Below are 575256 nucleotides of genomic sequence, written 5' to 3'. Positions count from 1 at the left end.
GCCAGCAGCAGGGCAGAGGCAGCCCTCAAACCCCCCCCAGGGCTTCCCCTGGAAAGGGCAAACACCAGCACCCAGCTGGGGACAGACGTGGCACAGCCTGAACACGCTCAAGGAGCGCCTCCAGAGGGGACAGAGGGACAACCCCAAACAAGACTCACAAACAGGGGCTCACAGAAACTCTCCAACACCATTTGCTGCTGCTCTCGCTGCCAGGGCCCCGAGAACTTCTGGGTCCCCCTCTTTGTCATGTGCGTGTCGGTGACGTGGAGAACTTTCTGAGCAGGAGCTGAAACCAACAGAGAAGCACAAAATGAGACAAAAATCCTCTTCCCCCACCCTCTAGAGTCCCAAGTCAGGAGAACCAACAGAACTCAACACCTCTGTAGGAGGGCAAAAATCCAGGTAGACTCTTAGCTCAAGCAGAGGAATAAGCTTCTTCTTCCCACTCCTTGGGAAAAACTATGGAAACAGGAGAACCAACGCACCAAATCAGCTCAGTCCGCACAGCAGGTTTTCTTCCAATGCCCCTGGCAGACAGAAGAGATGGGCCCTGCCCATCCCCACAGCACACTGCGCTCATTACAGTACATCCCATGATCCATACCCATCCAGCCCTTCCAAATCCAAAACCCAGCACCATTCCCAACGGGCTGCCTCACACACAACAGGTTTTTCCAACCCCGTCACACCTGAACACCTTGGGGTCCTCAGGTACTGCAGGACTTGGAGCAGAATCAAGCTCAGCAGTATAAGAAGGGTAACGCTGCTTAATTCTCTTGCCAATTCCTGTAAGAAGCTAATTTTCAACTGTTTATTGCGTGAAAGCAAAGTTAAATAAACCAGCTCTGGGGAAAAAAAACCCAACAGCAGCTATCACAAACTCCACTGGGAATCTCCTTCCGGCTGAGCCTAAAGCACCTGTGTCCCCAGGGATGGAAAAGGAAAACCCAAATAAATGAGTCCCGCCTCCAACAGCACAGGAAGAACAAAGACAAGGTAGCACAGATGCAAACAGCTGTGGGAAAACTCCTCCGAGTCACCAAGTTCCAGTCCTGCTTTCCTACAAGATTCAAAAAGAAGCACTGTTTTCATCTAAAACTCACAGGATCAAATACCTGAAAATATTAGATGCAGCACAGCTCCCAGGATGTGTACTGGACAGTAGAAGTGTTTGGCCAGGGGGGCAGGGGCAGCAGCAAAGACACAGACACCAGCTTCAGGAATCCAGCCTCATTGACCAGAGCTCAAAGCAGCAAAGAACTCCAAACAACAAAGCCCTGCAATGCCCCTCACCACTGCTACCAAAGACAGCAGCACTACAGGGACTGAGACGCAGCACCAGGGACCCTGAGACTTCACCATCCTCCAGAGCCACAGCCCGCGAGCTGGGACTCCCCTGTCCCAGCCAAGCACTGGAGAGCCTCTCCCATAACCGGGACTTCCCACAGGCGCGTCCACCCGCCGGCAAAGAGGCTTTCTGACTGTGCTGGGACAGGGCCCAGCTCGGACAATCGGGTGCCAGCAACAGGCTGACACAACGTCCAGTACGGCAACAGCCGGGCTCGGCTTCCTCGTGGATTGGGCCCCAAGCCTGGCCAGGGCTTCAAGAGCAATCCAGGAGTTCCCTTGTCCCTGCACCTCCCCACAACGCCTTGGGCAGCTTCTCAATAGAGAAAGGCCAATCCCTGTTTTGTTAATGAGCAGATAACCCAGATCCCAGCACTAACCATCCTGTGGCTTTCATCAAGAAGTGGAGATAAATAGAACATTTTGTTGAAGGTTCCATCAACAGCTCAGCTTTGGCTCAGGGCCTCTTGTTCAGGCCTTTGTACATTGGTGACCAGTACACACTCACAGCCATCCACGTGCTTCTTTACATCTCCATGAGCACGGCCCAAGCCCCCCACACACAGGAACATCAAACTTTCCTAGTGTACCCATAGAAACATCAACAGGTTTAATTTGATTTTATTCTTCAGTCAACACCTAATCCAATTAACTACAGGGCACTTGGACTGCTTCGTGTGGAAGGGTCAAAGGAGCTCCCGTGCATCCTTAAGTACAAAGCACAAAAACAACAACCAGTTTTGACACACAAAAGGAAGCAGAAAAAAACCAGAAGACGTGATCCCACAGACTAGAAGGTATTGGCTTGCCTTTGGGTGTAAGGCCCCAGAAGTCCATCCTGCATTCAAAACAGGGAACTCAGCCCAGGGGGACAAAAGCACCAAGCATTAGACAAACCTTTCAGCAGAAGTGTCATTCTGAGAAAATGGTGGCTCCAAGTCTCTTCACCTCATGCCAAGCCTCTCTTCATCCTCAGGAATCACTGCACTCGCTCCAGGGTACTTGGCAGGGAAAAAAGAGCAAGCGGAGACTTTGGGGCTTCCCCAGGATTTTTTCCCCTTTGCCTGCCTCATCAGGCAGCGCCCAGTGGCAGGGAAATGCTCTCTGGGAACCCAGGGCAGGCCACAGCCTCTGAGTGTGGCACAGATCCCCCCACAAGGGGAAGGATTCTTACCTGTCCCCAGGATCCCCACGGCCACGCGCCAACCACAACCGCAGCATTTGCCAGCCGAGGCAGGCAGGACACAGCCACAGCCAAGATCTCTCCCTCAAGCACAGCACGGATCACCTGCCCAGGAAAGGAAGGGCTGCTTGAAAGGGCACGACAGCTCCGCCCTGGGACAGAGGCAGAGGAGGAACCCGGCAGGCCATTACACCCCTGAGCACCGCCAGACAAGCGCTCCAGGCTGCAATGCTGCCCATCACATCTCTGAAAACCACCCATCATACACACCAGAACAGCTGCAGCAGAGATCCAAGCGTGCCCTGCAACTGCCAGACACAAGAACAGCTTCAGGCCACTGCTTCCCTGAGAAGAAAGTGAAAACATCAACATCAGCTTGTTATCTTCGAGGGGACTTGAGCTACAAAGGGGCACACCTTGGAAGCTTTCATTCCCATCCAAGTTGAAAAACTGCCCAGAAAAATCACCTCAACCAAAGCTGTGATTGGAGGGAAATGAACTGATTGCTTCCAGCCTGTTGATACAATTCTGTGCAGTTTGTACTGCCTAGACTACCTCTAAAATTATACCAAATGCATCCCGTTCCTCTGTTTACATTATGTCATTGTTAGAAGAAAATATTTAACTACTTTTGAGGCTTGTCCCTAGTTCAGTTGACATTTCCCTTTGCAGAGCTTTTCAAAGAAGCCTCTGCTTCGCCTCTCACAGGCGCTTAAGCGTTGTGACCACGATCTCACATTCTGACCACGATCTCACATTCTTCCCTGTGGATTTCAGAACAGCATTGAATTTCAATAATAGGACAATCAGTTGAAAACTCTGAGAAACAGACAGAAGAGAGACAGGCTGTGCTTGGTGGGGAAATACTTGATTCCTCTAGATCAGCAACAGCAGAGCTGACGTTGCAGTGCAATAGCCATAAATACATTTACTTACATGAGGAAAGGCCACAGAGTTCCCACAGATTTCTGACTTACCCAAGGTGCTCCACAGCCAGAAGGGCACAATTACCAGGAATCAGTGTGTCCACTAGAGCTGCCAACCTTATTCAGGTCAGGAACTTCGGCTCAGAAATCCCTTCATCAGCTCACAAATTCCTGGAGGCTCATTCAAGTCTCAGTGGAATACGATTCATTACACTGCACAGACAAGGACCTTGCACCTGTTGGGAACAGCCCAGCAGCTACAGAGCCCTCTAAATGCTCTGAGGGAAACAAACAGAAGTCTGCCAGTTGCAGCAAGTGCTGTTTACTTCATGACAGGAGGCAGCTCTACATCAGAGCTAGCACAATACCCCCTCAAACTCCAGCATCTCCCACAATTTTGGCCCCTAGACCAAGAAATCCTGAGCTAGATGGAAACCTGGATTTTCCTACTGCACTGGTACCAAACATCAGGAGGGGGGAATATCCCAGATCATGTCTCCCCAGCCCATCTTCAGGCTTCTCTCCAAGCCCAAGGGTTCCCAGGGCAGAACAGAAGCAGCACCCAGCCTACAGCTCCTCAGTCCTGAGAGGAGAACACCTCCATGGCACTTCCAGGAGTACATCAGGGCTGGGAGGAAGCTCACCAAAGGGAATACCAGGCCTAAAACCTTAAATCCTTGCAGGTTTGTTTGGCCAGGGGGCAGGGGCAGCAGCAAAGACACAGACACCAGCTTCAGGAATCCAGCCTCATTGACCAGAGCTCAAAGCAGCAAAGAACTCCAAACAACAAAGCCCTGCAATGCCCCTCACCACTGCTACCAAAGACAGCAGCACCACAGGGACTGAGACGCAGCACCAGGGACCCTGAGACTTCACCATCCTCCAGAGCCACAGCCCGTGAGCTGGGAACCCCCTGTCCCAGCCAAGCACAGGAGAGCCTCTCCCATAACCGGGACTTCCCACGGGCGCATCCACCTGCAGGCAAAGAGACTTACAGCTCTGCTGGGACAGGGCCCAGCTCGGACAATCGGGTGCCAGCAACAGGCTGACACAACGTCCAGTACGGCAACAGCCGGGCTCGGCTTCCTCGTGGATTGGGCCCCAAGCCTGGCCAGGGCTTCAGGAGCAATCCAGGAGTTCCCTTGGACTGTGGACTCCCCAACAAGACCACGGGTCTGATTCCATGGTCTTGTCCAGCTTCTCAGGTACAGAAAGGACAATACTTTTCCAACTCCATTTGCTGCTTCTCCCTCGTCTGTCAGGGTCCCAACAAGCTCTGCCTCAGCTCTTGTCCTACCCTTACAAGTGACCTCAAGAGAAGAAAAAAACAAAAAAGGATAATTATTACTACTCACTCTGGCCTCAGACTTTACATTCACTACTGGGTTCAGCCTTCTGGAAAGAGAAGCAAAGCTCAACCTCCTGGGGCTGATCTGTCCATTCCCTGGTCTGCTCTCACAAGCCCTTCAACCACTCTGCCAAACCCACAGAGCTACAAGAGAGCAGTCCTTAGCCACAGACTTCTGCCACAGTCACTTCTCCTAACACACATTTCCCATTACATATCCAGAGCAATCCAAGTGCTGATTTTACATTTCCACATGTGTGACCCAAGATCCCACGCACACAAGCACACCAAATTCCCACAGTGTGCCAAGAACTTACAGAGCACTTTGGATGTATCCTTAAGTACAAAGTACAAGAAGAAAAACCAAATATTGCTCCGTGAAAACAAACAATGAAAACTGCAGGAAATTCTTCCACAGAACACAAGACACACACCTTTAACCCAGGCAGGCAATTAACTGCAGGAGGGGACCACCTGGCAGAAGAACGCTGACCAGCCAAACACAGAGCACAGAACCAGGGGCTGCCTGAGTGCCTTGAGGCAAGCATGCTGGACTGAAGGTAAAGCAGCAGGAGGAATTAACTCTGCACAAATACCTTGTGAGAAATTCCAAGTCAGAGCTACAATTTAACAGGAAAATTACAAGAAAGACAATAGCACAGAAACACTGGCTTAAACCAGACTATGACCTGACATGCTCTTGCTCAGGGTGGTGCTTTTCTCTATCATTCACCCCACTGTGGGACCACATCACAGTGCTGAGGCACCCTTCCCTGCAAGCTTTTCAGTCTGTACCTTCCATCCCTCAGGAGGAGCCTGAATTAACAAAAACACCCCAATGCTCCCTGCCCCAAGCACGGATACAGCAACACCACCTGGAAAGGGAACAAAACTTCACAGCTCCCACCCCAAACACGAACCCTGGCCAGAACCACAGATGCAGCAAAAATTCACAGCTTAGAGGAATTAGGGCAGGAAAGGCTCTGTCTCCCATTCCTTGCCCAACAGGCTTCAATTCCACACTGCAAGTATGAGTCAGACCTCTAACTGTAGAAGCTTGAAGAGCTGACACAATTCTGGTCTATAAAGGAGCTTCCCAAAGCAATTCTCTGGCCCAGCAGAGAGCAAAACCCTCTGCACTCTACCAGAACACCACAGGAAACCCAATCCAAGGGTAGAAGCTGATGCAGAAGATACAAAAAGCACCACTTCAGCCCTAAAATAACCAGGAAAAAGCCAAACTGCAGCAACTCTTGCCTCCTAACTTCTCATTAAGGAAGGGCTTGGAAGCCTGAGGCCTACCCCAGGAGCAACAGCCCCCCCAGCATTAACATAGCTTCAGCTGGGGCCACCCAACATCAGCCCTGCACCACACCACACCCCACACCCAAACATATTATCTTCAACACAGCTCAAACCACTGAGTTAAACCATGTACTTACCTCGTTAAACAGCCCAGGGAAGGAAACCACCACCACCACCCACCAAAGACACCACCACAAACACCGCCTCCCACCCAGCCCTTAGAAACACCCCCCCGGCTCGTGATTGGCCGATGCGCAGAGGCGCTCGCAGCGCTGATTGGGCCGTGCGCCCAGGGCCCCCCTCCGCCCCGCCCCCCACAGGTGCGAGGCGTCCCCGCCCCGGAGCTCCGGGAGCCTCCGGTGGAGCTGCAGCACCGCCCGACTGCCGCCAGGGGGCGCTGCCAGAGCCCCGGGACAGCCCCAGCACACGTACAGGCGAAAAACCCTTTCTGCCGCTCTTAACAAATCGACTGGAGCCACTGTTTCAACTCCATGATAACTATTTAAACATTGTTTCAAGAATCCCAGGGGACACCGGCCTTGGAACTCTCAGCAACTGCTCAGCTTGACTACTTCAAAGACTTCCCCGCCCAGGAAACCGAGCGCTCCCAGCCTGTAACAGCACAGCCGCTACAAAGCCGATCAAACCTTCCACACACAGACGACACGAGGCTGCTGCGAGTCCTCTATGGGCGGCAGCAGCAGCTCCCGGGGACGTGAACAGCACCTCCTGCTCCCAGCTGGCTCAGGGTGGGAGCCGGGGGATGAGTGGGGACAGTGGGGAGCGGCGGGGAGGGGACGGGACGGGACGGGCGCCCGGCACCGCACAGGAACCACTCCCGGGACGCCGGCCGCGGCGGGACCTCGGCCGATCGGGGCGTCCCCGCCGCTGCCTGTCGGCGCAGGCCCGGCTCCCGCCCACCCGCAGCGCCGCTGAGCCCCCAGCCCGTCCGCCCGCACCTCGAAACGCCGCAGAAAATCGCGCCCGGGCCGCGTTGTGCTCAGGATAGCACGCAGGCAGTCGGCTAGTTGTACCTTGGGGTCCTTGATTTTTCCCACCCTTTTTGTCGCCATCTTTAGAAGGTCAGGCACATAGTGCCGAACCACCATCTTGGGAGTGGTGTCACGTGACTTCTGCCCTTACCTGTTGCCATCTTTATTAAGGGCAAAGTCATTTCCAGTGAGGCCGCCATCTTTTTTTCTGGCACTCCTAAGGCCCCCATAGGCTGCTATCAGAGCCGCCTGACTAAAATCGACTTCCTGACCGTGCCCACGGCACGGATGACCCCACAGCCTGCCTCCGCACATCTAGAAATGGCACAGAAAACCACGCCTGGGTGGCGTCATAGTCAAGGTAGTCCACTGGCAGCCCGTTAGAAGGCCCTGCGGGAGTCCTTGATCTTTCCTGCCCTTTTTTGCCGCCATCTTTGGAAGGTCAGGTGCTTTCTGGCCAGCCGCCATCTTGGGAGTGGCACCAACCCCTAAGGTTTTCCCGAGCTCATTCTGTAGGAGCCCGACTAAATCGACTGCTGAAACTTACCCTCAACACTGCTGAGCCCCCAGCCCATGCCCGTGCACGTGGAAATGCCCCTAAAAATCGCGCCCAGGCGGCATTGTGGTCGGGGTCGTGCGCAGGCGGCCGACTAGAAGCACTCGGAGTCCTTGCCTTTTTCCCCACCCTTTTTGCCGCCATCTTTGGAAGGTCCGGCGGCAGCACTGCCCCGGGCTCACAGTCGGGGGCTCCCACGCACGGCAGAGTGGGGCACGGGGGGAGCTGCAGTACCGCTCTGTGTCCACACAGTGGCAGCACTGCACCGTACTTCCAGCCTGGGACGCCTACGAATAGAGGGGACGGGCACGGGGGAAGCTGCAGTGCTCCTCTGCATCCACAGGGCGGCAGCACTGCACCGCGCTCACAGCCCGGGCTCGGGGACAGGCAGAGAAGGGAGGCAAAAAAGAACGGGCCCAAAAATCCCCGCCCAAAAATCCTCTGAAAGAAATGCCCCGAAAGATCCCCAAGCGCAACTCCCAGAACCCTGCCACTCACCACATTCAAACCAAAAAGGCCTTGATTGTAGGCTAGATATCAAATTTTTAGTATTTATTATATTTATCATTACTGTTCTGGAAAAAAAAAGAGAGAGAGAGAGTCAGAGACTTGCTCTTTTTGTATGTTGCTTTATTATCAAGCTTGGCCTTGGGGGGGAGCTTGCTTGCTCTCTTGGCAACACGGAGGAGGAGGTACACACAGCTTCGCTTCACAGCAAAGCTGGGGACTCCCACCCCCCCTCACGGGCTTTTTCCCTTGCCGGGGAGTCCGTTTTGCTTGGCTGATCAGGGGTCATCCAGCGATGGGGGACTCCTTCTCAGGTCACGGCGACTAAATAGAGCTGCTTCGGCGGACCCCCATACCTTCTGCACTAGTCTAAAGTGCGACTTCAGTCCTGGATTTTACTTTGGTTTTCTGCTTTTTAGAGTCTCTTGTTCTTGAGTTGTTCCCAGAATTCCAGTGTTCTTTTTATTTGCATATTCAGACACTATCCGGCGAATGGGAGCAGAGATACAGGTAATAAGGTGAATTCTTAATTACCAAACAAGTAAATAAGGTGATAAATCAATATTAAAGCAGGAATAAGGCCAATTCTTTATACAGAACTAGCATTAACAATCTTAATGAAATTACTTAACAATTAAGTAACTAAAACATAGATTATTCAAATAGAACTTATTTATAACAATTACACTTTGCTCCCTCTCTGGTAACTTCCACACCTCTTAGCCTTTCCTGACCCGTGTGATAGTGAAAGTGCACTGAGCACGTGGAATGCCCTCATCTCGAGTTCACTCACCCCGATGCGGAGCACTGCCTTCAGGTTCAGTGACAGCAGAGATCCTGCTCAGGCTCTTCCATGGAATCGCTTCCCTGCTGTCAAAACGCACTCCTGAAGTGTGAGCAGCAGCCCAACACAGAGTGAAAACAAGCACAGAGGATAGGCAAGGTAGGGGGAGAGACAAGATGGCTTCAAACTCTGAAAGACAGCAGTTTTGGTTTGGATATTATAAGGAAATCCCGTATTGGAGGGTGCTGAGGCGCTGGCACAGGTTGCTCAGAGAAGTTGTGCATTCCCCCCGTCCCTGGAAATGTTCAAGGCCAGGTTGGGTGGAGCTCAGAACAGCCTGGTCTAGTGGAATGTGTCCCTGTCCATGGCAAGAGGATTGGACAAGATGGTCTTGAAGATCCGTTTCAACCCAAACTGTTTTATGGTTCTTTGAGAAGACAGCAGCTCTGCCTGCTCCCTCTGTGTCCCACTCGACCTCACCTAAAGCTTTTTCATGTCAACATCTAAAATAATCCTACATGTGCCTGTGTAAACCAGCAGCCTTGAAATTAACTCAGTCATGGGTGGTGAAAGCTCAGTCAACAAGATCAGGAGTCGTGTCAGTAAGACTAGAAGGAGTTGGGGTTGCCTCCCAAAAAGGTGCACGGGCTGAAGCTTTTAGTCTTTCAGTGACACTGGTCTAGTAAATCCATTTCCTTTACCTAAGGCTTGTTTTGTAAGGAAGAATACGGTGATATTTTGTGAAATGTCAAGTGATTATCTCAGCGAAGAGTGAATATCAGTGGCTTAGCTGAACAACAACAACAAAAAAATACAGGAGAATCTCATCTTTTCAATAAATGAGAGAAAAGCCTAAATAACTCTGTGGGCCCTGATCTCCATTTTGTTGTAGGAGCACATCACAAAGCTTCCCATAGTGGAACGTGGCTTCAAACAGGGACCTCGAAGTCACTGCTACATCACTCAAGCCTGACTGATGATGTCCAATTTAAAAAATTGCTCTGTGCATATGATAATAGGAAAATCGAGATCATATTAATGCATACTGCAGCGCAATTGGAAAATTGGGATTTGCTGGTTGATTCCACCTGAGGGCACAGACAAACTATTACAAACTATGAAGAAGTGATACTTAAAATGAGTCTAGTTTTGAATATAGCATGTTCAGGTCAGATTCTTTCCTATTTTTTTTAAGTTATTTCAGGATTTTTGCCTATGCCATGACTTCAGATGGGGTTAGGATTGCTTATTTTTTTCCCTTCTAGAAAAAAAAAAACCGCAACCCATTCCTCCTGAGGTAGGTAAGATGAAAATATTCTAAAATAAGAACCTAAAATAAGAAATGTTCATGTCTCAGCAGATATGCCTAAGCCATTCAAATTACTGCCTTGATAGAGAATTTGCCCTAAAGGAAAACATAATGCTGGAGCTGGTCCTTCAGCAAGACTTCCATATATCTCAGTTTTATGATTGTCAGGTCATGATTTCTTTCTCTGCCACCCAGCAAAGCAGTAGTTTGACACTTATCCCTGGCTCCTGCCCCACCCTCATAGAACTGAGATCATTGACCCAGCACCACAGTGTTCACCACTCAACCATGTCCCCAAATTCCACATCCACATGCCTTTTGATTGCTTGTAGGGATGGTGATTCCATCCTTACTCCAGCCCTGGGGAAATGGTGAATGGCAATGATGAAGAGGAAAAGGAGCCCTTCTGATCCCAAATCATTTTTACAATGAGATGGTGTCAGGGTGAAAGTGACTCAAGAGTGGGGAAGCAGCTGGGGTGGGTGTGAGAGGACAGGCTCTCTTATTTTAGCTGTGCAACTCTCATATCCATGAACCCATGTTATTAAGAGTTTGTCATCAGTCTCCCCTGTACTTAGGGGATGAATAATGTGAAATTAGCTATTGCAATTTAAGCATTAAATGTAATTAATGTAAAAATGTAATCTACCTGCCTGCCCCATCTCCACTTGTTTGTACGTGTTGGGTTTTTTTTTAATTTGAATGCACCAAAATACTAATTTTTGGATTATAAGTAATGAAATTACCTGTATTCAGTTAATTTTCAGTTTAATTTTAAAAGGACCCTCCCAAAATGCCTGTTACCTTATGCATCTGGACATGCATGTTACCGTAACAGTGAATATACAATTATAAATAAACACATGGGAGTATTTATTTGTATGTATATATTTTAAAATTGTATCCATATTGTAAATGTGTCTGTAAATGCTGTAAATACAGGATCAGATGCAGGGAGGTCAGTTACACTGAAGGCGCTTGCAAATGACACAAATTTGTTTGTGCTGCATGAGAAAAGCGCGGTCTTTTCCTTGCTTGCTGTGGTTCTGTTATTGACTCACATCTCATATCTTGAAACACACCGACGATAAACACCAATGAGCAAATAGAATACTCTGTAAAATATTCTGCAGGAGACTTGTTGCTTAGTGTAATGACTTTCTGAGCAGCATTGAAACTCTTTGAGGGCTAGTGCTTGACGTACCCATCTTTGTCTGTTGACTGTGTAAATTTTAATTTAGTGGATTTAATTTGTATTTTAAGTGGCAGGAACGTGTGTTATTGGAGTAATTACTGTAAAGCTCTTTAATTCTTGATTTCCCTGACATAGCAGGCTTGCCAGTTTACCAGATATAATGAAGGAAAAGATGCACATTAGCAGGATGGATATGGAACAAACAAGCCCTTTCAATAGAGACTTAATTCATTTTAATAGATGTACAGCAATTACCTAGGAAGTAGGACTGTTTTCTTCATTGTGGCATTAACGATTCAGATGAATCAACAGAGAGGTGATGTGTAGGTATATTGTAACTGTGTTTAAAAGATCACTGTTGGCTTATGGAGGACACCAGGGTTGGCTTTCAAGGTGCATAAAACCTTCAGATTTACTCATCTCTTTACTGCTAAATGGAGTTTGGTAATAACAGGTGTGTACTCCCCACATCCCTGTCATCTTTTCACAATTTTTCCATCTTTGTTTGAATTACCCAGGAGAAAAGGAATCAGCGTTGCTCCTAGGTAGAGCATGCAGGGCCAAAGGAATGAGATGAGCCTCCATGCCCTAAAACACACCCTCTGCAGTTTGCTTTTCCTAGAGAGCTGAAGGCATGAGGCAGCCCTGCTGGGTTCAAATGTGTGGTTTTGGGCATCCCCAGGCATTTTAAACTTGCTTTGTGGGCTGACAGATCCTGTATCTCTGTATGTGACCATCCTGGGACTGTTAACTGAGGCCACCATTGTGGAGAACTTCAGTTGGTGCAGATGCCACCTTTTCCTCATTTCTAAAGTATGCTTTTGTTATTTTCCATTTCTTGATGTGCAGTTGTAGCAGAGCTAACTTCCCTAGAAGCACAGCCTGGGTCAGCTCCAGCCCCTGGGAAGGAGCTTACCATCCCATCATCACTGGCCTGTTCCCAAATTGACAAAATCCACTTTTAAAAGCAGCATGAATGTGTTGTTTTGGTGAGGTGTTGTACCTTCTTTGAGGCATATTTCAGCCACATTATAGACCATAGGTAAGAGCACAGAAGGATGCTCCAAGGGCTCAGGTTTCTCCAGGATCTGAGAGTTTTTAAGCTATTAGTGTGTATTCATGTCCAGGGAGAGTAAAGATGCCTTGTAAGTGCTGTGATTTTCTCTACAGCTGATACTGTCGTACAGAAGGCAAACCCAGGTACCAGCAAAAAAAAAAAAAACCCATAGCAATAACAAGGCAACAACCACTTTTGATTATTCCCTGGTTTTAAAATACAGGTTCCTCCAAGCAAGATGGGTTGTAGGGCTTTCCCATGCATGAACAGCACCTACATCGTGGTGCATTTTACAGAAATTTTAAGACTATGCCTTGGAAGAGTTTGGGGGTTGTGTTGGGAAGCTGTGGGGAGTCTGTCTCATTTACCCAAAGCAGGAGCTGGAGGAATTACTGAATCAGTATCATGACAAGTCCTTAAACGGTTTGACAGAGTCACCTGAAGTTTCAATTCCTTGCTTGAATTTAAGAGCTGTGAAAAGGAAATGAGTGCACAGAGGCAAAGGAGACAGCAAACTGGGTCTGTTTCTGACCCACTGCCTGCTGTGTGTCTGGTCGGTATCAGAGCTCTGTGTGGGAACTGGCTGTGCTGTGGGCAGTGGGATGGGGAGGGAGCAGTGGGATGCAGCATCCTTTCAAACACACACATGCAGTTTCTGGTGGCGTTCGTAAGTTAATGTCAGGAAAAGTGTAAAAAGCTTCAGTAGCTTTGCTGGCTGCTGCGGCTCCCGTTGAAATGGAATGGAAGATTTGCTGGTGACTGCAAAGGTTTAAGCCCTGACTTAGGGCAGCTGATTGTGAAACCTGCTATTGTTGTGCATAAAGAAAGAAAAGGCCAGATTGTAGCTCGGCAAGTTTTCTTTATTCCTTCAAAGCCAGCTGCCCAGATTGTGTGTATTGCCAAGCTAAAGAGCTGCTTGAGCATGTAGATGCCTTGCTGTTTGCAGCTGGGGTTGGAGCCAGCGCTCTTCAGGGATGCCTTGGTTTGGGAAGACAGGTATCTGCCAGGGAAAGTTGGAGATTCCTTTGGAATGGAGAATATAAACCCCTTCTCTCCAAATCACTATAATTTTGCAATTAGGGGCTTTCAGGCAAAGCTATGGGAATAAGGAGTAACAGTTTACTAGGAATATTAAAAATACAAATGTAGTAATACAAAAACAAAACAACAACAAAAAACCCCCAAACCAACCCAACAAAAACCACAAGCAAACAAACAAAAGAAAATTCTAGAAACCCTGACAGAGTCAGAATGCAACCTGACACCTTGTTGGTCAGGGTGTTGGGAGCAGTCCAAATAAGTCCTCCTGGAGTGACAGATGTGGTTCTGTTGGAGTAGAGATGATCCTGTAGAAGTGTCCAGCGATGGCGAGTTGGGTCCCATCTTCCTCTGGGAATCCAGTGCAAACAGACTGTCCTGGTATTCGGACTCTCAGGTTTTATCCAGGTGGGAATGGTTGGCTCCTCCCGCTGTGTGGAGCATCTCCCAATGGGATGATGTAATTGTATCAGTCATGCAGTGAGCCTCGATGGCCCATTAACAGCAGATATCCCCTGGAGGGAGGATGGGTCCTGGAAGAGATAAAGAACACTGCCTCACCTGGTGTTAACAGCTGTTTTAATAGAAGACACTTGCCCCCTCCCTCCCGGAGTTATAAGGAATGGGTTATACAAGAGATAAAGAAAAAACCACCTCTCTAGCTGGTTTCAACAGATGGCAAATAGAATACACACTTTTGGTTACATGTTGTAACGCAGGACAAGTGAATACCTCACAGAAGGTCTCTGCTTTTGACGGACAGCTCACCTTCACAAGCAAAGAGAAAACCTATTGGGCCAGCAGAGCCTCTTGTGACAGACTCTTGGCAAACCTGAGAGTTCAGAAAGCGGAGTTTTCTGCCGTGTCTGTCGCGTGATGGATCGGTTCCTCACTGCCGTTCGCTGTGCTCAGTGCCTAGATTGTGGAGACTGGGGCAGGGCTGGGAGGCAAATGGGGAAAGTTGAGGGAACACTGCTACCAACAATGAATAGACCAGCAAAAATAAACAACTCCTGGAAGACGCAAAGTCAAAATGAAAAGCTGACACTCACGCCGTGGCTGTTTCACAGACATCAAAGCAGAAGCACAGACACAAGGAAGGGTGGGGATTCAGTGCTGTCAAAAGGGGGGTCAGGAGGAGTTTGGGGTGATTCAGTCCAAATTTGGGGGTTCTGGGTGTTGGGTGGTCTCAAATTTGGGGGTTCTAGGCTGATTTTGGAGGGGCTTTGAGTCCAAATTTGGGATTCTGGGGTTTTTCTTTGGATGTCTTAACCTCCCAAATTTGGGGGGTTCTGGGGTGCTTTTGGAATGTTTTCCCTCCAGATTTGGAGGGTTTGGGGTTTTCAGACAGAACTTGGGGCTTGTGGTATGATTGGGGGGTGTGGCTTAACCCCAAATTTAAGGAGTTTGGGGTGATTTCGGTGGGATTTGATCCCACTTTTGGGGGTTCTGGAGTGGTTTTGAGGGTATGGTTCAAACATGGGAGTCCCAGGGGTTTGAGAGGTCCCAAATTTGGGGCTCTTGGGGTTTGTGGGGGATGTTTTACCCCAAAATTTTGGGGTTCTGAGGAGGTTTTGGGGCTTTGATGGATTTGATGATTGAGTGGTGCAAACTGGGGGCCCGTCATGTCCGTGTCTCATCTTGCCACCAGCAAAGGGATGAACAGACCTGCATACCAAATGCACACAGAAAAGCTTTATTCACATTAATGGTTTCAAATAATTCCATTGAGGAGTTCACCTAATTCTTTTACTAATAATGTGACGGAGTCATTCTGGGTGTAGTAGTGACAGTGCTAGAATGGGTGACTGCAGTCTCTAAACTTAATTAGGATGGTGATTTGTTTTCCAGTGTAAAAGTGATAACATAGTAAAAAAACTGAAGAAACAATGTAAATATGAATTTGTAAGCAAGAAATCCTTAGCTACTACCAATCTGCCTACAGCTGTGTCCATACAGGCCTGTTGAGCCCTGAATAAGGGCTTAGGAAGATATTATACACCACTGAATTTATACTCAGCATGTGGCTGTGTGTCAGCTTACAGGACTGGAGATAGCACTTAATTTCCTCTAATTCCTGTGCAACTTAAAAGTCTCTAAGATCACAAAAAGAAAAAATGCATATTCATGAAGAAGATAAATGTGAAAAACCATTTTTTTGTTGTAATCTTGGTTTGTACAACAGAGGAAACACTGAACTTTTTCATTGCAAAGGACTTGACAGGTAGCATAACAATACTACTCTGTTTTATGCATCCTTGGAAAATATTACGAAAAGCTGAATGTCTTACTCTTTGTGGATCCAAGTGTGTCGTACTTAGCTGGAGAACTAAGAGTCTAAGAGCAAATGTCTTCTTTCTTGCCATCTGTGTGAATGCCATTTTTTGAGAAATTGTAACCTTTCCTTGACTAGGAAAACTATTTCAGCACCGTGGCTGAATTTCAGAGGAGTACTCAAGGTAGTACAATTCTGTGGAAAATTAATTCTGCATTTTTAGGAGGAAAACATAAACATATGGCAAAAGTTTCTTCTATTTTGAAGCTTTCCAGTAATTTGAGAGCTAATTTTTGCATGTAAAATGAAGGACCCATGCTGGCCTCATTGGTATTGGTAAATCACTAATGAGAAATCCATGAGAGAAAACAGATAGAGACCATCTTCTTTAAGTTCGTATCCTCAGATTGCTTTAATTTGTTCCTTACCTTTTCTTTGACTTGTCTGTGTGTAAGGCATGAAGAACTGGGTGTGTAATTCATTAGTGTCATAATTTTTATAGGCAAAATTCTTGATTATCTTTTAAAACTAGGGTAGAGACTTCTTACAGGTTTAATGCCCTTATGGCATAATCAGTATGTATGAAGAAGGAGGGAAGGACGTTTACATACTCATCAAAAAGTGGATTTCTGGGCCTATTTCTTGTGCATTAAATTTTTGGCCTCTTTAATGTATGAAAATTGTCACCAAGGAAACATTTGAGCTTTGAAGGTTGAGGCTCCTGGAATTGTGCAATCTATTCTTAACAGCATCGCATCCACTTGCTCAGACTTAAAGATATCAGATTTCCCTCTTCCCTTATCCTTTTTCACTTTTCCCTTTTCCTTTTCTGTTTGAAATGATAAACAGTATTCTTTGAGGAGATTCTTTTTTTCCTCAGATGAGACCTGTGATGTTCTTTAAGCCCTGCAATTTTCAAATTGCCTTCACCATTTATTCATTAGAAGTTCTGCTTGGTTTTCTGAACTTTTGGTCACCAGACTGCACCAATTCTCTGTTAAATAATTTAAATGTTATTTTTCAACAGGAAACAAAGAGCGTTGAATGGCTTGGGTAGAAAATCTCGCAAAGATGCAGTATAATGTGCTTAAGAAACTATGATAATAATTGCTCTAATGAGCAATCAAATGTGCATTCTTAAAGTCTCAAGCAGTTAAAAAAAAAAAAAGCCATTTTGAGAGTGACATATCTTCTTTCTGTTTTGACATTTAGCTGCATTAGCGTGCACTGGTTACACTCTCGTGGCTCTAAATCCCCCTTGTCAGATATTCTGAAATCTACTTACACTTTCACCCAGGGCTCAAGTTCCTTCACCCTCAAACCACTTCACACATTTCAAGTACCTAAGTGCCAACAAAGTCTACCCTCCATCACAGAATGTGCTGCTATTATCACTTCCCAAAAATACTTCTAAGGCATGCAGTGGGTAATTAATAAACTTGAATGCTAATAAGGAAGAAATAGTGCTGCTAAAAGCAAAGTAGGGTTGAAAAGGAGCCTTTCATTAGAATTCACTTAAAACACTTAAAATCCACTTTGCTTGCAGAAGTCGCCCTAGACAAAATACCCTGGCCGTAGAGAATAATGTTTTCAAGTGTACTTTGCCATCCTAAACGTCTTTTCCTCTTTTTATGGATTTATGGGGTTTTTTTTGTCCTTCTGTGTGTTTAAAGAAATAATATATATACACTAGAGATACAAAACCAAATGTGACCTTGAGGTCATTCATTTTTCTTTCTTCATGGGATTAAAAAACCCCAGGATGTACCACATTCCAAAGTGCTGAATTTGTTTTAAAGGAAGAAGAACAACTGATCTTCAGCCTTAGCACAGGTCTGCCTCTCTTCCTTATTGCTGGAGACATGGATTCTGTGCACATCCTCCAAACTTTTCAGTTATCTCAGCATCAAGCATTAGCAACTCTCAATATCATGGCAGCTGATGGTGTTTATCTAGTGCAAGATTAAGCTGTTTGGACTCAATTCTGAACATATTTAATTCTGTAATTAAGCATTTGCTTATGGTCCACTGGCTTTAAAGACCCTCAGTGCTTAGCTCAGGGGTTTGCCAAAGTGCTGTGCTGAACAGGAGCCAGAATCTGTACCCAAAGCCCCTTGTTCCTCTTGCCCCCAGGTCGTATATAGAAATGTTCTCGGATTGACAGCCCTTCACTAATATAATTGCATTGCTGAGCAGGTTGTTCTAATGTACATAGCTGTCAAAAGGTTATGTACACCTGCAGGAAGCCATCTCCTTTCCTCCAGGACTAACAGTGCTGCCTGCAAAATGTAAAGGAGCTGGTATTGATTGGAATGAATTGTAGAATGAGTGGCGTTAGACTTTCACAGTACTTCCAATAGTGATGGGCAGATGAGTTAAACCCTCTTAGGAGCCTGCCAGAGTCGGTGATGACTAGGAGGGATGCGTGCAACAGGATAATGAAAGATTGTTCAAACTATTTGCTTACCACGTGAATTCAGTAACGTTAAGATGTGCCTACTAAACAGGTGATTATTGCTCTTTCAATTTGTGCTTATAGATGGAGTTCTATGCTCTGTTTGCTTTTGTGTTTGGGATGTATCTTATTTTCATGACGGCTAGAAACCCCATCTGTGAAAAAAGCAGGTTGGACACAGTGTGGAGGGACAAGATGTACAACCCTTATCCATAAATGCAGCATACATGGGACCTAAACAGTCACTCCACTTAGGAAATGAGAGATTCATATGTATGATCCAATTCCTTAATCATTCAGAACGATGAATATATTTATCACACAGGAACCAACCCAAGATTTAATGTTTTGTCTTATTTTATTTTGATTTTTTTAATGTTTATTATGTGTTGTGTGTTTCCTCTGGAACATAAATTGCTGCCAATAAATTAGTAACCCTCACTGAGACACCCCAGAGTATGAACCCAGTCTTTTACCAATACAGCCAGATTAATGTCATTGATATTAAAAGCTGATACGAAACAGAAATGAAGACACAGTAAATCTGATGACTAGAAATTCCTTTATGGAAGTCTGTGCTTGTGCCGCTAAAGCATCCATATGACTGTAAAAATTGCCATGAAAAATGCTTGGAAAATATATTTTCTAAGGACTACTTCTGCATTTAACTTCAAATGTCACTGTTTCTCAGAAGTATTAATTCTTCCATACATTTTTCCCATAATAATATTTGCCATATAAGCAACATATTGTTCATTGCATGTATTCTTAAGGTTCCAGGGTAAGCTATAAATTAGTGGGGAAATTATGAGTTTAAACTAATTCTTAAGCATAGCTGAAGTAAGAGTACTCTTTTATTTACAGTTGTTAGAGACCAAGACATTCTAGGTATCTGCCACACCAAACGGGAAAAGGATTGAGCATCACTGGTGCTTTTAGCCTCTCTTTTAAGTAAACAGTGTTCCAGAGACATTATTTAGCCTTAGTGGTGCTGGCCCAGCTGTAAGATTATGATTTTTTATATTATTATTATTATTATTATTATTATATATATATATATATATATACACACTATATATACACACTATTGTTTTGTTCAGTTTTATTGACTTTCGGGGGGTCTTTTGGAATACTGAAGTTCTGTTCAGCAAAAACACCAGAATGGTGTGTGCAGTCATGATTTGCTAGTTCACTTCTAAAGGTTTAATCTAAACTCCATTCAGATGGTGACATTTTTTTCAAGTTACTCACCTGATTGATAGCTAGATGTTCTGTGCATATGAACTGCAGTGGTTGCTTTTGATTGCAGTGAGAGGTTGGCATCATCATTTAGTCTCTGACAGAAATATGTGTTGAAAGTCTGAGCTGGGAAAAATGTAGTTGATGTAGTATAACCTGCTGTTTTCATTCTTAGAAGCAATTCAGGTGTTATTTTAAAGTAGTTGTTTGATTTCTCAGCTATGCTTTCATGCAGCACTTGTCTCATAGTGGATCTATAGGCTGCTAAAAGTGGCCTGAGGAACTTGTGCAGGGATTCTTTGGGTTCTCTTTAAAGCAAAGGCTTCAACCTAATCTTGACCCAGCTTTCATTCTTGTCTGTTCAACCTCAGAACCATGGAGTTGGATTTGGAGCACAATTTGGTGTTCCCCTTAAAAAAACCACCCCCCCCACACACACACACAAAAAAACCCCAAACCAACCAACCAACCAAAAAACAAACAAAACCACCAAAAACATACAAACAAAACCCCCTGACTGTTACCCTGTTTTTTCTGAGTTTCTTTATTAGCCTTTTGATTTTCATAAATGGAGTCAGATCTTTTAGTTACTGTAGAATATTAGAGCAGTTTTCTACCTTTCCCACAGAAGTAATATAAACAAATCCTTTGTTTTTCATTCTCTGTCCTTTGTTTGCATATTTCTAACCTGAAAACAATTGTAACTGACAATTGGTCTGGCCACTGAGGCTGAGGGGTGGAAACCCCAAAAAGCCAATCTTCTGCTAGACCCACAAATGTATAAAAAGTAAAAAAATAAACAAAGGGGTCTCTTCTCTCGGCTTTCAGCTGTGAGCTGGGATCGGAAGGGCCTCTGCCTTGCTGTGTGACTGCTTTGTGTGTCTCAGTGACACCTGACTAGTTTGCGTTTGAGAACACCAGTGTTCTTTTTCAGTCTTTTTATTAAACAAGTGCTTTGGTGTTGTTAATATATCATATATGGTCTGATGATCCCTGGGTTGGCCCTTCTGAGAGAAAGCCATGAGAGGAAACTTAAGGATGAGATGGAACCAGCTGTGTGCAGCCAGCAGCCTTCCAGAGCCACTGCATCCCAAGGCTCATGCTGCTTCTGTTCACTGCATCACTTTTGGTAGGAATGAGGATGAAGTTCCCACCTTTCTTCTTGCTTCAAATTTTGGGATGTCGGTGTTCTTGCCTGGCAACACAGTGCTGAATAGGAGTTATATTTTCAGGAGGCAGTCACAGACACCTGCATTTACTGTCTAAAAATCTACTTGGCTCCTTTGCTGTTCAGTGCAGTGACACAGCAGTGGTGGGGAGAAGGCAGAACTGGATGGGACTGCTTTTGTTTGAAGGTTAAGTGCAGCCTCCCCTGTATTGTCTGTTCTTCTTAGAGCCTGTTGTACAGAATGAAAGCGGTCTGCTGTGAGCAAGTTGAACGAATGCTGCATGAATTTAATTCATTCTGAAAAGCATATATGGTAAAATGCATTTGTTTACTTCATCCTGCGGAATGGGGCCTTTAATTCTGTTTCTAATTTATTCCAAGTTAGAAATATGAGGTAAACGCAGAAATCATGCATTAATAAAGTCTCTTTATGTTCCCAGCTGGCAGGAGGAGTAACAGTTGTGGTTTGCTGAAAATTACTCTGGGCCAACAATTTTGATGTGATTTTAGATTTTATTTTCAGCCATGCAGGAATTCTCCTGCCATGCTTTCTTTTTTTGTGTTTTATGAGCAGTTAGTCTTTTTGTTCGTCCCTAAAGAAGGCGTAAAGAATTTTCTTTTATTTCTTTTCTTTTTTTTTTTCCCCTTTTTTTTCCCCCCTCCCCCCAGAAGAGAGCATCAGCAAAGTCAGTGTTTATCCAGTGTTTATCACCCATGGAAGAGCTAGTAAAAATAAATACATAAAATGAAAGGACGCATTTGCAAGTAGTTAGTTATAGAGCAGACGGTGTCAGTGAATTATTTGGATCTGCCTAACAGCAAAATTTAGCAGCCACAAAATAGCCTTTATTTCTGAAATGCTTTCTTCTGTGCTTGGCATCAGAATTGTTTCTGATCCCATTCCCCTTCATTTCATCTCTCCATAGAACATGCATCCTTCCACTCCTTGTTTCTCTCCATCTTTTTCTCCCTGTGCCAGTCCCTATTTTGCAATGTTGTCTAGCATCTTTATTTCTCCACTTCATGAATTTTTCCTCTTCTGGATCCTGTCTGCTCCATGAATTCCAGAAGTCCTGTGACCATCATATTTGCAACTTGACATTGCCAGAAAGAAACTTCTCCTTTAAGCTGCAACTTGACAGTGCTCATGTATTTGTATTTTCAACAGAAGCTGTTGTGCCTTGTCAGTTTATACAATATTTTGTCAATGAGCTTGTTCCTATTGTGGAATATGGAAGAAGAGTGTGATTAGTATGCAAATTGACCTCTGAAATATGAAAATGTCCAAGACCAGAATCTCATTTTCAATAAATCTTCGTATTTCCTTTGGAAATAGAGAACGTCAGCAAGGAAAAGAGATAGCTCTATATTAAAGAGAGAATATTATCTAGTAATTAAAATGTTCAATGATTTTTTACTTCAATCTGATCTCCAGAGAGGGGTTTTTTTTAATGTATAGCAGAGCAAGTTAGTTGTTAGAAAGTCTATTTTGCTTCATCTCATTGCTCCCTAAATAAAAGATGTGGTCATTTTCTTCTGTTCTCTTAGAACATGGACATAAGCACCTACTGCATCCCCACCAAAAGCTCCTTAAAAATGCAGGATGAAGTCCGTTGTTTTAAAGAGGTTTGAAATGGCTTTTTCCCCTCTCCTGAAGGAGAAAAATCTTCCTGATTTGCATCTTCATTGCCATGCTTGTAATGGCTGAGCCTAAACCTCTATGGTTAATGACAGGGTAGTCCTTTCTGAGGCAACTCTCAAACACTCTAATACTCCTCTCTGAAGTCAGGGCCATGCCAGAGTCAAGGGTTGTTTGGTCCCTCAGCATTTCATCCTGCTGCTGCAGCCATTAATGCCATGGGCAGTTATTTGTCTTACTGTCAACTTAATCATTGTTGTTTTGAAAGCATTGTCTGACTTGAGCTGTACGACCTGTAGTATTCTCTTAAAGATCTGTATGCAATTCTTTTGCACTGTTTAACTTGAAAATGCAATCTGAGCATCAAAATATTATTTCTCATGGGGCAATTGGTGAAGCATGCTTTTGTTGTTCTTCAACATGTCCAAACAGATAACAGAATTCTGAAAATAGCTCAGAACTTGTCTACCTTTGCTGTCAGGGAAGTCAGGATTGAAACACTCTTCTGTTTTTCCAGCACTTCCACATTAGAGCCAATACTGTTAATGAATGCCAGCAAGTTCCACCCAGAATCATTATTTCTTGTGCTATTTTTTTGCTGAATGCAGTAAGGGATACTTTTTCCCTCGTGAAGGAAATTCCAATATATATAAGCTGAAAACTTAGGAAGATGACTTCCTGGGGAGAAAAAAGCTCCAGAACTTCTCAAATAAATATGCACAGCATTTAGTTGTCATTCAACAAAATGACATGGGTGTGGGTTTGTTTGGTTTGGGGTTTGTGTTCTTTTTTGTGTGTGTGTGTTTTGTTGGTTTGGTTTGGTTTGTTTTTGTTTTTTTTTTCTATTTTATTGGATGATAGTTGTCTATCTAACAACATTTTTAAAATGTGGCTTGAATTCTGCAAACATTTATTCCTGTTCAATAAGACTGGCACTTTTCCTATGTATTGATTGCACTTCTCTCTAGCTTTACTCCAGGTTTCTCACACAAGATTGGCAAGTGGCTTCAGCTTTTTCATCATAAGTTCCCCATATGTAAAATGAATAGAATGATTCTTACCCCAGGGGGATCTTTGTGGCTTAGTTCATGAATAGGGGTAAGGGACTAAAGACAGAAAGGCACTGTAGAAGTTTGGAATGTCACTACTGATACAGCTGTGAGTCTACAGGCATTCAGTTGTCACAGACCGGAGGATGAGTGAATTCAAATCAAAGCCACAGTGCAAGTTTCTATAAATGCAGTCTACATCTGGAGTGAGAACCAATTCCTACATTATGTTCCCCAAAGAAATGTTTACTCAGCTGCAGAATATGTATTGTTTTAGCAAACATCAAAAATTACTGGAGTTTACAGCACTCTACTGCAGTAATCTAATTAACTCACTGTTGATGAAATATTTCAGATGCCAGAACCAAAGTAATTATATCTGCAGTCTCAGCTGAGGACAGTATGCTGGGAAATAACATAGGGTCAGTTCTTAGACTAGTGTTCAATACCACAGATTTGTTGATTTTGGTGGAGCCACACTGATTAACTGCAGCTGAGGGACTGGTCTGCCCCATTTCAGCTGGAAGCTAAAAGAGAGTTGGGCTTTCAAAAACAAGCTCAAGTCTTTTAAGCCGGAAAGGTTATACTTTTCACCAGCACTGAGTTTTGCAGAATATGCTGCACTGGAGGGGAAATTCTGGTTCTGAAGTGTGGGTGAAATACTGTGTCTGTTACTTTGTCCCCTGGGTTGATTAAAGTTGGAATATAACTAGCAGGGTATGCTGGTAATTACTCTCTCTGTTTATTCATCTTAAATGTGTATTGTGGGGTTTAATGCCTTAGTTGCTTGCTTTTCTTTTAACAAATTTATCATAACATGCTATCAATTATGGAGTGCATTATGATTATCTTACGAGATACACTTAATCTAATGCTAAACTATGCCAGAGCATGTTTTGATTGAGAGGGAAAACCTCAAAATCTAGCCAGGACATCTCAGATTCTGATGGGGATCCCTGATGTCTCAGGCTCCTTGGGAGTGAACTTGACAAAACAAAGCGGAAAAAGGACAAAATCTGGATATAAGGAATGAATTTCTAACAGTTAAACTTTTTTTTTTTTCTCTTTTAATTGCTCCAAATGACTTTATATTATGAAATGTTGGCTAGGGAGTAATCACCATGCATGATTTAGGAAGCAAGTTTGAGTGTTCAACATAGACAAAACGCTGTAAAAGCCGAGTCATGGCTTTGTCACTTCTTTGCTTGCTTAGAGTTCAGTGTGAAAGCCTCCAAAGTCAATTCCCAACTTTTAGACCTTCTGGGCCATTGTTTGTCAGAACATAAGAACTTCAGAAATAGCAATAGAACATTTTATTTCATTGTGTTGGACTGCTATCTCTTATCTCTTCAATACAGTCCTTGGCTGTTCGGCCTCACTCAGGTAATTGATTTGTTTGTGCAACTGTGATATTTTATAGGATTACTTCACACGATTAGGGAAGTTTCTATCTCTTGAATATTAAGTGATTTGCTTCAAGCTCAATCAAATTGCTATTGTGAGAGTTTGCAGAAAAAAGAGATGGACACTTAAATACTGTTTTCCCCAGGAATGATTTAGTGGTGGAATCCAGGACTCTCCCAGCTATCATGCTTCATTGCCTTTCATCAATTCAAATGCTCCTCATTCAGCAATCTTTTTTTCTGGGGGGGGAGTTGGGGGTTCTTGGTTTCTTGGGTTTTGTTTGTTGGGTTTTTTTTGTGGGTTTGTTTGTTTGGTTTGGGGAGGGGTTAATTTTGCATTTCATTATGTATTTGCTGACTAAAACATCTCAGCGTTGTCTTATTTTCTGTTACTTTATGATGTTAGAATATTTGCCACACTTCTTCCAGTGGCAGGCTTTTCAGATGACACCTCCTCATGGCTCTCTTTCTTTCTATAGAAGAAAGGACTAGAGAATTTCTAACAGCTATAGAATTAGCCCTTAGACAAAGGTGTTAATGGTGCCTTTTTTCCTTGTAAAGTTGTACCTCGGAATGTGGACCAGCTAGTAAAATAAACACCCCCTGTGTTCTTTGGCTTAGGATGTAATAAGATCAAAGGGTAATTTATGGTTCTGTTTGCCAGGTGTCACTTTGTTCAAGGGGCTAATTGAAGTTGTGTGGGGATATATTGGTTAAAAAGTGGAAAGATCAATGAATTGATTTCTTGTAAACTGCTGTCACAAATTTTACCTTTTGCTGCAGTTAGCAGGCAGACTTTGTGTGTATTGGGGCATGAATGGGCATGGAGATTTACACAGGCCAGTCATGCTGCTAATTCTTTCAGCATTTTAGAAGAGGTTGAGCTTTTGATGGGATCTTTTTTCATATTTTTTGGCTATCAAGTTTCAGATAGAGGACAGAAATTGGTACCATGTGGAATGTGGTGTCTTAGGGTCCCATGGTATCTATAGGCTTGGAGAAGAGACTTTATGTGGCTTTTTTGTGCTTTGGAGTGCTCCGGTTTTTACTGTTGTTGCGGCAATAATCATGGGGAAAAGGTATCTCCTTGCTTTTAAGCCTCCCACTCTTCCCCTGTGGCCACAGTGTTGTTCAGCCCTACTGCAAAGGCTGTGGCACAGTCTCCCTAGAACTCTGTGTTATGGGCATTCAGGAATGGAATTCCTGCCCCATCCACCCAGATCTGTTGTGTAGGAACGCACGGAGCTGGGTATGATGCTCCAGTAAGAAGAATGTAGGGCTGAGCTCCCTGTGCCCACCACAGGCCTTAGAGCTGTCTGGCAGCATCTCAGTGATAGCAGAGGAAATGTGGGGCTGATGCCAGGAGCGCTGCTGGTCACAGAAGTGGGTACATGTATTGTTTTGGTATGGCCTGGTTTTTGGTAGCTGGGAGGCCTTTGAGGTGGCTCCCTGTGAGGAGCTGCAAGAAGCTGCCATCATGTCTGGCAGAGCCAATCCCTGATGGCTCTGAAGATGGACATGCTGCTGGCCAAGGCTGGGCCAATAAGAGAGGCTGGTAATACCTCTGTGCTGACATATTTAAGAAGAAATTAGAAAAAAAAAATCACAGGGGGCTTTCCTTTGAGTCAGAGAAGAGGAGGAGGTGAGAACATGTGAGGAGAAACAACATAGAGACACCCAGGTCAGTGCAGAAGTCAGGGTAGGAGGTGCTTCAGGTAGCACAGCCGAGTCTCTACTGCAGGCCGTGGTGGTTACCATGGTGAAGCAGCTGTGCTCCTGAAGCCCCTGAGGATCCACAGGCATGCAGAGATGCATCCCAGAGCCTGTGGGAAACTATGGAGATTCAGAGATCCATGCACAGCACATAGGGGTGGTGCCCATGCTAGACCATGTGCGTACCTGGAGGAGGCTGTGATTAAGTGGGAGATGTAGAGCAAGAGGGCCCTGATTGCAGCTAGAACAGCCTGGCCTTGGGGGACTGCACACCATAGGAATATACTTTCCAGCCAAGGAGTGATGCTGTTTTCCCACCAACTGGGTGACTCCATTCCAGTTTTCCAGAGAAATCCAGTCCGGGTTTTGCATCCAACCGGGTGAATCCATTCCATTTTTTCCAGCGAAATCCAGTCCGGGTTTTCCCTCCAACCGGGAGAATCCATTCCAGTTTTCCGGAGAAATCCAGTCCGGGTTTTCCCTCCAACCGGGAGAATCCATTCCAGTTTTCCGGCGAAATCCAGTCCGGGTTTTCCCTCCAACCGGGAGAATCCATTCCAGTTTTCCAGAGAAATCCAGTCCGGGTTTTGCATCCAACTGGGTGACTCCATTCCATTTTTTCCAGCGAAATCCAGTCCGGGTTTTCCCTCCAACCGGGAGAATCCATTCCAGTTTTTGCCAGAAATCCAGTCCGGGTTTTCCCTCCAACCGGGAGAATCCATTCCAGTTTTCCGGAGAAATCCAGTCCGGGTTTTCCCTCCAACCGGGTGAATCCATTCCAGTTTTCTGGAGAAATCCAGTCCGGGTTTTCCCCCCAACTGGGAGAATCCATTCCAGTTTTTGCCAGAAATCCAGTCCGGGTTTTCCCCCCAACTTGGCAGCTGCTCTCCGTTTTTTCCCAGAAATTTGCTCGGGGTTTTCCCTCCAGATAGGCAACTCCATTCCAGTTTTTCAGGTGAAATTCGATCTGGGTTTTTCTCTCCAAATGGGCAGCTCCATTTCAGTTTTTAGGGGGAATCCCATCCAGGTTTTCCCTCCGACCAAGGCAACTCTATTCTGGACTTTCAGTGAGATCCAGTCTGGGTTTTCCTGCATGCTGGGCAGCTCCATTCCAGATTCTTGGGTAAATCGGGTCCAGGTTTTTTGGCATGCTGTGCAACTCTCATCCAACACCTTGATGTTTTTCTGGGTATTTCATTTCGGCATTCCCTAGGAACTTAATGAAAAGGGCCTGTAATTACAAGGAAATAAAGATTCAAAGTGATGTGGCTACACAATGAGAGGGAAGAGAAATCTGAAATGTTATATTTCACCAACAGTATTTAATTAATGGTTCTAGGGATTGATCATCCTGATACACTGTTCAGAGTGAAAAATAAATAATGAAATACCAGTATTTAAAAACTGTGTTCAAAACTAGTTGCCTTGCTTTCCTGATGTTTTTTTTTTTAACCCTCGCAGTAAGACAAACTATTCCTCTGAAATGTGCCTGGTGAAAGCTCTTTGTGCCAGGAGAGGAGCTGGGAAAACACAAAATCAGACTGCCCGTGGGGAAGTTCCCGTGAACATTAAGGAAAGGGGAGTGTGTTTGCTTTTGCTGGCCAGATAATTGCAAGCTGGGGATTTATCCATTTGTCCTCCAGCAGACTCCTATTTCCCATGTTTTTCCTGATGCATTGGGATGAAGCTATAGAGGTGTAGCAACTGCTGCTCTGCTGACTGTGAAAAATGGCTGTGGGACGTGGCTGAAAAAAACCCGCTGTTTCTGCTCCCCCAGAACAAGTCCCATGGAGCTCACAGGGCAAAGCCAGATTGCCTCTCCTGCTTTACATCTATAGGTTCGAGGGTATTGGCAGAGTTTTCAAACATCCCTGGGTGATTCAGTGTATTAACCTGCTGAAAGCCAGCAGAGCCGAAGGGCAAAGGTTGCTTGGGCACTCCTGAAAATGTTATGCTGTAACGTTATTCTCAAAGATCAGAACCCCAAATTGGTTACACCAGCTTAAATGAAATTACCACTGCACGCCAATCTTCTCTCAAATCACTTTTGCTCCGGGGCATCATCTGTTTTGGTCAGAAAAATATCTTTCTTATTTCTCGTGCTGGAAATTGTACAGTAAGGGTCAAAATCTGGTCGGGCTCACCGGTGTCATGGTTTCAGCTGAGTTGATTAGGGCGTGAATTAATCTTGCTAGCAGCAAAATTGATTCTAATTTATTTGGAAGCATCTGGCACTGACAAGGATGCTGGACCCTCAGTCTGTTTTGGCGTAGGAAAAAACATCTCCTGTGTTTCAGAGCTGAAATTCACATACTTGGGATGCGAGCCCACGGTCAGTGGCCATCTCTTTGTGAGATTGCTGCTCAAGGCAAAGCTGCCTTAGTTCAAAAACGGTTTTGAACTAAACTCAGGGAAAATAATTCAGAGTTCAAGGTTTCTTAGAATCACAGGATGTTTTGGGTTGGAGGGGACCTTAAAGGTCACTTCATTCCAACTCTTGCTGCCATTGGCAGGGACACCTTCCCCTAGACCAGGTTGCTCAAAGCCTAGAAAAGCAGAAGGGAAGGAAATCCTTCCCAGATGTCGTTGCACAGAAGGCATGGGTAGGACTGGAGCTTCACCCCATGTCCAGCCACCACCTCTGTGCATTAAGTCCCTGTACATCCTTCTCCTCCAGCCAAAGCTCCACTGGAGAGGAGGGAGCTGTGCATTATTCAGCACAGAACCCTCATCTTCATTTCTTCGAGCATATGCAGTTAGGGAGGGAGAAAAAGAGAGAGAGAAATTTTATATGTATAAAAAATATAAATACTTTTATATTACGTAAAATATAAATAGTATAAAATACAATGCATTTTATATAATTTATTAAATATAGATGCATAATATTTTATATTTAAAATAAACATGTTAATGTATAAATACTTATATATAGCATACAGTAGCTGTCTTTGCAACTGTTGCAGTAATTTTGGTTTAACCACCGGGGATTCCTATTACAAATTATATTCCTTCTAGGAAAGAGGGGCTTGACTCTTCTTTTCATTACATTGGCTGGTACCACTGCACAGCTATTCCTCCTGTGTAGATGTGTGCTCTTACCAAACTAATGTGTTTGCACCGGAATTAATTAAGGATTACTTTCTGTTTCCACAGGAAGCTAATAAAAAATACTTTCTCCTTTTTGCATGAGTTTTACACCTGAAAGTGCTGAATCAGAATCTGCTATGGTCAGAATAGTTTATAGCAGCAAGGTAGAAATGTCCTATATAAATATAGTTATAACAACTGCCTCGCGTATCTGCAGAGCTTTAGAAGGGTTCAGCTGATGTTTTATTTAGTAATGACACAATGAAAAAACTTATAGAACATTAATAATGCTGAACGCTCAGGCCCCATGAAATGTCTCAGGCTGCTTGCCTTGAAAAGTGGGATTTTTCAAACAGTTTTTGAGAACAAAAAGCTCCTTTTTTAAATGAAGTTAAAGGGAATACTAAAGGACAGTAAAACATAAGGTACCTGTTGGCCTCACGTGTGTGTGGTGCTGAGCATGGAGAGTTGGGTGCACATGGGTGCAGGGGCAGGTGGTGGCACAGGGACCTTTGCCATCATTCATCCTTGCTCCATAACCAGCAAAGAGGTTTGTTGGTTCACGCCCAACACCTGACCAAAGGTGTCTGCGCCTCTGCACTTCTGTGCATGCAGAATCACCTCTAGAATAAGCTGCACAGACCTCCCACGGTGTTCTACTCACAGTATTACAGAGCAGTTAAATGCTGCCTTTCATAAATACCTATTGGATGCGTTGGTGGTTTTCAATTTATTATGTTAGGTAGGGAGTATCAGTGCTGCATTTTAAAAGCAGCTATTTCCTTCTCCGTGCATTTGTCTATGTATCCTCAAAGAGAAGAAAGTTGTTTTAACTGCCTCGCTTCCCACACAGAGCCAGGGATGTGTTTTAGTGGCATTGTTTGGTATTTAATTAAAATAAACATAGAGAGGAGAGATTTCCCTAAGGAAAGAAACTGACTAATTGAGGCTTCTCCACACTAATTCAGATTATTGAGGCTTTAATGCTTTTATAAAACTTTTTGATCTGCCTAGGTTCAGGTATTATTAGAAGCTCCTGTCACTGGTTCTGATTTGTCCATATAGAAAAAAAATGCGTGTGTTTCCGTAATGCTCCATTTGAAGTGGCTTATGATGCTGTGTAATAAGTGGGCATGAATAAAAGTAACGGGATTCATGTGCTGCCAGTTACTCTTTCACTTACAAATCTCTGGTGCTGGGAGGGATGAGTTACTGTGCTCAGGTGAGGAGCTGAGGGTTGTTAACTTGCATTAACTTGATCACCTTTCTTAGCTTCTAACCTAAATTATAAAATGTGAAATGTTAATTCCTCCCTTGGCTCTCCCTTCCTGACCTTGGCAGGCTCCATGGTGCAAAAAGCAGGCTAGAGCTGGTCTGCATGTATGCCTAAAAGGATCTTTATCCAATCTTTATGGCTGTCTTTTTAACAGCCTCCAAGGTGTGGGCTATAGACAATATTCCTTGATCCATTTTAATCAGGATTTTTGTTGCACCAAGTCTTTAAGAACTTCCATTCGTTTTGATTCTCATATTTTTTAAATACCCATTTCGTTTATTTTCCCCCAGACTAACATGCATGTGTTCAAGTATTTTTTATGTAGTAAATATATCCCCAAATATGAGATTATTTCCCTTATGAAAAATCACTGTAAAATGTAAGTAATGGTAATATTTCTGCAGAGGTTTTTTGTTTTTCAAGTGTTATGTCCATGGCATAGAAACTATAAGGTGGTTCAAAACTGTATGAAGAACTTGTCATTCTCTGATAAATTCTTCATATTTTCAGACTATTTTCCTCTTCAACTCAATTAGTTTTAGCTAAAGGCATCTAGGGGCATCTTCCTTATAGGATCAAATCCTTATAGGATTTGATGAGATTATTTATCGGGTAATTTCTATGTTGTAATTATGCATAATTATTAATTTTTCATGCAGAATGCTTAACTTCTTTCCCCCCCCTAAAACGCATCTGATTATTTTTATTATAATTCAACATTTCTGGAAAAGACCAATACAAGTGAGTGATAATGAAATACAGTGATTTCTGTGGATATTTACTAGATCTGTGCAGTCATTGTCTTGGAAAACAACCACATTTAATAGTGAATATGGCGCTTTCTAAATGCTGCTCTTGCATATCGTATACTTAGATACTATGTGATATTTTGATAAATATGTGTACTATGTATCATATAGGATCTGTGGGTCAGGTGCTTCCTGCTCTTGGCACCTCAGTGCCCCTCATAAATGTGGTGTCTGAGAATCATCCTAATGGATTTTGAATGTGTTTCCACTTTTAAAAGTTAAGAAAATATAATTTGGGCTTTCTCTCCTATAGGAGCTAGGAAAGAGTGATTCCCATTTTCTTGCTAATAATGATCCACAAATACAGGTGCTGCTGGGGTTTCTCTTTCAGTTTTCTAATATATCCTATTTACATTAATTGCAATCCTTCTGGATATTTTAGATGGATTTTGTCTTCTGTCTGGTATTTCAAGAAATTGATGATAAATGACCTTTCGATTCTTTGTCACTGATTAATTCCAATTCTAATGAGCTGTTAAAAGAACAATATGTCCGGTAAACTGTTTGTCACCACTAATGAGGATAGAGAGGGCTGAATTTTGAGACAAGCTAAACTAATTGATTTAAAAATAGTAGAATGGCCCCTGTGGGTGGCACGGTATGGGCAATTTTTTCTTTTTTTTCCCCCCTTAGTGAAGTCAGAACTTTTAATATGTTTGTACTATTGTATGTGCATAATCTTCCTGTTTCTGCTCACTCAGGGACTCCAGTTGTCTCTGCCCACCCAGGGACGGCAGTTTTCGGGGGCTCCTTTGCAGGAGTTTAAATTCCCCGGCATTCAGGTGGTTTTAGAGTCTTTTTTGCCCTCTGCAAAGCTCTGAGCCAAACGGATGAAAGAGACGGAGTCTTCAAGGTTGCATGCTTCGTGTTTATTGTTTCTTATCTTACAATTTTCTCAGTGTCCAGCAAGATGTTTGCCGCGGCTCGGACCTCTGACGACTCCCCCCCGTCCCAGGGCTGTCCTTATCTTTTATACTAATTGCTACGTATTCTTTATTTACTATTTCTTACCAATGTCTATCACTATTACTTAAAAGGTCATCTTTACTCTGACCCAATCCTCACTAACTACTTTGTGCCAACGTCACTGCAGAAATAGAGTGAGGGAACAAGAAGGAAGCAGAAGGAGACAACGCCCCAAATTCTCCATCTTGCCCCATTCACTTCAATGCCAAAAATCCCAAACCCACTGTTTTTTCACCCTGTGATATACTAAACTACTATTTTTCACACTTTTGTGGCCTGTAAACCCTCTTGCAGTGCAAGAAGCCTTTCCCATGGACTAAAATCAAAGCCAGTGTCTCTCTGAGCTCTGGGCTGGGGTCCCAGACCCCCCTGCCCAGGTCCCTGACCCTCCAGGGCAACCAAATTATTGGTTCTGGAGTGACTTTAGAAGAGGGTGCTGAAAGTGATGGCAATCTTCCAGTTAGTACCTCTGAGACATGGCTTGATTTGAAGATTAAAGCAACTCCACGCCAGTGGAATTTTTAATAGCTATTAGCCTATCCAAATACTGCTATTTTTGTGTGGGAGATGACTGCCTTCCAACCTTCATCCCTATGACTTTAATGGAGCTGTGCCAGTTTAGATCCATTTAAAATCTGTAGCATCGGTTTAGTTTTGCTTTGTCATTTTGCATTTGTGGAAGCAATGCTAATTTGCATATTTTCTGCTCTAGTAAGTTGAAATACAGTACACATTCTTATGCCCCTGTGTTTGTAGCAGGGGACAAAAAGGAAGGCAATTTGATTTTTATTTGAGTTTTAATCTTACCTGGTTCTCTGCTTATGTTTCTGTAACTCAGTTGTCCTGACTGTGTGTTTGTTTATATATGAATAAGATACACTTCTGTTTAGATTGATGCAACAATTGAAAATGAACTTTGGCATCTTAAATCGCACTGGAAACTTCTGTTTTAAAGCTCAGGGACCTGTTCTCAACATGAGAAAACTGCACTGCACATTTTGGAATTGTGCCAAGCAATTGTACCACAAGGATTACACAAGGCCTATCAGTTAAGTGATAAAAGAGACATAATTTGTGTGCTTTGTTACAAGGAGTCAGAACTGGCCAGGATTTAGCTGCTTTCTCAGGCTGGAGTACCAGACTACAGGTAGCTCACTGCCTAGCTGTTGGGTAAAAATAGTGCATTTTACAGATGAACTAGAGTAAATATCCATAAATATCAGAAATTTTCCGGTTTTCTGCATTTAAATAGTGAATTTCCCAATGCTAATTTGCAGGATGGCGTAAAATTTTCTGGGTTGCATCTAGTAGCTCACAGCCTGGATGCTGATTTCTTCTTGGGAAAGTCAGAGGCAGATTGCCTGCCATGGCATAGGAGTCTGGACACCAAAGCAAGGCTAGGAAGACTGGGGGTGCTGTTCGTGTCTCCTTATCAGGAATTCATTTTGGAGTGGTCCTGAATCAAAAACTCATTTTAATTGCCAATTGTTTTTTCTGTTGGATGGGGCTCTGATCAACCCAGTCCAGTGGAAGGCGGCATCCCTGCCTACAGCAGGGGAGTTGGAACAAGATGTTCTTCAACATCCCTTCCAACCCAAACTATTTGTTTCTGTGCAGAAGCTAGGCAGGCTCTTCTGTTCTACGTGTTTGGAAGTGTAAAATCATAATACTTATTTCTGAGCCAGACTCACAAAGTTTCCTAAAACGCCACATTTGGCCCACGTGGTTCCAGTCATAGCAGTTCCAGCGGTTTCCTTTCCTTGGATGAGTCCAGGGGGCAGGGGATGTGTTTTAGAGGCAGTGTGCAGGAGGACCGTACCCAAGCCTGCTTGCCTTTTAAGCAAATTTAAGCCCATACCTCCCAAGTACCCCTTTGAAATATTACTCTCCATTTAGCTCTTTGCTGCAGGTGTCAAGCAACAAATTTCAGGTCCCACTTGTGCTGACATTTGCTCTTGGGGAGAAGGAAATTAGATTTCTACCAGTCTGAAACCAGAAACAAATGTTAGAACTGAGAGCAGTTTGTTTGAGCCGTAGTTCGGAAGGATGCAAAAATAACGAGGTTGGTAGCTGAAGCTGCTTTTTGCCCTTCTGTGCAGGAAAGCAGAAATGACTCCTTCTTTATTCTCGGGTTTTCTTTTTTTCTCTAATGTGTGAGGTAGAAGGAGGGAATTTTCTGATTGTAAATCCACCCTTCAGAATTGCCTTGTCTTTCTGCTTTCGCATCTGGCTGACACCCGTGCAGATTTCCCTCCCTTTCTGTGCAGCTTGGCATTAGAGGCTGAGGAAGAGGTTTTCCCCAGTGTACATGGTGAAAGTTCCTTACAAGCTGAAATTACCCTACTGGAAGGAAGCAGCTGTCCTTCTCAGCTCTCACAGGAAATCCCAGGCTGGCTCTGACCCCTTGCGATACTCCCAGAGCTGGGGGAGAAGGGGAGGGAGCCAGTGACAACAACGGACACAAAACAGAAATGAAAATGGGGATGGGATAAAATACCATCTCCAAGACAATCTCCTAGATAACATCCATTAATATCTGTATTCATTCTGTAAAATCAACAAGCAGGAATGACTGTTTTGGTGAGTTTATCACATAACATCACTGCTTATACTGTGTAGGAGAAGGGAATACAGGTGACTTCAGCCCTTCTAAGTAACAGCTGTGTTAATTACCCAATACAGCCAATGACCCTGACAAGTCATACCCAATAAGGATGAGTGAGATAAGAGAGGGGGTGAGCTAGTACAGGAGGAGGAGCATCATGCAGGAGGAACTTTGAGGAGCATGAAGGAGAGACTCATGAAGCAGGCTCCTGGGGAGAGAGAATTGCTGCTGTGAGGTCAGTCTGGGTCTGCAGTTAGAGCCTGTTACTGGAACCTGCAGTTATAGTCTAGCTAGGTAAAAACCTACATTCAGAGTCTGCAAACTGATCCCTGCAGTCAGAGTTCAGCAGGAAATAACCAGCAGTCAGAGGCTGCCAAGGAAACTTCCAGTAGGAGCTTGCTACAGCCAGCATCAGTGAATAGTTGCAGTTCAGATAACTAAGCCCTGAAGAGGAATAAACCAGGACCATTTTTATGCTGTGTTTAACAGCATAAAAAGGAGTCTGTGCCTTGGCTCATTTTTGACCTCTGATAAGAAGACTGCTGCAACAATAGTGGACATACTAAAATAAGAATAAGCATTTAAAAATAAAAATAATCCACTCTTGTTAAATCTACACATTCAAACCTGCTCATCTGATGGCATTTGACTTACAGGCTTTTAACCCAGCCTGTTATTCTGAGTGCTGAGTCTCGTAGCAGTTGCTGGCTTCACACCACCGCTTAATTTGAAGTGCTTTGAGGTTATCGTGTGTCACGCAGATGGTGTTAGAAGGTTTGAGTCAAAAGGGCAGACGCAGAAATAGCAGGTCCAGGCTTGTGCAGGTCTACATCTCAGCTTTACTTTGTGAATGATTTCCTACTTAACCCAAAACAAGGGCCAGATGACCCAGCAGTTAGTTTTTCCCTGAGTGTTTTCATTTCCTTTTTTCCCTAATGGTAAGAGAATTGACTTATGTCAGCACATAATAATGTTATTATGTGCTGACATAAGTCAATTCTCTAACCATTGCCATTAAAAAAAGAAAACCCACAAAAAACACACTACAGTCAGGAAAACCTTTTGGATCTGAATCTATTGTCCCTCAACCTGTTCAGCTTTGTTCTCTGCCAGATACCGAAGCCTTTTGACCTCATCTCTATGTCTGTTGCCACACGACTGTCATTTCCCATCAAGTAGTTGTTCCTAAGAAATGCCCTGCTGGTTATCCTGTTTCTAGCCTGATCATCCTAATTTATCACCTCTTCATCACTTAGAATCCACAGCCAGTTAAAACAAGATGAAGGATCTCATTCACGCTAACAGGGCTTAATAACTGATTGCACCCTATTACAATTGAGACATAAATACAGATTTTTTTGTGTGTGTTCCACTGTATTCTCCTGAGATGAAAATACCAATGACTTGCACTAAGGCAAATCTGGGAGTTGTGAAGGGTTTTGGAAATAGATTATGTGGACTGTGAGATTTAAATGGCTTATAGACCCTCTGAATTAGCCTATAAAGAACAACATCTCCCAGTAGTAGAGCTAAGAAACCTTTTTGCAGAAAGGATCACAATTAGAAAGCTTTTAATATGGTTAGTTCAGACACCTGTCCAGGTGTGCTGTTTTTAAAATGAAATTTGCACACAAAATTTCTGCAGTATTTGGCTGAATGTTTGGAAGGACGTACACACTGCTGGAGAGCAGAAGGGGTTAAGAGTTGTTTTTTGACCATAACAAAACCAGATCCTTTTTGGTCTCCGGAATAAGGGATATCTGCTAAAAAATAGTGAAATTGTGATTGACATCTTGTTCTCCTGGGACACTGCCTTTACATCCTTTTGTGAGCATTTTGAAAGCCCTTTATACAGTGCAAAAAGATGGTTTCTTCTGAGATAGCAACAGTTCTGACTTCTCTGAATGTACACCTCCTCTCTCTCCATCTTTGAGCTGTCAGTTAAGATGTTGGTTATATTATCTAATATATTCAAATAGTCCTGACAGACCTGGCTGGACATTTGCACTTTAGCTTGATTGACATTTGATGTGTGGGACTGGAGGAACCTTCACAGATTGGTTGGATGATAAAATTCCTCAGTAGAGTGGCAAGTGTTGATTAAAGTATTCCTCTTGATTCAGTCTCCTAATGTGAATTATTCTCAAATAAAAAAGAAAATGTAGCAGGTGGTTCAGAGTGGCATTTGAACCAAAGAAGCTCTGTGTTGATACAGTCCACCATAAATATTCAAGTTATTTTTTAAAAGAAAGTGAGAGCATTGGCATGAATAAGTCTTCAGAAGTCTGGTTATTTTCAGGATCTCTCTTTTGTTTTAGAGTTCTTGTTGAACTCTATCAGCATTGCTTCTGAGCCCCTTAAAGGGTTGACAAAGCATCTCTTTATTTGGCAGGTTTTGCCTTTTTTTTTTTTTTTTTTTTCGCCATGGATTTTCTTGTGGTTACTCCTGCTTTCTTTGCTCTAGAAAAAAATTCATCTTGGCACTTGAAAACTCCTGTTTTCCTCAAAATACTGTGTTTGAATCTCAAATTCAGATGAACAAACATGACACATGACATGTCCTGTATTAAGTGCCCTCAGGAACAGTCTACCACCAAGCCAAGCTTCAAGGCTGGTTCTGCTTTGCTGTAACTGACTTTATTTACTGATTGCTAAGGGCTCTTTGTGCTCTGAGCTGTATGTAGCTCTAGAAAGAGGTGTAAATCCCCTTCTAGTAGAAATTTATAAGGGGGACAATGTTCAGTTCGGCCTTTTATATATATATATAATGCTCTTTCATTAAAATTAAGAAATTGAGATAGAATTTAATTACTCACATACAGATCTCCATTTTGGAATTTTTTCTGACATTTTGAGCTGTCCTGCCACCTTCCCAATCCACAGCACTTCTGGGGTTTTTGTGCATAAATGTGGTAGAATAACCAAGAGGGAGGCAGAGGATATTTCTGTGTTCCCCGGGCTCCATGCAAAGCAAATGATACACTCCCTGTTTGTCTTTTGAATGAACATGATATTTTTAGAGTTAGAGAATATCCTGAATTGAGGGGACCCACAAGGATCATTGAGTTCCATCTACCCCTTGAATCTGCAAGTTCCTTTTTCCCATCCTAACTACTTTCATGCCTCCTGTTTCAAAATGTTCAGCATTTTGGTTCTAGATATATATAATTGTGAAAGGGTAGAAGATAAAAGGGGAGAATTTACAGCTCTCAGCAGAGCCCAGTCCTTCATGAGAGCTGGGCATCTGATTGTCAAGGGCTGTTTAAGACTCTAGCAACATAAAGAGTGGATGATTGTGTGGCATATATATGACAGCAGGAGAGACCCTGGGAGTTTTTGAAACACTTAAGCAATTTATAAAGCATGTGTACATAGGGTTTTTTTCCTAGATGTTCATTAGCTAATCAGTTTTAAGTAATGGCATGATTCTTATTTTCTAATGGCAACAGCAATAAGGGTGAATCATGTGAGGTCATATGTTTTCCTAAATTTCCTGGTTACAAGTGGTCAAGGTCTATTTCCAGCACACACAAAAGTGTATTTTATTTAGGCTTCTCCTGCACCCAAGGTCTCAGTTAGCCACAAGGAATCAGGAGGTTTGACAGAAAGTCAAATGACAGGAAGTCATTTTCCCATTATGGTTGAGCACATTCAGTAGGCGCAATGAATTGAGTTTTAATTGTCTGTCAGTTGCTGCTTTCGTGGTTAAGCAACAAAGTTTAAAGAATGTTTTAATTAGGGAACCTGCTGCATGAAATGTCTTCATTTAGGAATACCTTTTATGCTTAATTTCCAGCTTGGTCTCCCCTTTTATTAACAGTCTTTCTCTGCTACCAGTTTGTGCTTTGAGGTGTGTCAAACAAACAGTGATGTCATCATTTATGTTAAGAAGACAGGATATTTTGAAAATATTGTAGAAAAAGTTCCTAGTATTTAAAGTATAACCAACTGATACTAAACACTGTGTGCTTCAGTCCCTATAAGTAAGGGAGATCTCACATTTAAGTGGCCTCAATTACTTCTTTTACTCCCTTTCCTCCAGCTTGAGGAAAGTTAGCTCGATTAAATAATTACAGGACATACAATGCTTGGAGTACAGCAGTGGAGGAAGAACTCCCTTGGATCCAGGTAAGTTACAACATCACTGAGATATGATTTTCTTACAGTTTATTTTAGAAGGTCAAGCTGCTCTTGTCACTGAGAAGACTGCAGGGGAAAGCTGGAAAGATTTGGCAAGACTGGTGATGCCATGAACTGTTCTTCCCTGGGGTAACCCAGCCTCTGCTGCTGTTGAGGCTCATTGTCTGGACAGTTACCCCCACAATTTAGATGGTAACCATTTTGTAGGCAAATGGAATCATTCTTTCTCCTACTTTATCTTTCCTTTGTCTACATAACAGTACATATTAGTATGCATGTGCTTGGTGGGTGATCATTTAGAGTGTAATATCCTCAAGCCTTGCTTCAGATAGATTTTTGCTTGGTTTGTATGCTGCCATCCCACTTGACAGAGCTCAGTTGTCTTCACAGGGAAACTAAGCCTGTAATTATGACTTCAAGCACTGTATCATTCAATCACCTCACTTCTGTGTTTTTCTCCCATCCCACTGACTGTTGCACTACATACCCAAATTTGGAGAGAATAGCTGATTAATAGCTGAATAATGATATAAATCTCATTAAAATTGGTTGGAAGATAAAAGTTACTCAAGTTAAGCAGGTGGCTGTTGTGATTGGCTTGCTAACATTTGACATACTAGCAAGTTAGTGGAAGTGAAGTAGGGGGGAGAAGGTTGGTAGATCTGATGTGGAAGTGGAAATAATATTGGGAAGAGAAAGAATTTAACGTGTGGCTGTGGTTGTGAGAAGCTGAGGTTGCTGCAGTGAAGTGTGCAGAGGTATGGAGGGCATGTCCCAAAGAATGAGTTTCACTGCTGACAGGCACACCTTCCAGGTCTGTTTTTATGTGCTAAAGTGCTTAGATTTGTTATCAGCAGGAATGGTGGCTTTTCAGCACTTCAGAATGTCGTATGCCTTTTTGCAGCCTAAATATCTGAAATTAGAGGTGGCTTCTAAAAGTGTGAGCCTTTAATTTCTCTGTGCTCCTTTGACCTATCTGTAAAATGGGGTGGGGGGAGCTGTGCCTACCACAGACACACAGGTACCCTGTAAAATGGCCTCTGAAATCAAATGCACACACAAATACACAAATGAAACGAGAGAGCATTAATTTGGACCCCGGTATTTATTATTCCTTTAGAGAATGTTAGTGTTGTGCATGTTAAAATGCAGGGCTCAAAGCTACTGTGTAAATACTAAAGGATTATATGGGTTTTGCTGCGCATTATTGACTTTATAAACTCTCTTTGCTGTTCCTAGGTGGACTTTCGAAGACAGGTTTTGCTCACTGGGATACAAACACAGGGAGCCTAGCAGTTTTTTAAGTCCTTGTACATCCAGAAGTATTTTCTTGTTTACAGCAAAGACAAACGGACATGGAACACCTTCAAAGGAGACAGCTCACCAACAGGAAAGGTCTGTCTGTGCCATGGGGGTTGCAACAACCTAGGCAGCATCACTGAGTGATACAGCAAGTCTTGTTTAATGTTAAGAGAGAGTGGAAAAAATGATGGCCTTTGGAGCCTTAGTAGGTACAGCTCGAAGCCCCGAAGGGCATTAACCAAACTGATGAAATTCAGACTAGATGACAAATTGTAAGGTGGGGAGCTACCTGCACTGTGGTTTGGATTGGCCTTGTGACCTTGACTGTGTGGAGGCTGGCTTTCTCACAGGCGTCTCTCCCTACAATTATTTCCTAAGCCCAGGGCAGCTTTTCTGAAGGAAGCGGGAAGCTGAAGTAAAAATCAGGCCCTTAGCTCCTTTTGGGATTAGATTCTGCTTCTCACCCCTTCCTTTGATCTGCCCCAGCAGCTGAGTGTTGAGCTGTCTGATTTGCCTGCAGAAGGCCTGGGTGGTGAGTGTGGTTGTATGCTGAAAGAGGTTCATCTGGTGCCCAGCTGCTCCCTTCAATTTACCCTGAGGTTTCTGTGATACAGCTCCCAAATTGAAAGCCTGTTGTCTTTTACCTCTCCTTTTGCCCCTTTGCTCGTGTATTCTTACAGACTTACATTAAAAGGTTGCTTATTTAAGCGGAGGCCTTCAGACACTTCCAAATATGCTAAGATGGGACCATGAGGTGTTTCAAGTGGCCCTGCAGCATAGGGTGTGCTATCACTGTGGATGGGGCTAAGGGCATAAAAAAGACTACGGTTGTAACAGAGCAGGCTTTCAGCATCCAAGCTTGTGTTTGCATTAAACTAAGTATGAGTGAGTTTGGTTTTTTTTTCTTTTAAACAGATTTTTGAAGGTAATTCCAATGCCTATGAGATAAAAGAGAACATCATTGATCCCCCCATTATTGCTAGGTACATCAGACTCTACCCCACCGAGTTCTACAACAGGCCTACTCTTCGCATGGAGCTTCTGGGCTGTGAAGTAGATGGTAAGGATTGGCCAAGTGCTGACACTTTCATTCTGACCTATTTTTTTTTTTTTACCTCATATTTTAATATTAAGTATTTTACCTAATACTTTAAATGAAGCTAAAACTGTGGGTCTTCTCCATTCCAATGCTTGTGGCACCTTGGGTGTGCTGGAGATGACACGGTGCTCCTCTGAACAGGTTGCTCTTTGCCCCTTGGAATGGAAAGTGGAGAGATCAAGAACACCCAGGTAACAGCCTCATCTACTAAGACATCCTGGTTTAACACGTGGGACGCTTCACTTGCTCGTCTCAATCAGAGTGGAAAGATGAACGCCTGGCGAGCCAAGGTAACAAGGCAAAAACATGGAAGGCAGCAGGGACAGCTGGTTAATAAATTCGTGCTGCCTGTGTGGTCATGCTCTGTCCAGTGCTGAGCGTGATAGGGTCACTTCACACCCATCCTTTGGGAAGAGCACCGCTCAGCTCTTCAGCAGAAAGCTTGTTGAGCTTCTGGCAACCGCAGTGAAATACTTTGAGAGATGGATGATCTCCTCTGGGCCGCAGTCTGCAGAACTTCCCTGTGGGAATAGCCCATTTTAATTTCAAGAGATGAGTGTAATTTGAATATTTGTCTCAAAGGGGTTAAAGAAATCCATTCTAGGTTGGTTTATAGGCAGTGCAGCCTAGTGGATCTGGGGGTGGGTGACCTTCAGCAAGGCATGTGAACTTCTGTGTCTTTGAAATGGAGCTGCATTTCTTCACAAAGCACCTCGAGATTTGCTGGAAGCTGCTCTTTTGTATAAGCATTTGGTGTTAGTATTATGTTTTAATACGGGAGGTAAATCTCTGGTATATTTTATTATGTATTGAAAATTAAAGTGTAAATCTTAAGACTCCAAATACTCTACCTGCAGTGATGAAGTTAATTATTATATAGGTCACTAAGAATGCTTGTGACTTGCCTCAGCTTTACTCTTCTGGCCTCCTTTGATACGGTTCTGATGCATTTTTAACTACCTGTAAAAAAGATTTTTCACTTAAGTGAATGCAGACATAGACACATTTGCTAATACACGAACTTCTCTATCAATTGTAGTGGAACAACAACCAACAGTGGCTGCAAATCGATCTCCTCACAGCTAAGAAGATCACTGCTATTGCCACACAGGGGGTCACGTCCATGTCAGCCAAAAACTTTGTGAAAACCTATGTTCTTCTGTACAGCAACGACGGCTCCGAGTGGAAATCCTACACAGAGGGTTCAAGCTCAGTGCCAAAGGTATCACTGTCAGCCCAGGCAATTGAATTGTTGTTTGGTTTTAGCTGCTAGACACAGTCAAGGCTCAAAGGCAGAATGCGAGCCAAACTGATATTCTCACTGGACTGTAAAGTGTCAGGGAGCTGGGGTTACTACAGATAATGTCACAGTATCCATCTGATTTTAGCAATCATAATCATAATAAAAGGAACAAATGCTGTATCTGCAGAGAATGCAGCCAACAATGTGATAAAAGGAGCTGACACTGCTTGTAAAGGAGGACATTTACTTTGAAGGCACAAGGATATTTAATTTGGGTGACCAATGGATCCTCCAGGGCCTCTTTTAGGTTTTTTTTTTTATTTCTGCTCTGATTTTTAAAGTGAAATTAATGTTTGTGAGCAGTATTGCTATAGCAGAGCTGGGGAACTTCAGATACCCATGGAGCAGACACAGTACTTTGTACTTTTTCCCGTATTACCTTACACCAGCCTAACTCACAAGGGCTATTAGCAGCAGTAAAATAAGGGAAGTTTGGGGGTTTGAAATTAGAATGGCAAATTTTCTGGTGTGGATGGAAACAGAAGCTGTTTAATCCATTCAGACTCAGCTATTGCTAGCTGTAGCATGGCCTGAACTACTTTTAACCCAGCCTGTTAGGAAGAGACTTCTTGTAGTCTTGTTGAAAACCAGAAATGAGCCAGTCCATCTACCCTGGGTGTGACTAATGCAACAGCTTGGAACTGTTGGAAAGAGAAAACGCAGGATTTTTTCAAGTGCCACCTTTTAACTAATTGCATTTGTGTATTTGCAGGTTTTCTTGGGTAATGCAAACAGCAATGGGCACGTCAAGAATTTTTTAAACCCACCCATCCTGTCCAGGTTCATCCGCATTGTTCCAAAAACATGGTACCGTGGGATTGCCCTTCGGGTAGAACTCTATGGCTGTGATTTTGGTGGGGGTCTGGCTGTGAAAAGGACTGACAGGTCTGGGAGCTCTTAACCTGCCAGCAGTCATCATGCAGAACAAGATTGTTTGCTAAGAAACCCTAAAAACAGTCATGCTTAGTAGTTTGGATGTGTGCTTCGTCAAAGGAACATGATGTTTTACCAGCGGGATTGAGAGATTTCCCTGGCAGGTGTTTCATTCCCACAAATACACAGCTCAGAAAACAGCTTCTTTTCTCTGGGAAGGAATGGTAGTCCCTTCTAATTAGTATTATCCCTTCTTCGTTATAACCAGTACTCTGTGTTACTTTTTACTTAATTTTAAATCCCAGATCCCTAGGAATGGAGACTCTGGCCTTGATCCTGAACGCTGACTAGCTCCATTTTGTAACGCTTTTGCAGCACAGACGAGGAATAGAAAGCTATAGCAGGTGGGTGTTCTGAGAGGGAACGCCAGTGCTGATCTGGAGCTGTGGTGCTGCATTCCAGCAGTGCCTTGGTGAGAAGTGATTGCAGGGGTGGCCTCTCCTCCACGTCTTTCACCTGCACTGTGGCAAAGGCAGGACGTGTCTCAGCACTGAGGTATGCACAGCCCCTTCTCTGGGAATGTGTGCGGGCATTGTCGCTTTGGTTCTCGCATACCCAGCACGCCTGAACGCTGTGGATTTCACATAATTCACCTGCAGTGCCCCGGCGAGGACAAAGGGGGTCAGCAGTGCCTTTTCCATCCCAGAAATGAGAAGGGATCCGATTTAACCCGGCAGGTCATGGAACAGCAACGGGAGAACCAAAATGAGAATTCAGAACTCCGGATGCTCAGTCCCACAAACGCTTTCAGACTGTTGGGACAGGGAGCTCCCTTGGTGAAGAAAGCTTTGAGAACTGCAGCTGTTCAGTGGCAGCACAGCCTGGGGGTGGCAGAGGAGGATTAGGTGAAACTGGGTGACAGAAACATCTGCATCTTCTCTTACAATTTAACGGTGTTTACACTAATGGAAATACTCTTGTGCATAGATTTTACATGGATTTTTTTTCCCAGGATGACTACATCTGAAAACAGATACCCAGTCCATGAAGTCATTATTCCAACAGAATGTTAGCTAAGCTTTCAGTAGTGTTCTGGGCTTCTGTCCTGTAAATTGTTTATTTGCAGCACTTCACTTATCACACTAGTACCATTCAGCAGGCCGGATTTTTAAAGTAAGTTGGTCTTTGAACCTTGGATGGTGTTAGCCAGTTTTATTTCAGTAGTTTTAAATTTTTATGTGATAACTGTGAAATAATTTATTTTTTGAAAGGCAGTGATCTTTAATATTCTAAATAAGTTATTAGTTCTTTATATCTAGATATATATACACACACACAGAGATATAATTCTATGTAAAGTTACATAAATGCAAAACTGATTGACATGACTCAGTACATCTGCATCAATTTTACAAGTTGAAGGTTCTGCTTCTTCTTACTAATGAGCAGTAATTTGGTTAGCAGGGGTCAGCTGTCCTGCCTGCATTTCTTCCCCTGCCCCTTGTCCATGCCCAGCCTCCTCACTGGCAGGGCAGAGAGGTAAAAAGCAAAGGCCTCGACAGCATACAAACACTCTTGAGTGCCACCTAAAGCACCCCTGTGTTGTTAACACTGCCCTAGTCACAAATCTGAGCCACAGCACTCTGTGATGGGAAGTAACCCCATTCCACTGGCATTCCAGCCTGCCCAGCAGAGCAGGGACATCGGGGCCCTGTGCCAGCCCAGACGTGCGGCCATTGCTGATAACACAATGTTCCCTTGCACACAGAGGAAGATAAGTGCTACAACCAACAGCAAAAGTCCAAACCGGTCACTAATGTGCCAGATTCTAACGTACAGTAAGGCAAAAAGTATGAACCCCTGCCAATACCAGCTATAAACTCTACCTAGTACACTCTGATCAGGGGTGTTATCTCAAAATCCTCTGGCTCCACACTGGCCAAAGAGAACTGCAGTAGGTTGGTCCTGGCTGGCAGCTAAGTCCTCACTCGGTCACTCGATGGCTTTCCCCTGGCAGGCTGGTGGAGAGGATTGGAAGGGCAAAAGAAAGGAAACTTGTGGGTTGATATCAAGGCAGTTTAATAAGCAAATCAAAGCTCCACATGCAAGCAAGGCAAAACAAGAAACTAATTTGATACTTCTCGTCAACAGGCACGTGTTCAGCTGCTTCCAGGTAAGCGAGGCCTCGACAAACCTGACAGTTGCTTGGGAAAACAAACACCATAACTCTGGACATTCCCCTTTTGTCCTTCTCCTTTCCCCCTGCATTCCTTGCTGAGCACAGTCTCACATGATCTGGATATTACATCTCCTGGCTCAGCTGTCCTCTCCCAGCCTCTTGTGTAGCCCCGGCTTCCTCACTGGTGGGGAAAAGAAAAGGCCGTGGCACTGAGCAAACACTGCCAGTACCAGCTAAACCAACAAGTGTTATCAGCGCTAGTTTAGTCAAAAAAACAAAGCACAGCACTACACTGGCTGCTGTGAAGAAAATTAACTCTATTCTAGCTGGACCGCGTACACAAAGTATTTCAATTTTATTAAGCAGCCGTCTTAGATTGAATTCGCCAAGGCTTTTTGTAGTTAAAACAGCCAGTCCTGCACAGCCTTTTCACACTATGGAATGAAAGTCTGTGTATGTTGAGATTATTTGCAAAACACACAAGGAGAGCAAGAATTCCTGCAGTTTTCTCAGAGACTAAAGATGGCACGTGCTAGCATGAAGCTTAGCAAACATGAGCCCTTTTGGGCTGAGGGAGAAATGTGGTGCTGAAGTTCAAAGTAATACAGCAAATAATTTCTTCACAAATCTGGCTGGATGCCCTCACACCGGCCTTTTGATCCAAAGGTCCAAAGTTAACTGCTTTAAGCCTCAAACAGCATCAGAGTGGAGTTGCTGCCCTCTAATGCCCATTCCAGCTTCCAAGAGGCCGCAGGGTGTCCAAAGCTATCTGCAGGTGACAATAGCACATGGGTGGCTGTGCTTGAAGCCTTTGCTTTACTCACAACCTCCTTTACTTGGTGCAACCAAGTGTTTCCATTTTCTTTCCAGAGATGGTGGCTGTATTCCTTCACACAGACACGGGTTGTGTCTGCACTTGGATTGGAAAGGAGTTGAAGTATGTGTGAAGGCAGTTGAGCAGCTCTGGAACAGATACTGGCAGCAGCACCACAGTAGTTTCTTCAGAGCCTGATGCAGTAGTCCAGTACCCAGAAAGTTTGTAGAGAGTGCCCTGTACATTCTAAAGGTGCAGGCAGTGTCATGTGGATGGGTACAGACACCTCTGCATTTTAGAGGAGATGCAATGTCCATTTTTGCCAGTTTTTCTGCTGGTTGTTCTGAATGTAACACCTGCACTGCAGGGATCCCTGCACCTGGGCCAGCTCACCTTCACCAAGGCTCCCGGGAGCCTGCAAACTGGATGGTTCCCTCCACACCGCTGGCACTGCAAAGCAGGGTGGAGACATAAAGCTGCATATCACCCATGGATCAGAGCCCATGCAGATCCTCTTTCTGTGTCCACTCAGAAACCTGAACCGTGCATCAGCACAGATGCAAAGGTGAATCTGGGCTTTGGGGCTCTTCCTATAGTAGAGACATCCGTGGGGGTGCATGGCAAGAGTATGTCTGAGGGAAGTGCCAGGAGAACTCTGCAGGAACAGCATCAAGTGGGAATGTGGTCAGGATTCCAGACAAAAATAACCAATCTTCTGACTATCCTCCAGCACCCCCTGGAATGGCACATGATAGCATGCCATTGATCAGAATTTTAGGATGGTGCTAAAGGACAAAAGGAGGCCTTGAAACTTCACAAGCACTCACACTCATGAGGTGTCTTTCATGACAGGAGATTTTATTTTGGCACATAACTAAGTGAGGAAGATAAAGGCTCTGCCCATGCCCATGTATGTGCTAGGGAAGACTCTTTATCACTGTTTCTATGAAGCACCACAGAAATGAGATGCAGCACTGTCCTGTGCTGACCAACTGCTGTTTTGTGTGAGTCAGTTACTCCTCTTAATCAGTATAAAATATTCCTCTTCTTGCCGTGTTTATTTGTGCTAGCTCTGCATCATAACCAGTTTATCCACCTCCACTTTCCTATCATTACTGTGCCCCGTTCTCCATTTGTTTGTTACACCCAGTGCTTGAATCATGCTTTAATTACAATCTCCTCCAGGTAGGGACTCCATCTTCTTGAATGTTTGTACAGCACTCTCCAAAACAGGCCATGGGATCATTCCCAGGGTTCCTGGGCACATCTGTAACACCATTCCTAATGGGAGCAATACTGTGTTAAGCCCACTGTGACCTACATACACCAAGCACCAAGTAGCACAGGCCAACCTATTTGCTTCTTCATTTAATAAAAATACAGGTCATGTTTCTTCTAAGTGCTTGTTTTTCTTTGTTACATCACTATTGTGCTCTCCTTTAGCACTTCCCACAAAAATTTTTCCACTATTTGTAGCAGACTTAAGTGGCTTTTCCATTCTTTTCTTCGTGTAGCCGACTGCAAAATATTTTAAACTGTTACACCCATAATGGAAATGTCTAGTGCTGTACAACACGACCCATCTTAGCCCAGGAGTTATTCTGATATCCTGTGACAAGTAATTCCTCAAATTCAGCCATGAATACCCAATCTCTAACAGCTCTCTGCTTCAGTCTGTGTTGGACACAACGCAGAGCCTGCTGTGGTGTGTGGGGCAGAAGGGAAGTACTCTGCCAAGAGGCTTTTGATAGTAACCTGTGTTCTAATGACTCCTGTATCTGGGAGAGATGGCTGTTTGTCCTTACACTTCTGTAGGTCTTGGAAGCGTGGACTTTGGACTGGATTGTGTATCAGCTGTGTTCCAGTGAACTGCAGAGCTGCGTTTCCTCCCGCCATGCACAGGGGTTTTAAATTGACCCTTTATGGCTGCATAATATTTATGAGTTTCCTGTTGAAAGCTCACAGATTATCAAAGGATCAACAGGGGGTTGGAAGTAGAAGACACAGGCCTTCAAGGTTATATATCCAGTCTGCTGTTCTAACAGATAGCTATCATCTATAGGCTTTGATCTAAACTAATTATCCTGCATTTCAGAAATAAATTGTGGGGGTTTTTTTGTCGTTGCTAATTCTGTTTCATTCCAACATAGATACTAGTTAATGAAGTCTACTTCCCCAGGTTAGTTACAATGGCCAAAATAATAAAATAAAAGAAAGTGGTTGCTGCTGTTTGTCACATTTCTGCCTTTCTTCCTTCCATGCTTGGCAAAAGACAAATCTGTTTTATTCTCTCCTTTTGGATACTTTCTGAAATATTTGTATCATCTTAGTGCTCTCACATACTGAGGAAGCATTCTGCACAACATCTTCGCAAGAGTGCAGTTTTTAAAGTTTTTAATTTAAAGAAGCTTTTCTTCAAACAACTTGGCAAGACTTTAGGAGAAGTTTTCATGCACATATGTTTCATTAATTCCTCCACAATACATTGCAGGCTAAAAGCTGAGAGAAGAAAATACGCAAGATTAAGAAAAGTGTGAGAGACCCTGCTTTTCATGGCTTATGTCTTCCAGCTTAGAAAAAAAATATTGGAAGCATTGAGGTTTTTACTATCAAATATGTTTAACCTTTCTTTACTTTTTCTAGTAGAGTGGGGAGATGGAAAGAGAAAATGTGGAGGAAGGCTAAGAAAGAAAAAACAGAAGTAAAAAAAAAATCAGGGAATAAAATTTTATCTTGTTCCCAAAGGCTGAAACTATTCCATGAAAACAAAACAAGGTGAGTTCTTTCGAGAACAGAACTGAAACCCTGAGAAAACGTGGAGCACTTAAATCAAAATTTTGCAGTTTACTTTTCTGTTCCAGTTTTTGGAGGAGAAATCTAGGTTGCCTGGCTGCCTGTGTATTTTTGTTTGTTTGTTTGTTTTGTGAAAAACGCCAATCACTTGTTTTAAAATTTTGAAAGTTTAATAGTAAATAAAATGGTTATAAAAATAGAATTAGAGTAAAAAATTGAACAATTAGGGTTAGGACAATACGAGACAATGAAAACAGAGTAACAGATGTCTGGGTGCCTTCCCAAGCAAAAAGCTCTGAAGAAGGACCCCCGTTAACAAGGGATTATTTCTTAAAAGCAATAGCCTGTTGAATATTCATACATTTCATACATGATGCATAAATTCCATTCAAACAAAGAATTCTCTCTGGTTAGTGTCACTTTTTTCCTTAAATCTCTATGGCTTCTTCAGGGCTGAGTGAGGCAGGAGAAGTTGGTCTCTTCTGATAAGGAAGTAGTAAATTCTTTTTCTCTGAAAGATTGATGTTATCCTGTGGTGGGAACATAAAAACTACATTTTACCTACAAAACTACATTTACCATACTATCAAAATATTAATACAACATTACTAATCAATACAACGTAATACATATAATAAACATCCTGCGTAGAGCCATATAATATGCACTTTTCACAGTTTGTTTTAAGGGAAAGGGCTGAACGGATGTAACTCGCTCTAATCTGCTGGAAACAGCAGCTGAGCTCCAGCGGCACAAGTGTAAGGATTGTTGTTTTGTTAAAGACCAAGGCCGCCCATCAGGTCCTGTGAGCAGCCTGGAAGTTGTGGGAATGGTTGGTTACCTCTAGGCAGGGCACACCAAGAATTCCAAGGTTCTGTTTTTCCAGGAAGCGATGTTCCCGGCTGGTCACAGTGTGCACAGCTCCTCACCGACAGCCCACGTCCCTTTATTACCTGCTCCTGGGCCACATGCCAGCGGGACAGAGGCGCTGCCAGGTGAGGCAGAACCGCTGGCAACGCGTTTATCGGTCGCCGTTTCAGCTCGTTCCACTCCAACCGTGCTCTTTGGAAAGATCAGCCGCTCCTTGCCTCTGGCTGAAATGGACGCCAATTATTAGCAGGAACTGATTCCTCGTATGTAGAGTTTTGGTTCAAGCCAAAGGGTAGTGAAATGGCAATATCGTCATTTTTTTAATAAGTAAAACCTTACAGGTTTTCTACAGAAGAGAAGGTGGAGAACAACAGAAAGGAAGTTTTGCTAGGCCCAGAAGATAGCCAGAAAGCAGCAAACCACTGATGCCAGATGATCAAGACCAAAAGATTTAGCTGTGTTTTACAGACAGTTGAGCAATCTTATGGCTCAAATCCTCTTTGCAGCTACATTTACAAAGGTATGATAATGGTAATAACAGCAATAAAATAGTAATAAATATATAATAATAATAGTATAAAATCCTGCACTGCAAGGAATCTCTTCTGGGGCTGTTCTGTCCCCCCCAACTCTGTATATCCGGATGTCTAGGAGGCAGGATATGTAACAGCACAGGTGGGAGGCCTGACCCCTGGTGTGAATTCTCTCTGGCATCAGCCAGTTTGGAGAACAACAAACTGCAGGTATAAAGTAGGAAGACCTAGGAGCGGTGGCAATGTTGTGGGACTGCAACGCAAGGGAGTGGAGCAAAGGGAAATGAAAACAAAGTAGATAGAAAGAAATAGATTGAGAAGAAAAAACAGCAAATAGGTCAGAGGATTGGCAAAGCTCCAGGAGCAGTAGTGCCGGGCAGAACTTTAAATAATGACTTCGAATGTAATAGTTTTATTTTCTCCGCTTGTCTAATATTTTTTCCGGACTGACAACAAGGTGCTGCTTTATTAAACCACTGAAGTGATTCAACATCTTATCTCGCCGAAGGCAAGAAGGCGGCAGAGGTCAGTGGCCGAACGCGTCCGGGCCAGGGAAGGCCGCAGAAGCACAGCACAGCGGGCAGGGATCTCTGTGCCCGGGGGTTTCCGGGATTTCCGGGGTTTCCAGGCCGTTCCTGCCCTCGGGCCACGAGGAGCTCCGGGGCCGAGCGCCCCGCGGGGATCGCGGCCGCGCCCCGCCCCGCCCCTCCTGCCCGCGCGGCCGCCAGCCCCGCCCACAGGGACGGCCTCGCCCAATCCGAGCGCGGTTCTCGGCCCCGCCTCCCCCGCGCGCCGGCCAATCAGCGTGGGGCGCAGCGCCGCGGGCCGGGGCCGGAGCTGCCTCTCGGGAGGTGACCGGGACGCGCCCGCCACCGGCGCCTCCGGCCCGGCCCCGACCCCGGCCCGGCCCGGCCCGGCCCGGCATGGCGGACGCGCACGGGGGGCGGCCGGCGCGGCGCTCCGCCCGGGCTGCCGGCGGCGGCACGTGCTGCTGGGCGCTGCCCACGGCGCTGCTCTGCGCCTACGGCTTCTTCTGCAGCGTGCGGCCGTCGGAGCCCTTCCTCACCCGGTACCTGCTGGGGCCGTACAAGAACCTCACCGAGACCCAGGTACCGCGGCGCCGGGTGCCTCTCTCTCCCCCACTCCCCCCCGCGGGCTGTGTGCCCGTCTGTCTGTGTGTGTGTGTGTGTGTGTGTGTGTGTGTGTGTGTGCTTTGCGCGCAGTACGTGAGTGCTGGCCGACACCGCCGTCTTTCCCCTCCCGCAGGTGTTCAACGAGATTTACCCGGTGTGGACTTACTCCTACCTGGCGCTGCTCTTCCCCGTGTTCCTGGCCACGGACTACCTGCGGTACAAGCCTGTGGTCCTGCTGCAGGGCCTGAGCCTCATCGTCACCTGGTTCATGCTGCTCTACGCCCAGGGACTGTGGGCCATCCAGTTCCTCGAGTTCTTTTACGGGATGGGGACTGCCACCGACATCGCCTATTATTCCTACATCTACAGTGTCGTCGATATCAACCTGTACCAGAAGGTCACCAGCTACTGCCGAAGTGCCACCCTGGTGGGCTACACAGTGGGCTCGGTATCTGGGCAGGTCCTTGTGTCAGTGGCGGGATGGTCCCTCTTTAGCCTGAACGTTGTCTCCTTAACCAGCATATCCATTGCCTTTGCCACGGCGTGGTTCCTGCCCATGCCACAGAAAAGCCTTTTCTTTCACCACCTCACAAGTCAGCAGCTTAGTTGTGAAATGAAGGTCATGGACTGTAAAAATGGAGCGGCTGTCCAGGATCATCCCGACGTGCAGAGGGCACCTGGCTGGGAGGATGAGACAAAGGTTCCCTTAAATGGGGAGGGTCGTTCAGCAGAGAAACAGGTGAGGTGTGCCCTGAGTTTACCTGAGCAGAAGATGCCGTACTGACGTGGTTGTCACCTGCATATATGTACCTAGCAGTAGAGATGTACTATCTAACAGCAAAAAAGCATCCCTTTACTTATCCCACTTCCGTATTTATGGCACAGGGGGAATTATTACTGCCATCCTTTTGCTGTTTGAGCATGGTGGGCCGCTTCTTAGTTTTTCTGAAATTGCTCTTCATATCTCACAAGGCTGCAGTTTGAATGCTCTGGGCATCACATTGCCATCCAATGGTGCAAAGCAAGGGACATCTCTGGGACACTAAACACTGAGCATATGTCCAAACTCTGTGTGTGCTTCTGGATGCACCCAGTGACTTGCAGGAAAAAGGCAGTTCTTGCACTCGCACTTTGACGTTTTTATTCCAACTGTTGTGCAAGTTAGGCTGTAATATGCTGTGTAATAATTGGGCTTTATCGTATGATCCTGGCAGGAAACTGGTCTAGGAACGAAACTGCAGTAGTTTTTGAGGGCACTTGGAAGCAGACATTGATTAGTTCCAGAAGGGCAGAACGTGGGTAAATTGCAGGAAGCACGTCGGCATAAGAAGAGTTTAAAGTTCCCTGCCTTGTGGCTCCTATGGGCTGGGTGTCCTGGCAAAGCCGTGTGTGTTAACGAGTGCAGGGACCCTTGCTTGGTGACGGGATGTGCGGGGCCGCACCGTGGCTGAGCAGCCTCCAGCCTTGGGCCCCGGCGTGAGCGTGGAGTTACCTGCTGGCCAGGCCCCTGCTGGCCACGCTGCTCCGGGCAACGCAAACATGTGGAGCTCCCTGGCAGGGGGACTCGGGCCCCTGGGGAGAGGCCAGCCTTGCTCCTCAGACAGAAGGCCGCGCTGGTTCTGAGGAAAAGCCAGAAGGCGGGCGCCGCTGCTGGATTAGCCAGCAGGGGGTATTTCTTAGCAGGGAAGCCACAGGTAGCTGGTTTGGGGGAGGCAGCATCCAGGGCTCCTTTCTGCTTCTCCAGCTACAAGTGGGAATGAAGGGTATTAACATTCCAGGGACTTAATCCTGCCCCATCCAGCACGATCTTGCGTGAGCAAGGGTATTTTTACCCGAGTTACGCTTGCGTGCTGGAGGGTGTTTGTTAAAAGAAATTCTGTGCCCTAAACGTAAAACTTATCCGTCCCTTTTGTTTGCCTTACTCCTCTCCTGTGAGAGTACGTGTAGTACCCAAGTAGTGGAGAAGAGTTTATAAAAGGAGCAAGTACACCTGCCTAACTCCCCAGAGGTGACTTACAGCAGGTGCTGAAGGCTGAGGAGCCCTGGAGTGTGATGGTTGTCCTTCTTACTGAGGTAACAGCGACCATATTTCACAAACATGGGTGGCTGTAGGAATCTTTGTACTGAGGAGGGGCTGCCAGGGCAGGGCAGGGCAGGTGAGCCTTTCTGCCTTATCAGACACATGCTTGGGGCTGAACAGCCAAATCAGTTTTTGCCCTGTGTGTGACCATTTCCCTTCTCTTGTTTTCCTGCGCCTAAACTTGAGATTCACGTGCAGTTGTCTGTGTGGGAGTTACGTGCTAAAGTCACATTGCCACAAGCCACCTCTTCCCTTGTGTTTTAGAGGAGTGGTATCCACATGCAGGGCAAGAGTTATGCCGTTGGCAAAGCACCGGTGGGACTGTGTGGTGTTTCATAAAGATGCTTAGAAATCAGTGACACTTGAAAGGGTGGAAGAAAGGAAGTTCAGGACAGGTTTCAGGCTGTTGTCTTTTGGGGTTTTAGTAGAAACCTTTTGAAATGAGTTTTATTGCTCATGGAAAACAGTCTTTCCCAGGCACACACTGCATGATTGCCCCAGGGAAAGGGCATAATGCCAAGAGCTCAAAGTTGCTGCTGCTGTCTGGAAACCACTCTGAAACAGGACGTGTGACAGCACAACGTGCAATAGCTCAGTCCTGTGACAGTGCTGTGTGTTTCCCTGCAGGGAATCCAAGTTCACAGGGGCCTGAGGTGCTGGGTGGGCCTCGGGGCTCTGCCCAGTCTCGCATGAAATGACCGCTCCTCCTACTCAGCCTAGAAGGGTCCTGCCCTGCAGAGCCTACAACTATGTCTGTACGTGTGTGTGTGTGCAGCAAGTGGAACCAGGAGCTTTAGTCTACAAAGACGTGCTCATTTCCTCTGCTGCTGTTGACATAAAGTGGTAAAGAACAGGACTGTAACAGCCTGTATGTAAAAAGCAATTTTGATTGTTATCATCCCCTGTTGCTAGAATTGATCTATTTTCAATTATTTTTAAGGGTCTGTCCCCTTTCATGCTCTTTCTAGAAAGATTTGGAGTGGAAAGCTTCATTTTTTATCTCATGCCATTTGTCAGGGCACTTGTATGTGCAGGAGCTGCCATTTGCAGCAGCAGTGTCTGGTGGAATTAGCTTCTGTTTCCCTTTAGGTCCCCAGGTGACATCTCTCACCTTCTTGAAGCCTTGGTGAGCTTCAACAGGGGCAGAGCGTGTGGCAATGAGATTGCTTCTTTGAGTGTTTATAAATTCCCAGTGCCTGTTCTAAAGAAAATCAACTTATTTGGGGACAGATACAGTTCTCTCTGCTACAAAATTTGGTTGAATTTGAATCAGGACTTAAAAGTGTCAGTGATACTTTTTGCCTTCATGATGTAAATAGCTGGCTTCTGATCCTGTCTTGTCAAAGTGGATATTGTTCTCTGGTGTTTCTTCTCTGGTACCCTTCAGTTGCTCACATAGCATGGGGCAGTCCCTGCTCTCTGCTGGGGAGAGCCAGAGATGGAGGGATGCTTGGGACTGGATCCTTCCTCTGCGTGTAAGGATACGGCCCTGTTTGGCACAGAGACTGTGGCCCGGGAAAGCTTTTTATCCATTATTCCATGGGGGTTGTGTCCAAGGATGGGATTGTCATTCACCAGTGACCAGACCACCTGAAAGGGGCAGTTCTGTGGAGCAGTGTGAAGCATTCATAAACAACTTAACATTTCTCTCCCCTTCCTTCTCCAATCCATGCAGAAGCAGAAAGTAGACATCGTGAAGGCGCTCAGAGATCTCTGGCGGGACTTCCTGCAGTGCTACTCCTCCAGGACCATGCTCTGCTGGTCCGTGTGGTGGGCACTGTCCACCTGTGGCTACTTTCAGGTCATCAACTACGCTCAGGGCCTGTGGGAGATGGTGCTGCCCTCTCACAGCGCGGACATCTACAATGGTGCTGTGGAGGCGGCCTCGACGCTCCTGGGTAAGCTTCTGGCTTCTGGCTGAGCTCCTGCTCTGCTGTTAGAAGTGTCTCATTTCCCTCAAGGTCACTAGAGCACGGTTTGGAAGTGCCATGCATTCCCCCAAGCATGCAGGAGAGGCATTTGGGGTGAGTCTTCCCTGACATGCAGAGGTAGGGTGCTCAGTGTGAGTTAGTTGCTGAAGCAGCCGTGATTCTTGGAATCCAGGACGTAGGTGTTTAGAGGAACCTCCCAAGCCAATCTTCATGCTGAAATACTTGGCAGAAGGCTCCAGGCGTGTGGCTGACGGATGTTCTTGGCTGTCACCGTGACTGTGCTGTTTGTTTCAGCCACTCAGAGTGAGACATGGGGTCCTGTGCATTTGGTTTTTCCTCTGTGAAGGTTTCCTGTACGCACCCAGCATGCAGTGAGCCATGGTTAGTCATTTCAGCACTGTTAGGAGCAGAAGCTATTAAGATGAAAGAAGTTGGTTGACTTGAAAGGGACAGGTAGGTCAGTCAACTCAAGCATTTGTTTATGAAGTTGTTTAATACTGTTTCATTACTAAAACTAGGACAATAGCTTTTTAAAATAGCTAACATAGCCTTTCAGAGGTTTCCTAGATGTTGCTGCAGCGTGCCCCTTTTCTTTGATGGAGTAATTTTTCTGCTGTGGACATCACTCACTTGTGGGCAAAAGAAACCAAGTAACGCAAATTATTAGTGCTTCTTTGGGCACGCTCAGCTCCTTCTTGAAATTCAGTAGGAAGCTGTGGCTGGTTTATAGTTCCAAAAGCTGGTTCAAAACCCGTTGTTAGCTGGGTTTGAAACTTGTTGGCTTTGTCTATTCAGTCCTTGGTGTGCTAAACCTGCCCTTCAATGACTTGGTCTCGTACACTGTTTCTCCACTCTAGCATGAGCCTGTGGCTCTTACTTCTAGTTTGGATTGGCTTCCTCTACCATCCTACCTTTGTCCCAGAGGGAGAAGAATTGGTATCAAGGAAAAGAAGACCCATGGTGTGGCCTAATAGCAGCACAACTTAAAACATGAAAAAAAAGGAACATCTTTGATAACAAGGTCCTATTTTAAAAGGCCTGTGAACAGTGGACCTCAACTCTTGTAAGACTGAAGTTTTTAGTTTCCCATTTTGATTTTTTTCCCTGAAGTATCATATTTATAAATAGTTGAATCATTTTGGGTGTTGTTTTCAGGCAAATAACCTGAACGGCTCAAACGACACAGAATCCTTCCAGTTGATAGGGATTAATTGCTTGAAAGAAGCAAAGTTTAATGAATTAATAGTCACAACTAAAAGCTTGAAGTGTGAGACAGGCCTGGAAGTCCTAACACGTGTTAAAAATGTGCATGCAGTGACCTGACTTCCTAGGCACTAGTGCAAATGCTCTAACCTCTGATTTCCACTTTGAATTTATTAATGAGCTGTTTATTTATCTCTGATGTCATGCCAAGGTTGTATTTTAACACAACATCTTTGCTCTGGGCCAGACAAGCCAGGCTTTTCTGGTTGTTCTTTGGTAAAATTAAGCTCTTTGTTCTCTTCCTTAGTAGCCTGTCTTTGCACCAAACCTGGTTGGAGTTACATTTTTTTTTTGAAGGTGGATAATCAGAATTACACTCAACTTTATTCAGTGAGGCCTCAGACTTACCAAGGAACATGCTGTTCACTCTTTTCCCTGTGCTAGAAATACCCCTTCCTGCTGCATCCCAGATCTGATTTGCCATTTTCATTGCTCTTAGTCATTCTGTGCTCAGTTGGGAGGAGCGTTGGCAACCTTTGCATAAGGTGCTGTTGCCATCCCTGCCCTGCAGAAGGGTTTAAGTTGGCATGGTGACTCCTGCAGCTGTCAGCTCCCTGTCCTGGCAAAGAGAAAGAGTGTTCCTTCTAGGGAGAGCAGCTGACTGTTAGGTTGCATCCCTGCACCTTCTTCGGCGTGTGGCAATCCTTTATCAGGTCGGGTTGTGAAACCAGGGGATCAGCTGAATGTGTCTCATTGAAGGACAGAGACTGCATATCTTAATTAGGTGATACAGCCTTGGCACATAGGGACAGTACAGTTTCGTGAATTGCCATGAGATCCTCGTGTCTGTTCCCAAATTTCAGAATTGCTGAGACAGCAGGAAGAATGCTCTAGGACTTAGCTTCTTTTTGCATCTCAGTTTTGCTGCTGGGGGAGCCAGACTTTCAAAGAACAAGATGTTAATCAGGTCAGCATCACAGGAGGCACTGAGAAGACTTTAGTGGGGAGAACGAAATTCTTTCCCTTGGCATAGTGGCCCTCCTCAGCAGTGTGCAAGATTGATGTAAAGTCTGACGGGATTGCAGGCTTGTGCAAAGTGGTGGTACATAAAGAGTCTTGGTGTGCTTGAAGGTTTTCTAAGACAGCACGCCAGCTAAGGGCTACAAAGAGCTTAGATACTGCACTGTAGCACTTTTGTGCAGCGGTCTACTGCTGAACACAATCCTGTTTTTCAGAGATGTCCTGTAAACCTCCCTTTGTCAGTATGCTGTTTGTCTGCTTTGCTGTGTACAGCCATTATACTGTTGGTTGCTATTTGGCTTGTTTGCAGAGCAAGGCCCACTTGGAATGGGAATTTTCTATTAATGAAATAAGTATTTAGGCTTCTCAGTTGTTGCAACTGTGATAGTGCATGAAGCACACCTTGTCTGCTCATTGAATTGCACGAAATACCACATGCTTTCCCATCCTATGATTTGTCTTTTATCCCCACCCTCCCCTCATGAAATCCAGCAAACCTGTCTGGGTTGTAAAGGATTGTTCTTGCACAATCAGTAGTGCATGATTATAGCCTGTGATTAGGCTGCATCCCAGGAGATGTGGATTTGGACACCTCATCTTACTTACTCTTACAGCCCAGTGTGGAAATTACAATAAATAATAGGGGTTTTTTTTGTTTCCTGGGGGAGAGCTCTAACAGCTGTGCATTAAAGTGAGTAGTGTCTTTCTCCTTCCCACCCTCTGCTAAAGCACCACTAAATAATTAGGTGAGTGCTTTTGAGAACCAGGGTTTGCATTTCTCAAAAGGAATTGCCCGGTTATTGTCAGCAATGCCACAGTCAAGCATAGAGAACTGGGTGGCAGTGATCTGAGCCTGGGGCTGTCATGCTTCTGGAGCCAGAGAGGAGACTTTAGAGGCAGTCAGCATTGACCTATGTATTTTTTTTTCCTGTTTCTGTGAAAGTAAATGGGAGTTTACAGCAGGGTTCCAGGTGAGGGAGGGATCTGGTAAAGGAAGAACTGGTGATGTGTTCCCATTTGTGTCCTCCGCTGTTAAGGACTGTGGAGCTCCCAGAGCACCATCTCCAAATTGCTCCAGCTGTAATTACTAAGATTTATGCTTTCCTTCCCCTCGCAGGAGCTGTTGCAGTCGTTGTTGTGGGTCACATAAAAACATCCTGGGCAATGTGGGGTGAAGTGGCACTTGCGCTGTTCTCCTTTCTTATTGCTGCTGCTGTATATGTCATGGACACTGTTCGTAACATCTGGGCGTGCTATGCATCCTATGTCATCTTCAGAATTATCTACATGATGCTAATCACAATAGCAACGTGAGTATCTCTGCAGCATAAACTGCTCTCAAGGCTACAGCTGCTGTGAAAGCGGTGCGTTTCCTCTGTCACGAGTGATGCAAGGGTTTATGTCGTGATTCAGGCTGGAAACTGAGGCATGGAGATGTATTTAGCTGGCAGCGTGCCCAAGCTTAAAAGTCTTGTGACACTGAAGTGACTACTTCTAAATATTAGATAGTGCTGATTGCTAGGGAGATGTTTTTCTTGAACGTGGCTGGAGTGAAGTGGTAACAGATGAGGAAAGGACAGTGCTTTGCCTGGGTTGAAGCATCAACTTCCCCATACCTGTAGGAAAACCACTTCAATGTTATTTGCCACTTTGAGGAGGAAAGCATAGCTGGTTTTGAACCACAAAATCACTCCAAGACAGCTCAAGCACAGGAAGAAGGGTGATGCTGAAACTGGCAGCTGCAAAGGGAGTTCTGGTTAGAAGGATGCAAAAGTTTATGGACCACACAGCAACAGACTGAAGCTTTGAGATTGCCAATAGCTCTCTGGGGTCAGAGTGCATTGCGTCTTCCCTGTGGGGCAAGACCCTTTACATCAGAGAGCAGGGCTGCTTCAGGAACACTGAAACCCCAGAGCTCCCTAAGTGGTGTGTTGGGCTGTTGGTTTGTTTTTTAAAAAAAGGGGTTGCATATGTCTGTGGGTCTCTTCTAGCTTCTGAGTTAGTCCTATGGTGTAATGATCCTGTTTAGAAAAGGATACTATGTGCAAGGTAATTTAGCTGTGGAAAATACTAAAGCAGTCAATGTAACTCCTCAGTTTGCATAGTCGTTCTGTCTGGAAATGTTCCTGCAATTCATGCATTCCCCTGCTTTTTCCCTTATGTTTCTGGTCGTTCTTTTCTTTCCAGGTTCCAAATTGCCACAAATCTCAGTGTGGAGCGGTATGCCCTGGTGTTTGGGGTCAATACTTTCATTGCCTTAGCACTTCAGACTCTGCTCACTGTGATTGTTGTGGATGCCAGTGGGCTTGGCTTGGACATCTTCGCCCAGGTATGATAGATGCTCTTACCTTTATTGATGGGAGATGGGGAAGGGAGGAAGATAAACCAAGCTGTAAAGCTCTGCAGCTACTTGCTTCTGGGTCAAGGATTTGACAGAGAAATAACCACTCATCCTGATATTTTAGAAGTGGAAAGGAACTCATTTATTTTATTAACATTCCTATAAATCTGGTAACTGCTTGATTTAACCGCTTTTTATTTTTCTTTTCCTCTTCCCTGCAGTTCATGATTTACGCCTCTTACTTTGCGGCCATCTCCCTGGTGTTCTTGGTCAGTGGCATCTGCAGTATTGTGAGAAATTGCACAAGACCAGAGCAGGTGCAAAGCAGATCTCCTGAAAGCCAGTAGTGCCCCAAGAAAAGACTCTTGGTGACTGCATATGAAGACACAGGTCTGTTTTTAATCTCTGCCTTTTCTTCCCAAGGCAGTCACCTTAACGGTATATGATCCATATTTATACTATATTAGTAGCACATTTTAGAACGTGAATGTATTAGTTCTTACGTAAGTAAGAACAAATATCTTCTTTCTAAAATGCCTTTTGTTCTTCTGTTGCATGTATGGGATGTGCAGCGAAGAACTGTAAGTTTTCTCAGAGAATGAGAACCTTGGGAGGTTTTAGTCTAACGCTGTCCATCTGCAGGCGGTTTTGTGATTGTCTGGTCAGCTGCTGCTCTCTGTCATGGGGTGCTGCTACGGGGCAGAAACGAGGGCACACCGACAGACCTCTCTGTGGAGAGCCCCAGGCCTGGGACAGAGGTGGCCTGAGGACTGTGCTCTGCAGTGTGGCTCTCGCTGAAGCTGCCCTGTGCTGCTGGATGCTCTCTTTTGAGGACTGGTACACTTGAGTTTCTGCACACGCACATGCTTCCTCGAGGAGCTTCTACTCTTTCTCCTGATCCTGTCTGTCATCCCTGCTGCCAGAGGTTTACCTTAGCTGATCGTGGTGCTTCCTCAAAAATACGACTCTGTCAATTTGTGGCACTGGTGAATCGGCTATCAGCAGCACTACTTGTGCCATAAAGGCCTGTGCCCAAGGGGCTGTAACTGGAGGGGGAACTTAGAAGGAGTTGAAATAGGCAAAATGCTAATCCAAGGGACCCTTGGATAACTTTGCCTTTTTCCCTTGGGGCTGCAGGTTCCTGTGATTACAGGAGCCATTGCCTTACAACCCACGGGCTGCACTGTTTCAGGGGCTGGTGTATGTTAGCATAGCACTGAGAAGGAAGGTACCTCACAGGACTTTAAGCTACTCTTTGTGCCCTTAGAGAATTGTGACTGGTGATTAAATTGACATCTTCAATTACGGCAGTTAGCCGAATGACTGCCTGAGGCTCTGGAAAATGATGATTTATGGTCTGTCATTTTTCCACCGTTACTTTAAAATGCCTTTATGCTTCTGGTGGGTCTCTGTCCACTAGTTCTACCTCTTCTTTCCACATGAGCAGAACAATGAATGTTTAGAGTGGGCAATTCTTTTGTTAGTTTAAGCAATTTGAGACTTGCCTCATAGCTGTTTTTAAAAATAATTTATTTTTTCCAAATTGCTTCAACGCTAAGGAGAAGTTGCACAAAGTTGTTCTGGCCTTGGGCACCTGGCTATTCTGGCAGCATGACCAGCACAGGAACATGTACCTATGGAGTGTGCCTGTTGCTGTGCAGGTTGTGGTGAGTTGAAGTGCACAGGAGAGCTGGCAAGGGAGAAGGTGCAATGCAGCCTTTCCCTCCGTGCCTTCTCTCTGTGCGTTCATTAGAGCTCCTTTCTTCTTTCCTCTGAAGAAGCAGCTTTGGGTCATCATCTGTTTTTAGTGCCATGGCAACTTCACAGTATTGGGGCTAGGAAGGTGTTTTCCCCCTGGCTGGGACATCACTTTCTGTGAGCCTCAGCCTTTACTACACAAGGTGCATGATTGATGTGTTTGGCATGTGCTGCCTGGGATCCAGGGAGCCCTTCCAGGCTGACTGCTCAGGGGAGCCCACTCCCCAAAGCTTTTCTTTCTGCAGGCTGCCTCCTGAAAGAGCCTCCTAAAAAGGGCTCAGCTGCACTGGCATTTACACATGTAAACTTCACTGCCTTATCCTGAAATGCAAACTTGAAGCCACCCATGTATATATTCCTTTCTCTACAGTTTTTATTTTTTAAAAAAATAAAATCTGAAGCCATGAATTGCTAGCTGATGAGCTGTCCTGGGACACAGGGATAGTCTGTCCTTTGAGTTCTGTGGTCTGATGGCAGTCGGAGCAAGGCAGGGGCAGTGGATGTACAGCACTCCTGTCAAGTGACCAAAAGGAGCAGCTCAATTTTAATCATACTTTTCGTACAGACATCAAATCTTTGATGGGGAACAGGCCAGTTATTACAAGTAAGTCACAAATTAACTAATGAATAACAGCAATATCAGTGATTTTTGTACCAAAGTAATGACACTGTGGCAACTACAATAGAAAAGCTTGCTGTGCTGTGTATGTCTTCAGGCCCATAATGTGTGGAAGTCACACCTGGATGTTGTTCAGGTTCTGAGCTGTGGTGATGAGGTGATTATAGAGCCTGATTGGAGCTGTATGCAGAGTTAACAACGATGCCTATGAAAATCTGTAACCATGTGGACATTGTTGGTTTCTAATTAAACAGCTGTTTTTGTTAAATAAAAATACTCTGAGATATCCTGTGTGGATAGTGTTTTTGGGGTTCTTTTTCTATTTTGATACCCTGCTAATCCACAGTACTGCTGCTGCAGGTTGTTCTGAGCATCTTTGTAACAAAGAGATAAGCAACTTAGAACAAAACATGCAAAAAGAAGCAAGGCTTCAAGAAGCTGAGAGCTGCTAGCTGGCTTGTGTAAGGTTTGCATAACTCTGTGCAAGTGTCTTGTGTTGGGGATTCTTAACTGCTGAGCAGTGCAGAAGCACCTCTCTAATTCCAGTGCAGACTGGTCTGGTGAGGGAGATCATCACTCACTGATGCAGGGTAGCTCAGGTCTAACTGGGGGTGACAGTGAGGGAAAGCAGGTGTAGGTTTGCCATGCAGGAGGACCTTTCTACTTACATTGACCTAATTACAAAATCCAGGCCTTAAAGGAGAAATGCTGTAAGCTCCCCAGCCTGGCACACGCTGCCGTGGAAGACTCTCCTGTGCTGTTTCTAGAAGACATGGCTTCTACTTCATAGTACAGGCTAGGCTGGAGGGCACAGGGGTTTGTGTGGGTAGTAGCCCGACAAGCCTTCTGCACAACACCAAAAACAAGAGAAAAGAGGTGTTCTGGGGAGGAAAGGGGGATGGGAGGCTTTCTTACACATGCTTCCTTCAGAGCATTTTGCTGAGTTCCATTGCTGAAGGATAGATTGCTGTGATGTCAGGTGTGTTCTGAATTTCATTCATCTTCCCTCCCTGGGTGAATACAGGAGTCAGCTGTGGAGGGATGAGTTTCTTGACAGTGTGGGGGATTAAAGTCTCTGCTTACATATGTCAGGAATATAAGTAGTGGGTCATGCAGGTATAGCATTACCCCTAGGGTGGGTTCAGGTGTTTCTCATCTGGTGCTGCTGAAAGGCTGCTCTCTCCTGCAAGTGAAGCAAATCACATGAACTCTGGCAATCCTTGCTCCTCCCATCGCATCCTGCCACATTGTGTGCAGCTGGGAGAGCTGAAAGGGGCACGCAGCCGCTGTGGGGGAGCAGAATTTCCACATTGGAGACAGAGCACGCCCCGCGGCGTGGCAGCGATGAGATAAACGCTACACGCGGCAGTCTGCCTGGGATTCTGTGGCTCGCTCTTTGTTCCAGTTGATGCTGGGGGCTGCTCGAGGTGAGTATTATAGCTGAATGTCTGTCCTGTCCTTTGCTGGGCTTGCTCTGATGCTGCTAGGATGAGGTGTAGTTCCTGGGATCACTGCTACAGTGAGAGAGACTGGGTGCTGGGCTTGTTCTGTCCAAAAAGCAAGGAATAGTAAGAGCTTCCAGAGGCTGCTGTTTTGGGAGCAGCACCCACTGCTGTCCCCCTGTGCTAGCAGTGGCTGTGAGAGCCCACCAGGGCAAGGCAGGGTTACACTCATCCCCTGCATATGTGACACAGCCAGCTGCTCTGGCAGTGCTTCAGGGAAAGGGAAGGGCTCTGTGTGGATGTGGCTGTGTTTTCTTCTCTATCAGTGATTGTAGCCAGGTACTGGGAAGGAGAGAGGGACTTTGGCTATGGAAGGGGCAGGAAACTGGATGCTCTGAACCTGTTCCCAGTGGCTTTTGACAGTGTCAGCTGTTTCCTACACTACATAAAAAAGGTGTTTAACATTGCTCTGGAGGCGGTATGCAGCCTTTCTCTGTGAAACACTTACTCTGCATGATTCTGTTCCCTGAACACAGTGTCTGATGCATTAGCGACATGGAAAACAGTAGCCAACATGTTGAGGTTTGTACTTGGAGCCCTGCACTGCTTTACTGTTGTTTTTGTTGCATTTTTCATGACTCTGCAGCTTCCTCACCCATGGGAGCATCTGAAAACCTGCATTTAATGACTTGTGGGTTAATGAATGCATAGATTAATTTTGATTGACCTTAAATCATTATTATCAAACATCACAGCTTGACATCCCAACAATGGGATCTAATCCTTGTCTTAATCACACTGATTTGTAATTAGTCACATAAAGTATCTCTTGTGAATGAAAAGGACAGCGTGGCTTTTACGATGAAGGATAGTCTTACAATAAAAGCAGAGCAGAAAGCCTTGGTATTGTACCCAGTTCTCTGTATTTTAGTCTACTATGAACTTGTCAAAATGGAATGTGGAAAATCAGAAATTCTGCATATTGCCTTCAAGGGTGGGATAACTGCCTGCCCTGGGCGAGGTCACTCGTTGAAGTTTTCACCAGGTACAGCAGGAATCATTGCCAAGCAGGTAACTGAGCATTATCTCTGGTGTGAGGGATGTGAGCATTATCTCTGGTAAGCATAAGGGAATTCTTCCAGCCCACTAAAGCCAATGCCAAAACCTGGTTTTCTTTTTCACTGTATGGTGTAGAATGAACAGAAACCCTGAGGTCATGGATTCCAGCCTCCTCCTATGGCCTGTGATGACAGATGTCTTCAGAGAACTCATAAACCCCACCTTGAAGGGGTTCAGCTTTTCTGTCCCAGGGGATTTGAGTGAAAGGGTGACCCTGCTTGAGTTACTCTGTTATCAAAGCTCTGGCTTCGTGGCTGTTTTCTGCCTGTATTTTCTTTCATTAGCATGAAGCCTTTAGTACAGGCCTGCAGGTAAATCAGGGTGGGGTTTTTGGGCTTTTTTTTTTTCTTTTTTTTCCCTAAATGGGAATTAATTCAGGCATTTTCCTGGGTTGGTTTGTTTGTTTTTATTTTTTTAGTGTGTATGTTGGGGGGGGAGGGTGGTGGGTTTTTTTGTGGTTTTCATTTCCAAGTTCAAGGAGTAGTGTATGGTTAACACAGAGAGGTGTGTCTCTGGAGATTCAGTGCTGTCTTCATTAGTGGTAAGACACTGGAACAAACTGTCCAGAGAAATTGTGAATGCCCCATCCCTGGAGGTGCTCAAGGCCGGGCTGGATGAGGCTCTGAGCAGCCCGGTCTAGTGGAAGGTGTCCCGGTCCAAGTCAAGCGTGTCGGGGCTTCAGAATCCCGTTCCAACCCAAACAATTCTATGATTCCATGATTAACAAAAGCCCAGATCCTGGCACTGCTGGCTCCTGGGCTGATCCGATTGCTCACTGCCAGCCGGAGCACGATGAATAATACAACACGCAACCCGAGGCTGCTTCCCGAGGAGTGCATAATTTAACAGCATCGGAGGCGGCCTTGCAGCTGGACGGGGCGAGCGGCCTGCCGCACTCCTGCCCCTCTCCTGGCAAGGGGTGTGTGTGTGGGGGTGTGTGTGTGTGTGTGTGTGTGTGTGTGTGTGTGTGTGTGCGTGCGCCCCCGCTCCCCTCAGCGCTCTGCTTCCCGCCAGTTTCCAGGCGCTCCGTGCAAAAGTCCCACACGGAGAAGGGGGCAGCGAGGAGCGCCCCGGCGCTGAGGCCCGTCTCCATGGCAACGGGGCGGAGCGGCCCGGCCTGCCCTGCGGGCGGCGGCGTTTGTCCCTCGGGCGGCGGTGTTTGTCCCTCGGGAGCCGCCGTGGCGCTGCCCGGCGCGGCAGGACTCTGCGCCCCGCCGCTGTCACGGCAACCGCGGCGGCCGGTGGCGGCGCCTCCTCGTCTCCGGTAGGGAGCGGCGGAGGCCGGCGTGTCCCAGGGGAGCGGGGAATGCTGGTGAGGACGTTCCCTGCCGCCCCGCGTGGGGTTCGGGTTCGTGGGTCTGTGTATGTGTGCGTGTTTTGGTGCAGCAGGACAAAGCGGCAGGAATCCGTCGCTGTGTCCCGCTTTTTGTTGTGATTGTGCCTGTGTGTAAGCGCGTAGAGGTGTTGCTGAGGCTGTGCAGAACAAAGGGTCACAGCGCACACCCCCCACAGACACCCCCCAAATAGAACAGAAGCAGGTGAAAATGAAGATTTGAGATCTTCTGAATGCATTCGGTCCCTCTTAATGCTGAATCACTTTACTTCATAATATCCAAGATAGAATAGGAGCTGATTCAGGATTTTCTGGTGCCCCCAACATAAGAAGGTCGTGAAATTTGGAGCGAGTCCAGAGGAGGGCACGAGGTTGGCAAGAGGACAGGAACACCTTCCCTGTGGAGACAGGCTGAGAAGGTTGGGGCTCTTCAGCCTGGAGAAGAGGAGGTTGTGTGGAAACCCCATTACAACCTTCCACTACCTGAAGGGGCCCCAAGGGAAGCCAGACAGGCACTCCTTGTCAGGAACTGCAGTGACAGGACAAGGAGTAAAGGGTACAGACTGAAAGAGGGGAAGCTTAGGTTACAGACTGGGAAGAAATTCTTTACTGTGAGGATGGTGAGACACTGGAACAGGCTGCCCAGGGAGATGGTGAATGCCCCTTTCCTGTAAAGTGTTCGAGGCCAGGCTGGATGGGGCTTTGAGCAACCTGGTCTAGTGGAGGTGTTCCTGCCCATGGCAGGGGGAGTTGGGACTAGGTGATGTTAAGGTCCATTCCAACCCCTTAACAGTCTATGATTCTATGAAACAAGTCATTGAATTGGAAATGCTCTCTTCAGCTGTGGCTACTTTATCTTACAACAGGAGAAGCTGATTTTTATGCTGCTCCCCGTTATTACACTTAACCTAAATGAATTAAACAGCGTGTTTAACATGTTTATATTGAGCCCCACAGACTGATGTGACTGTTCTTTTAGAGGCACAGTTCATCTGTGCAGCTTTTGTAACTGCTTATCATAATAATGAAATCACAGAGAAATAGTTCTTGTGTGCTGAATATGCACTAGAGCAAAGTATCTCCAGTAAGATCCCAGGTACACCATCACCCAAACCAAGGATATTTGTGAAGGAAGGGGCATTTCCCAGCAAAAATCATTACATGTCTTATGAGGTGGTGCAGGAAAAACGTGATGGAAATAGATACGATGTGGAAAGCCAAGGCAACATTCTGAATGAGCTCTAAAAAATTAAATTCTGAGAAATCTAGTGCGAATGAGTGATTCCAGTGGCAAGTGGTAGCTAAAAATAAGTGAAAAACCTGCCAGATTTTCTTGAACAATATATAGATCAAAAAAAATGAAGAGCTTTTAAAAGTTTCTGTACCAACAACTTTGCAGCAAAAAATGCCCAGCTTTATTACCACTCTAAAATGAATATTGACTAAGTTTTGAGGTTTAGAAGAACATCACTCTTTTCCGGCATGAAAATTCTAAGGAGCAGAGCTGGTGTTCCTGAGAATAAATAACTGAGAGCTCAGAGATGCTCATCAGAACACGAAACAAAAGCTTGGAAGAATATAAGCAACATCTCCTGGGTGAGAGGGTTTTTACAAAATGCATAGATGGATTTGACAGTCCAGGTGCAACCCTTGTTGATTCTTTGATTCTGTGATTCTTTTCAGGAAGGTCAGGATGGTCACACAGCAAGAGCTGTCTCGCTGTTCTAGGGCCATCCAGAGTCAGAGCTCTCTCTTACACCGCATATTGTCTTGCCATATCACATCATAGAATGTTAAGGGGTTGGAATGGACCTTAAAGAGCATTAAATTGTGACCTCCCTGCCATGGGCAGGGACACCTTCCACTAGGCCAGCTTGCTCAAAGCACCATCCAACCTGGTCTTGAAGACTTTCAGGAATGGGGCAGCCACAATTTCCCTGGAAAGCCTGTTCCAGTACCTTACCAGCAAAAGAGCAAAGAATTTCATCCTAATATCTAACCTAAATTTCCCCTCTTTCAATTTGTACCCATTACTCCTTGCCCTGTCACAACAATCATGATCTTTAGTATACTGAAAATGACACATTCATCCTAATAAAGACACATAGAAGTGGCACCTTCCAGCCTACAGCAGATGGTACAAAAAGAACAGGAACTTTCGAATAATTGATGTTTTCTTCTTCTGTGCTGCTTTTGTAAAAAGTAATAAACAAATTATTGAAGGAATGATGAGGGGCTAAAGCTATAAACAGAGCAGAATCAGCTCTCTAGGCTTGTGAGTGTGTCCACATCTTTAAACTTTTGTCTTTGATGCCTTGTACTGAGCGAGCTGAGCCGAGGGCCAGCAGGCAGTCAGCCTGGAGCACCAAGCACTGGCATTTAAGCAGTTCTTCAGGAGCTGGTGCCACCTGTGTGCTATACAGGACAAAGTTTTTTTTAAGAGATTCAGTCCTTATCGTGGCTCATCTTCAGTTTTGTCATGGGCATGACTGTATCCAGCCTGATTAACAGGTTAATGAGTGTTTAAAGTTACACTACAGTTAAACAAGATTAGATACAAACAAGGTTAGCTACAAGCAAGACATTTGTAGCACTTCTAGCTAACATAAAATAGTGATCTCTTTGTCCAAGCACAAGGCTAACTGTTAAAAGATTATGAGTTCTAGTTTAAGCTCTGTCAGAGATATTAAATCACCTTGATTTGCTTTAACTCAAACCTTCTCCCAGCAGCCAGAGCTGGAAAGGCCAAAGCCATTTGTTTATGAGCCACAGGTGATCCTTAGTCCTGAGGTGCTGTGGCACTGTCTAACATGCTTGTATTAATACTGCTCACAGTTTGATGTGGGTATCACAAGAGATATCAGTATTTGTGTGTCACCAGAGTTTGAAAACCTTTTATTCCCTCTCCTTTTTGTAGTATTACACTAACGCATCACCGACATGAGTGAAAAGGAACATCAAGCAGATGTGGGTGATTTAACAGAAAATGAAGAATACGAGGATGATTTTGAAAAAGACCCAGAATGCCCAACTGATGAAGAAGAAAAACAAAACCTTGGTGAAAAAGAGGTATTTGTTACATTAAATGCTAATTATGTTATTTAGAAGACAGAGTAATATTTGGAATCATAGGCACAAATTTAGTATTGCTTGAAATGTGTAGGTGCACTGAATTTTGACAAGGAAGGTTATTTGGAATGATAGTGAAAAACATTTCCATGAACTGGTTAGTTTATAAGTGGTTAGTTACAATAGCCATAAAGCAGAAAATTCAGTGTTTGTTGAAAATGACACATTTTATTCAAAAAGTACTTCCGAGTTCCTTTAAGTGTTTGTGCAACACCCCTTGAGGTTTTATGCTGTCACTAATCACTTTACTGGTTAGTTAAACTTTGTGTGAATGTGACCATGAAAATGAGGAGACTTGTTAGTGCCAAAAAAGCTGTTAGTTATGACATGCACTATTTGACAGCCTGTTGTAGAATGCAGGTAGTTTGTACTGCTCTTCTCTCTCATGGTTTCTTTCCTCTTTCTTTGATAACTGTTCTTTTGTTGAGAGAAGAGACTAGTTTGTTTTATTTTTTTTTTTTTAGAATCCTGGAAAAAAGGAAGAGAATGTTGAAGCACAAATTCCTAAAGCTGCAGACTTCCAGGAAGTCAATGAGGAAGTGGAAGAAAATCTAGATCAGCTTTCAGAGGCAGATGTGAATGTGACAGTGATATACTCTAATGAAAAATACTTGGAATCCAGGGCAGATATTGAACAGAAGGACCATGAATCTGAGAGAGAAAGCTCTATCCAGAAATCCAAGCTGGAAAATGAGCAGGAAGTGGATGAGGGAGAGGATGAAGAACTAAAGCGTTATGTCTTGGGAAAGAATGAAGACCTGGAAAGTCAGGCCCCCGTGGATCAAAACAGAGAACAGAAATTAAAATTTAGTGATGAGATGATTCAAGCTCCTCCTCCAGAAGATGCTGAAGTTGGTAAAACTGACCTTGCAAGAAGAGACGATGTTTCAGCTGGGCTGTCTCAGCTGCATATTTCTGATGACAGGGGACAGAAACCCACATCACTTTCGGAATGTGCTGGCCCAGATGAGGAAAGGACGGATGGTAAAATTCTAGTAGAAAAAGATAGAAGGTTTGAACTCTTAAGTTTATGTGATATTGAAAGCCAGGGCATTTTGCCCCCAATAAGTGTTTCTTTTACAGATATTGAAACTCAACAGGCATCTACAAAATCTCCACCCCCCAGTTCTTTGCCTGCTGCCTCTCAAATCAAAGAAACGCCTCCATCTGCCTCTCAGCATCATCCAGATTCTGCTTTGAATGGTGCAAAAGATCTGGGAAAACAGAAGACTGAGTCTGCAAGCAAACCCACGAAAAGCTCCACTTACAGTCTTACTCCCAGACAAAAAGAATTAAGGAAGCAGATAGAAATAAGGAAGGAAAGACTGAGGAGAGAGGTAAATATATAGAGAAAGGTGAATCACAGTGACCATCCTGTTCCTCTGCTCCACAAAGACCATGTGCTCAGGGTATTTACTCCATTCTTCCTTGAAAAAAGAGGCACCAATAATAGTTGTAATAGTAGTAATAATAACAACAATAACAATAATTCTCTGGGGTTTGTATAGAATCTCTCAAAGCTTCTTTCATAGAGTGGCATAGGATCATGCCTTGCTCAGAGAAGAAATTAAGTATTTATTTAATATATCCTTCATAAATAAGCCTTCTTCTGTTATATTTTTCTTACTGCTTTTGCTTCTTGACTTTCTCTACCTCGGTTCTGTTATGGTCCCACAGTTTATGGAATGTAGCACGTGGTGTCACATCTGCATGTACAATACTGCAGTGCAGGAAGTTTACATTAACGACAATAAGGCTGGGGCACATTTGGGTACTCAAGAAGTATGGATTAGGCAGTTATCATATGGGAGAGTGTTCAGTCACAGTATAACATTTACACAGCAGAGTGGCTAAGAGAACCCTTTGAATTATTTCCCAGCTTCTTATGTGGAAAAAAAATACGTCTATATTTAAATATAAATATATTTATATTTAACAGAGGGACTCTGACAGCTGTAATGGGGACTTCAGAAATCTTTACCAGAGAGTTAGAAAATGTTGATGTTTTTCTTCTTCTTCTTGCATTATGATGATACAATTGCAAAAAGGTAACTCGCTATGCGTGTTGCTCTATATAAGGGGCATGAAGCATCTGCCATTCTTCTGTGCCATGATGTACTAATTAAGCTGGCTAAGTAGCTTCCAAGGTTACTTTCTATCTGTAGAAAGAGCTCTAGCCTGCTTTATTTGAAAAGGTTACTGAGGCTCAGCTTAGTAATGAGGGGTATGAAATCTGATGAACAATTGAAGTGGGTTTTTTTGTGCACACAAGACTAGATCTCTTGAAACCGTGGTCTGTGTATTTAAAGTAAAAGGCAGGGTAATGAGGGGTAGGAATGTTATTTTCCTAACAGTGTGTGCTAAATGTCTTCCTTTGTTGGCTGACTTACTGAAAGGCAAGGACATGTTACCTTATTTCTTCATTCTGGAATGGAATTCTTCCATTCTATGATGGAACATGGCATGAAACATATCTTGACGTTACTAGAATCCATCTGCTTCATTTTGGTGGAGTTTCTTTCATTTCAGTAAATTAGAAATGGTAAGTTTGGAGGCTATCTGAAAGTTGTGTGTAGGTGGGAGGAACATCATCTGTTTGCAAGAATATCATATTTCTCAAAGTATTGAAATGAGTAGGGTTTGTAGCTTTTGTGTCAAAGAGAGTAAATCCTGGTGAAAAAATGTCCTCGTCAGCTTTCTGAAGCATTAATTGAAACTTTTTTTCCACCTTGCAGATACTTACCACTAGCTAAAATGTAATTAATAAGTAAAAGAAACTTTTCTCAATTTTGTAAATATCAGTTCATTTTGTACACTTGAAAAAAGCCTGAAGCTATTAACACTCCTTAATAAGATCTCCTTAAGTAAATACATTGCAACTTCTTGTCCAAAAAAAGGTCCTTATTTATAAAGTAGTGCCTGCAATCCATATGTTGTTAAATATCAAGGTTTAGTGGTCCATCAAGTCTGAGAGCTGCATTTATTTTTAAAATTTATCCATTTAGAGTGATCCTAAGCTAACTAGAGATATTGGGCAGACTTAATTTTAAGTTTTCACCTGATGCTATTTAAATGTCTGTGTGTCCAGAGTCTCATGGAAATTGAGGGAATCACAAAAAGGATTAGACCGAAAGTGTCTGAATATATCACAAACCATGGAAGTGCTCCAAGCAATTTCTTCCTAAATGTAGTATCAGCTGTGATGCAGTCTTTGAGTATTCCTATTTCATCTGTATTTTAGTGTGTCTCTCATGCAGTTCAAATGGCTTATTTATTGCCTGCAACAGTCTTTGCAGATTAAGATCATTCTCTTAAAAACTAAGTTTATTCACTTTTCCTTCCACCTAAGGAAGAAGAAAGGAAAATGGAACTAGAAGAATTGAGGAGAAGAGAGAATGAATTAGTTTTTAAAGCTTGGTTACAGAAGAAGAAAGAACAGATGCAAGAAGAAAAGCGACATCGTCGTGCAAAGAAGTTGGAAGAGCTGAGAATGAAAGTAAGGTCTCCTTATTGTGGAACTGGGATCTGTGGTGCTCTTTTTAAATAGGAAAACCAAATTCTAAACCTGCATTCTTAGCTAAGTGTATGAAAATTTACAGCAACGGAAAATGTTCTTGTTACATTGTTTTCAGTGAAGAGCTAGACTTGCAGGTTTAGGATTGATCTGCTTGGCAGAGTGGCTTTCAGTGTAGAAGCAGCATACATGAACTTAACTATAAAATCACAGGGGATACAGTGAGGCTCCCATATACCAGGAGAAGGACTTGACTGAGCCCTGCAGTGAGCAAGCAGCCAGAAGACTCTTCGGAGTGTGTTCCTTGCCATCAGAACTTGTTAGCAGGCAGTTAATGCACATGAACTGATCAAAACCTGGAGATTCAGATGCTGTTCTAAAGTTCTTCTGCCTTAAAGTGATGAGCTTGAAAAGCTAAATTCAGTACTTTTTTAAACATGGTGCTTTGAATGCCTATTCATGCCAGGTTAGCATATGCTCTAGTGTGTTTATAAAGTATGTTTCATAGTTTATAAAGGGGGAGATGCCAGCAGAATACCAAAAAACCCTATTATAATGTGATTATTATAAAGGTCATTTACTGATAACCCTTGTAACATGTCTTTTTTATTAACTAGGAGGTGAACAGGGATCCAGAGGAAGCCTACAGGTTATGGCTTAAAAAAAAGCACCAAGAATACGTGAAAGAAAAACGGATAGAACTTTTGAGACGCCAGACTGAGGAAGTGTGCTTTTTTCCAACTGCAGAGGAATGCGACAGAGCTTTTAGAGAGTGAGTAGGGTCATTCCTACATTTGGAACTTTTGTAGTCTGTCATCTCGAAACTGTTGATATCTTGTGGTACATATTTGCTGCTGATGCTCTCATTGTTCTGGAGGTTTTGTTTTGGGGGTTTTTTTTCCGTGAATATGCCCTTTTAAACTTACAGCCTAGCAAAACTACATCAGTTCTTTGATGTTGTTTGTTCACTGCTGTGAAATTATTTGTCAGAACCTGAGGTGAAAAGAGTGAAATCCTTTTGCTAAAAAAGGCATCTTCTCCTCAAACCCTTGTTGCCTGTTCTGGAGCAAGCTTGGGTTGATTCAGTCCATGAAATGAGCATAAAATTAATCCAGTTTAACAAAATGGGGGAGGTAAAGGTGGTTGCAGAAGCAGGGGAATTGGGGTGGGAAAGTAGCGCTTCCACTGTTTGGGTGTGGCAGGCTTTTAGACTGTCTCGGCTGTAACACTCTACAAGACAGGGTGGGCTCCAGTTAAGTGAGGGACAAATCTCCTTTGAATGATGGTGTAGAACTTGAAATCACAACTGCCAGTACTTCTGGTCATCTTTCTTTCTCCACAGATGGCTGAGAAGGAAGAGAGAAGAGAAACGAGCAGCAGAACTCGCTGCTAAAGAGAGAGTCAGGCAGATTAGATTAGAAGCCAGAAGAACAAGAAAGATGCGGAGCATCCAATATATTTAATTCAGAACCAGAATCCTTCTGCTTCATAGATCATTGCAATTGAAAATTTGATGTAGCCACAGAGTTCTTGGTGACAGTCTTCTTAATTTTTATGGCTTGAGTTTTTGTCCTTTACAGCTACTGACTTTTTGTGATGTTTTTAAAAGCTTTCAAGCAAGTCTAACAATTACCTTCAGTGACAATGATTTTACTATCTATTTATTTGTAATTTAGTTGAAAAGCCTGCTTTAATGCATAACTCAGGGATCTTCTTGGTTTAACCAAATCTAAATGAGTGCAAGATGTATATATAAGGGTGGCAAATACACATTCCCTTCTTTAAAAGGCACTTTAGACTCAGCTCCATCATGGATTCCTGGATGCAGGCTATTGGCTACTGTGTAAAATGTTGAATTCGTGGTGGATTAATATTGCTGTTTGATGCTGCTAGTGATTAAGACTGTGCAAGGTGTGATGTCGTTGGAAAATGATATTTCTTGTACCACTTCCTATTGATCTGTTGACCAGCTCTAGACCAGAGGAGAGTGCTTTTTTAAGTGGTTATTGAGGACTAATGTGTAGGTGATAGTGCAACAGGTTTTGAAACTTATTTCTGTGAGTCATATTCAGTAGTTTTCTATTCCATGGAATTAAAAGCTAGTGCAAATTATGACCTTTTCCAGTAGTAAGGAAGCTAGGTTCCTTTTATAAATGTCAATGTTTATTATAATAAATCTACCAAACTATATTACCTTACCCAGCTAAATTGTGAACTCTTGATAGAGAACATGCCAAAGTCACTCATGAAATCATAGTCAGTGAAAGAAGAGGAGCATTCTGTCCAACTGAATGCCCCAGCAGATTTCATGATCCTGGCATTGCTCCTAAATTTTTCCACATTCACAGTGTTTTCTGGGAGTACTGCAACAGACAGAAGTGCAGTAGATGCAAAGCAGATTTGCTGGTAGTATTTTTCTCGGTTATTTTTGGAGCTAGTCACAGGCATATTGAGAGCACTGGTGTTGGACTGGAGCCTGCTCTGTTGCAGCTTTTGCCAGCATAGACACCGAGCATGGACACAGAATGAAAATTTCACACACTAATGGGACACATAAGTAACAGGTGCCTTCCTCCTCCCAGTACCTTCCCCTGACACCAAAGGCAAGAAGAGCTTCCTGTGCCTCGTGAGCAAATCCAGGGAGAATGTTAGCAAAGGTTCACACACACCTCTCCCCAGTTGCAGAAAACTACAAAGGAGTTTTCTGTTCTCTGTTCATTGCCTCACACCAGCAGAGTGAAGGGTTCTACAGTTCACTGTCATACAGTTCTGTTTATGCTGCAGAGCAAACAGGGTCAGAAATGTGACTTCATTAAATCCAAAACTGCAACTTCAAAGCAAGCAAAGGAAGTTTATTGTAGCTTTCTTCATGTAAACCAAAGCAGAGGCAGTAACAGCAAGAACTTAGAACTTATATATTCTGATAATGTGTATGAGATTCAAAGGAAAATTGGGTAAAAACAACCATTTCAGAAATGTTTTCCCTAAACTAGACAGCTTCATATGGTAAATTTGAGGGTCAAGCTAAGAAACTTAAATAGGCTTCTTTGGATTTAGCAGATTGTCTCCTAAAAGTTCTCTTCAAACCTATGTCAAGAACTTCAAATCTACCTCAAGATTATAAAACCATACAAGTAAAAAAATACTTTTAACAGTACCTGTGCAAACTTAGTGCTTATCTTCATCTTCCCATAATACCCAGGAAGACCTTGGGCAAGGACTGAGTCCTAATGCCAGGCCAGGATTCAATGTTGTGTACTAAAGGAAGTATGCCAGTCTGCCTTTGCTGAGGATCAGCTATGCAGCAGCTTCACTCTAGAAGCTGAAACAATGGAAAAGCTCAATGGAAACACGAGAATAATCTCACCCCACAAAGTTTTCTAGAATCCACTTGAAAGCAGTTACTACTTATATATTATAGCTAGAGTTCATTCAAGCTTCATCTCCTTCTCGAGAGGAGGGCTGACATTGCACATACTCCTGCTTTCAGAACTTACAGCTATGAAGAATCATTGCACATACTCCTTTTTGTAACTAAATTTAAAAGGTACAACATAGACTTGAGGGCAGTTCATCACCTTGGCTAAAATTTAACAAAAAGCCCCAACATGTAACTGACCATTTACCATTATTTTTAAATTCAGACATAACTGATCAGCACTTCATTTGCTTTGGTAGGGTTATACTTCTGTCTCCCTCTAAATGGAAATTCATTATGATTTGCTAATAGGACTATAAATGTTAAATAGTCAAGAGCATCTCTATGCTCTAGAAATAGGATCAGCATAATGTTTTTTACTTGCCTTTGTATAGGAAAATAAGTAGCTTTCCCCATTGAGAAGTAGTAGAAGTATCCCAGTGACTACTGAAATCCTGTCAATCCCTAACTTTAAGAGGTAGAGGAGCAGAAACTTCGTACTTTCCAATGCCAAACCCACCCAATATGGTAAAAAGACAAAGAGCAGCCTGCTGAACATCAACGAGTGTAGTTCTTCAGAAGGAGTGCATGTGCAGCTTGGCTGGGCTCTTAAAGAGCTATTAGCTCTCCTTGGCAGTGATTGCAACAATTGAAGGTAACATCTTCATATCTTGTATATGGGTGAAATCTTCCAATACTTTTCTTTGTGGAAAGGAAAGAAGATGGAGAAGTCTCAGAAAAAGAAACTTCTGTTGTTGTTTCTGGATGTGCAGCTGGATCCAGTACATGTAGCATCTAAGGATGGAAAAATTGACACTGAAAAAAATTTTTATACAGTTTTATGGGCTTTTTCCTTCTCTAAGAACTAGGAAGGATTTCTACTCAAAAGCCATTTTTCATCTTTTTTCCAAGTTGAAAATGAAATACCTGTTTACCCAGAACCTTAATATAAAGATTAACATGTATCAAGAGTTCTTACCATTTCAGCCATTTTCTCAGCAGGCGTATTGCAAAACTCCACAGCTGCTGAAGTTTTCTTTGGACTGTTAGTGCCAACATTTCCTAGAAGATGTGAGCTTACAGCTTTGGCTAGCTTACAGTTCACAGCTGCTAGCTCTGTTGTAGTGTAAGGCTGGGCACTAGGATAGTATGTCTGTTGTCTCCCCCACTGAAGAGAGACCATGAGCTCCTCCAGCAGCCTGTGCAGAAAGGAAAGAAGCACTATTAGTGGGGTTTGTATTCTATACTGTATAATCAGCACCCAGCACTCTTCAGAGGAATCGTCTCTTCCCAAGGTTTACTGCATAAGCTAAATCTTAAACCAAAGAAATGGACAAAAAAAAGTGTTTAAGAACAAGGAGACAAATGGGCTATTCTCCAAGGCAAGGCCTCACCAACACAGGACATGAATACTGGGAACACTTATTTGGCATCTGGCAGAATAAGCACTGTAAAGTCCATGTAGGTAGAAGAATCTCTTCTTTGATATTTTGGAAGGAAACAGAGAAGACTTGAAGTCAAGACAATAAGTGATTAAAGAGAGAAAGCCCAAGGATGTGAGGGATGTCAGTTCCACAGTTTATTACCCTTAAGACCTCAGACCTCTAGGGAATGAAGAAAGTATTCTATTTTGCTCTTTCAGCTCTAAGGCTGAAGAGTGACTGTACCTATACATCAGCACAACTGATTTTTGTTGAGTATCACTGGGAGAGGAGAAAGATATTCGATTCTCCTGTAGCCGAAAATAAACTGACAAAAATGAAGTTTGCATAGAGGATTAGCAAAATCATACTTGTGTGTATCAATCATCTCTTGACGGAACTGATCGCGTTCATTCAGCAAGTCCTGGATTGCACTTTGTGCATCCCTGGTTTGGCGCTGAAGAATTGCTCTGGTATTGGTCAGCTCATCAGCCATCACCCTGGAAAGGAAATCTTCAGTCAGTAGTGCAAGTAAACAGTTTTAAAGTCATTGTTTTCTACTACAGACCATCATTTATCTGCTCAACCTGAGTATGAAGTTGCTGTTCTCTGTCCCCTCCCCTATGCAAAGCCTGTATCAACCTAATAAAGAATAATTTCTGTTCAACTAGAGCCAACACAGTGCAAGATTATGTTTTGACTGAATTTAAACAATCTTAGGTCACTTAGTACAAATCTAGTAACAAACACTTCAAAATACCGTGGGAAAGTGTACGTGGTTGACAGAAAGAAAGAAAATGCTAAATACATTTTTCTTCTACTAACAATTCTCATGAGTACAAGTATGCTGTGTTCACTCATCTCTAAAAATGGAAGCTATGGCTATAGACTGCATTAATTTACCTCTTTGCCCTTCTCAGGCGCAATCACGCAATGCCAGATATGAGTGTTTAAGAGCTACAAAGGAGACGGCTGTTGTGACATTTTTCTATGCCATGAGGCTGGGTACTGACCCCTCCAGAAGGCACTTCAAATGCCTGTGATATTCCAAATGCAAAAACCAGAATGACATTTAAACAACCACCACTTAGAAATACCAGATAAAAGTGAACCAGAAGGTTACAATATTGAAGAGTGTTACTTTAAGCACACTGCTGAGACTCAGGGCCCTGATCTCAGAACTCCTCATAATGTAAGAAAACGCCCAAGTTTTCATAGTAACTCCTGCTCAGCTAGGACTTATAAGTACCATTGCACCTCATATGTTACACAAGCTACCATTCACCCCTTATGCTGAAACTTCTTAGGAACAGCAAATTAAAGGGAGGGGAGAGTGTTCTACTGCCATTTCCTTCAAGCAGTAAGGTCTTTTGTGAGATGCATTAGTTATATCCGAGTATAGTAGAAAATTAAAGATCCTAGAACACTGTTTACAGATCTGGTAAGACAACTAAACTTAGCATGTTTAAAGTCATTGTCAAATGAGATTTTGACTTTCAGACCTGCTTTTATGGTTAAAGAATTGACAGCAGGGTTCTGAGCAGTAACACAACCAGTGTTTGATAAAGAGGTCCCCCTACTCTTTCTTCTATAGTAGATCCCTGACTCACTATAAGCAGACCTCTTAAAACACATCAGCTTCTTCTCAGATTGATGACTGTATCATACTGGGGAGTTTGGGGATGAAAATCAACTAATTACCTTAAAGAAAAGTCAGCTGGCCTAGAAGACACTTTTAAACCCTAAAGTGCATGTGGGTTTATCAAAATTAACAGCTTCTCTTGCTTTCTTGACAAGAACTGTAGCTGAGATTTTAGGAGGTTTAGGACTCACTGTATTACCTCTGAAAAGCAGGACTATTCAGATTTACAAGAAGCTTTCTTTCTTTATACCTCTTCTGTATTCTCATATTTCATAGTAGGTGCCAGTATGGCTATTGTGGCTGTCCTCTGCATATGTTAGCACACTGCAGTGAGTGTATGTGATAAAAGACTGAAGGAGAATGCTGTTAGGACAGCTCCATGAGAGGGAATACCTGCTTGCTAGGAATTTGCTCCTCCACACGTCACATTGTATAGACATCCGCTCCAGCTGTTCAGACAACTGAGCCATATTCCGGCCCAGGACTTCGTTTTCTAGGATGAGCTGATTCTTCTCACGAGCCATCCGTTCAAAGTGATACTGCAGATCGTCCCCAACAGAGGCAACAAGTAATTTCTTCAACTCCCGATTGACCTGGAATTCGACCAGACTCTTGTAACTATCAATAGAGAATAAATGCTCCCGGGAACGCAGCGCAACTTTATGGCAAATTGCAAACAGTAAATTGTCTTTCTCTTTCCAGAATGGGACGTATCCAGGCAAGCATAAGCATTTGAGCCTAACGCATGTCCAACACACTCTTGTTTAAATTCTAACAGTCAAAGAGGAAGAATGAAAGCCTGCTGCAGGAAACAAAGTTTCAGTAGTATTCAACTCCTGAATCAGTAAGATAACAAAAAATTAGACAAGACATCCACAAGTGCATGAAATAGAAAGTTATAGTCAACTCTTCTATAGCGTAACATTTTTCACTTAGTGATTAATGAGCAAAGTCTTTCCTCATGAAAGATTCATTTCCCTGCAGCTACCTAGTGTGTTTCTCCCAGCTAAGTCTTTGACTCTTTCATCTGTTGTCAGAGAAGCAGCACTGGAATACTTTGATGTACTTCTACTCCATATCTTAGCTGATAAGTTCAAAAGGGAACCTATTTGTTTCAAGGCTAGAGTGTCATAGCAATTCTCTTTGGTCACATTCACAAATGTGCTTATACAAACCAAAACAGTTCAGCTGTGGGAGAGAAAACACCTTTAATTTCTTACCTCTGTCTGTATACGCAGCTGATTAGAGAGACCTTCTTTATCCTGTAACAACCGCTTTTCTGAATTCTTTAGCTTTTCAATTGCATTTTTCAGCTCTGTCTGTTCTTTCTTGGGATCTGTCGCTCCATCTGACTGATGCAATGTGTCTCCTTTATGTCCCACAGATTTAGCTACCTTTGCATTTTTACTTGGAACAACATGGGTGATGGCTGCTTTGGGGACTAATATTCGAATAGCTTCAATCTCCACGGATTTATCTGCATGTACTTTCCCCAGCTGCAGAACTCCGGGACTCAGGGAAGAGGCTGGTTTTTTATGGGGGCTGTGGTGGATGTGATGGCTTGTAGTGTTGGCTTCAGGGATTACTTCCACTGATCCAGCTGGTTGCTCTGTTTCCATGCCATCTCCAGGTCCTCGAACGGGTGCTGTGGCATCATCAACTGAAATATAGAAATTGTGGAGGAAAAGTTTACCACCTTTCACTTGGTTATAGTGTCATTGTAAATCTTCCCTTAATTTCTGTACTTCAAAGTTAGAGATTTTAATTGTACACTGCATGTGTCAAATAGTCCATTGCAGCAGTGATTATCAAGCACAAGTCAGAAAATCAGAGAATGGTTTGGATTGAAAGGGACCTTCAGGATCCTCTTGTTCCAACACGCCTGCTGTGGGCAAGGACACCTTTCACTAGACCAGGTTGCTCAGGTCCAACCTGTTCCTGAACACTTCCAGGGATGGTGCATCCACAACTTCCCTGGGAACCTGTTCCAGTGTCTCACCACCCTCACAGTAAGCCCTTACTCAAGTAAGTCCTAATTCAAATGTGCATTGCTCATTAACAACAGCAGTACAAGACACAAACATTGATCTGAATGGCATTAATTTTAATTTTCTGCTCTCATACAAGATTAAATGAAGACACAAAAAAAGAGCTCTCGTGGGAAAAAAAAAAAAATCTTGACATTACTCATAGGCTGAAAACAAAATCAGGTTTTGGGAGCTGGCAGAATTAGAGCAGTATAATTTTAAAAGCAAGAAGGAAATGAAAAACAGCTACTACCCAGACAGCTACTGACATCTTAAGAAGTTTAGCAGACTTTTAAGTACTAACATGTTTTAGTTGCCCAAGTGAAGGTTTAAGGAAAGCCAACAACCCAGTTCTGCTCCATTTCTGAACTACAGACTCCAGCATTCCCAGTAATGCTGCATTCTGCTCTATAGTCCCCAATATACACACCATTTACAGAAATTAATTTAAGTCCACTAAGTTTTCAGCTGAATGAATTATTATTGTAGTACAGTTTCCTCACAATGGGTGAGAGATACAAAGTTTCTGAGGACATGGCTACACATGCTGCTTTTTTTCTCGTAATGTGAGTTTTTGTCCTCTATCCAAATATTGATGGATTTCAAAAATGCTGTAGTAACACCATTATATTGCCTTACTTTCAATTTTGCTGAAACAGTACCAACAGGTTCTAAATACCAGAGGAGGCTGTCAGACAAGTGTACAAACAAGACAGATCGCAGTACCAGTGACAAACATTTTTCAATATCGACCTGGATCAGAAAAACTTAATTCACTTGCTGTTCCATCCAGGCAGCTCTGGTTTTCACTGCAATGATGAAGACACAGAACTAGTTCCTCATAGCTACATAAAAGGAGTAAGTTTAAATGAAAGGAGCCTGGTATACAGTGTAACTCTGGTGTTTAGAATTCCAGTTAAAGTACTTTTTAATCCAGTCTGTTTAAATGTCATATGAACAACCTACCTTTTTCTAGAGATGTCATTTTCTCTTTAGCAATCAGCCCTTCCTAACTAGGTGAGTCTGAGGAAGAAATAAGGAGAGAGAAAAAAACATCTTTAGCAAGGTAACAGTGACAGTTCATCTTGGATTATCCTGTTTTCTAGTACAACCTCTAAACTCCAGTTCAGTAGCACAGTGAAAACATCTACACCAAAACAAAGGGGGAAAACACAGTGATTAAAAACTACACCAAAATCCATAGAGTTAAAAGAAGACCGTGAGTCTTCTGGCACTTGTGTCTTTTTCACCAAGAGCTGCACTTCAACTATTTTGCATTGGTTCACATCTTATTCTAGTTTCCATCCCTCAAATTTTTTTTTCTGGACTCCCTCCTTTTTTTCAGTGAGCCCCCATCTTACCCTTTAAAAGCCTGTAACGCTCCCACAGTGCAACTGCATGACTGTGCCAAGATAACCTAAAATAATCACAGAACCATGAGGAAAGGAAATCCCACATTGTGCTTCAAGCAGATTAAGAGGAGGAAACAATGGTAACTGAACAGCTGCACAGTTCCTTTAGTCCTGCTTGCTGAAACCTGGGCCAGTTCTCAGTCAAAGGAGTCAGTGCCCTGAGTGGGTGCACATGGTCAGTTTAACCTAACAACAAAAGCTGACCCAGTTTGGCCCAAACCACCATGCTGGCTATTTTCTCCCTTATCCACCAAAGGCATTGACCACTGCCACCTTCATCCCCAGGGCCACCCACTCTCAATTATACAAGCCACTCATCCCTCTTTTCTAGGGTCTAATACATTAGTTTGAGATCAGTATATCTTGTTTGGCTGGCTTTTTTTCCTTGTGTTCTTCCCATTAATCAAGGAAAATCCCCAGGGCCCTTGCTTCCTTTCACTGTACCTCTAACGGAAAAGATTTAACTACAGCTTTTTCTCTTCCATTGCAGCAGCTCTCTGCCCTAAAAAGAAAATGGCAGCAGTGAGCACATTGCTACTTTTGGGTTTCCAGACTAAAGATTTGCTTTGTGTCAGGCAGATTTATCTTTCGTGATGAACAGAAGACAAGAGAAACACCTTTTCCTCCTTGAGCTTTCTCAAACTACAGATACGGAGATGTCTCACCATCTGTTGCTTCTACAACTGCAGTTGTGTGTTTGCATAGCATTAGGTGTTAATCACCACTGCCGTTCGTTCCTTTTGATTGAGGATCTCTATTTACTTCATGAGAACGAGGAGGACGAAAGCGTAGCTGCACAGGAAGAGGCAAGAATACTCAACGAAAGACTGATTAGGAGCATTTGGGCTTATCCGCTCCATCAGACACGCCGATCCTGCTCCTTCAGAGTTCACGCTCTAATCCTGGCCACTTACGTGCGTGGGCAGCCTCCCCCTCCTCCTCCATCTCCCTCGCTGGTTGCATCATTACCCACCGCCCCTCTCAGAACGCCGAGCCCTGCAGGGATCCAGGGCCTCGCGCGGCCACCGCCCGCCCAGCCCCGGCCCCCCTGCCCCCGTCCCGGCCCCGACAGACCGGCGCGCAGCAGCGATGTCGCGACAGCCCCACGGTTGTCACCTCCGCGGCTTCCGCGTCCGGCGGCGGGCGGGGCGGGGCGGGGCGGGGCGGGGCGCGCCTCGTGTCCGCTCCCGCCCAATCGCGGGCCCGGGCGCGGGGGCGGCGCTTCGGTTGCCGGGGCAGGGGCGGGCCGGGCATCGCCGGCGCCGCCGTCGTCATCCTCCTCGTCGTCATCCTCCTCGCCGTCATCATCCTCATCGCCTTCGTCGCCATGGTGAGCGGGGGCGCGGGCCCGGGGACAGCGGAGCCCCTCAGGGCCGCGGGAGGGACGCGCCCGGCTCCGCCCGGCCCGTGGCTGTGAGGGCCCGGGCGGCGCAGCCGGCGGTGTTTTGAGGGCTCGTTGGCGCCCGGCTGTTGGGAAGCTGCTGCTGCCAGCCCGCAGCCGCCCTGAGCTGGGAATAGGCTCGGGAGACCTGGCGGGAAGGCAGTGGTGCATTTGGAGGAGAGAATAGGTTTCAGGTGCCGCGGTCTTTATTCTTGTCTGGATTTACTGTGTAGTAATGCAGGACGGAAGACAGGATGTCCCTGCAGGGGCAATAATAAAAAAAAAACCCAGTTTGCATTTTAATCTCGGGGAAAGGTTCTTCCCCCAGAGGGTGGTTGGGCACTGGAACAGGCTCCCCAGGGAAGTGGTCACAGCACCGAGCCCGACAGAGTTCAAGAAGTGTTTGGACAATGCTCTCAGACACAGGGTGCCGCTCTTGAGATGCCATGTGCAGGCCTGGAGTTCGACTGGACAGTGCTTGTGGTCCCCTTCCATTACAGCATATTCTGTGGTTATAACTAAACTCAGCTGAGTCCCCTTTGCCCAAGATGGTGTGCAAACCCCAACGTCGTGGAGCTGATTGAAAAATCAACAGCTTTGAGTTGCATTTTGTACTCAAACTCATGTGCAAGACGCATGCAGTAGCCAGGCAGATGCACCTGTGGGTGGCTCCACCCTTAAATACCCATCTCCAGCCCCTCAAATTTTCCCCAGCCTCTCCAGCAGCTTGTTTTGCACCTCGCTTTTGGAACGTAAGATCAGCATTTGCCACTTAAATAGAAATGCCACTGTTTTCAGATACAGGTGTTACAAGTGTTCTGTTTAATCCAAGTAAAACTGTAATTTTCAGTTCCCCCACTGAGTTTATTCACGTCGGCAGAAGTCCTGCTTTGTGAGTTGTACTTGAGGTAAAACATATATTTTAGTTAATTGTCACTGAGTTTGACATGTTTCTAACCTCCCTTTATTTCTGAGGTGACACCAACTTCATTAGAGCAGTGTGGAATCTTACAGCAGCCTCTAAGAGAATGTTTCATGGCATGTTTGTTTAATTTCTTTTGAAAAGCCTTCAGTGACAGGAGCTACATAATTCCATTACATGATGATTTTTATAGGTCACTGTGTTTTTTCCTGTTATATTCTGTGCTGGAAATGATACCAGTGATTATTTGTTCTGTTCTTTGTGGGTTAAAGATATCCCATTTTGTCTTTTACTTGTAGAAGTACTTGAAGATTTTTAACATTGCCCTTTCCTCAATTCACATTTTTCTTCAATAAACAAATTTTGTTCTCTTAATATTTTTCTGCTGGTAACTGTGGTTTTAAAATTTGGCCACTTTCCACTCTGCCTGCAGTTCTTCTCTAAATTTGGTGTTAAACCTGCAGATTTCCTCCCAGCTGCATTGTGTTCCACTGCTGCTGAACAGAGGAAAATATTTGTTTCTTGTGTCTTAGATCTTCATATTGTCAAATTTACCAATTTTTTTCTTCCTGAACTGTTTTGCACTCTCACTGCAACCTACTGTAACTATCAGATTTCCTGTGGTTTTATTGTCAGGGCAATTTCTCCCCTTGTATTTGAATTTTTATTGTAATACTTTGCATTTGTTTCTATAGAATTTCCAGATTATCATTCTGAGTTCTGCTTCTAGGATACTTGCAATCTTTCCCACACCTTTAGTTGTCAGCCCAGATTCTGGAAGTGTGCTTTCTCAGTTTCATTTTCAGAGTAGTAAGAAAAATCCAAAATAAAGCAGGTGCATGGCAGATCATTGTGGAGCACCATCTGACTCCCAGCTGGCAAGGGAAGTATTCCTAATTACATCTTCATGTGATAGCCATAACTGCTCTTTAGTTTAGGCCATAATACCTTACTCAGCTTGTTAGATTCTTGGGTGACAGATTAAAATTCTTATCAGATTAAAAGCCCTGTTTTTCACAACTGTGGCTTCTCCCTTGCTCGCTGCCAGAAAAATATTTGTTTTTGACAAATTCCCATTATTTTCTTTTTATTATTGTGTTGTTGTCTTAGATGTTCAATAACCAGCTACTTAATAACTCGTTCCATTATCTTTCCAAACCCTGCCTCTCTTACCCTTCTCCTGGTCCCTGGGACCTTTCTTCTCTGGTCTTTCAAGTGTTACAGGGTCCTGCTTGCTTCTTTTATACTTAAAAACCCACTGATTTTTCCACTCATGTACCCTTCATCCTGACAGTTTCCTAAAATGCATTAAGAATAATTTGGCAGCTGGAAGATGATGGAAAGATAGATGTTTGGGAAGGAGTGCTGCTCAGTTATGTATGGACACAGGATACTGGGAAAGGGCTAAGCTATCTGACTGCTGGATGCCATGGCTTTGTGCACCTCACCTGTCTTAAATCTGTTCGGAACATCTTTTCTCAGGAGCAAAATCAGAGTACGAAAGATGCCTTCTGGTGGATTTTAACATTGATCTGCAAGCTGGACTTTAGCCTCAGGATTTTAATTAGATTCTGAAAGTAATGAATTTTGGGTTAGAAAGCTTGACCAACCTTTAATATTATGTTGCTTCCACTTAATCATGTAGCTTCAGTAAGTTTTAACACATATACCTAGTCAGAAAAACACCTATTACAAGTCATATGATGGCCACAGAAGGAAAAAGGTAATAACTTTGAGTGGAATCAGTTTGGAATGTATTTGTGTCATACCCTGTACTCCACTCACGTGCAAGCAGTGCTCTGGAAGTGGTTGTGTGCAGTCTAAAACTGGGCAGGCGTATTTCTGTGGTGGCAGAAGCTGAGGTAAAGGGACAAATGTTCTGAAATATCCTGCAGTTATTTGTCTAACAGCACTCTGGCTTTACAGCCTGCAAATCAGTGGAGAAGAGCTTTCCTTGTCATCATGGCAGCATTTCCGACCGGTTCCGGTGCATTCTGGTCTCTGGTTTGCAATTGTGCCGGACCTGGCTGCTGTGGAGGGTGAGCAGTAAATTCCCAAAGGAGAACCTGCTTTTCCCCACCCAAGGTGTGCTCACCCTCTTGGCTGCTGGAATGCTCTGTTATTCTGTAATGGCACCTTTCATGTAATCACATACAGAGATATATTTGTCTGTGATCTTATCAAAGTTAGTTTCTTTTGATTCATGAGTTTGGTGCACTCTGTCACTTGAAAGTGTTCCTGATGTGGAAGTGCAGCATTTCCCAGAGAACAATGGGCTCTGTTCACCACAGATGTGGAACTTGATTGCAGTGGAAACTTAGCACATAGGTGTAGTTAGAGGATTTCCTTTTTTTCTACCCTTTGAAACAATTATTGTTACCCCTGCCATCTGACAGCTGCATGCTACATTACAAAGACTCTTTGAACAAGACAGGACAAATGATTTCCTTCTTGTGCATAAAGAAATCAAGGCACATAGAAGCCAGGTGAGCTATCTGATTGATGCCATCTGGTTTTGTTCTTGTGGATGTAGGTGTACATGGTTAGTGGAATGTAAGTGTCCAACTACCTTAGTTCTTTCTGCAGAGTTAGGGGAAATTATATATGAAATTTGCTCTCCTGGTTGCCAGAGCTTGCAGTCTTGTAATTTTGACAAAAATCTTATATATATATCAAGGGATGAGCAGTGCAGCACACTTAATCAGAAAATTTGACAACTTGTGTGTTGCATATTTGCTGTAATTATTATTATCATCAGTTCATTAGTAAAACCCACAGCTGGGAGAATATCAACATGGAAATAATCAGTTTAGACAAGACAGGGAAGAAAAATGAGAAATTTTCTAAACTGCTTTGATTCATCCATGGAAAATACTTATTTCCTTTTTTAGAAATGGGTCTTAGGAAGTGAATCAGGAATTTCTAGAACTTGACAATAGTGAGGCCTGGGTTTTCATGGAGGGTTCAGATTTTCACCTGAAAACTTTATAAAGGCAGAACAGCTCATGGGGCTGTGTTGGTTTACAGGAGTTCCTCTTGGGACCTGGTGATCTCAACCATACTGGGTGAGCTGGTAAAATGGAATAATTTTGATGAAGATCTGTCATTCAGAGCTGATCATATAAACAGACTAAACTCTTTCCTGCTAATAGACTTTCTTTAACAGGTGCATGTTTATAAAATGACTTTTGCTAATTTTCAAATTGCTTACTTCCCGCTGCAAAAGAGCTGTCATTAAAAAAAAAAAAAAAAAAAGGAAAAAGAGGAGGGGGCACATTTTAAACTGTTCCAGGAAAAGATGCAGTTATCTCTACAAAAGACACTTTCCTAAGGCTTGAGAAATTTAGCTTCTTTGGTCTTAAAATAAGACTCAGTTTCACTAGAGTGACAGCTGGTGATTACATTGAATTTTTCTCAGCTGTACGGTGGCCTGATCCTGTGAGTTGAAAGTCTGGAAGACAGAACCAACCACAAAGACAGCTCTCTGTACTTAATGGCCATCTCACATTTGCAGCATTTCATCACAGGGGAAAAAAAGCTTGTATGCAGTGTGAGGAGAAAATAAGCAAAATGCTATCAGGTAGCCTCTAACTACTTATTGCATGGTGAGCATCAGGGGTCTGTCATGCTTTTATCCTGAACTGGTGATTCCAAACAGTGGAAATTTACTTCTTCAGCAGGTAGGCTGTGTGCATTGCAGAAGGTGTAGCTGATAAAATAACAAATTATTTGACACTCTGTCAGGCAAGCAAAAACTGTTTGAAAACCCCCATAACTTTCCTTTGTTCCAGGAGCTCATTTTGGGTTTGATGCTGACATCTTTATGACATTATGTGCTTTATAAAATACCACGCTGCAAATACAAAGTTGACAGGTTTAGAATCCATGGGATAAATTACCTCCTACTGTAGCCAAGTTCTTGGCTTTGGCTTGCAGAAATTACCATCTCTCTAAATGTAATTTTAGATTAATTGATGGCTCTTCTGATGGGGTGGCTCAAACAGGTGACGTTGTGATAGCAAAGTTACCTAACATCATCTAATAATAAGTTTGATAATAATCTCCCTTTGTCACCCAGAGTTGTCTGCCCAGATCCTTTGGGTTGTGGGTACAGATATTAATAACTGACATGTCTGTCCTAATGGTATGTTGGGTTTTTTAAAATATATGTATTGTCAGAAACTCAAGAAGTTCAGGATTTAATTAGTGAACCATTGCCAGGAATGAAGAAAAGTTACAAACTTTCTGTTAGCAGTGAAAAATAATAGAATTTGATGACAGAGACAGTAGTTATTTAGAGAGATGTTCCAGGCAGATTTGATGTGGGTAAAATTTCCACTTAACCATCAGAGCTCAGCACTTTTTGAAAGTACATCTTAATTGTTAATACAGGAACCCAGCTGGTCAGATCTGGAGCAGCCTAGAAGGATGAGCATTACCTTTGGGCAGAGACACCAAGCTATAATTAGAATCATAGAATGATCATTTGGGTTGGAAGGGACCTCCAACCTGTTCAAAACAGGCCTAACCACACCAGACTGTTCCAGGCTGTGTCCTGGTGAGTCCTGAACATCTCCCAAGGTAGAGATTGCACCCTTCCTCTGGGCATCCTGTGCCAGTGCTTGACCACCCTCTTGGTAATTCTTTGTTTTTCTGGTATGTGACTGGCATGTTCTGTGTTTCCATGTGTGTCCTTTGCATGTTTTGCTCTCACTGTGCACCTTCAGGAAAAGTCTAGATCCATCTTTTTGGTATATTTCAGTTGGGCAGTTGTGGACAGCAGTAAGGTCACCCTCAGCCTTTTCTAACTGGAGTAGGCTCAGTTCTCCAGATCCTGACTGTCTTGGTGGCGAGTGGCTAGATACTAAAAACTGAATCTTTGAGGTTTTTCTGTTTGATAGTGTCTGTTTCCTTTAAGCCAAGGGAATAGTGACCCTCCAAAAAGTGGTTTTGGCTGTTCAGTTGCCCATTTTAGTGTCAGTTTCCAGAATCCTATGGGGGGATACTCTGTTAATTATGAACTGGCTGGTAATAAACAATGGTTGTACGGGGCACATACTCCTCTAAGTCTGAAGAGGGCTTTTTCATGAACGCTGACTTTTACCTACAATTGTAGCTGCCAGGAATAATCACCAAAAGTACTATTTCCTGCAAGTAAGCACTGTGCTTGGCCTAATGCATCCAAACTATTTTGTGTTCCCCTGTGTCCTTTTACAGATGGAAACCAGAGGTCCTGGTGCCCGAGCAACACACCAGGGTCTCAGTAGAGTTGTGTCGGTGGAACTCCATAGTTCTCTCCCGGTCAGCAAAATGGAAAGACAAATCAGCATAAGGTGTGATAAAGGGAGTAAATTGTGTGCAGCAGGGCTTTGGAACATGCTGTCACAGTTTAATATTAAGAATGACAGCTTCACAAATATTTTTATCTATAATGGGAGTATCTCAAATCAGATGAGCACATGCCAGAGGAAGAAGTTGCTTGTTTGTATGTTTGTTTCTCACACTCTGTGCCTATTAAAGTTATGAGATAAACTCCATGAGGTGCCTTTATGAGTTGTCCTGGAGTGGGCAGCTCTGATAGTCGTTTAAAAACTGTGGCATTGGGATTTTTGGGAGGCTGTGGGATTGCCATTGGGAGGAAGGCCACCTGCCCATGTGTCTCGGTTTTCCTGTGTGAAAGAGCTTCATCACCCTGGATGTTGTGATCTGTGCTTTATCATTTAGTCATTTCTACCTCCTCTTACAACGTTACTAATTTTGGAGCTCTAGATGTACTAGGAAGAGATAGCAATGGCTTCAGACTGATCCTTTCAGAATTCTTGAGGTTTAAATAAGGCGCTCAACCTGTCCTTGGGCACCAGAGGGTGCTCATGTCTTTGTAAAGAAGTGGCTCTTTCCCGAGGTGTGTTCCTGAGGGCCTGTTGCATGATCTTTGTTTGCATGGGATCCTTCAGTGACTGTAACTACCTTAACTATATTTTTTAAAAAATCATCCTTTTTCTGCAGAATGCTCCAACACACTTGGAAGGAGAGACACATATAAGAGAGGGCTACACATGGGAAGTGGGGAGAGGTGGGTATGCTTGAGCCTGTGTACCTGCTCTTCCATATTCTGCACATTTAAGTGTGATTCCTCACTAAATTTAGTACCCCTCCTATTTTTATTCTTTCTTTGTTTTCTTTCTCCCACTGTAGGGACTGTATCATGCTGTCTGTTTTCTAGTTACATAGGAGCAACGTTGTCCTTGCCCTGTCCCATGGTCTCTTTTGCAATACATTCTTTGACAACTGAACAGTGGTCTTTTAACTCTGAAGACTCCCAAATCACTGGAGCAGAGGAACTGTGGTCTGGATCCAGTCCTTGGCAGCTACTGACATTCTGGTCTAGCAGTGTTTCCTGGAGGCAGCTGCAGGGGCAATGGGCTGGGCAGCATTTTCCCTTTCTGACTTCTACCAGAGGTGCCTGGTTCCTGTGCTGCAGTGAAGGGTCTGTGGAAGCAGGAAATCAGGATGAACTGACTAACCTGCTTCTGCTCTGGTTTTGTCAAAATGAAGGGGGATTTATGATGCCTAAATAGTTCAAATGTTATAGCTATTAAATCTTGGTATCCTTCCGCGAAAGGCGGTGATAATTATTCCCATTTTACAAAAGTGGGAAAAATAGCCTCCGTTTTGAAAAGATGCTGGACATCAAATGCACTGATACAAGGGGCAGCTGTGTAGGTGGAACTAAGCAATCTTATTTAAACTATGTATGGGATTGGAATCTCTCAGTCACCGTCTTCATCCAGCAGAGACTTTTGCATCTCAGGGGAATAACATAGTTCAGTTGTGGATATCTGATTACAGAAGTCCTGTGCTTTGGGAGATAAATAATCTGTGAATTGTAGAAAAAATCTTCATAGAGTGGACCTGTAAAAGTCTGTTAGGATTGGCAGAGTTTGGGAATATGACTATACTCACCCACTTTGTTTTCTGTATCCCACAGTAGTTTTTGATTTCTTACTTTACTAATGGGAAATTGCCGAACAGCTTTTATCATGAGAACTTCCGTTTGCATGTAACTTGTCATTAGTCTGACTTCAGAATAAATTATCATCATGACATCTGTACTAGCTGAAGTCTGGATTTAGTCCAACTACCTTAGAATTTGTCACAATCTGAGAAAAAGTAATGCCGGCGTTTGGTTGAGCAGTAGTGCAGACAAAACACTTGCTTTAAGGGCCCACCGTAGTGAATGAGAAACGTGTCAGCAGAGTTTCTTGCCCGCTTCATAGGACCATGAAGCGTTACTAGAACATGACGAGCTCTGGCTGTTCCAGGTGGATGCAGCATGTGTGGTCTTCAGAGCATTCACACAAGCTCCTGGGTGCTAATTGCTCGTGGCATTGGTTGGCTGAAGGAGCCACTCTCCCTTTAGCTGTGATTCCAAGGCAACTGACTAGTTCTTGTTAAAAAAGCTTTTCAGAAGATTATTATGAGCTGAGATAATCTGCAGTTGCTGTAGGCATTATACTGCTTTGAAATGCTGTTGACAGCTTTAGTTTAGGATTTGTAGGTGTTTCCTTTCAAAGCTCTACTTCCAGCTGCTTCCAGATTGATTCTATAGGAGGCTGAAAATTTCATGGGATACCTGAATAAGAGTGTGTGGGGAGAAAATTTGAAAGCGCTTCAGAATCTTAATAAAGATACTAAAAATAAAAATCAGCGTTCCTCTGAAAAGCTTTAATTCTCAAAATACTGGAAGTTGAAAGCTGGAAGTTTGGCAGAGGAATGGTTTTCTATTAGAGGAAAACGACCTTTGAGTATTGACATCAGCTTTAATGTTAGGCCAAGTTTTGAGCCTTTCAGGAACGTTTTTCCTGTACAGTATGGGTTGGGTCTTGTAACGGGGTGTGCACAGGTAGCTCAGTGTTTCTCTTCTGCAGCACACGGGGGCATTAGTCTCGTGGCTGGAAGGTAGAGGCGCAGCGTTCAGCAGCTGACCACAGCAGCGTTAGTTCTTGCCTCTGCTGGCTGATTAAGTGCAAAGCACCTAAACTTTGTGCTCCGATGTGATTATGTGGGATGACCTGCGTTGCGAATTGTGCTCCGAGTCAGGGAGCAGCTCTGCTTTTGCTTAAATCACTGTCAGGCTCTGCTGGAGTTACTGGAGGCAGACAGGCACATGCTGAGCACTGCTGACTCTTCTGAGAGGAATTACCTGTGATCATGTAATTAGCAGTGCAATAATATATGATCCTATCACCTGCAGCTTTATAAATGTGCACTAAATGGCCACATGTTTTCCTAAAGACAAGATGTAGCTGATCTTCTAAAGCTACACTTGTCTGAACAGAGCAGTGAGGAGCAGTATGGCATCCTTCGTGTGTTTTGGAGAAAATGTTTTCCATAATTAGAAAAAATAATATGTATCCTGTAACTAAGTACTTAAGTATTACATGTAATTGCAGAGTATTGAAGTTATTGGTTGAGAATTTCAATTCTTGATTATTTTATGGTTATTGTGAAAGACCAGGGGGAAGAGAAAGTTAGGTGATACTAATCACACCTACATGCTTCATAGGAAGCTTACATAATTTACATAATCTAGTAGTAAAAACAGATTTCTTGCTTAGCAAATCAGCAGAACAGCCAGATAATTTTGCTAATGTGGCATGGAATTGAAGATTCCTAAATCAGAGAAGAAAGTTTGAGGTCTTCAACCTTCTAGAGCTGTCTTTATCACAACCCCTGAGCATAAGGGGATGATTCACTGAACTGAGATCCCAGTTGAAGAGGAAGATTCCCCTGGTTGGTGCTGCAGGGACAGAAGTATCCCCATGCTACTTGGCAACAGATGGTCCAAGCAGCAATAGCCATATGAACATATCCAGTCCAAAAGACACCTGAGAAGCTTAGGGACCACTAATATTGGAAGTCTGTGGATCCAAAGGATGTAGCACCAGTTGGAGGAGGGTAAACACAAATGCAGTACATAGTTTGACTACATAGATTTCAAATATGATTAAGAATGTTAATAGGTTATCCAATATTTGCTCTTTTTGAAATAGTCTAGAACGTGTGTGAAATTTTCACTAGGCTTTGCTTTCTACGAGGAGAGGATAAAAAGAGATATGCTTACAAAATTCATCAGTGAGCTTTTGAATACAAGCCTTAGGTTGAGAATTGTCTGTAGTCAAGACATTGTCATGGAAATTGCAGCTGCCAGATGTTTTTCCTTTTGAAAAGTGATCTTTTGATTTTACTTTTTCACTGAAGAAAAGCCTGTTGAGAAAGTAGTGGGAGGTGCAACAGCGGTGAGGGGGCTTCAGAATTGGAGTTCTAAAAATTATTCCAGCTCGTGTGTCAGAAACATGAATAGAAGAGGAGGAGGGAAATGAGTTTTAAGAGACAGAGTTAATTGAGTGCTCTATCTCCACAGTGTTGTGGATTTAAGTTTTGCCTGGAAAATATCCTGTATTACATAAACTGTGAAGGCAGAAGATGGCTTGAATAACACAGCTTAATAAGCATGCACTGATGAGAATTCATTTTGGGATTTAAGGTGCACTGCAGTGCTGAAAATTAGAGCACTTTCTGCCACGCAGAATGTTGGACTTTACTGTGGGCTCAACCGTAGTTCGACATCAGAGAATGCAGGTGGGTATGGGCCTTTATTAAACACCTGAGCAAAGGAAAGGCTCTGGTCACAACAGTCAGGGATGAGAACCATGGGTATAGAGACAACCAAGACTCATTATTTCTCACGCTTGCAGAAGCACTTGATTTTTTTAAAGAGATTTTTTTAGAGATTCCAGTTGTTTTAAAAGTTTTTGAATTTTCTTTTTCATCTTTACATCTGCAGAGGATTGTCACATTTAATATATCCTTCCATGAAAGAGTAGCACTCCTAGCCCACTGGTTAAGACTGTCTATTAAGCTAATTGAAGTTACATTTTTTAGTTCTGGTGGTCTGGATTTGTGACCACCCGGTGCTATATGGGGAGTTTGGCAGGGCCTGCACCTAAAAGCATTCAGCTGAAAATAAAGCAGGGCTTGCCAGGTGTTAAAATGGGAGAACAGGAAAGCTACCGAGTCAACCATTGGAAGCAATCAGAGAGTATTTCTGGGGCTCTTCGGCAGCAGGTGCTGCTGTGAGGATGCTTGTGTTGCTGGCCTGCGAGGGGAGTGTTACACTGTGAGTAGCTGCTTCTGCCTGCAATTCCTGGCTCTTGCTCCTCACGCCAGGAGTTTGGCACTTCCTGCTTTTCATTTGTGCTGAAATCCTCTTCAGGGCTGGGAAGTGGCGTTGAATCTGGAGTGGGGATTGGTCTGGAAAAGCACTGGTTGGAGATTTATGAGCTTTGAGGAGCCGTTTCGAATAATTCATAGCAGGACTTCGATCCTGCTGTTAGAGGTTGATCATACACTGGACTTTGGAGGTTGATTATCTGTTTATAACAACAGTTTCTGGGCCTAATTTTGAAAACAAAGTTCTTGGTGAAGGCGGCTGGTCAGGTGCCCCACTTCACCCTGTCTAAAGAGCACAAAGCCAGCATCTGTCTAAGGATTGCACCAGCACATATAGCAATAGTTGATGGGTTTTTTGTAGAAATTGTAAAGAGGAAAGATAAAGATACCTCTTCACTGACCTCTTTTTTTTTCTTTTTTTTCTTTTTTTTTTCCTGTTCTTGCTAAGCTCTTAATATTTGTGTCTTTTTAAGTCTTGTTTCTTCCTAAAAACGTAAGATACCTGATGTTGGAGTCAATCAGCCTCATGATATCTTCACTTGAAATGTTTTATAATAATAAGTATTCTTATGCTTTGAAATCATCTAATTTTTATAAAAATTGTCTAGCTCTTCCAAAGTATTTTTGAGAGTTCCACCAACCTGGTTTGAGGGGGGAGCAGGTTGTAAAAAAATGTTCCCTTAAAATAGTTTATTTTAAGAATTTTAGGAAGCTTCAGAGCAACCTTTCCAGAAGGCTTTTTTGGTGTATTAGGAGAAATACCTGTTTTGAGAATAGTTCCTGTCTGCTGGTCCATCCTTTTCCCAGTGGTTTTCATAGAAACAGCTTGGTCTGTGCTTTACTGGAGATCTTCCCCGTGACAGCAGAGTTTTACAAAATATAGAACACAGATAGAAGGATGGATCAGATTCAGCTTTTACCGAGGTTTGTGCAGTCTTTTTATGACTTCATTAGGAGATGGTTCAGATCCTTTGGTTCTTTTTCTCTTTGGTCTGGTTTTAGAGTCACTGAGAAAAATTGAAGGAGCAGCAGACAACAAAGCTGTGCACTTAAAATGTAGCAATACTCTGCATGGCTCCTAAAGCTGTAATTTGTGAGCAGTGGGCCCTGAGCCTGTGTCAGATAATGACATGCATGCTGAAGTTCCTGACAGCCTGCATAACCTCATAGAGACCTGATTGCTAATGGCATGTAGAGGTGCACTCGCTAGATGCCTCAGGGCTTTCTAATTTCAAGAAATATTTTGGTACTGTTTCATCTGAAGTTCTCCTGAGCTTAAAAAATACCTTAGCAGCTCCTGATTCCCTGTGTTCTCCATTGTAAGATAAACTCTAGTATGAAATTTCTAGTCAAAACCAGGGGAGGAGGAGGAGGAGGACAGAAGTACTCACCCTGGAACAGTACAGTAGTGTGGCTGTCAGGTGGCATCGTAAAGTATTTGGAAGACCAAATCCAGATCTATCTTCTTCATAGGTCAGACCAGAGGGATAAAGTCATTTCTCCACCTTTCCACGGGAGTTCCTTAGTCCTTGAGCTGCTCTTCTCCCACTGTTCCTTCTCATGAAAACCTTTGGAAGATCTCCTTTTGTTTTCCTGGGGACAGAAGCCTTTTGAAAGATTTACAGGACAAGATCTGGTGTCACATCCAGCTTGTTAAGAGCTCTGCTTTTGAATGTCCTTGGCAGTTGGTTCCAAACACCCCATTTCCCTCTGCATGGAGTTCTCTGGCAGCACAGTTCTTTGATGGGTGCTTGAATTTAGCTTCTAGAACTTAGTCCCATGCTGGCTAAGATTGGCTGCTTCCCCCATCACTTTCAGAACTAAGTACAAAATTTAGGGTTTTTAATTCAGCTGTACTTCAGTCAGTGCTTCCCATGTGCGTACAGCCGTCCTACTGCATATTCACACATGCCAATAGAAACAAAAAGCAAAAGGTAGCAAAACCCACATGCATTTAAATGTTTTTCTGGGCAACTTACAGAAGGAAGAAGAAAAGAAAAAACTATTCTTGCCATCTTCACAGTAGATGAACTCTTGACATTGCTGATCTCAGTTCTAGATTTTACCATGGAAAGGAGATGTAAATCCTGAGCTCAAGACAGCTATTCTGGAAATATCAGTATGTAAATGTGAAATGCATAATTATTGCTGGGCAGTGCATAATCACTGCTGGGCTTTTTAGTGGTAGTAATTTTTCCACTAATGTGAACATTTGTGAAAAAATATTTCCCCCCCATTAGGTATTGCTTGTTTAATTGCATAGTCATGAGAGCAGAGGCTGTGTGTGATTTTAATGAGGGAATGGTACAGAAATGAATGGAAATTAGTTCTTTAAAGCAAGAATTTTCTGAGTTATAATGTATTTATAGATTCACTTGATTTGTTATTACTTGAGCTGTTCAAAGGAGTGTGATTTCAGTGGTGATTAACATGCCTGTCCCATTTCCTGGGGGAATGAGGTGCTCTCTGGTCAAGAGCTGTGAGATATTCCCCTTTCAGGATTCATTCTTGGTCTGGAGCAGTGTGGTGCATTGAACATGTTACCACCTGATAACTCATCAGCGTTCTCTAATCACTCTTCTTTGGAGAGTTATTTTCTCTGAGTTTCCTTTGTTAGGAGGATGGACAGAGGCTAACAATGAAACTTAGCTTGCCTCCCATAGTATTTCCTCATCCTTGAGACTCCTTCCCACTTTGCTCTCAGGACACACTAGTGAAGTGGTATGTAAGAAGGTTGTTTGCTGTATCAGTTCTGTTGACTGAGAGGTAAACTGATTGCAAAAAAATGTTCAGAAATTACAATTTCAGGCCTGTGAAGGCTTAAATATTTATTGCAGTCCTTAAAGTATGTGGTGGGAAGTGGACAGTTTTTTGTGTTTGGTTTTTGCCTTCAAAATCCTACTCCATTAAATAAGTAAATGAAAGTTTCTGTTCTCATTTAAAAACATATTGTGAACTTAATATGTACTCACTTTTAAAAACTTAGGTTTTAAAATTGGTTGGCATTTTTGATGACTTGGAGTGGCAGTTTCACAGCAATGCCTGGCAAGAGCTTCCCAGAATAAGTTCACCATATCATGACTGTATTCTGTATTGTCTTTTATCTCGGTTAAGATTATTTGCATGAATCTGCAATAGTAAGATGGGAGTTCTGCTGTGTTTTCGGTACTTGTCTGGCAGGGTCTTCAGTTTGCTGTCAGTGTTGAATTTCTTCACTTTGCGGTGTCTGCCTCTGAAACAGTTGACATGCTCACAAATATAATGTTTCCTGTTATTTTTAGTGTTTCCCATAAGCTTTCAACTTTTTTTTCTGATACAGTTCTCTACATGTATAAATATTTATTGTAATAATTCTGTGTCCACACAGGAGGGAAAATTCTAGTTATGGCTCAGGAGAAACTTTAGAGATTTTGTTTTGGTTATTTTAGAAAAATACTAGGTCTCCATGTTTTCTGGATACATAACAGTGATGGATTCAAGCTGTCCTGCTTACTGATAACATTTTCTGGGTGTCTGGGGATTAACTCTGCAGTTTCTCTCAAGTCTAAGTAGCATTTATTACCTTGCCTTTGCTTATAGTGCCAAAAGAGGATAATACAGAATGGTGATTTCTGCTATTCAGTGGCCAGCAGAGCTTGCTGAATAACAAATATTAATAGCTCAGACATTGAATAAAATCTTATAAAGTGAATTTCAGGTTCTTAATGACACAGTGCAGTTTCTCGCTGCAATTGTTTCTCATGCAAAGCAGTAAACATGAAGGTGCTGATGATTGAGACTGTTGACTAAGTAAAAAATCTAATGGTGCTTTCTTTGGTTGTTCACATAAATACATTACTTCCCTGAGACTAGTAAGCATTTGCAAATCCTGGAAGTTTTACTAAATGAAAATTGGCAGCTTCTGTGACAACTGCAATGTTATAACATGAAAAAGTAGCATGTAGTAATGCAACTAAATGTCTTCATGTTATGAAAAGGCATTGATTAAAGATGGTGCATCTGTTTTATTTCCTCCATCAGTAGTCATTTTCTGGAGGTAGTATTTGAGAAATGCCCCATCTCTGGAAGTGTTCAAGGTTGGATGTTCTTCATGTTATGAAAAGGCATTGATTAAAGATGGTGCATCTGTTTTATTTCCTCCATCAGTAGTCATTTTCTGGAGGTAGTATTTGAGAAATGCCCCATCTCTGGAAGTGTTCAAGGTTGGATGTTCTTCATGTTATGAAAAGGCATTGATTAAAGATGGTGCATCTGTTTTATTTCCTCCATCAGTAGTCATTTTCTGGAGGTAGTATTTGAGAAATGCCCCATCTCTGGAAGTGTTCAAGGTTGGATGGGGCTTTGAGCAACCTGGTCTAGTGAAAGGTGCTCCTGTCATGGCAGTGGGGTCGGAACTGGGGGATCTTTAAGGTCCCTTCCAAGCCAGGCCATTGTATAGTGCTATGAAACCAGACTGTTTTTCTTTTTAGACAACCTCTTTGGCAGAGCGCTGCTTCTCTATGAAATCCGTTCTTGACAAGATCATGGTCAGTCAATTGATCAAATATCTTCTTGTCCAGTGGTATGAATGTAAGATCAAAACTGAAATCAGTCTGCCAGCCCTCATTACTGCTTATTGCCTATATAGAAAAATCAGGAGTGAGTTTTGCCATGAGACAGAGTTTGTTGTGGTTTACATATCTCCAGAATGATGGCAGTAGCAGTAATGACGCAAACACATCCAGCTCAAGCAAGGGCCCGAAACCAGGCTAAGTCCCGTGGGAGTTTTCGTGCTGGATGCTGCACGTAAAAGATGAGCTTAACTCTTGTCAAAGGCTGCAGTGTGTGCTGTACAGATTATACAGAAGTTGGAGTAGCTGATGCTAATAAGGTTTCCAGTGCTGCGCAGACTTCCACAGAGACAAATAGAAACTTTGCATCCTTCACAGGGTGCTGTGCTGCCCCCATGGCGTAAGTGTTTCTCCAGTACAATCATCCTTTGATTGCAGTGTAGGGGGCACCATAAGAGCTGACAGCAGGGTGGGGCGTTTGCCATGATGCTCTTGACTGGAGAGGTACTAGTATTCATCACATTGTAAAATTCTGGGTTTGTTCTTCATTGTCTTATTCTTTCCTGCTCCTGTTTCTGTTAGGACTTCAACCTGCAAAAACACTTAGTCCTAAGTCAGTGGTAAGATGAAGATGCTGGAAAATTATGATTCTTTCCTGCTGGTGTTCTAGAATAGTTGTGGAAGCTTGCAAGAGCTCTCTGTCTTTTTGCTTACTAAGTGGTCTTTATAACAACTGAAATGCTGCCCTTTTCTGAAATCTGAAATACTGAAAAGGCCCACATGGCTTTAAGTTAAACTCCCAGTGGTTCCTCAGTGTTTAAAGTGTATAAGAAGAGTCCAGGTATGTGTAAAGTGTGGAAGTCTGTGATAAGACCATGCTTGCCCTTTGGAGTAGCAGTCAGATTTAGAGGAGATGTGGGAATTAAAAATGTAGAGCTCCATCTAACTATTCCAGCTATCAAATAGCTGACACTGCATCAATAATTAACAAACATGTACCAATAAGAGGAATGAGAATTGCACATCTACATGCTATGCCTCTCCTTTGTGCTTGCTTTGCTGGGGACTGTGATCCTCTGAGGATGAGGCATGGAGAGAAGCTAGCAGGTAGTTACACTTCTGGAATTACTGCAATCCATCTTCCTCATCTGCACTCCTTAGGGGCAGAAAATGAGTTGTAAATGAGGTCGGGCTATTTATGCTTTATGTAAAGTTCAGGAGGTTAAGCGGTGAATCAAGCTAATGTTGTCCTTAACTTGAATATGTTTATCTTGTCATTAAGAGAAGTTTAGATATGACTGTTAAGGAAGAGGAAAGTGTTTCCTTATAGGATGTGTAGAAAACGTGTTAAGAAGCTGTAATTTAATTGTAGGTGAACACATTTTTTTTAACAAAAGAAAGTAAAACAAATATTTTGACTAAGTTGAGGAGTCTGGCAACAACTTCAACAGCAGTCCATGCTTCATGACTGATGAAATCAGGGTAAGTTATGAGATTGTCTGGAAAACTGCCATGATCCAAGTTCCATCCTATTTAAAAGATGATAGTTAACAAGTGAAAAGATGTCACCAGCTGTGGTAGGCAGGGGATAATATGCAGTATGTGGATGTCCATTTACAAACAATTTTTTTTTTTACTTTTCTTATAACGAATGAAGTTTTTTATTTTATGTGTTTGTACATACAGACTATGTGTGCTTTCTGTAATAGCCAGTTTTGCCCCTTTTCTTTTTCCAGAGTCAAGATGAGAGATATGCTTTCATTGCGGAATGGTATGACCCAAATGCTTCACTCTTTCGGCGTTATGAACTTCTGTATTATCCAAAAGATTCATCAATTGAAATGGTAAGAATGGAAGAAAACAAATCTGTTGTCATAAATGTAATATCCAATTAAACAGTTCATAAAATGTCAAGCCACTGCCTATGCCTATTAATTTTCCAGGTAAGAACATTTAATTTCAAATATATCTTGCTCTGTTTCTAAAACTAGAAGAAAAGCAAAAATAAAAGTTCACAGTGAAGCATATGGAATAGCTTCCACATTTATGATTTTTTTCTTTCTTAAAGCTTGCTTTGGTGTGGAGAGATTAATTTTCACAAATCTTTTTTCGTTCAACCTCTACTTGGATTTCAGATTTGAAACTCAGCAACACTGGCCTACTGCTTGAGGAAAGTAAGCTGAAGCTAATTCCAAACAGGAGAATAAGCTTCAACAGGAATTCCAGGAGTCTCTGAAGAGTAAAATGTAAAAGAGTCTTGTCAAAGTATAGGAAATGGTAACTTTGGTTTAATGAGAGGTAGGACATTTCAGGCAGTGGGATCCAAATTTTTCTATCCGTGGTGCTTGCACAGACCTTTCTGACTTGTGGTTCATACAACTAATCCCATTGCTTATTGACAGTGGTGAAAACCAGCATTTTGCAGTAGCAGGCATGTATATAAAAATATAATATCTGCTGTAAAGATAATCCTCATGCCAACCAATGCTTTGTGCTTCCTTTTAGGAATGAGTAAGTGGCATGGACTGGTTTGTTCCAATTGTTAGTGAAGAGTCTAAGAATAGCCTAGATTTGGATATTCATACTTAGTAATTTCATTATCAAATTTTAACTTTGCTGCTATAAAAATCATCTGCAGAAATAAGAAATCTAGTGGAATTTACCTTTTTCTACCCAAACTGCTCCTCACTGAGGTAATAATACCCGGTCTTGTGAGAAGATGCACTTTGCATTGATTAATAAGTTAGTTCTTTGTACAATGTCTGTATGTGCACAGTTTTCAAAATGTGAGGTTTCTAATTTATATTTCCCAGAGACAGTTTAGCTGATCAGTCAGGAACTGTAATAATCTTCCTACGCAACCATGTGTAGGCTGGCAAAATTGTTGTGCATTTCACCTACATGTCTCAGAACCAAGAGCTTCCAAGGTGTTCTTGAACTTCTAAATGCAGTATCTCTGTCTTGGCAGACTTTTGCATTTTGTTGGTGTGCTCGTAGATTAAAGTGGCATGGTGTGCACACAGCCATAGACTGCATGTGGGCAGGACAGGAATTAGAAGAACAAAAATGTATGTTAGCATCCTTTAGAGAAAGGATATCTCAAAATCACTTTTGGGGGTGAGTTTGTGGACCTGATAGTACATTTAGAATTCTTTCTGGATTGTTTTTTTTTAATTTTTGCAGAATTTGGTGATCTTTTTTTATTACTGCCTAATTCTTCTTCATCTTTTAGTACTTTCCTGAGGAGATGACAACCTGCTCTTTCCTCTAACATATCTGAGAGAAGGGAGGTGATGGATATGAGCCAGCTCTTCCCCATGTAGGAGGAGGATGTTTCATCCCCTTCCCTCCATCCCTGAAAACAGCTCTCCCTTATCACACTCCTCACCTGAGGGTGGAGCAGAGCTCTTGAAGGCTTGTATTATTTGAAGTTCTGAGCCTAACTTTTCTTTCTGTCCTTCATGTCTTGGTTGGTGAAATAGAATTATAGTGGGAATAAGGCGAGAAGTTTCCAGCTTGCTTTGCAGCAGTAAGAAGACAGCATAGTTTTTTGTCCAAGGACAGCAAATAGTTCTTCCAGTCAAACTGGATATCTTGACAGAGAGGCCCCATTCTCTGAGTTTTCCATAGTTAATAACTCTCATGGGGAATTCTTAAAGCCTTAATAACTTTTCTTTTTACAAAAGATTTCCTAAAAAGAGAGAAGAAATCTTTAAAAAGGACTGATTCTTAGCAGAGAGCTATTTTGTTTGGGGTAATTTACTTTTATATGTACATGGGCAGGAGTGGAACAGTCCCAACAGTTTTATATTTCTTCTGCTGTGGCTTATTGTTCAGTTAATAAGAAAATTTTTTAAACAGATTCACAAGTCCACTCTAAAGAAGAATTCTTTAACACAGGTAGATCCCCTCTTCTTCTTGAGAGGAGAGAAACTCCTTGGGATGCTTTTCTAGCCACCATAAGTGAAACAACCAAGGAAATACTCAGGTTTTTGGTCAGGATATGGAAGAATTTACTTATGGTTGAGATAGTTAATAGGCTTCTTGGCAAAGTCTGGGAGAAAACAAGTAGCTGAATTCAAGTTGGTTTCTTTGGTTTTTTTTTTTTTTTTTTTTTTTTTTTTACCACATTGTCATCTCATTCCCTACCGCACTTGAATAGCAAACACTTAGTAGGAGCATGTATGAGGGGCTAGGGACGTTTCAGCGGGGAAGGATTCTTCATTACAGTCATGCCTCAGCAGAAGGAATTATCAAAATTATTTACAGTTCTTTAATCTGCACAATTTTGGCTATCCTGAAAACAATTGCAAATCTTCTAGCCTTCTAACAGGACTGTATTCACTTTTTTAAGGACATGGAATTTTGCCCTTAATTTTTTTTTTCCCCTCCAAAATTTTTGGGAATGACGTTCTTTCTTTTAATGCTATTCCAGTAGATACACCATTGCAGTGGGGGATGGCACCTGTAGGTCGAGACAGAAGGGGAAGTTGGGCCTGAGGAAGATGAAGTTCCTTTCATAGGCTTCCACTTCCCCAGGAAATGGAAGACATCTCTGATATCTACTTGCAGTAATATCTAACTGTTCAGCTGGTTGACTTCTGTGCTTTGCCAGCCCACCCAGAAAACTGCACATTAATGTCTGGCTTCTTGCTTGGAATGATGATGCATAAAGCTGAATTGTCCTGACAGGCTTTTGAGCTCGCAGCTCTAGGCAGTGACAACATCTGAGCCAAGTGTTGCAGTCATCTCTCTGTTCCTAATGCTGAGTCTTACACAGTCAAACAGAGCATAATATCACTGGAATGATGCCCTGAAGAGGAGACCTGCCAGTGTGCATCCTGATCGTTCTGGTGTGAGCCACTGGGCTGTGAAACAGCATGGATGTGCTGGGGGAACTCTCAGTGGGACTGGGCAGAGGCATCCACCAGGCACCTGAACTTTTTATCACAGCTTGAATTAGAGCAAGCAAATTACAAACCAAAAAAAAAAATCAAATATAGTTTTTGGCCTGAGACTGTTTAAAAGGAATAAATTAATAATTGTAGTTTAGTCTTCTAAGCTTTCTTGATATGCCTGTAAATTCAAAGGGCTTGGAATTAAATAGGTGAAGTGATCAGATTCAATCCCACGGTACTATGGAAATTTCTGACAGTCGAGATTGAGTTTGCCCACAGCTAAATCTCTTGCTAAGGTCGATTTTAATCTTGTTTTTGCTGCAGTACGACGTGAAGAACCGTCGCACATTTCTGAGGCGCACCAAGTACGAGAGCTTGCACCTGGAGGATCTCTACGTGGGCAGCAAAGTCACCGTTTTCTCCCGGCACCTGACCATAGTGGACTATGGCAATCTGTACACGTCTCGCAAGCTCGGCAGCCGCAAGGAGAGGTGAGAGGGGAACACTTGGGAATCTGGTGGTTGGGCTTTCGAAGTAGATATTTGCTAGAAATGAGGTGTCTCTACTAAGGTGGGCAGAAGAGGAGATGGCTTCATGTTTGCGTGCAGCTTGAAGGGATCTGATTTTCTGATGGCTGCAGAGAAGCAAAGTGGTGCCTGCTTGTGGTACCACTACAAGGCCAGCTTCTCTATGGTGTCAGCTGCTGGCTGCTCTAGGTACCTTGGGAGAGAAGAAGAGAGGAGGAGAATGGGTCCTCTTCAGCTTCGTTACTCAGCCAGGGCAGGCGGCAGTAGGGTTCTTGTGATTTGTGGATTCTCCTGAGGCAGAATTGATAGGTAACCGATGCGTGCTGGGCTTGAAAGGCCTGGACCTTGGGGAAGTTGCAGCTCTCTGGGATCTGTGCAGAAGCCTAGTGCCTCACCAGTCTGATCTACTCTCTGTTAGTAGTAATAAATGAAAGTACTAGAGAACCAGTCACATTCTCTGTTGTTTTTCCTCACTATGCAGATTTTTTCTGAGAATTTTTTTCAGCTTCCTTTAAGCTCTGTGTGTGTGAGGACAGAAAGTACAGTGCGAGAATGTCAGTAAAAATTACAGATTTGTTTGTTAAAACAAAGTTTGTCATGGATTAAGATAAGACTCATATTTTTGATTTAAAGACTTGCTTTGGAAAAGACTTTAGGAAGCCATCTGAGAGCAAATATCAGGACACAAGAATACAAGGACACTAAGGGTAATTTTGCTCTCATGTTCCCCTCCCAGTAAATGGGCTTGTTTTGAATTCTTCTTGGAGAGTTGTACATTAGCAGACACAGTGGAAGAGCTGCATGTTTTAACATACATCTTTGTCTTAACTGCACAAAAAAATTGTGAAAATGCCTGCCATAATTCCTTTCCAGAGGAGCTCTGATACTTCTGCAAGCTGGGGTTGTGCATGGTGAAAGTGCAGCAAAGGAGGTAGAGAACACTAGGGTATGGATCTTGTGTATGTGGCTACTCTTTTTGTTCCTCAGTGCAGCTTTGGGTAAATTACATCTTTATATCAGTGTAAAGTTGTGTACTTCCTGCTCTGCCTTAAACTAACATAATCCCTGATGCTCTTGCAGTGCTCATGCAGTTAGGCCAGGAAAAGGTGGTTTATGATAAAATGTCATTTTCTTGCAGTCTACACGGCAACACTGTAATTGTGTCAATGAACTGGTTGGTCTTGGGATGAGGCAAATTTTTGTACTGCTCTACAAAAGAAAGAAAAGGCATTTAGGACATGTCAGCTGTTTGGAAAATATTTTAGGAATGTTGGCTGAAAGATAACATAGATATTCAAGTGGAGTTACATATTCAGAATAGCCCAGAGGAATGGTAGTGAAAGGTGCCTTATTCAGGCAAGGCATCCTCAAAATCCACTTTCTTCACAAAAGCTTTCACTGAGTAAACAGGGTGATATTAAGAGAGTTTCCTTGGGCAAAACATTTGCATGTGAGTTATTTGGGTTTTTTGGCCTGTTCCTAGCAGGTTTTACAGCAGTTATTAGATATAATAAGATTTCTGCAGTGCATGATAATTCCCAAAATAATCCGCAGTTGGAATTATATTAATAAAGGTTGCTGTATGAAGCAGAATGGTCTGTGTCTTTTTTTGCCATTGTGCTGTACAGAACTATTGGCAAATCAATTCTTGCAAATCAATTCAACTTTGGAAATACATTTTTTGGTCACTCAATGGTGGGCACAGGCAGGCTCAGCAGAGGCCTTTGAGGGAGACTATGGAATGAATATTAAAAAAATCTTGAATGTTTTGACTTAGGAACCTTAATTTTTTTCAGCAAAACAGGTGAATGTGTCCCTAGGTACATGAGATACCAAACACATGTATAGAAAAAGGCTAGATTTATGCAGGCTCTTTATAGAATTGGGCTAGAATTATTAAGACAGTTCTATTTCAGTTTCTGTACCTACTTTTCTTAAGTCTTGGGTCAGTTTTAAAATATTGTTGTGTTTAAGTGTTCTGCATTTCTGTTGCCTTCCCATTGTATAATAAGAAGACCATCATGAACAGTGCCTAAAATGGTTAAGTGAGCATATGCTTACTTACAGTATGCCACGTAAGGAATCACGGGCATGGGACAGAGCTTTCTGTTTCTGTAGCCTTTCGCCTGTGATCCTGGGTGGTTGTAACCTGAGGTAAATTTGTCTGACCAGTGTGTCCTGTCTAAGTAGGCTTTACTTAGTCAGTATCACTGGTATTGAAAATGATGTTAGAAAACTTGTGTGTCACCCAGAAATACTTGTGTTGTGGTTTGAGTGGGATATGTTACTCTTACGCTTCTAATCATTGACATAATCAGCATTTCTTCCCCTACAAGACACAAGCTACTGTACATGCAGCAGTCCTATAATTAGAAGTAGGTAGGTCTCAAAGGCATAGTCACAGCATGTTTTGTGCATTGTTCCTTTGATCAGTTCTCATTTTCTGTTGTTTCAGTACTCATTGCAGTACTGTCACACAGTCCCTCTGAAAATGTAAGCTTAATTTTCCTTCTTTCTCCTTGGTTCTTAGACATGAAACTGTTTTCAAATCTACGCTACAGACTGCATCAGGCCAAACCCCATGAAACGTATTCCTAGTTAAAACTAAAAATAGGGCACGTGAATTGAAATCCAATCTCAGAAAGAGTCTTCAGCATCCTGAAGTATGCCTTTTGTATCCTGCTTACTTCTGAAAAGCTCACACTGAAATGCTTAAATATCAGTGTTAGACAAAAGATATTACAAGGGTTGCCCATTGCAGTTTGTATTAATGTCTTCTGGGTAAATTGCTTTGTAATGCAATATTTCTTTGCAAATTTGTAGGAATTACACTATTACTGAGACCCTTGAAATTAGACAAGTAAGGGACAATTTATTTCTAGCATTACCAGTCTGTCTCAAACCACCTGTGTAATATAAATTCAAAAAAGTGTTCCTTGAGGAAATGCAACTGGTGCTGGAGACCCCATTCCAGATGTTTGATCCTTACTTGTTCATGGGAAATGCCAGTGTTGAGAACCTCTTGTGCCAGGATGCAGGTCATGCATTGTGTGATTCTCATTGGTCAAACGTGCAAATTTATATCACAGGGTGTACCCTATGAATCGAGGCCCTCCTCCTCATGGGCCTCTATTCACGGGGTACACCCTGTGATATGACAAATAATACCACAAGATGAGGTGGAGCTGTGACATCCTTGGGGAAAAGGGGGATGGGCTGTAAGGCTGCATGGACCACGCTGCAAACCGTGTTCAGTGTTGGTGACAGGTTGGCCTTTCCTGATCTGAAGATGGGGCTAAACCAACTTTAACCTGCCCTGCAGTGGACTGAAGCGCAGTCTTGGTTGTCTGCATTCATGCAGTCTCTGGCTGCAGCCTTAATCTGTTGGAGTCCAGAGCATTCCTTTGGCTGCCCTGGAGGGTCAGAGACCTGGACAGGGGGGTCTGGGACCCTGGCCCAGAGCCCAGAGGGACATTGGCTTTGATCCCAGTCCATGGGAAAGGCTTCCTGCACTGTGGGAAGGATTGCAAGCCACAAGAGTGTGAAAGATAGTAGTTTAGCTTATCACAGGATGAGAAAACAGTAGGTTTGGGTTTTTAGTATAGAAGTGGATGGAAGCAAGGTGGAGGACTTTGGGCGTTGTCTCTTGCTTCTTCTTTCTTCTTCCCTCACTCCATTTTCTGCAGTGATGGTGGCACAAAGAAGTTTAAAGAGATTGGGTCAAAGTAGGGATGACCTGTTTAGTATAAGTGATAGGTATTGGCAAATAATGATACATAAAGAACACACAGCAATTAGTATAAAAGATAGTGACAGCTTAGTGCGAGGGGGAGTCACCAGATGCCCGAGCAGCTGCACAGACCTTAGTCGGGCACTGAGAAAATTGTAAGATAAGAAACAATAAACAAAGCGCGCAACCTTGAAAATCAGAACCTGAAGACTCCGTCTCTTTCTTGCATCTGGCTCAGAGCTTTGCAGAAGGCAAAAAGACTCTAAAACCACCTGAATCTCAGAACTAAAAACCGAGATTAATCCATCAGTCTTTTTGTATCATACTTCCCAATGGGTCTGAGCCTGAGGTGCTCCATGTGTAGGAGCTTTGTGGTGCTTGAGGAAATCTGTTTGTTTCTGTGCTCTGAAGGTCGTCTACGCCTCTCCCTTAGTTGCAGATAAAATGTCGCATATGCTCCAATCTTCCTGGTTACACTTCCTGGTCCTAACACCTCCCTTGCTTTACATTTGCTGTGAAATAGTCTGTCTCTTGCCAAAGCATCTGTCAATCTGGGGTCACTTAAGGTTCAGAGTAAATGTAGTGGAAGTTCATCCATCTCCTATAATCTCAGCATATTTGCCCTGGCTGGAATATATTGCTGCTAACCTAAGGGCTGCTTTCCATGCGATGCTGGTGTATAAAATAGGAAATTTGCAATTATTTGTCTTCCTTTCAGGGAAGTACTACAATAAAAAATTCCATCTTGGAGAGCCTTCTTTATTGGAAACAGTGTAAAAGATGGCAACTGCACTTTAAGATTGTCAGAGACGTGGCGTTTCCGAGATGCAGGGTTGAATAAATCTGGTGGTTTGTAAGCCGCACACATTTGCTGACTCACCCCAAGATGAATGCAAATAGAAAATGCAATTTTACAGACCTTCCTCTTGTGCTTGTTGTTTTTGATTAATAATATGTTTAGTGCTGATGGTGTTCTTGGTGCTATGCAAAGCTCACTAATAAAACTGTCCTGGCCCTGGGGATGTAGAGCATAAAAAGATAATTACCTAGAAGATAGGATGTACTTGGAAAAGAAGATGTGGGGGAGAGTGTAGAGATTTTTGGATTGATGTACCTTAGAATATAGAATATAGCTGTCAGTCAGTATAAGAGATGCATTACCTCCTCTGCCATCCTTTTATTGTGTCTATTAACAGTGTCAGCTATTTGGCATGCATGTTCTATACCATGAAGTTTTTATAATGTACCAAGCACAAGAGGATCTTCTTCTCAGGGAGGACTTCAGACATTTTAAAAGTATTAATAAAACAATAATTTAACTTTGAGCTTTATGGAAGAGGCACATGTTTAAGTAATATTTTTAAGCAGGGAATTTTAACAGCTTCAATTTTATGTATATGATTAACATTAGGAAAAAAGGGAGCTGAGCAAGCACAGGGAGAGATTAACAATTCAGTTGTGTTCTAACCCAGAGTGAGGAGCTGTCAAGATACCAATTAGCTAAGGAAGAAGTGGTCAAATTGTGTGCTCTGAGGGCAAATGGAGAAGTTGGTAAATAATAACTCCTGATGGAATACTGTGAGCTGTCTTGGGTTAGAAAGACAAGGAAATTATAATGTTCAAGGCTTGTTCTTATCAGAATAATGTGTTGCACAGGCATTCAAGAGCAGCATGGAAGTTGATGAGACACTGGGACAGTGAATATGTGACTGTGACAGAATCCCTCTCTTGACTTGCTGTTTTTCGGTCTGAATATGAACCCAACATGCACACCAAATGCTCTGAGGAAAATCGTGTTGGCTGTATCTCTCTACTTTTTTTTTTCCTCCCCAGAACACTGGCTTTGATTAAACCTGATGGAATGCCTAAGATTGGAGAATTATTTGATATTATTATTAATGCAGGATTGACAATAACTAAGGCCAAAATGATGCTGCTTTCAAGGTAAGGAATTTCTAAGGTTAGCTCTATTGTATCTAAATATTTTTGCAATTAAGAATATTCTCTAAAGCTATTCTGTGTTGTTCCACGTGTCAGATCCATTCCAGTAAGAGAGGTAACTCATGAAACACATCAGTTTCATAATTCTGTAGCTTCCTGAAAGCATTTAGAGATTTAAGGTGAGTATTAAAAAAGGATGTGCAAATGAGTATGGGTGATGAAATATGTCAGGTCTGTATGAACCCAAGGTGGCTGCCATAGCTTTAGCAATCCAGCAGTGTTTACTACTGGCATGTCTGTATGTCCTCACCTCAAGGCTTTCTCATACAGATGGTATTGCTGATTACAATAATGTGGTCTTTAAAGTATTTGATTTGCTTGCTCTCAGTAAATGCTGTCTTGATTTGTGTTCTCAGAGTTGTGCTTTTTAAACACTGAAAGTCCTAGGCAAAGCAAGTGATCTTCTGGTGGTGCAGGGTTGGACAGGTTTTACTCGTGCGTCTTCCGAATCCCCCACCTTCAGTGTTCTCCACTTCTTATTGAGCCCCGAGATTTAAACCAAGGCGTGTTTCAGAGGAAAGAGAGTATAATTAATTTACCTTAGAAGACTTTCCCAAAGTTACTGTATTTTTTCTCCGTTGCTGCTTTGCCAAACCTATTAGTATGCAACATGTTTTTGGAGAGAAAAAGCTATCTGTCTTACATAATACCATTTTCATGTGTTCTTATTGTTTATGTGTGAGGTCAGGAACAATTTTCCTTCACTTCAGAACCTTTTTGGCTTTCTATAATACTGATAAAATAACTATAAGACGTCCTTCTCTTGTCTCTGCATGCACCTGCAGCAACGTCTGATGGTACTGGTCCCAGATGCTCCATACAACAGCTCCAATTCACAAGTTCAAACAGTTTTCTGATGTTTCTTTACAATTCAAAATGTCTTTCAAACTAGCTTTTTTTTTTTTGCTTCCTCTCTCCTGCAATCTAAGAGATTTGATCTTGAAGTATTTTTTTGGGTGGTGCTTTATTTCAGTGTCTGTCTGAGAAGTCAAACTCTTTGAGCCAAGTCATGTGCTTTAGAGTTGACTCAGACTGAAGGGAAGAAATGGAGACTTGAACTTTTACTGCCTACTGCAATATAAAAATTTCTGGATGTCTTGTATAATTGAAAGTAATTGTTAATAAGCACAGGACTTGGCTGTGATACTGAATGCATTTAAATAGTGTCTTGAGTGTTTTGTGGTTTCTTTGCATACTATCTACTCTGTTTCTTGGGACTGTGCCATTTTAAAATGATAGAACTATGGCTTTGCCAAAGTCTTCTACCCTTAGATTTCTGCAGGCTTGCTTTTTCAGGTCATCATCTACTGCTTTCTTTAAAGGAATTATTAACAACATTTGTCTGTCAATCACTGTTAAGTAGATTCATGCTTTCTGTAAAAGCTGCAGCCAAGATACAAAAGTGTGGGCAGGAGCTTGCTTCTTCAGTCTCTTCCTTTAATCCTGTGTCAATTCAGCCTGTTATACATAGGTGAACACTGTTTTCCATTATTTGAAAACAGAGAACTAATAATGAAATTAAAAGGGAACTAAGTTATACAACACAACTACGCTTCGGTATTTATTTCAGTGGGAATTGTTAACAAGTAGTAGTGCTCAGTTTGTTTCAGAAACAGACCTCTCAAATCCTTCTATGAAGTCAGAAATGGTAATACTTAATCTCTTCACATATCCTTTTCATATTTGCTTTCCAAAATTATTTGGTGAATTAATATCAGAAGAGGATTTTCTGGTGAAATAAGGAATTGTAGGCAAACGTTTTGCAGAGTGTAGGCTTGAAGCGTGAGATTGCAAGAGTTCCTGTGTCTAGCATAATTTTTATATCATGCTTCTTAGTTTGAAATGGAAGGGAAGCAAATTTGCTGTATGGTTAATAAAAATATGTTGGATTTTGGATCTTGAATGGCTCATACTTATGCTGAACTAAAAGCAGCAAACCGGGAATTATTCAGGTCATTTTGATAAAAAAGCTGGAGAAATACGTGACTGTTCAAACACTGATAAATGTTAAGAAAATTATGTTGTTGTTAGGTTCTTCTTGGTGTTATTTCTTTCCTCTGGCAATATTTGGTTTAAGTCTGGACTGCAAATGGGAGAGAGGCATCAAAAGTTCCATTTCAGAACTAGAACTATGCCTTTGTTCATACTTGGAATCTGTTATTTGAAAAATATGCAGGCAATTTCTGTCAGTAAAGAGAGCTGCTCAAAATGTGCAAACTCATGAAGACCAGAAAAATTCAGAAGACTGTGATGCAGGTAAAAACAGCTTCCAAGTTGGAATCTCTTAGTCACCCTACAGCGCTGCTTTGATTATGAACTTTGTATCCAGAGTAGAGGTCAGCAATATTGCTTTCTTTTACCTGTCAATCCTCTTGAAGAGCTTGTCCTCTACAAATTCCAGCTTCAAAAAGTGGCACACACCAGGATTTGGAGCAAGCTAATACAGAGCCTGTCTTCTCAACAGAAATTCTGAAGCTGCAAAATAGCAGATTTAGAGCTGAAAAACTCCATGGATTTTTCTAGCTGTTGCCATGCAGAAAAAGCAGTTCAGTAAGCAAGAGTGAAATGTGAGAAGCAGCTAGGGAAAAAGCCAGGGAAGAGAGTAGGGTGGCTGGTGGCAGGGGCTGGTGGGGTGCAGGATGGTGTGTCCATCAATGGATGGATGGTAGCTCTGCACTGTGGTGGTCCCCAAAACCTGTGTAGTTGGGTAGCTGAGCCCAGTGCTGGTAGGAGCGTGTCTGTGGCGATGCAGAGCTTGGGAAGGGCTGAAATGTCTGAAAAGGACATTGTTTTGCTTCCAGCCCCTGGGGAAAGGCTGAGTAAGAGCTGTGCTGCACACACACTGGCTATGCCTGGTAGCCTTTGTTTGCCTGGCAGTGTAAGGAGGCCCCTCACTGCAGAAACCCCATTGCTTTGGAAGAAAGCAGTATGTAGTCACTGCTGGGTTTCCTGAGGAGATGTGCAAGACCAAATGGAGTTTTGAAGTGTGAGAGTGTGGGAGAAATCCAGTTTTAATATGGAGGGCATTGTGCTGCCTATGCAACTTGTAAGATTTGAGGACACTGAATGGAAACCAAGTATGCAGTATTTTGTTATGCACCACTTTAATCAAACACTAGCCTTGATAAAGAAGTGTTCCAGTGGAGCAGATAAATTCTGTGTTTATGCTTTAAAACCAAACTTCATTAATCAATATCCCCACTCAAACTGATGAATGATGAAAGCAACATAACAGCAAATGGCTTGGCAAGAAGGTGACTCTGCTGCATTTGTTTCTCAGCCTGAGAATGTGGGGACCATCAGTGACCCTGAAATGGGCTTTAGTAATTACTTCTCAGAGCGGGAGAATAAGGAGTTGTCAGCTATACTGATAGCCACACAAAATATGACAGAAATACAAATGTTTCTGTTATTGGACATGAACATCCAACAAGTTGTCCAGCTTAGGAATACATTGACTGTAGAAACATGTTTATTAATGATATTTGAATGAATGATAATTGTGGTTTTGGGGGGGGGGTGGGGGGAGGTTATATATATATCTCTGTGTGTGTGTGTGTATATATATGTGTATATATATATATAGCTATATCTGTGTCTTTTTACTTTCCCAGAAAAGAAGCAGCTGATTTCTATGCTGATCATCGAGCAAAACCTTATTATCAGTAGGTATATCAATTTCAGTTTATTGAATGCACGAAATTAATTTACCATATTTGATACCACAGGACCAGGGGAAAATCAGAGCTTGTATTAATTGAGTGGAGCCCTTTGCAAAGCATGCACCTTTTTTTCCTCCAGGGAGAGATCCTTATTGCAGCTATTCAAGGTTTTAACTCACACTTTTTACAACCCAGTGGTATCAGGGGAATGTCTTTTGTCCCTCAGAAGTGAAAATGCTCCTAACAGGCCAAAACATCAAAGCCAAGAGAAGGGATATCTTCAGGATCAGGGTGGAGCTTGCAGATAATGAGAATTAGGAGGAACACTTAGTTGTAAGACTTGATTTGGTAACAAGTACCTTAAATCATAAATAACTGAAAGGATAGTGCATGGGACAGTTTTTACTGTACTGCTAGCCTTGGACAAATGTCAAACTTCCATGATGCTAGACTGCTCCACCTAACGTGAGAAACTGTAGTCTTTCCATAACTCACCCAATGGATGCTTATGACCCAGAGACTGAGTCGTTTCTACTTTACCTGCAAGCAGAAACTTTCCCTGAAAGTGCCAGCAAAGTGCCTTTCTTTTCCTCCCTCTCCACTGGGCATTCTGCCTCTTTTAGGAAGAAAGTGCCTTGTGTTTTTCAGCCATGTTGGTGCCCGGGTTTGCAGTGATGTGGTTGAAAAACCTGGTTTCAGTACTGTCATGAAGTGCTTGAGAATTAGCATTGCCAGCTGCCCTCTGGCAACAGCAGCTGATTTTTGTGGGTCCTCCAGCCCTTCAGAGAGACATGGCCCCAGGCTATGTCTGACCATGAGAGGTCAGAGAATGGATGATTTGGAATTGCATTTTCTTTGCTGAGTAAGCCTGCTTGAATATGTTGATAAATAATCAAGAATTTTGCCTGCAGTGTTATTTCACAGATGTCTATCTATACTAATGGTAATTGTCTGAGGAACTGTAGCCTTTGTCCGCTGTGATGTGCCTCTCCCATCCTACAGTCCTATTGGCTACATCTTCTGTACAGGATTTTTCTCTAAATTAGAAATAAATAGCTCTAGAGCATTCCTAATCAAATAGAAACAAGGAAGTTCAGGGCAGTAAAGTGTGAAATCTACAACTAGTTTTTATTTGGTGTCGTATCTTGTCTTTAAATTCAGATTTAGTTTGCGAGTTCACTAGTCAATGTAAGTCTAGTGAATAGTAAGGAAAGATAACAATTATATTGTTTGGAAAAGAATGGTTTTCATATTGAAAAATTTTTAAAAAAAATGTTCAAGGATTAGTCTGCAGAGTAAATAGTGTTGTAGAAATTGCTATTTTCTTGGATCTACGTATGTGTACTGTTTAACTGTCCTAAACAAGCAGACTCTGACCAACAGAACCTGACTTCCAATAGCTTTTTATTGTGTTGTTTCTTTGTGCAGCTTTTCATAGTTTTATTTTTTTTTTTTCCAAAAAACTACTGGAATTTCTCTTTTCTTCTTGACCAGTGATCATTAGGAAAAAGGCAGTTGGAGAAGCATGCACATCCACAATTATAATTGTGTAAAGCTTTTCTTTTAAACAAAATAGTACAAAACCCAGTCAATATTGTCCTTTGTTGGTTCTGTCCAGACTAAGCAGTGAGAAAACAGGCATATTGGAATGCATGTTTTGTGGAGATACTGAATTATAGTTATGGTATTTTGTTTAGTTTTTAAATGAAATTTTTGGGTTACCAATTTTGGGTGGCTGTTTTCAACTGTGAGGTGGTCAGGACAGGAGGCAGGCTGCTCCTGACAACCTCTTCTTACTTGGATTCATCCCATTAAAATCACTTGAGTTATGCCAAGATGCAATAATTCACTTTATGAGTAAGTCCTTTATCCCATGCAAACTTGTCAACTCTTTCTCTTCTATCCCACTTTGGCCTTTGGCTGGGCAAAATCTGTGGGAGAGATCTGTGGGGCAGTGGAGAATTCAGCTTGAAAGCAGTGCTGACGTTCTGTCAGTGGGTACACATCCAGGTCATGTATGAGAGCCTTGAAATGCTGCTGTGCGGAGGAGGAGAGCTTAGGAATCATTTCCTGTCTGACCAGGACACCTGTACTGATCCTTTAAAAATTCTTTTGAAATCTAAGACTACAGAGTAGCTTGAGTGAGTTTGGGGTATCTACATGTGTTTTTTCTACAACCATAATAAGGGAGTGTCTGCGCATGACCTAATCTAACCTCTTCCTCAAAATAGAGTCAACTTCAAAGTTGGATCAGGTTGCTCAAGGTCTTGCCAAGTTGATTTCTGAGCATCTCCACTGGATCATGTTTTTGTTGGTTTTAATTTGTAGCATGGATCACCATGTGCTGTTTCCATTTTGCAGTGAGCTTCTCCAGCTTATAATGAGTGGCCCCATCCTTGCTATGGAGCTCTTAGGAGATGATGCAGTGAGTAAATGGAGAGCAATAGTGGGGCCAGCAAACCCTACAACGACTGAGAGTGATACACTGGACAGCATCTCAGAGAGCTTTGGACATTATGGCCTCAGAGATGCAGCTCATGGCCCAGATTCAGTTGCTTCAGCTGCTAAAGTAAGTTTTTGACTCCTTGACTGAGTTTTTTTTTAACTTTTATCTGATAACAACCAGATTAGGAATTTCTCATTTTGTTTCCACACTTGAGTTCAGAACTGGTTTACATATTCTTTATGGCTCCTTTTTAGCATGGAAAAATAAACTGCCTGAAAACAGAAATCTTGTTTATCACAGAAGTGAATCTTGGGTGCTTTGATCAGGAGAGCATGCCTAGTCATTTTTAATGTCTCCTGTACATCACAAACAGTGAGTTAATTGCATGAGTCATGTAATCTACCTAGAGTCTACCAATGTTGGTCGTAAAAAGAAAGGGATTAAACAATTAAATCCTTTTGTGCCCTCTTGTATTTTGCATACCTGTTCTCCTTCACAGTTCTCACGAATGCTGTGCTTGCAGCCTACTTTGCTGTTATTGTTCAGAATGAAAAATTTTAAAAGCTGCTTTGTAGTGCTTTGTGCTTTGAGGGGTAACACAGTGGACATGGCTTTGAGGAGTTTGGTTCTGTTTTGCTCTGTTTGCAGTGTTTCTTTTCTCAACGCTAAGAAAATGCCCTGGGACTGGGTAATAGATATTACCATTTCTGTGGAATTAAAGTGACTTTTGTGTGCACTGTTGTGGGATAGATATGCTAATAAATGATGGCAAGAATAAAGTTTATCTCATGGTTGATTGATGTGTCGCTGTAGTGTCTCAGCTGTAGACCACTTTAGCTGGGGAAAGAGAGATACCAGTTATTGCTCCCTCGATTCTAGTCTTCCCTCTGTTTGAATTGGACCAACTGCAGTAGCACAGCTGGAGAGAGACCTGCCTCAGAGTACCTAATAAGGTGCCAAGTAGTGCGTGCTAGAAGTTGTGCCCAGAGGTCATACCCTGGTGGTGAGGGCAGAGTTGGGCAGCCTCCCCTTGCCGTGCTGTTGGGCTGTGAGGTACAGCAGGCTGACTGCAAAGCACAGATTGTTTTCTGCTGGCCAAGCACTCACCTTGCTGCTCTGCACTGGGCCTGAGCTGCTGGACCCTCTCGCTGCGCCTAGGGTTTTGGCATGAAATCAGATGTCAGACATGAAATAGTTTTTCTGCTGGCCGACTGGATGAACGTGTTACAGACTCAGAGTCAGGAATAAAAGTGATCTTTTCTGATGGAGACTTATAGTCAGCAAAGTCTTTGGAGTTCTGGTTAAGTAGTTAGATGTCTTCAAGTATAAGGGTGGAAGTTTCTCTTTTTTCCTGTGTACTACCATGACAACTGTGCCAGCTTCTGAACTGAGAGTGTAGGAAAGAGTATTAGCATAAATTCTTGGTTAGAAGCATAAGTGTGTGCTTAGGTTTTAGTTTGTTGTTCTCGTTGCATTTCATTATTTTTGAAATGCTGTCTGAAAGCCCTGCTCATCTGCAACATTTTTATGATGCTGTAGGTGTGTGCCTCTTTGTGGTGTCACTGATACCTATCTTTAATAAATCAAGCAAAATTTGGGATTTAGTGCCCCTGCGCCTTTATTAATTTAGTAGGCCTAGTATTATATGGCTGTATAGCTGTTGCTATGGAAACCAGTTGGCTGTGCCTGCAGAAGATTTGCTGGAAAGAAAGAAATATAAGATAAAGGGACCTAAATGAACTCTCCTGACAGAAAACTGAAGTCTCAACCACATTTAATGAACACATTGGAAGCTGAACACTTAGAGTGGAAAGCTGCATTGTTCTTTTGATGGCTAAATGACAAGTGAAAGTATGTCTCTGATACACTCTAAGCTGCTGTCTCTCTACAGGCCAAATTTTGTAATTTCTTTAGATCAGGAATAAAGGGTCAGGAAAACAATTATTTTTTCTTAAGGCTCCACAAGATTATAGTGTGACTTTTCATTATGCCAGTCCTTCGGCATTATTGAGTTCGTTTCCTTTTATGAATTTTAAAGGATAAAACTAAGTGTTAAATATTATACACATTTTACTGCGTTTTTCTGGCTGCTTCTCTTAGAGTAAATAGTAATTAACAGAGTTGGATAAGTTCCTTGAATCATGCAGCATTTTATCAGTAGAAGGATGTAAGGAATGAACCCTGTTGTCTCAGGTGTGCCCACTTAAAATGTGGATTGTTTGCCAGCAGAAAAACAAAGGCCCTTTTTCCTTCTGTTGAAAGATCCATTGTCCGGGATCCATTGTCCAAGATCCACGCCAGGACAAGTTTGAATTGTGTAATTCTTAAGGAAAGATTTACAGAAATTATTGAAGTGTCATGAGCTAAATTTGAGTCTATTCCATTTAAGCTGAGCTAGTAAATGAAGGGAGACAATTCCAGGAAATGGCCTTTAGCACTGCTACTGTTACACAGGAAAAAATCAAATACATTTGGTTGGTAGTATTTCTTGGATGTAATTTTTCTCTTAAATAGAAATTTATAGATTCTCTCGTTGAATTTGACCAATAGGTATGAAATGGAACCTGTGTTTTGCACACTTTTTTAATTGGCAGATTGTGTAACATATGTGAATAAATGGTATGGAAAAAGTGTGAAGCTGGCAGTGAACAGTGAAAAAATATCACCAAAGAAAGAAACCTGACTTCCAAGTTCACCCCAGTATGGTCTAAGACTCAAGGTATCTGATGCCTAAATAGTGGTGGCGGGAAGAAAGAGATTGAAGGCAAAAAGGTTCCTTTGAGTAATTGAGTTCATCAGCTTCAATTCAGTAAGACTTTTAAAAAAATTGTAGGGCAAATAAAGCATGAGAAATGACTCAGCAATTTTAGACAAAGTTTAATTGTTTAAGACAAAAGGAAAAAAATGTAAACAATTTGGAAGGAGATCAGTTTTGTATATGGAAAGAAAATGGATAGTAGTTGTATCTTTGCTTATATAGTGGAAAAGATGATTTGAAAAAAAGGAAACATAAAATATGTGTATAAGGGATTTGGGTTTGGAAAGATGTTGAGAGAAGAGAGAGCATTGGTAGAACTGGGAACACCTCTACCAAATGATTGTTGCATCAGCATTTTGAATGCTCCGAGTGTGAACATACTGCATTGCAGAACTGAGAAGGAAAACGTTGCAAGAAATACTCCAATCCTGGTTTTATGATTTTAGCAATGGTGCCAGAGAGGAAAACTTACATGTGAGATAATACTTTAGGGAAGAAGTATTTGTAGAAAGAAAACAATCTGCACAGAAGGTTTATCTTCTCTGATTATGGGTACTTCAGATGTTGTTACTCATGGTAAAAGCTGATGTGTGCAGCTAGATCAATCTAAAATGTGTTTAATTACAATTGTTTTCAGGAGCTGGAGTTGTTCTTTCCCTCCAGTGGAGGTCGTGGACCAGTCAGCAGTGCAAAATTCACAAACTGTACTTGTTGCATTATTAAGCCTCATGCTGTTAATGAAGGTAAGCAATGCAGATAGCAGAGGAGAAAGCAGTGTGTGTCCATTGTATCCATGATGATTCCTGTGCCCTCCTTTTGAGAGAATGAGGCTGTGTGAACACAGGGTGTATTACAGTACATGCAAAGCTTGCAGATACATTGTCTTCCATGCACATTTAGTATTTCTGCAGTTCATGTCCATGAAGAGTGAGTGGGTTGTGTGCTTTCCATGCAGATACTTGTTCACTTCAGGGTAAGAAGGGAGAGATGAAAAAGAGAAGGGTTGAAACTTATATGAGGTTTGATGTATCTGATGGCTTCCCATGTTCTTGCTCCTGTCTGCCCAGCACAGTCACCTGCTGGAGGTTAGCATCCTCCCAACAGAGTGAAAGCAGGACACCTGGCCATGAGCCAGGGCCCTCCACTCAGGCAGTAGCGCATCAGATTAAAATGACTCACAAAGGCAGATCTGTGCTGTTAGGAATCTTGTTCTGCTGAATGCAGTGGGGATGGAAAGTAGGAAAGGCTTGTTTATGAAAGTGAGCCAAAGACCTAAAGCATTTGGTAGATTCTTTGATGCTTTCTGTGCTGGAGAATGCCCTGGGAGTTTGCCATATGAGTATTGGAAATGTTTAATGCTGTACTGTTACCGTGCAAAAATAACCTCGCCTGTGTGTCCTGTACTTAGATCCAGGAGCATGTGTAGGAGCAGTGAGTGCAGTAAAATATTTTGACTTGGGCACTGAAACAGTATTTTTGAATGCAGAATAAATATCACCATGTGAGAGCATAGGGTTTTTTCTTAGTAAGATACAGACCACACTGCAACATTTTAATCACTTCTTTGTAGATAGCTTAAATGGAAACAGCAGAAGTGGCTGGAGCAGTTTCCAGGCCTTTCACACCTCAAGTGGGATGTCTGGAGAGCTTGCTGAAATAAAAAAAGAGGCTTTCACGAGAAGGAGTTTCGTGGTTGCTACTGATAATGTGCCTGTTATCCCTTCCAGACCTTGCATGGTATCTGCTACTGATAAGTCTGCCATGCAGCAAAGACACAGCGATGTTCCTTTTACAGAAATATGGGCAGCAGCTGGGACTATGATTTTACCTAGCTACATGTTTGCAGAGGAGAAATTTTTCTGTGGCAGGATTGTTAGGGTCCCTCATTTGAATGTAAAAATAGCAAAGGGGATGTCTTGGACTGTTTTTTTTAGACTTAAGATAAAATTTCTATTACATATAGAGTTTCAGACTCTTATCTTAGTGAGCTCAGGTTTTCTCTTCCTATTTTTAATCTTACTCATCTCTGTAGATTTCATAGTGTCCTGTCTGTTCCTTTTTTTTACTTGAATTTCTCTGATTTTTTCTGAGTTGCCAGAAGACAAATTGTGACCCTATTTGCATATCCCTCTGGGAGTGTGGGTGCTTTTAGGAGGGTGAGGGTGGTGAGAAGAGGAGGTATGGATGTAGGTAAGCAAAAAATGCATGTGCACATCCAGCTTTGCAGTGTGAGTGCTGGTCTTAACGTCCCCTATGTAGTCCTGGCATCTTACAGAGCCTGAGGTCTTAATGTCCCCTATATAGTCCTTTTTCTCACACTACAGAGGGCTGGAAAATCAGAGGACAGCTGCCAAAAAAGAAACTAAAATTTGAATGACAAAAAGTGTACCTTTTGTGAGCGTTCTCCCTCCATGCAGCTGTGATTACTACCCCAACAGAATGACTTTTCTAAGTCAGCAAACTGTTCTAACACTTTGTTGTGGTTAAACGGCGGCTGGCAACCAAACCCCCTGCAACCACTCGCTCGCTTCTCTGGAATCAGGGAGAGAATCAGAGGAGTAAAAGTGAGCAAACTCCTGGGTTAAGATGAGGACAGTTTAATAAGTAAAGCGAAAGCTGCCCACACAATCAGGTACATGGAAGCACAGCAGCTGGAGAGGAAATGAAATCCTGGCTGGCCTTCAGTGGGAAAAGGTAGTTTGGCAAAGCCAGAGGCATGGAGAGAAAATCATGTGGGTCAAAGCAGCAGAGCCTCTTTTGCATTGGAGTTTTGATTTGTGCTCCACAAATTTTCAGTATTGAGTATCTAAAAATAAACCTTTTTGCAATTTCCTATGCACTGCTGAGGCTTTGAACTTGGCTATCTAATTACCATGAATATAAGCTGCTCATTGCTTATTTACAATTACATGAAGTTTCATTTACGTACTTGAGTTTATATGGAGATTTAGTCTTTATTTCTATAGAGATATTTGACTGAATTAATTATTTGAATTTTTCTTTTTGGTCCTTCTCCCTAGAGTTTCTTTTTCCTCCAGAGTCTGATTCTTAGAAGGAAAAATCTTCCTGGTTTTCTGTCCTGGAGGATAATTTGCTTTAATAGCAGCTGTAAACTAGGGTGCTTCTCAGTGAGCTTAACTTGCTTACAGAAGGCTGGATGTAATCTCTAGTTTATGCTGGTTAATTCTTGGGCAGAATACTCTCTTGAAATGACTTTGATTGCCATAGCTGGTTCTTATCCAGTGATAAAATAGAGGAAAATCAGTGTTGGTTTTATCTCTGGCTTTGCTTCCTCTCTCCTGATGGACATGCAGAAGCATCTGGTCCTAGCTAGCCAAGCACAGCAGGACCTGGTGCAGTGCCCAGGCACCTGAGAATTCCTGTAAGCAGGAGTGTCAGCATGTCTGCCAGGCTGCAGGGGAACCCTGAGCCTGATAAAGGGTGTTGGGGACTAAGGTGAAGTTTAACCTCAGCTGTCAAGAGTGCTGGTAATGCTGGAGTGATGGCATCGCTGGCCCTCTAGGAATGTGTGCCGTGCACGTCTCTTGAAGAGGTAAGGCCATAGCTATTTTGTCAGTCTGGTGTCAGCATATCTTCTGTGGAGGATCAGAAATGGGTAGGCCATGGAAGGCAGTGTAGCCCAGAGCTCTGGACTAGACAGCTTTAGCTCACCGGTGCCTCCTCCCAGTGGAGGTGGAGAGCTTTTTGGCTCTGAAGAGGCTTTACGAGAATAGTCCAGTTCCTCTTCACTGAGAGCTAGAAGAATGCAAAAGCAACCTGATGCTAGTCCAGGCAAATTTGTTCTAACCAGGGTTGCATCAGGGAGACATGATGTGGTTTATCCCCTCTAGAATCCGCTACACTTCTCAGAGTCTCTCGGTTTTCTCCTCATCTCCTGAGACCAGTTTTCAGTCAAGGAGGATGGTGACTATTGAGCACAGCTCTAGGATTGTATGGTTGTTTAATAATCTGAGATTTTTAGTGTGGGTCTGAGTTCTGTAATCCTTCTGCTTGTGCTTCTGATGCTTGAGATAAAAGATCATAGTTGCAATCATTAGACATTCTCTGCTTGTAATTCCCCTCATGTTAGTAGATCTGGACGTATTAGCACTAGTGCTCAGAAGCCAAACTTGTAGATTTACCAGAGTGGATAAACATCAGTTTAATGCCCTTAGTTGATGGTTTTGTAAGCAGAAATAGCAACCTATAGATCACTGGGTGGGATTAACTTTTAATATTTTTATGTGTAACAGTTTAGTCATGTTTGTGGTAGGAAGTAGACTTCAATATTTCATGACTGGTTTAAAGTTTCTTTGATGTGGCCTTCAGCTTCATCCTTGGAAAAATTAGCAGGGGAAAATTTTTAAAATAGAGATGACCAGGCTGTAAAGGCTGAGGTCAGAAGTGTGTAATATGCAAACTGAAAAGTCTGCCTAGAGGCAAGGAAGCCTCTATGATTTTGAGAGGACCTAGGCATGAGACTAACTACTCAGACAGGTTTGCTCTACTTGTATGTGTTAAGCTTGAGATTTTGTTCTAACATTTCTGGTAAGTTAAATACTTTTTCCTCTTAATTAAAAAATATACAGTGCTGTCTTCCACAGTATTCTTCAACTAAAGAAAATTTAAATCTCATGGATAATAAAAGGAGCAGGAATACCTTCTTGCCAAGTGGGAAAGATACTGTGTGGAAACATGGTTTTAGACCTGTTCAGAGTGGATGATAAAACTTACAGAGCTCTTCTATATTAACTTACTAGCTAGTGGACAACTTTAGAAAGTTGTAGAACTTTACATTGATTAACAAAACGTTGCACGACAGGAAATCATAAGAATCATATTTCCTTCTTTATGCAAAGACAGAAAAATTCCAATTGAGAGCGTAGTTTGTAGCTCCAGAGACAAACCTGAATGTGACAAAAAGAATACCAAGGATGGTAGTTCAGTCTCAGGCAGGTACAGAAACAAGGTTTACTTAATGTAGAATCTCAAGTGAATTTACTGTATAAGAGAGAGTGAGGAGAAGACTGTAGAGCATGGGAATCCAACATTGCAGTGGATTATCTGACTGCAGACAACTGAAGAACTGTCCTGACACACAATACACTTGCTGCTCTTTGAAAGAGAGAAGGTGTCACTATGAAAATGTCCAGTTCACCTCTGTATAATGCTGAGTATACTTACATGTGTGTGGTTAGCAAATTGAATGAGCTGGAAAAGAAAAAGAGGTGGTATAGTAGAGATACAAATCTACTATCACTCTCAGCACAACTTATTTCATAGTTTTTTCTCAAGTTTTCATTGTTTTTTTCTCAGGACAATTTGTATTCACTCTGGGAATTGTTTCCTTTTTTTACCCTTTTAGGCATAAGTTTGAGTGATTGAATATTTTTCTTTTCAGGAGACCTTGAATTAGAACAGGGTTTTCAGAAAACTGGCTTGAGAAAAAGTGAGGAGTGCAGTTTTCTCATAAGTAATCTGACAGTACATCTTCTGTCTGTGATAAGTGTGCAGATAATAGAAAGGTGAAGTGCAAATGTTGTGCAGTTTACCTCACTGTAAGCAGAACCTTTCCATGGATTTTGTCTACAAGACTGAGTGCAGTGCCAGGGGGCATCAGTGCTAGCCTTCACGCACTTAAGAGTTTGAAGTCTGGAAGGAATTATTTGCAGATAGAATCTGTAAGTGAAAAAAAAAAAAACCAAAATAAAAACAAACCATAATTGTGGAATGAACACAAATCTTTGCAGATACTTCAGAGTGGATGGTTTGAGATGTGACCTCAGGGGATTCCCACCTGCAATATGGCAATCTCAGTGCTGCAGTCATGTGAGGGCCAGCTAGTACAACACCATGCTTTCAGCTGCAGGCATTCTTTTGCAGACAGATTTGCCCAGGGAGAGGACATACTTATGTCAAATGAAATGCAGTTTGTTTCTTATGTTTTCTTTGTGTGTATATATATATATATATATGTATATAATATTTAGGCTGTTGAGCCATTTGATGGTGTCTAGTGGTGCTGGGGTTTTTTTAGTTGGTTGGGTTTTTTTCTCTTTAGAGAAGCTAGGAAAAAGTGATTAAAATGAAAACAACCTACTTTGCCACTTCATCACCATTTTGTTAGAATAAAAAAAAAATTAGCTTTCATGAGATCAGTCATCCTTATGCTTCCATCTGTGTTTTTAATTCTTTGCTGTAGTTGTAATGATGGATATTCCTTGCCTGGAATGTTTGGTTTTGAAACCAAGCCCACAGTGTTTCTTTTTTATTTCTGCCTTATCGGCTTAGACTGATTCTGGATTTCAATGGCTAGTGGGGAAGTGACATCTATCTAAAGTATGAAAAATATATAAGTATCATGTCCAGTTTCTGGGCATTCTGTTTCAAAAATGACAGAAAAAGAGAGCAAAAAGAACAAGAGATTTAGCCAATGAAAACTTGATGGCTTTAATTTATTTAACCCAAGATGGGTAGGACAGGAATATACAGCTTTCTACAAGTACATTTACAAAATATGAGCATATTTACTAATTTAGATGAAAGGAGATTTAATGTAATCATTAAGAAAAGCTTTGTAGTGTATCACTGGCCTGATATTTGATGATGTAACAGAACCTGAAGTTGCCAGAAATTTTTGAGAACATTTTAGAAAAATGAAAAAAAATGTGGCCATGCCTAATCTAACTCACTGTACCTTGGAGAAAAAGGTAAGTGTATTGAAGCCTCTTCTTTGAGTGCCCTTTTCAAATCAGAGTGTAAGGAGAAAGGCAACTGGATCTGAAAATAGACAAGGCAAAAAATGTAGGAATGTGTGATAGTCTTTTGTCAAGTTGAAAATAAATTACAGAGCTTACAGAGTGTTTAATCTTGTTCTAGGACAGTGAGTTGGTGAACCTTCCAGATTGTAGGGGATCTCATGAAGATTTTAACCTCCAAAATTAATTTAATTGACAGTGAAATGGTAAAGTTATTGTTTATAATTGTGGGCTAATACACATTCCAAGGAATAATTTTAACCACTTCCTCTGTGTAGCTGTAACCATTCATGAGAAGTCCCATGCACACTATTCAGCAGGGATAACCAGAAAAAAAGGAAAGAAATATTACTAAGCTTGTGAATGGTTTGAAATACAATACTGAATGCCTTCGTATAATCCAGTGGTACAGCCTCAGCTAAAATATTGTATTTAGTTTTGTTCACACTTAAGAAATAAGCAAAAGTAAATGAAACTTATTATAGCCATAGAAACATTCTACTAGCCAGAATGATTGACCATAATCTTCTTAAGTTGAAAGAAAAATAAAATCTGAGTGGATGTGCTAAAAGAGTACAAAGTAATGAACATATTGAAAGAAAGAGCAAATGAAACTGGATATTTATTTTTTAAACTTTCTCTTAACACAAGAACAAAGAAAGACAGAAAACTAAGCTTTTCTGGGTTTGGGGTTTTTTTGTAGATACCCAACCGTCAGTTTGAGTTCAGCATAACTGTTGCACAGATATTGACCTTTCTTCATAATATTGCTTTCTTCTTCAGATTCTCTTCGCCAATGGCTCACACTGCCCAGCCAAATTGCTGGATGCTTTGTGCAGTCTGGCTGTGATCTTTGCCTTGAATTTCTCTATGGGCTTTTGTGTCCAAATGCTATCTATGACTCTTCCCATCTGTTCCCATGCAAGAATTCCCAGAATACGTTTTTTCCCTATGGATTTTCATCATTCTCTATCTTATAATGCCTTGTCTGACACTCACATGTGTGGTCTTGCCTTGTTCATAGCAGTTCAGAAAGTTGCAGCTGGAATTAAGTCTTTGAACCTTTCACCCCCTTTGAAGCTGTCAGTTCCTGTTTTCAGCCACGTCACACACTCGGTCATTTTGCTCTCAAGGCCCCCTGAGATTTACTATCTGCATGCATGATTTCTCTTGTCATAGCACTATCCTGACTTGTGTTTTCCAGTAAGGCCATGGTGATATCTCTTATCTTCACTCCTTTAACTTTTAGTATTTTCAAATTAATATTTTTTGTAAAGGTTTTCGCCAGTGCTGCAGTGTTGACAAAGTTCTCCATAAATGTCTGTAAAGCTGCCCTTCAAACTTCTCGATGTTCTCCTTTAATGCAGTACCTAAACAGAAATGAGGAATAATGGAAAATCCTGGACTTCATGGCTATGAACAATATTCTCTCATCATTTCCTCACATGCTGCTCTCCCTCCTATCTGTACCCACTGGTCTTTTCTTTCCTTCCTCGTTGCTAGCCTGGGTGGTTTTTGAGGTCCTCCTCTCCTTTGCTGGGCCAGAGTGTCACTCAGGAGACGCTCTGTCATTCCCTTGGTGTGCTAGAGCACAGGTGGCATATCCTTTTTCATCCGGTACACAGTGGGGCTGGGAGACCAATAACTCTGGATTATCACTGTGACCAAACTTTTGAGCACTCAAAAATTGGTGTATTTATGCTTCATAGTAAAAGTGCCTAGAGCTGTGTTATTTGTAAGTAGAAAAAGAAGAAGAAGGGGGAGAAACCTTTTTCTTCAGGGTATTGATTGACCAACTGATAGGAAGAAGTGCACTTTTTGAGAAAGACATCTGTCATTTACTTACTGCCCAGTGTTTTTCAATGTTGTCTCAAAGATTAGCAAGAACTTCAACTGAAGTACATTGCAGGAGTGCCCGGCTCTAAATCCCACTTTTCCATCTTCTAGAGTTCAAAGAGGACTTTGCTTGGAGTCAGATCTGAATGAGATTCTGTGGAGTTTTGAAATAGGACCTTACCTCTTGGCATTAAAGAATCGGATTATTTCATTGTACTGTGAAGTAAGATTGCATTTCAAAATGTCAGAAAAAGACATGAAATGAAGTTGCTACTTATAGTTAGTGATATGTTAAGCACCCAGTACAGGTTACTTTTAGAAATATGTTACTGGATGAGGTGGAACATCAATCTGATCAGTCATGGCAGTTTTTGTATTCCTGTCAAAAAAAACCCTGTTGTTTAAGAGGAATTATTTTTAATTATTGGAAGGATTTAAAAAAATGACATATGGAGGCTGAGATGAGGAATCTAGTTCTTACCTTGCTTTGAAAGCAGTCTGCTGTCTTGCCTAATGAGCTTTTAACAGAGGAATGGTTAAATTAGGAAACAGGCCAAGAAGAAAGGGAAGAGCATATAGCATTCCTACTCCTGGGGCTGGTGGTTTGTAGTGCCCTGGGACTGGAAGGTCCCAGTAGCACAGCTGCTATGGCTCATTGGTTAAAGTGCTATTAGGTTAAAAGTGACTTTCATTAATCTGTTTTATTTTATCCAAATGTCTAATTCTACAAACGGTTGTAACCTTTTTCAATCTAATGTCTTCCCTGCTACTTTCTGTCTCTTAAAGAACGACAAATTTCAAGTACTGTATGTTGTAAAGCAACAAGTCGTATAATATTAATGTAACTGAGGAAGTCTTGATACTTTATCGTTTTACGTGATTAAAATATATTGGAACATTATTTCTGTCTGTATTGGAAAATTATTCTGTCCTGTGCTAGGTATGTAGTAACATAATGCTGCCCAGCAGACATAAAATGTGTGCCTGTGCTCCCTTTCTTTCGCTCTTTTGACTTGCATTAGTGTTAAATTCCCTCAATTGTACTTAGTAATGCTTGGGATTCTTTTGTGCTTTGTGACTGAAAATTCATCATAACTGGTTCCTAATCTGCAGCTTTGATTTGGGTTCTTACTGTAATCACATTTTAAATATCCACTGACCCTTGTTGAAGGGTCCTTAGAAAGTTGTTTTTCCACTACAGATTTGGATTTTAAAGTTGAAAAGAATTGTTGAAAGCTGCTGAAATTAGTTCATCTTTTCCTGAGCCTTATCTGCCCCCAAAGAAGAGGATCTGTCGCAGTTCAGTCATGCAACTGGCTGAAAGCCTCAAACAGATCTCAAGCCAAGCCTTGAGCTTGCACTCTTCTGTTGCTTGGGGATTGCCTTTGTGCTTTTTGTTTCTATTTTGGTTCAGGTAGAATTTGAAAGGAAAGTGTCCCTAGGAGAAATGATACATGCATTGCCTAAACTGGGACAAGGGAGGGCAAGTCACTGGATCTGTGGATCTGCGCCGCCAGTGGCAACTTGTGTATGCTCCTCTGCCTCAATTCCCACACCTGGGAAGTGGAGTTAACGTCTTGCTTTGCAAACATGAGTGAAATCTCATGGCCCTTCTTCCTCAAGGCACTGTAAATTTTGTGGGTGAGGTGTTTATCTGTGTGAATGGTGAAAATAAATCCTTTGGTTAAGACTTTGGGGTGTTGCAGACATGGGCAATCTGTCTGGAGCAACAAAGTACTCTGCTGCTCTGATGAATGACAGTGAACTCAGAAATACAGTGTAGAGGAAATTCTTGATAGTTTCATCACAATTATTAAAGGAACCTTGCATTAAAGACCTGTATGCAAAATACCTTCCTACTTTAATTTCTATCATTAAAGGAGACTGTCTTCTCTCTACAGGAGAGCTTGGTCTTAGTGACTTCTGTAGAGAAACAGCCCAGAAATCTGAGTAGAGACCCCTTTTGCTTCTCCAGAATATTGATTTTGCCTGTAGCTTGTAGAACTGCTGAAGACAAAAGTTCTGTGAAAAGCGGATCTCCATAATACCCCGTAACTTCATGTATTCAAATTAGTTGCTTGCTGGCTGAGAGTGCCTATGCAAGTGTAAAATGGACATCTGTCAGGCAGCAGCTGTCCCTTACCTTTCTCATGGCTTCTTCCCTGCAAGTGGCAGTGACCATTTATCTGCCAGTGCCCTTTCTTCATCTTTGCTGGTTTCTGGTGAAGCAGTTGACCAGCGTTGTCTTTGAAGACTTAGAATGAGGAAGGGTTTGTGCCGTGTCACGTGTTTAATTAATTAATTTTATTTATTTATTTGGGTCTTTTATTCATTTCCTGAATGATTCCCAGCCAGTCACTTGATCTCTTTACAAACTGCCCATTCATCTCTGAAAACAAGACTGAAGGCTCACTGCCTCAGAGGAACGTGTGGAAGCATCCGAGCTGCTCAGCCTTTCCAGCAGGGTGGACAAAAAGAAGCCAGAGCTCTGGTTTCTCACTCTGATGTGGTCTTGCATTTCCTGGGCAAACCTGTCCAAGTCCCTTCATTTTGCTGTTGCATTTATTTATTTTTTTAATCTTAAAAAAGGGGGATTTTTTTTTCCCCTGGCTCCACAGGAGTGTTTTCACCAAAACGTGGTGGAACAGTATAGTGGCACAGGAATTGTATTTGCTTGCACTTATTTCTATGTTCTATAAACACAAAGAGCTGCATGGATTGAGGATGCACCAAAATCTCAGGTTTTCCCTTTAGTACTTAGAAGATTTTTGGAAGAAATATGCTTTCTTTTGTAAAGGGAAGGCTTTTCTACATAAACCTAAGTGTGAAAATATGGTAGCAAATACTTCAGTGTCATGTTTTTTTCATTTTCATTTGTAAATACAATTTTTGACAGCCTTTCAACTCTCTGTCTCATTTACTCAGAGCTTTTCATTGACCTTTTAATGTGGTAGGAAGCTCCCCAGTCCTGTGCTACAGGTATTAGTAGACTGTGTCTCCAGCATGCTGTAACTTCCATACTAGTTTTGTTTTATTCTCTTTTATTAAATTTATGTAGTGTTAAATACCCCGCAATTTAAAGGCTACTTAATAAAAGGATCTAATGACCAGGAGTCACATCCTGCTATTGTCATTCCTTATAGGGTATTTGTCTATGATTAATTCTTTTCTAGATAAATGTCCAGAAATTTGTAGTTTCTCACAAGTTGTACTAGAGGACAGGCATTTGTGTTCTATTGGAAACAATGATTCTGTGAAATTTACTCACACAGGGTACTGTGCCTGGCTGACATGATCTTCAAAATAGTCTGATCTTATAAGCATGGGCAAATCTAAAATACACATTCAGTGGACGATCAGTGGTTCTCGTTTTCTGAAGCTCAATGTTTTGTTTTATGATATCATTTGGTCTTTGAGGATGCATTCTGGAGAGAATAAGCAAGCAGTATCATCAGCAGTAGTATATTTGTGAGCTATAAACTTCGAAGGAGTAGGTTATTTTGCACTGATGTGTTTTTCCCATAGAAGACATGAACTCCTGTGCTAGTTTATTGGCAACATTTGTTCTCATCCTGCATTGTTTCTGGCTTAAAGTAGGACCTGCAAAAAGAAACAGACAGCTGGTGCTCTGAATTGATGACTGATTAAGCATCAGTATTGCCAGTGGGTTTTCATTAAAAATATAAATCTTGGTCTTGCAGCAATTGGGTTTTTTGCAGTTATTCTAAGAAAAGTAAAGGTTTCACTAATTACCTTTTTTTGGTAGGAATACTTTTCAACAACTGCATGGAATTTAGTTATTTGAAACTATCAACACATAACCTCACAGAGTGTGTGAACTCAGCTCTGCTCTCTGCTTCCTCTCAGAGCATTGCACAAACATTGCTTTCTCAGTCTGAGAAGAAGCAGTATATTGGCATGATACCTTTTGGTTGTAAATTCTGCTTTTTAAAATTGAATACTGTATTTTCTATGTTTCTTCAGGACTTGCTGGAAAGATTATAAAAGCCATCCTCAAGGAAGGATTTGAGATCTCAGCTTTGCAGATGGTAGGTTTCCATTTGTGTGTTTTTATGATAAACAGCAATTGGAATAGTGCTGTATGCATGTCATAGCCGTGCACAGGTGTCTTCCTGCAGTAAAAAAGTAAAACCTTTGTGCAGACTGTAGCAATGTTTTGGGATCAGCATTGTCCTTGTGATATTTGTGTTTTACTATGTGATCAGCTAATCTGTTTCTGTTTGCTTGGTGACCTTGAGCCAAGACACTTCACTTCCCTGTATCTGAGTTTCCCTGTAGTCAGGAGGGGAGATAATTATATCTGTCTCCTCTGGAGCAATTTGAGATATCTTTACAAAATGTACTAGCTAAGATTAATGAAACTATTGTTAAAATCCTTGCTTAATTTTTTTAAGTATATATTCAATATGAATTATGGGGAATGCTTTTAAAGGTACTTAAGAGATTTTGACACGCTGAACACCTTCAGCACTTAAAGGAATTTGGCACAGAGATGAGATTGTTCCCAAGAGTCCTGCCCTTCAATTCTGGTGGAAGTCTCAAGATCCAACATTGTCCTGTCACTCAATTCCCCATCACAAATGAAGAATAGCCCCTTTCTTTGTGGGATCAGCCAACACTACATTGTCTCCTTGTATTTGATGTGGAAAAAGATAGTGTGCTATGTTGCCTGTGGCATCACTGACTAAGTTGCTGACAAGCTTCATATGGCAGTGGTAAAGCCATTCCTTTCACCCAGTAAAACTTAAAGGATTCAGAATGTTTGCTGGCTGAGAAGGGTCCATGTATTCCTGTTGTTGTTTAATTCAGACTGGCTAACGTTCTGGTTTTCTTAGTTCAACCTGGAGCGTACAAATGTGGAAGAGTTTTATGAGATTTACAAAGGTGTCGTCCCCGAATACCTGGTAAGCCTAAGTTTAACAAGAATCCGTTTAAAAATAAAATATGCTCAAGTGAGTAAATTACCACATTTCATATTGCTTGGGATTGTGATATGGTTTCTTTTATGAATCTGGTAATGAACAGTTCTAGCTTCTTCTGAAATTCGTTGTGAGAATTGTATTATGTGTGTCATAATAGAGAAGAGCCTTTCAGGAAAGTTGTTCAGCCAAGGAGTTTGTAAAATACAACAGAGTCACGTCCCCATCTTCCCCCAAAGTTATTTTATTGATGTTTTATTGAAAAATTATTTTATTGATGTTGAGCTATGAGAATGTATCACACCTGCATCTTTGATTGGATATTGCAGTAGTGGCTTGGACCAAAATACATTTTTATCATTTTATTTACAATGGGGCTGCTGTATTGGAGGCTTTCCTAATGACATCTTGAACTATTCTTTGGTTTATTCATCTGACTTTTGTAAATATTCAGAAAATTTAAGATATGCTGTAATCCCAGTGGACCTCTGAGACTCTCTACAGTATTATGCTTTGTTGTACTGTCACATAAAACTTCCTGACTGCAGATAGAACAATGGGAATACAAAAAGATGATCTTGTCTTTCTGGATCACCTTCTCTCAGAGGATTTTGGTTAATTTTATTCATAGTAATTTTTACTTTACTGTGTAATTTATTTTTAGTAATTAGTTTAGCTTCTCTGCCATGCTGTTATGTTGCAAATTATCCTTAATTTTTAAATGGTTACATTATTGTAAATTTTCTACATGTTTACTAATACTGCTCTGAAGATGAAGTTTTTATTATTTTTTCCTCCTCTATGATTGTTCAGTCTAACTTCAACAGAGTTTGTAGATTAGTCTTTAAATGGGTTTGTAATACTGTTAGTTCACTCTCAGATTGGGGAATACTTATAAGGCCTCCTCTGAACATCATTTTTGACAAGTACCCAAGGGAGATTGGACAGGCATACTTGTAGGTATGTGGCAGAATTTAAAAGCATTTGGAAGTATTTGACCAGTGTTTCAGGACCTGAGGAGTCCTGTAGTTCTGCAAAAGTGTCTGCTTTAAACAAAATGGGAAATTCTCTACCACTTTCTGCTGCTCTTGGGCTGCACAATCTCTAACCCTCTAACAAGCTGCAAATTTTAGTTATGTAATTTAATTGGAGAGATACTCAGAAGGGAAGGTAAAATTTAAACAAGGTAAGTCAATAAATGGAATTTGGTTTAGGTGATGCCAATAAAAGTGAGAATCTGTGGCTCCATCCTACAAGTTATATGTGCTGAATTGACTCAGTTGAAAATAAATCAAATTAATATTTTTATGCACTCACGATATGTGAGAAGCAGGATGATGTGGAAAAGCTAATCATGATGGTAAAAGGTTCTGGAGAAGGCACACAAGGGAACAGCAACAGATATTGTCAGTGCAGTCCAAATAGAAAAGTATGTTACAAAATAGGATATTGGAGAAAGAATATGACCTCTTCTATATGTGACTCAGAACCATCTGTTTTGATCTAAATTGTATTTATCATTCCAAAATAACTCAGCACAGAAGATACCGGCATCCAGAAATCCTTTTAAAAAACTATACTTCCATTTCTTCCAGTTATTTCTTGTCAGTCAGATAAAGGTTTGACACTGTATATAAAGTACTTTGTGAAAAGCTGTATAAAAGCTGTACAATTGCCCAAAATTTTAGCTTTGTTTGTATCCCCTACGTGGGATATAACATACTGTTGCTTAGTTTTTGTGCTGTTTTGCTTTCTACTTCCTGCTCTAGCCAGAATAGAAGTGGGGGGGAAAAGTGAGATTATTTTAGATCAGCTCAGAATCCACTTTATTAATCAAAAATCCTTGGGCTTGATCCACCTCCAGGAATGGTTCTGATTGACCACAAACCATGCAATTTGATGAATAAACTATTTGCTAGAGAAATTCTGATATAGCTGTAACCAGGAGCCTCACCAGACAAATGTTGTATTTAGACTCAACTCTGGACTTGATGGGGCTGTGTAAGTACCTCAGGCTTGTCTGACACAGAACTGCCTTCCTCTGTGCTGTACTTGATGGCAGCTGGTGTTCAGGTCTCAGCTCTGTGCAGTGTTGAGGAGTGAGGAGTAACTTTGGTCATGTTGTTCACTGTTGCTGATGGGATGTCCGTGCTGAGACAGAAGCAATGAAAGAGGGGGGAACAAGAAAACATGGTTTGCAGGAATTTTAACTCGAGTTAAAAGCCCATTTTTTCTCAGTTTTCCTGTTAACAGTTGTTTAGATGACGGAATGTAATGAAATTCTGCAAGCTGTGACTTTAGGGCACTGTTTCTTAGCAGAATGAAATATGGGGCTTTTGGACCTCTTTTGAACAGAGGATCTGTTGGTGATAATACAGTTTTTGGAATTAAAATATTTATTTATGTTGTCGTGCATGAAGCTGGTCTGCACTCTTTTCATGTCCTTAAGGAGTACTTCTACTTAAACTTCCTAGGATCCAGGTGATGATGGAGGCACTAGATAAAATTCAGAGCGAGTAGCTTAGGCACACATTCTCAGTATGCAATCCAGTATGAAGATAGCAGCTTTTTGAAACAGTGCTGCTTGATTCAGAGTCAGGGTATTTATTATCTGTAATAATTCATAGAAGGAAGAGAAAGACCTAGTTCTTTTTTTTCCTTGTGCTCTTTCATCCACTCTGTATGCTTTGTCATGGTTCAGCTTTAATCTGCTGTGGTTGGTGGGCATGATTGCAGAACTCTGCTAGTCCTTACCTGTTCTCCCTTACTTTCTGTGCATGTTTTGTCCTTTCCTCATTGGTTGTGATTCCTTTAATTGTCTTGATTTCTTTAAAACTTGTCTGCCCAGATTTCTAGACAGGCATGCAATTACAAGGGCATGATTTGAAAAAGGAAGTGAGACTAGAACATCAAAACAGATTCTTTCTGCTTGTGAAACTTATACCTCTAATTAACAAACTCCAAATTGGCACTAATGCCCAGAGTTAATTTAAGCTTACAAAAACTAAGACCCATCTTCATCACCCAGATGGAACTCACGATGTCTCTTTACTCTCCTGGAGACTCCAAGGAAACAGAGGATTTCACTGTAACTGAGTTCCTGGTATTAGTACTTCACAAGAATGTTGCCAGACCCTTTCTCTAACAGGTTGTGCCACAGGCACAGATTCTTTTGGCTTGTGTGTTTCAGCTTTTATAGTAATCTGTGAGGAAAAGACAGTGAGAACCAAAAGCCCAGGAGACATTTTAATGACTTAAAGCCATCAAATGAGTGTATATTTGGAAACAGATATAGGCTGTGTACTGGGCTTCTGGTAAGGAACACTGCAAAGTACATTGCTGTCTGTGGAACTGGCTGAACACAGTGTGATTTTTCAGGCTTAAAACTCAGCAAAGTGCATTCCAGTGATTCAGTCTAGTTTGACAGGTTATGAGATATTGCAGTGCAATCTAGGTCCAGATCAATAAGGATGTACCTACAAAAGAATTTAAAGTATTATGGATGCTGTTATATTCTATTCAGTGTCCTGTTAAAGCTGAATATCCGATTTTTCTCCATTTCCCTCCTGTAAACCAAGCTGCAAAATGGAAAACATTTCTTTTGTGGTGAATACTAATGGCATCTGTTTAGTGTCCTCACTCTCCTAAATGCACCAATATTTCTTAATCGTTCCTGTCTTGTAAGTTGGGGCCTTGTTTTGGGGAGAAATACAATCCTTGCTAAAGCCCAAAGAGTTCAACTTTTTTTCTCTTTTTTTCTCTTCCAGGAGATGGTTTCAGAGTTGTGTTCAGGCCCTTGCATAGCAATGGAGATTAGACAATTCGATCCTTCAAAAGTGTTCAGAGACTTCTGTGGTCCTTCTGACCCTGTAAGTACTTTTGAGTGATAAATAAAGCTTAAAAAAATTGATGTGCTAAGTGAATTAAAAAGCCTAAGTGTGGTATGGCTGCCACGTGCCTGCTGCATTCATTAGAAACATGTCAGTATTACCTTGTCACAGAGGGCAAACACTAGTCTTGGTGGACCAGTCTGCAAATCCTTTAGCAACCCTTCTGATCTTACCTAAACCAGGTGATAAAATATTGTGATGGCATTTATGTGAAAGGAAAGCTATCTAGGCAAAAATCTCTGTTAAAAATTCACAAATATAATAATGCAAGGCTTCAGAGCCCTGGCATGGACAGTTATTGCTAGTGGATGCCAATGTAATCAAATGTTAATTCACTGCAGTCTCTGGCATTTTCCTAGGATGAAACTGAAAGAATAGATTCCTTTGATTTTCAGAAGGAAGCAAACAAAAAAGAGTATCAAAGTGCTCGTACCTGTTTGCCTCTGGCTTTCGTTTTTCATTTCTTGAGGCAGATAATTACATATGTGTGATGCTGTGTGCAATTTGAAGACAGGCGTAAGTGCTGTCTCAAAAAGTTTGCAGATTTTTGTTGAACAGTGAAGGCTGCTCTACACACAAGAACAACGAGGTGAAATATCAAGATACATGCATTAAAGTCAGGGTTTCTATGCTTTTCTTGATATGATTTAATGTTTTAGTTGCAGACTTTAGGGAAGTTCACCAGTCTTCATGGAAAAGAATCACACAGATGAATGTTCGAAGGGAAGAACAAGTTATTCAGGATATATTTTTCTTCAGATCCAGAGTTTCCATTATAGAAAGCACAGGTTGAAGGCATTGTCCAAACTTTTATTGCCTCTTCTGTTTGATAACATTAAAATATTTCTCTTCTGGGTTAGCATTTTGTAAACAGAGCATAAACCATTTATTTGACCTAGTTTTAACTGGAGGATGGTATATCAGTAGTAATGTACAGAATATAGTGATTTCAGTTTTGTTTCAAATTCCAAATTTAAGGTTTTTGGTCTTTAAAACATTCAAAGATACAGTTATTTTATTTGGGCCTATTACATAGTTTTCACGAGTCTGCTTGTTTAATACCTGATACATTAAAATCAACCTATGCTTGCAAACATCACAGTGGCTTTTGCTTATGAAAGGCAATGGTTCCTATATAAGGGGAGTTTCATTGGTTTTCCTTACTCACATGAAAAACTGTCATAATTATACAATGTGTGCAAGCAGCTGTTGATGAGCTGAAGAACTGAGGGTTGTATAAACTGATGGCTTTTCTGGGTAACAGAAGAAAACCACAAAGGACGGAACTCATTTCGTGTCTTCTGGATCTCTTGCTCCTCAGTGACCTAGTGATGCTGTTTGTGTTTCCCTGGTAATGGTTAACTCTCTGACTTGTGAAGTGGAAATGAGTATCAGCCTGCTTCAAGTGGAAGCAGAAACTGCAAATTTTGGACACTGACTTCAGAGCAGTTCCACTGATCGTATGTTTTGAAGACAGGCAACGGTGTTATATTTCTGTGCACTATTTTCTGTAAAAATTGCAAATTAATTGATTCTCCAAGCACATTAAGCCTATATAGAGTAACTGCAGCTGCTCTCAAGACTAATCATTGCCTGAAATTAATCTGTCTCTTCAGATAGTGTTTGTAGCTTGTCCTTGAGGATAAAGGGGCTAAGGTATCTTGGCTTTTGTCGTTCCCAACTGGAATTGTCAGAGAAGCTCACTTTGGCTCCTGTTAAAGAGCACTGTCATTGCTTTCAAGGCAAAGTGCTATTTGAAGTGAGTAAAGGTGTTGAAATTTGACTTATATTATGAATCTTTCCCAATCACCTGTGCTCTTTAATTATATCTTATATACATAACAAATGTAATAATTACTCTGTGGCACATCAGATATCTAAAATTACTGCGAATGTTAACAGCCCTTTCAGTCTTTTCCTGGTTTTGCAGGATGTTTAGGGATGAAGAAAGAATTAGAATTCTTCTATTTTGAGGATTAGACTTTAATAAGATAACAATTTATAACAAGTGTATAATGCTAAAAATGAAATGGAACTTTGGGCTATTTTCTAAAAGCGGGTGATATTTTGTTAGCACTGCAGATCAGTAAAGCTCTCTGCCAGAAATACCCTTCATTATAAACCAGCTTATGAATCCTTCATTAAAACCTCCTCTGTGGTAGTAGAGAAGACAACTAGACAAAAACCTGTTTTGAGCCTCTTTGTAGTCGTGTATGAAGAGCCCTATCAGATCTGGAAAGCAGGCGGTGGGATAAAGAGACTTCTCTGCAAGGAGCTGTGCTGAACATGCTCACTCCCCAAATTACTGCGGTCTGATTGAAGGGCTCAGTGTGGCAGATTTCTGGCTTGTGGAGCACTTGTCCCCAGTAGCTAGAACATGCAGTAGGATATATGCCTTTCCACAGACCTTGCTGCTCCTTGCATCCTTCGTGTACGCTTTTCTACTGAGTGTCTGGCTGGCTCACTGTACTCTCCTGGTGAGCTGTCAGCCTCTTTAATCAAAACTTGACTTCAGCTCCTGGAATGCAGCTCATTCTTTTGTGTCTTTGGTGGTCTCACCTCAGGCCTCTCTGTGGTCCAGTTGTGATGATTGCTCTTGTCTTCCAGTTGCACCCTCTAGGCAGTTCCCAGACTACTTGGATGCCGTGCTCTTGGTGTCCCTCTGTGCCTCTTCCTCTCTGTCCTGGTTTCCCTTTGTGGCTAGTATGTGAGTCTTGGAAGTGGGAGGTTGTCTCCACATCTATTCTAATAACCAGCTATTTACTCTTTACTTAATTTGGCAGCACCCTTGTAAAAGGCCAGCAGTCATTCTGATGCTCATCTTGAAAATGTTTCTTTGCAGTGTTAATAAGAGTTGTTTAAAAAGGTCTCTGAATGTCACACAAGACTGCAGCTTTTCAGGGAGGGGAGGCTCTGCTATGCACACCAAGTTACAAGGTTTGAAAAGGTGACATCCTGTGAGCAGCTGAGAACTTTTGTTCAGATATTTAAATTACAAATGACTTCAGGTCCCACTGATTTCGTGGTTTGTCTGAATCATTTAAGCCCTTTTTTAAAATACACTATCAAATATTGCTATGCAGGTTGTTAAACTGCACATTTTTTGCTGGCTGCTATTTTACTCTGTTTTTACTGGTGTAGTTGAAAAGAAAGAAGAAAAAAGAAAAAAATTGAAAAAATAAAATTGCTCTAATGGCAAAGAGGTAGCTGTTCTAGAAAGCTAGGAAGAGGACTTAAAAATTAATTCAATCTGATTCTTACAGAATACAACTCTTTTGAACTTTCAGTATACATTATTACTTGGAAATAAAAGTTACTAATTGCAGCTGAAGTCTGATGGAAATGAAGTTGTTTCTCCTTCATTGTAAAGAAATGAAGATGCTTGGAGGGGTAGGGATAAATGCAGCACAGTGTGCATTATCAAGAAAGCTGTTTTGTTTAAGCTCAGTAAGGAAGAAAAAGACAGCAACCTATTCTGCTGCATTGGTTTGGCTTTCTTTAACATGGACCAGGATGTAAAATGTGTAATGGAAGACCTTGGAACAAGGGGATGGTGGCTAGGGAATCTTGTCACTGGTTGAGTTTGCTGGCATTGATATTTCATTTCACTAATGTTTGTACATTTTTGGCCTTTGGAGCAGTTAGAGGCTTTTTGTTACTGCTTCGGTCTGAAGCTACAGCTTTAGTTTGCACATCTCTGTGCAGCTTCTGGGTTGAAATAACTGCTTGGTAACATTTTGTCATGGAGTTGTCAAGATGATGACTTAGTATTCATAAAACACATGAAAAATGCTGTAGAAATGGGGGGGGTGTGTGTTTTGTTTCGTTTGATGTATTTTTGGGTTTTTTTTTTGGTGGGGTTTGGTTGGTTGGTTGGTTTTGTTTGGGGTTTTTTGTTGTTGTTGTTGTTGTTTGGTTTTGGTCTTTTTGTTTGGTTTTGGGGTTTTTTTTAAACTTTGTTCATATGCAAATTAAAAAGTTGGTTATAATACATGATTCCAGGAGTCTGCATGAGCTACATGTCCCTGGATGACTGCATAACGTTTAGTATTCCTAAGAGCTTTTACTTGGAATTGGCAGTACACTAAACGTGACTCAAGTCCCTTCTGATATGAGATATTACTCAAGTGATGGGATGTGCTGCAATATTTCTGCCTCCTGTGGGATCCTAACCTGCCTTCTTTTTACACTGGGGATTTGCACTTTTAAGTGTAACAGTGTATCAAGTCTTTTGTACTTTCGCCTGAAAGAGCTGAAAGGGAGATTAGATGGTTTGAAACAAAGCAGTGAACTGAAAGAGCTGCAGTCTGCTTTAGCTCCATTCCTGACCTCTCGGGGTGACCTTGGACAAAAAGTTCAATATCTTTCTGCCTCAGTTAATCACATCAGTTAAATAGGGATAACAGTATGAGCAAAAGAGCACTGTTGCTGTAAGATCTTTGTTTTTATAGCCACTACAACCTCCTGTGAATTTCTAGCACTGAAATATAGGTCTGTGTGAGGCCTAAAATATTCGTGTTCACTCCTAGAGCTACATTATCAGCATGACATTTTCATATTGCATTGTATAAAAAATAGTTCAGTGGAAGATGTAGAGGAATATAAAAGCTATTTTTGAGCCTCCAAGTACTCATTTTCTGGTAATACCTTTATAGCTGTTTCAGTGTGGATTCTCCCTGTAGCCTAGTGAGCCCTGATGAGAGTGTTGACAATGAAGTGCATAATGTCTTTCAAGAGAAATAAGTTTATTTTAATCTAATTCTTTAACGAAGAAGATTTTAATATAATTGATTATCTGCTCAGATAGTCTGAGTCATATAATGAAAATAAAAACTTCCATTCAGATGCAGACTGTTATCAGCTAGAATAGCAAACAGACTAATCAATACCAGTTACAATATCCTGCTGTCTAAGCCAGCAGTGGGAAAGACATGATTGAATTGCTTAGATGTTATTTAGGGTCAATCATCTGATTCTGTCCTTTTAGGTTTTAATTTCTACATTAGCCTCTGCAGGCCTAATTAAAAAGTGTTCTAGACAGAGCTAAGGCCTCTTAGTTGGGAGACAGGTGGATTCTTCCCTCTAGTGCAGCCTCCTTTTTCTGAGCTGGCACTGCTGATTCATAAAGCCCGAGGTATCTGTAGGTTCAGGGCTTCTCCTGCCTTGTTCCCTGTCACCTTTCTGTGCACAGGGGATCTAGAAGAAAGAAAGTGCTGATAGCTGTGCTCTAATGACCCTCAGCTGCAATGTGACTGCAACTAGGAGTTGCCACCGCTGTTCTAGACTGTCAGTATGTTGGTGTATGATTTGAAATTTATCTCCAACAGTACTACAGTTTCCTGTCAGATGCAAGCCTGTGTCTCTGGGGATGCCAAACACCACACCTGTGGCAGTGAGTTGCTTTCCTTGGTTTCAAGTCATGGAGTCTGCACTGGCTGCACCAGGAACAAAACTGATAATTATTTGTCCTTCCTCTTAAAGCTCTGTGTAGCCCTGGGAGCATCTGAGAGTCAAGAATCCAAGAAGTACTTTTTACAGGCGTGAATTCAGTGTTCATAGTAAGTTCTCCTGATGTCTCTTTTGCATTTGAATATGTCCTGCAGAGGTCTGGCAAGCCGTGACACCCACCCTACCCCTGCTGCCCTGTTTGCTTTGACCACACGTGTGTGTGCTTTGTAGTGGCATGGATGCATGATCTGCTTACAGTTTTGAGGTGACCAGCTTAGAGCTGTGTTTCTTGCAGACCGTCTCCTCCAAGGCACTCTTTGCAGGTGATGGCCAGTCCTTTGATGGCAAGAGGGATTTCAGCCTCAGGGCAATATGTCTGTACAGAGATTAGAACAAAAATCAGAGCAGTAGTAGTGGAGGAGCCTTTTGCTTGCAAGTGGTTTGCTTTTGACGTGACTTCTTATTGCTGCAAGGTTGCTGTCATACGATGGCTGTTCCGTGTCATGTGGAGCTGGAGCTTGTAGGCTCACTTTGATTCTTGATGGCTACATTGAAATTTGCTGTTACTAGTGGTGACTGACAGTCTCCATCAGGAGACTAAATATTGACAGAGCCCTCAAGACCTAACTCTGCTTTAAATCCAATGTGATTGAGGCATGTTGGCAAAGTTGCAGTTGGGAAAAAGAACGCTTTTATCTGCCACTCCTTGTCTGTGGCTCCAGAGCTACTGAACTTGAATGTGTTATCAATGCAGCTGCTGCTACCTAAACACATCCTGGATGTGAGGTCACTCAAGTGAGTTCAGTGTCCCAAATACCAGCAATTCAGTAAAATAGGTAATAAAAGATACTGCATTGTCTATTACTCCCAGCACAGAGGCATGATACTGGAGAGTGTGCTGCTTCCATCCTCTGGAGAGAAGGTGCTGGTGCCCTCTGGAAGGGGACTGAGAGTATATTTGCATCTCATTTCCAGTTGCTGCAATGCCTTTTTCTATAATCAGGTGACTACCAAAGCCCCTCTAGCCTATGTAGTGGGGGTTTTTTTTGGAGTTTCCTCTGATACCTGACACTATATTTTAGTATCTCCTGATGACAAGATATGTTTTTAACATGTAATTTGTGGGCATTTGCAGGAAGTTAACAACATCTTGTCCAAGATTCTGTATGTCCTCCTGTAAAGTAGCATCAACTTCAGAAGCTTCAGGGTTCCCATCTGCATTCCTGTCTTTCCCTTATGTCAATCTGTCTCTGGCTTCAAAGTGTTTCTTTCAGGGTACCTCTCGCCTGGTTCCAGGCTGGAATCACTTGCTCTGTTTTAGCAATAGGGGTGAAGCTTAACATGAGCCCAGAGACTGAAGGAAAGCAGTGCCACAAAGCATTTACACTGGTTACTGATCTTCCTTGGCTTGCTGAGCTACCATGGAGACCTCCTAGTTACTCTCCAGAATGACTAATGTGCCAAGACATCCTGGAGCTGGATGTTTGGGCCTTTCCCTGCAAAGTATCACAGGACTAGCCATTTTGGGAAGGGTTTAAGCTGTACCTAGAATATTTACTTTTTAAGAAAACTCAGGTTTTTTTGTCAAGGCCTTGGTGCTGTTCAGCTCTGCGGACAAAGACATTTAATCTGATCTGAAATCACACAGACTAATTGTATCTGTAGGTAGGTGGGAATGAAGACTGAAAGACTGGCTTAGAAATCATAAAGGCTCCCTTTGCACTCAGACTGAGCACATCCCAAAGTAGTAGGTGTGTGTTAATAAAGAAGTGGTTATTTTAAGCAACTGTGATGAACGCAAGATTCTTAAAAATATTGTGAGTTACATAAATTTGTCTATTCAGTCTTGAGGAGGTGGGGTTTTTCTGACTACGCAGAGTTTTGGTAATAACTGTCCATCTGCAGGTGTTGTTCTGCAAAATGAATGCTTCCACATCCTTTTTGCATTGGATCTTCCTGACGGTGTTCTCTCCAGGCTTTGAATAAATGCCATGCTTCAGGGTGGTGTTACAGATTTAGTATCTCATAGTGATGGCTCATACGTTATTTTAAAAGTGACCAAACAAAGTTTTAGAAGTGCTTGCTTGCTTTTGGCATTTGCTTAGTTCGTGTCTAAATAATACAAAATCAATACATTTCAAAATATCATATCTTTGTTGTATCTCTACTTAGGTATCTTGGATGGATTAAAGGGAAAAGTTTTGCCTCCCACTACTGTAGAAAAAGAGTTAGGCTTCTAATGTAGCAGCTGATTGTGTGATACCAGCCTAGTATAGACAATGTAATACACAATGTAATTGTGTGCTGCTAGGTTGATCAAAGGTAGTCTGCAGGGTTCTCTCCAGGACTTTTTTTTCACAGCTGCACTGGATTACATTGTGATTTACCTGGTCTGTGGGAAGGTTTTAATACTGTTTAAAGACAACAATATGCTCTCCTCATGAAAAGAGTCTTTGTCAGCAATAGAAATAGCTGATCATCAGAACTTTAAGGTTGTAGTGTCCTCCTTCAGCCAGAGGGAGTCTGTTTTCCTTGGTGATTCCTTTTTTTTTTTTTTTTTTTTTTTTTTTTGTATTTTTTCTCCCTTCTTTTTCCTTTGGACTGTTCTATTTATGCCTCTGCTATAGCTACTGATAATTCTGGGAATAGATTAATTAATGTATTCTATCCATAAATGCAAGGTAAGAGCCTTTTGGAGAATATGATGGTTCTGGGTTAATTTCAGTCTATGTGGTTGTTTTCTTTGCTTCCCTTTTGTTCTATTTGGTTACACCAGACAGCAAATCACTCTTTTACCTTGGACAGCAATGTTTTTGAATGTATAAAATACCAGAAAAGAAACATTCAGGAAAAAAACCCCAAGCAGAGTATAGCTTCAGTTCTTCCTTGCAAAAAGGGAGCAGTGTTTCTAAAAGATATGGTAAGTTCTGAGGTCACTCTGTCTGGGAAAGAAAATTATACTATTACTGCACTAAACAACTGGGTTTTCCTTTAGTTTCTTAGCATTCTGGTCACGGTGACCTTGTGTGTTTGTAGAATCTCTGATTTGAATAGATTAAGAGTGTTTGCTTATATGCCTGACTTGCGGTTTTTGTCGACTGTAGATAGCCTTGTCCTTCACTAGAATTTGTCCCAACCTCTGGTTGGAACATATTGGTCATATTGTGCTGTTGCAAGTACTTTACCTTATGAGGTAATATAAGTGATATTTCATTTATAAAAAAATTAAGAAAATAATAAAGGTAGAATGTTTAAGAAAATCAAGGTAGAACGTGGTAGAACAGGCTGCAAGAGATTTTTTTAGAGCTCTGTAAATGGCAGTAAGCAAGAGTCAACACACAAAGCTGCTTGATGAAATTGTGCAGTAGAGAAAGTTATAACCATGTAGAAAAAGGGCAACAGAGCGGTTAGTTTTCCACACGAGCATTGTGATGTTGTGGTCATGAGTATCCTGAAATTGGCTGTAACTGTCCCAGAAGGTTTCGTGTTTTTCAGTCAGCAGATTATGAATGATTAGTCAATTCCTGAAAGTGCATGGCTTACTTTTCTCTTTTCCTTATTCCAGAGGACTTCTTAGTCAGGCTCTGCTTGGTCAATACTTTGGTAGTAGAGCTAGTAACTGCCAAACAAGAAAGGAGCTGCAGATCACAGTGTATCTTAGGTAGTCTTGATAAATTGTTATATGAGAGAAGCTGGCGTTATGGAGAAGATTATTCTGGTTGGTATTGAAAAACATCTGAAAGACGATGCAGTCATTGTCAGCCAGCATGACTTTGTGAGAGGAAAGTCCTGCTTATCAAACCTGATTTCCTTTTCTGCCAAGGTGACCCAGTGCACTGATCAAAGGAAGCCAGTTGATGTAATCTTTTTGGATTTTGGTAAAGTTTTCAATACTGTCTCTCATAGGATCCTTCTGGACGAGGTGTCCAGCATAGAGCCGGATAAACACGTCATGGGTTGGGTGAGCAGCTGGCTCACAGGTCAGACACAGAGGGTTACAGTGAGTGACATCAGACTGGGGATCTGTCACTTGTGGGGTTTTGCAGGGCTTCATCCTTGACCCTCTGCTCTTCAGTGTCTTCATAAATGACTTGGATGCAGGGCTGGAAGGGATACTGAGCAAGTCTGCAGATAATACTGAACTGGGAGGAGCTGCTGCCTCCCTCAAAGGCAGAGACCCCACCGAGAGACCTAGATAAATGTGAAGGCTGGGCAATCACCAACCATGTGAAGTTCAACAAGAGAAGGTGCTGGATTCTGCACCTGGAATGGAGCAACCCTGAATGTACAGACAGACTGGGGAATGAGATGCTGGAAAGCAGCACCATGGAAAGGGACCTGGGGGTCCTGGTGGATGGAAAGTGCCGTGAGCCAGCAGTGCCCTGGCAGTCAGGAGAGACAGCCCTGTCCTGGGGGCATCAGGCACAGCATCACAGCCAGGCAGGGGAGAGGATTGTCCTGCTCTGCTCTGAGCTGGGGCAGCCTCAGCTCCAGTGCTGGAGGCAGTTTGGGGTGCCACAATCCAAGATGGTGCAGGGCCTTGGGGGAAGCCTTGGGGGAAGTATGAGGAGGGGCTGAGGGCACTGGGTCTGTTCAGCCTGGAGAAGAGGAGAATGAGGACAGACCCCACTGCAGTTACAGCTTCCTCGTGAGGATGAGAGGAGGCGCAGGCACTGATCTCTTCTCTGTGGTGGCCAGTGACAGGACCTGAGGGAATGGCCTGAAGTTGTGTCAGGGGAGGTTTAGGCTGAACATTAGGAAAAGATTTTCCACACAGGAGTTGGTTGGGCACTGGAACAGGCGTCCCAGGGAAGTGGTCACAGCGCCAAGCTTGACAGAGCTCAAGAGCCATTTGGGCAATGGTCTTGGACACATAGTGTGACTCCTTGGAGTATCCTGTGCTAGGTCAGGAGTTGGATTGACAATCCTTGTGGTTCCCTTCCAAGACAACTTGTTCTGTGATTCTGTATCTGCAAGTATTTTCTGCTTGAACTACATTAATGAAGGCTTCAAAGTGGATGAAAACAAATACTGGGGCCTAAACCTTCCCTTCTGTAACAAAATGAAGTAGTCTGGTTTCACATTTATAATGATGATAGGTATTGTTGTTATTATTGTTATTATTCTTCCTCCTCTCATCAGCTGCTGACAGCCATGGCATAGTTGTGAGAAAAGCTGCAGCAATAGTTTTCAGTATGTATCACTGGTCTCATTGCCTGGGGATACTGTTAACTAAACAAAAACATTTTAGAACCGGGATATAAAATGATTAATTCAATTTCTGAGAACTTGCTGAAAAATTTGGGGTGCTGCTTACTGGTCTGTTTGATTCAGGCTGATGTTCTCTGTTCTGCTGAATTTTTATCAACTTCTTTCAGTTCCAGTATGATAGACTGCATCTGATGTGCACATGGGACTTCCCTTGAATACTCCTAATGAGAAGTTTTTCCTTTCTGAGCTTCCATTAATTTCCCATATCAAGGGACTAGAACATTGTCAGGGTGGAAGATGGGTGAGCAGCAGTTCTTCATATTCCAATGGCAATTCTCAAGTTCCCATAGGTGACCTGGTATGGTCTGAGTTCTGCAGACTGTGGCTTATCAGAATGCCACCTGGGAATTACAAGGCATCACATCAAGGAGAGAGAATAGTTGAGGAACTGAGCTGAGATTTTAAAGATCTGAGCTGCAAGTTAGACACTGAATTGTAATTCTTGTGAAATATGTATTTCTTTTGTGCCCCTCAAAAATTACTGTCTAGGTTTCCCACTCCAGAAAATGGGGTCCATTCTGCTATTTTCTGTTCTTTGTATCTCTTCCTATAAGTTTTTCAGACCAAGAACCATCTGTTAGCATGCATAGGCACATGACCTAATACAGCTAAAGCCCTGAACAGAGCAGGGACTTTTAAAAAGTAATTGTAACACAAATAATGAGTGATTCCTTCCATCAGAACGGGGCTGTTCACAACTGTGTGGGAAGATGGCAGCACTGCTGCCTCCAAGGTTGCACTGCAGAGGCTTTAGGGCACAGAACGGAAGGGGAAGGTCTCTCCCATGCTAAGAATCAAATGAGAGGGATCTCTTGAGTATGCAGCAGACATGTGGATTTTATCTTTCAATACATCTCCATCTTCTGTTGAAGTGGATGGTCCAAAATTGGTTCAGCTTGGGAAGTCTCAGTAGAATTTCAAAACATTTTTTTTCTGATTTACAAAGTTCAGAGCTCTGATACCTGGACTGCCTCGCAAATGTAGAATTTAATCTCAAAAAAGTTCAGAGGAAAGGATAATTTGTACTTACTCTTACTGTAATTACTGGGGAAAAATCAGCCAAAATATCTGGAGATGGAAAATGATGTCTTGCAACTTCATAGTGACTTTTACTGGAGGCTCTTCACATATTTTGCTAATCTGAATTAATGAAATCCCCAAATATCTTTTGCAGCCTAGTGTGGTTTTGTCCTTGTTTTACAGGTAAATTAACAAATGGATGATATTCTGGATGCCTTGGAAGGCACTGAGAAAACATCAGTAGGACCAACTCACTTTTAAAACTTAAAGCATCTAATAATGAAATTTACAGTTATACTGTGTGTTCTGATATCTTATGGGGTTAGTTGCTTTTCAGTTGTTAAATGCTTCCTTTTTCCAGCTTGTCAAGTAACATAAATATCCCTTGTGGCACCCAAATAATGGGACAAGCTGGATATTTTATCTTTATTCCTATTTTGTGACCAGCTTGTATTTGGTATCTCAATTACCTTCAAGGCTTCACTGTCCTCTCTAATTTACGCTTAACTTAGGCATGCAGCTGCCCAAGTTCAGCACCTTGGCACTGGCAGACAGGCACACAGACTTTCTGAGCAGGGCACTTACCATTAGAATCACTATAAAACGTCAATCAGAAGCACCAAGAGCAGTGAAAATACTGTCTCAGGCTGGCAAATATGCCCAGAGCCGAGACCCCGCAGAGAGCTGGGGCAGACCCCTCGGGCTGCAGGGAAAGAACAGTGGTAGGGAAGGTCTGGGAGTGAAACAGGGAGAATCAAAGTGCCTGAGGGGATGGAGGGTGAGGAGGAGACAGTGTAACAACTTGTACAGACTTGTGAGCTTCTGGAAAAGTGCCAGCACTGGAGCATGGAATGGAATTTTAGGTCCATTAACCAAACTTCCAAAGGTACGGGCCTTCAGACTGGTAGTTCAGAGGTTGGCTGACTTTAAAATAAACAGAAAAGTAGACAGATTTTTTTTTGTTGTTTTTTTTTACTCAGACGAGAGTAAGCTTACATAATAAAATAAACTATGGTTTGAGGCGTTGCTGCTACTGTTGCAAAACGGTTTGATTTTGGAAGGGGTTGCGCCTCAGATGCACTTTTTATAGGCCTCGCAGTTGGAAATTTGACTGCTGTTTGCCTGGATTAGATCAATTAATTTGCTGAACAAACCTTTACAGCCACACACTTTGACGTACAGAACTATGTGCACACAGACTTGGCTCAGTTAAAAGTATGAGAACCTTGTCAGAATGGACAATAAGTGTTCTATTCTGCCATCAGCCAGGAGGAGACAACCTGGAAGCCCAGGTGAAGCACACAGTGCTAAGGGGAGGGATGCTTAGGCTAAATATCATGAAGACTTTGAATGCAACTTTTCCAGGCTCTTGAGTTTGTCTTGTGATAAAGATTAAAAGTATGGGGAGTTTAGTGTGTGTATTTAATGGAGGTTGTTTTGGCTTGATTTTTTTTTTTTTTTTTTGTGATATGTGGAAAGTACAGAAGCACTCTCAGGTAACACTGACTCCCTTGAAGTCTGTGTAAGGCCTTTGATACTGACTCTGTATTTGTACATGACATTGCTGCAGCTCATGTGGAACACAAAAAGAAAACATGTTACGGTCAACAAGTGACTTCTGTTCTGGATTGGTTTGTGAAATATAAGCTGAAGGAAGCTTCTTGCATGCTCTTTAACACTGACCTGGTTTTGTATTTAGAAGCTTTATGAAGTACCTATCTACAGGCAGACCTCAGGTTTCAAGGCAAAACCCTTCCCCAGTTAAAGTTTTTACGGTGGCAACAGCACCACTATCTTAGGTAATTTTTCTCCGGAATAGAGACAGAAAGGCCTGTCTCTATTCCAGATCTCTAGGGATGATGAACTGGCCTTGAATTGCTGCAGGAGTAGAAAATTTCTGTGTTCTGCAGCAGCCAGTGTTGATTTCCAAGTGACCTATTGCTTGAACCTGAGCAACGTAAACCAGGGGAGAGCTGAGGTAACAAATCGGGAAGCACGCACACTCACAAGTGATTGCCTAGAGTTTGGAGGGAGTGTGAGCTGCAGAGAAAACATGTGAAGCAAGCTAAGGCAGGCTGTGCCTTTTGGCACCATGCACGAGGTTTCCTGTGACCACAGATTTCACTTTGACACTTAAGCATCTCTTGGACTGATCTGAGGTTGTTCTCACAGTAACAGTAATGTTAAAGTGTTTGTAGCTTTATCAGCATTGCAGGAGGTGCTTGTCCAGTATCCTGTTTTGTATGACAAAGACTGTACTGCTTTTATCTTGTTACCTCTTGCTGATGGCTTGTAGGAATGAGTATTTTGTCCAGCTCCCTACTGCAACCATCAGTGTTTGATGGTGCTAAAATGTCCTGAAAATAAAACTCACCTGAAGAGCTATGATGATGTGAAGAGAGAGAGGCACTTATTCTTCTTTAGCTTCCATAATTGCTGTCGTGCAAATGTTGTTTTAGATGTTTTTTATGCACTGCAGAGGAAGCTCAGGTGCCTTGCTTGGATGAGGCAGCAAGCTTTCCAATGCCTAAAGGTCAGCCAGAAAAATTCCAAGGTGAGTGGTGGAATTCACATTCTTTTATTTGTTCACAGTTAACGTGTGTTCTGTTCTCTTGACAAGGGCGTAGCTGATCCTTAGGAGGAGAAAGGCTTCTTTGTCTGGGGCTGGCTCTGCCTTCTGGATTAGGTGGCACCTTCAAAGGGAGAGAGGGACCATCTCACTCCTGACAGCAGCAGGGCATGGAGAACTGCAGAAGGAAAAAGCTTCATGAGTGCAGAGTGGGGAAGGCAGAGGTGGTGACACCAAGTCAGCATAAAGCCTTCACAAAGTGATGAATGAGGAACACCAAGAAGAGCAAGGAGCAGGCACACAGCCAGGGCTCAGCTAGAACAGGAAAACTGTTTTACTGCAAGTGTAGAGGGATCTGTGCAGTGTTGCAGCCCAAGAGATCCTCTGAATGCTGCTGATCTGAAAGCAAAACTTAAAGAAGGAACCTGCCTGGTGAGCACACTGTGGCTAGAGAGGGTTTGATCAAACTATTGTTTTTATTCTGCTTCATTCAAGAGGGCCGGGAAATTTTCAAGGTTCCTTTGTTCTAATTCATGTTTAAGAAGAACAAAATTTTAGGCTGTAAAGGTTCCTTTGTGTAGTTTTGATCCATTCAGTGACTAAATTAAATATTCAGGACAGTGCTTAAAAAAAGCTGGCCAAATTTTCTTGAAAGTTGCAGTTTTGGCTGGAATACATCTTACTATTCTATATAACTTCCATCCAGCCCATGAAAAACCTCAGCCTTTTGGAGGAAAAGCAGTTAATGAGCTTTGCATATGAATATGTTCATGATTTTTTCAGTTTGATTTTGACATATTACTTGCATTGGTGACATTTTTGTTTCCTTTCACTCATGTAGAAATGGAAAAAATTTAGAAACGTGATAAGTACTTCATGCAGGCAGTGTTGCATTGGACACAGTTACATGATAAAGAGAAACATGAAATATATGCACCTGTACCTCTGCACAGGATAAGGATCTTCAAAGGGCTCTCTGTAGATCAAAGCCCAGCTGTAAGGGGTGATCACATAACCTGCTGAGTAAGGCCAAGGAGGATGAAGCCCTTTGGTACACCAGCCCTGGTTTGTTTTGCCATAGACAGTGTCTTCTTGTGTGAGGTGCCAGTTTTGTTTCATCCCCATTTCCATATGCACACAAAGCTCCAGCACACGCACATCAGTCTCCTCTCATGCATATGGTGGAGCTGCAGCTGCTCTTAACTCCTCCATCATCCCACTCTCAACTCCTTTCAAAAAAATTCTGAAAACCATTGCACAAAATGAATACTCCAGAAACTAGACTCAGCCAAAAGCTTAGGAAAAAGGTTTAAAAGGGGATGTTGAGGCATGGAGAAGCCAACCCAAAGCCCACTGTTTGTATCTCCCTGTTGTGACAGATGAGGCTCTATAAATAAAATGATTGGTAAGCTTCCTGTCATGGACTGGAAGAGTGTGTATTAATTATGAGCAATAAGTTCCATAATGAACTCTCTTCTTCCCTGAAACATTCCCAGGATTTCCAGCCATACATACACAGGAACACAATATATGAGCTGTATAGCTCTTTGTGTCTCCATCATTTACAGAGGCCTTGTTTCTTCATGATTCCTCAGTGGTGTAATAAGAAAGCAGTGGAATAGTAAAATTTTGGAATGGACAGTTATTGTACTTTTTTTAGCTATGTAAATGTAAGCAGAGACTATTTCATCCTGCTTGTTAACTAATGGCAAGAAAGGCTTATTTAGATTCTTATTAATCAGGTGCTAACAGTGTAAAGTGCTGAAGGACCTATCTTTGAGCATCTCTGATCCATTGCAATCCTGGGCAGAACAGAAGGCATCCTTCTTTGTGCAAGAGTTCCAGGAGGGCACTAGAATGTGTAGCAACCTGTGTTGAAAAATGGAAGGAAGAACAGGAGATTGCACAGTGCAACAGCAGGAGCTTTTTACCCACGTTTGTGAGAGAGTGAGTCCACAGAAAGAAACATGACATCTTTTGTCATGAAGTTGTGAAGTAGAAATGATGGCTTAGGACAAATGGTAAGCCAGGAGACCATAGCTGCTCTTAAAAAAAAAGGAGAAAAGAGAGGGGAGGAAGAAAAAAACAAAACAAAAAAGTAGGTTTGATGAAAAAGGTGAGTCAAAGAAAATATTTTGGAATTTTCATAAGAAGCAGCATTTCTGGTCCAGTTGGAGGACAGAACAGTTTGAGCAAAAGAGTTTCTGATGGATAGAAAGTAAACAGAATATAAAATACCAAGCTTTAGCTTTTTAGACTTGAGCTGTTTCTAAATTGTTTCCAAAGGTTTCATAGCCATGATCATTTTTTCTAGTATTCCCAGAGTTTCATTAAAATGATTGAAAGCTCCAGTGCTATTGCCGGCTTCCTGACAGCTAGTTATTACTGCAATCAACAGTTGCTTGAAGGAAGGCTTGATTAAAGTGTCACATAGTTGTAGTTAACTGGCATGTGACTTTGTTTCTCCAGCAGACTTCCTTATCTCAAGCCTTTAATGAGGACCATGTAGAAGAGGGTTTTTTTTTTCTCCTTGAGGCTTTTTTTTTTTTAAGGTGAAACTCTTGAACTTTCCTCTGAAGCAAAATTCGTTTGATGTTGAGTGTCTTATTCAAATGTCCTTGACCTTTGTATCAAAAGATCTTGTATAACCTGTGATGTACACACAGTAACAATGAGGAACTGAAACTTCTCCATATAACATGTTCTGGGTTATGCACACTCCAAGCATTAAAGCAGTTTAATTGTCTTCTGGGTGGGTAACAGATCATAATAAATCGTTAGTTGGTATGACAGGAAAATATCTAGGACTTGCTGAGCTATTAGAAGTCCTTGCCCTTAAAATCCAATTGTCTTAGTTTGGTAATGAGATGTAAGGAATGAGTGAAGCTGGAAAGTGGACAAAGGCTATTGTCAGATAATGCTCTTGTGAGATCTTTTGGGACTAGCTTAAAATACTCACTGCCGTCCCAGAAGAGGCTGTGCATCATGGACTGGTTCTCATTTGTACCTGTGCAAGGTTTTCCAGGTCAAGAGCTCCTGATGAAGTCAATCTGAACCCATTTGACACTGAAAGTTAAGAAATGCTTGGACAATCCAGTTGGATGACTCAGTTGTGGGAACAGTAACCTTCAGCTGTGACACTGAAGCAAACACCCGGGAGTGGCACAGTGTAACTGCACTGGCCACGTCCGAAGTGATTACACCCTAATGTACCCAGTGCCTATTCAGAAAGGGGCTGATGAAGGCTTTGTTGGCAAAGAGTTATTTTCTTTGCTTGTCCCTTCATAGGCACTCAGGGGAGAACATCCAAAGGGTTTTAAGGAGGGAAAACTGGATTAATTTCACTGTGCATGAGATAGATCTTGGAGAAGAGCTTCCAGGGTGTTGGGAAGAGAGGCCAAGTGCCTATGTGGCATAGGAAAGGGGTTAAAAGACAAAAGTGCAAGGTGATAGCGTAGAGAGGTACTGCAGGACTTCATTGTGGCTTGAAAGAGAGTATGATGGAGGGGAGAGCCAGTGAAGGCAGTCCTCCGGGGTATGAAAAGAAATACCACAGTAAAGGTGTAGGGGAGGAATGTTATCTCAGGTCCTGAATATCTGCTGTAGTAAAAAGGCCTCTGAGATGCTAAGAGGTATTTGGCATTGTAGATGAAGAGTATTGAAATGTTAATTTCAAAGAACAAAAAAAGATGTGGAGTCTGGACTGATCCTTAGAGGGGATCAGATGTTGGCACTAGTCATGGTATCAAAGGAGAAGACTGAGAGGTTGTTCAGCAGCTGGACTTCACAAATGTCAGGTTCTGAAGCAAGTAGCTCCATGTTAAGGGAAGCAATCTGCAAGGCAGCACATTTGCGTCTGCTCATGGACAGCAGATCCTGTGCTTGAGACCTGCAAAGGTCTTAACATGAGCTAACTGTGTTAATACAAGTAGCAGTGAGGTGTATCTGCAATATGAAGGGTCCTGTATGCCACCCAACATGGCTTGATTGGCCCAATTTCAAGCAGGTATTCATAGTCTTGGTCATGTTTTTTCAGCAGTTGTTTTATGTGTGTAGTGCAGGTTGGAATTTCCCTCTCTCATTGAATGGTTTGGGTTGGAAGGGATCTTTACGATCAAGTAGTTCCAAACCCTCCTGCCATAGCCAGGGACACCTTCCACTAGACCCAGTTGCGCAGAGCTCCATCTATCCTGTCCTTGAACGCCTCTGAAGATGGGGCATCCACAACTTCTCTGGGTAACCTGTCTCAGTGTCTTGCCAATCTCAAAGTGAAGGATTTCTTCCTAATATTTTTCTAAACCTGCTGTCTCTCAGTTTAAAGCCATTCATCCTTGCCCTATCACTACATGTCTAGTAAGGTCACTCTCCGGCTCTGTTGTAGCCCCCTTTAGGTACCAGAAGGCTGCTCTTAGGTTTCCCTGCAGACTTCCCAGGTTGAACAACCCCAGCTCTCTCAGCCTGTCATCACAGGAGAGGTGCTTCATTCATGGCATTTCTCTGGACTTGCTCCAGCAGGTCCACACTCTTATGCTGGGCGCCCCAGAGCTGGTTGCAGCACTTCAGGTGGGGTCCCACCAGAGTGGAGCAGGGGAGGAGAATTCCCTCCCTTGCCCTCCTGGCTGCACTTCTTTTGATGCAGCCCAGGATAAAACTGGCATCTTGCTGCGTCGTGTCAATCTTCTTGTCCACCAACACCCTCAAGTCCTTCTTCTGAGGGGTGCTTTTAATCTATGTTTTCTTTTATAGTGTACTACACATGTTTTAATATACTGCACATATTTCAGTAGCTTAACAATATTTTACATTATCAGGTTCTCTTGCATCCATGATAGAAACGAACAGTGTGGTTCACAAAGATCTTCTGGTTTGCTTGTGTTCAACAGGCATTGGCCCGTCACCTGCGACCTGGAACTCTGCGTGCTGTCTTTGGGAAGGACAAGATTCAGAATGCTGTTCACTGCACAGACCTGCCTGAAGATGGACTTTTAGAGGTACGGCTTGCTAGACAAACATGTTCTCATATATCACAGGAAGCTGTAAAGTGAAATACTTCTCTTGACAGATGTTTAAGCCAGTGTGTGTTTTCTATGTGGAGTAGCTGTGGTGAGACCAGACTAGACACAAAAAGAGAGAGTTTATTAAGGGCATTTGACTCAGTTAATTCTGATACTGTAAAAAATTCATCCATGCTGTTTTCTTGAATGATTATAGTACAATGAAGTATTCAGTGTAATGAAACTCAAGAGTCTCGTCTTCATCTGAATGCGTCCTTGGGTCTGAATATCAGTAACAGCACTTCTGCAGGGACACTTTGAAAGCCCTTTCTTGGATGACCACCCTGACTCCGAATGTAGATTGTCTCTACAGTGAGCTTGGAATATTACAGGCACTAGGGATTCAAATCCTCCAGATAGGGCCCAGGTTTATTTGCAGACAGTCATACTTACACACGTCAGTTGGTATTTCCTGTGTTTTATATTAACTTAATAATTATTATCTGATTTTGGCTTTGTATGCCTTCATTAAAGTCCAATAAAATGAGAAAATGTTATATTAAGGGAATTTTGAAAGACGGAAATACTCACTGTGAAAACCAGAACAAGCTCATTCGCTTAATTCTGTACCACAAAATGAAGGTCCATAGCAGTGGGTTGCAGTGGTGTGTAATCTTGGATGGATCTCTGTGTCAATGGAGATGCTTTTCCAGTGCATGCACTGCTTATTTTTTTGCCATTTTGATGTATTTGTGAGTGCTCGCAGGTATAGCAGAATCACGGAGCAGCATTGTCCTACTTAGATAATTTTACACTGCCAAAATGGTGGTTTCCTGTGGGAGTGAGGAAGAGCTAACTTCATCACCATCTTCCTCCACGGAATAACGTGTGGATTAAAGTGCTTTTCTAGGATATCCCATCCAGTTTAAGGCACAGACTAGTGAAATTCAACACTGAGAATGGCAACCAGTATAAACAAAGTTGCAGCTTTTTTGAGCGTTTTCAAGATGTCATTAAAAATTGACGACTTTTAGTTTGTTCCCTTAGGGTTTATCCAAGCAGGTATTTTTCACCATATGCCTTGAAGTTCCTTAGTCATGGCTTTCCAGTGGCAGCAGAACAAAAGGCATAGTCTGTAAGGAAAAGATTAAACAGGCCAACACTCAAAGAACATTTTAGTACTCCATCAGAATTTTCCACAGTCTGTTGCCTTTACGATGATGCAAAGCAGATTTTGCTGGTACGATATTATATAGAGAGAGGTACTATAAGTGAGGCAAGAATTGCTTCTCCAAAACAAAAACTGAGGCTGGCATTCTTTCTTAAGGGTGTCCGTTATGTGTGTTTGCCCTTTGAATCCCGCTGCTCAGTCATAACCAAAGCTGTTGATCTAGTGTTACTCTGACTACATGCTTTGCAGTTCCTGGTGCAGTCTGATCATTTTAACAGTCCCTTATTGATTGTATGTTTTTGGGAAAGGGATCTAAGATTTTTTTTTTTTTTTACCATAGGCATAATTGTATGCAGAATATGGCTGTTCATCAGCCTGTAGTTTCTCCTGTAACAGCCCAGGTTAAGCCAGCAGTTGTAAAGGACAGCGCTCAATGTTGTTTAGTGAGTAAATGAAGCAGTGAATGTTTTGAATTGAGTGCAGTGGGTTTGTACAGAGGAAGCCTTGTCTGTACCTGTTGGTTGATGTGTGGAGTATTTACATTGTTAATGCTAAATCAGCTTATTAGGTGTCCCTGTCACCGTCCTGACTCCTGCTGTGGCATCGTGTGTGCACAGGGTGTGTGCAGGGCCTGCAGAGCCCAAGGGATCCTGGAGGAAACGTGGAGGAACTGCTGCTGTTGACACTGTGTATAGAAAGCTGAATAGGTTGGTTTGTGTCTTAATTGGTTTTGTGACTTTTGAACTTCCAGAACCAAATGGAGGTGGAAAGGGGTGATCTCTGGTTGACCAAGTATTCTATGATGGGCCTTAAATGCGTAGTGTTTATGGAAGCACAACAGAAGCATGTTCCCTTGTAGAAGGGAATGCACTGATGTCTTCCTGAGAACTCTGCTCTCTTTAGTGCCAGACACTATTTAACTTAAGATTTCTCTACTCTTCTCTGCAGTTTTCATCACCCTGTTTCAGATATAGCTGAAATTTGAAGAATTTGCAATGGCAGCTGCTGTCTCATTGTCCACAAATGGAGACTTCTTAGAGGAGATGAGGATTAATCTGAGGATTAGATAAAATGCTTCCTGAAGTTAATAGCCAAACTCTAGGTGGCTTTGTTGTTTTGCACTTAATTGACTGTCACTAGGAAGGGCAAGGTTGTGACCTTTCTCCCAAAAATCATGACTAAGGAGTACTTGGTGAAAGGAGACAAAACAACAGTGTCTTGGGCACAACAAAGACTGATTAACTCAGTACAGGTCAGCTTGTGCACCTAGTTTAAAACACTATACTTAAATAATGTAGTACAGCAGTTATTCAGTGGTTTTCTCTTAGACCTCTTTTCCGTGGATCTGAAAAAAGGAAAGTTCACTTTTAGTCTTAAAACCCCCTCAAACAAACAAACCAACCCCAAAAGCAAATACAAGCACTTGCTCCCACCAGTATGACCCTTAGCTCCTGTCTTTATTCTACAAGCTACTTCACATTTTAGGCAGTGACTAAAAAATATCAGAATTAATGAATAACTCACTTTTGGCTCAAGAAAGGAGGGGAGATGCAGTTGAGCCTTAAATGCAACTGGTCACAGTAGAAAAATCAGTGTGTTTTCATTTCTAGAGCTGTAAGTGCTCTTTTTATTCCTAGTTTAGTGATACGGGAATGGGAACATTGCCCTGAAATCTCTTAGATGAGTTGTTTGACTTACTGGGTCAGGCACTTATTTATTCACTTCATAGACTTGTGTGTCCTCTTATCAGTACAAAATGTATTTTTACAAGTGACAATGGATAGACACAAATAGCTCAGAACAGTCTGTTTTCTCAGCCTTGTCATCAGTTTCCCATTTTAATGAGAAGAGGAAAGAAAGGAGGAAGAGTAGAGAAGGGAGGGATAGGACTGAGCAGTGGAGTATTTGTGAGATGTTGCAGTTTCATGATTGGAGGTTCAACCAGCTGCTGATGTTGTGTAGAACATTCATTCAGAGCAGGTGGTTGCATTTGTTTCCCAAATCCAAAGCAGATGCAGCTCTACCTCTTGTCAAATTTTTTTCCTGTTTTGTAGAAAGCAGGTACTATTTGGAGAAAGCAATTGCAGTACTCACCTGCTTTCATGTTCATTCTGAGTCAGGTAGAGCCAGGACTGGAACATGCATCTTATATATGCCAAGGAACTGCTCTGTTTAGCAGACTAGAGAGAGATGTGTCATCTACGTGTGGTGAAAGATGATTCTGTTTCTCAACTCACTGTCTTTGACCTGAGGAACATTTCTGATAAATACCTTGTTGAAATAGAAGCTTGCAAGCCATTGGATCAGATGAATCATCGTTCTCTAGGCAAAAGAAGTTTCCTTAAAATTGATCATTCCTGGAATATTTCTTCATCAAAGTAGTGATGCAAGGTATTGTGGCTACCAGACTTCACAGTTTGTGTTCATCTTTAAAGAAGTGAAGGCAAATTAGAAATCAGTTATAAAGGCCTTATCGCATCGCTGAAACTACAGTGAGTAAAACTTCCCACAGGAGGTGGTGCTGTACACACACCTCAGTTCCCTGGGTCTCAAGTGGCTCGGTACCTTTCAGATTATGCAGGAAACCACATAATTTAAAAATGGTAGCCTAGAACTGCAGTTATAATAAAACCAGAATTTCTGGGATTTGGCACGCTCTGCCTGTAGCTTGTTGCTCATACTTGTGCAGTTCAGGGTTTTGGGTTGGGGTTTTTGTGTGTGTGAGCAGTTTCATGAGAGCATGTGCAGCGCAGAAGAACACTCTGGGGATGACAGAATGCACACACCTGGGGTAACCCGAAAGGTGTCTCCATTGCAGTGCAGCCGGCTGAGCCACCCACGCTGGCGTTGTGTTCCTGTGCCGTGCTGTTGGGGCGGTCACTCAGTCTCGTGGGGTTTCTTTGCGTAATTACCAAGTGCCTAATAGTCATACGTGTGTTTGTGTGTGTGTACTTAGACACAGAGGGAGAGGGTGCTGCCCTCAGACAGATAAGCATGAAAAAGGATTTGCTGTGGGCTGGATAAAGCTTGAGTTCTGGGAGAAGCAGCCTTCGCCCCGTTGCCGAGGGCGACAGTTATAGGTGACTGACTAATCCTTGGACAATATCGTGAGGATTGCTGCGGGTGCGTGCTCACCCGTGCCTTTGTGTGCCTGCTAGGCTACGAGTGGAACTGCAGAGGGGGTGATCTCTCAAGCCATTTCCCGTGGGAGTGGGGCATGTGCCAGCTGCCTTCCCAATCTCGTGTCGCCACCGGCGCTGCGTGTGCCACCGAGCGCATGGCTGCCGGCTGCGTCAGGCTCCTCCTTGGGCACCTGCCCCGTGGAGAGAGGTGTCAGCTTTCAGTGCCATGGGCAGCCTTCCAGACAGGCGGGAGAGAGGACCTCCTCGAGTATCGTTTGCTGGCCTTCTCCCTTCTCTCAGAGCTATTTGTGGCGCTCACAGACATGAAAATAACCTATCAAAGGGGGATGACTTTGCTGTTATCAAAGAAGAGTGGGTTTCATCTGTCTTCTGAGAGAGCTGTCATGATGGTTGGTTTTTTCCCTATCGCTTCTTTGAATTTCAGCTGTGCCGTGGTGTCCAGGTGTAGGGCTGGGGACTGGCAGACTGTGCAATAAACTGCTGGAGGCTCTTTGCTCCTTTGCTCAGCCTTGCACCAGTGAGACTGGCTTACTGCTCCTAGGGCATTAAAGCAAACAAGTAACAGCACCTAGGGACAGATCAGCTATGGTGATCTGCTGGACAGAGGCTCACACAGCTCTGGCACTGGAAGTTCAGCTGCCTGAATCCGGCCTTGGGGAGATGGGAGGTGATACTGTGCAGTGAGCACTGACCGGATGCTTCAGTTCAGCAGAAGTGTTTTGTCCAGGCAGGTTTCTGTGGACAATGGAAACCCTGATGGATTTCCTCAGACTTGGTATAAACTGAATGCTCTGTGGAATGTTAAGAGCTGTGTTGCTCCTAAGCTTTTGGTGCAGTGTGTATTCCACCTGCTAGAGGCCAGCTGTCCTTGGTCTGGCATTCCAGACGCTGCCAGGAGAAGCGTGTCTTATTTCTCCTTTCCCTTTCCATTTATTCAGGGAGGCTGAGGGCAGGGTGGTATTTTAGCAAGCTGTTCAGAGCGGACAGGGGAGCACTGGCTTTGGAGGGGGGAACACAACACATGCTTCCATAACCATTTCCTGTTAGAGGAGCACTCTGCTGGCTGCCAACTTGCCCTTTCCTGTGTGCTGCCTCCTTAGCTGCCCACTGCCATTGTCCAGACATGTGGGTGTGCTGCAAGGTGCTCGCTGCCATCCACCCTGGAAATGCTTCTGTAGCAGTAATGAGCTGATCCGTGGGCTGAGCTTAAATGCAGCAGTTTAGGACAGAAGGCCTCAGAAGGATATTAAAGTGTGGATGGAAGGATGTAGCTCTGTTAAACTAGTCTTTTTTGGTGCATTGAGGTATAGTCCAAGCAATTTAATAAAGCATGTCAATGAGTAACTCTCAGAAGCGTCAATGTGCTTAGTGTGGAATTTGTGTGTGTCACACTTGGAACAAAGGTCTCCTGCATTGCTTGTTACCGATTAACTTGTCTGGTATTATGCAAGCTGCCTCTGCCAGCCGAGAACTAGCTCTCCCCATTCACAGAGCAGCCCAGCTTGTAAAACATTACACAGCAGAAGTGCATAGCATGGCAATGAACCTTTCACTGAGGGCATTCCGGCCGGCCGCATTTCCCTCAGGAGCCTTGAAAATATTTTAATAGAGAAGCCATTGTTTCCCTCAGTCATACAGCAGTTTTGCAATGAGGTCTTTTATTAGAGGCCCATACTGAGCTGCATAATCCAGGGTAAAATGCTTTTCACCGTTCCCAGTGAAAAGTAATAAAAATTGAGTGGCTTAGGTGAGGTTGGCTTTAGCACTTTTTTTCTCACGAGTTTTCATCCAAGCAGTTGTTATTTTTGTCTGTCAGCTGGAAATTTCAGTCTCTCCTGGTAGGAGATGATTTCTCGGGAGGTCTATCAGATAATGGTTATTATGATTCAAGTGCTTCTCCGTTTAAACTTTTTATCCAACAGCTGTGGGTGGGAACAGGTTAGAAAGAATCTGGAGTGTAGGAAAACTTATTCTTACTCAGTGGTGTTTTTGCGTATCAGAACATGTTAGCCAGCACTGGAATGCTGTCTCGCAATGTTTCCTGATGCTGTACATATAATTGCACAGAGAATTAAGTAATCCTTCTGCCGAGGCCTATCTGAAGGAAATTAAGAATTTAAAATAGCAGTAATGGATGGATATTGGAGATGCTGGTGATTCCTCTTTTAAAGAGTATTGTATTATTAGGTCACGTGCAGCCTCGTTTTGAGCATAGGTTGTATAATTATTATACTTGTGGGCTAGACAGGCAAACTAAACCAGGAACTTGTTTAAACAGAGTTGTGAAATAGCTCACCTCTTGTGCTTCCACTTCTGGGTAAAATCCGAGGTCCAGTTACCCCTTGTTCTGCCAAGTCTGAGGTTTATAAGTGCCAGAGAGAAGAAGTTAATGAGTGTGAACCAAGCCGCTGCCAAAGCTCTTTAAGTTTCACCTGATCCTGAAGGTAACCTATGTGATAAACAGGGCTTGGCTTTTGGCACGTGTTTGCGTTGCGCTGAGCAAAGTGATTTTGTGGAGGGGAGGTCAAGGTGGAGGGAAGGCGTGACACTTCTTGATAACTCATCTGAGGCCCAGGTTGTGTCTTTGAGGCTGCTGCCTTCTTTCTTTCCCTCAGCATGTTCTCATTTTTAACCAAAATGTCCGGGTCCTTTTTCCATTTCTCCTTTTCCTCCAGGTGAAGCAGAGCGATAGTTGGGCTGCATCTCAGCTGCACCGAGGTAAAACTATAGCAAAGAAGATAAAGAAAAAAGCCCAGGGGGACAGCTTATACAGCAAGAGCAGTGAGGGCATGCTGTAGTTGTACAGCCATGTAGAAGCTCAGAATATCCTTCATTTCTGGAGCAAGGGGCCCTGCACCTTATCTGGGAGGCAAGAGAAACACTTGTTCTAGAGCACACGTGTTGTGAGATGCACATAAATTTTTATGTGGTTTCCTGTTATTGACCTCAACCAGGTGTACCTCCCACCTCTCTCTCAGAGGTCAGGTAGACAAATGATTAGCTCTGCTGGTGCTTCCTGGCTAGGGTATACCCCTTCCCTTCTCAGTGAGGCGTCTTTCACTGACTACCATCAACCAGAAGTAATTTAGAGGAGAATTTAAGTCAGCTATTTTCATACATGTCTTGAAATATTTGTGGGACATGGGGGGGAAAACCCGAAGCCAAATGCGTTAATATGGATAGAAAACTGTAAATAAGGTTTTCTGTCTGTCACAGATGCTAATACCATGGGATGTATTGAGTTTAGAGTTTGTCAAGCTCTAGAAACTACTTCTTCTTTCACAATTAATAATAGCTAATGATTCAAAGCGTAGTCCCATGCCGCTACTGATTTCGTGCTGTTGTAGTGCTGAGGGCTGAGACACTGTGTTGGTCCTGTGCTAGCAGCTGTGCAAACACAAAACAGGATGGCAGTGGTCACCTGAAAGGATGCTGGCTGTAGTCTAGGGCTCCTTGAAGTCACCCAGCATCTTCTGGTTTCAGTAAGAGCTGCATTCTTCATCTTTATCCCTTAAGTGCACTGGCACATAGACAGGAATGATGCATCCACAGCTCTTCCTGAGATACACTGACATGTGTCAGCAAGTCTCTGTGCAAGAGGCAGTTCTCCCTGAAGTATTCAGAGCTGCTAAGCAGGCAAGCTTCCTTCTGCGTTGGTGCCAGTTGCTGCTGTTCTGCTGAGGAGAGACAGTGTGCCAAGACTATCCAGCCACAAGCCGGGAACTGTGGGCTTCCTCAGGTAGCTGCCTTAGTCCAGCCATTGAATAGAAACTTGATCATTGAGGTGTCACTGAGGTGTCGAGTCCAGTCCTGCCATGGCAGTGCGTGGTTCAGCACTCAGCGGCGGCGCTGAAATCACTGAAAGCTGATGAGACTCAAAACAAGCTCTTGGCTTTTTAATACTGACCCATTCCACAGGGAAATGGAGCTTTCTAGATTCAGTGACATCTCTCAGAAGGTACTTGGCCACTGTTCTTGGGGAGTTGATCCCGCCATTGGTTTGGTGGGATGTTTCCTGTTAGCCCAGCGAGCCACAGGCAGCCCAGGGGCTTGTGGTGCGTGCCAGGCCGCTGCTGGTGGTGCCTTCGATTGGTAGTTTCTTTTAGGATATTTTGTTGCCATCTCCTCTCCGTAATTTTCCCACTCTTGCCACGTGTAGCAATGAGACCCTATTGAATCTCCAGCATAAATAATAATCTCCTGAAACATCACGGTTGCTGCGGAAGGGCTTTAAATAAATGCTGGGTGCTTTCTACTTTATTTATTTGTTTGCTGCTTCTATTATTGCTTGAATCTGTGATGTGGTTGGAAGACATGTTCTTGTCTCTGTGTGATCACTTCCTTCTCCTTTGGCCATAACCTAGTAGCTCGTGAGGACCATCCATGAGTGTCAGTGCTCCATGAGCAGAGCGGAGAGACTTTGCTCAGCATTGGCAAATGCCTGGGGCTTGTATGAACACATCCAAACCTGGCTTTACTTAGATGCTGCAGGTGTGAGCAGCAGGGGCCCTTTCCAGTGTTTTTATCCAGTGCTTGGGATGTGTTTGCAGCTTGCACTGACGCCTGTGGTGCCTTATGGTGTCTTGTCTCACCTCAGCTCACTGCTTCAAGGGCATCCTACGAGAGCTCCACAGCAGCTCCTGGCTGGGAGGCAGGCAAGCAAGTGTCCCTCATGATAAGTGTGAAGTGCAGAGGCAGTGATCCTGATCCCTTAGTGGGCTGCTTGGGATCCTCAGGGAAACAGTACTTGTTGTCATGTTGGAGTTTGTCACATCTGATGGGTGATGGGATCTTACACTTCGTTTCGTTCCAGTGGCTCTGTCAAGCCATTGATGTGTTTCAATGGTGACCAAAGATGTTACTAAATAAGAAGAACTCCAGCTGGGAGAGTTCTGAACTAATATGTTCAGCTCCAGCTACAGAGCAGTTGGCTTATGATAGGGACTGAGAAGATTCAATGAACCTGTACCTTCTTGTTAAATCTACAAGTATCCATGCTTCAGAAATCAGTGATCTGAGTCAGCACAGTAGTTACACATGATATGAAAACAACATCTTGTTATTTTAAAGTCGTTTCAGAGTTCACTTACTTTTTGTAGAGTAAATAGCATAAAATTCACTTTCTTGGTATTTGTGATTGTGATATAATGAACTACTGTCTTGTCCCCTCATTTTTTCCATTCTGTTCGGAATTCACATTTTTCTAATCTTTTATTTTATTGTTACAATTTCCAAATAGCTTCCCTTGCCCTTCTCTTCCACTGTGTTTTCAGAGTTGAACATAACCATATGCAGTTTTTGAAGTGACTATGTTAACAGCACGCAACATAAAAGCACAGTTGCTTTGTGTTATCCTGTAGTGTTTATGTAATAAAACCTTCTGTTGCAAAGTTGGTTTTTTTGGTGCATAGGGGTTTTCATCCCAGCTCTACTTAAGAAATTAATGTGGCTAGTTGAAGTGCATGTGTACAAATTTTTCTGTCTTGGGCAACCAGGCTGGCTTTATTTTTTTACATTGTGTGACACTTGGGAGAGAGGCAGGAGTGCTAAACCTGACTGGTTTTTTTTGAACAAACTAAACCCTCTTCAGATTTGTGTGAGAAAAGAACTATTTTCAGAACACATACAGTAGTAACTAAGTAGACTATCTTCTTTGACAACCAGTTTTCTTTCTGGAGTACTAGTGGCTGAAAGGATGGTATGAATCCATGGGGGTTTTGGTGTGTTAATCTAATGATTTAGTCATGTGAATCAGCTGAGTGAACTGGAGCTGAAGTGTAGTTTAGGTGTTAGCAAGTGTGCTTACTAACAGCATTAGTGAGTCTGTGCAGATGTACAAACCAATGTTAATGGGCAAAAAAAGCCTTTCCTTTCCCACTTGTGATCTCAAACTGAGATTATATGTAAAATTTATCAGACCTAAATGTTTAGGGAGAGTGTACTTCTGCTGAAACTTTGGGTCAGCAAGGACTCCTACATTGACAAAGGAGACAGAGTGTTGTGGTGGTTTTGGGGAGAGGGTGCTGGTGTCTGTCTAGCTGCATGGAAGGCACCAAGATTCCTGACAGGCTCTAAATGGATACAGGGATGGAAAAGGCTTCCATCTCCCAGCTACCAGTTCTGGTTCTGCAGAGATGAGGAAAGACTGAAAATTACTGTCACCTTTCTGGTGATGGATGAGAAGTGAATCTGTGAACTCAGCCCTTTTCTTGCTAGTGTGTCACTCTGTCAGCCCCCTGGCTTCTGCCATGAAGGAGACCAACAGGATCTCTTATACCAAAACCTGTCAGCCCAGGGGAACAAGGGGAATGAGGGTTAAGGTACCCTTTCCGTGCCAGGGTTTCTTTGAGGCTGCCGTTCTACCTGTGTGGAGTGCTGCTACAGCCCAAGGTGTGCCTGGGTCTGGCTCTCAGCAGGCACCTCTCGTCAGCACTGCTGTTTGCGTTGTTTTCTGGACAGGAGGAGAGTTAAATTGTAAGTGCCTCTAATTCTTACACTTGGAATCCTCAGCACACTTTGTGCCTGTGCAGGGCCCTGTGGTAATAACAAGATCTTCTGCTCTCCCTTGGAAAACTGGCTGTCTCACTTGATTTGCTTCCCTTTTTATAATTTTTCCTGGTCCTTCCGTGCACTTGTCCAGAGGATACTTGCTTGTGCTCAGCCAGGGAATTAGACTGGATTTTGTTGTTGCCTGCTGTATTAGCTCCTGAAACTTTGTGGTAATGCATGGAAGTGCTCAGAGAGAGCAGCCAACTTCATTAACGTGAGTTTTGCTGGGAGTGAGTGTGACTGAAGCAGCTCTCAGCTCCTCCTCAGTGAAGCAGTTTATGGGGTCAGAGCCAGAAGGTCACAGTCATTCACCCGTTGTTACTTCCTGGGCATTATTGCTGTTTGTCCCTGAACAGGAGCTAGAGAGGGCATAGCTGCATGCTACAAAGCAGGTAGTTGGTTCCTATGATCTGCAAGGGGAGTACTGATGTTAAACTTGATCCTTCCCATCTCTGGGAGACTGTGAGCACACCTGAATGTTAGCATCATTGGAAAGGCATTTGGGTGGCATCTGTGAAATGTGTTTGGTTGGTTTCAGGTCAGCTCCTGGTGTGGATCTATGTTCTGTCACCCTTGGATCCTGTAAAGATCAGAGGTGTGTTTGGCTCAGAGAGGCTGACCTTGCACTTGGTCGTATGTGAGGCTTGTTCAGATGTTCTGTACTGGCACAGTTCCCCTTTCTGTGGTTTGGACTACGCCCAGATTTTGGGAAAGAGAGTAACTGTATTTCCTAAAATACAGGATGTTTTGGCATACCTAATCCCTATCCAGATGCTTGATGCAAGGTATCACCAAATCCTGCTTCCCCTTGGAAAAGGACCTGGTGCTTTTAGAATGGGAGTTCTTCAAGGGCCTCATAGGATGGGGGCACCCCAAATCTCTTGGTTGTGCTGAAATCCTGGTTCTTCTGAAATCTTGATTCTTCTCATAACACCATACCTGTGGTCATGGGAAGGGTAACTAAGGTTCTGGTGGTTCTTGTCCAGCACTGATGTGCTCCCTAGGGTGGAGGATCCTTTCTGCATACCATGGATATGCCAGCTCTTAACTGGTTTTATGGGGAGCTGGGTGGCAGCTGACCCACATAAAGGCAATTATAAATAAAGAGAACACACCAGCACCTGGTTTTGCGCAATATAAGAAAGGCAGTGTTCCTTGTTCTGATGTTTGAGCCTTGCCAGTGCAGTCTCTGTGGATCTTGAACAATCCAATAAAAGCTAATTGAGGAGGAAGAGGTTTCGCACAGGTTGTAAGTAAGCTCTGCGTGTACAGCCCAGCCTAGCAAAATTGGTTGCACACTATCAAGGGCCCTTTGGAGACTAAAATAGCACAAATGCTTTTGTTGGTAGTGCAAGGGAGCAGGCATTGGGTAAGGCCAGCATTCACCTGTGTCAGTGTGTGCTGCAGGGGTGGATCAGTACTTAAATCCCAGAGGCAGCCAGCAGCTCCAGCCGAGGCAGCCCAGGCAGGGGTGGGAGTTGACTCAGCTCTATTAAACCTTCTCCATGGCAGGGAAATGGGCCTGTAGTGGCAGCAGTTGTATCAGCAGCTCAGGCTGAGGCTGGACACGGGGTTATTACCTAGGGAGAAGCAGATTCCACTGCACTTGGCCTTTTTCTTTGCTCTTGGCACAGCTCCCCACCCACGCCAAGCTGTGCCTGGCCCATGCTGGACACCTGCCCTTGGCCAAGCTGGGAACAGAAGTCCAGAAGTGCCAGTGCTCAGAGCTGTAAAATGGACAGCTGGTGCGTGTTAGTGCAAGTGTTGGGGCAGACACATTGTTAAATGTATGTGTCTCTCTGCTTTTTATTTTACTAGTGCTTTTGTGTGTCTCTCTTATGAAATGCAGGTGTCCCATATAACAAGAAGGGAGATAAAGTTCACTTTAATGGCTACAATTATACTTAACGATGCTGAGTCAATCTGGCAGAAAGAACAACATGTTCAGACAGGCAGTTTATAATGTAACGTCCTCTTAGGCAGTAAGAAAAGCAATGCCTTCCCGAGTGGATAGAGCACAGATTAAAATAAAGAATCTCGAAGGCAATGCACGTTTTGGTTTGGGTTGGTGAGATGTCACATCTTGAGGCCCTTGCCCTGCCTTGCAGTCCCTCTGCCCCCAGGGCTGTTGAGCCCCAGCCCAGTGAGGCTGTGTCAGTGCCACTTGTGAAAAGTCACTTTGATATCAAGGCTGCTGTGTATCCAAAGCACTGCTGCCACTGGGCGAGCAGGGTGCCCAGCTGAGAGTCGACACCTGCTGGGGTGGGGTGGGGTGAGTTTTCTTGGACTTCGGTTGTTTGGGAATTTTTTTAACCATGCTGCAGTCTTCTAGTGCTGTATGGCTAGTAGGTCTGACAAATTACAGCAGCATTTCTACTGTAAAGGAGGAAGAGAACATGGCTGACCAGGTGCACTGAGGAGGGTGTTTCTTTTGGGGGGCCTGGGGGTGTGGTCCTTTGGTAGCAGAGTTGTCCCAAAGCTTGGGACCAGGTGGGTCTTTTCAGTGGGCAGCTGCAGGGCATGTGGCTGGGATAACTAGTGCCCCTTCCTGCCTGGTTAATTAGTGATCTGAGCAGCCATTCTGCTTTCACTGATGTGGGACGAGAAAGTGATGGGGGCGGGGATGTTGGGTAAAGATTTGTTTTTGCCTAATTTCATATGCAATTCCGAAGAGTACATTAAACAAGCCCTTTTTGACATTTGCTCGCTGAAGCGAATGCAAGCACCTTAAATTTTCCACAAGTTTCCCTGGAGTAGGCCAGAATCTCTAATAGTTCATGCTTGGACTTTGCACTCATATAGAGAATTAAAAGGCAATAAAGTACCTAACCATGAGTTGGGAGTTATACAAATAAAAATCGGGAAATTTTTTTGGTTTGTTGGTTGGTTTGAGGGTTTTTTGTTGTTGTGGGGTTTGTTTGTTTTAATTGTCACAGACTCTTCACCTAGAGACTGAATTGTAGGGGCAGTTGATCTTCCCAAACCTTGAGCCATGCAACAACATCCCCGCTCCCCACCCAAAATGGTAGCAGCAGAAACCCGTCAATTGCTGGGAGTCAAAATGGCTCAGCTGTCCTCCAGTTCTTTTTGCAGGTGGACCTTCCATTAGGGAGTATTTTAGGGCGTTCATCACAGCTTTTTAAATCCTTGCTATAAACATACAGCAGCAAAAGAAAGAGCTGAAGGTGTGATTTCTGCTGGCACCTGCTCCTTGGGAATGACATGGAACAGCTAAATGGGTGCACTAACCACCACAGCATACTGTAACCACGCTTTTCCTTCTAGCAGATTGGCAAAGAGTTTAGCATCTTGCTTTTCCAGGATTGTGTGTTCCAATTAGGAAGTCTTTATCAAGCCACTTGTTCTAGGAGAGTCCTGTTTTGTCACTTTACATGGAGAAATTCTCCCTGGTAATCTGCGTCATGCAGCACAAAGTGAGCCTGACTCCTGCACGAAGCCAGCTGCCACGTTTTGTCACATCTGAGCAGGCACAGCCTGTCCTCAGCCCTGGCCACCGGCCCAGCAGCGAAACAGAGCAAGAGGCTGCCCTGAAACCCTTCTGGCTTCGGTGTGCAGCTTCCTTTCTGGCTGCTGGAAGCTCCAATCTGCACTAAGGATCAACAGCTCTGTCTGTTGTCTGTGGAATGCAGAGCCTGTGCCTCCAGAGGTGGAGCGTGTGCAGTAATAGGGAAGAGACTTTTTGGGATCCTGATGGGCATAGGCACAGGCACATGTGCCACAGCAGCCTCTGATCCAGGGTAGGGAGAGGGGAAAACAAGTTAACTAACAGACACCAGCACTGATGAGGAACAGCTCAGTGTTTGAAATGTTACAAGCATGTCACCTCCCTTGTGCTGAGACTGTCTGGGAATGATAAAGATGCATTTTCTGTTTGAAACAGGTGCAGTACTTCTTCAAGATTCTGGACAACTAACAGGCTCCATCCTCACCCACCGCAACAGACACGCACACAGAACGGTGTGTTCATTCATTTATTTGTCCAATGTTTCAACCTGACTGAAATACAAGATCAACAAGAGCACTGTACTCCTGGCTATTATTACATGTTAGAACATAGAGTTTTGCACTTTAGACAACATTTAACACCATTCTATGGGGTACTGCATTGCTTTTATAAAGTTTAAAATAAAGATTTATTTTCAAACATGTGACTTTGGTTTATTTCATACATTACACTTTCTTGCAGAAAAAATAAAATTGTACAACTGCATAAATATAAAATTCTTCCACCATGAAAATGGCTAAAACATTCAATAAAGACATTAGCACCACAGTGTGCGATGCCTTCAGCAGGAAAAAAAAAAAAAAAGAAAAAAAAAGAAAGAAGAAGAAAAGAAAATATACAAAGCAAAGAGTTATGCCTATCACTGAGGAGAGTGATAGTCTGACCCGATCTCTCACACAACATACTGGGGGGTAAGGGAAGAGGTGGAGATAGAGACAGCATTCGCTACAAAGCACAGTACACAATCGTCTATTCTCTTTAACTTCACTTAAGTTAGTTTCCCTGCCACCCCTCCAAATAAAATACCCTAACATCACAGAAAAGCCAGAAGCCTTATGGAGTGCTGTTAAATATCATCTCACAGGTGGGCCTTTCTTTGAAAAGGAACAAAATAATGAGAAGTTTCATGCCAGTTCTAGTCCCATTGAGTATTTACACCTTGGACAGCAAAAGTCTTTTCTCACAAGAAGTAGAAAACAGATACAATACATGGCTTGAAAAATGACCAGAGTATGCACCTATAGTACTGTACACTAAATAAAATACACAAGGCAGCAATACTTAGGGGCCAGAAACACTGCTTACTACAAGTCAGTTATGGAATCATAATTTACAGTAAAAATGGGCATGTCCCAAGGCTCAATTTTGTTTTCTTTTGTCATTTACAGTAGAATAAATATTTTGTCGCTATTGCTACACTTTGTTTACATTCTAACCTAGTAAATGCAGAAAGCTAGTGTAAAGCATATAGATTACGTGTAGGTCCCATACGTATGACAGTTTGTTCAAGACTAGTAGGTTTTCTTTTTTGTTCTTTTTTTTTTTTTTTTTTTAACCTTTTTAAATGGCTAGGAGGAGGAGGAGGGGGGAGGAAGAGAGTCGTGCTTACGATCAGCTGCTTTTTATGTCGAATTTAATATCAAAGCGTCCCTGGAAGCGGTCCTTGTCGCTGTAGACGATGTTCTGCCCGTAGGCCCTGCACTCCACGCGCACCTCCACGTCGTAGGTCAGGTTGGTGAACTGCACGGCCACCAGCGGCTGCAGGTACCGCGGCTGCAGCAGCTTCCCGTAGTAGGGGTAGTACTGCAGCCCGAAGCCGGGGTAGCCGCCCATCCCGTAGTACTCCACCGCGCCGATTTTGTCCACGTCTTCCTCTCGCTGCGGGGAGGAAGAGGAGGAACGGCCCGTGACAACCACCCGAACTCCGCCTTTGGCAGCCCCTGGCTGTGTCAGCAGCCGATGGTCAGCGAGACCGTGACCTCCCGCTTGGTCAGCGCCGGTCCCCACCGTGACAGCACAGGAGCGGCCGGTGGCTCAGGGGATGTGGCAGCACCTCCCAGCACGCATCAGCCAGGAGAAGGACTGTGCTTATGATAAAGCCTCAGCCACTTCACATGGTTTGAAACCACCAGAGCCTCCTGTGCTACGATTGCACAGGCTTTGGCAACAAAAACTTTGCTGTTTCTCAGCCGCTTTACACATGTCAAGTATGAAATACCTTCCCTGGAGGCCTTTTTTCCAGCTCCAGCACAGCACTTGTAAGCTGAACAGCTACTTTTGAAGACACCTTTAACTCTCTTGCCCTGCTTTTACCCCACTCTGAGGGCAGCACTAACTCATCCATCAGCAGGGCTTTGAGAAACCTCTGTTCCTGAGGAGGAGATACCCCAGGGAAGAACCACCCCATTTGTCTATGGAAAGGCAGGCATGGGGGTAACTACACTTGGACAAAGGCTTAGTCGTCCCCTGCAGCTTCCCAACTCCGCTGTGTCGCATTTCAGCTTACCTTGGCAACACAGTGGACAGGGATGAGATTTGGGTTGTATTTTGCCATAATCTCAGCAGGGAGGCTTTCATTGACTGGAGCCTAGAAGAGATCCAGAACAAGGGGAAGTTACACACTGGACACTCTGCCACAGACTGGAGCACCTTTGCAGCAACAACGATCAACAGTACGGAACACACTCCATTAACTGGAATCCATTCTAATCACAATTCAAGGGCAACAGCTCTCCGTGGTTCTTGGGACAGACAAGTAGTGTAACACACATGAAAGCGGCAGAACTTGACCCAAGCAGAACTGCTGGCTGTTCTTACAGCTTCACCTGCTGTGGATACAAGCAGGTCAGGCTGGGTTTTGTTCCATGGCATCCCTGGGGAAAGCATTTCATGGCAGAGTACCTATAGCTAGTGGGGCTTGTTTATGCAAGCTCAGGCAGTGGCAGGATTGCACTGCTGCAGGATCTGCCACCTGCCTGCCAGGTGTGTGCAATCAGGACTGGAAATGCACAGGAAAGGACAAAGTGTGGCAAGTCTCACCCTGACACTGCAGAACTTCACCACCACCAAGGAAGGACAAAAGCTCTGGGTACATCAGAGAAAGGCGTGAGTGCCAACTCTTACAGTCCAACCATTAACCCAGTTGGTCTTTGGTCTTTTGAAGTGCAGCAGTATTGCTTGACAACACTGTAAAGCTGATCTGAAATTGCAAACACTTTTCCCAATGCAAGAATTACGGGGTCTCTGCTGGATCCACAAAAATAAATACTGTCTTGGATACATTGTTTCTAAATGAAACATGCAAAGTCATTCCCTGACTAGACCCCACTGTTTAATGCAGCCTGGAGGCTACAGAGCTCCATGGCAAGAAGAGACAGGAGCACACCAAACCCTTCTCTTTCCCAGTGATGCAACACGCACATCTCATGCCACAGCCACCACAATACATTCCGCTAAAATGTTTCCACCACACATCCGATAAACCAAAAGTTTGCTCATTTCTTTTAGCACAGGACAAGCTCCCTTTGAAGGAAAACATTCCTCAGGACTCGTTAGACAGCACCATTTGCCATCCTCAAGTGCCCTGACAGATGGGAGTGAAGGTGGCATGGAACGCCATTTGCGCTGTTCTGCATCCAAAAGATGGAGCGGCAGCTTTTGCACACCACCTTACTCAACAGCACCTGCTTTGCCACTGAACTCTTAAAAGAAGTTTTTAGCATTTTAATGCGTTGGGCAAAAAAACAGAAGGAAAAGCTGTGAATGTCCAGATTAACACCCTTCAGCACTACTGCAAACTTGCCTTTGGGTGGAGGACAGAGCAACCAGAGAGATCCTACAGCCTCTGGAAAACTACATTAAATTAACTAAAGACCTCCTCACCTTTCCTGCAGCTGTGCCTGACTTTCAAATGTAGCTTACTCTTCAGAGCCTGTCTTTCACTCTGGTATTTAATATTAGCATTTCATCATTTAATAAAGCAGTTTTAGCAAGGCAGAGAAAGTCTACACTGTCTGAGGAAAAGAATGGAGTGGGTCAGGGCATGACAAAATGTACTGATGTTACTACAGACAGGGTTGGTCTAGGTTGGTCCCATGGAAGCATACAGGAATTTAAAATGGAATTTATCATTAGAAGAAAAAACCCCTTTATAGAGACTCCAACAGCAGGCTCAGAAGTTACCAGATAAATAACCAGGAAGTTGCACTGTGAAGTTCACTACGACTTGTCACCAACTTGCAGTGCACTGCTTTTCAATTAAAAGCATTTTTAAAGCAAATTACTCAAATTGTCTCACAATTTATCCTCTGCAGAGAGGGTTTAATACTGATCTCTTTCCAGAGACCAAAAAGCAGGCACAGCAAATCTGACCCCTCCTCCTGGTCAGTAGCTTGTGCTAGAAAGGGAAGAGCGATACTTGCCTGAGGTTTGAAGCCAATAATTCTGTTGAGCTTGACAAGGATGCATGGTTTGCCATCCTTGTACCCATAGGTTGGATCATTTAATCCAGAACAGTTTTCCAGCCATTCTCGCTTGAATTTGCAGACCTTCTTCTGGCCCTGGGCATCATTATATGGTCCTCTCTCTTTGTATTCACTAGGTGTGTCTGTCACGGTGGAGGAAGGAAAAGACAACAATATGCAGTGAGATCCTTCGCACGTCCGTTACACTTCCCTGGGCTGTTGGGATTCCCCCATCACCCGGGCAGTTAAGGCACTCCACAGACCTTTGTCCAGCCACTCCCCAGCAAAGTTTAATGGAGTTTTGTTTTATAAGAGATTTCTTCCAGAGTCACCTGGCTCAGAGATTAATTTTTTTCATGGCAGCTTTTACAAGTTCCCCTCAAGTTCCCTGAGGGTTCCCCTCAGATTTGATACAAACATATTGTGAGGTGAGAGTCTCATTCACATGATTACGAATAACCTATTAAAGGTTAACACCTCCCAGATGTTTGACTGCATGGCACGAAGAGGACCAACACTGGCTTTAGCAAAGTCATCAGTAGAACCCCTGTGGCTTTCAGAGAGAATAAGGTCAGTGCCTCGAGCTTCAGAGTCAGCTGCAATGTTCCCCAAGTGAAATGTGGGGGTTCCCAACCCTACAATTAGCTGCTAAGCGTGGCCCAGCGTGATCTGCCCAAAGGAAATGAATGAGCAGCCAGTTAACCAACATGTTGCTGGAACAGCTGAAGACCAAGACTACCAGACTACCACTGCTCAGGCTCAGCTTCTGGTGGACCTGACAGAGGCATCCTTCAGAGCCCTCAGCTGCAGGAAACAATCGAGACTTACCTCCACAGTCCTGAAACACGATATTTTCAGTTTGTTGGTCAGCACTGTAGTCCCTTAAGAAATTGTCAAGGTTCCTCACGTAGGGTTCATAACTTCTGGGTTCAGAGGCAGTAAAGGAAATTTCTGTCTTTTGAACTTGGGGGACTTGAGTCAGCCCTAAGAAAAGCAAAATCAGGAAGAGAACATTAAGTACATCTCAGAGCTGCACAGCTTCCAGGCAATACGACAAACACAACTAAATAATAATAATAATCTCTATTTTTCAGACTTAAGAACTTTGACAAAACAGTTTAAGCTCACTGGAGGAGAGGTTCTCCTCTTTCCAACAAATCTCAGATATTTATCACAGTGTTTAAGTCAGGTTAAAAGACAAGAATCACAAAATGGAGAAGTGAGGCTACAAGTCAAGGCTTCCTTCAAGAAAAACAGCCAACCACAGGTCCACTGTGCACTTCTGCCTCCTCCTCAAGGACAGAAGGGAAGCTAAGTGTGAGACCAACCACACAGAGCATAAGTATCCCTAACAGGCTGCCTTCAGCATCTGCAAGCACTGGGTTTAGGATACAGCAGAGCTGTCCACTCATGAACTCCTACAGTAAAAGACAAGGAGGTTTCCCACGTCCAGTCACGCTCTGCCAGCTGGAATCCCTGTGGCCTTTGTGTGTCTCTTTTGTGGGATGTGGGGCAGGAGGCATTTTCTCCCTCCGTAAATTCAGCTGCCTGAGCACTGCCTCCTCTCTTTTCAGTGCTTAATTGGGTATTTCTATCCGTAAAACTCATCTTCTGAGCTCTATCATCAGCAGCTCATCACCAAGGAGGTGAGTAGGAAATGACACCACGCAGCAGAGCTGTTTAAAAGATTCTCCAGATTCTGGACTGTGCTGACCAGCTCAGATTGAGACTATAATAATAATGCATGGAGAAGAGACTATACACAAGAAATGTCTACAGATAATAAAAAGCACCAACCCCTTTGCTCTTCATTGTGGAACTTGGAAATAGTTGCTCCTATGCAATGCTTAGGTCACATTTTAATTGGAAGTATTGATGCATGGCTAACACTTTAATTTAAGTAATGGGAACCGAGTTCATGCTGCTTTTGTGATAGCCACTGTAATTATTGAGGTCTTGACTTCAGTTCAGTTTGTCATCTTCATTTTAGCAAGATCAAGAAAAGGAGCAGGGGAGCAGCATTTGCTTTGACAGCTTTCAGAACAGGCCTGTTTTTGCCAAGAAGCTCCTCTGGTACAAAACTCAGGCAGCTTAGTCGCTGGCCCCAACCCACTAGAGCTTGTGACTCCAGCAATTTTTCCAAAGCCACTCGAGTGCTCCTGCTCAGTCCCTCCTCAGACCAACTCACTGCTCCCTCCACCCCCCTGCCACTACCCACTAACTTGGAATTTGTAACCTAGGACAAAGATTAGCTTTGTTCCCCTAAACACAGCTCCTGGTCGCTGAAGACTGTGAGAAGTCCAGCAAGGAGCTCGGGTGTTTTAAGTTTTATTCCTGAAGTAGCTTTAACTGCCCAAAAATTCCTCTGGTACAGATGGAACAGGTTGAGTTGACAAGTTTAGAAGCAATTTACTATTCCTCTAGCAGAATGACATCCTACCCTCCAAAGTCAGTGGCTTTCAACCCCTTTTTGAGCAATTACTCATCTCCTTGCTTCACAAACAGTTATATATAGAATAAATACGCCAGTTTCCATTTTAGTAAGGGACTTCAATCCCGTCCTGCCAAGCCCTTCTCATGTTACCACTCAGCTGGGACCCAACAGACTCAGTCACCTGAAGTGGCTGTCTGGAATCGCAGCAGAGGCAGGCCAGGCCTTGGGTCCTCTCCCGGCTCTGCCTTTTCCATAGTTCAAGTTACAGGTGTGTGATTCAAGTGTATAAATATAAAAAAAAAAAAAAAAAGAAGAAATCAAGAAAACGTGGCCAGGCTCGTTAAGTTCCAGTCAGGCAAGTGAAGTTTTGCTCAGGACTTCCCCATCTCTGTATCTTGTCTTGGCCAAGGTAACACACAGGGCACACGCAGGCCTGTCAAAGGTGACGTGAAGGTCAGCAATAAATCCTGTAGTTTGTAAAAGCCACTCTGTAGAAGATCCCTGTTCTATCTACAAGAGAGCCTGGCCACTGATAGGTAGAGTCCAAAGCCATCCCTCTGCCCCTCAGAGAAGTGACTTGGCTGGAGAACAGACTGCCATCCCAAAGCGTCCCTGTCTTGCACATCTCCACAGAGCTGCCATGAAGCCCAGGCAGTACCACCAAGCAGCTGTTCCAGCAGCCAGCACAAGGGAGCCACTGTTCCTGCCAGGTAGCCTGTGGCCAAAGCTGGGCTGTTTCCTGCCTAATTGAGAGCATTTCCAGGTGGTTGGATGAACCAGACTAGACCAGGCTTTGGCACATGAGTGGTTGCTTTGTTTAGGATAGGAGCAAAGTAGGGATCGATCTTCCCACTTACAAAGCAAGAAAGAAAATCTTTATGAATATAAAAGACTTGTCATGAAAATTAACTTTATCCTAATTCTAAAAATGCGTCACTGGCTTCTACCACAACCTCCATTCTCACATGCCGGCAACTGACTGGATGCAAAGCCTTAAGCCCGGATGTATCACTTCCTTCTCTACATCCCATAGCCAAACTAAAAGCTGCAGTGCCGTTAGCAGAGCAGCACTCTGAAGCCTTAAGCAATGTTGTGTGGAAAACCCAAGCATGTTGTACAATGGCAGAAGGTAACCTCTGCAGAGCACTAATCTTTCTGGAACATTTTCTCACCCCCACTTGGGAATTGAAGCAAGCAGGGACAAGAAAAAAACATTTAAAAGCTGAGCCCTTGCAGTACTACCTGGCATGTATTGCTAGACACCCAAGGAAGCGTGTGCCTGGCTTAAATGAAGCTTTTAGGGGCTGCATGCACATGAGGAAGCCATCCATGAGCAAGTCCTATGGGGAAAAAAAAAACCAAACCCAGAGATGCTTTCATAGTCAGGAGTCTAACAAGCCTCTCCCCATCCTCAGACTATAATCTGTATGACACAGCTCTGCATCTCAAGCTATTAGGACAGAGATGCACCATGGGGTCACGTGGTGATGCTGTTCTTTCCACAGGAAAGAATCAAGTAACTCATTGCTAAAATACTGACAAATTAGAAAATTGCTGCAACTGGCACTGCAGAGTGCCTTGTTAGGAAATAAGGCTCTCATCTTCACTTGGCTGACACTGTCCATATAAATGATGAGCGATGCCTTGAGTTGGTAATAGACACCACCTTCTGTTGGCTGTGACTACACAAGGACATCAAACACCAAAAAAACCGCATAAAGTCATGGGGAGGGGGGAGGTGTTTCAGCTACAGTTCCACTTCCAAAATGCCACTGCAGATTAAAATCCTGTTTATTCAAGTTCATTTAAAAAAAAACATTTTTCACATAGATTTTATCATTCTAAGCTGCAATAGCAAGACTTCTGGAGAAGTGTCCTGAGGGTAAAGAGGAAGAAACTAAAAGTGGGAAGTCAGGCTTGTTACTAGGAACCGTTGTATAAGGCTGTAGTAACCACTCTTGCTCCATCACACCATGCTCATTTCCAAGTGCCACGTAATCTTTGTTCCAAATGGGCATGAACACTCCTGAGATGACACAGACAAATTGAGTGATCACTACACCCTCCCCCAGCTCACTATGTGAGGACAGATTTTAAAAGCCACCATAGCAACAGTGTCCTTCCATAGCTTCCAGTCCACCTCATCCCCGAAGTGCCAAAAGCAGGCGCGAGTCTTCTGCAAATGCAGCAAAACCTGCTTGGCTGCAACATCCTGGAGCCTGAGACCGAGATTTTCCCAAGCACAGGTGCCGCTGAGAGAAGCAAAGAAATTCAGCCTCACAGGAGGCAGCACACACTCCTTTGAAACCTCCCTGCAACCTTGCTGCTGCTGTCCTAGCTAAATAAGCCAAGTGGGGAGCACACACCAAAGCAGCCTTTTCCATGACGCTACTCACTGCCCAGCCGTGCTTGAAGCAGGGACACCTGAAATCCCCTGGCACGAGCAGGGATTCTTCCTTCCAGCCACCTCTTACAAGGCTTTGCCTCAGGCTGCAGTGAGCTCTGTCCCCACGTCCTGCCCATGAGGGAATGCTGTTCCACAGGATGCACACCACAAGATGGCAGGATACACAGCCCAATTTGTATTGGGGTGGGCAGGGGGAGAATGAAGCCTTATTTGTTTTAGGGATGCTTCTTAAGAGGAAATATCCTCATCCTTCACTACTAGCAGGGTAAGTCCTCTGTGTTCAAAGCAGAGTCCGAGCCTGCAGCACACCTGGGGCTGTGGCAACGGCAGGGCTGGACAGGCAGGTGAACTGCACTGCCCCTTCCCCCACCACAAGACAAAAGAACAAAAAAAATAGTGTAATGGAAAGGTACAATACTCAGCTTACCCTGAAGCCCTGTATAACATTCCTGTGTTGTGTTCAGTGCAGAAACCAATTACCATATTAATGACACTTGGCTACAAAAATAGCACTTTACGGCTTTCAATGTTATACCCGTGTCAATAACTCAATACAACGCCCTGTAGGTTCAGTTGCTGTTATGAAATCTGTTGTATTTCAGAACAAGAATGATATTGTAGCAGCCCCTACAGCATTTTCTTTTGCAAGTCCTGAAGGCAAGTCTAGTTCTCCCTTTCTCAAAACACTCTGGGCTGACAAAACAGTGACTTGCCTGAGAAGGACAGAGCATGGGAAAACAAGAATGAAACCAGCTTTTCTGACCCTCTAGAAAATCCAGGGCTTTATCAAGCTGCCAGTATACTTACAAATGTTCCCCCAAGAACGAGGAATTAGAACTGCACAACATCCTATTTTATATAGTTCATTATCTGCAGGTGTCTCAGATCACAGAAAGTTCAAGTTTGATGCTCACCACACGCGTGTTCCTTGACAGAACAGCAGCTGTGCCTGCAGCACTGGGGAGAATCCTACACAGCCAGGGAATACAGGGATTGCTGAGCTCCCAGACAGCAGCAGTGCAGCCACTCACTGCCTGTCAGTGTGTCTAAAAGCCTGCATTAAGGGCTGTTTTGGACTCACAGTTTCACGGCCGCTGTGCTGCAGGACAAGGGACATGCTGGATATCAAGTGCCAGCCTCCGCCATGCCCTACACCAGGTTGTCCACACCTGCAGGAAGAGTTGGCAAATGATGCTCTGCAAAGGACCCTGTGCTATTTACTAATTATTTCTTTGAAGTTTCATGCATATGCCACTGCAGCTTGGTTCAAAACCCTTGTTTACACTGTCACACATTCGGAGGTGGGTTTTGTTCCCCTTGATTTCAGTACCCATCCTGAAAGCTCATTACAAAAGATTCCTGACCACCTTTTCATTGCTCCTCCATTTTGATTCCTGCAGTACACAGTACAAGAGTGTTTTGATATTCAATTACTTTAAAAAAAAAAAAAAAAAAAAAAAAGCCCCAGAAAAACTGGTGCAGTATGCAATTAAGATATTAATGAAAATTCTCTGCAGGCTGAAATCTTTCACAGAAATTTTACCAGAGTTGCTTTGAAACTGGAATCTTAAACTGCTGTTCCACAGAAAGCAAACTGTTTACCTAGAATGGGTAATTAGGTGACATCTGGCTGAACAGCAGGGCTATCTGGGTGAGACCTCAGATTCATGGGCGCCTTCACTAATTATTTCATGAAGGGGAAAAACACATTACTGAGTAACAACTACCCCGGCGTTAGCTATGTTGGCTTTTCAGATGCAGCCAATGGCTCTGGGCAGTATCAGTGACAGTCTTTCCTGCAAATGTCAAGGTCCATGGCAGAGACTAAAAGAGCTGCTTTCAGAGCTTAAGACAGCATTTGCCCCAGCCACGGTGGTGGTACATGAACAAGCGTAACACACTAACACAGCAGTTCCAGCCTCTGCTCGGTGTTTAAAGCATGCTGGTAGAAAAGCAGTTATCTGGAAAGGGTGACTTCGCTGAGCCATGACACCATTTGGTGACGGTGACATTCCCCGTGTTGAGGGCAGGGATTCACGGCACAGCATTACAGTGGGGATGCAAGACACAGCGCAGCACCAGGGCCAACTTGTGTAGCTACAAGCCATCAGCCTCACAATTGTCACTTAAATACCACTGTTATTAAAAGCTTCTGAACTGTTTTACTGAGCAACTGGAGACGGATCGTTAGGATGCCCGGTGCCAGGCAGCCTCAAGGTCATTGGCAATGTGGGAGAGCAGGAGTTGCGCAGCTCCACCCACGCTCCGGCCTGGGCTGCGGTGGGAGCCAGAGAGCGCAGCACAGCCTGGGCAGGCGAACCTGCGGCAAGGGCCGCTCGCCCCTTCTGCCCTACCCACGGCCGGCTGGCCGCAGGCACTGCTCAGGCTTTATTCTGAGCAGGGATTTCTTCTGTCTGTGAGGACAGGTCACACATCAGCAACTACCAGACCCACCCTCCCTTCACCTCCCACGCCAGTCAGCTGTAATTCCCACTAGTGAGTGCCACAGCCTCTCTCGAGCACGGGGTACTTTGGCGTTGGAGAAAGCAATTCTGTGAGCACTCCCAGAACCGGCACTGCCCCTTGCTCCTTGTGCACGCCGCTTCCACAGATACTGCCAATATTTTATCTTTATCCCTTCACTTACCCATGTGAACAGAGTGGTTCCGAAGAAAGAAAAACTGAACCCAGCTTTCTCATACAGCCCATTCCCAAAAATGAAGCCTTTTAGCTTCACTCCATCACTTCAGCTTAGGGGAAAGGAAAACCAAACCAGGTTCAAGTCCCTCTCAGAGAGGAGACATTTTTCATGTGATGCAACCTTTAAATCTAGCAGGATTGTCTTCAAGCCCCAGTACTGTTAACACAGAAGGCTGAGAACATACCCACCCCCTACAAATATGTGTGGCAGCAACGACACGCTTATTTCATCCTCCTTCTCGAGGTGTGAGTAACCAACCCCGCCTTCCCAGAACAGCTTGCACAAAGTCAAACACAGGCCTCCTGTTTAGTTACCTGGAGGAGCCACTCGATCCTGGTATTTGGGCTCAAACTCGCTGACAGTGAGCAACATCACTTGGATGGTCCCGATGAATATACCTGCCAGGCAACCGTAGAAGATGACATAGAAGAGGAGGATCTTAACTGCAAGAGAAAACAAAGAAAGAGGAATCAAATCGAGCTCTCATGGCAGACAGGTTTCAGGACAATACTTCCAAGCTTTGCCACTTGCAAGGAAGAGGCCAGCACACGGAATCCAGATGTGGCAAAGACATCTATTTAACAGCGAGATTACGCCCCGATGCAGACAGGAAATGTGAGGCACTCCATTGTTTGGTGGTGGGGAAACATGACCCCCTGAAAATTTAGAAATCCACTGATCAGGGGTTGTGCTTATAAAATATAAAGACTAAACCACGTTCCACCACACCTCCAAGGATCCCTTGGCTGACCCAGCACTACCAGCACAGGCCCTTGCACTTGACACTGTCAGTGATCCAAGTGCCCACAGCAAGCCTGGGTCTGCTTGAAAGTTACTCGTTCTACACAGCTCTGGGGCTCAAAGCCATTTCCAGGAGCAGTAACAGTAAATGCTTCATTCACATTTACAAGCCAGATCTCTTCTAGTAATTCAGGCCATCGCCTCCAAAAAAAAAAGACAACGGGAAAAGAGCTCAGGCCGTTAGCTTCAGTGTATTTCAAATTTAGGAAAGTACTCTGAAGGTGTCAAAACACAGCACATTTACCAGCCTTCTATGCCTACAAAGGCACTCTGGCACTGTTCATACCAATTAAAGAGTGAATTACATAACAATGAAAGACTGAATGTAGTTTCAGTCTAAAGGGATCGTCTAGAATAATCTTGTGGAAAGAACGGAGAAGAGTCAGGAGATGCGGCCCAGCTCTGGGTATCAGTTAACCCAGTTTACAAGGATTATCTGAAGTGATTAACTGCAGGGTAACATACTGTACTACACACCACCAGGCCACCTACAAAGGTAGGCCAGCCCGTGCCAAGCAACTGTATTGCTCCTCAGGCTGCAGGGACAGGCAGAGGCCAAAGACAACTCGAGAGCGAGCCTGCTTGATCTCAGACTGTCCTCACCTAATCGCAAACAAAACAGATGTAGCTTATTTGAAGGACTTAAAGTGATGAGCTACCAGAGAAGGGGAGTAAGTAGTGGGTGGAAATATTCCTCCTCACTCCCCATCTCCATCATAAAAAACCCCCTACATCATTCCAGAAGCCTCACGATGCAAGCTGGCAGTTCTGGTTGTTCTAAGTCTATGAAAGACAGGCAAGCAGGAGGGCCACCCAGAGCAACAGAGGCTGAGGGACACTGCCAGAGAGGCACTCCATCCTCTTGTCTTCCTCGTGTGCACCAGAGGTAGCCAGGGCTGGAGAGCACCGCTGGGTGCAGTAACGTGGTGCTCCAGGAGTTAAAGCACTCTTTGGTATCCAGGCAGCGTAAAGTAAATGGCCGTGACGTCAGGGACGTGTGGAAATTTTTTCCAGAGCACGGTCATAGGAGGTGCTGTTGTAACAAACCAAACACTAATGCTGTTGTCTGCAGCGTAACGCCTTTGAGTTTTGTAACATCAAAAGGCAAACGCTGGGAGGTAGCTTATTTAATCAGGTTCCCAGCCAGGATGCTCTAAGCGCCAAAGACACCTTAAAGGTCAAAACCACTCCAAGGTCTCAGAGAATACGCAGTGGGTCTAGAAATCGAGCACCACAGGGTTGAAGGGAAAAGCTTCTTGCAACAGGTAGGCTTATAACAGAAGAATCTGATCATCAGCCTGCAGATCGACTCAGCAAATGGAAATCAGTCCTAGGCAGATAGGTACGGGCACTCTGGGAGAAGGACCTGGTTCAGCCTCCGCATTTGAAGCACTGCGCAGTTGCCTGGTGCCTCAGGAGCAGAAAATACCTCTCCATGCGCACCCACAACCCCATTCTGCTCACGTAAAGATACGGCAAGAAGCCTGCTCTAGTCCGCCCGCCAGAGCTGCCGGCTCTGGCTGTGGCACCTCCGGCCGATCCATTACAATAGGAGCTGAATTCAACATCGCAAGGGTGGCAACACCAGCTGTGGTTGGCAGCAATTGGAAGGCTGTCTATTTGCACAAAGAAATTAAGAGCCTCTTTAAGCTAAATGCTATGAATGTAGCGCCCAACGAATACATCATAAGCATTTATGAGGAACGCACATAGAGCCACTTTCTTCTTGCGGAGATAATTAAAAGTCAATCGCTCTTTCTCAGCGAAGTAAAACTCGCTTAGTTTCATTTATCCAGAGAAAACAGAAAAAAAAGAAAAAGCTTCTGTAAGGTCTAAGGCAGATGAGAGCTGGGAGGTCAGGGTCCCCCGACGGCGATGCTCCCGGGCCGGGCCAGCCACCGGGAAAGGAAGGAGACCCAAGGACGAGGCGCCCTCGACAAGGTCGGCCCGACCCCGCCTCACCCCCGATCCACCTGGAGCCGCACTCGGGGGGGCAGAACTCGCGGGGCCCCAGCGGACACCGAGGGGAGCGGGCGGAGGGACCCCGTCCCTGCCTCCCTCGCCCCGCGGGGACCCGTCCCCGGCCCCCCCCGCCCCGGCCGCAGCCCCGCCGCAGCCGGCGGAGGCGGAGCGCCGGGGCCGTGCTGCAGCGCCCGCCGCATCGCCGCCCCCCGGCCCCGCACTCACACCAGCTGCCCCCGGTGCGGCCCAGCAGCTCCTTCTTCTCCGAGTTCCAGATGAATTTCTTCCAGTTGCCGTCACCGTCCTTGGCCTTCCCGCGGGCCATGGCGAGCGGCGGGGCGGGCGAGCGGCGAGCGGAGATCTACGGCCCTCGGCGGGCGGAGCGGGCGGGACCCGGCCGGGCGGAGCGGCCCCAAAAGGTGCGGGTGGGTGCGCCCGCCCCGGCGGCGCCGGCCCAGCGGGGCAGAGCGGGAGAGGCGGCCGGGGGGACGCGGGAGCGGCGAGGGGAGCGCGGCGAAGCGCACGGGGCACCGAGCAGCCGCGCTGCCCGCGCAGCGCCCCTTCATATACACCGCGGGCTCCGCCCTGCCCGCGCCGCCGCCAATGCGGCTCCGCGGAGCGCTCCGCGGGCGGGGCCCGGGGCGGGCGGGGCGCGGTGGGGGCGCGCCGGCGGCCGGAGCGTCGAGGAGGGAGGGGGCGGGGGGCTGCGGCACCGGCAGCGGCAGCGGCACCGGCAGCGGCGGTGGGGATGGGTGGGTGCGCGCCGCCCGCCGCTCCCCGGAGCTCCGACCCGCCGGGCCGGGCCGGGCAGGTGCGTGCGCGCGCCCGCACACCTGAGCGCGCGCCGGCCCGCACACGTGCCCGCCCGTTCCCGGTGTTCCCGCCCCGCCCGCTCCCTGCGGGTCCCGGCTCCCCGCAGCCGAGCCGATGGGCCGGGCGCTGCCGAGCACCGTCCCTCTCCCTCCCCTGCTCCTGGCGCCCCGCGCAGCCGCCCGCTCCGCTCCGCTCCGCCGGGCTCACGTGTAACGCGGCTGCGGAATAACGAGCCCAAACAGCGCTCCCGTTCCGCCGCCCGCGCTCCGGGAGCAGCAGCCGGGAGGGACCGGCGGGGGCTCCCCGGCGGCAGCGGGACCTGCCCGTCTCCTGTGGCGGGAGGGACGCGACTCTACACGCGACAGCCGCCGCCGCCCTTGCGGGGTGACCTTCAGGGCGCTGCACAGACGCCACTGCCGCCTCCGGGTCGGGGGACACCCAGCCCCCGGCAGCGCGGCCTGGCCCGGCCGGGTGGGGTTGGGGGCGTTTCTCGGCGGGGACGCCTCTGTGATCACAGGTGACCAATGTGCCTTGGTCCCCTGGTACCATTACAGGACAGTTAAATCTGTGCATCCAAGCATACTTGGTTTACCCCTGAACTTCCTGTCGGGCTGCAATATTGTATTCCACATATTTTCTTGCTCTTAAGCTCCTGATACATTCTCTGAACTCTCTCCGTCTTTCTTTTTTTCCTCAAGGTCTGGAATCACAATGAACTCATGCAAGATAAACCTTTCCACGGTACTACCCAGCAGGTGCACATTCTGGCGGCTGCCTGCAAGAATTACCTAGTCAGGAATTAAGGACCACCCAAACTCAGCCTGCTCTTCTCAGGTCCCAAGAGGTCTGGCCACCATCATCACATCCCCTTCCTAAGCCATTAAAGCTAGCATTTAGGGGACATGTCATAGCAGGGCACCCTTCTCCAAGTGATCCATGGCTACAACCCTGAACCAGCCCCTAAAGCAACTGAGGGACCTGCTTTTTGAGGTCCTCAGCCTTACATTTCTGGAGCCACTCTAGGTCCAGACAAGCCAGATACCCTCAAGCTCACACCACCATTCGTGGCAGTGGCTGAGGATGGCTTCCCTAGCTTTAGACATGCAACCAGGCTTCTCAAAGCTGTGAAGGCTTGTGGGGTAGAGATACACAGAGGCTGTGTGCCTAGAAGGCCGTGTGTGTTTGGCTGGGAGTCTCTGGTTTGATGAACATGCCATGATACATTATACATGACCAAAGGGAGCCAGGTGTGCCACATGGGTTTTCACCCTGGGTTAGGAGAATCAGCTCTCAGTGGTGTTTATGTGATGGGAAAGAGCTGGAGAGCCAAGGGGAAGCGGACAATTGGAATCTCTCTTTTCTCCTTGGTGTCTGGTCAGAGCTGGTCTTTTAAAGAGTCCTGGTGATGGTGGTTGATAACAAAAGCAAACACAGACAGCAGTACCTGATACCCAAGCGAACATCATCTACACTGCAGGGAGGGCAGTATCAGTTACAACTTAAAGCAGCTGTGATTACAATCAAGCCAATAAATACACAAGCACTGCGGAAGGAATAAACACCCATTTTTGACTCCCCAGACCACAGTGCAGTTGCTGCTCTTGCCATCTACTCTGTTCCTCTCAGCTGCTGGGCTTCAAGTCTGCAGTGGCAACTGGGGAGCTGAACCAACTTTCCTTCTAATGTCCTGGGTGCAATTTATAGCCCAGGTATGCTACCCTACAAAGGACAGCAATTTGGGAATTATGTATGGGTGCATGGTGGTGTCACACAAGCATGAAATCTGCCTACCAGACAGCCTGCCCTGCAGTGCATTGTCTTGTGTCATCCAGGACCCAGTTCAGCCGCTCTGTGGAAGAAACAGCACACGAGTTAGCTCAGGGCACGTGCAACAGCAGCAGTCAGTGCAGCCCTCTCCTCCTTGCCTTCTGCCTGAGCAACAGGGTCATCCAAAACAAAACAGGCATGAGACACTCAGGGAGGTTCAAGGTGATACTGAAATCAGAGGAGATTTGAATGGGGATACACTCTACCACAGCGTTATTTCCTGTGACTATAGAGAAGAGTTTAGAGAAAGCAACCAGAGAATATCTAAAGAACTGTATCACAATTACACGGTAAACGGCCACCCAGAAACACAATCTTCCTCTGAGCACACGCACACCATGGCTACAAGCTCTAGTGCTGCTGCTGGAAGCCAAGCTGCAGGAGCTCCTGGCTTCATCAATGTTTGTTCAAGGATCACTGAGAAACTCTCTCCTCCTCCTGCAAGCATCTGTATTTCTGTATAAATACACAGACAAGTCCTGTTGGGTTGGCAGTGGCCAGAAGTATCAAATCCCTGTGACTGCACAGGCTGGGGCATGCAGGATGTGGAATGGGTAAAATGCCCTTTGTGAGGGTCACAAACCATTCCTGCCAACCTTTTACAAAACCGAAGACTCTCTCCTGTGCATGCTCAGGGCATGCACTTTACTTGATGTCTGTGGATTATCCTCTCAGAATCAGCAGAACTAGTAGGCAATGAAGTGCCAAATTTTATTCAAATTTACTGTTTGTTTGGCTGCTCAGATATCAATCAGGCAGTCTCTAAGGCCACCACCGTATGATCTGATTTTTTAAGGCGATAAGGGCCTGAGGCAGTGTTGGAAACTGCCAAGAACAAAATGTGCAAAGCAGTGCATGTCCAGGAGATTAGCTGCAGGATGAAGGATGGGGTTAGGGAAAGCTGTGCACTGGCACCCAGGAAGGAACAACCTACAGGATGGAAGCTGCTAAGTGTTTATCTCAGTGCCTTGAGCATAGCCATCAAAGAGATTTCCTTCTTCCTTTTGATCTCCCGCCTGGTGGGACTGGGAAGAAAGCACCTAGAGCAAGGAAAGGTGTCTGACTATGAGGCAGGAGGGTGGACAATTATTTCTAAGGTAGCAGCGAAAGAAAAATGGCCAGTGCAGAGCAAAGAAAAGTAAGGATTTGTCTGGCTTGATTTCTGCCCCTTAGTGCCATTTTTGGGGGGAAAGGAGACCGTGCTGCTGATGGTCACACACAGAAACTTTGGGCAATGTGTGATCTAGAGACATCTCTGAAGGTGGCTGTGAGCGATGCTGTGATGAGCAGCAGGAAAGAGGCGTGCCAGGGCAGGGAGCGACTCAGGCTGTGGGACCAAGTGCAAGTTATAAGGTGACAGTAGTGTGCAAAATGGCCTCAAGTCGTTACCATTCCATGGGCTGCCGCTGCAAACAAATGGGGATGGGCCTGCTTGGGCTGGCGTGCCCAGGAGCTGGGAAAGGGCAGCTGCTCAACTGCTTGGCACCAAGCCTGCATCACATGCAACAGGTGAGAGAGGATGAGGAACTAAACGGCAGCCCTCAGACTGCCATCAAGATGCCAAGTGGCAAACAGCCATTTTATAGTCCTCTGGGGGCCTTGGTGGGGAGAGCAGTGACCCTCAAGATCTGCCCTCAGGGTCCCAGCAAAGCACGTGCCAAAGCACGTTTGGTCCCCATGCCAGCTTTTTGGTCCTGCAGGATGCTGCCTTGGGATTGTCCATTTTTCTGCCTGGGAGGTTCAGGAGAAAAAACCCCGCTCAGGGGCTGCTACATGTAACACTGGCTCAAGAAGGGTATGTTGTCCCCCAGGACAAAACTGTCTTTCAAGTCTTCCTCCTTCCCCTCGTCGTCCCTCTTGCAGGTGTGGGGTCACTAGCAATTAGATTTACAGACATATGGGTTGGTTCTCTGAGCAAAACCACTGCACAATTTAAACAGATTAACTGCATATAGCTGTGCAAGGTGAGGTAACTAAGGTCAAGGATTCATGAACTGGAACTTTTCAGGTCCCAAGAAAGTAAATATATGTATAAGTAACCTCCTCCAAATTCATACATAGGGACACTATGCTTTTCCTTAATATCAGTTTTAATTAATGTTGGGGTGCTTCCACATTCACCCTTGGCAAAATGAGGTGTAATACAACAGCTGATAAAACAGGTAAGTGACCCTAAAGAGCATGTATGGATAGAAAACCTAAAAGTGTCCGAGGTATTTGCCCCGAACTTGTTTTGGTGAAGATGGAAACAAATGCCAGACCTCAGCTGATCATGGTAAAGATGATGGCATTCGTCAGCAGGATTAAATGGTAACCAGGGGATGACAAAGACAATTTCAGGATATAGAATGAATTGGTTGGAAAGACTTTACAAAAGGAAAATAAAAACCAGTAACAGAGCAGGGAGGAGCCTCAGACTGTCAGAATCCAGTGTGGCACACCACAGCCTCCGTTGAGGGCAGATGCAGCAGCTCCCCATCCATGTGACACAATCAGCATCAGGCACCCAGCGCACGGCCTGACCCCATGGGGCGCAGCGTGTGGGACTCACACTCTGGGAGGGGCTGTGACCTGCTGGTGTCCCTTCCTGCCAGCAGGTGCATTGGCTGATTGTAGGGAGTGGCGTGGACACCCCCACAGCTGGAGCTGGCCACAGCTCCAGTGAGAGCAGGACATAACCAGGGGGAACCTGTGCTCCCAGAAGTGACCCCCATGCCAGTGAGAGAGGGGTTGGTGCCCACGTGTCTGGGGATTAGTTAAAAAGTGTGTTTAGGAACCAGCAGGAATTTATAAGTGTTTTCTAAGTGTCTAACCTAGTGGTTGAACTGCTGTATTGCTGACATAGACCCTGAATGTATAGTTCATGGATTGTTCATTAATCACCTGTCCTCAATAAATCAATAAACCATTTCAGTCCTGATTTGGTTTGACTTAATGTGAGCTGAGCCACTTTTCCCTGCCACGATGACCAGCTGATGCAGGCTTTTGGCCAGTCCTGGTGGGAGAAGGCCTAAATGCTCTGGTGGAAAAAAAAAGATTAACTTCTTGTTGAACTGGCAACTATGTGCAGAACAAAGGAAGATTTTTGGGGTGGACTGGATGGCAGGTGGAGATAGAAAAGGGGGATGCAATAGAGACAGTGTGATGTGTGCCTGGTGTTTCATAACTGGGATAAATACTTCTAGTGGACAGTATAGAGTTCTGGTGATTGCTACAGTGAAACCTGCCAGCTACCAACACTGTTCTGATGGAGACAAAGGCAACTTGGGAAGGCAACCGAAGTCACATCATCTTGCCAGAATTTCGCTTTTTGGCTGATATGGAAAAAAACTGCTCTGATGTCACAGAAAATAATATGAAAATACTGTCTTGCATGAAATCTACCCTGTTGTCCTTGGCATATCCAGAAGTCATCACGACACAGGGAAGCAGCATTACCCAGGAACTAGCCATGAAGATATCAAGAGCACATTCTGTGATAATGGGCACCTGGAACCTTATTGGAGCAGTAGCCAGCTTCCTGGTATGCAGCCACCAAGCTCAAGCAGCCACATGAGCTCCTCATGCAGCTGCAAATCTGAGGCACTGATACAGCTTCACCTCTGGTGGTCCAAAAAAATTACCTTCATTTGGCTCCTACTGGATGTAGAAGCACTGTGCAACATCACAACAGGCTGCCAGCACTCTGCTGTTCAGGCAGTAAGATTGCAGGACTTCATTCTCCACTTGGCCCTGACCATAAGGCCTGTATGGGGTTTCTGATGAAGGTTGTGTTTGGGCACCAGCCTGCTCGTCTGCTCCAGTTAGAGCTCTGCTGTCTCCAGTGCCAGCCAGCCCAGGACATCCAGCAGGAAACCAAGTCAAAGAACGAGGAACTAAATAAACTCCGAAACTATTTTGAGGCCTTCTCTGAAAGAAGAAGAGAAACAAAATTTCTAAAAAAGAAAACTAAATCAGAGTGGAAGAACATTTCTATTTTTAGCCATCAGGAGCAAGACCTATCTAAGCAGCCCCACACAGGAGCTGGCAATGGGAATGGTAAGTTAAGGTTTGACTTGTTCCTAAACATCAGTGGGACGGTACATGATTTACAATGCCTGCCAGAGGGCTTTGTCCTTCTCCTCATGGGAGGTCTTTTCCCTGAAACTATTCACAGAGGTATGTGGTAATTTTAAAGATTACGCCAGCATTGTCCACACTAAAACTTCTTACCAGCTAAAGGTGGATGTCTCTGTAAACCGGAGAGCCTACTGCCCACTGTGGGCTTCTTGGTGGACTCTGATTTGGCTTGGGGTGTCTGGTTCCACTGTGACATCCTGCAGTGACCAACACTGCACCCTAACTTGTAGTGACCCATGACGTGTAAAAAACAAACACATTTTCACTGGAGAATCCTTCCACAGTCCTGAACATCCAATTACTGTGACCAAAGACATCATGCAGCTATGATGGAAGCTATCTGCTTTCATTTCCCTCGTGTGAATTTGGTGCTGTGGTAACCATTTTGGAGTCTGAAATTCCCTTTTCTCTTTCAGCCAGTCCTGTGGAGTGCAGCACACTACACAGCCTGAGAGGCGTTATCATGCAGGCTGAAGGGAGCAGACACTTCCAATAGGTGTTTAAAAAGCACTTTTCTCATTATAATTCTCATATAATTTTTTTATTGTAATTAGTAGGCATTAAGAACCTGACCTGATGAGCCTCAGTGTGTGTTTTTAGATGCTTGTATACCTTGGAAAATCTGCTTTGTCTTTGTGCTCAGATAGCCAGGATATGTTTGACACGGACATTCGTTCCAGAACTGTGTCAAAGTGAATCCATCCTGCGACATCGTGACGAGACCTGGGCACTTTCTGTTGCTGGTGCCCACGGGTTGATCAGGCATTTCTCGGAAACTTTCAGTCCTGGCTAAATAAGTGACGGCCACAGGGAAGTGAACACCCTGAGCAAACAGCTTTTCTGTGTCTGCCCTAACAACGGGACAGGCCATGTGCTGTGATGCTGCTGCTATTGACATAAGGCAATACCACTGTTTTTCTCTTATTTAAGCCCTGTTTATCTGCTGAATAACACAAATCCTTGGAGGATATAATCGTGACAAGACCTCCAAGTCAGCTAGTTTTGAGTTGCACTTTTTCTCTCATGGGAAACACCTCCAAGATACCAACATGCAAATCTGTTCTTCTGCATGTTAAAAGAATTCCCCAGGCAACCAGGACCGGGAACTGGAGAGAGATTCCTTTTTCTCCCCACCCATATTTCCTTCTGGAAAAGCAGTTGCTATTGGTAATCAAAGATAAGCTCCTATTGCCTGATATTCAAAGCACTTCACAAACGAACACTCCTTACCAAAATGGTCTTAGCTAACCAGTTTTGTGACAAACTAGTTTAGGTGACTGTAAGCACATAAGACTGGCAACACCTGGAACGCACCAAAGGTCTGTTCAATCCAGTGTGTCGTCTCCAGCTGTGGTCAGTACCAAATATGTAGAAAAAGAGCTTAAGAACAGGGCAAGTACACAGTGACAGTGTGACCTCCCAGGTGCCAGCAGTGTGCCCCGCAGGGATTTCCCAAACCAGGGAGTGCACGGGCAGTTTAAGTAAACTGGGCATAGTCCCCAGCCTAATCTGTGGCTCACTATGGAGGAGCAGTTTGTATCTGGCATGTTGCACCTCCTTCTCCAGCCTAATGGTGCGACTGCAAGTTCACCTGGGTGAGCTTTAGAGGCCAGCAGGGGTGCAGGGCGGAGGGAGGTGTCACCACAGCCACACGTTGCACAGACAGAGCCAGCACTGGCCTGTCACTGGTGCGTTTCACCGTGGCCCAGCAAGAGGGTTCAAAGCTGTCCCTGGTCTGGCTAAGTCACCATTCGCCTCAGGGTGCCCACAGATCAGCCTTCCCACGGGGGGTGCACTTACAGGTGAGCCATAAACCTCGGAGGACACACGGCAGTTCACCTGGTGAGGGAGGTTCCTGTCTCACTGTCGCGCTGCTGTTGGAGCACCCGCCTGTCAGCACCACCAGAAAACAAACAACAGCCTACAGCACGAGAGTGCACAGAGAGAATCTTTCTCCTTCAGCTGCAGCCTCCTGGCACATGGGAATTGCCTCTCGTTTTTCCGGCGAAATGACCGGCGGAGGTGGCCCTTGTGTCACCTGTGGTGACTCACCGGCTCACAGCCTGTCCTTGCCGCACGAGGCTTGCCACATGGAAGGACACATTCTGCTAGGCACATACTTAATTTATAAGTGCTAATTAATTGCCTAATGGATTAGATAGCAAAGTCCCTGGTCTATATTGTGTTCAAAATGCCATCTGGAAATAGGCTGGTGTGGTTAGTAAGATGGCTGCTCTCTTAAACCTGATACCTTTGTAAGAGAATCTGCCCTGGAATTATTGATGAGGCAGAACTGTACAATAAAGATGTGTATTTTACTCTCCAGGAGAATGTTTTTAAGATGGGAAACATTTGGTCATTGGGAAGGCCGATAAGTGTGCTTCATTCCCACGGCAAGCAGTGGGATGAATATCCTGTTATAAATGTAAAGCAAATAGTTTACTCAGAGAGCTTTAAATGTCATCAGTCTCTTAGAAAATGCATGTCAGTGGTGCTCATGTGACCCTGAAAGCAGTGTGGCGGTTTAATGTAACTTTTGCCTCCACTTAGGCCCACTGGGTGCCTATGAGTGAGAGCAGCTGTCTTTACACTGACAGCCCTGCTCGGGTCAGGGAGGCTCTGACCCGCCTCTGAACTGACGGTCTGAAGCACTGGACAGACACTGCTGTTTCAGTTCTTCCCCGTTTATCTCGAGAATCACATTTCCAGGAATCTGCTGCAGTTGAGTTGGCCTAATGAAATGGCACAGGAAGGTCACCCACATGAGGCACTGAACAGGCCTGCAAATCCCCTTCTCCCACCCTGGACTTCTAAGCACACCGAAGAGTAAATGCACATCCGTCGTTCTGGCAGGCGCGCGTGGGATACGGGGAGCTGGTGGCAGAAGAAAGAGCAGAGCCAGTGTTTCGCCACCTCAGATATGGCTCCGTGCAGGTGACAGCACTGTCCTCGCCAGCTGGCAGGTGTCTGGAGAGGCTGCAGCTGGGAGCCTTGCACAGAGGCACGAGCAGCTGCCCAGAGCCTGTGCCTGCTGCACTCAGGCCGTGCGCGTCTGGCCCCGTGCCTCCGGCAGAGCAAAGCGCTTTCTAGGGACTGGGGAACTGGGTCTGGCAGCAGCAGCCTTCGAAGGCAGGGAACTCCCCCTTTCATCAGTGGGAGAAACTGAGGGTTTACCTACATGGAGATGCTCCAGAAACCCAATTTGAATGAATTTTGCAAGTGATGAAATTTTTAAAACTTATTTAAGTCACATTAAAGCCACATGTGGGCATTTTAGCTTAAGAAGAACATTTGATTTAGCCCACCCTTATTAAAGGTATCCACTTAAATGCAGTTGACTCACCTATTTAAAATTCATGCCTCTAGTGCACTGAGATGACTTTTCTCCTCCATTTTCTTTTGTAAAGAAGTTATTCAAGAGAGACGGGCATTGAATGGGATTATCTAAAAGAAATGTCAGGAGCAGAAGTGAGGGAGACCAGACATACACAAGTATTCAGGGAAGAAGCTTTTCTCTCCACTGTCATTCTACCACTGCAGGAGTTGTTTTCTGCAGATCCAGCACTCTTTTTCTACCTTTTCCACATCTGGCTTTGCAACAGACCTGAACAGGAGAGGCAAGATGGGAAGAGCAAGACAGTGGTTGTCTTGTCTGGCTCCAAGCAACACTGTGCAGAAAATTCATGAAAATGCCACAGTCATCTGAGACTGCAGTCTAGGGATCATTTATTATGCCCTTCCAGCACAACACAGACAGTATAATTTCATTCCATTACTTCTTCAGTCTGCCTGACAGTTTATCTTTGGCTGAAACATAAAGTCAGGTATTTGATGCAGTCAAATTTTCCAGGCATTTTGCTGGATACATGTTTTCCATTGAAATCAATTTTGCTTTTAGAAAACTACTCTTTTATAATCTTTTTCCCTCTGACAGGTATGCCTTTCTGTGCAAAGTCACAGTCCTTGCCTTCTTAGGGATGCAGCTTTGGTCTATAAGCAGTTTAAAAAACCTAAAGGGGGAACACCAGTATTTTTCCAGTGAGGCTGAAATTATTACACCAGAATGAATGCAAATATCTCCTAGCCTCAAATACCTCTCTCTTACTGTCACTGCTATGCCTAGGTTCTTGAGGACATAGGGTGAGTCCTTTTTTTATCTCAATGTGTCAGCAAAGCCTGCAAGATTTTCAGGGTGGTCCCAGCCTCAGGCATGCTGCAGGAGCCAAAAGAGGATCTGGTGGGCAGCTTCAAGGTTTCTTCATATCTAAGCCACATATTCTTTTCTATTCCCTTGCCCAAATGGCAGCATGAGGCTGGGCAGTGCAGAGAGACAAAGACACACATTGGAATAAAGCATAAAAATGAGCCAGGCAGAAAAATGGAGAATAGTCTCTCTAGGCTAGGTAGTTCACTCTTACACATTTCAATCTTAATTCAAGACTTAATTAATTCAAATATAAGACCACCCTCACTGTGTCGTACTGTCTCAGCATTCTGGGATCATCAGTAATGCTCAGAACGTGTGGCAGTTTCCCAGTGCTGGATCTTAACATGATGCTAAGGACAAGACTCACTGCTTCTTACCTTTTCCTAAGGCAGAAAGAAAGAGATGAGAAAAGTGACTGGGCTCACAATGGACAGATGTTTACCAGGGAACTGGAGACAACACTCACAAGTCAAATTATAGTGACAGTATGTTTGGACTCATGGACCCATCTGGGCAAAGCCTGAGGTCCACAGCACAGCTGGGCACTGTTGTCAGGTAAAGGTCTACAGACATGATCTTCTCCTGCAACATTCACAGACACCCACCCATCCTGCTTTTTACTGCCAGGACCCCTTGAGCCTAGGCCTTTCCTCAGGCTGCCAGTCCTCCATCTGGAAAACTACAGTGCTCTAAAAAGCCCTGCAGAAACAAACTTTGAATTATTAACCCGTCGGGGACCTATGCCCATGCCCTTCTTACATGAAGTACTCTTACATGAAGCTGAATAAAAGTGTATTCAACTGAGTCTATGACAAATGCATTTGTTTACCTAATTTTTTCATTTGCCACAGGAAAAAAATGGAATTATTCTTTCTGACCAAGTGAGTTTTTAGCTTTTCTCATTAGCCTTTCATAATCTGTAGTGAACAGATTGGGAGGAAAGGACTTTCAGCAATTTTGGCTGAAAGTAAGATCACTAAAAGTCAAAACCCAGAGCAGGAGAGAAAGCTTTGCTAGTCCAGAGAAGTTTCCAGCCTCCTTCTATCACCCTTGACTTCGTGAGGAGTTTAAAAATGGCAAAAGATGACAGAACCAGACAAATCCTTACCCAGGTAGTTGGAATGGGCTGCTGAGGTCAGATGCTGTGACTCACACAGGCTGATCTACTGTAAATAACCAACTGAAAAATTAATGGCTTATCTGTACTGAAGTGTCACTTTTGGCTCGGTTACATCAATTTAAGTCACTGTGATGAACTTTATGTGACACTAGAGCTGTGAAACCTCTCACGGCCTGAGGCAGACACAGGATGTAAAACATACCCATGGGCATCCTGCGTACGCTCCTGCATGTGCCGTTGGACCTAAAGGACCATCCACTCTCCTCCAAGCCACTGCACCTCCCACTGCACTGTGCCCAGATGCTGGAATTGAAGTAAGCTGAGGTGAATGCACCCTTGAGCATGCGGATGCAGTATCCTGAGCCAGAGGCCGGTCAGAAGCCTCTCATGTGTCCTCCTCCAGCCTAAACTTTGGACTAGATGCATGCCTCTCCTAGGAGCTGCACCAAGGACACCAGACTACCGCCTGGACAGAGCTGGAGCCACAGCCAGGCTGGACTGTGCCCCCTGTCATCTCTGCACTGCATGATCTGCGTGAGGTGGAGCTCACCTCTGCAACAGAGAAAGCGACAGAGAAGAGCACCTCAAAAGGAAACTAGTTCTCAAGACAAGTTTTGTTTTTTTTTTGGTTGACATAACTGTGTCAGCACTAGGGCATCCACAAGCTCTTTTTTTTGCACTCCTATCCAGCTCAGCTTCACGAGCAAAATGGTGAAATGTAGGCCAATGCTCTACAGAGCCAGGGAACCCTTTTTATTTCTGTGAGAGCGATCGATATACATCTGATCACAGGTAGTGAATGCTGCAGCCCATGGTCAGCGGAAGCAGAACATGCTTCATGGAGTGCTGCTTTCAGGGAAGTGAGACACATCTGCTTGTGCACAACCTGGAGCGTGGGCAGGGCTCTGGGGACTCGAAGTGAAGGTCACCCTCAGGCACCTCCTGCATGGCCCGCCTTGCCCCGCTCTGCGGCTTTGGGACACCGGCCCAGAGGCTGCTGGTGATGTCTGAGGCATTGAGGGGCACGAAGGAGCAGAGGAGAAGGAGCCTTTCTGCACAGAGACACACACAGCACACAGGTCCCCAGACTGCTACTCCTCACACCCTGTATGACGGAGAAAACAAGACTTAAGGGAGATGATGCCACTTGTAGAGTATTTCCTATGGCAGATGAGCTGTAAGTCTTTGTCTGTACAATGTTAGAAAGCGGGGGTGGGTGGTGTTTTTAGATATTTTCTTTACTGGAGCTAAAAATGGCAGGTTTCACAATGAAGCTGTTGTTCAATTAAACGTGAATCAGTGCGTTTGCAGACCTGGCTGAGACAGGGAAGTAATAAAACAAAGACACTAAAACTTATCAGTAATTCTTACCATTTCTTAGTAATGTTTCTAATCTATGCCTTTGACCCTTCAGTAATTCTGCTTGGTTCTTTGCTACTGTAGCATTTAGAAAGTAACTGAAAATTTTATGCCACTTGTTAGCTTATCATATTTGCTTTACTACAGCCCAAGACAAAGGCCAATATACCCTAAGATAAAAGTCCAACTCCATATTTGGATTCCTAGATGAATGAGTTGAATTTAAATGAGCAGAACTCACAATCTCTCTCACTTCTTTTAACAGAAACTCAAGGGTTCCTGAGAAATCAACCCTTTTATCAGACTTTCAGATATGGTCTTGGGGATGTGGCTTTTTAAGCAAATCATGGGCACAGGTCCTCATGAACTTCGTTCCATTCACACAGGCGTTGAGTGGGGAGGCTCCTTAGACCTCATGAAGATATTTTTACTTTTTCTTTCACATGACTTGAGGGACAGCTTTGTACCCCATCAGGCTGGTTTAGCTCCAAAGGCTGGATTACCAAAGACTTCTCTTGGCTACAGATGGGTCCGGTGGCAAAGAGGGGTGAGCTGCCTTGCTGCACGACCCTTGCAGCAAAGCCCCGTTTTCTGCCTGTGAGTTACGGGCTGGTACAAAGCACAGCCTTGACACACACCATTCCACAGAGAGACACCTCTCTGGTAAAACTCACTGGTGCTGGAAGAGTGTTTGTACAAAGCTGTGGCTGAAAGACAAGCTTTTTTTGACTACACCTGCTTTCTACAACTTCATCAAGAGGCGAAGAGGAGTGGCAGGCACTGACTGATCTCTTTTCTGTGGTGACCAGTGACAGAACCCAAGAGAGCAGGCTGAAGTTGTGTCATGGGAGGTTTAGGTTGGTTATTACATAAAGGTTCTTCTCCCAGAGCATGGTTGGGCACTGGAACAGGCTCCCTAGGGAAATGGTCACAGCACCAAGTTTGCCAGAGCTCAGGAAGCACTTGGACAATGCTCTCGGGCACACGGTGATACTTGGGGTGTCCTGTGCAGGGTCAGGAGTTGGACTCGATGATCCTGATGAGTTCCTTCCAACTCAGCATATTCTGTGATTTCTGTGATGTATCAGTGCTTTACATTGGCAAAGCTTTCACTTCCAAGACAAGAGAAGAATTTAATCATTGGCAGACCTATTCAGTTCATTGTAAAGGAATTTAAAATTGAGAGTTATATTGGTTTGGACTCAGTTAAGTGAAAAACAACCTTCCCTTGACACATATGCCACATATACCCACAACATAACCACAACAGATTCACAGGTATGCAGCTATAGACAAGACAGCAGCCTGAGAAGTGTCCTGGTGACTTGCATGCATGGCAGGATTACGCAGAAGAAACAGCATAAAATAAAGTTACAAGGTGGCAGATTCAAGGCTAACAAAAGAAAAAGCTTCATCAAATGGGTAATTAAATTCTGGAGCTTGCTGCCAGCAGCGCTGTGCATGCCTAAAATAGATTTTAAAAAATGATTTTACAAAGATGCAAACAGATCTATTAAGTGCTATTAAACAGCAAGATTTTAGGAAGCTTTCAAGAACCCACAGCCTGGCAAGTACACCAGAGAATTACAATGACATGCTTGCCTTTCTCATAAGAGTTTTCTCTAAACATCTGCTATCAACCACTGACAAAGAGAGGATACTAGACCAGACAGAGGTATAGAGGGATCCATTTTTCATTTAAAGTTTCCTATGTTGGTGCTAATTTACTTTAACGATGAGGGTTGTAAGCCACAGGGGTTCACCAGCTGCTTTCCTCAGGAGCTGAACCATCCCTACGGCTCAGGCAACCTCTTTGAGTGACAAGCTCTAAATCGCTCAGGAGACAGTCATGCTGTGTTCTCCTGGGTGAGTTTATCTGACTGCTGCCTACAGGAAGGTATAACTACCCTGGCACTTACTATACCTGGTGCAAACAATCCGTAAGTTGTTCACCCAGCTCACATGCAAAGAAGTGCAACAGGCAAAACTATTGACTCCAAGTCTTCCACGTTTGGGTGCTTTGCCAGCACCCAAACATCTGATCTTCTGTGCTTCTCAACTCAGGAGACAAGTACAGGTCAGGGAGAAGGAGGTAAAATAGGCAATAAATAGTAACTGTGCAGACTTTTATAGGTCAGGATATTATCACATCCTCCTGCCTCTGAGGTTTACAGTGCGCACTTCTCTTTGGTGGCCTTCTTCACTGGTGTGAGAAGATCTGTCTGCACAGAAAACTGAGAGTCCTGCTGCAACAGTGGTCATTGCTGCTGCTAAACGTAAGGTCAAACTCTGTTTCAGCAAGGAATTTGTCCTCTGAGCTGTAACATGGATTGGACTTGCATACACAGGTGAGACAAAAACATGCAGTAACATGGTTAGCAGAGAACTGGGCTGTAACGTGACCCCTTGGCACAGAGATCTGCCCACGTAAATGCCACTCCAGGCGTGACAGATGGAGGGAAAGCAGTTTCTGCTGCATTATGCTACTGTTTCCAAATGTAACAGAGCCCTGACTCCTCTGATTTCTCGGAGTTTTGCCTTAACCACTGCGCCTCTTCTATGTGATACTTGGCTCCATGGGCTGGAATCCCCTGAGGTAACTCCCCATGAAACACCTTTGGGAAACCTGGGTTTACTTTCCAGTTCTGCCCTAAAATTTCTCATCACTGCTAAGAAAACTGAAGAGGTTACAGGTGGCATCTCTGTACCTCCACTTGTCTCCTGTAAAGCAGGGCTTGCAGCAGTTTTTAGCCCCTTAGGAATGTAGGAAGGCAAAGATTCAAGGGAAGAGGTGTGGTACTCAGGTTCGGTGGTACCAGAGACAACCAGAGCATGTGAGACAGATAAGCCCTCTGGTGAACAGAACTGGGGTGAGCTTTTCCCCTGACACCCTGGGCAAGTGGCTGCAATTGAAGCTCACCCTGCCTGTGGGAGACTTTCTGCATGAGCTGAGGTAAAGCCAGACTTTTTCTCTTCCAGTGTGCTCAAGCTTTGCCTTGGGATGGTGGCAGAACAGATGGCTGGCCTGTGTAGCATTGGGTCAATAACTCAGGACCTCATCTGGGAGGCGAGTCTCTCTGTACCAGCATCCCAAGCACCTTGTGCTGGCCCAAAGTCAACTGCAGAGTCCAAAGTCAAAATATCCAACTCCAGGTCAATGCTGAGAAGGACCACAGTTCCTTAAGGCTTCCCCAAATAACCACAAAAGTGCATGTTTCAGAACAGCTTGTTCTACCTCAAGCCATGTGGTTATTTCATCTAGCAGTGGGCTTTAGGGGAGCTGCTTTATCACCAGCTGCAGCAGGGCTGAACTGTTTCCTGACATTGATTAAGGAAATAAAAGTCACCAAGCACAGATTTTCCTGAAATCCTTGTGGGAAGCTCTCCCCTGAGCATGCTCTCCACTGATTGCATTGCTTTGCCAAGCCTTGTTAAGGCTTCTCCATTGTTCTTTGCAGGCTGTCAATCAATCACAGTTGCCTGTTAACACTGGCAGGCTTTGCAAAGACAAATATCCAATTAAGATCCTTAATTACTGCCACGTAGCATTCAGATGTATTCACTGGGGAAGGGACATGTGAAAGAAATCAAGGAAGAAACTGAGCAGAATGGGGGGAGGGAGGTGGACCACTTCCAATGATTTTATTTGCAGAAGGATATAATTAATCTGGAATAATATGCAAGCTTTTTAAAAAAGAAAATGAACATCAAGAGAATCTGAAGCTCACAATCAGATGTCTCCTCTTTGAGAGTTAAATGCACTAGCTCCATAGGCAGAAAAGAAAAAGAAAAATAGGTTTAGGATTTATGTGTATCTTAAAAACAAGTGGAATCTACACCCACTGGTATGACACTGCAAATATTCCACGTAATTTGCATCACAGGTGCAGGTCTTGTGGCTAAAGGGAAATGTCCCTCTATTTGCCAGTTAAAGTCATTGTTGACAGACCTCATCCTACCCTTCTACTTTCTCTTCCAGCCCAGCCCAGGCTTCCTCTGCCAGCTTCACTGCCGGGGGTATGTGTGAAAGGCAGCGCTAAAGGCAGGGTGAGCAACAGGTAGGCTGGATTTGGGATTGAGAGAAGACGATACCACATTGCTCATCAAGACCTCACAGGGGTGGGAGGGGACTTGGTGAAATGTGTTAAGCTGTTATTCCAAAAGGGAAACTTTAGGTTGTATTTTGAGTGTGTCTGAGTTAGATATGTAGGTGACCTACTCAGCCAGCTGGACACCCAGTTCCTCTGGGTAGACATTGTATGTCTACAATGAAAGTTTTCCATCATAGCTATATGTTGCTAGAGCCATGACAAAAATACTTCAGTAATGGGGATGCCATTCATACCACAGAGAAGTTATTTTCTCAGCTATTTAAACAGACTAAGCTGTAATTTCTTTTTTCCAAGCATAATTTAAATTATGCTAAGGCCAGAACTGTGATGAGTTGGATGTGTATTCTCCAGTATACTCCCAACTAGTATACCTCAACAAGATAGCAAAAATTTTTAATACAGAATAATCCATATACATGTTATCAATACCACCATTACACCTTAGAAAGGGAAAAACAAATGTGGGGACAAGTATTCACTCCAGTGTGAGAAACCACAGAGCTTGGCTGAGGAGCCAACAGCAATAACTCTGATTTTCCCACAATTTATTTAACTATTCCCTTCAAAGATCTCTCCTCAGCCTTCAGGACACTGAGGATGTCAGCAGTTCCTTTATGGTTTTGAAGTTTCTACCCGGTCTAGGCATTACCAGAAAGTAAATTTATACCCATGAACTAAATCCATCAAGAAATCACAGTCCAGCCTCCTGCAAACTCTGCAGGACAATGAAGAAGCTGAACATCCTTCAGAGCACAAACAACATAAACTGCAGAAGTGACTTGTCAGAGTTTTTTCTCCTCACTGCTGTAGTCGTCTATTAAACAGACTTGTAAAATATTACGCTCTTATAGATGGATTTGCTCAAATTTTTGTTTTCCCCTCTTCCTTGGCTGAAGGGTGGAAAGAAAAGCATACATTTCCATAGTCCTGGAATTAAGATTGGTTCTGCCTAAATATAGAGCAAACCAAAGGATCTATTTTTTCAGCAGACCGACTGTTTTTCGAAAGGGAGTGACCAAGCAAGCATATATTGCTATGATAAGACTGAGAAGACCAAAACAGGTGAAAGGCTATAATTCCTTGCCCACTTGAACCCTCTCAGGTCTGGCTGAGATTTAACCCCTCCTTTGACGATGGTCCAGCCCATTTGTGCGAACAATGAACTGAGCACCAAAGCAGCCAGAAAGAATTCCTAAGTGCCTGTGTGGAGAGACTCTTTAGCTGAAGGCAGGATCTGACAATCACAGTTGCCTTTAGTGCAGGGCAGTGAGAGTGGGCTGGTCAATACATATGTCAGAACACAGACAGAAATGAAATAAAAAACGTAAAGATGTGGAGATCTTAACTATTTTGGAAACAGGAGAGGGCAGTTACTAATGTCAAGTAGTTTTGGAATATAAGGATAAGTGCTCCAATTGCTGGAAGATTTTTAAATAGAAAATGAATAAAGAACGAGCAGGATAATGATTATTGCATACTTCATATGCAGATGTATAAGGCCTGTGTTATTCTTTAAATAAGGACAAATAAAGAAAATAAGCATCTACAAAGCAAGATCTGGATTCACAATTTATGCAGCAATAAAATTACCTCCCCTCCCGTAGTTTTATTTGGGGGAAATTATTTAGAATTTCTTGCGTTTTTAATTGTGGTTTCTCAGGCATGTCTAATGGGTCATATTTCAGCTGCAGCATAGTGCCTCTACTTTCTATTTCAGTAATATTTTGCTTTGGCAAAGAGAACAAACATGGCCTGGGAACAGTCTGCAATCTCCTCCAGTCAAATTCACAAACATAATTCTAGGTTTTTATCTGCTGCTGCAGTCAGCTGCTGAGAAAATTACATTATTATATATGCGATTATTGAGGTAACCATAAAATACAACATACTGACTTTACTACAACAAGCACACCATCCCCCACCTGCCCCCTAGCCTGCTAAAACCATCCTTATCTACATCACATCAAGGTTGCCTCTCTGACTGGCACAACGCTTTTTTGTCATCAGTGGCACACCAGGATACTTTATCCCGGGTTTTATCCATACACTCAGGAATGTTTGACATGACTATAAATAATTCAGTGCTGACACATAGATTTTCAAAAAGATTTAGTCTCACTTAGAATGCAAGATAAAGCCAAGTGCTTGGTAGGAAGGAGGCAGCATGAGAACCATGCTCGAACTATTTTCTTTACCTGAGTGACTAAGCAGTGAAATGGCGCTTCTAAGACTACATCTTTGTGGGAAAATGCACCCGGCTGAAAAGCTGGAATAGGCAGAGCTGGTGGAAAATCCCCGGCACAAAATCCCCAGAACAGCTCACAGCCCCTGATGGGAGAGTCAGCAATGAATAGTTAACACATTCCTAGCCTGAACAGATTTCCTTTCCACAAGTCCTGACTTGTGGAGGGCAAGATGATCTGAGACAAAACACTTACAAGGGCACATTTCTCACTGGAATGCGTTGTGAAAAACGGGGGTTAAAAAACCATAAAATCTGTGGTAAGAGGATGGGAAGTTTGCACGCTCCCAGGATACAAGAAGCATGGTGAAAATTCCCAAAGAAGCACAAGGATAAGTTTCTTAATTCTGTCCACACCATCAGGGCCTCAAGACAAAAGAAATTTTTTTAAAAAAGGAAATAATCCAGCCTGGCTTCATCCTTTCTAGCCTGATAACAGTGAGGACCGAGTCTCAGCTCAGCATCTAGGATTTGTTATTTTGCTGGTTCCAAGGAGGCTTCCTTGGCTTAATGACCTCCAGAGCAGGAATCTCCAGCTAAGACTCTGACTGGTAGAAGACAGGGGCTAGCTTGTCCTTGCCTGATGCCATTTTCATCATTTCATGCCAGCCCCTAGAGCAGGAGGAGCAGAAAGAGCTGTTAAGGCTAGGATGACATATTTCTAGCCTCCCGCGTGACATTTAGGCAAAATCCCCGTCAGCCACACAGAAATGCCTCGGTGGCGAGGTGTGTTGCTGCATTTACAGCGACATCAACTCGCCTCCTGGAGTTCAAGGAGAAAATGCTGCAGAACAGGACTCCCACCTCGGCTTTTTTCCACTACCATCGAGGCCAGCTTGGGACAGCAAAAGACAGGGACCCCGAGAGTCATTTTTTCTGCGGGGACGCTGTTTCCCTGCGGCGGTGCGGTGCCCTGCCCCTGCGCACCCGCGGCCTTGGCTGGGCCCCGCAGGCACCTGAGGCGCCGCCGCGCCGCTCCTCACCCGGCCTGACCCGCGGCCGGGCCTGGCACCCGCACCCGCTCCTTCCCGCTCGCTCGGACGCCTTCCCACGGCCCGTGTGCCAGCACGGGGCCCTTCCCCGCTGGAACCTGCTCCCTGGCCCCCGGGGCCCAGCCCAGCCCCGCAGAGGTGCCCAGGAGCGCGGGGTGCCGGTCCCCGCTGCGGGGCCGGGGGAGCGGCCCTGCGGCCGGGCAGCGCTGCCTGGCAGCGGCTCCGGGCTGCCGTGCTGCCCAAACCTGTTACACCAGCACCGCTGCCCTCCCAACCCCCGCGCCGAGCTGGCCAGGACACTGGGAGGCCTCCAGGCAGACGGGTGGGGATGGGACCTGTGGAGCTGCTACAGCTCCTTCTTGGGGGCTGGCCAAGGAGGAAAGCCATGTGGCACCTGGCCCCACGTGGTTTGGGACCAGGCCTTGCAGACACTTGCTAACATTGCAGGGATAAGTTGTGGCATCAGCAGGGCTGTGCTGCAAGTACTGGTGCATAGCGTAACTAAACAAAGGACGTCTTAGGAAAAATGTGAACCTCTCCATAGGGCTGCAGCTATCCCTATGTCTCACATTTTCTGAGAGGAATACTGTTTTGTTTCCCTGCTTTTAGCAGCCTTTTGACATCTTTCAGCCTTGGAGACCTTTCTAGTAAAATTTGCCGTGTCTCGCACCTAGTTCCCTTAGGGTGAGAACTCTTTTCTAAAAGTCCTGTTTCTTCCTTTCCTTCACATACCTATCCGGTAGCCTGGGACCACACGCTGATCTCATTTCTTGTCCATTTCTTTTGATACCCCCCTGCACTGTCTTCTGCTCTCATTTCCCTCTTCGAGTTCTCTAGATACTCCCAGATACAGGGAAGCTAAAGCAAAGGTTTCTGGTGTGGACTTTGTGGGTCTGGGACAAATGAGCTACTCGCTGGGAAAAGAGGTCAAGAGAGAGAGAGAAGACAAGAAGCCTGACTTACCAGGCTGATGACCAGACATTTTTTTCCCAAGGCAACCTTTTCTGAGGACTGACACAGTAGGTAGGTGGAAAACAAACGACTTTCAGAAAGAAACAACCAGTGTTTCATCAAAGGTCACAAGGAGCATGTATGACCAGTTCAGGCCAGGTGCACCACTCCAAGCCCTCTCGTCCACCCCAGCATGCCCATTCCACTGTGAGCCATACACCTGATCTCCTTCCAGCCTGAGCTTCTCAGGCTGGAAGACATTTGGTTCATACTAAAGAGAGGACTTTTCCCATCAGTTGCTGTGTTTGTAACTGCTTTGCCTCTTCATTCTGATGAAAGAAAATGTATTATCCTCCCCTTGTGCTCACACGTGATTAGAGGTTACCATCATGAGAGATGGTTCAGAGCTCCTGGGTAGATGTAGAGCAAAGGTCAGATATTAAGGGAAAAATTCCAAAACACAGTAATTTCACACCACCAAGTCATAGCCCTTCTCCTGAAGCAAAGGTCCCTACCCTTTTCTTGGTCTTAATCCACGGATGAGTTTTCTACAAAAGCATAAAAGCAACATAAGCATTACCAAAAGAACTGACTTTATGCCAGGTACATGTTCCCACTCATAGCTGGTGTCTTAAAGTCACAACTGTGCTTATCTCTTCTCCCCTGCATTTTGACTGCATTTGAAAAGAGAAAATGGTCCTCTAGGTATGAATGACACAAAATGCCAATATCCTTCACTCATCCTTGCAACACACGTGGCAACACTGCTTTGACAACACATCTGTCTTGGCCTGCAGCTCACCTGGTATCGGCTGTTGTGCAAGTGCTTCCTGAAAACCCCACAGTGTTTTTCCTGTGAAGCCAGCAGGGGCTGGAATTGGGTCAGGTTCTGAATGCAGATCACTGCTTTGGCGGGCAGGGTGTGAGCAGCTGTCTGAGCCAGCACCACTCTGATGCTCTCCCTTTCTTTCCCACACACCACTGATCTGAACTGCTGCAGCACCACAAGCTCACTGTGTAGAGGCTGCAGGCGGCCGAGCAAGGAGTAGGTAGGGAGGTTTTGGTTTCAGAAAGCTTATGCTTGACACCATTTGGCTTACAATGGGGTGGGAGATAAAGCCCTGCTGGCTACCTGGAAGTTTCATCCAGCCATTCCCACCTGCATTGCTGGCATGCCTGGGACAGCCCTGGCTGCTCTCGAGACAGACCGTGCAAACATTGCAGACAAAATGTGCTCCAAGCCCTAACTTGTTGCAACACTTCTGGGGTTATAACCTGAAGCTGTAGATGTGCATTGTGAAAACTGGGCAGTGGAAGGGGTGAGAAATCAAACCTGCTGTGAGTGCCCGGGTGGCTCCTGTGTGCTTTAATTGCCTCTTCACCGTGCTGTGCTACTCCTGGTGACCTTGACTTCAGCAAGAAGGCTGCCAGCTTAGATGAAGCACAGACTAGCAGTGCTTAGCTGTCAAATTCCAGTTGGTGACTGTTGGCAGGATGAGAAAAATGACTTCTAATCCTCAGTGGTTCATATCTCACTTGCAATAGGCCCAAATTAGCTGTTTGGTTATGGGGCTGAGACCTGAATGGGCAACTGAAGCTGCTCTAACCCAAGAGAAAGGGCAAGGATTTGGGAGGCTCTGGTGTAACTTCTTGTCTTGCAACAAACCTGTCATGTAACCATGCCCAAGTCACCTGGTTTTAGGCCCTTTATCTTGCTTCCTTGAATGCAGTGTAAACACTGTTAGCAGACTACTGGGGGCTGGTACTCTGAGGTCTGTAAATTTGGTCACTATATATGCTCAGCAAAGTCCACAAGAAAGAATTGGCTATCACCAACACTTGCCCCTTTCCTGCAGCACTTCACACGCAGGGATGCAAGGTCCCAGTTCACCTAGAAAATGCAGGACAGGGACATTTGCTCCAGCCCTGCCTGTTTCCCATGCCCTGAGGATAAGATAGAGCTTCAGGCTCCAGGTTTGGGAAAAAGTTACTCTCCTCAATGCTAAATTCATTTTAAAAGCAGCAGTATAAATTTTTTTTTTCTCACCTCCTCCCTCCCCATAAGAGCATGAAGTGCCTTTCAGGTAACAGGCCATACCCAAGGATTCCTCAAGATGTTAGCACAGGAAATCTTGGCTTAGAGAAAGCTGCTGTTGTTAGGACAACATGTATCACAAATGCTGCCATTGCTGCATACTCCCTGCCTGGTCCCAACCACTCTCCTTATGCTTCATGGCCTCTCTCCCACTTGACAGGCTGAAAATGAGGTCAAATGCTCTGGAAAAGGTTTGTGCCACTCTTTCCTGTGTATTATAAACAGGCCCAAATGAAAGCATTTCTGAAGTAGCACTATATGAGCAAAGATGCCTAGGCTGTAGTGTTGTATCAAAGGTGGTGTTGATCGAACTGCTGCAGTTGACTGACTTTGCACGGGCAAACCAGGTCAGAGAAGTCAGTGAGCTATTCATGCCTGCAAGGACCGAGATGCCCTTCTCTCACTCAGCAGAGTGAGCAGCAGATCTGGTTAATGATAATAATATATGGCTTACGTTTGCAAGGTGCACCCATTCCATAGCAGATTTTTAGCAGCAAATAGCAAGGCTGCACACTTGGACCTGTACTGCTCTGTGGCCAAGGAGGAGGCTGAATATAACCTATCAGATCTGCAACTAGAGGGCACGGCAGAATGGAAGGGAGGGAAACTAAGTTGTAACATCTGGCGCACAGCAAAGCTGTGCTGTTAACAGACTGCAAAGAAAAGTTAAATCCCTGTGATTAGAACCAGTACACAAAGCATCCAGATCTCCCAGTTACACGTCTCACTGAAGACATGGCTGGTAGCAAATTTTTCTAGCAGTGGTGGGCCTTTCCTTCTCCAGATATGATTGCCACCTGCTGACCAGTTGTCCCTACTTTGGGCCATATCCTAGATCCTGAGCCTCCATTCTCCTCCCATTATCAGCAAGACTCCAGCGCATTTAGTTTGTGCTATCTGATCAGATTGCAACCAGAGGTCATATAACTGTACAGACCATTAAGCACCAGTTCACTTGAGCAGAAGTAAATGGCTCCATTCTACTGAAGTACCATTACTCACACAGTTCACCTTAAGTACTGGGATATCATCTCAGCAAGGCAATGAAGGCAATAAAAATGCAATCTGACCAAGACATGGTTCTTACTGGGGAGATCTGGATGTGGAAAGAATTTCCAGATCCTTCCAGATCTGTGCTGCTTAATATGCAACGAAACGTGTTGCAAGCAGCTAGATCTAAGTGTTTGGGACTGGAATATTTGGACACATGTTTCTGGTTTGTTGTACCCTGCCCCTACCTTCCAAATGCAGAGGGTATGCTTTTAAATGACTTTTCATCCAAATGCATGTGGAAAAATATCACTGCTGGAAACCTTTCACTGTAGCACAGTTCTGTTTGTGCTGGAAAACCCAGCTATCACCACCCAATAAACCAGAGGAGTGATCTTGGAGGGATTCTTCTCAGCAAATGTCCAAAAATAGCAGATATTGCAAGAGGGTAGAAGGTCATGTAACACCCATGCTACAACACTCCTCTGAGTCCTGTTCCTTACCTATGACAAGCCAGCCACTCCTTTTCTTGCTGCTTGCTAGGCAGTTTCTTATTCACATAGTCTTTCTTTAGCTGCTGTTTTGCTGAGTATCTCACACATTTTTGAGGCCCAGTTTTCCAAAGAGCTGGGGTAGCCACACTGGGCTGAAATCTGTGCATTTCCAAGTTTTCTCTCTCATTTCAGTCACAGCCTCTGCCTCTGACTCAGACTGGTGTTTCTGATAGGATCTCAGAGAGGGAGGAAACAAGAATAAATAGCATCACGCCCTCCTCACGTGGGTTGTGGTGCAGAGCTGAAACAAGATGAGGAAGAGCCTGGGCTGGAGAGGGAGGGGGCTCAGCTGAAACTAACCCACATTTTGAGGATTCCACCACTCTAATGGGGCACTGAAGCAGGAGAATTACCAGCCTCTCCTTCTCTCATCCCAGGGCCCAAAGTGGCTATTACTGGCTCCTAGCTAGCGGAAGCATGAGCTGTCTGCCCCAGCCTCCCAGAGCTGGCGACAAAGCTGCCCTAAGAGGCAATTAATGCTGCCAGGCAAGATGAGGGCAGGTTAGCATGGCAAAGGTCACTCACCCAGGGCACCCAGCCCTGGCCCAGGGTTACCCTGTGTTTCCTCCTCTCCAGGGAGCTGCATTAAGGAGTAGTCAAGCATAGGCCACTTCGAACGAGTAACGCTTTGAAACAGTGGCGGGAAGTTAAAGAGCTCTCCTGGCGAGAAGGGATAGAGAACTTGAGGATTTTAACAATAAACAACTGATCCTCTGACCCGATTCAAAACCTGGTCTGGTGAGATTCAATGGTGACTCAGCCTCAGAGCAGAGCTCTACATGCCGGGATACGCTGGCCTCAATTTAGTTCTTTGGAGATACCTGCATGATAAAGAGCTCCTTATGTCTGGCACATATTGAGAGTTTCAGCAGGCCACTAGGCTGAAACTGAGTCAGACACTATTACAGCCAGAAAGGCCTGATGATATCCCAGCCATGGATTCCTTGGTATCCCAACAGAGGTGAGATGGAATGGGAAGAGCCACACAGAGTTTTGTGAAGGTCCCCTTCGAAAGGCCACATATGCATACAGATGTCTTCAAAACATTATCAAATGCTTCTTTTAGGTACCTACAGCTTAGTTCCTTTGCTCCTCGGGGTGCTGCAACATTTAGTAAAATCCTCCCTCACTGGTTGCGCGGTTTCCAATCTCATTCTTTGCCTCCACTAAACAAGATACAGCTACAGGGGCAATAGTGTAACGAGCAAACATCGGTACTGCACTTGGAGTTTATTTTCTCGGATAGTAATAGTAAGCCACACCAGCAAAAAACCTCCTGCTGCTGCTTTTTCTTCTTATCACTGCATTTACAGTAAAGCTTGTGCTGATTGCAGTTGGCTGGTGGGAGGAGAGGGAGAGAAAAGGTATTTTCCGCACTCTTGATAGCTCTATAATTTCCTAGTACAAGATAAGGCTAGGTCATGTCATTGATCCCTGTAGCGCAGGACATCCTGGGGTAGACAGAGGCAGGCTGCCCATTCTGGATGAGGGGCAGAGCCTTGCAGAAGAAAGGAAAGCAAAAGTTCACACAGGAATGAATCCACACCGGGAGATCATTTTTCTCTTCTCAGCAGAGCTATTGTGGTGGAGATGAGCCCTAGTACGAGGCAGGAACAGCTGTTTATAACAGTGTGTGTTCATTAACATCTCTTGAATTGAAAGGACAAAATAAGCTGTTGGAAGGAAAAAAAAGACCTAGCTACTTTCTCTAAGAATTCAAAGACTTCATAGTCAACATCTGAAGGTCACCACAAAAGACCTCCAGGAAACAGACTCAGTGGTTGTGACTGTTCTAAAAATAGACTAATTTTCAAATACCTAAACATTTTCAAACCTTCTTATATTCCCTAACGCAACAAAACAAGAGAAAATTTCTTCTTTTTCAGATGACAATTCTTTGTCTCAAAAGGGGAGTGAAACAAGGAGGAGAAAACTAAATACACTGGAAAACACTGAATGTTAATATTTACCTGTTTTGTTACATCTTTTTTCTTTTGATATTTGTTGTCATGTAGGCCTCTCTCTGGTGTCTGCTGAGTTCATGCACAGGAGAACTTGACTCTTGATTTGCAAGGCACAGCTGTAGTATATTCTAATTTTCCCAAGGCCCAGCTGGGGAAAAAGAAAAGGAACGGTGTGTCATTTTACACCTTCACCTCTTTCTCCTTGCCTTGGGCTTTTGCTATCTCAGCCTGTTGCACGTCACAGTTTGAATAACACTGCTTGGCAGCCCATTGCAGCCATGGGCCAGGCACATGCTCCCAAAGGGATTTTCCCTCTGCTCTTACGTGAGCATCTGGGTGCCTCTTGGTTTACATAACTCTGAGAAACATCTGGGGGTTAAAATTCCTAATACCTCAATTTGTACAGGAAATTAAACACGCTTGTAGGATAAGGATGCTGTTTGGAGCTTACACCACTTGTTGAGTCAGAGGGAGGAGAAAGAGAGGAGAGGCTGGGTAAATGTGTGCAATTCTATGTCCCAATTCTTTTGATAATGGTTCTGGGCAGCTGATTGTGACCTTCCAGAAGTACGCAGAAAATGCCAGAAGACTGCTTTCTGCCAGCTGAGCTGAGGGTCAGGCTCTCCCCACGACTGAGTGCTCAAGAGGGCACGTTTCAGGGAAGTATTTTTAGTGCAGGGGAGCTGACAGATCCGGAGAAGGAAGGCACCTCTCCAGAAGATAAATTGGGCAAGTGCAGAGCATCTGTCCACCCCATGCCTCTGCCAAAGCACTCCCAGCTGGAAAGAAGCAGTTTTTGAGCCACAAGCACCTGCCTGGCAGGAGCCCAGCCCAGCCCAGCCCAGGTAAGCACCCACAGTGGCAGGCAGCCCCCTCGGTGCCCCCAGCCAGGCCATGCAAGGCTCACACCAGAAACCCAGCTGAGGATCTCTGATCAGCACCCACCCTACCCAGGAAGACAGTTGTTTTGGGTTTTTTAACACAGTTTCTGTTGTTCAGGAGATTAAGGATGTAGTTGAGGCTTGTGTCATTTTTCCTCTGGGATTTAATTGCAGAGGAGGAAAACCACATCTGTATATTTATTAACTCTTCCAAATCCAAAATAAGACATAAGAAAGCGTCCAGCAGAAGCTTATTTAGCCATTGCCCAGGTTCTGACAGTGCCTGCTACCACATGTCCAGGGATATGGTAAGACATAGGAAGATCCACTGTGGATACTTGTGGAAGGCTTCCAGCACTGCTCTGTGCCAGTGGCAGTGTGCCAGGAACCGGATGATACCAAAAATCTGCGTACTTTCATACAGGAAAGTTTTGCAATATTTTCCTTAGAGCTGCAATTCCTGCTATCAAGGGATTGTGTAGGTACTTTGATCAAAGGGAAATGGGATTTGAGCTGTCACGACTGTGTAAAAAATCCTGAGAACAGAACTCTGTTCACCAATGCCTCCCATATTCAGGGGGCATTAATTTTTTCCCTATTTATTTATTTATTTGCCTAATAATTTGATTTCTGAATTTTGAAGGCCTCTTCCTTGATGACTAAACACCTGAGATTAGTAGCAGAGTACACAAATATTTTTCTTTGAACAAAGATAAGCATTTTTCTTCAATTTAAGGTACCTTGTATTTCTTCAGAGACAGCAAGCACATGGTTCTCCCACGACCTCCACTAAGCTCTCTGCCTATCCCAGCAAGAGCCTGGAAACACTCATATTTAAAAGCAGGTCACAATGAGTAAAACCCAGCTTTGAGGCCACCTACAGATGTCTGTAAACTCAACTAGAAATACTGCTGACAGGCTGTGCATTAGATTACTCTGTCATGGCCACTGGTATTCCTCAGCTAGCCAACTCACTACTTAAAAACAAGATGAGGTATTCAATGCAAAATATGTACAAAGAAGACTTCAATAAACCTGATTTCTCATGCACCTTGAACTGTCTTATCTGCACTCAGTTCCAATTCCAGTAAGGGCTGCTAACACTGTAAATCTTTTAATAAACACAAACAAATGTTTAGAAAGAACCAGCTAGCTACAGAAAAGTTTTCTTTGTGTCTGTCTTGCAAATCACACTGACATGTAGTGTTTGATCTTCTTCAGCCAGCTGAGTTAGGGTACTTTATCCTGTGAGAATACAAAAGGAGTTTCTGTTCTACAGTTTTAAGATCACAGACTATGAAACTATGAGGCATAGACCCAGGTATTGTACAGGACATTAGTACTGGTAATTACTTTTCTTTTCCAACAGCCTTAGATTCACCTGAGGGATTTTTTTAAAAGTGAGGGAATAAATCACAACAATATGATTAGGAGTGCTTTACAGTAACCTTTGATAAAGAGCATATGCTGATGTACCAGCCAGGTCCACTGATACTCAGTTGAGAGGAATGACATAAATTATTTCCCATTTTGCCATTTCTGAATGATACAGTTACTTCCTTATCTACTCTTAGATACCAGGATATGCCACGAATATAATCACACATTTTTATCAGGTTGGGATTTTCTTTATTTTAAAATGCATGTAGTTGAACAAGGACTGGTTGAGATGGCTTAGTTCTTTCTGTAGGTTTTTAGGTGAGTGCCTTTCTCTGCAACTGGGCTGTTCAAAACCAAATAATCCCTGTAACTCCATGATATAGATAGGGAGTGGAACAAAAAACTTTTCCAATCTTAAAATCATTACATTCAGGATTCATTAATGCCTGGGGTTTAAATTGGCCTGCATTTGAATCTTAACTGTGATCTCTTCCAAAACATGGTCAAAGTAAATGAGATTACTCTCTCTGCCAAAAAGATGTGACATAAAAACTGAATGTTACTTAGCTTAATTAATCTGAATAGCAAGCTTTTCCTTTTCTGATTACATTCCCCAACTCTGTTTTTTCAAACTGCTGTTTAAATAAACCAATTTGTGTGTATATGTGTGCAGTGTCAAGAACTATATAAAGAATTAAAATTCTTCTTACATTAAATTCCAGAAAGTAGCTTTTGCTGTTTTATTCCAGTGAGTCTTGTGAAACAACAATCTTGCAGTGAATAAAATGAAAGAACAAGTCTTCAAATAAATGCAGTTTTCATGAGAAATTATTTTTAAGCATAAATATTAAAAAAAATCAACGTGTGTTTTTTAGTGTAAATGTGATACACAGGCAAATGAAAGAACACCAGTTTTTCATTTTCTGACACAATTGTAATTTATGCAACAGTATCCTCAGCTAATCACGTAGGAAGAGATCAGAAAGGAAGAGGTTAAACTTTTAATTGGCTGTTCACTGTTTCATTTCCAGGCATCATTTATATACCTGCATAACACTGGGATGATTTAGGAATAATAGTGGGTGTACCGACTGTAAATAAGCTGCAAACTACAAGCCTATGAAAAAGTCATGATCTGATGTAATAAATCACAAGTCAGACGCTCTTGTGGTTTGTGACATCATGGGCACTCAAAGTGCTATTTATAAGCTCTGTCATGCACTGTCCAAGATTATTGCCAGTTCAGAAATTAAAATGTTTAGGATTCTTTTCTTACAGCCTTTCTTAGATAGGTTGACCTATTTGCAGCAAATTTAAACCAATACAGAGGCAGGACTTGGGGCCACAGGTCAGGTGAGGCCAGGCACTTACACTTGAGGGAACCTAGTGGAGTTGAGTACACAGGAGTGGTGCTGCTAAGCTGACTCTATCACTGTTCCTCTTTCATAACCAGTTTTTCTTCCAGCTTCGCTTAGGTGACCTAAAACACCAATACAGAAATATTTGAAGAGTGCAGGGGGGAAAACATGGAAGGTTGATGAGGATAAGATGATGAGAAAGCAACAGAAAATTATCTGAAGAGACAGAAGGCTTGGAAGAGTCATCCCTACTACGATCTGTGATCAGGTAGTGCAGTTTTCAGACATCACCGCCCACAACACTGCTTGTGCTGGCTCTTCAGGGGGAAGATGGTAGCAATCAAATTCTTTGATAGAGTACAGAGTTAAATGGTTTTGCCTGCACCTGCTTTGGTCGTAGCACCTTACACTGCCTCAACACAACTCCAAAAGCAGGTGGAGCATCATCGTAATTCAGGGAAAGGCTACGTCTTTGTTCCTGTGTGTTTGATACCACTGTATCATGGCAAAGCATTGTCTGCTTCTACTGGCAGCCTTATTCAGATCAGGATCAAAATATTTCCAGGCTCAGTCCCCTCCACAGAGGTTAGGGCAGCAGTGGTACATCAGCCGAGAAGGGCAGGTGGCTGCTGGCACAAAAGCTGTGCTGAGGTAGCCGTGGAAGATTGTCTTGTGTGTGCAAGGCTTCAGAGAACGAGCAACCACAAACATTTCTAATCTGATCAAAGACAGGCACTGCAAAATCCTCAGGCACAATCACTGATTGATAAAACAGCAGGAAAAGAGATTTATGGTAGAAAGGAAGAGAGAGTAATAAGTTATAAGCCTCAGAGGCTTATAACCATATAATTCAATCAGAAAAAGGTAACAGATGTTTAGTTAAAAGCAGCATTCCTGTACAACTACTGCAATTGTGCTGAAATATTTTGTTTGCACCAGATTGACTGCAAATTTCCTCTGTGCTCAAGACATTTATATGGCTAAGCTGCACACAAGCTAAACAGGTCTGCTCCTCCCCACAGCTGCTCCTCCCCATCTGTGGTACCAGCCCCTCTCTGAGGTTTTAGGTTCTCTAGATGGACTTTCACAATGGCCAACACATTGTTGTGGCTGGGAAATGGTTAAAAAGTCCCATTTAGAGGGGCTTTAGGGAAAGGAGGTGGCCTTCCTGATACTGTGCTGCATGAAGGTTTACCACAGAGTTTATTAGCAGCACCTGCTATAACCAGGGCTATTTAGACTTATCAGCAAGGTGATCTTGGGGTACCTCCCTCCCTCCCCCTCTGCAACTGGGGGAAAATGGACATCCCCAGGCACAGACGTCTCCTTTGTTATCCTACTGGACTGGAAGACCAACCTATGCATATTTTGTTTGCCTGTGGTTTTTACAAGAAATGAGCCTGCCAGCTGACGCTATTGTTGTTGGTCTGCAGAAGAGGAAGCCCATTTCTATGGTACGAAGGCATCGGTGTTATTGCCAGCTAAAATTACAGGCAAAAGGGCTAACTGCTGGTGCCAAAGATCTAAAACCCAGAATGCTTAAGTAAATCCTGTATGAAATGTGCATGATACAATTTCCCTGTTCTTCCCGGACCAAGTGACTGATTATAATTAGTTGAATAGTTGAGGTAAAACCCATCTACTAAAGGAACTTGTAAAGGATTTCCTACAAGAGGCCTCTGAAATTTCCAAGTCTCTTTTATGTTCACCAAACAAAACTGTAAAGCAGCCAAACAGTCTTGAACTGGAAGTGTCTCCTCTCTTTCCCTGCTTCAGAAAGGTGGAGGTAGTGCTTTCTTGACTTGAGTGAGGGCTGCAGTTTTACCCTTCAAATGAGCCCTGTTTTTCAGTGAAAATAATGCTGATACAGAGCAGGAAGGAACTAGGAGTGACTTGTCACTGCTGTGATAAAGAATTGCTTCTGTGAGGAAGCTTATCAAAGAGGTCTGCCCTGTTCTTAGGCATGAACACAGTCCATCCTACCTTCCAGTCAAGCTAAAAATTCCCATACCCAGCAGCACTTAATTCAGACTTGGCATTTCCTAAACGCATTCATCGCAGTAGAACAGTCTCTGCTATCTGAAGGGCTCGAAAGGGAAAGCAAATGCCTGGGACCTGCAAGGCTGGCAGGTCAGGAGCCTGGTTAACAGGCTCCAATCGAGCACTGATGGCTGGAGATAGCGACCAGAAGCAGATCCCAGCTGGCAGGCCTTCAGCTTCCTGTGTGACACAAGTCAGTGGCGCCGGGCCAGGGACCAGCACACAAAGTACCCTCAGTACAGCAAACAGAGATGCTGGGGACTGTGTGGCCTAGCGAGGGCTGGGCTTTTCTCTGGGTTTTTAGACACAGCCTCCTACTGCTGGGGCAGCAGTACTGTTCAGGGTCTTTGGTTGTTGGGACCATGAGCAGAGGACTCTGTGGGTAGAAGGCTCTTTAGAGATCTTCGCCGGAGCCAAGGTGCGTGCCTCTGTGCTGCTGGCTTGCTAATATTACTAATCTCATCCTCCACACTACTCCACCAGAGATTCAGAACCCCAAACAGCAAGTGTCCACCCTCTAGAGACATCTGTCCTTCGCACAACCCGCTAAGATTTGTGTTTCAGCACTGGAACGGAGAGCACCGGAGCCGCCTCTCTGCTCCAGCCTTTTGTGCCCTTCCTCTCTGTTACACATTACAGAGTTCCAGGCCTGAACATGAGACAGGAGACACCTTCAACTTGAAGTAGCTTTCTCATTCTTCTGAGGTCTAAAATGCCACACCTAGAAATTTCTGAGACAGGAAGAGTTAGCATTTCAAATAAGCAACCTGATATTCAAAGCAGTTGTCTCTGACAGATTCCAAATCTTTAGAACAGGGTTATGCAGGGACACAAGTGAAGAGAAAACACTTGGATAATGAAAGAAGTGAGTAACAATAGATTTAATTAATCAATAACCACACAGACACCCTTTGGAGCCACTGCTAGCCAGCTGGAAAGTTTCTCTCTTGCGTAACAAAGTCAAACTCTAAGTGCCTTATTGCTCAATGGAGATTTTTTTTTTTTAAGCCTTAGGTTTGCATTTCATCTGGAATTACTGACCTTTCAAAAACATTGACCCTTTTCGTGTGCATTTATGGTTTTTTTCTTCTGGTGAAAGGGCAAGAGAAAATGTTCAGTGACATTGAACTGATAAACAAGGTGTAGATGTCTTAGAAGCATTTCTCTATGACTTTTCCCAAATAAACAATGTGCACTGGAACACATTTTGAAACGTGGACTCTGAGTTGATAGCTCCCAAGGATGTACCTGCTCCTTCTGTATGTGAACTCATGCTGGAAAATGTTCATTTTTTTTTTTTTTACTTTTCTCATGATAAGAGGTTTTCCAAGCACCACACAGGCAGATAGCTGGAGACAGAAAAACTGTCAACCTGAAGAGACAAGATGGCCATAAAAAGGAGAGCAAACAGTACTGAAGAGACCAGGCAAGGTGACACTGAGTAGCACCTATAACCTAGTACAGGAGTGGCTTATCTTAAACCAGAAAAGGGCACTCCTTTTCTGGAATAACTACAACTGCAGGTAGAGCCAGATATGTCAAGGAAAGGCACCACTAAAATGAAACATGAAGAACACTAATTTTAGCCTAGTGAGCAAGTCAGCTCTTTTAAGACTGTCATTCCTGTGGCTTGTGGATTTAATATATTAAATGTATAATCCCCTTCAAACCAAGTAAATCAAATACGTACAGAAGGACAGACTTTTCTTCTCGTATGACCTAGCCTACCACCCTCAGTGGGCCACTCTAGTTCATCCACACATAAGCAGATGAATCTGCTGTACAGAAATGGATTCACTTGGAGTGCAGTTTCCTTGTTCCTCTTCCTGGCATTCCTCTTTATCACAAACAGGTAAAGAAAAGGTGGATACTGATTCCTGATCCTTCACTAGTGACCTGGTGTTTGTGAACCCAGGCACTGGAATTTCAGCCCCTTTTCCACAGTTCCCAGTAAGTTCAGTAGTAATAGCACTCTCAGGCTTTAGGCTAGCTTTGTTCAGTGTAATGAAAAAACACATCATCCTGCCTTACCGATACTTTTGAGACCATATGTTTCTTCTGGAAGGTATTTTACTGTCGTCAGTAACCTAAGAAGTAATGCACCTTGCCCTACATTACAAATTTGCTGCCCTTCAGACATTTGACCATTCTTTTAAGAACCAAACCTCCCCTCTTGGTGCTTCTCCATACACGTTCATTCTCTAAGTTCCAATAAGTAATCTGCAACAGACAGATATTTAAGAAGCACAAAGAAAATCCCATTGGAAACAAGTACATATTCATAGAAGTTTTAAAGCTATGATCACTGTTTAGATTCTAATTGCTGCATCTAATAAAAATGAATCCAACAGCCAAGCACCAAATTCCACAGTCACGTCAGCACCATAAGTTATGCAATGCAATTATGATTTTACATACCAAGAGACTATGGAAGGAGCAGAGAACAGCAAGAAAGCAAATAACAGAGAATTGCAAGTGCATGGAAAACAGGGGGTTTCCTTCTTATTTTGCAGTTTGTAACAGCCTTGTGTTAGCTGTTATCTCTATTTTTTTCACTTCCATTTCCTGTCAACATACAATAAGCACTACTGAGTAATTGTATGTATATGACTCTCCATAACCATCTACAGCTCTGCACCAAATCTGGGGACTAACTACAAAGAGCTGACCCCCAGTGAGACGAGCTAACCAGCTTTCAGATCCAGGCTGTGCAGCTTGCATGGGAGAGGCAGGAAACAGGAAGTGTCCATTTCTCTAAGCCAGGGCCCTGGACTTGACGTTGTTCTGCATTTCCATTAATCCTTTGCAATGGTCCAAGCTCTGCTACTCTGAAGCAAGAAAGAGATGGAAAGCAGTCCTAGATACAGGATGTAGATGCTGCAGTATTGCAGTAAACTGCTGTTCATCCAAGAAACTTGAGAACAAGCAGAGGCCACATGATTCAAATAGGCTTTTGCATTATTCATTTCTGGGCCACACTGAACAAAGCTCTGATAGACGGAGAAGTGGTGACAAACATCTAGAGCCTAGGATGGATCTGACCTCTGGAACAGTTTATTCTGTGGGTTTCCCATCAGGTTTTGTGCTTCTCTGCTCTGTGTGGCGCAGCATGGGACAGAGATGCTCGTGGCAGGGTTGAGCCAAGGCTCCTGTTTGGGAGCTGGATCGAGATTCATCAATTCACATCAATAACCCGGCTAAACAGTCCACCCTTCCATGCCATTAGCAATGGTAGCATGACACAGCCTGCTTTTTGCACCGCTGTGGACTTCAGACAGGACCTAGAGATACTCCAAGTGTAATCTTCTCGGAGAATATATATTTATTAGGTTATGTAACACAAAGATAAGTAATTTCTACAGAACCCGGGCAACATCTTTCAGTCATAAACCAGTGATATGTATCTCAATATCATCGATATGTTATCTCGATTAACTGATGCTATTTGAAGTGAAAGAGATTATGTTGAAAGCTGGAACCTAAAGGGAGAAAGGACCTTAGAGATCCAGATCTAGTTTCACTTACCCTTGCATACATCACAGGAACTGCACCAAAGATAAGGGAGTGCAGTTCATTGCTATGATCAAATCTGCACTGCTTCTCTTTATCCCAACAGGTCCTGATTGAACTGCTCTCCTTCCCAGTGCTTAGATTGGAGCACACAATCCAGCTGAATCAGACTATTCCGAGGACAAATACCTTTTGCTACACTTCTTATCATCTTCCTGAGTTAAGCTCACAGTGGTTTAATTCTTACACAAATGATTGAGTGCTGAAGGCAGGATCATCAGTCATGATCTATCATTGTTTAGGAGCCTATATGTTTGACATGGAAACCTCCTTTTTAAACAAAACAAAAAAAAAAAAATAAGGCAAAACCAAAACCACTGAGATTATAGAAAATGAACAATCAGTAAATTATTTGGGATGAAGAAAGAAATCTAATGAAGCTATCGCAAAGCAAACAATAGATTTTCATGTAAGAGAACTTACACTTAAATAAATCCAATGTTTCAACTCAAACCCAATGGGTGCTGTTTAAAAATACCCAGCAATCTTATGTGTAATGCTTATACCATAGGTTATTCATAATGTTATTTAAAGTTCATGTATTTTACCTGTGTGCTATTTAGCTTTCCCCTTTGATTTTGGACAAGGAATATAGACACCTTAATTTCACAGACCTCTCTCCTATTCCAGCTTTGAAATTGTGAACCACTTTAGCTACCTTGGGATGTTTTCATCAATAAAATTTCATTAGAAGCTTTGTTATTGGCACATTTTGAGTGTAGTCACTGACATACAGGCTGGATCCCACTGCCAGCCATGAAGCCTCCTGTTTATACACAGGATAAGCCAGTTTGTCCTGCCACAAAACTAAGGACAAGAAGTAGGGGTCCCTTCCCCCCCCTTAGCCCACTCACCCCAGTACACTCTTCACAGATACTCCAAAACAGAACTGCAGGGTCAAATTACACCTATAAATCTTTAAAGGTTCTTGGGCATTTGTTTTCACCAAACTGTCCATTTCCCTTTCCAGGGTTGGTTGTCTGGAACACAATGGAGATTTCTGTTTATTTATATAATGAGATTACATCTTGCAGCCTTGCTCTGCTAGAACTGTAGACTTAGTACAAATCACAGAAATATGGGGCTGGAAGGACCTTCGAGGCCCCTTCCTTATGAAAAAGTAAACATGCCAACACCATCACTGATTAACAAAGCTTTGTTCTTAAGGGACTCCGTAAACAGGGACTTCCCAGACTTCAGGGCTGCTTCACTGATTCTTTCTTCCTAATTTCAGAATAAATCTCCTTCTGATACTTAACCAAAGTCTTCGTTTATGCAAACAAAGCTGGCCACTATTTGTGGCACACCCCTCCTGTCACAGAAGCAGAGAACAATTAAACCCTGTCCTTTTTATAGCTCTGCTAGAAGACAATTTCCTATGTTCCTCCTCAAATTTCTTTTTCCTAAACCCAGTAAATGCAATTCCTTCAATAATTTTTCTTTACCAGGTTTTCTAGACTTGTGATGGTTTTCACTACTCATTTCTAAACCCACCTCTGCTGTGTCTGAGACTGAGATATGCTTTAGATAAGATAATATTTTTTTCTTCTGATGTCAACAGAGAGTTTCTTAAATACGTAAGATATGTCAGATGATACCACAAACTGTATCAGGTTTTTCTCCAGCAAAGAGAACAAGTACAAATTCAGTCACTTTTTTCTTAGAATTTTTTTGGTGTTATTGTAAGAGTGTCCCAGTACTCTGGTAGGTCCAGCACACAATCATTGAAATCATCAGACTGAAAATGTTACAATTGTGCACATCACATTATTTTTGTTGCCCTAATTCTTGATTCATTCCCTCAGTCTACCTCTTTTCTTCAGTGGTTGTGTCTTGTCTTTTACACCTCGTGGGCATTTTGTGAGAATGTTTAGCCTTTACTTGATCTGTAAATTGCCACTTAATACATTGAGACTTTGCCTCGGTAAGACTGAGGGGTTTAAAATTCGGGGTTTTAAAGTAACATAATAATGTATCAGATTACAAAGCACCTAAGAGCATAGATGTCAGGGACAGTAAACCCGGTGCTTTTGAGAGCAACAGGAAGAATTCAGACTGCAAAAGAGCAGAGCACTCAGTGTAGCACATCCTTTGCCCTCTAGTGAGAAGCCCAGTGAGGAGAAGCAGCTCAGGGAATTGCCTGCATGCTGGCACAAAGAGCTCCATGAAATCACTTGTTAAGCCGGAAGGGGAAGAGGTGAGGTTATGTTCAGTACGCGGATGCAGGCTCCTTAGCAGAAATGGCTTTGGTCTTGGGTGTCATTGAACCTCTTTGTTCTCCTCTGATTTATTGAACAATGTGATTCTGTTTCTCTCCGTGAATGTGTCTCCTTATGGGTTACTGCAGTTTTGTTTATTCTTTATATAAAACTTAGGGACTGGCCTTTCCCCCCCCCCCCCCCCCCCCCCCCCCCCCCAATCTTCACTTGTCTGATCTTTCATAATTGTGCTGTGCTTCTCCAGGAGAGCAGAGATAGCTGGGTCATGTCTGGATCATTATCATAAAATACAGTCAGGAGGAAAGATAAAGGAAGTCAGGCTGTTGTAAATAGCGCCATACAATGTAGGACAGCTATTTAGGTACTCACTTCTCCCCTCACAGGGGTTCAAAACTTCATCGTCCTGTTCTCTCTCTTGCCAGCACAAAATCACCAGGTGCTAGAGAAATTGCAGGCAAGCCCGAGTTTAACAAGTTTTGTGCTTACAAACAGCATCCCAGAGAGATTCAGGGAGGCGAGTGAGCTGTTTAACAACAGAGATGACAAGTCACTCCACAGTTAGTAGCCTGGCACACTTTTTCACAGCAAGCCAGCTTTATAGGCCTCCTGTTCATCACTGTCACAGAGGCTGGGAGAGAGTGTCAAAAATGCATAATGGAACTGTGGTGGTCTAGGGAGATTATCAGGCCACTTAGTCCAATGTGCTTACCCACTTAAATATTTTGCTTCTTCTCAGCCCTTCTTTCTTACTGTTTCCTGTGATCCTGTGATTCTCCCCCTTCTGCCTGCAGACACACAGCTCTAGCTGTTGCTTGATCTCATTTCTGTGACATTTCAGGCACTCTTCCTGCTGACTTGTTCCATCTGGTTATTACCCTTTGAGTGAGAAGTAGCTCTTGCCTGCATCTCTGCTGAGTCTCTTAGTCTGTGTGTGCAGTGTTTCGGCTCCTCCTTTCTGAACAAGCAGTCTTGAGCAGGTTTATAAATAGGAGCTTTCAAGTTAATGAGAGAGGGTGCGGGGGTGAGGAAGAGAGAAATTGCACTGAAGTCACTTTGGAGGCAGCTCCTAATGCTCCTCAGAATGACAGCTTTGCAGGCACAGCCACAGAGGGGCATTTGGAGAAGGGATGGTTAAGAACTGGAAGGGGGAAAGGGGCTTAAGCCTTGGCTCTGCCACAGGTTTTATTCCAAGTCGGGAAAAGTCATACTTCCTCTCAGTTCTTCATGGGCTGAATCTTCTTCCTGCTTCCCTCTCAGCAAATGTACTGTAATGGCTGTGGGGCAAGAACGGTCTATTCCTATGCATTTACTTGTCTCTCGCTGGGATCTCAGTATTGTCAGGATAACGCAGACTTCTGTTTAGAGGCAGTGCCCTGGCTCACACACAGAGCATCCTCTGGCTGGGGCACAGCATGCACCTTGCACTTTATGATTTTTCCCGCCCCCGTTCATTTTTTTTATCCGCTCTTAGGGGTGGTAAAAACAACAACGCAGGTCTGCTGGGACTAAAATCTTTGTACTGACTTCCAGCCCACTTTCCACAAGGATAAATTATTTTTCTTATCTGTCCTATGAAGACAAAACACAGCCAGGGTGACCTAACTCATACAGCTGGCATGTGGGTCAGCAGCTTCGTGTTCGGACATCACTCTGCAAGGGCTACGCAGTTTGTAAACGCCAAGTGTCTCTTTATTTGGACTGCAAACTAAAAAGCAGGGAGCTACACCAAAATGACAGCAGAGCAGTGGCTGTGAGGCAGCTCTCTAATGCCATAGGAGTATGTGTGACAAAAAAGAGATGGGGACTGGACACAATAGAGGCAGTATCAGACCTGAACACCCCATCCCGCTCCTGAGAAGCTTTGCAGGAGTTACAAGGTTATTAGACAAGTACTCTCCACTTGCAAGTCCTTGGACTCAATGTGACATCTGCAGTGCTTAACAGATATATGGAGGTGACACAAGGTCAGATGTAGACTAAAAACTGCATAAAAGTACCGTGGGTCATGGATGATTGTCTGGAACTGTGTCGGATCACCTCCAAACATGAAGGTTCTGCTGTAAATCACAGGAAGTTCTGTCTTTGTCTGCAGTGGAAATAATCCAGATTCATTCTGGTGCAAGAGAGCGAAAATGCAGATTTGTTTGAAATACTCTCTGTATGTACAAAAGAAGCGATGCTCCTTCATGCACTACTCATGTACCTCACACAGACTAAATCTCAAGCACACTGTTCTCTTCAGCCACCAAATTAGGACTGATTCCTTGGAAAGATGATAGAACAAAATTCTCTCCCCCTCATATTTTCTTCTTCAGAAACTCCTTTCTTAAGAGGTTCAGAAATTTTCATTTCCAATCATGGAAATGTTTTAAGATTCTCGTATACTGTCTCTCCTTCTGAGAGAAATCCTTGTTTAGTCCACAGTAAAAACTGATCACTAAAAACAAACTCTCTGCTTTCCAAACACCCAGCTGCAAGAACTGGCTGTTCAGGAAAGCAGATAGAACCACTTAAAACACCCTGGCAATGTGAGATATGAAGCATTAGTGGGAGATTTTCAGGAACCTGTTCAGTGTTTTGATTCATATCAAAATGAGCAGCCCTCATTTCCCTATCCCATCTCAGAAAGTCAATACCCAGTTTGTTCCTGTGTTTCTATCCATAAGGGCTAAAGGCATGTTTAGTAGGAAGATGAGACTTTGTCCTCCTTCTGGACATTCACTTCTCCACATAGCCCTCACAAAAATTTTCATGGCTCCTACAGACAGCTTGATCAGCCCGGTAGCTTACCGAGGAGTGTAAGATATGGTAATGATGTCCTGCCAGCAGATTGCATTCAGACAGCAATTTGGAAGGACAATGAAAAAGTTCTTGTATTTTGTTAGGTGAATGTCATGCTCCTCTGGAGCCTGTTGGCAAAGTTAAAAGGTTGATGGCATCTTTAACAAGAAGGCTGAACTGCAGCCAGCTCACGCAGTTTAGCTGGAGACATACTGAACTTCTCAATGAAGTACTACACTCCTACTGCCTCCTGTAACACAGGAGAAACAGGTTTTCTACACACCAAAAAGGAAATTTGTTCTAGTTGTACTGGGACACGGTAAAAAAATCTCCAGTGCTGTTCCTACTGTCATGACTCTAGGAAATCTGCTTCTGTTAACACCCCAGGAATATGTCTTTCTGTAGTAACACAGTATGTCAGGAAAGGTCTTTTTCAGAACTTCTCCCATCCAAAAAATATGTTTCATTACTTGCCCTTTTCAGAAGCCATTTTTCTATCCAAAATTGCTTCTATGGCTCTAAAATATGGGGCTAAGTGCTCATCTCACCTCTCCACTAGCACCAACCACACTTTCTGCTTTGCAGAGTATGATGCACAACTGTAGGTCCTGCTTGCTACCCAGTTTTCTGACTGTCAGATCACTGCTTTATCCACAAGAACACATTGTCTAACAACAGACAAATGGAATTGGACTAACTTAGCACCTACTTCTCTACTACTTGCAGCCAGGAAAAAAGGTCTTCATTTCACATGGGGATCTTTTTACTGATCCAGTACTGTGGTTCTCAACCCACGCTATGTGAGATCCCAGGGTTCTGTGAATTATTTTTAAGGAGTCCATGGATAAAGACCAAGAAAAGAAAACCTACTCTCTCCACAGGAACCCACAACTCTGCTGGAATTTTTAGTGGCTGGTAAATTGGAAGAATGTGGAAAGCCGTTTGTCTGGCGTAACAAGATAGGATATGTTTCCTCAGGCATAAAATTTTGGGGAACTGCTGAGGAACTCTGCCAAGTTGTAACAGTTGCGGTGCTTAGTTAGCACCTGTCTGCGATAGCAGAATTTGTGACACATCTAGGGGTACACTGAGCATGTAACAGCTATCTCTTATTCCGTGCCTAGATGAGAGACATCCCATATAGATGGCAAGCTTTCTTTGGGGTCGTTTTAAGCCAGTGTCAGAATCATAAAATCATAGAACTATAAAATACCAGTTTGGAAGGGACTGTAAAGATCATCTGGTCTAACCTTTCTTGCCAAAACCACAGCCTAGACAAGACAAATGAGCACAAATGGACAAATCTTAAAAGTGTCCAATATTGGGGAATCCACCACTTCCCTCAAGAGACTATCCCAACGGCTGATTGACTTCATTGTGAAAATTTTTCCTTGTGTCTAATTGGAATCTCCCCAGAAGTAACATAGACCCATTACCACCTGTTTTTCCATGTGATTTGGAGCATGAAACAGGACTCTCCACCTTCTTTGCATTCACCCTTTAAATACTGAATAAACACAGAGCTGAGGTCTACCCTAAGCCTTCTTTTCTCAAGACTGAGAAAAGCCACTTCTCTCAGCCTTTTCTCATAGGACAGGCCTCCCACACCATTGATATCTTTGTGGCTCTTCTCTGGACACTCTCTAGCTTTTCCACATCTTTTGTGTATAACAGGGACCTAAACTGAACACAGTACTTCAGGGGTGGCCTGATAAGCACGGAGTAAAGTGGGACTGTGACTTCTTTATGTGTGCTGGTGATGCCCTCATTGGTGCAGCCCAGCATCCTGTGGGGTTGCTGTGAATGAACTATGCACTGCTATGGTGCATTAAGCTGTTCCCCACCAGGACCTCCAGGTCCTTTTCCATCGAGCTGCTTCCCAGCTGGTAGATCCCAGCCTGAGCTGCACTCCAGGATTATGTTTTCCCATACCTTACATCTGTCTCTGTTGAATTTCGTAAGGTTTTTGTTAGCCCACTTTTCCAGCCTATCCAGGTCTTCCTTCAGGGTAGCACTTCTTTCCAAAGTGTCCACTTTTCCACTCAGTTTGTATCACTGGCAAACTTCATCAAGGTATGCTTGATCCCATTATGCAGATCACTTCCAGAGGTATTAAACAGCCCTGGGCCCAGCGCTGATCCCCAGGGGAACCCACTACTGACAGGCTGCCAGCTGAAAAGGAGCTATTTATTCTCACACCCAGGCTGCTGCCTGTCTGTCAGCTCCCACCCTACTGCCCAGACCCCTTGTCCAGAGCAGACACAGCAGCTCCCCCGGGAGGAGGCAGTAACTAAAGAAGAGAATGCTCTAGGAGCATAGAGTATATTCAATCACATGGAAAGTGCCATGTGCAAAAATCCTGCTCATTGCAGGCTCCTCTGACCCTTCTAGCTCCCCATAAAGCAATCAAGCCCTCTTACAGGGTGTGCACAAGCCATTCGCAACCGAGACCCAAGCATTTGTGTTTTGGAGAACACAAGGTAAAGTTGCACTGCCTTTGCAAGAGTGTACATTCATGGCAATGACATTCTGTCTAGCAGAATGGAAAAAGAGAATTTTCCATTTTCAAACTTTCTAAAAATCAAAAGGTCGGCAATGAGAAGGATGAAAAGCTCTCTCAGCCACTTGAGTGGATTCAGCTCTACCTGAATGTCAGCTGCACATTTGAAAAACTACACTTTATGGAAAACATCAAAGTTCTGTATAAAATCCACACTCAAAAATAAAAATGTAGCAGAATAAAATGTCTTTTTTACTCTCCTCCAGGTTACTACCCCAAAATTACTCGTGGGATCACTCCTCTAATTTGGATTTTTTTCATTCCCTTCACAAGTGTGCCGCTCTTTGGTACAGTGCTGGGTGTTCACTTGACACCTTCGACATAGGAAACTTTCCCCCCACCTGAAAGCTTTGCCCCATGTATGTATAACCTCTGCCCCTTTTCACCACGGCCCTTTGCTCTGGCAGGGCAGAAAACCAAATGTGAAGGAGGCCTTAGGAGCCAGGGAGCTCTGCAGAAGAAGGGCTTTTCTCTTACTAGGATAATACTGCTATTGGCACATGTTTTTTCGAGCAACAGAGTTAAAAATGAGTTGATTATAGATACCCATGCTCTCTGTAGACTTCTTGAATGGTTTTGATGACCTGTCTGTGCCTGCTGTGCCTAGAAACAACCTCAAATTCTATTAAGTGCCTGTGTTTTGTCATCACTATATGGACTCAAAAGAATTCTTGTCTTGTTTGTAAAGCCAGACCTATTTCAAAATTGTTACGCATCAAGACAGAAGTGCCTTAAGAGGGACTGTTTATCCTTACTTTTCCATCAGTTATCTGTCATAGTTTCTGAAGACAAATGAAAAAAATCCAAACTGTACAAAATACCACAACTGATGATAACACACAGCTCCTGACACATGCTCTCAGTAGTCTGCAAATATCTGTCTGGAAAGTATAGCTTCTGGTTTTTGGATGCATTTCCAAGGTCACAAGAATCTTTGCACCCTTTACTGCTGGGTACTCAAAGGCAGTTAAAGGATGTTGCAGCTAATTGGAACATGGACTTAATTTCTTATTAGAAGTCACATTGATCTCTGAAATGGAGGTGGTGAATCTCAAAATATGTGAAGAAATATCCACCACTTGAAGAATAGACATGAAAAGCTCATTGGGTACAAAGAATAGATATTTGCACATAACTTTTTTCAGTGTGTTATGCATTAAATTTTGGACTGAATGACCTAACAGTTCTTTTCAACCTAAACAATTCCACGATTCTATAACTTCAGCACCAGTGCCTAGAACCCAAATCTAAGCATTCAGATTTGAATGTCTGCAAGGAAATTTATACAAAAGCAGCTTTCAGGCCCCAGTCTTGCCAAGGACCAAGTCACAGTGGCAGCCAAGCACTTGTATAGGGGGAGCACAGGTAGGAAGCTGTGTCTTCATGGAATTCTAGTCGTACTAAGCAACTGCAGAGCACCAGCTCAAACCACCTTCCTTTGCTGTCTTGCAGCACGTGCTGTTTGTTGGGTGCTACCCCAGCCAGCGGCTGCACACTGGTAGAAGCAGAGGTACCTATAAAAGGCCATGTGGGATCTGGGTACTTGCTTATAAAGTTTTATGCTGTGGCTCTGCCTTATTTCAGAACTTTTCCTTCAGTTCCCTTCCCCACTCTTGCCACAGGCAGCAGTTGTCTCAATTACCTTTTCCACAAATATCTCTTATTTCTCCATGGAGCTCTGTTAAGCCAAACTCAGTGCAAGCCTCATCTACAACACCGAGAGCTAATGGGATTTTACTACCCAGCTGGCAGGCCTGGATCAAGAAGGTACCATGTTTATAATGTACTGGAGTGGAGTTGACAAAGCATCCTTAATTTTTCTCTTCCAAGCATCCCTCTTTATATTTTTCCCTCTGACAGTGGTGAGCTTTTCCTTTCATTTAGCCCTTGTTTGATCATAACCATTGGAGTTAATCTTCTCACTGCTATCATGGCAGCTTGCTGCTCCCATGGTCTCACTGTCTTGAACCTCATCTGGGAAGCCCAGGGATCACCTTATTTTCAGGGACAGATTTTGCAGGGCTCTGTGGCAGTCACACCCCATTCACAAGTGTGTGGATATACTTGTTTTTCACTGCTGAACATCTTAAACTGAGGAAGCTGCTGAGCAAGCTTAAACTGAGGTGAGCTCAAGGTATCATAGAACCAACTAGGAAAAGACCCTTAAGATCATCGACTCCAAATAAATGCATCTATCTGTAAACTGCAGCAACTTGGGGGCAGAAATTTGACATCTCACACAGAGGTGTAGACCCTTCTCTCTGCTCCCACACCTTTGTTAGATGTCTTGCCCAAAATCCTAGCTGTGTTCTACGAGGTCTTTCTGTGGCCTGTGGCTTTGGGCATTTGCCCTGCTTGCTTACTCTCCCTTTCAACAGGCTCCAGCTTTCTCTTTTGTTGTAATTTCTCTCTTCCTTGATTCATACCTTGTCATAAACAGTAGGAGATAAAGTCGTGCCAAAGGGGACACTGTTTGTACATTGCACTGTACAAACATGAAGCTGTGGATAACACGGTTTTCCCTTTAAAAAAACCCTCCCTTGGCTCTGAATGGGAGCTCTTTTCACTATGACGTGGTAGCACAATGGATTCCCTGCACCGAGACGTTGCTCACAGCCTTGAGACAAGGCACAAAGGGAGTGCAAATAAATGAACAATACGGTGGAAGAAACAAAGAGCAAAACGAAAGCAAGCAAGCAACAAAGGCGGAGGGGGGGGAAAGGAGAGACAGGCTACAGTGTTTAAAGCTGTGCCACACAAAACAAACACTATGTAAAATGATGCAGAACTTCTGCAGAACTGGGCTGGAATTTCTATGGAAATGGGGAGTCCAGTCTGAAGAGGATTTTGACTCCAAGAGCAAGGACAGAGATGGCAATAAAAGGGCAAATTTCACATTGGCCTATTGCCTCCCATCCCACGGGATCCCACTAGAGTGTCAGAAGGACTTTTCCTGCCCCCAAGACACAGTCATATATGCAGTAACAGGTTAACAATGTACAGCAGCAGCACGCACACACACAAAAAAAAGGTACTTCTGCTGTTGTGTGGGTCCTCCTTTCTTTTGTTCCCCCAATTCTGAAAGCTCCTCTAAAAATAAGTATTCCTCACACCCACCTGAAACTGTACAAGACCGACTCCCTTTAGAGAGCCATGGGGGGCTTCTACCCCAGAGTCATATGGGCTTGTGTGGAAAAGAGAAGAAAAAGAAAAGATAAAACATGTACTGCAAAGAGCTGCGTGCATGGGCTGTTGTATGGGCTGACAGGAAAAGACATAGAATCACACCAGCAAGGTCATAGCTGATGTCATCCATTTCCGCAATTTTAAATCAGGTATTTCTTCTTGAATAGCAGTTTGTTCTCACATCCTCCTTTCTGATCCCTCAGACGAGCCTCCCTCTACAACTCATTCTCACTTCTCTTCCCTCTTTTCTCCTTATTTTTTCCCTCACTCCTTCTAGTCATCAAAGCAGTTCCCTCCTCCACTAGGCTCCCATATCAAATTGCCCCAAAACCCAGCACCAATGTCACTGCAGAATTGTTATCTGTTGGATGCTGAATAGTCCTAAGCAGATGACAGCCTTTCACACAACATCAGAGCTGTCTCTGGAGATTTTAGAGGCTTTTAAAACCCAGACAGTCTACCTTGGTGTCATATACAAATCATTTAATGCAACAGGATCCGGATTTCAGTGTTTTTGTAACTTAGAGCTCTTGGTGGGAACCATCTACCCAGTATAATGTACAGTGAGCTGTGCCACACCTGCCTAACTTGGCTTTAAAAAGGCCTTGGTTTTCTTCACCTTTTATTAATCATGTACTCAAGTTCCTGCACCTCACTCTTGCTTGAACTGAAGCCGGTGTTTGACCACGTGGCTGTTGAATTAACTCAGGATGAAAAGTAACTTTCCCCTCAAATATCTGTCTGACATACAGCATAAATGCTTGTACCAGCATCAATGGGACAGCTGAGCTGGGAGAGAATGACAAAAAAAACCCAAAACAGCAACTATGGTGACATGGGAGATTTTTAAGATTTCAGCTGGTTACTACAAATCACAGCCTTCCTGCACTCAGCAGTTGCAGCCTTCTAGACAAAAATTGCTCAGCCAAATGCATCCTGAACAGAGTCAAAAGCTCAACCCATGAGTCCTGCATCTAACTACCTTCCTCCAATTAGACAGCAGAAATGTATCTGCCAAATAACAACACCTCCTCCCTCCTTCTTCTGAAAACATGTGATTCTTACATGACTAGCCATGACCTGCAAGGATTCTTGTTTATTACTGTCTGCCTGGAAAATCTCATAGGGTAACAACAGAGGTGTCTGTTCTTCACGGACTTTTCTTTGCAAGGTAGCTGTGAGGATCTCAAAACCCTTTGCAAACATCCTTTAGTGATGACTCACAGCACCTTCTCTCATTTATGTTTAATGCTAAAATGGAGGCCAAAGCGTGTCAGTATAAAGAATGTGATGGCAGCGAAGTCTTCTACCTCATGCCCCCTCCCTCCTTTTTGCCACAGCCTTTTCCCAGCTGGCTGAGCCTCAAAACAGTGTGTTACTTTATAAACCTGGTGGTGTAGCTTCCAACTGAAAAACAAACCAAGCCAGCACAGGGGTTTTTGTTATTCTTGCATTGCTTTATAATCTCAACAGTTAGCAGGGGGACAATCCTGCTTGGAAAGCATTAACTAATGATGAGCATACTGGTAACACATGTCAGAGGAAGAGGAAAGAGCTGTTGAGGAAGGAGAAAGCAAAGCAGAGGGTGATGACGGTGATGGGAAGTGAAGTAGCAATACCTAAAGCTTGAATTACCAGAGAAGACTCTGTGTCATCAAGCCACCCTCCCTGGCACAGAGAAACTGAATCACTTGTCCACAGGAAAAGAGCGAGTTATTGGCAGAGAGTAAAATTTTAAGATATGGTGACTCTTTCAACTCCAGGCATGGTTCTGCCCTGCTTGTGTGAAATCACCGTGAGAAAGTAACTAGTACAAATCCAGCTGGTGGTTGTCCCATCTAAGTATATTATCAATGGTTGGCAGCTCATGAAAGTTTCTGTTCTTGCTCCTAAAGAGAAGAGAAACCATGACATTCAAATGCTCGAGCCTTGTTTTTAAAGGTAGCATGCACACACACACATACACACAGAGGTGATCTACCTCTTTTTCCCTTCCTGTTTCTCACTTTGCCTCTGCCACCACAAGAAAATTGCACTAGCTAGGATTAAAAATGATCTTACAAAGAAATGTTTAAGTAATTTCCAAAGATTAGTTTTAAAACTGTGTAAATGGCTGGGTAATCACCTCTTAATTTTTAGAGGGCTCTTTCAGTTGCGGAAATCTCAGATGTGTCACTAAACTGGTACAGTGGAACTGGTGAAACTGTCTGCATGGATGCTCAGTTTTCTGTGATTAGAGCCTATGTGTATAAAGATTGAGGGAATAATTTTCAGTCCCCAAGATATTCCACATTCTCTCCCTGCATGCCAGCACAGGGCACCACCCATGCAGGAGCCGTTTGGACAGTAGTGTGCATGGGAGCAGCACGGACGCTTCCCCAGTCCCATCCACACCTTGCTGTGGCAAATTTCTCTCTGTTGTGCCACCAGAGGAGCAGAAACACCCTCCAGCATTTTATGGGATTCAAACAAGCCTGCCATACATACTCTGTGTATCAGACAGTGGAAAGAGCACAGAAGGCTGCATTTTAAAGCTTTGCAACTTATATTCACCAGCAGGGTCCAGCAATTTACTAAGCTATTCTATGCAAGCCTGTGATACAGGTAAACCATCTCCTGGGTTCTACTCTGCAAGCTAGCTTAGCTTCCCCATTTGATTGCTGTGCTTGCTGAGCTTAATATTCATTCTGACCTTTGGATCACAGAAGGCACTGCAATCTCCAAGTCAATGTCCTTAACAGGCTAGCACTATCTGTTCCCAGGACAAGTGTTCCTGAACATCAACCACTTCCCCAACATATGATACTCCTTCTGCTTCTACCTGCCAATTCCTTTCTGTTCATCACCTCTCTGGCTGATGCCACATTCCCTCCCTCCTGTAGATGCACTGCCTTGGCTCCCAGCTCTGTACAGCTGGCAGGTCCCCAGGGTCCAGACAAAACTGTGGCTGTACTCCATCACGTTCTCTGGATTACAGTTGATGTTGGTCTCCTGCTAGGGACAAAAGACAAGCTGCTCACTTTTCATGTACTTTTCTGTTGCTGTTGAAACACAACTACAACTTCCATGCCAAGGGTATCTGAGGCACCAGCCTTCTGGCCAGACTCCCATCTTTTCCCACTTTGCCACCCCTCTCAACACCTCTAACATGAAGCTTGTGTAGAGGTTTTTGTTGTGCTGGAAGAAAGTGTGTTTGGCTGCAACACAGAGAAAAATGCTCCCCTTGCCCTCCTGGATGGATGTAGGCACGTGGGTAGTTTCCCAGTCAGCACAGCCTCAGAATTCTGCAGACAAAAACTAAAGATGCTGTTGCAAACATTATGTGCTGGCATGAAAGAGAGAGAAGTCTCCACTAATGAAGCTAATATTTACCCTAACTGACAATTTGGAGGGGTGTTTATTGTCTTCTCATCTGCTTGATGTGAGATTCCATTGTGGTAGTGCTAGATCTGACACGTTTTGCAATAACCCACCCTGCAGAGGAGGGCAGCTGGAGACAGAAACAAAGCACACAGACTGCTGCCATTTGAATTAAAAGAGCATCCCTGATCCCTGATCTTTCCCTCCCAATGCAAACAAGAATGGGCAGGGATGTAGCGGAGAGACGGAAAAAGTAGTGCAATGCAAACATAAAGAGGAATTATCAAGGCCATATGTAAACAGGTGCAGGGCTGGCTCTAGGAATCAATGAAGCCACTAACTTCCCAGAGCAGGAAGCCAAAGCACATAAGCCAGCTATGACCCAGCTGCCCATTTTACCTATTCCAGGGTGCTGGAGAATCACATTGTCTTCTGCTGCCTCCACCTCTGGCTGACTGGGGACAGAATATATGGAGAGCTGCTATTTCCAACATCAGGGCTAACAGCCAGATCTGTCCTCGCTCCTCTGATCTCTACACGGGGTCACTGCTCTTCCATCTGCACCCCATCCCTTCCATGTTCTATCATAGGAGCAGATCTCAGGATCATAGATCAAAGGAGGCATGTTGGAGGATGAGAAGCTGGACCTGACCCAGCAACACATGCTGGCACCCCAGAAAGCCAAACATATTCTGGGCTGCATCCAAAGCAGTGTGGTCAGCAGGGTGAGGGAGAGAATTGTCTCTCTCTGCTCTGCTCTGGTGAGACCTCACCTGGAGTGCTGCAGCCAGATCTGGGGCCCCAAGATAAGAAGGGCATGGACTTGTTGGGTTGAGTCCAGAGGAGGCTACAAAGATGATCAGAGGGTTGGAGCACCTCTCTTCTAAAGAGAGACTGAAGAGTTGGGGTTGTTCAGCCTGGAGAAGGTTCCAGGGAGACCTTAGAGCCCCTGCCAGTACCTGAAGGAAACCTGCAACAGAGCTGGAGAGGGACATATTACAAAGGCACGTAATGATAGAAAAAGAGGGAATGGCATTAAGTTGACAGAGAGTAGGTTTAGTTTAGGTGTTAGGAAGAAATTCTTTACTGTGAGGGTGATAAAACACTGGAAGAGGCTGCCCAGAGAAGCTGTGGCTGCCCCATCCCTCCAAGTGTTCAAGGGCAGGTTGGATGGAGCTTTGGCCTCGTCTAGCGGAAGATGTCCCTGCCCATGGCAAGGGAACTTGATGATCTTTAAGGTCCTTTACATCCACACCATTCTATGATTTTCTCTCAGTATCTGTACCTCTTAGGGCAGCTAAATTCACTTCTGCTAAGTTGCTGAAAAACCTGACACTGCTCTAGAAAGGTGCTACATTTATTTAAAGGTGTGCTCCATTTGCAGTATGAAGGCTTTTGATCTTACCAAGGACAAGCTCCCATTTTAAAAGCAGGTTATCTGCTGTAGCTCCTAATGGGATGACAGCCAGCAGCAGCCCCTGGTTAGAGACATGGTGAGCAGCCTCACAGCAAGGCAGGCTGCTTGCTCTCTCCTGGCAGAGGCACAAAAGCAGCCTCACTTCCAAGAGCTATGTAACAAACCAGCTCAGTGTTTGTCCCAGGTTGGCCCCAACACCTGGCACCTGGCGCAGCACGTGGCTGAATTGCATTCTGGTGAAAGTCACCCTCGAGTTCACGTGCAAAACTGGCTTCAAACACAGCTGTGTTATTAATTGTTGAATGACAGAGAGAATCACATGGGATGCAGGTAATAAAGGAAGCAGTATGTTTTAAAACTTAACAAAAAATACTGATAGGAGATTTCAATAACTTCCAGTAGGAACCCATCACAAAGAAGCTCTGTTTACAGCAGCTCCTCAATGCCAAAACATTTAGTCTCATTATTGTAGATGCTTAAGCAATCGTGTCTTAGACTGCTTTGTTTCATAGCGGAATTGATTGCTAAAGATTATAAACTGAGCAGTAGCAAAAGTTCCACAAAGGAAGACACAAAAGCACACTGTTGAAGAGTTATAGACAAAATATGCAAATATTTCAAGGAAAATGCTCACAATTGTAGACTTATGATCATATGACACACAGAAAGAACATCACCAGAGGGACAAAATCCGCCACTCACAGATAGGAAATGCCAAGATTTAAAGTGCCTATGAAACCTTTGTGCCCTGCTGGTGGTAAGGCACTGCAATGCAATCTCCAACTGCAGGATCACAAACTCTTTTGTCTGAGGAACCCATGCCATACTCTGCACAGGCCAGGGATGAACATGAATGCTGGTGCTGCAACCATTGATACACTGCACACTACTGGGTCATGGCAGAACAGATCTCATCTGGATCAAGTGCAAGCATACAATCATCTTTTAATAACCTTTTCAGCTAAAGCTCACAGGATTTAGCGCTGTTAGGAACCATTAAATTCATATAGAGGACTTACACCAGCTGTGGAAGGACAGACCACACTTGACTCATCGTGAAGTCAGTGAAGCGCAGACAGACTGTGCATGATATACAATCTGCCAGAACAGAGTGTCCCTTCACTTCTTTAAAAAGCATTTGACACAGCAGAGTAAGTATGTTTCAGCACTGAGCATCATGCAGCCATGGTGCATTCGCCCTGGTCCTAGAATTGGACTTACCATCTCATACAGCCATGGATGGAATAGACAAACATGCTGATCCTTACTGTCCTCATTCCATATGGATCTCTGCACCTGCCCACAAGCTGAATTCTGCACTGAATGCACAACTACTATTTTCCCTGGATGTATACTCTGCCCCAATACTCTCAGCACAGTATCACACTGCAGGTCTCCATGGCACGATGAAGTGCTAGGCCAACTCACTGGGACCAGCTCTTCGAAATCACAAGCTCTAATTTTCCCTGTCTCGCAAGTTTAGACTTGCAATATAAAGGGAATTTTTTTTTTTCAGAGTTCTTCCTCACTCAATAAAAGTGGTCAATAAATGCAATTTGGAATCTCCCATAAAATGGAATTCCTGAAAAAAACCCCAACCCTATAGTCCATTATAGCTTCACTTATCTATTTAGCTGGCACAAAACCTTTTCCAGCAATGCTTGTCCCTTCTGAGGGGGTACAGCAGCATCTCACAGCTGTATCAACCTGTGCCCCCAAGAGCAGGTGGAACCAATTGATAGCACGCGGATGACTGGATTTTATTCCTGATTTCTCTCCTGCTTTGTTTCTCTGCAGTTGAGAGAGTTAAGTTGAGGGGGAGGTAAACTTTTGCTTCTCTTGATGTGATTTGTTGTGTAGATCTCCCACAGCTTCCTGTGGGACCAGTCCCTGGCACTCAGGTCTCTGTTAGATTGTTTTCTCCCCTCCCTACCTCCCCGTTAGCCTGGTGACATGTATCTGCTAAGAGCAGAGGATATGCCTCCAAAATTCATCCACAAGGCTCAGAGAGAAGTCCTGCTTGATGTCTGCAGGGAGAGAAGTAAAGGAATTCAAGGGCTATTTTGAGAATTATTAAGTATCCTTGTTAGAAAGGAGATTAGCTTCATGAAAATCACAGCTGGTCTCTCTTTTTCAATTTTCACATTAGATTTAAATAGACTGCAAGTTCACTAGCTCTGAGGGCAGAGTACAGCTCACTACACTGGAAAATGTTCATCTTTTGTTCAGCTTCAAGAGATGAGGGGTATCATCCTGTCCTTGGAAATGAGAAGCAGAAATTCAACCAGAGAGGTCATCTAGTTTCAGATGCAGACATGGACAAAACGCACCCTCCTGACCTACAAGGCTTCTGTATTTATATTTAGCAAATTACTTCAAGCCTCTTTCATTCTTTGAACAAGAATAACCCTTAAAAAAATTTTTAGTCACCTTTTCAATCTCCTCCTGAGGACAAGCTAAGAACAAGCCTGCTATTTTGTCTTGTCTTAGTCAAAATTTCCATTAGAAAACTCTTTTGATGCTGAGATAATTTTCTTTGCCTTGGAGAATTATTACAGCATCCACACTTTCATTCTAAGGGTGAATAATATATATTCATGTTCACAAGAATTTCTCCCAAAATTTGAATAAATCCTTGCATCTTCTCCTGGACTTCCCTGACCTCCAGACCTAGTTTTGACTTCCCTTCCTTTTTTCATTCCAGCCCCTTAGATTGATTGTTTTCCTTCATCTTTTATCTTGGTGGCAAGATAAGTAATTTGGAAGACCGCTGACCTTGCCCCAGCACCTTTGATTGGACACTTTCTCCAGGCTCTTGTGTGAAAGAAAGTAAAGCCCAGGCTGGAGCAATGCTGAGCTCATCACTGCCTTCACAGCTTTATAAAGACAGGCTGACATCACAAAGCAAGTGAAGGTTCTGCTATGGTTCTGGTATGTTATTCTTTGACACTGGTCTTACTCATTCACCTTTTGATGGAAACCCTTTATTTACTAAATCTCTATTGTCTCAAATAACAGCAGTAAAGCCTTTTCTGAGCTTTACATTTTCATGTTTCGCAGTAATTGCACAGTTATTTTCCTCTGGATTCTTTGGAGAGCATGCTTTTCTTTTTTGTTCTTCAATTCCAGGTACAGTTTATGTGTGCCTTTGTTTGTTCCTACATGACTTCCCATGATTAGGGATATTGTGGGGACAATTAGGAGCCAGCAGAACAGGGTAGTTTAAATTTCTGATCTCTCTCACACATTAGCTCTTTAGGAAAGTTTGAGCCAGGCTACAAATATGCACTTTATCTCTTCTCTGTCCTTTTTGTATGCTGTTCTGTGATTTCTTGCAGAACTGCTGGATGCAGTCAGATTGCTCCTGTATTTTTTTTCCAGAACTGACTGCAGTAAACCTGGATATGCAATCCAGAGCTCTTGACAATAAAGGGAGGCTATACAGAACAAATAACATTTGAGATTTAAAGAGTTAATACTTTGGGGTGTTTTTTTCTGAATTCTGATCTAGTGCAAAAGGTCCAATTTCTACTTTTATCCTGGAGATTTTAAGTAGGTGTGTTGATGAGTTTGTTAGGAGAGTGGCCTCCTCTGCTGAACCAAATGGCTTATAGAAAGTCTGGAACTTAGGAAAAGCAGGTTGAACTCTGACTTGCTGAAATGTTCAATGTGTTCAATGTGTTCTTGAATGGTCTAGTTTATCCTCTTGTCATGCAGTTTCTAAGGGGCCACATGGGTGCAATAACAGTCTCTTTCTTCATGAGGCAGTTGGATAGGTATTTGTAATATAAAGCAGTTAAGTGGTGATGGTGCCAAGGGACTTGGAATGATGGGTGAAAGGGGAGGAGGGGAATGGTCTGAGTCTGATCCTAAAATGACAGAGGTGAGGCAGAGCCCAAAGCCCAAATCATCTGTGCCTGTGACTAATGTGTCTGTGCCCAATATACTCTAAAAACCTAATTAGGAGCTGCATGAACACAATGGCACATTCTTATTTCTTGATGCTCATCTGTATTTCTTATCATCTTTAGGGTTTCTTTTTGTGGTATTATGTAAAAATTACATAAAAATTAGGAACGCGTCAACATTAGCTCTTCAGCACAAATGCAAACAGACCCCTTCTTTTCACAGTTAGAGCTGGTGGCAGTAGAAAAAGGGATTTTTCTGTAACTGTCCCAGGTGAAAGTACTGCTGTAGTGTTTTAGTCCTCTCTCTCTCTCCTGTGTTTGTAAAGACCTTTACTAGAGAGACAGTACTACTGTTATTGCTAATGAAATATTCCTAGCAGTGTGCCAAGCATGTTAAGCACCCTCCAGACAGAAATATTCACTCAGCAAGGTCCATTCTTACATTTCCAACTGAATCAATGGCAGAGCCCTCTCTCCTTGGAGGAGAGCACTGCCAATGAGTAAATAAACTCTTGGAGGGAGTGAGGAGTTCTGATAGGAAGATGAAACCGATCATCTGGCTTGGACCCCTTCAATACCAGGCAAGAAACACAGGACTGCACCCCTCCTCTGTAGCTTGCGTTCCAGAAACCCTTCCAGCAAAACTGTATATGGTATGATGTGAATATAATGCAATATAATAAGAACCAGTTTGTGCTGGAAAAAGCTAGGCTATGCAGATAGCAATTAGCAAAGCTAACATTCTCCAACACACAGCCACAGCTGTGCTCACTGTCACCATCTTTGGGACCCCCTGTGTTCCTTGCCCAGTCCAGGTCCTTACTGCCCTATCTCTTCTCTCTGCCCTGGGTCTCTCCTGGATGCAGTGCATGGTCATCTGCCTTTCCCTCCTATATGAATGCTTCCAGGCAGACTGCTGGCCAGCTGGGTCTTTGGGGTCCAGCCTTGTTTCGTGGGAACAGCAAGTTCCCTCCCCAAGGGGAAAGGAGAGAAACCGGTGTCTTCTAACTAAGTCACAGTAAAAGTAAAGTAGTTGTTGCAAACCTCTGAAACTTTGTCAACTGCCCTTCTTCAGGCTGGAGGGGGCAATGCAAACAGTCACTTCAATGAGCAGATGAGAAGCACTACTTCAGAGCTAGCATCTGTTTCAATGACCTACTCCTACAGAGCAATGCTAAGACAGCAGTGAAACTCCCAAAACAAGTAACATGCCAAAAAGCACTGAAACATCACTTCAGATTTTCACCTATTAGTTCCAGAGTTAATACTTAATTTCTGAGGAAATGCATGTCTTCCTTAGCCTCAGAGCCAAAAAGCCTCTTTGTTTATGTGTGATAGTCCTCCATTAAAAAAAAAAAAGCCTGCAAAGTATGACTCCTTCAGCATGTTGAACATTCATCAGGGCTGAACTGTATGTCTCGACATGTCCTGACCATACACTGCTTTAACTGGGATCCCTCAACCCCTATTAACTGGCACAACTGTAAGTTAAACTGCTAAAACAATCTAAGCCTTTAGAGGAGTTTAAGATAACTAAACCCCTTAGAAGTCATTGGTACTAAAAGTAAAGCAACATCAAAAAGGTATCAGAGATACTGTATTACAGCCACTTTAGCATTGCAACTTTCTCAAACACAAACATTTCCTGTTTTATAACCCCACTGCAAATTTTCTGAAGGTGTGCACAAGTGAAGATCTCTGTTGTGATCTTTTGAGGATCAATCCAAATGTAGCCCACCACAAAAGTCAGATTTGAAGCTGCCAGAATTATCCATCTCTTAATATTTATCCCAAGAGGAAACTTGACCAGAAAATATGAAATACTGTCTCACCGGTTTTGTTGATATATTTATAAAAAGGTTATATGTTTACTATTTTTTGACATCACTTGTCTCTGCATTTGTCATACCTTTTCACATAAGTGTGTTAGGGAGGAAACTGAAGAGCATGTGTGATTCTGTGAGGTGGCTTGAGATTGATATGACCACATAACTGATGAGTGGCAAAGCCTCAGTCATTCTTAGTTGGTTCCTAGAACTCAGAGTTCTGCATTTTAGAGTAAACACTCTAAAATATTTTTAAATAAGTGAAGTTTTTCCAAGAACCTTATTTATTCAGCAGTAACCCCATCTTGCCCTACTGAACAAATTAACCGTGCTGCACAGGCAAAGTTGCTGTTCTGAGAGGGGAGGCAGGAGTCAGTTCAGAAGGATGGGAGGAAGAAACAGGAGATAGGAACCACGTGTGCTGAGACCCTGTCCTCATTCACCAGGGTCCACAGCAGGTGCCAGGGAAGGAGCCCAGCCCCTTCTGCAACAGCAGCAGCTCCAGCAGTACCCTGAGTTTTTGTGCTGGCCAAGCAGGTCCTGTGGCAATCAGCACCTTTCCCCCCCAGCACTGCTGCCCCAGGCAGCCCAGTGCTGCCTGTGCTTGCAGTAGACCTGTCCCCAGCAGCTCCAGGCTTGTGGCAGAATCACAGACCTGCTCCTACAGCTTCTGTCAGAAGAGGAAAAATGTAACTAAAACAGCCTATGCATCTCAAAAAATGCATTTCTGCCTTTTCATTTTTGACAATTATTATGATGAGAGGTTTGATATCTTGCCATAATGTTGCTTTTAGCCACATATATGCTCTTTCTCTCTACTACACAGCTTTCACTGTATAGTAATATTTTCATTAACATAAGCCAGAGGGAGAGGGAATGAGAGGAAGAAGCCTGACATAAAAAAAAAAAAGGTAATACTTCAAAGCTTATTAAGGAAAAGTCTTAAGTCCCAGAGGAGACAGTTTAATGAGTGGAGTCCGGAGGTCGATGTGGCTCTCCATTTGGTCACACTGACATCATAATTTCTGAATTGTTTCTCTATGCTCTCCACACCACTGTCATGCCATAAAGGGGAGATGAATATAGTTGCAATGGCAGACCTGGCTTCTGAATGGCTGCAGTGTTAATGGTGGTGTGCGAAGTACATCCCATAATGCTTCTGAGGTATTAAAAGGAAGCTAAACAATGGCAACATCAAAATTTCACCTTAGTGCTCACAAAGGTGGAACATAACTCCCCATCAGCCCTTTCCCACCTGAGATTACAGAGAAACCACTCCTGGTGGAAAACTCATAGAGTGAATTATGTGCTGAACATGAACAACAAACCCAGATTTTACTTATGGACCTGGAGAGGAAAATCCTCTGCCTGTAGCTGACCCTCTTCTCTCTGGTGCCTGTGCTCTTTGCCGGAGGCCAGGCAGGTGCTGTGTCACTGCTGTGACGCTTCAGGCTGTGCTGGTTTCCACGTGAAAGGCTGGCACATTTTTACAGAATTTAGTTTGCAAACTCTAGGTTCCTCCTAACCAGGCAGAGCTGAAGTGTTTGAGTCCTGCACTTTTTCAAATTTCCAGAAATACCACAGTAATGACAAAGGCTCTTCTAAGAAGCAGGGCAGCTTTGCATTGACCTCCAAACAAGGCGAAGGAGTGAATGCACCCGCGCACTTCAATTTACAGTAAGATTTCTGATGTGGGAAGTGCACACGTTTTGCATCATCTTGTTCTCAGAAAAGGATGATAATGAAGCTGTTTTGTTTTAAATTCAGGAAAAGAGGCCTGAGGTATACACCCAGCATGGAAAATTTCAGCCTGAATGATCAAGTCTAGTGAAGTTACAAGCATTTTCGGGGGAAAAATGGAAACAAAACAAAACAAACCACTGAAGAAAGGGCTCTTGAAATGGAAATGATTGTGCAACCCTAACTATGGGTGAAGGTAGCTGTTGCTGCCTAGATGAGTACATTTGAGAGGCTGCCTTCTCAAATAAAAGCTGCAGAGCAGTAATAGGGCGTTGTTCGGCACTGCATTCTTGAATAGCTTTAGCAAGCACTGAAGGCTGAAGACTAGGAGGAACAAGGTAGATAATAACCAAAACAAAACAATGGCTTATGGTAAGCTGAGAGAACACTTGCATTTTCCATACAAACTGACAGGATGTTATAATTTCTGGAGCAGGGCAGGGCTATGTGTTCCTGGTTTTAGCAGAAGGGTTATAAAAATGCAGTGAATGAGTATCTAGGTCATAATGCAAGCTGTCATGTATTTCTCCTTCTGCCTTTCAAAGTGTAATGACTTCTCAGTTTGACTGAAGTTTTTAGTGAACTCCTTTTAACTTTCCAGGCATGCTCCTCATCAGGGTTAAGTAGGTGCATTAGCACCCAGGAGAGGTCAGGATCTAGCCTATTTAGCATCCTCTTATAGCTTACAAATAAAATTTGGAGTTTAAGACACTTTTTATGCACAGTCTATCACTCTCCATCCAAATTGCCATTATTGGATAATTAAACAGGACAGGAGATTAAAATGTACTTGAATTAAAAGGTTTGGACTCATCACTACAGTTTGTCATTAAATGACTCATCCACCATTGATCAAGGCCTGCAATGTTATTATACTTTTCCCTGAGACACAAAAGAGATGCATAATTTGTCACTACCGAGTACTGCACTTAAAATGTTAATTTTTTTCAGTAGCTATATACATATGTGATGGTTCTTTGTATTTATTTTGTCTCACTCTCTCCAAAAATCATGTACTCCTCTTCAAGCCTCTTGTTCTAATAGAAATCTTGACCTGCCACAATGAATAAAGCAACATTTTACCTTCTCATAAAGTCAAAAAGCATTTATGTGTCTCCTCAGACCACATCCACTTCTGGAAGCTGGATGCTAATGAAGGCTTGAACTTGTTAATCTTCAGCGGAACTTCTGTTCAACCTACCTAGCTGCATTCACAGCCAAACTGGTTCAGGGCAGCTGCAAGTGAAGTGAAGGTCTGTATCAAGTCAGGAGACAAAATTGCTGACTGCGATGCGGGCTGTGCTCCTGTGAGCTCTGAGAGCTGACTGCAAACCCAGCCCTGGAGACCCTGCATCCAAGCAATGCAAAGTCCTCTGCGGATCAGGAAAGGTGGGAGTCAGGGAAGAGCAGCTCCCAGCTTGCACCACCGCCAAGATTAACCTTCTAGATATCTGATGGGGGTGGAACAAATCCTCTTCGCTCCCTGCCTGCCAAGGGAAGCATTTGTTTCTCGTGCAATGTTGTCCTGTGCCTGGGTGTCAGTCTGGAAGACCTTCCACATAGAGTAGAGAAGCAGCAGCACGGGAAAGAAGGTGCAGTGTGAGGATTTTGCTTGCATGGTGTGGGTGTCCCCAGCAATAAGCTGCAGTGACTCTAAGAAGAGAGGGATGCCACCTTGAAAAGGCACAGGCTGGGAAAACCATGGAATTCTCAGGAAAATCTTCATATGTAGTGGATACTGATGAAAGTTTGGCTTGTCACCTCCTAGACCAAAGCAATATAAGCTGCATTCCTGTAGACTGCCCATGCTTAGACCTGATGCATTCCTAGATCTCTGTATGAGAAGCTTTTTCAGTCACATTGCATTTTCTTGCCCCAAGGATTGTGAGATTTAGTGGCCTCTGAGGACTTCTGCAATGATAGAAAGTAATTGGAGGACACAGCTCTCCCTTGGCCTGGTTTTCTTTAGGAAACTTGGGGCAGCTAGGAAGCTTGCACAAGTCACTCAGGGCCACCAGAGCACTGGCTGCATTTGCTCTGGGACTGATTCCTTGGATGTCCCTGCTTCCCCAGTAGCACAGCTGGCATCAGCAGGGCAGTGGGGCATCGTTGCCTTGCCCAGACTCACTGCCACCCTCTGTCCAGCCACACAGCACAGCCAAGGCACTGTGCATCCAGCACAGCCCATCTGCATCTCAACTAATCTAAATTTGCCCCTGGCATTTTAACCCTGCTCCCCAGGACACTCCTTTCTGCACTGCTGACCAGTTTGCCCACGGCTCTTGAAAAAAACACACATTCTTTATTCTTTGTGAAAATAAACAAGCTTTTGAACTTTGGTATGTTAATCCCGAAAGAAAAAAGAAGACACAGGAGCAAGCCACCTGAAGAAATGTAAGCCACAGCCTGTCACAGAGATCAGTGAGTGTTTAAGGTGCCTGTATTCCTTCTTGGATTTGGCCATTTGCCTGACAGCACTCACCATCAGACTTAGCTTTTCACCAACTGCTTCCTGCAAGTCACAGTGAAAGCAAACTCCCACAGACTTCCACAAGGTTCTGCCAGCGTAAGGCCATCTTTTTTTCAGAACAATCCTCCAGCAATGGTGAGAAGAGAGTTGGTAGAAAGCCTAGGCTGGGGATATTCTTCCTTGAATAATTAAATAATTGTCAATAACATTCTTGGTGGTGTTATTAAAATCCCATGACTCAGATATGGCTGTGAAAATGTTAAGGACCTGATTTATTTTACTTTTAGAAGAGTTGATTTGTGTGCTTGGGATTTTCTCTTTGCAGGGTCAGAACAATTCAAACTCTTTATCTTCACCACTTGCCTCTAGCTAGGTTCACTTTTTGCTCTCCACAGGAGTGGAAAGTTTTAAATTAATACATAATACACTGAATTTGAGAAGAAAATCATGCTGCTTGTTCTTTATTTTCAGAATCCTGTAGCTAAACTGCAGTGATGTTTTGACCTTTTATTTAAGATAGTTCTGTAAACAAATGGGTGGGCACACGCATGATCTCTGCAAACAGATGCTTTAATGTATTTTGGGCCTCAATGTGACATTGTGGGGTGCTGACTATCTTGCCAAAAACTCAATTACCTGAGTCAGCACTCATTTGCAAATACAGAGCCTGAGACCCAGTCCTTAAGGGCTTTGTCTGGTGAGCATGCAATTTATTTTTTTAAACTGACACCAATTTTCTCATATCAAATAATGCATTTTATCTCAGAAGACGTACTAGGTCAACAGTTTGGACTGATGAGAGATGAAAATAGTAACATGTTCTAACTAAAATAATTCAGTGCTGGAAAAGCTTCGCATGGAGGAAAGACAACCAACCAAACCCCAGCCATACCTAGAAAAATTATATTATACCCTGGCTCCAACAGCTTTACTCCCTTCCCTCCCCGCAAGAGGAAAAATCGTCATGTTCTCTGTCCCACTGGCAGAAGAAAAAGGTGATTTTAGCTGATTTGCAGTATTCAACATTTGAACAACACTTGAACCCTTCCAAATTCAAACACCAGAAAAATGTGGCAGTACCATTAAGCCTTATGAATGAGGAGCCAGTGAGATTTCAAGGAGTATGGAATGAGCGTTTCCTTCTTTTCCTCCTCTAGTTTCATGCTATTTCTCTGTCTTAAGATCAAGCTGCCCTGTCCTTTACTGAGCTGCTGTCCTTCCTGGTGCTCCTCAGTGGCCCTCTGTGACAAGCCTACAGCCACTCGCTGCACCACCTCCTGTGTTAATTTGGCCAACAGAGGTTAAAATGCCATTTCTGGGCCAGCTCCACTTGGTACCACCAACACCATTTCCCAGCCTGACAACAACTGGCACTCTGTACATGCTCAGTGCCAGATATTTCAGAGAAGCTGGAACTCACAGAAGCCTGGCAGAGGCGCTGAAGTCCTCACCGTTTCCTGCACAGATCCCTGTGCAACACCAGACAACACGGGTGAAGAGGCCTAGCAAACACTCACGCTCCTTCAGCCCTTCCCCAAACTACCCACTTAACTGTGAAGGTCTGTGTCCCCAGTTCTCTCCCCCAGTTCACCTTTCATCTGCTCTGTGTACCCTCAAAGAGATCTCAGTTGCTACTGGTCTCCTTGTGCTGGGCCAGTTCTTGTGCACCCTCCTCACCTTCCACTCCATGAGAGCCCCCAGGGCAATCCCCAGACCCAAGCAGGACTCAGACCTTGCCCCTAACCTCACAGTGTCTCCTCTGCTCCTCTGGAAAGACTGAGGTACGTGCACATAAAACTATGGCAAGGGTACCAGCTGCAACGTTTTCTCCTGTCATTTCGAGCGTGAGTAAGAGCTCCCAATCTTCCTGCCACAAAACTCAAATTGGTTTGTTGCGTGCTGTTAGAGAGTAACTATGATTGATTCCTGCAATTGCTCCATATCAGAGGTGGGTAAGTGAATGTTTACCAGATACTGGTACTTTGGAGTTTGCTCAATATTATTAGATAGATTGGCATAATAAAACACTTAGGAACCCTTTGATCTAAAGGCTGCACATATATTTCAGACCTAAAATGTCCGTGGTACCAGAACATTTGCTTATGTGCACACTTCCAGATTACCATGCACAGCACATATTCTTCCTGGATTCCCCCTCAGCTCTGCTAAGTCAGGCATTTTAGAGTTCAGTGTCCGCTGGCTTTGCCCTACACGTTGCCGCAGTCTATTTGTGAAGAAAAAAACATATTAATTTTTTGCTTAAGTAAAATATGAGAATTTGAGAAAAGCACCATTTCTAGCAACACAGTGTACAGTACAAATCTTCAAGGATTTTTAATGTGCTTGCTTCAAGGTGATCATAGCTGTTCTCAGAGAGGAACTTCCCAATAGACTATATATAGAGTGTGCCATTACACACCACCAGGTATTTTACCTTTGAACCAGGTTGGACCTGCTGTTACTGGAAATAAGTAATTGTACTAACTGGATGGTTAGTTCCCAGAATAGTAATTTTATAACTAGGGAGAGTACTTAGACTGCAGACTTTCAAATCTCTGAATAACTTAACTACTTGGCAGCATTCAGGGGACAAAACCCCCCAGAGTGCCACCTCAGTGAGTTCTTACTAGCAATGCTAACATTTGGACTTCCAGACAAAAGAGGATTACAGGTTAAATGATATTGGGATATAGCATCATGTGGTTGATTAAAACCTAAACAAACTGCTAATGCTGTAAAGAATGCATCTATTTACAGGCCTGAATCCACTTCTAACACAAGAAGAGAAATATTTCTGGAAAGTTTTCTCATTATATGTACTACTGTGAACAAGTTACACATATGGTTTCAGTTAAGCATTTTTCCAAAGGAAAAAGAAAGCAAAAAAGGTGAAAAAAGGTGAAATACATGTTCCTTTAAACCCAGGAATTATTATTAAAGGTTTTAGGACTTTGTTTGGAATTGTAGTGCTAGTCTGTGAACTGTTATGTAAAGTTACTACTAAATCAGCAGAACTGCTGTCATGGAATTGGTTCTTAGTTCATTGAGACACAACAGGGCTTGTTGCTCCACCATTCCTTCTGCCCTTGCCTGGATATATTCTGCACCATGGAGGCAATACAATGGACTTCTGTCCTTGGGCATCCTCTCTATGGTATTTGCCTTCTAAATTAACCACACTCTCTGAGGCCCACCAAATCCTATGGGAAAAAGCATTGAGAAGGCAGGATTTGACTTGCAGAGCTTTTATGAAGGGTTACGTGGAAGGCTTAATGCAGGTCAATAAAGGGTTTTAGAGAGCTGTAGAACTGTCTAATTTTTTTTAGAGACACTTCTCATGTTATATAAACTTCAGTGACAGAGTCCGGTATATCTGTGCCTCCACAATGATATGCCTGGAACCAATCTGATATGATGTTACTTTTGGTGCAAGGTGACAGAGAAAGGGGAGGCAGTACTGGATGATACAGGAAAAAGAGGAGACATGGAGTGCCAGGGAGTGTTGCTGAGTTTCTGGCCTGCCATTTCTTTCACAACCCAGATCTCATCTTCAGCTTCAGCCTGCACTGACACAAAACAGGCTCGTTTCAAACTGGCCAACAAAGCTACAGAAAAAGGCACAACTACCCAAGGACTCTTTGTCAGCTCCAGAGCAAGCACTGGGCTGATGGAATTAAGCTGCTGTGTACCCTGCTGCCTCATCCAAAAGTGGTCTAGGTCCAGTTTTATGGGCCAGCATTTTCTCCTTGGGAACAGCCCCACCTTTGAGTTGTGAAGCAATTGACCTCTTTGTGTCTCTGTCTTCCAGTTTCTTACTCATAAACCTTGTCTAATATCGCTGCCATGAAGAGCAATGCTTGAAAAAGCTAACATACCTCAGACAAGAGGAAATCCAGCACCCAGCTGACCTGAAACCTGACTGAATTCAGTCCTTTTGTCCTTTCCTGCCTTTCAAGTGGTCATTTTATGATATGCTGTCCCACTGTTTTCCCTACAAGAGAGAAAACAGAGTGGCACTTCCTACCCTTCCATTCTCCAAACTGACAGCAGTTCACCCATGCAGTGGCTTCTTTTTTTCTTGTTAGCAGACAGGTACTTTACACAGAGTATGTGCTCTGGGCAAGTGATGGACAAGTGCCACAGTGGTCAGGGGAAAACCTAGAATACCATTCTGAGCTTCAGAGGGCACCCATCTCTCCTCACAACAAAAATAGGCCAGAAATACAGTAAGAATAGACTTCTCTCATGGGGTTTTGGCACATCAGCTCCTGTTTGAGGCCAGAGATGTCTGAAAATTTGAGAGAGAAGGTTAAAAGAAATTTTGGTGCTCATAGGAGAGGAGACATAAAAAGGAGAAGGAGACAAGTGAAGGAAAAAAAAAAAAAGGATGAAAGGAAAAGGGGAAGAAGAAAAAGGAAAGGTCATTGATGTTTTAAAGAAGGATTTGGGTTTGGGTTTATTTTAAAATTATTTTGGTCATGCCCTAAGAGCTACTAAGTCTCAGTAATCAGAACAAGCCCTTCCCAAGCCCTAGCTCTCCTCCTCCTCGCTGCCCTGCATCGCATGCCACCCCATACAGAAATGAAGAGTACAAAGGTGTCATACAAACTATGAGATCAGAATGGTAGGGCTTTGCACTCCCTAGGTCTTTATGCTGCAGACAAGGATCACACACAGCACAGGGAAATGGAACATAAATCTCCTATAACCTCAACACAGGAGATAGATTGCTGCTGGGGGATCGGACACTGCCATTGGCAAAAAAGTGTCAGCACCCAGTGAAACTGCTGGCAGTTTAGGACACTCAAAATAAAAGAAATGTAGAACTGGCACTGGAATATTCATTTAGAGCCCTTGACAACAGTGGGAATCCCTTCCTGGATTCAGCTGTTCCAGACCAGACTGGAAATGCCAGGCAGAAAACAAAGCAAAGAGATGCTACTATTGCCCTTTATTTATTTAGATTTATTGTAATGTAAACAGACACGAAACCTGAGAAAGCAAAAGCTCAGAGTGTACCTTGTGCTTTGAGGATGTTTATAAATTGCCAGTCCTTCATAAATAGAATAAGCAGGAATTAGGGGGGAAAAAAAAAAAATCCCCTGAAGCTATTTCCTGGTTCCTGCTTTAGCATGTGGAAGAAGAAAGACGACTTACTTGGCTTGGAGCAGGTCCAGGTGCACACTGTCCCCTCCACACGGGGCTTTGCTTTTGGTAATGTTTGTATCCGTGTTTGCCATTGGAACTGACAGAGCCCTGTGCAGCAGCAGCAGGCCAAAAGAAAAGCTTGTCTGGTGCAGATGGTGGAAAGCCAGCCTTGGCAGCTAGTGGCTGCAGACAGTCCTGAGCAGTGCACATGAGGGCCAAAGGAGGAGGAGGATTGACCAAGATGGCTCGGTGGCATGGCCCTCAACTAAAGATAATAATACATCCTCTATTTCTCTGCCTTTTTTCAGCTTTCTGATGGAAAAAACCAAGCTCTTACCCAAAATCCATTTGAGGCCAGTCTGCAAAGTCAACTGCTCTTTGCAAAAAGCTGCTATTCACTTAACAGCATTGTATTTCTGTGACGTTCCTTTTTGGATATAATTTCCTCATGTTTGTGGTGCTGTAAATCTGGCTGCATACAAGGGCAGAAATATCCAAGCAGGTGGTTGCCAGAGTTCTCACTCCAACATAGCACAGGATCTGCTAGGCCAGGTCACACCAGCACCCACCAAGTTCAGTATCTTGTCTGAAGCATCAGGAAACGCCTACTTCTCGAGAGGCAAATTCAGAATCCCATGAATGATTCAGTGCCGGCGACGAGAGAGAAAAATTCCTTTCTCCCTAAATAAATAAAAAATTCAGCATCCCAGACCTATTGCCATCAAATTCCAGTTTTACTTTGGCTTTGTGCTTCACACACACTTCCCCACTCACATGATGGTTTACCTTTCCAAATATTGGGTGAACTCTGTCTCACGGGAGCCCACACTCTAAAAGGGTCTACCAAATCCCTTGTCCTTGCCATGCCACCATGCTACAGGGCACAGCCAGGCATGTTCAGCTGCCCTGGAGAGAAAGCAGGTGAGGGAATGGTTACTCCTGTTTTCTTGCTTACAATTCAAACACGATTTAAGATGTCGCAGGGCCTTCCAAGCAAGTGAATGCAGTTGTGAATAGCACAAAGCTTTGCAGGAAAGAGGGATGTTTTGATGGCCTCAATGATGGTATAAAGGACTATGTAAACCTGTTAACATTAATCTTCCAGACAATTGCAAGCTCTTAAATGTTTACTGAAATCAGTGCCAGCTGTCCAAGCCCTGTCCTACTGAAATCATGGCCTTCAGCCACTGCTCTTCAGTTTCTCGTTCATGAAGAGAAGCGGCGGTGCCTGTGCTGCTCATTCCTGCCCTGGTAAAGGACGAATTCTGAGGGGCTGAAGGACTAAAAGGCAGGTCCTGAGACTGGCCCCACCTTTCCTGGGGCTGGCGTGACACACCTGCCAGCTGGTGCAGCTGACTCTGACTGCCCTCTAGTGCAGGGATCAAACCTGCTGAATAATTTAAAAGATGTCGATAGGTATGAATGGACACCTGTGGCTGAATTGTGAGCCAGCTCTTGCTTAGGTCTATGTTAGTCAGTTTGCTGCCCCAGCAGCAGGTCTATGCTTAGGTATCAGAGGTCTATGGCTGGCAAGGAGACTCCCAAGTTGTATTCCAGGTGGCACACTGACCATGAATGTGAGGCCACCAGTGTTCTTTGATGGTGCGGAACAACCAGCTATGTCTGCTTTTGCAAACAGGAATTCTTATGCAAATCCCAGGTAAATCAGTAAATTATCACCAAATCAGAAGCAACACATGATCATTTTACATTTTAGAAGTGTCAGAAATGGCTTTTGGGGGTAATGTATCTAGGAGGATACTTGGTTAGTTCAGTCTCTGTCTCACATGTTGGTGATTGAATACTAAACCAATTAATGAACCTTCTCACCTTACAGAAGGTTTTAGAACTTTTCCAAAAAAGAAGACAATATAGTTTCAAACTACTGAAATCTATGAAAGCCCAAGAAAAATATCCTTCTGTGCTACACTGGAATCAATCACTCCAGATAATTTTAAATAATCTTGATTTTTTTCTCTCATTGCTTCAGGCTTTAGAGACATTGCTAAGACAGAAAACAGAGCAATCTCATCATTAGATTCAGCAACCACCTGCAATTAGATACAGCAAGATAAAATTACATTACTGGAGAGAAGAGATCTACTTACAGTCATTCCACATAGACATCTGAACTATTTATCTTCTTCTGTACACCTGGTGTTTTCTGTCTATACTTTTTATCATGAGACAAATGAATCTGAATGAGCTGGGTCAGGATAACCACACTCTTGGAATCCACTTGATAGCTTCCTGTTGAAAAGAGGTATTGTAAGGAGATGAAGTTAATAATGTGAACAGTTCAGAAGAATAGCAACGGAGTATAAAGCTTTTTATCTTTTAAAAACTTTTGCGTCGGATTAGTTCACTCAAGATCATCCAGTACATGGTATTTTTTCTGTGAGAGCATATCTGGGCAAAATATGAGAAATGATATAAATTTGTTCTGTAATCCATAATAGATAGAACTTATTTCAAAAGCATGGTGCTAATGAAGCACCATTAGACAGTCAGTGCTGGTAAGTGCCTTGGCTCTGTGGCTGCAGTTATTAATAGATCCTACATGCCTCTAGCTCCCCAATATTCACTATATACCCACATACTTGCACAGCCTGCTGCTCATCCCCAGACTTGGCTACATCCCTGTGAATCTTCTCACTCTTTCCAGATTTATCTAGCCTAAACAAGCTAATTACCTGGATTCATTACTATCTCATACCCATCCCTCTTCCCAGCTCATCTAACATATACAAGTGGCATCTACCGTGCTCTTTACAGAACTAAAAATCAGCCCAAAGTACTGTGGCCAAAACTAATTTTAATGTCAGCAATTTAATCAGATGTCTGCACAACGTAAATGAACATCTTCCTCTGGTCCCTGGTGGAGAGTTATCCACATAAAACCATATCATTACAACATTTAGGTATGAATTCAAGGACAGACACCACAACACAGAGTCTAGTTATGGCCAGAGCTTGAAGACATTTTTACAAATCATTATCACTGCTGCACCTACTCTGTGACTACTTAGATTTTACCTTCGAGGATGCTTTCTAACCTATAATAAATGCACCCGAGCAGCTCCTTCTGGTCACCTGAGTAACTATCTCTTTTTAGAGTAGTATTTGTACCAGTCCTGCTGGTGTATCTTTGGGAGGTCTCCACTAACTACAGTCAAATGATCAGGTTTTAGCAGCAGACCCAGGAAGAAAATCCCAGATCTATAAATGTTTCTGGCACTACACAGCCAGAATTTCAAGATAGCAGCAGGAACATCTGCACACAGATAGTGCAACTTCCCAGTAATAAAGATGTGCTGATTATTTGGTGTGAATTCCCACTGGCTGAAAACACAGACACAGGGTGGAGGTCAATGTTTACCACTGGGGCAGCAAACTGACTGACAGCAGAAAAATAAGAGGATTTCTTTAAGCAGTTGTTTCTTAGAATGAATCTTGTGACAAACACACGTCTGGTTAAATCTTCATAGAATTAGACAAAAGGATTCTCCAATAGCTGCCATTTTCAACCTTAGCTGGCTTATTTCCTCAGTTGCCTTGGGAAGAGTGTCAGTGTGCAAAGTGATACGTACAGGCATACTTGCTCTTCCTCCCTCTCCCAGAAGTATTCTTAGCAAGCACCTGCTGCCACTGCTCCTGCCATTGAGAAACAGGGCTCGTTTCAGACTGGCCTTTTTCTCCTTATAAATGCAGTTATACAGCAGCATAAATTCAGCAGCTGTGCAACACTTTGTTGTATTTGACAACAGCTGGAGGAGAAAAAGCGTCTAAAAGGACAAACCACCAAATATTCCACGTCCCTTGATGTAACAGGTAAACACACTGCGAATGGAGCTGGTGGAGTTGGAACAGACCAGCTTGTATGCCTGAGAGCAGTCTTAAGTGCACCACTGATCACAGCTGAACAAGTTTCTCTTAGGCCCTCCTTCAACATTTTATTTCCCTGCTTTCCTACAGGGAGACTGACTAAGAAGTATGCATACATTTCATGCCAAAATATGTCTCTATCTAGCTACAAATCAGAATCATGGGAAAAACTCACACTGGCTTCAGCAGAGTTTGCTCAAGCCCTTCGTCTATCCTAACCTACTACTGATAGTTATTTGTGTCCCCAAATGACCCAGACGTCCCCAATGATAGCACGTGAACAGTGTATCATTCTAATCATAGCATGGAGCAATAACTTGACTGTTCCTAAAATATTTGGAGCTAGTAACTTGGAATGCAGAGATAAGCACAGCACACCATACTTTCACAAGTGTGTAGGGGAGCTCCACAGACTAGTGGGTACTGACCCCTCTCCTTTAGACCCTGTTGAAAATTCCACTGTCTCTGAATCTCAGTCTGATCCCCTTTGCTCTCAGAACCAGACATTGCTCTTGAGTGCAGAGCTATTATTGCACAAATGCAGGGCCAAGCTAATATTATCTATTTTCTCATTGACTGTTCTTATGCAGCAGTAAATGAAAGCTTGAAGGGACTTGGGTTTAGTGAAAAGGGAGCAAAATGACTGAAACTTATTGTCAGAGCAAGCACACAGGCTGATACTCCTGGTAGCAAATGGTAGCTTCTTCCCAAGCTACCCTGCAGTAACATCTGCATGTTCTAGATACAAGCAAGGAAATGGTCTTCTATCATTACTATTTCAGAACAACAGATCTAACATGACATAACTGCTGTTCAATTACTATTTTATATCATTGTGAAAGATAAAAGCTCCCCCTTGCCCCGACACTTCCCTAATAACATATTTAAGCCTCAGGTTTTGTGAGTCAGATAACCTTAAATTCAGTTTTCAAAGCAATATTAACCCTGTCCAACAAGGCTAGTCAGACAGCAGAAGATGACAGACTATAATTTTAGCAAATAATTTGACAAAGTAGTTTAGCTTTGCTTTTCGCTTTAGGAATACACACACACAGGCCAGTGGCAACACAAAATCAGAACTGAAAGGAGAATTCACTAACATAACTGTTTGGAAAACTTAATTTATATCACTGATTACCTCATAGTTATTCTTTACAAGCCCAGTTCCAGTTCTTTCCATCAAATATATCCACCTTTAGGTATTTAGTACATAATTGCTTCCCCACAGCTGTAGGCAGTTCTAGCAGTCCTACAGCTCTAGCAGCCTAGCAGTTCTTACTCCTCTGTGTTTTAATCACTTAGGCAACACTGGGATCTCCAGTACAGAACAGTGTGGTTTTAAAGATGTCTCAGTCACATTGTAGTTACAGTGCAAGCATGCTGTGAGGCTGAACAGCACAGTCATGAGCCCTCCCCACTGCTCTGCAGGGCTAGGAAATGTGCTACCAAAATCCGTGCTACTTAATGCCCTGAAAGTGTCCCGGAGTTCCACCTCCACCAATATCTTGTAACTAAAAATGGAGCTCTCGCCTCACCCCGAAGAGGTCGCTAATTAAAACTGGTATTTTTAGACCCTAGGAATACTCAGATACGCTGCAACTGATACTATAAATATTTTGGGGTTTTATTTTCTTATACAATTAGTCTCTAGAAAAAAGACAGAAATTTCACCTTCACTGTAATTGACAGCCCAACTTATAAAAATATATACTGGAAACAAAACAGAGAAAGAATAAATGAAAAGACATTCAATGACTTCAGTAGTTAGCCTTTCAACTACATTAGTGGGTGATAGCAGAAACCACAAACAACTGCAAAGCAGCAACTGAGCAGCTAAATTTACTGCATCAGTTCCAACTATGTTTTAGAGATAATTTTATTTTCCCACTTTTTGCCTTTTCTTTTTATTTTCCCTCCAAGTGAAGAAAGCATTTGTTGCAATTTCAGCCAAGGCTAGAGAGAGGCTTCAGGGAAGAGGAGATGAGAGTATTTGCAATTTCATCAAGTTCCTAATAGCTCAAGTGAGAAACGTATCTACAACTCCAGTGCTCTGGGTTTTCTCCAGCAGACTGGGTAGACAGAGACATTAGGGAAAATTTCCTGTTCCCTCATGGATCCACACAACACTTTCTCACCACCTCTTCAGCATGTTCTGATGTTGTGTATCTGGTGTGCAAAGTATAGAAGGCACACCTGAGTTATCTTCTGGCTTGGAAAGGAACCTGAAAGGACTACAGAATACTACAAAAAAAAAAAAAAAAAAAAAAAAAAAAAAAAAAAAAAAAAAAGATAAAATGCTGGGAAACAATGGAAGAGGAAAATCACACTATTTCCCCATTTTTAAGAGGCATAGCTTAATATGGCAAATGGGAAAAGGTTTTCTTCGATACGCCGTTCGATACATTGCTTGCATTACTGGCTGACACAGCTGTACGATACCCAGACATTTTCTTAGTGCTGATGCATTCACTTTCATAAGACTTCTTGCAGAAAAAGGCTACAGCTGTTAAAAGTGGTTCATAGATGGATAATGGAGAGACTTAGATCACCTGACAGCTAAGAACTGAATACAGGTCTTTGAAACCTAGACTAATGCTTAAATTATTGTAGCCTCCTTCCCTTTCCATCCATAGGGTCCAGTTATCAAATATCCACTCTGCCACAGAGTAGCCCAAGAAACAAAGCAGGATTTTGATCTGTGTACTTCTGCATTTTTTTATTGCCTTAAACTCATCAAATATCAAAATAAACTTGAGAAAGAAGGGTTCACTGGGTGGACAATTTTAATGAAAAATATTTGACACTGGAAGTAATTTTCTGCAATGGATCTTGTTTGTAAACATTGCATTTCAGTGAGGTTTTGGGTACTCTCCAGGAAGGCTGACCTGCTCTCCAAAGACAAAAGATGCAGTAAAGTACTAAAGAGGAAAATAATTTGAAATTCCCAATAATCGATTAAGATGCCCTTGACAGCCATTCTAAGCAGCAGGAAGTACATTTTGCTTCACTGTAGTTTTGCAGAGAAGACAGGTGCTTTTACAGGCATGAATGCATAAATATTTCAGATGATAAGCTGCTTACATTGTGGACTTCAATTTTCCTAGTGCAAGCAAGAAAGCTGCTCTCAACCTTTACCTTTTGCCTGTCATTCAGAAATATGCAAGCCCTGGACAGGAGCAGATCTGGTCTCATTATGAGGAAGAAACTGAGGCAAGGTTGTTACCATCAAACGTAGCAATTTGGTGTGGGAGAGTTAAGCTATATTCCTTTTCCTGCACGTAGATTACTGAACTACACAGGTCTTGGTTATTCTGTATAAAACTAGAATAATGTATAGTTATCCACACTCAGACAAATACATAACATTGTTTAAATTACATGGGCTAGAAAAGAGATTTGGATAAATTTAGAAGCATTACTGTAAACTGGTTACAACTTTGCTAAAGTATTATAGGTTTAACAGAGACAAAGTTTAGTAACTATTTAGTGAGGTCATGTAATTGTGGGTCTTGTGAAAGGTGAGGAGACAACATGGTGAAGCAACACTGAAATTCTTCGTTCACCAGACACGGAAACTGGCAGTCAGGAAGTCAAAGTTTCCCTTTCAGAACATCAGCTGAATTATCTATTTGGAGGACTCTAGCCCATTTACTCACCTGATCCTTTTCCCCTCCTCTGCTAGGTCCTTGGCAGACACTATTTTGGGACGCTATTGTTTTGTCAGGGCAGCCTTCTCTGTGACAGCTATTTGGAGAAGATATCCTCCCCTGCACACCTAGATGAGGGCGCAGGTGCCAATGAGGAGGTCCCTTGCTTTCACTATTGCCTAGAAAAGTGTTTTCTGGATTCTATTTGGAATTAAGCAAATGAAATCAATTCAGGCTAATCTAGGAATACACTGGTACTCCTACTCCACTATCAATTTATACTCCACTGGAGTGGAGCTCAAGCCGAAGTCCAGATATGTATGTACAGACAAGTAGTATACACATCTATATAGTCAGCCCATCTAGCCCCATAAAAGTTTGTTTCTCAAAAGGTCTGAGAGAATCCACAATCATTCATGTTTCCTTAGGAAGCCAGGGGACTTGAACAAAAATGCTGTTTATCTAAGTAACTTTTAACCTGAAATCCACTCCCATGTGAATTACCAAATCTATGATATATATTGTTGCCGATAAAGAATTCCACAGCTATGTCTGCTGAGGAACTAGAAAAAAAAAAATGATCCCTCCTTCAGGCCAGTTTTCTCCAGCCCCTTAGAGCTAACAGATATGGCAGAAGCCAGCAGAAAGGACATAACAAGTTTATTATAGTCTCAGATCTAGTCTTAGTCTAGGATATGAATTTCATCTCCTAATGACTACAAAACAGTCTTTTGGAGCTAGTTGGTATGATAAACATATCCTGCTTAAGTAGTCCTAAGCCATTTTTTTCTTCTACAGGCATAACTATTTCAGTTGGAAGTGTGTTCTCTTTCTTCTCCCCCTCCACATACTGAAATGGTTGTATTGGCATCATACACCTTTATACAAATATAATCTTCATTCACAGTAGAGATCACAGAGCTTTAACTCCAGGATATTTAAAGCCTCTGCAATTTCTCTGTGTAGACAAAGCACATAATTTCCAACACTTGGAGATTCATCCATCAGAGTTCTTGCGATTTGGCTTGTCACAGATTTGGAGAGCTTCCCAAAACTTGCCGTCATGAAATATTGTCACAATATGCAGGATCCTTTCCTGCAGCCCCACTTCAGAAAAGCAGGCAGAAGTTACACCCAGGAGCTGCTGGCCTTCAAAGCCTGCAGCCCTTTTGCTTCTCTTCCACACAGCTGATCTTGAGCTGTACTTGCTCCAGCTATTCTCTCCCTCTCTTCTTTCACTGAGGAGTTCACTCTGCTCGCTCTGACGTTTCTGGGTCATAATCCATGTCTTAGTATCCATCTCTGGGTGCCTCATGTGCAAGTTAAATGGCAGAAATAAAAGGCTCCACTCTTAATAACAGTTCTTAGCAAAAAAGATCCAAAACTCTGCCCCTCTCTGACCCTCTTGTGTCTTCTCTGTCATGAGAAACTGGAACACATTGCATCAGGCTTCAAAGATCAGACTGCTTGTGGAAGATGCTAAAATATCCCCTCAGCAGGGAGAGAATTACCCTAATTTGCACTGCTATCCATTATTTTGGAACAGTGACTCCAGTCCCTATAGCTCAAAACCGCTCCCACAAGGCCTGATCCTTTAACCCTGGCTCTGCAAATGCCACTTCTCCTGCCTCCATCTACTGGGGAACCCTTTCCACAGCCTCAAGGAGGAGCTTGGCTGGGACAAATACTGAAAGCAGGTGGGCAGTCAATGACTTGGGATGAGCTCAGACGCATCTGCTCCTGCCAGCTCTTCAGGACCTTGGGGATGATGCATGAACCACAGCCACCTCACCCCACAGCAGCATTTTATGCCATGCTCCTTCACTTTTCAGCTGGGGCTTACCTTATGAACCTTCCCTACTTAATTGCTACGAGATGACTGCAAGGACACCAAGGATAGTGTGTGCTGAGCAATTCCAAAGAGAGGAAAACACCTCTGTGTATCGCCTCAGATGATTACAGAAAGGATCTAGAAATAATTTAAAAAACCCTTTTCTTGATTCCTGGTATAAAACTAATATTTCTATTTTTTTTTTTTTCCTGTGTGAAACTAATCACTCTTATCAGCTTCTTCTTGAAATGCTCAATCTCTTTATCTAGTTTTGTCAGACCCAGACCCAAAAAACCCCAAAGTCAACATGATGTAGAGTGTGTCATAAAACTCATCCTATTCAAAAGTTTCTAGCTAATGAAAGAGGAATCTCCATAAGAGCAGAAGTAAAAGTATGATGTGTTCCAAAAGAAGCGTTGAGTACAGCGGTGCACTAAGACCTCAAGGCCTTCAGAGTCAGAAAATCACAGGTGCTGCCTGCTATAATGAAAGAACACCTGCTGAAAATAGAGCCATGAGAAATTGATATAAGAGTTTCTTGAGTGTCACAACAGCCTCCAGAAATGCTCTGCAAAGATGTTTCACAGGGTACTGTATCAGGCTCTGAGGACAGCACTGACTGACCCTCCACTGGGCACTTTAGCTTCAGCCAACAAGCCATATTTGGGGAAAACGCCATCTTTGGGGATATAATAAAGGCACTGCTTTCAAAACTAGAAACCTAACAGCTGTAGAACTAATTGCAGGCATAGCACAAACTGCTTAGGACTCCAATTTACATGTAAATGTTAATTAGGCTCTTAGATCATTAAGGTTAGGAAATTTCATACTGGACCATCTGGAATGCGCAGGAGCAGTAGTCCTGGCCACACACCACAGACTTTTTTGTTCTTCTGTAGAAAATCAGCTGTCTGGAGGCAGGATGTCTCTTGCTGCTCTATAAGGAGCAGCTGCCCATGACCTCATTTGTCAGTGATGACCTCACATTTCAGTGATGACCTCATGCTGGCTCTGTGCCAGTAATTTCTAGGGGTCTAGTCCCATTTTACCACATTGTAGAGAGGAGAATAGGTCTCATGGAGATTAGTTTGGGAGAACTTGCAAGTATGGTAAGATGCCACCATGTCCTGCCCCCTTCATCTCCTACGCCTGAGAGACGAGCTCTAAAGATGAATACCTGCCAAGGAGCCTCCACCTCACATCACGTATCATAATAAAAAATACCAGTATTGTATTTGTATTGCCAAATTAACAGAAATGATCATCAAAAAACTGTCTTGGCAGTGTCTAATAACAAGCTTTTTAGAGGCCTATATTTTTTGCCATTGCTGCAACTCTTCAAAAATGTAATGCTTTGTTTTGACTTGTCTAAGGGCTGGGGTGGGTAAGTGGGCGGTCTGGAATCCATATGGGCCACTTTAAGTACCTTAGTCACACCAGAAGCTTTAAGTTACCACAGCATCCTCTCTGTTTTTCCTGTTAGCAATGATAGAACATCAAATTGGGGGAAAAAAAAAAAAAAATTCCAGTTTAATTAGTTACAAACCCTTTCACATAGCATTTCCCTTTCTAGAGATACTCAGCTTATGAGGTGTTTGCTGCCTGGTAACTGGTTCCTCTGACTAAGTTTTTAGAAATAAATAGCTCAGCATGTTTCTTTTAGTTATTCTCTCGCTGACTCAAAATAATACTTTACTTATTTATTCCACTTTTCTGTGCTCCTGCTTGTTCATTCTTTTTGAGTTCCACCTGTCAGTATTTGGACAGGAGACCTTAAAGAGAACCCTGCTCAGGTGCTGATCCAATGCTCTCACATGCTATCTTGCAGCCCTACACCTTGAAGATGCTTTCTGATGCTCTGTAAAAGCAATGACAGAGGAGCTCTTTAAGAATGCCGTTTATAGAGTGTCACTATTGAAAATGGTGTACCTAAATAAAAATTCCTAGTACTTCCTCCCACCATGAATGTCCTAGCAGCATCTGCTTGACAGTTTTCAGTTTCCTGAAGCAATTTGGTCTGTCATGGTGTCACACGGTATCCAACAGCTGCTGTCAACCAAGAGGTAGCTTCAGATACACAGTGGGTGAAGTTTCTTCTGGGCAGCCCTGGAAGCTCCACATTCTTGCAGTCCTGGAGAGAGTTTCCTGTCCTACTAGATGCATCACTTCCTTTTGATTACTGCAGCAAAATTTTTGCAAGGCAGGTAGGATTTTAAGACTTCAGAATTGCACAAACACCATTTGGAAATGTTTGAGAACAAAAAATGATTTACTTGGGTACAGTACAGCCACATTATTCATGCAAACCCACTGCCAAGGGAGTCTTGTCATAATATGCCATCTCTTCAGGAAAAAAGAAATAAGGAGAAAAGTCCCCCCTTCTCTTAACTGGTAGAACATCACAAATCCTGGGTTCCAAGAGCTTTGGCCCTACACCGTAGGTCTGCTGATCTCATTATGCCTTCTATCGCTTTACTCTGTATTCCTGCCAAGTGTTGTTTCTGTGTCTTTCTCTCTGGGTTTGGATAACTGCACCCTCCCTCTTTTTTTTCAGGTCACCCCTGTGCTCTCTGTGCTGCCAGCTCTCAAGTGCAGCAAGGTGAGCCAGAAAAACACCAGAAATGCCAGAAAACGGGCCCAGATAAGCACCAGCATGGAAATAGTGTGGATGGCTGTAACTAGAGCTAAGCACACACCAAAATGACTATTTAAATCTGTACTCATACCCCCTTTAGGCCACAATTCAGCTTTGTCTCACTGGTAGAGCCATTTAACACCATTTTGTTTTCTACTGGTGTTTCTAAGGTTGCAGACAATATGAAATGATAAGAGAGATGATGTTATTACTGTGCTGCAGCCTGGGAGGTGTGGAAAGAAGCCACCAGTGTGACCACTTGGCCCTGATTACAACTTGTGTAGATGCTTTCTTGATGGAGACTGGGGTTCCAAATAGCCTGAGGAATAGTATCCAATGGGCTTTTAAGATCAATGCTTTTAATTTCAATAATTTTTCATTTCTTTCTTGATAGTGAGTCTAGTTTTCTAGCTGAGCAACAACATCTATTGTTGTTGCCCAGTGGATTAGATTTCTAGTTTTGCAGACTGCACAGGTGTCAGGATCTGGGTGCCTGGTAGATGTGGAGTATTTGACATGGTGCCTGACCATCTACAGTGACTTCTGCACAAGTAGGGAAACCCTGCCTTGACTATATTGTGGAACAGGAGGGGATCACAGGGAAAACACACACACATAGAGGACAGACTATTTTTTTTTTGCACCCCTGCTATTCTGGACAGTCCCTCCTATTGATTACATCACCAAACACTGCATATTGCCAGGAAGCAGAAAGCAACAGGTTTCATCAGCCTTGTATTCAGAGGCTGATATATTTCTAACCAGAACCAGATGGAAGTGGAAGGGGATCCTACAGGAAGGATCAGTAATAACCCAGCAGTCAACTTGCCCTTGCATCAAGGGCAGCTGAGCTTTCCTCACTGTGTTAGCAAAGCTAAGAAAGGCTCTGCTGGGCCAAGTGTCCTGGCACATCCATGTCCTAGCTCCATGCCTCCCCTGCCAGCAGCACTTTGGTCTTGCCCCAGGGCTAGTGGCTGAGTACTGCAGCCTCAGCAGGAGAATGGGCTGCTGGCAGGTTCCAGGCAGGTGAGGATACACCTGCTGGCTGCTCCTGGGGGCTCGGAGCGGACAGACACCTGAGACTTCCTAGATACTCTCTAGGCTTGCAGACTGGATTTGTTAGGCATGGCAGACAGAGCCAGGACCCGAGCCATGTGCGTGGTTGTTGTTATGCAACTGCATAATGTGTAGTGTGGCCTGGAATAGCCAGTAGGATGCTTTCAAAGTGAAAGCCCTTAAGTGTTATGAATGAATTATGGTAAAAGAAACAGTAAATAGAGGTTGCTAATTTAGTCAGGAAGTGTTTTAAGGTCTGATTGGTTTTGATGCTGCAGTCAAAGATTAATTGGGATTGGACATTATTACTTGTCTGGAAGGCCAAGTAAAACACCTGGATGTGTGGAGCAATGCCATTGCGCACTACCAGGGGATCTTGTAGGAGTCAGAGGCAAAGCTGACTCCTGGGCCTGGGCAGCACAATTTCTGGCATGTTATCATAGCATATAACATTTTAAGGCTTTTTAAAAGTGGGAGGTGTGCTGATGGAAGTCCCGGAACACATATGCAATCCCACTGAGATCCATTCAGACAATGGAATAGTTTTCATCTATGGAGATTGCCTAATTTTAGGAACCTCTCAGCTTTGCTTCCATTAGTGAACTACTTTTGTGAAGTTTTTTGCTTGTTTTGGCCACTTCATTTCAAAGTAAACAGCTTTTTGGGAAAAAAAATATGCAGAAAGAAAGTAACCTGACAGTGTGTAGCCCACATTTGCCTAAGTTATCTTAAAATGCTGCAGAAAAATTATTCCACAAATACACTGGTTAACATCACATTTTCCCTTTTCAGAATCTCTGGAAAACACAATCTGTTTAAAAATCATATATTAGGCAACTAGTAATGATGGCATTCACTTAAAACTATTCTTTCAAAATTATTTAAATTTTTTTCTGGCTTTTAAACTTCTAACTTTCATGCTTTAAGGCTCCTCTCAGCAACCATCAGGGAAAGTTACACTAACTAAATAAAAAGAAAGATGAACTTTGGTTAAGCCCATAACTCTGACATAGAACCTCTAACTACTGAGAAACTTCCAATAAAATAAGGAAATCTGGTGGAAATTGCCATAGCTCTTGAGGAACCTCACACATGCACACAGAGATTATTCTGAGTAGGAAGAATCAGTGAGTGGCTGGCTTGGGTGAAAGACTGAAGCTTCATACTAGAGCTAAGCCAGCACCAAGTTTCAAAAAGGCCTATGAAAACAACAGGAAGAGTCTGTAAAGCTATTTCCTAATGAAAGAAGACCTTGCCCTTCTGGGCTTAAGATATCTCTGTAAAGCTGCCTCATTCCCTAAATCTGCCTTTGCTGGGAGCAAGATATACCTGAAATCACACAACTTTGCAGGGATTATTCAAATCAGAGAAAGGAGTTTAAGGAATTCAAAGCTTTGAAAAAATGTCACTCTTTATAAGCTTTCTTGGGAAAAGAGTTTGGTTTCAGTTTGCTCCTGTATTCAGGGATCCTAAAGAAGAGAACTGAGCCTTAGGAACATTTTTTTCCCAATCCAGATCAAAAGCTAAGAGAAACGTATAAGGTATTCGTCTCAAGGCCTACCAGGTGGGCCACAGGTACATCTTTCAAGGTGTGCTTCAAGGTACACCTGGCTCAACAACAGCATCTCCGCAGGCCACTAAAAATCTGTCCTCTCATCTCCTCTCAATTTTTTGTCTTTTCTTTTTCCTAACTTCATTCCTTCACTATACTCTCTCAAACCTTCTCATCCCTACTCTTTTTTTCCATTAATTTTCCTTACAAGATCTTTCTCTGTTGTCCTCCCTCCAGTTCTGTCCTCACACTTCACCTTGCCCCATCCCACAGCTGCCTCATTCTGCTCAGGGCATAGAAGAATTGACCGAGGTTTAGATCCTGAAGCAGGATCTTACAGGGTCACACCCTTAAACTGCGTTTTTCTCGTTCCCCTTCGTACAGGGCTTTACCATCCTGTTGATTTCTGGAGGACAACGAGTCCTCCTCAATAGCTGATTTAGTTTGGGATCATATGGACAAAAACTGCCTACCAACAGGTGAGCCCTACTGAGGAAGCACCTCTTTTTCATGGACACATATTCTCCCTTCATCTCCCACCTGATTTCTGAGTGCTGTCTGTCTTGCAGAAGTGGCTTCCTTTTTTGAGACACTCCCCTATACAATTATAGGAATTTTATCAGACATTGCTTTGCTGCCTCAACTCCTTTCAAACACTGTTGGGCATTTGGCGCTTCTGTGCCTTCCGAATGATGGCCCATGAGCCCTCTGTTTTGAGGGTTATACAGCTTGATTTAGCTTTTCTCCCCAGGTCTGTGTCAGCAGAACTGAGAGCACATCCTGACATCCTGGATGAGATACACAAAGTAGGTCAATTCTGCCTTCACTTACAATGCAGCATCTGACAGTGAATGTTTAGCACCTGGTGTTCATCCATTTGAGGCTGCAGTAGTTATTTGTAGCCCAGGGCAGGAAGTTCACACTGAAGAGACAGTGCCAGCCTTTGCTGAGTCAAAACGCACCAACGGAACAGGACCAGCAAGAGGCTGTCAGAATAATCAGTGCATTGCCCATGCACACTCCACTCCACAGGCTCCACTCCTGTTCTGCTTAGGGGTGTCATAATAGCACCTGAAGGCTCACCCAGAGTGAAGGGCTGACTGTGCTGGATGGCACACAAACATACTGCTGAGGGAAGTCCATGGCACAAAAAGTTGAACATTGACACAGTCAGACAAAGGAACAAGAAACCATTATTTCCCCCAGATCAAAACAAGGAACCGAAACAGTAGCTGTGACTTGTCAAGGTCACTCAAGAATTGAGCAACAGAGATTGGAACAGAAATTTTTATTTCCCTGAGTCACAGCTCAGTGTCTCAGTCATAAGACCATCCTTCACCTCTCACTCTTTTCCCAAGGGAAGAACATGTCGTTCCTATTTGCTTACCTAGCGGCAGTGCTAGCCACAGGTGATAGGATCCTTCTAAGCGAGCAGAGTACCAGCAAGGGTGGAGTCTGAAGCAATTGGGACACAAGGGCACTTGTCTCCCTGCTGGGGGCATATGACACAGCTGGTGTGCATTAGAAAGGCTGCCTGATTCCTACAGCACCCTCAGATTTCCTGCCCCACGAAGCTGATGGAGACAAGGAGAACTTGCAGTCTGATCCCCCTCAGATTAGGTTTCTGAACATTTCCTTTAAGCCATGTGGAGAGAATCTGAAGGAGAGCTCAACAGCACAGATATTTTCCTGGCAAGGGAAGAGCTTTGAAGCTCTCAAGTGGTCCCAGAATAAACTTCATGACTTGGGAATGAACACTATGTGCTGACAACGTCATCAGTTCACGGCTTTAAAGGCCAGCTTTTCAGGACAGCTTTTCTTGGTGCCCACTGCAGGGCTGTGATCCAGACAGATTTTCTGGATGGAATGCAAAGAGTTAAATGGGATACCTCCATGGGATGTTTCTGTGGGCATACATGCTCATCTCCATCACATCAAGGGATGGGAGGCACTCACCTGTGAGAAGCAAATGTGAGCTGGAGGTTTCCGGTAGGCCCAGTCTTGCTGGTTCCCCTCACAAACCTGAAGTTTTGCTGCAGGGGGATGGAGGGGAAAGGGATTCACTGGGACACAATCTGGGAGAGGAACTGCAACAAACACAGAGACGTGGTTTAGGATGATATTGCATATCCAGACAGATTAGGAAAGGCACTACAAATACAGAAAATAATCACGTAACTCATATTAAGTGATTCCTTGCAGAAGATGGACAGGGTTTTAAATGGGAAGAAGGTACTGGTCAGACAGATGTTATGGGATGCCTGCTGGCTTAGAAACAGTGTGGAGGATTAAAAAAGGTTATCTAATGAAAGTAGATGCATGGGCAAAATTCTGGCTCTGTTGAAATCCAAGGCAGAAGAAGACTTCAGGGTCTGAGTTTGGCTGGGGAGATTTGCTGTTCTTGTGAGCCTGCAGGCACTGTTTGTGCTCATAGTCACAGCAGGGTGCATGTGTGGTACTGCCATGAACTTGAACACCATCTAGGCCAGTTTATAAGGAAAACTGCTGTTTAGAAAGTACAAACTTCTAGTTATATCACACACCCTTATCTTCAAAACTCCCTTGGGGGAGTTCTTGGCTTCAGGCAAGAAAGCTGAAAGGCAAATATTTCCCTGTCCCTCCATGTGGTCCTGTGAATGGTTTGTTAAATATCTTGAAACAAAGTTGGTTTTCTGCATGAAACTTGGTCCATTCAAGACCAAGTTTCGTGAGCTACACTTCTACTGCAGTGGCAGTTTCACTTCTGCAGTGGTTTTGTGTTCGCCAAATTCTGGTTGCCAAATTTAGTGTAGTAGTCTTAGAGTTTATTTTCTTTTTGTGGGAGAAGATCAGGAGAAAAGCAAAGCAGGCTTAAGCTTAAAAATAAAGAAATAGTTTTATTAACACACACTAAAAGAATGGAAAAGAAAAGTGGAAAAAAAACCCAAACCAAAACAAAACAGAATGAAACTTCAAAACACTCTTCCCTCACCCTACAAACTGTTAACTTCCCTACAAAACAACACAGAGAGACATAACCTGTGATTTTCAGTCAGTTTCACCATTTGAACATAATCTTTCATCAGTTTGGGAGAGGAGTCTCTCTAGAGTCCCATGGAGACACTCACCACAAGATAAAACAGTCTAGTGGCTCCCAATGTCACAAATCTGCAACCGCCCCAAATTTTTTGCAGATTGTGTTGTTCCACCCATTAGCAGCCTTTCCCCTGGCTACTCATGGGCCTCTCAGTGTATCTGCGGTACTGTTTAAGAATGCTTCCTCTAGTACCAAACAAGGATTTTCTTCGTCTATCTCTAAAATCATCTTTGTCTCAAAGGCTGAAACCTCCTTTTACCCCAGGAGCGAGGGGCTTTGAGATCCTCACTTAATCTCAATCATATCAATCCCCGTTATAAATAAAATTGACCAGATTCGATTTATCAGAAATTTAGAATTTTATTGTGAGACAAAATATCAGTCTCAGAAAGCCACAATTAAAAGGACAGCGTCGAGCCCGGGATCGCCGCTGGGTGAACACGGATAACAGACTCTGCCAGTCTGTTACCCCCCCCAAGTTCACAACTTCGGTCTCCAGCCACCCCTTTTTTTACACTGGATCGTGGAGTGAAGTCCGGGATTCCGACGGTCTTCCCTCCGAGGCGTCTTCATTAATCATGCAAGTCCCGGTATCGGGAGTTTGAATGGACCGGTAGGGTGGAACAATGCAGCTGATGGCCGAGCCCGGGTGTGTCGTGGATATGTTAATTTTCAACGGAGACGAGTAGAGATATCCATCTGAAGTGATCATCTCGGTCTCCGGACTTGTATCTCCATTTTCCGTTGTCCTTTGTATCCTTTCAGGGATTCCTGGCAGCGATAGTTTCTAAGCCCCCTTTCTGGTAATTCCAATCATACTTTCCTCGTGTCCCTCCCGTGCTTCCCGAGTTGAGGAAATTCTTTTATTTTGGTTTTTCCATTTTACTTTTACCCATATTAGTTTGAACAAATCTTTAACATTCATATTTATACAGTGAACATTTACCCTTTATAATTTGATAACACGAATTAACTTTAGCACATATATCACAATCCCTAATTTGATTAGAACCAGCATTCCCCCAAACAACATTAAGATGTTACAAGAAACAGTCCATTTCGCCATAGTTTACCCCAGAGAAATCTGGTTAAAAAATGTCCACATCCTCAATCCCTCTTCTAATAATCTTTATCAGTTCTTTCACTCTTGCTCCACTGACTTCATGGGGTGTCTTTTCTACGTCTACTCTGTCTCTTCTCTCTCAGGGAAGGGTTAGGCCTTGGAAGCCTCATGTTGCCAGGAAGGGTTAAATGTGCCCAGGCCTGCAGTGGCCGTGTGATCCCTGCCCTGGGCAGCAGTCTCTCCACTGATGCATCTCAGATCGGCCTGGTTTCTTCCCTCCACTCTGTTCTTTCCCATCCAGGAATCACCGGAGGAGAGAGGGAGGGAAGAGCTCTGGACGAGGGAGGGAGGGAAGAGCTCCGGAGGAGGGAGGGAGGGAAGAGCTCTGGAGGAGGGAGGGAGGGAAGAGCTCTGCGCACCCCTCGGTGACAGTCGGGGCGGCCTCGGCCTAAACGCGCCCGTGGCTGCCATCAGGGGCCCGGCCGGCGGAGATCTCTCCCTGCTCCAGAGCTCCGGGGGCTCCAGGGAGGTTTTTCAAAGTAGCTGATGTTAAGCTGCAGCCTTTCCTCCCCTGCTGGAGCCGATGGAGCCTGGCCAGGCCTCGGGGCCGGCTCCCCCCACGAAAGATGGGGGGGTAGCAGCAGTCCCCAACTCGGTGTTACCAGTTCAGCCAGCCAGGAGGAAAAGGGCTGACCTGCATGAAATCAGGTTTGATATCGGTACTTCCCAAAGTCACATTCAACATTCTCAGTGGTCAAAGCAGATGCCAATATCCCAAACTAGCTTCTGATAGGTCCCTTCTAAAACAATTCCAACGTCCTGACAGGAAAAAAACACTGCACATTCCTCCCTAACTAAAAACTAAACTGTGCCAACCCATGACAACTTCTCATTCCTACCATGTCCCAGTGCAGTAGAAGCAATAGTTTGGGAACTATGGCTTGGGGCAGAGTGGCTGGAAAGCTGCCTGGTGGAAAAGGACCCCAGGTTGTTGGTCGACAGGGGCTGGACATGAAACTGTGTGCCCAGGTGGCCAAGGAAACCAATGGCATCCTGGCCTGTATCAATAATGGTGTGACCAGCAGGACAAGGGCAGGAATTGTCCCCTTGAACCAGTGTACCCTTCTGATAAGGCTGCAGCTCAAATCCTGTGTTCAGTTTTGGGCTCCTCACTACAATAAAGACATTGGAGTGCTGGAGTGTGTCCAGAGAAGGGTAGTGGAACTGGTGAAGAGTTTGGAGCACAGGTTCTATGAGGAGCAGCTCAGGGAGCTGGGGCTGGTTAGCCTGGAGAAAATGAGGCTCAGGGGGAAAGCTATCAGTCTCCACAATTACCTGAAGGGAGTTTGTACCTAGGTGGGGGTCAAACTCTTCTCCCAAGTAACCAGCAGTAAGACAAGAGGAAATGTCCTCAAGTTGCAGCAGGGGAGTTTTAGATTGGATATTGGGAAAAATCTCTTCACCGAAAGGGTTGTCCAGTATTGGAACAGGCTTGCCAGGGAAGTGTTTGACTCTCCATCCCTGGAGGTATTTAAAATACGTGTAGATGTGGTCCTTAGGGATGTGGCTTAGTGTTGTACTTGGCAGTATGAGGTTAATGTTGATCTTGATATCCCAAAATCCTTTGGCAGCATAAACAATTCTATGATTCTAACCAGTGTCAATGTGCAGAGATGTTCGTGGGCTCAGGACATTTTCTGACAGTGAGAGAGCAGAAGTAGCCACAGAGCAAGACAGTTTTTCTTCAACAAGGAGCCCCACACAGCTCCTGGCCTTGTCAAGTTGGAGCTACAAGTTCGTGACCATTTCTCCTTCTTACAGAGAGAAGAGGAGTAAAGATATTATTACTGTCTTACTCACATCTGCCCCCAGGTTTAGGAACAAATCAGTAATTTGTGATCAAAGCTACAAGCAAAAAGCTGCTGACAGCTGGGTAGGTTTTGTAATTGACATAGCAAAATCTCTGTGGGGTCTCCCCACTGAGATTCTCTTTCACCCTTGCAGATTCTCCCACCTGGTGGGAAGCAGAGCAGCAGAGCACGACAGAGGAGCCAAGCATGACTACAGACAAACATGCACAGATGTTGTATCTGCCTTGAGCTGACACAACCTTTGCTGCAGTTCAGTTCACCGCTATCCCTTCCTTTTTCTTGTGCTGCATCCCCATACTATAAGGTGATGCATTGCCACATCACCACAGACTTACTAAAGCCTGTGATGACAGTCCCAGAGACAGTGAATTCTCATAGATACTTTAATCACAGGCCAAAGAAAGGGTAGCAGGAAACCAGGAACCGGAAATGATTGATGGAGAAGGGGATGTGACAATTAGGCAGCCTGATGACAGAGGCCAAGCAGGAATACACATGCAGGGAAGAGAGGATTGCATGACAGAACTTTTCTTGTGACCACTGGACCACAGGGTTAGACTCTCTTGCTGTTACCATGATGTGATGCCTCAGAGAAGAGGGGATGAGTCCACCTCAGTCATTCAGATACCAGGCAAGAACAATCTCCCTGAACAAAGTAAAAAGGTTTGCAAAGGAGCAGCTGGTATGTGAAGCGGCCTTCCCTTTAATTATCTTGCCAATAACAAAAGCAAGGGTAGGACTGAGGTGTGGTGGTAGAGATAGGGAGATATGAGCCCTCAAGTTCACTGTAGCATGTGGGATCCTTAGCTGGAAGAGAGAATGGAGAGAAAAGGGAGGCAGTGGGACAGATCTTTGGTCCCGGCTTTGTCACAGAGCTTGTCATGCAAAGCAGGCAGAAAACTGACCAGAAGAATTGCACTGGGGCAGAGTGTAGCAGTGCTTCTCAGCAATTAAATCTTTATTAAAAAAAAAAAACAAAACCAACAAACCAGATATAGCTCACTGCTTTTCCTTTATAATCAACAAAAAATAGACCAAAAATTTGTATGTGCCTTTATTTTTCCCTCCTGTTCGTAAAATCTAAGTAGCATTTTCTTTCTCCTTCTCCTTTTTCTCATTTCTTGCAAGTAGGAATACAGGTATGTTTTCTTTTGGTATGTATTTTCATAGTATTTTATAGAAAACCTTTAAATGTCTTACCGAACACCTGTCATCTTTGACAGCAAGTTCAAAATCACTGACATGAAACACCCAGCTTTATGTCTCTTGCTTCTCTTGCTATTTAGAAGTACAAGAGGGAAGAGCACATCTAAATCTCTGGCCACTATAGCAGTGTCCAAGGGATATATATCTGTGGCACAGGTAGCAGGAACCCTAAACTCCTTTTAAGAACATTACCTCTGGATCCATTTTAATCCTTTTGCAGGGTGACAGTTAGCTGGATAAAATGTGAGCTCATGTCCCCTTGCCCTCACACTTTTCTGAGACAAATATTTACCTGATTCATCTGAAGATCTGGTTCATTAAGGTTAATAGTTTTTCAAAATATATGATGGCATTGACCACATTTACACGTAATTAAGTAATTTTCCTGGTACACAATTGCTGCAAGTGAGCCAAAGTTACATCCATATAAATGGGACAGTAACACAAAGATTGTGGAATGCAAGAATCTGTACCTGGCTCTACAGTCAGCTATCATTTTCACTATAACACCGTTGGTTTTGGGACTCCCTACCTAGAAAGACATGTGCTATAAGAAAGGTCTCCATTCTCATCACAGCTGAAACGTATCAAAGTTCTGCTACTTCAGAAGAAAAACACAGCTCACCCAAAGGTCAGCAGCATGGACAAACCCCTTCCACACTACACATAAATTTTGCTTCTGAGGAGTGTTTTCTCTCTGGCAACTCTTTTTTCTCCTCCATGCATTGTACTGATGGGAGTTGCATGTAGCTCATTGGTTTGTGTGACAGCATCAGAGGTTTGTGGCCAAACCTCTGGGGCACCACTGTCTCCCAGATGGTGTTCAGTGCATCACAGATTACATTCACAAGCTCTGCCTGGCAGGGGAGGGGTGGCAAAGGGTAGAGAGCAGGTGCAATGCTGCAGAAAAAACACAGAGCAAAAGCTGCCAGCTGAAGGGACCATGAGGTTGGAATTAATTGCGTGAGTTTTGCCCGTGATGAGCAAGATCTTCTAAGTCTGTCCTATCAGCCTCCATCCACTGTATAAACCAAAAATTCTACCCAGGGCTCTCCCAAAACTCTCTTTCCATTTGTACATGTATATTGCCTCAATTGGAGTCATAATAACTCCTTTCCTCTGTGTTCATCCTAGCACAACTGCATTGTTGCTGTGGTGATGTACAACTGCGACAGCCATAAGAGTGATGGATGAGCAAATGGAAAACCATGGGAAATCACAGGGCAGAGGCTTGCAGCAGGGCACCTCAGCCCTGTGCTTCAGCTGGCAAGAAGAAGGGAGTGAAGAGGGCATGAAGAAGCTTGAATGCTGCAGACTAAAATGGAAGGGGGAAATGAAACACAGAAGAAAGGTAGCAGAGACGCTGACTTTATGGTGAGGCAGGGAGCAGTGATTTGCTAGACTATTTGTTTTACTGCAGACTTCCCAAACAACTCTAGCCAAGTCATCCCACTAGTCTGAACATCAGTTCTTTTCTGTAAAAAGAGTTCCTCTCCTTTCTGAGAGAAGAACTGTCACAAAATGCCATGGGCCATGGGGAATATAACACAAAATGGCAATCATCTTCTAAGTGATAAAAACCAGGCTGAACAACATCCAGGGGGAAAAAAAATAAATTATCTGAACATTCTCAACAAAGTCACAGTTCATGGAGGAAAGCAAACAGAAACAAACTGTGAGGGAGTTGAATCCATTTCTGCTTGTCTCCATGATGGATCTATACCAAATATATGCAGTTACCATACATTTAGGAAGCTCTTTTAGCTCATTTGTCGGCCTCAGAGTTGCAGCGCTTATCCCCAACCGCAAACGCGGTGTTATCTCATGTCCCTCAGCATCAGGGAAGGACAACAGCTTTCTGCTGAAATAGTGTTTTCCTTTCCCTGCTGTCATTCTACTCCCACCAGGTGTTTTCTGTGAATCATTGTTTTGCACTCTAAGTTCTACTGATATGGCTGAAAGCATAGACTTTAATTTAGGTAAAGTGGAGAAGACCTCTTGGATAGAGATGCTGCCAAGCTGATTTGTGATTAGGCAAATATAGCCCTGGAAGCCTCTCAGTCACTGAGTGCTATCATAGGAAGCCACAGAACAAAATGTCTTTCATTTGAGTGAAATCTTTTCAAAGGATTTGGCCTCTTTCCTTGCCTCTCCCATTAGAGACCGTTTCTAAACCTGATGGCTCTGATGGCTAAAAGCTTTCTTTTAATTTCTAGAGTAAATTCCTTTATGGTCAGTTTAGACTCAGTTGTTCCTGGGATGTCCTTCAGCTGTAATAATCTTCTGATTTTTACACTCCAATAGATTTATAGAGAGGAAATCTAGTCACTCTTACCCTTCACTATCCTGGCTGTAAAAGCCAGTCTCTCTTAGTCTCTCTACATAGGTTATGAGCCTCCCTGGCCCTGGTATCATGTGCTCACTCTTCTCTACAACTGTTGCCAATGAAACTTATATTTCTAGCAAGTGTGCAACAAAAATTGTACTTCATTTTTCAGATGAGATCTCTCCTGAGTCCTGCATACCACCAATCACTCTTCCTTCTCTTTCTGGATACGTTGTAGGGTATTATTTGTCTTTATACATTTGCAACATTTTGGGGCTCACAGTCACTCTGCAATGACAGTGTAGTATATTATTAAGTGCAAGTTTTTGTCATTCTCTGGCATTTCCAGTTGTTGAGCCACAACAGTGTTGCTGTTACAGATGCTGATACATTTCTGCACATTAGAGCTAAGGCACTAGGAAAGCCAGCTACTGAATTCCACTCTTCCAAACTGATGCCTTCCCTTTCTGTACAACCTGGCTTTGTGTCCCCTTCAGGTAGTTCTTTGTCTACCTTCTAACTTTTTCATAACTTCTATTTTAGCTATTTCACTTATGGCACTATGTCAAGTACCTTATCGTAGCCTGGACAGGAAAGATCTCTATCATTTCCCCAACCCAAAATAGTTGCTTTATCAAAGAGAAATATTGAGTTTTTCTGGCATGCTCTGCCTTTGATGAACTAATATTGCATTGTTCCTCACCTTTCATTTGCCTCTGTGTTTTCTTTAATTATTCCCTCCTACAGATTGGCTCTAAAGCCGTAGGCACTGTGGCGGTCAGAAGAATGGGTCTGCATTTCCCTAGAATTACACCCTTTTCCTTTTCTTAGAGATAACAGAAGCACTGCATCTGTTATTCTGCAGTCAGACAGTGCCACCACCAACTTGACAGATTAATTAAAAATCCACCCTGTAAGATTTGCCATTTCACACGCCAGCTATCTCAATATTCTGAGATATTCTCGTCCCTGTGACTGGAACTGATAAAGATGCTTACATTTCTGTTCCATCTCAAATGCAATCATTTCCTTTTCTGTACACACAGTGTTTGCTCCATATTCTCCTTTGTCAGAATTACTGAAAATTACAGTGTTACTCATCTAATTCATGTTGTCTTCAGGTCACACCTAGGATCCCCTCATCTTTTTCCCCAAGCATGTACAGATCCTTTCCACATCATGTCACAAAGCAGTAATTTGTTGTTTCTTTTACTTGCCTTTGCAAAATGTGTCTCAGCCTGGCCTTTAATCATTCTTAGTTAACTTTTACTCTTTTGACCCTCCTGCTCCACAGCACACAGCAACTCTTGCAGTGACCTGCTGCTTACTTCTGAATGCAACCTGTGCTTTCTGAGCTACATCACTCTGAAACACCACTGACAGAATCGGTTTGGAGCCACTATAAAAGAGATGTCACAGGGACTTGCCTGGGTTTGACATCAGCCATGTTCTAAACTATTAAAAATTATATGTATTCAACAAGTGTGTGAAGATATGCCCTAAATCCTTCACTAAGATCTAAACAAGAGCATTTCTGCCCACAACCCAGTTGCTCTGGGTCAGGAAGAAAGAAGCGTTTTTCTTTCCTTGCCTGTTCTACACGTTCACTTATTTTGTAGATTGTGTCTTTTGTATTTTTAGAAGTGAATGTTGCTAAGGCAACCAAACTAGCTGAACATTTTGTTTCCCTAAGAACAATACATGTTTAAATATTCAGGCAATTTTCCATTGTTTGGCAGAAATGGAGAGATCAGTCAGATTATCAAGACCACATGAGGGAAGTTTAGGTTGGCCTTCTCTTACATGTAAAAGCCTTCAGTGTGCTGACAGCCATCCAACAGCTCTGTCCAAGGAGGAGCAATACACAGCAGACACATACACTGCCCTCATAAATGGGGGAAATATTTTAGTTTATTTCCTTCTATTACACTCCCCACAATAAATGAAAGCATGTATATATTTCCAGGTAGAGGAGTTACACTCAGCCCTGTGTTGAGGCTGACACAGAGCCTGCTCCTGCTCTGAAAGCACAGCATCAGATAATGATTGTATCCTACAGGTCAGAAGGGACAAAGAAAAGATTATAACCACTTTATCACATCCTTCCCTCTTGCCAAATCCATGATTTTCAGGCACATTTCAAGCATCTGGAAAACATTTGCAGTTCAATATTCCAGATGCTTGCTGATATGCACAAAACTGGGCTGGTGATGGGATCCTGCACGTGACTCCCACCTGTATACAACCTGGCTTTCTGGCTGAATTTGCATCAGAGCAAATTCCAGAGGGGCTGGCACAGCCCATCCCACTGGCTGATCTGCGATGGCAGGAACTCCCACACTGTAGGTGATGTTGAGCAAAGTGCAGTGCTCATGCCCTGCCAGAGAGCCAGAACCATACACTGAGACTGAGATAACTTGAAGTCTGCTTCTGACATGAATATTTTCTGGGGTGATCACTAAGTGTGCTTAGTTTTACTTTTCCCTCTGGCATTTTGAGATGGCTAAAACCGTAAAAACCTGAAGAAAATAGGATTCTGGCTTAAAAATGTTTTTCAAAGACTTGCCAAATACTATTATAATGCTGAAAACACCAGTAAGGGAAGGGGGAAGAGAAGAAATAAAAGAGACTAAAAGTGTGAAAAGGGGTCAGCATGAGAGACTGCAAAAGGCATAGAGGTACAAAACTCATGGCACAGTCAAGAAAGGGGATGATCCAGAAACAGGGAGCAGCCTGGTACTAAAGCATGGAAGGTGCAGGGGAGAGTCACAGTGGGAAGTTAAGTGAGGAATGCAGGACTAAAGCTGTCAGAGACAGCAGAGATGCTGCACAGTGGAGCAGGCACTCCTCCACTGAGTGACACACAGCACACGCCTGACTGACGAGTGTTACTATGAGATGGAGCTACTGATCCTTTCCAATATCAAGCTCCGGAAATATGCTACTCCCTCTACCTTCTAAGTATCTTTCCAGGAGACAGGAGCAATAGAGAATTAACACTGGATTGCAAGTCATCCATCTGAAAAGAGAACTTTAGAAACGGCTTGGTTTTCGTAATTCGGTCACTTTTGTGTGCATATTTGTGCTCTTCTCCTTCTCTTTTTAAAAGTGAAGCACATCACCTAGAGCATTCATACACTTTGCCCTAACAACCAATCAGTGCAAAGAGGGTTATGCTGTTCAAAGAATAATGGGAAAGTTGTCTGGTTAATCTAGGCCAGAGCCAAGCACACCAAACAATAAGAGAAGTGTCCTAGGACTGCCAAAGATATTGTGTTGAAATGGCAATGCTAGTTTTCAGGAAACTAGCGGGTTCCTAGGATGGTGAACAGCTACGGAAAGTCTGAATAACTAGAAAAGGCCTGGGTTATCCTGGGATCCATGGGAGCCATCAAAGAGCCATACAAGTCATAGGACTCCTAGCCCTAAGACAAGCTAGTCCATTTGGCTGTTTTCCAGCCCCATCATTTTTCCTGAAAGATAAGGACAATTTGACAGGAAAGACAAGAAGACATGGTTAGATGTGGCCCAGGATGGATACATAAGCTGCACCAAGGGTTGGATATTAGGAAAAAGTTTTTATGGAAAGAGTGATAAAGTACTGGAATAGTCTGCCTGGGGAGGGGGTGGAGTCACCATCCCTGGAGGTGTTTAAAAGACTGGATGTGGCACTTGGTGCCATGGTTTAGTTGAGGTGTTAGGACATGGGTTGGACTCAATGATCTTAAAGGTCTCTTCCAACCTAGTGATTCTGTGATTCTGTGATATCACATCATGTGCAATTAAACTGCTGCCAAAAGCGTTGTCTGGGATGATTTCCATTGTGTTTCCCCTTTACAGCCGTCACTTGCCCTGCAGACTGGACTGCCTACCTGACTATCTCCTCAAGCCCAGGACCTGACCAAGCTGGAGCACCAGGAGGAAGATCAAAGTCTAAAACAGGGCTCATGGGTGAGCAACCTCTTTGTCAGAGACAAGGGTCTAGCAGATGCTTAGAACTTGGCGAATAAAAAGATGGAACTTCTGGCAGAATGGCAGAAAAAAGTTATTCAGTGGTCTAGGAATGGGGTAGAAAAAAGTTATTCAGTGGTCTATCCAGGCTCACAGATAGAGAGGTTGGTGAGTGTCATGATCCTTCACATTGTGATACATCTGACTGCAAAAAAAGGTCATAGTTTCAACTTTTGCCCGTGGTCTACTGAAACTTTGGTGCAACCAGGGCATGGAGCACCTGAGCTTTATGTTCTCCTGGGGCAGCCGATCATAAGGAGTGAAGGAGCGGGGAAAAGAAATGGAAATTACAGCCTGGAGAGCACTGGGAAAGGATACCAAAAGGACAAGGAGCAGAGGGGAGACACAAAGCGTGCTTGCTCTCAGTGCAGCCTGTTCTTGGAGCATCAGCAAACAACAAATCCTTTGTTTCATCCCTATTGATTCATTAAATGTCAGTGTCTTTGCCCCTGCCAGGTGTTACCTATAAATAATTCTGTCACCCAGCTACATCATGTGCCCAAAAAGGGAAGACCAAGCTAAACAGGACCAAAACCCAGAAGGGACCATTTTAATTTAAGAAAGAGCACCTACTGTGTAAATAATCAACTACTTGCTCACCACAGACACCCTCAGGAGAAAGAAAAGGGAAAGTCCCCCAGGTGTATTGTTGGACCAGAGCCAAAACAATGGTGCATCCACAGTGCCAGCTGTGCCAGACATCTGCAGTGAGTCTCCCAGGGGCAAGAGCAAGAAGCCCAGGGATGTCGCGGCACAGTTTGCCAGAACCTGGCCTAAGCCAGGATTAGTTCCAAGACCTGGCACTGCCAGTGATATTACTCATATCACTTTGAGAAAATCACTTGCCCTCCATCTGTCTCAGTTTCTTCACCTGTGAAACAGAACCTGATAGTGGCTTTGCAATGCATGACTGCTTTTCTGGTTCTGGCTTCCCCACCTGCTCTACAGCTGCCAGCAAGGCAGTCTGCAGGTGGGTCTGCTTACTGCAGCCTTGAGGGAGGCAGCTTTTGCTGTAAGAGACCATGGCTGTATGAATATAGGAGCAGAGCAGTCAGTGCTACTCTTATTATTACAGACAGCAGCAGTGGCTGGTACAGCTTCTCTGAAAATGTGATTATGGCCCAGAGAAGGCAGCTGGTGCAGACATGGGAGCCATGCACGCCTACCACTTTCAAATCCTATTTGTATTCATAAATGTGAACTCACTGCAAGGTGATTTACTCCTACCTTTCAGTTAGCCAGGTAAAATACCCTCTCTGAATATCACATAAAAATATCTGAATAGTTTTTGTGATCACTCCCCAGTGTAGCCACCCTATGATGAGGCTCTGTGGCCTCTGCACACATTGTGGATGCTCCATCTAACCTGGGAGAACCACCTCTGTCACTAATAGCAGGAAGGATACTTACGAAGAGCAACCAGAAACCACATTGAGGACAGCTACCATTCTGCACAGAGCAGTGAGTCTCTTAGATGATTTTTATTATCAATTTTCTAAGGACAGCAGCTTTATATTCAGTTGATATAAGGAACACAGCTGTGGGCTTAGGGGGTTGTACGGATGAGATTACTTCTTTGTCTTTTTTTACACACCTGCTCTCCCAGCTACTGTTCTTATTAAGAATTTACAGGGAACAGTGGGAAAGGGACCAGGAGAAAAGGGGATGAAATAGCAAAGATGAAGGCAGATGCTCACGTTAATCTCATGAAGCAGCTGATCAGATTTTCTTTCTACACAGTAACTTGAATTTTGCCATGCAAAAGGAAGAAATTTAAAATAAAGTTGTGACCCTGTTCACGCCAACAGAGCAAGCTATCTGCAAATCACATGTTAAAAAATGGTGCACCCTCAAACATGAATGATAAGGTTTTCAAGAGTGAGCAAAAGGCAGGTTTGGATTTTACTCCAGATTTCACTTGTTCCTCTCTGCTCGGACACACTCCTGATTTCAGCGCCATGAGTAAGAGGCATTACATAACTATGCAAAATACCAGCGATGTGGAGGCACGAATCCTGTCGGGGCTCAGGTATTAGACTATGACTCTGAAAATATTGCCATGATTTCCATAGCAAATCCACTGAGTCATGGAAATGTTAGGGATTATTCACACTGTGGGAGGAGCCAAGGAAATGCAGATCTGGAAGGAGAACTTTTGCATGAGCCAGCTTCTGCTTAAGGCAAGAAGAGAACGCTTTCTGATCTGTCTGCAAATAGCCTAGATGACCTTTCAACAAATTGCACGCCATGAACAAAAGTTTATACAGACTCTACCTCCTCTATCTCAGGTACCTGTGTACAAGGATGCCTTTGGTATCTTCAACCAGCTTGGCTCTCCTACAGTTATTTTGTACTACCCAAATGCAAAAAATTGGCAGCATATTTATCCTTTACATTGGCCAAGCAGACTGGAACTTCTTGACAGCACGCCCAGGGCTGAGGACACCGAGAGATGAGAGAAGAGGATCTCCATGAGTGAGGGGATCTCCACACAGGCTTGAACAAGCAGCTGTTTGCTTTGATTTCAGAGTGATAATAATCTTCCAAATGGCATCTTAGGGCTCAGCTGCTGCAACACTCTTTTTGGAATCAAATTACTAGAAAGGTCAAAATCGTTAACATGTGCTTTAGGAAGAGGGAAAATGCCAGGCAAAACCTGTAAGCTTCCACTGCTGAAATATGTCCCCCAGACTAGCAGATGCCAGTATTTTCTTCCTTTCACTGTAGGCAGAAGGGTGTCCTCTCACCAAGGGAACAGAGAAGGAGGTCATTCTGCTTGGAGTTCTTTCAAAAATGTGCAAGGAGGCGGAGACTCTTGTGAATTTTTCATAATTTAAAAGGCACAAAACAGTGTTAGAGGGAGTGAATGAATAGATTATATTCCTCTTACCTGACGCGCCCCTAACCTGTGCACTCTCTGTAGGGCCTCGTTGGCACTGCTGGGCACAGTTGCTCTGGTGTTAAAAATGTATACACTTATGATTGATCCTCCATCCAGCAGGAGAAAATGACTGAGGAGTTGGTGCTACAGCCAAAGGACAAGACCTAAGAAGAGAATTTTACTCATGCCGCCATTACATGTGCTGGGGCATAAGCATGATAGTGATTGCGCTGCAGTTCTTCTTCAACCAGAAGCATTAAAAAAAAAAAAAAAAAAAAAAGCAGACAAAGGTGTCCACAATGTTTGAGCTACAGCTTTGTTTTTCTTGTTTACCAGACACCTCTGTGAGGCCATCTGAAGACACGTGATGCTTCAGCATTTTATTAATCATCAAGGTAGCTAGCAGATCAGGGCAATGTATTTTCCTTTTGAAAGCATACGGAGAAAAGTTAAAACATCTGTTGAGAAACAGTGTAGAGTTCCTAATGGAGGCTTATATTGCATGCATCATGCATAGTTTGCCTCTTTGAGCTGGCCCTCACTAAATCAAAGCAAATCTTACATTCTCCAAAACGTGGCTAAGACAACACTGAACACAAGGAGGAGACTCTGCTCAGTTCTCTGTTCTCTGCCCTAAATTTTAAAGTTTATCAAGACAAACAGTGTACATACAGGCCTCTCTCCCACTGATGCATTCAAGCATCTCTTCCCATGCAAGTAAGATGCCTCCACATTCCATAGCCCTCGTGGTGCTTTCATATTGTCCTGCACATCCCAGACGGATAATAAGATTCACCTTGATATGACAGTGCCAGTGTCTCTAAAGTAATTTGGCCCATGAAAAATCATCTTTCTAATCCTTGAGAATGTCATGTGTATTAGCTGCAGCCTTTCTGGTATGAATTCTCCAGAGGGGATTCAATTTCACACAAGTCCTAGCAAGACAGACCATCCTAGGCTAGGAATTCATACCCTATGCAGCCTTTAATCTTCAGAGAGACAAGCAACCACTGCTCTCCTTATCGCACCCACCTTTAAATCTATACATATTTTTTCCTTCCTAGAGCAGGGAGGCTCGATCTGGGAATTTGGAGGTCAAATGCTTTAAACTGTCTTGCCTGATATCTCCCTTTCATATTTGAACATGTTTATGTACGACACTGCTTGTTCACATACAGTCTTCACCCTCACCTGCGTCATTAAATTAAGCTTTTCCACAGCATTTTTCCTCATCCTTTTCCCCTTGACCCACAAAATCCTGTCACCTGAGTTTAATGAGCCATTGAACTTGACTTAGGTTCAGGTTGTTAGCCACTGTGCTCAAAACTGTTAGTCTCCCAGTGCTTTCCCAAAACTTCCCCTGAGCTGTGTACTCTTGGCCAGCTACCTACTCATGAATTCTACGTCAGAACTGACTCCTGACCAAGATAGTGCACACCAGGCTTAAATCCACCTCAGTGCAGCCTGATGGACAGGCAAGATTTGTAGTACTCCCACGGAGACAAGCAGACCAGGTTCCAGTTACACAGAAGAGAATGGCTCTCTGGGGTGCTGCAGGGCTGAGAACCAGGGAGGTGCTCACAGGAGCCCTCCTGCCTCACCTGAGTGAGCACCCAAGGACAAGCTCCTGTACAGCTGGGCACATGTATTTGTGTGGCCTAGCTGAATCTGGCCCAAGGTCATGAACAGCAAAAATGTCTCTTTCAGGCCTTTTACTCTTCTGAGAGTTCGCCTTTGCTGTATGCTTCGCATGCTCCTGGTTTCAGTTGCAACACGATTATTCTCATTGCAGACCACTGCTTCACAGTCTGACTTTTTCTTTTTTTTTATTATTGCTTTGCATTGCTGCATTGGTTAAAATAATTCTACTGCAATCCAGTATTTTGGTTAACAGCTGAATAGATGCTTGAAGATGTGAATAATTATCCTAATTTACTCTATTAACCCCACACACAAAATTTAAAGACTCTTGCAAGAACACCCACTGGAGAAAATATTTTAGAAACAGAAAATATTGGGGAAGATGTTGCTCTGTGCTCAGGAAAGACAACTCAGGAAGGCTGTATAGAGGTCACATTTAGTTCACTTTTAACGTTTTGAGAGGGGAGAATATTTTATATTTTCAGAAGTGGGTGCCTGCCTCAGGACAGTGCCTCCTTGACTCCACTTTCTGCAGTGGAGACCCCTCACTCTTTAGACCAGGACAGTTGTTTGGACCAGAGTGAAATAGCTGCAGTCATGACCTTGCTCTCAGCTTTCCCCATTACCACCAATTTCTTTGACAGTCAGTACTTTTGGGGGCAGTGGAAGGATTGCGTCCACCTGACAACGAGGCCAGGGCTTGTCTTTGTGCAGGAATATAGCAAATGTAGTGAAAACACAAATCCTCTGCTCCTCTTTTCTCTCTAGGGACTTTGGCATCCAGCATGTCCATGCAGAATTTCCTCAATAAATGGAAGGGGCTCATAAATGAAAGAACTGGCTTCAGGCCAACGCTTGGCCCTTCAGGCAAACTCCTGAGATGCCCTATATGCGAAATGAATTGCAGACCTCTGCCTCTGAGGGAATTAGAGTTAATAGCTTAATGTTCTCAAAGAAAAAAAAAAAAAAAAAAAAAAAAAAGAAAGAAAAAAGAATCCATACAGGCATTTTGAACCTCCTCACTGCTGGGCTGTGCATTTCCTTCTTACGGCAGATTCAGGAGCGATGGTTGTTAGGGAGAGGGAGTAGGATCCCATTTTCTATGCAGATTTCAGTGGTGAATTGAAGGTCTTAAGGTCTCAAGATGCCAGGGCAACAGCAGCAGTATCTGGCCAGTCCTTTTGCAGTGATCATCAGATGACCTTGAGATTTACCCAACCGGGGCAGTTTGGTTTCTATAAATATTACATTTTCCAGGATCGTGTTTTCAGCTGTACCAGAGACAATCCTAGTGAAGAATTAATTCAGTCAGGCATTCCTTCCCCTCCATTCCTTCTCACTTCTTCCCTCTCTCTCAGCGCTGGCCCTCCCTTACTCTGGGTTGTGAAAAAAGCCACCGAGATTTCACTTTTAGCACTGACCTTCTGAGCTATCTAATGATGAAGATAGGAAGAGGCTGCAACCAGACAGTGGAAAAAAAAAAGACAAAACCCCCTTTTGCTAGCAGGGAAATGTGTGAGTAATATACACACTGTTGGATGGTGGCCAAATCACTCTAGTAACGGCTGTTAGTTCCCCTTACGAAGAAAATGATCAAATGAGAAAGAGGAGCTGCAGTCGGGTGTCAGAAATGCTGAGTCGCAACGGGAGAGTGCCGCATCCGATGGAAATTTACCCAGGAGCCAGCGACCTTCACACGCTGGGGACAAGGACCGCGGGCTCGCAGGGAAATCCTGCCCTCGTTCACACACTGCTGCACGACCTCCACGTCACCACCCAGGCAGAGCACGCCCTGGAAAAACAGACCAGGAGATGAGCTCCGAGACAGACCGGGCTGCCTTGGACAGGCTCCATGGCATGAAACAGGGCACTGCTCTCCATAGAGTGCAAGGATGCCCGGCCCCACAGCACCGCCTAGTCCTCTGGGATTTCTTACCTCGGGTAATTAATTGCTGCTCGTCTGGCTCCTCCCCTGCTGCTTTGGACACGTGGACGTGAAATGAGACAGCTGGGTTCAGCTGGCCCATACCTGGGGCTACCACAGCAGGAGGCAGCAGGCAGCAAAAGTGATTTCACAACTCCCTGCTTTTAGGGCTGTGCCTTGGGTCGAGGTAGAGCTTCCCCAGTGGCTGCTTCTGTGTAGCCATTTTCACACGATATCAGGCCCAAACTGGAAGGAGAATGCAGGAATACCCTGGCTTCACCCTTGTCAGAGGGGTCTCAGGTTTGGGATACCACCAGAACATTTCATCCAATCTCCCACATACCAAGGCATAATCAATGGCTTTGCCTGCAAGTTCTCAGCCTCTCCCTGAAAAGACGATGAGAAGTGGGGGAGGATGTTCAGTAATGCCAGAGGATAAAAGGATACAAGACAGAAAGTAAGAGTTGTAGCTGAAAACAGAGGACAGCTACTTGCATCGAGCTCAAAGATGGAAAAAAGAGGAGGAAGAAGCAGCTGGTGCTGCAATGATGGGGATGCTGGCTAGATGGTGCTAGCACATGCTCCTGTGCTTTTGTCATGAGCTAGTACAGCATTATTACTGCTTTTCCTTTAGACTGAGGTTTCACTTCCATTGCAAGAGCTGGAGAAACTACTGGCTGTTGATGGGATTGCTAATAGAGGACTGGTAGTCCCCAGTGGAGTCCCCCAGGAGTCCCTGTCAAAGATGAAGGGCTTCTGGAATAGGAGAAAGATAATGCTCTCTTTGCAGCACTGGGGAATGATAAGCAGCCGTCTCAACCCAGTACTCCTGTGTTGGCTAAACATGACACAAAATATGATATCTGCCTGACGTCATGCCTGAAATCACCCCTTCTCACGCTGTGCTGCAGAAACTCGTTTTTAATCCTCCGGACTATACTGGATTAAGCTCTCCTGGCTGTGCTAATAGAGCCGGCTCCAGTCACCAAGGCAACAGCGGCTCCTCAGCCCCCGCAAGGAGCGTATCCACGTGGTGAGGTGAAGATCCTGGCTCCAGCACGCCCAGTCCTGCAATCCGCACACTTTTCATTTGTACATTGTGCTTTTTATTTGGCACTGTATCCTGCTTGTGGCAGAGGATCTCTATGGCTCTTCAGGAGATCCAGGGCCAGGTAGGAGAGATCCTGTGCCTACTGTGGTGGAAACCGGCGGGCTTCTGGGACACCTGCTGGTGGACTGGTGCTTGACACAAAGCTCCGGAGAAGTTCAGGCCTGCACAAGGACTATTTCCAAACTCCAGAGCTTGGATTAAATGTTTCCTAGTTCTCTTAGTGAATATCTGTGATGAGCAACAAAGACTGAGGGTAAATCAGATCTCGAATATAGGTTCAGACCTAAAGCAAACTCCCTATATATTATGGCTTACACGGAGCCCAGCCACCACTAGAGGGAACAGAAGCTCACAATGAGTGACAAAATTACAAGATTGCTCTCTAGAATGCAGTCAATTAGAAAATACTAGCAGACGTTCTCCATTAGAACTGGAGTTGAAATATAGACATGTCCTGATCTGCTAAGAGGAGGAAGTGGTGACTGGAAGTGGAGGACGAGTAGGGGTTTTGTATCTTTGCCTGTCTTCCATGCCCCATCTCCAACTCCTGCAGGCAGAGGGTTAAAAGCGGACACCTTATATCCAAGTCTCCTTGAAGCTGTTGATAGGAAATTAGGCAAAGCTACAGACTAGGATAGCATGTGTTTGGCAAAAAAGAAGGTATCACCTCTTTTGTATGCATCAAAAAGAGCTTACAAGCATCCTAAACCCTCTCTTTGCAATCTCCTATGTTGCACATGGAAGCAGAACCAGCTGGGCTAGCTGTCCTGGGCTCACTCTTGAGTGCTCTGTGAACAGAGACTTCTGCTCTGTGCTGCACTGTCCAGCCAGCCTTGTCTTGCACAACAGTGGAAAAAGAAATAACCAGTATAATCAGGAGAATGTGGAAGTAAAATTTTTTCCAAGAGGTTTGAAATAACCTCAGCTTCAGCGGCCAGTTATGCAGAACTGAGAGAAATGGGAACTAGCAATTGAGACTAAACAGTACACATCCCTGCAAGTCCTTGCCTGTCCTCAGGGTTAGTAAGGAAGGGGTTTCACCCATCCCTGCTGCTGACTGCTCCTCCAGAGCTGTTCATGCTGCCATAAGTATCCTTTGGTGTGTGCTGGGACAAGAGCAGGGTGCTTTGCTGGGTACCCTGATTCCAGGCACTTCACAGCAGCTCTCCTGCTGGCTGATGGTGCAGAGCAGCCAGGAGCCAAAATGAATATGGGGCAGATCAATCCTCACATAGTAATTCTCCCTAAAGTTTAAGGTCAGTTGGATAGTAGTATGGGAAGGAATTGTACGGGAAAGAATTCTTACTTCCCCTTGTGTCAGTCATTTCAGTTTATGTTTAAGTCTTCCCTTTCCTAGCTCATGGATTTGTATTCCTTCATCCTCTCTTTTACTATGTCGGGGCACTGACTTCCAAAGACTTGCTCCTGATTCACATTACTACAATCAAGAGGAAAAGAAGGATCCCATGTAATTGTTCCCAGAAACAAATCCTGAAGCTCTCTTGATCTGTGAAGCAGCTACAGGGAATTTTGTAGTAGAAACAGTCCTGTTACTGCCTTTTGTCCATACGACTCATCTTGATCCTGTTAACTGCGACTAACCTATTTCCTAAGAAATACACTCTCTTAGCTTTAGGCCAAAACTGTTTGGCCCTGCTTCCTTCTTAAGCACAAGTTCTCCTCTAATTCCTGTTGATGCTACCCTGCCTGGCACAGAGAGAACCATTTCCCCTCATTCCCACAAGCAAATCCCATGCAGCCCTGTGCAGCAGATACCAAAAACCTGCTGGTCACACTGCAGTGAGAAACTCAGTCCAGAGGCCCTCAGCTGAGTAGCAGCCATAGCACAGCAGCACCGCAGCAACCACACACCGCCCATGTGTGTGGTTCTTTCCTGGCCTCTCTTTTCCCCTGGAGGAAGGGGAAAACCTTGGTTTAAGTGTGGCTACAGTCACCATGGCTGCCTGGCACAGAAATCAATGGAAGGGCATGAAATCTAGTCCAGTCCCTATCACGGCACTTTTCAGGAGGGAAGTTGTCTTTACCCTTTCCTCCCACCCTCAGGGGCAGTCCAGCTACCCCTATTGTCTGCCAAGCACAGCAGCAAAATTCTTACCCAGCTGCAAGGATTTCACCCACAGCCTGGCTTAGATGTGCACACACACAAGAGTTACTGATGCATTCACGGCCTGTCTTCCTCTGCCCTCATTTCAAATGTCAGTCTCACAGAAGCTCTGAGGTTGACTCACTCCAAGCTGGCCTTTGACTCACAGATTCTGGCCTGCCCATGACCCGCCTGTCTGAGCAATTCTCCTCGGCCAGCTTTATTTCAGACCTTGGTTATGGGCAGGAATGATGTGTCCAGGAATAAAGCTCAACTCCTCGTGATTGACAAGGAGGCCTCTGGGTATCCTTTAACCTAATGCTGCTGCTGAAATGGGCTGATGCCACAAAACACAGCAATAGGAACAACTCAGGTCAGCTGCCAGGCTGCAGTCAGATTTTCTATGGAGGCAGAATGACTGTATGCCTCTGTCTGCATCCCATTTTAGGTCTGGAATATGAACCATCAACAACCAGCAGGGTTGTTGAATCCCAGACCTGGAACTGGGATTCTCCCTAATCTTGTCAGACAGATAATTCAGGATTTTTCCATGAGACCCTGCACTACCCAAAGAAGAGCATTATGGCCTCATCCCTTAGAGCTGTAGATTCTCTTATCAAATATTCAGTTCTCGACCTGATGACCATGGGAAGCCTGTCTCTAAAACAAAAAGTGTTTTCACAGCCCACAAGGCTAATAAATGAGATTCTCTTCTCTAGCAGATTACTATCACCTTAGAAAAAGCTGGCCTATCCAGACTTCAGTCATTTCTAGAAGGTTAGGTTTTGTAGTACTTTGCACCCTCAGATGTCACTGGGAGCTTTGCTCTTGACTCCTGTGGGGATAGGGTTTATTTTAAGGGCATTTCATCTTATCAGACACCAAAAACACTTCATACACTCTGTGCACATGGGCATAACCTAGCCATTCAGGGAAATGCTGTCCCTGTAGGACAGCCATGGGCTGACAAGACATCCACATGCATATAAAAATCATCATGTCAAGGCCTTAATTTTTTCTGAAATTTTTTGCCTCTGAGTGCTATGCAAATTAAGCAGTTCACCTTCACTTCCCCCTGGTGGAAAATAGGCTGAATCAAGAGAGGACTTAAAAACAGGACTTGACAAAGTGTGTGATTCTTTAGAGCAATTAGGGCCCCAGCATGGGACAGGAGCTGTGCACTTCACCACTCTTGCCTGTGTTCATATCTTAACGTCCACTGGAGAAGTTAGACATTGCTCAGCTAACAAAAAATGGCTGATGCATTTGAATGAAGCAAAAGCCAAACAAAAAAATAAACTCTCTCACAAGTCAGCTCTGCTGCTCTTAAGCCAACCCTCTTTCCCTGCAGCCAGTCTGATGCCAAGATATCACCATACCTTTAGCAGGAAGAAAGGAAAAGTGAAACTGTGAAGCCATACATGACCTTAGCACAACCTCAGGCAGGTAACCTCTGGGGAGTCCATGCTTGGATATGGAGAGAAACTTGCCATATACCCAACGGCTTCAAAATAAATAATGCACTTTATTTATCTGCACTGCACATAATCCCTGACACTCTCTGATTTGGAAGTGATACATAAATAAATATAAATATAAATATAAATATAAATATAAATATAAATATAAATATAAATATAAATATAAATATAAATATAAATATAAATATATAAATATAAAGTGGGATATAGAAGCATATGATGTTATTTTACTAAATAAATAACCTTTTTCACACCTGTTACCTCCTGAGCATATCTTTACCCACAATGAGATAAGGGTTGTGGTGGCTGCCTGTTTGGAAGCTCCAGTTAGAAGTGCTTCTGTCAGACAGCTTTCTTCTTCTTGATGTTTGCAAAACCAAGGCAGCTGTGGTGGGCTGCAATGCGATGGTCAGAGAACCTCAACAAGCCATGAGAGGGTTCAGGCAGTGCAGACTGGTGATTAAGGACTAATAAACATCAGTCAAAAGTACAGCAAAAGAGGATATCAGAGAGCAGCAAAGCAGGATTCTGCTGCAAAGCTCCAGTGATGTACAGAATATGTCACACCTTTCATGACAAACCACTTTCCCTTCCTATTCTTGGCAAATCCTGCTCCCTCTCCAAAAGACTTCTCTTTGCAAACAAACAACAGGGGTGAGGTTTACACAAGGGAAATTCTTGAGCATGAAATGCAGAATACAAAACATAACATCAGCCTGAAAAGTCCAGCAATCCATTATCATAAGCTTACATGAGCCACATTTTCCATGTTTCTAAAACACAACCGAAGTAGCTAACATCTCTTATGTGGCAGGAATCCAGAGAAAGAGGCAAGCCAAAGCAAGACTGGGCAGTCCTCCAGCAGAACGGGTTAGCTTCAAAAGCTGAAGTGCACTTGAAACTTTAAGGGGGAACAAGAGGCCAGCTTTAGATCTTGTTTTGTCAACCATACATGGACTTTCAAGCTGATGAGAAGTTCTTCTCGCTGGATTAATACTCCACCTGTAGTTTCCTACATAGGAATAATGCCATTTTTAAGCAACAGGAGCAAGGTTCTTCAAACAGCGTGATGGACACTTGCTGTTCCCAGTATACTCTCTGCTCCACACACAGTGTGAATTTCCTCCCAGTAGAGTAACTAATATTTACTTAGCAGAAGTCAAGGGCAGAGAGAAGAGAGGATTGCTTCTACAAATGAGGAATTCCTGGAAAATTCTGAGTAATACAGAATGTTACTAACATATAGCAAGAAGTGGCACAGACACTGTGAGAGTCTCTACTCTTGTGGAAAGTAGCTCAGTGGGGAGTTCATTTCTTATCCCACCTGAAAACTATCATTTCCACCAGTACCGGACCATCCTATATGAGGCTGCTGATCCACTTGGAATTGGCTAAATCCCTTGAGACTCTCCCAGCCATGTTGTTATTCCAGTCACTGATGGTTTTCTTGGGTAGAGCTGGGTGGAACATGCTGTAAAGGCAGATCAGCCAGTAGCCAGCTTATCAGTATGAGGTTACTCTTTCTTATTGCTGTTTTGCCATGCCTTGTTCATACAGATAACTGGTGGCAGATGTAAAACAAGTGAGGAGAAAAACAGGTCTTGAAAATCAAGATTTTTTTTCCTCTGAGCACACTCAAACAAAAGACAAGTTTCAGAGATCTTGTGGTGCTTTTAGGAGAGAGACAGGGAGAGTCAAGTCATTTTAGGGAAGCTTTGTAAGCCAATTAATCCCAGCTTTAGCGTTCTGCAGTGTGTATGTTGCATTGAGCAGGATTAAAGGAGAAAGCCTGCTTCTATCAAGCAATTGCAGATAGAAGAGCTATTGACAACACAAAAACATTGTTGTGACACTTAACCTTGCTCTGCTGACAGCCTCAGTGAAGGGAGTAAGAATTGATTCAGTTTGGAGACTGAACTCCTGCATCTATCCAGGAGTGAATGTAAGGGAGAAGGAGCACTAAGAAGGAGGAGTGAAAAGCAAAAAAGGCAAAAAAAGCAAAAAAAGCAATCATTCTTCTTGTATTGAAATTGGCAGATAGCTCCCTTGGTGTCCTCACATTGGCAAAGAGCCTCCCCTCCTCCTTAGCAGCTCCCTCTTGTTTCAAGGTATTAAGAACAAGATAAATCTATCCAGAAAAGACATTTACACAGTGTCTAAAATAGAAAGAGTGCCCACATCAATAAAAGTCAGAATTTTGAATTAGCTAATCTTACTTCACAGAGTAGGTTGCCCAGAATTTTATAAATAAACACATGCAGAATTTATGGGTTTTTTTTGGTTTTTTTGTTTGTTTCTGGGTTTGGGGTTTTTTTTAAGTAAAGAGGAAAAAATACCAACCAGAAAACCTCACTCAAACCCTAAACATGTCCCTTTAACCAGCTGTTGTATACACAGATGACTGTCCTTTTTTTGGGGTGCACTGCAGGGCAAGCACTGAAGATTTCATCCAGGAAGAATCTGGGGACTTCTTCAGTGTGAGAATACTGAAAGAAAACTTGCATTAGGAACCTTGTTTGTAATAGAGGCTGAGAAGAGATGGGCTGCATCCCCACATACCACTGCACATAGGCATACAAAAGATACTGAGTCCGGAAAACCCCAGGCAAAACTGTTCTGGAGTCTGTACACACTGCAAGCTCCACAACATTTCAGAATGAGCTGTTTATAAAGTAAAATACTAATGATCCATAACAAGCTTAAAATCCAGCACTATAATGGGCCACAGAAAACTAACACACACACACACACACAAACCCACAAACAAACAAACAGAAGAGGAGAAAGGAGAATTACTGGCAGTGTACAAGGTCCCTGAAATAGCTGGGAGTTTGCTATGGAATTTCCTATCTGTCAGCATGTAAAAGAGAAGCAGGACTGTCAGTGAGTGAGTCTGCAGGGCATATGAAGCTTTGGGTATCAGATCCAGATTCAGAAATATAGACAACAAACACCACTTTAAGGGATAAGACCTGCAGAAAGAGAGGACAAGACACTGGCAAAATAGGAGCAGAAAAGGAAGACAGGAGGGAGAGAAGACACAGAGAATGGAATGGCTAAAAACAGGGAAAGAAATGGTGGTGAACTGCTGAGGTTTTTAAAAATGCCATTTTTTTTAAATAAACTCAGTGCATGACCTTGATGACAGGTAAACCTCACCATGCTTTTCCTCAGATTCTCATGTCTGTAAAATAGATACAATATTTCTGTACCTCAATATTCTTACATGGAAAGTGCCAGAAAACTATTAAATATACAGTGTAAAAAGTATCAATTAGACATAAAAGGAAGAAGCCAACTAAAAAAAAAAAAAAAAAAAAAAATCGCTGGAAAAATGTCATTTTGGGTGCCATAAAGTGCTATGCCATTTATATTCTTAAAAGAAGGCATGGCTGAAAAAAGCAGCACTCTTTCCTTATTACCACTGAGGTCCCAGCAGACCTTCCTTACAGAAAGAACAGACACTGCAAACAAATAAATGCTGATGTGATTGTGATAGTGATTGATGAAGGAAGATCAAGATCTCATTGTGTTCAGCACTGTGAACACCTAATAATCCTTACTTGAGAGCCTTGTATTTAGACTGCAAGGAAAAGACAGTAAAGGATAGAGTAAGCTGTAAGAGATGTATATACAGCAATGAAATTGCTTTTTCTGATTGGGTTTCATCTTGGTGAAAAGATAAGGGATCCATCATCCTGGCCTCATGTTTATAGGGATCTGGATCTGTGTATTGTGTATGAAAGCAGCCAGCAGTTCTCTGGTGTGGAGGGCAGAGGCTGTATCAGGGAATTTGTTGAGCAGTAACTATACGCAAATTATTACCTCTGCAGTGGGTGACAGCAAAGAAGGGATTTTGGCAACATCCTCTCCAGGATTTTGCTGTTCCTCAGGGAATCTTCTGACTAAGTGAAGGGCACTTACGAGGTACATTATTTCTGCAGCTTGGGCACTCTTTTGCCTGCAGTGCTGCAGGGTTCTTAGCATGCAGCTTGGGATTTTGCCAGTCAGCTCACTGGAGTGCTGAAGCGAAGCAATGAAGCCAATGCAGTAAAAATGCTGATTTTACTCCAGTCTGGGAGAAATTCTTTTCATATTCAACTCAGGGCAAAGCCTGTACGACGTCATCAATCCTCTGTAGCAGCAAGAGAGGGACAAGGGGGAGAAGCCTGCTGTCTCTGCTTTTCCTGCACAGTCTATTCTCAGCACTGTGTGTCACGCTCTCCTTCATCACTCTCCATCATTTCTGCACAGTTCAGGAAGATTCTGACACCTGGCTCTGCAGTGTTATGAGTTAGCAAAGGCCTTTTCCACCACAATCCAAAGATCACAAAAGCCAGAGAGTTTCTTGCTGTCAAACCACAGGTTTTTGCTCTGAGGAAACTTGACAGAATAAATAGAGAGCCCCCATAGTGCCAATATTTAAAACAATTTTCAGAATACAAAAGCACTTTAAATGGGGGGAAAAAACCCACACTGTGCACTTGGAAGAAATAAAAGCAGATGTAAATGTCAAATTCATTTAATGTCAGGAAATTGTACATTGAGACAGATGGGTCCATACCAGTTATTATAACCACTGGCTAAGAAATGTTTTTTTGTTTTCTGCTGAATAGTCAGTAGTTTTTTTCCCCCCATCTTCTTCTGCAATAGCACAAGACTGTGAGTTCACTTGTGAAAAAACAGAGAGCAAGAAGCAAGCTACAATGGTTGGAGAACATGGGTATTTGCCTCAGGTTGCAAAACACCAATTGTCAAATCCATAATGAGACAGTAACTTAACAACTCAGTTTACAGCATCAGGCCAGAGATACCAAAAATGAGCAGAAGGCCAAGCAGGAATATGGAGAGACAAAGTAATTTGTTTAAGGATTCAGAACAGTAGAGTGGCAGAGCTATCTTGAGCTATGACTAAACCCAGTGTGTCAAGATTTATTAACTCAGGATTCCAGGATTTACTAAACCAGCAACGGCCGCTGAACTGTTGGTATTCTGAAGCTTAGGTTTAAATACACAATAATATTGTTGGAATGATGATATAAAAAGGGTTTGGGGCAATTAGCACAGCTCTTTTACTGGGTGCAAGGTTGCCATCTGGAGACCTGCAGTACTACTGGGCTAGGGACACTGATAGTTTCAGAGGCAATTAGTCTAACCCATTGCTGACATAAAAGAACACTGGTGCACTCCTTTTAATTGCCTTTTTGGGGTTTGGATTCATCATGAAAATAATGAGATGAGAGCTGGGAAATGTGTCTAATATAGGCTGGGAAACAGTCTGACTTTCATTGCATGTGTGGCATGCATCTGCATCCCTGCTGCTAAGCATTCTAATGGCACAGAGACAGGACATACCTCCTAAAGTGAAAAATACACCCTTTTCAATATCACGCTTTGAAGGGTGTAGTGATAAAGAGAGCTATAGAGCAAGGAGTGCTCAAGTAGCAGAGTAACAGCAGCTTTGATTCTGTTACCAAATTCCTCTGGTCACAAAGATATTACATTACAATTGTATAACCCATGCTCTCTGTTTGCAGGCGGAAAAATGACAGGCTGTGCATTCTCGGTCCTTGGAGATATTCAAGACTGGCTAAAGCTATGAGCAATCTGGTCAGATCTTCAGCCAACCCTGATTTGAACAAGAGGTTGATCCAGAAACCTCCAGAGATGTCTTCCAACCTGAACTGTGCTGTGCCCATTGCAACATAAGGATGGTGTGGTGTCACCGCCCATGCTTAGCAGAATAACAACTTCTTGCCTTTATTTCCTGGCCAGAGCCAAGTATTTGATTTCTACTGAAGACAAACTCTTCCATTTTTCATGCTTCACCAGAAAGAATTGCTGGTTCTGGCTATAGAAGCAGCTCAATCTCACAGTGCAAGACTTACCCACAGGCATTTCCAGTTAGCTTAAATCCTGAGCTCCTAAACCAATGAGTGCTGACACTTCACATTGCTCTGTGTGGACATAAAATGTAGCTGGGCATTTAAGTAATGGGCAGAAATTTCTCTTAATCTTGTCATATTCCCTTGAAGGCAGTCATGAAGCACAACACAGACTATTCCCTAGCGCCTGTCGTGCCTCACCTTATGAATAACCCAAACGTACAACATTGCTTCCAGAGATTTTTTAGAGTTCTGCTAATCCTTTTTTGTTCTTTCCATGTCTATCTGTCCATTTACTGGCAAGAATTTTCTCTTCATTTACGTATATAAACCACACAATAACACCAAGGGTATGCACTCTCAACACTACTCTTCCACGCAACCTTTTCTCAAGATGAGCAGTGGTTGTAAATGTACTAAAGCTGAGAAAGACACAGGGAGCACGCTGCCCTAATAAAGTTTTTTGAGCTCGCAATGCAATAAAAGAACCTAGAATGTAGCAGAAAGAAAAGGATACATTATTCTGCGGATGTAGTTGACAAACCAAGGGAATTTGATGTGATTAGAAAAGCTTAAGGCAGTAAATAGCTATGTAGGCACTTTCCTGCTTCTCAGCGAGCACAGTTACTGCTGGTATCTCGTGCGGTGTCAGGCACACCAACAAAATACAAGAGCGCTCATTGAACAGGGCCTGCCACGTTTGAAGGTTGAGAGCAGCCTCAGAAACTTCATGGCTCAAGCATGTAGAAACTAGATAGCAAAATCATGTTTCAGGGGCTCTCAGTTATGCTTCTTGTGGTGATGAGCAGGAACTGTTCTGGCCCGGCCTCCCAGAGAGGTTAAATTAAGAGTAAACAATTAAGAGTAGCAACAGTGGGCTTTGTAGCTGCTTGCACGAACAAGGGGATGGAGAAAAGTACACCATGGAACAGAACTGATTGTGGCAGTGCAGAACTACTGGGAAAAAAAAATAAAATAAGGGCATCACCTTATACTTAAGGACTAGGGAGACCAGCTTTTGTGAATATCAGAGTAAAAAAAGCTGTGCCTTGACAGAACAGTGCAGAATGGGTTAAGCAAATACATTTTTGGTTATATGCAAACCCTATCAGAATGGTATTTGAGCCAAGGACCCTGTCAAACCTGCCTGTCACACTCACTGAAGTAGTTCATCACCCAGTTGAACTGCAGGACTATCAGCACCTTCATTACCTGACTGTGTTCTATACAGATAGAACACAGATAGAATGACCACAGAGACTGGGTGTCAGATATTGTCTCGCTCTCCGTATCTCAATTTTTTGTCTGCAACCCCAGATATTTCCCAGTGGAAGGAAACCTTCCAGTGAGCTCTCAGTGCTGTCACCTGTGTACAGCAGCAGAGCAGGAGTTGCACCTAATTAGTGGAACAAAGTAACAACAAGGATGACCTCCAGCCACCCCCTGCTTAAAAGGCAATGAAGCAAGATTTGTAAATGCCATGTAAAGAGGGACGTGGCAACAGCAGCTGCCAATCACACTTGGAGAAAGTTTATAAGCAAAGGTGAGGAACTTGTACCATGAGAAGGCAGAGCTGACCCAGCTTTTGTCCACCTGGCTGAGACACCCACAGAAACAAAGACAAGGAGTCTTAGACAGCAGCACAAACCAATGGCCGCACAAACACGCAGGGACCTCGGTGGCTCTCTACTCTGTAGTGCTGGCACAGGGGGATGAGTCCCAGAAGGAAGGAAAGAACAGAGACAGAACATCAGGGTCTTTTCTGAGGCTGAGCAGACAGCCCTCAATTGGCACAACCACAGAAAGCCAAATTTATCATCCACCCACAGACTCCGGGACTGCCGGCTTGAGCACCCTCATTAGCAGCTCCAGTTCTCTTGGGCAGCAGAGAGGGGTGGCAGATAGGGAGGAAGGAGGGTGAAGCAGCCTGGGAGCTGGGAGGACACACTGACAACAAGGAAGGGTGAGTCAAGGAAACGGATACCACCGCAGGACCGTGCTATTATCTCAGTGCAAATGCCAAGGAGCTCCTTCTGGAGCAGGACAATCTGTCCTGTAATGACAGGGTTAATTTTAAATTGGCAGAGAGTTTCTGGGACTTTTTCTCTCCCACTGTCAAATCTCTGGGGCTGGCAGTTGCTAATTACAATAATATGAGGTGACAGTCACATGGGGAGTGATGGATGGCTGAGCAGGGCTGAAAATCCAGAAGGTCAGATCACAATGAATTAGAGTGGCAGGGTGCAGAAGCCCCTTCCTCAGATCTTCTTTTTCTCTCCCCCCACTTCTTCCCCCCACCATCTGCAGCATCTCAAAATCAAAACAGTAAAGAGAAATCAGTCTCATGACTAGAATGCAAAATGGATGGAGGGTGCCAGAAGCTGGGTTTCAGTGTCACTCCAGCTATCCAAATTCACAAAGCACACAGCCAAAAGCGACCAAGTAAGTATCTCATTTCTTTTCCCACGTAACATGGGCTGCCAGACAGCACCTGACTTTAGTGACTGTTAAAGCAAAATCATTATGAACTCTTAAGATTTTATTTTGACACAAAGAAGCCTACACAAAGAAAGTACAAAACTGGAATAAAACACCACAAGCTCTGAGTGCTCCAACTCAGCATTCACTTTTCATGGGCCTGAAAGGTCATGCAGAGATATTGTCCTTTGCATGTAAAACTGAGATACTTCTAAGTCACATTGTCAGCTCTTTTCCCTTTTATCTACCTCAGAAAATAACTGGCTTTGGTTCAGCCCATTCCCATGACCAGCAAGTGAATTACAGCTACTGCCATTCTCACATAAAAAATCTGTTCAAACCTGACCTCAGACTCATCCCATGGGCCTGTGCTGAGTTATTATGAGTGACTAGTTCAGATTTTTCCCTCCAGCATTTCAGTGATGCTATGAACTGTTGGTCACAGACTATGCTGGAGAAAGCCATGTGAGAACTTTCTAAGGATACCAAAATTCTCTGAAGGTGAAACCCACTCCACATTCACAAGGGATGGTTTCCACAACAAGCATCTCAGCTGATCATCTCCTAACACTGCTCAGTTGGACACCTACAATCACATCCCTGGAAAATGTAGCCCATGTTAAGGCTCAGGTCAGTAGTCCGTAGATTTTGAAAATGCTATGCCTGTCTGCTGTGGCCATGTCTAAAAGGTGTCCCGTGGATTAAACTGAAATAAAAGTAACCATGGAAACAAGGTTTGTGTTAGACTTTCAAAATTAAAAAATAGACATGGGGCCTCTGTTGTATCTCTTCTCAGATTATAAGAGTACCTCAATAATACTTTGATTGCTTTTTGTAAATTCTACTTCTAAATGTAACATTTTCCCGACCGGTTTTGTCTCAACAGACTTTCTCAATGGTTCAAGAATCAGCTGAAGCTGCACATTTTGAGGCCAAACTTAAGTTGAAAGATGGAAAGGGTAATGTATCATATACAAAATTCCTTATGTATTAAGTTTAGTAGCAATTGCACTCAATGTCTAATGAGACCACTGAAGAAAAAGTCTCTTTCTGGAGGAGTCATAAAGTTTTAAAGCATTTCTATCTCTGCTGATCTGGTGATGACTGCTCTTCCAAGAAAGGTCTCCAGCTGTATCAAGCAGGAACCAACAAAAGCACAGAGATAGCCAAGTTTGAATTTAGCTCAAAGACTAAATATAACTATTATATTATTATTTAATATATATTTTTATATTAAAGCCCTCCACACACATGCGTGTGCAAAAAGGATGAGTGATGAAAAGGGGATTAAGTTACTCAGCTTGGTTTATAAAAAGGTTGCGGCAAAATGCTGCCTGCAAGTCTGTGAGGAGGTTCAGCACTGACTCAGCCTGAAGCATCTGGCTCTCTCCTCAATCAATGCTCCCTGAATTTCCTATATCCTCAAGGTTTTTAAAATTTCTTTTGGCAACTTCACCTTCAGACACTGCACCCTGACTGTCTAGGCTTAATACGGGACTGGAGCTAAAGATTTGGTATGGATTTCAAACTAATATATTAGAAGAGATAGTGGTAACAGCAACTACAGTAAGAACAGACTTTGTTAGCAAAAAGTACTAGGGAAAAACACCTCACTTTCAGCAGTAACATGTGATTTGGGAAAGTACCATGCCCTGTCCTGACACATGAAACTGTAATGGCAAACACTTCTCAACTTGGCTTGATCCTTTCTGTAAGGATCCTGGAAGGATCACTGTAATCACAACTTCAGGGATTGAATTTTTTAACACAAATGGTAAGAGTTACTACAACAGGGCAACTTTTACAGTATGTGGAGCAGGCTGGGGAGGAGCACTTATACTTCTGCTCTGATGAAAGCCTGAATTTGATTCGGATTAAACCATAGAGGAGGTTGTTCAATTTTAGTTCGTCTGAATAACAATAATGACAAAAGCATCTATTTCTGTTCATAAAATGTGCATGACTTCTTACAATATGTACGTAATAGTTAAGTTACCAAGTTCCTCACGTTCATATTTGAAGAATGGCTGTATCAGAACTGGTTAAATATCACTTAGTAAATCTATTTGAAATTAGTTCTGTGGAGAGATTTGTGGAAGTCTGTAATGATGGCAATTAGTTCTTGGGTTATTTAACACCAGAATATTCTGGGTAACCATTCTAGGATGTTTGTACAAACCCTGCTGCTGATAAGAATGCCCCCCCTTGCACAGCTCAGCTCTTTTCCCTACTCAAAGCTTTATGTGAGTTGGAAAATATCCAACCTTTCCCTACTCAAAGCTTTATGCAAGATGGGGAAATTTTGTCACAAAGGTTTGTGGTTGTTGCTTTTGAGCAGTTTTTGAGGGTTATCTGATCTAGCAATGATGATTAATCTATGAAGAAGTTGTTTGCTAATTACCTGAAAACTGAGTTTTAAAAATAGATCTCAGACTCACAGAAGGAAAAGAGTTATCATAGCATCTAGACAGTTTCCCAAACCAAGAAAATTTGTTTCAGTTGTTTCTTTACTAATGTTTCAGTGCAGCTTTCTTACCCTTTCCTCAAAGACTTTGTGACTTAAGTTTTGCTTTTCCTGTTTGCTTCTATTACTTAATCCATAATTTAATACTGCACATGCAGGAAGGAAGCTATTACAAAAGCAATTCAGAGGTTTATGTTAACTTGGAAGAATAGCAGTGAAGCGAGCACTTTTTTCTCCACAACAATATTCCAGGTGTTATCATAACAGAATTTTCTACAGCTACTTCCAAGGAGAAAGCAGCTCTGCAATATCCTCCGGTATCACAGTATCTTAAGTAGTAGCTTCCCTTTTGCATGGAAAGAGCTACACAAAGTAGAAGCTGAACCAGCATTTCTGTAGGGAAGTATCAGGAAGAAAAGGCTGGGAAAACATGTGCTCTCCCAGGGCTGGAGTAGGATTTTAAACTCCAGTCTAGATGCTGAAGTCTAAAATCTCTTTCTAGCACTGAAGTACTGCTGGACTTTGGTCAGATCAATGCACCCACTGTGGAAAGGGTTTTAATCTCTCCTGTTTTTCAAAAAGGTGGTTCAAAAGGCTTTATCAAAATGCTTTGAGAGCATCAAGTGAATGGAGTTACACAAAATATCACTAATAGCTGGAAAACTTGACAAATGAACTCCAGCCTTCACCATATATATTATTCTGAAAGGAGATTGTGTCTCTGAGCTAAGAAGTTGACTAGGATATACCTTTACCCTTTATGAAGCAGTCTTTCAGCAGTTTTGTCCTCTACAATACCAAAGTCTCTGTAATCTAATTTAAAAAACATAATAGAAGCACTCCAAATCCTCAAACTTTTATTATAACTGACAATGAAGGAAACTTTATATATATATATATATACACACACACATATATATATATATATATACTTCCTGCAGTTAAAAGTTTGAGGATTTGGGGTGCCTTTATTATATTTTTGAACACATATATATATAAAAACCATGCTGCAAAGATGACAAGAAAAGTAATCTGTAACTGAATTCAATTTACAGCTCCCAGATCATGCAGCCTCCCTGACTCATCCAAGCCACTGTGCTTTCTCAGAACTGCCAGCATCACACTAAGACAGTGTGCAATAAAATATGGAAAAATATGTTCACAGTGTGTGACCTGAGTGATGCTATGAGCTGTCATGAAAAACACTTTCTTCTCACAGTGAAATGCCACGATGCAGTTCATTAGCTTGGAAGCAGACATATATTGCTGCTGCCATACCTGTTTTGTGTACAGAGGATTTCAGTATTACACAGTCAGCCCAAAATGCAAATCTTCACTTCTGGCCATAGTCCTGAGTAATATGAGATGGAGTCTGTCCTATACATTTAAATGTTGAAGGGCTATGAGATAACACCCTCATATTCTCCTTCTGCCCCCAAAGTGGGCTAAAACCTGGCTGCCCACCTGGAGCCAGTGCTTTGCAGACACAGGAACTTAAGCAGCACAGATACTCCAATAAAATCATATGACACTACTTTCATGCAACTCAGTTTTGTAGACACAGACCTAGTTGCACCTGTCACTGACCAAGTCTAAACCCTCACTTTTCTCATTGCAGCTCTAGCGTCTTTGTGCTTGCCAAATAATAAATAAAGATCTACCATTCTTTCTCCTATTATAGTATAGAGCTTGGGCTGGCTACTGTTACTCATTTAAATAATACTTCTGCATCTGTGATTTTAGTTCAAAGCACTGAAATTCTTTCTGCACTTCATGCCTGTATCATGGCATGGCAAGAGGATACTGCAGCACTTCTTCTAATGGCTCCAAAGCACTAATAACATCAGCATCACTAAATAATGGTGCATCTAGTACCTTCAGCAGGAGAGAAACACAGAATAATTCAAGTTGGAAAGAACGCTCCTCTTTAGTGCAAACTGTGCTAAAAGTTGAGCTAACTCCAAAGCTAGGCCAGGGAGGTAGGGTATCAAGAATAACCACTTTATCTGTCACCACTCCACAGGACAGAAATTAATTTTTTTGTGTCTGCATTAAATGCAATGTTTCTAAGAGTTGATGAGGAAAAAAAATCCATACACTATAGATTCCACAGAAAGGACTTGATAATGAAAAATTGATCATAGCACCTCATATTTACTGCTTCATTGACACTTCCTGCTTTTCCAAGGATTGGATATACAAGGCATGCAGCTGATGTTTTTAAAGCCAAATTAAAGGGTAAGTAATTTCAGAAAGAGACTGATTGTTAGATATCGGGGTTTTCTTGCAGTGTAAGCTGTAGCAGGAGAGTACCAAGGACACCAAGCTGCAGATTAGTTTGCAGCTCTTCTAGGCACTGGCTTTTGAACTGTTGTGTTTGATTCAGCGGTCAGAACAGAATAAGGCTGGCCAGGATATGTCTAAACTGCCACAACTGCTACAGGGAGTTGTTGTTCCACATTTGCTGTGGTCACTGTCTTCCCTGCACAGCAGCCAAGCTACCTCTTGATCACAGTGCAGCTTGGAAGTGCCACTCTATCCACTAACTGGGACTGGGTAGGGTAGACTGTATGTGGGAAGTGAAAACAGACACCTCAAAGCTTCACACATGTGTCAAAGGTAGGCAAAAGATTGCCCACTCTCCACAGAGCCTTCCTTCCACCTTCTCCTTCCCTCTTGCCTGTAATATTGTGGGTTATGTAAGAACCTTGTTACAAGGAACGGTGCTTATAAAGGGTTATGTGAGGTGAAGATCATATGTATTTGATTATGTGGTTCTTCCTGCTAAAACTTCTTCCAGAATGCCTCTTAGGCATATACAGCAGTGTGCAGTACTCCCTGATGTGACTGTGCATTTAAGGAAGTAAGAGGGAAAAAAATTACACTGTTGAGATAGCTCAAAAACTTATGTGAGATTGTACAGCTCATGCACTCTGGTGGTCATCCCATAATTACGGGGGATTTTAATCTTAAATTTCCACTCTCTTTAGACATTGGGTACCCGTGTCCTCCACGGTTACCCAGGATCTAGAGGAGGGCAGCTCCAAGGAGAGGGCTCTTCTCTGCTGTCTCCACAGCCCCATTCCCCAGGCATCTGTGGCTGCTGCAGCTGGAGGTGAGGCACGGAGCCACAGCAGCAGCTCTCACCTGCCTGGTGCATGTGGATCTGCCCTGGCTGTGAGCACAAACAACTGAGTTGTTGCTGCCCTGTTCTGGAAAAGTGCCAATCATCACCTACAGTTTTGCCGAACAAAGCTCTCCTACAAGAGAAGCTATTAGCTAAAGGCACAAGAGCATCTGGCTGATGAGGCTGGAAGCAGTTTTGAGATCTGAGGTTTGTCAGTAAATGGACCTGCCTCCTGGGATGCTTATGCTCCTGCAAAAAAATGACCAGGCAAGATGGGTTTGGAGATCCCTAGAGAGGAACAAGCCCAGTTACCATCACATGTCTTTCTGTCAGTACCAGCAACAGAATAAAAGCTCATAAACTTTTTTTTCTTCTTTTCCTTTTCCTTTTTTCTGTGCATGGTCCAAATGTGGAAGGGAGGAAGTAAAAAGATTTGAGAAGAAGCTTGCAGCAAGAAACAGTCTCTGGATTTCACTAAAAGAGACAGAATCTGAATCTGGAGCCGTTCCTAGGGTCACAGATTTTATTAGTAACACAGCAGAGGCAACATGGGCATAAGTAGATTATGTTAGATTGACTTTGGACTGTCGTACTTATTAAAACATGATCAAGTCCCAGAGTTTTCTATGGGTCAAGTACACACTTAAGCAAAGCACACCATTCCAGACTTCCCTGGAAAAAAGCGGGTTCCTGATAAAGAAATAGCCTAAGGATGTTGCATATAAACAAGTGGCAAGTCAGGTTTTTTTTGAATTTGCATCAAAGCAGTTCCTCAGCAGCAGCCTTGTGTTTTTAGCCCATGATAAAATCAAGATAGCTTCAAGGCTCTGGCTCAAAGATTTCAGTAAGCTCTGGTCATACATGAAGCTTTTCTAATTGCACCTTGCTTATGTGCTCTATCCTCAAATTTAAACATCTGCAGAGTCCACAGTTTCACAGAGCTCACACACAGTCATAGCTAAATCAGTTCTGCTTGGAGGAAGCCAATGCCCTACTTCTCAGGGTGGGCTGTTTCCATGCCAAGACAGAGTCTCAGTCATTTGGGCTCCACCTCCCCTCCAACCAAACCAACCCAAAATTTCTAAAGGAGTTTTTTCATCAGGAGCAGTGAATTTCCTCACCTTGCCCAATTCCCTTCTTTCCAGGCACTGGCAGAATCATGACACACACATTTAGGGAAAAGAGAATGGTCACACACACACACACAAAGGATCACATCTAATTGCATGTTACTAATTGCATGATGAAAAATGGCAACTTCAAATAGAGCTTTAATTTCAAATAAAGTAATTTTCAAATTTAACTGCTGTCTTGGGGATGAAAGTGGGATGTCTGTGATGGTTGTACTATGACATGTAGCTTGCTGTGTACGGTAGCTCAGTAAAGGTTCACAGATGATTTGCCGTGGTGGGAAGACCCTGCTGTGGGACTGCAGTCTTACTGTACTTGCAGAATTCCACCTTAAGAGTAATTGGACGTCTCTGTAGCTCAGAGAAGGTTTGTTAAGCAATGACACACTGCACTTGGATCTGAAAACATAACATCTGGAAGCCAAATGTTAGAGGCAATATAAAAGGGCCAGTCCAACAAACCAGAGGGGCACTTGTAAGCCAGGAACATCTTCAGGATGGACATTTTCCTTCTCTGTGTGTTCCTGCCCCTGGTGACTGTGGCATGGGGCCAGTACGGTGACTATTACTACGGTCCCTATAATTATGGAGATAACGATGAATGGGTCAACGTGTACCGGCAAGGCTTCAACTTCCAGTGCCCACATGGGCAGGTGATCGTGGCCGTCAGGAGTGTCTTCAGCAAGAAGGAAGGCTCTGACAGACTGTGGAACTATGCCTGCATGCCAGCATCCCAGAGCCTGGGTGAGCCGACAGAGTGCTGGTGGGAAGAGATCAACAGGGCGGGAACCGAATGGTAGGATAACCCCAACCATCCCTGGAGGGCACAGCCCTGATAACCCCTGCGGAATGAGGGTCCTAATACTGTGGTCAGAGCAATGCAAATGCATATGAATGCCATGATAACCAGCAGGCTTCGCTGCCCTAAGACTCATTAATCACAATGCATGGGAGCTGATCAGCATCACATCTGTCTTCTCTGCAGCAATTTTTTTTGCTGGAGGGTGTCAATGTGCTTTACAAATGCCCATGTCCTTTGGTCACTCGCAACCTCAGCTGTGAAGTGGTTTGGTCTTGCTATTGTTTCAATGACAAGGAAAATGAGGCGAGCACCTACGGTGAGGAGAGCATAAAGCCTCTCTTGAAAAGTCACATTGAATCAGTGATTAAACTGGGAAACAAACGGAAAAACTCCTCACTCCATCCTCATGCTCTTATCACAAAAAAAAAATAATCTCTGCATTGCACTGGCTCTTTGCTTTGTGTTTCTGTTGCTATGCCTTTTTGGCTTAGGCATAGACAAATGCTGCTTTCTAGTTGTGCTGTTATTACAGGAGCCAAAAATCCACACTAACAAGCGATGGTGGCGTATATATCTGCATGGCGACAGCAGAAGGTCATGTTAATTCCCTAATACCTTCAGTTTGCTTAACTAAATGTTGCATCTTCCATAATCCTTGAAGGCAAAGGTGATCACATTATATGGCCACAATAATTTCTGGAAATACGCATAGTGTTTCATATTTGGGCAGAATACCCAGTATTTAACCTTTTTGTTGGTGGTGGTTTTTGTGGGTTTTTTTTTTGGTTTTTTTTTTTTTTTTTTTTTTTTTTTTTTTTTTTTTTTGTTTTTGTTTTTTTTGTTTTTTTTAAATTAAATGGGAAACAGAGTTTTGGACAATGCTGGGATTGAAATATTCTTTGGGCAGAATGAAATTCATTCAGGAATGAGTATTTTCAAATACTTGAAATGGTTTTATCCCTGAAATTGCAATGTGATTTTTTTGAATTTTGTTATATGGGAATAGGTTAACAATGAAATGTGAAGTTTCCATTTTTTAAATGATTCAAAATTTTGTTCTGAACTATTCATACTCTTTCATTTACCACATGACACATGCCTATGGCTGATGCAATTGCTAAGGGAAAAAATGATTGACCCTCTGTTTAATTTTGGAATAAGAATTGAAAAAAAAAAAAGGGAGAGTTGCAAAAGAGGCAGAAAGAACACATTGTGATAATCCTGGATGACTTCTTAATTTTTCATACATTCATGCAATTTCTATTTATTGCAGAATAATTTTGAATTATACAATTCTTTTGTTCAATATAAACTTATTATCCTCTTTCTAAAAATCCCTGACAGCAATTGCTCAAGTTCACGTCTCACAAACAGGATACTGTATAAGTCTATATAGAATATTTTCTTCTGCTATGTAACTATTCATCACCGTGCTTTGTATGCTTAGCATGACTACATCCACAGTGTATTATCTGAATCGTTTCCTTCACCTCTTAAAAAAAATCTTTTCATTTTGTCCTCTTTGTTTTCTACTTTTTTCCTATATAGCAAACGCTATATTTTCTCCAAATGTATTTCTTTTTCAACCCCTCTTTAATTGCTTATCTCTGTTTCTCTCCCTTTACTATTTTTTGGAGTCATTTTAGTATTTCTTCACTAGCTCACCTTTCCAGTCCAACATCCTTACATCTCTCTGCCTACCCTGCGTAGGTCAACTTTCTTTATCCATCCATCCATCCATCCATCCATCCATCCATCCATCCATCCATCCATCCATCCATCCATCCATCCATCCAATCCATCCATCCATCCTCCCTCCCTCCCTCCCTCCCTCCCTCCTGAGCACATATCCTTTTATCAACTTGTGCTCCTAGTTACTTGGGCCATTTCCATAAATCCTAGCTAGCTGTGCCTGATTGGATTCTGCAGTTTTCAGTTCCACCCCCAGAGCTGAGTAGTATCAGGACACAGTTGTATCTACCGTGCTTCATGGAGGGTGGCATGCAGTAGGCCAGCACATCCCTAGTCATGCCAACACTGCTGCCCAAGATCCCCACAGTCTCATCCCAGACTGAAATAAAAGCATGGGCCAGTGTAACCTCAAATTAATGTGATGGCATGGATATATCCTGGGGGACCTTTGAGAATCCTGCCTTCTATCTTGGTATTTTTACTTCTCGTAGGTGCCCCTCTTCTCTCTCTCTTCCACACCTACTTCAGTGTTATTTGGAGCCATCCCCAGTTCTAAAATGATTCACTCAATAATCAAGTGGGGCCACAAATATGGGTCACCATCGGTATCAATAGCTCCTGTTTGGCCAGCTCTCCTCCCGGCTGACCTCCCAACAAACCAATCTGTTAGTCAGCGATACGTCAATCCTATTTCAGCTGACACAGCACTCTGCTGGATTTGCTAGTTCATTTTCGTCTTTGTAGGATGGACTAAAATATTCCTTCTTCAGCTCTGTCTCACAGAATATTTTGTCTCACCTTGCACACCACATCCAGGGGTATTCAATTGCTTGTACCACCAGTAACTACAAGTCTGCCAAGTTTTTGCTAAAATTCTCCAGAATCATTTAGGTCAAAAAATACTTGAAATCATTAAGTCCAACCTATGAATGAACACCACCAGGTCAACTGAGTGCCACATCTGGTCTGTCCTTAAACATTTGCAGGGATGGTGAACTCCACCACATGTGCAAGCTGTGAGCTGCCAGGTTTTCCAGGAGTATGCTATGGGATCCAGTGTCAAAGGCTGCTACTCTGCTGCAATTGAGGCTTTTTATTCCTTGCCCTACCTTCACTGAACAATGAGAACAAGCTTGCTGCATCCTTTTGTAAAATCTCTTTTACTTCATATAGGTAGCAGCTATGCCTTACCCTCACCCACACGCCTTCACCCATGCTTTTGCTTTCAGGCTTAACACATCTCCATTCTTCTAGTTCTCCTCTGGAGGTTTTATACTCCAACACCCCTAAGCAAGCACTGATCATACCTACAGCACTTCTCTGAATTCCCTCCGGTTTCTCAGTCAGAACCCTAGTCAGAAAATCTAGTCTGGCAGAAAAATAACCTTTGACAAATTATGCTTATGGCATTTCAAATGGCAATTTTCAAATTACCATTCCTGACTGCTGCACCAGCTGCATAATAGAGACAAACTCAAGAGAGGTTTCTTTAGAAAAAACAATAAATAAATAAATAAATAAAAACTTAAGAGAGAAAAGGAAGAGGAAATATCAAAGAGAGAAGAAAGAGTCTCCAACTCATTATTTTCTTTGGCTTTCACTATTTGGGGCAAAATGACAGAAATGGATGGGGGGATCATAGGGATAGGAGAGTTGGGAGCAAGAGGGAACCACTGGCAGAGCTTCCTGGCGAGTTTACTTCCTTTGTTAACACTAGAGATTATACAGACTTAGACAATCAAACCATAAAACTTTTTCAGATATGAATAAAACTAATCAACAGAAAGAGGACAATGACACAGATCCACATTAGGCATCTAATGCCTAATAATGCTTAGTTTATGACCTTTGCCTCCTTCCAAGGTCAATGGAGAGAACAGATACTCTAAAATCTGCTTTCTGGGGCCCCCCATCTTTCACAAGCAGACTCATGAAGACCAGTCCCTAATTACCTAGTGGTATTTCGGAATATATCTAACTATAGTGCTTCACTGCATAAATGCATCTCTGAAGTTAATCATGCATGCCCATACATTTCTGAAGAGATTACTTGCCTTTGTGTTTTGCTGAAAGGACACAAGAAGCTTGTGAACCTGTTACAAGACTCAAAGGGAAAATTGTGGCAATAGATTGGATCAGAAGATGATGAATACCTTCTCAGCCTCGTTCATCTGTGAATGTGTTTAAAGATAAGCACATGTACAAAGGCTTTGTTGAATCTGTAACACCTTACCCCTTCAGAGTAAAGTTAACTATCTGCTGACCAAGATGATATTCAACAGAGAGTGAGCAAGCAGGAAGTAACAAGAACAACAAGAATCAGTTCCTGAATTATTTGGAAATACTCATGTCTGGAGTAGGGAAAAGTCTCCAGGGCATGCCCTGTTTCTGCAGTCCTTCTACTAACTTTTGTGCTGCAGCTCCTCAAAGAATCCTATCTTTTCAGAAAGCACAGATTTTATGTTCGTATCTCCATTTGTACTGGAGAAATTTTGACCTTGTTTAAATATTTCCCCACCTAAGGTCTGAGTCATTGAGGGTGAGACTCTTCTTCACTGCATTGTTGAATACCACAGAATTGTCTCTACAGACCAGTCTCTGAACAAGGGTTTTAAGAAAAACTATTTTTCTTGCCTGAAAACTATCAGACAAAAAGACAGGGTTCACACAAACAAAGGAACAAAAGCTTGCAAGTGAAGACAAGCTGCTCTTCCCTCCAGGAAAATAAGTTTGGTTTACACCACATGATACAGATGAAACCATGCTGTATTCTCAATATACTCCCAGTTAGCTGTAAAGCAAAACGGAGAAGCATTTCCAGCCAAGAGCTACTTACTCCATGTTTATTGTCTCTTTTCCTTGTTTGTATTTCTGAGAAACTGTTTAGATGGGACTTGGGAAAAACAGATATCTAGATTCTCTCTCCCCACTCCCATTTTTTCCTTTGTCCACAAACTAGTAGCAAAGACAGATTACTGAGCAAAGGATCCTCCTGTTCAGGCTCTGGCAGCACACCTTGGTATATCACTAGGAATTATTTTTGTTCTCAGTCTCTGACCAATCCCAAATTTCAAATCTGAGACTGTATTACTCAAACCCAACAATCCAGCTGCTCTTTGAAAACGTTCCCATTTGTATGATCTACACAAACAAGTTAATTTTCTTCAGAGCCCTAAGTTTATATTAAAGGTCTTGTGCTACAAGTCCATTTAGCGCAGCTGCAATGGACTGAGTCCAGTGGGAGCATCTGAGGAGGACAGGAGTCTTTCTGTATCTCCTTTCCAGGAGGCCTCATCAGCTACTGTCAAGAAGAAATCATCAGGGTGAAAAGGGCCTTGCCTTCCCTTGGTCAGGGAGAAAAAAGTAGGCTGTAAATGCCCCCTGAATGAAAGAAAATATTGCTGAACATGTTACAGACATTGCCTTTGGCATGTGGAAGTCATAACATGTCTCAGCACCCCATAACAGGTAGCGAAGACTCCTTGTAGAATTGGCTTTTGGAGACTGACATGGCCTAATCAAACACATAGAAGTTGTTCCCTCTGTCTGGGAGCCAGCATTGCAAGTGTCCTGAGCCTGCCCTCAGTCTCTTATGTCTCCCCATTCACCTGTAACAGACTGACCATTGAATTAGCTCTCACCATGCAATTAATCCAATTACACAGAGGGAGGAGTCTCCACAAAGATGACTCAGGAGAGCAGCATAGGGCCTCCCCTCCACAGGGACATGGAATGACACTCTCAGGTTACCCTGTTATTAGGAACAAATCACCCTCAATGCAGCCTGACCTAGTGCTGACTGAGCTGTGAATCAGCCTCTGCGTGTTTCCAGGGAGCTTCAGGGAGCACCATCCCAGTCAGTGCAGCAGGAATTCAGGGCAGGCTCTAACAGCACCATTTCCTGCAGCGTGACTTGGGCTTCCCTGGGCAGATTTGTAGTGAGCAGGCTTCCTCTTTGGGCTCTCATCCTCAGGATAACACAGTGCTGATGTACATGAGGAGCAGGGGGAATTTTACCACACAGCAGCAGCATTAGATGGGGTACAACACTCTGGGGCTTTGCTTAGCAAAGAGCAAAATTAAGATGCAGGCATAAGTACAAAGTGTCACCAAAACTGATTCCGTTGCTCAAAACAATTTTATTGTATTTGTATTCAATCTGGCAGACAACTGTTGAATCAATGAGGAACATACCTGGCTGCTGAGGTTGTTATTGATGTTCGCAAATAATATGATACAATTTAAGAGGATCTAATAGGTGAAACAGGTCGTGCAGGGATCCAAAATTCACATATGCATTTTGGGTTTGTTTCATACCAGCTCTTGTTTGGTCTCACAGAGAAAAGCTCACCAGTGAAGAACAAAATCAGTTCTGACCTGAACTAAACCTGTAACATGGATGTATGCTTTGATTGCTTGCCATGACAGAAGTCAGCTGTACAACACTCATTAACCAGTTCAGAAGAAGATTTGGCAGAGGAGAGGCTTTTCACAGGAAACACATCAGGCCAGGAAAGTCTCATCCCCGTTATTACACAGAACTCCTCCCAGAATAAGGCTTTCTATGGAACACTGCAGTAATTTCCCATACCTGTACCCAAGGAAAGGGCAACTTCCCATCCCAGCCTGATCTTCACCACCAACCTTCTCATTCCCCCCACTATCAGCCAGCTCGCCTCCTCTTCTCCCAGTACCAGATCCAAAAGGCAACTCTTCACACTTCGCAACTTGAGCCAACTAGAAAAAGAAAAGCTATCCACTGCCAAGTTTAATCCCACACAGTCCCAGCCAGTTTCTCACGTTCTTCTGCATTCACCTTGTAAGAGGCATTTTCCTCTCTTCTTTGCAATGTCAGGAGTTCAGGAGTGAGGAGAACTCAGTCACATTGACTCTGAATACTAAACTACCCTTTATAGTAAAAGTGCTAAAGAGTGGGTCTTATGAAAAAAACATTGTTTTGACTTGGCTATAAATCAAAGTTCCTGAATCACTAGTTTTTATTCACCGTACTTGCTTCAGGATTTGCTGCAACAAGAGCAGTGAATTCAACAGAGAAGGAAAAAAAATCTGACATCTTAAGTGTTGTTTTCAGATTAGTGCAAAGAGCAACTGACTGAAAAGGTGTGTAGGGTGGGGTTGTTTGTTTCCCTTGAAGAATTATTTTCTGCTTGTAGGAAAGGTGCCAGCTGGGGAAAGGAAAGAGAAGGAAATATTTTATATGAGCTCACAAATAAGCACTCCAAGTTCTGAGAGCATCTCTTCACTTTTGAAGGAGTATCTGAATTTTACTTGAAAACTAGAAAGAGTAAGGCAAAACATCTTACGTTGTCTCAAAGCTAAAGAAAAGTACTCCAGCATCACTATTATCTTTCTTTTGCTAAACCTAATACTGGGCTTGAATAACAGATTACAGGACCTTGTGTATGAGACAGAAGCAAAGAGAGAGAAGTGAACATGAGCTTTAATATGTATTTCAAATTTTACTTGGAATTATGTTAAAACAAAACTGCAATTTAATTATAAAACATTAGTTATGTTCAGGTATACTTTCCAGCTAAGAAACTAATTTTTAAGGCAATACCAATAATATTTTTTAAATCTAACTTATAAGGAGAAGATAGAATCAAAAATAACTGTACCATCCTAAAATCTAGTACTCAAATATGACTGCATATGTAAATATATGAGTGTTAGCTAGGTTTCTTTCTCAATTTACTATAGAGAGAAGTGTCTGTGAGTAGCATCCCTTTCAAAATGAATCTTTCCATCACAACTGGACTATATTAGTAGAAAATAATGTGTCAAGAAAATAAAAACTGTTGTAGGACAAGTCAGTGGGAAAGAAGACAGTGTCAAGAAAATAAAAACTGTTGTAGGACAAGTCAGTGGGAAAGAAGACAGGACTTCCCAATCTGAACGTGAGCAGGTGGGAAGAGAAAAGAAGGAAGAACCTCCCACAAAGACAAGTATGAACGAAATATCAGACGCTGATCGGTGGGGATGGGAAATTGCAGGGCACTGTTGAGCTTCTGGGAGGAAATGTAAAGGAAATGGAGAAACAAAGTGCTCCCAATATTGCACGTATGCAAAAGAGCTAGAAAAATCTCCCAGGGGCATGAGGACTTGAGCAGTGCAAATGCAGGTAACTCGGAAGGGTGAGAGAGGGAAAGTTTGTTGCTATTTTACACAATTTAATGCTTATCTTGCAACAGGTACAACCAATCCCCATATTGCTGTGTATCAACCATTCTTCCACTAGGATAACACCAGTCATCTGCAGCTATCCAATATGTTTACACAGAGTCTTAGCCCAAGGTTCCTATGGCCTATGTGCCAAAAATCAGAACAACCTCCTATCAAAGTCCTGCTGAAATCCTCAGAATGAAAGCCAGACTGCCATACTTGGTGTGATACCATGGAAACTCAGAGTCCCCATCACGACTGAGCTCTGAAGGTCCTCAAAAGAGTCTCACAGAACACAACAAGTATGTGTGGCCCCATCAGCGTGGGAGATACAGGGACAAAAACAAATGTAAATACTCTTGTCTGAACAAGAGAATGCAGAAGACACAGAGAAGAGAGCTTTGGGTTCAAAAGTGGATGCCGATAACTATGCAGGGAAATTCATCACTGTGCTGGTCAAAATTGATCAGTTTTTCAGCTTTTGCATACAAACACTTCAGCCTCAAGCTGTCTTTGCAAGCATTAACATCCTTGTGCTCAAGAGAATGACTTTCCGAACACCTAACTCCACTGTGTGTTTTCCCTTCTGGGAACTTCGGGTCGTTAAAATGAATCACGAGGTCATTGAGTGAAACTAAGGGAGATTTTTGGTATTTGTTAACCATACAGTTACTTCTGAAAGTGTCTTTCGGATATATCATTGTCATTGATTTTATGAAATCGCAGAGAAAGTTTGCTGCATGTTTTCCTTGATGAAAGGAAAAGAAAGAAAAGGAAAAGCGATGGAAGAAACGGCATTCCTGTAATTTTCACGACAGGGAAACAACCAGGAGGGTGCTTGAGAGAAGGAACACTCAATAGCTGAACTGTCTGTTTTCAGGAGCTCCTTGTGTTTAGTCTCCAAGAAGCAGGCTATTCAAGCTGATTACCGCTTGAATTACTTTGGGTATCAGGGTTAAGGTGTTGCAGGGTGTGCAAACAGAGGCATGCAGGCTTTGAGACCGTGTCTATTCTGCCTGAAGGCACAGATTTGCCGGTATGATAGAATTACACAGAAAGCACATAAAGCAGCACATTTGTCTTTTGGAAATCCAGTCATAAAATGTATGTTAGTGTTAAAATTATATAACATCTGAATAGCAGCTTTCCTTATGTGATTGCTATCAAAAAATGATTTTATCATAAGCCATAAGGTTTTTAATAAAGAATCTCTTCTCATAGAGACACAGAGTTGTGAAATAAAACAATTAAAGAAGGTAATGAACTTCTTTTATAAAATATCTTCTCAAGCTTTTTTTTTCCTTTTTTTTTTTTTTTCCCCTTTTTTAATGTAGAGAAGTAGCTGAAAAGGTTAGTTCAATAAAGTCCAAATCCTCAAATACCAACAGTCATAGACAAAAATATTAATGGACTATTTTGAAGTCAGTCTCATAATGCTGAGAATATCAACACCAGAACAATCTTCCTTCCTTCCTGGTTAGCATACTAGAATGATTAAATACATTAATCCCACTGAATAGTTTTAAGTGCAACATAAATGTTAAGACTTTGGTTAACTACTGCTGCTTTCTTATAGAAAATAGTTACTCTATACACAGCAAGTGCAAACTTTGTGCTTCTCAGCACAAAGTCGACCCCTTAACTTGCACTCCATATCAAAAATGTTAATGCTGTCTTGAGCAATGCATGAAATTATCAAGAAATCTAACACCATGTTTTCCTTGTGTGTTCTCTTCTTTCCCCTCATGATTAGGTATCAAACCTGCTCAAACAATGGGCTGGTGGCTGGTTTCCAGAGTCAGTATTTTCCCTCTGTGCTGGACCGCGAATGGCAATTTTACTGCTGCCGCTATAGCCGCAGATGCCCATACTCCTGCTGGTGAGTTCAAGCAGACACCAAACCCATGAGCCTCTTTCCCACAACAGTCCCTATAAATGTCTTTGGCTGCTTGGCCTGTCAGAAACTTTGTCTGAAAAAGAGTTAACTTGCTTTATGGAGCTAAGCATGTTATTTCCAATCTGCTACAGGATTCTTAAGGATCCATGGCTAAGGAAAGAGAATAAGGGAAAAGTTACATGGAACAGCACAATGCAGTAGCCTTCAATGAACAGGTCTGGGGATCAGCACCAGCCTAGCTGGGCTCGAAACCATGACAGAATTCTCCAAAGTGGAATGACATTTTCCCACCAAAAATCGAGCACATTTACTGGAGTAGGAGCATCTCTGTGCTACACATTTGTGCCACAATGACTTACACGAGTGAACTTAGACCACCTACCTCAGAAAAAATGTTAGCAGTGCATACAAATATGCTTTGTCTCTCAAAACTGTTTAAGATCAAAGTCAAAATGAGCTACTGATCATAAACCCAAAAAGAAAAAGGTGGTCTCAACAGAATATCACAACTGGTGCTGGCAACTTAATGGGGACTGCAGAAAAATGAGCTTTGCATCCCAAGCTTCCCAGTTTCTCTAAAACATACCACAGGTGTGGTTTCTCTAAATTAAAACCAAAGGGAGGAGCAGACTGTGAAGAGGCAGCTCATATTGCCCCTGTCCATTCTGTTCAAGAGAACTCATAAATTTATGGTCCATTATAATTTTATGTTGCATTCATCTTAAATTTAGCTATTTTCAGCAAGACAAAGGATAATCCACCTGCATTTTAGGGAAAAAAAAAAAAAAAAAAAAAAAAAAAAGAAAGTAAGGGGAGAATAAAACAAAAAGAAAAAAGTAAACCTGTGCTTGAATCTTTTTTTCTAGACCTGAGCTTTGAAGGAAGCTTCCCATTGAGATGCATACAAACTGTTTATGTGCCTGTTGGTCCTACTTGGCTGGCTGGCTATTGGCCAAACACAACAGCACCGCCTTGCTTTTCATCCTTCAGTCTCCTTGCAGCCAGGAGGAAAAGAAATGTTTTTATTATTATTAGTTCTAATGCCTTTAAATTACAGGAACTTTGTAACAAAGTCTTTGAACATTCTTCTGAACATTCCTCTGCCTCCTTTCCAGCAGACACTACTTATGGATGTTTGCTGCCTGGGGGTTTATTTACATACCTGCCCAGGCTCTTCCCTCTGAGGGAAACTCACTCAGACTTTTAAGCAGTTCTTCCAACCTCTTGTATTCCTCTAATATTGCATACATTTTCAGAGAGATAACAGAAATCTCTGACTTTTTTTTGTTATTGTTGACAGTTCTGCTTCCCTCAGATGTTGTCTTGACAACTGGGAACAGCTTTGTCTCTGCCTTATAAATTGACATTCAGAGTAAGGCAAATCTTCATGGAACTGTTTGGGGTTACTGAAATCTCTCATTTTCATCTCAGCTACACACAGACTCCTTTACTGCCCTTCTATTTCCAACAGTGACAACTCTCCATTTTTGTGCTTGGGAAAGAAAACCTTACGTAGCTCACCTGCAGTTCCATGCAGAAAAGGCAGCATTTCAAAAGCAGATGAAGCATTTTTCCCTCTAAGCAGGGTGGAAATCCCATGTACTTACATTCTTCTGGGATGGGAGAGCTGTAAAACTGGTGGGAAGCTGTGTCATCACCTGGCTTGTGAAAAGCCTCTAGTGCATAGTTTGTGATTATGGGTTCATTAAAAAAAACATTGTGCCTTTAGAGTTAGCAAGGTGTATATATATAAGGTCTTTCCACATATAGTTATCCAAATTAGGGGTCTGGAGGGGCAGGCAACTAGATGTGTTAAAAATATGGTTTAACAGGCTCAGAGGGCAGTGGTGAAGGGTGATATCCTGCCTGGATGCCTGTCCTGCTTAATATCCCTATCAATGACCTTGAGGAGGCAACAGAGCACACGCTGGCCAAGTTTGCATATGACACCCAACTGTGGGGCTCAGCTGACATGCTCGAGGGCAGGACTGCCAGCTCAGTGGGATGTAGAGAAAACTGCTTCTTCTATGAGGACATATTGCCCACTGAGGCTCCTTGGAGGCTTCCAAGACTGAACCAAATAAAAGCTGAGAAGCCTGGTCTGACCTTGTGGTTGACCCTGTTTGGAGCAGAGGACTGTAGGAGAGACTTTTTGAAGTCCCTTTCCACCAGAGTTATCCTGGGGTCCCGCACAGGAGGACTTTTTTACTGGAGGACCCACATCATGCAGATAAAGTGTCTCTTCCAAAACAGTGGTCTCTTTTCTATCATCTGCTAGGAATGGTTTCTTTTCCGGTTTACTTCCTTTCCCTGCTAGACAGTGTAATAGTACTCTGAGGAGTACTGGTTGTTATGGTAACATATAACCAACGTGAACTCCATCAGGGTAGTGTGAAACCCCAAGCTTTGGACTCAGTTTTACTCATGAAGTCACAGATGTGACTTGTCTGAATTGTTGGATTTCAGTGTACAGAAACCAAACTTCCCCTAAGCTCAGGAGATCTCACTCACAACCTACTTTTCATTGGTATTTCCAAGTTATTGTCACAAGACCTTGTTCAGACATCACGCTTCTGGTCTGTATCCTGAACTGGTTAAGATGCATTTGACAGAAAGAATGTTTTCCAAACAAACTGCAAAGTAGTTCTGGGCTACTATGAGTAAGACCTCACATTGTATATGCATGTAAGACACAACAAAAAAATGTGTGTATAGTGTATCATTATTTATTGTATTTTCTGCCCCAGACTATGATAGTGTTTGTTCTGTCCCAGGAACTCATTGTAAATAAAGTAACTGTGGAGAAGTGGCAATCAGCATGCTGCTGACTCCTATTTTTTGGTTGAAGAGGCTTATTTCCATGCAAAGACTTCTATTAGTATATGGCTATGTGGAAAAGTAATACCAGGAAAGTATGCAATGATGATGGCACTTTGTGGATCATACATTACACCAAAAATCCATATTCAAAGAAAACCCATACTCAGAATTTCTCAGCAGCCTTGACTTTTAATGTGCAATGTATCCTGAAGTATGAAAACAGATGTGGGCAGAAATGTGTTTTTAAGAAAACTGACAATATTGAGGTGTGACAAAATTCTGTTTCAAATTAGCTCTCACCTTGGGTATTTTGTACCTTCCTCTTCCAGCTGTCTCTATACTGGCCTCTCTGGTAAATATAAAAGCAGTAAAACAGTTGATCCTTCTGTATAGTTTCTCTTTTCTCTTCTGCTTCAGGACTACACTCCTCCTGAAGTGAGATGACCCTGTAGTGAATACAGACAGGTTTTTCTTATGCACATGAAGCATGCAACTGATTTGTTAGAATTTGCCCTGGTTTTTATACCTAGAATATCCCTGTGTTTTTTGAAAACTGCTAGTATTTATTGGAATACTAATTTTTAATACCACCATGCTGACTGAAACCAACACTTTGCTTTCACTTTCCTTAATAGAATGACTGAAGTCAAATACATGCAGGACTTTATTTGTTAGCATTTATATCCTTACTCTTTGAACCCAGTAGTTCTGTTTAACAGCTCATCTTCTTGCCATTAATTCCCAGTTTACCTCTGCAGTAATCTCATATTGAAAATAAATTTACTAATCTTTTTCAGTCTCATAGTTTTGCTCTTGCTTTGTAAATTTTTTTACAAGTACTTAGTTTCCTTCCTTGTCATGCCGATAATTGTCATAGATTCTGCACATTTTTAGCATACTGAAAATAATTAACATTCCTCACAGGAGGCAGAAAAGCTCCTTTTACCTGGCTAGGGAACAGCTACCACAGTAAAACAAACTGCATGCTGATTTGCACCATAAAGGAAGATCACAGATGCAGACACAGTGTCAATAAGTGGTCCCATTAGAGCTCCAATTTTTCTCTTTGCCAGGAAATGAAAGCTTGACTCCATACTCTGAAAAGCAAACACATGTCACAGAGAAGCCCCAAGTCTGCACAGACTGTTTATGACTGTTTCTCTTCTCCAAACAACGAGCAGTTTAAATGCCAGAAGGTCTGTCTGGAGCTGAGGCTGCTCTCTGTCATGGTGACACTGTCCAGGCAACAATTACATTTTCCAAGAGTTATGGGGTTTAAAGTACTTATTTATTTTCCTGACTCGACCTGCCACAAAAGACATATTGAAAATGATGTGATCCTATGCAGGTTTCTCAGAGATAACCAGCAGCAGAGATACCAATCCAAGAAGTGAATTCGGAATAGATGTCGTGGAAACATGCAGTTCTGGACAATTCAATTCTCCTCCCCTCTTTTTCCATTTTTTAAAAGATATTTAACTGGTTCTGGGAGGTGTGGGTTGATGTTTTGTTTTTTTTTGTTTTGTTTTGTTTTGTTTTAATATTACCCCTCGAATACAACCTTACAGTTCAATCTGCTTGACATCTTCCAGAGACATTTTAGGAGAAACAGGTATGATCTGACATTGGAAATCTGGCCAAGTTATTTTGGACGTATCTTTCTTGAGGAACAGGCACAAGTTGCCTTGAGCTCTCTGCTGCTGCTTGTTCCTGCGTTGCATGAGCTTGTGCAGGCCTGGAAGAACTGTGCTCCCACTGTGCCAGGCTTGTGGCTCCTCAGCCCCAGGAGTGGTGGTGGCTTTCAACGCAACACAGTGGGAACACAGGAGCAGTGATGTGTCTGTGAATCTGTGGGCTCAGAGCCTGGAGCCTGAACTCAGTCACAAAACACATGACATGGCCACACAAGAGAACTTCTCATCTCTAGAGGAGCTCCAGGACACCTCTAGTTCCCTGGCAGCCTGGAAATCTGGGATCTGTACTCAGAGCAGTTGCCAAAATTTCTGTAGACAGCTTACTAAGACCTTCTTTGGCTTTTCAGCATTGGAAGCATTTTTTTAAAAGCAGATGACCTCTGTCTTCCAGCTGGAGGAAGAGTTGAAATTGATTAAAGAGGCCTAAAATTCCCATGTTCATTGAATGTATCTTGCAGGCTCATGGCTCTTGGAAAAAAAATTCTCCTTTAGGAAAGACTTCATCTTGAAGCACTTATAAACAACATCTGAAAGTAAGGCCATTAGGGGGATACTCCTTGTCCTCAAATGTCAGAAAGTTAATGTCAAATCTTATGTTTTCCTCTTGAAATAGAGCAGCTCTTTCTTTTGGCTGTGGCATTGTTAGAGGAAGAGTTCAGGGACAAAGAGGGAAATTAAGGTTAAAGAGAAGCCATTCATCTTGTTAGCACTGTAGCTGCACAAGAAGGGAACAGTCTAAGATATTCCAAAACCATGTATTTATTATCAGGGAATAAGTATACTCCACAAATGGAGCCAGAAACTGTTCTACCACTGACTATCATATTTTAAGTGTCTCATTTCTTTTGTCTGCTTGGTATCTGAAAGCAAGGCATACCCACAGTTCTCATTTATTTCTTTAATCAGCAGGCTGTACATACTAAGGCCATTGGTGTGACTTGGTCTCCTTATTGGTAAATAATAGACTCATGATAGCTATTTCTGAAATCAATTGTTAAAAAAGTGCTACAGATCACTGTGGATTAGTACAAAACATTCTTCTCAGTGCTAAATGAGTAACACTGTGTTTCCTATTAATATCTACCATAGCAATTCTTCACCATGGAAAATAAACAACACCGTTGTTTTCAGATTAAAATAAAAACAACAGTAACCCTGGTAAAGATTTAATGCCTTTTTTTTGGATACATATCCTACCCTGAGCAAGATTTAAAGGATTATAGTGAAATACATTAGAAAAACATGTGGCTGGTTGGAGCAATGTAAACCGCTGAAAAGATAAACCATGCCACACCAACTCTATTCTAGCTAAAAATGCCATTATGAAAATACATTTTTCTGCCAACTTTTCCTGCTATCTCACACACAGGCCAAACTACTTGCACCCCTTATCACAAGATTTCCTTTACCAGTCTTTAACATAGAATTACCTTCTTTCTCCTCTCTCAACAATGCCTCTGGTGCTTCAAGTCTCTTTTGCCCAAACATCATACACACGATACTATCCAGAAGTAGATTTGAAAAGCTGAACCAGAGTCCCTGTTTTCTGTATTTTCTTGCAAATGGAAAGACTACAACTTGTTGAAGGTCTCGCAATGCTCTTTCCTCCCCTAAGAATCCTTGCCTAAACTTAACACCCATGTGTGCATCTGGGTTTAACAAACAATTCCACTAAACGCACCCTGCTGACCCCTGCCCCTCAGCATTTGTTTGGTACCAAATTTCTCAGTGCCTCAAGGCCACAAAGCTTTGCCAGCCTCTTTCCTAGGGCTCCCTGTCACCTACCCCCTCAGGCACCACAGTAACCAAACAGCAGCAGCAACTTTGGGCACTTGGCAATCCCCAGGCACTTCTCACTGCTCCCCTAGCTCAATTGTCTTTGCTGTGAGTTCAGTGCCAGAGGTGCTTATGGGGCACCATGAAGGTCACTGTGGATGGCTTTTGCCAGATGAAAAGCCCATAGACAGGCAAATCTTCACTAACCGGGGCAAAAAATTGTCTCACACTCATTTTGTGTCTCCTCTCAGGCACAAACCATACATTGCCACACGTGGCTTACAATTTCTACCGTGTTTGTAAATAAATTATGTGTCTGTAGGGCCATGGGAGGTGGGTCACAAGCTGATATGCACTTTGTATTCATTAAAACATTAAACACTTTCAATTAAGCACTTGATAATAACGGTACAGACCAAGCTACAACAAAACATGAGGGAACTACTGTCTTGTGCCAGGCAGACACACTTTGGGAAGACCCTTGATGGCCGTTTTAAATGACCTTTCTCCCCTTCATGATGAGAAAACCACCTACTGACTGTCCCAATGCATTAAACACTAGGGCATCTCTAAGTGCACACACACTTTGTATGAATTACCCTCAGAATTCAAAAAAATGGAGATAATAGAAAAGGAATGGGACGCACCACAGAACCCTGCTACATGGACAATCAATTGCATTTCCTTGTAAAGGACCCAGTGCAAGCCAGACAACCTTGAAATGCAGGGGCTTAGGGGAACAGTTTTAGAAATGAGTACAGCAATCATCAAAGGGAAAATTAATTAAACAGACCACACAGACTCATGTGAACTTGAACATTGCTGTCATAGCACTATTTATAATTTTTCTCTCCAGAACAAAAGGAGTCAGTTGGCATCCGCCTATGAAACAAGATATACTTCAGAGTAGCTCAAGTCCCCAAATAATTTATTTTTGGTAATTGCATAGATTTGCTTTTTGAACATTTCTTAGTGGAGGAGCCTTAGGAGGCTGCATGGTAATGTGGAGAAGTTAAGAGAGAGGGAGGGGAAGATGACAGCAGTCAGAAAGAAAAGAGAAGGAAGCTAAATGAAGACTCCTGCTGCACTTCAGAATAACCCTGCATGCCTCTGCAAAAGGTCTGTGAGACCGCAGCAATTCAGAAGTTTGTAATCAGATTTACTTTTCAACTGAGGGGCCCATGAAAGAAGTTCAAAGAACCGACTCTCAGTTCTGTTCCTGAATAGAGCAAAAAGCAGCTTTTAAACTTTGTGCTGTGCACAGTCTCCTCTGCCCAGCACATACTGCTGGTCAAGATTACAGAACATTTTCCTTTCTGTGTGCCAAACAGATGTTAGAAAACACATTTGGTAGAACATATAAAAACACACGTCTTAGTGGTTTCTCATATTAATAGCTAAACAAAGTGTCAAAACCTGGAGTTGATGGAAGAATGCAAAATTAAATGCTGGTCCATATCTCATCTTCATTTTTAAAAAACCTTCTATGACCCTGGATTTTCTGAAGATGTGCTATCAGACACTCAGGCTTCAAATTAGTAAACTGTATATGGGGACCCTCCTCTGGCTGAGTGGGCAGTGTTCATGGTTTCTTCTCTTTCTCCTAGTCTACAGCGTCTGTCTGCATGACCTGTGAAGTACTGCTGCTATTTCTTACCAATAGCAGAGCCCTACAAGGGCTCTGCATGTCCATGTGTCCTTGGTCAGAACTCAGACAACAGACACTGACCAGGCCTGACCTTCTGCTTCCCAAACACACTCTGGGATGAGTGTCCTTGTACTATAACTCAGAATCTGTGTGATGAGTGTCATGGCCAAAGGACAGGAAGCATGAGAACAAGATATATTCAAAGAAGTTGACTGATTAGATTTGAGGCTCTTATAAGGTCATGCTTGAGTTTCCTATGCAGACACATTTTTCATTTGTCAAGGAAAAATTATTTGTTAGGAATGATGTTCCAGCTGAATGATCTTTCATATTCAAAAGCTGAATATAACCTAGAAAGCAACCTAATAGCCCAGAGTACCTCGGTTTTCAGGTAAACTTCCCACTTCTGAGTTCCCCAACAGGTCTGAGCTCCAAATACACCCAAAGCACCTCATAAAAACTCAAATCCATCCCAATAACTATATACCTAGTGAGTAAAATATTTAAGCCTGTGCTTAAACTCCACTGATTTAACAAAATGTAAACATGCACGAGTGCTGGCTGGAATGTGCTTGCATCACCTTCAAGCATGGTTCAAGTAGTGCTGCTGGGCCAGATTAAGTCAGGAAAAGGTTGTCAGGATTTCTGTAAGGGCATCTTAATCCTGTTAGTCTCAACAGGAGCTGGACTGTTTATTTCCACAGGGACAGGATCTCCCTTACAGGGAACCTTACACTTCTCTTTACCATTTCAGAGTGAAGCTGACAATTCCAGTAGCACCTCCTATGTAAAGCGATGTAATACAAGGAGGGCCAGGTTTCCATTCAAACTTCAAATGTAATGTTGACAGAAAGAACTGGTCAACCTTCCAGCCCCTTCCTGAATCTGCTCATTATCTGTAAAATGAATTACAGTATTACTTGCCTATTTCCCAGGGAAGTAGCAATCATAATTTGATTAATAATTGAAGAAGCACTTTGAGGTCCTCAGATAAAATACACTATACAAATATTGTCCAGGCCCATATTTTTACATTATAAATTAGGTAGAAAGAGGAAACAACAAAGAGTAATGGATTAATTACATTCACTTAATATAATTCATAAGTGGATAAATGCTTAGAGCCGTTTGACTTGGCAACATTTACTGCAGTCTACGCCTCAAACCAAAGAGACTTACTAGAGGCTGGAGCAAATCCCTGCTAGAAAGACCTAAATAGTAGACAGTCTTTATCTTCTTGTTCAGATTGCTTTTATCCCAGAGCTGCAGATGTGTATACATATATTCCAATACTGCAGTTTGCTCTTAACTGTTCTAAAGTTGCTGAATTTTATTCAAATAGCTATCTGAATTAGTTGCTTAGAGGAGAAAGGCAGTCTCGTGAGACTGTATCTTGTGGTGCTGTTAAGAAACAAGGTCTTCCAAAGAAGCAGGAGAAGTCTACTGATTGAGTTGCACTCATTCAACTGGAGTCTTCTAAAAGATGGCAAATTATATTATCTTCTTTTTCCTTAATGTAAAGGTTAACAACAGAATATCCAGGACACTATGGAGAAGATATGGACATGATGATGTACACTTACGACTATTACATCCGTGGGGCAACCACAACTTTCTCTGCTGTGCACAGGTTTGCTTTTCATCTGTTTCATTAGAAATTTTACAAAGTCTGTCTCTTCTATTTCTCCCCAACAGTGCTTTTGACACTGTAAAGTTCTCAGTGCGCTGAAGTTGGCTATAGGGATCCCTGAACCAAAAGGTTACCTAAAATAAGGAGGCTTTTCCAGAAATGACAACACATTGTAAGACCGCTGCAGGTCCATAACTGTAATTTCCTGGCTAAAATACATTATCCTGTTTATTACCAAATGGAACCTGTGTTTGCAAATTCTTCCTACAAGTGGAAGAATAACTTTCACTTGACTCAGAGGTATCTATTTATTGTTTTAGATGAAGAAATTACAAGGTCATAAGGGACAGCCCTGTTCCAGGCTTTTCATCTTAAATATTCCCCAGTGCTATCCTTAATCCTTGTTCCTCGCAGCTGTGGTAGAGTAGGGAAAATAATGCAGACAGTGCATTCCCCTGCAGCTGGAATCCAGACTCCATTAGATGTGGACCAGGATAAAGTCTGGAATCACAAGGACAAGCCTGGAAAACAGAGCAACCAAGGTAGCCTATGCCTCTGAGTAGATTTCTGTCTCTGACTGCTGAAGGCAGCCTTCAGAACAGGGTGACAATGGGGCCACTGGTCAGGTCCTCACAGGACCACAGTGCCTAGAAGACAGAGGAGACACCAGCACACCTTTGGCCTATCTCTGCTCTGGTGGCAATCGTATACCTGCAATAGTAGCAGGTTGAAACTACAGAGAAAATATTTTGTGAATTGCAAACTGGAAAAGCTTTCTGTGCCAATGAACTTTCTGGCCCTCAGCTACCAGAACAACCAGAAACAATTTGTGTTGCCAAGACAATGAAGTGGAAAAAAAAATATAAAAATCCTGCTACACCAGTTCAGAATTCTGGCTGTAACACTCTTCCTGAGCAGTATGAATCACAAAAGTCAGCAAAATTTGTCATCCTTAATGGTTCTTTGCAGCTCATGAGGCAGAATAGGAGCAGGAAAAGGTCTTCTGAGTCTCAGAGTGCCTGGAGCATGAACATTTCCACTTGCCGATATGAATATTTTTTAATTCCTCTTTATTTTCAAGCACATTAAACTTGTGTCCATACTATTTAGTTTATGATGGACAATGTTCTTGAGCTAACGAGAGGCAAAAAAAAAAAAAAAGCCTCTGAAGGTATTTCAGTTTAAGCTTTCCCAATCACTTCAAACAGGTAGGTATTTTTAGACTTTTTCAATAAACTTGCAGATATTGTATCTTCTCTTCCTACTCCCTAAGACATTGCATCACTGAGGTCACTGTTGATACAAGGATATTTGAGACGGTATGTGATGCTTGTAGCAAAGGATGTGGAAAGTTTAGAATGATGTTATCCCCACCAGCTCTTCCATAATCACTCTCTGTGAGTTTCCATGCCTCCGTATCAGGAATGAATGAAAGAGTTATTGTTGATCATCAAAGGTTTTAACTGCTTATTTGTGGAGAACAGACTTCAGAAGTGGTTACTATTTACATTTTCCAGTCTCATTTTAAATAGACCAAAAGGAGAAAACAACTGTCTATAAAGTAAGACAAAAGCAACTGGAAAGAATTAGAAAAGGCCTGAAGTATCTCTGGGAGCCCATTCAGGAGTGTGGTGATAACACTGATGCAGACAGGATGACCTGGACATAAATAAGGGAACATCTGCAGGGAAGGGCAGTATCTTTTTTTAGACAGACAGATACAGTCAAATTTCAGAGAAGGACATGAGCTGCGTGAAGCCAGTTGTAAACAACTGAAACTGCCCACATACACATGCACATTGCAAACCCTTGGCAAAATAGCTTCCAAAATTAAACTCACAAACCACACAACATAATACCTTCAGTATGAGCTCTAAAACATGCCAAGGGATGATGGTATGGCTTTCTGGTGGAGCATTGTTATGTGGCTGCAATCTGGCTGGATCAGTCTCCTGGGCCCAGAGAGCAACCCTGGAACATTCACAACCCAACCTGCAGCAAGTATCTTGGACAGGGAGGTAGGAATGACCAGGTGTTCTTGTAAAAGCCACAGCTTGTCCTTCACTCTGTAGTGTAAAAATAGCACATACAAACTTTCATAAGCTCCTTTCTTTTACAGAACTGTTCTCTGCTCCATTTATTTGGGTGATCTGGATAGCCAGTTGTTTCTTAACTGCTCCGACATTATCACTGGAAAATAAATCAACAGGCAGATATCCCAACAGTGAAGTATGTTTGAAATGCCCAGACAAGCTGGACATGCACCAAGCTCAGCTGAGCTAAATTATAGGGTATTTAAGGTCCTTAATACACTTCATATGACCGATGAAAGAGGATTTTGTCAAACTCAATATGAATAGGAATTCACAGAATTTTTAAACTGTTTTGGAAGCAGATTATTCAACAATATTTGGAGATAAAAGAAATTTTGCTATACATCAAAAATTAAAATCTGACAGCACATGACAGCTGGAAAGCAAAAGTGACAGTTCAGTATTGATTCCCAAAGCCAAGAAAAATGCATGAATTCAACAACTGGGAGGGGATGACACCTACAAACTGGTGCTAAGGATCTGCAAAGGCAAGTACAGATATATTCTAGAGTATGCCTCATAAGGCAATTCCTGATGGCATTTGCAACGCCATTGGTAAACTTGTAAAGGATCTACAAATTGAAACAGGCTGAGAACTACTGAATTAAGCAGCAGTAGTATGAAGTACTTGCCTGCATCCTGAGGAGCTGGGCATGCATGCTTGAGTTCAAACACAAGTAACAGGGGGAAAAGGGGTAATATGCCATAAATGCATCAACCGTGTATGTTAGTGTCTGCAAGCCAAATCCAAAATGACAGCTTCAGAAATAATTCTGTTCCAGTATTTTGAGGCATGTTATTAATTCAGGTGACTAAAATACATTTCTTTTAAAGGGCTTGATTTTTAATTTCACAATGTCCTATTTTAGAAAGACTACTTGACCTAAGATTTCGAGCTAAAATCTTTTCTGACAATGGGTGATAATTTAGCAGACCTTAACTTTGACCAATATAATCCTGTTTTTCACAGAGGAGTCCTCTTTACTTTTTATCTCTCTTGGTAACTTAGTGACCAAAGAGTAGTAACTGTCTTTGAAGAGCATGCACATAGACCAAATAAGGGATTCTTAAAATAAACCTAAAAATGAATCTTACATTTCATTAACCTTTGGTAGCACTTTTACAAGGAAATTACATTTTTAAAACATCTAGGGAAGATCTAAAGAAAACCAAAGCCAAACACTATGTAAGTGTTACATCATACTTGCTGATGAGCATGACACAGACCCAGTTCCAAATGACACTCAGGATAAACTTTTAGCTTAGTAGCACAGTAAATTTCCAATTTAAAAACCTCAGTTTTTAAACAAAAAGCTGCAATGAAACATTTTATGCTTACAGGGTAGGTACAAAATATATACCTACAGGGCTTAAGAGTCAGATTAGTCTTATTCCGGAACACAGTTACCCAGTCAATGACACCACGTAAGCACGGTTAATACCAAAATCCGGGCTCAGGGGTCTCAGCACGTTCCTGAGAGGCAGCAGTTTGGCACCAGTTTGATGCAGGGGTCTTTAAATACAAGCTTCAATTAAATCACTCTAGCAGCATTACCCATCCCATGCCTCAGCTTTAGGACACCACTATTAGCAGAATTCTTGGAGGACTATCCACTATCAGTATAAATGACAACTGTCATCTGCAAGGACTGTAGTTTGGATCTAAATTCAAATTAGCCAGTATCAAGCAGCCTAAATTCAACATCCCCTTCACAGCAGGGCAGCATGTGATCTTCTGAACTCATGGCTATTTGTCAAAGGAAAATTTAATGCACAATAAGCTAAGGAGGAAATTCAATTTGTAGCCTGTTGTGGCTATTGGACAGTAAATCACCGGCCTTCACTGTTGAATCCCACTGCTCCAGTCAGGCTTCCTACTAACTGTTAGTAGGTTTCCCATCACTCTCTTGAGAGAGAATACCACTCACAAACTGAGAAGAGCATAAACTCTCCTTACATTCATAAATGTTACTCTTCCTTGCGTGTGACTTGATCTAGGATGAGAAGTGAATTTCATTTCTCTCACTATTGATTCCTTCAGATCTTTATTAAAGGACACTAATTGGAACTGGAATTTAAAAAAAAATAAAAATTTAAATTTGCTCTATAGAAATCTCCCCTCACACACAGCTTGCAAATCACCCAAATACTTTTCACTTTTTACACATTACTGAACGATATATGACATGGCAATAACTTTTGACAGAATCATCCTTTTCCTCTTGGTCACTGATTAAAAGTCAATTCAGGACTGATCACCATCAGGATTCATTGTCTTCTGAAGGATTCTCAGAGACTTATCTATTCGGAGAGCTGATTTTCTTATCTTGTAAAGAAGTGTGAGGGAATTGTAACTATCACACATATTTAATGTCCTTTTGGCCGTTAAAAACACAGAGCACTCAGATGAAAGTCAGTTAATGGTAGACAGTAGTTTTGTGTTGCTGTAATACCTGGTATAAAGTTACTCTTACTTGTATAGCATCTTCTGCAGTTCTGCTCACTAATACCTCTCTTTTGTCTCTTTCATGCAGGGATCGTCAGTGGAAATTTATTGTCTGCAGGATGACAGACTATGACTGCCCATTTCAAAATGTTTAAAAAGATTGACTGTACTCCACTTGGAAAGCTTGGGGACAGACAGGGTGAGATAAGGATTAGTGATTACAGGAGAAGGTCAATTAGGCTCACAAAAATGTGCCAAGACTCATCAGCTGTCTGCTGAAGACGTAATTCTTTCCCTCTGGAGCTAATACATCAATTGCCAGCCCACATGCTTGCAACAGTGAATTCAGAGGATTCTTTCAAGCTGCACTGACAGTTGTATCTCCCAGCTGAATTTGCTTTTGACATACATGTTTATGATATACAAATCTATGGCATATGCACAGTTACCTTTCTTGTATATACATATAGCAATTCTAAACAGATACAAATTCCTTTCCATTGCAGCTCTATATAAATGGCTTCTCAGCGCAGCCACACCAAATGAGGTGGAAACATACTATACACTTCCAACATACACTAGACTTTCCTGTCTTCTGCTTTGTACTTGGAACCAATCCAGTGACCCCTACCAGCTTCTCAGAGCTGGAAGTGTGCAGAAAACATCACTGGGAGGTGTCTGATGGGCTGCATCTGGCATTACCTGTTACAGCCCTCAGCATATCTCCACTGCAATAAAGGTCTGCCCACATGGGAGAAATCCGAGTATTTAAAATAGGAAGACATCAATATCTGATAAAAATGAGAGTAGATCCATCAATAAAAACAGAAGTCTAACCCAGCTTTACTGAGAGTCTCTTTTATATTGTCTTCAAAATCTCTAATGACAAAACTAACCAAGAACTCTGCTCTGGGCATACCCAGGAGTAGAGCAGGCTACTCACTCTCTGGAAACATGGATATCACATTCTTCAGGAGTCTGATATTCAGGTGGATTTGGTTTCCACAACATCCATTTTCCCTCAGTAATACATTCTTGGCTTAGAATAGACAAATAAAGTTAGTGACTTAGGTGACCTTAGTTCCTCAATTTTCAGATTCTATCACCTATAAAGAATAAACTGACCATGTTTTAACACTGCACAGCACTTGTACAGCTGCAGTCCAACCAGAAAGAATATTGATGTGCTTCAGGAAGATCTGAGGTAGGATTTTCACTCTTGAACAAGCCAAAATTTAGGGTTCTGTTTCTTAGTTGATGAATTCAATGGTGAATTTAGCAGTGGCTTTGGAGGTGCTGGCTCAAGGGCCATGATGACTCCATGTGCCAATTTAAGGCTGAAAAGCTTCACAGGAAACAGTTGTGTCTGACAGTGAGTTTCCATATTCCAAGCATTTTTAGCATATTTGCAAGCATACCCTCTTGTCCAATAAAGGAATGATAGGTTTTGCTTTGCTGTAGCCTTGTTCTTTATTGATTTAACTTATATCAGCATATTAATTTGCACACAAACAAACCCTCTGTCGCTCCCAGAGACCATGAAGGTGATTAGGCAGTTCCGTGAGAGCCAGTTGCTGAGATATGTTGGTAACAGTGAGAAAGAGAATTTGATAAGCATAGGGAAGTTGGAGAAGCTTGTTCTCTGACACTGGTAGACAGGCAAAGGAAGACAAAGGAGCTCCCAAATATTAGAGCACCAGAAGAGAAGGCACTCATGCCAGGGGATCAATGGAAAAGGCTGTACACTAAAATTAAGCACAGGAGGATTATCCCTGAGAACACCTGCTCTAGATGGAAACCCATATCCCCCACAACTTTATCTTGACTACTTAGGCTGCTGTTCATTCTGTGTGCACACCATGGGCTTATGAAGGCCTCTGATGGGACAGTGCAATATCATCTCAAGCTGGCTTAAATTTACAGAGCCCCAGAAATGAGCAGCTCTGGTCTCTTGCCCTGGAGCTGCAGTGTCATATTGTCCCATATCATAGAATCACTAAGGTTTGAAAATACCTCCAAGATCATTGAGTCCAACATGTGATGGAATGACATCATGAGAAGGACACCATAGGACTAAGTGCCATGTCCATTCATTCTGTAAACATGTCCAGGGACAATGCCTCCACCATCTCACTGGGCAGCCCATTCCAATCTCTAATCACTCTTTCAGTGAAAAAAGTCTTGCTGAAGTCCAGCCTAAACTTCCCTAGGCACAGCTCAAGGACATTTCCTCTCGTCCTTGTCACTGGTTGCATGGGAGAAGAGCCTGATCCTCACCTTGCTACGCTCTCCTTTCAGGTAGTAGTAGATAGTGATGAGGTCACCTTCCTTGTGCCTCCCCTTCTCCCAGGCTGAACTACTCCAATTCTCTCAGCTACTCCTCACAGGACTTGTGCTCCAGACCCTTCACCAGCTCCACTGCTCTTCTCTGGACTGATTCCAGGTTCTCAACATCTTTCTTCTCGTGAGGGGTCCAGAACTAGATGCGGAATCTGAGGTGCAACTTCACCAGTGCCAAATACTGAGGGGCGGTTTCTTTCCTAGTACTGCTTGACACTATTTTTAATACAGAGCAGGATGCCATTGGTCTTTTTGGCCACCTGGGCACACTGCTGGCTCATGCCTCTGTTCTCCCTCATCCCTGTCCCTTGTTTCCACCCATGCTCTATTCCCAGCTCCACCCTAGCAGTATATCTGTGTAGGATACATTTCACAGGACTCCTCTTCAGAAAGTTAAGTAATTCTCAGATGAGGAAAGGCGTGGGTGGGAAACATAATGTATCTTGGGGGAAGGCAGAAATGGGATGTGGACAAAAAAAAAAAAAAAAACAAAAACCAAAAAAAAACCCCAAAAAGCAGAACAGAGGCAGAGAAAGACTGGTTCCTGTGACATCCTAGGACAACTAGTTAGTAAAACTAGGAACTGAACTTAGCATTTATCTAAGTTTTTTATCTAAGTTTTTTATCTAAGGTGCAGTATCCACTTCTAATGTTGAGGTAACCCTTCTGTGTGGGAAAACACTGCTCCAAAGCTGATAAGGTTCCAGCCCAAATTCCTTAGCACTGAGTGAGGTGATTATGAGCCTGTCTGACAAAAGTTTGCCAGCTTCAAAACCTCATCAAGTTTGCTTTAACTTTCCTAAAGCCATTCTGGGAAAGTGAGCCTTTCAACCTACTTAGGACACATTACCAAACATGAGCCACCTTTCACTCCTTCTGGCACAAACCAGATGCCATTGCAGGGAATGAAGAGTTGTGCCCAGTCAGACCAAGCCCAGCACAGATGCCCAGTGCAGGGAGCCCACCACACTCCTGATTCCTCATCTGTTCCATGGCACAGAAGCACCACATCTGCACTTGTGCTTTATGGAGTAAAAGTCATCCCTGACCTGAGAGAAAACACAAAGCCTAACTTTTTAAATAAGCCCTTAGTCTTTAATAAATAGGAAATTGGGAAATAAAGTTTTATTTATTTAATAAGTTACAACAGTATGGAATGAATTCAGACATCTGAGAGGAGAACATTCCTTTGTAAATACTGAGCATTGTCAAGGACATGCTACAAGGGCTGCAGATGGCACACTGTCAGCAATTCTTTTTAGATAAACTAGGGCAGGAATATCTTTGCATTCACCAAGGGAAATGCAGCAAACTTCAAGAAATAGAGAGAACCTTTTGAGCTTTTCTAAATGGAAATAAAAAAGGTGAAGTGATGTGGCCTGACTGTGGAAGAGAAACACCAACAGGCAATGGACTCCCTTTGTGGGTCTCAACCTGAAACTCAGCCAAGGCAGGTGCTAAGCCAAACCCACATCCTCTGCTTGATTCACTCAACTTGAGGAGAGGTTTGAATAACAGAACAGCATAAATAATGGTGGAAAACAGGCAGTCAAAGAGAAGGACTTGGCTGCTCTTGTTCCTAAATCTCAAGATTAACTTGAAAACCATGGGACTGCTATTAAAAAATAAAAAGAGTGAGCTCTATTTTTAACATACTCTGATTTCTCTATTTGCAGAGCAAAAACACTTCCAGTGTTTTTAACTTTCATAATTTTCAAGTGCTTCAAACAGTATTTTCAATTACTTCTCAACAATGCTGTACCTTGAAATGCGTTTCTTAAGTGAAAGTTGAGATTCTTCTTTAATCACTTGAAAATGCAAGCAGGGACATCAGCACTTTCTTTTATATTTTAGGTCCTGTTTTACAGGACATCAAATGCTATGAAACTCATGATAAATACACCAGACTTGGCAACACAGCACTGATGAGAAAAGAAATAGCAAACCAGCAACCATGTTGAAATAAGGCTTCTTTCCTGTAATATCAAGAGAGACCTTTCAACCTCTTCCAGTCCAGTATTAAGGATTTTGTAATACGAGATAAATCTGGCAGAGAGTCACAGCATGACCTAAGCAGAGAGATACCAAGAAAGCTGAAGGGAAGCTAGTCTGTGGCTGAAGTAGAAGATCTGGGAGAAGACCAGCTGGCTCTTTAGAAAACTTACTTAGACTTGACCCTTAACTCTCTGCCACTGAATTTTTTCTGTTTTAAAACTTGATTTCAAGTCCCTATTTATTGCATTAGCTTCAGGTTACTGTACTGGCCTGCGTATTTAAGGCTACAGTACTGTTTGCAATCAGAGAGTATGAACATCTCTGGTAGTGGCACTTTGTGCCAGAGTTGTTGGTGTGAACTGTAGGCAGGAGGAGCTCTGCTAATAACTCTCCTGGTTTTGAAAGACAGTTGTCTGCCAAGGAAAGCTAGAGCCTCCCTTGGAATGGAGAATGTAAACCCCCTTTGAAGCCTCCAAATTATTATAATTTTGCAATTAGGGGCTTCCAGGCAAAGATATGGGAATAGGAGTAACAGTTCTTTACTAGGGATATTAAAAAGGGAAAATACAAAAGTAGTAGTACAAAAAAACAAGAAAGGAAGCAAACAAAAATCCTGGAAAAAACCCTGACAGAGTCAGGGATACGACCTGGCACCCTGTTGCTCAGGGTGTTGGAAGTAGTCCAGATAAATCCTCCTGGAGTAACAGATGCGGTTCTGTGGAGTAGAGGTGGTCCTGTAGAAAGTCCAGTGGTGATGAGATGGGTTCAGTCTTCCTCTGGGAATCCGGTGGAAAACCAGGATCCCTTGTGTCCTTCAGTCCCAGTTTTTATCTAGCTAGGAACAGTTGGCTCCCCCTCTCCACTGTGTGGAGCACCTCACAATGGGATGATGGAATGTGTCATGTCATTGGTGGGCCCTAATGGCCCATTATCAGAAGATGTCCCCCTGGAGGATGGAGGGGTGGTGAAAGAGGTAAGAAACACTGCCCCACCTGGATTTAATGGCTGGGCCATTATCAGAAGGCATCTGCCCCCCTCTACCCTGAAGTTACAAGAGAAGGAGAAAACAGGTTCTATCTCAGAGAAAAATGAGGGGAATGACAAGAACCAGAGCAAAAATAATAAAAGAGACATGAAGCCACCTGAAGAATATGCCATTATGTAATTTCTTAAAATAAATGCATGCTCCTCTATTTTAGGAGATGAAATGACTAGGATAATTTAATACCAAAAATGATTTTGGAGAAAGCTCCCCAAATAACTTTGAAAAGAAAAAGCCAGCACAGTACATCAAATACCATCCTTGAAAAGCAGAGGAGTTGCCAATTGAAGCAGAATCAACTGATAATGTTGATATAATTATTTTAATCTGTGTTTGGAGCTCTTAACCCTTGACCAAAGAAAACAGAGAGATAAGAACTGAAGAAGGAATAAGCCAACAATGAAGTGAAAGTAGAAGGAGGAGGTGTGATCTCAGGTTAAGAAAGTGACAAGAACAAAAGCAAATAAATTCTCAACAAACTAATGAAAATGGGCCTGTGGCACAACCTGTGGCCTTTGAACTGAAATTCTAGTTTTCCATGGTTGTGTGAGGCGGCGTACAAGGTTTTGCCTCAGTTAGTATAAACATATTGCTCAGACTACTTTAGAGGCTGAAGTTATTTAAGACTCTGGCTTGGGTTCAGACCCCTGTTAAAGTGAAAAATCTTTGACTTGGAAATGGATATATTCATCACCAACAGAAGATCCTGCTAGAATAAATAAATAAATTTGGACCATGATCTTACAGGGAAAATAAGATGTAATAATAATTCCTCCTTTATTTATCTTTATTTTACTTATTCAAAGTGAATTTGACACTGATGGAGAATTTGAGGTGGCCTTGAAGAAATTTATCAATATAAGAAAGCACTTTTCTGTCACATATTTCTGCCTTCCTTTGGGGCCTAGGGGACCTCCTTGAGGTCTAGGAGAACTGCTGAGTGTCTGTGGCTTATTCAACAACAGCTGTATTGCTGAGGCAAGTAACAAGGGGCATAACTCTAGCTGCCACCACTTCTCTTCTAGAAACTGACTTATGACCATAAAAGTAATTCAAGATCAACAATGAAATAGTTATTGAATTGTAACAGACTTGTAGTTGTTACACTGAACTGTATCATCATCAAGAAGAATTTCTTCCCCAAGGATTTTATTTGCTTGAATGTGCTGCACTGGGTTGGAAAAAATCACCTACTCCAATATATTTAATTACAATTCAGAGAGAGAATTAGATGAGACAAGACTGATGTAAACATCCTTCTGTACTGCTTAGAAATGTTAAACCTGAACATTTTTAGCATCAAAACATGCAGTTTGCTCTTTGGCTGGTTCAACATTACCTGCTTTCCAGGTGCCTCTGACATCTGCTTTTGCTGCAGATAGGAACTACAGCACACACATCACAGACTCTGCACTTAACACTGCAGCACAGAAAATATTGCACTCACAGCCCAATAACCTGAGCCATCATTTGCAGTTCCTTTCTGCATTATTTAACAAAGCAGACAAGAGGAAAAGAGCTCTGAGTAATTAAGTGCTGTTTGGCAGGCACAGTAAATACATAGATCTCCATGACATTAATTTTAAATGGTGACTGAGAGTGCTTTGGTGCTCTGCACCCACTTCATACAGATACAGCACAGACACAAGATCACCAGCAAGAAATTAATATCATGGCTTCAGGTCGTTACTTTTCTCTGGTAAACCAAACCAGCCCCCTGGTGTCCCGTCTGGTACAAATGGACTGAATTCCTCAGCAGTAGGGGAACAGCTCCTGCTTGGTGCGAACTGAGCACATGGTAACACTGCTTGCTCAGGGCTAGATACATCATTGCCGTCGTTCCATCCAGCCTCTGTGCTCTGCCAAACCCAATGGAATGAGTGACCAGGCTCCTGTCAAGCCCCCCAAGATGTCCATTTCACCTTCTTTCCACCCACACCATAGTAAAAAATGAAAAAGACTAAACAATATTAACATAAAAGCACTAGCATCAACAGTGAAATCTCCTAATTTAGCCTGGCGTTACTCCATCCCAGGTGCAGAATCGAGCATTTCAGCTTCTTAAATTTCATCCTATTAACCACAGTCCAATGCTCCAGTCTGTCTAGGTCCCTCTGCAAGTCTCTCGTCCCTGAAGAGAGAGAACAGCGCCTCCCAGTTTGGTACTGTTAGCGAACTTGCGAATTGTACCTTTAACTCCTGCATCCAGACCATTGATAAACATATTGAACAGCACTGATCCTAGGACTGAACCAAGAGGAACACTCCTGGTGCTGCTGCCAGATGTAGCCCCATTCACTACAACCCCCTGAGCTCTGCCCTTCAGCCAGTTCACCACACAGCACACCATGAATCCATTTATCCCACAAATGGGCAATTTGCCCAAAAGGATGTTGTCGAGGGCAGTACCAAATGCCTTATGAAAATCCAGAAAAATACACCTACCACCTTCTCTTCACCTCCCACCCCCCTGCAAGTGACCTTTTCATAGAAGGAAATCAGCTTACTTAAACAATGTAGTGTGCACTTGTCCTCCATTTGTTGTGCCTGTTGATCTCATTATTTGAGTTAGATTTAAAAAACTGCGAAGTCAGATACAACCACTTGTACCACAACACTCAAATTCTATCTACATAGTCAATAAAGCTAATAACATATTTCCATAATGTGCTGTATGAATATCTGGAAGGATAATGAGCTGTTGTTACACTTTTGTGAGCTGAAATTTTAGAGCATCAATGTTTTAATGAATTAAGCCTTTTGATCAAGTAAAAAGAAAGAAAGAATAATGGGCTGATATATATTTTTCTCCTGCTTGTTCTATTAAAAAATGGATTAGTCCTTCAGTCTGTTGCTTGGAAGACCGTACCAAATAAACAAAGGGGATAATAATGCAGTGTGGGATGAGCAGAACTAAATATCAAAATATAAATGCTTCCACAGAGCCAAACACACGGGGTAAAAAGGATGAGCCATGCAAAACAAACCTCAGCCCCCATGATGGAATTTTCCTTTGTCTCCTTTTGTCAACAAGGGTCTTAGCCATAACAGAGAGCAGACTGCAGTGTGGTGCTGACACACTGGAGCATCTGCAAATGAACTTGTAAGAGTTGTCTAATTCCAGTTGATCAGAGCATGGCACCAAGGATTTTATCACAATTCTCCTGTTAACTTAATTAAAAACTACGAAAACCACCCAGTGTTTCAGAGAAAGCTGTCATCAGAAAACAGACTGTTTTCTCCTGTTGGGTCTCCCTTTCTGCTGAGACCTAGATATTCCTGATAGAAAGCCTAATGCTGTTTGACACTCTTCTGGAGGAAAAGGAATTAGCCCATTCTACCATGATCAGGTACATTTCTATACCCCAGCTTGCTTGCTCAGCATTTACGTGAGTGTTGATAGGTGTTGCTCTATGGTGCACCATGCACGGTACAATGCAGATAAAACCCCAGTGTTCTTCACTCCTCACCCCTCATGTGATACTGCACTTTCTTGAGTTCTGCATGGACAGTGAAAAAAACTGTTAGAAATTGAGATTGATAGAGGATGGGAGAGGATAAGAAGGTGACATCTGCCTCATTATTAGCATCAGCTTCGTGCAACGGCCATGATCCCCTATTCAGCCATAAATTTGAAAGCCAGAGCCAGTCTGAAATAGAATAAGCCCTCACAGGGAAAAGGACAGATGAAGTATATACTCTAAAGCCATGTGCAGCCAGCCTGACAGTAGGAAGAGAGCTGATGTTTTCTCTAAATGATGTATGAGCACACTGATGATGTAGGAACACGCCAATTAAAAACAAATCAAGAGGGAATATTCATCATGAGGCATTGCTAGAGAAGCAGTTAATTGCCTGAAATCTTAAAAACTAGAGGGTGAAGGTGTGGGCGCAGGATAATAAACCTGAAGATAATTCCAAAAAATAATTACAGTCACTTTTCCCATAGGGAGCTGTTGGACTGAAAGTACAGTGCCAAAACATCCATGTCATCTACCAGGCTTCACCTAGGCAGAGGCCCTTAACTGATTCTTGCTTACTCCTTCAACTGAGGGAACAAATCCATTATTCTGTTTAGAGCATCATGCTCCAACAAGCTGTTCAAGCTGCAATTTGCATCTTGAATGCTGTGCAAGGCAAAAAAAAGTGTCTGAGTCATGCCAGAGAATGTTTCACAGCAAAAAGAAAGAGGGGAAAGAATGGGTGTAAGAAAGAAACTTTCACAAAAGAAGGGAATCTGGGGGAATAAGCATCCGCAGCAGGACTGAGATGTAATTAGCCCCACGAAAACCCCTCTTTAAGTCACCATGCACAGTACCCCTATGAATAGTCTTTATGGAAAGAATGCCCAGTGGGTAAAGTGCTAGCCAGGAACTTGAGAGGCTCCTGCTTTTCCATCCACCTTTCATGTGAGGAGAGCAGGGTCACTTATGTCACTTGTGCTCTCATGACACATTGCAGAATAGGACTGAAGTTCATTCTATAAACTTTAAGCAGGATGATATTCTTAAAAGAGATGCTAGCACCCATTTTCAAAGCAATACTTTCATTGTGCCCGGGCTGCTAATTAATCCAAGCACATCAGCCAACACAGCTTGCCTGATTCCAGGATAGCTCAATCAACACGAGGACTGTGCTTTGTTTCACGGGTAATTTGGACATATGAAACATGCCCGGTGTCTTTCTGAATCTCATCTCTCTTTCCATGAGTCAGGGATAGAAATCATCACTGGCATCATGCACAAACAAATGTAATGACAGCAGTCAGGCTCTAAGATATTATGACGAGGAGAAGGCTGTGAGATCTCTCTAAATATAACAGATCAGATAAATCTCAGTGTGAGTGTGCTGGCTCCACATTGTGGCATTCTGTGCTTGCCCAGACTGCTGATACCAAGGACATCCTGCCTGGCTACTCAGGGCTCTGCACAGGTCCCTCCAGAGCCAGCCCAGCAGCACGGCATCTTCCCAGTTAGCACAGCCACCACAATGCACCAAACAGCGCTAAGTTCCCGTTCAGGTGACCATTTCTTACCTACCAAAGACGGATTTTTCTTCCGGGAGTGAAAGCACGTTGCAATTCACGTGGCCAGCACACCTACCATGACTTTTGTTGCCAGGTCAGATACCACATGCTGATGGTGTCGGTTGTGAAAAAGACTTGGCTGAGTACATTCTTCTGGAAACTTGCTGAAGAGAAAAGCTGCACTGGTGATCTAGGCCAGCACCGTGTTTTTCAGTCATTCCAGTAACAAATTTTCTAGAAAGACTAGACTCCTTTGGGACAGAGGGTTGGAGCTACTCTGCTGTCCCTGAGTTACTAGGGCTGGACTTTTCATCCATGGAATATTGACAGCTAAAGTACTGCAGGCAACACACATGGTACAAAGGACACCTGCCCCAGCTACCACTGTACCCCTCTGCTGTTACAAGGAGGGAAAATGTTCTTGAAGGATCAAAGTGTGACTTGGATTAAAATGCTTTATAGACACTGATTGAGGGAGTTGCCAGACATATTACCAGTGACCAGATCTACAACAGCACTAAGATATCAAAGGCAGAGAAAGCAGCTTGACAATTCACATTTTTAACAGTAAAAAGCAATTTGCTTTAACAAAGATCAAGTTTTTCATGTGGAGGAGAGGGGCTTCAGCAAAATGAGGAGTGCAGGCCAGAAGTGGAAAACTGGAAGGCAAATTCTTAGCAAATCAGGCAGTGGAAGGCTGGAAACTGATTCTTAATCCTAACCACTGCTGTCTTGTGCACAGCATGAACCAGACCACCAGCCCTGGGAACACCTGTAAAATCGAGTCCTGCAGGTGAAGATGCCTGAGAACCTTGCTGAGTTTTAAGGCTGGAGGCAACAGCAACTGAACGTGTGAGTTTGTGTCCAGCAGCAGAAAATAGTCTTGGATTTTCATGGAAAGTTCATACACATACAGAAATCGGGTATGTCTGACTGCAACAGCTGCTTGGTGGAGTTTGAAGGGATGTGCCAAAGCACTTACCTGGGCACTTGGATTTTGTGGTTCTTTTAACACACAGTGCAATTCTATGTGCATTTCCTATAGTGACCAGAGAGACCAGACCGTGGGCTCTAAGCTCTTGATACTGTTCATTTAAAGAACATCAGTCTGGAAAGTCCCAAGTCAGGTGCTGAAGGTCAAAGCTAGATGTAACTTGACGATGTTGACATAAAGCTGCTTGATACAGTAGCCAAGAAAATGTGAACCCTTTTTAGCTCCCTGTTCTCAAAACTTGCCTCCATAGATAGCTAGTGACACATGGGCAAAGTCACTGTTTTAGTTAGCACAGCTTCCCACAGAGCTTAGAGAAACTTCTGAGTGGGGAGCCCTGTGACCTAAGACCCTCGTGCTGGGACTGGCACTGGTAGTGGATTAGGCTAAACACTCACACAAGCCAAGTCATAGTGCTCCATAGCTAATGATTTCTCATTAAATCATACTCTTCCATGGAGGAGGCTGCTATGTTTTTCTAAGGAGGTTTTTCTACTTTTAAACCACAGAGTGATTTAAAAGGGGTAACTCGATAATGACAATAATAAAGGCATGAGAACATGGTAAAGGCATTGCATTTTTATAAGGCCAAACTATAAAGATATTTATAACAGTCAGTACCCTTATAATCTCCAAAACATAACCACAAACAACCATGAAATTAATATGCTTAGGCAACTGCTGGGCTTAATCCAGTGCAAGTTTAAATCAATGGAGGGACATCAGGGACACTGGGCTGTGTCCAGAAGTGAGCAAATGCAAAGCAGAGGGCAGAGAGTGATGATCTAGATAGCATTCATACAGTAGGCTAAGCACATCAGACGCTGGCAGATCTGGCACAGGAATTCTCAATGGAAAATCCTCAGTAAGGCAGAAATTGCCTCATTTCTGAGCTATTCTTGGCATGTTTTTCAATACCAAATCTTAAGGTCCCAAACCCATAACTAAGGGTTTCCAAAGGGCTTAGTGGGTTTACCATGAGTCAGGTTTAGTACAGCATCATTCCCTTCTCTTCGAATCCCCTTAAATTGTTTCCAATTGTTTCTCTCACCACTGTGTTTCCAGTAAAGGTGGGTTAGGCACAGACTAAAGGAAGCAAAAAACCAGAAATCTCAGTTGCCTGGCAGTAAGATATATGGATAGCCCCTGCAAACAACTTAGATGTTTTGACTGCTTGAGTGCTGGAGGCCTGTACTTGGACTATTTCATAGAGGACTGAATAAGAGAAAACCTTCACAATTCTTTGCTGCTGATTCTCAATGGAGTATGTCTCCTGAGATTTCTCTACTTCATGGACATTTTCAGTAGATATTGCATAAAGAACATCTACCCCTGGATCTCCTAAAGATGTCCAAAGTACTTTTGTCTCTCTCTCTTTGCCTTGGTCCTTTTTGTGTACTCCCTGCTTGTGACTAGCTGTGAGACACTCCTGCACATCTAAGTGCTTCTGACGTGCTCTTCTGACTCTTTCCTGGATAATAAAGACTATCCCAGCTTAACAAACCAACTTTCAAAGAATCCAGCAGGCTTTAGATCTGTGTCCACATGGGGACAGAATACAAAGCTGATAATTTGAGGGTGTTGCCATGATTGTGACACGTGCATGGAACATGAGTTCTTGTTTGACCTAGAGAGGCAATAGGATGATGAACTCTCAGACACACATAGAGAGCAAGACCTCCTGTTCACTGTGACTTCAGCATCAGAGCACCACTGCTTCTTTCACTTTTTGTCTGTCTTCCTCTAATAAATAAGTAACACTGAGGCAGGCAATTCATGAGAAACTCATTGCACAAGGAGAACCCAAGCAACATGACAATCTGTCAAAGGATGCTGATTTAATGAACATAATAATGATAAATATTATATGCATAGAGGGAAATGGCCCAGCATAGTGGTGAAACACTGTGCAGATACGAAACAATGTGGTTGCCAACTGAGAAATGTGGCAAATATATTAGCTGTAAGAGTTACATGCCTTCCAAAAGCATCTTAACATAAACTATTAATCTCCTATTCTTTCCCTCTAACCTGGTTAATAAGGCTGATAAAATATTTATTAGGTAACATAAAATATGCACAACACTGCCTTTAACTGTGTCAGAGAAAACACGCATTAAAAAAAAAAAAAAAAGAAATAGATTATGAAACTTTGCTAAAACACATTCATCTGGGTTCAAGCAATGCCTATTGCCACGCATACATATTTCCCCCAAGAAAGTGCAACTGGTTATTCAATATTCTTATTAATGATAACTAGAGTAAAGCCCCAGTAAACCTGGAGAAATGTCTTTCTTTTTTAAAGATAAGGTTGAGTGTACTAGATATAACAGTATGCTGTGCATAAATGGAGTGAAACCCACAAAAGACATCGGCCAGAATTTATGGTGTGCACAAACTCAGTAAATTGTTGGTCTTGAACTATTAGAAATGTTCTTTTTTTGATGATTGGAAGTAGATGCATGAGCTCTATTTTTGCATAGGCTCACTGAAGGAGAAAAGCTGTTGGCTGTTAGCTGATGTGCACGCTTACCAGGGCACATTTCCCCACCCTGCAGCCAGTGCTTAACAGGCTGCTAGCTAAGGAGAAGTCTGTAGTAGAGACGATGAAGGCAGACAGCTCTTCCTTTGGGAAGCACCAGATCAACACAGCCTCTCCTGTAATACATTGCTCACAGATGAGAAGCTCAGGCACCATAACTTGAACAGAGACCAAATAAATATTTACACACAGACCACAGCTCCTGGGACCATGCCACAAGACATAGAATCAACCACCCTCTCTTCTCTCTGAGTAGGCTCCAAGCCTTGATTCTCTTGCTTCGGCTTTGTATGTTTTCTTCATTATAATCAGCTTGACAATGAAGGGGAAAATGTCAGGGGGATTTGTTTTCACTGTACATGGATTCCCTCCTCACCTGTTACACAATCAGGCAGTTACATAAATGGCCCAAGATGTCACATTCCCCACTCGGGCACTGACCCTTGAAATAAACCAGGCAACATGACTCTGAGTAGCTGGAGGGTCTGTTTGTGAGAGGGTTTGCTGAGCAGGGCTGCAGTATAGAGTGTTCTTTCCATCTTCATGATGTGTTCATCAGTGGATCATCATTTGCAGACAGAGATATTCAGACAGCCACGATGCTGAGTTTCCATGTTCTGTTCCAAAACTGGATGCACATCAACGGGATACCAGTAATGTTTCCCTCATCTTCCTTTTTCCGAGTTAAAAGGAAAAAGGGCAACCTACCACAAGTGCACCAGCTTGGTTCCTTATTTAAAAACAGGTAGATGACCTTGAATATGATCTCTCCCATCCCTCTCTTCACACTGGCTATCCGATCCAGAGCCCACAGAAATCTGTGAAAATTTTTAACCAAGACTTCAAAGGGCTCTATAATCAGCCCTTTTTCATCTACCCCTTTCAAACATACCCAGCATTTTATGCAGCACAGTGTAAATAAATCAGTAATAATAACCAGATTCAATAAATCTGGTGCCATTCACCTACAGACTGCAAAACATTTTGCAGTCATTAACACCACACAATAACAGAAGCAAATATTATTCCATGGCTGATTCTATGGCTCCTGAAAATGAATCTAAGTGGGGAGAAAGGATTTGCCCAGAATAGCACTGAGTTAGTGCCATGACTGCAAAAGAAATCCTGCTCTCTCTACCCTAAGGAATGTTTTGTTTCCTTGCATACTGGATTCATTTTGCAAAGCCTGTGGAGGCAACAGGTAGTGAACACTATCTCTGCTTCTCTTGGCACCTCCCTGAGGGGGATCCTCACATGTTGTCCTCTAACACACAATCAGAGCATAATGTCCAATTCCCAGAATGAGCAAAACACCTGAGCAAGGCTGATGGTAATGCCAGGTGGCCATCCAGTGATCCCCCAAGGGGTACTTGCCTCTGTGCTATCGGTCATTCAAGCATGATTGTCTACTAATTCACACGGCCAGGAACAGCACTTGTTTAGAGATTATGTAGTCCACAAACTAATGCCCTGTTATCCTGTTCCTGTGCCCTACACGCTTAGAGATCTCCACAAGTAGAACTCACCCACCTAGCTTTGGACACCAAAAAAGAAAGCTTTTTTTTTTTCCTTTTTTTTTTTTTTTTTGGTCACTTTTAACAAATATAAAGAGATTATTACAAATGTAGTCCAAAGTGAAAGGTAATGGACATGGTTACTAATCCTTATTAGGATAAACCCCCCTGATAACTCCTAATCAATGATAAAGATCTGACCTGCAATTACAATTTTTTCCCTGTCTCTACTGAAGGTGAGTTTATATGAAATCCCATTACACATCAGTTTGCAATGTGCTCCAGTTTCTCATGAGATATTGGATCTAACTGATCTAGTATATTATTTCCCAGAAAAGGAGTGACAGAAGGGGAAGGGCAGGTATTGGGTTATCTGGGAGGGATCTCTTAGAGAAGCTATGTGACATGATATCTTGCAGCTGTTTCAATGGACAGTCTCTCTTGCACTTTTCAAAGACAAATGATACACCAAACAGTCAAATTGTTGCTTACTCCATTCTAGTTGACAGGAAGTATGGGATTTAGGGAAAGGCAGGACATAAGGGATTTGAAAGTTGGCTGCAACTCCTGAACTTAAATTTAAGCTCCAAGCCCATCTAGAACCCCATGCAAAGCTCTGCAAAAATGCAAGCTCTCATTCTGAGCAACCTAACAGAGCTACATGGCTGGACAAGAGTCTCTACCTTTCTCTACTTGTTGATATGTGAGTGCTTTGAGCCCTGGCACAGGAGCTATATTTTCAACATTCTTGTCTTTCATTTATTTACTTGTGCTTATTCCAATCCATGACCAATTCCTCTGAGGCTGCAAAGGGTGACCTTGGTCCATTTAGAAACAACCCACACATATTTCAGTTTAGCACATTTGGTGGCATCATGTTCAGTTTCAAGGATTATTTATCTCCAAAATGTAACATTTAACATTGATACTTGTTTCTTGAAAGGTTGCAAGAATAAAAATGATATAGGATGTAAACTATGTATAGGAATGTAAACTACATAAACTCAATGTAAACTCCTATAAACATAATTGCTTCACCTTACCTCACATTCCCAGTCCATGAGGCTTTTGGATAGACTAAATCAGAGCTCCCTGATTTAGGGCCTGAACAAGTAAGCAAGACGTTATTAGTTAAAAATAAGTCCACCATACAGGTGAAAAAGAGAAATATTTTCCCTGCTTTCCTTAGTACTGAAAGAAAAACACTGGCTCTCAACTGAACTTGATCTCAGAGATCAGCAGATTGACAGTACAATCAGCAGTTGACAACGACAGTACAGCTATCTGGTTTAGTTAACTTCAGCCAGAGCAGATCATGCAGCTGGTAAAAGGAAGAATAATTTTCTTCTTATCATGTATCCCTTTCTTAATCTAATCAATACAGAACAACTTACCTACTTCTTTCAGATCAAAATAACTTTATTAAATAAAGCTGACGCCTTACATGGAAAAAGTTTCCAGCGTTGTTCTTAAATTAAGTTGTACTTGTAATAGCTTAACTGCAAATTTAGGTTTTAAAGACAGGGAACCAACACCAGAGCCAATGTCAAGTCAGTCTTTTAAAGAATAGGTGTTGGCATGCAAACACACACGCTTTACATGCTGCCACCAGAAACATGTTCCAGAAATGAGAACAGTAAACACAAGATTCTTAGAATGCAGAAATGATATGATACTTTGCATCTGTTACCTTCTTTTCTGAACCTTGCAGTACTTTTACTTCAGATACAAAAGAAGTTGCCAACAGAGAAGGTATTTGTTCAAATTTTTCATCAGTAGGGATCTCCAAGACAGTATTAGGTCAGTCACCTGGCAGTGAGTGTTGAGAAAATCCTTTCTTCTTCCTTCCTGCTGTGACCAAGAAAGCTATCTTAGCTACATGTGTTGATAATGAAGAAAGAGAACATGTAGCTTTCTGATATATTCTTATTTTTACATGTTGAACTCCCATGTCTTGACACTGTCACATTTTGGAAGCCAATCCTGCAACTTAATTAGCAAAAACACCTTCCCATAATGTTTCAGCCTAATTAGACTGGGAAAGTCTGGAAAATGTGTATTGCAGTCATATGGCCTCTCAAAATCATATGGATTTTTGAAATGCCTTGTTCTATGAGGTCTTGTTAGGGGAAGATGTCCCTAGCCTTCAGCTGTTGGGAAAAGCAATTACTCCTACCTGAGGTACTGCTATAGGCCAAAGCAGGTCATTAAAAATAGCTGATGGCTTAGTCAGCCACCAAACCTTGTCACTTGCCCCATGCTTCCTATTACATTCTCTCAGCACACTGGAATTAAATGTAATTAGCTTACGACAATCAATCACATCCTTTCATCAAGGAGGAAAATTGGGGGAGTAATTGGGTAAAAGATGATTTATACGGCCCTTTCTGACACAGGAGCAAAGAATAGTTTTTTGCATCATAACAACATCAAATCTTTTCAATATAACCCAAAATTTCTGCCAAGCCGTAATTCTCACTTGGACTTTTCTCACATTATTATAGGTTAAAAAAAGGAAGAAAAATTATAAAAGTGTGTGGGTGTGTGTAGATACACAAGGGAATAGTCACTCTGTTTCTTAGACATAATAAATCTTTGTATAAAATGGTGGGTTGGAATGATTTTCAGTTAAGAATTGATCTCATGAAACTGGAAATTGTTGTTAGCATAATTAGCCTTGGGCGATAATTTTGCGGGCACCTGTGGGCTCCTTTTGTCCTTTCTAGCTTCTGTTTTAAGTGCCAACTTAAGTGGTCAACCTGGCACTAAAAGTGCCAACATTCTTGATCATTTTATTATGACAAAAAAGCATCTATAGCAGAGATGAAGAAACAAAACAAAATGACGTGAAAAATTAATTGTACAGAAACTAGTTACAGCTACTATTATCATACAATTAAACTGGGGGAAAGCACTTGTAAAGATGAGAACAGGGAGTTAACCTGTCTGTGGCAATGAGTGATTCACTGTGGCTGTGAGCAGGTAACATTTCAGGTCCACTTGGCCAATCTAAATCCGACCCATTCACAGTGATCAAAAGCTGGTACAATCTAGTGTGATGTTTGTTGGCTGTAGAAATCAGCTGATGGTTTAAATCTAACTCTTCTCAGAGGGCAGAAGTTGGTAGTGTAAGGATGCTGCCCAGGAAGCTCAGAAGACCGATGGTTATTTGCCCAAGCAAAACCTTTCCTGCTTATTTGTTCTCATCACAGCTTAAGGGGAAGCCTGACCAAACAACTGAGCACTGCAGAGCCACATCTGACTATTATTTGTGTACTGAAACTGTAGTAACACACCTCCCTTCCCTGTTAAGCAATAAGGATACAAATAAAGAGAATAAACATACAAAATTTCTAATCAACTCAGAGGCCATTTTTCTGTCCCTGAGAGGAAATTCACTAAATATGGTACTTTCTCATACAACATTTATTGCCTTTCATTAACGCTAGATGAAACACCAAGTCTCTAAAACAAGAATAATATTCCCTCCATTCCCCAAATGCTGGCATTTCAAGCTCAAGCACACATCTAGCAGCAAATTAAGTCCTTCTTCTGGCGCCAATCAGTGCAGTCTGCAGATCCCTCTCTCTTTAGATGAGGGTCATGTCATGGCTGTCCAAAAACCTCTGAATCTGATGGGCTGCCATCACAGGGTTAAATCCCAGTTCATATCTTGCTGACTGCATGGGAAGCACATAATATTCAGTTCTCTCTCTTAGGAAGAAGTCTATTTGGAGAGCTAGAAGGAAGCACAATCTGTAAATATTTATACTGTTTGTCAAAACTACAATGCACATGGGACTCAGAATGCATCCCACGAGCCAGCCTGCACACTAAAGTAGCTCCAGGTTCACTTGCCAGAGAAGAATGACTCCCTCACACCCCTGCACCACTTAGCCAGACCTGCTGAAGAAGCCAGTCACAGAACCAGCCTTACTACCCAGCAAATGTAGGTAAAGAAAGGTTGCATCAAGAATTTCACCTGAAAATCACCTGCTCTGGCATTCATACCAAGCACCTTTCAACAGTGTCCTGATTTATGCTACCATGGCTGATACACAAAGTGTAGACAGCCAGTTCAGTTTCATAATTGTAGCCTCTGCATAATGAAACTGAAATGAAAAAGTCTCTTACTTCATACTTTAGGACCCATCCTGCCTCAAATAGGAGAATGACAGAGGAAAAAAAGACAAAAATGAAACATATGTTTTGTATACGACACTGGATCAGTGATGAAAACCTCAGCTCATGGAAAGCTAGAAGCACGGTAAAAAAGGGTTTTCTCTAGTTGTCAATTTGGGAAAATTGTATCTTGGGATTTTAGAGGGGAATGCACACAAAAGCATCTGTTAACAAGGTGCTGACAAAGTGCTGCAAGGTGCAAATCAACCACAGCCACTACTGCGGATTGCTGCTTCTAGATATTCCTCTTATAGTGCTGTGAGGCTACACAGTGGTCAGGAAAAGCACAGAAGCTTGCACACCATAGCATAAAAGAAAAGACATGTTCAAGGGGAAATTTGCAGCAAGGATGGAAGAAAGCTCAAAATGTTTCTGCAGCCTGCTGATATTGCTAACATTTGTCATTCAGATTGATCTTCTACTAAGAAACTAATGTCAAAACTTGGTAACCAATTTGCATTTGAAATGTAGAGCAAAACAATGAAGTCTTCTAGTACTTAATGAAAGGAGCTCCACTCTGTGTAATTTTGCACCTTCATTGCTTCTCATATCCCTCCTTATGATCCATTCTAAATGATTCTCATCATGAGTTAAATTCAAGAAGCTTTTATGGAACGAACACAGGAGCACAGATTGTATGTCATGGGTTTCCAAGCTTCTCAGCAAGCTCATACTTGGAGGCTGGCTGTTGCTCCCCAAATATTTGTAGGTGTCTTCCTCTAGAAAAGCAGTGGACTGTGCCAGCTCTGTGATCCAGAGCAGAACCTTCCAGGGCAGAAGCTGGACAGAGCAGTGAGGACCATGCCTGTGGCACAACGGGGAAGCCTGCAGCCTTCTTACAGAGAATTACAGCCTGCTGCCTACAATTCTCTGCTTTCAGTCAGATTTCTGTGCGTCTCCCCAGCTTTTCCATGAGTGGCCTCCAAAAGCTGAAGCAGCAGTAACACATGCAGGTACTGCTGTGCTCTGTCTGGAATGCAGCTGGCTTGACTGGCATCCTTCTGCCAGTTTTTGCATTTTCAAGCTATCACCCGCAGTGACTTCACAGAAAGAACAAGTATTATCCAGCACTATTCAATAGCATTAATCATAATACAAATCCTGTTCTTGGGCTCATTTGCTTCATCCCAAAGCTTGTACTAGTGCCTGACTCACACTTAACCACAAATTCCCACTCTTCTTCACCGCTGAATAATAATTTGATGGACACTGGAGTTACCACCAGCAGAAGAGCCTTTCAAGCCAGTTGGCATGTCAAGAGCTACCGATTTTATTAGTGCCTCTAGCAACTTACAAAGGACAGTCTCTAGGGTTTTGCAGCAGGAATGCAGCTCCCAGAGCTGCTGTTACCCTGGCTGCCTTGTGGTGTTCTTGGAACAAGTTCCGGGGCTGAAGGATGGCAAAATAACACCAGGCACAGCTCCAGCACAAAAAGAGGCTGCAGAGGTTTGTCTCCACACTGCAGGCAGGCTGGCAAATGAGTCACTTGCAGAACCTACCGCCCTGTATCCTACGAGCAAAGTGAATTGCGGGCTCGGTTTCCTGGAAATTTTACTTTGGTTCTAAGATCAGATGAGAGCTAATTCTACAGGGTAATACGTAGTTCAAACTAACACTCATGTATCCAAGAAGAAAAACAAAACCCAACTTGCAAGCTTGGCATTTTCTGATGGCAACAGCTTGTTTACTGCTTTTGGAGTTACAGCTGTACGCAGCTGTTAGTGATCAAGTGCTGCAGAACACCCAGTAGCCACTCAACTCCTCCCAAGCCTATTCTGTGCTTTGCAGTTATTTTGTTCCTTGCTCAACTGCTCCTATGGCCCAGATATTGCCATAATACAAGCAATCCACTCTGGAGGCTTGGTGGATGTTGCATAGATCGATATGAGAAGGTTTGGCACTAGGGGACAATAAAAATAATGGGCAAACACCCAAACCTGACCTACAAACTTAAGGGACACCTTCACAATCGTATTCCTTCTACCAAATAGGATTTGTATGTTTGCATTCCACAACATCCCCATTGCCAGAGGGAGACAGCAATAAGTATTTGAACTTAACCTCACATCAGAACTATAACTTAAATATACGTGTCTCAGTATGATCTAGACTTGCAATATGGGAAGGCAAGAGAATGAAAAACCCTCAAATAATGAGCTCAGAACAAAACAAATGGGATGTCAGAAGAGCCTTTAAACAAGCATGGTGATACAGTATTTTGTTTTAAATTATGCAGAAAAAATGAGAGCACAGCCAGAAAACTCAGGCAGATGGATTTTCTTCTTCATCAAACCAAACTGGCCTGCAGATTAATAAATGAAACAAGCATTTTCCCAGCACCCTAAGATGTTCATTTTTCTCTTCATTAAATTGTTGCACTAATGCTAGTTTGTACTTCTCTGATCCACTGCTATAGATTGTCAGCAGAGGTTTTTACCAGATTTCTTCCTTGCCTTCAGTAACTGAAAACATTTCATACCAGCTTACATAAAGAAAACTTCTTCAAATCCTGCTCATTACCTACAAAAAGTGATGGTTCTTCCTCTGGTGTCAGTGTAACTCATATTCTTTCCAATTCCTTTCACTAAATTGCATATCTGAGGGGAGGTTAAAATCTACCACTCTGACCTAGCAATAGGTGTAAATTTTGTGGTTAAGACCTCAGGGCTGAACCAAGGTCTAAAAATATAGTTCTCCACCTGTGATCAAGCAGGCCCTGAAGAAAGGAAAAGAAAGGAAGAAGGCAAAAAGAAGGAAGAAGAAATAAAAAGGAGAAGAAGAAGGAAGATAAAAAGCCCAAGAAAGCAGAAAGGAGAGGAGAAAGCAAGTGTTTGGTTAACAATTTGGTTGTAGAGATATGCATTTCAATCTGAGCAGTGTGCGACATACTTGGTTCGCTTGATTCATCACCTCTGCTAAAGGTGAGATTTTGTTTCTCTGCCTAGTCTAACATAATATTTCTAATAAGAAGCATGATTAGGCAATCACTGGGAAAAAAATCTCTTTGGAAGAGATGGGTAATTCTTTAGAAAGGAAAGCACAATATGCCCCATGTGATAAGTACTTCCTGATTCACAACAATTAACAGTTTACATATAATTTTACAATACCCTGTAATCGTTTATGCCTTTTATGTGAGAACTGGATAGTAGGGAGAAAATAATTTTATTAATTCCTTTAGAAAAAATATAGTCAATTTTAGAATAATCCTGTGGCATGTATACCTATGTGACAAGTATACATATGGCAAAAATTTTTAGTAAAACTTGTGACCACAGATGCAAATTAGTCAGGAAACAAATGTAAATTGTAACATACCTGACCTCCCAGCATTAGCTTTTTAAAAAACATTAGTGATGGAAAATGCAAGTAAGGAAATGAAAATTGCTTCACTTATTGCCCTTAAAGTTGAATGTGTAGACATTTTTGCAAAAGCCATGAGGCACCTCTGCATTCTCAGGGATCTAACTATATTTAGAAACCTGACATGCTGTGATCAAGAAGCAAGTTCTGTGAGCAAGCTGCTGGGATTGTGATGCTGCCAGTGTATCGGTCTGTACACAGCCAGGACCTGATGAACACACAAGTTACAGCTTCCCACTCATCCTCTACATTTACATCATTCTTCAGCCTCACAAAGTCCCAGTTTCTAAACTGGAATAGTCCTCAATTTAAGATGCTAGCAACAGTTTGGGGTGAAAAAATTACCCCCAGACACCAACAAGCGCTATTTACACTCTTAGATTGCAGCACTGCACCTCAGAACACTTCTTAGGATCATCATTCCCAACAGAAAACCCTTGCCCTTGGTGCACTGCTGAGATCTGTAGACTGCTGAGGTGCCTCCTCCCTCTCCTCCTGCTCTCACCTCAGAGCTCAAGGCGTTTATCACACTTCTTCCCTCACTCCTCCCTGCAGGGCATCATTTAGTCCTTCATCCCACAGTCTCTCCTGGTGGCTGCAGGGCTCCACCGTGTCCCGTGGTGGTGGTTTGGAGCTGTCTGGAACTGGTTGTGCTCAGCAAGGGGCACCCCTGTCCTCTCCTCACAGGGGCCACCCTGCAGTCCCTGCTGCCAAAACTTTGACACCAGCCTCAAATACAGTCGGTATTGTCATTAATTTTCACTGGAGACTGCTCCATGACTGGGTCCATAGCTCCCACCATGAACAGTTCTAAGGCATGTAACAGGAAGCGTGTTCATGCTAACAAGGAAAAGATATAAACAACTTATATCGACATTACTCACTATTTATTTCCATGGCTGGCCTTCCTCACCACCAAGCAGGTATTTTCACAGAGCCCTCCCAGGGACGAGGCAAGGCAATTATCCACTGCTTCAGCAAAGTGAGAGATGACTTGATCCAGTAGGTTCAGGGCAAAACCACCACATTTTAGCTGCCATCATATCCCCTGGTTGACCAGGTCAGTCTTCAATCTGAAGTATTTGTTCTCTAATCAGAAACCTGCAAATTTAGAAAAAAAGAAAAAAAAAAAAAATCAACAAGTTACCATTAGCAACTGAGAGATTTTTAAATTTTCACCCTGTACCTGTGACACGGATTGACAACCGTAGAGCAGTGCTCTGCCATCATCTACTTCTAAGTGGTGTGCCTGGATGAAAGGCATCACACTGGGCAAATTTATACCCGTCCATCGGCATCTATCATTAACATTGGCGTGCAAATATCTGCTTCTACCATCACCACATGCAGCTTTCCCTGCAGTTATACTGCATATTGGAAATGCAGCCATATCCAATTTTGGTGCCTCTCTGTATTTTCATGCCAGTCACTTAGGAACTCATCGTGTGAAAGAAAAATAAAGTATCCTCCTTTAAGAAGAGCCACAGTGTCATAGAGATGGCAGACCTCTGTTTTCCCACTCATTAAATATGTATCCATCACACCACAATGAGCTTTTAGCCTAGCTACGCACCCAGGGAGCAGTTTTGTGTCCCCACTGCCCTGATACTTTCCTTGTTATGATAACAGAAAAAACCCCAAACACAGAGCACCAGCTATTCAGAAACTCTTCACCAGAAATCAAATTGCAGCCATCCTCATGCCCACCACAGAGGGTGGAAAGCTCTTAGAGGCAGTAAACTTGAGGACAAAATAGATAAATACCACTAGGCACCAGGTGAAAAGTGTCCTCCACTGCATGCTCCTGAAGCAGCTTTTCCCCAGTCATTTCCACTCTCAGCAGGTAAGCAAGCAGAACAGCATGAAAGCAGAACAGCATTCTGGCATTACTGCGACTTGTATTTTCTCTAAACTGGAGCTGAAATTTCACACTAGAAACAGTTATTAAGACCTCTTACAAATGTAAATCATAGGAAAAATAGCCATTTCAGCAGGGTGTTTATGTGCATTTGAACAGCTGTTCTAAAGTAGCAGCTCTTTCATCCACATAGATATTTCTTGTGTCTTGAAGCTGGGACGAAGGTTTGGGAACAAAATATTCTTGCATGGAAGAACAGCACTACTTAGTAATTAAGCACATTGTGATTCATGACACCACAGAAATGCCAGCAAGGCAGGATTGTCCTCTGATTAGGATAAAAAAAGGGATTCAGAAAACAACCAGGTTTCTCTATGGTTTTCTTGTGAGACTCTTTAAGGCTCTATTCTCTGCTCACAAAACAGGAAGAACAGTGCTCCCTTGTGAGACAGAGAAATTGATCTCATTTGTAGTGTCCAGACTCTGCTCTATATGTTATTAAATATTATTACATGCTACTAATAAAGTTGAGTATATTGTGGTGACAGGCATAATCCACAAACAGTGTCATGAGGTCCCAAGAATGTTGTGGAAAACCTAAGAAAGAGCAAAACCTGTAACAGAATGGATATCTGTGGCGGTTTTGGCTGAGAGAGAGTTAATTTCCTTCATAGCTAGTATGAGGGAGTGTTTTGAATTTGTGCTGGAAATAGTGTTATCACGGGGATGTTTCGAGCCGTGGCTCTGTGCAGAGCCAAGGATTTTTCTGCCTCTCACACCACCGGTGAGTGGGTTGGAGATGGACAAGAAGTTGAGAAGGGACATGGCTGGGACAGCTGACCCCAACTGACTGCAAGGATATTCCAGACCATGTGGCGTCGTGCCCAGCATATAAAGCTAGTAGAAGAAGAAGAAAGGGGGAGGACACATGTTACACATGATGGAGCCCTGCTTTCCTGGAGATGGCTGAAAACCCGCCTGCCCATGGGAAGTGATGAATGAAGGACCAAATGAATTCCATGTTTTCATTTACTTGCACCTATTGAACCATATTTATCTCAACCCACGAATTTTCTCGCTTTTGCTCTTCAGATTCTCTCCCTCATCCTACTGGAGGGGGAATGACCAAGTGGCTGTGTGGTGCTTAGTTGCCAGAAGTGATTAAACCACAAGATCTCTGAGGAAAACACGCTTTGAATAAATGTTTGAATACTCCTGGACCATTTGTGATAACTGGGCTGCAGATTCTGGACAAAAAGAGTTGGATAAAAGTAACTGGCCAAATAGAAGAAGGAGCACCCTGTCAAAAAGTACAACAGAGATTGCCGTGGCAAATATTGTTGTGGCACATAGAACTAACCTTTCTCTCCTATGCCAAGTCTAGACCCAAAAAGAAAGAATAGGGTGTAAAATTTTTTCCTCAGCTATTTAGCTTTACAAAGATGGAAGTAGAAAATTAGTAAAACAATTACTCTGAAAAAGAGTATCTGAAACATACTAGCAAAACAAGCTAAGAAAAAGTGCCCGTAGCCAGAGCTCCCCTGTACTGCAAAATTTGAAGGGTCACTTTAGTAAACCAGAAGACCATACAAGAAGCAGCCAAAAGACTTAATAAACCGAAGCACTGAGCAATTTGGGGAATTAGGAATTGGTTTATATGTTGTTGTTTTGGGGGGTGGCGTGCTTTTTTTTTTTTTTTTTTTTTCTGGAGTTCACCACCTTGTCTGCAAGAAGAAATAAATAAAAAGTTATTCGGGTGGTTTTGGGGTGGTGAGGTGTGAAGTGCACCACGTGCATCAGCCTACTCAGCTACAGCTTTCACTAACACACAATACCACCTAGATAGCCACTGCCTTCAGTTGTGCTCCTAGTGTAGCACACAACCATTTCTTTTTCTAAAGGAACTAAAATACCATTGACCTAACACTAGCTGGAAAAACCCTCAGTTATCTCGTTGGATTATATTTCTCTTCAGGTACAAGAATGTGTAGATGTGGAGCTTTGGATCTTTTCCAACCTAGATGGTCCCACGATTCTATGAAATTATGCAAACACCTCTGCAAAAATAACATAGCAAAATTTTCAGTTAAGGATAAATTAAAACATTTGAAATGAGACCAAGTGTCTTTAGATAATGGAAATCTGTGAAATCGCAGCTTAACATACATCTTTGTTTTTCAGCAGACCATGTTGCTCTCTCCTGACTGGATCAGAACTGGTTAAAACTGTACCATCAACAGAATCTCCAGCTCACTGTGTGGAGTGTACAGAGTTCATGGATGTTTGAAATATGGCTGGCATTTCAATAGGACTGGGGAACAGCAAAGACATCTAAAGCCTGTAACAAATTCATGTAGCCAGATGCCAAATACAGGGTGGTCCTGGACAGAGGAAGGATATTAACTTTTCCACTGCTCATATTGTAATGAATTGTCATTTACTTGTTGTGGTACTATTTTCTGTGGCCCAAGATCTTTATTTATTCCTTGCATTTCCCCTATAAATAACCCTGATACCTCCAAAGGATAGATTAAGCAGAGGAACTGCACAGCAGTATTGTAAAGGCAGCCACTCTGGACAATTGGTTAGCAAAACCTTATTAAAGCAAAGGTGATCACACCGGGATAAGTTTCATCTTCTCAGTTTGGGATCTGGTCCTCAGAAAGAACAGTCCCAGACTGTGGCCATGCTCTGTCTGTGTTTACAAAACAAAATGGAGGGGAAGCTGACACTGCCTGCAGAGAGGACCAAAGGGCAGGCTCCCAAAGTCCCCTGGCATACCTAAAATCAGCATGCCTGTCATATACAGCTTTCTTTTCAAATTTAGAAACAGAGCCTTTTCTCATCTCACTTGTTCCTGGCTGCAGAAAGGTCTCCAGCTATTTATATATGTTGCAGAGGTGCCAAAAGGCACACAACACGGCTGGCAGTTTCCAGGGGGCTTGGCTCCACCAAGACTGCAACTATCCAGAGTTTTTTGGAAGCTACTTTATTCCAGCAAATCTTTTGTTCCGGGAGCACTTTGATCTGGGAATGTTTATGTAAATATACTTCCTTGCCTGGTATCCTTTAAATAATATAATTAGAAAAAAGGGACAAAGCAGCTTCACATTCTTGATAGCCTTTTAGCAGCTCATTTATTAATTATCCATGAATGAGCTTGATCAGATGGAATACAAGTTTTTTAACCTACCACATAAAATATGAGATTTGCTGCAATTTGGTAAATGGTATAGTTTTTATGATTTCTTTACATAGCCTGCGTCTTTGAATCTGTTGAAGCAAAGATGTATCCAGAGATCATGAGCTAGTCATCCATTCTGCAAAGTACAGTGTGGTTTGTAGTAGTTCGTGTTGGCTTGCTTCTCCAACAAATACAAAAACTTTGACTTTCTTAAAAAAAAATTAATATTATGAAGGAAGCTTTGAGATTCAAAATTTAACTTCTGCATAGGCTCTGAGACAAGAGCCCTAAACTAATTTATTTTTCATTTCCCTCTCTCCTTTTTATCTTCTTCCTTTTCAGCTGGGAAATCGGAAAAAACATAATAGGTCTAAACCATAACTGGTTCACATAACTCATATCTATTTTTTATTTTATTTTTTTTTAACTTAAAAGGTCTGTAAGTCAAAGAGAAGCTAAAAAGACTGAGAACAACATAATCTGGCTTTCCATTTTTTTTCCATGATACGGTTTGAGTTTTCTATGAACTCTCCCATAATTAGGACTCAGTCATCATGAAGCACTTTTGTCCTCTACTGTTTCTAGGTAACTTCAATTAAAAGCCACACAGAGTGACAACAAAATACTGCCAACACATCAGTCATGCACTGTATGATAAAAATAGGTTATTTTTTTGTGCGTGTTTATCTTTGAATGTAAGAACATTTGTCAATTCAAAGGAGCTGGGAAGGGTTACTTCGATTCCTTATTTGTTACACTTTAATGCTGTCCTCTTTTCCAGTTTTCCCAGCATATTGCCCTTCTCATTCAGATCCCCTTCCAGTACCACCGCTGGCTTACACATGGAGCAGAATTCTTCCCACAGATTCTCATGGAACATCTCACTGCTGTGTGGCCAACCTCCTAACTTGCCACTGCTCCCTGAGAACCCACTTGTGCTTCTTCTGGGTGCTGTAGTCTGATTTGAAGGTGAACCTCAAACGAGAAGCGACAAGTAATGCTTGGGCCTAGCAGCTGCTTCAGCCACTCACCATGGGTGATATGCAAACCTCAACTCGGGACCGGATGGGTATTTTAAGAACCACAGATGCACAGCTGGAAAGGAGCCCATTTAACCCACAGTTGAGATCGTGGAGCAGATCTTCCCAGAAACTGTACTAAAGTACATGGAAAATAAGGAGGGGATTGGTGACAGCCAACATAGCTTCACTAAGGGCAAACTGTTCCTGTAAAACTTGTGGCCTTCCATGATGGGTGAGGGCATTGGCGGATGAGGGAAGAGTCACTGATGTCATTTACCTGGACCTGTACAAACAGAGCACACGACACTGTCCCACACAACACCCTTGTCTCTCTGTGGAGAGGCCCAGAGCTCACCACAGTGGACAAGGGTTTGGCCGGATGGTCACAGTCACTGCCTCCGTGTCCCCGTGGAGACCAGCAGCGAGAGCCATTCCTCAGCGGCTGGGGCAGTTTAACACTTCTGTGGCTACACGGACTGTGGGACTGAGCACACCCGCAGTGAGTTTGCCCACAGCACCGAGCTGTGAGGTGCAGTCTGGAGGGAAGGGATGTCATCCAGAGGGACCTGGACAGGCCTGAGAGCTGGGCCTGCACAAACCTCATGGAGCTCAACAATGCCGAGCACAAGGTCCTGGGCCAGGGAAATCCCAAGAACACAGGCTGGGTGGAGAACAGACTGAGAGCAGTCCTGAGGAGAAGGACTTGACGGGTGTTGATGGACAAGCCCAAAATGACCTGTCCCTGAGTGCACACAGCCTAAAAAGAGAGATACATCCTGGGCTGCATCAAAAGCAGCATGGCCAGCAGGTCAGGGAAGTTGATTTTGCCCTGCTCTGGGTCAAAACAGAAATGCCTTTTGTCTTCTCTGCTCTGGTGAGACCCCACTTAGAGTTCTGCATCCAGTTGTGGGGTCCCAAGTAAGAAAGATGAGGACCTGCTGGAGCAGTGTAGAGGCCCAGGGGCTTATCCCCAAGGTAGCTATGCCTTAACCCTGGAGGGACCAAGGCAAATTGGGAAAGATACCCTTTTAGGTCATGGCGAAGAAAACCTCTCTCCCATGGGGTTTTGCAGCCACATGTTAACATTTCTTAGGTTTCATTGTTCTATTGGTTTGTTAAGTTTCTGTCACCTTGTTATCATATATGAGCCTATGCCAGAATGTTCTTCTTTCCCTTGAATCCCATTGGGTTAATTTTGCCACAGTGCTACTGTTACTACAGGTTACTCCTGTAACCTCATTAGTCCCCTTAATTTATATTTTCTCCTTTACACCACTTTTTCCTATTCTTATTGGACCCTGACCTTGGACCCAACCTAGCTGTCTCGTTTATCACCCTGTGCCCTCGGACCCATCTTTGCTCTTGTCCCTGGATTTTATTCAAGGCTGTTGCATCCCTGAACTTCCATCCTGTGTCCCTGGACCCCTTCACTATTCCTGCCTGTGTTCCTGAATAAGCAGCTTTGGCATCTTTAAAGGAGTAGCCCATCCCTTTCCCTTAAGCTGTCGGATGTATTGTAGCAGCGTCCCTGGGGCTCAGAGATGCCTGTTGCTCTCCAGGACACATTGCTACAGAGCAGGTCTGGACAAGGGCCAGGAAGATGGTCAGAGAGGGATGGAGCACTTCTCCCATGGCAACAGATTGAGAGAGTTGAGGATGTTCAGCATGAAGAAGAGAGGGCTCCAGGTAGAGGCTGGAGCAGCCTCTCAGTAGCTGAAGGGGAAAGGGGCTTGTTACAAGAGCCTGTGGATCAGATATGGGAAATACATTCTTCATTATGAGAGTGGTGAGACACTGTTTCCCAGTGAGGTTGTGGACGTCTTCTCCTTGGTGGTGTTCAAGGCCAGGCTGGATGGTGCCCTGAGCAACCTGGTCCAGTGGAAGGTGTCCCTGCCCATGGCAGGGTGCTTGGAGCTGGATGATCTAAGGCCCCTTTCAGCTCAAACCGTTCTAGGATTCTGTGCTGATACCAGCTGCAAGGGATGGCATACATCAACGTGAACAACTCAGCAACTTAGCTTTGAAAAGAATGTGGTGTTCTGTAGCATAAACTCTAGCACGCTGCCACAGGCTGTCCAAGCCACGATGAAGCAGCATCTCACACAGACAGTAAATACTAGTGGGCTTTCTCCAAGCAGAAAAAGCATACAGGATGCTAGAGGGAAATGTTAGCATATATGGAGCAGGCCGATTCAGTCTGGAACTGGAAAGCTCAGAGTGGATTGTGGGGGCAGGGAAAAACAAGGGAGGAAACAATGAAACAGAGAGAAAAATTAACTGGGGGCTAGAAATCATCGTGAGGGAAACCCATGAACAAACCCTCCGCTGAGCTTCTGGGCATGAAGGATTGGGCAGAGCCTTGAGAAACCCTCGGCACGCTGACTGCTCGGACTGAAAATATGAGTCATCAGCCCCTAGGATGACTCATGGCCGCTCTCCTCCACCCTGAGTGGCAAATGAAAATATAGCTGAAGGGGAAGGTCGGGCTGAGGACAGTACTACAAGCCAGGGAATTTCTCAGCCTCTCACTATGTCAACACTCGTGTCATGAATCCTTTCACATTCAGCAGTTGGTGGCTGAGGAGGAGACAGCAGTGACCATCTGGGGAAGGAGAGGGGTGCCATCCTCCCTCGTGTTGCCTGCCAGGGAGGGAGACGTTTTGGCAACAGAAGAAAGCACCTGAGAGACAGAAAAAGGGCAACTGGTACATGGAGCTATTTAGCAAATGAGCTAGAAATAAGAAGGGAAAAATCATGAAGGGTTTTGCGTATCTTGGTTAATTGAGTTACAGCTGTGAGAATAACACTGCTGAATAGCTTGCCAGGCTGAAATCCAGGCCTCATTAGTGTCACTGGAAATCTGGCAACAGACCTCAGCAAATTTGGTTTCCACTGCAGCTTTAATGCCATGTGGTACAAAGAAACAACTAAGGCTCAAGGTCCAGGCAAAGGCTGAGCTGGATCGCTGGCTATGTAGGTGCAGCCAGGCCAGGTCTCCCCTAGCACCTCTGCTCCCAGCGCTGGGCAGAGGGGCTCCACGCCAGGCTGTGCCTGGGTCCTGCAGCTGAGGAAAATCAATGTGCTGACAGGGATATGTGAGCCCTGGAAGCTGAACTTACAGACATCACCTTGGCAATTGTCACCGACAGGCCATAGGAAGCTGCCTGCAGTCACTCTGTTGCTAGACTCTCTGCTACTGTGGCATCTGTGTTTCATTAAATTTCCATTGCCCTTCTTTCAGTCCAGACTGACTGTAAGGAAGGGATAAAGTTGCTTGTGAGCCATTAATGCTTGCTGGACTGGCACATTCCCACATCAGATCATGCCATTCTTGCTTCTCCCCTCCCTCATTTTTCCCTTATATCTGTTAAGACCAAAAGTTACTGGAGCTGTGACTCCATCTCTTGGGCATTGTTTGTCCAACAAGGCCTCCAATTCCTTTAACTCCTGGATCTACCAGTGAGATCATATTAAAACATCTAAACATTGTCTTGTCACATAGCAAAAAATTGGCTTTCTTTGTAATGAGTTATTCCTAAAGTCTTTTGGGCACTGGTTGGATCATATTCTGTTCCCACAATAGAGTGAGTTGGGTCATTTAGTAGCATGTAAGAAAATTATTAACACGAATCTGAGCAGCAACATTTCAGCTTCTTTTCCCAGACCAGTGAAATTTAGCATTAACTCTGTGCAGTGAAGCATTCACTTTACTTAAGTACTTCATCTTCTTTAATTACCTTCAGCGTGGAATCCGCCTCCCTTTCCATTCCTTTCAAGCAGCTTTTGGCCTCCAGCTAAAACAATGCCCTTTCACTCCCCTTTTTTATCAAAGCATTGCCCTGATCACAGAGCCAAAGAATGCCAAGACAGATATACTTTTGCAGATACACTTAATGCTTGTGTAAATGAATGAAGGCTCAGGAGAGAGCATGCTTTATGGGTAACAGACAAGTTAATAGGAACTTGAGAGGCTTGGGATTGTCTCTGTGCCTGTCATTCCTGCCTCAGGACAGTTCAGGGTTTGTGATTCCAAATCAGCAATGGTTATTGACTGACTGTTCCCAGCCATGAGTTTTGCTGCCAGGATTGAGCACTGCATGGGCTCAGCCTTGTCCTTCAGAGATGCTTCCCTCTTCTCATTCCTATAGAGTCAGTTTTCACTGTCTGCCAGGTCCATTCTGCTGGCACCCAGCTGAAAGAGGGCCAATGGCATCCTGGCCTGGATCAGGAATGGTGTGGCCAGCAGGAGCAGGGAGGTCATTCTTCCCCTGCACTCGGCACTGGTGAGGCCACACCTCGAGTGCTGTGTCCAGTTCTGGGCCCCTCAGTTCAGGAAGGACGTTGAGATGCTTGAGTGTGTCCAGAGGAGGCAACAAGGCTGGTGAGGGGCTTGGAAAACAAACTCTGTGAGGAATGGCTGAGGGAGCTGGGGGTGTTTAGCCTGGAGAAAAGGAGACTCAGAGGTGACCTTATCACTCTCTACAACTTCCTAAATTGTGGTTGTAGTCAGGTGGGGGTTAGTGTCCTTCTCCAGGCAACAACAGACAGAACAAGAAGACACAGTCTCAGGCTGCATCAAGGGAAATACAGGTTGGATATTAGGAAAAAGTTTTTCATGGAAAGAGTGATAAAGTACTGGAATAGCCTGCCCTGGGAGGTGGTGGAATCACCATCCCTGGCTGTATTTAAAAAAAACTGGATGTGGCACTGGATGCCATGATCTAATTGAGGTGTTAGGGCATGGGTTGGACTGGATGATCTTAAAGGTCTCTTCCAACCTAGACATTCTGTGATTCTGTGAAAGGAGTGGTCAAAAGCACTGGAATTATCTGCCAAGTACTGGAATTGTTTGCTCAGAAAGGTGGTGGAGTCACCATCCCTGGATGTGTTCAAAAAACAGATTGGATGTGGCACTCAGTGCCATGGTTTAGCTGAGGTGTTAGGGCATGGGTGGGACAGGTTGATCTTAAAGTCTCTTCCAACCTAGAAATTCTGTGATCCTGTGAAAAGCCATCATTAGCAATTCATTATGTGTATGGAAACTCAGCCAGGAGACAAGCCAAAAGGAACAGAGGTCTCACTGCAGTCTGGGATACTGTGGCAAGGCTAGAAATGTTCTCCTGTTTCCGAGAATCAGCCCATAAGGGAGAAGATACTAATATGTGAATGCTGTCCTGAATGTTTTGAATATGCTCCTGAATCTCACAGAAAATTCAGGAAAATCTGAGATGTATCAAAAGCTCTGCTGTATTTTCTCTGCTGTTGCTGCTTTGTTTTCAAGTTTTCTGAGGTCATGTTCCTTAGCTTATACCAGTATGATTTTCTCTATAGCAACTAAGCTGTTCTACATTAAAAAAATTAGAAATCAAAGGCAAATGTTTCATCTAGGCCAATACCTGCCAATTTGCATCATAAAGCAGGTCTCTCAGAGCAATATTCTGTCTCAGAAAACTACTCTGTTGCCACACTTCATAATAAGACATAACAGCAAAATTTTCCTCTTGTCACAGTACCCTCACTTGTGCAATGTTCTCTAATGGACCAAGGGGTAAAAGAAGATTAAAAAAAAAGTCCATATGCCTTGTGGCAGCAGTCCTGAAGCTTGATGGCCTCTTTTAGAATGTGCAATTTAAGAGCTCTACCTGTTTAGCCCAGCCAAGCAAAGGCTGGCACAAAATATGATTATCCCAGGCATATTTATAGGGGGGATACACTGGGGAGGAAGAAGAGCTAATGAAGAAAAAAATGGCACAAGAACAAATGGGAATAAGTGAGCCACAATAAAATTAGGCTGGAAATCAGTAAACAATTCTACCTGTACTGTTCTGGAAGAATCTCACAGGAAGAAAACAGTAGGGGGGAAAAGGGCTATTTTTAGAAAATAACAACATAAGTTTAGGAAAGTTTTATTGCCTGATGGCTGTGAAAGCAGAGGATCATTTCAGGAATTTTCTAGCTGTATATACTTCCCTTGCTTGACCGTTTACATTTCTCTGAAAACAGGCTTCTCCCAGGGATTTTAGGATATACTAAGTTTTTCTGATCAAACTTAAATCCATTCTTGTTTGAGGCACAGACTCTGCAGACTTGAATGAAAAAAACAAAAGTGATTTGCTCGACCAAATCAATCCGACGTCTGTCTGAAAGATGCTTTCTGATTCGCACAGGAATTAAATCACATGGCTGGCAGTCCCCAAGAGGCAATCTGAAGTGATCATTGAGTACCCGTTTGTTTTAACTCTGTTAACCTCTGCCAGTAGCAGAAAAAGGGCTCGGTGCCAGCGCATCTCGCAGTTTTAATTAGTTTTCTTCCAGACGTGGCAATCCCCATCCTGCGAGCCCTCTAGCGGTGCCCGCCGTGCCGCCGTCGGGCTGGGGGCTGCCGCAGCCAGCCCACTCCTCCATCTGCTCAGTGCCACACGAGTGAAAGCCACCACCATTCCCATCCCCACGGTGCATCCGTGGCGTGCATTTCCTGCTTTGGTAGAAGACCCCAAGGAGAGTACCCCCAAATCCCCTGTTTCCCTCCCAGGTACTTCACCCCACTTAGCAAACCGTATTACACTGTCTTGCAAATGACACCAAGCCGATACGTGGCACGTTTGGCTAAGTGAGAATCGGGCCCTGATGGTCTACATGAGCACCGGCATCTTTCCATGCACATCGCACGTGAGCAGACGCGCAGCTGTACGGCAGGGGAGTAGAACACAGCTGGAGCCACCCCTGCAGCGCTGCTGGCACCCGGGGATGCTGCAGAGCCCAGCAGAGGCACTGCCGCTGTGTCCTCAGCTCGCTGCCAGCAGCCTCCCTCTGTCACGAAGCCAGCATGGCACTGGGCTCTGCAGCTCTTTGTCTGCTCACGTTCAGGAATTCCATGATAACTGCTGGGATATATATATATATATATATATATATATATATATATATATATATATATATATATATATATATATTTAAATGCCGTCCCTGCACAGACACCTCCATTGTCACTGCTGCCTGGCCACAGGGGGAAAATCCAAAGAGGCGCTTTGCTGTGTTTCTATTTCTGTCTCCTGGACTGCAGAACACCTCATAGTTTAGCCAGTTCCTCACTGAAGTCTGACTTTCACAGCACTAAATATAGGAATAGTGCACTCTGCAGGGGCTAAATTTAGCTTTGCTGCGTTAGAAGGGGAGGTACCTCATCACTGGAGGCAGGAAAGCTAAACCACTGCAGGCAGGGAAACTTGGGTGATGCAGTAACAGTCACTGCTCTGTTGTGCCAGTGAGGGAAGGAATGGAATGAGAAAGTTCAGTTCTGGGTTTGATTTTTTTTCTTTTTGAAGAAATCTGTTCAATGCCTCAGTGAGTTTTTCCAGTAGTTCACTTCCTCTAGAAGAAATTACATACCTCCATATTATTATTGTAAAATACATTTAGGAATATCCCTTATTTAAATCAAGGAGAGACTTTAAAACAATACAAATCAAATTTCAAGGTTTCAGGCATCTAAGCTTGGTACAGCTGGCATGTAAATCCTTGCATAAAGACCCTCAGAGGCAGTAAATCATGACTACCTGCCATAAGCCTGGGCAGGCTTTTCAGGAATGTTAATCACTGCTAATAAAGGAGGGCCAGTCATCTGGCAGTTGCAGCCTTTCACCTTTAAATCACCTATTCTAGCGTAGCTAGCAGGGGGGCACACGAACTGGACTCTGTTCCTAAAATGTGCTAGTCACTGTGGATTAGGCACCACGCCTCTATTTCCCTGTCTACCAGCTGCGGCGGGCAGAATTTCCCCTGTGCTGCAGAGCACTTTCAGAGCACAGTGACAAGTTAAAACCATTACCCTGGTTTCTATTTCAAAAATCACAAAGCCCTGGGAAGATTTGAGAGACAGGATTTTGACCAAAATGCTGTGCAGGAAAATGCCTGACTGCTTGAAAACATGTTTCCTAGCTGGTGTCATCGCCCATGAATCAGCAAGGGCAGGTGAGCGCCAGAGGCAGCAGACCAAGGCTGTGGATGCATCATGGGAGATGCAGTGCAAGGAGGTGACACCGCAATGGAAGCAGCTGATATAAATGATTTTTTTTTTTTTTCAGGTATCAAGATGGCATTTCAGAAACATAAGCATTTTGTCAAAATTTCACAGTCCCGTTTTTCCGCTATTATTCTCGTTTATCTACAGTGTTCTCCAACATGAAACAGGGCAATGAGTCAGATCATCTTCCATCTGGAGAATTATTATTTATTAGGAAAACAAATTAAAACACCACCAATTTAGTGATTTCACCTTCATACAGATGATGATGATACACAAACTGCACAATGGAGGGGATGACCTGTTCTAAAAAGAAAATATTGTTGGGATCCACCAAATTTTCTTGTCAGAATCAAACATCATAAGGAAAAATACCCTTTTACAAGTCCACACTAGATTCAGCCCTGGCTAATTCATGACAAATGACAGCTGCAAAACCATTTTACTGCAGACTGCTGACAAAAGTAGATTATTCACTTAGTACCTAATGTCTATACTGAGAAGATAAATGCACCTCCAGCACTTATTCTCTAGTACAGACTGGACTTTTTTCACACACTTTTATAGCCCAACTCCTTTATAGCCCAAAACATTTTGGTTCTTGTTAATTTTCAAGCCATGCCTGTGAATCGTCTGGAAGCATATTATTTGGCTGGGGCCAAAACAGATCGGTGACAGTAGCTGAGCACTTGTGGGAAGATGACTGGGGCTGAAAAATAACAGTACAGAAATGACAAAGGAAAATAAAGCAGCTACTCCCTGGGTGGAACATGGTCAGTACACCCAACCTCCCCACACACAACACAGTCTAAGGGGATCTAAACACAGGGTGGAGCAGAAAGGAAACACCATGGCCAGACCCTGTCAAAACCCTTGCAGAGGAGGGAACTCAGTGGTTCTTTCTAGCCAGTAAGCTGCACAGCAGCTGAAAACCATGGGAAACAGAGGAAGATGTCCTGCTGTTGAATCAGCAGCTGAAGTGAAATCACGCTCCATTTTTCTTAGGTGCCATATTGAGATATCTGCCCCAAGGCACGATCACCCCTCAGTAACTCAGATGTATGACTAAAGTCACTCAAGCTCAACATAAATATAAAGAAATAGTATAAAAGTGAGCCAAGAATGGGAAGAAGTTGGGGAAGACTCCATCATAAATTCTGGAATCATCTGGCAGGCTGAACCTGCCTTCTCCCCCCATAGGGACCCCTATTGGGTAAGAACTGTACACACACTGAAGGAGCTAACTTTTGTTAGGGATTAGATCTTGTTAGTATGTTGCTTTGAATTATATTGCTTGTTATTCTATTGCTTTGAATACGTTTTTGAAGTGAGATATCACCACCAGCAGTCCTTGGACCTCAACCTGTTGCAATTATATTAATGAAGAGTGTTATTCCATCACCTGTTAATGTGAGCCCTTCAAGTGCGCTGGCAGTGGGTGAAGGTGTGGAGACCCAGGAGGAGGTTTCTCAGGCATGTGACCCTCAACCAATCAGTCAAACTGCCCTTCAATGTAGCGAACTGCTCAGTGAAGGGCCCCCAGAACAAGACACTAACAGGCTGGTTGGATACAAGGATCCCAGTTTTCCTGGGGAGCTAACAGATTAATCAAACGCTAAGGGGTGGAGTAAATCTCCCCTTTTCATGTGATAGTGTTATAAACAATCATACTCAGCATATGGAAACAACCTCTAGGACTGCTTATTAGCACAGATACAGTCACTGAGCTTAAAATAAGGAAACCAAAATTGCCTGTCTTTTCCCTCAATGCATCCTGTAAGTAATGTCCAGTCAAATGCTGCTTGGCCTCACAAGTTATACACGTCTACCAGCCCTCTCATACCCTGTCACTTCAATTTTTGGTGCTGGGAGTCAACCTTTGTGCCACAGATACACCGAGGTGTAGGAGTAGATAAGTCTTCAGAAAGGAACAATCAGCAGGATTTCAAAATTTGGGATATGTTTGCCATCCATCTGTTTACGTTTTCTATTGCCTCTTTATGAGCAAACCAAGCTCTTTTGGTCTCATGCACAACCAGACTGGGACCTTCAGAAGGTCTTACAAAAACACCTTACGACTCCATGTTCATGAACTATCAAAAGAAAGAAAAGGAGAAACAATTTCCAAATATGAACTCATTGAAACAAAATTAGAAAGCATGGGGAAAGGAAGGGAGTCCATGAAGGATCATCTATAACTTAAATATTTTTGTGGGTTCTGCTTCTGTCTCTGTGAAACTGAAGATAAGGTAACTCCTTAAGTTAAACCTTTCACAACCCTAACACTCTTTCCATATTCTGAATATTTCAACTGATATAAGGAATGTTACCAATTCCTTCAAAACCTCTACCCTCTCTGATACTGAGGGGTTGTGAGCACAAACCCAGTGACTAAAACATTAGAGATGATATCCCGCTTGTACACCTGCTTCCCGAGATCCTTTTCTCACGCTTCTCACACGTGCCAATGGAGATTTCAGATACTAATTATTCACAGCTGTACAACATGGCCAGTGACAGCACATCTGGAAATAAGCCTAATGAAACATGCAATATTATACCACAAAGAAACATTGACAAAAACAAAAAAGCCCAACAAACAAAACACATGTCTATGCAGGGGAAGGAAAAAAAGAGACAAAATTAACTATGTTGAGCTAGGTGCCCAGGAGTTCCCTTGCTCAAAGACTCATATCAAGATGTTTTGTTTGTTTGTTTCATGTAAAAATTCCAGGCTGATCTAATGCTACAGGCCATAACTCTTAGTCATCTATATTTTCAAAAGGCAAGGGATATTTTATCCTTTTCTGGTTTGGGCTGTTAATCTTCTGTGTGATAACTTGCATGGTGTTATGTTTGGGATTTGTGACCAAACCAACATTGATAACATGGGTATGTTTTTGTTACAACTTCCATAGGTAACACTTCTGTGGGTTGTGTCTGTAGGTATTTTGGCTGTAAAAATAACATTTACCTTGCTCTCCATACTCTTATGCATTTTTTTTGATATTAAATTATTAATCCTACTGTTGGTATTATCATCTTTGATTTAATTCTTAATAAAGACACTTCCTCTTTTTTAGCTTAACACTTGCCATCCCTCTCAACATGAGTATGTACTCTTTTTGTTGTCATGTACGTGAAGGTATTAATTTAATCTTTAAATCAATGTCAGCTGGGAGAGCAGATTTATGAGCAGAACTGAAAATCCCCAGTTCTTTTGTTGTGCAAAGCAGATTGCATAGCGGAACACTGCCCTCTCCTAGGAGAATGTCTATGAATTCTCCAATTCTGTACCAATAGATTTGGAGATACTTTCCTGTTTCCTTATTCCCTTTCCTGCATGTGTGTGCAGTAAAAGCACACAGAAGGAAACACAGGAGAAGTCAAACAACTCTTTCTCAGGTCAGCATTGACCGCTGAAACTTCTGTAACAGAAATTCCCTGAAAAGAAAACATTTCCCCACCTGCCTATGTATTTGACCAGCAGAGTGAAGGAGAAATGGGCTACCAGGCCTTCCAGCTTGCAAAAAAATCTAAATGGTGCTATTACAATGTGCTATTAATATTGTATATCTAAACAGTCACACAGATGTGACTTAACACCTCTATCGAAAAATCTGATACGAAACAAAGAATCTGATATAATGTCTGCAACATATACAAGTGTTTATATGGTTAGACAGACTCACAACATAACCTGAAATGGTTTGCCATAATGACAGTTTTGCTGCCAGACTGAGGAATCTTCCTTCAAATGTGACTTTGGGTGCCTGTTTGGCATAGACCTTTCAGCTGTTTGCTTCGGTTTTGGATTTGTCCTTCACAGAGTATTCTTTCGTTACATATTCGTTTATTATCTGCCACAATGACTCTTGGTGCAGGATTGGAGTTTCTGGATCTTATTTTGATGACAAAAAAATTTCTTCCTTAGGCCAAAAATATCCATCCTAAAGCTTTCAACTGAAGCGATTGCTATACTTAATGTGGGGCCAATAGCTCTGAATAATTGATGGAACCACTGAGAGAGACAAGATGTGCAATGCTGTTAAAGGATCACCTACGATGCAAGTTGTACAAAAGAAAAGATGCATCCCATCCTCAAGCTTACACAGCCAATGCCATCTCCTTTGAAATCAGGAATCAGCTGACCCTCCCTTTGACAGCAGCCAACAAATGTTTGATTTGAAGGACTTAAAAAAAAATGCCCTGTAACTCCTCATCCAGGATGTGATGAATTACTAGACAAAAAAAAAAAAGTGTGGTGAACCATCCTCAGATACTAATTCTTGACAACATTGGGAACAAGATGAAAAAGAAAAAATATAATACATGACCTAACTTAAATGTTTGTGCCAGTATTTAATCTTCAACTTATAAGATGATTTATTAATCTGACAGAACCTTGACATAATTATCTTGCTGAGCCCAAGACAGCATGTCAGTGACCGCAGTATGTTATTCAATAATAATTCTATTAAAATAGGGGTTCACAACTTGAGTAAAAAAGACAAAAGTTGTGCAATCAAATACTCCACACGTAAATTCCTTTTATCTTGTAGAAACTTTCTGTGTTTTTGTCCAGTATGTCATATAACTCCAACCTTAAACAATAACAGTAGAAGAGTCAAGACTGAAGATTTGGAGAAGGAAAGAAGAAAGCACAAACGCTATCATCCTGTAACAAACTGCGAAGACAGACAGACGTGTTTTGGGTCACGTCAATATCAGAGATGTTAGATGCACATTATTTTGCTTTCAAGGGATAAAATAAAAGCAACTGGTAGAACAGCAGAGCCTGATTCAGGATAAATTACAAGAGTTAAGGCAGTAAAATGGGTCCATTAGTGAATCTGATTATTTTCTGCACTTCAGTCAGTCTGAGATGGGCTTAATGTGTTTATTTCCCATTTTTCTGGTGTGTTTATCTCCTCTCTTTTCACAATGTAACTTCATATTTCCACTTAGACTACATTAATAAGAACATGCAAAGAAAGTCAAGTTTCATCTCTGTTAAATGTACATGAAAGAGTTTTTTAAGCTACACATTTTTAATGACATCATTTTACAAAGTTACTTGGCAGAATTCTTCTAGATGAAGCAAAACTTCTAATTCTCTGGTTTAGATTCCTCATTGAAGAGGTGCATTTTATCACGCTGAGAAGGGCTGACTTTCTTTAAACAACAGGGCTCTGTATTTATGAAATTGGTTGATCTAAATTTAGAGTTTCTGAAGAGCTGAAGAAGAAAGTATTCAAAGCTTTCTTTGATCAAAGCCTGAAAGGCTGACAGTAAAAATAGCAAAGAAAACAATAAAATGAAGCAAACAATGCAATATTCCACAACTTCTACCTGCCAATTCAACTTCCCAGTGCCAAAAATGGAGCAGAATTTAGACTCGCTTTCAAATACATTTTTAAAAAATCAGAGGTTTGAGTTATTGCTCTTTATAAGACGTTTACATAGCTAAGTGGCTCAACATAAAAGAAGCATAACTTCGAACCTCTCAGGACTACTCCTTGCAAGGAAGTGAGCAGGTGTGGATTTGCCCCCAGGAATTTGGATTCCACTGGTACAGCTTCATGTCCTAGTTTCAAGCTCAAGGCCATGTGGGGAGGGAGAGGACCTACTGCCACCCAAAGTCCTCATCCAGAGCAGTCATTTAACCAGCACCAGCTGAACACCCCTCTCCAGCCCTGAGTTTAAACACAGACCGCTAATTGGAAGTACAGACAGAAAAAAAATAATCCTCTTAGATTAGTTTCAGTATGAGGAAAAACTACATTTATATAGACATTATAAACCTGAGCTCCTACTTCAAATCACCCACATCAATTTTCTGTAATCACTGCTGACTACTATTTTCTTTCATTTCAGCAATCTTTATATTTAAGAAGGTAGCTTTATCTTTTTTGAAATTTCAATTTGTAATAAGTAAACAAGGTAGGGAAAAATAATTTATTCAAAGTACTAGAATATAGGTTTCAAGTTTTTCTCTGATTATATTATTGTAGAAATGAACTGATTTTGTATTTCAAATGAACTTAAAACAACAAATGTTAATAATTAATTATAATACTATAAATTAAGCAACTTTAAACTATCATTTATTGACTAATTGAGCTTTTGTAAGTAGTTACAGAAGTTAATTTCTTTTTTTAATTGAAAGAATGGGGTGAAACATCTTTAACTAAATTATCATATTCCTCTTTATTTATGATGTACAACAAACCATTTCCTGAGTTAAGAAACTTTCAATTCATCCAAATGCCAGCACCTACAGATTTTCTATATTGGCATGTTCACTGTTGTTATCCATAATTCTTTAAAGTGCAACTTTTACTGAATATTTTGAAAGTTGTTCAGTGTGGAAAATCTATTAAGTCATATTAGAAATTATTTAGAATGCAGGCATTCAATGTATAAGTCCGTGTTTCAGTCTTTTTCCAAGATTAACTCGATACAAAAAATAAACAGAAAAGTAATTGGGTCAGAAATGAAATATTTCATTCCCCTTTTCCTAAATCTACTATAGTGGGAATATTAGAATGTAAAGAAATATTTTATAATTGCTTAAGGATACACAGAATATCTTTTTCAGATAAAAAGACTTCCAACCATACTGTGTAAAGAATTTCATTTGAAATCAAACTAATATATTTTATAGTTAGTGTCACAATTCTTGATTTTGGAAAATGCGAGTACAAAAAAATGTAATTTGTGTCACCGAATTAAAAGACAATTTTAAGCTTATTGATTTAAAATTGACATGACTTAAAATCAATCCTTAGTGGATCCTGTTGAATGAGACACTGATTGCTAGAAAATTATTTAATCTGATGAAGTTTCCTTCATTCTAATTTGAAAACCAATCACGAAAAAGCTTCTGAAATAATTTATTGTAACAAGTAAAATTATTATTTTAATATTATTTATTAAATAATTGCAATTCATTATCAATAGATAATTTTTCCTCTGAGAATCCAAAACTGAAATTTTGAGTTGAATTTTCTCAACTTCAGTTGTATACATCGTACAAGTCAGAAGCAATCTTCTATTTCTACATCAGACAAGCACAATTGCTAGGTTTAGTTTTTGAGCAGAAATGCTTGTGTGCATTAAATTTTTTCCCACTTGTGTTCTTTACCTTTCCTTTGATATGTCTTACTTAGACCTCTGACAAACGCCCACACAGGAGATCTCTAACAAGCAGAAAGAGTATTATTACAGGAATTTCAAAATACATTCAAAATACATCTGGACCAATGTTTCAATGCCAAATTTAAAAATTTAAGTGTAAATCTCTTCTGACCAGTGCAATCTACTTAATCCAGAGGCAGCTGCCTATCCCCAGCAGCAGTGCAATCTTTGGATACAAAAAGTACAGAAATATCAGCAGTTTTCAGAGTAAACTGCAGGATGAAGCTGGTTCCAGTGTCGTGTCACTAATCACCCCACAAAGAAAGTCCTTCTAAATAGATGAAACAATAAAAGAAACTAATTATTCAACTAAATCTGTCCTGCAGAGATCTGAAATATGCAGGAGAGCAAACCCAAATTGGAGTACACGAGGGAGGTGAAGGCTTGTAGAGCACAGCATCAGCTCCTACGGTTTGTATCAGCACAGGGCTGCTCCTCACTGGAGTCGCTCTATGGCGCTGCCCTGTGCACCCAAGGCCCTGATGGTGTGTTCCAGGGGGCTCTCCTCTTGTGGTGGAAGTGCCACTGCCCCCAAGTTCCCCACCCCCACCCATGTCCCCAGAGCACCCAGTGTCCCCATCCCAGCACAGCTCGCCCCCAGACCACTCCCAGCCAGGCAAGTCTGCAACAGCTCTGGGTAGGGACCATGCAGGCACAATACCAAGTCCATCAATAACTCACACTGAGACAATTCTTCACACATTTATAGGCAAAGTAGATCTCTAAATAGCCAGGACATAGGCCAAATACCATAAAAGACGCACACAGGGAACAACCTCCCCCTAATACCTAATCTAAACCTATTCTCTTTTAGTTTGAAGCCATTCCCACTTGTTTTGTCACTACATGATCCCCATCTTTCTTGCAGGCTCCCTTCAGGTACCAAAAGGCTGCAATTAGGTCACCCTGAAGCCTTCTCTCTTCCAGGCTGAACAATCCCAACTCTCTCAACCTTTCCTCATAGGAGAGGTGCTCCATCCCTCTAATCATCTTGATGGCCTCCTCAGGACTCACTCCAACGACTCCAGCCTCATATTAATAAAGGTGCTGTTTTCCCTGCTCATAGAGCAGCTGAGTAAGAGGCCAAGGACATCCCCACTTCCATAACAGAGCTACAGCATTTCAGCACAGCCACTAGGGGCTGCAATGAAGCATTACTAATGTGCTCAGTAGCTTAGGTATTAAGTTCACTAAAGAATAAAAAAGGCATGGAAAGAACACGAGGGCAAAATGTAATGGATAGCCACAGGTGGGAGGAAAAAATCAGCTTTGAATTCTCCCTAGAATAATTCCTTGCATAAGACTTTATATAAGCTGACAGCCTTTCATATTCTCAGAACAGGATCCCAAAATTCACTGGGAAGGCCCATACCCTCCAGTAAGAATGGCCCCAGGACTGCACTCACCAACTAGCATACTGTTTATTTTAAGGGAAAACAAGGACAGCCAGTTTCAGCTGGGGTTGGAACCCAGTTTCGACAGCATTTGGAACTTCGATGTCACCAACTGGGTCAGCTTACAACCTGGCAAGCCTGCAGAGGCACATCACTCCCTGCCTGTGATTGTGTGGAAAACAGATATACAGACAGGAACAGGAAGCAAAGCTGACCTTGATCAAAGTTTCTCTGGAGTCCAGTCTTTTAAAGAAAACAGAAGAAAAAAGCCCAGGTGTCTGTGCCTCCTGGAACTGCTGCTCTACAACAGTACAGGTGCAGGCAGCACCGAGGCACCCTGCTTAGCCAGACGTGTGTTTGAGCACACACTTCCTGGCCAACAGCCCCACAGAGAAGGCTGGGCTCAAACAGAGCTCTCCAAGATGAAAGGAAAAACTGTGACACCTGTCTAGCTTTTGCCACGTGAGAGCATTTTTGCACCAGAGAGCTTTTATATATTTCAAGCCACCCAGTTGTTTTTATGAACGAGACCTATGCCCGGCATCTCATTTCAAAGTGAGTCAGAGGCACGAGCAGCAGGAGAAGGTACAGGTTTGGTTTCACATGCCGGGCTAGCACTCATCTCATTTGTTTTATTATTTGGAACCATATGCCCAACGGAAGAAACAGGGAAACAATAATACCAGCATTATTTTAGAGCAGCGCCCAAGGGACTTGTCATCTGACATTCAACGTTGCCAGAATTCCCGGTGCAATGAGGACAGTTACATTCCCTAACTTTGCTTCCCTACTCAGTAAGTGCTTCATGGAAGATAAGGACAGCTTTTGGTTTGTGTTTCAACTTCTAGAGTAAAGTTTTCCCTCAAGATCTTGAAGAAGGTATTGACAGTATGATGCAACCATATCCTTATGTACTCAAAATTATCAGCACAGAAATCAAACCCTTCTTTTGATAAAAAAGTGCAATGGTGTTTCAATCTGACATCATGTTTTGGAGAGCTTCAGTTTCTAGGAATTTCAGATTGGAAAAGCTAGATATCATAAATCCAAATCTCTTAAAAACATATATTTTAGATACAGAGGAGGAAATCAACAATATTCTTACTGTGTAGGCATAGCAACATTTTGCATATATGCCACATGCAAAAGTTTACAGGAGGAAATAAGTAGCGTGAAAGAGAAATCCAGACTTTAGAATATTTCTGTAGAGTTTTCTGAAAAAGTGAGGCTCTTTTTTTGCACAAAGGACCACCATGATGACTTGGCATGGCATCTCTTCATTGAAGCCACCAACAGACAGGAAAGAAACCCAAAACCTGTTGTGGAAGGAATCTGCTGGACAACCCCCATTTAGAAGGGCAGAGAGGTGGAACATTATTTCTTCTGCCTCACCAGTTTCCCATTGCTAGGCTCTAGCTGGAGCTACCCATCCAGAGAAATCAGAGTGCAGGGAGCTTCCCAGGCACACCAGGACCGTGAAGGCACTAAACCTGATTTTCACCTCTTTGAACTTGATCCTCTTTCCCTGCTGGGAACAGGCTTACACAAGGTCATGCCCAAAGTAATCTGAAACTGAATTGCTGCAAGGCAAGCCCTGCTGATGGGAAGTGGCTTTCAGCAGTTTTTCAGGCCAGAAAGGACCAGCAGACCACAGAACCTGACCTGCTTGACAAAGGCTGCTACAGAGAATAGCTGCTGGGAAAAGGCATCTCTTTCTAACCTGGAGTGAGGCCAAGGCAAGTCTAAGATCAGTGTCTCCAGCCCCTGACTGAGAAGAATGAGGCTGTTCACAATATGGCAAACGTCATTCAGTTTCTTTCCTCTCAATAAAATAAGCCAGCTCAGTTTGCCCTTGAAATTCATTTTATTAGACTCCATGTCCCCAAGGCAACCAAGCCTCTAAATCCTTGAAATTTCCTCCTCTCCTCCCTTCAACAGCTCTGTCCAGGGAGAACGTGCTTAACACTTGCCTGCCAGTTTCTTCTCTTTTCAATCTCGCTTTTCCCCTGGCTCCTCAGGCTAGCCAGCTCTCCCAGGTTTAAGGCCCTGGGTTCATGGCACACCTTTCAAACTTTTTTTTTCCCCCCCCCCCAAGGTAAAGCTTAAATCACAAAACACATATTCAGCAATAAGGAAATAGATGAGCTATTAAAGGCTACGACGTCCAGGGACCAGACTGCAGCTACCTCTGTCTACTTCCCCTCACAACATTCTCTGGAAGCTCTACATCTCTCCCTACAAGCTGGTGTGTGCTTGTAGGAGGATGGCACAGTGGCAGGGTTCATTACCCTCTGCACAAGCCACCTACCCAAGAAGCCAAGGTCTGGAGAAAGGGAGAACATCCTCCATGATCCACCTGTCACCCTACTCAGAGGAGAAGCAAATGGACACAGCCTAGAGGAGTTAGGCAGAGCTTTGGAGTATGATCCAGCTGAGGAGCTGTTAAGTTGATCTGTAATGAGAGCTGTGCTCCCTCACAAAGAAGAAACACAGGAATGGATTATATTTAGTCACAAAACATGGTAGAAAGAAGAGAACAAGTAAGAGCACGAGAATGCTTCAAAGATGAACAATAAATCCCAATTGCGAGGTCAACCAAGCCTGTGATGGAAGGATTGAGGCACAAATTTGGAGACAGAAGCGTTTGAAAATGTCCCAGTTCCAGTCCTCTACGAGGGAACTCCTGCAGTTCTGCAAGGAGCACCAGATCTGCACGCCTCCCATGGGTTTAAATGCCAAACAATACAACACACATATAAATCTTACCTAAACACTAATAACTGTAGCAAATTGTCACTGAAAAATGTTACTGCTAACCCTAGGCAGAGTCCAGCTCCTACTTATTTCACAGCAGCTATTTTCTAATGCCTTTGAGACCTGGGCCATGCAGTTTCTTCTACATCTAATGGAAAAATAGAGCTCTATCCACTGACAGAGCACAGCAATCCAGCAAAGACAAGTGGTGCCTGAAAACGACAGTGTCCTCTTCACAGACAATTTGAGGAACGTTACACTGCTGTAGCAATAATTCCCTCTTTTGCTAGATCCAGACCTTTTTTTCTTTGGGGATTAAACTGTCCAATACTCCTACAACCTTTTGAGAATCTCTAGACAGAAGGGCTATGCAAGAGAAGTGTCTTTGCTTACACAAATTTGCTGGTTGCACATGGCAAGAGGAAGCAAAATAACTCATAGCTGGACTGACAGAGAAGAGATGGAGCTCGGTAAGAACGGAGATAAACAGTCCCTGAATCCTGCAACTGGTGTGAATCAGCTGACTCTTACCCCATTTCTTTTGGGGTTGCATCAATATCTGCTCAGCCCTAAAGTACAAACTAACCCATCAAACAAAGATTTGGTCATCTGTTCTCACATATGTCTTTGACAGTGTGAGAGCGATGGCCTCCATCTCATTCTGTGTAAAAAACAGGGAAAATACTCATCTTAAAGAAGATAGTATAGGGAATGGAAGAAACCAGAGTTCTCTGTCAGTAAATAAGCCAGTGCCCAGAGAGCAAACAGATAATCTGACTCTAGACCTGGCTCAAGCAGGCATCTTTGCTGGCCATAGGAACATGTGGCTGGTTTGGGCAGGGTTTGTGGAGGAGAGGAGGGGGAAGGCGTTCACCGTGCCCCATAGGCTTTGCTGCACGGGGTGGAGAGCTGCACATGGGGCCATGCTGAACCGTGGGTGAGGAATATAGAGGTCCATGACCACACGGAATACAGGCAAATTAGGTGCAAGGAATATGATAACCATGGGAGGGAGCTCTTAATTTATTGCTGTCTTAGACATGACAGGGGTTTCTGCAGCCCTCAGTGAGAGATAAAAGTAGTCTACAAAGGAAAAGTGAAACAGCATTTAACCGTCTGAAACTACAAAGAATAGAATTAATGCTAACTTGAGGGGGAGAATATTCCCATCCCCCTTGCCTCCCACTTGCATCACTCACTGCAGTGAACTCAGGTGAATAATATAGACTGATGCATTTATCTAACATGTGGATTCATACTCAGTGTCATTACAAGGGAGGAAAAAACCATAGAATAAATAAACCTCAAGTACGCCTTTTTAGAAAGTTCAGAGTGGAATATTGTCAAGTGTAGGTATTTGCTACAGCGCCCTGTAAGCTCCTTTTCCCTTCTCATTTAAGCCTTCATCTGCACAGTGCATCTCCTACTGTTACAGACTCACTGAGCAAATAGCTAATGCAGAAACCAGTTTATAAAAAATCACTACTTCTTAATCTGTATCTATCTGAGGGTACAGGTGCGAGAGCACCAAAATTCCATTTCATTGCACAGGTGGCCATCAAGTGCTCTGATCAGTTTTAAGAAGCTCTAAAACACCTTAGAACAGGATGTGGCCCGAAATTGTCTGATTATGAAAACCAGTGTGAAGCAACATAATCTGTCTCACCAGGAGTAAAGTTAGAAAGTGTGATCATCATCTTCAGAGTCTAAGTACCTATTCCAGAGACTACCATAATGCTCTTTGAAGGAAGGGGGAAGGAAAAAAAAAAAAAGGAAAAAAAAAAAAAAAAAAAACCCAAAAAAAACCCAAAAAACCCCACCAACCCACAAAAACAAACACCTCCATGGATTTCTCTTGCAAAAATTTGGGAGTGATTTCTTTCTCACGCCTTCTCTGTGTTTTTCTGGGGGGGAGGGTTTGTTTAGTTTTGATTGGTTAGTTGGTTGGTTGGGGTCGGGGTGGTTTTTTTGATTCATTGGTTTGTTTTGTTTGTTTAGGGAGATTGTTTTGTTTTGGTGGTTTTGGGTTTATTCTTTTGTTTGGGGGGGTGGTGTTTTGACGGGTTTTTTTATTTGTTTGGGGGGGTTTGGGTAGTTGGCTTGGGTTTGCGGGGTTTTTTTGGGGGGGTTTGAGGATTTTTTGGCTTAAGTCTTGGGGTTTTTTTGTTTGTTGGTTTGGTTTTTTCTCCACTGGAAGGCATAGGGGTTAAAATCATAATTACAAGTTAAAATTTGTCATATCTGTTTAAGTTCTGTGGTAGGACCTCATGAAGGTTATTAAAAATGCTTACAAGGATAATGATTGTTTTAAACAAATGCATTTATTAGAAATCAGTTATTTAAGGTGGAAAAAACCCCCAAACAAACAAAAACCAGAAGAAAAATTCCAAGATTCCCTTTTGGAAAGTTCAAGAAGGTGACATTTTCAAAAAAAAAAAAAAGGGAATTTCACATTATTCATGTGTCCCTTAATTATTTATTTATTTTTTTTTAATCTGCTATCTTTAATTTTAATCCAGTTTCAATTTATGGTAAACAAAAGGCAAAAATCCCTATGAATTTTCTAAAACCTAGCATCCCAGCAGCAGAAAAACTCAAGATAGTGCCTCCAGCAGTGGGGAAAACCCAGCAGAAAAGGGATATTCAATGCAGCAGGTCTGACAGCACGTTGAGCTGGACAGCCACAAGTGTGTGGGATGCACAGTTTCCTTTAGCACGTGAAAACAGGCTGAGGAATTGGAACAATTATTGGGCGGAGGGAACAGAAGGTAGCAAGTAAAATAGGAAAAGCTGAATCCAGGTTACTGGTTGTGCTTATTGCTTTGCTTCCTGGAAGTTGGTGCTTTATTGTGATTGTTACACAGCCTGCCTCTCAACAGATATGATGGCAGAAGTATTTAACAGCAGTAATAAGGAAAAATCTGTATTCTTGTAAATAACAGCACACGCTGTTATGTTTGAAACATACAAATATCACTGATGTCCATTCTTGTGTAGGAAATGGAAATACAGAAAGTTCCACAGTTACTGACGGGTTTGACTTGAAGCCTTGAGAGAAGCTCGGATTAATGTAAAAATAAAAGTACTCAGACATTAAGCAGAAAAATTACAAACTTATGTTTCTATAGTTGTAAGTAAGAATACGCCTTAAGCAAGTAAGAAACTGTATTAAGTAAGACAGGAAAGAATTTTATAGTGTAGTAATGTAATTTTATAAAATAAGCTAAGAGTTTAGATGTTATTCGCATACAGGTATATGTTATACGCACAGATGTATGTGTAGTTGTAGCCCATTGGATAAAAGTATATGCAGTACAGCAAAGTTAAGCAAAGGTGATAGGTCAAAAAAACCCAAAATAAACTCTGTGGAAACTTTCTATTGGATTAGAATGTTATATATTTCTTTGTAACAAAGAAACTTGTGACTGCTTTGAGCTATGGCCGACTTCTTGCTATTCTAAAACCTCATGGCCTGTGAGGTTGATGTTCATCTGAATAATAAATTGGTTTTAGCCCAACAGTGGTCCCATCCCTTTATTAAGGTGTCAATGATACTCTTGTTCCTGTAACTTCCCCTTTCCACTAACAATCTTAGGTCTTCGACATATTCCTCATGATGACTGTCATGGAGCAAAGGAATCCAAAACACATACAGATTGGCCAAAGGGCTCTCTGCAAAGCGTGAGGTACCACTGAGAAAACTGAGAAACAGAAGTATCTGAATTTCTTCAGTGTTCTGAGAAAAGCTTGGGTTTATCCAGAAGCAATGAATTGGTTCTGATGCATTTCTACTGCTTTGGGCACTGACTATCCATGGTTCAGCTGAAGTTATTTATTTTTCACAAAGCTGTCTTCATCCTTCAGCTGAAGACTAATAGAATAAGACTTGGTTCCCATCCTTGATCCTACAGATAAAGCACACAAAAAAAGAAGCACTAAACAAAATCTGCCTTCTCTGTTTTATGTGACAGCTGAGGAAGCAGAAAAAGAAATAACAACAACAAAAAAATCCAACAAAACAAGGAAGAAAAAGGAAATTCATATAACAGAATCATAGAATGGCCTGTGTTGGAAGGGACTTTACCTAATCCAACTTCCACTACTTTGGGTGGGGATGCTTTTCACTAGACCAGATCGCTCAAAGCCCCCTCCAACCTGGCCTTGAACACTTCCAGGGATGGGGCATCCACAGCTTCTGTGGGCAACCTGTGCCAATGCCTTGCCACCCCCTGAGTAAAGAATTTCTTTCTTAAATCTTATCTAAGACTACCCTTGTTCAGTTTGAAGCCATTGCTCCTTGTCCCATGACTACACGTCCTCACAAAAAGGCTCTCTCCAGCTCTCTATAAGGGCCCTTCAGGCACTGGAAAGCTGCTAGAAGGTATCCCTGCATGGATTGAGAATATTCCACAAACTCACAAAAGTATTTGAGTCCTGTTTCAGCATGTACAAGATCTAGGTACATTCACAGAACCAAGTTTCAGCCACCTCTGTGTTTTTCTGCAGCAACAGCATTGCATGGGGTTTAGTTGACTTCCCACAATGGATTTCTCAAAGAACCAAATCTCACAGGACTAGGATTATAAAGATGAGGATCTGAGTACTCCTTTTGTAGATATCAGGTGTGGGTATAGCTAAACCAAAACAAGCTCATTGAACTAAACCAAAACAAAATTACTGAATGAAAGAAAGAGCAAAGGTCTCTGGGCTCTTCCCAACCAAATAATTCCCAGTGTAATTTTATGTATCCGAATACATCCAGTTGAATGGCTGAAGGAAGAGTTTGATTGATTTGATTTTTGACTATTATTTAAGCGCACATAATATATCAAGGAAAGATGGAAAGACCAGGGAAAAGCTGGAAGGAAAAAGCTGGCAGTGTAGTAGTGGTAACAGATGGTCTACAAGCAAAAACTCTATTATGATTAAGAGAAAGTATTGTTAATAGGGTTACATTTCTAAAGAAGGGGTCCTGCCAAGACCAGCACAAAACAGTAGTTATTAAAAATGTGATTGAAGCCAGTAACATAGATTGGAAATCATCTCTCAGCTGAGATGTGAGCACTGAGAAGGTGTTTGCTTCTACCCTATTATAATATGAATTAAAATACTAAACACAAACTACTGTTTCAGGTACTTATGAAATCAGAATGAAAACTACAGAGTAAAAGCAATGAAAAGCAAGGGAAGAAAATCATGGAAACATCACAGCTGGATGTCACTTGCTGCTAATTCTTCAACCAGTACTCCAAGTGTTAGGAAACAATGTATAATCAAAACACATTAGGGTCCACCTAACTTCACTTACTGTGTCCTGCATAAGGCACATATACAAATGATTCTAGAGATGACAGAGACAGATGCTTATCCCCTGAGGGTGACAATGTCCCTGCTAAAACCAGTTAACTTAGATACAGCTGTGTTTAAGCTGAGGTTCTTAAGTCCCCTCTGAAAGTCGCTGAATGCCCTCATTTAGTCTTCAAAAGTGATTAAGTTGACCTGGTGGCACAAATTCTACTTCAAGAGACTGCTGAACATCCACTAAAGATACTCATTTCTAGGAGTGCATAGGAATTTCTTCTTGGAGACCTTGGCCTCTCTTTTTTAACGCTGACTACTGGATGAGAAAATCCAGTACTACAAACTCTGCCCTGATACATAAACTCTTGATACTAGGCCAAACTCTGCTCACCGCAAATTTCTTTTCCTTCAGCAGGGCTGCTGTCATGAAACACTGTACATACCACAATTATTACAGTTAAAAGTTCTTGACCTTGCTAAAAATTAAGAAAACTATTACATTTAGCATTTGTCCCTGGTTCAGAATAATCATTAGCCAGGAACAACTGAAACACCCGTGTGTTATCAACATTGTTCTCATGCTAAATTCACAACACAGAACAGTGCCACCTACTAAGAAGAAAATTACTCCATCTCAGCCAAAAGCAGCACACTCTCATGCTTTCTCCAGTCCCTGCACTGACAGCTGTTCACAAGCCCAGGCACCAGGTAGCCCGGTGTTTTCCTGTTCACACCAGGACTAGCTGGGTTTTCCCATAGAGCTGCAGAGGGCACGTGAGAAGATTTCTGCTGTGAGGCTCTGGAAGAAGATGCCAGCTGAGGTGCTGCTTTGTGTGTGGCCTCGAAGTCCACAAATGGTCTGACAAATATTTGCAGGTCCAAAAACATTGGCTTGTAGCAGTGCTGCCCAGTAACTTAGACCACATTAGACAGGCAGGACAGCTGAACCTGGGTCATAGGGTTGGCACAGTGTGCCGAAAAGGGCACTTGTTAATAGAGATACAATTGTGGCAAGCTGACAGACCTGTTATCAGCACCACATTTACATGAAACTGCAATTAATGTTTTGTCTTTTCTACAAATTATGCCTCTCTGATTGCCTAGTTGCTTTCTTGGACACCATTCCTTGCACTAGAAAGTCCACATCACAACCCATCCCCTTCCCCTAAAAAAATCCAAAAATGAATAAGCAAACAAACACCCCCCCCCCCCAAACCAACAAAACAAAACAAACAAACAATCCCCTCTCCCCCCGCCCCCCCCCAAAAAAAGAAAAAAAAAAGAAAAAAGGCAAAGCAACCGTGACACAATCCTTTACAAGCTCTTTTTCCTGTTTGAAACCACTGCATACTAGTAATGCCTGACTGGCAAAAGGCATAGTGGCTCTGGATCTGTATGCAAAGGTGTATTCAATCTTGCTTGTCCCAGCACAGTGGTATCAGACATCAAATCACAGAGAAAACTCAAGAGTTCTGACAATCCACTGCTCGTAGGAGATAGCAGGGATACTCCTCCACAGCTACATGTTAACATGACAAACTACCCACAGCTGCTTGGAAAGAGCAAAGATGTTCCTGTTTCCATCATCCTTTAGCTCACAGTCCCCCTTTCCAGTGGTTCATTGGTCAGTGAGGTAATTATGAATGTCACTCTGTGTCTCTGCAGTGCGGCTTAGCTAAAGGTCTCAAGGCTGAAGTGCGAAATGACAGGAACATTTATTGCAGGTTTCCACTACAGCACAAGAGCTCTCACTTTTTGCAGCTTGAGATAAACCCAGCACAGAAGCAAGTGCAACCACAGTGGGTTTGAGCAGGAAAAGCCTTCTCAGGGGGGCTCTGGTTAAGCACTGGTGGGGGAGAGGAGGTGGTTCTCTTGCACCAGAAAATGTCCTGCCACTCAAATTTTCCACATATAGTCAGGTCCTCCATGACACCTTAAAAGTGAACACAAGAACTGACCACTGAATGACATTATATAAACCCTGAGAAACGGGGTGACAGTAGAAACTTTCTGCTCTGCCTTGACACAGAAGCCACAGCAATGAAGCACCACACTGCAGCAATCCTGCTCCTCTTCTGGCTTGGCGTCTTCACTCTGCACACAGTCAAAGGTAAGTTTGCAACTCGAGAGGAAAAGAGGAATTGCTCCATATTGCACCTGTGATCTCCTGAGCAGGATGGTTTGCTACAGACAGCTGATTTATAAGATAAAACGCACAAGAAATCCAGATGAAAACTGCAAGAAAAGGCAGCTTCATGGGGGATTTCATCTGATGTCCTACCAGAGGGTGATTGGTTTCTGCCTTAATGCAAGGAGAGAGTCTGTGCCTGAGAGCACTTGGAGGGTTTCTGTGCAATGTTCTCCCTCTCAGAATCAAAAAAATCTTGAAGGCACAAGGTCATTTATTCTCACTGATGCCATACACCTGTGTGTACTATAGGTTAGTAACATTTCCTGAAAAAGGCTTCTTGAATAAGATGTACTTTTTTCTTTTTCCAGATAGATTACTTTTATATGAATTTTATTGAATTAATTGTTCTCTCTTTTTCTCTAATTATATAGTCTTAATCCTTCTAATGCTACTATTTTAAAAAGTTCTTCCAGTTCTATATCATATATCCCATCTTGTCTTGTTTCTAGACCAATCTTGTGATACAGAGAGGGAAACTATCAATGAGAAGTAAAAGTGGGGGGAAGAACAGATTTATACAGTACCTTCTCTCTTTTCACTGAATCATACAATTGAATATCTTCTTTCAAACCAATCACCAACGCTGAGATGAGCCCTGTTTATTAGCCGTGCTTTAAATAATTTTGTCTGCAGTGCTGGTTAGGTCAGTAACTTTTGGCTATGAGTACCATCTGAAAACACCCATTACCACACACATTCTAATCCCAATTAGATTCATTCAGGCACATAAAAATCACACAAAACACCAACAATGTAAGCCATATGCAAACCCACAAATATACACTCAGAAACAGAGGAAAGGCGTCTTCACAAAACCACACCAAAACCAAACTGAGACCTGCTAATCAGTCACAGGACTGTGAAGCTACACAGCCTTTATGATGACCCACTGCCTCTTCAGCTACATCCCACTAAATCCTCCTATTTTCCTTGGTGACACTGCTCATCATCCTGGCAACAGCGGCTTCATATCACGGACTGCCAGATCCCAGTGTCATTGTCCAGGCTGTATAATTTGCCATAAGTATCACCTGAAAGTCTGAAAAAGCACACCAAGATGGTCTACCAGAGAGAGAAAAAAGAACTAGAAAGAATGATAAAAAATACCAAATAGACCTGGAAATAAAGGTAGTTATAGGTGCAGAGCAGCTGGGGTTTGTTCCTAGCCTTAGAGAAGCTTTGCTGCTATTCCTTGCAGACTGTGTAGTAGCAGAGGAAATATTTCCAGAGCTAGTAACAATTGCTTGACTGTCTTTGAGCTCTTAATGCCACATTTTGAGAACCAGTCTGATGCAGTAAGAAATGGGTCATGAATCATTCAAATAACTACATTGTGTTACTCATGACTAAAGCAAGATCAGAAGAGATATTCTTTCAGGCAAACAAAATCTCAGGAATTAGCGGATTTGCCAGTACCTTTTCACTGGCTATCCCACACTATCTCCAAAGACTAATGTGTGTTTGTCTCAGCTATTCCAATTATTTCAAATAAAGAACAGCTCACAGATAGCGAGACTGTGTGCAGCAGGTTTTACATTTAGCAAGGCACACCAGAACAGCCCTTGGACTTTTCTTAAGCCAGTAGCTCTCTAAATTCTTTATAAAAACCCCACAGAGTAGAGCAGTGTTCTGTTTGTTCCCCCCATGCTTTCCAAAACCTGTGTTCCATGAACAGGAGAAAACCAGAAATGGGCAAGAGGAGACTAACACCAATATATGCTTCATCTCACCTAAATGAGCTCCCAGTTTTAGCTATCATCATGTAAGATAACAACTGCCCAGAAAATTTTGCACCAATATTTTGATCCTCTTTTTTAATCACCACTGCATTTCTCTGAATTGTATCAAAATCTTGGAGGAACCTAAGGATTAAGTAGCACCCAACTGCCTATGAAATCAGAGTTATAGCCAGAGGATATAAACATTTATTCTTCTGGCAGATATATCTCCTTTTTGTCAACTATTTTTGTTAATACTACTTTTTAATGTGAGAGAAGTGGGGTTGCTTTCCTTTTCTTCACTTGGAAAATAGGAGGAATTACTAATACATATTCAAAATATATGTGGAAATCCACCCAGGAAAGTGCCAGTTCTAAAAGCTCATGGGTACTTGCAGATGATGCAGACCTAATTATGAATGATGTCAAACTCCTCTACTGCTACGGAAGCAGTGACTCCCTGGGCATAGATAACGATTTAGAGATGGTAGGATGCATCACAAAGAATAACTTAAGCTCTCTGATATAACTGGTATTGTGGCTGTACACCATGAGACTCTCGTGGTCTCACCACCACTATGAGTCTTTTGGAATTCCTAGTTTATCCAGCAATTATGGCTAAATATCAATAAAATATTTATTCCCTTTTCATTTATCTATTTTTTCCTTCTAGGGAGTGCTAGTAGTCAGTCCATGCGCAAATTCAGTTGTGTAACTCTGTCTACAAAGCAGCTGAACATCCGAAATCTTGTGAGCTATGAAAAGCAGCAAGTACCAACAAATGCCGTCATGTAAGTATCCCATGCACCCTTCAGACTTCCTTATGCAAACACAAAACCATCAAATAGGGAAGGGGCATCAGAACACAATCCATGGCACAAATCATGGCCCAGCTCACTAAATCTGCCTAGCCCAGGTCATTCTTCCAGTTCTTCCATGGAGGAGTCACCTGGCACCTGAGAGGGTAAGAGGAGTGGGCCTCAGAAATCTGGGAGGTGTGTGCTGCTCATGAATAATGGCAGGAAGAATCACTGACCAGCTCACATCTTTGTGCTCAGGGAGAGGGGGAAAATTTCAGCAAGGGTGGAGCAGTCAGAGGCTCCTTGCATGAACTGAGTCAAGGGGGCAGATCACGTGAGAAATATGGGGTAACTCTGAGTCCTGCTAGGAGCTGTGTTTGGTTGATTGAGCTCACAAGCATGCATTTTTGTCACATCTGGGATCTGCTCCTGGGAGATAAATGTTCATCATGATTCAGCATAAAGTCCCAGAAGAGCAGGTATGCTTGATTTTTAAAATATCAGTTTATAAGTACAAGACCATGTATGTTACCTATGTCATAAATAAGGAAATAATGTTTTTAACTGCTGTTATTCCAACTAACACCTACAAACTCCAGCACCTAATATTGCTTTACCACATTTTTCCTCATGTTCTGCATCAAAACCAAGAACAGGAGACCCAGGTTTAGAGACTGGGATTTAATCCTGGTTTGCTTTCCTTTTTCCTGTAGGTTTATCACGGCAGGAGGTATCAGAATCTGTGTAAGTCCTGATCAGAGATGGGTGAAGACTGCTATAAAGAGAATAGATGAGAGACGTGCTGCCAAACGAAAATAATCCAAGCATCTAAGGCCAACCAGCTGGAAACATCATCAGTAGTGCTGCAGACAACAAGGAAGAAAATCTTACTATCTGCTTTTATTTCCTATTTATTAAGTGCCAATAAAATCTTTCAACAAACACAAACTCACCAGAATCTATTCTTCATTGGTTGAATGCCAGCAGACTTCTTCATTTTACGGTTGAACTCTACTAGTCTATTTATTTTCTGAAATGCTTGCTAATATTTATTTACAACTCAATGTAGGTATCATCTCATCCTTGCTGTCCTGACCAGGGTGGTCTTTAAGAGTGAATGACTGACAGTTTCACACAGTGTAGTGAAGATGACCACACACAGAGCTGAAGAGTGCAGACCTCCATGCTGATGGAGATCAGAGCATTCTGCATTGAGTGATGGTTTTAAGAAGGTGCTGTCTAAGTCAGTCATCCACACCTATATAACCTATACACAAACCGATTTCATGCTTCAGGCTATCACCTGTTCAGCACCACATTCAGAAGATGATCCCTGAGGCTTCTATTTTTTACGTAGAGTACTGCACTATCAGCTCAGTTCACGAAGGTGTGTGAATGTTCTCACCAAGGGATGATGTGGAGTAATTCAGTGTAACTCAGTGTATGTAACCCTGTCAGGGGACTGAGAAATGGGACTTCAAAAGAGGAGGTGTAAAAGTAATCTAAGCAGGGAGCTTTGAGTCAAAGCTTGAGTGAAAATAGATCGGAGTTTGAGTTGAAGTTAAAGTTTATTGAAGTCTAAGCTGAAGTTAGGGTAAAAAGGAATTGAAGCCATTGAAGTTAGATATTATTCTCACAATACAGTGTTAGGTATTTGTTACAGCCAATAATTGGCCACAGCCCTAAACAGTCATAAGGTTTTTCCCACAAACTACAGGCAGCTTGTTGTTTGCATTATCTGGCAGCCTTTACAAAATTACATAAAGACCTTGATAGTTACATGTGCAGGTCTCTTCCTAGTTCTTTTTTCATTTCTATGAGGTTCTACACCACAGCCTATACCCAACCAAGGCTAAGATATCTCGATTCACAAGCTCCACTGTGCCCCCTGCTTCATCTCTTATCTGTTCTGTATAATCCTGTTCAGCCTTGCCTGCCCTGGGGAAGCCTTATCCTACAAATAACATCTGTGAAGTTACTTTAGTTTTGCCCTCATGTGAAACAAACCTGAAATAACTGGCTTGCTTTTCCCCGAATAAGAACAAACCATGTCTGGAATCTGCATTTCACAAACTCATAGGATCTCCCTGCCCTAGAGAACTATGTACATAGAAATGTCTTATTGTCTTAAAACTGATACATGCTACTAACAGAAGGCTTTGAATTTTAATAAACTTACTATAAACCTGAACCAAATGGCAAGTTTGGTTGCAGGATTATAATGCAGATGGTTACTGCTGAAACAGGTCCCAAGACAGCACAAATCTGAGAACTTATGGACAAGTTAGCTAGAGCTGACACTACTGCTAACTCATGACTCAGATGGCTTTGGAATGATTTGATTTCAAGCTTTCTACATCATATTTCAGCTCACATTTCAGATGACATCTCTTCAAAAGTCTGAGTACTTCAAAAAGAGTTCATACCATGCTCAGGTGGTCCCCACATTATCAGAAGCAGAAACGGGGGAGCTCTCTGCTCAGAGAGAGAAAAGATGGTATTTGAGGACCTTGAGGGGCAGAGGAGAGGTATAGGAAGAGGTGCTTCTAAGTAAGGTTCCTTTCCTATTACCACATGTATGCAGGCTGCACTGCTGCTCATCTATGAGCTTTACATCCTACAGAACCTCTTAGTGATACTTTAGGAACTGCAGCACCTCCAAACTGCACCACAGAAATAAGATCAGACTACTCTAAAACCCAGTCCTTACAGTTCCCTGCTTTGGTCAAGTCTTTAGACAGAATTTGTCTCTCATGGCTCACATTTTGTCAGAGCTCAGCCCTGTATGAGGAAACACATTTAGTTTCCACTACCCAGGACAGGTTTTTAAATAGTGCTATTGTCAAAGAAGGGAAAAGAAGGATGACTGTGTTACCCTACAGAACAGACCAAGTCAGGCTACTGAATCCCTGTTGTAGGGAGTTATGCTTCCTTACTGAAGTTCTCGATACCAACAAGACTAGAGAAAAATAGTTGTTGCTACAAACTTTGTAAGGAGAGCTTTACAGGTAGAAAGAAAAGTTGACAATAAGATGTTACTGGAGTATGGCACTATAAAAACTATGTTCATTACTTTGGAATTGCTGATCTCAAGGCCCCAGATCCTCATATTATAGACAACAGAAACACTCCTACTCCCTTCAGCATTGCCACTGTATTGGTAGGCTACAAAACCAGACCTCCTATAAAAACATATTTATGGTAAGCGCTCACAGATAAATACCATAAACTCTGACAGATTGAATTCACCCAGGACTCAAACTATCTAACATGTTTTGCAGGCAGAATTTTAATACCTATGCTCATACCTATGCTAAAGTGAATATAATTTTTTTTAATTAGGACTCTCACAACCTGAGGACAGATTAACTATCACACAGCAATTAATACTTTGTATCTGCTCATCCTCATCAAAATTCATAGAATGATTAATAATTTTTAAAGGTGAATCATCCTACTTAACAGCTACTCCTTGTTTGTTATACCTTGCAAGATCTGTAGAGATCCTTGTGCAGTCCTTGGCAGTTTCTGTTGGTGATCAGGGCTCTCAGTATCTCCACCTACTCCAACAGGAGTAGGTTGACTCAGGTGATCTCTCTGTCTTCCCCTGACTGCCCCTTACCCCAAAACTTGCTGCGGTCCCAGTTGTGTGCTGTTTTTGTCAACTCTAGCTATGGATAATGTGGAAGCTTACCCGTAATAGCACTGTTTCTCCCCAGCACTTTTCCCTAAGGCTTTCAGAAGAAAGAATGGAAAACGTGATTAACTCTCCTTTTCACACGCACAAGCAGAAAAGGAAAGTGCAAAATGAAGAGCCAGAGTGCTGCACTTGTTTTGGAGCCAAGTAAGAGCCATAGTCTTGGTCTAAGATCCTTAGGAAACAGCTACAAAACAGCAAAAGACACTTACAAAAATGACAAAAAATTAGGCTTAGGGGCTAAGATACACTTGAAGATTTGGGGCTGTGGTTGGACTGATATTCTCCCAGCTCCACTCTTCTCCAAGTGAGGTAGAGAGCAGGAGACTCCTGGTCACCAAGTCCCTTCTTCCTCAACCTTTACTAGATTGCAGCCAATCTTCTTTGACTCCTTTTATAAAACCTGTGCACCACTTTGCACAAAGGACTCTCCAAATACACATGGGCAGAGCAGCGTGCATCAATATTTGAAACAAACCAACCGTATCTTTCCTGTCCCACACCACTTAAGTTCCCACAGAGACTTAAGAGATGCACTCTGTTTGGATCTTTGGCACAGGGGAAAGGCAGCAGAGAGCGCAGTGGACAAACCCTCACCCCTTCCCTCACTTCAACAGAGGCAGACAGGGCAATTCCCCAGCCCTTTGGGCACGCTGGCTTTTTTTGCACAAAAGCAGTAATTCTTTGTAGGCAATGACTTTACATAGCTGCTGCTGTATTATTTTCACTACTTATTTATAATTAAGGAACTGGAAAGTTAAAGGTATACAATGACCATCAGCTTTCCTAGAAATTGCTAATGCATCATTCAGTATCTAGTCCCCCAGTTAGGGATATTCCTTGATTCTCGGAGGTTTTTTGGTTTCTTTTGGCTTGGATTTTTTATATGACTTTTGACTACCTTTTGTGCTTTGCGTTATGCAGGAGATTTTCATCAGCAGATCACCTATTTTAACAGATTGCTTGAGATCCTTCATGGGAAAAAGAAAATGGAGGAGTACTGGGTACCTCTGTACATAAGTGATGCCATTCTGACAAATATCGGTGCATGACATAAAATGTAAGATATATTAATTTAGTAAAGCAAATATTTTCTTCTCTCATTCCTGTGGAAAAATGCAGTGCACACATTTTGGAAAGCTAAACCTCATATTCTAAATTGCAAATAATAGATTAGTTAACACAAACTATTGGGACTTGCTAGAGAAGATGCTAATTCGAATTGTACAGCAAGTACAGGAAAAAGTGAGGGGAAAGAGGGTAAAAATAGAAAAGGGGTGTCAAGAAGTCATTTCAGCAGGAAGTGGTATGAGGTAACTGCCATAAAGTCCTTAATAAATCATAGTCTTTTAGCAGCTCCCTTGAGTTTTCATCTCTGCACTGCACGTGCACTAAGTCTCTCTCCACCTCAGGAGAAGAAGCTTAAAAGAAGTGCTGTAAGCCTGGAAGCCCTCAACTACTCTCTTCCACTGGCAAAGATGTGGGAATGAGCAAACTGAAAACACTTGAAATTACTAATCTGCAGCTGCTTGCCAGTGTAATTCAGAACACAAATTTTAGCTGGGCATGATTTGTACAGCACTATAAAGCTGTCTACAGGGTGTTCTGTGATCAGCATCATCGCTGTCACTGTCCCAGGGAACAGGAAATTCTACGGGCAGTAACACATGACCTGATCCAGGGGCACCTCTGACTGCCCTTACTGCCTGTGGGTGTCCATGGCCACAATGGCCCTTTGTCATGCTGAGAGCTATTTCTGTCTGTGTTTTACCACCTCTTGCTATCTACCCACCCACAACTTTTAGTTTGGTTAGAGAATCAGAGAAGAAGAGAAGACACCTACCAAGACAACTCCTACAGACGCTGCACAGAAGATTCAAAAAGTATTCTGCTGTTAGGTCATGGTTTTCCTTCCCTCCCATCTACTGTTGTACGAAACAGTAAATAACTATTCCAAACAAAGTATGGGATTGCAAATTAGATGAATCTTTAACTTTGTGAGGCTCATTTGAGATATTTACAGAGCATGTTCTGGTTCAACTCTTAGATCTTTTAGAGGAACAACAGAAAAACGGGGGCACACAGCAGGCTCCTTCCTGGAAGTTTTGGGTTTTCTTCTCATCTGTGTGGCTTACAACAAAAGTGTCTAGACCAAATTTTTACTTTTGTTATGCAAAGGAAGTGGCTGGTCCTGTCACCACAGCAGAAGGAAAGGACTCCAAAAATACAAGCTCATGTCCTGCTCTCCTAATGATTTCTTGTTAATTTTTGTGCAGTGTCTGTCATTCGATTTGGGCTGAGTACTATGTATCATATTGAATATTTCTTGCAATAAGTCCTTAAAAATTCAAGGAAAAAAAACCACCTCAAAAGCTATTTAGAAACTGTAACACCTGAAACAAATGTGATAACTCTTTTGTTCCCTCTGGGTTTCTGAGCCTTTTGGTTCCACTCTGGGGCTGCAGTTTTCTCAAGAGCCATTATTGTTATAAGACCAAGCACTAAGACTTGGAGTCTCTGAGAGATTGGTGTTGAAAAGAGTGATGGTAAGAGCGCATGAGAATGTGACTGCACACCAGTGGACACATGTTCAAGACGAGGTTTTTATAGGCTCCTCAGCAGGGAAAATACCTTCTTGTTTCCCACCCTCTGCTGTCTAACATCCTCCATATTGTCAGCTCTAACGTGCCCACTTCTCTGAAGCCATTAGCAAGTTACTCTGGTATTTCCCAGTAGAACAACACTGACTCACACAAAACCCCTCAAGTGATAATTCCCCAGTGCTACTCTGTGCAACGTGAGAAGAAAATGAAATGAAGAAAATGTTAGGGCTCAAGACAACCTCCAGTGTCAAAAACTGCCTATAAATAAACAAACCCTGAACAGGAATTGTCATGCTATGAGTTGCCAATTCACCCGGTACTGTCCGTGGGGTGCTTTCCATGAGGTGCTGTCTGGTTCAGGTTTGATTTATAAAGGCCTTCTAGCATCAGTATCTCTCATGAAGGAGACCACGTCTGCTCAGAAGGACCTGTTGTAATAATATCAAATGAGTTAAACAACTAATCTGGCAAAATATTGCAGCTCTCCATTTCAAGATCTTTATTACATTAGAAAAAAAAGTGAAGTGGTAATTACTTACTGGATACAGTTCATTACATGGTTATAAAAAATGTACTCTAAGGCATATTTTTTATGGGCTCAGATTTAACTTTTAAAATGAAAAATCATCCAATTGGAGAAAAACAGTTGGAACTTCACTCTTTAAACTCGAATAGGTTGATTCCTCCCTATTTTGACTATTTGTAGCGAATGAAAGTTACAGAGATGCATCTTTTAAACCAGAGTTATAAGAAACAGTTATCACTCAGAAAACCTTGGAAGAAGCTTTGTGATTACTGCTACAGGTTTTAGTAGAACTATAGCTGGGTGGGATTTTCCATCTCAAAAACCATTTAAGAGCTCTCAGGACTTCAGAAGACAGTCTGGAATTACATGAACAATACTTGCAAACTCTTAAAATGTGTTTTGCTTCGAAGCCCACGGACTTCCCTGTGGCTGCCAAACAGAGCCCCTATTCAAAAGCAGGATTCAGGAGATGGCTTGTGATGGTTGTGTTCTGCAGGAGAGAACACATCTTCCACACTTTCTCTCAGCCAGCCCAAGCATGCTGTGGGATCAGCCAGGGCTCCCTGGAGTCAGGAGAAAGCACTAAACTTTGGACAAGCTTCACCCCACAGAAGGGATGCGTGGTACCTCTCCAAGAGCTGCTTCTAAAGGTACCAGGGAGAGGAACCACAGGCACACGCAGCCATTACGATTGGGGCACATCACTCCCCTTAATAAAACTGGCCTTCCCTTTGATGTGTGATCTTGTCAGTGGTCTGTTGGGCAGGAAGTGCCATTCTGTGCTTCTGCGGGGTCCTTTATGTGCCACATTCGAAGCCTGGGCAGCACAGTAAGCAGAAAAGTAGCTAAATTAAAACTAGCTAAAATAAAACATATTTCAGAGAACTTCGGCCACAACAGGATTTGAACAGGAAATGTCTTCACATGGTGGCTACTGACAAATAATGGACAGGAAAGACATAGGTCTTTGTCACCAGAATTTAAATCTTCTACATATGCCCAGTGCCCACTTCTCCACTTCCATTTTTTGCCAAAACCAGGATCTTAAAAATTAACAACAGTAGATAAGCTCAATGAAATGAGGCTCATTTTTACCACTTTCTTTTCTGCCTGAACACAGAAGCCACGAGCAGTGAAACTCACACCACAGCCACCGTGCGCATAGTGAGATGCACATTTCCAGTCCAATAGGAGGACAGGAATTCCCAGCCACGTTGCACCTGCAGTCTGGGGAGTTTAAAATTCATTCTCACAGAGCTGATTCCTCTGATCAAAACAGCAAGAAATTCTGTTGAAGGCAGCTACAGCATAACTTGCCTAATTAACTATTCATCTTAGTGATAGGCTTCCAACTTCATGCAAGGAGAGTTCCTGCACCTCAGAAATTGCCTCCTTTCTCTCCTGTAACTGTGGCATCTGGAAGCCAAATATATAATGTCTTTTAATGTGATTGATGCCTTATAGCAATGAGCTGCATGGGTTAATGATATTTTATGAAGATTCCCAAGCCAGTTTCAGATACAGTCTTTCCCTTTTTGTCTTGCACGCTTGAGCTTCACCTCTTATCTACCATTTTCTTATCTATATAGACCTAATCTTCCAGTAACCTCATTTATCCATCTGTCAGCTTTCTGGCAACGTATCTTACCATTTTGTTGGAATCTTACCTTATTGCTACATGTGTTATAGATGGATTCACAAAATTTGTTGATTTTGGAAACAAAAAGAACATTCAAGGCAAATGGGTACAAGTAATTTATACAATGAAGTCTTATTCCTGACTTTGTACAGTTAATACCTTTAGACCACCGTTGCCTACTATTTGCAGTGATGACACAACCTCAAATCCACAGACCACACCTGCTGCCGAAGCTCTTATGTGATGTGCATAATAACAAACAGGAAAAAGCCTTTTGTATAGAATTAGATTAATCTAAGCACAAAGCCGCACACATTCACACAACATGGGAAAGCCAAACCAAAGGACACCTCTGGCTTTTCATGAAGTGACCCTTGCGCTCGGAGGTTACTGAGTAACTGAGTTTTCTGCCGCTGTTTTTGCTGCTGCTTATTCACAGTGTTTTCCTGGAGAGTTCTATAACTGATCTTCCCCCTTGTTTGCAGAATTGTTAGGAGTTTTTCAGAGCCAAATAATTCTGGTTTGGGGGAGGGATAATTCACCATAAACATTCTCATGTGAGGAGAGAGGTGCAGGAGAAAGTCTGTAGAAAAACACCCTGAAGGGGTTTTTTTGTTGCTAAGTACTAGGGCTGTGCAGATGTGACAAGGCTTAGAAGGGTAACCAAGGTAGCTAATAGCTCTGTTGACTAACACACTAAAGAAGAGAGATTTTGCCAAAAATTAGGTGAAAAAAAGACAAAAAAAACAGCCTAGGAGACTATGCTGTGAGGATACTTTGCAAGGAATTTGCTATTGGATGCAAGTTTATTTTTTTTTTTTCTAAAAAGCCAGTGTTAAAGGCACAGCAGGCAGCAATAGCTATTAAGAGGGACAATAATTGCAATTTGAGAAAATAATTGCAATAATTGCAAAATGAGAAATAAAAGGGAGATGGATTGGTCCTGTCATGAAAAGGGAACAACAGGGAAGGAGAGTAGTGCCAAAGGATTGTGGGGAGGCAGAGAATGCAAAGACAAAATCAGGAAAGTGAATGACGGGAAGAAAAGAAGAGAAAAAAGAAATCGTAGATGTGGACCTTGGTGCTCATGTCATGTCATTTAGAAGGCAGATTCCTGAAGCATGATCTGAGAACATGCTCACAGCTGCTCTGAGTTTCTTGGAAAGAGCTGCCCAGACTGTCATCTCTGCCAGAGTGTGCACCCTCTGCAGAACACACCCGTATGGGGAAGAGAGGAATAATGACTGGGATCACCATTACTCCCCTAGAGCTCAGAACAAAGCTGTTGGTCTTCTCACAAATATACTTCATTCTTTTCCAAACTGCGCCCCCGAGAGAGGAGGGGATGGCTTCTATTTTTGGACACCTACCTTAAGACAAACCAACCTTCCCTCTGGAGCTGAGCTGCTGTGCATGCACAAGTTATAGGTGTTATATAATACTGGAAGTTGGCACCAAAAATAAAACCACTGCAGTTTATACACTTGGAGAAAAAGGAGCACAGACTTCATTCTATGTAAACATTGGTCTGTCCTTGGGAGAATATTTTGAGATGTTCCTACCAGCAGTACTTAGTTCTGCTCCACAAACGTATTTGTTTCCTAAGCACAAATAATGGTTTTTGCCAGGTACTTTTATCCTTTGGCTTAGTTACCCTTTCACCAACACTTCTCCAGCTATTTTCTGTATACAAGGCCTCCCAGAGTAGTTCCCAGTTGCATGCAGCAACACCAGCTGTTCAGATACTGCACATGACCATAATTATGTATATTCATAACAGAGAAAATTATAGTTATGCTCAGTGTACGAACAGTTAATATTGCTGTCTGATTTTGTATGGAATGTGTGAAGACAAATGCACTTAAAAGGTCCCATTAAAGCATTATAGCAAATCTTGGATTAGGACTCAGAAGTGCAATGGCAACCTGGCCTTACTGCTCTCCTGCAGGTTCCTCACCCAGCACACCTTAACTAGGTGAGCACTGATCTCCAGCAGAAGCAAGTTACCATGGAAATATCAGATGAAAGATCAAAAATAAAAGACCTTCCAGCAGAGCAGAATATGTCATTCCCAACATACACACAGGGCTAGACAAATGCATCAAAGACTGCATTTTTTCCAGAGACCATGCCCACTCCTGACACTTGTCCCAAGACCACATTATCTTCCAGATGGATTCATAAGGCTCCATTAGCACCCCACTCCCACCCTCTGGTCCAGCTACAAAGGCTTCCTCAAATGAACACTCAGGGCCATGATCCCTCCTAAACCAGCTCCCAAGGCCATGTGTATTCCTGAAGTTATACCCAATCCCAACAGCAGTCTGAGTGCCACAGCCACTCTTAAACCCATTTGTAAATGTCTGAACAAACCTCCAACACGTACTAAACAGGGCACGAAATACAGCAAGGAACAGCAAACTCACACAAAGTATGCGAAACTGTAAATCACTAGGCAGCAAGGAAACCTCTGAGCATTCAACCATTCAACCCTACATCTCTGCTTGTGTTTTCTGGGAATTAACGACTGCATGAGGTTCAGAGCCACACCGCTGTAACCACATCATGTGAGGAGCACTGTGTCTATCACACTGCCCATTGCTAATTAGATGGGAAAATGGGGTTTGAGCTCTCTGAGCATCCAGAAGCCTTTGAGTAAGACCAAGCTCATTGAATAAACCAAAACAGCTCCTTGGAGCCACAAAATTACATTATTTCACTCCAGTAAGGAATCCTGCTCATACAACTGAAGATGACATTTAATAGTTGAGATTTTTTTTAAATTAAAAAAAAAGTTTTGCAAACCAAAACATTTTGCGAATTCATTTTTACTTTGGCAAACTATTGAGTTGGCAATATGAATAGTAAATCCCACTAAAATCCTGAAAGACTTAATTGCTTCATCTGTCTAGATTTGTGTTTATAGTTCATATTTAAATTTTAAAATAACATGTACCTTTAAAATTTTCTTGATTTTATAATTTAGCATTTATAGATAATATAACTTAATATAAAATATCCTGAAAATATGAAAATTTAATTTATCCTTAAAATTTGAAAATTAAATAAAGCACAAAGACTAATTTCCTGAAAAAATTAAATAGAATTTGTTTTTAGAAAGTTTGCATTTTGGTTTAATTTGAGACCCAATGAGAAATGAGTACTCTTGGAAAGTCCCATAAATCCTGGTATTGATGCTAATACAGCGTGGGATGAGGTACTAAACATATATTAGCTGTCAGAACCAAGGAAAGATGCATGAGAAGTCTGAAATCCGGCTGAGGAACTAAATAAGTTCCAGTAATTCACTTGATGCTTATCTGTCAGCAATTAGTCCAACTTAGCCCATACCAAGTAATCACAGAGAGCATTTTAGAGGGCAAATACAGAGATGGAGAAAATCAGATACCCCAGAGTTACAGAAATTGTGTTCTGATTCATTTTTAAAGCCACTTGACATTTACACCTATGACAAAGCTGTGGGCTGGTGAAATGTGGCTAATGGAAGGGAAAATACAGAATAGGGGAGTCACAATGAACAAAAGCTGGTTGGGGAAGGTCCAAAACCACCTCATTTTTACTCAGATAACAATTGTGGAAATTGTCTCTCTTGCCACAGTGTTCACAACATCGTGATGCCCACCAAGCACTGCCCTCAGAAAAACCCACGAGATAACCTTCTTCACAGAAGAGCAGGGAAAGGAGACAGGAAAATGTAGCTGCACGTTTGAATCCTAGTTTAATACAGCAAAGGATTTTTTATGACCACCTGCCACCCAGCCACCTGTTATAGGTTTCAGCAAATGTTTAAGAGCTGCACAGGGTATATACATGGCTGCTTTGAACTGGCTCTAACTGGTTTAGAGAACTCAGTAAACAAAATAAGAAAAGGCACCCTAAAACCTAGGAAATTTGCAATTCTAGAAATCAATGAAAAGCAAATATTTTACAAGTCAATTAAGCTACAACTTTTTCCTTACAGCTTTGAAAAAGCTGCTAAATGTACTAAGATCCTTCGGGGAATCTAAACTCCCTTTATATATGAAACAGCAAAGGAGGGCTGGGCAGTCTGTCCTACTGTAGTCTAAGCTCACCATCAGATAAAGACCCTTGGAGTAGAGAATTACTTCAGTTTACTGAAGGTTTGCAGCCTTGTGCTAGAGTTTCTCCCCTCCCTCTTCTATTATTTCAGATTAAATTTGCCATGGACAGTACCTACCTACCCTCAATGTTCCAAAATAAAGAGAAGAAGCCCTATCCTGTACTTCTGCTGGAGTAAGCAACGTTACTTCTAAGGGCTCCATGAAGGCTCCCTTTCTGCCAGGCTATCCCCATCAACCTGCTGCCATCTGAGGCTTGCTCTTCTTACCCACAGAGCCACCCTCACTGAAGGAGGAGGAAGGCTGGTGGGAGCTGTCCAGAGTACAGTGAGCACAGACAAAACCTCTCATCTTCCTCCTAACATTCTTAAAAATGCTGCCAGACCCTCTTTTTAAAATGTAGATCATACAGACAAATCACGCAGTCCTGTTTAATTCTCTAATTCTTGCCTAACAATTCAGCTGTGATTTTGGGTCTTTCTGGCTATTAATTTGGTGTGATTTTTTTCACTTGGCAAACACAAGTCATGGCTCCTTTTTCACTGATGTAACAGACAAATGTTGCTGGTCCTCTCGCAGTCAAGTAGTAAACAGATCCAGACACACTCACTCAGTCCAGCAGCACCATGCCATCGCTACCCTTTGACTCAAGCAAAATTATTCCTTTTGATGCCAGCAGCAATTTGACAGAATACAAGATGAAGGACGTGCAGAATTTGGCCCAGTAGTTTTTGACTGACAAAAATCATGGTTGCTTTGGCTGTTTATTCCCATAGGAATTATTTTTGTCGTTGATAAAGTGGGTTTCTGGAAAGCACTTTTAGGCTTCAGAAGAGCTGATTCAAGTCTGAGAGGGGGAGGGGAGAGCAGGCAGGTGGTGTGTGTTAATTTGAGATTTATCAGATCAACTTATCTTTAGGTCTTTTATCTGCCAAGTTCTCTCCTGGGTTTATTCAGCACTGTATAAATTACTGCCTTTCTGTTTCTGCTACTGGGAGGTCGGGCAGCCAGTACCTCACAAGATTCACAGTGTCCTTCTTCCAAGACTCCAAATACAAGCTGGTACAGAGTGGAGTCAGTGATCCTCCACATACAGCTAGGTAAGGCAAGAAGGCAAAAGAACTGCCAGGAATGAAATAATACTGTATGAGATTGCATTTTTATGTGAGCTGCTCCATCTCTCTTTCCTGGCCTCGGATCAAATCAGCCAGAGTTGCAGAGCTAACTGTAATCCTGTTATAAATCCCTTCCAGGCAAAGGAATGTCCCTCCTTGCTGTAGGCCAGATTCTTTAGTGTAAGACAAATGCTGTATTAAATTTTGATTTACCTAATGGACATATTCCTGTGGTTTAAAGTCACAGGTTAAAAAATTATCTGTTAAATCACTTTATTTTTAATTCTGAAAACATTTACCAGTTTTTAAATTAAATGGTTTTAAGAATAAAGCCCGAGCACCCAAACAGACGGCTGCAGGCATGCTCCATCACTTGAAACAGCTAGTGAAGCTGAGCCTTGCTAGGGGAGGCACAGTGACTGTTTGGGTCTCCTGTGTTTCTCTGGGATGCAGAGTTGCACAGTCCTTTCCTCAGTGTCTCTACAAAGCCATTATTACACCAGAAAAAGTTCTCTGCTAACTTCACTTGCTAAGACAAGTGTAAGCAAAATTGTCCTTAACTACACAGTACAAATGGTCCTTGTGTCATCAAAAGCAGAGTTTTGCTTTTGTTAACTATTCAGCAGTGGAGTTTTCCACTGAAGCAGAAGTAGATCCCACATGTGGTATGATGAGGAAAACACAGATTGTATCCGAGCATGCTGCACTCTGATCGTGAATGATTTAGACTTTAAAACATCTTGGACTCCTGCTAGTGATGCAGAAGGATCCTTCATAACAATTGACACTATATAATCTACATCTGAAATCATGAAGAATTCTGCTAATGGCCAAGGAACTGATCTATGACTAAAAACCAAGAAGCCTGTACTACTCCCATACCATCTGTAGAGGAGTAGCAACAGGGAGTTGTGAAAACATCTATTCAACATGAAAAGAATGCTTTAGGCCACCCAATGGACGTCTATCCAGGCCAATACTTTGGACCTCACTGGAAGACCTAGACCAATCTTAGTGCCCAGAACTGGCCTCCCTACACCACCACTTCCTGGGTGAACAGAAATGCCAAGCACTCAGCTACTCCTGTGCTTCATAAACTCCTCTGGGTGCTTTCCTAAGCCACACTTCAGGTGACAAGGATCTCAGTTAACCCCCCTTCTTGCTTCCTCAGCTGGTACCCATTAGAACTGAGGTAAATCCTGAGAGGAAAATGTCGTTTTGAAGGTGTTCAGAATGGAAACACTCTGCAGAGAGAGGACAGCAGGTTTTAAGCCTCTCAGTCTAGATCATCTCAATACCACTATATTTGGTAATAAAACCAAGTTACTCTTCACACAGGAATGGCTACTGTGACCCCAGTAGCCAAAGGCTGGAACAGTAAAAGTGTCAAGAGTGTTTCTATAGCAATCTTCACAATCCTTATCCCTTTCACAGTGGAGAAGGTGGGATCCCATATGCAAGGTGGGAAGTTCAGTCTGTGCTTGCCTTGTGTCATGCACTTGGCCAGCTAAGATCAGGAGACTGGAAACAATTCTCTCTCCCTCTCTCCCTCTGAACCAGACAATGAGCATCACTGTAAATAAGATGCTTTCTACTGAGCACAAAGACAGGTCTTATCTGAAATACTCATTACAGCTGTTTGCCAGAGTTTGCCAATGTTTAAACCTCTCCTTCATGTTTATTTATGTGATCAATGCTAAGATAAGCTTGTTATTCTCTCATTTCCAGTTCAAGTCAGTTGTTGTCTTCCTTCATATCTTTATATATTCAATTGATTAGCAGAGTACAGTAAATCAAAGACTATTGATAGAACCAAATGTGTGGAGTCCTCCCTTTCTGAGGAGGCTGGAATTTGATCTTCCCTTTGTGTTAACTCCTCCCTTGACCCAAACCCCTCTCCTGCAATGCCCTATAAAAATACCATGACCCTGCCTTTGCTGGTCTGTCATCTGCATCTCCCTCCTCCTCTCCAGAGGTAACTAAATGGATTCTTGAGCTTAAATAAAGGAAGACCCATCTCGTTCTTTCCCCTGCCAGCACCAGCAGCTGCACCCTCTCTGGACATGATGAACTCAGTAGCTACATGATGTTACACAAATGGGTTTGCTATGAGTTGCTGAGAGTTCTGGTACAATAGGCTTTTAGGACTGATGTTTGAGTCACCTGGGTATCTTTCACCCAAAGCATCTCCAAGCAAGGGAAGCACTTGTAAGGCTTATGGATTAAAAGCAGGGGCTTCCTCCTTCAACACAAATACACAAAGAACCGGTGAGCACTGAAATTCAAGAGCTCTGAGAGACTATGCTCTAGCAACACTCTTCAATAATTCAGCACAAAGGGAGAAAGTCTAGGGGCCTGCTGCTGAGCTGGGCAGTGCTGGCAGAGCTGTCCTGGGATATCTAACAGGGATTTGCACAATGACTCAAAACTGTCCCATCCCAAAACAGGAATTCTGGTCTGACACATCTCTCCTAACAAAAACAACTGTGATCCCCTCAGACAAAAATTCAATATAGAAGTGTCACAGATCCCAAGAGCTTTGCTTGTTTCTGGGCCCAGTTCATTCCTCCTGGCCAAACAGACCCTCAGGAGATTCCATGAGAACTCCAACAGGCTCCCACAAAACTCTTGCAAGCTGAGAGCGTCCCGAGACTTCAACAGAACACCACATAGCATTAGGATGTCAGAGGGATATGCTCTATCAAGGAGAGGAGAGGTGCTGACGGCTGTGATTTTAATCTGGTTTCTCAGGGCTTCTGCTGCCCCTGCCATGGAGCCAGCAGGGAAAACAGTGACAGCTCCAAGCACCCATCACTCTGGATCTGCAGACCATGCATGAGCTGTGTGGCCTGGCCCCAGGACAGACCATGTGTTCTGTCACTTCAGATTAGGAAAGATTTGGGGTCCCTAACCCAAAGGGAAGCAGATATTGCACAACTCCAAAGCAACTGTATGAACACGAGTCTATTTTAGGAGCTGGAAAGTCCAAAGAATCCTTGCTCCAGGTGGCATGGGCATGGTTCACCAAATCCACCCTCTTGTATCAAGAAGTAACAACCATTCTTAAATTCTTGGACATAGCCTGAAAAATCTCTAAAAATAAAGTTCCCAGAGAAACTGGTATGTGTTTTAAATAAACAAAATATCTGAACATTTTTCCCACTCAAAAAAAAAAAAAAAAAAATCAGTTGTATAGAAAGCTCTACTTTTCACAGAGTTTTGTCATTTCCAAGAGTCAAAAGCCTTGAGTTTCACTACCTCTAGCTGTCAAAACCTAACATTTAGACTGCCTTTCCTACCTGGGAGTGTCTGGTTGCATAATGAACATTTTTAAGACTTTATGATATCCTCAGAAACTAGGGGATAAATATTACATATCATCACATAATGAGTACACTGACATGGAAACTGAGTGCCACATCTGTTGTTAACTACTAGTAAGTGTTAGACCTAAGAACAGAGCGAAACTCTTCATTCCAAGGCATGCCTTGGAAAATGCTGCAATCTGCCATACTCTTGTCTTTATTATTGCTTTACATAACAATAGAGCTAATTAAAAATCTCCTAAGTACTGCATATGAATTTCAATTAGTGTAAGTTGTCACTTGCTTACCTATTATTTAGTGGATTTTTAAATTTATATGGAGTCTCCGTCATTTCCAGATAAGATCTGATGAGGAGAGCCCTTGAATCTATAATGCAAGAACATACTGTAGTCCATCCATTATACCAGTTTTATGTATTTTTTTTCCAATAATTTTGTACGTACATCCACATCGCAGCATAGATTTATTTCCTAAACTGAAAAAAAAAATGTGATGAACAAACATGTGTAACATTAGGAAGAAAGGCAAAGTTAGTTTGACTGCATGAGACTGACAGTGGAGTTGATTCTCCATTGTTCTGTTCTTTGGTTCATTGCACTCCCAAAAGGACAGTGAATGCTGTATGCAGAATTGGGGTCACATGTGAATTAGTCATAAAACTGTCCTGATTCAGTGGTGCCTAATGCTCAGTTTGAATGTGAGCTAATGTGGAACACTAGAACTTGGAATAAGGGAGTCTTTTTTTTTTCAAAGCTGCTCCCTTGGAGTTTTTAATCTCTCTATATGATTTTTTTTTTAGCTCTAAGATTCAAAAGGGAAAAATAAAGTCACAAAAATATGATAAATTGACTTCTTTTCATTAGACCATTATTGCACTAAGTAAACATGCAGATTACCTCTGGTAAGAGTGGCTAACCACTTTCTACTTCAAAGGTGGCAAGCCAAACGGAAATCCATTACTTAAAGGAAGCTTTCAGAAGCTGTTAGGAGTTACTTAACAGCAAGTTCTCCTATGTTGCTTCTGAAAAACTTTGAAGAGATATTACCATGTGTATAACAAAATTCCTTGCACCACTGAAGTACCTCTCCTTCTCTATCCTTTCAGTAGCTGAACATCCTGTCTCAGATGACATAACCAAATTACAGCCAAAACATTCATAAATGGTGGCTCCAAGAAAAGACCTCACCCCCATCCACAGGGAGTGGAGTGTTTTTAGAATGACAGCTATGTCTGAAGATTTTTTTTTTAAATAAATAGTGTATTAGACAGACATGTACACACTAGCTAGACAGAAACACAGATGATTTGTTTTAGAGGAGTTTTCAGAAATAACCAGCACTGTTTCATCCTCCCCCTCCTTTTACATAAATAGCTACAGGCATGTTTTACATGCCTTCACATATAGGGGGTGAGATTCTTGCCATTGTACAATGGCAGACACTACAGCAACCTCCTGGTAAAGTCTAAACCAGCCCACAGCATGTACCTGTACAATAGGTCTATCATTAAATACAGATCTAGCTAGAGAAGACCCCCACATTTCTGACATTCCAGTATAACTTTCCACAAAGGAGTTGAATGGACTCCTCAACCACACAGCAATTTTTCAGTCTTTTTATTCTGAGCTTTTCCAGTGAGTAGGCCAGGGAGTTTTCCTTTGACAGTCTGTCTCAGGTTCACAGGACAGCCTGCTCTTCCTGTGACTTACCTGAAAGCCCTGTCAGCAGATTCCTCATTCCAGACTCTTGCAACCTGAAGGTTAGTCCCTCCTACTCTCCCAGATGCAGCAGATATTCATTGAAAACTTTTATATAATCTTATTTTAAAAGTCAGATATTTTTCCCCTACTAAGATGGGGCTTAAATATGTTAATGGTGACAGAAAACGCAGCACGAAGTCACAGTGCTGAATTGGAACTTTTCCTTTGCCAAACCTCTGGCTCATACTGGACACCAGCATCTCTTTGATTGCCTGAGGAGCAATCTCATTTTCTCTTACAGGAGCTGAGTTTGTCTTCTGCTGGTGCTGGGATGATGCAAGTATGTCTGCAACCCAGTATTAGTTTTTTATCTGTCCCTAGTTCTCTCCTGGCAACTCTCCCTTTCCTCAAGCAGAGCTAGCTAAGTGGCAAGCAGCTCTGAGGGTGGACCTTCATACCTACACAAAACCCCACAGGAACAGGCTGCGTTTTGTGTGAACACAAGCTGAGCCTCATGTAGAGCTATGTGTAAGAGGATGTAGGAAGAGGGGCTTGATTGCTTTCACCTTAGTTTTCCTATCCCACCTTCTTTTTCTAGCTAGTGCTGCTGTCCTATATATTTCTGCTGCTTTTCCTGTCACCCCCTTTTTGGTTATTCCCATTTCATAAAAACTCCCATCTTATTTTTAGATCCATTTCTTTTCACAATGTGCTTTGCCCAAGGCAAAAGCAAATATATATAAACAAATCTTCCAGCCAAACCCTGAGATCTTTTCTCAGTGTTTGATGCTCAGCCTTCACCAGAGTCCCTGTTCTTCACAGGTCACTCCGGCTTTCTGCGCGAGGCAGCGTGGTGTTAGAGAACTGATAAACCAGAAGGAAGAAGAAAGAGAAATAGATACAGTGTGAGCTCAAGCCTTCTCACAAGCTCTGCTCAAAGCACAGGGCAGAAAAGGGTGCTTAGCTCCCCCAACCAGCTGACAGCTGGACTGAGCCCCAATGCCCAGCTTGTAGCCAGCCCTCAACGTGCCCCTGTACAATGTGCCTTCCCCCTTGCCTCTAAGAGATTAGGACGTGCCTGTTAAAACTCATCTAAGGAAAAGGCAGAAATATTTCTGTGCTGCAAGAATACTTGTCCCAAAAGGCAAGGTTCCCTCAGATAACATAACTCCCTGCAAGAGAGTATGGCCCGAGGTGAGCTGGGAAGGGCACAGACACCCAACACTGCCAGGACTGGAGGTGTGAGCCAAAGGTAACAAGAATTCTCTAACGAGAATCGCTAAAAGCTGGTCACTGCTGCCATTGGGCAGCTATCTCATGCTTCAGCCGTCTGTAAATCGCTTTGTCTGCATGAAAGCAGTGAACCCTGCAGCAGCCCACATGCTGTACCGAGGTTATTTGTTAATGAAGCTACATACACAAACACAATACCCAGAGGAAGGACGGTTTGGAAGGGGTTTTGGAAGGGCAGTCATAGTGCGTGCCAGCTACTTGAAACATGAATCCATCTATCTCAGCAGAGCCAGATACAAGACTGAGCAGGGGAGCACGTCCCCGAAGCACACATTGGAATCAGTTTCACCAAGTAAGTGTTATACTTGCTACTTTCTTTGAGAAATGCTACAGAGGGAAGGAAGAACTTATACAATCAGTAAAATAGTGAAAATATTAAAATAAATATTAACTATAAACCCAGTAAAACATTCTCTGTATGCAAAATGCAGTCATTGCATTAATGAAACATTTCTAAGGAAACTATTCTGAGGTGGTCAGAGAAGATGGAAGGATCTCTTCTACAATTGTTAATGGAGAAAAAATAAACAAAGGGGTGAAAAAAAGCGAAAGCAGCAACATGAGAAACCAGCGGAGCATAAACTATCAATAGCTCTTTGTTCTGCTCTTAATATTTGACTTGGTGAAGAACAAGCCTAGGGCTGAGGATACAACCGGCCAATTGGAAATTGAAATATGTTTGCTCTCCTTCACATTCGCCAAAACCACTCAGTGGTTCCTGGTAGCTTTAGGTTTATGTCAGCTGAGACTGCAAAAAAGCAGCGCTACCTCAGGACTCCCAGAACAAATCTACTTAAGTGGCCCTTTTCTCCAGCTCTCTATCTCCTTTGAGGCTGACAAAAGTTTGGCATATATTTGAAGGATGTCTGGCCATGTTCGAGCCTCCAGAGATAACAGTTATAGGAACAGGGATCCCAGACCCTGGGCCTCAGTCATCAGAGATGTTCCTCTGATTTGCAGAGAAATATGAACATGACTAAAGACTGTGAAATTATAGTCTTAACAGAAAAATAATATAAATTTTTATCTGGTGGGGAGGGACAGAATATTTTATTACTGCAGTGTAAGTAACGAGTCAAGCCTTGGTTCCCCAAAGTCAGAAAGAATTCTGACCAAGGGAAGAGTATAGAGTGAACTAAGTCTATTCTTAAGCAATAGTAGTTTAAGTATTGTAGAAAAATGGGATACTCAGACAATGATACAACTTAAAGCTGACATTTTCCAAACTGTCTTCTGCTTTATAACACGACCAGTAAAATGCATGAATAAAACTTGGGGGAGCAGGGGATATTATGCTTATTTGCTTCTAAAGTAGTTTTTTCATTTTCAAATTACTATTTTCCAAGACTCTGTCTTAAGATTCTAGTCCCTACTCAGATTAAAAATGAATGTTTTGAAACACAAATGCTTGAGCAGAATTTTTCCCTCTTTGACATGAAACTGCACAAATACTCAAGCCAAATCTGCCCAGCACCTGGCAGTGTTTGCACCTTCAGCCTGCTCAAGCCTACCAAGTCCAAGATAGGAGCAACAGAGTTGGCCTGTTCCATTTTTGCGGTAATTCCACCAATTTTATATCGGTTAAGAAGGGTGCCTCTGTCTGGTTGACACTTCAGTTGTCAGCCCAGCAAAGCAGTGCAGGCCTCTTTCCATTGCAGCGCACATCAACAGGACAGACTCACGCACCAAGCTGGGGCAGCCAAGACACAGATCTGCCAGTGCTGCCGCACGCCCATGAAACGCAGCCTTCTGCCAGCACGATGAGCAGCAAGAGAAAGGTAACGTTCCAAATTGCTGCACTCTGATTTCTCGGAGAGACAGAAACAAATTAGCAAGGCTTGGAATCTGCTGCCCCCAATCCCTTTGTTACAGCCATGAGGGATGGGGGAAACACCTTAAACAACAAGCAAAAAAAACACACCACCCTAAAAACAACTGCAAATTGAATTTCTGGGCACACTTCTGAGACTTGACTTTCGGCTCAATATTCAGCGTTTTTTAAACACTATTCTTATGCATTCAACCAGAGATAAAAGCAGCACCATGTGTATAATTTGTATGAAAAGCAAACAAGCATGAGAAAAGCAGCCATTCCATAAGAACTGTGACAAATACCCTTTTCTTCCACTGCAAAAAAATATTGAGTCAGACAATTTTCTGCAGGATTCTGGTGGAAAACCATCAAAAATCCACTCTTTCCTAGTGCTTTTGACCAGGAAACACGATAGATTACAAAAATACCACCACATGACAGTTTTTAAGTTCATAGATCAGACTGATGACTCTCTAACAACTGCTTCTGAATATTGAGGAGAGGCAATAAGGCTCAGATCCCCACGTGGCAACTTTATGCAACCAAGAACAATGACAAATATATGGAATTAACTACTCTGCTTCAGTTTAAGCCATCTTCCAGAAAGCACTGACAAACACAGAAAGTGACTGTGACATCCAAAGCTGTTGTTACATTCAATTCCAAAAGGGGCTCCATTAAGTGGGCAAGCTTCAGCTTAATACGGAATTAACAAGAGCATGGGGAAGAGAAGCTTGATGTAAAAGGGATTCAAGTTTAACTCACATCCAAAACAGGATCCAAAACATCCTGAAGACAGGAAACAAAAAATACCAGACAAATCAGATCTTGCCACAGCAAGAGACAAGAAACAAGATTACAGCAAACACGAAGCTGTGAAGAAATGAGTGGATTGAAATGATCAAAAGTAAGGTTAAGTCTTCAATTTTATATGTCACTTAAAGGATAGTTGTTTCCTGCCACTTGAAGTCTATAAACTCGCTGTTGCATCAATGGGGGTTGGTTGAGAGAGACAAACTGCTGTCACTGCCAGGGAAGTATAGCTGCCAGTGAAAGGGCTCCTATCCAAGCACACACCAAATAGTTTTTAACATTAAGAGACATGACCTTTGCTCCTGACCACCAGAAGATCAAAATAATCTATCGTGAGTTTCAAATGCTGCTCTACTTTTTCAATTCTAATTCCTTTTCCCTGATACTTGGTTACCAGCGTCCTGCATGTATTAAATGCCAGCACACTACCACCTTTTGCTTCGGATTATTATTTCCATATAGTCCACAGCAAATACTAGAGTATACAACTCTCATTTCAACAGTCATTTGGCAAGAGGTGAGATTTACTTGCTAATGGATGCCCTTTTTTTTCCTAAAAAGATTAGAGTGCACAGCTTAGTCCTCTGCCTCCAAATACACACGCCATTTGTCAAAACAAGTAAGAGTTCAAAACTCAAGTCCATAATTAGCTTCTTTTCTGACATCTTGTCCTAGGTTACAATATAAGATGTGTCCAAAGGATGTATTCTATCACCATCTACATGAGATGTTGAAGCTAGGTTGGACAGTGTTTCTCTTGCCCCCTCCCTCCAGACTATCTTCTGTTAATGGCCCATCAATGCCCTGCTGCATGACTCATAGATAACTCCCTCCAGGAGCTATCTCTGTTTGATGGGCAATCAAGGACCCATTGCAAAACTGATAAAATTATATCAGTCCATTGTGAGATGCTCTGCCCAGGGGGAGGAGCCAAGCATTCCCACCTGGATATAATCTGGGATTTGGGACAGCACAGGCAGCCTTACCCACTGGATTCCCAGAGGACAAGAGCTACCAGACCTTTCTACAGGAACACTGCTTCAACAAGACCACTTCATCTGGACTGCTACCACTACCCTAACAGGGTGTCAGGTTGTATTCTGACTCTGTCAGTGACCTTTTGTACTATTGCATTTATTTTATTGTACCTCTTTTTTTTTTTTTTTTTTTTTTTTTTTCCCCCCCCCTCCTATTAAATTGTTTTTCTGACTTGGAGACTCTCTCAGTGTCAGCACACATCTCAAAAACATTAATTCTCACGTTGTGCACTGAAAATGGAACCCATACACAACTAAGCTTACACTCTCTTCCAGAGCTGCTGCTATTTCAGAACTCAAAAAACAATTCTGTACTTCAGCTGACACAGCAAACATTGCTGGACTCTATTTTATGCAAACAGTATACACATATAAGGAATTCATTTTACTGTCAGCTTGTCTTCCTTCTGGCTTTTTGTCTTACAAAGAAAGCTGAAGATCCTGTTCTAAATAGAGAAAGAACATGCATAGATTTGTGGCAGCCTGCTAAAAATCAGATTGACTCAGGCAATGTGCACAGTTTAATCTGCAGAGAAGCATTTTCCCAGAAAAGTCTCCTCCTTCTTTGATCAGCAGCTGCAGGTGATGAATGCTTCAGCACTGCCTAATGCAGCGAGAAGCAGACTCACAGCGCGTTTGTTGCGCAGCCAAGCAGAACCAGCTCGAGGCTTCTCGTCCATATTCACTGAGTCAGTGGGGATGCCAAAGGATGGGACACCAGGGACAAGCTGCTCTCACGATGGTGAAAGGCAAGAACCATGAGATGATGAGCTGTGGGACACAAAGCCCCAGCTGAATTTGCCCATGGCAGGGTGGCCAGGGCTGTGGTTTGAGGAGGGGCCAAACACAGCTCCCCAGGGCTCGCACCTCGCTGGCAGGGCTCTGGCACAGGCCAGGCAGGCATCTCTCCTACTGCCCACAGCACTCTCCTCACCCTGGGCAGCCACCACCTCTCTTATACCAACATCTGGCCCTGCAGATACAGTTCAATGATAAAGCAGAATAATTTCTATACAGCTTTGAGGTCACCCATTTCCCAGTGCTCTATCAGTGCTGTTTACATGGCGGTCCTGCTGCACCTTGTTTACATCTCCAAATCCAGCAGGAGAGAGATCATGCAAGACACAATTACCCAAGAAGGGAGTCAGAAGTGTGTAACACTGCAGCTATTCCTTCCCAACACAACATTTTATCTTAACCGTCAAGAAACATTGCATGCGCCTAAACAGCACTGTACAACTTCGTGATAAAAATGAACTGAAAATGTGAAAAAGCCCTTTATTCACAACTATTAAGCCAAGAAAAGAAAAATCCCCTTTCATGCTTACTCTTGTGGTTTGATGTAAAACAACTATTTTGCTTTGTTTCAATTTGAAACAGAATTGTGTTTTATATATATTTTTATTCATAAACAAGGAATAGACAAAAGCATCTTAAGAAAAAGCCAAATGAAAATCCTCATTTCCCTTCAAAATACTGAATTAACCTTATATTTTTCAGGTTGTTTTTCCTCAAAGGAAATCTCAGACAGTATTTTCCTGTGGAAATTTAAGAAAATTACTATGTTGCCTGTAGCAGAGTGAGCCACAGGATTTTGGAGCTCTTAATTCATCCTGTACAGGACTAACACAATATACACAGGTGCTTTACCCTAATCTTTCTTGTCTGCATGAAACTCCTGTCTGTCCTATTTGTGTTCCCACACTGCTCAGCATCTTCCTCATGGTACCAGCATTTATGCATCCCATCTCTTTACTCTCACCACACTCAAGGGCTGGGCTCCTCTCTTTGCCATAAAGTACCTCCATCTTTGCTGGTTCACAAGTCAAAATTCACTCTCAGCAAGAAAAAGCAGCAGGAGGGGCAGGGGTAGGTGTGGAGGAACTTTCTTGCTGCAAGCAGGCCTTGAGACTTTGATCCTCTTACCTCTTCAGTAATTCCCTCTTGGAAGCAGCAGGTTATCTTTACACATTAAGCAGAAGAACACAAAGACATTCTTAACAAGGTCTGTCTAAAACAGAGACAAGACAACAAAAAAAATCTCATTTCCTGTAATTGTTTATGGCTTGCCTTGGAAGCCACAACTGCAATCTGGGTCCCTGGTGTCCTTGGCACTAAGGGAAAGACAATTCGTGCACCATATGTTCTACAATCTACAGAGGCGAGACAAACAGCAAGGGAACGCATCGCTCATCCCATTTTAGGGGTGGCTTAGAGCCAAGGAGTGACTTGCTGAGGCTGACAGTAGCTCTCCTGGTTATCAGCTCAGCTCCTGAATCATGCTCTCTCCCCATTCAGAGCCCTCCTAGCAGAACAAAGGAATTTATGCCTCAAAGCAATTTTATCCTGGCTAGGAGATGGATGATAGAAAGCTTAAAAATAGTGCTATATCATAGCTTAGGTAGAAAAACAACCTTCCCATCATGAAACTGCAGCATATTTCTTTCAGAGTTCCTGTTGAACTTATATATTTCCCAGTGAAAGAGAGAGGGTTTTCTAAGCATTAGTAGAATTGAAAAGTGATGGAAAATTACTCCTTCATGGTATCCAGCCAGAATTCCTGGTTCAAAAGGATGGGAAGGGTCCTAAAAGCTTCTCAGCTGGACCTGTAATCATAGGAAAAAAAAATATCCAGGTTCTCAACTGGATCTTGTATTTAAAAAAAATCAGTTATAATGGCAATAAAAGTCAAGGTTATCAGCTTTAGCAACTAAACATTCCCTACTTTAGCCGTATCTGAAGTGACTACACTACCTTTTTTCATTATACCTGTACATGACTTTCCTGATTACACTGTTCATTATATTGCAAGACCTGCTGAGGGGCTTTTTCCTTCCTTTTTTCCACTCTCTTAAGTAGTTATTCTCCCCAGAACTGCAGTCTTCAAGACAGGCAATAATATTTGCAAAATCACACAATGCACTTAGATTAAAAGACATGACTTTTTTTCATGCTCAGAAAACAGAACTATTCTGGTTTGAAATCCGCAAAATTAAAAGATTTACGTTTTTCATGTTGAAAGGACACTTAGAGATAATCATCTTCTAAACAAAAACAATTTATTCCTTTAATTTTTAAAAATATGTATTCTTCCAAATGAGCTATCCTTTGAAGTTCCATTCATCCTGAAGAAGAGCACTTTGGTAAGAGCCAAGCAACATTTTGGATGTATTTTTTGTGTGCTTATGTACATATATCGTTATCAAACTGATCTTCATTAAAAGCCTACAGAACCAATAATTTCTAAGTACAGAAAATGAGTACTGAAAACAACTATATCTAAATAAAAAGGTGCATGCCTCTTATATTTTCTCACCATAAACTGCTTACATGTAAGCCACATTTTTACATGTTAGAAAGGACGCGGGAAGCCTCAGCAAACTTAAAAAGTTACTGGCAGTTATATTATGTCTGTTCTCAAGTAAGTCTCTTTCTGAAGGTTGGAAGAAAGATGAAGCTAAACAATCAGCAAGCCAGGTCACAGTAACTTGTGTCCTTTTAATACAGCACGAACAAAGAGATCAGGGACATACACAAGTCGGACAATCTGCCTTGCAAGATGCAGATTGGGAGCATTTTAATCCTTTTTAGAATGTAACAGCTTTCAGCGAAGCTGTAATTACTAGCACTCTTGCTGGAAAAATTGAACATGGGAACCCATCTGTATTTGTTGACTGAATCCTGTGCCTTTATCGACTGCCAGTGAAACTCAGAACAATTTTGTTATTAACATTCCCTGTGGATTGAATCAGGCCTAAGTCTTCCAGATATACCTGCTTAAAGGTGAAGAACCACCTGAGGGGATATTTTCAGCTTGGTTTAAGTATCGTAACAGGCATAAGTCTTCCAAATCTGAACACTGCCTCTAGAAATCCATCTTTAACCCCCTCCCCCAACATTTGTACAATTTAATGAGTTAAAGTGAAAGCTGTTTGGAGAAGGGAATAGGTGTGGAAATGACTTTAAGTCTCCCTCAGCAATAACCAGAGAGCTGGAGCATGTGTGACACTGATGAGACAGAACAAGCAGCCTGCAGTGTGCAGGAGCCCTGGCTGCAGCGAGATCCCCTTGATATAAGCAAAGCCACTGCAGACCCCTGAGATTACTCTGTTTTACAGGAGACAGATGGTGAAACAGAAACAGACTTCTCCCAAACCTTCCAGATTACAAAGGCATATGAGGTCCCTTCCTAATCTTTCAGGCCAGTGGACAGAAGTGCTTTCCCAGAAAGGAAGATTGTGAAAGAAGCACCCACAAATACTGAAAAAAAAGTTGTGGGGCTTGCTTCATCCACTTTTTGACACCTATAATGAAGATGCCTCCATTTGAGATGAGAGACCACTCAGGAACCCCTTATGGTCCAGGACAGGGAAAACAAACACTTTTACAGTACCATTCAGCTGCCTATCTGTTTAGAGATCTACTTTAGGAAAAGAGAAAATGAATTGCTGACACGTCTATTGTTCTGTCTTGTATCTAGATTCCAAGTGACCTGCCCAGACTGCAAGCACCCACACTGTGTCAGACCAACTGTCCTTAAAAGCAGCATACCAGGTACAGGAGAAGCAGGCAGAGTAAAGCCTTTTTTGTTTTCTTTCTAATAAGAGGGACGGTTAAGCACTGTCAAGATAACTATTTCCCCCCATCTAGTGGTAGGATTGCGTTTAAAAATATCCCACCCATCTTATCTGACTACATTTTGAAGCTGGTAAACAGTTCCACTGCTCTGCAAGATCCCAAAAACCTGCGGCTGTGATTCCTGCAAGTGACCTAACCCATGAGTCAGAAGCCCTCACTTCTTAGTTCATGCTTTTAACATCCACATCATGCTATCTCTGTTTTTCAAAGTGCTTAAGATACATGAAAGATATAAGCCTATCATACTAGTCAATAGCTTGCTTATTTATAGATTGGCTCCTAGGGATTGACTCTTCCCAACTATAGTTTGTCTATTTTTAGTACTCCTAAAGAGCTTTGTTATTCATCTACAGAAACTGCCATTGACATGTGACATCTGCTTCACAGTCAACTCACCTTTTAACTACTTCAGCAAATGAAAATGAAAGAAATTTTGAGACTTGAAAGAGCCTGTGAGGTGATAACCCAGGTCTGGGTCAGATTTTCAGCAATGTTCAGCTGAGCATCATGGCTAGATGTTTCTAAGCTAGCCCTTGTTCACACTGTACAAGCTGGTTATAGAATATTCCAGAAGGAAAATGTTTTATTATAGGCTGCTAAACTGTTCAGCGTAAGAGGGCAAATCCCATTTAATTTTGGAGATCGTATCAGGAATTTTTCAAATTGGGGCTTTCAAAGAAATAGCTCTTTACCAAGAAGCAGAAAGTTTCTAGCGTGCACTTCCTAAAAGAAAGTAACTAACTTCTATACCTATTCTTATACTGGATCTATGATCCATACTTATTCTCATTCTGGTTACTGAAGTCAGTTGATTCAAATACAGCAAACCCTCCTGTGGGCCTAGCTAATATTCTCTGAAGTAATTAATTTGAATTGAAATAGGCTTGAAACACCAAACAGACACAGCTGAGTGTTCACAGAGAGCACAAACAGGTACAAAACCCACATCTTAGGCACACCATAAGCAATATGTCAAAAAGCCTATGACAAGACTGAATATGGAAAAAGCTGTTACAAGACTTACTCTCGAGACAGCAGAGACAATTCATTGTGGGGGCTTAATGAGCCAAATATCCATATTGTGAATTATCTGCCTTTCCTTTATCTTCCCACAGTGCAGAATATATTACCATAAACAGAAACGTTCATAGAGAACTACTTACCTTTCCAGTGGGAATGCACCAATAGGAAAGTCACAATACACCTTATTGTTAAGTACTTCCAAGATGCAGTCAGATGAGTAGACAACTAGCTTAATAATATTTAGCTGGTCAAAATTCAACTCGGGCCATTTCCAGCAAAGCTCTAAAAGCCTTGCTGCTAGTCCCAAAACCATTGTGTATTTATTCCACTAAATCTTTATCCCATTCCTGTTCCACACCAAAAAAGAAGTGCACACAAGTGACAGCACAATTGGTCCTAAATTTATCCTCTTTCACCGACTCCAGAGGCAGCCTGGGAATGTGTTTTCTAGCCCTTCTCTTTTGCTGGTCTCCTGCTTCCTGAGTAGAACCTGGGGACTAAGAGAAGAAGGGTTTTTCCTCATAAAAACTAAATGGCACATTTTTTATCCAGACTTAGCCTTAAGAAGATGACAATGCTTTATGTGACAAAGAAATACAACCCCTTTCTATCTCAAGGCAGAAAATGGCCTCCGTCAATTATGATGTGATAGTGTATCTGGTGTCTTGTTCATCTCATTCTCTTCGGCTTTTCGTCCTCTGGTTTGACTCTCTTCCTTCTGCGCTGACAGACTTTAATTTATCTGGTTTTATAACAAATAGATGGAAAAGAAGTGACCAATCATGGACACAAAAACTGCCTTTGCCAAAAGTTAAATTCCAAATCAGAGCCAACAAGGCTTACATCTGCTCCCTGGCCTTCCATGCCAACAATAATAACCACTCACAATATAACTATATATAGCTTTATATAACTATACCTGAAACGAAAGAGAAGTTACCGGTTCCTCAGCATAAAGAAATCAGTAAAACAAAAAACACTATCTGGTAAGTTTTGTTTTACCTTCACTTTGAATCACTGCTTTATCCCCTAGACCTAGCAAGGTGCTCTAAAAATAAGGGTTTGCTAGAGCTTGTACCAATATCTCACTATCACACTGAAGTCCTGCTTTCACACAATTTACAGTTAGCAACGGTGCCATCCTTTAAAAAGTTTATTGCTGTTTTGAAAAGGCCTGCATGCAACACCAGGTAAAAGCTGAGGGGCTTGTCACAGAGCTCCTTGGAACCAGAGGCTGAAGAGTTAGAGGGAAAGAAGGCCACGGGTGCAGACGGGGTTCGTCATGGCAGCCACCGCTCAGAAGCTGGCAGCATCATCTAAGCTGTCCTTAAACAGGACACCTGAGTTTTGCTCACCACCATGGAGTGTCAACGCCCCTCTCAGTGCAAAGCCATTTCTTTCAGCTGAGCTATCAGCCTGAAATTAGAAGAATTTCAGCTTACAAGCTGGCTTGCACAGGCTGTGTTTTGGGGACCTGCAACGTGGTAAATATCACAGAGCACCAGGCAGCACAGATGCCTGTGAATACTTTGCCAGGTAAACACGTATGCCTACAGTGCTGTAAGAACAAGCCATTCCTTGGCAAGCTACTGGATTTAACCTGAACAGGCACAGATTACTTGCTTATTTTCAACTAAAAATTAAAATTTTATCGGCATCTTAACTTATGCTTAGGTGTTCCTTCATAAAGAAATGGAAACAAACATTGCTGTTATCGGCAGTGAAATCTGCTGTTTGCCTTTTAGCCCACAGTTTCAGGGATAGGATGACCTCAAGTAGCACTTAAAGACTGTTGGCAGAAGACTTGGCTTTTGAACTGTACTCTGGATACAACATAATTAACTGTAAAACAGATGTCTCTAAACAAGGAGGTAAATCACATTGACAGACCATTGTCCCAGTCCAGTGAGGTGTATCTGACCTGGAGGGGGAACACAGCCCTACCAACTACAGCACACAAAGAATCTCTGCAAGACAGAAGAATCAGAAGAGTTTTAGCCAAAATGTTTGAGTTCTATGCAGTCTGTCCCAGAACTGAGAAACTGGGAATAGTTAAACATTCAAACACTGTCTGAATGCCTTGCTCTCTAATGCTCATAACCACCAGGTGAGAGACATAGCAGCCTACTGGAAATTGAGCTGTAAGCTCTGGAAACCCCATGCTCTAGAGACTATGCTCTACAGCTCAAATGCTGAGGAAGGAGGGTCTATGGTTTGGGCTCAGTATATTTAATCTCTTCATGTTCCTTCACCAGAAAGGCCTTACCAAAGGCCTTTGAGCTGACTGCTTAAAAACTCCAGACACTAATGAGAGGGAAGGAAACTGAATCCATGGGCACCTTCTTCACTTTAACCATTCAGATGGCCACCCATAGCTATAGATAAATCTATTGAAACCACAGGTTATTTATTACCTCAGAAGAGCCCTATGACACCACTCTTTTCCCCACATTTCTCCTCCTGTGCAAGCCAAAGAGTTATTAAGCACACAAACCAGCAAAGCCCACTCTTTCCTTCACTCGCATCAGAGTCATGAACCTCCCTGCACACAAACCCTTTCAGACCATTGCACTTCACACAGATGTTTCCCCACACACCCTATCCCTCCCCTCTGCTAACATTTCCCATCCAATTAAGCAGCATCACATACATATTTTCCCCCACCTCACCACGTGTTTCACACCATGAAAAAACACTGTTTCCTAGCCACAAGACCGCTGTGCTCTTTAGCAAGCCATACTTTCACTTGTGAAACTCAGACACTCCTTGGGCTGCCACTTCTATTAGAAGAACACACTACTGAGAGCATTAATGGACAGTCCACATGGATTTGCCCTCGGGTTCCATCCCTGTGATGCCAAGACAGCTGGTCTGAGTGAACTGTAGAGACAATGACACATTTCAGAAACTGAAATCCTCCGCTGATCAGCAGAAAAGGTACAAGGCATAAGCACCAAGATACTCAGGCCTGAAACATTACTTGGGGGAACGATTTCATAAATGACAAACACGGATCTCTGTGGAAAAACGGGCCCCCAAAAAGGCAGAAGAAACCAAGGTTCTTCCACCATTATTATCAGTGGTGCCCTACAGCTGGGCCAGGGTCTGTGCCTGTCACTGCCTCTGGGGGCTTCACAACCTGTGGCAGGATGAGTCCTTGCACTTTACAAACGGGAACGATAAACACAAGGTAACCAGGACAGGCTCTTTGCTGAAGGTCCGTAAGGAGGAAAACCTTTGCACTGGTCACAGCAGCTCACCCCAAAGGTTTGCAGTGGATGCCTATGCTGACTGCCTTTGCTTTCCCCTGTGAGCCAAAGGGCATAAGGAAAGGGGACAAAAAATTCACTTGTTTGATCACAGGACACCAGGACAGCTTGTGAGATGCCAGGCCTGAACAACACGAGCTGTACAACGAGAAAAAGGAAATGAAACCTAGAAATCAGTGTCTTCTAATTTTCTAGATAAGCCAGAGCCCCATGGCAGGGCTAGGACCATAGGTAATGCTGAAAGCAGCTAAGTTCTTACAGCATCTGCTCAGCCTAGTGCCAAAGTGCAGCGCAGTGCTGGGTTGTATCGACGCACAGAGCAAACTGGTGGGCAATGATGTGTAGCTGCAAGACACCGCCTGAGCAGAGCCCGTTCATCTTTAAGCTTCCAAGACTCTCAGCAGAAAACACATGGTTAATGTATGTTTAACTCCTTCCTATGCTCAGATGCACAGTTGTGTGGCTCTTTTCCTCCTCTCCCATGGGTTAACCATACAGGCAGCTGTGAACAGCAGTTTGCTGCAACTGCAGGGCAAAAGCCCACAAATCAATTAAGGTTGATGCTATTATGTTTTCAAAGAATTAAATGTTCTTTTCAAAAAACAACAGCAGCCACTCAGAATTCAATTGCCTTGAGGGAGTCACTGAGGTCTAGGCACTGCTTGCAGCAGGGGCAGCTTTGAATGCAGCGCTGAGTATCCTGTATTCAGTGACTGTCACATGAATGCTTCAGAAAATAGCCAAAGCCTCCCTCACTCTACAGGGACAAGACTACTGCTACTCCTGCCTAGAGGAGCAAAACCCCTTTATGGCAGTAGCAGATTTCAAAGTCCTTGCTTTATTGCAGCAAAATAGCCAACAGCTTCATGACAAAGATTCATTGCTTCTCTACATAAACACTATTCAGGCTTCCTTCTCATCCTTCAACCGTATTTTGGAAGAGTCATTCATGAAAACAGTTTTGGATATCTTTTCACCTTTTACTCTATAATTGCTTCCCATGACAAAAATGGTTAAAACAGGGAAGAAGGCAGCTCTTGAGCAGGAGTCAAGTCCTTGGCTAGCAAAAACTGACTAGCTTCCAACTGCATTTTTCATCAGCTGAGGATCTGATGTCCATCTTTGATTTGTTTCCTCAACAAATGATCGCCTAGGCTCAAGGAACCAGCTGCTTTTGAGAATTCATGCAGTGTGCAAATTAAAGTGATTAATGCACATAAAAATATTTTGGGAAAACAAGTTTCTTCATGCTTTCCCTCCTCAAAGAAAACAACTAAATAGCATCTAAGTACATCAGACCAGTGTCTCAGGAACTGGATGGATAGAAGGTCCATATCACACAGCACAGGCATTAGTGGTGTCCCTCAATGAAAATGCTCACTAGCCAATAAATCCCACTGGCCCCTTTGGGAACAGCCTGGCATGAGATTTTTTTTTTTTTGCACAATATTGCCCTAGAATGTTTTGCACAAACTTTGAGGTAAAGCCATCTGAGCACCCAGCCAGACAACTGCATGCAGGCAAAACTTTGAAGAAACGGCACAAGGTGTTTCAAATTCCCAGCTCGCACAGCACTGGTACCTCCAGGCTGAAAGCAAAAAGACCTGACATGTTCACCTTTGGTACTCTTGCAGAAACAGACCTCAGACCTGTGATGGGAGACGTTTGAACCTCCAAGGACCTTTGTGAAATGATTGGCTTCAGTTTGATGTCCGGGGGTCTACAATAGTTTGTCACACAGCAGTCCCCATAGTACATCGGGAGCAGCACAAGGACTGGCCATGCCCAGGCACAAAGCGTGCTCCTTGGAAATTTAGTTTAGTTCTTCCCGTACTGCTATAGCTCGCAAGGAGGAGAATGATACCATTACAATGCCAGAGCAACATTTTTTCCCAGCACAATAATACTTGGGAAAAAAACAACCAAGCAAACGCAGGATGGCAAATTGAGGGAAAAAATAGAAAACAAAGTTATGTCATCTGGTGCAATAATGGCTCCAAATCACACAGCTCCAGGAGAAAGCATTTGTGTTGTAACCTGGCACTGACAAGGCAAATCAAGACTAAAGTACTTAAACCCCCGTGTCATTTGATCACTCTATGAAAGGGCAGTGTAGTCTATCCTGTGCATTTGTAAGAGGAGAACTACCTTTAAAAGTGTTTGTATTTCCTACTTTTGTGTGTTTAAACCACTGACAGTAAATATGAAGAGTATTATGCAACCTCTAAATGTAGTGCTTGCCCTTGGTTCGTCTTTACTTCCTGGTACATCCTTACACCCCATACCTTTAGGGTCAAAATGGTTTTCATACATTCTGCTGTGCCTTGCTCCTGAGAAGACCAACCTGGTAGCCAAAAGCCTGCCCTTGTCAAAAATGCAGTCTTCCAGACTCTTTTAGACCTTGACCTCTTTCATGTTTTTAGACTTCTGAAGCTATCTCCTGGTGAATGAAATATTGTCCAACTCAGCACAAAATTTCATAGATCTAGCTTTAACAAGATGACAGTACTTTTCTTTTAAGGAGGGATGACCAAATATCTGAGAGATTACTGATATAACAGAGCACTGTACTACATTTCACTATAATTTTGAGACAGAAATAGAACTTTTTTCCTGCTTGGATCAGACCCAAGTGCATTCTGGTGCTCTCTCCCACTGGCAGAAGCAGTACTAATTTTTCAAAGGCAAGCTGTTGAAAAAACCTCTGAGAAACAATACCCATGTCCTTAATGCTTTCTTCCATGCCTCAAAGAGGAGTTGGTTTATGCCTCTGAAGAACGTAGATGAAACAGCCTTTTAAGTATTCCTCCTGTCATTTAATCGGGGTTGCTTTTAATATCCATGCAAGTAGATAACTCTTTCTGACTTACTGAGCTCTGGTTCTCAGCAGGAGGCAACCACAGCCCATCAATTTGCACTGTGTGCTCTCCATTAACTTTTTATCAGAATATCCATGTATTAGACTTTCTGCTGTGTTAACGTATTATTTTTTCAAACACACAAGCAGCTCAGATCCCTTTTAAAACTGCAGCTCTATGCTTCATTAAGCTATCTGTGATAGCATCTTCCCAAATGTTCTGCCTTCACAGCAGACTGCAGATTCAGAGCCCAGGCAAGTGAGGAGAAACTTGGATTACTTTTGCCAATGGGCACTGTTGTACTTTTATCCATGTCAAATCTCTTCTCTCACCGCACTGCCAAGATGTTTAATCCCTGCTGGAGTGCCTAACAAACCTCAACAGCTTCCACCAACTGAAACAAATTACCATGGATCGGCTAAATTCCCTACTTGCTCTGTTGTTCCTTCTCCATGCTGCTGATGGGGATAGAGAGGCCCCCTGGCTAGAACCACATTGCTCTGCTGATCAGATCCTCCAGATTCAGCACACCCTTTGCTGCAGTGTGTATTTAAGTATAATGGTTTGTCTCATTCCCCCCCTGCATTGTTGGTTCAGTCCTACATTGTATCCTCCCACCCAGTTGTCTATTTTGTCCCAATCCTGCCGCTTGATCCAGATTGTTCCCTGTCTCTCCTCCGCCTAAATGGTCAATCCCATCTTGTTCCAGCCCCCTGCCTTTGGAAATCCCCTGTTACTCGAAGCCCCATTGATTTGTGTGAACTGTTCCCCTCCCCCTGTGCATCTTCATTGGTTTATGTATTGTAAACCCCACCTCGTGATCCTCCCCACTCCTTTCCCTATAGGTTGAAAATTTGTACCCTCCCCTATATAAAAGCCCCGGCGCACCATTTTCTTCGTCTTTCATCCCTGGATCCTCCTTGGTGGTGAGCTACCTTGGAACCTACACAGAAGATCTCTCCCCCTCATTCTTGTCTCTGCCCTCGGTGCTTTGGCACACCGCTGTGCCGTAGAGAGCACGCCCTGCTCAGCTGTTGCTCAGGTTGCATTGCACCCGGGAACAGCCACTGGCTGTGGCAATTCTGGCACCATGTCAACACTTGGCTTCTTGTTGAAGACTATTCAAGCTGCTAGCTTCAAGTGTGTGGCGTGATACCGAAGGATGCAAAAGGGAAAAAACCCCAAGATTAGAAGTGTACCCTGTTTTGTACCCTGCTGGCTTTGCTGTGGAGAGCTGCAAGCCCAGTGGGTGACTAACTAGATCAACTGGATTTAAAGGAATTAGTAGGAATTGATACCCACAAAGACATTAACGCATTTTAGGGACACAGGTATCCAAATGATATGGCTCTGAATCAGGCAGTTATTTCTCTGCAGTTCTCCATCCATTTCCGGAGAGATGAAACTAAATACCACCTTAGTGCAAAGCTGGCATGATTCTGGATAAGGCTTTTCTTGCCAGCTATCTCATGTCTGAATAGAGGTATCTCAAGAGACAAACAAATGGAAAATGCCTCAGGAAGCCATGATTTTCCCCGACACACAACTGAAGTGAGGAACCACAGTTATTTTTCATCCACCATCCTACTGTTTTTACCATGATAGAGGCAAACTCAACAACACAGTGATTTGAGCTAGCAATGCTCATATTTAGACCAAGAAAAGACAGTCTATGGTAAACTTGCTTGATTAAATGAGCCACCCAGCAGAAGCAGCTTAGAGTCACTTTTCCCCCCTTCTACCCAGCCCTTTGTTATCCTCTTCTGGTTTCTTTCTCAATTCAGTGTCTCAGAGCAGTGGTCCAAGAGCACTACACTGTGTCTTCAGCACACCTCTGATTTTACAATCCGCTGCATACCTTACAATTCACAGAGCCTTTTCATTAAGGATTACTTCCATCTCTCCTGGGTAACTCCATATACTCATATGAACATGATCCCCTCTCTATGGACCCCATACGCACAGCCAAGAGCAGGAGTTGGCTTTCTGTTGCTCAGCATACCTCAGCTTTCTCATTTGTTTCCCAGGTGAGTGGTGCAGTGGTCACATGTTCAAAGCAGGACTTCCTCAGAGAGGGTGTGAAAACAACCACATCACTCTTCTCATGTGAAACTTAGCTCTTACCGAGCCCCCAAGCCCAGGAAGCCCTAACCAGTCAGTACTTGTCACCAAAAAGTAAAGCCTTTTGCTAGACCTGATTAGCAGATTATTTTTGTTACAGTCTTGTCATCATATAGGATGCAGCAGCTTTATTTTAGCACTGCCCCTTGTATCATCCAGGATCTTGTTTTCCTGCATCGAAGGATGCCTTGTTGTTTCTTCAGCTCAGCCATTTAACGTGTCAAAATTAAGCAAAAAAAGAGCTCCAGAGTTCCATAGAGTTCTTTTCCTGAACAAACAGAACCAAGCCCAACTGGGTGATTTTTGTGGCTCTTGTGGCTACCCCACCTTACATTACCCCATGATACTTGACAATAATTCCAGAAGCCCATCCACAGAAGAAAATTGTCTAGCACTGTGGTCCTACCACATCACGCTTGCCAGAGATGACATTCTCTCAGCATCAGGACGCCAGCTGGTACTCATCTCACCCAATGCCCAAAGCAGTCAAGAAGCTTTTCAAAGTACGTACAGAGCCTTCAGTTATCCCGTCAGACAGGTTAAGGCCCAGCACTCAACAGCTGAGGGCAGACTTACCCTGAGCACTGAAAGTAGTCATCTGCCCCTTTTTTCCCCTTATGCTCAAAGAAGAGATCCACTCTATTATTCTGCCAGAAATTATCATCCCTACCCTCACGTCAAATATTTTTCTCCACTCTGTTTTAATACAGAGATAATGATTAGGGAAATTACCTACTTTGGTGGTATTCAAAATCAATCCATTGCTAGCTCTCAAGTCTTTTGCTCTCTAAAATAATTGAAAATAATGTAGGGATTGCTGTTACAGACAGCAAAAATCAAAAGCATGACAAATTTAACAGATACCTGTTACTGTACTTGAGGGTCCCTGTTAGGCAGCACAGATGCAGTAACTCAGCCTGCTCCCACACCATTCAGTTCCACAGAACACTTACAGACATCAGATCTCTGAGAATGACAGGTACAAAGCACAGAACGAGCCCAGAAATGCAAGACTGGATGGCCAGTGTGGAAGAGGGGAGGTGGCAGAGATGGGGTTTTTTTAGGAAGGGATAGGAGACAGATATCGTGATACTTTTCACCACAAAGTCGATATGGGAGCAAAGCTCTGCTGTGATATCCTCTAATTAACCAAAAGGAGACACACCACAACAAAGCAAAAAAACACAAGTTCCATTCTGCTTTGGTCATCATTAGTTGAACTAAAAATCAACTACATTCCTTCCAGCAGCCAAATCTTTCTTATAGGCTGTGACATAAGAAGAGCAGGGGGGGAGGGACTTCACATAGAAAAAATTAAACATGTAGCACAACAATTCAGAAAAAATGCCAGCTATTCTTGACTTCTGAGCCTTTGATCAGATTTTAAATTTGCTTTGACTTTAAGTTTTTACTAGTTGCAAAACAGGCTGTAAAGAGTTACAACACATGAAGCTAGAAGCTTTGAGGTTGGCCTTAAGGGTCTGGAAAAGCAGCCAGACTTGAACCCTGAGTAAATGTCCTTGTCTTTGACATCCCATGACAAATATCTGTCTCAATGGGCTGCCAGAAAATTCTATCAGCAGCGCTCAAAATATTCCAGTAAATATTTAGCTGCTATTTTGCTTTGTCTTGAGACTGAGAGGCAATGGAGTTTCTTGGATACAAACAAACAAGAACTGAAACCAAACAAAAACAAATCCCACATCATTTTCTCCACAACTGTACACAGAACTCCAGGCATGAGATACATGCAAAGGAACAGCACAAGGAAAAGTTCATCCATAATTTAGTTTATGGCCAAACCACAGATAGAACTGCTGGAATTGACTGCAGTAAGACTAACCAACAGCAATTGTGCTCTAAACAAGTGTGATCACCTTGTAATCCACATCTGAAGGCAGGCAGCGCACAGTACAGCGTTGCATCTCAGCTGGAGAATGGTTGAACAACCCTACTTTTTCATTTGGTACAAACCTACCTTCAAGTTTATAAAGACTCAACAACACACAACTTCTCAAGCAAATGTACATAAAAAAATTGCAAAGAATATGTGATTTACATCTGAAACAAGGTCCCTAAAATTTCTACTTTCAGGAAATTCTTATGTCATGGATTTAATACTTCAGCACAAAAGACTCGCTCCGTCCTCATAATCATTAGTATTTGTAATCAGAAACATAAACTAATGAAGGTTCTGTCACGTAGCTTTGGGATTAAAATGAGTGATTACTTTTCAAATGGGTGATAATCCTCCAAATGAGTGACGGATGAAAAACACCTGAAACAAAAGGATAGAGACAAACCATCTTTTCTCTCCCTCCAGTGCAAGATCAAGAGAGTGCTCCAAAGAGACAACAGCAAAGTAGTAACATAGACTGAAATATTTAGACCTTCTGTACAATTAATTTGTAATACTGAATGGAAACTCCATTATTAAACATGAATAAAAAGGAGAGTGTCTGGAGAGGAAACCATTACTAGAGAGGTGCTTAAGGCAAGTGACAGAAAAGCCCTCCAGAGTTTCCTTGCATTTTGAAAGATGACAGAACAAGAAAGAAAAAGCCAGTGGGGAAGAAGCCACATAGTTAAGCTTCCGAAGATAGGTGACCTGCCCAAATGTAGTATTGAGGCAAGGCACACAGTCCTCCATTTAAAAAAAAAAAAAAGAGAGATCACCACATATGAAAGAAAGAGGCAAATTTCAGAACAGGAAGCTCATGTGTCAACTCCACCAGCGTTTTTTGACTTCTAACAAAGTGTAAAGCAGCAGGCAGCTCGTGGAAAAAAATGCTAAGTTCCTGCAGGATCTTTAGAAGCATGTAACAAGACAAATCTCAGGGGGACTATAATATATTATAGATTAGTACCAAAAATGATCAAACCTCACCAGAATCTACACTACCAAATGCATAGCTGGGGATGAGAGCAACATCAGCCAGTGGCCTTAAATGACAGCTGGAGTTTAGCAAGTGCACATAACTGTATTCTGTATGCACTGGGTCACAGTCCACACACAATAAGACTGTTACTGGCAAGTAAGGAATATAATGAATGGAATATTCCAAAATCTATTTTGAGATTGCCAAGATCCATTCAATACACTGTTGAATAGAGGGAGTGACTCCTGCTAATAACCTAATAAAAGAGCTCATTTGTTAATAACGGTAGGACAAAATACATAGCTAGTGCTGTCCCTAAGGTACCCATCAAACATAGATGTAGATCATTCTACCTTCCAGGTAACAGGAGGAAAGGCTATGTTAGGTGCTAGGTAGAAAGATAACTATAAAAGCCACAAACACGCACTCTGGTCAGTGCTGGTACAAAAATATGAATTTTCAATGCTGTCATCATGGATTAAGGCACAAAAATTTGCCACAATGATTAACAGAAAAAATAAATCATACTCAGAGTCCACCAGAAAAGTTTTCAAAAGGATTCTAAACTGTTACACTGCTATGAAAAGTCCCTTCCCTAACTATAATAACAAACATCCATATTACTATGACAGCTAATATGTATTGGTTTACATTATATAGTGCAATGTAAGGAAGTAGTGGAATTTTAATGTAGGCTTTGGTACTGTTCATGCTTATGTAAAACAAGTAGAATACAGCTTGGCTCTGGAATGAAATACTTCAGTTCTCAGAAGTTTAGAGATGTCCTTGAAGAACAAGGGATACCCATGGACAACTAAGATAACACCAGCCTCCTGGCCCCTCTAACACATCTTTGAAACCCTCCCAGCATTGTCTGGCATCAGAGATAAGTAATTGCAGCAAAACTGGCTCCAAGGGTATCTGGATATATAGACAAACAGCAACAGTGCTGCAGAAATACAGCTACTCTGCAGTTTGGCTATGATTAGTAATTGGCAATGTGAGAGACAGTGAATAGTCAATTTGTGTTGCACCTGAACACTTGAAGGGTATAAGAACCCTGTTCCAGGTGCCCCAGTTTGGCTAGGAAACCTCCTGCAAACAAATATTTACTCAGCCTTGTAACACTATACTTTGTACCCCAGCCTCTCTCCTCCGTTGGCAAAGGTCAGTTGCGAAGTCTTGTGGCATTATCAAGAGCAGAGGAGTACACTGGCCCCAGGACCTGTTACCTGTTCAATTCCCTTATGAATTGCTGGCATCCTCCACAAAAGAGAAAATAAGCAACCTAGAAAAACATTTTACAGAACAATATGAAGAAAAAGCCCAATTCACCACCAGGACATTTGAAGTCCTCCACAGGCTAAAATTGTGGCAACGTGTCTGGCTCCAAGTCTGGATGAAATGGCAGAAAGTGGAGGAAACCTTCTGCATTAGAGATTCTAGGAAGGCAAAAAGAGAAATCCAAAAATTTATTGATATGAGATGTGACTGTGGAACACAATACAACACCTTTGTAAAAACCAACAGAACATTAAATAAAATCACAAGCGATAAAATCCTCATTTGTTCTTGGTTCTCTCACTTCAGACAGTAAAGCCGCTCTGTACAGATGGTATAAAAAGAAATGTTATTCACTAATTCAGCCTGAGCCCTTAATAGAGACATGATTCAAGTGATTTTCATCCCTACTTCTACAGAATATATATCAGCCCCTGTAGGAGATAGCAGTTCCACTCTTCCCAATGGATTAATGCAGCAGCCCCAGAGCACACACAGGACACGTGGTCTGCTCCTCTACTTGCACAATCAGAACTCAGTAACACTCACTGGCTTTGCTGTTCCCTGGGAGAACACGTCCTAAATTGTACCTAACTGCAGATCTCTGAATGTGAACGGTGTACTTTCTTAGCAGGAATCAATAAGGGACCAAAAGAATACATGGAAATGTGTCTGCATTTCTCCTCTTTGTTTAATCAAAAGTAAGAAGCCAATCAAGAAGGCAGTATTATGTGAACTAGGTGAGGTGTTGCAGTAGGGGAATGGAAAAAAAAAAAAAAACCAAAACCAAACCTGAAAGAAGTGTTTGAATAAGATTAAGATTGCCCTGTGTTGAGGAGAATTGCACATAATTCTCCAAAATTTTACCTTGTTATCCTATGACTCTTTTTATTTTTTTAATCATGTATTGCTCTAAGATACTTCCTCAAAATTAAAAAAAAAAAAAAAAAAAAAAAAAAAAAAAAACACCACCAAAAAAACAAAACAACAACACCACCACCTTGAAAAATCAGACACTTCCTAAGTTTTTGACTCAACTAGTACTGCTGTTGATTTCCACCTGGGTGGTAAATTACCTGTTGCAAAGCCTGTTTCACTCAGTGAATTAATATGACTGCACTGATTATATTGTGAGAAGAAAGAGAGCTGATTCCAAAGAGCCTGGGGTTTGAGATATTTCCTAGCAGAGACTGAGCTAAAGGAGTATGATCTTTGCCATCTCAGAGAGGCAGGCGTGGGGTAACCTGACTCTAGGTCCCCAGAACTTGTTTGCAAAGTCAATGCCATATACTTTCCCTTCCAAAACTCCAATCAAATCTGTCATGTGAAGAAAGTCTGAGCAGCTGGCTCCAGTTTACATTAATCCCCTCAGAAGTTTTCAGGAGTGAGGAAGAGCCTGTAGGTTATACAAGCCAGAAGTTGCTCAGGCTCTAAGGAATGGAAAAGGAGATTCACAAAAGAGCCAAAGGAGCCCAATTTCATAAAAACAAAACAAAAAAAAAGGGAGATGGGAGATGATTTATTACAAATAATTTCAGTGTCTATTTGCTGCTCTTCACACACCTGCTCCAAAGCAGAGAAGTAAGAACTTGGCTCTGCACAGCCTGCTCTGAGGCGTGAGCAGTCCACATTCCCTCCCTTCTTTGTCCCTCTACAGCCATCAAGCTCTAACACAGCTTAGCTCTGGTTTATTCACCACAAAACCAATTAACCCAGAGTGTTGATGCTCTCTCCCACTCCCCCTAAGGAAGCAGAAGAAAGGTCTCACTGCCCAGAATATTTCTACAGTGTTCAGCCAGCATTTTGTGAACTCATTTCTTTTTCCCTTGAATTTGTCTGTGTCATTGTGCTCTACTTCACACAGCAGCTTGCCTTCATCATGGCCTAAGAGTTGTCATCATTTAACTGAGCTTGGCAGAATTCCTCCTCCTCTTCTTCTTCACAAATCAGCCTTTGCAGCTTAGATGTTAATATTTCCACACTGGAAACCACGGTTACTTCCACAGTGTAGCAATTTTTTCTTCACTTTTAATCTCGACATTAATCTTTTCTACAGGAAGAACACCACAAATATTTGAGTGACTCAGTCTGCTTGCTTCCACCGAGCGTGCACATGCCCTCTGCAGCTCCCAACACTGGAGCACCAAGCCCACTCCATCTGTTGAGATGATGGCAGGCTGCTGGGAAGGCTGGAACCACAGAGACACAGCCATCTGTGCTAATCAGAGCCCCTTACAAGGTTACTCCCACCTGGGAAGAAATAGCAGGCAGGTATAGGAGGATAATATACTTACCCATGTTACTCTGGAGTGAGACCAAGTTGGTTAACAATGTTCTGCCAGCATAAAGTCAGCCTAAAGTTTAATTTACCTAAGAAGCAAGGCACAAACTCCACCGAAGGAAAAGACCCAGCTGTGTGTGAATTCTGGTTCCAATTCTGTACGGTGAATGACTTTATGTAAGTAACCTAGAAAACCCAATTTGAAAAGAAAACTCTGTACTTAGCAGGGCAGCAGTAATGAATCATTAGCAGCAGTGACAAGCCCTGCACCAGCAGAGCTTTGAGCTGGTGCCAAAGACAAACTTAATGTCACTTAACACATAAAAGTTTGCTGTGCTTGCTCACATACAGCGAGCAACATAACTGCACATTGGTCCTTCACTGTAGTTTTTAGACACCACTGGATGTCAGATAATTCAGTAAATTGTAAGCATCCCTCCTTCAGGCTGGGACAGACAAGTCATACCTCCTTCTGGAGGCAACAGCAGGCAAGAGTGCACTGTATCTTGTCGTGGTATCCCGTCCGCTTTGATTTTCCTATTTGGAAATGGTGACAAGTGGCTGTGATACAAGATCAGCCTGATGCTGCAACTCATGCTCTGGGTCTGCAGCAAGAGATTAAGATTTCCATGACTGTATGTGCATTTCTGATGGGCAGAGAAGGATATGCTGGATAGGATTGCTGATCTGCCAGGTAGAGGAGGTGCCTCAGATGGATTTCCAGGTATTACTTCAAACCAAACAGCAAAAAGGCCACACAATGACATTAATTGATGTTATCATGGAGAAACAGAATTTGGAAATAACGATTTGCAGCACAGACCTAAGACCCAGCTTCACTTGTCATAGCACAGGTACAGGATCCACCAGGAAGCCCCACCTCCACCATCAGGAAGATGCAGCTGAGTTTCCTGAGAAACCTGAGGTTTTGTTGTATCCAGTCTTCCCTTCAGCTCATGAAGGCAGCAGTTGGATCCAGCAGCAGCTGCAGTGAAGCCGAAGGGACTGACCCAATGAATATACCAGTGGAGATGAGCAGCTATAACAGAACAAGCAGGGCCAGATTGGCAGCATCAGACTGACAACCCCAGGGTGCTGTGGACAATACGAGTTCACGTGGGTTTGAGGAGAGACTGGACAAATTCAAATGATGCGATCTGTGTCGGGGCAGAATGTTACTAGCTCCACAAAGGTGCCCCACCACTGGGGGCTGCCCACTGCCTCAGAAATGGCTTATAAATGATAGTGAGACAGCACAATCAGAGGTGGTTGGAAAAGCAAAGGTTTTAGTAAAGACAAAGTAATAAGCCATACAAACCAAAAGATTAATAAGCCATGCAAGGCACAGGGATGTCCCTTACACCTGCTAAGACACTCCAAAAATGCCCCCAAAATATTCATGCTCTCCTTTAAGTACAGAGGAGGGGTTTTGGGCATGTTGCCCAATAGAAATAACTACGGTTCTTGAGGTACAGCTTAAACCATCTAACAGGTGCCTTTGTGCTGACACTTGGCCAATTATGGTGAGAAAAGCATCAAAGTTCCTGGTTCTTTGCCTTATAAGACCAGGCATGTAACTCAAACCCTTTCCTAAAATGGGAACACCAGCCACTGTAGGGGTGTATGACTACATTCAAAGAAACGAGGATTACTAGGATAGATATAATCCATTGGGGGCACCCTGGGGAAAGTCCAACCCAAGATAGAGCTGTGGTCCTGGTACTTTCCCTGAAAATCACTGTTGCTCATCGTCAGAAACAGGTACTAGGGTTAGGTGGGCATTTGACTTTGTACAAACGTTCCTATATTCTGTCAGATTTGATCTTAGGATATTTAGTATATGCTCAGCTGATATGCAGAAGAGCAGCCTGTACACTAGAGACAGACAGAATAGCTCCAAAGCTTCATTCCCCCCACAGCAGCGTGGGCTCACAGTACCACCCATTCTGCATTACCACTGCAGCACACAGGAGAGGAATCAGACCCCTCTGTGCACAGGATGGGGGGATTTTATAGCTGCCCTTTCTTCCCACCACCAGCCTTAACACTGCATGGTTCGTCCCCTGCAAACCACTGCCTTCTGTTGCTCTACACAGTCTTTCAGGATAACTCCATTGTCTGATGTGTAACAAGGTCAGGACTTAAACATTTGCTTTCCTTTATTTTATGCATGTATTTGTTTTGTAACTTACTATTAAATTAGCTCTACAGCTGTTTCTGGCATTCAAAAAACTTCTGCATCCACAATAAAACAGCCAGTATCTGATGTCAATTCTGAACTTGGCTGGTTCACAGATTCAGTATAACTGAGCAATCATTCAGATTTCAGGCTCATTCCATTAGCATAATTCTACACCATTCCACAGCTCATTACATGAGTTTTTCCAAAATGGCCTCTCCATTTAGCAATTTCCATTGAGAATATAAATTGCCCCATGGCAATGAGACTAATTAAAGAGCTTGGATATGGTCATTTCATTGCCTTGTGAATATGACCTAAAACTTCTTAAACTGATCCTACATCCAAGGCCTGCAACTCTACTGGCTGGACAGTCTCTTTTACTGCATATAAAATACATAACAAAGCTGAAACAAAGAGCCTCTGAAGAAGAAATGCAGTTTTACACTCGGTTTCCGAAGTCACAGAGCTAAATAGACTAGACTCTAGAAAACTCCAATAAAACCAAAACAAAACACCAACCCACAAAAGCATTCACTTACAGTGCAGACAACAAAATTACCAGGAAGACATTAGCTGTATAATTGCTCTTCCAGGTACTTTTCAGGTGAGAAATTATTCATTATGAACGTGGAAGAAGAGGAAGAAGAGCACTCTTTACCATGACATGATTTAATTCAACAGTCCAGGTGCTACAAAATTAAAAATGGACAAAATGAGCGGCCACTTTCCTCAGATACATGTAGAGTTACTCATTATAACTGGCACAACAACACCCAGAAGCTCACATCCCCATCACAGCTTTACAAAGTGGAGGACAAGACAAGCACACCCACTGCTTTGCTGAGGAAGGAAAGGTACCCAGTTAAGAGAATCAATGGATCTTGTGGAATACAGAAAATTCCTAAATGGCAGGGAGCTTTATGCAATGAGAGTGCTGTAAGTTAAGGCAGCACTGGATAACAGGAATGCAGGGAAGCCCTTCCAGCTGCTTCAGCAAGACCTGCTAAGCATCTCTTTGCAGCTTTGATGCCATGACTCCGAAAGCAAATTCCAACCTGAGCAAGTTCACAGTGATAGTGCAAACTCACCAGACTTTGATGCATCTACAGGGGATCCTCAGAGCTTATAAAATTTATCTGCATTTTCATCAGTAATTCTACTTGTAAAGTATCACCCTTCAAGACTTACTCATCCCCAGACCCATTTAAAACAAGACCTTCTGCTACAAATGTATGCTGGATATTTCATATCCCCTTTGCCAGCTAATCCTTTCCTTTGGGCCTCTGAAGGTAACAATATCAGGTACAAGTCAGAAAGCATTTCCCACTGGGAAGTCAGAGGAAGACAAAACAGGCAGAACCCAAGCCCAAGACAAGACAGAGCTCTGCTTTCTGCGTGAGACATTGGGCTGCACTGCAGGTCAGGTGCCCAAGCTGCCAGCAGAGGTGCAGATGGGCTGGTGTCTATCCAGGGCACCCGGGAGCTGCAAGAAGTCAACATAAGCAGGAATAAGCCCCACAGCTGTGCCTTCAGTGTGCAGGCTCCTCACATACGCCATTACCCCCTTTCCCTCACAAGCAGAAGAGGCACAGCAAAATTAGGATAGGAATAAAGGGTTTGCAAGCAAGGTACAAAAGCCAGTTAAGCAGCTGTCCCCAGTCAGTTAGAAAGAGGGAAGCACAGGCATTTACAGCATCACTGACTCTATTGCTTCTTCAGGTGAGTAACACCAGTGGAGAATGAAACCCTCCTCTACCTGACACAGTCAAGCTCTTCTGAGATTGCTACAACACTAGTTTGGGTCAGTGTGGAGCTGCATTGGCTAAATGACAGCTCTGTAGCTGCTTCCTGTCCTGCTCCCAGGCATACAGCTTGAAAGCAGGGTCCAGATCGCTTTAATCTTCATCAAAGCCTATCTGAACAAGCTGCCATATTAATTTTGATCTAATACAGAGCCCAGGTCCTTCTCAGCATATGTGAGAGCTGCAGTAGCTCCTTGGGTCTGGACACAATCAGTCTCAAGCACTACTCAAAGTTAAAGTGATTTTATTTAGTTATTATACAACCATGCTTAGAAGACAGAAAGGTAATTTCCAATGTCCTCCATCATTAACATCAGCTGCATTTAACCTGTTAAAGGACTGACTTACTCAGGATTGGAGCACCCTTGCAAAGAGCAGTGCAACCTGTGTACTCAAAATATTTGTTAGCAGCGTCCGTAGCTGATGCCATACATCAGCTGTAGTGGTGAAAGGTCCTCTCCTTTTAGGGAAAAAAAAAATAAAATAGAGAAAGACAGAGACAGAACTAGAAGGGAAGGGAAAACACTCTCCTGTTGCTATCCAGGACAAGAAGTGATGGTGTCCCCAGATGAGATGAGCATCCTTGCCAGGCACAACTCCAGTGCAGCAGGTCATTTTTCCCCATCCTCTTCCCACCGGAAAAGATGAGAGCACATGCTGAGCAGGGGCAGGTGCTGTGTGCCAGTTCTGTGCACACATCATTGGGTCCCCTCATGTGGAAGCAAGAGCTGCAGCCCAGTGAGCAATGCTCACAGCTGTGATTGTCACTTCAGGCTGTGAGTGCAAGGCCGTGAGAACAACACAGGAAAGGAAATAATGCCCCAGAGGCTCTGCAAAAACAGAGTCATGGCAGCATGAAGGCCAGGGATTGTAATTACCTGTGCAAGGCAGCTTACAGAGCCACTAAGAGAGGGCCACGAGCAATACAAGGGGCTGAAGCACCAATGCACTGTGCAACAACTGCGCTGAGCAATCAGCTGTAAAACAAGAAGCAACACTACCATCTAGCTTGGATCACAACCTGGGATATAAGCAGGGCTGTCTGGTAAATACTTGTTAAATTATACCTGCAGTGCATTCACTGGAGGAGGAGATGTATTTACAGCAACTACTGCTACTTCTAGCTTGATAGCGTATTATCTGTCTCCATCACCAAGATCCCAGCTTTATAGTTCACTGCACTTCCAGGCAACGCTGTTGCCCATGGTCAGCCATAAAATTATCACTAAAATAAGCCAGGGAAGTGATGACTCAGTTTTGACACTGGAAAACTGTCAGGGAATTCACCTCTCTGCTGTAACCATGCAATAGTTTTGTCAGAGGGAGCCCCCCACACACACATCCTCAGCCATGTGCTGAGGTATGAGACGTGTGACCCAGTTGCCAGCATCCCACGGGCTTGCTGGTGCTCAGGAGGCTCCTCAGCGCCAGCAGCTTCCCTGGGGACTCTGCACCAGCAGCTGCACTTCTCCAATGGTATGGTGTAACAGGGTCCAGCAATCCCTGGGCTCATTTGTTTAGGAGAGGCAGAGCTGCAATCTCTGCAGCACAGCTCAGTGCCCCTGGCTCCTTTCGATGAGAGCATGCCTCCTTCAGCTGAAGGGCGTGCATTTTCCTCAGAAAACTGGCACTGTGTCAAGCAGTGGGCAGGATGGGTTGGCCACCACAGAAACACCATTGAAACTGTTTTCTTAACACAATAATCCAGCACTCTAATATTCTTTGATCAGATTTTCTCCCTCAAAGCAGAGTCTAATGAAGTCCACATTTATATGCAAAGATTACCTTCAGCTAGGAAAGGCAAAGCATGTGCTGTACCAGCTGCCAGTCAGAAAGATGAAGGCTCCCATTGCTTTCACAAACCACTCAAAACAAAAAAATAGAAATAGAACAGCAAACATAATTCAGAAGCTACTGGCCAGAGGGGACCATCAGGCTAGCATAATCTATAGCATCATAAACCACTTGTACAGAAACAAGGTGATTAGACTGAAAAGTACTCTAATATCTTATGATCATTCTATTATGTGTTGTAAATTTCTCAATGTCTGGGGAAAGTGAGTGCACACGAGTCCATGTGACTTTCCAGGAACAGATCCAAGCATAATGCTTCTCAGAAACAGATTTGTTTCCTTGTACAAAGAGTACAGGAAGCTCCATTCATGTTTTGTGCCCACTTAGACTAGGCAGCAATGCAACAAGGAACTCGTAGCAAGCTTGCAATGGCTCTAAAACCTGCCCACTGCAGAGACTGAGCATCCAGGCAACACTGAGCGGGGACCCCACCCAAGCAACAGTGCCAGCCCACAGAAAGGAAACTAAAAGTGAAAAGCCACATTGCAAGCAGCGGGTTCCCAGGTCAACAATTCCTGTGACAGGGCCCTCACTTCAACGGGGAGATGGAGCAATTCCTCATAATAATTAAAGCGCTACTACCATCTATTCACTCTAATTAAGCTTATACAAATACCCAGTCAGAAAGGCTGAATGAAGAATTCCCCCCAAAACCACGCTGGTGGGCTTTCAACAATGTGTCAGTATGCCTCAATGAAAACACACCTTAATAACTAAGACATTACCCCTCAGAACCATTTTTCTAGGTGTGACAAACTTCATAAAAAGCAGAAATTTGCATCCATTAAGATATGCATGCCACCAGCATTTTCATTGCCTAGTGCAATTAGAGTGCTGTATAACATCCAACACCTGCTGCCCAGAGAAAAGCAGGACTGTCCTTCCAGGAGATCAGAGAAGCCAAAATATCAAGTGATTTTTGGCCATTTTGAACCCAGTCCTGTTGCAAGGCCTTGTTGCCTCACCACCCAGGCACACCCATTAGTTCATTACAGTGACTGAAGGAACAAACAAAGCAGGGATTTCATCTCGACAGCAGCTCCAAAGATTACACTCTCATTCCACCTTTATAGCTCCCCACTGTAGGATGTGTTGCACACCGGGAAAGACAAACCTTTCCCTGGATCCATGTCTTGCATCTAGACCTCTGCTGGTGTCTGAATGTTGCCATATTATGTGAGCTTTTGTGAGATGCTTACAGCTCTCTGTAGCTGAATTCTCACAGTCTGTACTGTAAACGATCGGTGTTTTCCACATTCCTTTCTGATGAGAGTCAACTGATTGACTTTTAGCCTTGCCAGTGGGATGGAGAGGTGGTAATCTTGTTCTCCAGTCCCTGATCATCATTCAAATTCTATATAAGCAAGGTCTTTGTAAATAATAAAAGTTCTTCAGCCTTCATCTTGGAGTCAGAGTGTGTGAGTATCATTTTCTCTTTGTGTCCTCTAGCAACATCTGAACCCGGGGAATGTCATTGTTCATACACACACAGAGCCATCCCACTGTGCTTACTGTTCCTCAAACACAATAAGAAACCATGCTTTACGTCTACAAAGCTTCCAGTGTTGTAGTTGCCTGGGAAACCCCACCTCTGGGTGAACATAAATAATTTGAAAGGTCAGGAATACCCATAGCCCAGCGTTGCCTTTCCAGAGGTGCAAATGACAAAGCACAGATGGGCTGAAGGATCACTGTATGCTCTTCTCTTACTTCTGTAAAGAAAGTCTATGGCCATGCAAGTAGCAAAGTCCATACTACTGATTTACACAGGGACCAGCTTGGAAATTGCTTTATTGCAGATACATTTGGGCTCTGACCTATTGAGAGCCAACAAGGATCTGCAACTCAGCCCCAGCATCAGCTGCTGAAAGAGAATAAGCTGTAAGTGGAGAAGACCTTTTGCCAGTTGAGAGCTGTTCCCAGGGCACCCCAGCCCTTCTCCCAGCCCGTCCCTCCTTGGTGGCAAGCAAGCAGCAGTGTCAGCAGGAATATCAGCTACTAGCCTGGAGATTAGCTGCACAAAGAAATCAACCAAGCCAGGAAATACTTGCATGCCAGAGTATGAACAGTGAAGAGAGACTATTGTGGAGAATTCAGACCATCATTTATTTAAAAATGAACCTCAATCAGCTGCTTCTTCACAAACAAGATATCTGGACAGCACATCCCATCACAAACAGTAAGCAAGGAAGTAGAAAACTAAAAAAATCTACAAATGAGTGACACTCCTCTGCTCAGCTCCTCTGCCCAGCCAAAGTGACTTACCAACCCCCCAATATTCTTCTAAGCAGTTCACTCTCTTCTAAAATAAGACTCTTTTTACTCAGGAAAGACACTGTCAAATACTAAACCACTTAAAGTCCTTCTTATGCCTGCCAGATTTTCAAGAAAGATCCCTGCTATAGGACGTGAGACAAACTATGTGAGACTAACACTAATACTTCCCAACAAACACTTGTGATAACATTTAAGTGCACACACTAATACTAAAAGAGAGCTTCTCTAATTTCTTGAACAAGTAATGGAAATTTTGTTTCCCAGGGAAGAAAATGAAGAACAGTACACTAAAAACTACAAAACCAAATTACATTGGAGGGTGATGGAGAAAGAAATTACAAATAAAGTCAGAGAAATATAGCTGTCCCATTTTCAAAACACCAGGATCCATTTTCCTGTCCTGACTAGTCTGTAAACAGCTATTACTTCTGGAAAATGGGTTTCACTTGGTACGTGCAGGACTTGCAGCTTAACGTGATTACTTTACATGAGCACATTAGGGCTTCACTGGCCAAATCATGGGACACAACTGCCTTTTTTTCTTGAAAAATTCACAGAACTCAAAGATGAAACTGACTGCCCCAGTTTCCTGGTTGTGTTTCTTCAAATATAAATGAAGGTTTTGGGACCTTTGATCTGAGTATGGGGACAGGCAGGGGAAGTTATTTTAAGACATCTCAGCAGAGCACTGACATTTACACTCACATGGCGAGATTTGTTGAGGATTTACAATAGGGGGCCACAGATTTAATTTCTTTGCACTTTTTGTTTCAGACACAAGTATGTTCCTGCAGTGACAGCCATATTTGTTTCTCTGCCTCAATTTACTTTATTTTTCTACCCCAACTGCACAGCCACAGTGCTGACCCCATCTCTATTTATGCCCGCAGCAATCCTGTTTGTGGCTTGATCTCACCAAGCACTGTGTTGCCCATTTTTACCACCAGGAGGTAAAATCAAGAATTAACAAAGTCACACTTTTCTTCTACAGCAGGGCCACAACACAGATACAAATGATGAAGTGCTGTAAACATAAGTGAAAAGCTGAAAAGTAAAACAGACAATTTAGTGTTGGAAAGGATTCAGCTATAGTAACACTTTTGGATAATCTTACACCCATTCGTTAGGAGCAGAGGAGAAAGCCCAGCCTGACATCATCCTCTTATCATTCTGGAATCAGACACAGGTTTTCAAAGGGAAGACCGGCAGCATCCAGCCTGCCTGCAGGGTCCTCCCCTCTTCATTTCGTTCCTCAGAGAGGAGACAGAATCTGTCTGCTCTGCATACAGACCTAAGGTAAAATATATCCCAAAGGCAGTAGGCAAGTTTTCAGAATCCCAGTTTTGTGGGGTTGGGGTTTTCACAGTGAGCACCAGATAGGGAAAAGAACTCAAACACAGAATTCATGCTTACGTTCAATGATTAATGTTGAAACTTGAAGTGTCAGAGCTTCATTGTAAGGACTAGTGTAAAAAAAAAAAACAAACAAAAACAACCCTCAAAATATCTTTTTCCTATTTCTTCTCCCTCAAAAAAGTTACTTGCAAATGTGTTGGTTTGGCTGTCCTGAGTTTGTTTTCTGCTCCTATTGACCACACAGAGGCAACTCAGCTTTGAAGAAGCACACACTGATCTGCTCCACATCAGCAGATTTGTTAATCAAGTCCCAGTTCTGATTTCTTTGACTGCACATCCCTCTGAGATCAAAGCTGTGCTCCATTATTTCCCTGATAACAAAGCCGATTTAAAAGAGTCAAGCTTATCGCTGCCCTTTCTCATTCTTTTCTTCTCTCCATTTCCCATCTCTGCCTCAGAGATGTGGTAGATCCCAACTGCACCAGGCTCAAATCTGATGACTGTTTAAAGTGGGGGGAAGCTGAACTCCAGGACTTTAAGTTGCTTACATTGCACCAGCACTAGAAGGGAATGCTATCCCTAGCAAACATCTTTTGAGAGGAAGAGCTTCTCAAACCCACAGCAGACCAGTTTTAACACAGCTGCTCAGCTGCAGTTTGAAGCAGTACAAAACATGCTATGCTGTCAAAGAGCTTTATTCTTTCATCCCAGCTACAGAAGAAGAGATGAAATGACATGGCAAAATATCTATGAGATAAAACTTCCCCTCTGACATTTTCCAACCAAACTTTAACTGGCAGAGCTTGTACTAGTTCAGCCCTCTTTTTTTTTGTGTGTGTGGACAATCTTGTCCCTTTCTGTCATGGGGTTCATCATCACACAGAGCCAGAGCCTGAGTTTACAGAGGAGATAATTCCAAAGAAAAAGCTCCCAAGTTTCTACTCGCAGAATGAACACACTTGGTAAAGATGCATCAGATTGCTACAGGTTTGGTTTTTTTGAAGTAGAAAGAGCACATTTTTAAAGGCATCTCTATCAAATATAACACAGTTTTGAAAGCTTTGTACTCTGAAAGGGTTGGTAGTTTCCATCCCAGGCACCAAGAAAAGATTTGTTTCCTGTGTCTTCCAGTTTCTGAACTCTCCTGCAGGCTCACAGAGGGAAAAAGATAACCCCAATTGCACAATAACAGTGGCAGTAACATCTGTTCTACAGCCAAGGTCTCCTTGACGGCCATCATGTCCCAGGAACCATTCCATTATTTCAGATAGTTAATTGGAGTTGGTGGCCAGATGGCAGCAGCAGGATAATAGCTGGCAAACTTGTTTACGTCTTCACTTCTTCCAAGGTACAGAAAGATAGTTTCCAGAAATACTCACTGTTAAAAATGGCTCTTCCTAGTCACTCCTGCCCTTTCTAATGGCTGCCTGCCTCTGCTATATTTGCCTCACAAAAATCAACAGAGGAGCCTTTGTTAAAAGAGCACAGTCAGAGTGGGACCAGGCAGCTTCGGCACTGCAATCACGCTGAGCGCTTCATTTTATTTTTAAGCCATCTGTTTAATGAACAACCAGAAATAAATTTGGTCTTTCTTACTGTAGATTTCTCTTCTACAGGCATCATCTGGTGGTCTGCCTCATACCTGATGATTTATTAATTACCATCCCCGCTACCACCGAGAGCAGAAGCGTTATCGGTAGGGTACTGCTGCTTACTGATAAAATGAGCAATGTCATCAATTGTGTACAACAAAGATATGTCAAACTGCACAGATCTACTGGCATCTGTGGATGAGGTTTATACATGCTTCCTTGACTTTAAAAGGAACCTTCTTGTCCCATCCCACTTCTCTATCGTGTTCTGACATCCCAATATAGCTACACCATTGTGGAAGGAGCTACAGGTAAAAATGGTCTTGCGAGAAGACGCAACATCAAACCGAACCACAACAATCTGCACTCAATGTTTTCATCATCCAAGTCAGGTGGGGGTGCATCAATATTCCAAGAGACTTAAGCAACCTTCAAAAAGAGAATCATTCATAGATCTGAGTGCTTCACTGATGTACCTCAGTTCTCAGCGACTCCGTAGCACAACTTGTTTTACAAGAAAATATTCTCTAAAAAAGGAATTGCTACATTAATAGTAAGAATATAGACCTCATTTAACTCTAGAGCAAATAAAAGCCAGTAAGATTCCAGTCCAGAAATTTATCCCCTTTTCAGGGCAGCACTTGAGCAAAAATATATTAATATATGCTTGAATTTATTTATCTATGCTTATTTAGGGTACTTGGCTTTATACACAAAAAGATATAAATAAAAAGACAGGCAGAAGTTTCCAGGCAGAGCAAAAAACAGTATCTCCTCCTTCCCCTGGGAAGGAGCTTCCTCCCAGCTGCTGGTATCCCAACAGGGCTGGAAGCAGAGAGCTGGGAGGCAAAGCCATACCAAACACCTACAGGGAGAGCAGGCAAGCACTTCAGTATTTTGAGCAATCACATCCAGGCCTCTGGCTTGAACCCTGCTGCCAGAAACAAAGCTTCCCACTGCTGGGCTTTATTCAGCCACCTTGTGCTATTTCCTTGGGAACCAGTGCTAATTAATCACAATTTTTCCCCTATAGAGAGGAGATGATTTGCTCCAGCCTCTGCAGTGCCAGGCAGAACCAAGGAAACCTTTTTGATTCTACCCCTTCCTTTGTACAGCACTTGTATTTCAGGACTGAAGCAAGGTACAGACCTTGTCACTCCTGCAGGACATATGTGAGGAATAGAAAGAGAACTAACAAGGGTTGAATGTCAGGCATTATGGTGACAAAAACCCAAACAATCTTTGAACTGCTTCCTGCTGGTGTGTATTATAAAGTAGAAACTGTTGTTGTATGAAACCCGTACCACTCAAATGCTAATTTTGTGATATGATTGTACACCACGTTCACAGCACCCACGAAACACTTCATGCATGTGCGCTCAGTGGAGCAAAGACACAAGGAATATGAACAGTAGAACTTTTAGGGAACAGTGTTGCTCTGTTCCCATCTCCTTCCCCACTGCCCAACCTGCTCGTCATGAGGGCAAAATGTGGAACACCAGGCAAAAGCATAGGGAGGGCAGGAAGCTCCAGCATGACTACTTTCCCCATTAAACAAATATCAGAAGCAAAGTTCAAAGTGACTATTCCCGCTCTTAACCACAGCAAAAATTCCAGATCAGGTCAGTAGCCCAGAGGAAAGGCACAAAGCACAAATCCAGAATAACTCGGGACTCAAACCTGCAGGCTGAGTCCAGCCTAGTAACTCTAGATCTTGATTATTCACTCACCTCTTGCCAGCAACACAGCATCTCTTAGCCCCAACATGGGCCAAGGCACAGTCAAATATATCCACTTGTGCTGGTTCTGAACAGGACAGGGTTAATTTTCTGCAGGCACAGCTGGGCCAAGGAGGTTATTCTGTGCCACCTCGCATCATGGCTGGGGGCAGAGGAAAGGGACTTCTGGGGACAAAGGGTTCCTTCCTGTAGGGAAAAGGTGGTGGAAGGAGCCATGTACATTTTCTACTATTAAGTGTTTTCCCTTGTGAATCATTTCTTTTCTTATACTTTTTGCTATTAATATTGCTGCTGTTACTGTTCATTTTCTTACCTCACAGCTGTTTACAGTAATTTTTTTTCTTATTTCGATCCATAAACTTTGCCCTTTGTGCCTCTAATTGGAGGAGCAGAGGGGAAGAAACAGCACAAGATTTGTTTCAGTGGGAGTACTAAACTGAGAATACCATTCCTAAACCATGGCACCACTTTACAAGGCCAGGACTTGCCCATCTTGTTGGCTCTGCCTTTTGATGCACAACCTGCTCTCAGAAGCAGCTCCCAATGTTTAGAATCACACCCTGTTAGTAATAGCAGTGACCTAGCTTTTTAAGACAACATTTCAGGTGTCCCAAGTTCTGCCTTTTATTCTTCCCTCACCTGTAAATAAAACTAGGAATCAACATTATCATCATTTTGCAGCCCCAAGGAGGGCTGGAGCTGTGCTCTGTTCAATGCTCTGCAAACACATGCTGAGAAATCAGCCCCACACCCATGAATCTGTAGTTAGAGAGATGGGGATAAGGTGCAGAAAGTTAACTTAGAAAGAAAAAGTATTTGCCCACAGTCAACTTACAAAGCAGGAATAGACTCTAGACCTCCTGGCTATTTAAAGCCATTTCTGTGCCAGTCAGGTACTAATGGTAGCACATCATCACAGTCAAATTTATCTTGAAAAGGGAAACCGCCTGTTCCAAAAATACAGCTGAAGGGGAGCTCTCCAAGTCATCTGGTCCATATGTTTTCTCTGACACAAGATCAAGTTTACCATGATAACACACAACATGTTAGTATGATGGTTCTGAAACACTTCCAATATCAAATACTTTATAACTTCCCAACATTGTTGGCTCTCATAATGGAACATTTTTTTTCCCCTGAAGGTCTGTTCTAAATATCCTGTATTAGAGAATAACCCAAGCCCTGCACACCTGTGATCAAATTAGTACTACAATAAATATAGAATACCATTTTCAATGACATTTCTAAGCTGCAACTCTTCCTGGCACTTTTTTTCCCTAGGCTCCCAGAAAATGTAGCAGAATTAGCTACCATTTGTATTTTCAGCTGAAGCCTGGGAATTGTTTGTCAAGAACTGTCCTTGAATGCTTTACTCCCAGAGTGAATTCAAGTTGGTTTTCATTTGAACTAATTAATTTTTAACAAAAAAAAAAAAAAATAGGAGTCGATGGTTCCCTCTGCTTTGTCAGCAGTGAGAATGGGATGAGATGGCCTGGGTCCAGAAACTGTCTGCCCTTGATGACATCTGCCAAATTTACAAGCTCTGGCAGATCATAATTAAAAGCACATTTCAGGGGGAGACTGAAAACAGTATCAAGGCCTTGCTTACTTTTTTACAATACAGCAAGAAAGCCTGTCAGGCAAAACTTGAGGGCTGAACCAACGCTACTGAATGGTTGAGATGCTTTGGTGCCCATCAGGAAGCCTCCAAGCTTTTCACTTTGTTTGGGGCTTTCCCTGCTGCTGTAGCAGCGTGTGGTTCCCAGGAGGGATCCTGGATGATTCCACACTGGTGGGCAGCCCCAGCCTCCCCTTACAGCTGCCTCTTGCTCATATAAAGGTAAAGCTCTACACAGAGTCCAGGCTTGTCACCCTCCCCGTACATCACATGGAAAGCTGTAGCCTCAAAGTAAGAGAAGCAGTTTTTCCCCAAGGTTTTCTCACCCCATCAAAACCCTTGTAGCAGTCTTGGGTGCAATCCTCTACAAGGAGGAAGCTGTATGGGCTTTCCCCCACTGCTGAGTGCAGGAATGGAGCATTCTGCATCCAAGTGCGTTTCCTTAAGGCACTGACTTACACTTTTCCTCGCCTACCCTGCAGAGGGCTCAATAGCTCCCACATGCCCATATTCTAGGGGTGGTCACAACCATTTTATTTAGCAGGTGAAGAAATATCATGTAGTACACTCCATGCATGATCTGCCGTAATTGCAACGTGTAGGAATTAGAAGATTACCCTCTAAAAAATAAGCAACGTTTTGCCATCCCTCAGTATGCAGAATAAGATTTAAATCCCCATTGGTTATTCCCTGTGCTCAAGGGGGAAACCATCATGCTTCCAGCTTTGGGGTAACAGCATTGATTAAATCCTGGGCAGCTCTGTTAAATGCACATAAAGCTCCTATGCAAGAGCAGAAAGCCCTGGAAGCTGTCTCATGCTTGGTTCTTCAAATAAGAGTGATTTCACCTTATTGTTTACTGACCTTTTTTATTATACTTAACAGGCAACATGTCAGATAAAGGCATAATTTTTTTATTGAAAAGAACTACCACTCCAAAGTCATAGCAAAAAAAAACCCAAACCCAGACCAAGAGTTACAAGTGCCATAGATAGCAATCTCAAGGACCTTTACTAAAGTGGATGACCTGTATTAGTAAAGGTAAAGGATAAAGAAAGCTTCATTGTAGCAGTGCCTGTGTCTCACACTCCCGACAAGCTGAAGGACAGTGGCCTTCAGTTATGAGCAAAATTGTTACATGTACTGGGAAGTTTCATCCCCAGTTACTCAGCAAGAGAGAAGCTCCCATGGGATCTGGGACTGCCTTCCCCACTTTGCCAAGGGCTGCAGAACATGGGAAAAACCCAAGGTAAACAGGAATGCAGCCTCAGGCTGTGCTCCTCCAAACTGAAAACACTTCAAGACTGCTTTAATACCCCTCCTCTTCAGGACAACAAAAAACTTTCTAGCCCTCAGCTGACTTCCAAGTAAAATGGGAGCATTGAAGGATCTTGTAGGAGGACAGTGTGGTGTATTTCTACAACATAATTAATTTCCACAGTAATATCATTAAAAATACTCATCCTTTTCATTAAGTGAGAACTGCAAAATGGAAACATCTTTTGAAAGCTTATTTCTACTTTCTTGCCCTCTCCTAAATATAAACGGGTTTAGATCTACTGTCTTCAAATGGCACACCAGAGAGGGGGTGGGGGAGGGGAAAAAAGGAAAAAATACCCAGAAATTTGAATCCTGTGAGGGAAGAAAATGCTTTGTCTCTACTGATGCTCCCAGGAATCCCAAGGCAATGGTTGTCAGTCTGGTAAATTCTGCTTAGAATAAAGAAGGTATTATGGAGAACCTAGTGCTAGCAAAAGGTGCCAAATGCTCTTAGCAGCAAAAGCTTCACATAGATGAGTGACAGGGTGTTGTTACACAGTGTACTAGTGAGGAGACTACATACACAGGGGACCTGTTAAAAAGATTAGAAGAAAGGGCTGCTATTAAAATGCAGTGGTCTTCACCTAAGCTCTTTGTGCTGCGTTCAAATCACTTTGTGCTGTACCAGAGATGCACTGGAGAGGTCTTAAGCAAACTTACCCACAAAGCCAAAAGAGGCACTGACACAAGTGCCATAATAATGAAGACAGTGGAGGGAAAAAAAAATTATAAATAAATGAAAGTGAAGGTAGAGGGAAAAAAAAAAAAAAAAAAAAAAAAAAAAAAAAAAAAAAAAAAAAAAAAAAACACCAGTCTCTTTCCTGACTTGAAGCCTGTGCCCAGCAAAGCACCCAGTCACACTGGAGCTACTTAAGCTTCAGAGGCAACACACAGCTGCTGAGCTGGGAAAATTCTGCAGTGCTCATGGGTGAAAATGTATGAGGAGCCAGCACAGGAAGAAAGTTAAAGATAACTTTGCTCACTGTTAAAGACAACTGCATTCACCACTGATAGCTCTTATCTGGGCACACCAGACTTGGCACAGACTTCAGAGACAGATTTACTGAGAAATCTCAGCACACCTTAGGGAACTACACAAACAATAGGAGATGGCACTCAATTCTGAATCAGTGCCCAGGAGCGGCATAGATATTTGGGACACATGGAGGAGAGATAAATAGAATTGACTATGAACACAGTATTAAAAAAAAAAAAAAAAAAAAAAAAGGGTAATAAGCCAGAACTTTGCTAGGCTGAACTGCAACTGTTTCATGAAGCAAAGACAGGAGATTTCTATCCCATGGTAAGTACAGGCAAGGTCATCTTCACTTCCCTCCCACAAAATAGAAACTAAATTTGAGTGCAATAACAGATTATTTAAAGCTTAAATTCTTCTTTCTTAATTACTTCAGAAACTTTAGTACCACAGGACCTTGCCTACAAACATCTTATGGGTCTCTTCTACAGGGGATTTGCTAGCAGACAGCTCCATGCATCCCTGCATTCCCAACAAAGGAAATTCAGGTAGGCGTCTTTAAAGAAGCACAAAAGATTAAAAAAAAAAAAAAAAAAAAAAAAAAAAAAAAAAAAAAAAAAAAAAAAAAAAAAAATCAATCCTATAAACAACAAGAAGCCCAGGAATGCTATAGGACTTTGGTTTTCTCTGTCTTTGTCCAGTAATGCTGGATCCACCTTCTCAGTTATCCTGGCACTAGAAAACACTGTGTAAATAGAACATAACTCCAGAGAACTGTGAGGAGCCCTGAGGTGATGCAGCAGCCACATCCACCAGGATTTGCCATACTAAACACTGTACAGCACCTGAGGTGACCTAGCACCTCTCCCAAAAATTCAGTAGCTGTGGCTTTTAAGGTGTCAGAAAGTAGCATTTCTACTGCTTCCCCTGCAAACCTATCAAAGTTATACATCTTACTACCAGGAAATATTATGCAGGAGAATGAAGGCAAACAAATTTATAAGACTCATTGTTGGGATGACTGTGCTCTCTCTTCAACAGCCTGCAATATTGTTTTCAAAAGAGAGTTATCCAAATGCCAAAACTGAATTAGCAGTAAATGGCTTCTGATTGGGAACTTCCATACAGAGGTGCCAAGCACCAGCCAAGATGAGAACCATGCTTTTCTCTCCCATGTTGGTATAGGGCATCATGAGGTATGATAAACCTGGCTTTTAATTTTCCCCAGAGCCTCATAGCCCTATGGAAAAGACAAAAGATTCCTATTTTCCGTAACCACTAACTTGAATCAGAAAGTTTTAAAGAGCACATTATTAGAACAGGCAGTTTCAAAATCCAAATGAAAATATAAGCTCAGTTGTTTAGAAACTGGGATTTAGTTCACGCTGTTCCCAATGCTTGAATATTTTTTCTGTAAACTAACATAAAGCCACATGTCTTTTAAGATAAGCAAAAATAAAGCCCATTTTTAAAGCACTTCCAGGGAGATAACTGAGCCTGGAGCTTTGTGAAATCAAGACCAGCTACTGGTTTCCCACAGAGGTGCGATGCCACCCTGCTGTTTTAGCAGAGCTGACTGGCTCAGTGGGATACCAGCAGTGGGATGCCAGCTCAGCTCACAGCACTGATGGATGTGCTCCTGCTCCAGCTGGCTCACAAATGACCTGTACTCGTGTGGAACTCCACCATTCTGTGTGCCTGCGCTGAACACACCCTCACACGTCTCTTATTCCACAAAGAGGCACAACCACCAGCAAAGCTTGTTTTTATTTCCAAACCTGTTCATATTTGTTTCTGCAATCCAGGAAGCCAAGCCATTGCACTGCTGGGAGTCCACGGCAGGGGCAGATTCTGACAGGCAGGTTGGATCTTTTGCTTGCTAGATGCCTTACCTCACCCACAGCATGGGACAGAGAAGAGAGATGAGATGTCTTGGTCACCTTCAGCAGTGTTTTTCTCTGTTTGATTCTGGTACTGCCCTGGATGACTCTGAAAGGGAGATGGATGCTGCTTTCCCATAAGGCTCCCATAGTACAGGATTGCCAATAAGCAGATTTGGAAGAGTGCACCCCCAGTACAAAAGGCCTTCAGAAAGAAAATATCAATGAGGGAAAGACTTGAAATATGCAATTTTACGTGTTTTGAGGAGCAGCAAGGCTAACAGTGTATGATTTGTGCATCAACTCCAACCATCCCATGGCTGCCCTGATTACTAAGGGTTCTATCCAGTCACAATTATTAGTAATTGCATCTTCCAAGAGCAAAAAGATATCTGGAAATACACCATTGCCTCATAAATAAGTATGGCTTCTGTCCCTCACTAAATCATTTCTCAGGCCTAAGAGTCCTTGGGGACCTTCAGGAGGTACAGTGGCCTTAGCCAGCTTCTGTCCAGAATGTCCCTCTGCAAGTGAGCTACCCAAGAAACCAGAAACAACTAATCACAAATGCTGTTATCTGCAGTCAGCATAGCAGATGCCATTCCATGAGATTTCAGGCAACCTACTGAAGCCTAACTGATCAAAAAAATGCATTAGCATGTCAATATATCCTTATCAGTAGCAAATATAACAGCAGTAAATATGCTTTTCAAAAAGACAGAACCCACAAAAAATGTATGAGCTTAATGCAATCGATGATTTCACATAATTTTGCCAGAATTGCAGAGCTTTGAGTGCTAACTTAAAATACATTAATAATACATATTAAAACCAGCACAGCTAGGCAGGCCTGCAGTAACTGCTGCTGAAATTGCAGCTCTGACTAACAGTATTTTTGTTACATGTCATGCTTTGCAGGTAGCAAGTGCTCCCCTTCTTGAGGGGTGAGATGAATCAGTCAAAAATCTCATATTTGGCTTTCCATTTTTATTTCCAAAACAGTCTGCTCCTGCAAAGGACATCTTTCAACAAATTCACCAGTGCGTAGTATACTTAGATCTCAAAAAAAGATGTGAAGTGAAACAGAATTAGTATCCTAAGCCAGACATTCTAACCTGAACGAGGCAGTATTAGGCATTGATCATAGAACAGGTGTCCCCTTGGCTTTCCAAGATCTGGCCATAGTTAGGAACAGCTGCACACAAGGAAGAATTCTGAATCTCATAAGGATCTTTCAAACTTGTTTCCCTTGAATATCAGCCATGGCATACTCATTAAATGCTTACACATTCCCACCTGCTAACAAGAGACAAACACTCAAGACAACACACATTTTGTGTCACAGATGACCACCACAAGAACCAGAAAACAAACATCACAGACCGCTTTCTTGTGCCCTGCACACTTGGTGGCTTTACATGGCTTTAACTTCAGCCAGCAACCCATTGCAGAGACTGTCAGCAATGCTGCAGCTCGGTTCAGCTGCACACCCGGCAAATCTTTACTGAGGACTTGCAAGCAAGAGGCTGCATTGTGAAAGAAGGAGCTGATGGCCTCACTTGATTCACCCACAGAAAGCCATCTGCCTGCCAGGGATCGCATGAGACAGCAGCTGGCAGCACCAGTACTTTTTGTCCCCTACGTGAAGTAAATGCAGTTCTATTGCTGTGTCTCCCCATTTTCCCCACATGCTGCAGAGCAGCTTTGTTTCCCCCACAGCTAGATGAACTCATTTGAACAGGGAAACCAAATTCCACCACCACCCGGTGCCAATTGCTCCTCTGGCTCTAGGAAGGAGTGTGTGCCTTCTACCTAAACAAGCTGAAGCTACTTTTAATCTAGTTACACTTGGATTTTTTCAGCATCTTATGGCAATCACAAAGAACCCCACATCATCACCAGAGCAGGTAAATGACTACTCAGACATTCATAAGGGTGCCCCACCTGCAGCAAGGCCTACATTACCATGCAGCCATTGCAGGAAAATCCCAAGGCAGGTATCCCCTGAGTGCCATGGAAGTCGTTGCTCCTTCTCCTGGGTAAGTCTCTTAAACTGCTCTATTTCAATACATACAGACTGAAAATGGTGCATAAAATTTAGTAGGTCATAGAAATGAGAAGCTAATTCATGGAAATGCATGTGCTGAACGCGGTTCACTTCTCTCTTTTTGGCACATTCTGTACGCAGCACAGGGACAGCCTCATTACTGACAAGCCGATAAACTGATTTAACATTCCATAGCGGTAGTTACAGTGAACGTGGTGTTAGTTGGCAGATAGGAACTGAGTGCAGCCGATGACACACCGGGGTGTTTCTGCAGAGCTCACAGCTCTATTTTTACCGCCTTTGGGGGCTACAGTTCTGTCGGTGGAGCGGCCCATCTGCATCGCCCAGACGCGCCCGTGTGACGCCATCCTGGGCGAGCACCGCGAAGGACCGCTCTCATCACGTACGGCTGCAGCCTGCGTGGGTCTCCGAGCAAAGAAAGGCAGAGGAGGATTTCTGCCTGTCAGCAAGAGCAGGGAAAAAAAAAAAAAAAAAAAAAAAAGCCCTGAGAGCTGGATTAAGCATCTGGAAAATTACCGCAGCCTCCCAGCTCTCGCTGCCTGCTGCCCGCCGTGAGTCATCAGCGTTGCCGCGGCAACAGCCGCTCTCCTCCTCCGGCTGCTGATCAATGTTGGCTGGGCTGGGGTCCCCTGAAAGCAGGAGCTGAGGAGATAATGCAACAAAGGCACAGAAACCCCTGTCAGAGGGTATTTACATTTTGAGCGTGCTAGTCCTGGGATTTACAGCAGGAGAAATGAGAGCTGGGGCGGAAGGGCAGAGACAGCAAACGCTTGGTTTGATTCGACTTCCCCACCGGTGCCAGACGACAGGCGTGGTTAACAAGTTACCCCGCCACCATTTCCCACTGTCCAATACCTATAAATAAAACAATATCCTCTCCCAGACGTTAACACATGATGTTCATCATCACCGTCAGACGCTCCAGAATTTAAACTCACGCTCTGGAGTGGGGGCTGGCACAGCCCAGCGCACAGAGGCAAGAGCCCAAGTGTTAATGCATCTCCACCCAACCCCTCCCCTCATCCAGCCCTGACAAAACAAGCCCAGGCAAGGCAGCTCACCTTGGAAATACCCTGTTCACCACTTCCTACCTGCAAAGAGTTGCAGAGGGCTTGAACCTTGTAGCCAAGCAATACTCAAGTCCCCAGCATCCATCAGTTAACCCTTCTCTACCAAAATTCTGGGTTAAAAGGCGTGGATGTTAGGTTACATCTGCTGAAACAAGGAAATCCGAGTATTTGTCAACTCTCTGGGTATCATAGAGTTCACTTAATATTTCCAATGAAGCTCATCTGATACCCTTTGGTTTTGAAACTTCTTTTTTAATTAGTTTATTCCCCAATGCAGTTTAAAATGGCTACTGGTAAGAGTGATGCCTGTGTCAGTGTAATGAATGGCCCTGCCATCCTCTTCTCTGAGATTATCTGCAGGAATGTGAGAGCTACTGATAAGGCAAACTTCCCCTTGAGACAAAAAAGGGAAAGTCAGCCAGGGCAGCATTTCTGCTGCAAGCAGAGACAAGGCTCATGTTTGTCATGCTGATCCATGATGTTGACCCTTGACTGGTGTGCTCAGGCAGTGGACACACCCGACCCTTAGAACCTCCCATCTGGCCCTCCTTTCTGTTATCTGTTTGTATCAGCTTGAGGTGCTACTCTTCAGAGCCATTCAAGGACTTAATGGAGAACACAGATTTTGTGGTCTCTTTCTCTAAAAACTCTGTTCCCGAGATGTGAAGAGAAGTCACACAGGCACATCAAGGCCTGAATGACTTACAAATCACTTACCTGCCAGGTTTTCTTCCAAGTGTATCATCTGAAGAAAAGTTTTGCATCTAAGTGGAAGCTCTCTAAGACAGGAGCTTCTTGCACTGGCAGGACAGGCGAACTTAGAGCACAGCAGCAATCTGATGGCAACTTGAAGCTAAGACCTTAAAGGCTCTCTCCCTCCTCCCTGCCTTATTTTCTAAGTTTTTGAAGCAACCAGGTAGGAATACGTGCTTTTTCAGCAGGAGGCAGTTTGCCTTAGTTCACCTCCTAGATTGGCTTTAAAATTCGAGCATCAGCTTAGGTACAATATTTAGGCATTTGTTTGTGACAGGGTAGGTGGGGTAAGCTGTTCTTTTCTCTTGAGTTTTTTTCTGGGGGGCAGTCAGATATTCTTTTAATTTCTGTTCTTTATGTGTAGATATCACTATGTAAGAACAAGACCATTACTCATTCATATAAATTTGTGTTTGAAACTATGGCTTCTCTGCACAAAACCAATCTTTGCTACCATCCTTCAAAAAAGTTTACTGTTTTGACCACGCAGACTCTGACTTTTTTGCTGCCCACCTCTTAACTGTTGCAACTCTCACAGGAATAACATTGTTTCTTTCCTTCTCCAGCATCATGCAGTAATCAAATAATGAAAACAAGTCACACAGGGCGCAGCAAGACAAGGAGCAGCAGCAAGAAGGATTAAAGTTTCTGCAATCCCACCAGGGAAATGCTTTCAGCAAAGCATTCCAGCCCATCTTAGACTTAATCTCAGTGACAGTTTCAAAACAAAAACCCACCAATCTGCTCTGCATCTCCCACCAGCAGAGCATAAGGAATATACTGCTGGAAGTCAAGGAAAGTAGCTACTTCCATAAAGAGCCATGGCCCAAGCCTGCCCTACAGACTGAGCAGAGAAGCCACAAAAGTGAAAAATGTCCCCAAAGGTTCCTGTCAGATGGCACCTGCATGTCTGGGAGGATGCACTTGTGAAAAGGTGGCTGTAATATGGGAAAGGCTGAGCATCTTTGAGCCAAAGCAGTTGCTGTAGAGCAGAAATGGCAGGAGACCCTTCAGCCACCCAGTAAGGGGGTCATAGCAACAAGAAAGCAGAAGTCACTGTGAAAGCATTGCAAAAAAGGAAACGTAATTTGGTCCTTCCCTTTGGCATAAACAGCTAAAGAGACAAGAGCTTCTAAGCTTTTTGGATTGCATATGAAGGCACTAGAGTGTTTTGGTGACCATGCAAAGTATAAGCCTAGTGTGACCTTTCAGCTCAAACTCCAAAGTATGACAGCCATCAGGCTCCCCTACAAAGGAGAATCTTCCAGCAGGACTATACTGGAATGGTTTTAATATTACTGTGCACACAAACTTCATCTTGAGTACAGACACCTTCTTCTGGTGCTGTTTACTTTGCTTTGAGCATCCACACGGGGAATCACAGGAGGACCAGCACAAATTCTAACCCACTAATTGGAGTGCTGCTGTCTTGTTCTTTTCAGGGCTGGAGGGGGCAGAAAGAGGAGGGAGGGATGTGGGGCTTTCCACTCACACTAGAACTAATTCCAGCTGTCAACAGTAGTTTCTTATTTGTGATAAGATTTCAGAGAAGGACAAAGTGAGTGCTGGCTCCCTTCCTGAATTCATCGGGCATTTTGTAATTCACCCAAATTTCATTTCATGGTTTAAATTCCCTTAATATGTTGACAGAATTCCAGGCCTGAGGGCAGAACTGAAGGAAGACTGCAAAGCTGAAGTCTCAAAGACTGAGCCTTGTACAGGGACATGGTTTCAGAAGCGAGAAGCTTTCCTTATCTTTGTCACCTTTCTGATTTCTAGAATGAAGCTGCATCCTTTTGTCTCAGATGAGACAAGTGGGGAGAAACACTTTAGCTCCCTGTAGCATAGGTGAAAAAAAATATTATTAGCTCTTTCCATTCAGTCCTCAACAGCCCAAGGACATCCCTCAGCTGATGCTCTACATTTGAAGCAGCCACAAGCAAGTTAGCACAGCAGGTTCTCTGACCTGGTCAAAGCTCAGAAGGTTTTGCAGAACAGGCAGGCTGCATCACACACTCGCAGGAAAGTTAGTTCCCCATCTGTTCCAATCATTCCAGAAGAACATGTGGCTTAAATATCAAGAGAATCACTTTAAGGACCATGATGTGAGGCTACACACTGACCCAGATGCCCGTCCAAAATGTATGTATTCTTCAGTAATGGACACAGAGGAGCTGCACAGCCTTACACTGCCCATGTTGGCAAAGAAGCACCACTACCAGTTCTCAGACACCAAATCACTATGAGGATGTTGAGTTACTGCAGTTATTTCACACCAATGGCAGAAAAGCACTTCCTGAACCATCTAAACCAGACAGGAATATTGATTTACTAGGGAAAATAAGATATTAGGTTAAATTTGAGATACATATCACAAGGAAATAGAGGGGATCTAAAATTCTTCAAGCAAAATCTGCTGGTGCCAAAAGTTCACAGAAGATCAACAGTTCATACAAATAGAATAAGATCCAATGTCACATAAAAATTGCCTTATCTGGAACTTCTGAAAGCCCTGTACCAAATAATCAGGCAAAACATTAAGGTGCATTAACATGACCCTGCATGCACAGTACAAGAGTAAATATCTTAAGATGCCATCAAGAAGTCCAGATGAAATCATCATGTTTGATATTAACTAAACATATTTTACATGGGAAAAGATGAAGTAGCTGTGAGAAGATAGGTTCTTAAAAGACTTCCTTTTAAATCCAGGCTTATAACCCATGAAATCCAAAGCTACTGCCAGGGAAAAAATATATATATATATATTTCATATAAACTAAAGCATATATGATTTAATTAATTCTGAAAATAGGAGATGTTTTGGAAAAAAAAAATAGACCTCTCTCTCAAGCTCCAGGGCTGCTATATGATCAGAAGTAACAAACATCTTTATATATAAAAAGGAAAAGAAAAGGCCAAACAAATAAGAACACAACCAGGAAAAAAAAGACAAAATAAACCTTCATGCGAGGAAAATTATCTAGTGACAGAGTGCGTACACACCAGAAAATAAAACTGAATGTAAATACAATTAAATTAATCTTACTCAATTTGATTTGATAATGAAGCCCAAAACACAAGCAAACATACAGGCCATTTGAATAATGCATGCTGTTCTTCCTCTCCAGAGAGAATACTAATTCACGTAAGATTAAAAGTGTTATTTGTAGATGGCCTCTAAAAATAGAACAAGTTGCTTTCAAGAAGCATAACTGGGAAAGGAAATGAAGATGTTTAGATCCCTAAGCAATGCTTCAATTTATTCTTTCACCATCACTGGACTTGTGCTAAAACCACCCCAAAGATTTTGACAACTTGGCATCAGTGTGGATAATGCCTCTGTAGATTCTCAGCAGTATTTGGTTTGTGGTCACCGGCAAGGAGAGGAGGATTTTGAACACATCTGAAGTGCACCAGTTTCTCATATCAGCCCTTGGATTTTTGTTATGATTGTCAATATGAAGACAAAGAAGCTTGGGGACTTAGCCACTACTGCACATTTTCTGTCTGGATCACTGAAGCACCCAAACCCACTAAAAGCTGTGTTATCCCCTCACCAATTTTCAGAGGCATCTCGGCAAGAACTGAATATTTTCATTTGACAATCCTCGAGTGGTTAATCCTATTTTTCAGCTCTCTGCCACCACCACCACCACTCCCAGTCCAGGTTAATAATTTTAACTGTTAGAACCTACAGGTGAAAACTCAGCACAGGGACAGTGCTGATGTGTTACCACAGCAACAGTATTGTAGGAACTTGTACCCTCTTGGCTGCCAAGGGCCATTTTGAGAGCCTCTGCTCCCCTTCAGCCCACGGAATGTGGGGACACATGCAGCTGCCTCAGAAGCTGATGGGCTAAATTGACATCAGCAGAATGAAAAAAACCCCAACCAGATCCTGCTAACAAGAGAATTAGTGTCTGCAAATGTGAGGATGCCTGCTTCCACCAAGGACAGCATCTGTGGACATCCAGAAGGAATGAAGGCAGTTAAGAGAATTTTCAAAAGTTACCAAGAGCTAAGCAGACCTCAGGAACTTTAAAGCCCAAGCACAGTACGTGACACACTCAGCCAGCTCACCTACATCAGATCTGCAATGCAGAATTGCACACATCAGATCTCAAGGCAGTACGAGCATCCACAACTCTCCTCCTAAGCAGCAAGGCCTTTGAGATGCACTAACCAGAAGCCTTTCCTTACATGGGTTTTTCTTTTATTGTCTTTGAGCAATCCTACACAAGGAAAGGCACAGAAAAATGCAAATTTCCAGTGAAAACTCAGAGCATGAGGCAAAATCACAGCGCTCCCTCCTCTAAAGGATTGTGAAAGAGTGCCAGGAATAACAGAATATAGGTAGGAGGGCTTCCTGGAGGGTGTTTTTCTCTTTGGGGCTGACAGGGAGGTTCCCACTGCAGGCAGGAATGGACACATGATTTCCAGCTAGGAACCAGTTGGTCACACTTAGGGGTGACTCAGCTTCCCAGATCAGGTATTGATAAGGCTATCTTTGCAGACAATAGGCTGTAAATTACCTTAGGATGCTCTAAGATTAAATACTATCATCTAAATAATTCTAATTACCGGGTGTGGATTTATGCACTGCAGGACAGAAAAAAAAAAAAGCCCCATTATGTCAGAGGAATAACTTACTTTAAAAAAAAAAAATCTTAGCAAAACCCAGCAGTCCTGCAGTCTGTTAACAAACAAGTCACGTTACTCTACCTTTCTTTCATTTCTCGTGCCTCTACCCAGGACATTGTATACCCCAACCTGTGCTATTTTTGGTGACTGCTCAGGAACAAATCTAACAAGTAGACTAGACATTATGCCACCACTAAAAGCTGTCACTTTATAACGACAGATTTCCTGGGACTGCATAAATTATTCCCTTGACTGGCATGTCAAGACCTTTGTGCTGACCATTTTCTGTGGCAGCCTGTTAACTGTTTGATGTTAAGGTGAATCTTACCAGCACCCTTGGTCCAGCCAGCCCTAGGGCTCAGGCTGAAGCTGCTTAAAAGTCAGCAGCAGATGCAGGCTGAACTCTATAAGCAGCTGAGTCACAGGTTGCAGGAGATACCTCTGGGCCCGCAGTGCTCTAAAATCCATCACTTAAATATCATCATCTCACAGGAAAGGAAGTTCATAATCCCATTTCCAGTAGCCACTCAGAGTAACCACTGAGCAGACCTATAGTGACACACCAGAAATTGCCAGCAGGCACTGTGCTTGGCAGAAGACTAGAAAGGGAACTTGCAGGCTGACCCCTCTCATCTTGTATTGCCAGAACCTGCATTCATGCAGTTGTGCTTCACACCCAACAATGGATCTTCTGAATTTGCCCAACCTTTTTTTAGATATATTTGTTTCCCCTAATTGCACAAAGAAGAAAGATCAAGTGAAAATGAGCTTCCCAGTTTCTTTAGGCACCATGGGAACCAACAGGCTTAAAAAAACCCAAATAAACAAAAAAGAACCACGCAACATTATTTAGGGAATTTTCTCCAATTACATTAATAAATAGCAAGAATCTTTCCCTGTTCATCTTTGGCATATCCCTCATTTATAGCATTCTCCCTTATCCTAACCCAGTCCCTTCGCTGCCAGGTCAAACTAGTTATGAGCTCTTCCACATTTCTTTCTTGCTCTTCTAAAAACTTAAGAGAGTTGTTAGAACTGGCTACAGTGTTGAATAAGCCGGTTACACCACTGACTTATGCAGCCACAGATGTTTGACTACTTTTCTCCACAATTCTTAGTTTTAAAGGCTGTGCGCTCACCAGTCTGTGAAATGTCCACAACACCCCCAAGATCTTTCCTAAATGGTAGCAAATTACAGCCCATCTGTATTATATCTATTCAGGCTGAGGGTTTTTTCCTACCCAGAGGTACCCATAAATTTCAGACATCAGTTCCCTCATGTAATATCATCTGTAACAGATCCAGGTCAGTACAGACAGACACTTGTTCTCTAGGAGCTTGATCAGGGCCCAGTGCATTCATCACCCCAGCTAACAAAGCAGTCAGAAGTGATGCCATGTTTTAGCCTGACTGGAGAGGGGACAACCTGCTGAGCTCACATCTTATTCATTCCACCTCACTTACCTCCTTCGTAGGGACTGTGAGATTTCGGAAATACTTCTGTCACAGGGGTGCACTGCAGAGATTTTGTACCACTTTCACTTTTGCATTTAAGGTGCGTGCAAGGAAAAATCCAATTAAAAAATAAATACCAAAATAATTTATACACCTCCCAACCAACCCCAAAGTGCTCGGTGATGGCCACCAGCAATATTCATTTTGCTCCATTGCACTCAAAAACACCTAAACCTTTAGAGGGATAATATGATAGATGCCACAGAAACATCAATTTAAATCAAGTACTACAACTCTGAAGCTCCCCACCCCCTAGTAGTAGTGAAAGCATACACACAGATGCTTAAAACAGGAGCCTATCACAGCTTTCAGATCCACTGAACATCCCGACAGAATGTTCCTTCTTGCATCCTCCCAGCCCTTCCACCAGGATCTTTCCATCCCATGCGAGTCATTAAATAGCCGTCTAACACCATCTGCTGGATTTGGAAGAGAAAAGTGATACCAGCAGCTCACTGCCAGGCAGGAAGGGAAAAAACACCACCCCAGACACGGAGGGGTTTGTGGCTCTGCTTTGAATTGGTCCTTCCCCCTCACCCACACCTTATTTTTCTTCTTTCTGAAAGGCAAATCTGGGCTGCTGGCACTAACAGGCAATCACAGACAAACAGCACCCCCCTGCTTTGGAGGGGAAAATTTTGCAGGGGGGTTGTGCCATGCAATGACACTTCTGGATCACTGACCTGTGTACCTGTTCACCCCATCCCGATTAAAGAAAAGAACACCAGAAAAAAACCCAAAATCACATACAGCTATCCTGTAAACAAGGCTTCTGCAGAGTCAGGCTAGAATTCTGCAGGAGTGTAAAAATGAGCTGGCTTTCTGCTGAGAATCTGGGACCTCAGCATGAGTCAGAGCCTATGCAGGGAGAGGGAGCAGCCATTACACACTCAGACATGATCTCAGACATCAGCCCTTGGTTTTTAACATCCTGCACAAAGGCCAAGGTACCACTTCTCACTGCCCTGCAAACGTGTACTTTTCAAAGACTGGCAGGCATATTTTTACCATCCCATCAGGCAGCTGCCGCTGCTGTCAGAGGCAAGATGAGAGCTTGTAATTAGTTATTTAGGGCAAGAGACTACACCCCCTCTTTCTTGTTTCTTCAGGTCAAATGGATTTCACACATCACCTGGCTCCTTACAACATGCCATACAATGGTTAAGCTTTTTGTTTCACCAAGGTGAACGCTGGTTGAAATTACATCGGGTATAAAGCATATTGTGGAGGTTGAGTTTCCTACTTCCCACTGCTTTTTGCTTTTCTTCCCCCTCTGTTTTCCTACTTGCATACTGGAATTAGGGATGAACCACATGTTCAGCAGTCAAACATCAGATTTTACATAAGGTCCTGATTAAGTCAGCCAGACGGTGGGGGAAAGGACAAGTTCTCTATTGACTCCTATTGTACATCTATTAGTGCAAGTGCTACCAGGATTTCACTCTTTGTAGGTGAAATGCATCTTATGCCTTTTTCAAGGTTTCCCTCTGCTCCAGCTTTTTTGGTAGCAGCAATAATTTAGCAAAACCTCACAGCAGTAAGCAGGCTGGTTCAGATAACACTGTGAAAGCTACAAGAAGTCCTGAATCATAGGTTCCCCTCAGCAGCAAGGGAAAATAAAGGTCATTCCTCATGCATCAGTGCTGCCCAGAATGGAAGCTTACCTTCGGTGAGAGAGGCAAATATGACCATAAGGTGAATCTGAAGTATTCCCAGAAGAAAAAGGGTAGTTTTTGTGGCACTATACAAAACACTAGTAAGAATGACTCTGTAATACTGCAGACAGCTCTGCTCACCGAGTCCAGGATGGATTAATCTCAACTGAGTCAGCACAGAAAAGAGCACTAGGATGAACACAGCAACAGAAAAACAAAATCCTTCAGAAGGGAGGGAAATAAAAGTAAACCTGTTCTTGGTTGGGCAGCAAAATTAATGCTGGGATTGCAGTTACAGAACACTTTTAATCTGATCTGGCAGCAGCTGCCCATCAGAAAGGAGTCCCACTTGCCCCAGAATCAAGCAAGGGAGATCACAAGTCCACACAGCTCACTCTGAGGCTGCAGCATGGAGAGGCTGGACAAAGGGAACAGCTGGAATGTGCAGCTGAGAAAGAAGCAAGCTTCTCCTCCTTCAGCAGAAGAAAGATCAAATGATACAGTGTAAAACTGTATTCAGAAGGCAATTTGTCAAGTGCTTCCAAGCACAGCAGTTAATAATAATAATAAAAGCCAAAAATCCCCCAAAAATCACATTAAAAATATGAAGGAAGAAATTTAAATTTTCATCAAAACGTCAGCCCTAGTCCATGAACTAATATTTATTAATTAGCCATGAACATATTTAAGCTAGAAATAAGCTTTCTAAATGTCAGCCTTTTCCCCATGGCCTACTGGGTCCTAAGCATAAATTAATATTCCAAGAAGTCTTGATTAGTTTATAAAATGAATTATGTTCTCATTCCAGTGGCAGGGGGATAGAGCATACTCCTGGAGTTCCCTGACCTTTCTACATTCCTCTGTTGATTGTCTATTTATATCACTCTAACAGAGAAATTATTGAACACACTTAACAGCTCCAGAAACTAGAGTTCTTGCTATAAGCAATATAAAAAGCGAAACAAAACAAAGACAAACAAACAAAAAAAACCTGCTCAAGGCTACTCAAACCAAAGATTTAAACAAATCTTGACAAAACATTTTATTGCAAGCTGACAGAGTGGATAAAAAAGCAACACGTCCCTTTTGGACACTAGGCTTTTCAGGGCAAAATAAGTGCAATTGACCAGCATATGTTACACAGATGGATTCTTTTGCCTGGGTATTCACTCGGTAGAGACAACTTCTACAGGAGGAGACAGCAGGGACCTGAGGACATTGAAACACATCAGACAGAGAACACATCCAGTTTCCTCTCTGCCAGCTGCTGTTAGGGGAAGGGTTACACATACAGATCATCCACAGGCACTCATGCACACAGCTTGTCCTAGGACTAGAATGGAATTGTCTGGAGAATTTAGAGTTTCAAAGGAAAATGCTCAGCTGGTGAAAACCCTTTCCACTGCAGAGTGGAATTTCATAGGAACTGAAAGTCTGCCTCAGAACAACTTGCTTCCCTGATCCTCACACCACAGCCAGCTCTGGCCTTCTGTTAATTTCCACAGTCACCTTAGGGCAGGGCTTCACACTCACCCCTACCCTTGGCTGAACTTCTGCTCGGACAATGCCTTGGTCCTCTGGGCAAGGGGCAGAGTCTGCACCTTCAGTATTTCATGCTGCCCTTGGGAACAACTCATGGACAGAAGAGAGCATAAGACATTGAGAGATACAGCACACAAATGTCTGCAATGGCATATATAAACCAAAGAAAGATAGTCTTTTGGAAAAAAAAGCTTTTTGGGTTTGGATTTTTTGATGTCGGTTTATTTTTTTATGGTGGCTGGTTTTGATTTGTTGGTCGTTCAGGTTTTGCTGGACCAAGGATTAGCTGTACAGAAAGTAACTTTATTTAATAATTTTTAAACTGTTTTCACGCACCTTGCTGGAAGAAAGAATTAACCTCATGCATAAATACTTGCAGATATGTATATACACTTTCTTTCAAGTTAGCCCACCAATACTTTCTAAAACAGTTTTTCCAAAACTCTTAAAATCCATGGATTTTTGTCCTTCCTAATTAGAGCATGTAGTTACTTAAAAAATAACCAACTATTTAAAAGTACAATCCCACTTTATTCTCACCAGATCATACCGTTCTGGCAGAACTAACATTTGTTTATGTCTTTTCTGCAGCGAAAGAATAATCTGGAAGACTCCCTATTCCAAACTGACAGAGTATAAGACAAATCTAGAAAGAAATTATGTCAAATATCTCCATTACGCTCAAAAGAAGTTTCTCTTGTTTAATTTAAGCTGTAACAACTCTGAATTCCAAAATGAAAGTCAGTTTAAACTGCAATAGTACCATTCAGCCCCCCTTCTGAACATATTAAGCAACTTCAACCTCACAGAAACAATTAAATTATATCCATGAAAACAGATGTTTCCCAAAAAGAATCTTATTTTGACAAAACCAGCACTTCACAGCAATATCAACAACACATACTGGCCATGAAAGATCTTTATCTCCTCATATATACATCCAATTTGCCACATTATCAACAAATGCAAATTAAAGACATTCCAGATATTTGTCATTACATTTGTGACTAAACATCCTATTATTTTTTCACAAAAGCATCAAGAAAACAAAGAAAAGTACAGGGAGAGAGGCATTTTCAGAAGGGTTCAGAGCCTGAACAGGCAGCTCAAACTAAGTAGAGGCAACACAGAGATGTTAAACAGGTTTATACCTCTTTTTCCTCTGGAGACCTGGCTCTGAGAGCACCAACACTCCACAGGTGCCACTGGGTCAGTGAGGAACAACTTCTTTAGCAAGCAAAGTGTAGATTTGAACAGTAAAATGCAGTTTCCTAAGATGGCCCTCTCTTGGGCCTTTTATCAGCATCTACAACAGGAGCCAACACCCCATGACCAGGGACATTTTAAGCGTGTCACCCCTCTGCAGGTTCGAGTGCCATACCCATTATGGAGACAAAGCCACACGCATTTGAAACTGGTCAGGACACACTCAAGGCTGCCCTGAGAACTCCTCATCCACCAGCAGGGACTACACAAAAGTGAGACAGAAATTAAACTGCTACAAACCTACCAGGGGGCAGCAGAAACAGAGGATGGAGAGGCAAGGGCTGCCCCAGTGCAGGGCACAAACATATCACAGCTGAGCCCAGCAGGCAAGGCTGGGATGGAAAACACGTCCTACCAACAGCCCAGCAAGCATCAGGTCCAGGGAAGCCAAACACCCACTCAAGAGTCAGGGCACATAGCCCAGGTAGGAACTAATACCCTCGGGCTGAGCTTAAATAAGGTTCCAGGAGTGTGGGTGGAGACTCCAGGTGAGGTTGGTCAGGACAATTAAGGCTTATTAGTGAACCCAGGGACCTGACAAAAGCAAAGCGGATTTTTGTGTTTCAAATTAGGCACTTTGTAAACGTCTCATCACCAGAAGTTATGGGTTTGTATTTTTACCACATGCTCTCTGAAAAGCAATCGAATAGTACAATCCAATCAGCACAGGCTGCAGGAGCCAGCAAGCACACTGTGCCTGTGGAATTTGACTCTTTGCTCCTTCCCTAGGAGCAATGTGCCTGCTACAGCCACAGAGATCACAGTGACATGGGGACATGGACTCCAGACCTGACCATCCTCACAGTGTTTGGTACTCCTGGTGGTGACACCCCGTGCCACCCACAAAGCCCACAGTCTGTCCTGGCCCAGGGCTGCAACTGACCCCTCTGTATGAGGTTTGTCACTAGATAAAGGTGAGGTGAGTTACATGGAAGCTTCCCTGATTTTTTCCAGAGCAACCTAGAACAGAGGACAGCTTTACCTCAATTTCACAATAAATGCACAGCCTGGCAAACAGATTTCTAAAACATTGGGGGGGGAACATCATTCACCACAGCAGATTGCTTGGACACATTGCTTCTTTCTCGGAGTCAAGTCGTGTTTTGGGAACAGCAGTGGATGTCTTGTTCAGAGCATAACTCACAGGTTTCAGAGTATTAGGGCCACAGTGCTACTGATACACATACAAACACTCAAGGATATGTAATTTTTACATGTAAGATTACACCAAAAGGCCCCAGCAAGACAAGACCTCATTTTGTCAGTTCTGTATGTAAGGACGGTAAGGGGAACTTCTAACCCAGAGATCTTCCACTACAGATGTTGAGAGGAAGGCAAAATGTCCAGTTTTCAGATAAGAAACAGATGTTTGATGCAATGCTGCCCCTGAGACAAAAAGATATTCAGGCACCTGAAGTATGAGGCTTAAGTCATTTATACAAAGTCCTACAGAAAGTTATGAAAAATGTAAGTGTTCAATCCATACAATTCACATCCTCCCCTAGTTCCATGAATTCTCCATTTAAAAAGTGAACTATCCTTGAACTCACCATAAAAATCACTCATAATTTATGTTTTGGAAACTTCTCAAAAAGAGACACTTTTAAATCACACAGCAAGCATCGCATCTCTGTGATAAGGACTATTTCTTATTGCTACTCTAGACTTACCAGACTGTGGCACACAACAGCTACAGCCATTAGGTAGAAATGGTATATTTGTGCCAGTGTGTTAAATTTAGAAGGTTTATTTTTAACCTGCAAACTTGCATAGCCTGTGTTCATGGCTAAAATATAAAAATGGTTAAATATTAGCAGTTGTTACTGCTGCAGTAGCCTCTTGTTAGAGGGTACAAATGAGCCAAGACATAGGCTTGTGGATCACAGCATGAAAAGGGTCCTGGTTTAGTCCTCTTCACAGCTTAGCCATCCTGATTCCAAACGTTCACTGACTCTGGCTGCAGCAAACTCCTGCTGTAGGTTTCCCTTGCAGCCTCTGCTGGTTATTTCCTGCTAAGCTGTGACTACATGTATTGGTTTGCAGACCCTGACTGGAGGCTTTTACCTGGCTAAACAATGACTGCAGGTTCCAACAACAGGCTCTAACCACAGACCCAGACTGACCTCACAGCAACAATTCTGTCTTCTCAGGATGTTTCTTCTTCGTGATCCTCCATAACAATTCCTCCTCAGCAGCTAACCCATTCTCTTTTATCACACTTACCTTTATTGGATACGGCTGTGTCTCATCAGGGCAAGGCTGTACTGGGAGATTAACACAGCTGTTATCAGGGCAAGGTCACCTGTATCCCCTTCTCCTACCTGTATTCCCTTCTCCTACAGTTACCAGGCTCATTTTAAGAACAAACAGAAGCGCAGAACCCAAATGAGCCGAGCAGAGGATCTGCCCAAGGATGAGAACCCAGAAGCAGCTTCACAACAAAGCTATGCCTGACATGCAGCCAGTGTGGACCAGCAGCAGCAGCTGTATTTAAACTGATGGGGCCACGGGTGTCTCTGTTGATGGGTGGTTCATGGGAAACATCTGTGCTCGTACTGGAGAATTCTGGAAGGTGGTGTTTAGCTGCTCTCACGTTTTCTGCCTATCACGGAGCATAGGGATGTTCCCTTAAAACTCTACAGTCATGGAAGAGAGCACCCAAAGCCGCACTTTAAGCCCTTCATTGGCCTGAGTGAGGTGCTGCTGGAGCAGCCCATCTCCCAGAGAGACACAGTGGAGCACAGGAGACAGGAGGGACTTCTTGGGAGGAGGCCGCGGGGGCGGCTGAGCGCACCCAGCACAGCGCCCAGAGACGGGCCGGCATCAGCCCTCCGTTCAGGCTTATGAAGGGAGATGTCTGGGAGCTGTGGGCTCGGAGGGAAGAGCTGCTCCACTCTTCCTTGGGCACAGCCAGAAGGGCTTTTTGGCCTTTCTGGGACACCCGTGTCCCAGAGGCAGGAAAATAAACTGCGAGGGAAAAGCTCGAGAGGAAAGGCGTCTGCCTGAGGGGGGAAGGCTGAAAGGCCACTGGAGCCCCCGGGAAGGATTGAAGGATTTAAGGGCAGGCTCCCTGCCACCCTGCCTGGCTCCCGGCACAGGGACACCGAGGCCCAGCGACAGCTGCAGACCAAGGGGCAGGACTTCCAGCATCGGAGGAAACCAGGTTGTCCTGACATCTCGGCGTTTTTACTCTGTAGCTCTTCTGCTTTCATTTACCACTTCCCTGTGCCTCTTTTTTAATGCACTTAAACGAGATGTCGCACAAACCACCCTCCAGCCTCACATTTAGTAGCTGGGTACAGTGCTAAAGCCCTGCAGAATTGAAAATAAAGGATTCCTTCCTCTAATAACATGGAGATTTGCATGGAGCTGTGTTCCCAAGCCCTGGCCTTTTGGCTGTCCTGGGAAGAGACTTGAGGGCTACCAGCCATGTCCCCAGCATTATTTCTGGCAGGACAAACACCTACCGTGTAGGCTTCATGATCAAATCAGGCTAAAAATTACAAATTATGATTAATACCAAGTAGTATGTCTACCCTGGAGCCCTCAAAAGAGCTATTCCAGTCTTTTGGTATATTTCCTCTCCACAAAGTCAGGAAGCGATTATATCAAAACGTATATAAAAACTGGGGAGAGGGCTCTTCGCTCTCTTTTCACGCTGCCATCTCAGTTACTGCTTACAACAACCAGGGAAATGCCCATTCAGAAATTATCCTTGCATGGGTTTTAATGCCAGGCAGAAATCTGCTGAGAAACAAGCGCGCTGTCGGTGCAAAACCAAATCCACAGCAGTGGTTTATTAGGAGGGGAACAGTTTTATACACAGTTTAAGGGAATCTGCCTCCCGCAGGAGAGCACTGCAGCCAGCATGCCAGCCTATTACTGCGCTGTAGGGAAGTCCATTGTGCTGGGAAAGGAGAGCTGTGAAGGTAGAGCAGCAGTTTTTCTTGTCAACAGTTAGCAAAAGCCTTCTCCAGCGCTTCCGCTGATTAGAAGTAATCTGTCCGAACCAGATGGCAGTTCCCAAATCATTTACCAGAGTTGCAAAATTACAGATCAGAATCACAGGTCTCAAGTTGTTAGGAACCCATAAGGATCGAGTCCCACTCCTTGCTCCTTGCAGGACCCCCCAGCACAAAATCCAAGATCAGCATATTCCCTGCTATCCTTAAGCCCAAGGCTTTGGGCCACAGATACCAGCTTGTACTGAGATGGGGCCACGGGCAGTGAGCAAACCAAGGGTATTTCATCTTTCTGTGTCATTTCTCAGGGTCATGCTAAATCAGATGTTCTGCAATGACAAAAACTTAACTCAGTTCTGAGATCTCAGAACTTTTTGCCTCCTGTGACACGAGTCATGGCTGCTTTTACAGGAAAAAGGAAGAAAAATTACTTTGCCTGTTCATTTTGATAATTTTCAAATTCTTTCAATCCTATGGGACTATAAGGAAAGCTAATTAGATGTTCCCCTACATAATTTGTTTGTGAAATAAAAATGCAATTGGAGTAACACCTTTTAATCACTCGTGTATTACTGTAATGCAACATATGGGATAAGAAATTATCCAACTCATTAACCATGAAGGAAGCATTGCAGGTCCTGGAACACAGAGAAGTCATCACTTGCCTGCTTTTAGCATCTTTACGTAGACTCTGTGTGTGGTGTGTCTGTGGGGAGCTGAACAGCCAGAAGAGGGTAGCATAAGTTAGTTAATAAACCTCATCCGTAAAGCGGAGTTATTTTTGAGAGAAACAAACACCTACTTACATTTCTTGCCACGAGGTAGAGAAACATAACATTGAAAAACTCATCATCAAGCTTTTGTCAAAGCGTGGGAAGGCAGATTTACAATCAGAGCTGACAAGGATTAGACTGATAGCAGGATGCAGAGCTTTTTGCACTCTGTTAACTCTTGTCTGACCAATGCCTCTATTAATAAAAATGCACACCCAAAGCAACTTCATTACTTTGATCTTAGGGGGTTGCAGCACAAGTCAGCAAAACTAACAGTGTTGCTGAGTACATTCTGACACACGATCTTGCCTGCAGCAGCTCTGAAATCCAGATGGGGAAGGCAAGGAAACGCATAACACTGAGAGCAACTTAAGGGGGTGGTTCAGGCCAGGTATAATAGAATATCAGACTTGCTGAGTTCACTAGGCAGATGCATATCTGACAACCTGAATCAAAATGCTGCTCTTGCTGCTGCCTCTAACGTCTACCCAAAACAGAATGTTGCTCCCAGAGTCTGCATGCAGTAAATGAGTGTTCACAAAGGGAATGTTGCTGTATCTAGCAGAAGCAGAGGCATCAGATCACAGGAGCTTTAGAGAATCCTCTCCTATGCTGGGGATTGTCCTCTATCGATGCACATGACTCTAAACAGACCAGAATTGCTGCTGGGTATTTCATTATACAGGGACATATCTACATGCGTTAGTTTGCAAATTTTTCTTTATAGAGACCAAAGAGCAGAACTCTTCTCTGAGAATTTGACAGGACTTGCCTGAGGAGACACATGAAAGAACAAGGAAGACTGGGGGATGGCTGTTGTTATTTGCATCAGAGTAGTAGTTAGAAATCCCAGACAGGATCAGGACTGCACTGTGCTAAATGCTGTACACTCGTGCAGGATGGGAAAAGTGGTAGCCTGAAAAAGGAAGCTGAAGCAGACAAAGTGAGAAGGGAAACAGGTGTGAAGACATGAAATACCATGCCCAGGAGCTTACACCCAGTAACTGGACAAGGAATAGAAAATTCCTGTTCTGTCAACTTGCTTCTGGCAGAGTTGCTTTAAATAGCTCAGAAGTTGTTAGGTGAGAAGGACTGTGTGTGTGTTTACACCTTCGAAAGGCACTGAGGAGATAATACACCATGTATTCATAGTTTATTTGTACTGTATAGCTGAAGCGAAGGGGAAATGCAAATTGAATCTTTTTTCCTATAATCCTCTTCCTCCCACCCTTTCAAAAAGAGCACATATTGGAAACACTGGAACTTTCCATTTCAAAGGCTGTAACATCAGACTCTAAATGCCCTTCACCCTGCTGCTACAATGCAGCCACATTTGCAGTTTGAGTGTGCCCACTGTCCTCATGGCACACACACAGTGAACAGCAGCTGGAGAAGGGAAGAGGACAGAGAATGCTGGTGGCATTAGGACATCAGTCCAGTTTCATCCCCTGGGGGGCTTTAGTTTCAGCTACTGTAAAAACCTCTATATATGAGATTTAGCCTTTAAAGCAGTGCTGTCCCTTCAAATGACCAGTTGCAAACTTGCTCACAATTTTTCCTGTACTTGGCTGTCAGTTACAGAAGGAACTTCTAAAATGAGTATCTAGCTGCCACGTCTGCTTCACTCAGTCCCACATCTCTGACCATTTTTAATGTGATATAGAAGCAAAGCTAACTATAAAGATTCTTTCTGGACATCACTCTGAATGATGCATAAAAGTTGCAGTAACAGGTCGGTTGCTATCATATTTCCTGCCTTTGCATTTTGGCTTAGCTGGCACACAGAAGGTACATTAGTGCAAGTGATGAGATCCTTCTCCTGCATACATTCTGCTCTGCACTGCGCTCCTCGGGGATCATTTGCCATTTGTGTCAGTCTTGGTTGGCTGAGCTTCCCTCAGGAGCTGCCTGTCCATTAAAAGGAGTGTGAGGGTGTCCATGTGGAGTCGGACAGTCTGGTGAGAGTGCCTTCCCCTTGTGCTTCCATGCTGCCAGGCACCATTCCCTGCAGAGGGATTTGCACCGATGATGCAGCAGGTAAGGGGACATTACCCCTTAAAAACACGCTTGGAGGGTTGCTGTTCACCTCGCTTCCTGGGCTGGCAACATTCACAGCGCTGTTGCTCACTGTCCACAGGCAGGGGTAGTGGCTGGAAAGAAAGCAGCACAGATTGAATGAGTTATTTCAAAGCATTTAGCCTGCATAAGACTTGCCACAGTAAAGTCAATTTTATTATCTGTTCAAAGGCAGCTATTCAAATAGAGTTACCAAACTAGATCAGCCTTGAAGAACCTAAGTGAAAAATCACCAGCAACAGTCACACCTGGTGATCCTGGAGGGAGGCATGGAGAGAAACGTACAAGTATTTGTGAGGTTTCAAAATTTAAGGATCTTTTTACGTGGCTCTGTGACTCTCCTTCTTCCCATCTCAGGAACAGAGTCACATGAGTTTCTAGAGAGGGAGCTCACAAATTCTCAGGATACTGCCTAGCTACTATGGTATAAACACTGAGAAGAAAACCTACTCAATCAGATAACGCTGCATTTGAAATTGCAGCTGATTCTCCTGACACCCAAGTTGAGAGAAGAAACTATTGCATTCATTCCTTTGGGGAAAAGAAGGGAAAATATTTGATAATTAATTGATTCTCTAGGTCTAAATTCCATCTACTCCTAGAATAGGATCCTCATTTCATGCAGGGTAATAGTGAGAAATATATGGAGAAAAATAATTTGGTTTTAAAATGTTCACAGATTGTAGAGACCAGAATTCTTTGTGAGTGTTCCAATATCCTGGTTTTCAACAGCGTTGGGGAAAAATGAAGCTCCCATAGATATAAGAGCAGAAGATAATTAGCTTGTCAGAAAGATCTGCCCGGGAATCTTGAATTGGGCACTTAGGGCACATTTCAAGTCCGGGACACTGATTAAAGTTTGGAACAAAGGACAAATCACCAGGACAGTCCTATAAGCCTCAGTGCTCCTCATACCAGCAGTTTTCCTGTAACCTTACCTGGGTCCAGGACTGGCACCTCCCTTTGTCTGTGGCACTGAGAGCAAATTAGTGTGTGGAGAGGGTGGCAAAGTCCAGCTGTCATGTCCTGAAAATACCTGAAGACTGTTGCTGGAGCTCTCCAATAAGTTAACTTCGGGGAGGGAAAAAAAGGCAACAAACAAATCCTCAGTGACTATTACAGATATTGTCTTAAGACAGCAAAACACGGACAGGCTTAAGGCAGCAATCTGATCATGAGGTCCCCGACCACAGGTAGTAGGACAAAAGTCCCAACCACAGGTAAAAAGGCAAAATTCCCATGTTCATTGAGAGAGTGGCCAGGTGCCATTGCAATCCCAGGCGGGATACATGAGAAGGTACAGCATGACAGATTTGCATTTTTGCAAGTCTGACTAATAGTTTTTCACAGCTGACGTATATCAGGCAATGTTTTGATACAGATTTCCTTATATTTTGAGCTAAAATACATAATAAAGTTTTATAAATACTGCCCCATTCCTGGAAATTTCCAAGTCCAGCTTGAATGGGGCTTTGGGCAACCTGGTCTAGTGGAAGATGTCCCTACTCATGGCAGGGGGATTGCAACAAGATGATCTCTAAGGTCCTTTTCAAGCCAAACTACTCTATGATAAATACTTCCATTAAACAGGAAGCCCTGCTAAATTATAATTAGCGAGCAGATTACCCCTGCTCTTTTTTCCGACCTACTTCTTGTGATCAAAGGGGAATCAAATTCTGGAACTCTGCACCCAGATCTAGAAAGTGAAAAGCACTCAAAGGATGTCTTGACATGACCAAATGCCTTTGCCTCACATCAGCTCCTACCTGAGAGCTGCTTTGACGTGAGAGCTCAAATGTACCATGGGCAGGACATCGAAAGAAGACCTGCAATGCTCTTTTTGTGTAACTGGAAGCTATAGTGGAAGTATAACTGGAAGAAGTAGTGAAAGCACGATGATACACTCCTGTTTATCATTAAGAGTGCACCCAGCTCTTGGTAGCTCTTGTTCTGCCGCCTCAGTGGCCCTGGGTGCATGAAGGGTCCCGTGCAGGTTGTTCCAGAGACTCGCCGTGACCTTTCCTAGCCTCAGCTCGGGCTTGCTCCAGCTGCTGTGCTAACCTAAGGCAAGGGGCGGGCAGGCAGAGGCGGCAAAGCAGCGCTCCAGGAGTACCTGTAGGAGAGTGGTTCCTCGGCACGTAGGAGGGTGGGTACGGAGCAGCCCGGTGGGCTCGCAGCGCTGAGTACCTCTCGCAGCTGTGGGGAGCCTGCGGGGCGGGCAGAGGCAAAGGTCCGCCGTACTGGTAATTAGAGCTTCCCGAGGCACACATCGGATCCGGGTTGGAAATCAACCAGCCACCCACTCGGAGGGGAAAGCGAGAAGAAAACTATTATTATTGCTGCAACTGAAGTGCGGCAATACAACTGAGAAATGACCAGCCTTCTTGCAGAATCGGCTGCGCCTCAGAAATACCGAGCTGATCTCAAGACTCTAGATTGTGAAACAGCTGCCAAAAAAATAACAACCCTCCACCCCCTTCCCAACCCACCGACTCTGAAAACAAGACCTGAAAGCCACCAGAAAATGTCGCAGACATTAAAGAGCAAATGAAAGAAAAACTATCAGTAAAGCAAATGCAACTTCTGCTTCTCCCCATTTTTTACCTGTTTACCTATGAAAGATAATTTTATAGGTGACAAAAACAGTCACAAATACAAAACCAAAGGGGTAAGAAAGCCCTTAAAATGTCATACATCAACTTGATTCTATATTCCTTTTAATATTGAAAAAATCGATTGTATAGAAAATGTTCCCTCCACAGGACCTCTCACATGATTTTCTACTGTGAGGTCTCTTCAATGTCCTTATGTTTTTAAAGGGTCCCTCTCAATGAACACAATTCAGGACTTGGTAAGTGACCAGTATCCACCAGTTAAGCAAGGCCCAGGTTCCCAGCACCAATCATATCTCACAAAACTTGCAGCTGACATGAATAAAAACCTTACAGTGAGAATAAGTCATATGTTGACCTTCGGAGACTGTCTCTGGAGCATCCTTAGAATGGTTTCTGAAAAGCAAAATACTTATTGGTAAGTGTTCTCGTTGAAAAATTACAAAAGTTATAACCAGAGCTGTTCATTAAAAATTGGAGAAGTGATAAAAAGGGAGGGAAATCCCTCTTCTTTAACCTTGCTGGGCAGCAGCAGAGATCCCCATGTTCTGCCGTAAAGGAAGCAGGAGCTTTTGTTTGATGACATAAACGAAAATGTTCCTAAGTTTGTGCCATATTTGGGAGCTGAACATGGAATTCTAAATCTGCCTGTGGGCACTATTCCAGCTTGCAGGCAAGCTGAAGGCAGCATTCCCCCTTCCCCAGCTGGAAACCCTAACACCGAGACACAGCAGCTTCGTAATTGGTGAGAGGAATGAAAGGAAATACAGGTTTCCCTGCAGGCACCCGGGACACTTCACATGTCCAAAGATAAAGCAGGTCCAAACAAAATTAATTAGAAATTATGGGCTGGAATACATCATTTGGGTGCCGCTGTGCATTAACGTGGGTGATGCAAGGAAAATTTTGCAAGATAAACTACAAATAATTTCTGAGGGAAGCATCTCTGACATCTTACCTTTAATAAACCCATCCTAAATTTTCACACAGACTTAGACAGCAGCAGGGTGGTTACATTACAGTTACACTCTAATTTCACTTCAACTATGCTTTTCGATGCCTGGGGTTGACATTTTTTCTCCCTGACCTATCAAATTACAGGATTCACTGGAGTGCAAGTACACTGTGGTGAATATGTGTGGGGTATAACACTACTGGGGAAGCTCACACCATCTCATTTCAAGCTTTCTGTGTAGGCAGAGATAAGTGCCAGGATCCCCAAGAGCATGTTCACCCACCCCAGCACCTATTGTAATAATTATCAGTCTCCCCAATAATTAATCTCCCCAGTAACATCATTGGAGTGACTCTGGATTTAAGACAGCAGAAACAAGATTCAGTTATGTAATTTATCGTTCATATGGTGATGTCACAATTTTAACCATATCAAGCAGCAAAAATCTTCTGGATCAAAAAAACCAAAGATGAACTCACCTTTCCTTTGCATCCAGGAAGGCTTTGGCAAAGGGATTATACTTGATTTTGAGAGCTGTTATCTTGAGTTTACAGAAAACAAGGCATGTTAGTGAAGGCAATTTGAAATAGAAACTTGACAAAACATACTCCAGAGTAATCTGAGTGGAACTGCCCAGGTTAGCCTAAAATATATCCTCACACTTGATGTATTCCAGGACTGGGTAGGAGACAGCTTTGCTGTGTATTGATCAGGCAAAGCACCAGTTGGGGCAGCCTGGCATGAGCTGGTCTGGTAAATCTGATGGAGTTAGCGATTCTTACAATCCAAAGCATCCTTCAAGGGCAGAAATTTTTCCCGTGAAGTATTGTGTTATTCTGCAGTTGTATGTATTACAGGGAACATAGAGAGATAGGGTTATCATTATAACTATCAGTTATTGCTGGAAAAACATATTTGGCTTGAGTGTAGGGCTGTTTGGCTTTTTTTCCCAGTAAAGGGTTGGGATGTCGGGATAGATGGATCAGTCTGGATCAGCTGTGGCAGGATATTAAGTTAACGTGCTTAGTGCTGGAGCCAGACACTAGATTAGTCAATGTTCTACTGCAGAGAAAAGACGGAGTACTAGACTGGATGGAGTACTACACTGCACGAGACCGGTGGGGAAACAAGAACAAGGCACGCTGCTCTTGTAGCTGATCAGCTCCGAACAGACCTCACGAGCGGTGAGCAGAGCACAGCGCGGCGCCCACCTACCTCCTCATTCTGGTAGGCAGTCACCGCTATGAACTGGGTCTCAGGGAAGGAGCAGTTCATCACCATCCGGTGGGGGCCTCCTACGCGAACTATGTGCACCTGGGGCTCGTATTTGTGCAGGGAGTTCAACATTATCTGCAGGAAAGGAGACAGAGAGACAGCCCCCGGTGCCACCCTGGTACCTCAGAGCCACCCCCTGGCTCTGTGACAGAGCAGCTGTCACTGCTGAGCCTGCCCAGCCAGTGACTGCTGGAGCAGGAGGACAGGTGCCTTCCAGCCCTGCAATAACCACAGGGCTGGACAGAACGAGACTTCACCGGGATGTATTTAAAGCTTTGGATGCAGCAGGATCAGTGAGTATTTGTGCTAGCAGCTATGGTCCTCAAACCCCTGGGCTTCCACTGCAGTAGAGGCTGCTGAAACAGCTCAGCGGCGCTCCCCGTCCTGCTTCTGCTGTCTGGAAGGCTCGGAATCACCACCACAGGAAAGGTGCCAGGAGGAAGCTAAGGCAGTCATCCAGTCTCCTTCCTGGGCAGGATGAAGTGTATCTATACAAGCCCTGGCAGATCACCTAAGCTGGCACTAAAGCTGTGAACAGCATTGATTCCAGGAAGTCTCTCAGGTCCTTTAATTGGGTCTAGTGCAAGAAAAAGATTATTTTTTTAAATTGGTACTTTTCAAAGCGATGTATACATAAATACATACACATATACCTATATACCTATATATATACACACACCCCTATATATATACACACACACATCAATATATATTACATGCATAAAATAAATACATATATACCTATACGTGTATATATATATAAAATAAAGAACATCGCTATTAGCATAAAGCACTGATAGTGATCAATTACTTTCTAATACCATCACAGGAGGGGCAGCTGAAGCACGGAGTGGGGACATGGTTTACTTTAACACGGTGGTCGTGATTTCAAAAGAAAGCAAAGGAAGCTTCAGTCATTTGTAATGCAGTAACATTTGTTTGGGTTCTGTTTCTCATACGGCTTTTCTTCTGCTTTCTGCTATATTCCTCTCCTTTGTGGATATAGAGATATAGATAGAGATAGAGATAGAGACAGAGAGATAGATAGATAGATAGATAGATAGATAGATAGATAGATAGATAGACAGATAGATAGATAGATAGAAATAGAGATAGATATACACTGTTTCCTTGTTTTGTTCCCCAAGGACTCGACCCTCCAAGTTTCCTGTAGCTTTCTTCCCCCCCAGGCTTATTTTTCTGAGGCTTTTGACTTTTTGGAGATCCTGGACATAAGACAAGCATTTGCAAATTCAGATCCTGTTCTATCCTCTTCAATAATTCTTGTGTGCTGGTTCCACATATGACTAAGGAAAAGTCAGATCATCTCGCTGTTCCCCAATCTGTAAAACCTGAGATAATTTCCTACCTCATTAGAGTACCAAGCTTACAGAGCTACCTCACAAACCTAATGGAAATAACAGATTGAGAACGTATAACATTCACATGAAAGAAATTGATTCTGGGCTGACAAGTATCATCCACCGTAGGAGTTTTGTGAAAAACAAACAAGCGAACAAAATGTCTTGTGCAACATTTTGCCTTTAGATGCATCATCAAAAATAAAATATGAAACAAAACTAATTTTCCTGTTCCCATTTTTAACGGGTTCAAAGAGAAAGTCACTTATTTCTGGTACATGTGGTTTCTTTCCAAAGGCCAAAGCTGATTCAATAGAATATTGATAATTATCATGATGCAGAAGCAGACATAGTAATTATTTAATTTAGGAGCAGCCTTTTATTCTGCCATCTGACTCCTGCCAACACTCCACTTACACCAAACAACATTGGGGAACACAACAAAAACCTAATACCCGTGGCCATTTTTCCCCCTTTCTCTGAAGTCCTATGTAAAAATCCCCAGCACACAAGACCAACTCTGAAAAGACCCCTGACGATTAAGTAAACCACAGCACTCTGTCTCTCTTAACATCAAGAAGGCCATTAAAATCTGAAAGTGCCAATTAAGGCCTGTTTATCCTTGTTTACATTTGGCCTCCAGAGAATAATTGGCATCTGTGGGTGAAGAGGCCTGTAAGGGCTTCTATAATTACATAAATGCACCCTTGATATTTCTTGATTGGTAGGTGCTTGCAATTGAAGCCAAGAGGTGGTGTGGAAACATCAGGCCCTACCTGCCCACTCCCGTTGAGCTTGTTGGTAAGTTTGACTTTGCTGAAGGAAATGGCAGCTTTCATCCAATGGGCCCCAAAGTTGGGAGAGTCTGGGTGGATGTAGACACAGCTGTGGTTCGGTGGCTCTGGTTTCCCAGCTGGCACCCATTCTCCATTGACGTACTTCCAGCGATGGCCGTCAGTCGGAGCAAAGTCCAGCAGGAAGGAGTACATGGCATTTGGATCCAAGCCTGACACGCTGATCTTCAAAACGGGGAACATCCGCCTGGCCAGAGAAACAGACAGGGGGGACACCACTGGAAACCGGTCTTGAAAGACTCTCCTCAGTTTGTTTGTTTCCAGATGCTCACTGACTAGTTCAGAATAAAAAAACATCCTCCCTTCCTTCAATCCACCCTTGCCATCAGACCTTGCACTCGGCAGTTTCTCCAGTAATTTATCCCGTACTGCCGTACTCCCTGACCTCACCAGCTTGACCACATCCTTTTGCTTTTTGTTCCATCTCACACGCAAGCTCTAAACCTTTACCCAGCCTTCCGCTACCTCGTGTGTTTAAAACTGGAATCCAGCCTCTGTTTAGTTTTGGGATAATGCTCCTTTTTGCCTAAAGGTCCAATGCCACCTTTTCTCAATCCCTTTTCATTATTACTTTTTTCTTTTGTAAAGGAGATTTGCAGGAACTCATAGGCTGACTTTCAGTGGTTTTCTTTCTGTCCCAGAGCTTGTGATCGATGCCCACACAGCTCTGAACTGCCCTGAAAGTCTGCAGCAGTAGAGCTAATAGGGCTCCAACACTTTCAGGAACTGGGAATAATGTGTGGACATCAGAACAGAGGTGTCTCCCAGCAAAGGTATCCCATTCATTGAGCTTCTTAGTCAAGGAATACATGTAACTGCTGTTACGCATCACCTGCTACATTCCTCTTCCATGAGAAACTGGCCTCCCTGCCCCAGACACCTGCATACTGACCTCTCCTGGCAACTGCCATTTCTCCGTGCCACGTTTTTATGGACAACAAATGCCGATGAAGGCCAGTGAATCTTCGAGTTCCTTTTCTCTGTGGCTACAGAGAGAGTACACCAAGCAGCCAGAGGAATGGCCTGAGCTCCATAGCCACAGGGCTAAGGTAAGGTAGCTCTCAAGGCTTAGGTAGCCATACAAGACATCCAAAATAAATAAGAAGGGATCTGAAACTCCAGGCTGTCTTAAAGGACTGGAAGTCTCTGTCCCTGCAGTCATACTCTCTAGTGACACCCAAATGCAAATTGCTAACAATCTCCCATGACATCCCACTCACCTTTCTGGATACCTTTATATTGTTTTTGCTGCACACATTCAGCACCTTCTGCTGACAGGGAAAGACAGAATTTGAGAAATTTGAGATTTTTCATCTGATATTAATACTTGCTGATACAGGGTCAGTGCAGTATTGAAGGATATATGATAGAATGGTTTGGGTTGAAAGGGATCTTAAAGATCACCTTGTCCCAGTCCCTGGTTTGGTGTCCCCAACACCTTCCTCTAGACTAGGTTGCTCCGAGCCTCATTCGGTCTGGCCTTGAACACCTCCAGGGATGAGGCATCCACAACTTCTCAGGGCAGCCTTTTCCAGTGCCTCACCACCCCTTGTATCACTCCATGTCCTAATAAAATGTCCCTCTCCAGATCTCTTGTAGCCCCTTTTAGGTACTGGGAGGCTGCTGTAACGTCTCTCTCCTCTCCAGGCTGAACAACAGCAACTACCTCAGCTTTTCCTCATAGGAGAGGTTCTCTCCTCTGGACTTGCCCCAAGAAGTCGATGTCCTTCCTGTACTGGAGACCCCGGAGCTGGATGCAGCACTCCAGGTGGGGTCTCATGATTGTGGAGCGGAGGGTGAGAATCCCCTCCCTCGCCCTGCTGGCCGCACTGCTTTAGATGCAGCCCAGGATGTGTTTGGCTTTCTGGGCTGCCAGTGCACATTGCTGGGTCGTGTTGTGCTTCTTGTCCACCAACACTCCTGAGTCCTTGTCCTCAGGGTTGCTCTGAGCCCACTCTCCACCCAGCCTGTATTTTAATGCAGAACCATAAAGTTCACTTTATGGGGTTTGCACAGGCCTCATTCTCAAGCCTGTCTAGATCCCTCTGGATGACATCCCTTCCCTCCACGTGTCAACCAGGGCACACAGCTGGGGGTTGCTGGCAAACCTGCTGAGGGTGTGCCCCTGTCACCAACCAAGGTAATGAAAAGCTCAGTCCCAGTACTGATCCCTGAGGAACAGCACTCCTCCCTGGTCTCCAAGGTACTGTGAACCATGATCTTTCTGATTACATAGAGGCTTAGTTAAGGATTTATACACTGCATGTGTCTTTCTGATCAGGATGAACCAGCTACCACACTGGGATATGATAAAAAGTACAGATACATTGCTCCTTCCAACACTTAGATCTCTCCCAGTCAATGTTCAAGGTAACACATTTAGATACATGGCTGAAATTGAATTAGAGGGGAAAATTAATCCACACGAAAATTTAATTTCAGTAGATTGCACAGAGCTATTCATGTTACACGCAGATTGTTGATTCCTCTGCCCACAACCAGGCAGGCTGCTCTGCCCTTCTATCTGAGAGACTCAAGTTTATCCCCAAAGGACCTATAGACCCATCCAGGAGGGAATAAAGTCACCACCAATTTTAACCTCCTGTAGCACTAAGATTAGAGCACTTCCCTGTGTTAACAGGCTTCACACCCAGTAATTCCCTGCCTCGCCTGGACCAGCGTGTTTTGACTGTACAGGCTCTAACCATGGAGAGCCCCTACCCTTCCTACCACCTAACACGTTCTGCTGATGAAGCGGCTTTACTGTTAGAATCTGTCTTTTAGCATGGCAAGTTGTGATTTCTCTGTATTTGCTTCAGTCAGAATGTTTCTTTCAATGATCAGGTAGGTGCACACATGACCTCCACGGCTGCAATAGCCGAGCACTTCAGCCTCTTCAATTTATTTACAGCAAATCTGCTGCAATTACTCCGCAGTACAGGCCTAGAGTGGGAAGATGTTTGATATCAAAGTTGAATGTGCAGTAACCAGTTAAGTTGCTCTAGCATTCAAGCCTGGAAAGGGCTTCTTTTCCCCCACTCGTGGCTGCCTGCACTGATTCCCTATGGATTTTCCCCATACGCAGAGGGGAACGGTGGCACCTTCCTGTCTCCAGGCAATAACAGGGATTTCAAAGTCTCAGGATACTGCCTAGCTAATATGGTACAAACACTGAGGGAGGAAACCTACTCAGTCAGGTAACAGTGCATTTGATATTGAAGTGTCAATCGCATACAGTAGGTCTGAGTAAAATAGGAGACGGTTTCCCACTGCACCAGCTGCACCCGTTGGGATGTACTTTGTGATATGGCACATGGTTTAATTTTAATGATGTCTGTACTGTTCAGAATATATATCTATCTCCCCTAGGCATATTGCTAGGGCAGGTGATTATTATAGCGACGCCTGATACAGCCACAGAGATGTATCTGTATATTAACACTGAAATTCATTTAACTGTGATATTTTGGGACCCTCAGTACCAATTAGAGGTGATTATTCAGAGCAGATAGAATTGTGCATGCTAGAATTTGACACTTGAGGATCACTAATCAATTAGACTTTCATTCTCTGGGACACTCCCCTATCGGGTTTCTGTTTAATTTCTGAGCTTTGCTAACAATGCGTCTGTCCACACCAACTGTTTTAGTTTTCACACACAAAAGTTCAGGCTGGCTCTTCTCTTTCATCATAGAACACAATTTTCGAAAGCATTAATCTACCCTTCAGCAAGAATGGTTTAGCTGTACTCATTTCGCAGCAGCAGAATAAGATCAATATTTTTTTCTACTGAGAATCTCTGGAGACAATCACTGAATAATCCTGAACCTGAAAAAAACTCAGAACTCATAGGAAATTGTCTCAAGTTTGTTTCCCTTTGAATAGCATGGTACAGAGTTCTTTGCTGCAGGCCAGTCTGTATTTTCTTTGTTTTAGTGTGCTGCTGTGTTTTTTGATGAAAGATACTTTCAGAAATGCAGAGATCCTTTTTCCTATCTCTGAGGCTACTGTAACCATGTAAAAAGGATTAATGCAAATAACTGTGTGACATACTTTTGTAATTTTTGTTTTGAGATGGCTGTAGTTTGATTGTAAAGAACCTATTCCTGCTCTCACTGACATTTCTAGAGATGTCACCGGCTATAGGAAAAGTAGAATCAGGCTGATAAGGCGTGTATAAGTTAAAATAAAAAAATCAGGCAGCTTACACAATGAAATAAAAAGTACCCCCAGGCATATTCAGACAGCAAAAGGTTCCCTTATCAACATTATAAAAAGATTTTATCTACACACTCACCCTGACATTTCAGAAAGAACTTGTATCACCGTGAAGTCATGACTTTCATTAGCTGAGAGGAAAGAAACTGAAAAAACCCCTGTTGGTAAGGTGTGATTCTTTGTACCAATTTAACTAATCAGAGGCAAACCCATTCTACCTCATTTTTAGTCACTTAGACTGCTAAGGAGCAGTTTAAGCAACTGTACAGCAAGTGAAAGTCCATTTAGAAGTTTGCTGTAGCCTAACAGCAGTTTTCAAAGCAATTTAAATGAAGGAAAAGCAGCTTCACAATATAAAGAGAATCTCAGCAGCAGATTTCTGTCAGTATGGGTTTTTAGGAGGAATCAGAATGGCAACAGGTACTCTTACACCAAGAGCTGGTGCTTCGGGAAACTAAATGTTTCTCTGCAGAATCACCTTACTGAGCCAACAGACTAGATTTTTCATTTTTATTGCTTGCATCTATCTCCCTCATCAAGCTACAGTCAACAGTAATTTCATCCACAAATTCTGATAAATCAAAGTCTGCAAAATTAATGAAACTCACACCACATGAGTAAATCTTTCTCTCCATCTCTTAATTCCTCTCTCCTATGCGGATTTCCCGAGAGGTCTCGCAAAAAATGCACATGTTGAGGGAGCGGCTAGGGTGGGGAGCAGCAGAGGGCTGGGGAGGATAAATTAAATAAAAACCTTAGTATCACTGTGCAAATCTTATTCTGCTAGCTTCTTGTCTGTTATGGGCTGGACTTTGCTGTCAGCCCAGTTCAGAGCAGAACCTTTGTGGACAGCCTTCTTCAAGCCAGTGTCTGATTCAGAATTAGCATCCTTCTCGCCAGATATTTCGCTCTTTTCCTGTGCCTTTCTGTGTTCCCCAAATAGTAAGACCTGTGATCCATTTATACCACAATGTTTTGTCCTAAAACTGTGTATGTTAAGCAATATTCCACACTTGTTTCTAAGGGCGCCGGCGACAGCTGTGGGACCATGCAATTCAGGCTCCACATACATACAGAACACTCGGGCAGTTCTACTGCACCCATTCTGGTACAGACTGCTCGTACAAGCTGATAATACCCAAGGCCAGAGGGATGGGAACTGCAGCTGGGGATAACAGCACCAGTCTGCCTCTGTGCAGTAATTTGAAGCCTACAGGTGAGGACTTGCTAATACAGACTGATGATTATTAGCATAAGAAGTCATTCCAAGTGTTTTGAGAGGTATTCCCTTGCAAAAGTTTCCTTTTTGTGCAATCACAAGTTGGTCAATATATTTTTCCAGCATGGAAGAACGGTTTGGCAGCGGCCAAAAATAAGCAGGTTCACCCCATCTTGTTCATACAGTGGTTTAACAGACTGCAAATCTGCAGTCCCCTAAAAACTCTGGTGTGCTCATTGCAGTTCTCTCGAGTGTGCACACACAGTGTATTATCATAGAGCTTAGCCCCCCTGGCTGTCACCTCCACTGAGCCCGCAGTGCTGAGCAGATCACTCACCTGCCATTCTTGGTCACGATCATCTCATTAGTGACTTCCCTGAATCTCTGCCAGAGCGTCGCATCCTCCAAGACGACCTGGAGCTGTTTCTCCGTGGGGTCGCCTTTGTCTCTCCCAGCCCGCAGTTCACTCTCCACTACGCTGAGGAGCCTGGAGACGGTGCAGTCGCTGTTTTTTTTGCAGCCCAGGTCTGCCATGACGGCTTTGCTGCCAGGAACTCCAGGAAGCTGCTGAAAAGACAAAAATAATAAGCTAGATAAAAAAAAGAAGTCAGTTCGTTGGGCACCGTCTGACTGACATGCTCTCCTCACTCTTTTGCCACTGCCTAGCTCTTTCCCCTGGAAGTCCCAATGGGCAGTGACACCAGAGTGTGGAGGTTTACGCACACACTCCACACAAAAAGAGGACTATCTCCTAATTACCTGTTAGACAGTCAGGTGGGTGGCTGGCTGATGACTCAATTGGCTGCCTTGAAAGAAGAGTCCTCCATCCAAATTAGCATGCTTTTATCTTTTTTCAACCTGAAGTGGGTCTAATTGTTCTGCTTGAGAACCAGGTTTCCATTAATGAAAATTGTTTCATTTCCAGACTGAAACAATGCATGGAAATTGCATTCAGGCTGGTGCGGACTCTAACTGAAGGAGCTGGGAAGAGTCAAGATAGTTACACAGAGAAAGTTGTCTTAAAATATTTTTGCCACGAATGTTGCCTAAATGCATTAATCTCATTCCTCTGCATTCCTAAATCAAAATATAACAGTAAGAGACCTTTCTGCACGGTGGTTTCAATGCACAAGGAGAGGGCAGCACCCCTACACTCCATTGCTGAAGGACGTTGTGTCCATCCCTTGGTCCCACCATCACTCGAAAAACCCCTGCTACAGCTTACAGGTGGCTGAACGCCCCTCTGGCTGCGTTTCCAGGGACAGACCCCACACTTCTGGGGCTGCTGTGAGCTTAATTGCCTGAGGCCTGGCACTGCTGACCAACTCAAGGTCCATCTCACACAAAAACTCCCTCAGCATCCCAAAAAGTCATTCCCTCTCATCTCATGCTGAGACCTTCTCTGACAAGCCTGATCCAACAACACATGCCCTCCACAAAAAAAGCCACCATTTTACTGAGGACTGCAAGAAATTCAGCGTTCAACCAAGGAGAGGTGCGGGTTCAGTCCCCTGCTGGAAGGTTAAGTGTAAGCCCCACGAATAACAGTGACTTGTAAATGCTGGGCTTTGGTATTTAACAAATGCTGGAGTACCTAACTTCTCCTGATACATCTACCTCTGATAATGTCTTTAAAATTTCTAGTCTGTTGGACGTGATGTAGTCAGGGACTTGATGATGAAATTGTAGTCCTAGAGGTCATTTTTAGAGAAATGCATTTTCTGTCTGCTTATTGAGAACTTTTCGTTCTTTTACTTCAATTGTCCCTGTTGAATTTCTGTGCTTCTGTCTCTTAGAAAGACAAAATGACTTGGTGGATCACTGCTGGGATTTTTACAGACAAGAAAGGGTATAGCAGACTTTATAAAACAGAATTCAATTTAAATCCCTCATTTGACAAGGCTCAACAGATCTTTCCTTTAAAAAACGGAGAGGTACCATCCACCTAAACAACAATGGCCAGAGCTTGATGGCACCTTTTTTGGCACCCTTCCAACCCAAATCATTCTATGCTGCATTTGAACTTCACACTCTGACACCTCTTCCCCTCTCCTTTTTTCTAGTTGTCAACTCATAACAGAAATACCTAGATTATTGTATAAGTAAACTCAGGTGAGTTACATTAGCAGATGTCAGATAGCAATTTCTAATTGATAAACAGCCCTCTTTCACTACTGAACAACTAAAGAATGTACTTCAAAATCTACAGGAAATTCAGGGACCTGGAATGTACACCTGGAAGTGACCTTAGGCACACTTTGCATTTAGAAAAATAGTTGCATCTCGGGTATGCTGGTGGAAATGGAACATGTTTATGTTTGACTTCCCCTTTCCAAATACTCAAAGAGGAGAGAGAAGCTACTACTGTAATCTTTCCCTGCATGTGATCAAATGGAATAGGAAATGCATAGGAGATTATGTGAGACAGTTTTAAATTTTATTATACTACAGATGCAAATAGACAGAGAAATTGGAGCTGGTGGAAGTGCCGTGAGTTTCAATTCAACATCTTCAGGGTTTCAGTAAGTTCTAAAACAGGTACACATTACTTTAGGGGGTTTTGGTTTTTTTTTTTTTGGTTTTTTTTTTTTTTTTTGTTTTTTTTTTTTTAGCTGAAGCCCTATTTCCATACAGCCTTTTTAGATATAATTGCTCAGAAATCAGGAGATTCAAAGTTAAGGCAGGTAAAGAGACAACAGCTCATTAAAGTAATAATATTCCAGTAGTTACACACAGTTCTTTCTATAGACAAATAAAAAAAGAAGCAGCCTGGCTTTCAGAAGTACTCACTGCCCATCTCTCCTGCAGGGCTTCAAGTGGAGTGATACTGGGTTAGGGCCTCCAAAAATCAGATCCTATCTACCTTTCTCAAGATGCTTAGAACTCAAAGGAACCCAAAAGCATGCAAAAAAGCAACAACAGTTCAGGTTGGTGGGTTTCCAAACGAGGAAGTGAAACTCTCTTACCAGCAGACACTGGTGCATCACTAGAGGAGAAGAATATGCTCAGCAAAGATGGGTTGGAAATGGAGGCTGCCAGAAAGCAGAGGAAAGGGAGGTCCTGCTTGCAGTGCGCTGCTTGCCCAAAGCACTCCTGGGACAGAGTTGCAGGAAATGAGGGAAACATGGAAGGAATGGATAATGGACCCGTTTTTTTTACAATTAACATCCTTAAGGGAGAAGCATGAATGTTTTTACTTTGGAGTATCATACTAAAACTTGTATCCTGCACAGTAATTCAATGCATTTTCAGATACCAGAAGCGGGTAACACTCATGTGCTTATAGTTATCACTCATACAAGGTGTCTGATTCTTGAAAGTCTAGTGTCCAGAGGAAAAACTTAACCACAAATCTAACAACATACCTGGCTTCCACAGAGTTTGAATTTTAGTAACTATGTTACCATAGCCCAGGACACCTGAAACCACATCATTTTCCAAAATGAGAGTAGTTACCTGTGGCTGGTTAGTGGGAACGGCCCAATTACTATTTCCAGCATGGGGAAGGTTGTTTCAGCTCTAAGAGTTCAGCCTAAGAGCAATTTGTGTTGTATGTAGCAGAAGGCACAGTTCACCACTGACATATCTCACCAACCTGAAAGAATTAGCTAAAGAAATAATAAGTTTACATGTATGCAAGCACATGATCAGCTGAATGTACTTGGGCCTGAGACTTTGCTTTAAAACACACTTCCAGATTCTATGAATGAGGCTTCTTTGCATTGTGCACTGTTTCTATGTCACACAGCTGTTGTGGCAGAGGGCAGAACACAAACTAGATAGACTCAGAGTCACTGTTATTTATTGTTGGCTTTTCGTTTAACAAAAATATTATGTGTGGAAATTTACTTTGAATATTTAGCCTGTTTTAGGAGAAGTGAGAGACATCCTCTGCTCTTTTGTCCCTCTGTTCACTTAAATAACATCTTGGAATACTTTCCAAACAATCCTTCTTTCTCCTACTTTCTTCCAAGATTAATTTCTCCAAGTCTACAGGTGCTGAAAAGAGGCCCAAACAGATTGATGTCACTGACTGTAGGTAGTGCCAGGGCATGAAGAACAAACCATTTTCAGATGTGGGTTATTTCTTGGGCTGGAAATTAAATTTCCCTGAACCTGACATTTGAAGAAGAGGTAGCTGGACTTACAGAGGAGCACGGTAGGTGTTCCTGAAGATTGACAGCCAGTGCCACTGCAAGTGGGACACAGCAGGACCGAAGGACAGGAGACTGTTTATTGCCCCTCTTGCACTTGGCACCCATTTAATTAGACAAGCAAATCAGTAGGGGTGGCAGAAGGAACAGAAAATGCCCCTACAAAACCTGCATATTTGTAAGCTTTCCCTGAAACCCAGCTGGGAGAGCTGGGCACTTCCAAGCAGGGATCAGACTCCTTGTGGCTCACGGACAGGCAGAACTAGCTCAAAATGCAAGCACAGCACTCACAATGATCTCCAATTTACCAATAAGAATTCAGTAACTCATATTTTAAATGAAGCAATGAGGACTGGGGTGAGCAGTGAAAGAACAATCACAACAATCCTAGAATACTTATTGGACTTCACTCACCAAGTTACAGCAGGAAAAAGCAAGAGGTTATTTTTGACTTTCTAATTAAGCTTGTTCTTAAACGCCCCTGGCCACCAGCTGGTGAGGTACACAGAAAGAAGGGGGGAAAAGCAAACAAGAAAAAAGGTAATTAAAGAGGCCTTTCTTGCCTTGACATTGGATAGCTGTTTTTTGGCCTTTAGCTGCATGTTTCCTAAGAAAAGACAGCCCTTCATCACCAGATGAAATTGCAGAAAGTAAGACTCATTCTTTCCATCTCCAAAGCTCCCACTCCAGCATTCAACTAACCCCCCTCTGAACACTGAGTCCCAACAACACAGGGAAATGTAACCTCCATCACCATGACACTCCCAGGAAATCAACACCTATCAACTACCACGGAATAATTAAGAATGGATAAAAAGACAGCTGCTTTCCTTCTGCTTTTTAATCATGTATCCAGCCCCTTAAGAGATTGCTAGGCTAGAGGAGACTTAAAGAAGATTAGCCTTTTCATTAATGTCAGGGTGAGGGGACAGTTTCAATGACTTCCCCCAGGTATGGTTTTAGCAGAAAGGCAGGCAGCTTGTTCGAGCGGTACCTCCCTGTCTGGTGTTATAACTGAGATTATACTGAGATTAATTCTGAGCCCAGAGAGCAGGGAAGGCTTTCCACAGCAATCTTTCTGCTTTATAGAAAGAGAAGGAAGAAAAAAAACCCGACAAACCCAAAGGAAAAAAATGAATGCAGTGCGATGGGTTGACCCTGGCTGGGTGCCAGGTACCTGCCAAAGGGTGGGTACTGCTCTGTCTCTCCCTTCCTTTGTCCTCCTCAGCAGGGACAGAAGAAATATTACAAAAGGCTCATGGATTGAAATAAGGACAGGGAGAGATCACTCACCAGTTACCATCATGGGCAAACCAAGCTGGACTTGGGGAAATTAGTTTAATATATTACCAAATTAAAACTCAAAACTGAGTAAGGTAACAAGAAATAAACCCAAATGTTAAAACACCTTCCCTCCACCCCTCATTTCTTCCCAGTTCTAACTTTCCTCCTGATTTTCTCTTCCTCCTCCGTGTCAGTGACCTTCTCAGGGAAGGACTCCTCGCATTCTTTCCCCACTCCAGCATAGGATTCCTCCTATGGAAAACAGTTCTCCATGAACTTCTCCATTAGTCCTTCCCACAGCCTTCAGTTTTTCACATAGTGCTCTGTTATGGGTCACTTCCATGGGGTGCAATCCTCCAGGAACAGGTTGCTGCAGTGTAGGTCCTCTGCCCAGGAGTCGGCTCCAGCCTGGGCTTCCAAAAATCACAGTCTCCTATGGGCATCCATCTGCTCTGGCAGGTGGGTCTCTGCATCCCCACGGACCCTCATGTGTGGGGGCACAGCTGCCTCACCATGGTCAGCACCACAGGCTGCAGGGGAATCGCTGCTCCAGCACCTGGAGCACCTCCTGCCCCTCCTTCTCCACTGACCTGGCTGTCTGCAGGGCTGTTTCTCTCACAAATTCTCTCCCATCTCTTTGGCTGTATTAGTGCAAGGGGTTTTTCTCCTCAAATATATTACCCCAGAGGCACTACCACTGCTCCTGGTGGGCTCAGCCTTGGCCAGCAGTGGGCTCATCTTGGAACGAGCTGGCCTTGGCTCTATCAACATATGGGAAGCTTCTGGCAGCTTCTCAGGGAAGCCACCCCTGTAGCCCTGTCAACTGAAACATTGACAGCAAACCAAATGTATGTAGTCAGGCTGGTGATAAATCTAACTTAGTTTGTTTAAAACAATAATTATACTTTTCCCTAATTTTTTTTTTTTTTTTTTTTTTTTTTTTTTTTTTTTTGACTTGAAGATCTTCAGTGATGTCTTCAGACATGAATTATCACCTAGAGGAAGCAATTATTTCTGTTCCCATCTTTAAGATCAGAAAACAATTTAAAAAATAAGAGATTCTAAGCAAAGCTTTAAGTTCTACTTAAAACAGCTCAGAAATAAAGTAGTGCATTCAGAGTTTACTGGGAAAATGAAACATGCACTTTTCACCTGGATGTGTAGGTTAAAGCTTTCTGCTAACCATGAGGGGTAACAAGTCGCAAGTGTAACTCAGTTGAAGCAATTGATTCTCTCAAAAGTGATGAGCCTGACACATCCTGTCACACATGAACAGAAACCACAGGGGAACATGCCCATGATAAAATATTTTCTTTTCACACCACGTATTGCATCATAGAATGGTTTGGGTTGGAAGGGACCTTCAAGATCATCTTGTTCCAGCTCCCCTGCCTTGGCCAGGGACACCTTTCACTAGACCAGGTTGCTCAGAGCCCCATCCAGGCTGGCCTTGAACACTTCCAGGGATGGGGCATCAAGAGCATCTCTGGGCAATCTGTTCCTGTGCCTTACTACTCTCACAGCAAAGGATTTCTTTCTAATCCTTAATCTAAACCTCCCCTTTCCCAGTATGAAGCCGTTCACCTTGTCCTGTCACTATGTGCCCTTGTACAAAGTCCCGCTCCAGCTTTCAGCACTGCCCCAGCTCCTAGGGCATGACAGCCCCTCAGAGCTGCAATGAAATCACCCTGACCAGGTAACACTTCCATTGTACCATTTTTACACTACACCCATGTTACTCCACACTTATTCCCATGGAGGCTTTGAAGCACGAATCCTCGGGAATAACTTCTATTAGAGACGCCACAAGGGAACGCAAGAGAAAACTTAAAAGGGTTTCAACCAGGCTAACTTAAAATAGCAATCCCAAAGATTGGCAGCTTAGACTATTCCATCTCTAATTCACCAGCAGCTTTCTTCTGAAAAGTGAGAAAATCAGAATTTTTTTCCCTTTAGGAATCTCCAGCACTTCATGGCTGGGCAGTTACAAGCCTGTACCCCCACACACATTGCAACTAAGGCTGAGCTCAACAGGAAAGGTACAAGCAAGGGATGGAAATAACTATCAACCCCCACCTCTGAATGACTCACATCCATGAAATACCTTCTCTTGCAAATCAGACCTTGGGGAAGGAGAACAGAAAGGGGCAGACATTACAGCAGCTTTCCAAGAGCCTTGTCACTGAATTTGAATGCTGGTGACTTTGCAAGGTACCAGGATTCAGGGACTAGATGCTGTAGCACAACTGACAAACCCTTTCAGCGCATTTCTAAGGAAAAAAAAATCATTAATCAACAGAATGTGCTGCAGGGCAGCTGATCACCGTTTAGGGATTTCAAATAAAGATTTCACATTCCTTGTTTTTAATCACTCAAGTATTAAGACTTTAGCATGAGAACGAAATGGCAAAGCTCAACAGCTTTGTTCTCATGCAGGACGTTGAGTTAGGCAAGCAAAATTAGTCTAAGTATAAGTCTAAAGTCTAAGCTATCAGACTTGGAAAGGATTTATTGCTCTTTCAGGAATCACAGTATTCTTGGTACGACACAGATGTACCCAGCTTTCCTGACATTGCTGGGACACTCTAACCTTTTCAAAAAGATAAATTGCAAACCCCTACATTTCTATACTGCAGAAGACAGGCTGCTGCTTGTATTCCAAGTGCAACTTCGGAGTTTCCTGTAGGACAGAAATTTCAGTTCAGTCAGCCACGAGACTTGCTTAGAAGAACAATCAAAAAAACAAGAAAAAAAGGTAATTGAAAACCTAACACAGTCTCCCACGGCACTTAAGTCTCACCATCACCCTTGCAGACAGGAAAAAACCCCATCTGCCTGTCAATTAGGAGAAAGTGTAGCAGCCTGAACAGCCTGATGTACACACAGCTTTGACACACTGCCAGAGAATATTAAACCACGGCAGGTCTTTGGATGCACACACTTAAAACAGACCAGCTTTTTGAAAGTGAAAAAAAAAATAAAATAATTGTCTCTAATTATTTTTAACACACCTTCATAAATCATTGATATTTTACTTCATTTACATTTTACTGAGTGTACATCAGCACTCAGAGCATATTTATTTCAGAAGTGTGTTGCTTCCTGTTGTCTTTGATGACAGAATAGCACCAGGCATTATTTTCTCTGTAGCATGGACTAAGGATAGCTTGTTGGCATACCTAGGATGATTCTTGAAGTAAATAAATAAGAAGAAATAAAAATATCACCCTCACCTTAACAACTCCACTTCTGCCAACCAGTTGTCCAGGTGCCTGCAACTGCTGGGTGAAACTGCTGCAAAACATTGGTGACACAAAACCTCCCCCAGCAGCAGAAGCTGTGTGCACAGCAAAGGAAGTGAGGACAGGACAATAATTTTGAAAAAACCAAACACACAAACAAAAGGAAACAAACTACCCACAGCAATTTCAGCATCATCTGGAGAATCAGCATCATTTAAAAAGCCATAAGAACATTAAGAATATTAACCATAAGAACAATTCATTTAATGCAGTGATAACTTTATTGAAGGAAATAAACAGCACTTGTAAGGGTTTCACTTCATTACAGAGAAAGTTGTAAGTCAGAAAAAAAGATGATTATCAAAGTAGAAATCAAACAGTGTAAATACATAGAAAAAGCACATCAGCAAACAGAATCAGTAACAGTACAAAACATTGCAGAGAATTTCTGAGTTTGGTTTTTATTTTACAAAACAATTCCACAGCTGGTAAAAAATTTAGTGGTCACACTACAGCGAGGCACGTGGTTTTAAGACAATAAACCATTTGTGTGCTTTCCCTCCAAATTGGTCAGTATTTGCAATGGTTGTAAACATCAGTATTTAAAATAAATGTGTTTACACATCCTCCTCCTTCTCAGTTTACAGCAGCACAGTGATCTCACCTTCATGAACATGATTAAGTACCAAAATGAAGCAAGAGCTGTTCTCAGGAAGTTGGAGGCACACACAGAGCCCAACATACTTTTCTTTCGAAAACATGGTTTCTGAATAGAACTTCAACTTGTGGCAGAAAAATCTTCCTTGGTTTTTTTAACAGCTCATGAGCAATCTTATTACTGTAAATACTAAACAAGAGGAAATTGTTTACATCATCAGTGTAGAACCATTTCAGATAGTACCAGTATTCATAACGGACTTCATCATATAAAACAGAGTAAAACCTTGAAGCAGTGAAAAAAAAAATCCCATATTTCAATGTATTGAGTGTCAGTACTTTGGGAAGAGATAACTACCACCCCCGCCCTGTTTCCCTTTCTAATGTAGCTGGAAAGTCAGCTGATCCAGGATATACGAATTTCCTGCTAGAACTGTATGCTAAGGCTGCTTGGTTGAGGTTATGTTATCTGTACAGCGAAAACTAGGGAAAAAAAATGGACAATGTGGTCAAAAAAGCACTTTCTGTTAAAACACTAAACCCTACTGAGGTGGGCACCCAACATCAAAGAAGTTTCCTTAGAGGAATCAGCCTTGAGTTGGGTGCTGTAGGCAACTGAGCAAGGACTTTCGGAAGGAAGGAGCTTTGTGATTCAAACCACAAACTCTCTATTCACGGTAGAGTGTACACAACAAACATTCCTGCCCTCACAGACAGTGAGATGGAAAGGTTCAGAAACACCAAACCATGCTTCCTGCCAAGCAGATAACCAAAGCTGATGATGTCAAAAACGTAACACAATGTAGGCTTAATGACCAAAAAAGAAGGTATAGTGGTACAATCTAATTCTAATTCAGTCTAATAGATTGAAAACTACTCAAGAGGGAATATTCATATAGTTTCCTCCCCAGTTACGTAAAAAAAATCATATAAAATAAAGTACTTCAGTGAAGTGGAAATTTCTTTTGCTGTTACATTTGCCAACAGCCTCACTACTACTACTACTACTTAAAAGTGAGTAAGAATCTAAAGAGTTTTGTTCTGGGGGAGCTATTTTAAATCACAACTGCTTGTAGATGAAGCAACAAACCCTGAGTATGTTTCACAAATTGGCAAGAATATAGCAAGTCTCTCCTACTGTCTGATGTCCCCAGGAACAGAATAGAACACCAAAGGGCAACATAAACCCCAGTGGCACTCCTGTGATCTCCTTGCCATCTCCCCTTGGGTTCCCTTCCTCTAAGGGCACAATTGCTTAGCCTCATGTGCCGTGCAGACAAATGAAGATTTGTTCTTCTCTCTCCCTGAATAAAAGGCTGTGAAGCTAGAATCAATGCTTTAAACTGAGAGGAGAGGGGGAAAAGACAAAAATCCATTTATGTGCTATCTACTGGTATTTTCATAAATTTCCTACTTCTAACTGGCTGTGCTCACAAGAGCCAGCTAAAAGGTTCTAGTTAGCTACTCTGCACGTTGAAAAACTAACGTTCACCATACCCAACTGTACTGTTCTTCCAGAAGAACTGCCAGAGAGTCAGGATACCAGAATCCTGCCCAAGCTACAAGGAACAAGCAAAAGGCTTTTACTCCTCCTAATCTGAAGTAATCAAAAAAAGAATCCCAAAAGTCAAATTCTGCTATTGTGACTGCTGAACCTGGAATGATGATCAGAGTTAACACAAGTTAGCTGGAGAGGGAAGGAGAAACAATGGATACTGTGCTTGTAGCTTTTTCCAGGGACATTCAGAGGTGCTAAAATTAAAGGAATATTGGAATGTAAAAGGCATTTGGGTTGCATTTCAATTTCCCTTATACATAGGAATTCTGTAAACATTATCAAAGTCCTAAGGAGAGCCTGGCATAGGTCCTTTGACAGATGTAAATTAGGTTTTGAACTTACTCCCTGATAAAAAAAGACACACATCAGTTTAGACACTTGTCTTAGATCAGCCAGGGAAAAGAAGGATCAGTTTTCTTTAATTCCCAGTCTCTCTTGGGCATTTAACCAAATCTTCTTTTCAAGAAGAGTAGTAGTCAACATATTTATTTCAACACTAACTTCTAAATCCTGGGAGACAAAAAAAAGCACCAGGACATAGTACTTGAATCTGCATAACTGATTCATCCCATCATCAGTGCCATCTTTCCAAGGTGGCATTTTCCACTGAAATGCCTTTACAACAGTAATTCTGGCCACCTGGAATCCACAGAACACTTGCCAAAATCTTCCTCTCATACCATCTGCAAAAGGAAGTCTTTATTTTTTAGAGGATCCTTACAGGTGGGTGGTACTGAGCTTTATAAATCATCAGAAGGACACTTAAATTTAAGATTTTGGATTAATTAATTTCTTAGTAATTTTCTGGAAGCCATACTTTTGCCTTCACTGTGAGCTTATACTTTACAGCCAAGTAGATCTAGGTTTTTCCCACATAAAATCTCTGTGGTACAAGTCAGGGATAAACTTGCCTTGCAATGCTTTTAAAGATTGAGAAAGAGATGCTTCAGTTCCCACTAGAGTACACTGGAAAATCATCATCTTAAACACTGGCTCCAGCAAGACATTTTGGTAAAAGGAAAGGGGAAAGCAGTTAAACACCATCTCACACAGCAGAAGCAGGAATCTGTGCTCAGATATCAAACTGACCACTGCAATTCTGTGGGAGTAAGTGATTATATATAGCTCAGAAGATAAAGAGAACACAGAGTGGCCTTGGAATTTGCATACAGACTGCTCAGTACTTGTTTGGAGCTGGCAGCAGGGATTGTTTCAACGTTTTTCTTGCTACCACAGGCAATAGAATATTGTGCTTTCTCCTCCATGCAGAGTTCTTTCGTGCATGCAAGGGTTTTAGCAGAAAGAAAACTGATTCCCCTTACAAAGAAAGAAAATGTTGGAGTTTTAACTTATTTACAAGTTCAGAAGAAAATGTCTTCTCCCTAATCCAGGCTGCTTAAAAACAATAGCCCATTTCCACCTTACGGTAGTTTGTCCTTTGAGAAAGGACATACAGAAATTCTTTTATTGCCTGCCATGCCCTTTGCATCGCTCTTACGTTACAGCTGGAGGAGAAGAGGAGCACCTCACTTCACGTGAAAAATGTCAGCTTCCTACCTTGCAACTAGCAAGGACAAAAATTCAGGTTCCTGGTAGTGAAAAACATCAGTGCACCTTATTTTATGAATGCTTTCCCAACAGGAAAACTTTTTTTTTCAGATTAAAGTGTCCCTTTCATGTATTTTAAGGAAAGACTATCAGTATAGACTGAGAATTAAATACTTCATTAAAGATGCAAACATTTCATGGTTAGTCCACAACCGTGTTTGCCTTTAGAATTACACCTTTTTGAAGTCTCATAAACCTAAAATTTTGCAAGAGAGACAGGAAAAGAAAGAATACCAATATTTCATTATCCAAGGCAAACAGTGCAAAGATTAAATGACATAAGGCTATTTTAAAAAATCCCAAGTTGTTGGTAAGAAATCAGCTTTCAACTCTAGATCTGACACAGTCCCATCAGAGTCAAGGTCTTCACTTTACAGACTTCACACATTACTTTGAAATTTTGCAAAACCAAACGCATGAATTTATGCAAGAACCACCACCAAATAGTGGAGCTCTGCCCAGTTCTTCTCCCAGACTGTATTTCATTTGATCACAAGCCCTTGTCCCACAGACACCATTGCTTACAAACCCGAGCAACTGCAGAGGCTGGGTGTAACACAAGGAGCTTCTAACAAGCAGATGAAAGGCACGTTCAAGACAGAAGTAGGAAACTACACAACACAGTAATCTCAACACAGTTCTATCTAGAACTTCCTAGAACTTTGTGAGGCATCCAGTATTCCTGTTAGGACAGACAGACTGAAACACATTTCTTCACAGCATCCCTACAGGCAGGAGAAAGAAAAAAAAAAAAACCACAAGAGAGTCAGAGTCACCTCAGTTACATTACTGGGTAAGAGTCATTCCATGCTGCTATCCCAGTGACACTGAGGACTGTGGAGATCACCTGACCACGTATTAATTGCATTAATGTGATCTGCATGACTACACAAATGCCTTGGAGACAAGCAGGCCTGCTCAGTGCCCACCTGCTGCAGAAGTGACACCTGCAAGGCTGCACGGAGGCACTGCCCTGCAGGAGGGTGGGGCAGGAGACACAACCCTGTGCTCACACAGAACAGTGCTCACGGGGGAGAACAGGACAAAAGGGACACAGAAGAAGACACTCAGCTAGCAGCAGCTTGGACCAACATTCAGGCATTCCAAAGGCAAGCCTTATGCTCAGCCTTTGGCCAGCAGGTTTACATATTTCTATGGGAAGGACTCTCATTTTCTCCCTTTGTGTTCTCCCAGTACAGAAGATGCTTCTTTTCATTTTCAGATGTAACCACCTGTATTTCCTGCACCACGGAAAACCTTCTAAAGCCACACATGACAATGCTTCTAAACAAATCTTCTGTATGATTAAACCTCAAAATGACAAAGAGTAAGCGAGCAGGGAAGCTTACCTTGCATATGGTATGAAGGAAATGCTGTACCTAAGAAGACAGATTTTGAGTTACTTTTCATGTCAGATTTCATTAGAGTCACAAACAAGAACAACCCCTCTGATACTCTAAACTGCAAGTTACATAACCAAAATGAAGCTTTGAGTTTGTGAGGAAGGAGCATCCTTGCAAGCCATCTTAGCCAAGCCAGGGTATGAAACGCTACGGCAAAATAGAGGGGGATGTTGTGAAAGCATTTTAAACACAGCTCTCCTGCATCCAGTATTCTTCACGCCCCAACACCGACAGGTAGGCAAGATTAGCACTGAGGGCTGGCTAGGTGTCCACATCAGTTTGTGCACTCCTTCAGTGACCCTGCACAGACCATATGTTAACACGAAGAACACTGACAATTTGATTGGCATAACTGGGTCTCTGAACGAGACAAACTCAGGAGAGTGTAAAAGAGAATACCAGATAGCAGGCAACAAATTGATTTAAAAGGGGAAGAAAAAACAAAGCTCAGTTCAAGCTCAGAGAAATCAAAGGAACTTCCCCTAGAAATGGAGCCCTGAGCTCTGTCTCCAAAGCCTCTGTAGTGGTGTGAGCGACCGAGAAATGGAAACAGGTCAGCTCCTCACTGATGTGTTGTCTTGAATCTAAGGGATTGACAAGGTAAAATTTTTCCTTCCACCTAACTCAACGTCAAAAGCCACTCACAATTCAGCTACTGATGTCAGGTGCAACAGAAAGTGGAGTGTGTAGGGAGGAAATCACTCACCATGCCATGGCAAAAAACTGTAAGATGCAGAAAAGCAGCGCGAGTCCTGCCTTACGCCACTGGAGACGAGAGGGGACGGGGGAAGAAACACAGCAGAGACAACTGTGTAAGAACCTTACTTTTAAAATATACTCCAGCTATATTAATTCCAGTGACATATACATACAGGACTCCAGTACTCACCCAGAAAGCAGAACACAGTGTTAGTATGAGGCACAACTAGGAGAAAACAAATTATTTTAATTAAAAATAGAAACAACTCCAGTTTCTATAAATATTGCTACAATGTAATGGAGTCCTTCACAAAGACAGAAATGATTTACATCATTTCACAGTTTTATTCAATTCTGTATCATAAGAGTTCCTCGTATTTAAAAGTTCCCTGTATTTAAAATGCTCTCACTATGACATTTCTGAAGTGAATTAAAGCAATCAGGAAATATCAGCCTGGTATCTCCAGAAAATGGTTTTATGGCTGCAAAGGAGCAAAAGGAAGAGGTTCCTGCAGCTCTTTTGCAGGTCCCTGCTCCATCCCATACATTTCTTGGTGCCACGAGCACACACCACGTTTCATCATTTTGCATAAGTAAGACTTTTAAAATACTTTTCAGTTACCACTCTTAGTCTTTCTGCTTCTGCACAGTTCCTGATGATTATATGGTTACCGTGGCATTGAAGTTATGTCATTACCTAAAAGCTCGCCAATTAAAACTGTTACACTTTCAAGAACTTTGGACTCTTGCTTAGTAGCTCTCCTGTGCACATATTTAAGTAAGGCACCATCATTCAAACCAGCACTTCTTCTGTTTTCAGAGTTGCACTGAATCTTTCTTTCTTTCTTTACTACAGGTAAAACCTTGGGAGGGTAGTAGGATTATTATCTGCTTTAAGTTTTAACAGAAGTTCATTTATCTATGATAGATGCTGATAATTCATCCTCCTTCATCAGCATCTAACAGCCTTTAGATACACATGTACCACTGTCCTACTAGAGGTTATAATGGGAATCTTTCTGCTAGAATGGAAAAAAACCCCCATGTAGTACTGCATATTCAGACACTAAGACATGCATTGCCAAAGAAATCATACACTTGAGCTCAACCAGTACTGACAATAAATGCAGCTCTTCCATTAGTTTTAAGGTGGTGATTTGTACATCATACATCTAATGACGGGCTTTATCCCAGTGAACAACATTCCAGGAATTCCCCTGACTCCAGGCATCCTGAATGCATACAAAACACACACACACACCACACAGTAGCTTCTTGCTTGGATCTGCAAGCATACACAGTCAATTTCTCAACCTCTGCAGCATCTCTGGATGTGTAAAGAGAAGTTGGGAACTGCTGATGCCAAGCAAACACTCTGAAGACATTCAGACTGAAAGCGGGAGTTTCATGCAAGTTAAACCTCAGGAGAAAACAGGAAAGTTGCAGAGACAAAAAAACCTGAGTACTTTATAGAAGAGTCAGTCTGAAACTCAGCAGGAGTTTCATGCAAGTTAAACCCCAGGAGAAAACAGGAAAGTTGCAGAGACAAAAAAACCTGAGTACTTGAAAGAAGAGTCGGTCTGAAACTCAGTAGCAACTTTTGGACACAGAAACACACACAAGGTTTGCTGTAACTTCCATCTTCTGAAAAGAAAACAATTCCAAGGGTGGAATAATTCCACTGACTATTGAATTTGCAATTTCATTCTGTCATACGAGTTTCAAAACCTGAAGCTATCAGCCAGCTGGGATGATCCCTAATGCAAGGTGACTAAGGCACGGTTTCCCCAGCTGCTTTGTCATGCAGAGATGATTTTATCAAGGTAGAAATGACTACACAGCTCTTTCAAGGCAATCAGACAAAATATAAAAAGACAAAATTATGAAAGATAAAGTATCTAGCAACATCCATAGGACAACTTAAAAAAAAACGAGTTTCCCATCCACTTCTTAGGCAACACATAAACATGATGCTGTGACCTCAAGCACGCTAAAAAGGCACGTGCACGGTTCACACACACCAGTCACAGACCCTTAACGCTCATTTAGCAAAACAAGCTGGCTTCAGCTCAGTCTTGCCCAGCAGAGAGGCGCTTTTCTGGTGCTACACTTTCCTCTCCACTACACCAGGTATGCAGTGGTTGACATTTTAAGAAAAGACAAAAAAACCCACGAATCAAAAACCCACCCCCAGACATATCCTGAGCCATAGCCATGGATATGAAAGGACTTCACAATGAGAATTGTTGCCAGGGTTGTACGAGTTAAAAGCGACCCAGGGGACACTTACTAGCATAACAATAGTAGCGATCAAACGCGTAGGCTCAAACATCCGCTTCAATTGTTTCATTGGTCCCATAAGAAACATAGTGCTGTGAAAAGCAAGTCGAGATGAACAGGGAAATGAGAAAGGCAAAAGTGAAACTCGGCAAGATTAAACTAACTGCTGCCATAGGGGCATCGGTACGGTGTGTTCTTGTGGCAATCAGTGCGGCATAACTAAAGACATGGGATTATACAACGGGACAAAATCCATTCCTCCTTTTCTTTGTGTAAGGTATTTACAATTTTATTCAGACTTGTTCCACTAAAGTTACCAGAAGCAGAGCAGAACTATCAAGTTAGAGGCACAGGCCAAGGCCAGCTCAAATCAGATCATCCTTGACAGATGCTTCTCTAACCTGCTTTTCAAAAACGCTTTTAAAATCTGCTTTTCAAGAACACCATCCACAGAGGCTCTGCATGGATTGCCAGGTAATCCAGCTCAATTTATCTACATAAAAGGCTGTTTTCAGGCCTGGATTCATTCTCTGATCCCTTACCAGATCTGCAGCCTCATCTAGAGCCCTGGTGATGGACACTGAATGAATTATACAAGGTGAAAGTTTTATCTAAAGTGGTATTTCTGCCTCATATACTATTTTATTCTGCCTCATTAGCGTATTACTTCCAGTTCCATTATTTATGCTTTCTTGCATCATGCTAAGTTTCCACAACCACAGAAAGCTGGGCTTGTCACAGAGTATGTAGGGCTTTGCTTCAGAAACCTTGATGGCCATGAAATCTTACTACATATACTTGCCTTGACAAACAGACGGCCCCAAATATATTCACTGAAACATTTCCAAATGCAAAATGGTGAAGAATAATTTTTATCTAGAGGAGGAGGAACCAACAAAATCAAAAAACCTCAATGCTCACAGCGTGAGTGTGGTTTTTGTTTACTGATGAGCAACTTTTACCTTGAATGCATTACTAATAAGAATAAACAAAACTAAAACTTTCTTTACCATTTCAGGGAACTGCTGGGGAAATGCTGCTCTGCAGAATTCAACAAGAAAATTATTTACAAAAGCAAATCTTCTCTTGCAAATGCAACAGTTTCTACCAATCATGCACTATCGTTCTGCTTTTGTTTCTCATCTGTATTAGGGAAACGATATATAAAGATTGTTACCTCCCAATAGATGCAATATTCCCCAGGGTATAAAACACTGCGAAGAGTACCAGCCCTTTCTTTGGTATCCATAGCAAACAACTACCCTAGAAAGGAACATTCAGAGAAAGAAGGGGGAAATTAACAGGTTTTAAATTGAAACAAGTATATATATCCTAGAAGTGTCACGTCACAAAAGAAATCCTGGGAAAACTTCAAGCCAAACTGCAGAATCACGTATACGAAAGTAAAACGCATTTCCTGGCATTCTGGTTAAGAGTCAGTGCATTGGAACCGAGTCAAACGTCTCCACAGAGACTCGGGAAAATCAAGCAACAGCACAGAGGGAGGCCGTAATTATCTGGGCTCCTGAAACTCAAATATTGGGGAGATCCGGCAAAAGGTCCTTACCAAGATCGAGCACAGGCATCCGATGGCAAAACACGCGACGAAACCTTTCACTCGGGTGCCCCAGCCTAACGAAGTCGCGTCGATAACCTGGAAACGAGGAGAAAAACAAAAGCGAAACTTGTTTACTCGTAGCTCTCGCCTCCAACCAAGCGCGAAAACTTCCCCTCAGACGCTGCGCCGCGTCCCGTCCAGGCACGGTCCCGCGTGTCCCGCGGGAAGCGGGGGATGCCGAGGCACCGGGACGCGCGGGGGCAGCGTGGCGGAGCCCAGCCGGGACCGCCCGCCCGTGCCACCGCCGCCTTCTCCGGGCCGGCTGCTCCGCCGAGAGCAGCGGCAGCGCTGGCCGGCTCCCCCCGCCCGGCAGCGAGGCGCCAGCGGCAGCGCGGCGCTACCTCGGCCAGGCCGCTCGGCTCCTCCGCGTCGCGGCCGCTCAGCACCCGCTTCAGCTTGTCCATGGCCCCACAGCCCGGCCGGCCGGCCGGAGCGCCCTGCCCTTCCTCGCTCTTCCCTTCCCTCCCCAGGGACTACCAGCCCCGGCAGCCACCGCGCCCACCTGCGCGCCGCAGGTAGGGGAAGGCCGGCGGGGCGGCGCGCAGGCTGCCGGGGGATGTAGTCCGGACGTGGATGGAGCCTAGAGCCCCCCGGCACTTTCCGATCCATCACCCGGCTGCAGCGAAACTCATTTTATAGTCAGTGAAGTTTCACTCTAATCCCGCGACTATGGCTCCTCTCCCGCTCACTTTTTTTCCTAACGAGCCGAGCACTCTCCTGCCAGACAAAGGTATGTGGATGCAAGTTCCCACTAGCAGCCAAAATTCAGCATCACAATTCTTTCAGTTTATTTTGCTCAGTTAAAAACAGAACTATAAAATGTTTGGTACGTTTTATTTAGCAACATACAAGGAACAATATAAACTGCCACATAAAACTCAACACAAAACGGCTGGAGAATCACCCCACTCCCTCTCCCTTAAAGTAATTTATTCAAAGTGGTATTTTCCCGTGGAAATTTTGTGCCAGAGAGCTTTCTGTATGCCAGTTTATACCGCTGCTTCTTGGTAATCTGCGTGGTGTAAGACAGTAACAAAGTGCTCCAATTTTGAACTTGTTCTAACTGTAACTTCCTAACTGTGATTTCCCCAACACGAATGTTCCACTGAAATGCACAGCACCCTTTAGAATAGATGGAGAACAGGTATCTATAGAGTCAGGATACAAGTCCATTCCATAAAACTTTACCAACAGGTCACAATTAGGATGTATGATGGACAAGAGAAAACACACAGTACAAGCTAAACATGCAGAGTGCCCTTTCCATGGCTCCCTCCCGACTCTGTGTCGTTCTCCCCACTCTATTTCAGCCCAAAGGTGTTTAATGATAGCATCACTGACCAAGCCCAAATCACAGTTTGAATTAACAAATGCAGATATAGTTTCCTTCATGCCAGCACTACATGAGCTCTGCTCCCAGTCATACCAGCTGTGAAGTGTGTTTTCACAAGCTCTAAGGCATGTATACTAATATATGCTTAGAGTAAAAGAAGTGCCATGATTTACTTCTACCAGAAAAGTATCTCTTCACCCCCATTTGTGGTTCCCTTCCTTTTCACTCTTACCTCACTTCCCTCTGTCACTGGAGTGGACCCAAATAATCTTCTATTACCGAATGGATTTTAAACTCTTCCATGCTGCATTCATTTGCAGTTCCCTTCTTCATCCTGACATTAAAATGTTCAGGAAACAAGGGCAGGAAGATGAACAAAAAGCCAACAGAATTTAGGAATGTAACTGGGAACATAGAGGACCTTGCTTCTATTTCGAAGTGGCCATAAATTCATGCACCCAGATCGTATCTGATAATTATCTGGTAATTATCACGGCTGACAACTTCTTTCAGAAACTGTTTCATTTCAGTTCCCTTCACTCATCCAATGGATCCTTTTTTTGCAGTAATCCTTTCCAAAGGATTCCAAAGATAAGGCTGCAGGTGTACTCAGAAAAAAATACTCTCATCAATAACTTCGTATAAACCAATCCTCACAGTCTCTCTGTGAGGCAGGCATATATTAACTCTCATTTTTACATACAGGGAATGGAGGCACAGAGAAATGTCTTCCCCATGGTCAGAGTAAATCAGTGACACAGAAAAAAACTGCAGTTAGTTCCTGCCTTTACACCTGCTGTAGAATTCACTAGATCAGGCTGCCTCAAATAACAGTGCAATTAGTGGGTTATTCGTTTTTACTAAGGAAACATCACTAAATGGCAGTAGATTTTTTTGACCACTGAAACCTCAGAGTCTTCTCTACATGAAAACCACTTAACACAAGATATGGTTAAATACTAGGTTTTATGGTGGGTTGCTTTTAGCAAGCCATGCAGTGTAGAATATGTAGATTTAAAAAAACAAAACAAACAAACCCAAGACATCAGAATGTATACAAGTTCTTATCTGCAAGCACCTTGCACCACAAGGCCTGCTCTTCACTGGAGTTACTTGCTCCCTGCACTGAGTGTCAGCAGCAAACCCAGGCACGCCTGCTTAGTTGCCCCATGCTTAGGCCAAACCAGTAATATACTTCCAAGGATTTCCAAAGGATTTCCAAAAGCAATACAAGTATTTCAGTTTCATCTGCAGAGTGTTGAAACCATGACTATGCAAGTGATCACACTTCTATTAATATTAGAAGAATTTTAAAATAAACCAAAATTATCTACCTGGAATACAAGTTAGCATCCTTCTAAGGCCATACAGGATCTCCTTTCTCAAACTGCAAATACCAGCATCCTTTAGGAATCAGACTTCCCCAGCCTTAAGCCCCACTGCAGGTTTGCAATTTGGCTGTCAGGGCAGTAGAACCAACATGTGCGGGCACATCCAAGAGAAGGCCAGCGCAGGGCAATGCACTTCCAGCATCATACATGACTGGAGCAGCACAGGGACCCCAAGCGAGAGTCCCAGAACTGCCCAGAGAACTCCAGATTAAACCAGCAATTGTGAAGAGACTTACCAGTGTCTCTCTGTTCATCTCCAGCTCTCCTCCTGCTCTGGAGTTAATGCCTCACAAATAATTTTACCTTTATTATAGTGTCAAACAAATGTAATTTTTTCCCTACACTTAAACCTATCCTCAGATGAAATGAATATTCTTAGGTGAGACTCTGGATCAGAAACTACAAGAAGTAACTTTGCTGGTTATCAGTAGGGGAAGCCAAGCAAAATGGGTAGTTTAGGACTGACAGATCAAAATGAATGCAGAGGAATTTTTTTTTTTTTTTAAATTTTGGATTATTTCTCAATAAAAATAAAATCATGACAGTCTCACAACTCTGGTAGTTTCTTAGTATCTGAAGCAGCAATAACAAAATCTTCATAGAAGTGTTAGTGGATGGGGGGTCCAGACAATACTCCTGCCTGCTTGGTGAACTAAACAGAATCCAGACTCCCAACAGTCATTTCCCCAATGCTACTGAAAACTGTAACTCACCACCAGTCTATTATCAACTCCAGACACAGGTTAAAAAAAATCCAAACAAAAAATACCATTAGCAAAACCTGCTTGAAATGTTTTCTCTCAAGGCTACAGAAAAATGAGCCAAATTCTTCATTCCACTAGTAGTGAAATGCCCCCCATGACAACAATTGTGATCACATTATCTCCAGTCTACTTCAAGTCCTTATAAAGTCACATTTATTTAGACTTAGCACATGTGGTTTCCAGTGATGTTTCTGGCTGAGGCTCCAGTTTCTCTGGGAATTCTAGTTTTTCACAGATTGTCTCCTTTATGGGCAGATACTGAGAGATCTCGTTAGGTTCCGTGAACAGCGAAGGTGGAACGTTCTAAAAACAAAAAGTTTTACATGAAATGAGTGTAAGAAGAGGGGATAAGAAGAAGTATTGCAACCCCCAACTTTTACAGACAAATAATTTATAATTTATTGGATGCAAACTTTTTAGAGGCAAAGGAAAAAAAAGGGAGAAGGACAGGTACAAGAAGATGAAAGTTCAGGCATTTGTCAAGGATAAAAATCTACAGCTGCAACTCCAAATGTACCACGAATTATTCTGAGCCATTACTAGAATTTTAAGGTGACCTATTTACCTCAAATATTTGAGAAAAACTGAGTCTATTACCAAACCGATCTTAACCCCTAATACTGCTCGGAAGCACACAACCAGCCATGAAATTTAACATCATGGGACCTGGAGTACCTGACTTTGCAGCTGAACAAAAAAAATAATGAAAAAATGAAAAAAACCACAAAACAAAAACAAAACCCCCCCCAACCAACAAACAAACAAAAAAAACCACCAAAACCCCCCACATTTTATTAACTCAATAGCAGAAAAAGTGACCTAATCCCATACGTTGTCACATGATCATTTTACAAAATGCAAATCTGCTCTAAAATCACCAAAACAAAACCTGCATAAGCTAAAAGAATTTTCCTCTGTATTAATACCAAACTGTACAAAGAAGGACTCAGAGACACAGTATTTTCTATGCTGACCATAAAACTGAAAGCAGACAGAAGGTAAAGAAACAAAGTTTTAAAAATGCAATACCTTTAAACTTGATATTTTGCTTTCCCTGGATGTGTACTCTCGCAACATGTAGGTCTTGTCAGCCTAATGGAAAAAAGCAATCATCTTTATGGTATCAATGCAAACTAAGCATTTTAAATACATTGAATTTTAGAAGAACTGGAATTTGGTTGACCACATATTTTCACTTAGGAGAAGAAATGTACATTCAAATTCATGAAGTCAGATGATAACAATGTTGGGTTTTTTTCCCAAAAGCCACCTGTGTGCATGCTTAAAAAAAAATTCTATGACTGAATATGCTTATTGACTTTTACTCAGCTAGACGTCCTACACATCTACACCGAATTACCAAACCACAAATCTTAACATCCTGTGTTATTTATGAGATACCATAACTCAATGTACTATGGACAGTTATTTGCAAGTTACACTTGCAGTCTAATTCTATCAGGCAAGACAAAAAAATAACCTACTTGGAGACAGGACAGTATTGAACTCTCTACTGTCGCCTATTTTTCCCCTTGTACTCCCTTTTCTAATCTGTGTCTGTCAAATTTATTCAAATGATTACATCACACGAGGGGGAGCCTACTCTGCTCATACACCATGGCATCCAGCACTTGTTGCTAGCTCAGCACCACAATACCAAAATACACTCGGGAGTTTTTATGCCCCCCAAACATCAGTATTGAATTAGAGGAATATCACGAGGTCACCGGAAGTAAAACGGCAAGGGAACTCTGTAGAATAATGATGGAAAGCAAAGGTTTACCTCATGATGAAGCCTTGTGTCATTCATCCTGATGAGTACCCCATCCACTCGCAAGAAGAACCTCAGCAGCACAAAGAAGCTGGAAGGCATAACCCTCTGCAAAAATAAAGATGGCCCATTCAGCACCTCACAAAGGCTTCCTTTAAGCATGCACTTGTCTACAGCAGATATTCACAATGGAAGACAGTATGAGAAGTTTTCAAGAACGAAGTCAAAATCTGGGCTGTTGATTTGCTACAGCTGTGGCTGGCCAGAGGGACAGACAGCGTCTCAAAGGACTATTAGGCAGGATGCAGAAGGAGGGAAGAGATTGTCCCCCGGAGCAAATGACAGATGACAGAAGCTTCAAGACAACACTGTTTCCTGTAAGAACATATTTCTAAGGGCAAGGATGAAGAACTTTGGGCTTTGAAGTTCAAATCCCAGAAGGAACAACATGCAAAAAGCAGCTGTGTTTTGCATTAATCAGTCAACTGAGTCCCCAGGTATCTTTTATACACCTCCCAATACTCACCACTTTCACACTCAAACTTGATACTCCATGATCATGGAGTTCATCTTCAAATAGAAGTACTTCTTCAAAAAACATAATTTGTTCCCTGGCTTTCAATTTCTCTGTATTTATATGTTCTGTTGTAGGAACAACCTAGAGAAAAAGATTAAGAACAGTTAGCATATTAATTTGTTGCCAAACTACATAAAGTTTGTCCTGATATTTTGAATTCCACAGCTCTGGGGCACTAAGCTTAAGACACCCCAAACTCCTAAGAGAAAAAGTTAAAATCAAAGTTTACAAGAGTTTCTTCTTGGAAATCATATGAAGCAAAAGCAAAAACTAAGAGTGGAAAATTCTGAATAAATTTCTCTCTGAGTACAGGCTCAACAGGATTTCAGCTGCAAACAATTCTGCTCCCTTTCTTTCAAAACATTTGAAGATGTTTTGTGTTTAACGTATGTATGAGAAGTTCAGGTTTATAAAGATATTTCCATGCATTTAGCACCCCTAGCCCAGGACACATTTTGGAAAGGATTCTAGTACAACCTTTCCATGGAAATCAAGAACCTATATGTTTTCCATCTCATGGTCTCCATAGACACTTCTGGTGTCTAAAGACTATGGACCAACACTGTTTATTTCCATGCTCCATTTTTAATTCCAGCACAACACAGATGATCTCTAACTAAAGTGATTCTAGTGAATTAATACAGATTATGTGCTTAGCAGCAAGCAACCTGTATGCAATAAACAGAAGCTGGGAACTTCAGTCTTATTTTCACAAAAATAAAGATGTGAGGGCCTGTGAGTTTAAATATGAGGAGTTACTGCTGCAGAAAAACATCAGGCCATTGAAAGCAGCCAGGTCAGAAAGCAGACAAACATGCAAGCAGCAGAGCATGCAGGCACTACAGAATGACACAGCTGATAGTTCTGCTGTATGTGAGCAGCTCAGGGCTCCAGAGCGGCCCTCAGCAAGAGCTGAAACCTCCCATGTGCTTTAATCCTAAAACGCTTTGAGATACCACCCACCTCCGTTATTAAAATAAGCCATGATTTGATTAGGACAAAATCATGAGCTGAGACATGAGAAGCCCAAATTACACTTTGAAATCAGAAATTATGAAGCACAAAAGATTTTACAGAAGCCTACTGAAAGGTAGGTTGAAAGGTAAATGACAACTTAAAAAAAAAAACGAAAAACTGACTGAAGCAAGATGCAGTCAGCAATTAACAAGAAGAAAATTACCTTTAATGTTGCAGTATTGCCCAGCAAAGTTCCTTTGTAATCTGTTGTGTAAGTCCAGTCATATGGCTTGACAACTTCCTTACTGTGCTCAGTCTCACTCCTCAACAGTGAAAGAGAAAACAGCTTTGTAGCAATTGCATTGCAGCAATTCTCAAAAAATTACAACCTCACATAAGACCGTGCATTAGAATTCCCACACTGTTCCTAAAGAAAAACAGCAGCATTGTCTGGGCTGCAATCAAAATGTCAAGACTTAACCATGGTTTCACATTTGTTTCCATAATAACTTTGGAAACAACTGTGAGAATTCTTGATCTATCTCAGTTCTATGACTCAAATTACAGATTTTCATGCAATATTGCTGAAAAATTTGTATTTCGAGATCAATTTTTCTTTTAAGTAGGCAGAAAGTGATCTCTTGACAACACACAGCAATCATTAACACTGCTATTTAGCTTAGTCTTCACGACAACTTTGCTTTCTTTCTGTGCTTTATTTTCAGGTGCTCTACAACTAATCCAATCTGGTAAATACTGAGCATCATAATTAGCTTTCATGCATGGTAATTGTTCTGCTTCATTCCTAAGGCTAAGGTTTTGAACACATACAGCACTTTGCAACACCACACAATGCAGTCTTGTAATGCTCGAGGCCCTAGGAGTTTGAATAAACAGAAACAGCATTAAGTCATGATAAACTTGAAGTTTACTTTAAGAAAGCCATGACACAGCTGAAAAATAGAGCTGACCCAATTTAACAGGAAGCATGATGACAACAAAGAAAAGCAAAGTGACTTCTGTGATACACGTGACCACATGCTGTACCTAGGGTAGAACCAAATGCAGTGTGGTCCTCCAGAGTTCAGCTAGTTCCTTTCACTACTCTATGACAGTTGCATATACAACACACCAGTACTTGCCCACTGGTGATAAAAATACTGTACCTGCTCTCTTGCCACTCCTCTGCACAAGCGACTTTGATCATACCTTGACAATTATTGACACATTTTAAAGCATCTGTAGCATTGAACTCAATTCCAAAACCATGGTCATGCTGTATTCTTAGGACATTGTCTCCAAACATCATCTCTGGCAGGGAAGGCATGTGTAATTCCTCGGCCAGCCTGCAGAGAAAAATAAAAGAGGCATCAGTCAGCTACAGCTCAGTGAAAGCAGTCCTTGTTTTGGAATAAGGATTCTTTAGACCATGATAACTTAGAAGACACATGGTTTTCCCAGGTTAATCATTTCACCTGAAATGCAGAGTCATTGATCCGAAGCGACTTCTCCACCAAAAAAAGTATTCCTAAAGCATTCCTTCGCCATCAGGCTCAGACAAAATTCTCACACATGAGGAATCATGAGTATCTGAGAAGCATGTAGAAGCAATTTTGCACCTGTGCTAGCAAATCCCTGGATGATTAATGGACCAACTTCAGTAGGTGCCCAAAGAAACTTGTAGGAACTAGGACTCATCATAAGCAAGTTTGAATTCCCTGCACAGTGGGCCATACCTCCAAATTTAGAAGCTTACAAAAAAGATGCTTAAGACAATCCTGGCAGAGTATGTAAAAAGTGCAGAAGACACTACTGTGCTCTACTACTTTTTCAATGTGGTAGAAGACACGTATTGGTACACTTCCTAAACTTTTCCTTTCTTCCCTACCTACCTGACTGACCAAGCTCAAAAAGGAATATATGACAGCTGGAAAGAAGAAAGCTTTAGGAAATACACTCATTTGAGTGAGAGGAGGGAGAGGAGCGTCCTAATCACAATGTTCACATTGATAACAAAGCACTCCTGACCAAAAACGGTTATTTCTGCAACCCTGAATACAAAAGAACACTGTTAACCTAACTAGAATAAAAATAGCAAATTCACAGACCTGGTGAACAAGATCCTGCGTTTTTCCCAGAGAAGGCAGAATAACAATATGAACTCTTCCATTTCATCAAGTGTAGGAACCCCTGACCTGCAAAACCAACCCCTGCATAGAAAAGAGTTCTTGGCTACAGCACATTTAATCCTTCACCGTTCCACACAGGTTGCTGAGGGTTTTTTGCAATATATATTTGCCAGAAATAAAATTCCCATAGATACTAACAATGTTTCCCAAGCAATAAAAAAGATAAAATGGATTGCTGTGACTTTGTTGCACCTCCTACAATCGGCCTCGGCCCACTGATTCAGTCTGTCCAGATCCCTCTGCTAAGCATTCCTACCCTCCAGCAAATCAACACTTCCACCTGACTTGGGGTCATTTGTGAACTTACTCAGAGTGCACTCAACCACCTTGTCCAGACCATCAATAAAGATAGTGAACAGGACTGGCCCCAGTACTGAGCCCTGGGGAACACCACTGTTGATGGGCCACCAGCGGGATGTAACTCCATTCACCGTTACTCTTTGAGCTCAGCCATGCAGACCGTGTTTTACCCAGCAACAGTGCACCCGTCCCTGCCATGAGCAGCCAGCTCCTCCCAGAGAATGTGTCTCATTAGCCTCAGAAAAGGTAAAAGCAAGATAAATGAAAGGACTTTTAACAAGACTAATGAGATTCCTGCGTATACTGAAATTTATTCCAGAAAATGAAACCGAGAAATATCTGCCAAATCCATCTGCCATTAAGATCAGTTATGGCACAGCTGAACTCTTCAGTTCCACGTTAGCAAATCTGAATTAAGTATTTGATGCTGATACAGGAACATTTCCTGCAATGATTTCACTGGATTGGCAATTCCTTCAAGAACAGAGAAAAGCATAAATTTTTAATGAAAACCACGATCTTAAAATAGCTATTACCAAGAGATGGTGTGACATTAAAAATATCCTTTTTCAAAAGTAATTAAGAAAATCAGGCTTCTAATTAGCAGGTCTCAGTTCAGAGACATCCAGCGATCCAAAATCACTACAATCATACAATCACAGAATGGTTTGAGTGGGGAAAAAAACCTTAAAGGTCAAGTTCCATCCCCTGTGCCAAGGGGAAGGACACCTCCGCTAGACCAGGTTGCCCAAAGCTCCATCCAGCCTGGCCTTGAACACCTCTACAGATGGGGCATTTAGAACTTCTCCGGGCAACCCATTCCAGCGACTCACCATCCTCAGAGTCAGGAATTTCTTTCCTAGGGTCCAATCTAAATCTCCTCTCTTTCAGTTCAAATCCATTCCCCCTTGTCCTCATACTACATGCCCTTGTAAAGTCCCTCTTCGTCTTTCTTGAAGGCTGCCCTCTGCAATCACTAAAAAATTCTTTTGGAAATCACCTGTAACCCAAACGGCCCCAGTTTCTCCAGCCAGAGAACCAAGCTTGAAGAGAAGGAACAACCCCGGCTCCCCATGTCACTAGGCCGAACAGCGTCTCCCCGGCTCTGGGAAGGCTCTGTGTTTTTCTCGCAAGGCCACCCGCCGCCCCCGGCCCCTCGCTGTGGGGGCCGAGGCCGCAGCCCCGCGATGGCTCCCCGACCAGCGGGGACAGCGGGCGGGGTTCCCCGAGCAGCGGGGACACCGCGCTCCGCTGTGCTCTGCCGTGCCGTGCCGTGCCATGCTGTGCTCTGCCGTGCCGTGCCGTGCCGTGCCCCCCTGCGCCCCCCGCCCGGAGCCCGCCCCACCTCTCGGCCTGAGCCGACTTCATGATGTGCGTCCGGGCGGCGCTCAGCTTCCACGGCCCGAAGGTGAAGTCACGCCGGCTGCTCTGGAAAACGGGATGCATGGCGGCCTCCTCTCCGCCGAGGAGAAGGCAGGAGAAGGCAGGAGAAGGCAGGAGAAGGCAGGAGAAGGCGGAAGGGGCGGCGGCGGAGGCGGCGGAGCCCCGCTCCTCCCGTCTCCTCCCGCACACCCTCACGGCAGCGGCGGCGCCTCCGGAACCGCGGCCCCGCGGCGTTTCCGCTTCCAGGGGCGCGGGGCTCGGAGCCCCGGCGGCGGTGGAATGCTGGGATGCAGCAGGAGGAGCACTGCCAGCGGGGCGAGCGAGGGGATCCTGCCCTTCTGCTCAGCTCTAATGAGCCCGCACCTGCAGTGTTCTGTCCAGGACATGGAGCTCCTGGAGCGGGTCCAGCGGAGGGAAGCGAAAATGGTTAAGGGACTGGAGCATCTCCGTTAGGTGTAAGGGCTGAGGGAGCTGGGCCTGTTCAGCCTCGAAGAGAGGTGGCTGAGAGGGGCTCTCATCAATGTGTACAAATATCTAAGGAGGGGATTCCAGGGGTAGGATCCAGGCTCTTATCGGTGGTGCCAAGCAATGGGACAAGAGGCGACGGGCAGAAACTGATGCACAAAAGTTCCACCTTCCCCACCTGAACATGAGGAAGGAATTCTTTACTGTGCAGGTGATTGAGCACTGGAACAGCTTGCCCAGAGAGGTTGTGATGCCTCCCTCACTGGAGATATTCCAGACCTGTCTAGACACAACCCTGTGCCATGTGCTCTGGGAAGACCCTGCTTGAGCAGGGAGGTTGGACCAGATGGTCCATTGTGGCCCCTTCCAGCCTACACAATCTGTGATTCTGTGAGGTGATATGGGGGGGCAGGTGGGTGAGGGAAAGGATCCACACTTCTGTGTGCTGCTGGAGCCACTGTGGAGAGAGTGGGCTCTCTAATCTCCTCTGCCCAGGATGAAGATGGAGCAAGCGAAGCTGCGCTGCAGAAGCCAGTGGAGAATGTCTATGTGCCCCACAAGTGCTTGTGCCTCCAGTCCCGTGGGTACCTCGCCAAGCACAGTGGGGCAGCTGGGTAGGAGCAGTTTTGGGGAGCTCTGAAGCCTCTGGTGGCCCTGGACCATCTCCATGACTACACTCACGGCTGCAGCAAGCATTACACATGGCTCCATCACACAGGTGCCCTGTGCTGTGTTAGTATACACACGTGTGCACACAGAATCACATCTGGCACAGTGGATCATCTGGTCCAACATCCCTATTCAGACAGGGTCATCCCAGAGCACATGGCACAGGATTCTGTCTAGACAGATCTGGAATATCTCTAGACTCCACAACCTCTCTGGGCAACCACTGTACAGTCACTTGCACAGGAAATAAGTTCTTCTCACTCACATTCAGGTGGAACTTCTGTGCACGTGTTTTTGCTCATTGTGGGATCTTTTGTGCTGGTTCAATGTGTTTTTGGATGCTGCCCAAAGACGGTCTTCTTAAAATGTTGACGTGCAATGGGGTGGTAAGCTTAAAAAAGTCCCGTAGAAAAGTATCAGTAGAACTGGTTGAAAATGATACATCAGCTTAGTATTCCAGCACTGATGGGTGGGTGCTTGTCTTGCTTTTCTGCGTCATCCAAAGGGCAGATTTAACTCCCTATGGATTTCCCCTGGCGCAGGAGCAGGACACACAGTCCAGCTCCTGCTGCTGGAGCATTGGAGCGAACTGAGGCAGCAGCCACAGGAAACTGATGTCCGCGGCACTAAAAACTTCTCAGAGCAATCGCAGCATAGCACAGCTCACATCAGGGCAGTCACCCTCTGCACTCAAGGGCGTTGTCAGGGAAAGGCAGGAACTAGGGATGCAAAAGCACGGCGTTTAATTATTGTCTACCCTTTACATTGCCACCAATATCCGATGACTTGCTTCAGATGTGTGTGCGGGGAAAAACTCTTCCCCTAATCTTCTTTGTGTTACTTTTCATAGCGTTTTGGGGTCTAGGAAGTCTCGCACTTAGGCTCCATGGCTGCCTGGCACTACGAGCCGGGACGAGTCCCTTTACCTGATCCACGTCGAAGTGCTTTCCCGCCGCCTATATCTGAGTTCCCGGCCCAGGCGGAGCAGCCCGCGGGGGAACATGGCGGGCGGGGCGGGGGCGCGGCGGGCTGAGGCGGCGGGGCGGGACGGCGGGAGGGGCAGGGGCAGGACGGGCCCGGGGCCGTGCCCACGGCGGGGAGGCTCGGGCCGCGCCGGATCGGGAGGGTCCCGGGCGCCGCAAGCAGGAACGTCCCGCTCCGGCGGCGGCGGCGGTGAGTGCGGAGCCGCGGAGGGGGCAGAGGCGGCGGGACCCGCGGGTGGGGGGAAGGCGATGGATGCCCGGGGCGGAGGACCCTGTTCCAGCCCTTTGTTCGCTGCCGGAGGGAGCGCGGGGGCAAAATGGCGAAACCCCCCTTCCCCAGCGTATTTTCAACTCGGTCCCACCCGCTTTGTGTGTGCGGGGAGCCTGGCCGCGCTGCCCGCGGCCGGGACGGGACGGGACGGGACGGGACGGGACGGGACGGGATGCTGTCCCCTCCCCGCGTAGCCCTGCCCCGGGAGAGCCACCTCTGCCCGAGGCCGCTTTCCCCCGCAGGGTACAGCGGGGCCGTGAGAGGACCGGGAGCGCCAGGTGCCCCGAGCATCGCTGTCGCAGGGAGCGGCCGCGGGGCTGAAGCCGCCTTTCCAAAACCCGCTCCGGCCAAGAAGTGTTGGAAAGGCACACAGAGGTGGTGCAGGCATGCCGAGAGAGAAAGAAACTCGAGGGGGAGTGTTTTTGCGCACATCCTCAGTTAGAAGCTAGGGAAGAGCTAAGTTATGTTTTTACAAAGCATGGCCCAGTAATGTCTTTAATTATGTTCTTAGGAAAGTACAGATAAAAATGGAAAAAAGGCGTCTATCCAGACTGACAGTGCTGCCTAATGCCACATCAGCTGCGCAGATGGGAGCATTTCTGTGAGTACTCCTGGCTGTCTGGGACCCATGTCTGGCATAGTTGAAGAATTAGCTGAGATAACTTTCCTGAGTCCTTTCCCAGAAATGCTAAAATCAACTTTATATTCATTGGTGGGCTCTTTGACTTTCTTTGGTCTGCATATTTGCATTTTGTTGTTGTTTTATTCATTTTGCTGTCCTGCAGATGGGTGAAGGACTGAAGTAGGTAGTGAATGCCATTTGGAAGCAGCAGGGCAAAGAAGAATTGCTAAGGAATGGAAGAAATAACAAGGTTTCAGAAAATGAGACTGTGAATCAATGGGATGGATGCTAACACTGAGAAGTCAAGGATTAAAGGTTCTCAAGCATTTCTGTAGCATGGACCTCATCTTAACGCAAGGAAGTGTCTTTCAAACCTCATGTACAGAAAGCCAATTCCTCCAGCCCTTTGGTGTTGGCAGTAAAATACAATCAGCACTGTAGCTAAGGTGATTATGGACACAAAGAAATGTTTTTGGGGGAGTACATGCAGTGGTCCCTGAGTCTTTTAATGTTGCTCAGCAACTGTTAAGGAAGAGTCAGCAGGGTGTGACTAGCCAGGCATCCATAGACCACCAGCAAATGCTGTATAGGCAGAATACAAGGTAACTATCAGAATAGGCAGATTTATTTTTTTTTGAAGTGACTTTCTTTAAAGTAAGAGAAAAAGACTGATGGTGACATTCTTGTTTCTGCACAGCCCAAATGAAGGGGCTGGTAAGTAGGACTTAGAAACAAGTACGATCTGTAGAAAACTTTAAAGTGAAATGTGCCTATTTTCTTTCTTATTTTCCCCCACTTCACCTCTTCTTGTCTTCCCTGTTCTAGGTTTGGTGTTGTCCTCTTCGGTGTGCCCACAGGCAATTTACTGCCCCTTTGCTTGCCCATCTAAAATATGCCGTTTCCTGCATACTACAGGTAAATTTTAACGAAGGCAAAAGGGCCTCCAGTCATCGGAAGGAGTTTGAAGAACTATTACGTGAATGTTTCTGAGCGTTGTTCTGCTTGTAGCTGCTCAGCATGTCTTGGCTGCTCCAGGTCTGCACGCTCTGACCATGAGCAGCAATTCCTCCCTCAGCAATGGGAAGGGCCTGAGGAACCTGACCACGGAGGAAGATGGGGCAGTCAGAGTCACCGAGTCCATTGCTATAACTGTCATTGCCATCTTCATCTGTTTGGGCAACCTGGTGATTGTCGTCACTCTGTATCGCAAGTCGTACCTTCTCACCTTGAGCAACAAGTTCGTGTTCAGCCTGACCCTCTCCAACTTCCTGCTCTCCGTGCTGGTGCTGCCTTTTGTTGTCACCAGCTCCATCAGGCGAGAATGGATCTTCGGGGTTGTTTGGTGCAATTTCTCAGCCCTGCTCTACATGCTGATCAGCTCAGCCAGCATGCTCACTCTGGGACTCATAGCTATAGACCGGTAAGCTGCTCTTGGGTAATGAATTGTAACAAATTATCCGCTCTTCTCGTAGAGTAACTCACTGCCTTCTCATAGATCTGAGAAGCACCGCAGAGGGTAGCATGGTGCACTGCTGGAGCATCATTTTTATTTCAGCCCCTCGTGAAATTCTGATGTGGAGCAAGAGAAAGTGATGTAATTAATAATGGAAAACGCTGACATTTATCTAGAGTATTTTAAAGCTCTTGATGGTACAATAACATACTATTTGATAAACATGAAATAGTCACCTAAAATTCCAGATTGTACCTTAAGCATCCACTCACACATAGAAACAGATCTAATGGTTGCATGTGTGCCTTCAGCCAAGTTTGACACTCTGGACTGCAGTGATACCAGATTACTTTTACATGTAACTGTTCCTAGAAACAGGCTTTCTGAGCCTGTTTGAAGAAAAAAGACCTAAATACTAGCATCATTAAAGCGTGTTCTTTCCTTTATTGTGTGTCTTTTGTGCTCCTGTGGGCTACTTCTTTTCTTGCCCCGCAGGTACTACGCTGTGCTCTACCCGATGGTTTATCCAATGAAGATAACGGGCAACAGAGCGGTGGTAGCTCTTGTGTACGTGTGGCTGCATTCCCTCATCGGCTGCCTCCCTCCCCTTTTCGGCTGGTCCTCTTTGGAGTTTGACCAGTTCAAGTGGATGTGTGTGGCAGCCTGGCACAAGGAGGCTGCCTACACGGCCTTTTGGCAAATCTGGTGCGCCCTGCTGCCCTTCGTGGTCATGATGATCTGCTATGGGTTCATTTTCCGCGTGGCAAGGATTAAGGCCCGCAAAATCCACTGCGGGAGCGTCGTCATCGTGGAGGAGGACTCGCAGAGGAACGGGAGGAAGAACTCCAGCACCTCCACGTCCTCCTCCGGCAGCCGAAGGAACGCTTTCCAAGGGGTCGTTTACTCGGCCAACCAGTGCAAAGCTTTCATCACCATCTTGGTTGTCATCGGGGCTTTCGTCGTTACGTGGGGACCTTACATGGTAGTAATAACATCAGAGGCGCTTTGGGGTAAAAACAGCATTTCCCCCGCTTTGGAGACATTGGCTACGTGGCTGTCCTTCTCCAGTGCCATCTGCCATCCGCTAATTTATGGGCTGTGGAACAAGACGGTGCGCAAGGAACTCCTGGGAATGTGCTTTGGGGATCGGTACTACCGCAAGTCCTTCGTTCAGCGGCACAGGACGTCGAGGCTGTTCAGCATTTCCAACAGGATCACAGGTAAGATGTGGCTGCAAAAGACACTTCCTTAATACCACCAAGAGCAAGGCTTCCTGTCTGCCTGTGTTTGGCACGTTTCAGAGCTCTGTAAAGAGAGTTGGATGTTTCTGGAATTTTCAGCAGCCTTTTATCAGTGAGGTTATAGACATTTGAAAGGAGAATTTTTCTCTTTTTTATAGTTAACATCTTTCTCATACCATAGTAAAACTTTCTCAGGCAGAGAAGACATAGCGGTGAGGTTAATAAAAATAATTTATTTTCTTCTTTCTCAAGCATTTCCTTTTGTGTGCCTTCCATTTTTGTGTTGCCCAGATTTGAGCTCTACCAACAGTACTTTTTACTGCACTTTTTCCTTGATTAATGGCCTTATGCTACAACTCTCTAAAATCCACTAAGGTTTCACTGACATAACTGTTTCTGCAAGTTCAGCTTTTAGTCTTAATGGCTGGGAAGAAAAGGTCATAAAAAAAGTAAAACTGTGTAAAACCGCAGAACTATTTGGTGTGTCCCCAAGTTGCAGGCTGAGACCTCCAGTTGCTCAGTTTGGTTCTTTGTTTTGTTTGTTTTTTTTTTAAAGTAGCAATGCAATGACATTCAGATTTTTAATAACTTCCCTGGTCATGTTTAGAAGCTTCCAAAAATAGAACATCTTCAAGGGATATTTCATGCAGAGTCAAGAACTGAAATTATTTAGTTGGGAAAGATGGTCTAAAATGCAGAAGGAAGATGAGAGCAGCAAGGCTCTGTAATCTTTTCTGCAACCTGGGAACACTGGGAGAGACTGTCATGTAAATGAAAGAGTTATGGAGCTGTGGCCATATCACAAGCTCCAGGAGTTTTGGCAAGTCTGTATCCAGGAAATGCTATGGATTAATACATTGGAAACTGAGGTGGGGAGGGAAAAGACAGGAAATTTCTTTCTTTTTCCAAGCGATAAACTTGAAGCTGTCAGCTTCTTATCAGATGTCTTAGCTGGAGGCTGATAGGGAGGGGAAAAAGACCCCCAACAAACTCACAACAAAATCTCAAGATGGGATTCAAAGCAGCACCTTTGGAAAAATCCCACAATCTCCTCCCTTCTTATTTTGAAGATTTGAAAGAAGCTGGGCATCTCTGTGCCCCTACCTTGCTCATAAGCTTCTTCCCACACTAATGGCCTGTCACAGTTGCTCCAGGTTATTCTCTGTCTAGAAGATGCTTTGGCAAATCTCCCCATCCAGATGAGGGCATATGCTTGGTGCTCAGTCTGGCTGGCTGATGAAACACACACAGTTGCAACCAGAGTGGGAGGGAGATGGTGCAGAGAGAAAGGACACTTGCTTTTCCAAACCTGAGAGCTGCTGACTGGATTTCTAAGATGGGAAGTCCAGAAGCTGGGCTCTCTGCTTCAACAAGTTAAGTTTTATATGCAGAATAATAGATAACGCAGTAGAGTGGGTATTACTGGAAGAGGTTTTTACCATTGCAAACTCCTTAACTATTACTGTGTAACAAAACCAAAACTTTCTTGCAGATTTGGGACTATCTCCTCACCTTACTGCCCTCATGGCAGGCGGGAGGCCACTGGGAAACAGCAGCAGCACAGGAGACACAGGATTCAGCTGCTCACAGGATTCAGGTAACTGCAAGTCTCTTGCACCCTACTTGGGCAGAAGTTTGCACTTGGCAGGAGTCTCGTGGACAGTTTACACCCACAGATGTCTCCTGGTGGGCTAATGACATGAAGCATCTGTTCCAGCTGTTCCAGCAAAACTGCTGCAGTTGCTTTCTTCCTCCCTTGCTCTCGATAGATTTACTTGCAAAATGCTGCCTACAGAATGGTGCCCTTCCCTTGGTAATGTGTCCTGGGAACAAGACTCACTGCTTTTGTGCCCTTCTCCTTCATTATCTGTTGTTCTTTGGAGACTCTCTGCATCCACAAGGAACAGAGCAACTAAATGCTGTGAAGAATGTGCTTCTCTGTTTCCAATTTCCAAGAGACCTTGTCTTGTTCATCCTGCAGTGTGAGCATAAACACTTAGGATGGTTTCAGCTTATGACTTCATTACTACTTAAGATCTCAGAACTGAAGATGATTTGGAAAAGGGGAAAAGAGTTCTGATGGTAATTTTCTATCAAGACCTGTTGCTAGATTTTTCTGGCAGTTACCTCAGCTACCAGTCCTTAGCTGCAGTAGTTATTTTCGAGAGTATTTCTGCTCTAGAGACACCAGAGGGTGATCTTTTAAAGGTTGCTTGGTGTAAGGGGTCTGTTTCCTACTTTTGTACAGGAAGTCTGTGGAGCTGGGATTTATCTTTGGTAGTTGTTTTGTGCTGGTAGTTTTCTGCCTGTTGTGGATATTCTGCAGTTGTATGTGACAAAGGAGAGCAGCCTCCTGATAAATCTGCCTCAGTTAAGAGGATGCGGTGTTACCATCTTGTGACAGCAGTTTAAACAAATGAACAAAACTGAAGCAATACCAAGAAGTATTCTTGGTATTCTTCTAACTATTGCTGTTAGAAGTGCCACTGCTCGTTAAGGAGAGAGCGCAGTGCATAGCCGGGAATGGATATAGTGATCCACTGTGAAATACTGTTTCACTTTGCATGCTTTTACTGTGAGTTACTAAGGAGCAGAAGGAAGCCTTAGTCCCTCTTCTGTGTTGCTTGCTGCATGTAGTACATGATCCTGGGGCCTGCGATGCCCAGTGTCTAATGAAAAGATTTCCCAATCCTTTCCATGAAAACTGACCCCATTCTTTTCCTGTGCAGCGTTTAATTTGAACTGAAATTTACGCAAAAAAAGCTGGGTTTGGACGTCTTTTGAAGGAACTGCTGAATGTCTTTTTGGCACCATGTTGTATCCCAGTGTTACTGTTTGACTTGAGGGCTCTTGCTCTTTTCAGGAACAGATACAATGCTTCTTGAAGATTACAGCTCAGATGGCCCCCATGCCCCACACTGCGTCTGTCCCCCTCGAAGGAGGAGTTCAGTGACATTTGAAGATGAAGTGGAACAAATTAAAGGTGAGTGTAAGGGTAAGTGTGAAAATGCTCAGAGTCAACTATATCGAATGTTCAGGAAGCCTCCCATGACCTTGAGAATTGTCTTGAAAAGTATCTGACCACAGTTTGCCTTGACGGACCTGATCGTTCATGCAGGTACAACAGAAAGCAAACTCAGGTATTTCTTCCAGATCTCAAGTGGCAGCAGGCAAGGACAAGAGTTAGAAGCTGGGATTCCCTGCCTATATGTAAAATAAATTGCACAGCAGTATCCTCTCCGCAGTTCCACTCATCTTGGTGGCTGTTACAGTCTGTTTTGTGTTTCTTGGGGAATATATTTTCCTGCCCTCATATTTTGATTGCATTATCCCTGTGTTTCTCATTTGCTGTCTCTTCTCAACTTTGTCACTTACAGACTTGAAATTCTTCCATTTACAGACTTCAATGATCTGAATATCATTTTATTCTGTTTCATTTTCTTTTTTTACTTAAATTCTACTTTGCTTTACTGGGTGTGTTCCTCAGCAGGTACGGGTGAAAACAGATGTACCACGTGCAGTTTTTTCAGGCAACTTGCTTGTTGATTCTGGGCTAGCAGAACATTGCTGCTGTCATCTGTAAAATGTCAGAACATTAATTTATGTTGATAGTTACAATAATTTCAGTAGAAGTCTTGATAATAACAACTGAATTTTCTAAACAATACATGATTGTGGACAGGATGAAAATGAGCAGAATGCCTTTAAGAATCAAGCGATAATAAAACCTGAAATAATGAGAAAACTCTTTCTATAGAATTTTTAAACGTCTTGGCAAAATTCCCTTTTGTCCTCTTCCCAGCATGAGATGAATATTTCCTTGTACAAACACATTAGCATACATTTCCCACTATCATTCTGAGTGATTACGTAGGAGCAGACATTTAATTTCTTGTGAGAGTGAAAGAGGGAAGTCTCAGTTCACAAGTCCCCACAGGTTTAGCAATTCTCCCTGGTGAGTCTCAGGGTTTTCAACATCCCTGAGGCTTTAAATTACTTCAGCAGTCTCACTGAAGAGTTACATTTAGGATGAACTCTTGTAATGCTCAATGTGTTGGTGGGTACAGAGGTGTACAGATGCTACGGAAACAGCTGCACCAACACAGATTATCCCAGGTCACTCTGAAGCTTTGTGTTCATAGAATGGTGTGGGAAACCTGAGTATTGTTGGTAAATACTTTGCAGAAGGCATGATCATGCCTTTACAACAGGATCTCTATTAGTTTTCAAGCATTTGTACAGCCATGCTTACCAACTGTTACCAATTTTTTTTTTTTTTTCAGAAGCTGCAAAGAATTCTGTTCTTCATGTAAAAGCTGAAGTCCATAAATCTCTGGACAGTTATGCAGCCAGTCTGGCCCGAGCTATAGAAGCTGATGTGAAACTCAGCCTGTTTGGGGAAGATGCTGTACCAGGAGCCCTGTTCCCCTTGTGGACTCCAGCAGGAAGCAGTGGGAGCACCCGGCGTGGTGCCAGGCCCCATGCCAGCCAGAGACTGAAGTTGCAGAGCATCGAGGAAGGGAACGTTTGACACGAGCACTGGAGTAGGAGAACAGAATGAAACCACTAAGCAGGGCCTACAGCTGGTAGTGTTTCACCAGGACCAGGACACCTTGTCGTGTTTCCAGTGCTTTTTCAACACCTGGAAACAGCTGGCTTCTGGTACTTCAGAATGCATCAGCATTTTACAGCAGTGTTTGTTTACTGGTTAGGGTGCTACTGACTCTTCTGCCACGTCATTATCACACAGTGCATAGGAATGCAGGGCTTAGTTTCATTGACCAGATCATTAGTCAGTTGAATCTTGGGTCCATTACTGGCCAAAGCTGATACAGGAACAAAACAGAAAAGGTATGTGCTGTGTTTAAGTCATTGTTACATCCTCTTCTGACCACCAAGATAAATCAGTTGATACTTGATAGCTGGAGTGCTTTGATAGGAGCTTATGCATTGGATAAGTACAGAAAGCCCTACTGTCTCAGATTCCCTGTTGAGGAATGTGGACTTCACTAAGGGCAAAACCTGAACTTCTCAGAGAACTCCTGCAGATTATGGTCCTGCTTACCTTTGCTGGGGGATATTTCAGTCTGTTCAGCCATCTGAATGCCAGATCTGACAGTGCACTGTGCTTTGCTTCAGCAGCATGGGACACCAGCTCCTCTGGATGTAGTGAATGGGAGTAAACATGCTGGGAACAGCACAGAGATGGGATTTGAGGAAATCATTCATGCAGATTTTGTAGTTTGTCTGAGAACTTCAGCTCATGTCCCTGGTTTTGCTGTTCTTAAAAGAGCACTCTGTGGCTATAAGCTTGACAATATAAGATATTACCACTTCATATTCAGGATTCATCTTCTAGAGAGAAGAGAGTTAGCTGTTGGTTTTTTTTTAATCATGAGGGAATGTAGTATTTAAGCTGTAGTTACCTCAGTGCTTCTATTTCTTGGAGTATTAATTCATTAATCTCAAAAATAAGAACATTTGGCACTTATATTGCACTTTGCATGTTCTTAAGCACTGTACAGACATTACCTTGTTAGGCCTTTGTGAGAGGGTTGGTCAGCCCTGCTTGCCAGAGAAGGGGAGCTCGGCACAGCTAAGCTGCTGCCAGTGAAACAAGCTGCAAAAGTGGGAAGTTTTGTAAGGAAAAGAGGGATGAGGTGGATCATTCGAGTATATCCAGCTTGAGGAACCTTTCTGTGCCTTCCTGGGCAACCCCCTTCCTTGCTTTTTGGGGGTTAAAGCTCTGCCTTACCGTGTATTTCAAAGAGAGGGAGACATAAGTGAGCAGGATAATTCTGCCGGTAGCAAAATGGACTGAAGGACCAAGGATTTGCATTTGTTTACTCTGTGTCTGCTCCCCTGTGCCTCTGCCTTTCCCCAGAAGTGCTTTGTATGAGATTTCGCTGCAGAGTGATTGGAAATCAGGAGCAGGATGTCTCCATCTGGACAAAAATGGGGTGTAGACTCATTAAGTTTCGTCTTTGTGCAACTTACTCAGAGGCACAGAGGCAAAGTGTTGTGAGGCAGAGCCTTGGTGCAGTACTGTATTTAGACTGTATCCTGTTCGTCCGTGTTCCCAACTCAGGCGCATTTCAGCACAAGCTCATGTCCATCTCTGGACAAAGCAACTTTACTTTCTGAACTAGCCTGAATCCCATTGTGTTCCCATGAAAAATATAGCTGCATGCTTAAAATTCAGTACATGGTTTGCTGATTTAAGAACAGGCTGTTAGAGCAAGAACACTTAAGCTCCAGTAAGATGGCTTTTAGCATAATGCAGGAATAAATCAATTAATAATAGTGAAGTTCTAACTCCTGCATTTTTTACTTCTAATGTGTTAGAGAAATTGTACCTGTGGGCACTCCTGAAGAAGAAAAGAACCAAAAATCCCAGTCTTTGCCTTGCCGGGAAACATCGAGGTCATTATTGCTGCTGTTAGCATTACAATCACCGTCGCTTGTTGTACTCAGCATCCTTAAGCTGTACACTTGCCTGGAAGTATTTTGTCTGCATCCCTTTTATTCCGTACTCCTGCCTGAAAGGAGTTGAGCAGAGTGGTTGCTGAATGTCAGAAGGGCACACACGGATATGAAGGAGCAGGTGCTGGCCCAAAACGCTGTGTTCAGGAGAAAAAATTCCAAGGCACGTGTGAAAGCACAAAATCGATAGTATTGTGTAAAAAGCACGTTTTTCACACAGGTACTGAGACAAATGCAGCCTTCAAGCAAGTCAGGAGGGCTGCAAGAGTTTACACCGTGGCTGAATTCGGCTGCCAGTGTTAATGTCACTAATCTGTTATTTAGTGTAAATGTTGTTCATATTTTTGTACACACCTTATAACCCTTCCATAGCTCTGTTATTACCGGAGTCATTCTCTCACTTGAGTTGCCTTTAACAAAACCAGTAAAAGAGAAATGCACACATTTTGTAAAACTGTATTTCCCGTGTTAAATACAGAAGGGGAAAAAAAACCCCAACTTATTTCCAGTTCCTGATGGTCTGTGGTGTTTGTTTGTACTATTATTTAACTTCTGTTCGTCTTTAAGTATTTTACTTTCAAACGCGTGTCCAGCTGGCAGCGGGGGCCGTTTCCAGGACGGGAGGTGTCCCGGGTGGAGCACGGCTCCCCGAGGCCACGCCCACACCCACGTGACCACGCCCCCTTAGTGTCTCGGTTCCGCCCCCGGGGGCGCAGGGCGCGGCGGCGATTGGCTGCTCCGCCCCGTGCCCCGCCCCTGCCCCGCGCTGATTGGTGGGAGCGCCGGCGCGGCGGGATTGGCCTGTTCAAAGGGTGGGCGCGGCCCTGCAGCCCGGTCATGGAGGCCGTGCCGTGCGCCGAGCACGGTGAGCGGCGGCCGGGGGTCGCCACGGGAGGAAGGGTGTGGGGGGACTCAGCCTGACCCGTTCCGCTCTTCTCCGCTCTGCAGGGTCCCTCTGCTTCCTGAAAACGGGCGTCCGCGATGGCCCCAACAAAGGGAAGAGCTTCTACGTGTGCGGGACGCAGGGCCCCGCTACCTGCGACTTCGTCCTCCCGGCGCCGTAGGTGCAGGGCGGGGGCGGCGGGAGGGGGACGATGGGACTGGGGGCGCACTTGGCTGTCCTGAGGGAGGTTCACTGCTGTGTCAGCAGTCGCCGGCTTGTTTTCTTACGTAGCCATCGTCTTGCGGTGGCAGTTTCCTGGGCGGTTCCTCTTGTCTGTATTCTCCCGCTCCTCCTTCCCTCCTTTTAGGATTCCTGCTTCTCACTGCTTGATCCATGAGGGTTGCGTGGTGGAGCTGCAAGTCCTGGTTCAGCAGCCTGACAGAGACGAATACCAGTAAGTTCCTCAAACGTTTTTAAAAACCGGATGTCTGCCTTCAAACGGGTGAAACCTCTGTTCCTTCTTCCTGCTTTATCCTATGTTCAGTGCTTAAAATAATCTTCTCGAACTGATTCTGACTAATGGTCGTTTAGTTTTTCTAGTTACACGTCAGAAAACGTGAATCTTGTGATTAAGTAGTTTTTCTGTAATGAGGGTTTAACATCCACCGAAGCTATACCTGTGTTCCATGGCAAAAGGAGAGTTCTTAGTGAAGTATCTCATTTTTATGGCATCTTTGAAAACTTACTTTGTAGGATGCTGCCTCTTAAAAAGAAAGACTGTTATTCTTAGGATCAGGAGGATCTTAGCTCTCTTTATTATATATGAGCAAGCAAGGGAGTTCAGCTACCAAAGTGGAAATGGGTTTATTGCGTATGTTGAAACATTTGGAATTGTTTAATGGTGACTGACTTGCGGTTTCCTTCTAAAATTGAAGAGGGTCATCGAGCTCTGAGGCCTTCACTTATCCTGTTTCCAAATGTTTGCCACTTTTATTAGCAGTTTCATACAATAGTATAAACCTGAGTAATCAGATAATGTTTATTTTTAACAGACTTGACTATGGCTCTGTAGCTGGGTCCATCCTACTACATCCAGCATCAAATTCACCAGTGTTAATTCTGATAAAGTTCTTGCAGGAGTCCTGCTTGGCTGCTAGGTTAAAAAAAGAAATCACATCCAAAGTGTTTCTGTCCCTGAGTTCCTATAAAGATGAGGTGGCCTGTGCAGTGTAACTAAAAGACGGGCTGTTTCCTTGCACCTTGAAATCATAAGATGCTTCTAAGACTCTAACCACAGAGTTTTTGCCTTAGCAGTTACTCTTCTATTGCTACCATAAAAAAACCAAAACACACACACACAACAACAACACCTCCCCCCCCCCCCAAAAAAAAAAACAAAAAATCCACATGGCAAAAAGAAGCGCCAAACCCTAGGAATCTTTATTCAGAGAACACTACTCTTATAAAAAGCTCTGTTGCCAGTGTTCATGGCCTTTTGTTATGCAAAGGTCTGAAATGTAAAGTACAGGTTAATAGAACTTGTCTATGACGGTTTTTTGTGCAAAGTACTTTTAAAAGAATGCTTAGAGCTTCTCTATTGGCTCCTGGAATTGAATCCTTGTTTTATGCCTTGGTAGGTTGTTTTACCGGTGCCTTAAGAGTAAGTCGAATGGGAAGAAATGGTGTGGAAGCGTCCCATGGCAGGTATGAGTGTTTTGTTTGTGTCCCAGTATTGCCTGATTCCACCATGATTTCTCACTCCATGTACCATAATCACCTTTGAAACTACTTAGTGGGGGAGTTTGTATTTTCCAGCTGAGAAGTGTATTGGGCACGATGTCCTCTAGATGAGACTTCTTTCTCCTAAGTTGTGTGAAGTGCTCACTAATCTTCAGTGTTAGAAGAAATTTGGATTTGATTCCTGTCTGTCCTCTTTTCTAGAGACTGTGCTACTGGGACTTGATCCCCAAAAAACAATGGGAGTGGCAAAGAAAGTAGAAAACCAGCTGTTTTGTTTTGGATTTCTTATGAAATATCCTGATGCTGTTAAAATGATAGGAAAGATGATCCTGATAGAGGATGAAGTCCTGCTTGAGGCGATCAGGTTTTGTTATTAATAGGCTTTAATCATTTTTACATTAGCATTTACTCTCATGTACATATTGCAGGATCCAAAAGGTACCAAAGTGTCAAAAGCCTTGGAATCCCAGCCCAGAACAGTACCTTTCTTCAATCCCACTAGCCAAAGAAATCCATTCAAAGTGCTGGACAAGAATTGTGAACCATCATGCTGGAAACAAATGAAGCAAAGAAATGGAGAGGAAAGTAAAGCAAAAGGAGTTAAAGCAGAGAATGAGATTGTGTTGGTGCCACATAAAGCAAAGAAATCAACCTCTGATTCTTCCACAGAGACAGTACCTCTAAAAGAACCTAAAAATGAAAAGAAGCCATCCAGAGGAAGCAAAAGTGACCCAGAACTTCAGGAGACTACAGTGTCTGAATCTAAACTTTGCCTTTCTGAGACCAGCAAAGGGAAAAATACACTTTCAGAGGAAGAGAAATACGGTGGCAGTGGCAAGGAATCCAAGAAGTCTTCTGATTGTGTGGACAAGGAGCAAGGCACAAGATCAAAACTCCTGCCACCGAGTCTTGGAAAGCAAAGTACAAGTACCAAGGCTCCAGGTGATGAGCAGCTTGGAGAAAAAAGCTGTAGGGATAAAGAAACAAGAGAGAAAGACTGCACTGGTCAGAAGAAGGGTGAAATGAAACAGGTGTCTAAGGAAGATGCCCCTTCCCCAGCAGGAGCACAGTCGGCATCGCAGTGTGCTGCCCTGAGGGGAGGGGCAGAGCTGCCAAGGGCACAACTCGGGCCAGGGCTGCCACAGCCTCCTGGTGAAGCCTCTGGTAGTGACAGTGATGAAGTACAATTTGTTTGTTCTTCATCGGGTAAAAGTAAACCTGAGAAATCCCTTGAGATTCCTTCAGGAAAATCAGGAAAGAGTGTTCAGGGGACATCTTTGCCTGGAGCAGCAGCGGCATCACATCACATGGAAGGACCCCAGGACCCTAAAGTACTTCATCATCATCTTGTAGTCCAGCTGAAACAGAAAAAGGTCATTTATTGCCCCTGTTATTTGGGGGGTTTATTCTATTTTCAGGGTGACTTCCCTTACTTGTATAGGTAGTACAGACTGGTTGTATTAAGCAGATACAAACCAATAATTACCTTTAAGGTAATACACTGTCGGCCTTTGGAGATGATCAGTTTTGACCCACCTGAGGTTGTGTCTTGTCTTTTACCCTGAAAGCAATTTCCATAAAATAAGAGTAGTGCACAGCCAGTTTAACCTTTGTGGGTAACATGGCTGTTTCTGATAGCCTCCCTTGGCTTTGTGCAGTAGGAGTGATCTAGCAATGAAAGCTCACACTAGGGTGAAATAAACTACCTGCCTTTTGCTTTTTTTTTTAATAATTGCCAATCACTATGTTTTACATTTTTTATTATGAGCCCCCCATTTGTCTAGAGTTCAGAACAGAAACTTGAATTAAAGTCAGAACTGTTGTTTGTGCAAGCACAGAAAGAAAGGTGCAAGTAGGTTAAAAGTTGTGGATGTTTTGAGAGTTATTAAGATTGACTCACCTGACTGCCTGTTTCATAAAAAGGAGTCCCTGTGTCCTTCCATATTTTTTTTAATGATTAGTTTATTTTCTGCTAAAAGACTTGTTTATTTGCACTGAATGGCACTTCAAAGCTTTTGGAGATTACAGAACAGTGTCAAAATACAAATTAAAATGGGATTAGATTAGTTAATTTTAAACTTCTGACCTGATGGTTCTGTGTTGGCAGAGTTTGGTAACCACACTCAGGTTTTGGTTTCTTTCTTTTTTTGCAGAGTACATTGGCTACAGCCAACATTCAGTTGCTGCCAGATAAAGGGGAACGGTTATTAAAGCAAGTGCAGGATTTGGAAGCTGCACTCAGTGCTCTTAACATTTCAACAGCAGATACTGGTGAAAAAGGTAGGGCTATTTTTTTTCTTTTTTTTTTTGCTCTAGAAGTTTACAAAACAGTTTGTCTTAAAGTACTTTTTAATATGGAGGGAATACAGCATAAACTTACATATGGGCTGTGGTCTGTAAAACATTTGTCTGCTGAGATTTACTGAAGATGAAAAGTGTTGATTGCAAAATATGTGTCTGGGAGCAGATGAATGGAACAACTCAAATGCTTCCTCTGTAATGTGGTGGCTTCCCAAGGGAGTTCCCTCCCACCATTAGGATCTAGGTTTCCAGCTTTGCCTATGTGACTGAGACAGGTATCTCTATGAGAATGTGCCAATGAAGTGCTAACTCCCTCTGCTGGATTATGGAACTGTGCTTTCATGTATGTTGTTGTCACTGAATATCCCAGTTACCAGATTCAAAATGAACAGCTTCCAGTGTGCCATTCCTGAGAGAGGAAAGCTCATGAGCACCCGGCCCATTTGTTTGTGGATGCTTTTATAGGTATTGTGTTCAAAATACTGACAAGAGAGATGTCTTCAAAATTAATAAACCATCGGGGAACAGGGTGCAAAACTGACAAAAACTGACCTTGTCTGCACTACTCTGATCACCGTTGCAGGGTTCACTGTGTTGCTGTAAACCACATACTGAGGCTGGAGCTCATTGCCTGTCATAGCAGCAGGCCAAGAGCACTGCTGGCAGCTGCAGTGGCTCAGGTGATGTGGTAATCTGCTGTTGAACTGGTGTCACCACTTGAGTGTTTTGCAAGCAGACTGTTGGGCAAAATGAAGGCTCTGCTCTGGGCTCTAGAGCAAGGCTCTGAGGTTCACTGTGCAACCTTTTCAGCCTGTGATTCCTTTCTCCTTAAGGGCAGGACAGCACAAGCAGCAGCTGCCATGAAGAATCTTTGCCTAACCCAGCTGGCAGGCCAGGTGGTACAAAGTTGATAACACCACTCCTGCTCCAGGATCCTACAGCAAAGGCCTCTGTAGGCTCACACAGTCACCCCTCGGCTGCTGCTACTTGGGGTTCCAGTGGCCAAAGTTTTGGATGTAAGTATAGAAAGACTTTGCCATTACAGAGAACACTGCTGAGTACTGTTTCTGAAATAATCCTGCAACTTCTGGATACATGTGACAATACGAGGACTGTTTTGTTACTGCATACTGTCCCTCAGGCATCTGCAGCCACTGAAGGCCATCTCTGAGGTGAAAGATCTGTTTGGGAAAGTTAGCTTTGTAAACATATCTCTGGTACTCTGTCTCTGCAGTGAGTGTTGGTGTGCAGAATCTGTATGGGGGAAGAATGACAGAAGATCGAATCAGGGCTGTACACAGTGCCACATTTGAGGCTATTAATCATATTCACAAATCTCTAGAATCCTGTCCAGCTGAGGAGACAGCAGCTGAAGATCCCTCTGGACTGAAGGTGGGTTGGCAAGGATGGAAGCTGTCATGCTGATGAATGAATCATAACCTCTGAGTGGTACCCTAGAGCATTCCTTCCTTCTTTGCCATACTTTACATCCTGCTGGAAGGAGATACTCTACATTCCATCTATGTTTGTATGTGACCAGCAGAACAGAGGTGTGAGGAACGGGCTGAGAACCTCATTGTTCATTCTTCCTGGTGGGCTATAAGAAATAATTGTTCAAAAGAGTGTTGCAGGTGAAGGAGTTTGTGCAATGTGATGCACTCCAGAGTAGTCAGTTCTGATCTGTTTGAGGTTATATGCAAGGTATGGGAACAAAGGCACATGCCTCTACAGGATGGTGCGTAGATGCCTATGTGTTGTGTCACGTGTCACATTGTCTTGGGACCTCTTCAGTGGTGGGGAAGGCCACTGAATGTCCTGTGATGATAGTACGTAGACCCTCTTCCTGTTTCAAGAGTCTGTGGGGGTCTTAGTGAGAAAAAGGGAAGTGCTCTCAATCCCTCTCCTTGACAGTGGTAGCTGTTGTAAGCAAGGTAGTCTGGGGTGAATTTTCCAGCTGAACAGGCCATCCTTATCTGCTCCCCGAGGCACTAGGCTGGTTAATTAGGAAACATTAGGAAGACTCATTTATGGTACTGCTGACCTCTGCCTTCAGAAGGTGTTTACCTTGGCCTGTCTGGAAGAGGAACAGGTAGGTAAAGTCCTTTTAGTAGGACTGTAGTAACACAGTTGAAAAGGATGATTGGTACAGGAAGCAGAAGCGTCTACATTTTGCCAGGTGTTTCCTTCAAATCCTCTGTCTCACTCACCCCTCAGGTCCCTCTGCTGCTGCACCAGAAACAGGCGCTCGCATGGCTCCTCTGGAGGGAGAGTCAGAGGCCGTGTGGAGGAATTCTGGGTGAGCAACAGAACGGCAAAGTGGGTTTTGTGGGACTGATCTATAGCAGCAGTTTTGCATGTAACTTACTTAGAGGCCAATAATTGGTTATTTTGTAGACATGTCAAAAGGGCTTGTTTTCTGTGCCCCAATACCAAGTACAAGTATTAACCAATTACTAAATCATACCCTGAAATTTTCATCTGCATATTTTTGATTTTTTTGGGTTCCCTGGGGCACTTTCTGTTGTAGTATTTCCCTCAGTGTAGATCCAAGATCCATCACTTCTGCAGGTGGTAACTTGCATGTGTTTTTTGCAGCGGATGACATGGGCTTGGGGAAGACTCTAACGATGATTGCTCTCATTCTGGCCCAGAAGCAGCTGAAGACAGAGAAAAGCAAGGAGACATTAGAAATATGGCTATCCAAAAATGGTACAGAGTTGTTTCCATCCTGCACTACATACATTATGATGAAGTGCCACTTATAATGCTTTAGGTATTATAGGTTAAGGGGTTGAAGAATATCCCACTGGATCTGTGCTCACTTTCCTTCTGCAGGAAAGTTTCCCTTGCCTAAACTGTATGTGCTTCCTTGCATGGCCTTTCTTTAGATCAGGGTCATTTTTGTCTCCCATTGGATGTGTAGGATTTTCAGACTCATTACTTTATATTGTTTGGGGATTTTTTTTTTATTGTTTTCCTTAAATAATGAAAGCCAACATATGCTGGGTTTGCAAAAGGTTTCGTAGTTTTTTAAACATGTGCATAGTTTTCACAGGGACTTCAAATAGTTACTACTCACCTCTCTGTAATTGATCTTCTTTCCACCTCTCCCCCAAAGATTATTTTTCTTATCCACAGACACTGGGGATGTTAGTGCTTTTTTAAAGAGTACTGCTTCTGTATCCACACTCTGTACTGTCTGTATCCTTGTTGAACTGGTTGGACACTCTTCTCAACTGCAAATTTCCAAAACTTTTGTCTTTGTTCTAGTCTAATATGAAGACACTGAAACCTGTCTGCAATATTTTCTTTCAGACTTCACTGTTATCCCTTCCCATGGCACTTTAGTCATATGTCCTGCATCCTTGATCCACCACTGGAAGAAAGAGATTGAGAGACGCGTGGCCTTTGGCAAACTGAGGGTCTATTTGTACCATGGGCCAAATCGAGACAGGCACGCGGAGGTGTAAGTGCTAATCCATAAATAAGACCAAGAAAAGCAAAATACTATGTAGCAAGAGACTGTGTTTATCAAAGTTGAAATTCAGTGGATGTAGAATGATGGGAGAACGTGAAGTATTGAAATGTGGAAGGTCCAGAAAGTCAGGCTGATGTGTGCTGTCGAGGTGTATTTAGTAAAACATTTATGGCCTGTGCCCATGCTCAGCGGTTCTGCTGGAGGCTTGTTGCTGCTTCTGATAGCAAAAAAAAAAAAGTGTATGTTCTCTAAAATATCTCTTGCTTGCAAAGATTGTCAGTGGCAGTTTCTTCCATGCTTGTGCTTTGTAGCTGTATTTTTTTTATCAGCTGTATGTATAGATCAGTGTATTTTCTAGACCTCTTCAGGCCATGCTGAGCAGTATTCCTGGATGCCAGGCTCTAAGCAGGGCTCATGCCGTGTGGTGTGCATTCTGGTCAGTGGGCTTTTACTGTCATCTTGAACTTTGTGTGTCTACTTCCAGTATCCATAAAATGGGGATGATGCATCTTTCCTGTCTTGACCGCACTGAAGCTCAGATTTCTGTAAAACTCAGCATTTCAGCTCCTGTAGCGCTGTGTTGTTCTTAAATGCATTCTTCAGCATGTATTTAGTCTCTCATGCAAAATGAATTCCTTATCTGTTCTTGCTCCTGATTACTACGTTCCCTTCATTCAGGCTTTCTGGATATGATGTTGTTGTCACAACCTACAGCATTCTTTCCAATGAGGTTCCCACAAGCAAAGAGGAGGGGGAAGTTGCTGCTCAGGACCATGATGTGGGGGTGAGAAGCCATAATGTCAACAGGGAATTGCCTTAAGGTTTTGTTCTGAGGTGTTGTTGCAAAGCATTGTTATTTCAAGTAGCACATTATATGTGCTACAGTGAGCAGAAGCTTGATATATTCACAATTTATCTGTTCTATAGAATTATAGAGTATGCTACATTGAATACAGTTGAAATGTCTTAAGAAGTAATTTTAAGAATGCAGTGATGAATCTCACTCTCCTTTTGAGGTGAAGGAGCAGTAGAATCTCCCATTTGATGTTCTTTGTTGCTTGAAGCACTAGTGTCACTCCAAACTACCAGAAACCTGTTGTTCTCAGGCCTTGGGTCAGTCTGAGCTGAGACTGAGGCAGCTTCCATGCTGCCTTGAGGAAACAGCAGTGTGCTGGCAGGGCTGTGAAAATAATGATGTGATTCTAAGTGCTGACTGAAATGCCTGCACAGTGTAGAGGAAGTCCCTTGCTGTCTCCTACCTCTATGCACAGCTCTAGATGTAACTCTTGAACAAAAAAAACAGGACTTGGAATTTCCTGAAACTTCTAGATGGCACCTATAAAACTATGAGAGATCAGAATAATTGTATGTGGTCCTTCATCTCAGCATAGCAACACTTTACTGCTATGAAACACCTTGAAGTAAGAACATTGTATGATAAAATGTTAAAAGCAAGAAAATGAGCAAAATAGGAGAAATTGTTATTGAGATCCGGCAGGTAAGTTAGTTTTTGGCTTATCAACTTTAAACATGGAGGCTTTAAGGAGATGTTTTATGGAGACCATTTCCTACATGACAATAAGAGTACAAACTGCTGCTGACTAACATCAGGAAAAGACTTGCTGGAAAAATGTGTTTGCTTGTGGCTCCTTGGAGAACATGGGTTTTGCTTCAGATTATAGTCTGCTTTCTCTTTCAGAGTGGATCATCTCGCTGTTCCCCTCTGCTCAGGGTAGCTTGGGCTCGAATTATATTGGATGAAGCTCACCATATTAAAAATCCACGGGTTCAAACCTCTATAGCTGTGTGCAAATTGAGAGCCAGTGCCAGGTGGGCTGTCACTGGGACGCCGATACAGAACAACTTGCTGGACATGTACTCTCTCCTCAGGTGAGCTGGCTGCACATGACCACATGGACAGGGATCCAGTCCCAGTAATTCTTCTCTGAGGAAGTGCTGAAGTTGTTTCTAAGTTTGAGATGTCTCGAAGATATGTGGAGTTACTAGGATTAGTTATATTAATACTTAGCACTGCATAGCAGTGTGGTTGAGGCACTGCACAAGGCTGACCATGTGCATGCTGTTGCATATAGCTTTCCTGCCTCCATGGACAACAAAGAGGAAATTACCTTTGTCTTCAGGATGAGTATGCAGAAAACCGATATTAATGAACAGTTAATTGCTGTTGTTTACCAAGGCAGCCTGGGAGAACCTTCTTGGAGTGCTGCGCTACAAGGGCATTGAAGTGAAAACTTTGGATTCTCTAAACAATGATAAACAGGTGCTCCTCATTGCTGAGGGGGCAAAGGTTACAAATGGTGTTTGAGAACCAGAGAGAACTTGAATTTGAAATTAATTTTGGATGATTGAAATTAATTGTCAAGTAAGAAGTTTGCTATTTTGAAATAACAGATGAATATGCTTTTTGGAAAGTGACTCTGTACCTTGATGTCCTTTGTTTGCTGGTGATGCTTGAAACATAATGGGCTAAGAGAAAGTGACGGGTACAGAATCAGAAACAGGTGCTTACAGTATTAGTGATGGTAGGACATCTAAGCAAACAAGTTATCACCACCATTACACTGGAAATGTCTTGCTGCTCCTTGGTCATGCAGTTACAGCATTTGGAAATGGTTTCTTTTGGTAGCAAGAACTTTGGTCCTGGTCACTCCAGAGTAAGTGAAGAACTCTTCTGCCCTTGGTGTGAAGTCTCCTTCCTTCCTTCCACAGGTTTCTACGTTGTTCTCCTTTTGATGAATACAAAGTGTGGAAGTACCAGGTAGATAACAACACAAGGAAGGGACGGGAGAGGCTAAGCCTCTTAACCAGGAGCCTCTTACTGCAGAGAACTAAGGACCAACTGGATTCTGCTGGCAAGCCCTTGGTAAGAACTTCACCCTCCAAAACTTATACCATCATCCCATTGTTTTCCCTGCAGCAGACAGTCAGTTATTTACATGTATAAATTTGTTAATGGGTGGGGTTTCCTATCTGCTGCAGTCTCTTGAGCAAGAGAAGCAAATGCCTGTGGGATGCTTTGGTTGCTTACCCAGAAAGCAGAATTGAAGAGAATAATGAAACCTTTTAGTTACAAATCACATGCAGACAAAAATATGCCGAGTAAGTGCATGTAGAAGGTCACTTAGTGGCAAGTTAGTCTAGATCACTGGACTAGCCTAGATCTCTGAGAACCCAAGCTGCCACATGTCAGATGGACCTAGTGTGTGCTGGAGCACTGGCTTTCTGCATTCCTTTTTACAAACAGTCTGTTGAATGGAGTATTAGGTCATAGGTGTGTCCTAAGCTTTTTAAAGGTATAGTTTTGGTGTGCTATCTGATTTTTGAATGGGGAAATAAGCTACTTTAACAACACAAAAATTAATCCCTCTGTGGTAGTTGTCAAGCGCTTCATACATAGTAGCTCATGCCCCTCCTTATTGGATGAGCTGGAATATTCAAGATTTTATTGTGTTAACCAGGCTCCTTGGAGGTCTGGGAGTGTCTGTGTTGTGTGACAACTGCATTAATACATACAGCTTCAGTGAACAAACAGCTGCCTTCTGAGACTTAGAGTGCTGTGTTTTATCTTGGATTGCTGGTGTTTGCAGTGCTCTCTAAGACTTTTGCACTACATATGTCTGATCCTGTGAATTTTCCCTTCAGGTATCTCTGCCCCAGCGTAGCACGAAGTTGCATCAGTTAAAACTTACAGCAGAGGAGCAATCTGTGTACAATGTTCTCTTTGCAAGATCCAAGTATGTATGTGGGTAGAGACAGGGTATTTTGTGGGCTTGTTTCTTATTGATATAGAAATCAAAAGAAAATTCACTTCAGATGAGGGGAGCTTTTGGATGAACTTCTGTTAATTCTTTCCCCTTCTGATTTATCTGTCTAGTGTGTTTGAAAATACATTGCTTGTTTGGGTAGTAGGTAAAGCTGATTTCTTTCCTCCCATATGTTCATGCCTCATATGAGCTTTGTATTCTAGCCTTACACTTAATCTCGCTGATTTCAAGACTCCAAAGACTTGGGGTTGCAGCAAGTAGTTCTTAAATGATGATGTGTGAGCACCTGTAAAGGAGAGAATTATAATCTTTGCTTTGTAATTTTTGTACAGTTAGAAATTATTCTGGCTTCTCCAGATAGCTGTAATGCAAGCCAGCATCACTCTGTGTTCTCCAGGCTCTTTCAGCAGTCTCACTGAAAAGAATTCTCCTTCATTTTGAAGATATATTTAAAGGTGTTCTCATACTCAAAAAGCAGACTTGCTTTCTCTTGTGATTCCCAAAATGCATCTTTGGTTTTGATCACACTCAAACAAAACTAGGGGGCTTTTTGTGATCGTTTTATGACTGAATGATTAATGAAACCTTCCTTACCTTAATGCATCATCAGCTTGCTAAGCTCATGTCCCTTTTGCCTTTTTGCTGTGAATCCCAGTGTCTTTGTCTTGTTTTTACAGGTCAACTCTACAATCCTACCTAAAAAGACAAGAGCAGAAAAATGAAGGCAGAGAGTATGATGGTGGTAACCCCTTTGAGAAAGGTTTGAGCATGCCCTCCCCTGAAAACGCTTGCAGAAGTGGCTCTTAAGTGCACAGTTCAGAAGGGGAAGAGACCTGGGCTCAGGACTTAGAAATTCTTTGGAAAATGCTCCCCTCATGTTACAAAGACAATGTGTGCTCTCACTGTGGCTCTGGGAAAATCTCTTAACCCTTCTGGTTCTAAAACTTCCTTTGAAATAAGGTCTAGTTGCTCAGATAACATGTCAGCATTAGTGTATGGTGTATCATACTCTGACTTGTGTTGTTACCTTATTTTTCTTTTTTTTTTTTTTTAATTAAAGTGGGGGTTGCTGACTTCCTATGTTAAATCAGGTGTTTGCTTGCCTGTTCATTCTTGACTCCTCTTCATGAACCTCTTCCTGGGGGTGGATGGACAATGCTCAAAAATGCCTCCAAGAGCTCTTGATGTTTTGTCTTCCTTCCTTGACAGTTGCACAAGAGTTTGGAGTCAGTCAAAAGGAATTTCTAGCAGGCTCACAAAGTGCCTCCCAGGTCTCAAGTACTGTCCATGTCTTGTCCATGCTCTTGAGGCTCCGTCAGTGCTGCTGCCATCTCTCCTTACTGAAAGTGGTAATTGCATTGTAGTAGTGGGGGGGGGGGGGGGGTTGTGGGGGGGGGGTTGTGGGGGTTTTTAAAGTGTTTATGCAAGTTAACAGACTTGGTAACACCTTTGTTTCTCTTAGCTATGAGAGTATGGACTGAGTCCATTTTGGGACTGTGTTTTAAAGCCCAAGATGTTTTAGATAGGCTTACCTTCTACTGGGGAGTTCCCAGCATGACTTATATGGGCAGCTGTATCTTTGGAAATACCTTTATTCAGATAAAAAGGGGACTAGAATTTTAATGGTAAAGAAGTGTTAATTTTAACCTAGCCTTGAAAAGTGCACAAGTGTAGCCTGTTTCAAGGGCTTGTGTGTTGGAGAGCTCTGTCAGTGCTTTGAGGTTGCCTTGCATGAAGCAGACTAATCTTTCAGGAGTTCTTGGCTCCGAACTGTATGTATATAGCAGCTGTAGAGAAAGTTCAGCTATTAGGGGAACAGGCAGGAATTTATGTTCTAACATCTGTAATCCTGCAGTTGTTAAATGCTGGGATGGGGGTGGTCTGAGGAGACTGGACCACAGGAAATGGCTGAGCTCACGTGCTTTCCATACATTGCCCCTTTTGGGGCAGAATAAAGGTCCAAGGGGACTGTTTGATCCAGTGGTGTTTCTTAATTGTTCTGTCTTCATATTGCATGGCATTCTTCGAACTCAGTGTCCTCAGCAGATACTGTGCTGGCTGGATCAGTACTGAATTTGATCTCAGGCTTGACTGTGATCCCTTATTGTTTTGTTTTCTTCCCACAGGCTCTGGATCAAGTTAACTTGAACAGCGAAGGCCTTGCACTCTCCATTGAGGAACAGCTTGGTGCTTTGACACTGTCTGAGCTCCAGACCCCTGATGCCAAATCAACAGTGTACCTCAATGGCACAGCTTTTCAAACAGATCTCTTTGACATCAATAGGGAAAGCACCAAGGTATTCTGGTTGTGGCACTCTTAACCTTCCTCGAGAAGCTTGGATTTCAGCACTTTGCCCCTTGAATGGCTCATGAATTGTCACACCTTGGTAATTGCAGGTCAGGTTACACTGCCAGTTGAGATGAAATCAGATGAGTAGGATAGATGATAGTCTGCTGAACCCCTTCTGGGAAGGCTCCAACTTCTCACATGTTGAGAGGTACTTCTAGTAAAGCTGTGAAAATGTGACTACTGAAAAACTAAGTGAAAATCTTAAGCAGTGGATTCCCAGAAGCTCAGAAGAGCTTGCATGTGAGACCATGGTGCTTATGATGAGATAGAAAAAAGGGATGGCAATAAGAGGCGAGGTTGCAATAACTTCTCACAGGAAGGTTTGACTCTGTAAGACAGGCTTGTATGATTTGGTTTTCTGGCTCTGTTTTTTATGGCAGGAGTGTTCTTAGCAATGACTATTAAAATCTCTTCAAATTCTAAGCACAGAAGAAATTCCAGTTGAAAAGCTATTCTGGTTACTTTCTACTTTTAACAAAGAATATCCAAGCATGAGTTGGCTTATGAGAGCAAGCAGACTAATGTTTTGGATTTTTTTTTCCTGCAGATAGCTCAACTCTTGGCTGAACTGAAAACTATTGAGAGTTACTCAGAGCCTCAGAAAAGGTTAGCAAGCATGTCCTTTTCTTTAGTCATAGTGGTTGAGAGAAGCACACTGTTTCTTGACAACAGCAGAAACAGCTTAAAATAATTGAATACAAAACTCATGGTATGGTAAAATGGTGACTGTACTGCAGTAGTTGAACACAAGTGTTGAGAAAAAAAAGATCGAAGACAAAAGAGGGGAGTTTAAGATACAGGTATTTGTAAACAGAAGGGAATGTGTGAGAAATCTCAGGCCTTGAGGCCCAGGAAGACTATTCTCCAGAAACAGGATTGGGAATAGTTTGGTTGTAATGAGAAGTATTTGCCTACCCCACAACCCCAAAATGTGGAGGACTAAAGTAGAGATTAAAACTGAACCTATTAGAGGTAAGGAATGCACTGATCAGAGGACTTAGGGAAAGCTTGTCTCTAGCCTTTTCCAAAAGGCATTCCCATCATAAGAAAAGGAGCACCAACATTGCTTTTGTTCCCTTTCAAGAAACTATCAAACAAATTACTGCCTCATAAACTGCTTAGCCCAAGAAATTGGGGAGTGAGAGGCTATGGTGAGTCTAAATTTGGTGTTGCTGCAGTGTTTTGCAGAAAGAGCTGTGTTGGAACTCAGGTTTGTGGTTGGGAGGTGGAATGTAAAATCCAAAAATAGAGGTGAAAGTTATAGACTTAATTTATGTGAAGTTTATTGGGTATTGGCCTTCCACAGCAAGATCACTATCACTATCACTACACCTCTATTTCTGAAATGGGAAGGGGCTGGGCTGCAGCCTGGATTGTTGCAGCCCCTTGGGTGAGACACTGTGATGACCAAACTTGCAGTACAGAGAGAGCTGGTTGTGAACTAACTCCCTGTTCTCTCTCCAGCGTGGTTGTCTCGCAGTGGACGAGCATGCTCAAAGTTGTGGCTGTGCACCTGCAGCGCCTGGGGCTCAAGTACGCCACAGTGGATGGCTCTGTCAATCCCAAACAGAGGATGGATGTGGTGGAAGAGTTCAATAACAATCCCAAAGGGCCCCAGGTATGCATTCAGGGCAGGGAAGCAGTTCCTAGCACTGCTATGAGCAGCTGTGATGTCTGACTGTGACTGTAAACAGGTTCCTTAATGCTCTTTTGGCCTTTGAAGGTGATGTTGGTCTCGTTGCTGGCTGGAGGCGTTGGCCTGAACTTGACTGGAGGAAACCATCTCTTTCTCCTTGACATGCACTGGTAAAGGGAAATACAAATTCCATCTTGGAGAGCATACATAGGGCGTGCTGCTTGCTTTCTCACTGCATGTATTGTAATGTCTGCAGCTGGGTTTGGAGGGAGGTGTTTAGCTTACAGTAGGGGTTAGTGGTTAGTTGTGGAAAAGTGTTTTTACAATGGCCTTCATCCAAGATACTGATTTGTCGATCCAGTGCTTACTGCCCTGAAATACAGTTCTCTAGGGGCAAGAAAAAATAGAGGAATATGACAGCAATCCAAAGAAGCAGGCATGCAGCTCTGTATCACAAAAGGCTACCAGGAATTTAGCAGTCCCTGGCTTAATTTTTTGGAGTAATGCCTGCAGGCAGTTTGGCTTGAAACAAATCAATGGCGTTGAGCAGAGTCATTAACTGGGCACAGCTGGGTTACCTTTGGGTTTTACATATGAAAAGAGTGTGTGCAAGCTCCTGATATTTGTGTTGTCTCATCAAAGTCGGAATTGCAGGTTTTTTAAACTAAATGTTACTCATGAGAACTCAAGAAGCAAACTAGTGTACCTCGTACAAAACCAGCTGCTGAACAGTAGCATTAAGGAGATGATTCTACAATATGGAAGTTACACCAATTTTTTTCCAATTCCCTGTAATTTTGTCAGATGGACCTATCTCTAATGTTAATATTCCTGAGTGATGGCCTCTTTCACTGGGGTTTGCCTTTTTGCTTCACTCTTTGCTCACCACCACCTCAGCTTTTTCTGAGTAGCAGCTGTTGGCCAGGCTTGGAGCTACATGGTCTCAGTCATTCAGTTAGCTCTGTGTGGAACCCTGGGCAAAGGGAAATACAGTCAGCATGAAAGCTGGCCATCAAGCTGGTAAAACTAAGGTAGCCTGGGAGCAGTTTTAGTTCTACAGAGGAAGAAAACAGGATTTCCTGAAGGGAGAAAAATGATTTTTTTTTTTAATTACCTTGTAGGAATCCTGCTCTGGAGGACCAGGCATGTGACCGCATTTACCGTGTGGGGCAGCAGAAGGATGTGGTGATACACAGGTCAGCATTTCACTTAGCAGAATGAGGAGCTGCTGCTTATATACTATGTGTCTTTAATCAGTGAGACAAGACCTTGGTTTCTCTACTTAGAGCTAGACACAAGGTCTGACAGTGGCACTGAGGTAAAAACGTTTTCATGTGTTCTATGTGGCACTTGCACCCGTGTTGCTGTCATGACAGCGAGCAAGGGTTTCTTATTTTTCAGCCTGTGGATTATTTGGAATGTCCTGTTCGTTAGTTTGGGTGCCAAACCATTTCTCTTAATTAAGTGGGGATTTTTTCACTGTGATCCCTAAGCCTGAACCTTTCTAATATCAGTGATAAAAAACACATAAAGCACTTCTAATAAGTGGCAAACTTGACTTTTACAAATAGCATCTGTAAGTACTGAAAGACTAACTTAATTATTAAAAATGCACAGCACATTCAAAGACTAGAATCGAAAATGTTATTTTGGGTACAGTGTTATTTCTATAATAGGTGCCATCAGTTTTCAAGCCATAATTACAGGATTTTGTCACAGAATTCCTGTTACTTCAGATGACCAAGTTTGAGGCCCGAAGTGCATCAGATTTACTTTTGAAAAGTTATCATGGTTGGATATGAGGACAGCTGGTTTCTGTTCAGAGATTGTCTCGGTTTGAGACAAGTTAGGAGGAAAAGAACTTTGTCAGTTGCATAATTGGGTAATTATTGATTTCTAAGTAAAATGCATATTTTGAAATTTACTGGGGAAGTGTCTATATAACACTGACACTTTTTTCGTAGCACTTGAGATGGTGTGGCTTTGTCTTTTTTAATTTTTTGGTTTTTCTTTTTTGTTTTAGGTTTGTCTGTGAAGGAACGGTAGAAGAAAAGATCATGCAACTCCAGAAGAGAAAAAAAGGTCTTGCCCAGCAGGTTCTGTCAGGCAAAGGAGAGACTTTCACTAAGCTTACTCTGGCTGACCTCAAAGTTCTCTTTGGCATCTAATTATCATTTGCAATATCCAACAGAAAGTAATTTATACCTCTGAGTAACTGTGCAGATTTCAACATAAGGCTTCTGTTTTGAGGTGTTCATGTATTTTGAACAAACAACTACGTTTTTATAACTGTTCTGGAAAGTTATCAACTTCAATTACTAGTTTTAATATTGATGTGTATCCAAAGGTTAATAAAATTTTAAGTTAGTTGTTTTGAAACAAAAATGGTTATTGGTTTTTTATGAATGCCTGCTAGTTAGAAAACTTTACTTTTCCAGGACAGGAGATGCACAGGCATAAGTGAAACAAGAACAAGGGAGACAAAAATGAGGTAGGGAAGTTCAGAGGGGTTGTGTGGTGGGGTTGTGTGGGCACAAAGAAAGGGGGGGGTGGGGAAGAAGAGCACTATTCTGTGAGAAGACTATATAAATTTTAGAATTGTAAGTAACAAAACTAAGGAAGGACTTAGAAGAATATTTCACTTTCTCCTTTGTTCTTGAGGACTTTTTCTACCCTGTTCAAAATATTACTGAAGCAGGGACCTAGATTTGTTATGTTTCTGAGACAGAACCTGAGTTCTTAATTGTGGGGATTTTTTTCTGAGTATTAGTTTTGATGAGATTCTGATGTTAAAGGTCTAGCACTTACCTTTCAGCTGCTATCTCATGAACAGATGAATTTCTGCTGCGAAGTGATCTGTATGTGTGGTTTTGGTACTCAGATAATTTTACAGGAATAATAAGTGACTTTGGTTTGCACGGTTACCTACACAGGTGAGCAAATCTGTATCTCTAATGTCAGTCCAGGTCTCTGGACTGCTCTAATGTAAGCATGTCTTTGTAACCCAAAAATCCTTGGTCTCTTATGGAGGGCTGAGAGCAGCCTTCACCTGTGGTCACTGAGGGGTGACAGGGAGAGCAGGTGCTGCTGCTGAGTGCTGTTTCAGGGTGGTCTGTCAGGGGTGTTTAGGCAGTGCCTGGAGCCTGTAAGGAGCAGCTGTGCTGCCCTGGCACCGCTCTGCTGCTGCCCGGTCTGTTCAGGTGCTATAAACAAGGCATTTATGCCATGTGGAGCTTGTGGCACTCCGGGATGCGGGGGGACCGAATGGGGCCGGCTGGGAAACTCACCCAGCGGTCAGGATGGCCGAGCGGTCTAAGGCGCTGCGTTCAGGTCGCAGTCTCCCCTGGAGGCGTGGGTTCGAATCCCACTCCTGACATCCCCTTTTCTTTCTGCCTGTGTCCCTTGCGGTGTTGTTTTGATGCGTGGTCCTGCCGGACGCGGGTCGGCGCGGACGGGCCGCCATCCCTGCGCCGCCGCGGGTGGGTGGGCGGACGAAAGAGGGAAGCGCGCCAGGAACACGGGTGGTGCCCACGCATTTTAACCTCCGTTGGGCGCAGGCGATGCCGTCGGCGATCGGCTCGGACGTGATCGGCGCGATGACGGCCGTGTGTGTCGCATGAGCCCCGCCCTGGCTGCAGTCCGACATGTGCAATGCCGGTAGATGCAGCCACGGACGGGCCGGTTAGCTCAGTTGGTTAGAGCGTGGTGCTAATAACGCCAAGGTCGCGGGTTCGATCCCCGTACGGGCCAGTTCCTTTTTGGGCCTCCCATTTTGGGGGCTACTGATGCGGCTTCTTCCCACACTCCTGGGGCCGATCAGCAGAAGGGAGGCCGAGAGAACCCGCCCTTTTGGAGGCGCCCACACCTTGCCGTGATCGCCTACAGCGCCGGGTGAAAGCCTCCGCCGCTGGAGTTCCGATTCGATCAGTCAGGGCTGCTTCTTGGGCGGGGACGGTGTCCAGCCGGACGTGAGGAAGCGAGGGGCTGAAGGAAAGGCGTCGCCCAGCGCTGACCTGTCAGGGGCGGTCTCCGCAGGAAGGCACAGCCCGATTTCCGCTACGGAACGACACGGGCCGAGACCCCGCTCCGCGGCAGAAGACGCAGGGAGACACCCCCCCCCCCTCAGTCTCGGCGGGGAAATGAGCAAAACGATTGGCGCCCCGCCCAGCTTACCCCGCTACCCAGACACACGGGCCGCGCTGGGCTGCTGCGGGCACGGCAAGAGCCGGAAGAAGCCGGGCCAGGGAACAGCGGCGGCTCCCCCAAAATGAACCTGCGGGAAGGCCGGGGATAGCCCAGGCACCGCTGGGATTCGAACCCAGGATCTCCTGTTTACTAGACAGGCGCTTTAACCAACTAAGCCACGGCGCCGGGCGGGCCGCAGGCAGCCCCGCCTTGCCCTGCCCAAAAGGGCGGGGGCGCTCCCGGGGGTATTTCTTCCTTCCCTGCTGGAGGGTCTCTGTTCCGAGATGGGCCCTCGGGGAGAGCCTCCCAATTCCCGCCTTTTCTTTATTTCTTAGTGGTGAAAATTTAATCGTGTCCAGGGAAAAAAAAAATTACCAGGCAAACAGCGAGCGGATTTGGGACACCGGAGAGAGAAGAAACATTGCGAAGGAAAAGAAACTCCTCGTAGTCGGCAGGATTCGAACCTGCGCGGGGTGACCCCAATGGATTTCTAGTCCATCGCCTTAACCACTCGGCCACGACTACCGGATGCATGTCTATTTTGGTTTCCTGTGTTTCCCCGCCCGGGCGGCGGCTCCGCCCCCTCACCTTTTCCAGCGCTTCCCTTCGGTGCGTTCCCGACTCGGCTCCGCCCGCACCGAGGGGCGCCGGGATTTGTGCGCGGGTCCAGAGCGGGCGCGCACGCCCCGCGAGGGGGCGGGCCGAGCTTGCTGATAGGCTGTGGTGAGACCCCATGAGAACAGGCGCACGGCGGGCCGGTTAGCTCAGTTGGTTAGAGCGTGGTGCTAATAACGCCAAGGTCGCGGGTTCGATCCCCGTACGGGCCAGCGGGCGTTTTTGGTTTTTGGAATTTTTTTTTTTTTTTCCCCCCCTGTTTAATTTTTCTTGCCGTTTCAGCGTTCTCGGTTTCAAACCACTCCCGCCCAGGGACGGCTCCCGGGCGTACCCACCCTGCAGCCGGGGCCGGAAGGACCAAAGTCACCTCGCAGCGTCCCGGCTGATGCGACCGCAGACAGTGACGGCGAAAGGCAGGAAGAAAAAAAAAAAGGTATATTCCTGCCGTGACTCGGATTCGAACCGAGGTTGCTGCGGCCACAACGCAGAGTACTGACCACTATACGATCACGGCCGCCCAACGCCCGGCGCCACCGCCGCGGACGCCGCCTCCTACCTCCGGCGCACCCCCCCAGCCATGTTCCCGGTGGTAAGGGGATAGATGGGAATCTCACCGGAGAAAAGTAAAGCGGCGATGCGCAAAACGGCACGACCGCCTCCCCGTCGGGGAATCGAACCCCGGTCTCCCGCGTGACAGGCGGGGATACTCACCACTATACTAACGAGGAGCGCGCTGAACACAATACGCCGGGATCGGCCGAAAAGGCGGGAAGTGCCTGAGGCAAATGGCCGCGGCCGGGGCGCCCTCAGGGAGCCGCCCGCGCTGCCGCGCCCGAGCGGGCACGAAGGGAGATCCCCCCGGAGCTCTGGTAACTACCTGCGGCCCGAGACCTCCTGCGTTTGCCTCGCTCGGAGCTTGAACACGAGGTTTACAGTGAGTCCCGCCTCACGGAGCGGATTTGAAGGGTGTGGCTGACACGGAAACCCATCCCCTGACCCCCAAATCCATCAACCTGTTGTCTGCGGTCTGGTAATTCATGAGAGGCGTGGTTTGCCTGGTGGTTTGCGTTCAGAACTTCTAGAATAGTCTCCCAAGGGTAGCTGGGTTTTCCTTGATAAAAAGGCAGCAAAGGGGGCACTGTGTAATCGGTTTCCCATAAAGTAACCAAAAAAGGGGGAGGTGGGGATAACAATTTAAAATACGATTTCCTGTAGCGTTACACAGTCTGGGGGGGATCAGGAACCCGCAGAAAGCTGTTCATCAGGAGCTGGCGTTTTTAAGGCACTTTGGTGACCAGTTTCTTCTGCCATGTGCACGCGTCGTTCTGCTCCACCTGTCGCCGAAAGCGTCGGGATAAATCAAACACTAGATTTATATAATATTTTATATTGGAAATAAGGCATTGCTTTATTCACTGCGCCGACGTGCATGGGTATAGCTCTGCCTAGATGCAGGGCCACTTTCAAAACTTTTCACTTAATTATACATTTTTATCAGATGGAGGAATTAATGTCCATTGGTTATAAACGATATCATTCTTTTTATTAAACAGTATTCTATGTCCTGTTGGTTATTGATTTCTCATGATGCACATTTTCAGACTTTTTACTATCTTTTTCCCTGATAAGGTGTTTTCCAGTGCAAATGCTGAATTGTGTTTGTTAGTGTCTTCTTTACCTTCTGGTTTCTGCAGCATGTCTTAGGAGGCTATAAATTCTGCATTCCAGGTGTCCAGTTTTCAGCAGTACCTCTCACTCCCAAGGCTTTGTTCACTGAAGCTCATCAGGGTTAGTTTAGCAAAACTTAAAAAGTTGGTGATTTTCCCAATCTCTTCTAACAATAGCAGTCAGTTAAAAACAACTTTGCTGCTTGCTGTTTAAAATGAAAAATCACACTGTTTATGAGTAGTACACTCCTTATGATTGATTAAAAACAATTAATTAAAAAGTTAATTAAACCCATTATATGGTAGAAAGGTTCTTGGCTAAACTGAAGTTCAAAAGTTAGTCTTATGAACACAATCACTTACCCACACTGTACCATAATTAAGAGGGGGAAAGTAAATGCTATCTTACTCTTTAGTTCCTCATTCCTGGACTAGTTATGCTTATGTGATACTACAAAGTTAGGTTATATTTGTTTTCTTGGAACAGCTGTTTTTCCTGGGAAAGGAAAGCTGTTGAAAGTATTAAATTTGACTCATTGAAGAAGGGCAAAGGAAATGTGTTTCAAACATTTAGTTCTAAGCATTGCATTTAGACAAACATCTGTCATCAAAGATTCACTATCTTTCACCTGTTCATTCCTGGTGCAACAGTTGACAAGACAATTACTTATTTCCTACTCCAGAAAGAAAAAATAATACTGTAAACCTCTCCCTAGGCATCCTTTTTATCCTGAAAGACTGGGAAATGTATTTGGAAATGTATTTTGAACACTAATGACGTATTACCCATGTATTATAAGAGGAAAACAAACTGTGCTTTTTGCATTTTTAAAATAGTGAAATAGTTATTTCATAATTCTCTTAGAAAATGGTATTTTAAAGGACTGAGTGATCAATAAATTAGGGATAACCTAAAAATAAAAAAGGATCGGGGTGGCAATAATATGAGTAAGGGCTGCAATCCCTTGTCTTGCAGAAAGACATGACGTTTCATTGCAGTTGCATTGTAGCTTTTGGCTCCTGGCACACAAATTCGCAGTTGTTCTTTCTTTACTGACCATCTCCTGCTCTGGAAAAACTCTTATCCTAGTAGCTCTGAAGTTATTTTACAGTGAGATGAGGTCTACTCACAGCAGCAGAAACACGAAGTGACCTTACAGCCCCTCTCTTCTCTGACTGTTGTCTTTGTCATGATGTTTCTTGAGCTTGAAATTCTAACAAAATCCATTAGAAGTGTGTTTTTGAGAAAGCATGAGACAGATTTTAAACTCCATATTCTGCTTACAACAGGCACTCTTCATCTCACCTCTGGAGTGATTCTATTGCTTCAGTCCTGTTTCCTAAAACGTTCTTGATTGACTTCCTGAGGACTGTGGTCTCTGATGGAGGAAAACCTAGTCTTGGAGTCCCACAGTGTTAGCGATGAAATGCTATTGCTTAAGGAAAGAAAAACAGCACCTGTTGAATTTAGACCATGTCGGGGCTGCTTTTTTAGGTATATGACTTTTTGCAGATTCTTCCACTTCTGCAGCTAATAATTTTTTTTTTTTCCCCCAGCACGTCACTGTTAAATGATGCCTTTTCAATGTAGAAGTCTTTATTCTAAAAAGCCCCCTTATTGTGGGGCTTTCTGCTTCTTTCTTCTTCATGCACACGTGGGGTTTTCTGCCCTTTTTGCGGTCAGATATCTCCTGTCCTTTTCCTTCTTACTCCATATTTTCTTACGCGTGATCTGTGACGGTCTCCTCACCCCATGTATTGGTCATTGCTTTAGTGGCAGCTTTGGGATCTTTTTCTGCAGCGTGTGGGAACGTCTGTGCTAAATGTTGCCGTGGTTTAAGGAAGCTCTTGTATTGTCGTGATACATTTATAGATACACAGATATTACCTTGTTTTTGGCTGCCTAGTATTTTTGTTCTGTTTTTTGTATGTATTTAATGATAGGTCGTGTTAGTGGGAAATGGAGGAGAGGAGCTCAATCCTCATAGCACTCATACTGACGTTTTGTGAAGGGAAGGGCTGGGAATTTGATGATGTTCTCTTCCTCTACATCTTTTTCACTGACTCAGAGGTATTTAATTCCGATTTTTTTTCCCCCTGCATTTTTCTAATCAATGCCTTGATTTCACAAGTGAACCAAGTGACCCATCACCGGGGGAAGGGTTCCCGTTCTGTGTCCCAGCTCCTCGTGTCCCGGCGCTGGAAGTGGAAGCCGGCAGGGTCCCGCTGGCGGCTCTTGGGGGTCGCCGAGGGGAGCGGCGCTCTCGCCTGGCTCCCCCTCAGTAGGGTGGTGAATATCCCCGCCTGGCTTGCGGGAGACCGGGGTTCCCTTTCCCGACGGGGAGGCAGCCTTGCCTTTTATTCCTGCTTCATCCTCTTCCCGTCGCACCCCCGTGCGCGGCGTGGTCGGGAGGAGAGCGGGAAGGGTCGGGAATGGCTCCTGCAAAGCGTGGCGATTCGTTTCGGCGGTGCCGCCGCCCCGCCGGCAGGTGCGCGTCCGTGTGCGCCCTGCGGCCTCCCGGAGCCGCTCCGTGCCGCCGGGAATCGCCGCCCGCGCTCCGGAGGAGGGAGGAGGCCGAGAAAAACGAAAGGTCTGAAAGTCTCGATGTTTTCGCAATGCTCGTCACCTCGGCTTATTGCCCTTGCCGTTCTACCACGACGCCATGGAACAACTCGCCGAGGCGGTGTCTGGGAAGAGCGGTCGTGGTAATGCTGCAGAGCGGCGCTGGGCAGCGCCTGCACCCGCGGCACGCCCGTGGGAGCGCCTCGCGTGTCCCATACAAGCAAATTGGCCGGTTAGCTCAGTTGGTTAGAGCGTGGTGCTAATAACGCCAAGGTCGCGGGTTCGATCCCCGTACGGGCCTGTTCCTTTTTCTTTATTTTTTTCTTTTCTTCCTTCCCTCAGTCTCTATCTCTTTTTTTTTTTTTTTTTTCTTCTTTTTTTTTTTTTTCCTTTTCTTTCTTTCTTTTCTTTTCTTTGCTGGACATGAAGAGATCGCTGACCTAGCAGAGAGTATCGCTTTGTTTTCTTTAAGGGGCGGGGGGGTAACACGGAAAGGAACGCGGTACCCCCCGGCCCCAGGAATCTCGACTGGAGCGGTCGTGGAGGGACAGCGAGTGCGAGCCGAGCCGGCGCCTCTCCCCGCCTGCCGGGCACGACAGGAGCCCGCGGCGGCTCAGTTGGTGGAAGGTGGCGGCGGGGAGACAGCGCTTGTGTGTCCAGCTCCTCGTTAGTATAGTGGTTAGTATCCCCGCCTGTCACGCGGGAGACCGGGGTTCGATTCCCCGACGGGGAGGCGGTTGTACTTTTTTTTTTCCTCGGGCGCGGGGAAATGCAACCCGTCCCCCACTTGCTTTTCCCTACGGCGTCGTGCTAAGAGACAATCAGTCCAAAGCTGGGAGGAGCGTGAAGGCAGAGGTGGATGCCTCAGGGCAACGCCCAGCAGCGTCCTGATCCACAGCTGGCCTCCGAGCTGGTCTGAGCAGCATTGCTCTGCTGTCCTGATCGAAGCACAGATGCCCAAGGCTCATTTTCTCCTCAGCCAGCCACCCTTCTCTTCTCATGAGGTAACACTGGAACCTCAACTCACATTCTCCCAGCTATTGATCAGCCAAGTTATGCTGCTGCAGCATATCTTAAACCATTTCCCCCCTCTACAAACAACAAGAGATCATCAAAATACACGTGATTAAGTACCACCTTTTCCACAGCTTCTTGAAAGCACGGTTTAAGGTTTAATATAATACCAAATATTCCCTTTATTCTTAAAAAACAAGTTTTTAAGCATCCCAACATTTCATAAGGGTAAGCAGTGCTATTTAGGCACAGACAATGCTTTCATTTCCCTGAACACATCAAAGTGGTTTGCCATTTTGCAGTCATCTAAAGCATGCAGAGTAGCCCTGTGAGGCCTTCACCAGTCCTTCACAAGGCAACAGTGACAGGGGGACAATGTTAGCCCATCAATCTAAAAGAATGAGTTCACACATTTGCAAGTTCTAACAAGTTTACAGCATAATTAAGGCACGAGGTAAGAGTATAGACACACTGAAACACCACGCAATAGCAGCTTGAATGGGCTGGTTTGCAGGCATTCCTGTTCTCTCAGAATGGCTCAGTGGAAGCAATCCATCTTCTTCATGATCTGTGTCAGTGCACCCAGTCCTTGGGATTTCGCAGAACCTCCAGGATTTCTGCTTCTCTGGAGCTCTCTGGTGGGTTGTGCATGTACTCCCACCTGCAAGGAGAGGGGAAACTCACTCAGACAGCCCAGCTGGCAGCCACTTCTCCTGCATCAGGCTGTGGAGTTGGACTGGATTTGCCTTTCCTAAGGATGCAAAGCTACATACACAGCTGATACTCTTGGCTGAGGTGACAGATAAGGTTACAAATCACAAGGTCAGGAAAAACAAGTGTCATCAGGGTAGACAGGAGAAATGTTAGTTTCATCTTCTTCCCAACTTTTGAAAAAGCTGGAAGGGCAAGGTAAAAGGAAAGAGCAGCGCCCCATTCCCCACAAGGCATGCAGGTTTATTTGCAAAAATTAACAGTCTCTTGTGACACACTAGTATCACAACAAAGATGAGCAGAAAAAGGAACCCACAGAATTTTGACAGTGACACAAGACCTTTTTCCAGAAACTGGATTGGAAGCTCTATGAGTATTTGTTGAGTCTTGGTTTTAAAAACAAGTGGCGAAAGATCCCTTTTTTCATTGGAAAGGTAATTGGAAGAGGCACATCAGAGAAAGGAAAGTGTCAGCAGTCACAGAGAGATGGGTACATCCTCCTTCCATTTTCCTCCCAAGGAATGACCCATTCACACTGTGAAGTGAGCTAGTTACATTGATGAGAAAGAGCAAACCCAGACAATCCCAGGAATTAAAACATAGGACATGCTATACCACCAGGTCAGGGACACATGAGGTGTTGTCAGTGGGATGAAGATACATGGTGAGAACAGCACTGTATTCATGGTTACGGGGCAGCAGGCAGTTCTCCTAGCAGGGGGAGGTCACTAGTGAACTTTATGGAATTCATGATAGGATCTGTACTACCCAGCACACCCAAAAAGCAACCTGAAAGTGGGAATGAATAGTAGATGACAGAATTTGCTGCTGTCACAAGCGTAAGCAAGATGGGTTAAAACCTAAAAGGACAGTTAAAAACAGTATTTAGCCAAGCAACTGAGCAATAAAATGGCAGGTGAAATTCACTGTTATAATAAAATCAACAGGTGAAATGTTGATTGATGTGATGGACACAGAAAAAAGTTCCATACAGATTCAGTTAAATTTTATTGCTCAATAAAGACCATTGTAACAGTTCTATGAAAAGGCCATCTCAATGCTAAACAGCAGTCAAAACCAACAAACAGATGATTAGGATTATGAAAGGAATAATGAATTAAAACATTGGTATGCCATTGTGAGTCACCAGCACACCTGTATCTTGTATACAGATAGGTAGCTTACACTGTATGTTCCTTAGCCCCAGTTCAGAAAGGGCACAGAAAACTTAAACCTAGAGAAAGTGGCAAAAGTATGAAAGAGCAACTGTAAAAAAGACTAAAAAAAGCAGAAGTTCTCAGCCTGGAAAACAAACAATGAAAAAAACACCCAGAAGCCTGTAAAAATAAAAAAACACTTATGGAGAAAATGAACAGGAAGAAAATCATGTTACTCAGTGAAACATCAGATGAAGTAATCAAGTAGAAAACAAAGAGGAACTTTCTTATACAACACACAGTTAAACTGTGGAGCCCCTTGCCACACATTTGGCAGGACTGCCAGAAGCTCTCATGGTTTCTAACGGCTACTAAACAAAAACCAGTGGAGCGAGTGCTATCTATCAAGAAATCTATCAAGAGGAACTAAGCACAAAACCCTTTTTTTTGGCCAGAAAATCTCTATGCCACACACTACTGGCAACTACGTAAGTACAACAGAGAAGCATCTGCATTTGCAGAACAGAGAACTGTACTTGTCCAGCTTTTGTATCTGGCATGAACTCACCAATGTTAAAGAGACTGGAGACCAGGAGAGACCTCTGCTTTAACGCTATGAAGTATTTTACTAAGAACAGTGCCTACTGCAACCCCACATAACTACACCCTTACCTTGCAGTCAGTGGCAGAGACATAAGAATGCTTTCGATTCTTGATCCTGGTGTCAGGAGGCCAAACTTTGTACCTCTGTCATAAACCAAGTTGAACTCTACATACCTGTGGGAATGAAGAGATGCAGCAGAAAAAAAACGAGTTTATCAGCAGAAGCTGGTTGTGCTTTCTGCAACTGGCAGACCTCAAACAAAACCAGTCTGTCTTTCTGCTGAGTTGGGGTCAACTGTTCTTCAGCATCCTCTGCATAGGAACGCAGGTGTGACCTTGCCACTCCACAGAGCACAGGGAGAAGTGACCACAGCTAAGAGACTAGAGCAGAGCAGCTGTTCAAAGGAGAACAGTCTGCAGGCTCCTGTACTCCTCCCAGGCCTCAGCCCTGCTGGCAAGCTCGACACCATCTTTATCTTGGTTTTTCTCTTCTTTGTGAGGGTGTCAGACATAAAAGAGGGGCCTTAAAGATACTGAAAATTACCAGAGGAAAAAAAAAATCTACTGTGCATTCCTCCATGCTGAAGGACACATAAGCAGCAAGGTCAGAACAGTATTTCCTGGCTCCTGGGAAGATCTGGAAAGCAGCAGAAGTCAGGTAGCTTCAGAGTGCTGGCTGGGACTTACAAGTGATAAACAGACTATTTTCTGCTCCCAGCATAGGAACAGAGCTGTGACAATTAATCAGGGATTATCTCGATAGCCAGTACAGGGTGTTTGCACTTGAAGATACAGGAAGGGAAAAGCTCTTATCTATCTGCAGATATGGAAGGCTTTACATAAGCCCCATAACCTGCAAACAGACCCAGGGAAATAGACAGGCCTCAAGAGCTGGTCCTGGCTGCAACTTAGAAAAGCTACTCCTCCTTTTTAAACTTTGCAAGTTTGCTAAATCCCATCCACAGACTGGATCCTGGAAGCCCAGTGTTCCCAAGAACAGTCCCACCAAATTAAGGATGCTTGCTTAAGTGACCAACAGCTGCAGGCCAGTGATCTGAACTTGAATGCTTACACTCTTTCCATGCCAGTCTCACATTTCTCTGCAGAATAGGCAGGAACTAAAGACTCTAAGTTAATTACAAAGCATGTGTAATTTTATTTCTGCATACACTCACACAATCACAGGACATGGAGAACATGTATTGACCGATGTACTTAAGCTTTTGCAGCATTAACAGTTGGTGACATTAAGAAGCATCCTCCTAAGTCTTTTACAGTAACCTTGGACCATGCCAGAATAAAAAAATCCAACCCTCCGTATTCCTTTACAGGAATCCTCAATTCCTTTACAGGAATTTCAATGCCAAGATCAGATGGAATAAATACTTAAGTAAGGAGCTGAAAGTATTCAAGTACAGTTATTTCCTGACTTGCTGGGGTTTTGCTGCATTATTTAATGGGAAGCACCATTCTCTCACCCTTAGCTCCTCGTGTGACAGCACAGCCCTACATCCAGTACCTCTGGGCTGCAGGAGAGGGCAGGATTCAGGACACCCAGCACACCCACACCCCTTTGCCAGTTACACAGCAAAAGCTTCTCTTGCTTTTTGAAGGAGTTGGAAAGAAACAGTGGCTTTTTGTTGGTTGCTTGTGTTGCAACATGGGAGAGTGGAAAATGCCTTCTCTGCGCCCTCTTTCACAACCTAGCATTGGATTTCAGAATTTAGTTCTATGCACAAAAATGCTGAAATTCTTGGTGAGCTTTTTTGGCCCACACAACCTGTAACCACAAAGAACTAGCTCCTATTTCTTTCTTGCCACCTCCTGTGTGTACTTATTGTTCCTCCAGTACTCACCGTCCTCTCCGAAGCTGTTGCCATAGCTTTTCCTCTGGTGTGAAGGAGTCATGGCAGTGCTTTTTCACAATGGGAATGTAACAAGGCACGACAGCTTTGGCACAACTCTTTACAAACTGGAATACTTCCTCCTTGGAGGGAGAGTCCATATCATCAAAGAATATGCCTCCAATCCCTCTTCGCTCGCCACGGTGCTTGATATAGAAGTAGTCATCACACCTAGAAGAAGCATCAGATGATTACTAATATGGTCCAGAGTATTCAAAGACATGAACAGAACTCCAAAAAGCTGCATGGTACAGGACAGAACCAGTGAAATACTGACCACGAGTCAGTTTCTGCAGGGCTGGGTGCCCCACTGTTTCCCTGACTGCCCAGAGCCAGGACAGTGCAGCGTCACCTGGAAAGCACCTCCTGTGTCACCTGCAGTAAAAGCTCTTGTTAAATGGTCTCTGTAAACTGCACATCACCACAAAGTTGCTGAGCACCATGGCAGATGCGTCCGTGTGGGTTGATCCAATCCATAACCTGTACCTACTCGGAACAGGGACATCTGATTTCAAAACTTTCCAAACTAAGGGCTCTTGACAGATTCCATTCCCAGCACTATATCTAGTTCCCAAATTATCTGGACAGCTTTCATATGAACTCAAACTTGGAAGAGAATTTATTCTCTTTGCCACTCAAGTAAAACAATTTTCTTCATCAAAACAAAAGTAATCTAAGGTCCAAAGACCACATAAGAAAGCATCTATCATGGCACCCTTCCTTGGAAAAAGGCTTTTAAATAGTTAAAACTTGGAAGATTGAGTCATTATAGCAGTGGCTTTTCATGAGTCATGTTTAAGTTTATAAATGAGTAAGGGCAGCTTATTCTAAAAGCAATTAATCTCTTTTATTTACAGGGAGTGTTTAGTTGTGAAATTACTATAACTTAAATGACTTAACCCTATCTTTCTTGTAATTCCTTGCTTGGGCATGCAAGTCTCCACATGGAGGAGAAAACAGAGGGAAGTAGGAAGCAGAAACCATCAACATCAAGAAAACCTGGCCTTCCTTTAGGACTAGTTTTCCATACAGGACCAGTTTTCCATATATCCACAATTGTTCTCAAGCATTTGTACATGGCATGGCCATAACAAGAGAGACATGGAGATGTAACAGATAACGTGCACTATTTTTTTATTCACTGGGATGATCCGTGTTTTTTATTTTATGATAGCAGGAAGAGTTAGGAAAAAATGCTGAGTCAGAAACATAGAAGAGAATAAGGCTGACAAAAATCTTAAACCTTGATCAGGCAGACAATGTGGTAAATGTAATAACGTTTATCTTTAGCAAAGCGGGAAAAAGTCTCCCACCCCCTGCAGCTGGAATCGCTAACCTACTTAGGCTGCAAAGAACCTGACCATTAGGGCAGATTCTCTAAACTACCATGCAAAAAATCCTCAGACAGCAAGACTGTAATCTCAAGGCTCTAAGATGTGTCTCTCTACTAAGTGGTTGCCACCCAAACTATAACACCCACTTTATCTCCTGTCCTCAGACAAGACCTAGTAGCTTACAAAAGGGTACCCCCACCTTCCTGTATACACAGCTTGTGGCAGATAGGAATATCAGACAGAGAGCAGCAAGTTCCCACTTAATAGTGGAAGATCCCATCACTTGTAGCTCTCAGCTCAAGAACATTCAAAGCTTGCCTCTTAGAAAATGTGCCACTGAACTCCCAGTACACTTCTGATTTTCATTAGGGCTTTCTGATACTTTTCAAAAGGCAGCAGAACCTACAGTTCCTAGCATTCACTGAACTGCCAACATCAGTGCTGCTTTCTGCTCCCCTCAAGCACACCTTCCCCCACGTACCATTTCTTGTACTTGGGATACAGCTTCGGATCGTGCTTGTCACAGGCTTCTTTCAGAGTCTTGTGAAAATGAACAGCGTCCTCTTCATTCAGGTAAGTTGGAGTGAGGTCAGTCCCACCACCAAACCACCACTGTTTAGTTCCTATAGCAGAGGCAAGCAGCAACATTTTTCTTTTAAACTTCTGAACAGCAACTTGTTGCTAGTGGTTCACCAAGAACTAACAACTACTTTTGCAATACAAAACAATATCATTTCTGAGTGGTGTTCCTAAACTTCAATAGTGAAAGATTTGACTACAAGGTAGCGCAATGATCAGTGACTTCAGGAAAACATCAAACAAACTTCAGCGCAGTGAAAACCATTTTGGACCACTGATCCTGACTATAGGATAGCAGTTTCCTCTGATGGGCTGGTGACTCTTAACAGAGCTGGGAGCAAACTTGCACTGGTTCTTGAGCTGGGAGCAAACTCGCACTGGTTCTTGATCTCTTACCCCAGCCATGCACTCGCTCTTCCTTTGGGCAGAGTCAGACATTTCATACATTCCTCGTTGGATTACAATCCTTACCATCTGCTTCTTCAATTTCAAAGTATCTGTAGTTGAAGTGCATGGTTGGGACATGAGGATTCTTTGGATGGATAACAGAGCTCACACCCATGGCACAAAAAGGCAGCTTCCCTAGATAAAAAGACGCACAGAGAAAGCCCTTCAATTTTTCAATAAACTTAATTTGTTATCATTTAAGGAAAATCACTTTCCTTAGGCTCCAAGCCACAACATATTGGGTCACCATAATTTTTAATCAGTCAGCAAGTTACTTCACATCCATACACTTCTGTGCACACAACTCAACTCTGTCATTGGTATTTGTTCTAAAATGTGTCAATACTTTGAAGAACCCACTAGATGAAGACCACTTAAAACACAAGGCACTGCTAAGGCTCTCTAGCATCCCTGGTCCTCACAATTGCTCTTTGCTACACAAGCGTGCCTTGCGTCCCCTTTAGCCTTTCAGGTGGTGTTGGTTTTCTCCCCCCACCTCCCTGGTACATAATTCCTGCACTGTTTCACTGTTGCGCTACAGTGCCATTATTGAGAAACCACCTGTGCCTACACTACGATCCTTACAGCAGCAAGGCAGAGGGAGAAGCACTCCCGTACCTGGCTTTCTAGGGATATGAAAGTCCACCTGTCAGGTTTACTGATTAGAAATCACTATGGTACCAATGAAAATCTTTTGAGCTCTGATCAGCCTGGCCTTCCTCACGTTCCGCTCAAAGGCCAGGCTGCTTTCAGAGTACCTGCACGGGAACACCCAGGTCAACACGTCCCGGTTCCCTATCCCAACCGCGCGCTAGACGCCTTACCGTCCTTGGCCTTCAGCGACTTCCCCCTGCTCCGCATCTGCCGCGCTGCCTCCTCGGACAGGAGCCCAGACACGACGGACACGTTCACGCCCGCCTTCTCGAAGACCTCGCCATCCTGCAGCACGCAGCTGATGCCGCCTCCGCCTGCCAACGCCAGGCTCCAGGTCAGGGTCACCGAGGGATGACCGAGCCCGGGGTGCCGGTGTCCGCGGTCTCCCCCGCGGCTCCCCCGTACCTTCCTTCCTTTCCCAGCTGTCAACGGCGAAGGAGGCGCCGGGGTCCAGGGCGGCCAGAGCGCGACACACCTCCGCCTGCGTCTCCATGATGAGCAGCTCCATGCGGCTCCGCAGCTCCCGCCGCCGCCGCCGCAGCTCCCGCAGCCCGCTCACCGGCGGCGCCATGAACCGCTGCCGCAGCTCCTTCTCCTCCTCGTCCTCCCGGGCCGCCGCCAACGCGGCGTGCCGCCGCCACAGCCCCAGCGCCAGCCCCAGCCCGCCCAGCGCCCCCGCGGCCGCCAGCGCGGCCCCCCGCGCCCCTCGGCCCGCCGGCCCCGGCGGCGCGGAGCTCAGCGCCCGGGCAAAGGCGAGGGCGGGCGGAGCGCGGGCAGCCCCGCGGAAGAGGCGCGCTGCCGCCGCCATGACCCGCAGCGGCGCCGCAGAGCCGGCGGGGCGGAGCGGGGCCGCGCCGGGGCGGAGCGGGGCCGGGGCCGCGCCGGGTATGAACGTGTGTCGGCACACGGAATAGATTAGGGGGGAAAGCACCTCTGATAGCATCCTGTCCGGCCTGTCGTTTATCACCACGTTGTCATCTAGACCACGGGGAACTGACTAGCACGTCCAGTCTTTATCTAAACATCTCCAGGGAGTGACTCCACTACCTCCCTGGGCGGTCCAATCCAATGTCTAATCACTCTTTCTGTGAAGAAATTCTTCCTAATGTCAACCTAAACCTCCCCTTGCACAGCTTAACGCTATGTCCTCTCTTCATGTCGCCGGTTGCCCGGAAAAGAGTGATCCCTACCTAGCTACAACCTCCTGCTAGGTAGTTGTAGAGAGTGATAAGGTCTCCCCTGAGCCTCCTTTTCTTCAGGCTGAACAACCCCAGCTCTCTCAGCCTCTCCTCCTAAGACTTGTGCTCCAGACCCTTCACCAGGTCCATTGTTCTTCCTTGGACCTCCTCCAGCACCTCAACGGCCTTCCTGAATTGAGGAGCCCTGAACCAGACACAATATTTGAGATGTGGTCTCACCAGTGCTGATCATAGAGGAAGAATCACTTCTCTAGTCCTGCTCATCACTCTATTTCTGAAACAGGTCAGAATGCCATTGGCATCCAGCTGGCTCCTACGTGCCTGTACAAGAAAGCCCATCCACACCGGGTGCTGTGAAAGAGTGCAGGCATCCCATAACACTCCCATCTGGATCTGGGCTGCCCATTGCGTGTGGGTTCTGTGACAGGGAGAGGCATCAATGGATGCAGCACTCAGGTGCCACACCTCGCCTGGTGCAGCTTTGGGAGAGGGGGCTGTGCTGTCCTTGTGCCTGTAAAACATTTCTGCATACTGCTTACAAATACCCTGGGTTTGTTGATGCAACTACGTGCGGCTGCAGAAGTCCTTTTGTGAGTAATGGCTTGTACAGGGCCAGGCATTGCTGGAATAGGTGTAAAGTTGTATTTTACCGAGCTGTCCTGTGAACCATGTGGAATTGCTCTTCCACATACAATTGTGTATGGCATTTCTGGTTTTCTACTCAGAGTAATGGGTTTTTAGAACCTGAATAGTTTGTGGGACCACCAGTTTAGTGCAATAGGAATATTTACCATGGGTCTTGGAGGGTGCATGCTTATACATCCTTTGTTTTTTCTGAAGTTGAAATATACATTTTATTTCCTAATGTAATGGAAGAACTAGAGATGTGTGCAGTGAAAGGGCTTTGATCAGTTACAGACACGTGGTGGGATAGCTTGCATGGCTGCAGTGTTGTTGTGAAGGGCTACGCCCTATTTAGGAGAGACAGACCAGGAAAGCGCAGTGGTGGAGTTGCCCTCCCTGAGATACACTTCAAATGTATTGAGCTCTGCCTTTGGGCAGACGACAAACAAGTCAAGAGCTCATGGGTTAGGAAAAAAGGGCAGACTAATAGGGGTGACACTGTTTTGGGTGTTTTCTACAGGCCACCTGAGCACGAGAAAGTGGGTGAGGCCTTCTTCAGGCAGCTTGAGGCAGTCTCACAGTCAGAGGCCCCGGTTCTGGTGGGGGACTTTAACTACCCAGACACTGGCTGGAGAAACAACAGGTGACAAAAGTGATTGAGGGACTGCACTGGAGTGTTTCCTGTGAGGAAAGGCTGAGGGAGCTGGGTCTGTTCAGCCTTGAGAAGAGGTGACTGAGAGGGGACCTCACTGGTGTCTGTGAATTAGTGACGGGAGGGTGGCAGGCTGTGCTCGGTGCTGCCAAGCTATGGGACAAGAAGGCAACTGATAGACAAGAAGTTTTACCTGAACAGGAGGAAGAACTTCTTTACTGTGACCAAGCATGGAAACAGGATGCCCAGAGAGAATGTGGAGTCTCCCTTCCTGGAGGACCATCTGGATGCAATCCTATGCCATCCCTGGGATCGCCCTGCTTGAACGTGGTGGTTGGACCAGATGATCCACTATGGTCCCTTCCAACCTACCCAGCCTGTAATTCTGTGAAAATAAGAATTCAGAATAACAAAGAGGTCTGTGTAGAGCCAGATGTTGAAAGGTACTGCACAGCACAAAAATGGCTCAACCCTGCAAAGACTGGACTTTGGTAAATTCCTTGGAAACAGTAATCTGGTATCTCTGAATTGATTTGCATCTGTAGTACCCAAGTGTAGACCAGTTTCAAGGGTGATTCTGAGGAAAGTGTGGTGATTAATCCCTGTTATGGACCTGGGCTTCATTATCTGCCTCTTTTCACTGCAGAGTATTTTTTTGGGCGGGGAGAGTCTGTCTGTATAAAGTGATAACGTTTGCTTGGAGGCATACTCCACGTTCTCATTTCTGATCTGGTTCTGCTCTTTGGCAGCAGAGGATGCTGTGAAGCTGCTGAAGCCCTGCAACGAGGAACGGAAGATCTCAGAGATTGTTTCTCTTCCGAGCTCAGCTCTCTTCTGCCATCAACTGGAGAACATGATCCCTGATGAGCAAGGAAACCCGGCCCAGTGGAGGTATGAGTGAAGGAGGGAATGTGTTAAGAGAGGTCTGTGGCTTGTAAATAGCTTGGAAGTGCATGAGGCACTGTTTATCATGGAAACGTTTAGATACATTCAGTAGATGCAATTCGAGAACAAACTGTGCTATCACTGCCAGCTCTGGATAAAGAACTGTGGAAAGAGCTGCTTAGAGCAGCCAAACCCCCTAGGATGGTAGTGCCCTTCCAAGCTCTTTACTGTAGTAAAAGCTCTGCTCTTTCAGTAGGTTTTTTTTAGACACTATTAAAAACAAATCAATGTCGGGGCCAAGACATCTAAAACACATTCCTGCTGATATATTGTGCTGGTGGAGTTTCTTCTGTACTAGGCTGAATGCAATCTTTGATAACATCTGGTAATTCAGCTGGATGGGACCTCTGGATGTCTCTTGTCCAGCCCCAGGGGTTCACCATTCCCAGGCTGGATGAGGTTGTGCAAGGCCTTCCTTATCCAGCTGCAGTTAGAAAAAAACCCTTCCTCGTTTTGCCTGGGCTCCTGCCTCAGCACTCCACCAGGAAAAATCTGGTGAGAATTTCCTTGGCTTCAGCCACATTGCCAGGTCAATGACTTGCTCTTGCTGCTGAGGTTTAGAAGCACGACTGCTTTATACACTGGGATTGCTCAGGCTGGATACAGAAGCCTGGTCAGGCTTCCACTCTCTGTTGGTGGTGAGGAGTGACAGAGTGTAAAGCACTCACACTGTTTTCTGTGCTGAATCCTGCCATATTAGCTCCTTGTGGGGACCTCCTCCCTGGCAGCATGTCAAGGCTGAAACATCAGCCAAGTACTGATGTGTGTCAGATGCTCAGCAGTGATACAAGGCAAGAAAATGACAGCTCACATTTTGATCTGCTTTTGCAGTGCATTGTGGTGGTGTGTGGGGTGGGCCTTTCAGTGGAAATACTAATGGAATAGGAAAAAGGCACTCAAGAGTCTAGCTTAGCCCCAAGAGGAAAACCTGGAATTTGTCTTGCATTCACCTGAACAAGAATTGAACCTGAGGAAATGTACCTTGGTGCTTTTTTAGAGAGCTAGGTGAAATTCCAAGGTTTTGGCCTCCCTTATAATCTCCATGCCAATTTTTAAAGTCTGACTGAAAATATGCATGGTGAAATGACTTTAAATATTTTGTCTCTTAGTGTGTCGTCCATTTTCATATCTGTATGTGTTCTGTTGTGAGGGTCTTGCAGTAGGTTTTGTTTTCAGTGACAGCAAAGCCATTTAGTTTTGCTTTGTAGCCAAAACCTCTTCTGGTGCAAGTGAGTGTGATTTGAGAGAAGGTTGTAGGGCTACAGTGATTTCAAACAGATTTGATGAACTGAACTTCTATCTACAGTATTATGTAAGGTGATCTCTTATGAAGAAAAGAATGCTTTTAATTTTATTTCTTTTCTGTTGTTTTTCCCTCTACTTTGAAAAGAGCTCTGAAACTTCTCTGTGGTTGCTTGTATTTAGGTGTCATCTACCTTGGTTTTATTTCTCTTTCTAATGAAAATGTATGGACAAAAATTATATTAACAAAAGAACAGGAGACACTGCATGTTCTAAGGTAGCAAAGCATGATCAGGTCTCATTTAGACTGAGACAGGCACATGCTTTCACTGAGGCTGTTTGATACTTTTATTTTGAATACGAAATTAATACAATTGCTTATCAGAAAATAGGAAGAAAAACATGTGTTGAGAAGAGAAAAAATTCCCCATGAAGCTGGCATTTCTCTGACTTCTGAAATTAAAAGAGCCACTTTCATCCAGTTTATCACACAAAGCATTGATTGTGACTTCAAAAAGATTTTGAGGGCTTGCAGTTAGACAAGTACTCTTGTTTAACAGAGGTCATCTCGAAGGTTTTACATGACAGTACAAGTTGAATTAAGTTATTATCTCAGTAGGATAACAGTGAGAGAGAAGTGAAAGATTTGGTGACCAAGCTGAAACAGTAGGCGATGTGAAGGTTATAAGAGAAAGATGAAAACCTTTCTTTCTGCATCTGTCATCTCAGTCATTTGTCTGGATGGCAGATTCATAGGAATCCTCCTTTTTTTTCACTTCTTTTAAATGCAGGATTGATTCTCCCAGGTGTATGAAGGAAGGAAAGGATAACTACAGAACAAGAAGCTGCTGGAATTCTTTCAGGCTACCTCCTGGAAGGTAGGAGGGGTTATGCAGTGCCTTAGGAAATCCTTTCTTCCATGACTGATTGCTCACCTTTGCATTGTTAAAAAAAGAGAAGTGAAAAAGTGAAGTATGGAGGTTTGCACTAACTGGGCCTAAAATGTGCTTGTGTGCAGCCTCACCTGGAAATGTGCCAGCACTCCAGGTCAGGTACTACATCTTCCCTGTGATGAGATCCATTGTTTTCCCACTTCCTCTGTGCCCTTCCTTGAGCTCTGCCTTCAGATTTGCTATCACATAGCACCATCTTCATAAAAGATTAGCAATTTTCCCCAACCATTGCTACTGCATATGTGACTTCATCCAGGAAAAGCTGAAGCATGACTTCTCTCCCAGGTTTCCAAGGAAAGGGAAACAATGAGCAGATGTGTTCTGTTGGCGAGAATTCTTTTCTTGTACTGAGATCCAGGTCAAACATTACTCTCCTGCCCTAGTGTCACAATTTTTTTTTTTTTTTTTTTTTGCCACTGTAGCTGTTTATACACACTAAATGTAATGTTTACTGTTATGAAAGTCCATACAGAAGCCAAAATACATACCCTTCTGTCCTGTCTGGAAAAATAGGTACATTTTTTATGGTTAAGCTAAAGGACTGTCTGAGTTAGGTCGAAAGTCTTGTGAGACTTGTGGCTGCAGCTAGTTCTGAGTAACAGGCATACATTGTGGTAGTATAACTGAAACTTCTTTACTGCCTGGGCAGCTCAGGATTATCAGGAAGACTAGAGGCAGGGAAGGGTGTGATGCATGTGTTGAGAATCAGCAGGAGGTTTTAGGACAGAAGAGCAATTTCCATGAGAAAAGGTGCTACGCTCACCCTTGCTGACAAGGAAAGTGACCAATGTTAAGAATTGTGGGCAGCACACAGGAGGGCTTCTGTGGTCATTTTAAAGCAGGCAGTTTGGGACTCATGATGGTCCCCATCTCAGTAATTTTTAACCTGGAGCAGTGGGACTCATTCACCATCTGGTAGAGCTCTAGGCTTAATGCACCATCTTTATCTGACCCTTACACTGTACTGCAGGGATAAGGTCAGAATTCTATGAAAAAGAAGATAAAGTCTTTTTCCTGCATCCCCTCCAGAAAACTAATTATAAAGCCTGCTTAGTCCATTACTTGCTATCAAGGAAGACGTCACTCTTTCCTCATGCTGTTAGTTCATAGAAGTTACAACAGGTTTTGCCAGGGCCATTATTCAATTACCAGACCTAACTATCAGACCTGACTAAAAGCAAGCCAAATCCAAAAGTGAGATGTTGGGGAAGTAGAAGAATAAGGCACAATACTTCAGCCAGACAAGCTCCCAGACTGTGTGTCTTCACTTTAGGGATTTCCTGAACCCTGGTGTGATTTATCTAGTTAGTAACTGTCCACAGGTCTCTCTTCTAAATGCTTGTTCAGTGTCTCTTGAGAATTTTCTGCAGCTAAAAAATCCTCAGGCAATCAGCATTGTGGTCTATAGGGCTTGCCTGGAACACAGCTTCTCCTAGCATCATTGGTGGCCCCTTATTCTTGAATATCTGAAGAGATGGTGAAGAGTTTTTCCTATCCATGCCATCAGCCCTGTCTCTGCACCAGAGTGGAGAATCATAACCCTTTATCTCCGTGTATGGTGACCACTGTCCCCTCATGCAAAGGATGTGTCAAGAACACATTGCTTACCCATGAAAATGCATGTTTCTCACCCTGAAACTTCATCAGGAGGCTAGTGGGTTCCTAAAAGAACTCACTGCCTTCAGCAGTTTTTCTTCTCTCTAAACTCTAAAAAACAAACAGTGTTTCGTTACTCCCTGTTCTTGTGTCTGGTTTGAAAAGGAGCACTTTAAAAGGCCAGATGGTAAAAGTCTTGGCAGCACTCAGATTGCAGTCTTGCCTAAAACAAATCGCCACCTTTTGAACCACAGCTTTCACTTCCTTCATTGCCTGAATTTCTTAATCTGTCACCTCACGCTGGTTTAGGTCTGTGGATGGGGAAGTGTCACCAGAGCGGAAATGTCATGGCTCAAAGATGAGCCTGAGGACTGCAGAGACAGGTCTAGGCAACAGTGCTGGGGACTGGGCTAGAGTGGAGAAGTGGAGCAAGCCCCCTATAGATGGGAGTACTTTGTGGCAGAGAGCAGAGTCTTCTGATGAAAGGTTGGGACAGTTTGTTTGGACACTACTGTTTTTTAAAAGTTAGTTTTCCAAAGTGGGCTGAACTCCTGCAAGGGAGCCCTCTTGGGTAAGTGTGGATTGCAAGGACTGAAATGGAATTGAGTCAGTGTATTGGAAACCATAGAGTTAAATTCTAACTGATACTAGATCCTGTCAAGAACTTACTCGGTACAGCTCCCTACCAGAGATCTCAAAAATGCTGGTAAGGTGTAGGATGTTTTAAGGCAGCTGCACCATCTCAGCATTAGACTTCCTTTTTTTGTCTATTTATAGATGTTGCCCGGGCTTGCCTTGTCATGAGTTCTGTGGCATTTCATTGTCTTTCAGCTTTTAAATGAAATGGAGTGTCCTAGACAATACTAGATCTTAGCACTGCATTATCTTCCCCTTTTGGGTACTTATTCTGTTTCATTCTTCTTCAGTGTAATAAACCCCAGAGCACTGTCCCAGTGCCTTCCTTCCCCTGTTCTTCATAGCTGCCTTGAAAACCCCTGGCTAGACTGTCACATGCTCATCACTGGTTTTCCCCAAAGGTCCCAGGTTTGCTGGAACCACAAGTCCTTACAGTTGTTGTCCTGAGACTACTTTTCATGAGAGAGCTGCTTTCTACTCTTCCTTCTGTAACACTCCTGCAGTTTTCCTCTCCCACAAGTTTCAAACTTTTTGTCTCTTCCGGACTTCCTCATTCTCCACTAATGTAGGATATGACCTGTCACAGGAGCATGGTGCCTGCTTCCTGGAGAAACAAAATTTCTCCCTCTAAATTTCTTAATAAGAGGCCTTGGAGAAATTCTCTTTTCACCTATCAAAGGAAGAAGTAAGAGGATTTATTTTTAGAGCAATGGGCCAATGTAAAAACCATGGGACATGGGGTCTTACCTGCTTCTGCTGATTCTTAAGGTAGGCTGTCTCTTGGGTTATAAAGATGAGTTACACATCTTTATAATCTAAGAGACATCTTTATAACCTTTATAATCTAATAAATGTTAGATTTTAAAGTGGACTTTGATCCATTAGTTTTTACAGTCTCTATCTTAAACAGGTAAGGGGCTTAATCTGTTAACTGTGGCAAGTGAATGATATAGGCATGATGAACTAGCTGAATAGTTGTTCCATTGCTTCGCCCTGGTATCAGTGTGACCCTTCTCCATCACTGTCATCTGTTTTTGTTATATTTAGCTATAAGAAGAGATATTGGGATACAATATTAAGCTCTCTCAGAACTGTACAAGTTCTGTAAACTTGTGGAGCATTATATGAACTGCCCAATGTAACAGAAAAGTGGGTTATTTTTAATAGTGCTGTAACATTTCTCTAGGTAATTCAAACCATATACAGTACTCTCTTTTAGACTGTGGACTTATGGAAGATACTGTTCTTAAACATATTGACTCATTCCTGTTATATTTCCATGGCAGTTTTGTCACAGGACTATAGTGATATTATCTACTGCATGACTTTGAGAGCTTCATGAAAGCATGAGCATTTTAGAGAGCAAACACCTTTCTTGAAGAATAATCTTACAATACAGAAAACAGGCAAGGTTCTTTAATTCTTCTAATTTTTAAACTGACTGATTTCTTGCTAATTTGAAGTCAATGTTATCTGAAGCTTAGTTATTTCACTTACACTTGTAAAAGACAAATTACTTAACAATCACAGTTCTGTATGTTTTTATGCTTGCTGTATACTTTTTTGGTGTAATTTTGGCAAGTTCTCCATCAGCTCAGGTATTAGGTTACAGCTTGCATTCAACAGTTTAATATATTTGATTGACTTGTTTAATGCTGAGGTCTTTTGACCTTGAAAAATATTTTCCACTAGCATGTTTTCCAGTCCTTCTGGAAGTACTGGAAGATGAACTCTAAAAGCCGTCACTCATTAGTTTGAGCAGTTTCTTTGTTTAAAGAACAAAACCCTGGGCTTATTCTACAAGGGAGACCTACTGGATCCCTGAAAGGTTTGGTTGTTATTTCGTGAATTCAGAAACTGTTGAGATTCAATGCAATTCTTCTTCTGAAAGTTTTCTCCATATTGTGGGTATGGTGATGGCAAAAGATAAAATGTATGTTTTTATCTTTATGTTCTTTGTTTTGTCTCTGTATCTCCTTTTGTGCTTGTAAATCAAGGCCCTGCCCCACAGACGGGAACAACCTGGTGATTGTGGTTCCACTGCTGCTGACCTGGTGTTCAGCCTATGGCCTGTGGGTGATTTGGGAAGGGATTATTCTATCACGGAACAAGAAGTCAGAGTGTCTACGGAAATTAGCAGGAGCAGGCTTAAAGCAAGCAAAGGCCAGTTCTGTTTACACAGCACAGTTGGAATCAACTGAGAGTGAGAGGTGCAGAGTGTTACAGAGACCAGGGGTGCAAATGAGCTTAAAAAAGGAACTAAGAAAATCATAGAAAGGCTTCTAAATGCACTGATGTAAAACGAGCTCCTGGCTCTGTCTGTCCCTGAACAGCGAATTAGCAGATCTCACTATGATGTATTAGAAGAAGAATAAAACTTGCCCCATTTTTTGTACCCTTTCCCAAAATGCCCATTACTGGCCACTGTCAGAGGAAGGAGCCTGGATTTTTATAGGTTTGATCTGATTCACTGTGGCTGTCCTTAAGTCAGTGACCCCCAACATCCCACTGATTCATGGCCGAGTACACATTTTCTAGTGCAGAAAAAAAGGTGAAAGTCATGTCCTCAGCCACACCACATCCTGCACTCATTTTGTTAATACGGAAGGTTAATCAGCATAAACGCATCTGCTTGACCTAAACACATGCCCTAGACCAAAAGCAGAAGTGCATTAGATCCTGGGATGGTTTGAGAAGAAAAAGTAAAACAAATCAAATTACTCTTAAATCTGCTGTGTTCTTATTTGGTTAGCTCAATGTCCTGAGGTGACTTTATGATGCTTGTGTCCCCAGTTGTCTGTTCTGTCTATGCTCACAAATATTCAGGGATAGTAAGAAAAATTATGGCTTCCAGTGTAGTCCAATGTCAGAAATGTAATCCAGAGTTTGTCCTTAATCCCACGAGGATCCTCTCAAATGTTTCCAGTGCATTTGGCAGGAATATTAAATTACAAAATCTAGGCTGCGTGCCAGAAAGAAAAAATAGAAGGTTCACAATAAAAGTAGTGCCCCTGCTCTATGCTTCTGCAGGAGCAAAATGGCCTGTCAGTATGGACTATAACTTTCAAAATAAAACAAATTAAAAAGGCAATTTCTCCTAAGTGTCTTACAGCAATCCATTCCAGTACTAAAATAAGCACCATTTGATGCCTGATGACAGTTCAAGGAAGTAAGTGAAGGTGATTGAATTGTCAGTATATCGAGCTGTTCTTTTGAGCTAAAAGTATTTATCTGTCTCATTTCCAGCTCAGGCTGGGTCCTGAGCTCCAGAGCCTGGCTTCTGTTTTTTCTGTTGGCTGGAAGGAACTTGCAGAGTACAGCAGGGTTGTTTCAGATTCACCCTGATACAACCAAGGCCAGAATTAAGACTGCCTGTTCTGTTGAATTTACCGTGAGATGTTTATATTTTTGTAAACTAAATCGTTGACTATTCAAGGAATTCCAAGAAAAGAGAGTTGGAGAATTTTAAGGTCTTTAATATATGTCAACCCTCCTCCGAAGCTTTGAGGCATGAATTACATGGAACTCAAGACTGGTTTTATTTGTCAAGGTGAATTCCCGTTTGTCTCTCATTTAGAGAGTGAGCTTTTGGCCATTTTTTATAAAGTCTTTATACTAGGGTACTGGCATGGGTATTAGCTCCCCACTAGGGAAAAGGAAAAATTATAACCTCTTTATTAAGTTAGTTGATACTAGAAAATTTTCATCTTACATCAGATATGTTATTTTTGACACATTTTCCTTCTTTTGGAGACAGTGGAACAGGCTGTCCAGAGAAGATGTGGATGCCTCATTCCTGGCTTTGAGCAAACTGGTCTAGTGGAAGGTGTCCCTGCCCATGGCAGGGATTTTGGAAGTGGATGACTTTTAAGGTCCCTTCCAACCCAAACCATTCTATGATTTTGTGATTCTGTCTGTCCCACGTGGCTGTTTTCTTTCCCACAGACTCCTTCTGAAGAGTCTGACATTCTCATCCCTTCTAGGCAATTCTCCAGCTGTTTCTGCAAGAGACAAAACCACCAATGGTTTGTTTAGTCATACAATTGTGTTTTACTAGTCTATTTGTATTCTCTTCCTCTGGCTTTATTGAAGAATTGACTTTAAGATCAGCTACAAGTTCATTTAGAAATTCCAGCTGTACCTTACCCAAAATGAACATCTTACAGATGTGTATAGATGTCACTTTATTGGCTATTATTTTAAAATAAGAAGAGTATGAACTTCAATCTCCAGATTTTCACAGATGATATGATGAAGTAAACAAAATGTGATGTAGTTACATTGAGCTGGTACCAGTATTTTATTGCCACACTGTTTAGCACCAATGCTAAGAAGTCTTCATGGATGGTGCTGTACTTTTCTGGTGCCTCCCACTACAGAAATATACTAACTCAGGCATGAAGGTCACAAAATCAGTCTTACTTTCTGTCAAAAATGGAGAGGCTGAAAAACACTTTTGTCATTCATATCAGACAGTTACACTTTTTTGCAGTGGCAGGAAAGGGTGGAGAGGAAGAAGTGCTGACCTCAGAGTCGCTTTCATGATTATCTTTCTTGCTTTTTCTTGGTCAGAGGGATATTGATGTCTGTAGCTGGGGCTCACCTGCAGCTGCATGTCTTACCTTACAAAGAAGACCTATATAAGCTGTCAGAT

General features: G+C 43.2%; 14 protein-coding genes, 1 long non-coding RNA gene and 9 other non-coding genes across 36 annotated transcripts; 13 read left to right on the top strand and 11 right to left on the bottom strand.

Annotated features, from left to right (window-relative positions):
- Nucleotides 1-35399: 35399 nt before the first annotated feature.
- On the top strand, nucleotides 35400-45166 carry LOC120749660 (coagulation factor V-like). 2 transcript variants are annotated; one of them, XM_058424168.1, is made up of 7 exons: nucleotides 35400-35469; nucleotides 39277-39362; nucleotides 40614-40769; nucleotides 41660-41736; nucleotides 41917-42065; nucleotides 42815-42997; nucleotides 43791-45166. In XM_058424168.1, the coding sequence occupies exons 2-7, from the start codon at nucleotides 39319-39321 to the stop codon at nucleotides 43977-43979; spliced, it is 798 nt and encodes a 265-aa protein (XP_058280151.1). In that variant the 5' UTR covers nucleotides 35400-35469; nucleotides 39277-39318; the 3' UTR covers nucleotides 43980-45166. The 2 variants fall into 2 exon arrangements, with proteins under 2 accessions (XP_058280151.1, XP_039913244.1); XM_040057310.2 differs by lacking the exon at nucleotides 40614-40769.
- Nucleotides 45167-52063: 6897 nt separating this feature from the next.
- On the top strand, nucleotides 52064-63504 carry SLC19A2 (solute carrier family 19 member 2). Its single transcript, XM_040053861.2, has 6 exons — nucleotides 52064-52249; nucleotides 52407-53012; nucleotides 56029-56251; nucleotides 59625-59817; nucleotides 60695-60836; nucleotides 61070-63504. Exons 1-6 carry the CDS (start codon nucleotides 52064-52066, stop codon nucleotides 61193-61195), a joined length of 1476 nt encoding a protein of 491 aa, XP_039909795.1. The 3' UTR covers nucleotides 61196-63504.
- An 868-nt stretch (nucleotides 63505-64372) lies between these two features.
- Nucleotides 64373-75960, top strand: CCDC181 (coiled-coil domain containing 181). Of its 2 annotated transcripts, none has more exons than XM_040055382.2 (6): nucleotides 64373-64652; nucleotides 70037-70188; nucleotides 70713-71585; nucleotides 73598-73744; nucleotides 74380-74534; nucleotides 75105-75960. In XM_040055382.2, exons 2-6 carry the CDS (start codon nucleotides 70060-70062, stop codon nucleotides 75223-75225), a joined length of 1425 nt encoding a protein of 474 aa, XP_039911316.1. In that variant the 5' UTR covers nucleotides 64373-64652; nucleotides 70037-70059; the 3' UTR covers nucleotides 75226-75960. The 2 variants fall into 2 exon arrangements, with proteins under 2 accessions (XP_039911316.1, XP_039911317.1); XM_040055383.1 differs by lacking the exon at nucleotides 64373-64652 and adding an exon at nucleotides 67003-67098.
- Nucleotides 75961-76593: 633 nt separating this feature from the next.
- BLZF1 (basic leucine zipper nuclear factor 1) lies at nucleotides 76594-84832 on the bottom strand. Of its 6 annotated transcripts, XM_040055391.1 has the most exons (9): nucleotides 84757-84827; nucleotides 84300-84474; nucleotides 84127-84184; nucleotides 83237-83293; nucleotides 81464-81903; nucleotides 80637-80836; nucleotides 78973-79101; nucleotides 78160-78379; nucleotides 76594-77975 (listed from the first exon to the last, which is right to left on the bottom strand). In XM_040055391.1, the coding sequence occupies exons 4-9, from the start codon at nucleotides 83253-83255 to the stop codon at nucleotides 77790-77792; spliced, it is 1194 nt and encodes a 397-aa protein (XP_039911325.1). In that variant the 5' UTR covers nucleotides 83256-83293; nucleotides 84127-84184; nucleotides 84300-84474; nucleotides 84757-84827; the 3' UTR covers nucleotides 76594-77789. The 6 variants fall into 6 exon arrangements, with proteins under 6 accessions (XP_039911325.1, XP_039911323.1, XP_039911322.1 ...); XM_040055389.1 differs by lacking the exon at nucleotides 84127-84184 and having other exon boundaries at nucleotides 84348-84474; nucleotides 84757-84832; XM_040055388.1 differs by lacking the exon at nucleotides 84300-84474 and having other exon boundaries at nucleotides 84757-84822.
- A 70-nt stretch (nucleotides 84833-84902) lies between these two features.
- On the top strand, nucleotides 84903-172723 carry NME7 (NME/NM23 family member 7). Of its 2 annotated transcripts, none has more exons than XM_040091196.2 (12): nucleotides 84903-85012; nucleotides 102505-102612; nucleotides 105991-106157; nucleotides 111757-111867; nucleotides 115539-115589; nucleotides 117948-118155; nucleotides 121428-121533; nucleotides 133369-133433; nucleotides 134241-134309; nucleotides 138092-138193; nucleotides 157406-157513; nucleotides 172281-172723. In XM_040091196.2, the coding sequence occupies exons 1-12, from the start codon at nucleotides 85010-85012 to the stop codon at nucleotides 172311-172313; spliced, it is 1131 nt and encodes a 376-aa protein (XP_039947130.1). In that variant the 5' UTR covers nucleotides 84903-85009; the 3' UTR covers nucleotides 172314-172723. The 2 variants fall into 2 exon arrangements, with proteins under 2 accessions (XP_039947130.1, XP_039947139.1); XM_040091205.2 differs by lacking the exon at nucleotides 84903-85012 and adding an exon at nucleotides 85914-85971.
- Nucleotides 172358-187213, bottom strand: ATP1B1 (ATPase Na+/K+ transporting subunit beta 1). The gene is made up of 6 exons (XM_040091220.1): nucleotides 186899-187213; nucleotides 184225-184353; nucleotides 177197-177352; nucleotides 176327-176511; nucleotides 174412-174492; nucleotides 172358-173783 (listed from the first exon to the last, which is right to left on the bottom strand). The coding sequence occupies exons 1-6, from the start codon at nucleotides 186996-186998 to the stop codon at nucleotides 173517-173519; spliced, it is 918 nt and encodes a 305-aa protein (XP_039947154.1). The 5' UTR covers nucleotides 186999-187213; the 3' UTR covers nucleotides 172358-173516.
- A 26861-nt stretch (nucleotides 187214-214074) lies between these two features.
- LOC120749610 (uncharacterized) lies at nucleotides 214075-465818 on the bottom strand. Its single transcript, XR_005699694.2, has 6 exons — nucleotides 465691-465818; nucleotides 356808-357024; nucleotides 321942-322087; nucleotides 270425-270555; nucleotides 255971-256112; nucleotides 214075-214166 (listed from the first exon to the last, which is right to left on the bottom strand). It is a non-coding gene; the product is annotated as an uncharacterized LOC120749610 (long non-coding RNA).
- Nucleotides 308716-334321, top strand: DPT (dermatopontin). Its single transcript, XM_040057172.2, has 4 exons — nucleotides 308716-309043; nucleotides 318678-318803; nucleotides 328282-328389; nucleotides 333017-334321. Exons 1-4 carry the CDS (start codon nucleotides 308745-308747, stop codon nucleotides 333081-333083), a joined length of 600 nt encoding a protein of 199 aa, XP_039913106.1. The 5' UTR covers nucleotides 308716-308744; the 3' UTR covers nucleotides 333084-334321.
- Nucleotides 388685-392207, top strand: LOC120749609 (lymphotactin-like). Its single transcript, XM_040057173.1, has 3 exons — nucleotides 388685-388769; nucleotides 391242-391359; nucleotides 392082-392207. The coding sequence occupies exons 1-3, from the start codon at nucleotides 388700-388702 to the stop codon at nucleotides 392185-392187; spliced, it is 294 nt and encodes a 97-aa protein (XP_039913107.1). The 5' UTR covers nucleotides 388685-388699; the 3' UTR covers nucleotides 392188-392207.
- An 8376-nt stretch (nucleotides 465819-474194) lies between the features above and the next one.
- Nucleotides 474195-496568, bottom strand: TBX19 (T-box transcription factor 19). 2 transcript variants are annotated; one of them, XM_040055796.2, is made up of 9 exons: nucleotides 496466-496568; nucleotides 488132-488361; nucleotides 482280-482544; nucleotides 480083-480217; nucleotides 479347-479408; nucleotides 478247-478308; nucleotides 477414-477602; nucleotides 476239-476371; nucleotides 474195-475374 (listed from the first exon to the last, which is right to left on the bottom strand). In XM_040055796.2, the coding sequence occupies exons 1-9, from the start codon at nucleotides 496535-496537 to the stop codon at nucleotides 475140-475142; spliced, it is 1383 nt and encodes a 460-aa protein (XP_039911730.1). In that variant the 5' UTR covers nucleotides 496538-496568; the 3' UTR covers nucleotides 474195-475139. The 2 variants fall into 2 exon arrangements, with proteins under 2 accessions (XP_039911730.1, XP_039911731.1); XM_040055797.2 differs by lacking the exon at nucleotides 496466-496568 and adding an exon at nucleotides 488554-488785.
- A 168-nt stretch (nucleotides 496569-496736) lies between these two features.
- SFT2D2 (SFT2 domain containing 2) lies at nucleotides 496737-506766 on the bottom strand. Its single transcript, XM_040056193.1, has 8 exons — nucleotides 506639-506766; nucleotides 506247-506333; nucleotides 505857-505942; nucleotides 504690-504771; nucleotides 502590-502625; nucleotides 502407-502465; nucleotides 501647-501676; nucleotides 496737-501022 (listed from the first exon to the last, which is right to left on the bottom strand). Exons 1-8 carry the CDS (start codon nucleotides 506699-506701, stop codon nucleotides 500983-500985), a joined length of 483 nt encoding a protein of 160 aa, XP_039912127.1. The 5' UTR covers nucleotides 506702-506766; the 3' UTR covers nucleotides 496737-500982.
- Nucleotides 506767-509915: 3149 nt separating this feature from the next.
- Nucleotides 509916-517196, bottom strand: TIPRL (TOR signaling pathway regulator). The gene is made up of 7 exons (XM_040056449.2): nucleotides 516925-517196; nucleotides 514257-514436; nucleotides 513314-513413; nucleotides 512083-512214; nucleotides 511569-511664; nucleotides 510815-510877; nucleotides 509916-510088 (listed from the first exon to the last, which is right to left on the bottom strand). The coding sequence occupies exons 1-7, from the start codon at nucleotides 517023-517025 to the stop codon at nucleotides 509939-509941; spliced, it is 822 nt and encodes a 273-aa protein (XP_039912383.1). The 5' UTR covers nucleotides 517026-517196; the 3' UTR covers nucleotides 509916-509938.
- A 1993-nt stretch (nucleotides 517197-519189) lies between these two features.
- On the top strand, nucleotides 519190-529657 carry GPR161 (G protein-coupled receptor 161). 4 transcript variants are annotated; one of them, XM_040057071.2, is made up of 8 exons: nucleotides 519190-519269; nucleotides 519862-519951; nucleotides 520798-520887; nucleotides 521008-521392; nucleotides 521921-522645; nucleotides 524159-524263; nucleotides 525530-525649; nucleotides 526950-529657. In XM_040057071.2, the coding sequence occupies exons 2-8, from the start codon at nucleotides 519918-519920 to the stop codon at nucleotides 527195-527197; spliced, it is 1707 nt and encodes a 568-aa protein (XP_039913005.1). In that variant the 5' UTR covers nucleotides 519190-519269; nucleotides 519862-519917; the 3' UTR covers nucleotides 527198-529657. The 4 variants fall into 4 exon arrangements, with proteins under 4 accessions (XP_039913005.1, XP_039913007.1, XP_039913008.1 ...); XM_040057073.1 differs by lacking the exon at nucleotides 520798-520887 and having other exon boundaries at nucleotides 519223-519269; nucleotides 520888-521392; XM_040057074.1 differs by lacking the exons at nucleotides 519190-519269; nucleotides 519862-519951; nucleotides 520798-520887 and adding an exon at nucleotides 519992-520418 and having other exon boundaries at nucleotides 520888-521392.
- Nucleotides 529658-529966: 309 nt separating this feature from the next.
- Nucleotides 529967-547707, top strand: TTF2 (transcription termination factor 2). Its single transcript, XM_040056427.1, has 23 exons — nucleotides 529967-530014; nucleotides 530098-530209; nucleotides 530400-530486; nucleotides 531670-531736; nucleotides 532201-533145; nucleotides 533926-534052; nucleotides 534907-535089; nucleotides 535308-535465; nucleotides 536288-536369; nucleotides 536669-536782; nucleotides 537389-537539; nucleotides 538230-538335; nucleotides 539251-539441; nucleotides 540282-540435; nucleotides 541215-541306; nucleotides 542014-542096; nucleotides 542546-542685; nucleotides 543463-543633; nucleotides 544234-544292; nucleotides 545151-545304; nucleotides 545410-545492; nucleotides 546444-546518; nucleotides 547346-547707. Exons 1-23 carry the CDS (start codon nucleotides 529987-529989, stop codon nucleotides 547488-547490), a joined length of 3507 nt encoding a protein of 1168 aa, XP_039912361.1. The 5' UTR covers nucleotides 529967-529986; the 3' UTR covers nucleotides 547491-547707.
- Nucleotides 547708-548615: 908 nt separating this feature from the next.
- On the top strand, nucleotides 548616-548698 carry TRNAL-CAG (transfer RNA leucine (anticodon CAG)). Its single transcript has one exon. It is a non-coding gene; the product is annotated as a tRNA-Leu (tRNA).
- Nucleotides 548699-548998: 300 nt separating this feature from the next.
- TRNAI-AAU (transfer RNA isoleucine (anticodon AAU)) lies at nucleotides 548999-549072 on the top strand. Its single transcript has one exon. It is a non-coding gene; the product is annotated as a tRNA-Ile (tRNA).
- A 547-nt stretch (nucleotides 549073-549619) lies between these two features.
- On the bottom strand, nucleotides 549620-549693 carry TRNAT-AGU (transfer RNA threonine (anticodon AGU)). The gene has a single exon. It is a non-coding gene; the product is annotated as a tRNA-Thr (tRNA).
- A 257-nt stretch (nucleotides 549694-549950) lies between these two features.
- Nucleotides 549951-550032, bottom strand: TRNAS-AGA (transfer RNA serine (anticodon AGA)). Its single transcript has one exon. It is a non-coding gene; the product is annotated as a tRNA-Ser (tRNA).
- Nucleotides 550033-550260: 228 nt separating this feature from the next.
- On the top strand, nucleotides 550261-550334 carry TRNAI-AAU (transfer RNA isoleucine (anticodon AAU)). The gene has a single exon. It is a non-coding gene; the product is annotated as a tRNA-Ile (tRNA).
- A 230-nt stretch (nucleotides 550335-550564) lies between these two features.
- On the bottom strand, nucleotides 550565-550636 carry TRNAH-GUG (transfer RNA histidin (anticodon GUG)). Its single transcript has one exon. It is a non-coding gene; the product is annotated as a tRNA-His (tRNA).
- A 142-nt stretch (nucleotides 550637-550778) lies between these two features.
- TRNAD-GUC (transfer RNA aspartic acid (anticodon GUC)) lies at nucleotides 550779-550850 on the bottom strand. Its single transcript has one exon. It is a non-coding gene; the product is annotated as a tRNA-Asp (tRNA).
- Nucleotides 550851-554579: 3729 nt separating this feature from the next.
- TRNAI-AAU (transfer RNA isoleucine (anticodon AAU)) lies at nucleotides 554580-554653 on the top strand. The gene has a single exon. It is a non-coding gene; the product is annotated as a tRNA-Ile (tRNA).
- Nucleotides 554654-555013: 360 nt separating this feature from the next.
- On the top strand, nucleotides 555014-555085 carry TRNAD-GUC (transfer RNA aspartic acid (anticodon GUC)). Its single transcript has one exon. It is a non-coding gene; the product is annotated as a tRNA-Asp (tRNA).
- Nucleotides 555086-555501: 416 nt separating this feature from the next.
- On the bottom strand, nucleotides 555502-563563 carry CPOX (coproporphyrinogen oxidase). The gene is made up of 7 exons (XM_040056951.1): nucleotides 563161-563563; nucleotides 562926-563069; nucleotides 562126-562236; nucleotides 561557-561698; nucleotides 559694-559912; nucleotides 557907-558011; nucleotides 555502-556027 (listed from the first exon to the last, which is right to left on the bottom strand). Exons 1-7 carry the CDS (start codon nucleotides 563561-563563, stop codon nucleotides 555940-555942), a joined length of 1212 nt encoding a protein of 403 aa, XP_039912885.1. The 3' UTR covers nucleotides 555502-555939.
- Nucleotides 563564-575256: the final 11693 nt, after the last annotated feature.

This window comes from Hirundo rustica, chromosome 2, assembly GCF_015227805.2.
Source record: "Hirundo rustica isolate bHirRus1 chromosome 2, bHirRus1.pri.v3, whole genome shotgun sequence".
Taxonomy (NCBI): Eukaryota; Metazoa; Chordata; class Aves; order Passeriformes; family Hirundinidae; genus Hirundo; species Hirundo rustica.
The sequence above is the reverse complement of the archived record's forward strand: the minus strand, read 5'-3'. Positions and strand labels throughout refer to the sequence as shown.

Bases quoted from the DNA above. Each gene is read 5' to 3' on its own strand.
- LOC120749609 (XM_040057173.1), top strand. From the start codon at position 388,700: ATGAAGCACCACACTGCAGCAATCCTGCTCCTCTTCTGGCTTGGCGTC. The intron at 388,770-391,241 runs GTAAGTTTGCAA...TTTTCCTTCTAG, and splicing joins CACTCTGCACACAGTCAAAG to GGAGTGCTAGTAGTCAGTCC. The intron at 391,360-392,081 runs GTAAGTATCCCA...TTTTTCCTGTAG, and splicing joins GTACCAACAAATGCCGTCAT to GTTTATCACGGCAGGAGGTA.
- SFT2D2 (XM_040056193.1), bottom strand. From the start codon at position 506,701: ATGGACAAGCTGAAGCGGGTGCTGAGCGGCCGCGACGCGGAGGAGCCG. The intron at 505,943-506,246 runs GTAAGGACCTTT...GTTCCTTTCTAG, and splicing joins GATGCCTGTGCTCGATCTTG to GGTAGTTGTTTGCTATGGAT. The intron at 502,466-502,589 runs GTGAGTACTGGA...TCTCGTCTCCAG, and splicing joins CACTGTGTTCTGCTTTCTGG to TGGCGTAAGGCAGGACTCGC.
- TIPRL (XM_040056449.2), bottom strand. From the start codon at position 517,025: ATGCATCCCGTTTTCCAGAGCAGCCGGCGTGACTTCACCTTCGGGCCG. The intron at 512,215-513,313 runs GTAATTTTCTTC...CTTTTTCTCTAG, and splicing joins GCAATACTGCAACATTAAAG to GTTGTTCCTACAACAGAACA. The intron at 510,089-510,814 runs GTATTGCATTTT...TTTTGTTTTTAG, and splicing joins GCAAAATATCAAGTTTAAAG to AACGTTCCACCTTCGCTGTT.
- CPOX (XM_040056951.1), bottom strand. From the start codon at position 563,563: ATGGCGGCGGCAGCGCGCCTCTTCCGCGGGGCTGCCCGCGCTCCGCCC. The intron at 563,070-563,160 runs GTACGGGGGAGC...TGGCGTTGGCAG, and splicing joins CAGCTGGGAAAGGAAGGAAG to GCGGAGGCGGCATCAGCTGC. The intron at 559,913-561,556 runs GTACGTGGGGGA...TGCTTCTTCTAG, and splicing joins TATCCCAAGTACAAGAAATG to GTGTGATGACTACTTCTATA.
- TTF2 (XM_040056427.1), top strand. From the start codon at position 529,987: ATGGAGGCCGTGCCGTGCGCCGAGCACG. The intron at 530,487-531,669 runs GTAAGTTCCTCA...ATGCCTTGGTAG, and splicing joins CCTGACAGAGACGAATACCA to GTTGTTTTACCGGTGCCTTA. The intron at 543,634-544,233 runs GTATTCTGGTTG...TTTTTCCTGCAG, and splicing joins TCAATAGGGAAAGCACCAAG to ATAGCTCAACTCTTGGCTGA.
- TBX19 (XM_040055796.2), bottom strand. From the start codon at position 496,537: ATGTTTTGCAGCAGTTTCACCCAGCAGTTGCAGGCACCTGGACAACTG. The intron at 480,218-482,279 runs GTAGGGCCTGAT...CCTTTCCTGCAG, and splicing joins AGCTCAACGGGAGTGGGCAG to ATAATGTTGAACTCCCTGCA. The intron at 478,309-479,346 runs GTGAGTTCATCT...TTTGCTTTTCAG, and splicing joins TTCCTGGATGCAAAGGAAAG to AAACCATTCTAAGGATGCTC.
- DPT (XM_040057172.2), top strand. From the start codon at position 308,745: ATGGACATTTTCCTTCTCTGTGTGTTCCTGCCCCTGGTGACTGTGGCA. The intron at 309,044-318,677 runs GTAGGATAACCC...CCTCATGATTAG, and splicing joins AACAGGGCGGGAACCGAATG to GTATCAAACCTGCTCAAACA. The intron at 328,390-333,016 runs GTTTGCTTTTCA...TCTTTCATGCAG, and splicing joins ACTTTCTCTGCTGTGCACAG to GGATCGTCAGTGGAAATTTA.
- SLC19A2 (XM_040053861.2), top strand. From the start codon at position 52,064: ATGGCGGACGCGCACGGGGGGCGGCCGGCGCGGCGCTCCGCCCGGGCT. The intron at 52,250-52,406 runs GTACCGCGGCGC...CCCCTCCCGCAG, and splicing joins AGAACCTCACCGAGACCCAG to GTGTTCAACGAGATTTACCC. The intron at 56,252-59,624 runs GTAAGCTTCTGG...TTCCCCTCGCAG, and splicing joins GGCGGCCTCGACGCTCCTGG to GAGCTGTTGCAGTCGTTGTT.
- CCDC181 (XM_040055382.2), top strand. From the start codon at position 70,060: ATGAGTGAAAAGGAACATCAAGCAGATGTGGGTGATTTAACAGAAAAT. The intron at 70,189-70,712 runs GTATTTGTTACA...TTTTTTTTTTAG, and splicing joins AAAACCTTGGTGAAAAAGAG to AATCCTGGAAAAAAGGAAGA. The intron at 73,745-74,379 runs GTAAGGTCTCCT...TTTATTAACTAG, and splicing joins TGGAAGAGCTGAGAATGAAA to GAGGTGAACAGGGATCCAGA.
- LOC120749660 (XM_058424168.1), top strand. From the start codon at position 39,319: ATGCTTGGAGTACAGCAGTGGAGGAAGAACTCCCTTGGATCCAG. The intron at 39,363-40,613 runs GTAAGTTACAAC...TGCTGTTCCTAG, and splicing joins AAGAACTCCCTTGGATCCAG to GTGGACTTTCGAAGACAGGT. The intron at 42,998-43,790 runs GTATCACTGTCA...GTGTATTTGCAG, and splicing joins GTTCAAGCTCAGTGCCAAAG to GTTTTCTTGGGTAATGCAAA.
- NME7 (XM_040091196.2), top strand. The intron at 118,156-121,427 runs GTAAGTTTTTGA...AATTGTTTTCAG, and splicing joins CAGTTGCTTCAGCTGCTAAA to GAGCTGGAGTTGTTCTTTCC. The intron at 121,534-133,368 runs GTAAGCAATGCA...ATGTTTCTTCAG, and splicing joins GCCTCATGCTGTTAATGAAG to GACTTGCTGGAAAGATTATA.
- ATP1B1 (XM_040091220.1), bottom strand. From the start codon at position 186,998: ATGGCCCGCGGGAAGGCCAAGGACGGTGACGGCAACTGGAAGAAATTC. The intron at 177,353-184,224 runs GTAACTAAACAG...TGCTTTTCTTAG, and splicing joins GGATCGAGTGGCTCCTCCAG to GGCTGACTCAAGTCCCCCAA. The intron at 174,493-176,326 runs GCAAGTATCGCT...GATCTCTTCTAG, and splicing joins TTATTGGCTTCAAACCTCAG to GCTCCAGTCAATGAAAGCCT.
- GPR161 (XM_040057071.2), top strand. From the start codon at position 519,918: ATGCCACATCAGCTGCGCAGATGGGAGCATTTCT. The intron at 520,888-521,007 runs GTAAATTTTAAC...TGGCTGCTCCAG, and splicing joins CCGTTTCCTGCATACTACAG to GTCTGCACGCTCTGACCATG. The intron at 525,650-526,949 runs GTGAGTGTAAGG...TTTTTTTTTCAG, and splicing joins TGAAGTGGAACAAATTAAAG to AAGCTGCAAAGAATTCTGTT.
- BLZF1 (XM_040055389.1), bottom strand. The intron at 78,380-78,972 runs GTATGATTTTGC...CTTTCTGCACAG, and splicing joins GAGATGATTGATACACACAA to GCTGCTGGAGGAGCTCATGG. The intron at 77,976-78,159 runs GTAAGAACTCTT...TTCCATCCTTAG, and splicing joins CTGAGAAAATGGCTGAAATG to ATGCTACATGTACTGGATCC.